A 576,716-nucleotide genomic window follows, 5' to 3' on the forward strand; every position below is an offset into this window, starting at 1 on the left:
CCTGCTGGCTGTAAGCAGGCAGCAGGACAGGTAAACCCAGCTCCCAGTGGGGTTTAAGAGCTCAGTGGTACAAACTGAACATCATCTGTGGCTTTTCTCTTTTCAGCAACATTCTGTTCCAACCCTCCTACCATTCCTGCTTACAGCACAAGGTATGGTCATGACTCTGACCTGCAATGCTGTCACTGGGGAGAATTAAAAGCCCCCTCCACGCTCTGCTCTCATTTATCCTCTGGGTTCAGGGCAGAGCCTCACTCCACTCAATCTCTGAAGATAGATGTGGGCTGAGGAGCCAAGCACAAGCACCTGGCCTCCTTTATTCCAGAGGGGAGCTTCTGCAGGGCTGCAGGAGCATTCTCTGTCCCTGTGTAAGCATATGGGATGAATTTCAGTCTAGCCTTCAGTACTTCATTATGGTGACTTCCACCTGTCACGTACAGGTTCTGTAGTGTTCTACCTTATTTCTCAGCTCCAATTTCACGTGCTTTATGCATGGATTTAAAACTTCTTTTAATTAGATAAAAATATGCTTCGGTCTTTTGGACATCTTGCTGAGTAAATCAGTGACTGCAGCCAACAGTTGCCTGTCAGCTCGCAGTATGTGTGATAATTGTAAAGGTGGCTATGAACCTGCATCATTGGAGAGTACCAGCACTCAGCATGGCCTCAGAGACTGCATGGACACGTGGGGAAAGCAGAGAGAGAAGAGCAATGGGGGCTGAAGTGTTACCTCCTGGGGAGCTGCTGTGCTTGCCAAGCCATATCCAATGAGGCTGTGCCTCTGGGATGTCTTGTAGTCCCTCTTTTGGTAAAGGTGAGGACAGGGGCCACCACCGAAACCATGAGCAAGTGCTGCTAGGAGAGGTCTGATCTAGGCATTTAATTTTAAGTTTCACTTCCAGAGTGATTCAAATACTTCCTCAGGGTAACCAACATTTTTGGAGCCTTTTTGATCTTGGTAATGTTTATTTTATTAAAAAAGAAATAAAGGGTGACCCTGAAAGGGCTGGAGTTGCACATAGGGTAGTCATCCTCTCCTGATGCATTCTTCAGAAACGGAGTTCTGGCGGTTTGGTTTCTGACCCAAGTGTATCCCTAAGCCTTCTGAGGGGGGCTGGTGAACAGAGGAACAAGAAAATGAGTATTTCTTCATATTAAATGCAGGTTTTCTGTGACTTCTGGCTTCCTTCAAATCTCCACATTGAATAATCCAGAGACATTAAAGGGGCATGTTTTGAAACACTTATAACTGGTGCTCAGCTATCTTTTGTAGTGGGAGTCATGATTATGCTTTAGAGCAGAGATTGATTTTCTTCCTTGATCTCACTGTCTTTCACACAAGGAAAAAGATGCTTGCCAAGCCTGTGAAAACTCTTGCCCTCCCCTTCATTAGAGGTGAGAGTTTGTTAAGTGCCACAGGTATTTGAAAGCCTTGTTGGGTCATTAAAATCTATTCAGAGGCCTGAAGAGCTTGGGCTTGGAGTAAAATACCTTTTTTGATAAATCTGCCTCTCCTTTCATCCTTTCCTCCAAAAGGTCAAAGCTAATGATTTCCCATATGGTTGGCGCAATGGAAAATACACTGCAGCGTATCTGAGTTTGTTTACTACTACTTTGTGTATCAGCGTGATGAAAAAACATAAACAGTTTTCCTTGCAGGCCATTGCCTGGGGAATAGAAATCAGGCAGCAATTTGCTGGTGCCAGGGTGTTTGTAAATGTGCATTTCTGTCTGATGGCAAATGTTAAATAGGTGATGGAGTCAGTCACCCCATAAACTTCCCATATCCTAATGTATACAGAAATTTGTTTGTATCCCAATAGGGAGAGGATTTTGAATTAGCTCTAACCAAGCAGCATCTCAGTGTTGCACATGATCTGCAAAAAGAAAGAGAAAACAGATAGAAAGTGCATGTTATAGAATTTGATAGACCATGCGTGATTGAAATGTGGAGCTAGTAATGTATTTGCTTTCCCACTTAACTGTAATAGAAGTACAGGGAAAGCAAAGATTTTCTTGCTCATTTACACGGGGGCATTTCTCATTTATCTTTTCTTACTGTGGAAAAAAGGACTTTTCCATTAAAATATAAATGCATATTTCTCCTTTTTATATGCTTCCCTCTGAAACCAGGTGTCATAAAACGTAGCAGTTTGGGGGCCAGGTATGTTAACAGCTATCATTTTCCTGATTTGTACATACTTTTTTTTCCCCCATTAGAACTGTTTTTGGTGCCAGTAGGGACAGATTCCTAATCAGTCACTGAAAAAATTCTTAAAAATCAGATTCTCCTAATTGTTTTGCGTGAGGTTGCCCATGGGAGTTGAATTTGCAGCGTCTGGGTCTCTCAGAATGTACAGACAGGAAACGTTGGTTCTGTTCAAAGAGTGAAGCTACTTTTTGGCCAAAAAAAAAAAAAAAGGATCAGGATTGCTTTCTGATACAGAAGAAGGTTGTCTTTGTTTCTCAGATCAAAGTGTGGTCCTGTCGTCGAGCCTGTAAAATGCCCAGTGCTTCCCCCTCCTCCCCGAGATGCTGTAATGCATTGATTCATCAAAATCAATCCCACTTTCATGAATTAGTCATTCGGTTCCTTGCTGCATCTGGACAAATTATGTACTCCTTCCTGCGCACTGATATTGCAGCTCTGGCCTCTGAAGCAAGCACTGCTGACTGGTGTGGTTAATGGGCCAGGCTGCTTCTGATACCGGACCGGCTGGCACCAAACAAACAGTTATTTTGTAGGGTTTTGTTTGATCCCCTGCAAGAATCAGCCCAAACATCTGTGATGAAGGGACTCGGTGTCTTCCAGGAGCAATGGCAGAGAGAGGATTTTTCAAAAGGTGTAAAGCTCCTTTGCTGTTTAAAGATGGATTAGAAGCTGCTTTATCACCAGCAGCTTTATCACTGAGGGCAGGATGGGGATGCAGCCTGCAGACCAGGCCTGGAGCCATGTTGCTACACGATTCATCACCCACTGCCATCCTGGAGCAGCTCCCACAGCATGGCTGCTTCTTGTATGTGCCCACCAACCTCTTTGATGCCCATATCCTGTGCTGGAAGAAGGTTCAGAGGTAGCAGGGCATGTGCCCTGGGGGCAGATGGATGCCTACTAGTCCTAAGGCAGCAATTTGAGTCAGGACTTCTACAATATCCCCCTCCAAACCCTGCACAAGGCTGCAAGCCCCCAAATATCTCATGTTCCAGCATGTGGAACCCTCCCTGACCCCTGTTGTTTCAAGCTCTGAAGCATGAAATGTAATCATCATTACCTTATTGCTCCCTTATCTCCCTCGGGTGCTGTGTCCTCTATCCTGCCTGCTCGGCACGAAAGTCATTGCTCAAAAATCCTCTCACCTTTTTATAATCTGGCTGGAGCGTTTGACTTGATGGCCTTCTGTGATGGGAAATCCTTCATGTGAACTCCAAGAACAAATATTTCCTCTCAGATACTTCCTTCCAAACGTACTGGCAATTATTGACTGACCCCTTTGCTCTTGTGTTATGGGATGGTATGAAAAGAGAGGGATTGATCAATTTTCAGTATACTGCCCTGCAGAGTTAACGATATTTTATTTTCCTGCATTATAGGAGGGACAGAGAGAGAGAGATCCTTTTTCATTACAAGACTGATCAATTCCTAAGTTTTTCAGGGCATTCAAGATCCTGAGCTTCGCAGATACTAGAGAATGAGATGAAAAAGCGTAGAGTTGCTCTTCCTATGAATTATTGGAAAAGAGGAAGAAAAATCAACGGTTGTTCATTTGTGTGTATTGCTTTGTGCCTAAATAAATTACAGTCAAAATTCTCCAGCTAAGGAAATGCATGCCTCTGCTGTCTGCACTGCATAAGATCTTCAGGCAACATTTATGGAGTTTGAAAATAATGTTTCTGGTAATAAATGGCAGAAATATTCTGTTTTCTGCATCAGCAGATATGAGGATTAAAGGATTTGACCATATTAAACAATTTTGCACAGCTTTGGCTCCCAGGGCTTGCAGACTGCATTATCAGAGTTCATCTCACGGCATTTCCAGACCTGATTTAAGAAGAGAATATGTTCCTGCTTTGCAAGTTGTTACTCCTTAATTTAGCTCATCTTTGACAGAATTAAAAAAGCAATGATAAAGAGATTATTTTTCTTCTTTTGAAAGTGGGTTGGCTTCCTGAGGTTCCCCCTCACCCCAGTCAGCCATTTGAAATGATGGAGATAATTGAATCGTATTGTTTCTCCATCCTCCCCCGAGCTCTGCTCATGCTGGACTATCACATTGCTATGGAAACTTGAAAACGATAGTGGCTGATCTTTGTTTGGGTGAACAGGACGGTTTCCTCTGCCATTTGTCATCATAATCAAGCTAAACTTAACAGTATGACAACCTGCCCCTTGGTTTCACTGAGGCAGGTAACTCTTATTTATTTCCAAACTTGAAGCTACAGAATCATTTGTAGTTGTGTCAGCTATTGAGCATGAAGACACAGCACAGGTACAAAAGTAATTGTGAGATGCCTTTGAGATGTCTAGATATGAAGTAGGTCACGAGCATCCTCCTGTCCTTAGGGTTTGTATCAGACCAAAGAAGTCAGTCCCTGATGTGCTCCAAAAGTGAATGCTTCTGTTTCCCTCTGCCTAGCATAGGATGGGTGGCATGTATGGCTTTAACTCAGTTAACTGGGTCTGACGTTTTCAATCTATTTTCCAACTGGCTCTTCTTCTTTGGGTCTACCTCTCATGCACACCACAATAATAACATCTGTATAGCCTGTGTATATCATGGACTTGTTTTTATCATCCGAAGAGTGAGTTTTCACATGTTGTCATGATGCATTTGTTGTATGGTTTATCTGATATCATCTAACAGACTCTTGAGAGCTCTAGAGAATGACTGCACTTGAGAACTATTTTTTGCATTGAAGAATTGTTAATTTTTAGGTGAAAAATGCTGTAGATACCCATTGAGTCATACCTGAGTTGGCCCAGCAGCTCCTTTTGGCTCATCATTCTCCATCTTCCAGTCTCTTCTTCCAGATAAAAAGTGTGGATTTCAGTCATGCAAACCTTTGTATTTCTAGCAACTTACAGTGTGTACTGCAGCATTAAAATTCTCTCCTTGTGCTGCGTGTCACAAGCCATATTTCACAAAGCTGCTTTGCCTTTATCAAAGGAAACTCTTAGAACTTTCAAAGTCCCGAATGCAGATACCTGTACGTGTTGACTCTTGCTGTCTGCACAGGATTAATCAAGGCTGTCACACATCTAGCTGTAAAACCTTTAATATTTTTAAAAGGGTTGAAGCTGCTCTATTTATCACATGCATCAGGGAAATAAACTGTTAAACTGCTGTTTCAGTAGGAAACTGTTTTAGCTGTTGCAAAGTAAGGCAGAGATGAGCCCCACATGCTAGTTAGCTAGAAAAATAGCTCTCTAGATAAGAGGCTGATATGCTCTTCTTTGGATCTTTTGCAAATGTTTCCCAACACATCATGTGTGTGCAAATTGCATTGCATTCAGTGGAATTTTCACATGGAATCTGGTGGGGAAAAAAAAATTGGTTCATTTAAACAGGCAATAAAAGGACAGTGTGTCCTCTGCTCTGCTGGTAAATACCTCATTTTGGAAGAAATTCTATTGTTGGCTTTGTCAGGACAAGACAAATCAATTTTGGCATGCAGCTTCTGATATAGTGCCCATAACAACAGAAGTGGTCTGATATATTTGTAGCAGCCTGTGCCTAATGCAAGCATAATACAGAAGTTTGCAGTTCTGCTTCAATACTTCTCTGGAGTAGCTTTCTTTGCAGCCAACATCTGTTGGAAAGTTTCTTTGAGAGTTCAACCTGGGGGTGAAAACAGCATTCTTTTTTTCTTTGCATTTGAGTAATTGCAGCCCAACAAACAACGATGGCTTCTCCAACCTCATTTGACACTGTTGAGTCTGTAGAGCTAAACTGGAAGCACCACGAAGACAGATGTTTCTTTTCCCTTAATTCTACACTTCAGCTTTTAGCATTGCTGGAGATTGGAACAAAAGAGAAATGGTGAAGAAGGAATGAAAATACACCATCATGGTTTTTCATCTTTGGAATATATTTGAGAATGGGGGAAGTTGGGCTGAGTTCACTTTTCTCTCTCTATATTCCCTGTGTGCACTCAGATGTGTATGCTTAGAAGCTTGTAAGGCCCAGTAGGATGCAACACAAAGTGAAATACTGGCTGTGTGCACCCATTGATTATCTGCCCAGGGGATTTCTATGCTGAAATCACAAATGGATCTGAATGATCAGCGTAAATACACAGATCCCTGCCCATCCTGCTCATGCTAGAACAAGAGGAGCTTTGTTCAGTTCACCTATGATATTCAAGAAGGCACAAATGGAACATAAATACAAAAAGCTAGTGTTGGGTTGGCACTTTCCTGTCCCAGATCCAGAATTGTAATCACAGTGGTGTAAAAGCAAAGTGTGTGCACTCATACTGAGCAACGAGCTGCACTTTGATGAAGCTGTAGTGACTGTGAGTTGTAAGGGGGCAGATCCTGAGAGGTGTTCAGCATTTCCTGAGTGGTGCCGAACAGTTTAATTCCTTCTGACAGAGCTGAGGATGCATTGCACTGTATGAGATGAACACCTACGTGGTTATGCACGGCTGGGACGCTTACCTCTCAGTTCCCCCTTCTTATAATTGAAGGATTGCAAAGGCTAAATTGTCAAAAAGTTGTCCAAATAATGATGGCAATTACCTGATTAATTAGGCATGCAAGTGCAGTTGCTTAAAATTTTTCAACAGTTGGTGCTTAATAGGACAGAAACAGTTGTGCAACTAAATAAAAGCCCAGAAATGATCAGGTGGACCTGGGGGCAGGTGAGTCCATTGAAGTAAGGAACCACAGAGTCAGTGTAATTGGTTGCCTAATTGTGTGCCCAAGCTTGTTTGATGCACTTAGTGCGTATGTATAATTAATGATGATTTATTGAAAAGCACTCTTACTGCAGGTGCATTCCTTATCATTTCCTAAAAATCAAGTTGCTGAGGGAAAGATTAGAATCTGTTTTAATATACATGGATAGGATTCGAATTTCTTACTGAGTTTTTTTACTGTCTTAAAACAGATGAGCCTAGAAATTATCTGCAGATAAACTTGTATGTAGAAATGGGCCTAATATACTCAAGTGCATTCAGTTCATAAGAATGGTTCACATATTTTTCTCAATTCACTTAGAAAAGAGGAGGAGAAGCAGAGATTTATTTTTTGTTTTGCAGGGAGCTTCAAAGTGTGAGCGCTGTGTCTCTCGTCATGCTTGTTCTTTACCCTGCGGTTCCCTACCTCATATGGCACTGTTTGAGAGAAAGTTGAGCTGAGGAATGTCTGCTCTCTGGGCACATCCATTGCTGTTAGCTTATGGTGACATTCACTCTACTATTAAGTCTGTGTAAGGATTGGGAGAAAAGCTTTTGGGCAGTAACAGCTTTACTTCTAATGGAGCTTCTATATTGCTAGTATGGAGAGGAAAGCATGACAGCACCATGAAGAGGCAGCTGGCTGGGCTGGTGCATCCCGGGGGTCAGGTCTTCCCCATGTCTGGAAGTTACATTGTGTAGGTAGCTGCTGTAGCAAAGGATGGGGAGTTTCAGGAGCTCTCAGGAGTCAAGCTTGCAAAGCCTTTTCAGCATCCCATGGCATTTATGGATAGAAATTTACATTTAAGCTGTTTCCTGAGGGTTAGGTTTTAGAAGTCAGGGGCAAAGCAGGCATTGCGATGCGTTTTCCCTTTAGGGTAACCTTGGTCAGCTGGGCCCTTGACATGAACACAAGCTGGCCCTTAGACCCACTTTTAATGGGAGACCTCACTCAAATACTGAACTTCATGGATGGCATCTTACGTTTCCTACCCAAAATAAAGCTTCAGATGAGGTGAACAATGGATCACAAGGCAGTGCTGGCAATGAGGGCTGCCCTCCCCCCAGATCCACAGATGAGCTCAGATCTCTCTGTGTTGCTCCCCATTCTGGACCCTGTAACTGAGCACAGCTGTGCTCCACTGCTCACTTTGCTCTATACACTTACCCTCCTTCTCTCAGGTGTTTCCTTTCTGTGATAAGCAAATCTCATTTCTTGAACATCTCAAGGAAAGTTCTTGAGAGCCAAATGAAGGAACAAATTTCAGCATCAGTTTCTCCAGGTTTTCTAACAGTCTTTGCACTGTTGCCTCCTTCTTTCCCATTTTTACTTAACACAGCACAGATCTGCCACTGCCCCTTTTTCATCTCATTATTTTCAGGCTTTGGTTTCCTGCGTTGCTGCTCTTGATGGGCTGAACACAGCTTCCCCTGATCTTCTGTTCGTTTTTGTTTTCACTGACACACAGATTCTGTATTCGTTCTGGCATTCAGATCTTCCCTCATTTCCTTCCTATCTTTTAACAGTCTTCTCTCATCTCTTCAGATATGACTTCCAAGCTGTCTGGCGGCTTCTTCTCTGAGCTACCTCGCTGTACAAGGCAAAGCAGTGTGTGCTGTGCAGCAGGTCCAGGGGGGGAAAGCAGAGAAGTCTTATGTACAACAGAGAGAGCTTGAGGTTTCTTTTAGGGTTTGGTGTTATTTTCTTTGCTTTATTTTCAAATACTGATTTAAATGAAAATTGGTTCCGTTGCTTGAAAATACACATAATCAAAGAAGTACATACTTTGATCATCTGAAATATATCATGAATATAAATTAAAATACATCATAGGTAGGCTGTTCATTGCTTAGCATTCTAATATTATTCTAATTCAATTTGCTCTCTCTTATTCCTACCAGATTTTTCTCGGTGTTACTTTGAAAGCAGATTTCACAGATAGGAGTTGTAGAATCAGAAATAAAGTGCCAATTACTACAACAAGGGATCTGGAAAAGGGCTTAAGTCCTAATTTTCTATATAATATTTAAGTGAACAGGCCAAGCACCTCACTGATTTCAGAGTGGCTTCATGTGGGAAGCAAGATTTGTGCTTTAAGTACCACTAGAATCCAACCCAGTCTGAAAACATACGAATCAATTAATTATATCCCTTCTACTTAATTTTTGTGTAAGTTGGCTTCATCAAGGCAATCTGCAATAACTCTTTCCTTCTAACACGTTAGGGTTCTTTTGCAGCCCTCAGTGATGTGCAGGCTGTAAGTTGGCTGAGTACATAAAAATTAGTGCAAAACATAGCAGTAGCAGTGCTTCACATCTTCAGAGCACTTTTTACAGACATTAGCTAATGAATTGTCACAGAAACCGTATAACATAGACGAGTGTCTGTGTCCTCATTATACAGATGGAGAAGGTAAGGTAATGAGGATAAATCATTCGTCCTGGGTCCCAGAACAACTGACAGCAGGGGAAGCATTTGTAATGTCAGAATCTGCAGCCAAATACGGGAAAGCTGAGATTTTACTTTCCTTGCTGACTCTCCTACAGAAAGTTCCCAAAGGTGGGTAAATGCCATCCCTTTCCTCGACCCTTTTCCTCCCTTTGGCAAATTTTACTGCTCTCAGATATGTTTCTTAAAGGTCTGCTTACAAGGAAGTTGAGGGAAAATGTAAAGGTCAAAAATCGTATCTTGGAAAATGGTATTTTTTTGGAATTTCCCAGTCTTATGAGTCATTCATTGCTATGACATATCGTGTCTGCTTTTGTTAGTCATGTCATATTAGAGTCAGTGAATGAGAATGATCCTGCCTATTCCAGGCTGGCTGATTTCATGAAAAAAACTTAAATTGAGAGTGACACTAAAGCACAAAAGAGTAATCTGAGGGAATGCAGTTAGTTTGCTTCAGATCTTATTTCTTCTGTACATCGGAGTGACATGAATGTTTTTCTTCATAACCTGCAGTTCACAACCAGCTGAGTTCTCTAAGATTATGCACTTTACAAAAGTGACACTATTTTATTGAATTAAGTAAACAATTTGTCACTGCTGAAACTCGGTGTTAGTAATTTATTACAAATTACATCATTATTTTACAATACAGGACAAGTGCGTCAGATGAAATGCATCTAGCTAATTCTGAATTTCAGGATAATCAATTGAAGCTTTTGTTAGATTAAAATATGATATATTATCTAAAGCCATTTAGCTGGGCCTGGGCTAGAATTTAAATATTTCTATAACAAGCTAACTCTTTTAATTCCAAAACCAAGCATACATTTCCATTAGTACTTTGAGAGAGTGTGCCATCAATTTCTGATGATTGAATCAATGGTGAACACTCTTTGTTCTATCCTATTCATCATAGAGTCATGTTTTGCACTGTGATATTTGAGGGCTTCTGGTAGAACAAGACACTGTGCTGGTTGTGCATAGCCTTCTTTCTCATCCTGTCTCTAGGAGAATCATAGAATCACAGAATGGCCTGGCTTGAAAAGGACCACAATGCTCATCTAGTTCCAACCCCCTTCTATGTGCAGGGTCACCAACCAGCAGCCCAGGCTGCCCAGAACCACATCCAGCCTGGCCTTGATTGCCTCCAAGGATGGGGCATCCACAGCCTCCTTGGGCAACCTGTTCCAGTGTGGCACCACCTCTGTGCAAAAAATGCAATGGTTTGGGGTTCACGTATGCAGTTCTATGTAGTATATTTGTGGGGGAGATGCCTCTCCCACCTGGTTCTCAGAATGTTTTGGTGCTTTGATGACATCCATTTGAGACAAGGTTCCCATTGAATGCTGGCCTTATATCTAGGAGGTGTTGAGCTGAGCATTGGCTGCTGAGTGCTGTGAAGCTGAGGGAGGCATCAGGTGGGATTCAGGGGGTGCTGGATGTATGGGCAGGCAGCTTCCTGCTCGCATTGCCACTGCTGGCAAGGGAGCTGAAAGGACGTCTGACTGCAGTCTGGTTGCTGGTTTAAGTCCTTCACCTTTGTTGTAAAGTCTTTTGTAGGTTAAAATTTTGAAATTAGAAAACTATGAGATCATGCTGAGATAGGAAATGAGTTGTACAGCCACGGGAGAAGGCAGAGTTTTGAAAATGTTGCCCGATGGTCAAAAAGCCATAGCCCTTGTTATTTTTCATTAACTGAAAAGGAAAACGAAAATTTAGGAAAAAAGATGTAAGTTCAAACTGTTCTCATAATAATTTGCATCTAAATGATGAGTAATTTGAAACTAGTAATAAAGATTTTTAATAGTTAGTATTAACTGCTTTTTTTTTTTTTTCAAAACTGATTCACAAATAAATTTCAACAGATTTTTTTTCCTTCAAAACCCATTTAAATAAATCCCTCATTTTCCAAATGCATTCAAAATTTCCCCAAATTCCCTTTTTCCCCAACAGTTCTGCATTATTCTGTGGTGTGTTTTTTGGGTCAGTATAGTCCCACTTGCTGTAAGGAGAGAAAGACATGACGGCCAACAGTCGTAGGCAATTTGGGCAATCTAACTCAAGCTTGTAAGTATAGGGAAGAGAAGCACTCTGCTAAATCAGAGTGAAAACGTTCAATTATAAGGTCTGCTTCTGAGTCTGCAGCTCCTGCTGCCTTCCTAAGGGAAGGCCCTCTTTATTACAAGCTTCTTCCTCCTGCCTTCAGCCCGCTGGCAGTAGGAGCTGGATTTCTTTCTGTTTCAAAGTCCACTCTTGGCAATGGGTGAGCTTGGGATACTTAGTGATTAATGACCCTTGTTAAGGCTTTGTTACTGACTGAGCGTTCAATTCATCTCACTGCGCTGGAGCATTACACACCGTGCGCTGCCATCAGTGAAGATAGAGTCTTTTGCAGTGAGGGTAGTAGGTAAATTCTGACTTTCAGACTACAGGTGGTGGATCCTTCCTTAGTTTCTCCCAAAGGCAGAGCTGTGACGTAGTCCTAGCTGTCTTGTCTAAGAAATAACCCACCTAGATGTGGTTCTACTCGAGTTCTACTGTGAGTAGCAAGGCTTGTTGTGGTTCGTCATATTTAGAACTGTGGAGGTACAAGATGAAGGATTAGGCAATTGCTGTGTAAAACTTAGAAAAATAAGAGAATAGCAACCCTTATTTCTTGGTTTTCATTCTGTCTCTGCATCTTTATTGGGGTACAGTGTTACATGCTTGTATCTGCCCCAAGTGAATTGAAATAAAAAGAATCAGCAGCACTTCAGCTACTTTTTTGCAGTAGAAAAATGGACTTCCCCGACTACTAAAAATTATTCCTGGAGCAGTTTTACTTATTATCCCTACAGGCACAACTGCAGGAAGTACGAAGTGGAATAGGAAAAAAAGGAAACTAGCATGAAATGTGAGCCTTGCAGCAGGACAGGGCCACTGCTTTTCCTTTGCTGTCTCTGCAAATGGGACAGCAGCTCCATCCACCTGTTCAGCAGCTCATGTATGTGTCCCAGGTTAGGCACTGGATGCCTTGAGAGCTTTTTGTAGGTAACTCTTCCAGCAGCTGTCTAGTTTCTGCACGGTTCCATGTGCAGAATTAACAACATTAACATTTGCAGCCCTTCTTTCTGCAGAGCTTACAGCAACCCTGTGCTGCCCAAGGGAGCCACCAGCTTTTTGAGGAGTCTTTGCTTCAGGTTAGCAGATTGTCTGGGATGGCTTTAGTAAGATAACTTGTGGGTTGCATGGCTTCCTAATAGCATTGCCTGGAATGGCCTATGCCTGTGCCACCCAGTAGATGTGAGTGACATTCTCCTGCCACAGCACATCCCAGTCCTCATCACATCTAGGTTTCTACCCCTCATAGCTCAACTAGCAGCATGGGTTCCAGCTTGGGAAAAACAATTTATGAACTACTTTATTTGAGATATTGCCTAAAGTTACTTTTGAAAATGGCTGTTAGTCACCTTGTCACTTTGATGCTTTTCAAGATTGTGTTTCCTGTTCAATTTCTCACTTTGTCAGACAGTAGTAATTAAGGTTCAGCGTGCAGAATTTGAGCCAGAAAGGACTCTCTGCAAAAGACGTATGTGGGCATGGGGGATTAAATTTAGCAGCCTCGTAGCTGTAAATATTTTATCACTTTATCTGTGAGATTATGACCATGATACACAATGGGAGTTGGAGATGTGACTGAAGATGGAAATGTGTCTGCTGCTGAAGGTGTGCGCTCACTGATGGGCAGAGGTAGCTGTACTGAGTTTCTCTTTCTATTGGGGAAGTGTCAATTTATATTCACCAAAGCACTAACCCTAGGAAAGGAAAGGAAGTTTTAACAGTTCAGTAGCTAAGGCTATTGAAAAAATTATCCCCAGAGACACTCAGCACTGGTCATAGCTCTTTTCTACCTCTCTTTTCTAAGTCTTAGGTCTTCAAGTACTGCAGATACTTTGGTCTGCGAAGGGAGGGGAGGAAGAATCACTGGGCTTGCAATGGCTTTGGCAAACTGTATCAAAGCTTGAGGATAAGCAGCCAGCCCTTTAACCCTTGCCTAGTCCATGGACTATTCTTTGTGCATCATCAGGAGCAGATCTGAGTGAGTAGTGACGGAGAAATAACACTGAAAGTAATTTTTCCTGCAATTTTACTGCTCCGAGAATGAGACAAGGAGCAGATCCAAAACTTGCCATCCAGACCTGGTCTCATACAAGCCAGTGATGCTGTAGGTTGGTTGGATAAAGGACCCAGTCTGTCATACCGCACAGAAGAGGAATTTATGCTTACCAAAGCCTGCACTGCCTTTAGAGTGCAAATTCTCTTCTAGATAAGTCCAGCATTATATGGAGAGCTGAATAAATGCAAAAGACTATGTATTTGGATTTCAGCATGCTTGTAGTTGAAGCTTTAGTTTGGGTAAATCTCTAATTAAAGCTAAAGGATGGAAGTACTTCTTCAGTAAGGATTTACACTCTTAATTCTGTTACTCATTCAATTGCATGATAGAAATGATAGATTAAGCTACCAGATAGTTTAGACTTCTGGCATATGGGTTGTTTGCTTTTTGCAGCTGAGCAGAGCGACAGCTCTGGGCTTGCCACTGTGCTGAGTGTTATAGATTGCATTTACAATTCCTCCATCATCCCGTATTTGCATGGATATTTCAGTGCCTCTGGACCTTTGCAGTTATCTCCCAGGATTGTCAATGGAATCCCAAAACATTAACACATCCAATCAAGGTAATTGAAAGAGAGAGGCTTTATTAAAAAGAAATCTTGGCAAGGCCTGTAGCTTACATAAAAAGACTGGTCTACAGAATCTCTACATCTGATGCAAACAAAAAGCCTCGTAAATGCAATACAAAGCAACTATACAAAAAAAAATAGCTGCTACAACCAAGATCTTGCTCTGTTTGGTTAATCTGTGGTTTTACAGCAAATAGCAAGAATGTCTTAAATTGTTTAATTTCCTCCTCGTTTTAAAGCATAAGTTCTGTGTACAGTACAAAGTTATGCAGTACCATCCATAGAGCATGTTTCTAGCAGCTTTCAGGGTCTTCACTTTGCATTTATACCATTTGTTTCTATTCAACATGAATCAATGGTTGCAAGAGCTCCATTAATGATACATAGCATCTATCTGAGTGAGTCAGTGAAAGCCATTGAATTTATTCACCATAGATTTGCTAGTTGAAGTGTAGGTAATACAACTACATCTCTGATTCTGATTCAGAGCATTACAGCTGTGAAGCAAGTCCTCTCATTGTCCCCCCGATCCTGTTCTGATTCAATTCACACCAACTGCCCCAGGCAAGCACCAAACATCCCAGCCTCTAATGGGGCGAAAAGGTCTGAAACAGTGATAGGTTTTGAGCCATGTGCGTGGTGGGCATGTTTGGTTGAGGGGAGCAGATTAAATTTAGTCTCAGCAAATGACTGAAAAAACCCCAACACATCTATATATATATAAATACATGTGCAATCTACAGTATCTCCATGCCTACTTACTATAGAGTGTGTACACATAGCATAGACATAGAAGTGTCAGCACCAGATTAAATCCCATTATTTGCTTCTGCTGTATCTAATGACTTGCCAAATGGGGATATAGTCCTAAAATTATGCTGAGGATACCATTTGCAATTGGTGGCTGTGGATAGCTCAACCATGGTTATCTGAGGTTTCCAAGCACATTTACCATTTTGTTGGTGTGTTGGACTGAACTGGTGAGTAATGGCCCCATCAGCTGCTGTATCTGTGTATCTCCTTTCTTCTCTTGAGGGCTTTGTAAAAGATTCGGTAGGACCAAAACTGGACAGAATTGTGCTTTCAGTATTCTGTGCTGCAAAAGTCAAGAGCAGTGCATTGATAACTGTAAAGGATGACTTTTGCCTCTCCTGCTTCTCAACACCAACAGCTGCTGCCTCCGTGTCCTCCAGTGGTTTTCTTGTACACAGAACAACAGTAACAATCATCCTGTGTCTTCCCTAGGATATTAAAGGTTGTGAGATTGTATTTGTACTGAGGACCAAAGTAAGCAGACTTACAAAAAGCAGCAGCTGGGGATCTCCCCCTGCTGAACAGATCTGATGGGGTATCAGTGGGTGGAAAATCCAGGTCTGAAGCTTCCCACGAACTCCAGCTGTTGCCTTAGCAGAAGGAGGTCTGTCTTAACCTCTCAAGTAAGACACGTTCCATTGTATTTACTACATCTTTCCAAAACATGTCACAAATTAATTTTCATTCTTCAGTGGTTTTACTAGCTTGTGTATCTAAGTGGTCACGCTTTCCAGTAATGGCTGGAAGATAAGCTGGTTGTTGCAGCTCTTGTAATGGGTCTTTGAGCTCAGCTGTGTGAACAATATGTGTGTGCATACCCATGTACATCATTAGCCATGCTTTTTGCTGGCTGTGGTCAGTGGATAGGCTCTTTGCCAAAATACAGCTTGGAGATAATTGGGTGGTAGACGGAGAACAAAGCAGGGAAAGTAAGTATTACTGATGTAAACCTGTCCTTATGCTCTACCTAGGAGACACTGATGAGAACCTAACCAAACTCTACCAGGTTACAAATGATACTGAGCAATGGACGAGCAGACATGAAAACATTCTCACCTTGCTGTTCACTGGTTTATATTACTAAAGCCAGAAGGATATTTTAAGACTCTCTTATTTTTTTGCCACTTGTGCCTTTCCCCATTTGTCTTTAAGGCTGATTATATAATTCACAGATTTCACATCCCATTTCTCATGTATTAGTGCCTTGCTGCAGTGACATGTCTATCCAACAATCCAGAAAATTTTGTATAGGGAAGGTTTTTTTTTTTCTATGTATAGCACTTGCTTCTCACTATTCCTTTACCTTTTAGAACTTGTGCTTAAAATCTAAGCTTCAGACCCAAATGAGTTGGAATTATACGTTTAAAAACAGAAAAGAGCCCCAAACCTTTATTAAAGTTACCCCGGTGCTGCTGTGTCAGCATCAGCGTGATTAACCTGCCATACAAATGTGGGTGCTATAAAATGAACTTGCTCCAAGGCAGCTTTGATTTGCATGCTCAACACTTTCCAAGTGTTGCATTCATAAATCAGTACTTTTTGTGTGTGTCTGTTCTGGGGAAGTGTGTTTTTCCTCCATCCTCCCTTCTGTCCTACAGCCCACCGTGCTTCTCGTGACTGTAGGAAAGCAGCACAGCGTGTAGCTTTGCACTGAGTGATACTGGTTTCATTTCTTAGGTGCAAAGGAAGACTGACCTATTCCCAAGGCTTTCTAAAATTAATGAGCACATCAGTAATTGTTTGATGGGAAAAAAACAAGTAAACAAACAAACATAGAAAAGTGATCTGCCAGTACATTAGCAGAAGTGCAGTATAACATAAGGCTTTCTGTCCATTGCTGCGTGCTGCATTCGTTGCACCTGAGTTCATATAAACAGAGCCACTGGCAGAATAGCTCTAAATTCCCTTTTCTTTGAAATGTGGCATTTCTTCCAGAGAAGTTGAGCTGCTGACATTTCAAACAGCTCCCTGATCTGTTTTCCAGCAAGTGCTTTGCATGGGGGCTGTGTTCCATAGCAAACAGCGCTGTTTCTTTGGGGAGGGGAGTTTCGCTCTGCCCAAACACTGTTGATGCCAAGTTCCTTTAGCTTGCATACAGTTGATTGACTCATTGGTGGGGAATGGTGTTTCATTCTTCCCTTATCACAAGTGCTATGGCCTCATTTGGTGAGAAGTAGATTTTCAGTTCCTGCAGGCTTCTTCTTTGTCCCACACAGGCAGACCCCAAACTTTAAGGGGGTTCTAAGTCTAAGAAAGTTGAATCAGGATCTTCTTTCTGCCTCTTTCACTGGGGATGGATATGGAGCTTGGGGAACTGGTGGGCATGTGATCCTAAGCCACAAACCCAATGCGTTTCATGCTCCTGCAAATGGGAGGAGACAGGAGAGATGTCAGGCAATACACAACTGATGAAAGAGTTGATGATATTTTAATATGTGGAATTTATTTTTAGCTTTAAGTATGGATTATGTATAACACATATTTAAACCATTTCTCTTTGATTTCCCTCTGCAGCTGACAAGGTAAATAATTAAAAAGCGAAGCTGGCTATGGCTGACGAGACCTGGCTGATGCCACGTGCTTGTCTTGTGCAGATAAAATTACATTAAGGAAAGACAGGTGTTAGATATAACGTCAGCTTCTTGGAGTAAGGGCAGCTATGGCACCAAGGCAAATTGGGAAAAGGTTAAGGAAGGAGAGCAGGGCCAGAGGTGAAATAGGTGTAGAAGCCCTCACCTACATCACAGAAGATGATTGCAGCACAGCCATCCAGATGAGTGCAGTGCACAGTGCCAAGCTGCAGGTCCTGCATGGGACCAGGCTTGGAAACGGAGAAAAATGCCAGCCAGAGTCACTTCCCATCAGATGTAGATTTGAATAATAGTTTCATGTCAAATTATTTTCAATATTGTTATTTACAGAAGTACAAGAGAAGAGAGATTAGATAAGATGGGGATAAGATGGGGATAAGATGGCCCGATCAGGCTTGAAACAGGGTGTTTGGGGTTTTTTTTCTTTCATTTTTTGATATTTCACTGAAGTTTCCCTTCGATTTTACTGCTTTTGCTGCCTAAATTCTTCACAGCAAATGTTCCACCACAGGATCTGCAGCTCTGCATATCAAGACCAAAAGCACGACGTGGGAAACAGTCAGATAGTGCCAATATTTATTGCACCAAATATATGGATTAGCTTTGTTGGTTTTTTTTTGCGGGTTTTTTTGGTTGTTCTAATATTACTCTCTTGTCTCCGGGCAAGAAAACAGTCTCCCTTTGCCTCAGAAACATGTGGTAACTCCATGTCTTGCTGGTAGGGGATTTAAAACAGCCTCTATAATTTACATGATAATTATGTCATATTTTTTACTTCCCGTGCAAGTTCCTCCTTGTTTGAGATTGTTCTGTCCTTTAGCAAATAGCACGCTTACCTTTTGCTCTGTAGGGAGCTCTCTGCAGTCTTGAATAAGGAATGTAAGAGAAAAATGGCTCATCTGATGATTTCAAGGGATTACAGATCTAGGGGAAAAAAGCCTGGTGGATGGCACAAGGAGGAGAATTCCACCCAGTGCTGCAGGAGTTCAGATGTACCACAGATATGCTGACTGTTCCCACACTTAAGCTGTGGTAGATGCAGATTTTGCCAAGAGCTGCAGTGTTTGTGCTGGCTGTGGACGAGATGGATCGCTCTGGCCTTTGCACTGCTCTGCTCTTCAACATCCAGCTTTTCCTGCTTGAAATACAAATGATAGAAATTAGTATATTAGCAGGAGACTGCAGGATGTAATTGTACGTTGACTGAAATGTTTCTGATGGATGGACCTGGTGAAGTGACATCTCTTATTTATGGAGGGGAGAACACAGGTACTTGATAAATTTGACAAGAGCGTAGTGGCAAACAAAATAACAGTAAGCCAGAATGAGAATGTATTTCCTAATGGCCTCCCTCGCAGCTGTATGCACTGATTTAATCTCTCCAAAGCACTCTGTTGTTTATGAGGCCTGTGGGTACAATTTTATGCCTGACTGAAGAGGTTGCTAATAGCTGCCATATTTGTGTTTAAGGACCTGCAAAGGATTAAACTAAGTATTTTAAAGCAATGAGCCATAATAAAGTAATAATATATTGAAAATAATAAACAGCTTTTTATTCAATAATTGGCTGCAAAACTGGTGAACTTTAAATGACAAAACTACTAATTATAAATGCAATTGCTAATCATATATTCATTAGGGAATGCAAATTAGAACCACGGCATAAAGTCTCTATATGTGCCAGAGGCAACAAGTCACCGAGCACAACTGTAGCCTCCTTTAAAAAAATGTATTACAAAATGGAAAACAAAATATTCATGTAGGAAAAAGTTGTGGTGATGACTCAGGATTGCTTTGTCAGGGGGTAAAGGTCTTCTGAGAGGAGAGAAGGGTCAGTGCCAAGGTGTGATGCTCCATGTTGGGGCGTTTTGTGTCTCGGCCCAAATGAAATGATGGCTCACAGTTAAGAGCCCTGGGGAGGGCCTTTTCCAGTTTCTCATTCCATCCCAGTAAACTCCTGTTCTCTAGGAAGCACAGCTCTTATAGCACATAATGGTGATCAAGGTTCCCTCTCTTCTTGAAGCCTTCTAAAAAGAGCAGGTCTGGTAGAGGTGATTTGAATAGATAATGAGAAGGAGGAGAGTTCTGAAATCCTCACCGATGGGTGAGGTGCTTTTCTTACAAAATGAAGTTGAAGCTTACAAGGGTCTGGACCAAGAAAACTCCTCAATGAATGCTCAGTAGGACCAGCCAAGGTGAAGGTGTTAGGGAGCTGCATGGCTGAAAGATGGGCAGGCACACCTGGGTCTGAGTCTCTACTAGTAATTCTTGTCTCCCCTTTCCACTAGAAGCTGTATACATGGCTGCGCAGGCATATGTTCCTTTCTCAATAAATACATAAAATACATAGGTAGGTTAATTAACTCTTAGGAGCCTTCAGCTTTCCTTTAATGATTTGCGTCCCTCAGGGAGCTCGAAATGCCAAATCTATAAAGAGATGACAAAGACACAAGGGTTTTCTCTTCAGTAAACCACAGGCGCAGGAACAGCCCCAAAGGTGACAGGTTGCTGGATGCTGGCAGGTTTCAGAGCTGAGGGATTCACATCTGCCTGTACATCTATAGGAGGGCTGAGCAGATTTTACTGTCATGAGCTGTGGGTGTTGAGCTCCCAGGGAAAACGGATTAGCTACTTAGGCACTCACATATAAATTTTAGGTCTTCTAACTTAAATATCCACATGAGAAATTCCTTAGGGGGAAAAACATTTTTCAAGCAAGACATGGTTGGAAGTAATCATTTCTATTCTGCATCCTATAGATTCTATCTGGGTTTTATTTTTTTTTATTTCTCTTACATCAGCAGGCTGTGTTACATAGGCCTTTCCAGATAAGAGGACAGTTACCAATTGAACAGCTTCTCCTCAGATTTAGTGGAATCCCAATCCCTTTGCAGCCCCAGAACTGAGGTCGGACAGCCTTCAAAAACACACGGTCAGAAATCAGGCACAGTGCAGATGTTCCCGGATGAACTTTGGGCACAGATTCATGTGGGAGATTATATGAGACAATAGGAAAAATCTGTCTTGAAGATGTTTCCAGGGCAGTCTCTGTGTATCCATATTGCATGAGCGACAGCAGGAGCGGGTGGGTGGGAGGCTGTGAGGTCTCCCATGTCCTCCTTGGGGGGAGGAAGGCAGCCAGATGGAGCTGCTGAGATACGGAGCTGCAGGAAGTTAATTTTTCATTAACCACAGGAGAAACCCAATTCTGCTTTATTTTTCAATGTTTCTCTTTAGCTTTCAGAGAACCGGAAGAGAAACGTGCAATTTGCTTGGGCACAGCATCAATTAATAGAGCTCAACTGCACTGAATTGCTTGGGAAGAATTTTCAGACACGAAAAAAAACCAAAACCATCACAACAACAAGTGAATAAAAAGTAACAATGACTTTATGAATATCGTGACTCATTAAAAGGCAGCTTAAGGAGAGTGAAGGGGCTGAAGTCCTTGAAGAAATTATTACTGCTGAAATGATTCAGACCTATTTATAAACTATAGAAAACATCAGCAGGTTGTTGTCTCAAGCTATGTTGCACCCTTCACTTGATCTTCTGAGACCTCTTATATCAAAGGGAACTCTTGGCTGAGTCTATTAGCATGCCTCACCTCCCCCAAAAGCAGTGAGAAGGGCTGGGCTTTCCTGCACCCAGTGGGGCTGAGAGATGAATTCCTGTAGGATGTAGGAGTTGTTCATCTTCCCCATCACGTAACAACGGGGAACATCATCTCTGAGCCTTCTGCAGTCACAGGGTTTGGTCTAGCAGGGTGGATCTGGATGGGTGCACCTTCTCCAACTTCTGTGCAGGAACAGTGCTTCTCCAAGAAGTAAGATTTGCTCAATCTGTGCAGCTACAGTGCTCCTCTGGGATTCCACCATCATCAAAGTATTTGAGAGGACAGGTATTGCCTTAAAAGGATCACCCTTAGTTACAAAGGAAGAGCAAAACTCTGGTTCCCTGCTCACCAAGGGAATCACGGATCAGGGAGCTGCTTGTTGGTTGAAGGGTTAATAGTGAATAGCTTGGGTAAGGGTACAGGTGCCATCAATCATGTGTCCTTGGCAAGCAAAGCAAGGAGCCATGTGCATGTAACGACCCCCAGCCTTCCCCACCATTTTGGGGATGAAGGGGGGTAGGGAGTAATTTTGGGCTGTGGGAAGTATGTAGGGTTTGCAAAATAGGGGTTTGCATCAGCTGCAAATGCTCAGCCACACCTGTTCAGCTCAAGTGGGGAGGGAGGAACAGCTTCCAGCTTTTAGGGAGGAAGGGTTTTTAGGGAGGAAGGGTTTTCCCAGGTGTTCCTGGTGGTTTTATTTGGGGTGTGCGAGGCCGAAGAAATGTTGAGCTGTTGCTGCCCAATATTTGGGCAGTAGATATTTCTTATTCTCTCTGACTAAATTAAGTACTTTGAAGGTTGAGAAGGGGAGCAACTGCAGTGGAAAAAGGTATGTTTTTCTTTGATTACGTACTCTTGCAGGGTATAATTATACAGAAATACAAATGGAGAAAACAAGGTGAGGTGTGTGATTCTGTTGATCTGGAGGAATTGTGGTAGTGTTTGCATTATGTGCCTGTGTGGATCAGCTCTGCAACAGAAGCATTTATATCAGCAGCAGTTCAGGTGCTTTTTGAATATTGAGAGTTAAGCCCAAGAATAAACAGATAGTTTTCTTGTCCTGTAGTTAGGCTAGGTTTGGTGGTGATTTGGGGGTATCTTCATAGTGAGACACCAAGCTGGGAGGTGAAGATCAAAATTCTATACTGTGGCGGTTAAAACTGCTGAAATTGGACGACCCTGCTCCACAGAGCCTCCAGATTATTTTGTTCTGTATGTGTTATAACTCTCATCATGTGTTTTCTAAGGAGAGCATGTGTTTGCATTGGCCTTGGGTTGTGGCACATGGAGTTTACTTCTGGTTTCTAGTTGTGCTGCTCCTTTCTGCTTTGCCTTACCGCCCCGTGGTGGTTCAGTGTCCCCAGGGAAGTAGATGCAGATGTCACCAAATGGTTTCCATGCTCCTCAGCTGTGTGGTTTAACTTTTACTACAGTTATTTTGGTGATCGCTTGCCAAAATGTACAGACAAAGGTGGTGGGAGTGTCACAGAAAGGATGGGTTCAATAGCTGCTTGTAGAGAAAATGAAAGCAAATCCAGGGGCAGCCCTAGCAATTCCCATGTCTATTTTTGCTGGCAGAGGGAACAAGAATGAAAACAAAGCAGGTTTATATGTGCTGATGTATAAGCAATGGAGGTGTCCTGAAGGAAATGCTACCAATTAGCATGAAAGCTGTTACCAATTTAAGACAAGATTTGGCCGTGCAAATCATGAGGTTTGAAGATGAACCTATGACTTCTTCTCCCAAATGTTTTCCTGTCCAAACACCCCTGGCATTTGTGAGATGGCTCAGACAGACCTGCAGTGGGCAACTGGGGTCAGCCAACGCAACTGATCCTTTGGGCCGGTTTTGCTTCCAGCACGTGGTTGCTGAAATGAGAGAATAAGCAGTGCTGAGGGAAAAACACACTCACATGTGTGAAATAATGGGACAGTGCTGAAAAAAACCCTTCTGGGAGTGGAGCAGTGTAGCTGGGGCAGTTTTCCCTGCGTGCCAAGAGAGCCAGGGATGGGTTTGGGGTCCTTTGCTTTGCATAAGCTGCGCAATGCCCCCCTTCCTAATCTGAAACTGGATGGGAGAAAAGGAAAGAGGGGGAGGATTGCCACACCACTGGTTAAAAGCTGCCACAACGATTCATGCTGCCTTAAAATCCTTTCCCTGAAGCGGTGCTTTAATAAGATTCCTAGTTGGAAGTCAAACTCTGTCCAGTAATTCATTCTAAACTCTCATAATGCATTTATTAGCGTGGAAACTGTAGAAGTGAAGTGGCTGAATTTGAGGTCCATACTTAAAATTAGCAAAAATTCAATGTCATTTTGTGTTAATGAGGGAGGAAAATGAGCGCTGTAACATGCAGAGTGGTATCTTTTTGTATTAGCAGAGAGCTAAATGAGCATTGTTTGAAATAACATGTTATTAAATTTCCTTAAAGTGGACTCTCGGTCTGATTGAGTTTTTCTTATCTCAGTTAAAGTTACTGAAACGAGGGATGTTCCATTATAAAGGAATTTCTTGAAAGACAGGAGTGTGCTTTATCATATTACAGCTCTTGCATCAGATTAAATGCTACTTATGTCTTTTATTGAAATCTGGACTTCTTGTTTAGCATTTTTGCTTCAACAATACAAAAGCTTCTGATTCACAACCTTTTGCATAATAGATATATTAATGGGTTTCTGCATATTTTATTGCTTTGTATTATTATAAAAGCCATTAATCTATTTTCTTGATTATCAGTTATGGTAAAGACATCATAATTTTTCTCTGAATTGCATTGCTGCCGATGGAATTCAGGACTTTCCACACTAATTTCTTCAGCTGGCCTCATTAAACCTGGTCCTTCTTTTCTTCCCTTTTTGTGCTGAGAATTGTATTCAGCTGGAGACCTGTATTTATATGAATACAGGAGGATAAGTTCTGCTTTGGCGTGCTTGCATCTTTTTTCATTCAAGTAGATTAGAACTGTGCGTATGAATCTCAGGCCCTAATTGGGTTTCTAATAATAGAAACTTCTTGCTATAAATACACGGCTCATGCAAATGATTCCTGCTTGTTTACACTGCAGATGTGACTTCTGCATACTTATTAACCTCTGGTGCTCCACGTGAGACATGCTTGATGATCAGTGGAGCGCCTGCTAGGAGGACTAGGGGTGTTCCCAGGGGTGATGCCAAGCTCCCATATTGTCTTTGCTTTTGGGAACTGTTTTGGGGTTCTCTAAAACCTCTAGGAAACTTCATCCAGGAGAGATTTCAGGAATGAGACCATCTCCTGTGATTGCCTTCACTGGTGTGGTTTTAACCATACATAGAGCTTCGTGTTCTGTCTTCTGTTGTCTTTAAAGGTTCCCTTACTGAAGGGGAAAAACAATATATATAAGTATACATTTACTGACTTTCTATTTGCTGTGACTCATATCAAGTCGTATAACCTGGATGTCTGAGCTGTTTGGTTTCTGATTTGTGGACAAGCTTGATGTTTCTTAGAGGGCTAAGAGGTTTCTGTGTGTGTGTGTGTGATGGGGAGTTTGTGTATGTATTGCACCCTGATGTAAGTCACAGAGAACATGGCTTTGAGAAGGATCACTGTGCTGGTTTGAGCAGTGGTTTGCATGAGAATGGGAAAACAGTTGTGGTACATACAGTGTGCTGTGTTTGATGTCTACATCATGACTACATCATTAAGTGTTTCCATTTAGTCCTCAGTAGCTTTAGCTACTTTCACAACAAGGTATTAGAGATTAGATATAAAGACCTACTGTTCTTGCACATAAAAATGGATGGCAGAGACCTAATTTCTATGGTGCAGCAGCAAATGTTGAATCACAGACCACTAGAATCCCCTTTCAGCCTGCTCTGTGGGACCAAGTGATGCTCAGATCTTCCAGGGGCCTACGTCCTGCAGGGAGCAACCACATTTCCAACTGTAAGTGCAGACCTTAACAGCATGGCTTTAATTAACAAATCAGATAAATGTGATCTGGTGGAACGGGCTTTTGTGGTACTCTGGCAGTTATTGATTTATGTTCCTGCAGTGACAGACAGCATTTTGATTTTTATGGCCAGCAACAGGTTGTTGCCATGGTGACTTCATCACTGGGCGACATTCCCATAGCCTTCGTCCCAAAGAAAAACCCAGCAGGTTTGGAAACTCTTTAAAAATGATTACAGCAATAAATTTTTAAAGAGAAGTTTTAGTTCTTGTCTACCTTCCTAGGGGGAATAATTTATGTTCCAGGAAGGTAATGCATGAGTTTATCGAATCTTCTGTGGCAACTATCTGTACTGGGCAAAGTCTGATATTGCAGGATTTGCCTACTAAAGGAACTAGAAAGCTTCATTTTTGCTTTTTCCAACCCTTTGCTTACTCCTTTCATCTTACTTTCTTTCAAGGAGAAAAAAAGTCCAGCATGAAAACCCCACATCCAGCACTGCCCTCAACTGCAGGCTTGCAAAACTTTTTTTGAAGTCTGCAGGCTGCTTCTGCCACACATGAAGCCAGCAGCAGAGCTTACAGAGTCAAGCTTTTGTCTTTATATGGAACACGGACAGGCACGTGTGATCTTTTCTATTTGCTGAGTACAGCTTGGTTACCTTGCTGTGTGGGAGATCTCCCCAAATCCAGACGAGAGGTGAGAAGGCTTATTCCAATAGCCCTACTGATTTTCTTAACCTCTGGTGGCTGCTTCTGTCTTTGCTATTGAATTTCCAGGTCATGCTCTCTTGCAGCAGCCATTTTTTATGCTGTGACCAAAAGTGGGCTGCTCTTTTCCTAAGTGTTTTGAGTTTTACAGCATACCTATGCTGCTGCTCTGTGGGGCTTATTTGGCTGAGCCCCAACTTCCTGCCGTAGACATTGCTACAAGAATGTACACTTAATAATGCTTATTTTCTCCCCAGAGTGCTAAAATATGTTTTCATGAGCAAAGGGGGAAAGCTAAATGGCATACCTTCTTATTGTGAGGTTGGTCAGATTCCGAGCCAGGTTCTGGAGCCTCCATCATTGGAGCTATGTAGGGAGGCATGGAGTTGTCACAGTCCCAACAGTGTCCTGCCATCCTGTGGTGCCCCATAAGGGCTGCTGAGCTCCTGGCTTGTCTTGCTTAGATGGAAAGAACAAGTATCAAAACTGCTTCTTCAGAATTGGTTCTGAAGCAGCAAGGAGAAGCCCATGCTGCTTACACCCAGATGGTATCACTTACCATCAGTAGAGCATCGGCAGGTATCTGAACAATCTTCCTATTTTTCCTTCATCTAGCAAGATTTAAATATAATTGAAAGGGGACTGACTGAAAACCAAGTTTGGTTTATCTGTGGGTGACCCAGGAAACAACATCTTTTTAATTTCATGCATCAGTGAGATGATACGTCATGCTTTGTACAGTGCGACAGCTTGCTACGTTGCATAACTCAACGTGCTGATGCAACCAGCCATGCTAAATTAACCTGATAGTCAAACCAAGGGAATTCAAGACAACAAGCAGCTTCTTCTGCAGCTTGCACTGTTCAACAAACCTCAGTGCCCATCTTTCCTCCCAGCTCTGTTCTCATCAGATTTATGCAAGAGGAGAATTTTGATAGCTATAATGGGGTAACAGTTATAAAACGTGAATAACTCCAGGCTGGGCTGGGATGAACTGACACCGGTTCTCTGTGAGGAATATCTCATACTGATGTGTTTCTCTTTGGCTTATGGGTTAGCTTGGGAAGGATTCCAGCTTGCTGGGCTTCTTGCGAGCACTGCTTTGCTGGACCCCCTATGGTCACCCCAAAAGCTGCTTGCAAGAGGCACTTGGTCTCGCTGTGTTCAGATATAGCACAGTGAGGAACTGCAGAGAGAACAAAAGGCTGATGCTGAGCTTGAATATCTTTGGAGTCAAAGGCCATGGCACGCCACAGGTAGACTTGCACACCCAGCGCTTTGCTCGGGGCAAAATTTTTGTTTAATATCTGACATCTGTCAGCAGCTTCTTGCACGTTCGTGGGGGAAGTGAAATAGGAATTCTGCACAAGTTTCTCATATGGCTGTGAAAATGGGAAGCCCTGAGAAACTGCACGTCATGGCCATGCTTGAAAATGTGTAAAACCTGTGGGTTTTCTGTGCAGTCTTACAATCTGCTTGTGCCCTTGGCCGCAGCAATGAGAGGCATGTATCCAAGTCCAATACAATGGTGTTGAGTGACCTCTGTGAGGACTGGGTGAGGGATGGGATTATTGCAGTGCCTGGTATGGATTTTGGTAAGAGTGGTGTAATTTACCTGTGAACTGCAACTAGAATGTGATGTTGGATGCTGCTGGGTGATGAGCGGTGCACAAAAGCTGCTGTTCTGCTTTGGAAGAAATCTGTGGAGCAGGAGCTGCTGCATGTTTGCGTAGCACCTGGTGCTCAGAGTTCAGTTCCTTCAGCTCTCCCTCTGATTTGATTTCCTTGTTTATTAAAAAAGGAGAAAATGAACTGCCTGCAATCCGTTTCTCACCTTTATCCCTGTAGCAGCAAATGGGCTCCTCTGAAATAATAAGGATTAGTGCCTCTTGGAGAAGTAGAAGAGAGCCGTGACAGTTTGGAGTCCTTAGATATTGTTCTTGCTTGAGTTGCTTTGTGGTTCCTCAAAGTGTACAGTGCCCTCTGGCACAATGTACACATACACTGCATCACCAAGTGCTGAAACTTCTCGTCTTAATTCTATGTGAGTGGCTTTCTCTCCAGGCTGTGATGGCTCTGTGGAGAGGAAGCCCGACAGCAGCACTGAGAAGGTTACTCATTATGCAGGAGAATGTTGATGGCATTTTAACAAATATCTTCACTAATATCTCTTTATTTTTATTTTTGTCGTGTAGGATCACATTTGAAGTAGATGCACTTTGAGGTTCAGTGAGGAAAAGCCTGTTTATTTGAGGCTGATGGAGATACTTGACTAGGGGATAACTGGGATGTAGGGCTCTGGGATAAATTACTCCACTTGTGTTTTCTGTTTCTTTTTTTTCTTTTTAATCTGGAGTGCACACAAACCATACAGCAATATTATCAACACTTTGCACTTTCCTTAGGATGTGTCTTAATATTCTATAATCCTCTTTGCTACAGAATGGGGACTGAGCTAAGATGGAATTATATTTTAATATTTTAATGTAATTCCTTGTGAAACAAAAGGGGACTGTGTTCAGTAGCTGGCTGGATATATGGCAAATGGGAACTAGACAAGCTGTGTAACATCATGACCAGTTTCTATGGCAACAAAAATGTCAGCTATCCTTTTGACTGATTCTATTAATCTGTGGTAGAGGCACTGATACTGACACATTCGGAATTTATTTAAACAAGAAGGTGAAAAGATAACCTCAGTGTAGCTTATAAACAAGGGGGAAGTTAAGCCACTAACATAATGCTATCTGACATGTATATAACAGTGTAACGGGCGAGCAAGACATTTCCAAGCCAGCCATTCTGCATTTTATCAGAGAAGTGATTAAGCTATTTACCAGGAGGAGTTGCCCACTATTGTTTTGTCTTCTGACAAAATTCCACATGTCCCTCCAGGGTGTGCAAAGCAGCATTTGCTGCACCCAAAAATGCTATCTTGCGTTAGTGCCAGTGCTGCTGAACCATTGGCCACGTGGCACTGAACCCACCAACCACATCGGTACCCTTGGGAGTAGCAACTAATTTTTGGCCTGTTTTTTGTGGGTTCCCCATCTCCGTTTTGTGGCTTCCATCCCTGTTTTGTTCTTGTAGTCAGCTGCCTGATGGAGGATAATGTAGGTGCTCACAGCTTCAAAATGCATGGTCTGGGCACTGCAAAATGGAAAAAGCAGTAGTGAGGAAACAAGCTCCCTTCTCTGTTTGCTTTATGTGGGTCAAATATTTTCCTAGGGATACTTGGAAATGATTGTGCAGTGCTATTTCCCCTCAGTACTTTATCCTTTATTCTCTTGCTATTGAAATAGCTAAATGTTTTCCTACTTTTCAATGTACCATGACAATACAAACTGCACGGTGATGTTGGTGCACAAAATAAATATGGAAGCAGATACTTGTCATTATGATAAAACAACATCTTTTCATCTTTATCTTGGAATTACAGGCTCCTCAGGAAGATGACAGTGTCTTGTTATGGAAAATGAATTTTCAGTGGTAGAAAGATATCTCTTAACTTATTCTTGAATTCTTCCTGTTTGCCAGAGGCATATAGAAAAATTAGCTTCTTTCCCAATTCTTTTGCTAGTTGTATTAAAATTCATAGTACAAAAAGCACCATATAAAAATGCTGGTGTGTGACTGAAAAAAGAAAAGCTGGAAAATGCACAGCCGAAGTTATTATAAGATTATTAGCTGTCTGCATTTTTTAAAAAATAATAATAAAAAATAAAGTAAGCCCTCAACATCTTCATTGATTTCTTTTTATGCTTGTAATGTACTGAAAATAATTGAGAACAGCAAGGTTTTATATATATTTTTTCTGGTTTAAAAAAAAAAGGTCAAATTTTCTAATTAAAAAAGTCACATACAATGCACCTCCTGGAAACTGAGTTTATGCAAAGCTTTTCAAATTCAGCAAAGCCTTCTGATGGCAGCAAGAACTCTCAGCCTTACGCCATGCTGAGCAGAATCCTGTCCTTTCTGTTCCTATACCCTGTAGAGCTGCCTCTTGTACCCTGTGACCGCTGGCTTTGTTGAGCAGGTGTTGTATTAGATCGTTATCCTCAGCACTTTGAGAACTGCAGAATTGCATAAATGCATCATGTTTTGAGCTTCTACTACGTGGGAGTGTAATCTTAAGAATATAACGAACTTAAAAAGATAAACGGGTAGTGATGGCATCTAATACACATCAAATAAGGCTTCTTCTAGTTTCCAGTCTAAGAACAACCATTAAGTGAAAGACGAGTTTAGTACCAACCTATGTATTTAGTGTCATCCAATTTGTAGAGTTCTGCTTCTGCAGCTCCCACAGGAATTCTTTCCTTTGCTGGTATTTCAGAGTGCTGCAATGATACCAAGATGGGAAGAAGAGGTGAGATACATAGGTCACGTCACTTGGTAGTACAGGAAATAAAGCAGATTTTGAGAGTAAGAATGAATCTGAGAGCTTGAAGCCTTATTGCTGTGCCCTCATGCAGGGAATGCAAGGGCAGAGCAGCTTATAGAAATGTATCTTGCTCACAAACTGTTTTTGTTTTTGAAAATCAGTTTGATTTTTTTGTTCCCCCTACTCTGATGTTTTATGAGCATTTTGCATGCTTAATTCCTCAAATGGATTGCACTAAAAAAGCCCATTATTGGTGCTTTAATAGAGAAAGGTACTTAACGTGGAGAAGCTCCCACGCTTACTAGCAGTCCTGTGGGGCTTGGCCAAACCAGGCCTTTTCCAACAGCTACCTTGATTATTTTGCTTTTCTTTCCTTTCTACAGGAAATTTTAGCAATCTCTATCACAGAATCACACAGAATCACTCGGGTTGGAAGGGACCTCAAGGATCATGCAGTTCCAACCCCCCTGCCTAGCAGGGCCACCAAACATACACATTCAGATCAGGCTGCCCAGGACCCCGTCCAACCTGGCCTTGAACATGTCCAAGGACGGGGCATCCACAACCTCCCTGGGCAGCCCGTTCCAGGGCCTAACCACTCTCCTAGTAAAGAACTTCCCCCTAACATCCAACCTCAATCTTCCCTCCTTCAACTTGGATCCATTTCCCCTCGTCCTGCTGTTGTCAGCCCTTTTGAAGAGTTTACTCCCCTCCTGGGTGTAGGTTCCCTTCAGGTATTGATCTCTACTTGGGAAGGTTTCTCTATTTCGGATGAAAGCCAAAGAGTGTGCCAAAGAGGTTTCTTTTCTCTCTTGGCACCATCTCCCTTACTGGAGATATTCCTTTGTATGCTTCAGAAAGCAATCGCTGGGACTCCAGCAGCCTGCATAGTATCCAACCTCTGGGAATCCCCCTAGTTTACTTCTGCAGGGAAGAATATTACTTTGGACCTAAAAGTAGCCAAGAACAAAATTCTAAACCTCATAAACAATCAGGTTTACCCGATTTTTCATCCTGTGTTGCTACAGCAAAAAAAAAAAAAAAAAGACTTCAAACAAAGTGAAAGAAGAAGAAACTTCTTCTAATTGCTATGACTCTTGAGCAGGACTGACATCCCATATGCTACAAACATACCACCTCTTAATTCAGATTGAAAGTCATGCCAGGGACAATTGCAAGAGGAATGCAGTCTTTCCTTCTGAAGCCATTGACTTGGAAAACTTGCACGCACAAGAAGGCTGACCTTTTGAGAAGTCGCAGGCATTAACTTTTGATTAAGTACTGTATTTAATTTCACTGAGCATCTAACCTGAGGGCAGGCTCTAGCTTAGTGTGCTTTGAAGTCAAATGCCTGACTGGGCCTACCATGATCAAAACACATTTTTGAGTCCTAGGTATTAGCAAGGGAAATACCTCTGGTGCAAAAGTGGATATATATTGAATTGTTTTAAGTCTTTTCTCTACGGGTTTGAAGGTCTTCTTTAGGATGCATCTTTTAGTGCTATAAAAATAAGGACATTTTGTATTCCTTTGCCATCTTCTGTATAAGGATCCCAATTTTTTTATCTGGCAGAGAAGAGTGGCCATCTCTATATGCTGTGCTTGAACTGGTTCACTATTGGTGCATCTGTATTTCCCTGGCTGCTTTGCCTTCTGCCCTCTGAAGATGAGTGTGGATTTCACGTTTTTATATATATATATATATATATATATAAAATATATATATATGTGTGTGTGTGTGTGCATATTTATAATGACATATTTTAAGTATGTAGCATTGTACATGAAATCCAGGCATTCTTCATCAATAATGTAGTGGTGGCCTGCCAGATATCCATCTGATGAGCCAGATGTTCCTGGAGGAGTTGTTCAATAGAGCATGCCAAAGGACTGGAAATTGTGTTTCTGGCTCTTGGCAGACTTTGATGTGTGCCAAAAGCAGAGCCCTCAGGTATATTACAGCAAAAGGACTGATGTGTTTGGGGTCACGGCAAAGCAGGATAGATCAGAGGTGAAAGGTAGTTCAAGCTGGTTGGATTAGCAGAGGGCTGGCCTGGTGCTATTAGCACGCTTCATACCTAATTAAGTGCTTTATTTGACACTTGAGAAAATTACAGATGCATAGATGGCTTGGTGTGTATGCTCACCTCTATGGTCAGAACCACTTCACTGTGAGATGAGGGTTTGCTGTCTGCTATTACCCACAGTTGGTTCCACATCTACTTATGCAAAAGATGACTGGGTAGCAAAATGGTAACATCTAGAAAGCTGAGACAGGGCTCTCTTGTCTTTTCCCTGTCCTTTCTTGCTCACAGCCTTTTCTTCCCTAATGCTGCTCAGCCTTTAAAAGCAATGTGAAAGAAGTTGTAGCTATGCCAGTCTGAAGACCTGCTTGAGTCCTGAGCTTCGGTTGACAGTGTTAGCATGGCCTCCACGCACAGGAAGGTAAACCATGTTGGTGTTGTAGCAGCCTACTGCTGCCTTGGAGGAAGAAATTCATTTTCTTTGTATAAAGAAATAAATTCCTGGTGCACAAGGGGAATTATTTAATGACCACAAAACCTGCCTCAGTTGCTCTGTGCAACTGAGTTCCCCTCAGCCTTTAGCATGTTCCTCTGGCTGCAGAGACCCCATAGGCTGCATGCCACAAGTGGAGTCCATATTCCTACCAGCAACGCGTCCATCCTAGCTAATGTGTGAGTTGAAGGAAATCTTATTCTTGTGCAATATTTAGGAATGAAGATACCAATGTGAGAGGATGTTGGCTTTAGTTAGGCTGGACGTGCTGAATTCCTATCAGAAGTTTCTATTTCATATTAAAATATGCTGTACTACAGCCTCAACTAATGCAAACCGTTGGGGCTGTGTTGCAGACGTGCTGATTCACCCATCACTACGTGCAGCATTAATGTTCATCCTTAGGACCAGAATAAAACCACCCAGAACGACATAAGACTGCGATGCTGAACATTTTTAGGCAATTGCTGTTTTTGTCAAAACTAACTGTAGCTTTTCTTCCTCAGCACAAGATGGTGAGTAATGAGCTATTGGAATAATGTCTGCCTGAGACATCCGTGGCCATATGGCAGTGTGGGAGGCGAGGATAAAACAGGGAGCAGTCACAAGTGTTTACTTTGAAACATGCTTTAAAAAAAAAAAAAGGCAAGTTTTGTGCTGCAGCTTGTTACATGTTGGATCAGGTACTGGAAACAGTAGTTTGTCATTATTTTTTCCTATTTATTGAACTTTAAAATCCCAGGCACATCAATGTATTTCGTATTAGTCTGCCTCATTGCTCTCTTTAGACCCATACCAGGAAACAGTGGGACAAACTGGTATTTTCTTTTGGTGCAACCGGAATAAGTTTATCCACATCTACATTATTTTTGTGTGTGCATCACTTTCAGCTGTAATGTAAGCTGGGTTTTGTTGCACTGGTGAAAACGTTGCTTGGGGAGATGTGTAAAAATGCAGGCCTGCACTTACAGAACAGCTTCAGAGGTTTTTAGGGGTTGCTTTGAGAGCAGCTCAAGACCCCCTGGTAAGAACTTGCAAAAATGAAAATATTCAGCCCAGAGAGCTGAAAAACTTCCACTGCTTTCAGGGGTGAGACACAGCTGCAGGAAGCAGAGTCCTTTGGAAAAATAGGTGGGTTATTTTGGCAACTAAAGAGGTTTTGGAAATAATGCCTAGAAAAATCTCCCTCCAGAGATGAATCCTCCTTTGGGCTCAGAAGGGGCATGCTGATATTTTTTATTATTATTATTATTTTTTTTTTTTTGCAAGTCCCAGCATTGTCTTGCTGTGCAGCTGCAGAGCTTGCATCACTCTGTCCCAAAGCAGAAGCCCCACATCTCAGCATTGACCCCTTGTGTGGGGATTCCCACATCACAGACATCTCAGAGGTAATCGAAAAGTATCCGTCAGGGAGGTGTTGGGAAACGAGTGCTCCTTAGATTCCTTAGAGTTTAGGTTCAACAAAGAAAACCTTGCGTGGCTCAAGTGCATTTCATGTTTAAAATACATCTGTGGATTAATTAGATTGATGATCCTATTTGGTAGGATGAAGGTGAACCTGTAGGTGAAGAGGAAACTTGCTGTATCGATACGGTCTGGCAGATTCCTCTGGGAATACAATATTGACTGCTGAACAACACAAAGGGTACTCATTTTTAACAGGAAAAAGCACAAACGGTCCCAAGCCCTCCTGAATCTGTAGGTCCTGTGTGTGCTGCTAGCACCAGAAAGCTCAAATGTTTTCCTCCTGCCTAATTTTATGAAAATGAAGTATTTTCTTCATCTTTGCGAAGCAGAAGCGTAGAGGAGGGGGGAAAAAAGAGATCTCAAACTTTGCTCAGAATGTGTGGGCTTCTGATTAGAGAGCTCTCTGTATTCTAATTGAATGCTGTCTTCTATTAGCATAATCTTGGGGTTATGGCTGGTCAGTGTTAATGATAAGTGACAGAGATGCATTTCACAAACCCTGTTTCATCAGATGGGAATTATATCCTGTAAATGCAAGCCCAGATCATAATATTTCATCTTGGTGTTGATTTATCCCAGCCTTAGACTACTTGTATTGATTTGCTACTAGAAAACATATCATCTTGTGTGATCTACTAATTGCATGCATACGATAGAGCCATTGTACACAGTCAAATGCATAAATGTACAGAACTGAATTCTCAAATCAGGTTGAGAATAAAATTGCTTTATGGAGCAACCACATTTTATATGTGCTTATATGTATAACGTGTACATATATATTAAAACAAGTTAAAGTTTATAAACATATGTGCTTTAAACTTCCAGGAACATATTGCTTAGAAAGCTATGCTTGTAATTGTTTGGAGGAGAAGTGATTATTGTGCACTCAGTGTTAAGTAGCTATGAAGCAAAATGAGCATTTAGAGGATAAACTGGCTTTTTCCATCTAACAAGTATTAAATATATATATATAATACATATAGTCCCAAGAGCGTCGCTTTGTTCTCCCACCAACTAGGTAACTTCACTAAAGTCAAACAGAAAAAAAAACAGCACCCAACCTATCAGCTTTAGTGCTACATACAAATGTCTTCACAGCTATTTGCACTTGCAATGCTTCATTTGCCAACTCAAATGTGGCATTTGCAAATGCAGATAAGTTATGGGAATGCTGTTGGCTGCTGCTGCTTCCTCCTTTGAGATGTGGCTCTGACTGGACATTTCCTGCCCAGACTTGTAGTCAGCAAGCATATGGCCTGATAGATAGTTTGTGGAATAACTTGCTGTGAGTACTGCAAGTGTTCCAGAAATCTCACAGGCGGAGATGCATGATTTTCATCATAAAATTCATCTGAAATGCCAAAGTTAAGATATTCATTTGCTCACTCATATTCTTGCATTCTGTAATGGTAGCACAGACGGAGATGGATGGTGGATTGCATTAAGAGATGGAAATCTTTGCCTGTATCAGCTTTTTGTTTGAAATGCACATTCAGAGGGGTCTGCACTACAAGCAAAACTGCTATCACAGAATGGCCAGGGTTGGAAGGGACCTCAAGGATCATGAATCTCCAACCCCCTGCCACATACAGTGCCACCAAACTCCCCATTTAATACCAGCCCAGGTTGCCCAGGGCCTCATCCAACCTGGTCTTGAACACGTCCAGGGACGAGGCATCCACAACCTCCCTGGGCAGCTGTTCAGCACCTCACCACTCTCTCTGTAAAGAACTTCCCCCTGACATCCAACCTAAATCTTCCCTCCATCAACTTAAAACCATTTTCCCTTGTCCTGCAGTTATCAACCCTTTCAGAGAGTTGATTCCCCTCCTGTTTGTAGGCTCTCTTTAGGTACTGAAAGGCTGCTGTGTCATATTAACAAATGGATTCCACAGTGCTAGCAAGAGAGGAATTGTCTGTCCATCTGAGTGTACAGTTTCTCACTTTGCCCTGTATGGCACTTCTGTTTGATCAAATGTGCTCAGTGCCTGCTTTTGCTAAGGGAACTAATTCTTCTTTGTACTTTTGAGCTGTGTCAAGTATTCTGGGAATTGGGCTCTGTTCAGTTTTCCCTTTTTCCTTGCTTATAATAAATGGTTGTAGTGCACTGACTTCATACTTGCATATTTCCTCTCAGATCTTTTCCATAAACACTGCTGTATGTGGGGATAGAATTCATCTGATGTAAGTCGCTCCAGCAAAAAAAGGCTTTGATTTCAATTGAATAGCAGTGTGTATTTATTTATGTATTGGCTAATCTAAATTCAGACTCTGTCCAAACACGATGTGTAATGCTACAAAATGTGATGCAGGTGTGTGCCTGCTGGAGTGACTCACCATGTTCTCCTCCACGTGGCACATCTCTGCTTTGATCCATCACAGGGCTCAGCTCTATGCTGCCTGCACAGCTGCGGGGAGACCACATGGAAAGGAAAAGGTGATTACATAAAAAACATGTATATATTTTTTCCTGTATTTGACTTATTCACTTTATTTTTTTTTTTCATGTAATCTCTTTGTTTTTCTCGCTGTGCCTCTGGACTGCTCCAGTTGGTAGCCTTTTCTGACTGATGGTGTCTGCTTGTTTGATCAGCCCGTGGTTGATTCCTACTGAATATTTTCAGATAATGACATAGCATGAGGTGAAAATTAACTCCAGCTTCAAGTGGTTCAGCAGTTTAAAGTTGAAAATACTTCTTTTTGCTGGGCAACTTCAGATGATGGAGCTCACGTGAGATGACCAATGGCATTTTTGTCTACAGAAGATGTTGCAGAAAGGTAGATCATCTAATTGCTGGCCTTCTTCCTTTCCCAAATGAACTGGGGCACCCATATGCCTGCTTCACAATGCTTTCAGAGCCAGGCTTTTGATACCATGCTGTCTGGGGTCCTGGAGTCCACTGGGGTTACAGGTATTTCTAAATTAGATCCTTCTAGTCCTAAACAAACCATTGTCAAACTTTGCATTTCTTTTTCAACAATCATGTCACAGGGTAGGGAGGGAGGAAAATGAGAACCTATTCAGCATTGTAAATAGAGCAGATTGTTATCCTAAGATGTTATCTACCCATAACAAGCAAAATAATTCAGCACATGTAGTGGTCTCTATTCAGATTGATGAGCTAAAATAAAATCTGTTGATTAAGTTAATTGCACACCTCCATAGATTAATATTACTGTTTTCTTCGGTTGGTTTGTTTGCTTCAAATAGGGAAGATATCTGATAAATATCCAGTTCTTCATATAAGGCTTCTTCTATGTTATATTCCTTTGTTGTCTTACTGGTTTTTGTTTTTTTTTTGTGTGTGTGATCACTTTAAACGTGTGTTGCAAAACTAGTTTTTCTATCAGAAGCTCGTGTGCTTATGATGGGCTTTATTTTTTATCCTACTTTTCTACTGGAGTTCGAGCGTCACATGAAGAAAACCTGTATGTAGGAAGATGATAAAACACCGTCAGCTTCTTGTATCTTCTTGAAGTATTTTGTAATTCAGAACTAAATGGTTTTGTTTGCCTTTTCTTCTGTTGACCTACCTGCTAAGGATGCCAGGGTTTCTAGACAATTCAATGTGATTATCACGCAAACGGCAGGTCAGTAATAAGCAGGCCAGCTCTCCCCACGTGCTTGGGGAAGGGAAGCAGGCATCACAGTACTGGCTTTAGTCACTTCTCTGACAGAATTAAACCGTTCTCAGTCATGGTTTAATTACTGGGTGGTTCTGTTTGGAACCGGGGCTTGTGCTCTGATCTTTGTGGGTCCCTTCCAGCTTGGGGTATGCCGTGATTCTTCTAGACTTGCATGAAAAGCATTGACTATGGCATGCTACCATTCAGACAAACTTCTCTGTGTTACATAGGTGTTTTATGCACCAAGATCCTTATTCCAAAAAGTCCTGAGTGGCTGGAATCCAGGCTTAGTTTCCTTGAAGCACTGTGGAGGACAACAGCATAGATGTTTCCTTGGCAAGTGAGTTGTTCATATGTGGTAAACGGATGGCACAGTGCTGCTCCTGTTGAAATGAGTTGTTATGGTAGTTAACCTGTGTTAATGATATGATGGGAGTTCACCCCAATTAAAAAGCTGCGAAGTTCTGGGAGAGGCTCTACTCCCAGAAAAGACAACAGGAGAATCTTTAATATTGGTATCAGGTAGTTAGGTAAATAAACTTGTATGGTGTTTGCCTATGTTAGATAGCCAGTTGTTTATGTTTTTAAAAATAAAAAAAAAAATGAGAAAATCCATATGTTTATTATATTCCTTTTTAAAATGATATAAATGCTTAAACTATGAAGCAGGCAGACTTGGATCCCAGTTTTCATTGTGGTGACTCTACCTATGGAGGTATTTCTGACTTATACTTTTTCAATCAAGTTCAGTTGGTCTTTCCTTCTCTGTCAGCACAGATACAGAAAAGCTGTTACAAAATGATCCCTTTAATCCTGCTCCGTTTTTATCTGCTGATTAGAATCGGGGGTAATTTCAGCCTGTGTTGAAGGAGTTAATCTTCCTGATGGAGATGTGAAAAGTAGGAGCCATTTTAAATCTCAATACCACATGCTGCCTTAGGGATCACACTGTGCTAAAACCCAAGATAAAAAGGCCTGACAAAGATTATTGACGGTTTACCTTTTAATGAGCAGCATGGATTGATTTTTATTTCCCTCTGGGGCTGCTTGCTTTGCCCTGTTTCCACCCGTGATGTCATGATTAACAAAAACAACAACAACAACAAAATTAAGGCTTCATATCTGAATAAGCGTGGAGAAATAAAGAGTAGCCATTGCATTAAAAGGAAATCTGTGCCAAATCCTGCTGAACCTCCTAGGAACAGCCAGAGCACTCAAGTCAATGGGTTGGTACTTTCTTCTTTAGAGGGGATGCACTTCTCCTAAGCAAAAAACAAAACAACAAACCCTCAATTCTTCATTTCTATTATGCAGAATTATACATTATTTATAATGTAAATCACCAGAAAAAAATTACAAGCAGTCTAAATAAAGGCGGAATGCCTTCAAATACACATCTTTTAATATTACTGTTGAGAAGAACAATGATTTCTCTTATTTTACCAAACCCCCACTCCTCTAAAGCCAGCACTGAACGAACCGCCTCTGGCTACGTTCCCATAATTTAGTTCAAATCCTTAAGCTTCAAAAGAGAGCAGCTCTACAGACACAAAACTATCATCCAGAAAGCTCTTAAGCTCTGACATCATCTATTCTGTTCAAGTCCTTGCATACAGACCTTGCCAGAAAATGGAAATCCCTTTTTCACACGGGAGAAAGGACATGTGCTTAAAAATCCAGCACCAGGATGAAACCTTTTCACTGGTGGTGGAGGAAATGGAGAAAAACAAAAGCAGAAAAATATGTTTTTTCCAGGCGTGGTTTTCCAGAATGAAACCCTGTTTTTTGAAGAACAGGATTGAGCAAAGCCAAAGCTTTCCAGGCAGGCAGATGGGAAGCCGTCATCACAGAACCGTTCTGCAAAGTAGAAACCTTCCCATGGAAACCTCGATTTCCAAAAGCAGGAAGGGTTTGGGGCTAGCTTGCACAACGTGTTTGGGTAGCCCCGAAGCTAGAGGGGTTGGAAAGACAGTTTATGTGATTTGAAGGAGCCTGAGGAGAGAGATATAGAGGTAGAGATAGATACGTTCTTCAGAGCTGTGTTGGTTGAAAGGGTAGTTGTAAGTATGGTGGTTTAGAGCAGCACTTGTGCAGAGCTAGATGCTATCTATCATCATTCCTTAATGCCCTTAGCCTGATGCAGGAGAGATGCTGTTGGATGAAGAGGGAGAGAAAGGAAATGTGAAATGGGGAACTGCAGGTTAAATTGCTTTAAGTGTTTTTAAAATCCTCAAAGTGTTTTATTTTCCCTTTAGAAGAAGAGCATGTTGAATAACTGCAGGCTATTCTCAGCAGTGTAAAATTTCAGTGTAGATTTCAATTCTTTAAACCACGTTCTTACCTATCAAATTGGCAGGCTTGAGGAGTAGCTATTCTGCTGCAACTTCAAATCACCGCTTCAAAAATTGATCTGGGCTTAGGTATGTCTTTGCGTGTCCATGCTTATTAGCTTCATGTTGTGATTAACTTAATGGGCTATGGAATTTTACATGTACTCTATGCAAATGCAACTGAAAAACCAATTATTGAAAAGTGAAAAATGAACTCTAGGAGACAGTCATTAGACTGTAAGAATCCCCAGTTCCTTTAGAAACTGTATTTGGGTAATACGTGGTTTTAATGCTGAATTTCAAACCCGGGAAAAGCAAATGGCAATTATGTTTTTTTATTTTTTTAAGGCTGTATGAAAACATTTTGACAGCGCTGCCTGCATGGGCTACTAAGACCCACTGGGCTTTACGAGTTGGAAAATTAGTCACGGCTTCAATAAAATGTTGTAGTCCACTTAGTACCCTATTTTCAGCCTTCTTAGATGTACAAGCATCAGGGAATTTGGGCTGGGTGACTGGTGTGTAATCTGTTGTAGCTGAGCTGGGTTCAGCTGCAGCATCCATCTGCAGAGCTGCTCCCCTTGGCTGCTGCTTTGTGGGATTGACATCCAGTGAGTTCGTTTGGTGCTGGTAGATGGCAATGAAAATGCTCGGCCGATCGGGTAATTTATGTGCCTGAGCCCACGTGGGCAGCCTGTGGCAGCATCTCTTGAGACGTGGAGTACATTAACACTGCTGTCCTCCTGCTAGGAGGTTATGGCCCAGATGGCAGTGCTCGCTGGAAAATGATGCTGATGATTTTCACCCCTCTGCAATATCTCTGGTTCTGAAGTATTTCCCATTCACATGCCGGCGGTGCTGCAGGTGGCTGATGGTTTGCTTTCTGGCATTTGCAGGCTGGTGGTCCCAGCTTTGGTTTAAAGGCTTTCCATGAGAGCTGCTGGAGGCCTGGTTCACAAACCACCTGCTCAAGTGAGTGAAAACACGATGTCCTGATCCTACAGCACATTGCTGACCCTAGGGAGGGATGTTAATGCAAGCATTTCCTTTGAGATGTTCAAAGCTAAGTTGGATGGGACCTTGGACAGCTAACTCTAGTGCCTACTCTACTAGGTGACAATCCTGCTCACATCAAAAGGGTTGGAACTAGATGATCTTTGAGGTCCCTTCCAACCCAAGCTATTCTGTGGTTCTGTCCATGATTCTGTGGTTCAAGCTGTACTGTTTTGTGATGCTTCCTCAGAGGGTGGAACTCAGATGGTTGTCTGTGGGGGATGGAATCCCCAGAAAAGCCAAAAAATAAAAACAACTGACCAGGGCCTTTGTGGTATGAGTAGTCAGCCCTTAGCTGTGTGCAGGCCAGTGCCCTTGTGCCATCTTCCTTCCTAGCTGGTGAACTCCAGCTGGATACAGGTAAAATACCCTCTGTGTAAGTGAACAGGGAGAGTAAGAATACTCAAAACATAGAGAAAGCATGTACCAAGAGTAAAACATGGTGATAAGGGAGATTATGAAGCAAAGAGGAAGAATAAATATCGTCTGGAAAGCAGATGTGGAGACTGAAGGGAACGTGCATAAAAGATAGAGGTAAATAATAAGGCATTTGTCAAATCCTTGAACGTAAAATGTCATGGCTTCAAGAACTTGTAAAGGTTATTTACTAACTGAGGCTGCAATGAAGCAGTGTTTAAGTACACTGATGGACGGCAGACGTATGCATATATGCTTTGCTGGATAGGACTGGTTTGATTACTTAGTGCCTAAATTTAAAAAAAAAGTAATTCTCTGTTGCCAGGGAAATGGAAGATAAATGCTGTAAGAAATCAATGTAAATTTCTCAGCTTTTAAAGGAAAGTAGAAATGAAGAAAGGTTTTTCATTAAAAAATAAAAATCACACCAGTGATGACAAAGATTTCAATGCATTTCAAAGCTTTACCAGAAAACTTCAGAATGAGAATTAACAAAAGGACCTGGGATTGAGGAAAGCCACAGAGCTGTGCTGTTTTAGGTGAAGGAAGGCTCTGACAAGTTTCCAAAGACCCTTCAGGAATGCATTTACTAGAATGAAGTTCTAGAAGATTCTGCTTTATATCTGACTTTGAAACAGGAGAGCCCAAGAAGTTCTCTAAGAGCCTAAATTAATCTCTTAAATCAGGATTAGTAGTATTCATTCAAAATTACACAGTCGCATGCAGCATCTGATGCATTCTTCTTAGGAACCGATGTCAGTAGCTGAAAAGAGAACTTAAAATATATTAGGAGTGTGATGAAGAGATCTTCTGACCACGCAGCATTCACAGCTTCCTCCTCTGTTAGCTGAGGAGTCTTTGAGCTCTATTTCAGAGGCTAGGACTTCTCTGGGAAGACTTGAAGTAATTTTGAGTTGTCAGCATAGAAGCCACAGAAGGCACTGTGATGCTTCATGTGTTAATAAACTGGAAAAGGGAATTTGCAGCAGGTAGAAAAATATACATATGTTCAGTGATACAGAAGTGGGAAACAAAGGCTTAGAGCAGAGGAGGCGGGCGACCTTTAGTACTTCTGAATACATCACATAAATTAGGAGTACAGGCAGATAAGCAGGCTGCACAATTTATGGTAAAGCAAGATAAGCCTATGGACAGATAAAGCATGAAATATACAAAGATGCAGGAAAAGAACCTCAGTGACTGTAAACTGACAAGACAGAAAAGAGTCAGATGAGAAAAGCAGCTGGATGATGTTGCCTTCATCACAAATGCTATCATCAGCGCATGACGGTATGTTAAAGCAAATGTGTTAAAGCACGTGCAGCAGAATGGCATTTGAATCAGGTGGAATAATCTGACACTGAACAAAGGACCAGGGACCACCTCTGTAGTCACACACATAGCTTTACTTGGCTCCCTTCAGCTCTCTGCCTAGGCAGCATACAGAAGAAGGCAGCCAAGTTTTTCTTCTGAACTCCTGAACCATTTATATGTAGTGTCCTCGTGTTTACGTACACTATATTGTTAGACATTGGTTTGAGCATGTTCATTAAAATTAACCAATTTGTTGTAATGGTGTTTGGTTACTTGCACACAGCTGCCATAGTCCTGCAAAGGGAGATGGTATCAAGAAGAAATGCTGTAATTACGCTCAAGACCTCTAGAATGAGACTCCTGCACTCACTAAATGTAAATTCATCCCCTAGATAGTTTCTCTCAGCTATTTATCCTCTGAGAATCTATTAGCTGTTGCTATTTCTGTGCGAGTAGTAGGATGACTGTTTATAAAGAGCAGTGTGGATAAATCAATAACATTTGCAAATCTGATGAGCTAGGACGTGCTGCAGGTTGCTGCGACTGGGCTGCCATGTAGCATGAGAACAACTTGCTTTCCTCAGAATCTATTTACAAGTGCAAAGGTAATGGGACTTTTCTGCTCTTCTCAGGTGACATTCTCTGTGCCTTTTGGTTATCAGCTGCATATGATGGCACAACTTTGAGCAGGTTGAATTCCCCTCCTGGGTCTTCTCTCCTCTGTCCTTCTCTTCTGACATGATAAGGAAGCAGAGCTCTGGGCACGCAGTGGAGGTTGTTGCTGGATTCCTATTTGCTAGACATCTGCCCCTGGGGCTTACTTGCCATGTGCTTCAGATCCTGAAGGCCCAATTGCTTTGGTTGGTCAGTGATCAGCAGCAGCTGCAAACTTGTCTGCATCTTGTCTTTCTTACTGGCTGGAAGACATAAGTTGCATGGATGCATCCTTCAAACATATTGTCCTTCTGTTTCCTTTGTGCAGGTGGTTTTTTGGGAATCATAGTTACACAATGAGCTGGGTTCACATCTCCCCTAAGTTCTACTCACTACAAGAAAGTAGCATGCCCAGAGAAGGGCAACAGATCTGGTGAGGGATCTGGAGCACAGGCCTTATAAGGAGCAGCTGAGGGAATTGAGATTGTTTAGTCTGGGGAAGAGGAGGCTCAGGGGAGACATTATTGCTCTCTTCAACTCCTTGAGGTTGTGGTGAGATGAAGGTTGGTCTCTTCTTCCAGGTAGCTAGTGATAGAATTAGAGTGAATGTCTTCAAGTTGTGCCAAGGGAGGTTCAGATTGAATATTAGGAAAAAATTCTTCTCCAGAAGTGTAGTCAGGCACTGGAAAGGGCTGCCCACAGAGGTGGCTGTGTCACCATCCCTTGAGGTGTTCAAGAAACATTTAGCTGTTGTACTAAGTGACATGATTTAGTGGGGAAGTATTGGTGGTAGGTAGGTGGATGGTTGGAATAGATGATCTTGGAGAACATTTCTTTCCTTAATGATTCTGTGATTTTAGAAGTGAATCAACCCCATTCAATTTTAAGCATGTGGACTAAATGATCAGATCTGTAAATCTGATTTCTGTAGGCAGCAATCTTTTTTTTTTTTTTGGATGCCTGACAATGTGGGTTAGTGGGAGAAGGCTGCTCACTGAAACAGAGATGGCATGTGGACCTGATGTTGACCCATGCTGTAGTGCTGCTTTCAAATCTAAATCCAATAGTTATAGGATGTTTGAGACTTGGGCTGTATTGCACTGAAGATGAAGAGCACAGCAGCTGATTCCTAAATCCCTTACAGTGTGACGTAGCACATCTAAAACAAGCACAGAACGTCCTCTGTAGCTCCCCTTTGTCACATACTTGGGATTTAATGACAGTTCCCAATCTCAGTGCATTTGTAGGTGTTTGGTGGCTTAGAGCAGCAGCAGCTGTGTGCACTGCACTGGTTGCATTCGCTTCTGTGGCAACAGGAAGGGAGAAAGCTCTTTATTCACCAGAACATTAATGATTAGTTCCGAGCTGTAGGATTTGGAGCTGATCCAGCCTAGAACATCTCTAATATTTATAGTGTTTAGCTGCAGGATTTTCCAATTTATGAGTTTCTCGAGCCCAAGTTAAGGTTATGAAGTGTTGAAAGGAACTCTCAAACACTTACCTTGCCTTAAGAGGAATAATCAGTGCAGTACACAAAAAGATTTTAATCTGTGCACTTTGAGTAGTGGTTCGATAGTCCCTGAAGACGTCCCATTTAATTTGGAGTTAATTCCACCTTCATTGCTCCATGGATGCACTTGAGGTGCTCTGTGGTGTTTAATTTGGATTCTTTTGAATGCCAGATGCAGAGAATTAGAGTAATTATAGTGTGTAACTCAGCTTTTAAAGGCTGTTTCCTTTTTAGAGAGTAGACAGAGTATATAAACTGTTCTAAACATTTCAGTGAGTATTGATGTTCTGGTAGATTATCCAGCTGGAAATAGAATGCAAGGTCTTTGTGTTTCTCTATCCAAAGATAACATCACTGTTTCTGGCTATACTCCTAAGGAAAATTAAATAAATTCAAAGCTTTGCCTGGGAAGGAAGGAAGGAAGGGAAGAAGGAAGGAAGGAAGGGAAGAAGGAAGGAAGGGAAGCATGCAACTACACTTGTATAGTGCACTTTGGGGAAAAGTGCAGTCACCTTGATGTCAGAAATCATCATGTGGCACTACCTGTTGTGCATTACCTTTGCTGTGGGGTCTAGGAACTTAATCGTGGACTTGCAGTCTGCTGTGATGAATACTTTTCAGACAGAGACATAATGCTGGTGTCTGTTTTCAAGGAACCGTTTTATGCTACCTCCTATGAGCTGTTGGTAATGCGTGGGGAGGAGACTGCCGTGTGCACATGCAAAAGAAAAACAACATCAACAGCAAAGAACCCCCCTCCTCCCCCCCCCCAAAAACAGCAACCCCTTTTTCTTCTGAAAAATTACCCTTTATGCTTACTAAAGCTCTATGTTAATTTTCCTCTGTGCTAGTGACTACCGTGGATGTTACCCCACTGTTTCCATTGGCTTGTTTCTGTGTCTACCCTGAAGTTGTGCAGTTTTCTGTGGTACTGTGGTTCCTGGTACCATCTAGCTCATAAAAATCCAAGGCAAGCAACAAATAAAACAAAAAACAAGACAAACCCAAACAAACTACCAGTGACTCAGAGTTGATTCAACTCTTGAGCCTTTCTGTAACTAAAGTGAGATGCTGAGCCTGGAGGTGTTGGCTGGGAGCATCCCAGAGCTTTCTGCACACTTAGTCAGCTCTCCCAGTGAAGAGATAAAACAAAAGGAATATATGTACCACTAAACTTAAATTCCCTGTCAAAATGTGAAGCTGACCTCATGTGTAACTTATTTCAGATTCACTGAGGCCAACTGTGGTAGTAGAGTTGCCTCCCACGAGGCACAAGCTGTGCTGAGCACCATCTCTGATGGGGGCTTCCTGTGCAGTGGCAGCAGTGGGAATTGTGTCTGACAGCTTAATATTTCAGTTTCAACTGGCCATACTTACAGTAATGAGGTTGTAATATGCTTTTTTTTTTTTTTTAACCCTGATTAATGAAATAATGAAACAAACATATGGTCTTGCAATTTGCATCAGAAATTATTTTGGGTAGCAATCCTTAAATATTTTTTGGCAATAAAATGTATTTCCCAAGGGAAAATGTGGAACTTCCCATAAAAGCACCACACTGGCAAGTCCTTGTTTCTGCTCTTCTACCCCCAAACAAGCCATATCTCCTCTCATTCTCCATCTGGCTGCAAGCCTGGCTGATATTGCTACTGCTGGTCATGCTTGCTGTTACCCAAAGTGAAGGGTTGTACAGTAGAGTCTCCCCACTTCCTTGATGTGTGAAGAGCTGAATGTGTTGAGGTAGTCATTCTAATTTTGATATATTTCTATATTTTTTGGTGGTTTTTTTTTTCTTCTTTGGATTTCCTGCAGTCATCAATGATGCAAAAGGAAGAACCTGATTTTTGAGCCTCAGTTTTATACCAATTTAACTAGATTGAATAAACAACCAGCCATTTCCCAAACATGGATGCTTACAGTAAAGCATGCAGCTACTGCACATTGGAGCTTGAGACTGTGGTGCTCATAAGTGTCTGTATGATTCTTTGGTCATCCCTATGGCCAGGGCTCTGTGCAGTGCAATATGCAGCCCTCATTTCTTCTTCCTGCAGAAATGGGATGTTCCAGTTAAGGAATACAGTAATGAGTGTGTGGTCTGAGTCTGTATGTCCTCAAGGCAGGTTCCACATATGCTGCTTCCTCATTAGCATGTGAAGCTCTGCCAAGGGGAGCGAGTGCGTGCCTGGGATCCTGAGTTCTGCACAGTGGCTGATTCCTCCTTCTCTTTCTTGCTCATGAAATCATTTGTGTAGCAACTCTGATGCGGACAGTAGTGTTTGATGCATGAGGTAACGGGTGGGTTTGTGTCCTGCTGTATCTGAAGGGGCTGTTTTCTTCAGAAGCAGGAGATCTGCAGTCATGTGAAGAAATAAAGTCCAAAGATCTCAAATAATATCTTTGGCAACATTTCTGGAGCTGCAGGTATATCGTCTAAACCTTGAATGTGTCTTTGTAAGGGAAAACAAATCTAGCTTGAGTGCACCTCCAGCCAACCTGATTTTCTCTTGATGGAATTCCCTTGCTGGGAATTTTGCAGTATTTTCAGTGTAAAAGGTGTGCTTTGAAAATGGGACCTCTGACCCTGCTCTGTAATGCAGTGATTCCTGGAAGCTGTGTTTTGCTGAAAGCTCTTGCTTTTAGAGGAGAAAAAGAACAAGCAAGGATGCTCTGCGGAGTCAAAGAAAGAAAGAATTCCTTCAGCTTAGTGTTTTCTCACAGAGGTCAGAGAAGAATTTAGGACCCAAAATCAGGGGGTAGAGCTGGAACTTCTGCCTTGTATGCATGGCTGTATGTTAGAAAAGCAGACCCTTGGTTCAGAAATTGATGCTCTATTTTGCACTAAGTGCTCAGCATACCAAAGACAAGAGTGGAGTCAGGAAAGCAGGCACCATCTCCTTCCTTGGAAGAGGTGGTGTCAGAATGTCACCTGCAAAGACACCATAGGGAGCTGCTGTGCTCAGGGCTGGGATGATGGACGAGTCCCTTGGGAAGAGCAGGGAGCGCCTCCAGGCTTCATGCAGTGGGAATGATGCAGGCTCTGGGTTTTCCTGCTAACAGAGCAGTGGTTATGCCCTCAGCTTAAGGTGCTAATGAGGAGAAAAAGCTATAGAGCACAGCCAGGTTAGCTGATGGCTTTGCCGGGAGTTAGAGGGCCACAGAGACAAGTCAGGTATCAAAGTTGCTTTGATTTTTCTAACTCATGCAAATGACAAAAGGCTTTTTTCTTTGCTAATAATTGACTTCAGGTTTGGTTTTCTTTCAAGCAAGGAGCGTGCCTTTTCTTTCTCTTTGAGGATAACAAGGCAGCAGTGAAATTGCGTGGTCTAAGGCAGCAAAATGCAACAGAGCAGCAGAGTGAGAAAACCCTAATGTTGGTGTTTCCATCTTTTAGCCAGTGCTGCTTGACTTTGACTAAGAAGCCTTCTCATAAATCCCCATGTTTTTGCTTTGAATCCATTCTGTGGAAAGACTAAATGATAAATTGGAGTCATCTCTGCCTCTGAAGTGATTTGTTTATCATGGGATGTGCTATTGTTACAGGAAAATTACTCTAAGTGCCTACAGCTGTATGTGAGGACTTATTCTGGAAGAGCCTGGTTTTCTCTTGGTTTCCAAGGATGGCCCCAGTGGTGCAGGATATGTGCAACCCCAGCAGTGTGGAGCTGTGGGAGGAGTGGGTTCTAACTTCAGCAAGTATGGAGCATCTTGAGTATTTGGGGAAAAAAGGGACTTGAGATTGGAGAGGTGGGGAAAAAAAAGCACTCCCATAGTGCTGCCCAGTGCCCAGGCATTAAGTTCATCATGTCCGGTGATTGTGAGAACAGGCTTCATTTAGATTATTAGCATCTCTCAGAATGAAAAAAGCCCCTTCCATCAGTCACAGCTCCCGAAATATCACTAATTAGCGTCTGAGGAATACAGACTGCGTGGGAAGTTCAACATTCACCAGCCTGTTCAGCTGGGAGCCGTCTGAGGAGCTGCTCTTCCATGCCGGACATCTGCAAGATTACCAGAAGAAAGCAAAAAAGAAAGAAGAGAAAGACACAGTTAATTAACCAACAACAACATTACCGTAAAGCAACTGGGAGAGTTAATCACTGCCACTAAATCTTACTCTGTTTACCATCAATTAATATTTAGCCTTCTGGACTTGGAGCTCTTTTGCTCATGTTCTTCGTGTCACGCAGAGCTGCTGTAAATTTGGGAGCTGTGGCTGGTGATGGTTTGCATCAGAACACCCCGTGGGTTGTGGTGCTCATCCTTCAGGGTGCTGCTCTACTAAAGAGATAATAGTACAGATTGGAGAGCTTTGGCTGAGTAATTAAATGCAAACACAAGATAATACTCACAGTCCCTTTCAGAGGACTCGGAGACCTTCTCTTAAGTCGGTTCAACCTTGACCTGAGTGCTTGTATAAAAGATTAGAGATAAAGAGAATGGACTTGCATTGTTTTTAAACTGTATTCTTCACGGGTGTGTAGAGATCTTTTTCACCAGGCATATTTGTCTGGGCATCCCTTAGGAATTTTGTATTTGCAAATGAAGTGGGATGTTAGGGTGGCATGTCCAAGGATAAAAGATAAGGGAAAGGCTTCCTGCCCGTTCTGTGTAGCACACCAGCAAGAGCCAAGTGTGACACTAACTGTATTTCTCATAAAGAGGCCTCTAGCAATGGAATTACTAGCTTTATAACTCTGCTGTTGGCATGCACATCAAAGTCCATCTAGCCCTGGGGTCTCAGAAACATAGATCCTGTGCATCTTGAATTACAATCACTATCCAAGTGTACCTGGGCACCATGTGAGTGGCACATGTGGTGGTGCTGTGCTCTGTAGGTCAGCTTTTTCAGCCAAGGGGGTGAGGCTGTGCTGCAGGATGCTCTCAGCGTCTCCAGGCTGTAAGAATCAGAGAACCCTGAGGGATCCCTTCTTGGATTGATCAAAATGCTGTAACCAGTCTGCAAGGATGCTGAAATGCTCTCATAGTTTTTTTCTATGAGAGTGGTGAGGTGCTGGAACAGCTGCCCAGAGAGGTTGTGGATGCTCCGTCCATCCCTGGAGGTGTTCAAGGCCAGGTTGGATGGGGCCCTGTGCAGCCTGGTCTGGTATCAAATGGGGAAGTTGGTGGCCCTGCATGTAGCAGGGGGCTTGGAGCTTCATGATCCTTGAGGTCCCTTCCAACCCTGGCCATTCTGTGATTCTGTGAAATCAGGGGCTGCGCCTGGGCTGTTGGAAACCAGCAGCTCCATGCCCTGCTATCTGGGAAGCACATTTCTATCCTGTTTTTCAGGGTGGGAATTTAATTTGGGAAAAGACTTTCTTAAAACCATTTGAACCTTTTTTGAGGTCATGAAGAGCAGACTGTTGTGGGAAATACTGAGGGATCTGTGGGTTCTTGAGACAGGATTGCATTCTTGTTTTGCTGTTTAGTTATGGTTGTACTTCTGAAGGGCTGAGCTGTGTGTTTAGCATTTGCTGAGCAACGTGGAAACTTGTGACGTATGTGACTACATGTCTTGAGGAGAAATAGTGCAGTGGACATCATAAATTACCTCCTTTCAGTTATATTTCTGAAGCTCTCGGAACAGCTGAGAACTTGATCTTTTCTGACTGGAATTGAACCTTATGAATTGCAGATTACTATTATTTTTTTATCAGAACAAAAGAGGTTTCCATTTTCAGGACACTTGCATAGCTTTCTCACAGCTATTTCCTAATCTGTGGCTGTTGTCACCCCTCGGACTGTTTAATTGGATGTTGCCAGCAAATACACAGAATTATAGTGTTACCAACCATTGTAGCACATTACAGAGCTGAGTTCATCCAAGTGTCCAATGTTTTTTTCTCAGTAAGTTTGTCCCTGCAGAATTCTCTTTAAAGTTACATTTGTCCTTGACAGCCGTGAGTGTAACAGAAGCGGTAGAAAGGACCAGATGTAGTGTTATGGAGCTTCTTTGTTCTTCCCTTCATGATAAAGCACAAAAATCCTACATAGTTTAACAAAACTCTAGTATCTCCTCCTAATTGCTGTAAGTAAAGCACGTGTGATCTAAATGTTAATCAGATTTCTGCATTTAATGAGGGAAAAAGCAGCTATTATACGAGAGATGTTCAGGAGCAGGAGCTGCTGGTTCGTGTTCCAATCAGGTGATTGTGCATTTGAATAGTATTTCCATTTAAATAGCTTTATCGCCCCGCTGATTCCTAAGCACTGAGTCAAAACAAAAACTAACAGCTAAATTGATATTATTACTAAGGAGGAATGAATAATAGGCAGTAAATCCATACCTGCTGGGAATCGTCAATGTGCTCATGGACTGTGGAGGTGTCAGGGTTTGCACCAACTTTATGAAACTGCAATATTTTACAGAGGTGCGTTGCGGGGTTGTAATTCTGTCCTACTGAGTTCAAGTTGCGTTTCCATTAAATTCTCCCTCTGCTCATTTTACTACTGATTCTCATGAAAATGCTTGGTCATGCAGTGGGCTCCCATCCCAATTCCCAGCGTTGGAAAGAGCCAACCCTTTCAAGCAGATGCAGTGAAATCCACAGAGGTCCTGCAGGACACACACTCATTTCCCCAAATCCCATTTGCAGATAGAGCGTTTCCTGGGACAACAGTGTGACTCCATTGCTTTGGCCACCCTGGAACCACCGTATCTCCTAATGCTCCTGAAAGGATTATACATAATCTTATCCTGTGAATGCAACAGCTGTAAGCCCAGATAAATTGCATTTCTCTAGGGATCGTGAGTTGGGACTCATTTTAACTGCAACCCAGTGAAATTACATCATCTATAACCTTAAATGGTATTTGTCTGACTGTGATTGGAGTTGATTCAATGGAAGAGCGACCTTAGGATGTACTGGCCTCTCTCTGTGTGTATGAAATAGGCATAAAACAGGCTGGTACATGCTGATGCTGAAACCGAGCCACGAATGCTGATGTATTTGCAGTGGGACTGCTCTCCAAATGATGGTCATTGGGTGACTGTCATGAAGTACATGTTTTATTTTAAATTTGGCTGTTCTTCTACCGTGTGCAACTGTCATGCCAGGTTGGGTACAGACACAATTAGACCTTATGAACATTCAGAAATGCTCGTTCTGTCAGGCAATGCTTTGCAGATGGCAAAAGCTAGATGAGGTTATATTATGGTCACCAAGGCGGGCCTCGTGTGCAGCCTGGACCAGGGGATGTCACTCAGCCATCCTTCCACTAGGCTCAGAGCTCAGTGCCCCAGCCTTCAGAAGTGCATTCAGACTTCCCTGGGATGATGGAGAACACCCTGCTTACTGAAAATAACATGTGGGAAACCAAATGGGAGCCCTTGGATAACATCCAGTTGTTAACTGTAGTGTCTTAAAAAATAATGGTCAAAGAATAAGTGTTTCTTAGGCAGTTTCAAGGTTTTTTTTTTCAGCAAAAGAGGTTTTTTGTTTTTTTTTTTCTTTTTGCATTTTTCAGCTATTTTTTTTTTTCTAATCAAAAGTCACAGAAGGGAAAGTAAGGGCTGTGCTTTGTTAACACTGTGACCTCTAAGCACTGAAGGTGGGGACGATGCTCTTCATAAATTGAACAGGAAAGGATGCAGTGATTTCTGTAAGAGAAAGGCTGTGCCCCAGTGCTGCAATATGCCCTATACAATGCAGATAGACAGCTGCTATCTGTTGGGCAGTCTTCTATGAAACACCTTCTTGTCCTGTTTGTATGTATATATATGTATGTATTCATGGAAAGGTCCAAGTGCAGAGCATGTAGGTTTAATAGAATCTCAGTTTATGGATGTGAAGGTGATGCTCAAAGAGGGTATATGCTTTGTATGAGGAAAAAGGTTCCCAAATTGGCTAAGTACTGATATGGTATTTGTAATAAAAACAAACAAAAAAAAACATTCTTCCTTTCTACTGTGCATATAATGATAATCATTAAATGACAAATAGCAGACTGCCCATCGAATGTTGGCTCCTAATGAATAAGGTCCTGTTCATGAGAATGTGGTTGAAGTTGAAGGTTGCCCAAGGAGGCTGTGGATGCCCCATCCTTGGAATCATTCAAGGCCAGGCTGGATGTGGCTCTGGGCAGCCTGGTCTGGTGGTTGGCGACCCTGCACATAGCACAGGGGGTGAAATGAGATGATCATTGTGGTCCTCTTCAACCCAGGCCATTCTGTGATTCAGTGAGAGAGATATAGAGTGATGGGGCAAATGTACTTTGACCATGTGTTGGGCTGTTTTTGCTACTGGGTATTTGGATTTCCATTTGAGTTACCATTGGGCTTGGTAGAGAGATGCACTTAGTTTCAACTTTACAACTTAACACCTGGAAATCAATTCTTATACACAGCTTCTTTCAAAACGTTAAGTGAAAAATATTTGTCTGACATCTACAAAAGCCATACCTTCAGCGATGAAGATTGGAAATGTTTGCTAGAGATTGAATCAATGGTAAATCTAGACGAGATCTGATTGCAGGTTTGAAACCTGGGATAGGTGCCTTGTTATTCTCCCATTACTAATGATTGTATAAGTAAAGAAAGAAATCAATGGTGTTACCATACTGGGAAAGTGGAATAAAATGACTGAATGATTGGCAAAAAGGACTTCAGAATACATCATCTGCGGGGATGCTGTGAGATGAGCATCTCAGAATGAGGAACAAATGAAGTACTTGCAGTGACAGCTCTGCAGAATTTCCAAGCTGGGGATTTTCTACAGGTCCCACTTGGTTTATCTGTGGAAATACTAGAATTTCCCCCTTCTGGTGTCAGGCTTAGGAAGGACCAACCCCACAGATAGAGTCGATAGTGCTGAATTGCTCTTAGTTTTATGTTGAAGTGACAATTTCTGCATGGTTTTAATGAGGGGCAACCCTGGGCCAGAAACTTCATTCTGGGGTGATTACTGAGCCCTGTGCTATTTTGTGTTGTGTTGGTCTTAAACCATTTTCATCGCTGGCATCTGAGTGCTGTCCTGTAGTGCATTAGGCAGCAGGACCTGCATCTATGTTGTAGTGTTTACCCTGTCATCTTTCCCCAGGAAGAGAAGTGTGAGCAATGGAGGGTTTTATTTTAATGGTGTTTTTGTTTGGTTGGTTTTGTTCTTGTGGAAGTTTGTTGTTTTTTTTTCCTGAAGCAGGAGAAAGAGTTCTTAATGCATCGATTGCTGCTTATTGTCACTAAAGCAGGGAGAATTGAAAACAGTATCCTGCATTTGAAATGAATGGGTGTGAGTTCTCACCCAAGCTCTGCAGTTTATTCCACAGCCTTATGCTTGCCTTCAAGAACATCTGCCTTCTGCCTGGGTAAGCTTTAACTCATCATGCAGAAAGAGTTCCCAAAGGATGGCCTGTGGGCACAGTCAGTCTGCAAAGTCATTCTCTGTAACTCACAGGAAGACTTTATACATGAGATAGGGAGTTCATGGCTCAGTTTTGGAAGACGGGCACCAGCACAGCATTCCTGCTTCAGCCCAGGCTTGAGGGTGGTCTTACTAATACCGTGGGTCAAGATCATGGGCTGCTGTGATAGGCAAGGACAAAGTTGTCCGAGGATGATTTGCCATTTGCCATGGATATTCACATTGTTGTCCTAAAAGCATGGAGCTGAAGGAGAGCTCTGCCAACGGGTGATGAAGTAAGAGCCCATCACCATGCAAGACCAAGAAAAATGGTACCTTGCGTCAGGAATGGAACACGTTGACCCCTGTGGGTATGAATATTTGGCTGAAATGTACTTCTCCGTGGTGTTGTGCTCTCTGGAGCGTACTCTGGATCCAGCTATGCAGGCTGTTGCTTCATCTATAAAACTATTTTGTTGTTTTGCCCATTTCTACACCGCTGTTGGAGAGCAGACCTTTGTGTGCTGCAAGAGCTGTGCAAGGTCAAAAAAACAAACAAACCAACCAGCTTCACAAATCATTTCAAACATTGTGGTGCTAAAATTAAACAACTCAAGGGGTATTCAGGCACAAAAATGGGAAAAGGAGAGTTGAAAGGAATAAAGGGAGAGGAAGCACATCCACTTAAGTTCTTTGGTGCTGGTGAGGAAAGAAGTTGGGAATACATTGTTTGAGTTTGCATTGCTTGCCTACAAAATTAATGTGTCTGGGTTTTATATTATTGGGCAGTAAGGTTTGTTGCAGCTGGATGTGAAGTTGAGAGGACTAATTCATAGGATGGGGAAAAACACTAAAAATGAGTTATTGAGCAAAAAACAGCTTGGTATTTGATAGGGAGATGACTGGTCACTCTTACTGTTAACAAACTCAACCCATAAAGTAAAAAACAAAAACGATACAACTTGAGCATATGAGGATAAGAGAGATTATTTATTTATTTGCACTTTGTAGAATGCCTCAAAGATGCACACAGTAATAATGCTATGATTATTGCTGAACACCAAGTGAACTCTTTAGTCCCACACAAAACCCTTAGCCAACCCAAATGGCTGGGTCAGTAGAAATTAAATCAGCCCTGAGCTCCAGATAATATCTGACTGTGGGTTGCTGGCTGGCTGGCTGGTTTATTTCTTGTTTCCTCATTATGACTGATTGCAGCCACTGCAGAAATCAATAGTCTGGACTTGTCTGGGAACTGGAACAGTATTAAGCAGACAGGCAGTGTCCTGCGAGAGCTTTCTTGGAGGCTTCACAAACCCTGGTGCCAGTACCTCCCAGCAGGAACTGAAGGGAGAAGGTGGAAAGCCCTGGTCAATTAGGCAAAATAGTTGTTTGTAGATTTGCAAATGGCGTATATTTCATCATGGCTCTGTAATTCCTCCTTGGATGTCAAACAAAGCACTTGGAAGTACAGCTGGGTGGAGGGAAGTGGTCTTTGGTGAATCTGCATTAGGGACAGCAACCCAAAGCCTGCTGAAAAGTTCTTTTCATTGCTGTAGTTAAGCAGAGAAAAGAATCAATCATGATTTTTACAGAGGTGGAAAAGCAGCTGGAAGATTTGAGTCCTTGTGTCTTTGTTCTGTTCTTCCAGAGCAACAACCGAAATAAAGGACAAAACCTTGCTGTGGTTCTCCGGTAAACTTTAAGAATCCAAATGTAGCTCTTAAAAGGTTGTTTCATCCACCACGTTCAGTTTTAGTGTTTCTTTGTTCTTGTATCATCTTTTTTTTTGTATGTGTGTGTGGGGTATTTGTGAACAGCAGCAAAGATGTTAAATTCTGTTAAGATGAACAAGTAAAATCCAGTGTAGAGAAGGTGGCTTATCCTATGTTAGTTGATCACTAGCATATGCTTTAATGGATTTTGGTTTGTAATTCACAGATCTGCATACCCATAGATTTTTGGGCAGTGCTCACTATATCTCAACATTTAACAACTTTTCAGACTGGGATGAGTGGAGGCTTTGTTTGTTCCAAGTGATTTTCCACCTCCTCTCCTATTGCTTATTGTTTATTCTGCTTTAATTTATGAACAAGATTAAGTGGGTAAACAACATCAAAACTACTTATTGCTGCACAGTCCAGTAAGCACAACGATGCCAGTTTCGTATGCCGAGCAGTGCTGATTAGAGCTGTTATGCTAATATTCATTTGTTTGTTTTACCTTTACCACTTTGCTCACATACTTCACAAATTAGGGCATTATCTTTTTTTTTTTTTCCTTAGTGTTTTTATCATCAAATGAAGGTAATTTACCATTTTTCCATTTGAATTGTAAAGCTAATTGAACTTAATGGCTTTAGAAAAATCAATAATTTCCTACTGTTATTGATATAATGAAGCACATGTAAGAGATTAGCCAATAAAGACACAAACCACTTAAATGAAGAATTCATCTCCACATTGGACTATTTACATTCTCTGTGTGGACGATAGAGGAGGGATCCTTCTATGTGGGGTAACAACAAGAATTTTGGTACATTAAAGTTATGATGCAAGCAGTACAAATCATAGGCTGCTGCTGGAAGCTGCAGTGAAAAGGCTTTTGGGGAGGCTGGAGGAGAAAGAAATGGGAGAGAGTGCCCTTGACCCCCAGTTTAAAAATGTGTATTTTATTGGAAGCCAATGATATAATGATGTAGATCAGAAAGGACCATCAAAATCTCCAAGTTCAACCACCAACCTGCCCTACCAAGTCCCACCAATAACTGTGTCCTTCAGTGCCATAGCTGTGCATTTTATACACACCTCTGGGGGCAGGGATTCCAGCACCTCTGTGCACTGCCCGTTCCCATTTCTGAGCTGCCCATTGCTGTGCTTGGCAACCTCTTCCATGACAAAGTTCTTCCATGACAAAGTTCTTCCTTATGTCTAACCCTAAACCCAACTGCAGACTGCAGTTTGTGTCCTCGTTCTGGCCACAGTTCAATGGTTCCTAGGAGAGCATAATAGAAACTCCAAACAAAATATTTTAAACCTTTAAAACTGGCACAGAACCATTAAATCTCCAAGTGACAGAGGAGACATTAAGGACCCTGATTTAGGGCTCACTGTAGTTAAAAGGGAATGGTAAATATGAAAGTAATGGCATTTAAATTACTGATTCATTAGAAAACAATTTTGTCACGGGATTTTACTGAATTTAGGATACTCAGGGATCAATAGCAATTCCCTTTATTTAAGACACTTCTGATGCTTACTGTGTGATTTAGTTATTCTTTTGGAAAGAGGTTGCTGTGTGTGAAAACGTTCTTTCTGAAATATTAGTGGAATTAAATGCATTTTTAATTACCCTGTAAAGCTCTGTTAGTTTGGCACTTGAAACTTTCGCATTAGTTCATATGACAAATGAATATTTGAGTAAACAGAATAGAAAGCCTCAGTTGGATTTGTGAAACAGGAAAGGTAGATTGGAGTTTTTTCATCTCCCAGTGTTAGGGGATGAAGAAGAGTGTGGGCTACCTAAAGGTACCTAACGGGCTTCTTTAACTCAAAAGAAGTCCTGAAAACTGGAAAATTTCAAATTATCCTGCTCCAGCATTCTGGCAGATAGGTGCCTTGGTGATGCTCTGAGCAACAGCCAGTTGTCCATGCTATGTCCAGTCCATTCTGCATGCCAGAACTGTCCTCCCACAGGGTGTGGGATCAGAGAAGCTGCATCCCAGTATAATTTAGGTTGAACAGGAAAATAATCCCCATGAAATAATCCAATTAAAGCCCCAGAGGCACTCGGGAGGGTGGCTGTAGAAAGACCAATTCAGGAGACAACAGATTTTATTGCAAACACCTGAAAGGTTCCAAGGAGTGTGAATGTGTTTGTGGATATTGTCAGTCCTCAAACCTACATGTAGAGGAAAAAAAAAAAAAAATTAAATGAGTTGTTGACACTCAACAATAATTGCCTGAATGTTGTATGCATTGACCATGTGATGTTGGGTAATTTTACCTCCGGGGTGTATGGTGAAGGATGTGATGTCCTGCCATGCAAAGTGCCTTTGTCTCAGATGGCAGCTGAGGTGCTCCTCCTCCATTGCTGCCCATAACAGTCACAGGTTGATGCTTATGGGTGTGGAAAAAAGATGAAAAAGAGCAGCAGGAGCAAACCCCTCCCCTTGAACGCTGTGAAAATTGTGGCTATTACCTTCCCAGCATCCTCTCAGCTAATGGCCTGCAACAGGACCAATATTTGATTTCTACTTGCTGTATTTACTTTATAAATAGATACTTCATGGGTCTCATTCTTTACTGAGATTGAATTAGTGGGTTAAATAGACAGGAATATTTCTTACCATGGCATACTGATCTCTTAGCATCTTGCACTGACCTGATAACAGGCTAGCAGCAGAGTAAACTTAATTATTTTTTAAGCGAGAGACCGACAATAGAGGACACTGAATATTTCTGAAACCGAGATCTTCTTTTCTGTCATCAAAAAGCCTGGAAAATCTGAAAGGAGCGTGAATCCAAGGCGTATATCACTGCAATTATTGAAGGGTTTTCAGAGTGGCTTATCACCTCCCAGTCCTATTTACCTGATAAACTAAAGCCTTGTGCTTCAGAAGCCCCCGCTTCCCTTCCCAGCACTGGAGCCACCTCTTAGAGAGGATGAATGGAGTACTGGGGCAGTGGCAGGAGGGATGTCCCCTTGTTCCTTTTGTTGCAATTTGCACATTAAAAAAAAAGAAAAAAGAAAAAAATCATCTCGATTTCATTATAAGCAATAACTGCATTAAAAAAAAAAAAAAGCTTGAAAAGATGTCTGGAGGCTCTGCCTCCCCTGTTCTGCTCTCTGATCCCAGCTTCTCTGTGAATAAAGGGGATGGAGCCTCCGAAGCGTGCGTGGGTCAGGAGGATGCACTGTGCTAAAAGGACTGAGGCTGATCTTTGCCAGCCACCAGGGCACTAGATTGAGAACTAATTTCAGATGGCCTTTACCAGCCTTGGTGCAAACAGCAGTCAACTACAAGAGCAATAAATCCCCTTTGTGGCTGTTGTTCACCACACAGCGTGGCAACAAAAAGCCATCTCTCACAGATGAGCAGGATTTCTGCAGTGCTGTGCATCTTTCAGAGCCCACCATCCTGCCCACCAATGGGGCCTCAGTGCCCAAACCTGATCCCAAAATATCCTACAGATGCCACGTGCAAACGGAGCGAGTGATTCCAATCGGTTTGCTCCGTTTTGTAAATGTTGTGTTCTGTGATTGCCCAGGGACACTTCTAACACATGCTCTTTGATATCTGACAGCTGCAAACAAGGAAGGAGAATGCTTGTAGCACATGTGCATTGGTTGTGCTACCCTGTCCGTCCTGCTGTGTGTACCCCAGAAGCCTCCCCTGTTTGTGAGGGGATTCGGGTCTCTAAAAGAAAGGTTCTTTTTCAGAGGGATTTGGGAGACAAGGACGAATGGCAGGATGCAAATTCACAATGCTGTAAGTAGAAAAACCCCACTCCATTCCCAGGAATTCAGTTACAGCAAAGTCTATCATTCAGGAGATTGGTGTGCAGATAGCATTACTTATCTCCCTCCTTAGATCAACTCTGCAGTACTCCACTTCCTACAGCCCTCAACCCACAGTGGGGAGAGCCTTGTGCTGCTCTGTGTGCAGTGGGGTCAGGCAGAGCCTTCTGCTGCCCTTTTCTCACCTAACCTCACTTTTTGATAACCCATGCCTGCTCAGTACTGGTGGTGTCCAGGCTGTGGTGGTGCTGGGATGGAGCTCTAAAGCTCATTGCCAGGCTTTGGGCACAGGTTTTAACACTGATTCCTCCTGCTGAAGGGGAATAAATGCCCTCGTGGTTCACAGCAAGAATTAAAATTCACGTTAGCTTTCTTTAAGCTTGGAAGGCTCTGTTGTCAGCACCTCCAGAGGTCCTGGTTTAGCTACTTCTTACTGTTACTTCGTTAAATGAACCAGAAGTAGAGATATTCCTTTTAATGTTGATGTGCAAGGTTTAGAATTAAATGTCTCTGCTGGTTGCTGGGTACTTTCTGTGACTGCCAACCCCATGAACTCTTTAAACATATGCTAATGAGCCCGGCTTGTTCCCATTCCTTCTGTATAATCCATGAAGGAAGAAAAGTCAATCTTAGTCTTACTGCCTAATGGCCTCTATATGTTGTAGTTAGCACAAAAACACTGTGAAGTGATGGAGATCAAGAGTTAAATGCATGAATTAAGCAGAGTCCCTCCAACGACACTCCATTAGGAGAGAAACTGTCTCTAGGGAGACAAAACAAGATTTCTCTTTATATATACATTATGAGAGTCGCCCACTGATCCTCCAGGCATTTTGAAACATTACTGGCACCCTAGTGATGTGGACAGAATATAATTTATCAATATTGCTACAAGTTCCTACCTGCGATGTCACTGGAATACAGATGTGCTGCAGTGTAATAGGGCTGGAAGGAGCCTGCTTGTGGTATGGGCCTGTGTTTTCTATCCCATTGCCTGACTGCTCAGTGTCAGTAGAAGTCTAAGAGCTTCATTAATAGTAATTGTATTTATTTCAGCAAGTACTGTACTGCTTTTTATCTTTAACATTTCTTCTGAACGCTGCAGAAAGCCGCCTGCACTCCAGCTTTGTGATGCTATTCCTACTGCTGTTGAGACTGATCACGGTGTCTTATGCAGTCATTGGGTAAAAGGAAGAGATTCACGGAGCTTGTCTCTTGCCTCAGGTCCCTTCAGCTCCATTTGGAATATAGCAGCCAAAATCAGCTTCTTACCTGAAAGGCTTGCGCAGGTTGTGGGCTGGTCTTCTCTGCTGCTTTGGACACGATCATCTGATCTCTGGCTAAAGCCTGTCACAGTTTATTTCTCTGCATTTATAGAGCCTGTGATCTTCCTCCTCCTCCTTCTCCTCTCACTTCAGGCATTTCTCCCATTGCTGCCCACTGCTCTCTAGCTGTGCTGCTCCTGCCCCCCTGTGCCATCCCCAGTGCAGGCTGCGAGCTGCTGCTGGTCTGTGATGGGAAGCTGCACTACTTCCAGCCCGTCCCATTTGGACCACTTCTGTGCCTAACACATCCACAGCAAAAGTGCTTCTGGAGTGATCTCTTGATTCCTCTTGCTGTAAAGAAGCACAGCGAGTTTATTTTAGCATGTCTTATATATTGACTGCTATTATGCATCTCATGTCATTGTGCTCTTGTACAAATGACAGCAACATTCCCAGCAACATTGGTACCCACTGTGCTAACTGTTTCATGGTGCCCAAGTGATTGGCTTCAGTGTTTGTGCTCTTCCAGTTTTAGTGTGAGCAAAGAGATATGGATCTGGGACAGAAGGAAGGGTGTTATTTTGTTGTTGTTGGAACTGTGTTTTACCATTTGAGTTGTATTTGGACTGCATTTCTTAGCATCCCTCAGTAGGTACTGTGTCACCTTTCAAGAAGGGCTCTACCATCAGCCGTGCTCTTCAGTGGTGTTTGCTGCCACTACCAAAACTGTGGAGTACCCTTTGGAGTGAAAAACTTCAAAGAATAAAAGTACAGAGGGGGTAACCTTGGCAAATATTTCTTTTTCAAAGAAATCTGGAAGTATGAGTCAGGTCAGCCACAGTGATTTGGGCAGACATTTGTTTCTGTCACTCTTTCATGTTCCCCAGAAGCTTTTTCCGAGTTCTCTCATCTTCCACAGAACATTTTAGGATGTTTTAGCTCCTGTAATACATTATTCAGAGAAGGTCTCTTCATTTATATTCAGAGACACATTTCACGTTCTTTGTCTTCCTTTATACACCTTAATATGGGCAAAGTTCTGCAGAAGTTGAGTGTGGATGTTTATGATGGAGGTGATAAATTGGCTTCATGAATTACATGCTGTGGTTGCCTGTGATGGCTTTCCAAGCAGGAAAAAATTCTTCCTCAGGTGCTATTTTTATCAGTAATTCCTTACCAAAGGATCTAAACATTAGAGGGGATGGACCAGGAAAAGCTAAATTAAGTGTGTATGCCTTTTCTACCTGATATCACTCGTTGGCCTGAGTCCATCCAACTCCAGCATCAGCTTTGTGAAGTTCTGGATTGCAGAAGACACCGTGTTTGATGCATTGTTCCTGAGGTTTTGTATAGGGCACATGGCCTATCTTTAAGCTTTAGGATACCTATGCCAGGAGTTGAGCTTCCAGATCCCACTGCTTTTACCTTGAAAATGGGCACACAGGTGGATTCGCATGGGGTGTCACTTCTGGTGCTCTCACACTGTGACCCCTCAAATGCATTTGTTCTGCAAGACATGGGGCCTGATTTAATTTTGCAGTATTGCCACGTTTCTGGGTTTTGCTGTGATATTAGTTCTTCATGTTCTGCTCTCCCACATCTTACATTGGTTTGATGCGAGCTTCACAATGGAAAAGCAATTGCTTAGGGAAATACGATGCCTATCAACTGTCCAATCATGGCTATCAGTTTATGGAATTAAACTAAGACTCTGTCAGTGTGAAGGCTCCATGAAGAATATATGCTTCATAAAATTCATCTGGCAGAACATGACTCATTTTTTCCGTAGCTCATTCTTCCTTCCTCATGATGTGCTGAATAATAACAGTTAGCACTTGTGTCTGCAGATCAATATGCAGGCTTTAGCTCACTACTGTGGTGAAAGTTGTGTTACTGTATTAAACAGCAGCCATTACCTTTCATGCCTACAAGTGATCATCGTGTTCTGTATTTCTGTCAGATTTGACAGCGATCACCTCCTGAAGCTTTAACAAAAGCCAAAAGTTCCTAGGGTGCCTCTGGCAATTGCGCATTAGTCCGCATGGAAGCAGAAGATTACTTGCTGATTCCTGTTTGCTGATTCCATTATGTATGCTCCAGTACTTAACGTTTTGTTAATCCTTTAAAACAGCATAGCTGGAAATATTCTTTCAAAACCATGCTATTTTGGTTCTATAAATACAAACAAACAAACGAAAAGCCCCAACAAATTCCATGGAGTTTTTTGTAACCACATGGTTTCAAGATGAATGCTATCAGGGAACTTATTCTGAATGCTGGGCCGAGTGCTGTGAGCTGTTCCCTTCTGAGGGCGTTCATTTTTCCTTCCATCAGTTTGAAGGGGTATGCTTGCAGTCTGGCCCTGCAAGAGTAATAGAGGTGATGAAGACAGCTTGGTGTTTTATTGTGCTCTAAAATCGTTCCATTAAGATCTAGTCTCTTTTCCTGAGATTAATTTCTGTTTCTCTTTGCTGGGTTTGCAATCACTCAGCTGCATGCTTCACCCGTCCCCGTCCCAACAGCAGTGTGTGTTGTATCTTAGCCCTGTTAACGTCAGATTTCAGCCTCTTGTTAGTTGCAGCAAGGTTGGACTACATCCTTGCTTGCAGAACTGCTGCACAGTACCGGACTCTGTGCAACAGGTTGGTGAGAGTGGTGGGATGGTGATGCTGTCCCGTGGCAGGTTGTATCTCAGTACAGAGCATTAGCAGGTCCCACTCCAATCCAACCCCAATGTTATCATGGGTATTGTCCCTACCAGCTACAGAACCTCACCCCATCCCTGTGTAGCTCAAGGTCTAATAGGTGAGATGGGGACTGCAAGGCACAGAGCATTATTACTCTTCACTGGCAGATGGGGAAATGAAGAGCTGAGAGATTCAGCCCAAAGTTGCCCAGGAGGTCCATGGCAGGACCAGGGACTGAATTCAGCTCTCTGAGGGCTGCGCCTTCGTTGCAAAACCCACCCTTACCTCTCAGTTTTTCTATTTTTTAATCAGCTGGGAAAGTAAAATGCAAATTGATTTAATTAAAGGAGAGAGTAAATGTCTAATTTCAGCCTGGATTCATCCTATGGTTATGGAAATTTTTGAAGAATGGATAATAAACATCTGTAATTTCTTTTTCTCGACAGATGTGTTTGCATTTACACAGCTGTGCAAAAAGTGATATTTATATATGTTGTGATGTATAATTTCAGCCTAGAAGCAGATCTCATGTTGGACAACCAAGAGGAGCCATTTTCTGGCTTGTGAAGTAATCCTATTTCTGGCATAAAGTCAGTCGTTCTTCTTCCCACAGACACAGTTTCTTCCTTTAAAGTGTCTCTAAAAATTATTTTATACTCAATGAAGCAAATCCTCCAAAGGCTTCATTATTCTGATGGTAGCATCATCTGATTGAATATTTCAATCATAACATCCTTTGGAGAATGTTAGCAGTTTACACTTGGGATTTTGGCAGCTTGTATTCGTGTGTGTTCCCGAGGTGTTGAGGAACGGGTGTGGGAAACTCAGATAATTTCAGATGCACAGAGTTCATTTGGGAGGTAGATGTTAATGTTTACTCTAGCTATTGATTGGAATACATTAGATTGCTTCCTTCCAATGTGAAAGAACAAATGTGGCCGCCTCCAGCTCAGCAAAACAGCTAAGCATGTGCTTATTTCAAGCACATGAGCACTGCTGAGCAATGTTCCTACCATGCACTACCAGTAAACTGCAAAGGCTCGTGCAGCAAAGTGGCACTTGCCACATCTTACTGCTTGAGATGCAATCAAGACAATGCATGCTTACTGCTGCCAGAAGAGGTTTAGATTTATTATTATTTCTGTGCTTGGCAGCAGCCTTGGCAGTCAAGCTCCTAAAAGGATGCTGATTTTAGAGCCTTCAGAAGGACAACGATAGCCTTCTGTAGCCCTCAGCCTCCTCTCTGTGCCTTGCATCCCTTGGAGAGCGTATGGGAGATCTTGATACCCACATGTGCAGGGGAAATCCCCAGGCTTACGTTGCTGTGTCTGAGTTGCTGTGTAACTGAGGATGTCTTGTTAAGGTTGTTCTGCTTATTTCAGGCTCACGTTAGGTTTTATGGACTTTAATGAATAGCAAGTAATAAATTTGCTGAAGAAATTGGGTTAGCCTGTGATTAACATTCAGAGTGATGCAGATGAGTGTACCAATGATGGGAACATGTGCTCACATCATGATGAAATGCAGATGAGAGGCCCTGGAGCAAGCCCAAGGATGTGGGCCAGCACAGTTTCATCTCTGTCAGCTTTAATCTGATCTAAAGTGAGCATGCTACCGGCCTGCGAAAGGAATCTCAAACCCTGGAAAGACCTAAATCCAACTTTTGTTTTCTAATAGAGGCTGTTAAAAAAATTTCTTTACAATCAAAGATCTACAACATAAAAGAGCAAGAGCACCGTATCTAAAAACAATATTTCTAGCAGTGGGGAAGAGAGGGGAAAGTGGTTGGTAGATGCCTCTTGATTGGGTTTAGCTTTTGTAGCATGCTGCTTTAGTGAGCAGGCATTTTTGTCAATTGAAACCCAGCTGAGCCCCATCGTCTGGTGGCACTGCCTTTGTAGAGAACAGAGGAAAACGCCAACCCCCCCTTTTTAAATGAAGTGCAAAGTAACACTAGAAAGAAAAGGAATAAATCAATTGTAAGTTGTAATCTATGAAGTTGGACAGAAAATGATGAGAAATGAAGCAACTGGTCATAGGAAATTGACCTTGAAAACGGTGTTTATCTTTCGGCGACGGTGGCAAAGCTGGGCTGCTTGTGGAGCTTTGTGCCTGGGGGGCAGGGTCGAGGGGGAAATGGAAAGGGGTATTTCTTTGCCTTGGATCTCGGCTGGGTTTGGGGGAGTTTCTTTCAAGATCCCGTGCTCTGACAGGCTCAGCAGCAGTGTGACAGCATCTGGCAGTTTCCAGTTGTCCCTTTGTGCCAGTCTCATATTTTGCTGCCTTGAAAAACTGTGTATGTTTGGGACTGCTATTGCCAAGGAGAATGGCCATGACCATGTGATGGATGCATACGCAAAGAAAAGAGATGTTATTTTTACCTGTCTTTAATTTCCATATAAATAAACACTTTAGAGCAAGCAAAAGGACAAATGAGTAATATAAGTCACCTCAGCTATTTTAAACTGTAACACCTACTTATACTAGAAGAGTGGTTATTGCAGTATTTAATATATATATCTTCTTTTTCGGTCAAGGAACAGTAAAGTAAGGGTGTGGGATACAGAATATACTCCATTTTAACCGATACTCATCCAGCAGATATCAATGCTTTGCATCTCCAAGCTGGGGCAGAGGGTCCACAGCCCTACAGATCAACAGAGTGGGCTGAAATGGGCTCATTTTGCCTCGGTCAGTGTTGGCACAGCCCGTCACACAGCTGTCTGCAGCTGGCCATGCTGTGGCCACTCCTGCTGTCAGGCAGCTGAATGTCTCCATGTCCCCAGCTGAAAAGTAGGGCTACAGGTCAGAGAGTCGGTGAGCAAAATAGTCTGATAATAACAAATACTGTTGTGCCACTCGCACAAAAGTTTTCATTTTTGTGGAACGCTGCAGATTTTGGCCAGCGTCAGTTTAAATCTGCACCGTGTGAGCGGGCTATCTGGTTTGCTCAGCTGGTAATGGGATGGGTGACCCCCATTGCCAATCCAGATTCTGTTTAAGTCAGACAGCAAATACACGTAGAAAGGTCGGTGGGACACATGGGTGTAAGCGAGACCAGGCAGAAGCTCCCTGTATCTTGTGTGTTGTGTGTTTTGACTTACAGATAGCATCTGCCTTGGCTCTATGTATGTAAGGACTTACTTCTCAGGTGGGGCTGTGTGAGGTCTGGAAGTGCTTCAGCACGTAGCCCAATGCATTCCCCTTGGTTGTGAGTGATTCCTGATCTGTTTGGGGCAGGCTGGGGTTGGAAGCAGCGATGAGGGAAGCAGGGAGCCCAGCAGCCCTCAATGGGGAGCCTGTGTTGATCAAGGGCTGGTGACATCGGGCTGGCTGTGTTACCACAGTGCTCAATGGAAAATAACAATAAATCTAGGCTGTATTATCAGACTGTGCAAAAATTAAGTGTTTGCAAGTAAAGCCTCCTCCAGATATTTAAAATTCAGCAAGCTTTTTTTTGTCCCGGGTCTTGAGATGTTAATGACTTTGACTAATTGTCAACACCACCAATTACTATGACTGATACCTTATCATTTCCCACAATGAGCAATGCTAATTAAAATTGATTGTGCTGCTGTTCTGGCACAGCAGCAAGTTTCCTTTTCATTTTTTTGTTTAAACATGAGCTCATTGTGCCGATTTCGTGAATTAAATAAGGAAAGCTCATTATTCTGATGTTTATTTTTGAGCAGAGGTTTTAAGCCACTTTGGAAGCCTTTTACAAGTGTCAAAGAAACAGAAGAGCTTGAATAAATTGTGTTTCTGGGGTACCAAAACATACACCTAATAATAATATTTAGCACTTTTATACCACAGCGCTTTCTACGTGATCCCTTTTCTGTACAAACGGAACTGCTCCTATTATCTCTGTAAGGTGGGTAAACACTATTACTTCTGTTTCACAGATATTGAAGCTGAGACACAGCTTTGATTCTCTAATAGCACTGCACTTCAAGCTATTCAATTAGATTACAGATAGCTGTCTTCCAGGAATCAAGAGACTGGTTATGTTGTAATTTCCAAGGCTGACTTCTTTGGATTTTGTACTGACTTGGCCTTTTATTTCATGCTCGTTTTTTGAGTGTGTGGTATTTGTTCTTTCTCAGAGATAGGATCAGCTCTTCCTTGCTGCTGCCCTGTCCTATGCTGGCTTGTGCCTACCAGTTTTGCTTACCCATACACAGGGTGCAGCCAGGGGCAAGGACTGGATTTGTCCTCTTCCCTCATGACATTTGCTTCATCAGCTGGATCTCCCCACATGAGCAAGAGCTGTCACAGGGAGGAGGGATGTCTGGCTTTACAGCATGGGGCGGCACCTTGCAGGTTGTTGCACATCTCTTGTGGAGTTCTGCAGTTGTGCTTTGAGTTCAGCTCTTGATTTGATGTGAGCTTTTCCATGGGGAATGTTTATGGGATAGGTTACCAGTGGAAGATGTTCTTGCTTTTCAAACTGTTGTACTGCTGTCTTGCTCTTAAGTGGCTGATTGCAGTTACCAGCACAAGTGTATGACTTTATCCTTCTGGAGATTGATTTAATTGGAACAATTGATCCTTGCCATGATCAGTAAGGGATGACTTAATGTGTGATGGATATAAATGCATGGAATGGCCTTAGATATTCCTTACTTCCTTCCATGTAGTTTAAAAAATGCATCAACTACTTTATGGTCTTTTTTTCTTTTTAAGGTTGTATATAAATATGCAGAACTATTTTAAAATAAGATGTCCCTGAGGTTTTGCCAGCACAGGAACTCATGTTTGCTTCCACAGAATCTTGTATGATCAGTTACAGAGCAGTATGCCAATCAAAATTGTCTATATTTATTGAGAAAAAGCTTGTCAATATCCGATGTTTGAAAGCAAGATAAAAAATACTTATATTACAAAAACATCAATAGCAAAAAATTATATTTTAAAAGGTATTTCTGTTCTCAACACCATTCTTCCTTATATTCAGTGACGTGAGTTTCCTTTGAGCATTGATTTCTCTTCTGATCTCTCTCCTGATAAGAGCTAGGAGCAACCTTGTAAGTTTGCAGCACTTGTTATGCCATAACACTGGGATTGACTCCACTGCAAATCCTCCTTGCTGCTAAAAGAGGGGTGGTCCTGCCTTACCCACATGGTTTGATTCTCCTTCCCCATCAGGCGTGGTCAAAAAAAATAGTTTTCAGCAATTTTTTCTGTATGGTTATGAGAAAGATAACATGGCAGCATGCAGCAGGGGCTGAGTCAGGCCTTGTGCTTGGGGTCATGAGGCAGGACCAGCCCCACAGCATCACAACTGGATGCCAAGTTGAGCTGGCCCTTCAGCAACACCTCCTGCTGGGTCTCTAATGGAGCTCTCCTGAGTGTTTCACCTGGGTGGTTGTTTTTTTTTTTAATGCTGGGAAAGCACTTGGAAACAGGGCTGGAGAAGTGCAGAGTGTTTTCATTGGATGTAAGACCTCCATTTTTTTTTTAGCAATGAAAGAGCTGGGAAGAGTACTGGGTGTATTCAGCTGCCATGCTGAAGGCAGCCTTCTCTGAGGATGACACCCTGTTGCCATTAGCAGGAGAAGCTGTGAAATAACACCCCAAATATGTCTTTTTGAAGCACATTTAACCTAATTCTCCTCTCGTTTGTATTGATGTCTCTCTGTGGAGTGCTCTGTGGTGTAGAAAAGCAGAGAGGAATCATGGCTGACTGCCTTCCGCAGTGCAATGAGGCGGACGTGGGGATGGGAGATTTTCCTTTCTCTTCTGTATCCAAGTGTCCCCTGGAGTTTTGTTGTGAAAAGTTGGTTATAAAAATTGAGAGGGTGAGGAGGGGGAGAATATGTCATTTGGGTTGTGATTTGCTGTTAATTAAACTTCAGTGTGACACATCCTTTATGTCAGGGGATTCCTGATTCTCATCTCAGTGGCCTGGTAGAACGGAGGAGCATCTCCATTGAGATCAATGCTCATTATTATTTGCCTCATTATCATCATGATCCTCATCAGTATTTGTTCTACAACACTGGCTGTGGAACAGAAGCATAGGGAGAGATGACCCTTGCCTGTTCCTGTTGAAAATCTTTCATTTTTAACAGACACGAGGCTGGCAGGGAGAAGCAGCAGTGAATTCTTCATAGAGAATTAGATGCAACTACATGGAAGTCAAAAATCAACCTTTCTCTCCACCGTAAATGACATGATGAGATAATCACATTTCATTATCCTCGTCGCAGTACAAGCACTCATACCTAGGTTGAAAGCTACAGCACACAGGAGGGTGTTGGGTGTTATGAGACAGGTTTGGGGTGCGTGAGCAAGGATGGTGCTTAGAAGTAGATGGGGGTGGAGTCTCCCCAAACAGTAGGCAAGACAGCAGGGGAGGGTGGTCAAAACGGAGTTGTTTCCTAGAGAGTACAGATACAGCATGGGAGGTAAGGGCTGCAGCCTTGACCTGTTTTTGTTTGGTACCATAAACAGGGGAACTGTTCTTTCTCCTCAGCTGTAAAGGTGTTACTGTGAGGAAAATGTCAGTCCCAATGGTTATATGGAGGGATGTGATTTTTGAGACACTCAGACAAGCAGCTAATAATCCCACAAATGACTTCTCCATGCCAGGACTTTCTCTAGTCTGGAATTAGGGAGCAAATGAAGCTGTTACTGTTTCTTGCATGGTAAGGGTGGGTTACAAACACCTTGTTATATGCTGTCTATAGGAAAGCTGCAGCTGTCTCTTTGGGGAAGACCACAGCTCAGAATGTAACAACTATTGAAAGCTTTGGGGGTTCCTGTGCATGATCAAAACTAGTCAGGATCAGCTTTGCTTCCAGCTTGATGAAAGAGGTGTTAATCCTGCAGCTCATAAAGAATTTAAGATTATAAATGTATGAACCGCAGCCTGGAAGATTAGAAGAACACTTAAATAAATGATAGAGGCTGGATTGACAGGAAGGGCGTCATGCTGGGAGCAACTTTGCCCTCTTCTGGGCCCACCAGTTTCCAGCTCATGAGCTCCCAGCTACAGCAAAGCACTGTGGTGATGATGGCTGCCAGAATCCAGTGGTTCCCTTGGTGTCTCTGCCTGTGGACCGTGCCCAGAGGCCCTTGTTGCATCATTCAGGCAGTGTATGATGCATGTAGCTCTCTATGGGATGCTGATTTGACAGCAACCTTCAAAATACACCATTGGGCTGACAGGGATGTGTGCCAGGCAGGGGCAGAAATGAAATACCTGATGTTGGGTAGAGTGAGGGGAATCTGGGCTTGCGTGTCCTTATGGAAAAGAGGTGGTTTTGATGTGTTTTCATGGCAATTCCAGAACACCAGCTGTGCCACGTGCTTTTTGTGTGGTAGTGGTTACCTTCCCTTCTAGGATTGTAGGAAGCTGCAAACGTTTCTTAAGTAATGCTTTTTGTGAAGTGCTTGTGTAAGGGATAAGCTGTATTTCTGACTATCAAAGTATAGATGGGATCAGCTTAGAAAACAGAGAACAGTACTCATTTGTTTCAGGAAATAAGCAGAATAGTTGTACGTAGGAAGAGGTTTGGGGCCGTTCTGGACCTGGGAAGGGTGGCAAGCTGCCTTCTCTCATGTGAGCATTCTAGCCTCGTGTGTTTGCCTACCACATGGGTTATGGGCCACAGCTCAGCCTTGCCAGAAAGTGCCCATGACCGTAGCAGTCATGTTTGATGTCTTCAGGCCCCAAGCCAGAGCAGTGTCCCCTTTGGGGGAGATCTCAGCTGCTTTTTGCACAGAGTTACACCTGAAGCTTTTTGCGCGTTCTCCCCAGCAGCCATTTTAAATGCACCAAGTATTTTCCTCTCATGGAAAACCCTTCCACAGTGGTAGGTGTATGTTGCATATTCTGTTGAAAGGCAGCGTGCTTCTGCATGTGCTGAGCAGCTACTGGCACGTGGCACTGGGTGTCAGGCTGGCTGCAAGGTCTGTGTGCTGTAATTTGCCACTCTTAAGCCTTGCTAGTAAGCACAGTCCTTCCTCTCAGAGGTAAGCACTCATCACAACAGATCAGAGGCAGCCATTGCTAGCCAGACTCATGAAAAAAAGCATATTTCTTACAAGGCAAATAACAGGATGTTGCATATTTTTCATGATTGACTCTGAATTCATAATTAGAGATAAATATATATATATATATGTTTATCTCCTAAAAGATACAGATCCATCTCTCAACCTTTCTAATAAAATAGGAATTTGCACTGTTTCACTGGTTTGTCTGTGCCTTCCACATGCTGGCGTTCACAGCACATTCTGCATGGGCATCAGCTCTGCTGTCCTGTTGCCTTCTCTTCCTTCCACCAAAACTGGCATCTCTTTCTTCCCCTTCCCACGGGCAATAAGGAATGTCTGCTCGATGGATAGAAGGAACAAAAATGCCTTCTTGTGACACCAGAAAGAAAATGATCCAGTGAGTTATAGACCACCGAGCCTTTCATTTGTACCTGGTAAACTGGTTGAAATGATAAGAAAAAAGCAAACATTTGGAAGATGCTGATAAGATCAGGCTTATCCAGTAGAAAGGTACTGTAGGATGTGGTTGGAAGTGATAGGAAAAGCCTAGACATGATGACCCAGCAGGTCACTTACAGGCTTTCACTCTTAATCTCTTAGAAGTCTTTGAACTTGTCAATAAGAAACGAAGAGAGAGGAACTGGTTTATCTCACTTATTTATGATATTGAAAGGTCCTTTGCAAAGCCTCTCGTAAAAATCAGTCGAAAATACAAGGCAGGTAGGTGAAAGGGAGAAAGTATAGCCATGAATCAAAAAGTGAAACAAAGATAGATATAACTGGGTAATTTTCGCCATGGCAGAGGGTTAAACCAGGGGTTCCTTGTGTGTTCCCAAGCCCTGTACCAGGTCTTTGGTCTGGGGAAAGGTATCCAGTGGGCAGCTAAAAGCCAATGAGGTTGGTCAAGTCCAGGGAAGACAAAGAGGAAGCTCAGAATGATCTGATCAAGCTGGTGCATGTGACACAGCGTCCAAAAAATGTTCAGTGTTAATGGATGGCAGTACCCCAAATTGTGGTTTCTGCTTCAGTTTTCAAACCAGAAACAAAACACAGTCTTCAGAACTGCAGTTCCCATGGGAGAAGATCTTGTTGGGGCTGCTAATGGGATAAGTTATGACCTGTTTCTTTCACTGATAACCTCCACAGGAGGGTCTGCATTTCAAGAAAAACTGTACCAGTGGCTTCAGGCTTCGATTAATGATCCTGTTGCAGAAGTACAGAAGGGTGAAGCAAACACATATACAACACTATCTAAAAAACAGCAGTGATCTGTGTCAGGGTAGTCCTATCAGTGAGGGAACCCAAATTAAGAGGCTTCACAAACCAGCATGAATAATTTCATGAATTTCCACTGGGACTTAAGTTGGCTTTTCTCACTCCTTTTAGGCACTACATCTTATTTTTAATAGCCATGCCTGTGTCTTTGTCCCACAGAGAAATTTTGCATAGGAACTAAAAGAAAACCAAACACGTGCTCTGTTTGCTTTGCCTGCTGCTCTGACTCTTCCCCGTGCCATGGATTTAACAGACCTCTGAACCTTTGAATTGCTGCATCCTCCTGGCTTCCTCACCCATTCCCCCTCCCCATTTTCCAGCCAGGTAAGAGACACGAGATGTCCCTTTCAAAGTAGAGGACTGAAGCTTGGCTGTTGGTAATTAGCAGGGAGAGCCTTTTAAGAAATTGAACTGTTGTGTTGTTATGATTTGGGAAACAAAAGCTGAATAAGAACTACAACATTTAACTATGGAATTTTGCTTTATTTTTCTCTAATGCAGGCTAAGCTGCCTTACAGCAATCTTTTAAATGTAATGATTGAGACTATTATAGGAAATACTATACGAAGCAGCTTTTTTTTTTTTTTTTTTTTCAGCCTAAATAATAAGTAGGGCAAGGTTTTAAATGAGGCTAGAGTAATGAATGCTGTACAATAATTTTGATGATAAATTTCCCTGGAGGATAAAGTGGAAGAACAGAAACAGGCTGTATTTAATCATGCAAAGTTAAAGGAATACAGACCAACAAATGTTTAGAGACGTGCAGATTTTCTAACCTTTTCTGAGATGCTCTTGACTCTTTTTACATGAGAATGTCGGAGACGTGTGTAATAATTTGGAGGAGGAGCTGATCACACAGGGTCAAGTGTGTTTATGACATGGAACACATGAAATTCCTGCTTTTTTGCATTCTGGAGGGCTCGGACAAGAGGATGCTTGCTTTTCACAGCTGTCTCATCCCTCAGTGAACCTGAAAAGCTTGCTTTGGGCAGAGATACAGCTGGTTGCTCTGCATAGGCCCCCATGCTCCATGCTAGGGCTGGGCAGTCATTCTGTATGGTACAGGTTGGGATGTTTCACAGCATCACAGGGTTGGAAGGGACCTCAAGAATCATGAAGCTCCAACCCCCCTGCCATATGTAACCTCCGCATTAAATACCAGCCCAGGCTGCCCAGGGCTCCATCCAACCTGGCCTTGACCACCTCCAGGGATGGATGGGGCATCCACAGCCTCTCTGGGCAGCTGTTCCACTCTCTCTGTAAAGAACTTCCCCCTGACTCCCAACCTAAATCTTCCCTCCCTCAACTTAAAACCACTTCCCCTTAACCTGCAGTTATCTACTCTTTCGAAGAGTTGATTCCCTTCCTGTTTGTAGGCTCCTTTTAGGTACTGAAGGGCTGCAATCAGGTCACCCCGCAGCCTTCTTTTCTCCAGGCTGAGCAAGCCTGGGGGCCCCAGACCTGGACACAGTTCTCCAGGTGGGGCCTCACAAGGGCAGTTTCATTTTATGCATCTGAAAATCTTTTCTTCATCTCTTTTTGTGTTCTTTAGCTCAAACCTGTAGCACTATTCACTCTGCAGAGGAAGAAAGATTTCTGCCTGTCTGATCAATACGTAAAGCATATATTGATTTCCAGTTTAGGTGTTAACTTTTTAGCTCTTAGAAGAGCCCTTGGTATTAATTTTCACCTTGCCTGACGTTCATTATGTGCTGAACACTGTGACAGTGAGTGAGGTAGGATCTGCTCTGGCAGGGCAGCTCGTTTAGTGACTTCAGGACTGAGATGTGCAAAGATTTACTTGTCTTGTGTAAGCACTACAGGACCTGAAATATCTGCACTTAAGGCAATGGCCTGAGAAGTACGTTCATTCTGGCATGGCACTCGCTTCCTTTAGAGTTTCTTCACCTGCCTAATCTGTCCCTGAAATGATATCATAAACTAATTAATAGCGCTGTTTATTACATTCATGTTGTTGTCTCGTCATAACTCACAGAAAATGAGCCAGAGGTCCGCAGCTCGGGTTGCTGGATGGCTGGGCTTTATTTAAGCAGTAAGACACACATGACAAGCGGTGCATTCCTATGTGATTATGCCTCCAGTAGCGTTAGGAGGCACAAGGTCAAAAGGCTCAGTGACTTTAACTACCTGAGAAGTGCCATGTAATCCTCTGCAAATGGGCTGTCTACAGTGTCTTATTGCTGTAACGGAGAGGGAATTATTTCTTTTTAGAGGCAGGCAGATGAATTACCTCTGTAATTGGCACAGGTGTGACATCACTGCCTGCCAATCAGAAATCCTCGTTCTCTTGGGTTTTAGCACCTTAATTTCAAGCTGGGGTCATGTGAAAAAAATAAAATCGTTAAAATGGTGTTTTATCTTCTGTGTGCTCTGAGTCCCATCTGCTTGCTCCAGCGTGGGGAGCACCAGTAGTGCATGTGTTGTTCTGTGAATGGCTCTGCACAGCACCACCAGGCACTGAGCAGTGACTGCCATGTCTTTGAGCTGATGGCACTGCCAGCACCACCAGACTTCTTGTGCCTGAACAGCTGCAGGGAGGACAGGGCAGGACTGAAGCAGGGTCTGGATTGCGTCCAGCCTGAAGGCTCTTTTAGGGGGCAGAGAGCTCTCTACTTAGCCCTAAACTCGGTATGTGTTGCTTAAGCTTGTTGCAAGTGAATGTGCCTGAGAAAAAGCGCCCTGAACACTTAAAACTCAGGAAGATAAGCAATCAAGGAAGCATGGGGAGGGCAGACAGCAAGGTAAGCACTTCAGCCTGGCTGTGATCCCAAAATCAATGCACAGCCATCAAATTCTTCCAGTCTAGCACCATCTTTTCCTTTCTTTTTATTGACAAACATAACCCCAAAATAATAAAATTCACCCTGATTTACAATTATTGTTGATAATATACGCACACTCGGCTTGCAGCTTTGCTACTGAGCAGATGAGGAGCAGACCAGGAGGAGGAGGATATTTATTGTGGGGTTATGGGAAAGGCTGCTGGCAGGTGCTGCTATTTTGCTGCTGCCTGTGGATGGTGTTGCAGTGCTCAGCCCCTTCAGCTTCAACACAGATGTCAGGAGGGAATCTTTGGATGTGACTCTGGGCAGCCTGGTCTGGTGGTTGGAGACCCTGCACATAGCAGGGGGGTTGAAACTCGATGATCACTGTGGTCCTTTTCAACCCAGGCCATTCTTTGATTCTATGATAAGGGTCAGGGTTTGCTGCAGCATCTTCATTTGGGGCCGTGAAGAGTCGCTGTTCAGCCATGGAGGGTTTTGGGGGCAAGGCAAAAGGAATCATCATCCTGTCAGAGGGCAAAAATTTAACAAATAGTTTTAAGGGCTTAAAATAAATCTGTCTTCATAACCCGACTGCAGTGCTTTTTTCCTTTGGTGTATTATAGAGGTAATGATACCTCTACAGTGAACTCAATTAACCTTCTGTAGCGTTCTGTGTGACAGGGAATCCTAAATCTTCTTTTTTATGAGTGCATGTGCAAGATTTGAGGCCACTTTGAACTTAGCATTAATAAATGCCATTTCCTAATTGGTGCCCATTTGTTTGTGTTTTTTTTCTCTCTCTTTTTTTTTTTTTTTTACAGTGAGAAAGACATGGTGGCTGTGAGCAGAATCTAGCGTTCATGGTTGGAAAGAGCTTTCCACACAGAAGTGAGGTAATTTTACTTCTTTTTTAATTATTAACCATGCAAATCTGTTGCTCATCTGTTGCCGTTTGGGAGTTTCTGTTGCTTAATGATGTTGTGAGATGATCTTAAAAGATTGAGCCCTGTCTTTCTGGGTGTAAATGGACGCTACCCATGAGAACCAGGCGACTCTCCTCTGCCTGAGAAATGATGCACATTGAGAACCCTTTGGAAATACCATGGAAAGAGGACCGAGTAGGAAAAGTGGTGTTCACAGCTCAGTTTTCCTATAGAAAACTGTTCTTCTGTTCCATGATACATCCTAGTAGGCGTGTGTCGCATTGGCACTCAGTCGTGTGCGTTCCTGCCTTGCCTCTGAGATCTTAAAGTGAAGGCATCCTGCACAGAGCAGAATGTTTTGTCTGGGGGGAGAAATGTCAGCAAGAAATGAGAAAACAAGAGAAATGGATGATCCCCTGTAATGCATACCCTATAATATAATCATTGTTGTTTGATAAAAGAGACAATTCCAGCACCTCTCAGTGCCCCGCTAGGTATGTTTGGATTTATTATTCAAAAAGGCACAATCAGATCTCTTCATTCAGTTGACAAATGGGAGCTATTCAACTCAGTATCTGCCTGTTATTTATAGCTTGTGGTGGGGTGATTTATATGCTAGCTGCAGATCTTCCAAACATTTTTAATTAGCAGCGTTGGCTATTAGAGTTGAGAGTCCTGGGGCTTCTCAGTCATATGTATCCCCTTAATACTGAATAGAAATGTTACTTTTTGCCAGGCAGTGCTTTTCTCTTTTCTTGTACTGCCTGTACACGAACATACCTGTGCTGCAGCATCTGGGGGGATGCACTCATGCATGCAGCTCTGAAGTCAAGGGAGGTAATGCCATTTGTTGCTGTGTCCTGGGGAAACAGGGCAGTCCAGGGGCATTGCCACCAACATCACGCAGGAGCTGCAAGGGTCACCAGTGACTTCTGAGAGCAAAGAAGCATGGAAGATGCCTCAGCCAGCTGCTGAGGCTGCCTGTGTGGGTGATGCTGGATCCTGTTCTGCATTTTTGGAGGGTGATGGAGCAGAGGAGGCAGGAACCCTCATCTGAGCACATCTTGTGGTTGGAGCAGCCGCTGTGCCAATTTTCCTCTGTGTGTCGTCTGACGATATAAGTATTTCCCTCTGCTGTTTCCTTATCCTGAGAGCTGCTCTGGCTTGTGGTCTAATTGGTACCCAGAGGTAGGAGCATTGTGAGGTGAGCTAGGGAAGGCACGAGCTGGAGTCTCTATTATTTTCACACATGTGGTAAGAATGTAATCCCTTTGAGACCTCTCCCTATCTGTCAAACCTGAGATGAACCAACAGGTTCAGAAGTTATATGGGGAAGCAATGACTGACAGAACAATTGCACTGCTCTTGTGGGTTTTTTTTTTTCTTCTTTTTTTCCTGGGAAACCAGGCTAGAAAAGCACACAAAACAAAAAGAGCACTTTTGGTGTTTTATGTGCTGCACGTAGCATGCAGAATGGCCTGTTGTTACACTTCCACTGATTCCTCTCTGACATGAGCAATGCAGTCATCCTGTCTTCTGATCAAATAAGCCTTTGTACTGCTTGTCACCATTGCACTGTCTGTGTGTGTGTAAACTTGGTGTTTCCCACATCCCCAGTGCTGCTGCAGGTGTGCAGTTCTGCTCAGGCACATTGGATTTTCTCCAGCAGCTCAATGCCAGGCAATGATACTTAGTCTGGTACACCTTAAAAAAAATCCAACGTTGGAAGGAGATAAGGCTGAGAAAAGTTCTTTGTTGTGTGGCCAGCCCTGTGTGATAGTTAGGAGACTGATGGGAAACAAGGAAATAGGAGGTGAGGACATGAACTTCTGTGAGAAGTGTTTCAGGAGAAGCTGGAAATGAGTTTGATCAGGAGGAAGAGCAACCAGTGCACGGAGCAGCAGGTGAATGGCAATGGATCCTGCAGCTGATGGGCTTTGCAGCCAGAACAGGAAAACAGCCCCAAATTATTCATAGGCCAACTTGCTATGCTGTGAAAAAGTCAGGGCCCTCTGAGTGAACACAACTAGATTCTTATTTTTATTTTTATTTTTAATCTAGGAGTGTCTCATTTAGATATTTTTGCTTCCTTCTCTGGTGAATCACGTTGTTTAAGGAAGCTTTCACGTTATTAATATGTTTGGTCTTGTCTTAGACCCAAATGAGTAGTAGTTGTTAAGCTGTCTTTGGATATTACACTAAGTGCTTTTCTACTGCAATCTTCATAGAGAGTAGAACTGAATTTGATGGTGTTATCTCCTGGTGATCAGAAAGTGAAGAGCTTTCTGTGCATCTGTACTGTGGAATTGGCTTTGATGGATAGATTGGCCATTACACATTTCATCGTGTTTAAATTAAGCCTTAAATTAGTGAGATTTTTCTCTTAAAATTCCTCTTTCCCCAACACTTCGAAAACGATTTTTAGACATGAATTGAGAAGGAAAAGGGGAGAGAGAAGTTCTGTTCATAAACACTTAAATATTAAATAATGCATCAGTCAGTGGTACAGCCTGAACTCTGCCTGGGAAAGGTACTTTGAAATTACCAAAATATTAACATTGCAATTATTGAGCATGGATAATGGTCATGAATTATGGATCAGCCAGGTTAACACAGTCGCAGCCGGCTGACAGAGAGAAGCACGATGGCCACGTGAGGGAAGATGACTGAGGATTTTAGTATTTCCATACGCTTCTCTCTGTGAAGGAGGTTTTTGGGAGCTGCGAGAGCCCACTGAGAGTTCATAAAATCATAGAATGGCCTGGATTGAAAAGGACATCAAATATCATCTAGTTTCAACCCCCCTGCTATGTGCAGGGTCACCAACCAGAGCTGCCCAGAGCCACATCCAGCCTGGCCTTGAATGATTCCAAGGATGGGGCATCCACAACCTCCCTGGGCAACCTGTTCCAGTGTATCATCACACTCTGTTGCTCCCCATGCCACTGGGGCCTCTCCATGTGCCAGCCCAGCTGGAAAATCAGTTTTGCTTTTCCTTCTTTATTTTGTCGGGGAGGGTTGTAGCATGTGTTTGACTTTGTTTTTGTTTTTGAGTAAAATTCTGAGATTTGATGACCTTTGTTAATCAGGGAGGGTGTTGAATGTTTCGTTTTGTTTTGTTTTTTTTCTGAGGTCTGCAGGAAGATTTAATTGTATGTATGCTGTTTACTTTTAAAAGTCTCTTAGTGAATTTGGGATTTCCCAGTTGCCCTGGAAAGGTCAGAGGGGGGAGGCAGAAGCTGGGAGCAGCTGGGGGATGCAGAGCTGTGGGATGAACCATATCAGATTAGTTTCAGAAGGAGGGAGAAACCCATAGGAACGCATAGCACTGGGGGATTGGGGCTTGCATTTGAGAGACTGGCCTCAAGCAATGCTGTAGACAGGTCTGGAGCAGCTAAAGAGAAAGCCTGCTGACTGACAGCATGCTATTGTACTATGCTGCCTTTTTCTTGCAGCGTTTTGCTGTTGCAAAAGCAGGTTTTTTGTACTTTCAACAAAAAATCCCTTGGCCCTAAAATCATCTGATACGTGGCTCTAAAGGGGCTGATACAGACCCCACAGGGAGGGAGAGGGCTCCGCCGTGCAGGTCTGCTTTATGTCAATGATAAATATGCTGGGTGGGGGATTTCACAGAGCAGTAAACCCCAGTGGGGATCTTCTCTCCTTCCAGCCTCTATTGCAATCATTGTGGGGACCTCATCTCTCAGAGTTCAACCCACAGAGGAGAAAGAGTTCATTGAGGAAAGGGCAGATGTCAGAAGGCAGGGACAGTGGATGTCACTGATGTCCTAAATGCTGCAGTGTTTTGCTATAAAGAGCCCTTACCGAGGAAGGAAGGGCTTTCTCGGGATTTTTGCATGTTTTAGCCAGTCCCTTTCATGCTGGTTTAATGCCTTTTGCTGTATTCAGGAGTGGTTTTCACCTATGAGCCCTGGCATGCTGCATCTCAATGAAGATAATGCGGGTAGATGTCTCACAAATTAGTTTCAGTGCAGTGAAGTCTTTCGTTTCCTACTGTGCAGCTCTACTGTTCACCCCACTTAGTGTCTTCAGATGATGCAGCAGAGCCTGTTCTCAAACTTACTTTCAAATTTATATCAAGTCTTGGAGTGTAATTGCATTACTTGTTACAGGGAAGCACGTTTGGAGGCATTGAGTCACAGAGGCACATTGCGTGGCAGGTGTGAGTTTGCACAACTTTTTTAGTGCTTATAAGGGGCAGAATCTTGAGCATTTTTAACCCTTCCTTGCATCATGGGTAGTTCACTTGGGATGTGAATTCAGACTTCAGTTTGGGGTCTGACTTCAGCCCAGGAGCTGCTAGGGCTTGTTCTGAGGCAGCAAAGTGCTGCTGATGCTACTTCTCCTTGTGATTAAAGAAGAGAGCTTTCTCTTTAGCGAGTTCATCCCTCAAAAATTAATGGCGAAGTTATGGGCTAGAAACATTTCTGTTCAATTCAGAACACACAGAAAGTCTGAATATGAATGATTTAAAGACTTACAGGAAAGCATAAAGATGTAGAGGTGAATTTACTGCTTTGTTCAGTGCCACAGATGTGTGAGGGCTCTTCAGCATGAATTAAAGAAAGGTTCCAGTCATGAGATATTCGGTTTAATTCAGACCTTAGAACAGCTGGGGAGAAGACAGTAATGTATTTTTACAACCAGGTAGAATTTTCCATACTGGATCACAGCTGAATGAGTCTGGTCCAGTTCCTATCTGGACAGAGCTGTGTGATATGGGATAACAGGCAGCTTCGGAAGGGTTTTACCTGGAGCAAACTCTGTCTGCTGGCAGTTGGCTCATATCCCAACCCTGACTGTGAGAGCTGATAGTGAAAAAGCCCAGTTGGATGTGAATGAGGATGTTCTTCTGCCCTTCATCAGCCTACAGGCATTAATGAATCACCGATGCCCACACCTTGCTCGTGTCCACCAGCAGTGAGGTGTGTGTTTGCCAGCATCATTCATCCCCCCATCATGTCTTATTCATCCCCTCTACAGCTGAAGATAGTACCAATTCTCCTTTACAGCTAGCATCCAAGCTGTATGGCTTCTTTTTTCTTTCATCTTTTTGAGGTCGAGTGTGCCTGCATTTTGGTCAAGGTTGTGGATATGCTTCCTGCCTCAGTGCTTGAAGTGTCATTTCTTGTTCCAGTCTCTCTAGATCTTCACTTTGACTTTCCGACCACTTCTGTTTACAGACCTGCCACTTGCCTGGAGTTTTTTTTTCTCCTGGAAAATGCAGAGGAAATGAAGGTGACTGAGGAGAAGCTATTTCTGTGTTGGGTTTGTTGTAGGCTTCCGGGGGCTTTCTTCCTTGCTTACCTTTTTATCAGTTTAAGAACTTTCACAAATGGCTCTGAAATAACCCCATTATGCAGCCAGTGATTCACACAGGCATCATTTACCAGAAGTTGGAGAACTGAAAGCTCTGGAAAGCAGGGCAATCCGGGGTGGGACTGCCACAGAGTCAACCACCTCCGTGTCATTGCTCATTGGATGAGCAATAGGGGAAAGGCTGAGAGATCTGACGTATAGCTTTGTGAAAAAGGATGGAAAGTTCAGCTTTTGGGGATCAAAAAAGAGCACAGAAATGTCAGGTAGGGTTGAGCCACTCTTCCAGCTCTGGCTCTGCAGTGTGGTCGTGCTGAGATGAGGATCCCATGTTGTGTCCTGCCACTTATTCCCTGAAAAAGCAAGTAAACAGTAAGAAAAGACGTTAAAAAATGCTTTAAGTTCAAACAAGTGGAAAGGTCCAGAAGTCCCCAGGTGGTGTTACATTGGACAAATGACCAGATTGCATTGCACCTTCCTTCAAGAAGGGGAAGGTGATGTTCTTCCTTGTCTGCTTGTTGTAGCAGCACATTGCACTGTGAGCAAAGTGTGGTTTTTAAAAGCCTGGAGAGAAAAAAACTCAGGTTTTAGCCAAAGAAATTGTTTGGAAGCTTTGGGAAACCCCAACTGGCCACTGTGACAATGGGATGAGGACTGCAGGAGTCCTCAGTAGCTGCTGCCTCGGTTGCTGTTAAAGATATGGAAATGTTTGGCAGTGCTTTACTCAGAGGAATATCAGAAATGTCAGTTGGCAGCAGTCTTGGAACAGGAATGTGCAGGGTGGGAATGATTTTGTTTATTTATAGCAAAATCCATAAGGAATAAAGGGGAAATTGTTATCTCTGACTTACTCTGTGGGTTTGCAAGTGCATGATTGATGGCACGTTAATATATTTAAGCTCCCTGCTTCAACAGTACCACTGGGGAATCTGGCTGAGAAGTATTTGCCTCTAATCCCAAGTTTTATGCCGGCAAAGCACATTGTATCCACCACCACCATGTGGAGCGGGGTCCTATGCCTGCAGGAGAGAGTTTGCTGGGCAGCACATCTCTGTGCTGGGGAGAAGAGGGAAGACACTTCAGCTTTGAATTCAGCACAACATTGAGTTTAAAACGTATAAAGAGGCCAAAAATCTGTCCCCATGGGCTAGGGATTTTTATTTTTATTATAATTTATTATTTTTCCACGCTCATACCTGGCCCAGCTGGCAGCGTAACCTTTCCCGTAGGTGCTCAGGCTGCAGGCAGACAGATGTTGCAGCATCGTTGGCTGCGGATCCCGCGCTCCGTGCCCACACGCTGTGCCCAGATGGTCCTTTGTAGAAGCTACCTCCTAATGCCCATCCCACCTGTTGACACGTACAGTCTGTCTCGGAAGAACAGCCGAGTTGCTGGGGAGAGGGAGACAAAAAGATGCAGCAGCACTTCTGGCTGTGAAACAAGGCAAGCTGTGTTGTAGCGCATGGCAAGGAAGCCAACAATTACGGATCTCTCCAAACCAGAAGGCTTTATATAAATAATACATTCTGGTAATTTACCAGATTGCAACGTGTGTGGAAATACACAGGATTTTCTTTCTTTCTTTCTTTCTTTTAAAGAAGAGAAGCTTCTGTCTTGAGGAAAAAACAAGTCAACGCCGCATTGGAGTGGGTTCTCTTCCCGCATGCTCAGCTTTAGGCAGAGAATAAAAAAGGGCAAAGAGAACAAATTGATTCTGGAAGCCTCCTCTGATTAGTCTGGCTTCAATCCTTCCTTCCAGTGAATGTGGAGGTGGAATGGTGAGCTGCACAGCCCGCCAATTGCCAGCAATGGAAACTCCTGCAACGTAAAGTGCTTGTTACAGCTTTCTAAGAGGCTGTAACGTGCAGTTACAAAGCTAAGTGCTGGCTGAAGTTGATAGTCAGGTTGTGTGGTTCGAGTCATTGTGGAGCTGGAGAGCTGTGTGTGCATCAGGGAGTTTGTTAACTGATACATCACATGCACCTTTGCAGCTCTGTATGGAATAATAGTGTTTCATGCAAAATATTTTGAAGGCGAGTGTTTTCCAAGCTCCAGAAAGTGTTTTACTGGCTCTTCTGCAAAGGAAGTTGTCATTCAGTAGCATGGTTTATGTATTTTAGTTGGTTATTCATTAAACATGCTTTATTTATAGAGCATGCTTTCTAGAGAGCCATTTTCAGGAAACCATGTGGGACGGTGCGTTTGCAGATGCTGGATTGCCATTTGCATGCACCCTGGGTGAGGCCAAGGTGTGCTTTGTTCTCTTCCTTTGGACAGGGTGGGAGCTTGGAGATGGGCAAGATGGCAGAGCTCCCCTGTCCAGTGATGCAGCTGCAGCCAAGGTGCATGCCAGTACCTAAAACACATCTGCAAGAGCTAGAAGTCATGGTGATGTGAGCCGTGACAAGCTTACCAGCTTCTGCTTAGGGATAACTGGGCTGTATGCAGTGACACGGCTCACAGGGCTTGTAGGGATGGATGGAGCGGGGCATGGGAAGGATTCAGCATCACCTGGAGAGATGCGTTTAGTGGCTGGAACAACTAACTCCAGCCATCATCCTTCTGAGCGTAAGCACGGAAGGATCTCGCCAGTAACCTCGTGTTGTAAAAAAAGTGTGAATTCTTGTGTATGTGAATTTTTGCACCATCTGTTCCCTTTCCTCCAGCACTGAGTGAGATTTTTTTGTCTTTTGCTCAGTTCCGAGCAGGTATGTGTGATAGCAGTGTCTGCTACGACACAGTATACAGATTGCACATTTATTTCCATTAGAACATGTCAATATGCAGTCATAGGTGTTATCAGTGCAATGTAGGTAGAAATCTGCTATGATGGTAAACAACCTCCTGCCTTTATCTCTTAATTAAATTGAAATCCCTAAGATGTATGCATAGAATCATAGGCTCATGAAACCATTAAGGTCGGAAAAGCCACCAAGATCATTTAGTCCAGTCATCATTTCACTCAGAAGACGATGTCATGCTGGAACAGATTGCCCGAGGAGGTTGTGGATGCCCCATCCCTGGAGGCATTGAAGGCCAGGCTGGATGTGGCTCTGGGCAACCTGATCTGGTGATTAGCGATGCTGCACGTAGCAGGGGGGTTGAAACTCAGTGGTCATTATGGTCCAGAGGCCATTATGCTACCAAGACATTCTGTAATTCTATGATCAACCTGTGACTGCTGTAGGCCGTGTCCCTCAGTGCCACATCCAACCTTTCCTTGAACACCTTTAGGGACCACGACTCCACCACACCTTGGGCAGCCCATGCCAGTTCCTCACCATGGTTGGAGGTACCAGAGGCCATCAGCAGCGTGCATGGCTTCAGGATGGTCTGGTTTGTTCTGCAACTGGGGCTCCTTGCAGTCTGTAAGCCTTGCTTGACAATTTCTCATCTTCCAGTTGCATTGCTTTCCCAGTCATTGCAGCTATGAACAGAAGCCTAAATGCCTCTTAATGTAATCATTGATCAAATCAGAATGCAAATGAGATCCTAAAAGTATATATATAAAAGGGGGAAAAAAATGCATGTATAGATGAAAACCTTTCAAATTAGAAAATTTTTGTAGCTCAGGCAATCATAGTTTATTAAAATCAGCTGTAAATTTTGTATGGCAGCATAATTCTGAGTTTCATGTCTTGGTGTTTGGAATAATTTTAATTAAGCAATAGATTTACAGTTTATTCCACCAGTAACACAATCTGCTTAGATTATGCACATTTTCTGTAGTTTTTCTGTTTATTACAGTATTAATTTAGCTGAGCAAATTTATAAAACTAATTAAAATGAGTACTTTTTTGATTCAAATTGTAAATGAAGAACAGTGATCAACTGCAAAATGCTTGCAGAGAAAATAAGACCAGTTACAATGCTACAGGTATTTTATAACTTAGTCTTTAAACTAAAAGCAATTATTTTTATAGCAGGTTCTTGGCACAGTCTTACGTGTTTTCATGTTTTGAGATGCCAAGAGATGAGGATCTCATTCAAACATGTCTAACCTGAATGGTACAGTCAGTCCTCAGCAGATTCCTTGTGTTCATGTTTCAGAAATGGCTGGACTCCATGCTGATGCTTTCAGTAGGGATTACAGATCAGGGTGTGATGGGGTCAGGCTTAGCCCTCCTCTTTGGCATCCTCCTGTTCCCAGGTTGTGGCTGGCAGTCAAGCATTGGTACAATATATGCAGAGAGCTGGGGGTGCACGCCATGGCTTGAGCTCATTTGGTGATGCATCAGCACAGGTTTGAGCACCAATTACTGCATTTCAAGTGACAAATCAAGGAGGGGGGGGGGAAAGATGAACATTTAATACATTTCAGTACTTGAAAGGAGCTTACAAGCAGGAGGGGGACTGACTTTTTACACCTTCTGATAGTGATAGGACAAGGTGAAATGGCTTTAAAGTAAAAGAGGGGAGATTTAGATTAGGTGTTAGGAAAGAATGCTTTACTCAGTGGGTGGTAAGGACTGGAATGGGTTACCCTGAGAGGCTGTGGATGCCCCATCTCTGGAGGCATTCAGGGCCAGGCTGGATGGGGCCTTAGGCAGCCCGATCTGGTGGTTAGCAATTCTACCCATGTCAAGGGGTTGGAGCTGGATGATTTTTAAGGTTCCCTCCAACCTAAGCCATTCTGTGATGATTATGAAGGCAAATGACTTATCCATAAATCAAACTGCTTCATTAAGGGAGAAACTCAGTCAGCTAAATACAGAGGTGAGACAGGTTAACTCGGCAGTCGTGCCATCAGCTCCAGTGTCACGTATGATGGGACCTCAGCATGAGTCATTGTTACGGCTGCTGCTGCCCTCACTCTTCTGGCAGGGATGGCATTTTTTGTTTCACCTTTCACAGCACTGACAGCAGTCTAAATGTTAGGAGGAATTCTCAGTCCCTGCTTTTAACAAAGGCACAATTAAAAACTTGTCTCAGTGTGTCTGGCGATGCGTGGCTGCACCCTTTGCAGTAATAACCTCCCTGCACCCCTCTCCGTGTGTGATTCGTAGCAGCTAATACCCAGATAGGGATGTCAGGGTGCTCCTGGGACTGGCGAGCCATCCCTATTCCACTTCTGTCAGCTTGTTCACAGCTGCCAGCTTATTCTTTCCTTCCCCAGTGCTCTGGGAGCCTGTAAGTAACAGTGGTGATGACAGGCTGTGGCACAACTGCAATGATAGCTGGAAAAAAAGTGCAGGAAGGTTTTGGTTGCCACAAAGTGTGATAGTTCTGTTTTTGTTTTTTTTTATGCCTTTGGATCTTATAAAATTGATGAAGGTGTGGCACAGATTTTGAATAACCATGGTAAAGGGTTAGTGTGTTCTTCCAACTCCAAATGGACTTACTCTGTCTTGTGGTCTGTTCCCATGTGCAGACTCAACTTGAGCAGAAACAGAGTGGCCAGAGAAAGGCAGCACGAACACCATTCTGTGTGTTTTTTCTGACCATTTGGGATAGTAGATGTGAGCACTGGTCTCCCAGTGCTTCCCCAAGGCCAGGGGCCTGTGGCATTGCAGCTGCTATGTTTTTATTTCCCTCCTCCCCAACCTTGCTGAAAGCCATAGCCAGGGCATCCAGGTGCTGTTGTTGCCATATACTTTTGCATACAGCTCTTCTGCAAGAATGGAATTGCCCCCAAGTGTATACCCCAGAGATAATACAGCCCAGGACCACAGCCAAGTGACAGGAACACTGCTGCACATTTGGGATTTTGGGTTCCAGCAGCCCCCAGCTCTAAATGCTTCTGTTCTCATTCATGCAGCCAAATCCATCCCAGTCCCCTGCCTTTGGGTAGGTCACAGTGCACTGCTGCTTTTACACACCAGTATGTTGCCACGTAGTGCCTAAAATCAGCCATCAAAACAGACAGCGGAGCCATGTCACTGTTCTATTAGTTCATATTTTTATAAAGCAGCAGGAATTCAGAATATAGCTCCTTTAATGTCTCATTCAAGCAGACAGTAACATTGAAATGTATTCTATTTGATGCCCAAGAGATGCACGCTAGCTTTTATAGTGACAATAGAAATCTACTTGTATTCCTACCTCTTCATGAGAAACATTGATAGCTTAATTCAAAGTAATGGCATTTGGGATTTCTGAATGGTACTCCCATCACGCCTGTCCTGGAGGAAATTCAGTGCCATGTGAAGGTGGTGGTGCTGTCATTGTGGTCATATTGCCAAGAGTTGCATTTGGGGTGGTCATATGGCCAAAATCAGAGCTGGAGTGAAATGTGTGTACCTTCTGGTTGGTACCATGGGGAGGGGACGAGCCGTAGGTCCTGAGCAGGGGTGTGCTTTGGAAATGGCCACCACCCCATCCTCTCCCATTTGCATGGAGAGATGTTGTCACCCACCACGAGTCAGGGGATTGTGTGAGTTAGGCTGGCGAGGATGCTTAATAAGAAGAAATAAGGCTAGTTGTCCATTGAGTACGCTTTATCCATCTGACAGACCGAGTTTATTTGTTACATTTCTTGCTATGGTGGTGAATTACCCCACCGTAGTGAAGCCTTGGGCACAGGTGACCTTGTAGTCAATCTTGGCTGTTTCATTTTGCGAAGGGTTAAAGGGAGGCTCGTTTCATTTTTATAGGAGAACTCTGAGGTCTCTGTATTAGCTCTATAAGAAGTGGCAAGATTCTGCTATTACATTAAATATAAGACCTGCTATGTGTTAAAATAAAGTGGAAGGCTGTGCACAATTGGCACAAGGCAGAAATTACCCTCATATTCTGAAAGTGGCACTGATACCGCACAGAAAATAGTCTATTTAGAGATCGTTCTGCTGATATTTTCCTGCACTGTATCTTTTTCTTGGAGGAAAACAAGCTCTTGGTGGCTGAGGAGTTCATTTTCTCCTGCTGCTGCTTTTTCCATTGAAGTCATCATAATCCTCCATTTGTGACATCAGAGTTCCTCGCTGGTGAGATAATTATGATTTCACAAACTGAAGATTATGACCTTCAAATGAGGAAGGCACAGCGGGGAGGACCAATTCCTAAGCAACAGCCATCAGATATTTGTGAAATATTTGCAAAAATGTCCTTGCAGCTTCAAAAAAAAAAAAAAAACACGAGGGAAAGAGGGCAGGAGGGAAATATCCAAAAAATATTATCAGCAGAATGATTTGCCAGCCAGATCTTTTTTCTTTTTTTTTTTTCCTTTTTTTTTTTCAAGAGTTTTCCATTTGGTGCCTATGATTCTCTAACCTGTCTCATTTAGCCTTAATGAACACGAGACATTTTTTTAGCGTGCCATATGTGCTGTGGTCCTTAAGAAAAACAAAATGCATCCAAATAACTTCTCCTTTGTGTTCCGGCTCTATCCAATCATAATTTACATTTTGCACAATCTGATGCCCATCTGCAATGTCTTTACAATCAGAAAAGGTAATAAGAAAGGGAAGGAAAAAATAGAGGAGCACATTGAACGGCTGATACAAGATAACCTGGCTTGGAGAAAATCATTTTTGTCCCTGTGTGAATAAGCAGCACTGAAATAGATCCTGTGCTGTGGTCCAGCTGTCCAGAAATCTGATGGGCCCATATGCTACGTCTGGGTGTGGGGCATGGCTGCTCTTGTTGGTAAGAGGCAGGTGAGGGGCCTGGGGCAGGGGAACAAGGAGCAGAGGCACATTCCAGATTTGGAATTAACAAATTGGCTGCAGCAGTCAGAGTAGAACTTACAGCACTTTCCAGCTTTTGTGGATGACTGGACATGGATTTGACTAACAGACTCTGTACGTATAGCAAGCGATTTAAGTGCACCTCAAAGAAAACAACTCATCCAGCCAACATTTTTTGTTTATGTGACACACTGAGGAGAACTTCTTGCTATTAATATTAACCTTCAGTGGAGCCCTGAACATAAGCAGAGGTGGGAGGCAGAGGACAGCCACCAACCTGGGGGCACAGACACATGGCTGTTTGGTTAGGGGTGACTCAGAATCACAGAATGGCTTGGATTAGAAGGGACCTCAAGGATCATTAAGCTCCAAACCCCCCTGACACATGCAGGGCCACCAACCTCCACTTTTAATAATAGACCAGGCTGCCCAGGGCCCCATCCAACCTGGCCTTGAACACCTCCAGGGATGGACGGGGTATCCACATCCTCTCTGTTCCAGCACCTCACCACTCTCTCTGTAAAGAACTTCCCCCTGACATCCAACCTAACTCTTCCCTCTTTCAACTTAAAACCATTTCCCCTTGTCCTATCATCTACCCCTTCAAAGAGTTGAATGGGGACAGCCTTAACATCAGGTTTCATGTCAAGATGTCCTCTACATGGCCAAAGCCACCTTTCACTCTGTTCTCCTTCCCCTAAAATAGGGAAGTGCTATTTGTACACAGCTCTGAGATGCAGAGCAGGAGGCACTCCCAGTAGGGTTGGCGTATTGCGGTTATATGAGAGCGATCACAGCTCATGGCTGGAGCCTCAGATCCCCCAAGTGTTTCATGAGGTCTGTTCTGAGAGGCACAGTAAGAAAGCTGTCTCCAGGAGCAAGATGGAGCCAATTTACAGCCAGAAACACAACTCCAGTCCAAATCCAGCAGTCCCACTCGGATCGGCAGCGAACTGCTTGTGAACGAGATACGCACTAATAACTATTCGTATAAAATATTTAGCAACTAATTTCTCGTTGGATGCTTTGGGGAACACTGTAAGTTGCTTGCAGACAATTGAAAAATTAAAAAAAAAAAAAAGAAAAAAAAAGGAAAGTATTGAATACATTATTCAGTGCACATGATTTGACCAGCTTTAGGAAATGCAGCGTTAAAACACAAGGACCCCACCGAGCATCTGCAGTATGAAATAACAGCAGCAGCATGCCAGATACTGCAGGCATGAGTATGTATATTGCAAAACAGAATTCGCTTAGATTTACAGCTTGAAAACTTTGTGGTTTGGGTGAGAACTGAATGCAGAAGGTTTCCCTCCCGGAGCCCTCCCCCTATGATTTGCACTGTTCAGAGCAATGGAGCACGATTGGTTTTTTTTTCCTAGTTAATGAATAAAAACACAGTTTTCTCCTTCCATTTCAGTTTTGCTGAATGTGGATCTGTGGCAATGAACTGAAAAAAAAAAAAAAAAAAAAGCAGAATAAATAAGTACAGACAAATACATGGAGGAGTTCAATTATCATTTTCCCCGATTTGAACTGCCTTTTAACAACTACATCTTCTGACTGACAGCTTATTAATACTAATTACATTAGATATATGCAACATAACTAATGTGCTGGTACTTTCAATTATCTTCCCTTGTCTTCATCCGTTCCCCTGTTCTCCCACCCTCCCTTTCCATGCCCTGTGACTGCCACCTCGGGCTGTGACTGGGGGCACGTGGGCCAGGTTGTGCAGAGCACAAACCTTTCATGTCTTATGCTGGGGAGAACTGCCCCAGCCCATGGCATGTGTTTCAGTGCTCCTGGATGAACACTGAGGTGCAGCAAGAAGGCTGTTGGCAGCCCTTGCTGCAGTGCTGGGTATGGGAGGAATTACCTATGGATGTCTTGCCCCATCCAAGGGTGGCATGGCACCTTGGTCTGAGTTCTGTAGCCATTCTCATAGCTGTTCTTGAGTGCAGTGCAAACCTAGTGCTGGTCCCACTGAATATGCACTAGGCGTTCTGGTGACTGAGACTGGAGCTGCACTGATGAACCCTTTCTTTACGATCAGTGCTGCACAGTGACTCTGTGCCCAGGCCTTTTCCTTGCACAAAGCCACGGCCACTTCCCCAGTTCCTTATTGAGACCAAAGTCCCCAACACTTGTCTCGCCTTTGTCTTAGTCTGGTGTTTTTTCATGTCTAATGAACTGTCAATCACTTATGCAAATGAGGGTAGAAGAGACACTTAAAGGTTATTTATAATGCTTTAAAACACTATGAAATCAATCATTCTGGTTTTCACAGCTCCCCCTCTTTAGTGTTGTTTGGATCTCTAACTTTTTACATTTTATTGCTGCAGCAGTTTATGTAAGAATACAAATAAGTTTTATTCTTTTTATATGCAAGCATACTGATGGCTAAAAAGTCTATGGCAGTGGACATGGAAATCAAGGAGACGTTGATTAGGCTTTGCTGATCTGTAAATGTCTGTCAATGAATGACATGCACATATGTCTTAAAAGATGCATTCAAAAAGCTGGCAGTAGTATCCTATAGCAGTTACTCTTTAAAGAAAGAACCTGAGCTGAACATTCATGTGAATAACGTGTATTTAAAAGAACATCAAGAGTCATCATTGCAGAAGGTGAGTGGAAAGACCCCTCAGTGTTGGTTAAATATTCACACTGAGCTGTGGCTGGATTGCAGTATCCTGTAAAGGCTAAAAGACTGGAGCCATTGTCAGGTGCAAAATACAATGGATGTCCTGTTAAGAAAGAAAACAAACAAAAAAAAGATAAAATAGGACTTGACAGTGGTTTCCAATAGCAGGTCCTTGCCCAGCTATTGATAAGGTTTGCTCCAGTGATGGCAAGTGGTGGGTCAGGGTTTGCCCAGCATGCTTTGTTCTTGCTTTCTTAGAGGTGTCCTGAGTGGGACTGGAAGGCCATGCATGTAGACAGGATCCCAGCATCCCTACAGATTTATTTTAAAGATGTTTTCCAAAGGGCCACATTACCATTGTGCTTTTACTGGTGCACATACGAAAGCAGTGATGGGTGTTTGAAGTACTTCAGACAATGGAAGGTGGCCCTGCTTGCAATCCTTCTGGCCCTACACTCCAGCACCTTGTGCTCACAGGTCTTCTGAGCAAGAAGGGAATCCAGATGGGCTCCAGGTAGTGACAAATCTAACACCTGTCCTGTGCAGAAAAGCTTGTGATAGCTGGTTTAAATGAAGCTTTGGTGATGTGGGCACAGAGGGGGGTGATGGTGTTTTCTGCAGGCTGGGTACATAGCCCTCGAGCTTTTATACAGAGCTTAATTGATAGGTAGAGCTGTGCTTTTCCTGTGAGCTGAGATACTAGTTAAATGCAATAGTAGTTCTGCCTCAAAGAAGAAAGGTTAAAATTGAGCCTCCACTTTTATTTTTTTTTTTAATGTGTGGAGCTGGATGCTAATTAAAGATGAATCTTTTCCAGTCTCAGTGTTTTGAGCTCGTTAAGCTTTTAGAGTAGTTTCCAGAGCGTGAGCACCAGCCTGAACAGAGGAGTACAGTTCAGTGCTGAGGTCCTCGTTAGCTCTCCTTCCACTTTCAGCCTCAAAAAGCAAGCCTGATGTTTTCAATAGCAAGCCTGTTCACGTGGAGCTTCTGCGTTCTTCTGCACGTTTTGGATCAAAACGCTCATGGAAACCCAGTGTGTAGGAGATGATTGGCTCCAAAACTTCACAGCAGTGGGGAGGTGTGTTAGGAGGTTCTCATTGCTGGACCAGCAGCAACACTGGGTCTTGCATTTGTCTTGCCCTGCTCTGTTAATTCACTCGCTTCCTTTCGTCTCTGAAAGTAAACGGGTGGCTATTTTAGCAATCTTGTGGTAAATCAGTAACATTTATTGGAAAAAGAGCTCAGAAGATTACCTCGGTGCCCAGCTGTGATAATACTACCTACCTCACGAAATGCCGTAGGTGACTTTGGAGATATAAAGCAAATTGAGGATTACATTAACTTCCTTCTGATTTGCTAAAATTATTAATCTGCTATCACCAACTCACGTAGTGAAGGGTTATTGCTTTGTTAAGGAGAAATGCATAACTATGTTTGATACGCATGCTAAGTGCTGCCTTCTAGTCAATAAACCCTGCTGTGATTGTATCTGTAGCAGAGGTTGGTACGTCTCTTTTGTTTTTGACTGATGCTTTCTTTATCATAGTAGCCTGCATTCATATTCATCCGAAATAGTCAAAAGAGTTGGTTCTGCACACAATGGAATTTTGTAATATGACGGCTTTACCTTGAAGCTTCCTGATTTTATTTTGCTTTTTTTTGATATATTTTCTCCTCGCTGCATGGCAGATCTCTGTTACAGCATCCAAAGCGAATCAGTGGCTGAGCTGCCAACACTGTCCCTCTTCCCAACGTTTTCTAGTCTAGAAACTTGTTAGTAATCGCGGAGACCTGATGCTCTCTATTTGCAAATTGATGATTTTAGTGGTATATTCATTTTATATAGCATTGATGTCAGCGTTGAAAAGTGGTGTGGTTGGCTCAGCTGCAGACAAGGCCTCTTTGAAAGGGTGCTGCTGGTTCAGTTTGCTCTATTTTAAAGGAAACCATTTCCAGGGAAGTGCTCAAGCAGTTTCATTTGCAATTGTTTCTGCCACTTCAGTGTTGGTTTCTGACTTTTCCCAGCAGCCTGTGGTCCCAGGGCCTGTGTGAAGACATGCAGGGCTTGTCATTAGCAAGAGGGAAGCAGCCATATTTTGTGCTTCTTGAAGTTCAATGTGGCGTGTTGCTCTGCACCCACCTCTAATATCTGCTTTGTCCCAGTGAGGTCTAGTAGAAGACCTGCTAGAGCCTGCTGTGTTGCAGCAGGACATGCCATCTGGAAAATTTAAGAGCTATAAAACTTAATAATAGCAGAGCTCTGATAATGAGTTTAACAAATAATCAGCTGTAGTACTTCTTTGTTTCATAAAAGGTCAATGGCTGATGAACTTGCTATGCCACAATTAGGAGCTCATTAGCAAGCAGTACTCAAGGTTAACAAATACCTGAAGGGGAGGTTTGTAGGAGTACTTCATGAAATACTGAAATCAGAGGAATGAGAGTTGGGAAATGGATCTTTGATTCCCACATGGGCTATATGTGTTCTGCAGACTGTGGGGACAAGGTGGAATCTGGTCAGGACTAAAGCTCGCCTTATTTGCCATGATTTGTGTTCACAACCTCTGTGCTTCACTGCATCAGTAAAAATGGTTCTTTTATTTTGCCAAGCTGCAGATCTGTATTTTTGGGAACACGAACATGTTCTCTTTGATTTTGGAAGAGGACTGCTTCTCAGAAAGAGCTACTTCTTTTGTTTTAGTCCTTTTAATTTCCAGTCTCTTTGGGGAAATAGTAATCCTAGAAAAGCTGGCAAAAAGCATTTCCTTGACTGCTCACAAAACAACAGGTGATGCCTTCCATGAAGTTAATTACTCCATCAGGAAAGGGTTTCTAGGAAATTTTTATTGTTTTATATATGCCTATTTGAAGATGTCATTTTCTGTAGTTAACTCTGCCTTGCCCCTCTAACTCTCTCTAACACATAAAACCATAGGACAAAGAAAGGTGTTTTTACCCTTGTCCTGAGAAGAACCTGTTAGCAAATGCTAATAGGCTTCTAACAAATGAGAAGGCTGGTTATCATGGGGGAGAATTAATCTTTGACATGAGTAAGAGTACCTATGCCAAATTACAAGCTACGATATCCATCTGCTTGCTGTTAGCCAGCAATATGGATTTATGGTGACATTTTGGAGAAGGAGTAAGAAAGCATATGAACAACTGTCTTGGTTCGTTAGCCCTTCATTGGTAAAACATGGCGCTCAGTGATATTATAGGTGTACAAAAAGACAACCGTTCAGCTGAAATTGGAACAGCCATTGCGTTTACAAGGCTGTATAGGGCAACCCCCAAGGACATGATCACAGAGCAAGGGGCTACTGCTTTGTTCCTTAACCATGAGATTGTTATTCTGGTTGTTACTCAAGGGGCTCAGCCAGGAGTAGCTCTAGGAGCTGATCGGGGATGTTGGGGTACATCTTTGAATGTTTGAATGCTGGGAAATTCGTCTGTGTTTTTCTCATAAGTATTCATCTTTAATCCATTCTGTTGGGCTGTTCCATGGGTACGGCCACATGGGCCGCTGACTGATCTGCAGTTAAGCATCTCAGAGTCAAGATCTTAAAGCCTTCTAAGCCAGCACTCTTTTCATATGGGAGAACCTTAGGAAATGCACTTTAGGTTTATGACGCTAGCTTTGCTTAATTTAATTTACTCTTTTGCTTGGCCAATTATTCAGAATACCAGATGTAGGAGACAATAGGTTCAGCTGGAATATCACTTCATAGGCCGTGTTAAACTTATGGAATATGCTCCCCATATGTGAAGGTGTGGAATGTCCCCCATCTGCACCCAAAAAGAAGAGAAGCAGAAGAGAAGCAAACATCAGATGCCTATCGTCACTGCTTCTGAAGTCGATCATCTGTATTTCCTATGTGCTGGGGCAAGAGCTACCTAGAATACTCATTTGGGTCTATATTATTAAAGAAAGATTAAAAATTAAACTTGCAGTAATGTAAGAACTTGAACTTCAAACTCCCAGGTGCTAGTGGAATGCTAATATGATCTTGGCAGTACCTGATAAAGTCAATCTGTCTTCCATTCCCTTGTTAATTTTTAATCATTTCTACAGAGGAGAGGAGCTGTAGTAGGTGAGAGTAGGCAAAGCCTGCCTTACCATAGATGCTAGTTCTCAGAATGGAATGGGGAACATCATGAACTAATCTTCTATTATTATTTATAATTCTAAATTATACCCTGTGTTTATTTATCCAAGGTTTGGTATGTAGGTGTAGTCTCTGAACTTGCGTCCAAGGGTAATAGTACAGAAAAATATCTGCTGGTGTGTACATGTTCTCAGCATATTGCCAAGCTTTGCTGTTAATGGAAACAAGATTTGCAGTGCTAACTGGGAGAAAGGATTGATATGATCAAGGACAGAAACACTTCCAGTTCCACTTTTGGAGTGATTCAGTGGGATATCTTGAGATATTTCCCTGATAAATTACGGCAATAAATTTTAACTTTAAAGGCATTATTTTTAAGATTAAATTATATTTGTGTTTTTCTTTTTTTTTTTTTATATTTCTGTTGTTCTGCACCAGCGCTTATAAAGCATGGGAAGGCGTAAAGATTAATGCCCTGTGTCTGCACAGCACTTAACATTTGCTGAATTTTATCATCATTGTAAAGGGAGGGAACACAGAGGTTTTAAAGCATATGTCCATTATGTGGACAGGCCTGAATGATAGCGCTGACAAGCCCAGCTTCAAACTGTGTTTCAGAAAGGGCTATGTAACAAAGACCAAACAAGATCTTCCTATGCTTGCTCTTGCCACCACCTCTGCTAGTTGCCAACTGTAACTGGATTTTAGTGCAGTGGTTACCTGGAAAAATGATGAATTCCAGGGTTTTTCCCAAGGCAGGGCATGAAGGTAAAGTTTGTCTGGTCTCTTCAACCACACCATGTCTGTCTGCTCTGTGCCCTTTAGGGGAACCAATTCTGTCTGGCAGTTTTGGAGGTGATAGCCCTGTGCAAGCAATTAGCAGAAATGCAAATCAACGTGTATGTTTCTTAATACTTTGCACTTGGAGCTGTGCTAAACTTAGCAGCTATGAATAAACAGCATCCACCTTTCCCTCCATGAAAGGACAACGTGTCTGCTGCCATTTGGGATCTACCTGCTGCATTTACTGTCTCGGTGCAGCCAACCCCAAGCGTTCAGTAATGCGAGCAGGCCCTCAAAAATTGCTGAGATTAATAACTGTGGAATGTTTTTCATTCCTGAGCCTTGAAGGTGTACTTAGCTAATATCTTTAAGCTTTTCTTTGCAACTGAAAGGCTAGGAAATTACTCGTGGTTAATGAAAGTGAGATTCTCATGTAATCACCTTATTTCAGGAGGAAGGCTTTTAAATAAACTCCAAGAGGCTCATGATAAAATAGCAAGAACTGGCAACATTGAAATATGATCTCATATCATTAAACCATTCTCTCTTAATTAGTTTTTATTTGCAGTATTGACAGCTAATCTCCTCTATTACACGTGCGTGACTTGCAGTGAATGGCATAGTGGTGGATGTGTATAGCTGGAGACATAACTGGGTCTTCTCTACATGAGATTTTCAAAGCGCCCAGGATTTTTTGGGTAAAATTAAGGTATCTTTATGTAAGATGTGTGCTCTAAGTCTATAGTTCTAGAAGTGACCTGGTTTTCTCCTGGTTAAGACGTCAAGAGAGAATTATGGATCAGTGACTACATGCAGCCCAGTGGCCTTGGCTGAAAATGGGCAGGAGGTGGGATAATTGTGCCTGTCCTTCAACATACCCAATTTTTAAAACCAACAGAATGTGTATGTGTGTATATATTTGTATCTGTATGTATATTAGTTTCAATAAGGTGACATTTGATGATGTTCACTAATTCAAGAGAGACTGATTTATGCGTGTTTAATCTTCACTAATGATGGCTCCAGGGCAAGAAATGAAAATAAGTTCAGTTAATAACATGTGTATATATTATTAACACCTTTACTGATGAAGGTGGTTCTCCTCCTGGTAGGCAGATGTACAAGTAATTTGAAGATCCAAATGACTCAGGGCCTGTCAGAACCTCTCTCTAACTTTCCAAATGTAGAGAATAGCAATATGTCAACAGTAACAATTCTCAGCTGATCAACTGTCATTCCAAACTGGTGTGAAAACTGTAAATAAATACAATAGGCAGCCCAATCCCATCTGGCTCACAGTGCTCCATAAAAACAAAATGATAAGCATTGCTGTTACTGTTGTACCCTAATTGTAGCTGGCTTTTCTTCCTGCCGTACAGATATTAAGAAGGATGCAATCGTTGAATTCAGTCTACGTGCTAACAGGCAGAACTTATTGTGAATATTAATGTGTTTGGTCTAATCATTCTGCTATTTTTTTGTGTAATTTACTCCGTCAGGGAGTTGGAATTCCCTCCTAGCTCTTGCAGATTCAAGCATTTATGCAAAATCCTCCAGTCCTGAGATTTACTGTGGATTACCTACAAATATTTGAATACATTAGTGCAGTCCTTTAAGTGCATTCCCCTTATTTACATACAGAACAAATAACAAGCAACTTGACTGACAGCAAGATAATTCCATCAAGGAGCTCGTGTCCTGAGAAACCACTGAAAGAAAGAATTACAAGGCCCGTGCTTTTGGTGGAGCTCCACACTGGAATTACAGCTCTATTACCCGTGTTTCATTCGTTTTTAACATTTAAAAATAAAGTTGATCACCAGAAGCTGGGCAAACACTGGGTTCATATAATAGAGACAAGGGAAGCCTTATTACAGTTGGGTTCATATTATGGGGACAAGGGAAAGCTTACTGCAGTTGAGTTTGTATTATGAGGACAAGCTAAGGCTTACTGCCATTGCTGATAGAGGTCTTCAGAGCTCAATTCCACAGGCTGTGAATTGATGAAGACTATCTTGGGCTTGGTTTCTGTTCTGAATTTTCCTCCCAGAAGGAGGGGACACTCAGGAGAGAATGAAATCAAAAACTCAAAGACTTGAAGACTTACCTCTGTAGTGAGAGAGATGGGTTCCTGCCGATCCCAGAGGAAAAGCCCTAACAGTTTCCACGGAATAGTCAATTATCTGTTTCATTGCACAAGCCAATACCTTTTCTCAAAAAGATGTATTAGCCTGTTTAGCCATTCAAGTGATCCATCTGGCTGAGCATTCTTAGCTGCTCTTTAACTTGATTTATCAGGCCCAGAAGCTGTGTCCTTGATAGCTCCTGGGACTGGCTGGGGGCTGCCCATGCTTCCGTGTCGTAGCTGTAGGGTCCGATGACCTTCACTCACAAGCAGAAGCACAGTCTGTGCCGTCATACTGCTTGGTCAGGACAGCATTATTGCATGATAACGTGAGACTGTGCTGTGACAATGGGATTTAAAATTTGCCATTGCAGATGAGGCCAAAGCGCAACACAGGGAAGATGCCGGGCAGCAGATAAGGCACAGGCATCTTCTCCAGTCCTAATGGAGTCTGGCTTAAACCCCACAGCACAGGACTGTACGTGCCCTTTAAATCTCTGTGTGTAAAATGCCCACTACAGCTGCAGTATTCACACTATCCCCATTTCTTTTGGGTATCACCTCCAGCACAGTTAAAAGGTGTTGGTGATGGAGTAACTCACCTTTCTGGGGTTCTCATTGAGCTTCCCCTGCCCTTCTTGTTTCAGCAGGGCACAGTATAGGATGCCCATATTTAGGAGCAGTACCCAGCTACGAAATGTCTGTACCTGTGAGCAGGACCCAGCTATAGGATACTCATATTTAGGAGTATGTTTACATCCTCAAACTGCATTTCAAGGCAGAAAACATTTACTGTAACATAAGCACGTTAAATCAATGGTGTGAGATTTTAATTACTAAAAACTCCAGGCTAAATCCTACATATTTTCTTCTGGGCTGTCATCCAGCTTTACAGCACGAGTTCTTTAGATGTGAATTATTAAATTAAATCAAGCTTTGTTTCCCAGTCGCTGTTTTTTCAAACTGAAAAATGCCACTTGGCAATGCTTAATTGTTCTTTTTCCTTTCTTTGAGATCGCAGCAAAGTTTATGTGTGAGTGCAGTTCGGAGCAAGCGGAGTTATTTTTTTATATATTTAATTTCATCCAAACCAGATTGTCTGCTCCAACACCGTTCATTAAATGAACTGTCTAGGAGTGTGATTTACAGTGCGAGGCGGCCGTGTGCATGTCTGTGTGTATTTAATAACTGCACAGTAATAGCTTATTGGCAGGAGTGGTAATTTGATTGTGGAGTTTTATCTTATTTTTGAATTTCTGGACCATGAAACCCTGCTGTCTGACACCCTTTTCCATTGGTTAATCTCCTGAGGTGTGTGTAAAGTACAACTTTGCTCCTTACTGAAGACCCAGTGTGTATTTTTTTTCTTGGGCTCTGAACCACAGCACCAACTGAGTACTAGACTCAGTTGGTGTTGGCATGCCAAAGTATTGGCATTTAATGAGCTCAGACCTTGGAGAAGATAAAGTCTTCTTGTATTGCATAAGGGCAAGACTTTTCAAGGATCACTTTCAGCGTAATCTGTTGTGTTCTGTATTTAACTTCCTGAGCTTTTCCATCGATTTAAAGTCAAAACTCTCTTAATTAACGCACTTAAGGAACGAAATCAGTAATTCTTATTCCGCTCAGAGATGCCTAAGTGTGCTCCACTGCTGGTGTGCAGTTTCAGCAGGTCAGCTCGCAGACCAGCCCTGCAGATAGGGCAGTCTGGTTTGCAGAAAGTATTGAGAGAGGTTCAGAACAAAGTGCTGCTGCTCAGAGAGGCCGCTCTGTGCCTGGCTGATGTGGTTATGGGTGGGGAACCAGCAGTGTTGTCTGATAGGAAATTAGTATTGAGCTACATTTTTATATCATCGTAGCTGCAGGGAGTGATGTCTGGCAGTAAGTTCAGCTCCTACCCACCCACCCTGTCTTTTCTTCCTGCTGAAAAATGCATGGCTTGATGGAACAAAATATTTTGAGTACCCCTAATCAGCTATAATACTGCCTTCAGAGTCAGTCATCAGTGTAACGGCTTCATAAAGGGTTCTGGGGCCCAAATAATAGCAAACTCCTCCTCTGATGTGACAACAGAGGCATCAGCTGTCATCTCCTCACATTAGTAAGGCAGGTTTTTTAATTCACTTGTCATTATTTTAGTGTCTCTCTGCCTAGTGCAATGCTTTTGTCCCAGTAAATACATGTCTGAGTCAACCCATTATTCATCCTGGCTCGGAGCTGAAATCCCTGCCTTTAAGGCTGGCTCTGCTTCTGAAATCACACCGATTGAAGATTTTAATTGTTTTAAATCATCTGTAAGTTGTTTCCTTTAAGTGTTTGATACCATTCGTTGTCTGATAGGGTTGGGCAGCAGAAATCTGATGCTAAAATAATTTATTGTTTTTCTTCTGTAGAAAATAGATCTTTGGTAATTTCTGAGCCTTTAGGCAACCTGATAGTACAGAGAGATGGTCACAAAGCACTTACAAATGGGCAGTAAGGTGATGTATGAAGCTATCCAAAACTAGGTTCCTATATGGGGAATTGCAGTTGAGAACAGAATTGTACAGTGAAAGGGACTCTTCTGTCCCTACAGCAGTGACAGCCAAAGTAAATGGGTCAATGCAAAGACTGGAAATCAACAGATAACCTTCAGTTAACAGTGGATAAGAGTTACTTCTATTTTCATATTTTTCATAAGGGAAGAAAAAGTGGGAGAGGTTTGTGTCAGCTTTTTCAGCAGTAACAAGAATGGAGGGTCAGGGTTTGAGGAGTCACTGGAAGCATTTCAGTAAAAGAATGTTGAATGCTGAATGTTTGAAAAAATTCTGAATAGGAAATAATGTTGAGTAAGTGTGATTTTGCTTGCATGTCTTGCAACGATTTTCACATTGCTGTTTTGTTCAGATACCTTTTAGTGCTTCAGATCATATTTAAACATTAATCCTCATATGTATTCACAGCACATTCATATGTGATCTCTCTTTGTGATATGATGCGATCAAAATTATCTTTCATTGTCTGAAGCTGAAGCGCTTCTGTGTTATTACTGCAAATCTTTTGATTGCTTGACTTATTTCTCCATTTTAATTTCACTGCAAATGCTGAGATAGGAGTTTGGTACTCAGGATGCAGGAGGCTCCTACCTGGAGCAGCTCTGAAGTTTTGCAAACAAAACAGTGGCAGAAGGTATGTCAGAAGCTCTCAAAGATGCTGTTTGCTTTAGCTTTAAAATCAAAGCCTCTACTTTCCTTTTTTGTTTCCTTGTCCTCACCTTTGAACAGCTTCTCTTTGGGCTCAGAGATGACCAGCAGCCTACAGATATGGTCTGCAGTGGGTTCCACTCGGCCTCTTCAGAATGGATTTTGGCATCCATGATAGAGAGCAAAGCTATCTGCACAAGGCATAGTCATGAGAGTGTTTGCTCAGCTGTGTTGGCCATTATAGTCTGTGTTCACTTCTTCCCAGTGATCATCCAGCCCTTCAGAAACTGCTGAAATAGTTCATTTAGTCCTCATCTTTGAGCTGGCAAACGTGCTTTTGTTGACACAGCTGGGAAGCCTAGACCTGCTTCTGCATGTGCTGCAGGCTGTAGGTACCTGGTCCCAGCTCGTATTTGGTATTTGTCCCCACCCTGGGCAGCATTTCCCTCTTCTGGCATCCAAGCATAGATCTGTAACTGGTCACACAATGAATCCACTGGAAAAAAAATAAAAAATAAAAAGGAGGAACAGGACAAACTAAACACAGAGTGGATGGATGGGTTTTGCTCTTGTGCTATTGATAAACGTGCTCTGTCCTTGCTCCAAAAGGCTGTTGTACATGCTTATTCTGTTGGTGCAAAAGCCAAATCGTTCCTCCCCACTATCTCATCTGTTTAGGCCTCTCAGATGTTCTTATCTTAACAGAATTTTGCCTTACAACCCAGAAATTGTACCGCAGGGCTCTTGCACAGCCTGGGCAATGCTTCAGTATGCATATTATGGTACTGCATTGTCATACCTTACTATAAATAGCTCTTACAAAGAGTCCATATTTCTGCAGAGATTTGCCTGTCAGCCCCTAACAATGGTAGTCGTTCACAATGGGAAAATAGAATACCAGCTCCATCAACCTTTGACAGACTAATAGGGGTTATTTGACTTTCAATTTTTCATTATCGCGTTTGGCAGCCACAGTCGTCATGCTGAGAAATGCGAGCCGATCCTCACTGCAACAGGAGAGTATGGAAGAAGCTTCTGTTCTTCCTCGAGTGCTTGCAGTGCTGTGAGATATGGCTGCAGATAAGACAGGACATAAACCCAGCCTGTAATGTTCAGAGATCCCAGCATCGGCCTTTTGTTCCTCATGTCGTAGGTGGAGTAGAGCTGAATGCTCTTGTACTGCTGCCAGTCCCTCATACCTCCAAATATGATAGAAGGGCATAATGCAGTGGAACATACACCAGTGACCAGGACTGTGGTGTGATCTGATGCACATCACTTTCTTTTTGGCCATTGCAGCTCTTCAGTAGGTGCTTTTCGTTCACTTTCGTGGTGTGCCGTATGCTGGTGTAGAAATGGCTTCTTTGTGGAAGTGACACTGTTACGAGGCGATTGCTCTGGGCAAAAGGTGAATCACTCAATAAACATTTCAAATTCAGCTCAAATTTGCCTCCGGTAGAAAATTCCACATGGGAGTTGGGAGCACAAAAGCTTGCACTTTTTCTGCGCTGTGAAAGACGTCTTTCTACACCAAGATAACTGTCTGGGTGTAAAATCAAGCAGCAATGAAAGACGATGATCTATTCGAGGTCACTGCTTTTACCATGAAGCAATTAGTCAAGACCAGCTTTATAGCCCTTTGCAGAACCCAAACTGGCTGTTCAGAAGCAGAAATAAAACCAACCTTCCTGGGGATGGTGCAGGCTGTGTGTCACACATTTCGGTGTGCAGGTATCTAAGACCTACCAAGCAGTTGGTTATCAAATCTGGAACAGAGTTTGAGCAAGGAAATATATCACAAACAGGATTGTCTAGCAGGCTTTGATCATGCAGATGAAAAGGGGTTAAACTGGAAGCACACCATCTATAGAGTGGCTCCTGCAGATGTTATGTTTGTTGATGATACCCAGAGTACAGATGCTCAGCAGCTTTTGAACAAAAAGGTCTGAAAATGTATTTTCAAGTGGACAGTGCTCCTCTAATCGTTTAATGCTAAGCACCAGGGTTAGGAAGGTCTTCTTGCATGAATATCTGCATAACTCAGCAAAGCTCAGAGTGGCTGCCCCAAGGACCTTCATTCATCATGGCACTCTAAACCCCACTACCTTTATATTGTAGGGCCATCCAACACATCTAAGTATAAATGCCTGCACAAGTCTATTAGTTTGGAGCAGGGCCTAGCACTGGTTACACTGGTTACTTTTCACACACTGGAACAGGTTGCCCAAGGAGGTTGTGAATGCCCCATTCCTGGAGACATTCGAGGCCAGGCTAGATGTGGCTCTGGGCAGCCTGGTCTGCTGGTTGGCGACCCTGCACATAGCAGGGGGATTGACCCTAGATGAACATTATGATCCTTTTCAACCCAGGCCATTCTACGGTTCTATGATAAATTACAGGGGGTTATGCTTAAAAACCACAAATTACAGAAAAACAGATTTAGTGGGGAGCCACAGTGTAAGGTGCTCAAAGGCCGTGCTTGTATCCAGACAACAGTGGGGTAGCTTAGTCCCAAAGATTAGAAGATGAAAATTTCTTTGTTTCCTTCCGACTCTGACACAGAAGCTGTAGGAATTAATTGAACTCATGAAATCTATTGATTTTCCGTAGCTTTTATTAAAAAAAAAATGGAAGGTGTGACTATCACTAAATTGCATGCAATAAACCAATGAAACTCCACTCTATTGAGAAACCCATAGAAGCATTAATCTCCTAATTCTATTTTGGAGCACAAAGACTTTTACTATGTTACTGAAACTTCTGAGATAGTTCTCCTGTGCCATCGTTATCATTTCAAGGAAGAGCTCCTCCACTGGCCCTGCAAAAAGTGGCTCAGCAAGAGATGCTGGCCCATGGGAGGCAGCTGTTGGAGGACCCAGGCTCTCAGGAAGGTTTTCATTTCTGCAGTTAAAATCTGCTCTGCATCAAGGCTGTGCATGCTGCATGATCAAATGCTGGAGGAATGAAAGTGACACCCTTGTTCTTTATCTCCATGTGAACACCCACGAGCACATCAGGGAAATGAATTTTGCTTGAGAAGATTTTAAGGATTCAGGTTGAGAATTTGCAGCATTCTACAGGAAGTTTTTTATCCCTGACCTCCCTGCTGATAGTTCAGGGGAAGGAAAGCTGCTTTCACCAAAGCAACACTTAGTCCTCTCCACTTGGGCCTCAGATTCCAGTGTATTTACAACATCAGTAAATTACTGCTGCTCATAATAGAAATGTAACCAAAGAGTTCATTCTGGGCCTCATTCTTCCATATTACTTCAGATGGTGTGTGGTAGATCTGCAGTGCTTCAAACAGGCTGGTACACAAACCTTAGTTTTCATCTTTAAGCACAATTACATTTATATACAACACAAATTCTATTTTAACACCAGACCAAAATCCAAAGACAGCAATGTATGTTTTTTACCCGAGGTTATCAAATATTAAAGTATTTTTCTTACGTGTACTGCCCTCTGAAATGCAACGTTATGGTGATGGTGTCACTTAAACACTACTTGAAGGCACTCATGGTTCTTCCATTGATGAGGTTCTGGGTTGTGTTATATCTACTGAACGAGTTGGTTGGTGACCCAGCCTACAGCAGGATGGTTGGAACTGGATGATCCTTGAGTTCCCTTCCAACCCAGCCATTCTATGATTCTAGGAAGATGGGTAAATAAATCCCATACGTACGAGCTGAAAATGCTTTTAGTCTTTAAGTAGTTGTGTGCATGATGATATATAATGATCAAATTCCTTCCTGTCTTTTGCTTTAATTAGAAAGGATTTTAAAGCATAACAGCTAGATTTGGTTTTCCAGATCATCATGTGCACACCAGTTTTTGTCTTCTGCTTGTTGGTATTTGTTAGGTACCTTAGCTAATGATTGGAAAATGCTTTGCAAATGAAAAGCACAAGAATACTTGGTTGCTTGGCCATGACATAATGAACCTATTAAAAGCTACCTCCACAATGCATACTTGTCAGGCACAGAGAGGAGTTCCACAGGCAGTTTAGATGTTGTGTAAAAAATAATTCAGCCTTTTATTTAAGGTTTTCCAGCTTGTATCTTCATTGGTCTTGGTCATAGAGTGCTCTTTCTTTCAATTTAATGTAAAATATAGGAAGGGCTTCTGTTGAATTATATTCTGTTCCATTCCCATTCCTGTCTCCATTTTTGCTAAGATTAACAGTATTTCTTCTTGCAGTTCTCTAAAGACTCCTCTGAGTACAGACTTATCACTCTCATTACACGTAGTAAGAAATGTGCATTTCTATGAGGAACAAACAGACTTCACTTATGTTTTACCACTCCTGAAGGGATATGGGGTGTGTGTGTGTATCCCCATCACGGGAAGCATCAGCCTTTCAGGACTGCAATAATTGGAGTCTGTGTTTAAACATTTCCTCTTGGAGTCATTTAAACATATGGAGCCTTTCTCATTTCTCACTCTGCTGTTGGCAGCAGTGCTGTTGCAGTTTTCAGAAGTTGCCCCTTTTCAGGCATGGCAGGTTGTGTCGTAGTTGAAAAACATGACAATGGTGAGCAATTGTCTTGATTAGATGGACACCAGAGAGTCAAAGGCTTAATGAGGCGCTCTGGTGTGTAATCATCATCCCTAATGGATACTTGTTTAGAGTGCGTTATTCAGCTAGGATATATAGCGTTGTGCACTCTCTGCCTGTAAATAATATTTGCAGCAGTGCAGGATTTGTTGACCAGCTGAAAGAGCTTCCAATGGAAACCTTAAAAATCGTGTTTGTTTTACATCAGAGCATGCATCAGTCCGTGCAGAACCAGAGGCATTTTCTGAGAGTGTGAAGGCTCTTTCTGGTTTTTAGCTCCTGCTTTCCAAAACTGAGCTCCCCTGGCTGCAAAAGCACAGTGTTCTTTGCTCCCAGGATCCAGTTTATCCTTAATCCTAATTAGGATTTAGGACACATTCAATATCTCTACTGTGGAGCACATCATGTTTGCTTGTGTTGATCTTATCAGGTTGCTTTGAATCAATACCTTCTTCACTTCATTATTTACCATTCTCCTAATCTTTGTCAGTCATTTGACATTTTTATCAAATAATGTTTTCGTATTTTCTTCTGGCTTGTTGATAAAAATGTTGTATAGCTCGGGGTCAATTACAGAGGGTCCTTGCAGAATCTCATTAGAAACACACACCACTCAGTGATTCCTGTGTAGAGTGATTGAGAGGAAGTGAAATCAAATGAATTGATTAGCAAAGTGATATAGGAAACAGTGGCAATTAGGAAACTGCCACATTATAACGTGCTGTGATGATAGATTTTAATGGCAAACCATTTGGTGGCATTGTCTTTTAAAGAGAATTTTGACTATCTCAATAGAGAAAACAGTGTCATGTTGTAATACGCATCCTCCAGGCTGCAGTTTTAGGGTGTAATTTTTATGTTGAAGGAAATTTCACTATTGACAAGGTGATAGTTTTTAAAAGGTTGTGGTTCCTCTGAGGTACTTTTCCTTCTGTCCTTGCTTTCACCCTGAAGAGCCACTGTGCCCACCTACCTGCAGCAGGAGGGGTACCTGGACAACCGGTGCATCCCCATGTGCCCTGGTCTTCCACTGCAGTTTGCAGTGGGTGATGATGGTGAGTTACCTTCCTAGAAATGGAGATATCTTAGTGCTGCTTGTGGAGGGGGAAGCTCAGTGCACGCTGCTGGACGTGTGCTGAGCCCCTTCGTGCGTGGAGGCTGGTGGGCTGCATCTGGGAGGGTCAACCTCATTGCACTTACATCTAAAACTTTGCCTATTTCAGTCATGTAGATTATGGGATGTGATTTATCACGCTCTGTAACATCAAGCCAAACTCTACCAACAAAGCTTTGTTGCCTCAAGACTAATGAGGTTGTAAAACTCGATCCATAAAATCAGAATAATAGTATTCCCTTGCATCGCAAGATTGCTGCGAGCACATGTGTATATTCAGGACCTATAAGGTCTAGTATTACTTGCTACACGGAGAACAAAACTTTATTTATTAACATGAAGAACAAGTATCTATACTGTACAAGGTTCAGTTAAATCCCAAGGTTTTCCAGCTGCATCTTGCTATGTAAATAGAGAAGAACTGTGATACGGTTCATTATATACAGAGAATGATGTAACATCAGTTATTGGTGAAATCTTTATTTGTCTTCTCATGTAACTATCTGCTGTGGTTTCTTTCATATGTTCCCATTTGTTTAATTAAATTACATTCGTTCTTTTCAGAGCCCTTTCTGTTCCTGCTTGTTGCGGACATTTATTAATAGTGTCACTTGGTTGATAGTCTGCTAATTTTAATCTTGTCTGGATTTGATGATCTATTTACACTTCAGAGCCTTTTCCTTGGATTCAGAAGGACCTGCTCTTTCTTTGCACTGCCACGCAAGGCAAGTCATCATGTGTAGTGTGCGTAGGTGCCGAAGTGGCACTAATTAACTGGAAAGCAGTGCAGCAGAGGATGGCAAACCTTGCAGCCAAGCACAGCCCTTTTGTATGCAGAGTGCCGCAGCCAACCCATACAGGTGGTCTGAAAGGGGGAAATTCCTTTCTCAAGGCATTACCCACTGAGCAAAAGGCAAGCAAGGGCACCCATCCACAATGCTGTAGGTCGCTTTAGGTTGCTTTAGGTTTTAAAGCACTGATCTCCAGTGCTGTAGGTTTTGGAAATCCCATGATAACGCAGTGCAACTACTTGAGCCATGCAGCCACTTCTGGACACGTTCAGTACAGTTCAGTGTAAAAGCATCATCTCAATGTTTGAATGAATTCTGTCAGCTCTCAGGTGCCTTCTGTTTCTCCAGGCATCAGCTTTCAGTCTCTCTGCTTGCTTTGGTGTTAATGTGGTCCTATACAGAAGGTGCTTCCTGGAGTTACTCTTAAACCTCTATTGTTCTTCCTGATCCCTACCTGAAAGGCACATACTTCACTCTCTCACCTAGACTCCTCTGTAGGGTCTTGGGGTTTAAGTACCTTATAGCCCAAAGTATTGTTGTCCAATTAATAAAAATGTGGTTGTCACACTGTGCTGACGAACACAGGGAGAAGAAAACAGATCTCTATAATCCTGTCTATTCAAAGAGATAGTATGTAGTTAATAAGAAACGCCCTTGCAGCGTGGCTCCTTCTGTCTCACAATGGAAGCATGGGGCGAGGATCACACACAATCACCTTTCCTCATTTTCTCTAACGAGGGTGAAATTCTGCTGTCAGGCATATTTTCCAGTTTAAGTCATGATGTGCAGCAGATTGTTATGCATGATTATAATGCCTAATAAATTTCCCACCATCCCATTTAGTTTCCTGGCTGCCAGAAGTCTGGGATTAAGCATAGTCCTGGTGGGTGGCAAGGTGCTGTGCATGACCCTTGAACTCTGTGTTTAGAACGAGGACATTACCCCATGCCAGGTAATGGGGTGGAGGCAGCCTTTGTCCTACAGCTCACCTACCAGAGTGGAAGCCCACACCCCACAGAGACATGGGTTGCTGAGCTCAACTTATGAGGCTGAAGCAGCCAAACTGGACTCACTAAGTGCTCCTGGTGAGCTCCTTGGCTCTGCCTAGATTGACACAAACTGGTTTGGGAGGGAGTTTCCAAATGCACTTTCTTGACCAGCAGGTAATGCCAGCATCCAGAGCTCTGAGTTCTCACCTCGTGGTCATTCAAATGCATTTGGTTTGCTATAAACAAGGCAACTATCTCTGTCTGCTTTGTTCCATGGTTCTCATTTTACTTAGGCATTTCAAAGAGTGTCAGCAGGACAAGGGAATTACAGAATCACAGAATCACAAGGTTGGAAACAACCTGCAAGATCATCTAGTCCAACCACCCTCCCATTCCTATTAGTACCACAGGCTACTAAACCATATCTCGTAGCTCCTCATCCAGGCGCCTCTTGAGGTTCTCCTCCCCTTTGCTTTGCCCTGGTGAGGCCACAACTGTGTCCAGTTCTGGGCTTCCCAGTTCAAGAAAGACAGAGAACTGCTGGAGAGAGTCCAGTGAAAGGCCATAGGGGGACTCTTCTTCTCTGGAGAGATCCAAACCCTCCTGGACACATAGAGGGGTTGGACTGTGGGAGCTCAGGAGATCTGTTCCAACCCCTATGGTTCTGTGATCTGATAAGCTGTTGAACGTCAGCGCATGTTCAAGTAGACATCTTGAATATCTACTAGAGCTTTAGCCAGGGCCATATTACTCTTGTATAATTAATCTGAAATGAATTCTGGTAGCAAAATACATGACTTAAGACTTGTGGGTGCTGTATTATCTGGCTTCTCCTTGAACGATGTAATGTTGCTTTTTGTCATGTGGAATAAAATCTTTTGTGGTTATCAAAAAGGCTTCCTTGTATGAACAACCTATCTTCATTGGGTGTTTTGGCTGCAGTCCTTGTGGGGACATCACTGTCAAGAAGGCAATGACACACTGATGATCTGAGGGAGCACATCTACCTGCTAAATGTGAAGGTTAAGGGAAAATTGTAAGAATAGTGAGCATTTTGATGTTTATACAACATAAACTCTTTCAAAGGCACTGAGGAGTTTTGGGCTCCTTTTAACTCCTTGACTTGTGAAAATGTTAATTGAGTATCTCAGAGGGTGACTAATAAGTTTCTGGACGATAGCGTGCTGTTAAATTGCTTATCTTTGTTAAAGATAGGGATCCATAATGCTAACAAGGCACAGACCACAGCTGATATTTTTTCCTACAGCGTTCTCAGTGTGGACATGCTGCTGTGTGCTACCTCAGTGGCACGGCGCTATCAGATTGTTTATCTCGAGGGACCCGTCGGCAAGACAGGCATTTTCCATTATTGCTTTCCTAGTGTTAAATTTGATTTGTTCTCTTACCCAGTTCTTGCTGTACAGACTAATCATGCCCTGATATATTTCTCTCTCTCTCTCTCTTTTTTTGGTTGCACCACCATTTGGAAATGTGATCTATCCAGAGACAGGCTGGCACAATGCCACTAAGAGGCTGGAGCCATTCAAACCACCGTTTATCTTCTTCTCCCTCTGTCTTTCTTTTTAGATTACTTAAAAGATCAGCAAAATCATAGAATGGCCTGGGTTGAAAAGGACCACAGTGATCATCTAGTTCCAACCCCCTGCTATATGCAGGGTTGCCAACAACCAGACCAGGCTGCTCAGTGCCACATCCAGCCTGGCCTTGAATGCCTCCAAGGATGGAGCATCCACATCCTCCTTGGACAACCTGTTCCAGTGCCTCACCACCTTCCGCATGAAAACCTTCCTCCTAATATCTAACCCAGACTTCCCTAGTAAGGGAGGAATAGGAAAGGTGTTGTGATAAGAATTACTGTTGAGTACAAGAAGGAAAAAAATACAACTAACAAGTCAACGTGGCTGTATTTGTGGCCAGCACTCATGATCCACACGCTGATATTAGAGTAATTTGAATGACCCCAGTGGTACAAGGTCACTTGTCCCATGACTTTCTTGTGATTGCATGCTACGTGTGAATTTCTGAAATACAATTTCTTATCTCTATATATGCATTACTGAAACATATCCTTCCTTATTATTTCATGTCCTTATTAGTTTCAATCATTTTCTGGTCCTTCTGTTCTTTTCTACACTGACATACCGTTTTCTTGTTGAGATGCATTAATCTTTTCTGAAAGATCATCGTTAACACCATGAGTGCTGCTGAAATTGCTAAAATACAAACTCAGAGATGTGAAAGTCCTGAAAGCATTATACAGAGCCTTTCACATGGGTCATTTTTGTTTTTAAGGGCTCAAGATGGACCAAGGTGCAGCTGCAGGCAGATCATGGAATGGCAACATCACTAACAGGGCTTCGATCTAACAAGTCTTCTTTTTGTCAGACTACAAAGGACAGAAACTATTAGCTTTGAGACAGAGTAATCAAATATTGAGGTCTTTTGTTTTCATTAACAAGAACAGACGAATAAAAAATAGATAGTGGAATATTCCTTCTGATTTGCTTCAGGAGTAAGTGAGGCATAGCTATTCATCCTTCTTCATTTTCTTTAAAAGATGAAAATCAGGAGCAGTGCCATCCTCCCAGAGTGCGCTCCAGTTTGTTGTGCTAGGAACATTTCTCTGTCAGCTTGAAGTGCCCATACAAAGCACTTTGTCTCTCTCTGTCTCTCTTTTATTTATATGAATGGTTTTGCAGCAGAAATAAGTGCTTAAGTGCTAACTTTTTCCCCCCCTCCTTGAAGACAAGATGAACTGCGTGTCAGTACATACAAACAGTGGATGAGAAACAAACAGAATTTGTTTCAGAGGTGTTTTCATTTCCACGTTCTCAGAGCTTGATGTGCAAGTGCCTTTAAAAACACCGTAGACAGGCCGCCTTTTGTGCTCCAAATGAAGACTGAAATCCTTTGCTTTCCAGGAGAGCCATTTGAAAGGGAGAGACAACAATTATACATTGATCCCGCTACCGGAGGGTGTTTGATGAAGATATCCTGATCCTGTCCTAGAGATGGAGAAACAGAGACAAGCAGAGAGGTTTTTGCAGGGCAGCGTGCCAGAGGGCAGTGGAGAGAGAGGAGCAGAGCCCAGCCCTCCCATGCCACAAATGAATCAGCCACATTCTGTACAGCAGCCTGCACTACAGTGTAGGAATTTATTCAGGCTCTGCTGGGACATATATTGCAATATGATAACCATTTGCATGGACAATTGTCCCACAGGCTGTCATTGAATGATCCTAAAGTATGGCTTGTCTGCTCAGCAGAGAAACTGCAAATGAACTCTATTTTTTTTTTATATACATCCCTTTTGTTCCAGAGACCTTTTTAAGTGGAGAAATCATCCTTATGATGTCAGTGGGGAAAGATTAACCCAGCACATTCTTTCCGAGGGTGAAAAAAAGCACTGAAAATTGCCTCAAGAAAATTACATACTGTGTCCTGTTAAAGAGCCGTTGATGTCTAAAGGGTTAGAAAAGAAATGCATTGAAATTTCAAACATATTGAACAATTTTTTCCCGACGTTTAAAGGAATGAGTGTACACTAATTCTTTTCTTACTCAGACTGGCTTTTCGAGGTTTGGTCCAAAATTTCTCGCTTGTGTGAATATGTAAGCATTGCAGAAACACAACATTATTTTTCTGCAAGATATCCTGGACAATTTCTCTTCTTGGTCACATGAATATTGCAGTGGCCAGAAGTTTCTAATAGAGCCAAAGTGTATTTCATATATGGCTTCACGATTCATATCAACACTGCCTTGCACTCAGAAGCAAATCGGGTGCATTGCATTAAAAGACTGACCAGAATAAGCCATTATTGGCTTGGGCTATCTGGTAGAGGTTTTAAATCTACTATTCATGGGAAAGGGTGGGAGAAACCTTGGAATAAATGTATTTTAAATGTCTGCCACTGATGTTATTTTCTGATAAGCTGACCTTCATGCTAAGAAATGATGGAAGATTGGCAGCCCTTTGCTTTCTCTTGGACTGAAACAAATATCGTCAAGATAGAGCTTGGTACATTTGAAATGCATTTGACTAGAGAGTTGATGAAGAATGGGGTATTTTCTTTAAATTCCAAACCCTTGCACCATGAAAAATATGCTTCCCTCTGTGAGGAGCAACAGCCTTTCCATAACGAGTAGCATGAGGATTGGATCTGCTCTTCATGGGCCGAATTTACCAGGTTGGATCTTCACTGGCCCCGTTGGCTCTGGAGCAAGGACACCAGATGCCAATGGAGCACTTCAGTTACTTTAAAAGATGCTGTTCTGCAGCTGAGATACACCAACTGAGCATCCTTCTAGCCCCCTGCAAAGCCATGTGAAACAGATTTCTGGGCTGAAGTCTCTTGTACTTCATGTTGACGTAGGCAAGGAGAGCGAGCATGGCTGCCTCTGCTGCTGCTTCCTTTGGATAAGGCTTAAGACTTAAAGACTTAAGCTGCACTAACTGCAGCAGACGTCTTTAAGCCAGTCCCTGTTTACACACAATTGTTAACACAGTTGTTACAGATGTGATTCTAATCTTCTCTTCAGACCCTCCATGGCAAGTTCTCTAGTAAAGCAAGATGCTGAGTGTAACAATCTAGATGTGGAGATAGCCAGTTTCTGCCTTTAATTGTGTTAGTACAACCCATCCATTGAGTTCAGCAAATGCAGGGTGAGCTCTGCCCCAGCACATTTTGATGTGGACTGCTGATTAGCCCACAATACATATTTCACTTTAGCACCAATAGCATCTTAACCTCACTTACAAAGAATAATGACAAAACAGCCCAATTATCTGCTTCCAGAGGAAAAGTCCATTACTGAGGGGGAACCAAAATTACCCTTTCTATTCAAACAGCCCAGTTCTCTATTACATTTGCATTAAAAAAGGGCCTGAGATTAGGTTGCCTTTGTGCTAGGCAGTGTACCAGCACATAACAAGAAATAGGTCCTGGCCCAAAGAGGTTACAGTGTAAATTAGTCAGAAGAGAAGAGAAAGGCAGTGCTTTTTTTTTTCTTTCTTTTTTTCCCTAGAGGGAAATGAAGCATGGAATGAGTTACATAGCAGAAGTACATAGACTTAACTGTGAATGGGTTGGAAAAGTCCAGCTCCATGTGTTATGCTGCTGAAAGGAAAGCACTCAGTCATTTGCTTATTTTGCTTCTAGAAGCAGGACTCTGGCAGGCTCCAATGATAGGGGGACACAAGACTTATTTGAAGTTTGTTGAGGCTTCTACATGGAGGTAGCATTCTAATAACCATCAGACCAGAATATGGCACCCACAGCATTGCTTCTAACCCCCTTGGGGTCCTGTGGGCAAGTCCTAGGAGTGCCCAGGGCAGTGGGTGCTGGAGGCACTGACTGATTCCCAAGCAGGACAGCTAATGAGCTTTTGGGAAACAAGAGCATTGAAGGTTAAAACACCTAAGTGACAATAAACCAATGTTTTCCCGTGTGAATCTGTTTTGTCAGAAATTTTCTGTTGGGAGCTGCTAAAAGCTCCCTGTCTCTGTTTATCAAGGGAAGGTCCTAAGGGGTAGGCAGTAAGGTGAAGGAAGGGAGAAGATGGTGTTGGCCTTCCAGCTGTGCCCTGCTCCCAGGGCTTCTTCTGGGTCCTTTTGTGCTGGGCAAAGGAGAGCTGCCTGCAGCTCCTGGCCCTTCCCTTCCCCTTCTCTTTCTCCTTTTCTTTCGTCTTCCCTTTTCCTCCACACCTCTTTTCTCTCCTTTCTTTTTTCTGGCTGAATTTTTCTGCCTTACATCAGCTTGCTCTTGCTGGGAGGATAATGAAGCCCTGAAGTAATCATTCATTTCAACACCTCCATATCTTTGTCTGTAGGTAGAGGTCATTTTTCTGACCCTCAAGAATGAATTCTACATCCTCATCAAATCTCACTTTTTTACTTAAAGTACAGCCGTTGGTCTCCTCTTTTATTTTCAGCTATTCATCTTTTTTTTTTCTCCTGCAAAATCCATGGGTAGAATCTCGTTTCTATGAATTTATTGGCAAACAAGCCAACATCTCACCTCCCGTGTTAGGGAAGAGACCTTTCACCACTGCTGCAGGATGAACTGCCCTCAGCCAAGAGCTCTGAAGAGCTTGGAGCACAGCCAGACGGGGAAACAAGGTTGTTATTGGCATGATTTTAATCATGATAGACAATTAGCAAAGCTTAATTATATTGAGACACAAAATCAGAGCAAGTGGCAGTAATGAATTTTCCCAGTAAATCTCCTGTGCTTCAAAATAAAACTAGCTGACCTATAAATACAATGAAATTAGAAGAGGTGCTTACCCGTACGGCTTAGCTCTGTGCCTCTCGCTGATGGTTCTGCTCTGAGTCCCTGCTTAAATATCCTTCTCTTGAGTAGTAATAATCCCAGGAACAGTATTGCGTTGTAGCCATTTAGATGACAGCATATGTCATAAGTGGCAAGAGGAAGGTGCTTTTTTTTTTTCCTTACAGCTGAACTTGGTAGTATTAGAAGTTAATAGGATTACAGAGGCATGGATTTTTAACATGCTGCTCTGAGCTAAAATAAATATTATTTAGAATTTAAGAAGTGGGTTATTTTTTTAAGGTTATGGAAATCTTGAGTATTTCCAGAGGAATTTCTGGTTAAAATGAAAATACAGAATTGAGTGCTGTCGGCCTTAGAAGATTTCAGAGAGGGTTTCTCTGTTGGTAGCCTATAGGTCTGGTGCTCAGTAGGGAGGGAAAGCATCTGGCTTAAATCAAGAGTGCAAATTAAATCATTAAAACTTTTCATAGCCCTGTAGTAGTGAAGCTTATAAAACAGAGAAGCTTCTGGTGAAAGCCAAGGAGCCCCTGCAAGCAGTTTTATGTCTCACATCTGTACCTGGAAGCTGAGCTTTGTAGCAGCGTGAGTGGCTTTGCTCTTTACTTGGGGATCAGAACGCATCCCCTGACCACAGCCACAGTGAGTTGCAATGCTGTGAGCAGTGGGCTCCAAACTCTGCCCATGGCCAAGGGCAGGGCTCAGCCCTGCCTGTCACCCCGTGTGATTTTCTGGCAGTCCTGAGGATTTGCCAGTGCTTTTACCTCTGCAGATCAGCTTTTTGTTGAGCTCTGATGCAGATCTACATGGCAAGTCCCCTGCAATAAAGTTAGCACCAATTTACATTGAACTTACTTAGATATTCAGGTGCAAGCACTCTCACACCCAGGGCTTTAGTATGGAACTCTCCTCAATTTGCCTTTCCTCAGCCTCACGTCCAGACCATTAAAACAGATGTGACTGAAGATCTGCTCATGCAGAGATCCTAATTTTGACTGGCAAATCATATTTCCCCAAACAGAGGAGGAAACCTGAGAGAGCGTCGCTTCCCAAACCATCTCCAAAAACCAATTAGCTCACTGCAATCATCTGTAACTATTCCTGTTAGGCACTCAGAGCCTAAGCCAGGATGCAGAGCGGGATTCTTTTTTTGGGGAAGGCTGCACTGTGAGTAGTGACAAACAACTCATTGCCTGTGGGAAAAATCCCTTAAAACTGAAAGAAAAACGCTTTAGCATTTCAAATAGCTAATGCTGTGAGATCAAGTGAAATGCTTTGCTTTAGGAAGTGAAATGAATCTGTTTGACGGGATATTTCATTAATCGGTTTTAAGTTTTAGCAGTTGAGTTTTACATTTCCATTAATATTGTAGTATCATAGGAATTTGAGATAATATTATGGGGATTATTACACGCGAGTCACTAATAGCAGGGAAGATGTAAAAATTCATTACCACCATTGAATTTTAGAGCGAAGTTAAGTCAACCCAGTTATGTGTGATTTGTGTGCAGAGCTGGATAAGGAGCTCGCAGCCTTTCATCTGCATGTTGTTGTGTTACCGAGCCAGCAGGGTTTCTGTTGTGACAGACAGCATTCAACCAACTTCTGCTCCACATTACACCACTGTAAATCCTATGGAGGTACCTTGGATTGAGAATGGTCTGGAAGCAGTCTTGTCTTACGCAGTGCATTGCAAGTGCTTCCCATCCAGAATTAAGAACACAGAGAAAACGAACCAAGTCCCACTTTTATTATTTGCTTAGGGCAAAATCATGCACTTAGCAGAAGGGAAGGTTGATAGGTGAAAAGGAGCAGCTTGCATTGCTATCTTTTCTGTGATCCCTTTACAGGGGTTGAATTTCTGGAACCAGAGTTAAAGCTGAAATTATGACAGAAAGAGGCAAACATGTATTTGGCTCTGAACACCATGCTTAGCTGGGATGTCACAGCCTCACTGATGTCCATGCAGGCACATCGCTATTCCACCAGCTGAACAACTGCCCACCATTTGCTCTGGCTGCTAAATTCAGCCCCTCTGAATTAAATATGCCCCTCTGCATAGGCACCAATTCGTTTTCTTTCTATTAAGCTTCCATATCCATACGAAGCTGTTATGATATAGTATAGAATCACAGAATCATAGAATGGCCTGAGTTGAAAAAGATCACAATGCTCATCCAGTTTCAACTCCCTGCTGTGTGCAGGTCACCAACCAGCAGACCAGGCTGCCCAGAGCCACATCCAGCCTGGCCTTGAATGCCTCCAGGGATGGGGCATCCACAACCTTCTTGGGCAGCCTGTTCTAGTGCCTCACCACTCTTTGTGTGAAAAACTTCCTCCCAAAAAAAACATTTACTCATAAGGAAGCCCATGCCCTGGCCCTGCTGTTGTGCTGCTGGTGGAGTGCTTTTCCCCTCTACAGACTCAATGATACGAGTGCTTGGAAACAACGTCCCTCCCATACGCTGAGTGCTGTGGGTGAGCCTGCCTACAGCTGGTTGTGTGGTGTGGTGGGGAATTCTCAAGCAGCAGAGAGGCTTCTGTGGCAGCAGGAAAGTGGGAATATGGTTTTTTGTTTGTTTTGTAATAAGCATCCTAAAATCTTTATGACCTTTTCTTTGTAGACTCTAGCACCTTTGTGGTTTGGACTGCTCGCTTAGGAGCCAGGCACTGATTCTGAATGCCCGAGCTGACCTTTTTATTGGCTTTGTATCAATAAAATGGGATAACCCATTCTCTCTTCAGGCGGTTAACAAACACCTGTGGGAAGCTTGTTCTCTGTAATGCTGAGTGCCTGTCTTGATTTACACAAGTGCACACAGGGGGAGAGCACCCTACTACTTACACATGCTAAAAGTCATCCAGATGCTGCAATAGAGGAGAATTGACTGAGTGAGTGATCAGACACACAGCTGTGCAGGCAGCTCGGCACTGGGGCTGGAGGAAGGACGGATGGGGCTGAGCAATGTCACTCAGCTTCTCTCAGAATCACATAGCTAAGGAAGAAGCAATGGCCAGAAGTGTTTCTGCAGCAGTAGATTTTGTGCATCACATTCCTCCAAGCTGCATTGGGAGGTCTTAGCTTCAGAAAACCTTTCTGGGCGCTGGAGGGACTTTGTGCATCTGCAGTAGTTAAGGAAACGAATGCAAAAGCTGGGGTTAAAGGAAGATCGATGGGGGGATGCAGTGGACCATTTATTCCTTTTTTTTTCTTTCTGTTTTTGTCAATGGTTAGTAACTTTAATTCACACAGAAGAAACTCACTGTGAAATACGGTGCCTGTAAGTGCCAGACTCCTGTCAAGCTGTGGTTAGCACCTCAGGATTTCCATTTTTAGGAAAGAAAAGAACCCTACCAAACTTAAGAACAGTAGCAAACTTCTCCTGTGCTTTAGTGTTTATTGGGGGCTGTGGGACAGAGAGTTCTGTGGGTTAATTATGCATTGCACAAAAAAAAAAAAGGAATTTCTTTTCAAGTTTTTTCCTTTGTTTTCGGTCTCAATTCCATAGAACTGATTAAGGAAATGGCTAAATGCCTGTGCTGTACCATTCATTTCCTGCCCTCCCACTCCTCCTCTAAACCAAACTGGCTCAACAGTATAAGCTCAACCATTTGGGAGCTGCATTGGGCTGTCCTTAGAGGTGGGCACATCTCACCCCAGCTCGGGTCAATGCCTGCTGCTGCACAGTGCCTTTGTCTCTCCCCTTGGATGCGGTTCCCCTCTGCCATCTGTCTCGCTCCAATTGATAGGAGGGAGGGGAGGTTCTTTTATTATCTATATACCCGGCATGAGATTAAGAAGCAACGGTTCAAATGTTGGTCCGACCAGTTTATTACAAATCTTAATCAGGGGAAATGGGGAAGGGGAGGACAGACACTATTATGGATTAGGGTAATGGGGAAGGGAAGGAGGGCGATAGAAAAGATAGAAAAGAAGAAGCAAGGGGTCTTTATAGGCAGTAAGAGGGAGATAGTCACCACCATGGATCCAGCGTGGTTCGTAGTTCAGTCTTTGATCTTCAGTAGCGGTGGGTCGTCAGGCAGAGTTGTTCTGTTGACAACGACGACGAAGGACAATGATGACCATGGTGATGATGGCCCTTTTTCAATGCTTCAAAGTGGTTGAGTCAGCTCTCCTTTGAGTGACAGCTCAAACCCAAGGTGGTTGAGTCAGTTCTCCTTGCGGTGGCAGCTTCTGGCTCTGGGATCTCAGCAGGAACCTCCTTTGCTCTTATTTTTCTGGCCTTGCCAGCAGATAAGAGGAAGCAGGGAGGTGCCAGCTTGTATCATCCCCCAGCCTTCCATAGCAAACAGGAGTTATTTGGTCACAGGCTAGATCTTCTGCCAGTAAACAGTCCTGAGCACTATCTTCCGAATGCAAACAGCTCCAAAGATGTAGAATTGTCCACACAGCAATGTTGATTGCCACACAACATCCATCACTTGCCTCCTCAACAAAATACCTAAGGAAGCAAGCTTTGAGCCAAAAAAACAAAGAAGGATTCTCACACCATCCCTCCATTCTGCCAAAATAAACCCAGGTTAACACAGGTGGAACCATGCTGACCCACAGCAGACGGTGCAGCCACAGCCTGCACGGGTCGGGGCTGCAAGCTGTGAAACCAGGCAGCTTATTTTTAGCATATTCCCAGGCTGACTTATCAGCGAAGCACTTTGAGGTAACAACTTTGTCGTGTTTGATGATTGTTCATTTTGAAAGATGTCATTTTCAGAATTTCTGGAAGTTTCAGAGCGGCCCCCTGGGAGATCCGTTCCATGCCAAAATGCCATTTCACATTCTGAACTACATACTCCCTCGTACTTTCGCTTTATAAATGTTTCACAGCACCTGCATTTTTTATCGCTGCACTTTTATGTGACCTATGAGTTCCTCTCCGCTAACCTCTGAGGGAAGTAAGTCATATTTTTTTTTAAATTGGCTTTTTCCTCTGTCAGGAGATAAAACCTCCACCCAATTATTTCTCCCTCGTGCATAGATATTTGTATTAATATTTTAGCATGTTTATGGTGTCACTCATAGATCTGAGTTAAGATTAAAACAAGTGCGGCCTTGAAAATGAATGCTTTGTTTTCCTTTTTTCCCCATTAGTTGTTGTAATCGGTCCTTATTTCTTCAGTAGTAGATCAATCTCCAGGTATTTTCTGCAAGTCATCAAACTTCATCCTCAGGCTGTAACTATGTGTGAAATTCTGCCTGATTGCTCTGCTGGCAGCCAACATAAAACAACCCAAGCTAATACTTGTGTTGCCATCCCACGTGCAATGAGCTCCATTAATCCCACCCCATCATTAATGGGGTTTCCTTTCACTGAACTGTCATTAAGAGGAAGGGCAGTGAATTCTTTCAGCATTGGTTTAGTGGGGAAATATTGGTTGTAGATTGATGGTTGGAATAGATGATCTTGGAAATCTTTTCCAACCTTGGAGATTCTGTGATTCTGTGATTCCTACAAAAGCTTATAGCGTGGGTATAAAACATATAAACATCAAGTGCCAACATGTAGCTCTAAAAATAAAAATAATTATTAATAATGACACAAAATGAGATGAGCATGTAGACATAGGTAACAACTTTCATCATCTAGATGAAGCAGCTCTTTCCCCAGCCCTGGTGGGATGGGATGGGGTTGACGATGGGCTGAGGCTAGGGCTGGAGCTCTAAGCTACCCTCCTGCTGCCCTCATGGAGAAGGTCTTAGTCATGGGCACAGATTTGCTCAGTTGCTTTTGATCTCTACTTCTTTAAGCTCTTCCATTTTGTAAGAATAAATATTTATGGAGCTAAAGGGGAGGGGAATGAGAGACCAAACTTAGACTGGAATGAGGGAGGGCATTGGCTCAAACCTGGATTTCTCTCATCTTACTCTCTTTAATGGATTTGATCAGAAATTTCATCCTAGATGTATAAAATCTTTGCAAAAAAGGTATTTTAGGGCAAACTGATGTTTTTAATGGAACAGGTCGTGCTGGTCAGAATGCAGTTGCAAACTGGGAAGGAGGGAGTTTTCCCATTAATGTGCTGGTCACACAGTGATGCTGAGGTCGTAAATTCTTGTTTTCAGGGGCTGTCTGTACTCTGCAGCTGGGAAGCCAAGCCTGCTCCTTTCACCTGTTTGGGTTTTGCATTTTGTTTTCTCTGCAAATAACTTTTTCAGGATTTATTGGTTCCTAGAGTTCTGTCTTGGGTTTTCGCTTCCTGCCGAGTTGTGCATGCGATGGTAATAATAAGATCTGATGGTTATGTCTTTTCTTAGAGCTACAAAGTCATGAATTCCAGGGTAGTATTTCCACCTCACAGCAAGCTTCAGTGCAGGAGTGGTAATGCCTCTGGGCAGCCTTGGGCTGCTGTGTTAGGAGGAACGCTGGGTGCCCCCCACGGTGCTGATTTAAGCTCTAAAGTTGAAATAATTTTTAAGGGTTCAAGACACAGAAAATCTCTAAGATTAACCCTCCCCACAGAGCTGACACGCAAGTGTCCCACCAAACTTTTTCAGGCAGCACTGGCTAAAAGGGTCCAAAAGAGCAAATAACTGATTGCTTCACATCAAAGATGAGTCCTGGAAGATATTTCTCCGTAATTTAACTGTCAGGAGGAAGAGACTGTGGTCTCAGAGGCAAATAGGGACCGTGGAAGAATATGTTATTTTTATGATGCTAATGGAAACTACAGCCCTCAACTGTCATCCTAGCTTCATTTCCCACTCTGGCTGGATGAGGGAGATGCATGCTCCTGCCCACCGCTCCTTGCACAGTTCCCCTGTGCACTAAGGATAACCAACAATGCTGAATGATTTCCAAAATCAGAGCACATGGCCAAGGGAAATCAAGAAAAACGTTTGTCAGTGCCTGGAAAAGTAGACTCCCAAGTGCTAGTGTAGTGGATTGGGTGCATTATTTAAAACAGAATGCAAGGCTTCATGTAAGGCTGTAGCAAGAGCCCTGACTGGAAAATGACAAAGTTGTCGTGATGATGTCTCTCCATCAAGAACAGATCTGAAATAACAAAAGGCAACAGGGTGAGCATTCTTGTTTACTTGAAGTTTAAGCAACATCCTTGTAAACAGTGAAGAAATTTTGCAAGACACGAACACTTAGGGAAGTGAGAAATGGTTGTTTCTGTTGAAAAATTAATTTAATTTGCATTCTGTTTGAAATGAATCATTAAGTTAGTATATATGTTTAAAATGCAGTTACCAGGACCCAAATCAGAGGGTGTACTTTACTATGTTTTTATGAAGTATTTATAATCTAAGAAATAAGTCAGAGTACACAGCTCAAGAAAACTAGTGAAAAATGGGCAACAGGAATAGGCAAAATTCATACAGAGTTTGCAGTGAACGTATGACTACAAGGGGAAGTTTGGGAATTTTGACAAATTATTATATACATTTACCTAAAATTTATGCTTTCCTACAAACCCATTTATGGTCAAAGCAGGTTTAACCCACTTTGGCCTTTTGTTTTCACTTTTCAGAATAAAGTCTGCATAATGCTAACAAGCCGCAGGACTTAGGAGCCAATTAACTGTGTACCTCCTAAGCCAATTAACCCAACGTTGCTTGTTTTTACACTTTGTTGTGCATAGACCTGCAGGTACTAAAGCTGCCCTTGGAAGAGTTCATGCTCTTGCCCACCCATGGGCCGTGGTGGCCCCTGTGTCCTGCCTTGCTCTAACTTCAGCCCTAGGGCCCTGTATTGCCATTTCAGCTCTCTCACCATGCTTTTCTGGACTTTTCTACCCCATCTCCTTTTTTTTTCATCTCATTAGGTTACCCAGTAGCACTCTTTTTTCCACATTCAGAAAACACAAGCTGGAATAATAGAGTTGCTATCACAACATGTATTCCAGGATCCCTTTCAGCCAAAGGCTGTACCGGCTGTGCATGGGATTGATGGGTTCCTCAGGGCGCAGGGCCTCCTGACCTCCCTTTTTGCTATATCTAATAGGACAAACTCTACTTGCTCTTTGGGTCGTGAAGCAACAAAGAAAACTTCTGTGATTTTCCACAGTGTATGGCCTGAAGGTTATGGGTTTAAAAAAGAAGAGTAGCACCAAATCTCTCAATGCCATCATTTGGAAAGCACGTGGACAGGTGAAGAACATCAGCCCAGAACCTGTGCCTTTGATTTTATAGCAAATATTTGAGAATGCTAGTTAGGTAAAGACTTTCTTTCCAAACACTTAAAGGGATATAGAATATCAGAAGTGATGATTAATATGTATGAAAATATGTAATAAATCCAGCGCTACAGATAAGGCTTTTTTTTTTCCTTATTTGATCTTTTGGTGGAGACAGAAGTTAATGATTTCTGTTACTGAAATGTAAACATACTTAGCAAGCTCTTATTCGGCAGGCTTTATAGCTTCAAACCTAATGGTTTTTGAGAATCTTATAAGTACATTCACATTCCATTCTTTATGAACCGCAGCTTCTCGTGTCCTAAGACGAAACCTAAAAAGACCACACAAATCACTTGTTCTGAAAGGATTCAGGTAGAAAAGCTGAGAGAAGAGTAGTGTGGCTCCCTTACGACTGCAGGAAGTAATACCCATTTAATTTTCAAAGGCGGAAAAAAAAATTGGCAGACTTCACTAGAATACATCCTTTAGAAGCTATTACAGAGCTATCTCACCAAAGAGACTATTTTTAATTATGCTTATGGGATAAGAAATATAAACAAGAAAACAGTTTGATCAGATCGGGAGGACTCTTCCACAGCTGATTCTGTTGTGAGATAATCCAATGGGAACTCATTTTCCTGCTGTGTAAGTTATGTTTATTGTGCATTATCCCCACGCTGTATCGTGTACCTCATATATTTTGCTTTATGGGACAAATCAGATAACAGTTTAAGGCTGAGTGGTAGCTGACTATATATATTCCTAGCTAGTTAAACCACTGGTTGTCAATAGGCATCTTTCATGTGAAAGGCAATTTCAAGGGGACGAGATTCCATCTGAGAGAAGTACTTCAAGTACAGTTTTATACTTGTTCACAGGCAGTATTTCATAGCTATCTATGCAGAAGATAGATGTGAAAGATACAATTACTGAAAATCCCTCTGCCTGCTTCTGTCCTGGGATTTTTATTTTTATTTTTTTTTGGCTCAGAGGAGGATTTCAAATGATTGCCCTTACACAAAAGTGATAAAATGAAATATATATATATATATTTATAAAAGCAGTCTTGTCTATTCTTCATTTTCATGTTGCTGGGCAGGATTTTATAGTGCATGTGCAAATGTTTGTTTATATTTGACACCCCACAAGCAGTGCAATAATTACCAATTTTTGCTGGATCAATTCCAGCGAAGAGATAATAATAGATTTTGGTTACTTATGGCTTGTAAATTGAAAATAATTCATTGTGAGTCAAAAATATAAATCCAATATCCTTATGGCTTTTCTGCACGTGTTTAATTGGATGTTGAGAAACCAACAAATGTATTTACAGAAAAAAAAGGTTGTCTCGTAAAGAGAAAATTGGCTGAAAGAACTTAATCTTTTAATCCGTGCCTATAGTGACTTAGAAAATGCGAGGCTGTGATGTTTCAAAACTGATTTTGTTTACTCTACTATACTGACATAAAATTATATTGATAGTATTAATTTCTGTGTTAAATCTTCTCCCTCCTGGCTGTTGGTATATGCAATGTCTTTCATTTCCTGTTCTTCTCATTAAGGGATGAAAACAGTGCAATGTCTGTTCCAGTTCTACTGTCTTGAGACACAGAGTCATAAAATCATATGAATCATAGAATGGCCTGGGTTGGAAGGGACCTCAAGGATCATGAAGCTCCAACCCATCACCCACATGCAGGGCCACCAACCTCCACTTTTAATACCAGACCAGGCTGCCCAGGGCCCCATTCAGCCTGGCCTTGAACACCTCCAGGGATGGATGGGGCATCCACAACCCCACTGGGCAGCTGCTCCAGCACCTCACCACTCTCTTGCCTTCCAGAACAATAGTAGTAACAAACTTGCTACCAGATCCACCAGAGGAAGCCACTTCAGAATTAACTGCACACTCTGTCGGGGTTCCTCTGTGTGCTTCACCAGCACTGACTCATCCAAGCTTATGGCGTGCCTTGAAGTGGTGGAAGCTCTCCCATACCCATCAGAGAAACGCAGATACAGGGCAATACGAGACAGAACTCTGTATTTAGGCTGTGTCAAGCTGCCCAAGTATGAAAAAAGAGGCAATGAATTCCAAGCATGACATTCTCCTGTTTGCTTGGAAAAAGATTTTCTAGTAACATAACCAGTATCTATTTTTGTACTGTTGGAAGGTGTTAGCTACGCTGGTCCATCAGCGATGTTTTGCAGCATGCATATCCAATAGCACAGATATATTCTCCTTGTGAGCTTTTTCTATAAGCCCATGTTGCTCTCTGCTCTGTAATTGTACTGATCCATGGTATACTGGTTATTTTCCCCAGCTGACCTTTGCTTTTCACTGACATTTGCAAAATGTGACCAAAAATAGATTAAAAGGATGTTAACCACTGCTCTTCTATTAAAAATAAAACAAGACCACAACTGCTTTCTGAACCTGCAGAATGGGAAGAAAAATGCAAAAAAGTTCAGATATTTGCTTTTGCTAAGCTACCTCCAAATGCACTTAGAGGCATTGACCACTTGCTTAATTTTACGTGCTGATTTACACAAATCTATTCTAAGTAATGAGGAGCCCAGCTGGTACAAATCGTTACCAAATGCTTTTCATAGCCACCTTTAGCTGGAGAACATTTGTTCTGTTTTAACAGAGAACAAATTGTTTCAAATCATACTGGAGTCTCTCCAAAGTATTGAACACAATTTTATCAACTGTTTGGAAAGGAGAAGTTAATTTACACCCTCCTCTATTGCCAGATGTGTGCTCTGACAGGTTGTGGTACAGCAGATCCCAGTCTCCAACTGCCCCCCAGCTTTTGGGTGGAGAAGACATTTCTTTGCTGGGTAAAGCAACCTTGGCAGCAAAAGCTGCTCAACAACCTATTTGTTAGTATCTGTACTCCTCCCCTGCTGTTATATTAATATAATGAATTGTTCACAGGTGCTTCAAATGAGGTTTAGATGATCACTGGGAGCTTTGTTACTCAAACAAGCCAAATTGAAAGGAGCAGATGCAGTAGGAACAGTCCCCTAGCAAAAGTATATGGTATGACTTAATGAAGGTCATTTTGCACATTTTGGCCTTGATGACCCCAAGAACAATAAGTCTTTCATTATTTTACTGTTTCTAGACAGAAAGGTGATTGCTTTCTGCCCACTTGCCTTGATTTTTTGGACGCCTTTATTACATCATTGGGAGCCCTTAATTGCATTTAATCCCACTCCCTTTTAGCTGAAATTAGATAGTTCCCAAAAGATTGTTGTTAAACTGTGCTCTAAGTCATGTTTGAGCTTTAATGTTCCTCTCTGTGGTGATGTTTAAATCACAGTGAGAATTCAAACATGAGCCTAGGTGAGTAGAGAATAAAATGGACATTCTTGGCTGGAAATGCAGACCACGTATAAGAGAGGAGCTGGAGGTCGTGCCAGATGTCTGGACTGAATGCTTCCTACAGCTAATATTTGTACAGTCCAGAACTCGTGTTTTTCTCCTCATCCTCTGCTTTGTAACAAACACGGAGAAACTAACAAAGTGCCATTTTTCCAGAACAGAATGTGTAGGCAATTAGCTTTATGAATGCTGATTAACTGGTCTGCAACGTCCCTTCAAAGGCTGTGCACAATGCCAAAGAGCTGCAGTGTCTGGAAGAGTGGAAGAGGAGCAATGCACCATAGAGGAGTGGTTCTGAACTGAGAGCATCATACCAGCATAGGCAGAGGCCTGGGTCCTTCCTTCCTGCTTGGCTTTGCATAGATTTCCCAGTGATTCCAGCAGAAAGCTCAATTATTCTCAAAGCCCCAAAGCTCCTTACTGTAGGGACAGGGAGAAAGATGTTTTCTTACCGTGTTTTCTGTCTGTGTTTCATTTTTGCCTTTTTGACACAAGGCTCTTCTCTTGCTTAATGTCGTTCACTGCTCATCTTAAAGGGATTCCAGTCCCAGCTGAAGCTTCTAGAGGCTATAATAATTGCAATAAATGTGAAGGCTACTGTACCCAAATAGCTGCTTAACACCCCCTCCCCCAAACAGAAAAGAAAAGTGGCTTTCATCCCCTTGCTTATGATGTTTAAAGGGAATGCACTAAGGTCATCCTGGGCATCAAAGGCCCATCTTTGCATCACTTGACTGTCTTCTTGCCAAGTCCTCTAACGTGTATGCTCTGATAGTTCAGTGACAGATATCACCAAGGAGAAAGGACAGCGTTTTTAACCTTGAGTACACATTGCAGGAGAAAATTACATAGAAAAACCATGTACAGTGCCTGTGCAATGAGCTGAAAAAAGGATCTTCATTGGGCTTTTCATCTAGAGGGGGCTTTGGAAGGAGCTGCCAAACGTGGTCGTTTTTTAAGATGCAGTACAAGTGGGCAGTGATGGAAGTACCAGCGGGATACCATTCTTGCCTGGAAGTATTACTGATGAGAGTTGAATTTATACTGTACAATATGGGCACAATGCTCTTTGCTCTTCCCAGAAGAGCCAGAATTTTTATTCATTCTGCAGCAGTGTTCCTCCTTCCTTGCTCCTGCAAGATACAGTGCATTCATGGAGTTCAAGATTATATACATCCTAACTCTTGAGTGGGTTTTAATGTGAAGATGCGTATTTGGATGGTTTTCTGGCTTGTGCATTGCTAGTCATTGTGTATAAAGTTTACTCTGGGCTCCTGGGTTAGGTCTGTCTTTCATTTTATTGGGCTTTATGGCAGAGTCCAGAGTGGAGCAAGAAGTAATCGTTGAATTCAACCATGAAAACTATCATTGCTGTGTTTGTCTGTGACATCTGTTATATCCTGTTGTGCGTGTGATGAGGGGTAGATTTTGTTTCATTTTGAAATCTGTTGGTGAGTTTGAATAGTATCTAAAATGGTTGATGGTTCATCAAAGCGCATACAAAGCATTTGCTTCCTGAAATCAGTGCAAAATCATCCTCTAAAGGTGTAGCGAATTAGAATTCCACAGAGAAGGGGGGGGTTGATTTCCAGGCCCTATTCTGGAGGCCAAGCAATGAGTAGCTGTGTCAGCAAAAACCCTCATGGATTAGAAAAAGATGTTAATAGAGTAGGAAAAGTGGGAAGATGGATTTATGGCTACTGGGATGAAAATATTAGCAACTTCTACTGTTGTTTATTGGTACCGTTTAATTTCAGCATATTTTCTCGTGAGCTTAACTTTCTCCAACTCAAGTCATTGTTGTGCCCTCCTGGGAAATTCCATATTGCAAATAGATACAGACAACAACACGCAGGACTGGAGCATACGAGACTACGGATCTAAAGTTAGCAGAAGGGCACGAGGCTGAGGAAGCTGTATGCTTCCTTTCTCTCATCCAATATGCACCCTTGCATATGTGTTCCTGGTCATGCTGTGTGTTTTACAGCTCTTTCTTCCTCATCAACAGACCAGATGGATCTAGTCTAGCTTCCACCCACTCCTGAGCTGTATTATTTATTGACTTTTCTCAGTCCCAAACACTTCTGTTTCAGCAGACAAACTATTCAGTTGAATGCTATGGATTGTTAGTAATCCATTATCCATTTAATCAAATTTGGAAAGATTCTGTTCTGTGCAAAAGGCCCACATCTGCAGTGTATTCGAAGTCCAGAATGAACATGTTACAAGCTCAAAAGCCTTGCTTATTAAACAACATGGATTTTAATCTGCTCTGAAGGCTGACATACATCTTGGTGAGTTTCTTCAAATTCAGGTTGAGGAAATAAACCCCAATATATGGGAAGATATACATGAGAAATGAAGGCATCAGGAAGGAATGGGCTATTTGATTTAACAATAGCTTGCATTTCTTCTCATTCTTTTCATAACTGTGATTTGATGTAACTTCTCCGGATACTGATGCTTCTGTTTCTGTCACTTTTGCTGGAGGTTGGCACACAGATTCAAATCTCAGATGCACAATATATGTAAAAGTAAGCCTTCTGAAAGTTGCAAGAGTGCCTCCTTAGCATCTAAACTTGGAATGTGACCCTCAGATCAAGTATTTTCTGATTGGTTGAATGTTGCTCTGATTTGGAGAGATACCACCTTAAAAACTGCTTTGCTACAGAAATGCCAGAGAAATGATAAACCTGAAAAACTGTTGCCCCTTCTCTGTATATGCAGCATGGTCACAAACTGAGCCTTAAGCATAGGTCTTTTTGAAATCCTGGTTGTTAGTAATCTTTTAAAATGTCGTATTTTTGAAGCAGTGGATTGAAGAAGACACCAAAACTGAGAGGTGTAGGTTCTGTCTTGGCTCTCTCATAATTTCCTACTGAATGTAAATAAGAAAAGTAGGAAATAAAAGTAAGGTAGGCGTTTAGGAACATAAACTGTGCCACCAAGCAGTTTTCTGATACCAATAAATAATGTGCATTTGAGGTGAGTTGTTAAACCTGTGTTTTTTGTCAAGCTAATGTTATAATCTCTTTTAAGTGAAGGATTATATTTTGAGGTAAACAGTAAAAACCTGTTTAGAAATGAAGCCCTGATCTGGCTGACATCTATAAATTTATTATAAAATCTAAATGCTTCAAATATCCTTCACTTCAATTGTAATTTTAAGATTTATATTACTGCACTGAGTTGCTAAGCTGGCACTTGCAATTTATACTTCTACCTGGAAAGCCTGAACAGGAAAAAAAATACGAATACCAAATGTCAGAAAACATGATTTGTCAAGTTTTGAAACACGTATGAAAACATCAGCTTAGGCAAATATGTTGGGATGAGCCCTGGTGTGCTGCCCAGACCTTTTGCAAACCTGTGCTGTGCAGTGCATGGGGATGGGGAGCCCCAGGGTGCAGCTTTTGCTGGACAAAGAGCAAACCAGCATCCCAGGGACTACTTTTTACCTCTGTATTAACTCCTTGGTGTGTTGCAGGGGTACCAGAAGACGAGAGATCTTGTGTTTGAACTGCAAGCATTAGCCCTGCTGGTTGCTAACACCTGTGTCCTCGGGTTGTTGGTGAAGCAGCCTCATGTTCCTTAGTTCCTTAGGTGCAACACAGCCTGGAGGCTGCAGAGCTAGCTGGGTATGGGGATGGCCCTATGGACTCAGTCCCACTGCTGCTCAGCACAAAGGAGCCATATCCAGGCAGTCTATAATTAACAAATGAGGGAATGCATCTGCGTTTTGAAGTGCCAATGTTGGTTCAGAGGTGGCAAAAGGAGAAGTCCCAGGAGCTGAGCTGGATGCTCACAATGTAATGAGAGGCTAAAAAGAAAACGTCAGAAGTGTGGGCAGTAAAAGCAAATAAATGTAGCTGTTCCTATTTAAACAATAGATTTCTAAGTGTTTTTTATTCTTAAAAGGTAAATGATTAAGAATTGATTTCACAGTTTCAAAGGTAGTTGTATGTAGTAGTGGGTTCAGCTGACTCGGAAATGGGTGAAGCAGCTTTCAAAGGAAATTGTTAGGAATCTTTTCTACATTTAATGTTATTTAAAGGTGCCTTGTTCAGCTATCACCCATAATACCATGCTGAGGGCATTTTTCTGGATGAGTCTGAGGTTAAGAAAAATACCTACTGAACAACTAGTGCCTCTTACCTCAGCACTCGAGTTTTCCTCAGAGGTCTTCCATCCAATTACTGACCAGATCCAGTGATATTTGACTTATCAGATCTGACAAGAGCTGAACCCAGGGTAGAACGACTACTTAAACATTTATTTGTGTCAATGACACGTTTAAAACTCTCTGCTCTGTCTAAATATTTAAAGGAAAATATAAAGAGGAAAATGTAATGTGACATAGGAGGAAATGAAAAACAACCGTACTTGTTGAGGACATTCAGTGCACACAATTGCTGTCTTTTGAATAGCTGTTATTTTGGCAGAAATTGAGGGGAACGCAGCCCTAAATATCATGTTTGTCTGTCTCTTTCTAACAAAAAAGAAAAGATTTTTACAATGGCAAGCAAGTCTTTTGCTGTCAAATTCGCAGAACGTGATAACAGCCAAGATCTCTAGGAACCTCAAAGACTGAAGGTTTTGATTGTAAAGCTAACGTCTGAAAATAAAGAAACGATGAAGATAAATGTATGCTTAGATAGAAGAAGTTTCAGTATTGCTCAAATTCAGGGAGTTCAAGTGTGTTGACTGGTTGTTCAAGTAGGCTATGTAGAATCATAGAATGGGTTGGAAGAGACTCCAAGGATCGTCAAGTTCCAACCCCCTGCTGCAGGCAGAGCAACCAACCTCCATATCTACTCCTAGATCAGGCTGCCCAGGGCCCCATCCAACCTGGACACCTGGAAATACGTATCTGTGTTATTGGCTGCACAAAGCATTTGAGCACACTTTCATCACAGGGCCCTTTGGGGCACTGAGATCAAGCTGTGCGTGTGTGCGGTGATGGGGATCTCAGCAGCATGTTGTGGATCCTTTTCACATTCCCTCTTGCTGCCCAGATGGATGTCAGGGATGGGGAAACTGCAACGGGAAATGGTAGGCACCCAACGTTATCTGTCTGCCACTGAGTCATGCAGCAGACTCCTCGCTCCTCTACAGAAAATAGAACTCTTTTCAAGATGTGTATCACGATTACTAGAAATTAACTTGGTGGGGAAGGGAAAGATATCACAAATTACTAAAGTTGCTCACTTCTACCTTTCATTTTGTTTCAATTTCATATAAAGCAAAAAATAAATCTTAAGCAATGCAGCTAAAGGTACAGAGCAACACAAAAGGGAAAAAAGTGTAGGAGAGAATTTCAAGCAGATCTTCAAAGCTGCCACCCCTCTGCCCCTTTTACTCTCTAATTCTGAATAAAGCCAAATTTCAAAGTTCTTTTTAAAGCATTTCTCATGGGTAGGTAGATTTTCCATAGGAGGTACAGATTTTCCATTGTAGATATCCTTTACTGCCCGTTTACACATATACAACTATTGTTAGTGCTTTCTGAAGTAATACAGAACACGTGGGCTTTCAGTAGCTGAAGGATGCTGAAAATTTTGTTCATCCCCGAACTTTTTCTAGAAAGGAGATTAAATTCAGAGGTTTCTCTGTGTGGATCATCAGTGATGTCTGGAGGGGATGACAGAACAATGGAAACTCGGAATGCATGCGTATATCATGTTCTTAGCGACAAGCTCTCTGTTGGAATCTGACACAATGTTTGCAAAAGCAAACCCATTCTAAATTAGTTTGCAGTTAATTGGCTGTGAAGGGAAATGCACCTTGCCAAAGAGGATTTGAAATATGAGGCAGTTTGGATTTGTGAAGAAGTCGATCTCTGTACTTGACGAATCGCCGGCTCTTTCATGGGCGTCTCGGCAATAATACGCTTCTTAATCTGCCATGCCTCCACAACTTCCATGATTTGGCAAGGTGGGCATCCACTTATTACCCTTTGCTTGAAGGCTGATTTTAGAGGGGTAGTGGTAAACTGTATGTTGGAACTGTTCGTTTGCAACTGAGGAAGGAGGTTTCATTATGGAAATTTCAGCGGTGTTTTCATAGAATCATGTGAATCACAGAATGGCCAGGGTTGGAAGGGACCTCCAGGATCATGAAGCTCCAACCCATCACCCACATGCAGGGCCACCAACCTCCACATTTAATACCAGCCCAAGCTGCCCAAGGCCCCATCCAACCTGGCCTTGAACACCTCCAGAGATGGATGGAGCATCCAAGCATCCACAGCCTGTTCCAGCGCCTCACCACTCTCATAGTAAAGAACTTCCCCCTGACATCCAACCTAAATCTTCCCTCCTTCAACTTGAAATATTTTCAAGGGGAATTTTCAAGACATTTTGAATATGTGGTGGAGAATGACAGGAACTGGCAGATATAATGTAAAGATCTCTTTGCTGTTTTTCTGTCTCAAAATCAAAGAGTCACATCTGTAGCAATGGTTAGCATGTATGTGGTGTTGTATGTCCTTTTCAGTCTCTGCAGTCTTTCCAAAACAAAAGTGGAGAAAGTCTCATGGTAGATATGGTATATAGGTGTGGTAGAGACTGACAGATAAAAAGCACTGGTTGACTTACCCAGGGTCACACAACTGGTCAGTGACAGGGCTGGAATTTGAACCAGACCCCTGAAAACTTTTGGCATGTCTAACTATACCATCATGCAAGCTTTGTTGAGAAGTATGACAGGAAGAACTCCTTCAGTGATCAGCCCATGATGCAGAAGGAGCATGCAGAGTTCCATCAGAAGCCAGTGGTGGGTGTCTGGCTCTTTCAAGACTTAAATTTCATTTGCAGTATGTTCGTGTGCTGGCTTTTAACAGATGTCTGTGACTTTTCAGGATCATACATCTGTTTCACCAGATTGCACTGTATGGTCAGGAATTATCATAACCATTCTCTGATATGAAAAAACCTCACTGCCAGAAGATAGAGGGCTTCTTATTTCCTGTGAAGCAGCACTGCCATTTTTCTGCATAGATCTTTTTGAAGGGCAAGAGCAGTATTCAGCAGTGTACTCTGTTCAGTGACCCATTAGCCTAGTAAGTATCTTTAAGAAAATATCCCTTACAGGAGACCTTTAATGGAATGAGAGAGCTGAAATAGAGAATTGTGTTTCCTTCCATTTGATAAAATGCAGGATGAATACCAAATCATGACTGATTCTGCTAAATGGCTAAGGAACTAACTGTGTGACTACAAAGGTATGAGGGGCTACATAACTACTGGTAACTACCACTACTATTGATAATGCAGCAGGTATTATTTTCTGCCACTGCCTAATTGCTTTAGAGGAACTTATTAAAACTGGAAGCACTATTGTGTCAGGAGCTATTTCACATGGAATATCTCGAGAGCCATCAAGATGATCCTGCTGTGGGTTACAATATGTATGAGTAAAAGCAAAGAGTGGTTTTGTGAGGAAGCTGTCATTCTGAAAACTCAGTTGGCAAGGGACGGTCTGCACATTGTTCTGTATCTTAATGAGACATTAACAACAGAAACGATGGCAGATTCTCATCAGATATTTCAAAACTCACTGCAAGATTTGCACTTTGTAAAGTGCAACAAATATCTTTTGTTCCTCGATCCTTTGCAAGCGTGACCTACAGTTCCTCAACTAACATCTCCCTAAACTTATTTGTCATATTGTTCACTAGCCCCTTGTAATCACAACTCAAGATACATGAATTAGTTTAATGAAAATAACCCCCCATTTTCTGTCTCAGAGAATGCCCAATTCTCATTAATACTAATGGCTGTTACACACACGTGCTGACAGTAACCTCACAGGTTTTATGGCTTAGTGATTTACCAATTATGCAGGCTGGTGTTAGTTTTATGGTGTGGATACTGCCTTAATGTTTCACATGATAAACACACAGGCTTGCATCTGGACAAAACGCAGCGGATTAAATGAAAGAAAACTTTCTCCTTACCCAGCAGAACACTTAAAATCTGCATAACTGGAGCAAATTCTAGGAAGGTAAACTATCTTTCACCAAATGTTCCTTATTTGAGACTATGAGACTATTGAGTCTTATTGAGACTATCTGAGACTTATTTGAGGCTCTGAAAGGAAACCAGCTCATCTCAGCCTGTGTGGTGCTGATTAACCAACATGTGAGGTGGAAGCAAGAAGTGATGTGAGTACCCTCTTCTTAGGAAGTCAGAAAACTCCATTAGGAAGTTCTCCTGTGACTTCTCTCACCACCAGGCAGATGTTCGTGCCTAGTGCAGTACTCCTTACTGCAGCTTCCTAGCAATTGCAGACCTCACTGTAAACTGGGTAATAAACCAAATTACTTCAGGTCCAGGTATGTGGGGATCAGCAGTGGGGATTCTGGGGGTATTTTGAGGTATTTCTTTGAATAATTTGCTCAGGACTCTCAGTTGTATCTTTGAACTCATCTCTGTCTCCACTAACAAGTGCTGGAACCCTTGGCGAGCTTGTGATCCTGTTAGCTCAAATCTCATCAAGAGCTAAGAAGGTGATACTGCTTTCCTTTCAGTAAGTGCTGAGGCTCCTGTTGGAAAATAGCCTAAGAGAACCACTTATTGTGGTTCCTATCTGTAGCTATTCAGTGGTTCCTGAAAATGATGTGTTCAGCCTACAGTAGGTGTTTTATCCCTGTTTGTGATGGTGTAGCAGTACCTCATCAGTCAGGAGAACATAGGAACGTTGTGTTTAAGTAAGCTTCACAGACAGAACAAAAGAAGCCTGTGGAAATCTCCACACCACATTTCTTGCTCTTGCTCATGTTTTTTTTCAGTAGAGAGGAGGAACTCTGACCATATAAATGCTCCCATATGAGAATCTGTGTTGTGAAGTTATGGCCTAAAAATATGTTGTATCAAAACATAGCAGGCTGCTTAACTCCTGCATAATGGAGGAACTCAATGAAGAACTGCAGCTCATATTACTTTTCAGGTCTGTTTTACTTTCATAGTTTTTTTTTCATTTTTTTTCCTTTTTTTTTTTTAAGCAGGAAATTGCATAGTATAATTACAAGTTCATTTGCATTCTTATTACAGGCTGTGAGCAAGTATGTTCTTTTATATTTAAAAAATATTGTTAGCAAGTGTGACTTGCATCCACAAATTTCCAACATGGGAATGGAGTTTATGGTTACTGCAAGTCCCTGCTCTTGTTCACTAACAGCCAGCACCCTTATGTTAAAAGCAGGACATGAGGGAGGTCAGCAGCATGAAAAATGCAACTTCATTTTACAGTGCAACAGGCAAGGATGGAGAGCAGCTCAAATGATTGTTTCCCCAACACAAAATGTGCCTTTTGAGAATTGAAGTTCGCAAACATTTTGTCTGACTTAATGCTTACAGACAAGCATGGCCGAATGTCATCCAGAGGATGCTGTTATTTCCTGATGGAAAAGTGTCTTCTGTTTGTTGACTTTTTCTTCAGTCTCTTGTCTCTTTGAGATGACAAAATTCACTCCAGTGGAAAACATTGCTGCAGTCATTTTACTACAGGGACTTAGATTATTTAAACCCACATTAGAATAAGTGGGTTCCATTGATAAGCTTGCCTTTCATTTCTTTAATGAATGGAAGAAAACAGTTCTATAGTAGAAGTCTTGATTCCACTACATGCTTCTATAACTATGGTATGACTTCTGAAATGTGTTTGTTGTTTTTATTTTTTTACACAGTAAAGATTGTTAGATGACTGTACCTGTTATGCTTAACTCCTAATGTGTTAAGGAATGAGTTATTGAGGAAAATAAACAGGAGTGCTCTCAGATCTGCGTGTGTTGAGCCTCATGGATGGGTATTCTGCCCTGCTAAAACATTCGCCATGTCAATGCAGACCTCTCACCTGCCAGCTGGAGGGAAGTCAGCCTGTAAGCATCTTTCTGCCTAGTGAGCATCGTGCTGATCACTGACTGATCATATAGAATGGCTCGGGTTGGAAGGGACCCCAAAAATCATGAAGCTCCACTCCCCCCTGCTGCAAGCAAGGGCCACCAGCCTCCGCATTTAATACTAGCCCAGGCTGCCAGGACCCCATCCAACCTGGCCTTGAACACCTGATGGCCATCTCAAGGAGCATTATTGGTGTACTCCGCACGATGTCTTGCTGGTACCTTCCAATGAGGTTGGAGCCATCTCCTCAACACCCAGACCCTCGAGGTGAATCGCATCGATCTGGCAGCTACAAAAAGCTTTTCTTTCAGTAATTTACTTCAGTTAACTGGAGTTGAGCTGCTTTTATGCCTCGATTGGAGATAACGCTAGTGAAATAGCAGTAACCTCACCAACTACTTCTCTTCTGTATGTAAATCCTTTCAGGAAGTGCATGACAGCCTCCCTTTTCTATGGTCTCCGTTTGTAAAGAGGCTGTTATCACAGAATAAGTTTAATGGGTCGTGAATTTTGTGTTGAAAGGAGCGTCTCCCTCTGACTTCTGATCTGCCTGCAATAGACCTACTGGCTCGGCAGCAAGTGCGTTAGGCTAAATATGCTTCCTCCATTGACTCTGAAGGTAACAGCCCTAAATGCCTCATTAAATTTTCACGGGTGACTGAGAGAAGCCATGAGAAAAACACCACGCTAGCAGCGGGGTGACAGCGGGGCGTTCGGACCCCTCCCCACGGCGAACCCCGCGGCCGCGGAGCCCCGAGGGACGGCCGGGTTCCACGCGTGGACAGGGGCCGCCCCCCGTCCCCAGCCCTGCGAGAGGGGGGGAGGGGGAGGAGGAGGAGACCGACCCCCGGCAGCAGCCTTCCTCCGCCGCACGCCTTCCTATCCCCTCCCTCTGGCCTCAGCGCCGCGCTGGCGGGGCCGGAGAGGGCAGACGGCGCGGGAAGGCGGCTCTCCCAGCATGGATGAGCCATGTGTATCCTAAGGAATAACAGCAGCTGCTGCGCCCACGATGGGGAGCAGAGGAATGCGCGGAGGAGAGGGCTCGCTGGGGCAGGTGAGGAAGCGGCTCGCAGCGCGGATGCCGGGTGGGTCGTCCTCCGGGGCGAGCGCAGCCGGAGGGGCCCTTTCCCTGCCGGGGAAAGGCAGGGGCTCTCCGGTGGAAGTTTTTTTTCGCCACCCGGAGGAGGAAAGGGGCTGAAATCTCTGCATGTCGTGGCAACTTGAGGGTTTCCCCCAAGTCTCAGGGGAAGAAGCGGCTGATTTTCAGCTCCTCCATCCCCGGACGCGCTGCGCTGCGATGCTGTGCGGGGTTCCCCCCTCCCCTGCTACCCCCAGCCGGGCCGGGGCCGCTCCGCGGGTCGTTGCCGCCCCCCAGCTGGGAGCATCGATCTCGCTCCGCTGCCGGCTTCGCCTCGGCCCCGCGGGCTGTTAGCTCCCCGGGCAGCGGGCACGGCTCCGCGCCGCGGTGGTCGGGCTGCGCCGTCGCTGCTCTCCCCGTGAAGGCGCAGTCGGGGTGGGAGACGCCGCGCTGAGGCGCGGAGGGGAAATGGCGCCGGGAGCTGAGGGGCCGCTGCCCCCCAGACCATCCCCAGAACCACCCGCTTTGCTCCCGGCAGCGGACGGGCAGGGGAGGCACGAATGGCTTCAACCTGCGAGCAGACGGCTGCGGGGCTGGGACAGCCGCGCGGGGAGCTGAGCGGCCGCTTCTCCTCTGGGTGCTGCCCGCGGTGGTCTTCTCCATCCTAAATACCCAAGGAATGGCCCAGCAATGCGATGGAGAGCACCCTACAAAGCTTGTCTTCCCCCCCCCCCTCCCCCTAGGTGATGGGGTGCTTTTAATTCCAGTGCCAACTTCTGTTGCGCTGTGCGGCTCCAAGTGAAGTTGAGGTCTTTCCCCAGAAGTAGTTGTGAAAGCGGAGTCCTTGGAACTCTTTGCCGTTTGTCTGCGTTCTGAATGCACGTCTGAATCACTTAATCATGTTTATTGTTTTCAACCACTCAAACGGAATAAAAATTACTTAGCGTTGATGGAGCTTGTCCCGCAAGCTGTCTCACAGTATGTTTCCGTTGCGAGATGCAGCACTGTGCAAACTATGGACCGTGGTATTGTTTATTGTTCTTCCTTTCTCCACCCCCACCCCCCCCACAGCGCTGGTATCAAGCTGTTCTTCTCTGTTCCATTCAAAAATAATGGGAGTTTTCACCAGTAAGTTCAATATTCCGACTTTTGTCTGAGATTTTTATCTTTTCTGTTTACTCCTCAGCTAATTTTCATCAAGCTGACATGTAAAGGAGTGAAGGCATTAAGCTAAAGGGCACTTTGCAACTCTTGAAATGGAGCTGTAGGTAGAATTAATGCTGGCTTCATGGCCATTGTTTATTTCTATCCCAACCACGCCATTCCCTGCCCCTTTGTCATTCTCACTTTGTCCATTACACCTTCTAACACACCATTCACTTTGGTCTGCAAGTTCAGATTTATGGTTTGTGGGGTTTGATGTAGATGCTGCTCTTGGGCTGTGCCTCATAGGAGATTTTGCTGCACTTTAACAGTACCTCAGCACAGTGATGGAGGACACCATCATGTTTTCTTGTAGGATTACCTTTGGGACTTCAGAGCCTGCACACATCAGTGGTTTCATCTTAGGAGGATTGAAATTGATTTTTTTTATTATTATTTTTAGTTCAGCCAGTGAAAGACCCTATGTATGTCCTTTGACCCGTGGCCTCACATGATGAAGTGACATCAGCAGTTGGCTGATGGTTCATGCTGTAGGGCCTCCCAAGTAGTGATACGAGCATGAACACACTGTGCTGGTGGCCAGCCTGCCTGGTACTGAGAGCAGAACACCATTGTTAAGTATGCATTGGAAGATGCATATATTGAAACAATTTTAAGCCATGAACCTCATGATTCCTTATTAATCCTTTTGTAAGGCCCACGCAAGGTTCTTGCTTAAAGCACAATGCAGGAAGGTTGTCTTTCCTTCTCATCCCTTGTTCTGACAGGCCTCTTTGCTTTTAAACAATTTGGATTTCCAGTCCTGCAAGATGTTTGTATTGAATTAGGAGCAGCCAAGCTACTTGGTTAAATAGTGGTTTGATGAGAGAACTTCTGTTTTTACAACTGTGTTTACTTTTCAAAGTGATAGCAAATATAGGAAGGAAGACCAAGATTTTCTAGACTTTATAGTTCAAATAAACTTTCCCAGTCAATATTTAGACAAGGTCTTGATGGTTAAAGTTAACTGTGCAAGTCAATGTTTAGTCAAGGTAATGACTTGGTTTTTACAAACACTACCCAAGCATTCCTGCAAAATTAATCAGAGTTGCAGGATCACAGTGCATTTGATCAGCCAGTTACTTAGGAATAAAATACATTATGAGTTGGTCTCAGATGTCCTGTGCTAGCTGATACTTCAGCTGTGCTTGCCACCAGTCCTTTGTGGCCTCATTCTTACAGCACTAGTTCTACTTGTAAAGCATGTATGTCTGCACAGAGGATTTGTGGGATAAAATGAATCCTGTGCTATCTTCTTTTCATAGGTAGGGAAATGAGGCAGAGTTATGCTGAGTACCATCTCTTAAAAAGAACTGTAAAGCTGTGCAGTACAGCAGCAGCAGCCTTCACGTGTGCAGTTCCAAGCAGGTGGTTTCGGGTGGTTTGCAGGATGAGGTGGGCATTTCTGATAACGAAGTCATCGGATAAAATCTGAAAGCAGTTTTGGTGTCTGGGACAAAAAGGATGTAATTAAATGCTGCCCTTGGTACGCAGAGTGCAATACTGAGGTGTATTGTGGTGTGGGAAAGAGCTGGAGGTCTCTGCTGCAATTCTTCCTTTCTTGAGGTTGAGTGAAGATCTTCATTCTTCTTGCTTTGGTCTCTCCAGCTGACACTAAAACAACAGTCTGGACTTCATTTGTTCCAGTTTTTTTTTTCTTCTTTCTTTCTTCCTTTTTTTCCTTCTTTTTATTAACTGAACCACTTGCAAATGCATTCCATGCAATTACATGGGTATTAGAGTAGATATTCATTAGGATTTTACTAATCTAAACCTCAAGTGCTGTTCTGCAAATTTGCCAGCTTTTGTAAGGGTGTGCTTGACTTCACCAGTAGCAGTGTTTTATTATGAGTATTTTGATACAGTAGAATGAAAAGCATATATTCCAAATCAAGTAATTAATCAGATTTAAATATTTTCATTTGCATGCTTTGGCTTGATACATAGAGAAAATGCAACCCTGTACTTTGCACGTAGCAGTAGGTTTTGCCCCAGTTTAGCCACAGTGGGATTATATTTCATGGCCCTGATTGAGGATTTAATCCACAAGTCAATCTTCTGTTTCTGTCTAAAAGCAGCAAAATTTTTGCAACTTGAGAAAGTTAGTAAACCCATTAGTGTAAACAAGACAAAAGCAAGAGACTTGCCTCAAGCTGTGTACCCTTCTGAAGAATGGAAGCAGAGAGAGACTTGTTGGCTTTTCTTTTAATGTGTGTGTGACTTTTGGAGGTGTAGGGATAAAGCTGGTGCTCAGGATGACCAGCTGTGTGCCTATACAGGTTTGGGGGCTATAGGCATCATGTCCCCAGCTGTGAGGATCTGGTTATCAAGTCCTTTAGACTCAGCTGCATGCTCTCACCTGATCTATCTGCAGCAGGACTGCTGAAGGGCTCTGCCTTGTGCCTTGCTCTTAGTCATGGAATCATAGAATGGTCTGGGTTGAAAAGGACCACAATAACACAATGATCATCTCGTTTCAACCCCCTGCTATGTGCAGGGTTGTCAACCAGCAGACCAGGCTGCCCAGAGCCACATCCAGCCTGGCCTTGAATGCCTCCAGGGATGGGGCATCCACAGCTTCCTTGGGCAACCTGTTCCAGTGCCTCACCACCCTGTGTGAAAAACTTCCTCCTCATATCTAACCTAAATCTCCCCTGTCTCAGTTTAAAACCATTCCCCCTTGTCCTATCAATATCAACACATGTAAGCAGTCATTCCTCCTCCTGTTTATGTTTAGAGTCACTGGCATGGACTGATGCCAGCACCTCGGAGGTGTGAAGGTTTAGTTAGGTTGCTCTTGGAATCAGAAAGCAGTGTAACCACAGCATGTCTTAGAAGTGCTGTGTTCTGGCACAGGAGGAGTGCCACAGGGCAGGCTTGGGCAGAGCTTCCAGCCTGTCATCCCTTATCCTTTCTATGGATGGTGCTTCTCCCATCATTCCATTATTGCTGGTATAACGAGGATCCATAAATTGTTACTTTTCTTCAAGGTAAAAAAAAAATAAAAAAATAAAAAATAGGGCAGAGTAATAGCTAAGTACACAAAAGCACCGTTACACATTTTTTCCCTGTATACACATATGTTTTTCTTTATATACATATACACACACAAATACTTAATAGCTGCTGCTTTATACAGATCTTGCTCAAGTCTTTGGATATTGCCAAGCAGCTGCAATGAGATACTGAGAGCTTTCTTTTTTTTTTTTTTCCCCAGCAAATAGTGATTACTCTTGTGAGTAAAAGAACATCAGTTTCTTGAGAGTCTTTGCAATTCCCCAAGCCCAGAGGCAAATGAATAGAAATTTAGTGGACCACCTAGTTCTTGACATCGAATTCTCCAAAGAGGACTCTGACCTAATTTATATTGTATTGAATCAAATAATCCTATCATGCATGTGTGCTTGCCATTTTGTTTTCCTTTAGCAGGCATATTGCTGTCTTGCAAAATGTTCAGATTTAGCAGTTAGGCAGCGTCCCTGTGGTTTTAGGAGGTGCTTTTAGGAGTAGCTACTGGAAAATTACACGTAGAGGACAGATGTGAATTAGCAGATCATCAAGATATAACACTGGGACTGCTGGAATTATTCATACCTGAATGTGAGCGTATCATTGTGTAGTGCTGAGGGCAATCAGGACCCCTCCATTGCAAAGCCTTCCCATTACTTTTAAGGATGGAGCCACAATCTCACCAGAGTGGTTTTTGTAGCAGAAAAACCACAATGCAAAGATCTTTGTCATCTGTGTGATAGGGCAACTGGCAGCATTTCTTCTTTGCAGAGCTGCTGCTGACAAGTGGTACTGGGTGTGTTTGTTGAAGCTGGCATGCTTTGAAGCTAATTGGGAGCTGATTAGTATCCAGGCACTGGAGTTGTGGCCCGCTGAAGCAATTCCTTGTGTTTCAGTTCCTCTCCTGGTGTTATTCTCCAGGTAATAGGACCCATCCGTCTATCCGTGCTAAGTCCCAAGATACGCTTTTGAAGTTTATCAGGTATATTCATGCTGTTTAAAAAAAAGAAAAGAAAGCTTTTAAACTTTCCAGCTGTAGGAAAGTTGTGGCCCTGCAGAAATTGAAGATCATAGCAATAGTTACCTGAAGACTGTTCTTTGCTTTCAGAGCAGGAATCCCAGCTGCAGGACTCTTTTATGCTTATTCAGTGGATTTCAGGGAGGTTTTCTGCTAAAAAGTGCATCTCCTCTCTTTTTATACACAGTGTTTAAAGCCTTCTGGCTTTCCAGTTAAGGGGGTTTTTGCCCTCTGCTTTCATTTTGGGATAGCTGAGCTTTAACACTCCTCTAGAAGGAGTGAGTGATTAGCGAGCTAATAGCTTTGACAGGCACCAGATGACTCTCGTTGTTCTAGCTCCCTGTAAAATAAGAAAGGCCTTAATTCTTTTATTGCTGTGGAACAAATTGTATGATGTTACACTTCTCTTGAACAGTGTGTGGTCAACGTGGGTGAGAGAGAGAGCAGAATAATGCACTGTATGATGTTCGTAGTCCATATAAATGATACTTGGAACCAAGAGAGGTTCTTCAACTGTTGCTTTTAGAGCAGTTTTTTGCTAGGTTTTTCCTTGCTGGCTATCTGCAAGACTCACAGCATGCTTAAGCAGGAAGAAAACCCACAGTCTGAAGGTTACAAAATGTAAAAATAATTTTAAAATGGGAAAAAAAAAATGCATGTTGAAGAACAATGGGTGTTATGGTTATTAGTTGTTATCACTTTTAAGCAGTACTAAATAATTTGAAATGAATGCTTACTGCTAAGCACGAGGAATTTCAAAGCTGCGGTGAATTCTGAAGTGTCACTACACTGAAGTCATGGAATAATGTCTTTTTGCTCGTATTTGGTCATCTGGTGTCACATCTGCTCTCATGCCAACTGCTGTTGGTTAAAGGTTCACTTCCTAATGCACAGCATGGAGTAGTTTCTTAAACATGTCACTTTGTTGTACCTACAGAAAAGATGTCAGTGAGTCAGGGTGTCAATGTGAGATTATTGAAACTTCTAGCTCCGCATTTAAAATTTGGAGATGGGGAGGCTTAAAATGTGCTCATTTGGGAAATCGGTCACTCTGCTGTGCATCCAGTTGGTGCAGTCAACATTTCCAATTGTTCTTTTACCCATTTGACTTCAAATCTGCTGAGAGATTGGTTACTTGAAGAGTAGCACCAATCATAGTGGGCATTTCTCAACCTAAAGGATTATTATTATTATTATTATCATTAATTTAATATCACTATCTTGTAGTGCTTCACCGAATCACAGAATGGCTGGGGTTGGAAGGGACCTCAAGGATCATGAAGCTCCAACCCCTTTGCCACATGCAGGGCCACCAAACTCCCCATTTAATACCAGACCAGGCTGCCCAGGGCCCCATCCAACCTGGCCTTGAACCCCTCCAGGGATGGGGCAGGGACTTGAAGTAGCTGAGGAAAAAAACCTGTAATTGATGGCTGGATGAAAAAAAGTCTTCTTTGTGTTCACAGCTACCTGAGATGCAGCAGTTAAACTATGCGAAAGCAGCAAAGAAAGAGAGTTGATTAAACTTGATTAAACTTCATTGGGTGTATTCAGGTGCCTTGAGTAGTTCCCTGCTGACAGGACTCTGCTCCTGCAGATGCAGACTGTGTTGGTAATTTGACAGCATTTACCAGCTCAGTTAAACTTGTGTAGTTTGCTTGTGGCTGTGGTGATATGGGAGACTCTTTGCTTCCTCTATCTGTTAGATTTTGAGGTTAACAGTGATGGGCTGCTGTACAGCATTAGCTTGCACTTCAGGATACTGCTGCCATTGAGGGACTCAGGGCAGAAATTTCCAACTGAGCTATGTGATGAAGCCAAGCATAAGGGTAATGATGGAGGAAAAAAAAAAAAAAGTGAAAAAAATATATTAAAAAATTAAACTTCAATGCAGTCCAGCTGATATGCATGGAATTGCATTGTTTAATCAACACTGGCAGTGAATATTAATATTTCAATTAGCCCATTCATTCCTTTATGCAATAATATGCACAGTCAAGCTATTTCTTTGTTGCTGTCTTTTATGTCAGTTTTCTTGAAGCCTTAAAGCATATTAGCTGATTGAAACCTTCCAACAGCAAGAACAGATGATCTGATGGTGTTTCTGTGCCAACTGTACCACCAATAGCAAGGTTCTGACCATTGGGGGCTTTGCTCCTCTTTTTTATAAAAAAAAGTTCTCTCATTTTAGAGTTTTCATCCCTAAATGCACAAACACTTATAAATCTGGTCACTGTGCACCAGTAATTCTGACGACTTCATTCAGAAATGCTCAAGGCTCTGGTTATGGTTTTTAAAGCACCTGGTAGTTGATTGCAACGAAGGCTCCCCTTTTAATTGTGCTGTAATTAATACAAAGCAAATCAACGGGAAGTGGTATTTCACACAGCGTGCTGGCTGTTTAAAAGCAGTGGAATATGGCAGCGAATTTAATAAAGATCATTTTATGAATGGGGTTTTTTTTGGCTGCTGAAGTAATCAGTTGGTGGCTTCAGGACAATTTTTGCCCATCGTTTCTGTGTGACACCTTCCACGTATTCAGTCCTGATTCTCTTCCTTCTGAAAACAAGAGAAATAAAATGTTTGAGAAGTCCTAGAAAGGATAACAAGTTGAATTGACCACTTGCTGTTCCTGGCACTTGGATTTTATGACCCTTACTTCCCCAGCCATAGAGCTATTCACAAGCGCTGTGTGAGAGTTACAGCTGATGAAATTTGGTAAAGTTTTTTTTTTTAATCTGAAGAGCTGTACTGATTGACATCAGATGAGGGCTTGTCCACTGTTGCTATGTTACGTTTGTGGCAAATGCTAATTGATTTTGATGCATAGAGATCCTCAGAAAAGTGAGAATTGTTATTGAATGAATCCTGCTGTGCCAGGCTCTAGTTTCTGGATTTTTAGTGCAGAGTGATCCTGGAGAGGACATGAAATCCTCTTTATGCTGTGAAACAGAAGTGGGGAAAAAAAAAAAAACAAATCCACCCAGCCTCAGCCATGGAGCAGTGCACAGGCTTTGGGGCTGACAATGAACAGCAAGCGGTTTTCATAAGGAGCTCTGTGTGCAGCTCTGTTTCCTGCAGCAGGACTCCTGATCCAGCAAACTACTTCTGTGTGCTTGCCCTGAACGACTGTAACATTACTCGTGCTTTGTTTTCTCTCTTCATTTCATAATGGGCTGGGCTGGGCTTTTGGCTGAGATGGAGGGATGGCAGAGAGGGACTGTCCTCAGGATGGTTAGATTCCTCACCATGCATGTAGAAGAAGCCTCATGTGTTAGCTTAAATGAGCCCACTCTTTGTGACTAACGTTTAGGTGAAAAAGGCCCTCTTCTAGTTGGTGAGGAACCTCCAGCTGCCTTGCTATTTCCAGACAGCAAAAATCCAGATTAGCAATCCTGTGCACTTAATATGAACCAGCAGCATGCTCTTGCAGCTTAGAAAGCAAATGGTATCCTGGGCTCCATCAGAAGAGGGGTGGCCAGCAGGGACAGGGAGATGATTGTCCCTTTCTACTCTTGTGAGGCCCCATCTGGAGTAGTGTCCAGGTCTGGAGCTGCCAATACAAGAAAGGACAGCTATTGGAGAGGGTACAGAGATTACTAAGATGATTAGGGGACTGGAGCACCTTCCCTATGAAGACAGGCTGAGGGAGTTGGGTTTGTACAGCCTGGAGAAAAGAAGGCTGCAGAGTGACTTAACTGCAGCCTTTCAGTACCTAAAGGGAGGCTACAAACAAAAGGGAAATCTACTCTTTGAAAGGGTAGATAACAGCGGGACAAGGGGAAATGGTTTTAAGTTGAGGGAGGGAAGATTTAGGTTGGATGTCAGGGGGAAGTTCTTTACAGAGAGAGTGGTGAGGTGCTGGAACAGCTGCCCAGAGAGGTTGTGGATGCCCCATCCATCCCTGGAGGTGGTCAAGGCCAGGTTGGATGGGGCCCTGGGCAGCCTGGGCTGGTATTTAATGTGGAGGTTACATATGGCAGGGGGGTTGGAGCTTCATGATTCTTGAGGTCCCTTCCAACCCAGGCCATTCTGTGATTCTGTGCACCAGGCCCTAGCGCTACAGTTTTCCTCTGTTCAAAAGCAGCTTGGAAATGGCCTGCAAACACTGCAGGAGACTGATTCTGCTAATCAGTAATTTAGATGGAACTTTTTGGCAGAGGTGGAAGTGGTACAGGTAGGCATCACAACAAATGAGGCACAGACATTTGTTTTGCAGGTCCAGTGACACAGTAAGAATTGTCTTGATTAGTACAGCGCTGATTTTCTTCTGATTGTGGCTGGAAATGTGTGCACAATTTGCGTGTAGACAATGAGCAGAGCAAATAGAATATCAGCGGTAATGTCTGTAATGGACTCCTGCTGTGGTTTTTTCCCCCCTCCTCCTTTTGATGGATTAAATTGCATTACTGTAGTGATTTATTTTTCTTAGAGGAGTACTGTTCTGTTGAATGATGGCAGATGTATTTCATTTTCAAGTGTGGATGGATGTTTTTATGAGAGAGAGCAACATTGGATTTTTCCAAGGTTGTCCACGGCTTGATTTGTTAGGAGAAACAGGCAGCAAGAAAGCTACAGGAATTGTGCTGGTCTCTGTGAAATTAGGGTATGTACTGCTTCTTCTCTCCCATAATCATTCAGAGGATCACTGTAGGATTACTGCTCATTCAGACAAGTCAAGAAAAAACATACAAGCTGGAACCGTGATCTCTGAGGATTTCTTTCAGTGCCAGACATGAATGTTAGAGGTGCTGGGGAAAAAGCACCTTCAATCGAAGTTATAAAGAACAGGAACAGAGGTCATTTGCAATAGTTCTAGTTCATAAAGTGCTGAGAAGTTCAGCCTAGAGCTAGAAGGTGGTGGTACAGGTCTCAAAATGGGCTGAAGGGCTTCTGTTGAACTGCATCTTTAGCATTTGTGTTTCACTGCATGAGACAACAGATTAATGTACAATATGTCACGACATCTGCATCTGGAGCCCTTAGCAGAGTCCTGATTGTTCCTGTAAGAAGTTGGCTACGCTGAATGCATTAGAGCACAGGGATAAAGAGAATGAATGGTGTATTCAGCTTTACTTTAGCTTGCAAATGTGACAAAACTGCAAAAAGTGGAGAAAACATTGTCCACTTAACTTGCAAGTAAGGATGCTGATGTCTAAAGGAACAGTTCCAATACTTGACAATTACTGATAGTGCTTTTAGGAGGAGCTTTTAGCAGAAGACAAGCACGCAGCTTGCAGAGGAATACAGGGAACAGGGAGTAGAGTTCTCATTTAGATGATAAACATGTAACTAGCAGTGCTTCTTAATGCATCTCCATTGCAGTGAGGTAAGGGGAACTTCTTCATGTATTTGTATTACCAATGTCTGGTTTTATGGTTTCTTATCAATTTACCACACTTGGAAACTCTTTCCTTTTGTCACCCAGCAGTAATCTTAACCAACTCTCCCAGCTCCCCATAACATTTGTTGTAGCCTTACAATCAATGCTACACTGTGACAGAATCGCCCTACAGTATCAGTTACAGGGATAACATTATTGCCAATAGCTTCAGTTTCTATTCATGATGAAATGCATTTAGGAACTTGGGAAACAGTCTGACGGCTCCTCAAGGAGCTGCATCCTGTTTGCAGTACAAGAACTTTGGTGTTCCTAGCATTCAACAGCAAGACACAGCTCTGAGTTCCTGCCATTAGGATTCAGCTCTGTGGAGGAATCAGTTATGTTTAACATCAGAAATTACACTTGCCCTTAGTCTTTATGCCACAGAAAACTGACATTCTCCTGCTCTTGTTCAACACTTCACGCTGTTGTGTAGCTGTAAATCTCACAGACGGGGATGTTGAACCCTGGGGATTTGGTTTCTCCTTGTACTCAGGCAAGCACTAAAAGCTCTCGCTCTGCGCAGAAGCCTGCAGGTCTGCCAGCTCTGCATTTACTTCTGGCTTCGGTGCTTTCTTATGTATAGCATGTGAATGGAAAAATTGAACTCCACTTTCCCAAATGGCCACCACAGCTTTCTAATTAGACACTTGATTTTTATTTTTTTTTTCTTTTGTGACAGGTTTGAAGTGTCTCACATTAGCATTAACGCTTAAATTGATGAAGTGTAAAACTGGTGAAATAGTTTCCCAGTGAAATAGTTTCTTTCCTACGAATAAAGGTTGAGGGAACTGGGCTTGTTAAGCTTGGAGTAGAAAAGGCTCTGGGGAGACCTCATTGTGGCCTTCCAGTATTTGAAAAGAGCATATGAACAGGAGGGGGAGTGGCTGCTTTTGAGGGTGGATAGTGATAGGACAAGGGGGAATGGTTTTAAACTGAGACAGGGGAGGTTTAGGTTAGATATGAGGAGGAAGTTTTGCACACACAGGGTGGTGAGGAACTGGAACAGGTTGCCCAAGGAGGCTGTGGATGCCCCATTCCTGGAGGCATTCAAGGCCAGGCTGGACGTGGCTCTGGGCAGCCTGGGCTGCTGTTTGATGGTTGGTGACCTGCACATAGCAGGGGGTTGAAACAAGGTGGTCATTGTGGTCCTTTTTAACCCAAGCCATTCTATGATTCTGTGATTTTGTGAAATAGATTACAAGGAAGGGAAGCGAATGTATTATGAGCTTTATTTCCTAATTTATGCCTTCTTGGAAAATTTGCCTAATGAGATAGAGCATCACTGTGTCATTTAAAGTCAGAGCAGTCTTTACAGGGGCAGCCCATTTACTGGGACAACTTCTGTAGGAAGGAGTGTGCACGTCTCAGCTCCTCCTGCAGGAGAGGTGGCACTGTGAAGAGATTTCAGTATAAAGGGGAGTCGACAGGCAGTGCAAAATCTGCCACAGTTGTGCAATTTCGGTAGTTGTGGGGTTTTCTTAGGATTAATGAATAAAAACATCTGAACAGATCCATGATGTGAAGGCTTGCTCCCACTTCCAAAACCCCCGAATGCTTTTCAAGTGCAATTTTGTAATGGTCATTTAACACGGTAAAAACACAGCGTTTCCTTTTAGTCTAATTCTTGGAAGTGGTTCAGCCCATTCCTCTTCCCTCATATGCTGAAAACCACCCCAAAGCCTAAACTATCACAATCTGGTAAAGTTGCAAGCAACTACAAGGAGTCTTTGAGACTGGGAAGCACCCAGTAGCTTGAGCAGTGGTCACCTTTTCCCAGACCTTGAGGTTGGAGATTTAAGAGGTAACTGGCAAAAAAGTACAGTGAACAAATTGTGTGCACATCATGTAGACTTTGATCATTTTGAAGATACACGAATAAAAACAACGTTACTCTTCTTGAGCCCTCAGTAGAGAATTCAAGACATGCAAAGACAAAGTTGATAAGCGGAGATGTAATTTGTATTTTTAAGGATGATGTGCACAGAGTGCCACAGAAATGCTGTACATTTAGTGATATTCAGGTTATAGTGATATCCAGGTTACAAAGGAAGCTTGTAGTTCATGGAATTATATCTATGAGCCTTTTAATATACTTAGGTTGTTCTTTATCTCCTACAGAGCATTGCAGAATACGTTTCCCTGGAGGTGTCTGAAGTAAGGCTAGAAAAATCCTACCTGATCTTTAATAATCCCTCACACGCATGGTAATGCTTCAGAATTGTACTACCATTGTATAATTTACACTTAAATCCTTTCGTCTCTGTGCTCCCGCCCTCACACACAAAAAAAATCCTTTGGTGTTATAGGGAGCCAATGATTGTGAACTTGGAATACCTTGGCCTTGTTGCTGATGTAGACTCACCTGCTTTAATTGATTTATTATGTTGTGGTGGTTGTTTTTTTTTTTTCCTGGGAGTAGGACTGAAAAATGCGTTTCTCCTACTGTAGTTAATAGATTCAGGAAGTAATTTGCAGATCAGGAAACAATGGATCTCATATAATAAAAGCACTGCCTAGGTAATTCATAAGGAAGATAAACTTATATTGTTAAGCTTGCACATTCTATTCTTGTAGGCCGTATATTGCCCTCCTGTGCTTTCCACCATTAAGCAATAATGCTGTTGCATTAGTGGAAAAGCACTGCTGCTTTGACTGGCTTTCATAACCATGCACAAAATCAAATAATGTGCTTTACTGAGTTACGAAGGGCTGTGTTATTTGTTTATAACCACTCACTTAGTTATTGCTCTCTGTGCTGCATGTTACAATTTAATCACTGCTCTGCATCTCTTGAGCTCATGCAGGCTGGCGTGGAGCAGCAAGGGGACAAAGCACAATGACTGGCAGCCAAATGTTTCCATCAGTCAAGACGCTGATTTATTTCTTTGAGGAGGAGTGTAAAGGAAATGAGAATGGCTGTTTTTGTAACTGAGGCACTGAATAGTCATCAGTTAAGCTGCGGAGGTCATCTACAAGAGTTGAAATAGTTCTTGAGGAAGATAAAGACACTGGAGCGTGTCTTGTCTGCACAGCACGCAGCCTTTGTGAAGCTTGGGATGTCCGACGTGTTCTGTAAGGGCAGCATAAAGGATAAGTCTGGAATCCGTTTAGCTACAGGGTTTTCATTGCGAAAGAAGTTATATGAAGAAGTCAAATGCAGCGTGTTAGGAATTCTTTGTCACCTACCCAGCTAATATATGCAGCTGCAAAGTTTTTAGCTGTGTTCAGGGTGATTTATGTGCTGATATTGCAGAATGTTTAAAGTTGAATGCTCCTTGGCTAACAAATAAATCCTGTTTGGAATAGAGCAGGTAGTGTGAATGTCTGTGAGAAGTGATTGATTTTGGAATACAAATTATACGTTCTAGAGCAAAAATGAGAGTGAAAACATTAGTTGAATATTATATAAAAATATTCATGCACGTGTCTGAAATAGATACATTCAAGTTTTTGTGGCCAATTTTGACATAATAGAAATCACATAATTATACATTTCTTATCTATTTTTGCCCTAGGCTTAACTTTGTCCTTTCATAACAATTTTTTTTCACTTACCTCAAAATTTTAATCTGAAAAATGTCCTTTTTTTGCAGTCAAAGCGATATTCTGTAGCAAACTTGACAGCATTAGATGGTATTTTTAGGGCATCTTTTGCCCAATTCTGTATTCCATCTGAATGCATATAGAATGAGAAAAAGCAAGGGGGAGCATAGAATGTTAGATCTTTGTAAGCCTGTAAATCTCTGGAGACCACTGAAAATCTGTGCTCAACTGGAAGATCTCCTACCTATCAAGAGATGGCTTAGGGAGGTATTCCCTAGAAAGCCTACCTTGTATTTCATGTTCTTTTTCTAACCGAAATCTTGAAGTTTTCAAACAATTTCATTAAATGTAGTCACATTTTCCTCAGACTTAAGTGCATACATTAAAATAAAAACAGTCTACTTGCAGTAAAGCTTTTGGTGCTGACAGTAGAGAAACTTTTCTTGACCTCCAGGGAAACTGTATGGCTGAAATTGCTATGGAGAGGCAAGGCAATGAGCTGGCTGCTCAGAGCAGGAATGTTCCAACTTGCTGCTGAATGCACACTAAGAAAGTTGTCTGTGGTATGAGGTGATGTGTCTGTGGTATGAGGTGATGTGTCTGTGGTATGAGGTGATGAGCATGGCTCCTGTTGCAGTGGTTGGCTGGAAAATCCTTGTGATGCAGATTTCTGGGTGATTTAGGCATGTTGCTGCATCCAGATCAACTGATGTTTATTTTGATGGCATTCATTAAGGCACATCTTCAGCCTGTTTGTGTCTTTTTTTTTCTCAAGAGCTTTGCAAACTGTGTTGGTGGATGTATGCTTGTGATAATCCTGGAAAAAGAAGGAAGAAAGTGTGCCCTGGGCAGGCAGCAGAGCTCCTGCAGCATTTCTTTTCCCTCCTGCCCTTTTTCTGAGCTGACAGTCCATTTAGTCTGAATACGGATTTGTTCTTAATGTCTTGAACTGTGTTATTTAGCCCACTGCTGCAAGCCAAATTGTTATCCCCAGGGATAAAATTGCTAACTTGATTTAACAGGGCTTTGTTAGTCTGGAAATTCATTTCTATCTTCTCCTGGATCTTTCCACTACAGGTTCTTTGTGTTTATTAAGTATGATTTTTGACAAAAAGACACAAATATACACTAATAGCAACTATTTAGCTAGCTCTTCTTTGCCCAGGAGAAAGCTGTCGAGAAGAACCTTGTCTCATAAGAAGCAGTTAGGACCTGCATTAAGCCCTGCAGTGCCTGTGTTTGCACTGCATCGATCCCTTCGAAGTGAGACACTGAAGGAGCAGCTCTCTATTAGCACCTTGGCTGCGAGTAATTGCTGAAATGTGGAACAGAATATCTGAGTGTTTTATTTGTAATCTGCTTTGTGGCTGCATTCCTCTCTGCTGCACGTTTTGAATACTGTTTTCTAGAGCAACCAGTTGAATACACAACCGAGCACCGGCTAAAAGGATCTGCAGTGGTTAAAACCACTGGCCAAGGGAAACATCAGAACAGTCCCTGAAAGATTATGCACAAGGATTATAGGAAAGAGAGGATTTGCAAGTCTGGAATGTGCTTTTCCTACAGTATCTATTTCCATTTTCTTTCAATTCTTGGTTATTTCACATTTTGTTCTAATCTCAGAGATAGAGATCAGATTTGAGATTTGCAGTCTGTAAAGCTTGAAGTGATTCTTGACGGTGTCTGGAGTATTTGCAAGGTTTTAGCAGCTGATGAAATGCAGATGAGTACATAAAACAAGTAGTAGCATTTATAATTTATATTGCAGAGCCATTCCCCAGAATTATAGAAGAGGATTGAGCCCCTCCATTTCCTTCAGTTTTCCCCAGTGGTGCTAAGCAGTGTATGAAATAGGAAAACAGATCCTTGTTACAGAATGCTTAATAAAAGTGACAACAGATGTTTTCAGATGTGGAAATACCAGAACTGTAGGGGCTCTTTGGTTATCAGCTGGTCGGTGGTGTCCATACTCAGATGTTGATATCTTCCATTTCTTTCTCCTTTTTTAGATCTCACCATAAAAGATGTATTTCAGATGGAACTTTAGCAGCAAAGAATCACTTCTGTAGGGATGTCTGGCACTGCTGTCAGAGGGCAGCCCAGCAACCTTCTCATGAAGGCTCTTGTTGGAAGGAAGTGGTGTTGCTGTAGGTAGCAAGAGTCAAAAAGTTTTGTAAGCACAAGTCATACAGGTGCTTTAAGAATATGATGTGATAAAGCGGTTAATCCTGACATTCTCCCACATTAACAAGAGATCTGATGGAAGGCATCTCTAAACTGGCTGTTGAGGTTGAATTTGGGGTGGATTAGGAATGGAGGGAAGCTGAGATCTACGTTAAGGAAAACATGACTGCTGTGATGAAAGGACACGAGGTAGTCTGACCTATGTTGCCGTGTTTGCCCATAGTTCATCTGCTTCTTTTCTGTTAGTTTCAAAGGATGACTTTCTAGCCATGAGCTCAGTGGATCCGTTCAGTGTTTGTGTTTGCAAATGATCATTGTGTCACGACAGTTGCAGCATTAAATAAATAAAGCCGATATATTACGTGCCTTGCCTTTGAGTACTAAATTGGTTGCAATTACCTGCATAAAAAGAGTTGTTTTATTAATTAATTGACTTGGAGAAAAAAAGGCTGGTGACCCTCTGAAGGAATATCAATAACTGAAACATTAATTATGCAAACAAGGACTCTCTTTACACTTCATTATTCATGGCTTAACGTGAAAATTGCCTTTTAAGAGAATGCTTTATTTGTATATTTCCATGTGTTTGATTTGCCTGGATGTAGGCTTTGGGACGCAGCCTTCGTCCCCTCACAAAGCTCACTGAGTTTTGCTGATGCAATTACTGTGCTTCGTTGATGAAGGAGGGGGAGAAAGGAGCAGGAAGGCATTTGGGGAGGTTTGGGAGATTTTGTTGTGTTGCAGGTGATTTCTACAGGCTGGGAGAATGCTTTCCCCACAGAGGGTTCTGCCTGCCTCCTTGTGAAGTTTCTGAGAGCATTGGCAAGTTCCGATTAAGGATTCCTGTTGCATTTTATTCCTTCTCATATCCCTTAGGACAAGCAGTCAAAAGTTGCCAGGGCTCTTTCTCACTCAGGTGTCCAACATTAACATGCCTGCAAGAGGACAGGGAGGAAGAGCTGCCCTTTCTTTTCCAGCAGCTGAAAGGCTGTGCTGCCAGTAATCGTCTTTCAGTTTTCAATATGCATACGAAAAGTAGTAGCTCCGCAGTGCCAGAAAATCCTTCACTCCCCAAAGATTCAATCGTACCTTTTTTGTAAGTATAAGGCTTTAAGATATCCCCTTTTTAGTGCCTTGGAACTCGCTATGCCCACAGCAGGAAGGCCTGATGAAGAAATACATCCCCCCCTTGCCTTGTAGCGTGATGAATTGTGGAAGTCCTGATTGAAAATTCTAATCACAGCCTTGCAGTCCTTCAGATCACAACCCTTGACAGTTGATTCACTCCTTTTCATGCCTGCTGCCTCTCGCTGCTTCTGGTGCCTCTTATGCATGAGTCTATCATTAGCGCACAAAGCATGATGGATTGGTTGGGGTACCTCTATCCTTAGAACCTGGGAAATGCTTCTCTTTCAGAATCAAAGAACCTGTGTGTGACATCGTCATGAATGAGAGAAGAAAGTAATACAGTATTGGATGTGCCTGTTTGCTGCCACTATTTAGAGAGAAAATGATGCATTATGGGGAATGTAAGTATATGGCCTGTTGTGTTTTTTTTCCTCTCTCCTGGCAAACGATGCAGAAAATCGTGGATCTTAATGTGTAAGCTGAGTCTGGCAAATGCACTGAAGTTGTAATGCTTCTCTGAAATGGGAACTGTAAACACGAAATTTTACTTAAAAATCAGCCTTTTCATGAAGCGTTGGAACTCTTGGTGTGAACTGATGACCAGAATGGTTAGGAATAATTGGCTTTGATACTGGCCAAGGCCTCGCGTCGTTTTTGTGGCTTCTTTTCCAGAGATGCTTTCAACAGGAAACTTCTGCAAATATTTGCATCTGCAAAATGCAGAAGTTCAATTTGCAAATGCTTTTATTTGTCTATGTGACTTGGCATTTAATGATTCAGTGAACAAGACAGTTAAGTTTTGGCTCCAGCGAGAGATTGATAGGAACAATTTTCAAATGTGGTATCAAAACAAAGTGAAAATATGTCATGTTCAAATATAGAGCTCTGATGCGTCATGTGGTCCTCTAATAAATGAAGTAGCTCTACAAAACTGACAGATCTGCGAGAGAATGTTTTTAAATTTATGATGATTAATTTTCAAGATGAACTCCAATAAAAAATACATTAGTAGATACTTAAAGAAGGTGAGGGAAGGCAGCTTTCTGAAATGAAAACAAGCAGGTAATGATAAGGCTGCCTTCCCTTTTATATCAGGCTTTTTAATATTTGTACAGTGAGTAAATTGATATTCTGACTGCTGCAGCTGGCAATAACAGCTACTCGTGCAAGTGTAACATCTCATGGAAGTTCCACTTCTGGATTTGTACTGTTGCTTTCTACTGGCAATGCCACAAAGCAAAGCTGAAGATTTTCTGCCAGAACTGATGATTCCCTCAGAGCCATCAAAGTAAAATAGAGCTGAGCCCAGTGAGAAAACAAAAGTAGCTCTGTGTTTCTAGAAAGAAGAACTAACTCAACAAGTTCGTTCATCTCGAGTATTTTCATTAAGACATTTAGAATATTGTTCAGTAATATGTAAACTGGTGTATTTAAACATAGGTAGCGTTGGGCTAAAATATGCCTTGATACCATTTATACTTAGCAAGAAGTCAACCGTACCTGCCAAGTGCTTAAGTTTTATTTGTATTGATTCATGTTTATTTTTGGCTGCAGGGTTCCTTGCTTCACTTCTCCCCATTTCATTGTGTTTGCACAGATGCCTTGGCAATTGACAGGTGCAGAATAGCTTTATGCACCCATTAGTACAAGGTAGTTGGTGGCAAACATGATTTAATGTAACGATGAAGGAATTATACACTGGGACGGATCCTGGATTACTGTCTGAAGTGCTATTCTATTCAGTTTTGTTGCAGTATATAGCAGAACAAGGTCCCTGCTGGTCCCTGTCAGGTCCTTATCCTACCGTGCACAGAGAAAACAAGGTGGATCTGAAGAGCTTAAAGATCTAAATGTAAAATAAGCAATGGGAGGAGGAAAAAAAGTACTAAAACAGATGAAACATATACACATATGTATGGTATATTGTGCCTGCTGCCTCTAGTGCACTTCAAAATGGCTTTCATATGCAAGTTGGTTGTTTTGGTCCTCAGTCCTTAACATCAGGATTCAATTACGTCCTCTGAGGTCCCCAAAGAATAACCAACATCATGATGAAACTGCATGCTCATTTCCTCCAGCTAATGCCAATATCTGTACTGGGGGGAAAAAAAAATTAATCTGTTCTTTGCAGCTGCTTACAGCTGTGTGTTTTATCAGTAGCCGTGGAAGGGGAATGCCTGTGTTTTGTGCTAGTCTAGAGTGCATGCAGCTTTTCAGATGGAATCAATGCTTTTACAGGGAGTATCTTTTATCAGCACGTTTGGTAGAGATTGGCATTAATTAGTTTCTTGAAATTAAAATACATATGGATTTCCAGAAGCAGAAATACACTGGCTGAAATTGTCAAATGACCGTAAGAAATTTGGCTGTGCATCTGTCATTTATGTGCTCTGTTCTCCATGTTGGAATCCCAGTGCCTACAATATGTGTCAGATTACGTACTGTACTTCACTGAACGACTGCATAGCCTATATATGTAATGCTTACTCATGGCAGAGTATTGTGGAGTGTTGTGCAGTGATTCTACATGAACTTGTTTACATTTCGGGCCCACTGAGTGCTCTGTCCCTGCTTTGGAATTGCCAATTACAGCATTAGCTGCGTTAGGGGACACTGGCAAACTGGGGTACAAACTGGATCACAGACTCGTTTCATGCATTGTATGGCTGTTAGCTGGAACAAGGTACAGTCACTACCGAGACAAAGCAGTGAGATTAGTAACCTGTAGGTGAATGGCTCTAGAATCTCCTGACCATTCATTCTCACCAAACCCAAGATTCTTTCATAATCTTATTTGTTTAAGAGAAGATAATTTTCTGAAAGACTATCATGGTCATGACTAATCAGTAATACTGTGGCATTTACAGTTGGGGGAATCCTTAAGTGTAAATATTCACATGCATATGATGTCTTGTGAATGTGTTGTTTAGTGATTCGGATGTCTGTTAGCACCTGGCATGAAATGACCAGAAAAGTGTATTCATTACTTTCAGTAACGACTGGATTGTATCCCTTTTGCAGTTTCTGACGAGTTTAGCTATGAAATAACCTGTATTTAGTTACCATCTGAGCTGATAAAGCTGTTTGGGAAGTTAGTTGTGAGAACACTTGGAAGAAAATGTTTCATAAAATGGAGCGCCTACTGAAACTACACTGGTGTGTGCATCACGCGTCTTGCCTTGTGGTGATCCTATGGTGAGATTCTGCCAAATGCTTAGTCAGGGGGAAGTTCTTTGCAGAGAGAGTGGTGAGGTGCTGAACAGCTGCTCAGAGAGGTTGTGGATGCCCCGTCCCTGGAGGTGTTCAAGGCCAGGTTGGATGGGGCCCTGGGCAGCCTGGTCTGGTATTAAATGGGGAGGTTGGTGGCCCTGCCTGTGGCGGGGGCTTGGAACTTCATGATCCTTGAGGTCCCTTCCAACCCAGGCCATTCTGTGATTCTGTAGGTTCTGTTTTTCAGATTTAAGAAAGATGCCAAATATGTCCTTTTTATAAAATGAGATGCTGTTTGTGGTCATTGTAATGCAAGCGTATAACTTGGAAGCACAGAATAGAAGATGCCTTTAAAATGAGGTTGGTATTTGAAATCAGTTTTCTGAATCCTTTAAAGAAGTGCCCAGTTTATGTCAGCCTCAGAGAATAGTGTTTTGACATTTAGAAATGGGCTCTTGACTTATTCTGTTTTTCTAGCTGTGACCTGCATGTCCTGGGTTATGTCAAATCTGGAACTTGAAGCTGGACTCCATCTGTGCATGCAGAAAATTTGTATTTAGTACTTTAGTAGCAATACCACTCACACTACAGGATAGTTCCCATCTGTGATGTGAGTAACTGCTATCTATACAGCTGTTAGGTTGTTAAATTAGATTGCATTTGTTAGTTAATAGCATATGAGAAAATATTCAGGTTAGAGTGGTTGTGTGTTACAAACCTTATAAAATCTCCTGATGATAACAAAAATTAAGAGTGAAATTACTTGGCTTGTTTTTGGCTGTACGTTTTTTCTTCGTAATGAAGGCTGTGGCTCATACATGCCTCTGTAGTTGCTCAGATGGACATTTGCACACTTGAAAGCCTTCTGGAGGGACTGTGCCTGCTGAGAAAGCTGACTGTGTAAGTTCAGTGCATGCACTTAGCTGTAATCACTGGAAAAACGAGAAGTGCCAAGGAAACCAAATTCCTGTCCTGTTCTGCCGTGTTGTTGGAGTTTGGACTGGATGGTCTTAGAGGTCTTTTCCAACCTTAATGATTCTGTGTGCTAACGAATCATTTTTGCAATCAACAATTCAGTCTTCTGGCTTGCTTTTTAACTTCTATCTCAACAAATACGTGTAGACTGATCAAAACCATGATTTGTACTTTCCCGAGAGCATGGATTTCTATGTTGGCCATTTTACAGTCCAATACCAGATTGTATTAAATATTAAAAAAAATGATAATATTTTAAGCAGTAATCAATTTGACTGATCTGAAATGGTCTGGGCTTCCATTTTAACATCTAGTGGCGAAGTGGAAAGGCTGTGCAAATGTTTGGTACTTTCATTAACGGGGCAGTATTAAGCCTTGACAGCCCTCCGGAGCCTTTGTCTCAGAGCATTCTCTGTGCTGTGCATCTTCCCTAATAGTTGAACCGAATGAACTAAAATAGCCTTTGGGCTATTTTGTTGCACTGTGTTGTTGGGGAAAAAAAATAATAATAAAAAAAAATTAATCCTGTGTCATTTTGCATTTGCTGTCTGTGAATCAAACTGTGAAAACTAATTTAAAAACTTTCACACTTGGCTTGAATGAGGACTGTCAGTGCTTGGAGAATGTTAAATTGAATGCAATTAGTTCGAAGTGGGCAAGCTTAGTATGCCCATCAGCCTCGGAGTGCCCAGCTTTAATGACTGCTCTGAGAAACAAACGCTGAAGTTACAGAAAAGAGTTTAAAGGCATTAAGTTGCTGCTAAAAAAGTGGCCTTTATAGAACAGAGCTTTGATAACAAAGCAGCTTGCACGCTGAGGGGTAAGGAGGTTGGGAGGCCCTTTGGAAAGTTAGATAGAACACTGTGCTGCTTTGGTGAAACAACAGATAAACCTGCTTAAAAATCTTAAAGGCTTTTCTCCTTTTTAATTTCACATCTTCTCCCTCCAACAGCTTTTTATTTTTTTGTTTTCTTCTTTCTTTTTGGAGGAGGTCACCTGCAGAGTTTTATTTTCAGGTGCTGAGCGAGATCTCAGCTCAAGTTATTCCCTAAGGATTGTAGTAAAGTGGCCACCGAATTTCCCAACAGAGCCCCCGATGGTAAATTGAAAAGAACCAAGTCTGCAAATTAGCATTTACGTGCCATCCATTCTTATGTGGGCGACACAAGTTGTGTAGACAAAAGCAATATTTTCAGTTAATGAACCTCACCATAAGCACTGTTCACATTTAACATATTTACAGGGGGTAGCATCCAGTCAAAAATCCCCATTAATTCTTTTTGCATGAGTTTTGCGTGCATGAGTGCATACATTTATGTGTGCATTTGTATATATCTGTACACTATTAGGGCACGCAGTGTTAAAGCATATATAGTAACTCAGAAGGGGAAGCACTGAAGAAGTCTCATTATGCATGTAAATATATTCAGCAGAAAACTTAAAATAACTATTTAATGGGGAGAAAAAGAAAAATTATGCTGTTTGACATGATGAATCTATTTTGAACTGCAGTGTATGCACAGTCTGTTTTCTGCCCTTCCTTTCTCGAAATTGTTGCCTGAAATATTATGCTGGAATGCAAAGGCTGTGCTTTAATCTTCATTTGCCTTTTTGCTGAATACTGCCAGGGTATTTTTAAATAGAGAGTAAAATTGGAAGTTGGCAATATTTGGCACTGAATTCCTATAGAAATGGCAGTCAGGATATGACTTTGGAGTCATAAGTAAAACTAGATGAAATCACACATCTTAATGATGATTTTAAAATAATTTTAAGAACACATAAGTGAAATTTCTGCCTTAATTTGGTTATATGGGCAGCAGGGGGAAGGGTTGTAATAGTTGTATAGATACAAAGCTGTGAATGAACTTCTTCAATCTGTTTATCCAAATGTTCTTTAATGGATAAGAGTAGAAACAAATTAGCTGGGAGTTAATTATTGAGCTCCAAACAGAGTTGCTCTTCAAATAATGCTCTGAAAGCTCTGAACTGCCTTGTGTTTTAGTGCTGAATGGATGGGCAACGGGTCACTTTCTGCCATAAAACTGTGGGTCTCTGCTGTGGCCCTCAAGGTGCACGTGTTCACAGAATCACTCAACTGTAGGAGTCTGTAGAATTATAGTCGTTAGAGTTGGAAGGGACCCTTAAAGGCCATCTGGTCCCACTCCCTGCAGTGAACAGGGACACCCCCAGCTCCATCAGGTGCTCAGGGCTCCATCCAGCCTGACCTTAAGTGTCTGCAGGGACGGGACACCCACCAGCGATCTGGGCAACCTGTGCCAGTGCCTCATCACCCTTATTGTAAAAAAACTTCTTCCCTTACAACCAATCTAAAGGGTTAGAGAGGAACTCTAGATTGTCTAGTCCAACCCTTTCAAATATCCTTTCAAAGTCATTAATCTGGTGAAAATATCAAGGGGGAAAACAACCTACAAGAATCCAAAACAAATGTGGATACCTCTTCCTGTTCCTGGCTGTGTTTGCAAGTGTTCTGAACTTATCCTCTTGAGCCTTTTATCATCATCTTGGACAAAGGTATGAGATTTTGAACTATCCTCCTTACACGCAACTAAACTGGGTTGGAATTTGGGGTTTTGGAGTTTGGGACCAGCACTGTGCTGCTCCGGTGTCTTGGCAGTGCTGCTTGTGGAGACCAGCTCAGCGGTGTGTGGTTTGTGGAGAGGAGCTGAGGAAGCAAGACAGAAACTTTTCTTGGCTGAATGTCAGATCCCCTAATGAAAGTCTTTGGCTCGAAGATGTACCACTGTGTTTTTGTGTTTTCGTTTATTTACTGAAGTATTCAGCTGTTTATAATAATGGGAATCCTTTGAGCGCTCAGGGCCTCAGGGCTGTTTTGTTGGTTTTGTTTTTAATACTTTTTGATACTGCTGAGACACAAAGAGACCAGAAAGTCACAGCTAGAGCTGGATGTCCTCTTTTCTTTCCTATCCTTTCCTTCCAGAATCTTGTTGAGAGATCCTCACCTCTGCAAAATATTTACCATGTATTGCTAAGTAACTTGCAGAAGGAAGTGCTGAAAGAATGCAGCTTGCAAGCCAAATTCAAGAGGCATTGAAATATGGTTGTGGTACACCCACACGTCCTCTTTTTACTCCATATTATTATACACATACATAAAGTATAAATTACTACTGCATGTCACATGCATCACTGAAGAAATGCTAAAATTAATGTTGTTGAGATGCAGAGTTGTGAGTGAATGGTGGTGCAGTCATGTAGTAACTTTTCTTTCCGCTTGATCTTTGTGCAGAGGAACTGATCTATGCTTGGGATAAATCAGAACTGCATGGGAAAGGCAGCCATTGTCTGCAGGAAACTCTTTGTTGTACCCTGAGCGAGGTGGGAGGAGGAAGTGATGATCTTTAGGACAAGGGGGAATGGTTTTAAACTGAAACAGGGGAGGTTTAGGTTAGATATTAGGAGGACATTTTGCACACAGAGGGTGGTAAAGCACAGGAACAGGTTGCCCAAGGAGGCTGTGGATGCCCCATGCCTGGAGGCATTCAAGGCCAGGCTGGATGTCGCTCTGGGCAGCCTGGGCTGCTGGTTGGTGACCCTGCACGTAGCAGAGTAGTTGAAACGAGGTGATCGCTGTGGTCCTTTTCAACCCAGGCCATTCTATGATTCTATGATCTCATGCCTCAGGGCAGCAGAGTGTGGTGTTGGAGATCGAACTGTATGAGTGCATCTGCTATACGGCATGAGAGATTGCAGCTCCAGTAGATACACTTTGATTTTGTCTTTGGCTTTATTACAAGGCACTAGACTGTTATTATTGTGGGTGTAGTGCTTAATCTCTCTTTTTTTTTTAAATTAAAGAATATGATGCATCATGGGCCTTTTAAAATCCAAGTAGGATGAAGAATTCACTGCAGATGATACTGTGGAAAAGCTTTGCAAGAGAAGAGCAATCAAGTAGGGGTAATTAGAGTTACTGTTTAAATATGCAGAATGGAAAAAGCGTATCTGGAAAAGCAGAGCGAAGTTTATAACAGTGGAAGACTAATGTAAGAATGATTTGTAAGCAATAAAATTACATCTCCCTGTCTTTGTGAGTACAAAATAATAAGCATTATGGAATAATGGAGGTTGTAATAGGTTATAAACTTAGTGATATGTGATTTTACCATTAGATTTTACCTGAAGGGGATAGATTGTCTTCACGCTGATTGTAGCTGAGCTAAGTGAGGATTACAGGTATTTGGGATGTATGCAGTAAGGGAGGAGAATAATTGCTCAGATAATCTGCTAGCGGCTAACTCAGAGTAATGATGTGAAGCTGGACTCTGCTCACTGGTTTAACATCTTCCTTCTGTTCAGCCTGAGCGTTTGAAAGACTTTGGAGGGTGGAGATATGAGTCCTATTGCTTTGTGCCATTTATAATGGTTTGGTGAAGAATGGAAGAATGCACCCTTAAGCACAAACCTTCCTTGGCAGGGAGGTAGGTAGGATGGCCTTCAAGTTCTTCATCATCTCTGATTTCTGTAAAGCTGTCACTGTTGTCACTAATTAACCTCAGTGGGTGGTGCAAGCATTGCACATCTTCCCAAACTGCCATTGTTACTGCCTGCTTTTTAGTTGTGGAAGCAGAAAGAAACCAAAGCAAACTTTCACATGAGTAGAGGTGCTTAACCCAAAGGTCCTGGCCAACTTCCAGGTGAAGTAATTAACTTCCACCTTCTTGAATTCCCTCCCGTTTTAATTGAATTAGATATTCTTCACATTTTGGCTTTAAGCTCAGTTGCTAAAACAGCAAAGTTTTTCACTGCAGCAATCTTTATTTCATATTAAATTATATTATCCCTCTAGACTGTTTTAATTGTACCAGGTGTTTGAGGAAAGCAGTACACAAGGTCAGCCAAAATCTCACCTGCTTTTAATTGATTTTCTTTGCTGTGCTGAAAGGCGCTCATTTGCTGGCGCTCCTGATTGCTCTCTCTCCTTAAAGGGCTTGTAGAGGCTGTGTAATCAAAGAGAGTTTAAAATAACGTTGTAGATTTCCACTGCACCTTGGAAGCCCTTTCTTTGCCTGCTTGTAACTTCCATCTCACTTGTGTTGTTGCTGAGCTCTGGGGCATCACTGGGAGGTGAGGCTTCATGTGTGCTCACTGAGGATGCTTCCCACACTGCAGAAACAACTTGTAAACAAGGGGATCTGTGCTGCCTCTCCCCTGATTACAGCTTAGTTTGTAGTGTGCCAGGAACTTCTGTTCAGGCACTGGAGCCTAAATAATTGATTTCTCACTGTGTGCCATTGCACTGCATTTTGAAACCCAGGTTCTGTTGTTCATGTGTGCTGTGATTCTGCGGTGATTTTAATTAATGAGCGCAGATATCCTAAAGATGTATGGAATACGGGAGTGAATACGTGGTTTAATTCCGAGCAGTTAATATGTGGACGATACAAATCTTTGATATGGATAAAATTCAGATTAGTTCACTTGACGGTTCACCTGGCCCTAATGATACCTAAATTTAGAACTTGCAAGCACCACTGCCAGTAATCAGAATATGTTTTACCCTGCATAAAATAGAATTACTTCAGTCAATTCACATTAGCCAAGTCTGAATGTTGTGTCTGTTTGTATTTAGTTGCTCTCTGCTGATGACAGAGCTCTGTTTGGCTTTTTGTTTGACCTGGACACGTGCATTTTTCTTAGTCCTACCAATCTTACATTGTTCAGTGTACTCCTGATATTGAAAATCCAAGGTTCGTGGACCTTTAATAGGTTATAAAGTGCATTTCTTGTACCTCTAACATTTACTTTTGGGCACTAGGGTGTTTCTTTTTCCCGGATGATAGCCTGGTACAGGATTTTGTTGGAGTTTCCTATTCTAACCTCTCTGAAAATTCTTGAAAGAAGAGATGTAAGGTACAAGATGTGCAAGTATATCTTTGTGGGAATGTCTTAAAAAGAAGTCATGTAATGAACAGATCTGAGTCTTTTTTCTTTTCTCCCAGTTGAGGAGTACATATCTTGCAAGCAATTGCACAGAAATCTTTTTAAAAAGGAGAATCCCACACATGCTATGGCCAATAAAAGTGCTTTCTACAGCAGCCTATTGCTTTTCTCTGTATTAATTCCACAGGATCTCAACCAACTGACATAAAGCTTTTTTATCACAGGCTTGATTCTGTTGATATGCAAATAGGGAGGGTAAAAACAGCATCCTGTCTTCCATCCTTCTGGATTAAGCATGATGACAGCTGCATGATGATGCAGACCATAGCAGAGAGACAAGCAGCATGGAGAAGGAAGGATGCAAGAAGTGGATTCTTAGAAATTGTTTTCCTTCTGTTAACTTAGTGCATTTCCTTGTATTTCAGTTCAGGCTTGCTGTCTGCCAGAGGAATTCCTTGAATTCATGTGTGCCATTCCTTACTATGGGAACTTACTACAGCACAGTAGTGCTGCACTGTACGAGACCAGTTCATGTTAGATAAAGGCATAGGTTTGCTGTTGCTCCAGCTTGATTTTTTCTTTTTTTTCTTTTTAATTAATCTATTTTTCATGTGTCTTATGTTTTTTTCCTTGAATTGAGAGGAATGCATTCAATTTACCAGTAAGAGATGCATGGGTTTTGCACTGCATACTTGTTTTCTTGATGATGTATTAAGCAATGGGTCCTGAAAAGCTGCTGCTGTGAAGGTTTGCAGATTTACACCAGTGATTTTTACTGTTTTATAGATGGCCCTTAAATGCCTTGCAGGTCAACTGTTTTTGAAATGGATAAAAGCGTGCTAATTCCTTCAAGGTAAATCAGAAGGATTATGACATCTAGGAAGAAGAAACTGCCAGACGGTTCATGAGCAATAGGACCAGGGCTGACCCAATAGCATCTCTAAAGCTTCCAACAGAATTGCCTGAGGAGGCTGCCAAGAAGCCAGATGCTGCTGCTGGAAAAATACCTTCTGTAGCTTGGCATTTGTCCTGTAATTGCTTCCAAGAGAGAGTAAACTACAGCATGACAGTGGAAGGTGAATGGCTCCTCTCTGCATGCGACTTAGGTAATTTTAAAAAATGTTTAGAAAATAAGCATGATTTTGTGATGCATTACCACTCAAGTAGGTGTAGTTTACTCATCTAGCTACTTAACTCCCCCAGCTGAATAATATCAAGAACATCTCTCATTTTTTTTAGTATTTTCTTTTCCTTTTTTCTTTTTTTTCCCCTGACATTTTAGCCTGGCAGTAGCTTGGTATTTCTTTTCAGTAATTCCTTTGGCAGGATCTCTAAATGATCTCTTAGGCTTTGATTCTTCCAGTACATGATGCGGCCATGCTTGAAATCATTGGGTTAGGGTTTTGTATTTTGTTTTATCTTTGTTCATTTGTATATTTTCTAGCAGTGAAACTTCTCCATTAAAACCTCATAGCCATTCCCAAGTACACTGGTCTGGAATCACTTGTCAAATGGAATTATCATTGTGAGCAACTTTGCTGGTATGAGGGCGTGAGCTTTTACATGGGATTGTCAGAAGTATTTCTGTAACTAAGGCTCATTTACTGGGATATTTAAAATCCTGATGTCCTACAGTTGTTGAACATAACACCAATTTTTTGCCTGGGTGATGCTTGCGGTCGCAGAAAGCTTTTTATTTTTTTCCCTTTTCTCTGCAAGTCAATGAACTTTGGTAGAAGTCTGGTCACTAGGCCTGGTGTAATAAATCAGAAGTCCATTTATAGCGAGGTGAAGTCCTTTGATTAGTTTTCCTCTTACTTAACTGTCATGGACAAGGGCTGAGCTCTGACAAATGGCAGCAAGGAAAGATCCTGGCAGAGGAGTTTTTGTTGCTGACAGAAAGGAAGTTTGCTTTACTGTGGTGTCATGTCAGGAAGCATTGAGGAAATTGAAGAGCACGATGTATAGGTTAACTTATGGGACTGAGCAAATGTAAAAGGAACCTGGAAGAGTTGGTGTGAATTCATGTCCTCTAGGAGGGCCAGTGCAAAGCATTGCTTCAAGATCTGCTTTAGAGTTCAAAATATAGCATGACTTAGACCTTTGTGGGAGTTGTGTTATATTTTATTTAAAATGAATGAGGATTTGACTCCCAGTTTGGTATTCCTTGCAATAGTAAGAAAGTGATCTTGAAATTAAAAGAAAAAGCTGATTTAAGATATTCCTGTAAAGGATGGGAGATGAGTAAGCTGCCTTCAACTTACCATGCAACTTTCAATCCTGCTGAGCTGTCCAGAATGTGAGGCATTTAATTCCGTAACCTTTTCTTCCAATTAGAAACACTGATTCTGATTGCAAGGAATTTGCATTTAAATATAAAATGTGGTGTCTGTGACATTGCCGTTACCTTCTCCCTGGTGATGTTCCTGACTGCATACTTCCCAGCTTCCTTCGGCGTGATGATTGCACCACTGCGCTTTAGTAATCATTTAACAACTCTAATTACAGAATACTGTGATCCCAACTGTGTACTTTGTCCTTTTTCCCTTCTCAGTCTTCACTCTGTTTCTTTGGTGTCGAAAGGATCACAAAAGAGCCGTTCTCCTGCTTTGCAAAAGTAAACTCCAAAGACCCTGCTTTGGTAACGTACAGATTTGCATTTTCGCGTTGCTTTAGAGCTAATGGCAGAGTAGTTGAGACCAATAGGGGTCAGTTGGTTTGATGTCGTTTACATCAGTCACGCCAGCATAACTTCACTGACACTAATGCAGATCCACCAGCATAAAATTGGTGTAACTCCAACTCCATTAAAACCCATGGAGTTACGCCAATAGAAATCAAATGCAATGCTATCGATTTTGTGCTGGTGTGGCTTTATGGGCTGTAATGGAGGCAAGGCAGCTTTCTGCTGGTGGAGGTCAGAATGCAGCTAGGGTATGCTGGGTGGTGTCTGAGCATTTATGAGCTTGGGTTCTTGCTTGCTCTTACCCAGCGTTGTCAGAAATTCTTTTTCTCTGCCTTGGGGTCGACAAAGGAGTATGTGCATAGAGGAAAGTCTGAATGAGGGGACAGCTGTTAGCAAACCCCATGGAAGGGGTGGTAGGTGCTGTGTCCCAGAGCTGAAGCTGGTGCTGGGCTGTTGGAAATCAGGCTGAGAGCAACTTTCAGTTTGAAAGCGCTGAAAGAAAAAGTACCGATATGTTTCTCTTGGTCTTCCAACCAATTGGTGCAAATCTCTTTGGTGCTTTTTCTCTTTGCATCTTTAAAAGTATCTGAATATCCTTCCTTGGAGAAATGGTGAGCTGACATTGTGTAGTTTGTCACAAGCACCAAAGTTTGAAAGCATATCTCACAAACTCTGTTACAGAAGCCTCTTTTGCTTTGCACTTATTTTCTAGAATGCTATCTGTGATATAAAATAGAAACTGTTATATTTGATGGAACTCTTAGTAATTTCCCATTCAAAATGTTTATGAAATCAGTTCATTCGTGTGAACAGTGTCTATTTCATCCAGTCAGCATTTTCTAAGAGAAGGAAATTTGCAGCACTTCTGGTGAATAAGCCGTGAAGTGCGGTATTTGCCACTACAAGGAGTGATTTCCAGGAGGAATTTCAGTAATTATTCCTGCTGTCATTGGAGTACTAATAAACATCTCACTTTGGAAATAAGCTGTAGGTCAATTTTTTGGCAAGATGCTGTTCTTGTTGTAAATCAGCTCCGGTAGTGCTGCGTGCACTATCTGAGGTACGCATAGCATGCCTGGAGATGCCCTAGAGACAGAGTAACGAGGTGTTGTAAACCACAAAGAACTTAATAAACTGGTATGGGCCACAGTTGCCTGAAGGTTATTTTGAAAACAGGGGTTTGAAGAACTGGGGATTTGAGGAACTCATCTTGTTGGGGGGGAAAACCCAAGGATGGAAAACCTCCTGCAGCAGCATGGAGCTGGTGTGACCTGCCGTCCACGGGCAGGTCTCCATGCGAGGCTCTGTGCTCAGGTGCTCAGCCTCTGAGTAACAGTTCTGTCCCTGGATAGCAATCCTTCACACTTGAGCTGTTTTCAGTTTTCAAAGGTCTTTTAAAAATAATTTCGTTACTTATATTTTGCCCTTCCGATATTTCAGGTTTTGCTTTACACTTGCAAAGTATGTGCATTCATATTCTTTTCAGGTGGATTATAGGGATGCTTTGGAGGAATTTCAAAGCTGCAGGCGTCTGAAAGAGCTGAGGATGGCAGTAGGATTTCTGTCAAATTCCTGTGTGAGAGGTGCCAACCTCTCATGAAGGACCTGCTGGATCCCACTCTGGGGCCATGGAGAACCTAAATACCTAGGGAATGCCAGGGCTTAGTTACAAAGCCTTCCTAAGGCTGCTTTTCCTTTACATAAGCAGATGGAAGCTGCTTTTAAGAGAGGGAAATTCTGAAGTTTTGAAGCCCTGAAGCCACAGGGAAGCATTCAGATCACGCTATGTGACCTCTTGTCCCTTGGGACGGGGGAAGCCCACCCTAAAGGCTCTCTGAGAGCTCAGTGGAGTGTGGCCAAGAAGACAAAGAATTGTGCAGAAATCGTGGTTTTACACACACACACACAGCTGAGGAATGGGAGGTTCAACCTGTGCTAATCCTGACAGCGGAGGGAATCTACAGAGGTATTTCTTCACTGAGGCTTTAGGTCTTACGTTGGCGTAGGAGTAATACAGAATGCAGGCTTAAGACTTCTCTTGGAATTAAAAGCCAGTTAATTCCAAAATGCACCGATTGTGTTCTTGCTGTATCCACTTAATAAGGGAATAGAGAATGTCAGTATTTTGTTAAAACGAAGAGCTTGGAATCCTCTTTAGGAAAAGCTGAGGCATGCACATAGCATTGTAGTAGCTGGAACAGGAGTGAGGCGCACAAGAAGATCATTAAGAGCGGCTACATTCAAGATTAGAGCTTTTTAATATTATTGTTATCATTATTAAAAATGCTGCTAACAAAATTTTCCCTTCAGAGCAGGGTAATGTGGCAGAGCTGCTCGAGGCTTGTGGCATCTCATTGCTAGAACACATGCTGCAGTACTCGCCACAGTTGGGAGGCTGTAGTATTTAACAGCAGTGACCTAGATTGGAGGAGACAATAAAAGCTGTTGCGGTGAGGAGCAGATTGACTGCCGTTCTCATCTGGGTAATAAACAACTGAAATATGGACAGGGTATGGAAGTTTACTAACGTAGCTTACATAAAGGCCTATACTTTGGGAGGAATTGTCGCTGTAGCAAATTCAGTTTGAACTGTAGCTTGATCTGACAGATGTTTATGTGTTCCTGTTACAAAGATGTCTATTGCTTTATTCAAGGATCTCTGAGCCCGGGAGAGTATGATCTGATTAGGTTTTAAAGTAAATCAATATGTGAACCTGTCCAAAAATAGACACACATTTATTTTTTAAAATATTACTCAGTGGGAGAGCCTCGAGGGGATATAGCTTTTCTGGAGAGTTTCAAATGAGATGGCACTCATACGTTGTTGTCTTAAAATATTCAGTGCTGTTCAGATATTATTGCTCCAGCTATTCTGTTGATAGCAGCTGACAAGAGGAGATGAAATTCTTGGTGCTTTGTACCCAAACACAGCCTTTAGGACTCTGAAACTTGCTTAACTCTTGACCCTGTGGGTAGTTTGTATTTCGTTTAAATTTTTCTTCTGATTTTATTGTAAAGGGACCTATTGGAAATATTTTCCTTTTGTCAGGCGGTTACTCTTGGTGCTTCATGCCAGCTAACCTTTAGGAAAACATAAACCCAAACTCTAGAAAAATAAACTGTCAATCCAGCTGTGACTTGAGAGATGCTTTAAGTAAGTGCCACTGAGCTGGAAAGGCTGATGCATCCCTACTGTGCTGTAAAGCTGAATATGAAATGGGGTTGTGCAGGGGGAGGGGACGGGGACGTGGGCAGCAGGGGACATCTGTTCTCTTCCTGTTTGCTGGGGGATTGCAAGGATTGGTGCAGAGCTGGCTCCTGCAGAGGAGTCCCACAAGCCCCTGCCTGTGGACTCCTTGCCTTCCTCCATTTCACCTCGGTCAGCCTTCACTTGCATTTCCATTTCTGCTGTTTTCTTAACTAGCAACACCAACAATAAACGTTTTTAGTTTATTAAAGCACTCTGAGAAGGTGTATATAGCAAGCACTCCAGCTTAGATTTGTAAGTTGATTGGTTTTTTTCTTCCTCCTCTTTGCTCTTCTGTACTTCCTCAGACTCCACAGAGGAGAAATGTGAAATTTCCTCTTTTGAAATCAGTTCAGCAGATTTGGAAAAGCTATCTCTGAATATTCTGTAACAGGCATACAGATTTGAAGAACTTATTAAAGAAAACCCCTGACACACTTCAGCTATATTAAATCACTTCACAGACTGCGTGGCAATGTAATGTTACTGAAGCATTTTAAAATGTGAAAAGAGGCTGGATTTGAAAGTACGAGTGGCTTCATGGCCCTTGCTTTGGGAAGTGATTTAAACTGTCCAAGTTATTTCAATTTTTAAGTGCATTACTTCCTTAAATTACTGAGAAGTGCCATTAGCAAATGTATTTAACTGCCGTTAATCTCTGGCCAGCTAACCAGCCGATATGCTGGGTTAATTTCTTTATTAAATGCTTATTTAATAACCGGGCACCTGTTCAGACAGTGCAGATGGACTTCACTGTAATTGCACTAATAATGGAGAACGCTTTCTCCAAAAGAAGGACAAGATGAAGTGTTCAATGAGGGAGCATCGTGAGAAATGGCTTTGGGACAGCGTGGTCTGCCCTGAGCAGGCCGACAGAGCAGGCAGCTCATTGTTCTGAGCAGGAAGAGCTGGAGCAATGCTTTAGTCTTCACTGAGTTGTTTAATCCTTGCTTATTGCTTGCTGATGCAGCCCAAGCTTCCCCAGCACACATCTGCTGGGGCTTCACAGCCGGAGCATTTCTGCATCTCACCAACAATAAACATAGCTTTCCCCAAATGCTACTGTTTTGCCCCTTGGAGGTAGTCCTATTGCATTTAAATCTTCTGTAAACTGTAAGTTGAATTAAGTGTATTTTCAAAGATGTGTATTTACAGATAGGTATTTGAAGGAATAAGTGCTAGGTGGGTGTAAGGAATTTCAACTTTGCTAAACAGAGGCAGATTCTTTTATACCTGAAACATGCACATTATCATAAGCAAGATGTATTGTGTGTTCAGTACAACAGATGTGTACGTTTTTCATTTGACTTTGTTCAAGTAATAGAATGGAAGTATTGAAAGAGCATTTGAGGAGTACAGATGTGAGTTTAATATCTGGCAAGATGTTTTCACCCTATAATTGCACCATTTAAGAATTGAGATGCAGAATTTGTTGCTGTTGGTGACATTGCCATCTACTTCCCAGAATGTAATCCCTGGCCTCCAGCTGCTGGCTTGGAAGGATGGGGCTTTGTGCACTTCTAGTGTTATTTCTCACCCTTGGAGACATCTCCAACAGCCATAAATGCCCGTGTTTAATCATTTACAAATGCAGACTGTGGAATCAGGCATTCTCTGTCTGTAGATAGGGAATTCCATAGGCTTCATGAGGTTGGAAAAGACAACTAAGGTCATTAAGTTCAACTGTCGATCCGTCACCATCATGCTTACTAACCACATCTCTCAGTAATCTTGCAATGCCTTATTATTGTTATTATTCATGTTTTAAACTCAGAAAATGACTGCTACTTTTTGTTTCTTTTAACAGCACTCGAAGGGACTGAATGAGATGAACTGTTTGGGTTATAGTGTCTGAAAGGCTCAATTATTCTCTTGGAGACATATTCTAAATGAGCCTGACCGAGATACTGGATCTGTGTGAAGAGGACTAAGGATATAGGATGTCAACTGAGACAGAACTTCAAGTGGCTGTTAAAACCAGCACAAAGAAAGACTCCAAAAAGAAAGGTAACATCTGGTTTCTCTTTATGTATCTCCTACCACCTTTTATGCATCTATGGTTCTTCTGTTGTCTATGCACTCCATGGAAGTAAAAGTTGTTAAGTCGAGTGGAAGTCTTGCCTGGTCTGAGAACATGTAATGTCAGAGAATCAAATCCTATATTACTAAAATATGTTTAAATTGTAAGGAGGAAATTCTGTGTTACCCTCCACTACTTTTTACTTCACTTGCAATTGTTTCACAAATGGAAACACGGCTAACAAAATGACTTTTACCAAAAGATAGCTGTTTTGCTTTGTTGATAAATACATTTTCTTCTGAAGTCTTTGTTTCTACTTCGTTTTGAACTAACCAGAGCTTAAATGGGCTCTTTGTTGCTGAAGTTTCAGTCCTGCTGACATTCTGTGAAGTTACAGAAAACTCAGTAGCAGTCTATAGGGAGATCAGTCCAGTAAAGGAAATAGAGAAAAGGAGAAGGAAGACCCAGAGAATTAAGGAGAAGATACGAATAAATGCATGGCTGGGGGATTTCAGATTTATAACTACAAATTTACATTAGATTCCAGGGCACTTATTTGGACTGATAAGCATGAGATGTGTGTTTGTATGAGCTCCTGAATAGAAGTTCTGTAAGACTTTGGTGGAGATTTTCATTCTTATATTTCTGTTGGTGTTTTTATTGCTCTTCTTTTTTAATACCATTGAACTTGGAAACCAAGACCTTGAATTCCAGTGGCAATTCATGTTGTTTATTGTAGCTGTTTTGTATTTTTAACCTACAGTGTCGTTGAGATTGAAGCTGAATTTAACGTGCATTACTAAAGCTAAAAGGACAAGTAGTAAAACAGCAAAACCAACTCAATAATCTAACAGTTTTCATACTTGAGATAAAAAGATTGAAACCTGGGTGCATTGCAAATTGAAATCATGCTAGGTATCTGATAAATAACTTGTTTGACTTCTGGGCAGCTACACCATTTACTGTGGTGATTCTGCCAAGCTGGTGAAGACCTTGTGATTGGGATAGCTTTTGTATCAGAGACCTTGACATTAGACTATTGTAAAAGCTGCAGCCATGGAATGGTTTAAAGATGTATTTCAGTGGATGGCTTAGGGTCCTTACTGCTGTAGGCCTCAAATCACATGGAAGAAGTGGTTCATTTGAGATAAAAAGAAGCTGTAGTTTGGGAAGACATAAATAGGGGAACTTTGATGTAGACGGGAGTGTGATCTGAGGGAGCAGCTCATCAAGGCAAGTAGAGAAAGTAAAACTGATAAATTTGAAAATATCAGTTTTTTTTTTATGTCACAGATAACATCTTTTTGATGTGGGTCTCCTATGTTATTCCTTCTGCTGGAGGGTGAAAGTTTTGCAAAGAGCAAACAGCTGTTATAGCAACTCGATGTTTGTTAATAAAATTTCATAGATAATAATAACAGGATGCTCTGCACAAAATCTGATTCTAGCCCCCACATGGAAAATCTGAGAATTACGTTTGCTGCTGAGGAAAAGCACAAAATACATTCTGTTGGCAGCAATCAGAGCTCTCTGCAGCAGGCAGAAGTGTCTAAAGAGCTAGAAGGGACAGCGTGCAGCAGTGCATCTCCAGAAATGATCATGCTCAGTGCTGTGGGCACATCTGCTCACATCCAGCCCTCTGGAAGCCTCGCTGTACATGGAGTGCTTTGGATAGATGAGGTGTACGGTTCTGACAGTGTTTGCTGTTCCAATCACATGCAGTGAAAAGTCAAAAGGAACTTGGTATGCTCGTTTGTTTGTTGCTGGGTTGTGTGTATTTGTGTGTATTTCAACAAATGAGCTCTCTGTTAAGTGTGAATGATGGATGTGTGGCAAGCAGGAGGCTTCTTTCCTGAGTTCATTACTGCAAGCAGCAGCAGGTAGCAAGCACTGGCGTGAGGTTTCTTGTGTCTCTCATCAGTGAGTTTGATTATTCAACAGAGCTGAGTACTCCCAAGAAACTGCTCTCTGCTTTATAAACAGAACTTTCAGCTCTGATGTATTTTCAGTGGCTCAGGTTTTGTACTTCTGCAAGAGCCATACAGCTAGTTCTGTTCAACAGGTGGGAGGGAGGATCTTCCTACCCTTCATTTCTGCCCATCTGGGGGTTCTCCTGCCAGCTGCAGTAACAGCACTGCACTGAGACAGAGCAGTGAGCTTCATAAGAGTTTCCTTGTGGAATGACTCCTACAGGTGTATCCCGTGCTGAAGATCTGTGCTGCAGATGGGGCGTGTGGCATTAATGCTCCTGCATGGATACGGATTTTATGGGATCTTACTTTCAGAACAAAGGTCTCTTTCTGGAGTCATATGCAAAGCAATTCTATTACAAGTGATTATTTAAAACATTTCTCATTTTGACGTAGTGTTTTTTACAGCCTTGGGTCTTAAAGTCCTTCCTGCAAGTCTCTGGTCTTTCTGTTATCATCAGAGCTGGTTTGTAAGGCAGTTTTCTGCTCTACTAGTAAGAGAATTCCTAGAGTTAGGACAAAAACTTACATATGAAATCATCTCAGAAGCTGCCATTTAAGTAAAATCCAGCTGTAAAACTCCAGTGTTCTGTAGAGAAGTTCAATACCAACAGATAACATCAAACTGTAATTTTTTAATCATAGTATTATCACCGTGGGTAATCTTAAAAATAGGTTGTTGAAAGCCAAGTCCTTATTTTGCCTTATATTGACCTGACTGATGAATAAATGCTCCAGAATTTGATGGGCTCTGGCAAAGATAGTTGCTCGTGTTCTCAGCACACAGCAGGAATTTAACTGACTGGAAGGTGTTGCTTTTTGCTCTGAGTATTGTCAAGGTGTTGAGCAGCTGGGAACCCATGTTTTGCTGTGACCTGCACAACCCTCCTTCCTTCACTTCACTCCATCTTATGAGCTTACAGCGCACTCGATGTTATTAGAGGAGATTATATTGCTGCCAACCCCAACCTCCAGCACTAATCTTCGTGCCACTCTTGCCTGATATCTGCTGGTAGCTGTGTTGTAACCACGGTTTTTAAGAACTTGGTCAAATTCTAAAAGGCGTCCTGAAGAGGTTTCATGCTGGTCTGTGAAATGAAATCATGCAAAATCCTCAGGAGATTTAGAAAGCTCTACTCTCGGACTTTCTTGGTGATTCCTTTTGGTGTGTGATCTTTGCCAGAAATCATGGATTCTTTAAGAATAACAACAAATAACATTCTAGTTAGTTTTTTGTTTGTTTGTTTGTTTATGTCATCTGGTTCATTGAGTGAGTGAATAAACATCATGTGTTTGTAGCATTCCTGTTGGGGGAAAAAAGTTGTTCTTATTAGCCAGAGCATTTAGATATATAAAACACGGTTATACTGTAGTACATGAGGGGGTAAAAGGCCATTTTATAAACATGTACAGATTAATGAATCGAATTGAAAACAAATTGCCTTAAGCCTATTGGAATTAAAATTGATTTAGAAGCTTCTTCGGGGGAAACATGATGCTTTGATGGTGAATCCACACTGATGACTACACTGCACGATCTGCTCACAGAAAATTAGACAGGAAAGCTGAAGAGGAAGGCTTGTAAGGGAGCGTGCCAGGATGCCAGATTTGAACTCAATCTATTTCTGCTTGTGGTAAGCCTGGAAACTTTTCTAGGCATTTGGTTTCATGCTGTTGCACTTGGATTCTGTAATTGTTCTATTGGAAGCTTAAGAACGTATTTGTTTCTTTCTTTGCGAAGTCAACTCTTACTGCAGTTGCTGTATGGCCTCTGTAGCAAGACTTGAGGCAGTACTGAAAATGACAGGGTCTTCTGAAAACAGAAGCAAATAAGTCAGGCCTCTTGACAACCACCATAGCAATCTTTGATGCTAAGGATCCCCATGGGCAAAATTCCCTTATTTAATAGGTTTCCACTGCAGTGCACTGGAACCACGTGGCATCTGGCAGCAGATTCCAAAGAGGTATGCCGCCAAGCTGGGGATTGCCTTCACCAGCCAGTAAGACGTGCAAGCTGGAGGGGCTGGGATGCAGTGCAGCTCTGCTGGAGCTCCTTACAGCCAGCACGTTGTATTGAATGAATTTACAAGTTCCACAGCTGTGCTTGAGGAGGGAAGGAGTGAGTGGGCTTTGCTCAATGCACTTCCCAATGCCAGGTAAGGAATGACCCTGCTTGCCCTGCCAGGAACAGGGGATGCTCCCTGCTGTGCTCTCTTGGGGCTGGAAGATGCGAGTTTGATCCTATTGAAATCAGGATAGCAAAGAGCATAAGCATCCTGCTTTAGTGTGTGACTACTAATTAAAAGAGAGTGCAGGGTCTTCAGGACCACTCCCGTGTGTCAGATCAGGCTGCTGGCTAATCACATCCATTTCACAGATCCTCTAAACTCTAATGAGAGACTGAAGTCTATCTAGCCATCTGAAGGAAACCCTTTACATCCCCAGAAGCAAAACTGTAGTCATACTAAGATCAAACAGGACATTCCTACTTAGTTTAGAAGCCTCTGGGGATAAGGAGCCCTTAAACAAGGTTATGTTCTGTCTTTATCAGTTTTGATCATAGGTGTCTATTGCAGCCCAAGTCTTCCTTGGGGTTTCTTAGATCTCATTTGAATCTTGTCTTTAGCCTAATCACTATGAAATTTGAAGTTTCTGGTTGACATGAAAGTTACATTTTTGCCATACCTGGAAATCTTGACGCAGTCTTTGCAGCTTCGTTTCAAGACTGACACTTTGCTTTGCATCAATAAGCTTTATGAGCGAGGACAGTCGATGCATTTTATTTCTTTATTTTCCTGCATTGCAATCAACTAACAACAATTAAAGCATCGTCACTGTAATGAGGCGTTCCCAGCTGTCAGACTGTTCTGAGTTCATTTATTTTTCCGATTACATAGCGAAGATTCATGGAAACCAGCAAAATTCAAACTTGATCTGAAGAGTAATGAAAGAGGAGCACAGTCAGGAGCTCATTTCATCGACGGGGAGTGGATTTGCTTTGTTTCCTCGCAGTAGTTGTATGAGTTCTTCAATAATTTATAGATCAAGTAACTGCAACATTAATTGATACACTAATTGAGTCCACATGCCTGCCTTTAACAAATCTCTTTTGTGAAGTGGTTGCTGACAATATTAATTGCACATCTTTTGAGTCTTGTTGTAAGTTATGAATTCATTCTCAAGTTGAAAGAGGGTGGGAAAATCATTAATTTTGACATTGTGTAGTTGTAATTAACACGAGTTATCCAATAACCTATCATAAATTAGAGAGCTCGTGAATTCTGTTTTAAATACCATGTTCAACCAAAGGAGGATCCGTGGTTGCGTTAATTGAAATGTTCTTAGAGGGAGATGGATGTTGTCTCTTGCTGCAATTACAATGTTTACTGTTATTTTTAATTGAGAGGCAGGCCTGCCTAAGTTAAGGTTGGAGATCTCCAACTCTGCTGTTCTTCCATAGAGGAATCAATAATCTGTTGAGTGTAAGAATAACATTTCCTGAGAGCTCCTGTTACTTTACAGTTTCTTTCATTATTTTAACAGTTATCAAAGCATTTCAATTGAAACCAGCAATTAGAAGCTTAAGGCAACGCAGTCATTTAAACGTAGGTGGGTGTTACAGCTCCAAGGCTGTCTGTAGAGCAGGAGATCTGCTGGTGATGAGACCACCCATGGATCCAGTTCTGCCAATGCTGTGCATTACTGCACTGTGATGCTACACACAGTTCAGCAGTACTGTAATGTATAATGTACTGCATTATGCCTGACATGGAATTAAAATAAGGGAGCAAGGAGCAGCGAATGGCATTTCCAAACAGGCAAAGAAGTTTGTTTTCTGAGAGTTTTTTTTCTCTGTCTGCAGTCATTGAAAAGACTCCAGGAGAAGTTTGTGTTGGGACCTTTGTGAATGAACTGTTCAGGGAAGGAAATTCTATCATGTAACGAGTGCAGCTGAGGAGGAATGACTTAATTCACCCAGATTAGTAGCTACAATGCCTCTAGAGGTTTGGATTAGTAGAGGTTTGCTAATACAGCTCACATGGAAGTACTCTACAGGGATAAGTATGTTGATGACGATAATGCTTTTATATCATTCTGTGTGCAAAAGCATTTGCTTGCTTAATACATACTAATGAATAGTATTTCTGTCAGTGTGTTACGTTATGTGTATTTGAACATTACTACTTCTCTAAAGGACTGTGCCTTTTCCAGTGATGGTATGGGAAGTTCTGCAAGTTACAATGTAAAAGTCACAGTGCTGCTCTGTAAAATCCAGGTTAGATGTATATGCTGGCTTGCTGGCATCTTCCCTTCTACTAATAGCAGCAGTGAGGCCAAAGCCAACATCTTAGCTTTAAACTAACCTGAGATTTGGAGACAGCCACATTTCAGTTCTGTAATTTGTTCCTTGTTGCTGTCTATACAACCTGTGCAGGCCACTTTTGATATCTTTGGAGCCGCATTTCTCCTGCTTGGCCATCCTTGAGCAAGCTGCTTGTTCCTTGGCACTGTTTTCTCTTTCTGGTGGTGCAGATTGGTGGAGTTCTCTCTCACTTGTGATATAGACAAAGTGTTTATTCTGTTCTTACTGCCCAGGCTGGAGCACCAATCAATAGGGCTTATAGCTTATTTGCAAGTAGGTGAGCTTACACACCTGCAGTACTGCTGGCTTTTCTTAATTCCTTTTATTTATGCTGTTGTGCAGTGCAGAAGGGCAGTGTTGCCAACGTGCTGCCCATTGTTAGTCTGAAAAGAGCAGGGTAGCTTTTACTTCCATTTCTTAGAAACAGCATAGCTCATTGCTAAAAAACAGCATTGAAAATAGGACAAGTAGGGCAAATTACCATTTGTTTGCTGTGTTGTGAAGCAGTGCTTCCTTGCTCCATGTATATCAAGCAGAGATGTGAGCAGTGTGTGGTCTCTCTGGGCATTGTGCTTGCTTGTGATACATGTATTACGGAGGAAAACAAGCTGTTGCTCCATCAGCACAGAGATCTGTGTGTGTAGAACAAAAAATGTTAACACAGTCACATTTCTAGGATCTTCTACTGGAGGGAACTGAATCTGCTGGGGCGTGGGGATTCACCCTGTTTGAGCCATGTACGAGGCAGCTGTGGTTTGTTGTATCCATTGGGGCTTCCCAAATAGTACCAATCTACTCTGCAAATAACAGGAGGAGCTTTTATTGGAGTCAGCTTGCTTTTGGTGTCCAACTGCATTTGAACTACTAGCAAATGCTGAACATGATCTGTGATCTACAGCTACGTCTGATTCTTTCAGTTTGGTTTGAACAGTTGAGTAACCAAAAGGATGGCTCAGGAAGGAGAATGAGTTTAAATGTAAGTCTTCTGAGTTTAACTGTTAATTTAATTTTTGAGCATAAAACTGCCATCAAAGTAGAAAGAGGGTAATGCTCAAATGTGACAACAATGTGGCCTAGCACGTTGGTAATCCAGGCTGGATGTGGCTCTGGGCAGCCTGGTCTGTTGGTTGGCAACCCTGGACACAGAAGGGGGTTGAAACTAGATGATCATTGCGGTCCTTTTCAACCCAGACCATTCTATGATCCAATAATCTAATTAGGTTGAAGGCAAAAACGTCAAAGAAGTTTACTCAATTAATCCTTTTCCTTGTACTTTGTGTGGTATGAATTGTACATTATTACAAATGTACGACATCTCATAAAGTGAGCTAAATGCAGTGGGGAAACTGGACGTACTCTACACAGACTTGGCTTGAGATTAATGCTGATTATGTATGTGTGTTTAATGATTGCTGTGGTTGCTGGTGTAAGGATGTTTATGAATTGCCATTATTTTATTTTTTTAAGCGCACAGACTCTGAAATATCTCTTTAAATATGTGTTATCAGCACTTCTCAGTGGAACTGGATGTGAAAGAACATAGCTTCTGCTGTAGTGAGCATGTCAAAGAGATGGCAATTCTAAAGAGATGCTAGAAGATCAAAATGAAAGCTACCTACAGAGTTCTTTATCTGTCTCCCCTATTTTCTTTCTCTTTGCTAGACTGTAACTAAAGCGGTATGCTGTACCTATACCTCTATATTTAATTGCATAAAGAAATGCTGGGGCTATAAGGTTAAGCGCTGAAATTCTAAGGAAGGACAGGCTCAAAGCTCCCTAATTTAACATCCCTTCAGGACATACATTTTCATACAATTTTTAATGAGCTGATCTCACAGTGCTATTTCCTGGAGACCTTCGCCCCGCTCAGCAAATGGAAGGACAGTGGTCAGGCGATGCGCTCCATTTGCTGCCTTCTCTGCCCCTCTGTCAAGATGTAGCTCTGTGCTTTTTCATGATGCTCCAACCCCAATCTGACCACATGGGCCTTGATAGGAACGCCAGAAGATTGAAATTCTTTAAATCTTAGCAATGTTCTTTTCCTATATATTCCTTATTAAGAAAAAAAAAAAAAAAAAAAAAAGCCAAACAATGGGTTGCTAAGAAGGCAACCTGATAGATTTTACTAAAGGTCACATCACAGGGATGTTAAAAGGAACAGCAAAATTTTTCTGGAATAAGAGAAATACGGTCACAATAGAAAATGGTCACAATAATTCAGCTGGCATTGCTTCAGTGAAGTATGCAGCTAGGTATAAAAAGAAAGGCACTTTGGTTCAGGTGAGCAATAAGGCCTTGGAATTCCTAATTCAGGAATTATGCTTGGTTGGTTGTTTTTTTTTTTCCTCCTGTAACAGGAGAGCTTTTCATAGGCAGGTGTTATTTTCTAATAATAGCTAAGAATGCCTCCCATTCTTAGGGATGGGAGAAGAACCTTATCCTCAGGCGTGATTCTGGGGAGAAGTCCCATAGCACACTATTTTCTTCTTCCTTCATTTGCTTTTGCAGCTCCTTTCTGCTTTTTGAGAATAGGAGAAATCTGAATATTTTAAGTGAATCTGCTTTTTTTTAGTCGCTCTTAGATAGAAGAAGGGAACAATAAATTTAAATAGGCTGAATGACTGGAAATCAGCAGTGGGCTTCAGAGGAGCATCGTCAGAGCAGCATTCAGGAGAGATTACTTTGGCAGCACTTTATGAAGAAATCAGAGCTGACCAGGCACAAGTGATGAAGAGAGCAGAGATTGAGGTCACAGCAGCTGTGAAGATGTGGATGCTGAATGTTGTCACAGGGTTAGAGAGGGAAGAACCAGTTTTAGTAATACTGAGTGGTTTTATTTAGGAGTTACCAAGTTCTGCTTAAAGTGTCTAAACGTTCTGTGCTTTGTACCTCACCTGTATGTACCATACCTTAACAAGGCCTGGGAGAATGCAGATGGATTACCTTTCTCTTTTACTTAGAACCACAGAATGGCTTGGGTTGGAAAGGACCTCAAAGATCATAGAATCAGAGAATCGTGGAATGGTCTGGGTTGAAAAGGACCACAATGATCATCTAGTTTCAACCCCCTGCTTTATGCAGGGTCGCCAACCAGCAGACCAGGCTGCCCAGGGCCACATCCAACCTGGCCTTGAATGCCTCCAGGGATGGGGCATCCACAACCTCCTTGGGCAACCTGTCCCAGTGCATAATCCAGATCCAGCAAGTCCTTCCTCACTGGGCAAGTGTTAGGTCATCTCACTGCTGCTGGACTGCTCACTTGGATGAAACAAAAGAAAATTTGGTGTTCCAAAACGTATTGAGAGGAGATCTAAGAATCCAACAGCCCCTTTAATGCTATCTTCATGTATTTTTTTTAATGTAGGGGTATTTAATGGAGCAACGAAATTATGGGGTGGGGTAGGGATATTCTGAAAGCAGCAAACTTTCACTGTGTTCAAAAGCATTCAGGATGTTAGATTTATTTCATCAGTCATTGATATCAAATTATCCCATAACCACTTTCAGGGACATGGTCATTTTAGCAAATAAAGAAAAAGCAAATATATATCTCCTATATTTGAGCAGCTAGTTAGCTCTCCACAGTAATTCCTTAATTCAGTAATTCCTAATATCATATTCAATGCATAAACTGCCAAGATACTGCAAAGATTGTGAGGATCAAAAAGGAGTTTTTTTAATTTCATGGTAGAACCAATTATTTAGGGCTAAGTGTCTGTAGAGCAATTGGATACTGGAATTATATCAAGTGAAATAATGGTGTGCTTATATGAAATATTTCATGTATTTCTATTGAACTCCCCAAATCTTAAGATAAAAGGTAATCCTTTGAAAAAGACTTTGAGAGAAGATCTGAATCCTTTTCATAATGAAGCAATCAATGTAAAGATGCCATAAGAATTTCATGAACTTTCTGTACTGTAAAAAAACTGTGCTTTTCTGTTGCCTGATGATCATCTGTTAAGATAGCCAGATTCAAAGATACTACTGTTAACAAGTAACCTATCTTGGTAGTTCTTTGGTACTATCAGCCAGATTTATAGTAAGATTTTTGCAATGGTGGAATGTAGAAACCTTATTAATTTCCAAAATCAACTGTTTTTCAGTTTTTTGAATGAGAAAGCTCATTTGTGTCATGACAAAACTCTTGCCTTCTGTAGTGAATTATCAGGCCCTTGACATCTTTCTGTATTAGCTGGAAGTCAGTGGTGCAGTCCTTCTCTCCTTTGTAGTGGCCTCTGCAACTTCTTTCAGACTGTGGGGGATGGATGCAAGGGAAAATGCAGCTGTTTATCTCTGGCAGTTTACTATTTAAGGTCAACAAGGAGTGGAGTAAACATCTGAATGAATTTTTGTGTGACTGAAGTTCGGAAGACAGAATGCTTGGAACGAGGGTGGTGGAGTTTCTTCTTTCCAAGCTCTCTTGTGTAGAGCTGTTGGCAAACACAAATGCGTAAGGCAGAGCTAGAGTCAGAATTACCAAAGAGGACTTCTTATGTTTTATTAAAAAAATATTAAAATTACATGCCATGTGTTAGACGTGGTTTTCTCCCAGCGGATCGCAGAGGAATGCACTAGTGAATTTTTGAAGAGAGAGCAGTGAGAGATACCCAAGGTGCAGGTTTGTTGTTGCTTTCGGAAATGTGGAGATAACTTGAGAAATTCCACTTTAAACTTGTGAATTTACTGCCCATTGGATGAACTCCTCTGCTGGGATCAGTCCTGCATGTTCCATCCTTTCTTCGTACTCCTTTCCAGCAGATAGGTGTCAGTCATTGCAACGTCATCTGTAGCTGATGCCTTATAACCTCTGCATGCAAGATTGTGTCGTTTCTGTTACCACACTAATTATATCCAAACATGGTTTTTTCAAAGCAGATGCTGTTTGGAGGAGACTGAATTCTCTGAGGTTAGTAATGAAATTTCCATTTGAAGTAACCCAGTTCAAAGGGAAAAATTTCCCCTTTAGGTTTAGACCAAAGGTTCTAAAAGCCTGAGATGTGAAAACGGAAAGGCAGTAGCTATAAACGCCTTTCAAATTATGTCTCTTTAGACTTGCTGAAATGTGTGGCTAAGCTTCTTTCTTGCTTCTTTAAAATATTCAAGGTTATTGGCCTGCATTAAACTCTAAACCCCTTAAATACCATCTTAGTAACCAAGTTATTCAGAACTGACAAGCTGAAAAGATTTAGAAATGGTGGCCTGTGTGGAAAGTAACAGACCTGAAAGATAGAAGTGGGCATCTAAAAAAAAAAATATATATATATGTATACATTTTATGTATGAAATTAAATGATTTTAATTGCCAGTAGTAGCTGCATAGTGCAGCCAATTCCCTGTGGCCCATGCTGAGTACCCTGCAATAACAGTATTTAGTCAGCTAGAATTTTATGTTTAAAAAAAAAATGCTGATGTGACCAAGGCAACAAATTCAGAGAATGTTACCCTTCAGTGCTCTTTCTGACAGCTTTTAGAGTTGGATTTTAATTTGATCTGTTGTGTGTAGTGTGCTTTGAGGTATGAGACTTCCATGTGCCAGAATTTTGGTTATGAAGAGGTGTTAACTTACTAGTTTACTCACTTCGAGCCTAAATAGTAATATTAATGCTCCATCATAGTTCTGGGGAGGAGGATTCTTTTTTTCCCTGAAAATTTCAGTGTTGAATCTGGAATGGCTGTGGTGACAGCGTTCTTCTGAATGGTGAAGTTTCACTTCCCAGCATAGAAAGGGAAGTCGAGCAGAGGGTGGTGCAAAGGTTGGCACGGACAGATGGGAAGGGTGTGCCAGTGATTTTATCAGGCCATTGAACACTGCGGATCTTTGTTTAGTACATCAGGTGGAGGTGTGGCTAAAGCTTCACATGACTCTTCTTTAGCGTGCTTAACCGTTATACCAAAAGCATTTTTATTCATGTAGCTGGTAAGGATGAAAGGAGATTGGAGCAGGAAGCCATGGCGGAACTCTGTAAAATCTGTAATCACGGTATTAACCTACTTCAGAGACTTAGGATCACCCACTTGGTGAGGGCCATTGAGGATGTTTTCATCACTCCTGCTTCGCTGCCTGATTATGAAACCAAATCTCGTTCGCTTTTATCTGTGTCTTAAGTCAAAGGCCACTGAGGAAATGATCGTTCAGTCTTTGCTGTGTATGGACAGCCCTGCTAACACAAGGGCAAGGAGCCTTCTGAACCAAGAGCTGGCTATGGAGCCTGTCTGAGCTGGCCCCACGTTGCTCAGAGCACATTCACAAGGCTGCATTTCTGCTATGCCTCATCTCCTCAAAAGGAGCACCAAGTGGGAGCTGGTTTGAGACAGCCCAGCTTTCCTTTGCTGATAATTTCCAGTCTGAAGAGACAGCAGCCTGCTGGCAGGTTTTAGCCTCATTCATGATAGTAGGAAGTGGGCAACTGCAGCAGAGAAAAGGAAATTGATACCCTTGCAGCTTAAAAATTTTGTTCTGAGCTGTGTTCTAATTACAAAACGTTGCTTCATGATGAATGAAACGTTCCTCTAGTTGATTTCAATTAAGTTTTGTTTTAAAAAGGAAGTGTAGGCTTTAATAAGGCTCAAAATGCATAAAAGTACTTTGTTTTGACTTTAGTGAAACCCACTTTGTTTCACTAATATTTTTTTTCTGCGATGTACATTCAAAAATGCTGAATAAGGCTGAAATATTTCAGATTGATGAAAACACGGTGTGAAGATGGAAGTGGCATGAATTTTACTTTGCAAACACTGTGGACTTAATATGAGAGTGAAAGCTGAGAAGGATGTAGTTGGCTATAAGCAAAAACAAAGCAAAAGATAGCCTTATTTAAGGCAGATATAGTTGTCAGAAAAAATAAAAGCCACGGAGTAGAAAGCATGTAGGAATTGCAGTGAGTTTAAAAGTATTTGCTTAAAATACTGTGATGTGCTGTGAAATAGAGCAAAAGTTTTATTCTGTAGTAGCTCTATGTTGAACAGGAGGATGGATATGAAGCAGGAGACTGCATGGGTCTGGCAATATAGCATCAGTTCTCTGGTGTCCCATAGAAATCTGTGTGAATTGGTGTCCTGCTGTCCAAACTGCTCCATGGATGTCAGCTTTCCACATACTGCAGTGCCCCATCCCAGATGTTTGCAGGGCCAGCTCTGGGTGCTCACAGCTCTCACAGAAGAGGTCAGTTTGGGTAGGGATATGCTGACGTATTGCTCAGACAGTATTCTTGACAGCTCCCATTTGTTTTGCCAGTTAAGTGGAAAATCTGACCTGCAAATTGGAAACATTTAGTGAGATAGTAAAATAGATGTGTTCTAAATATATAAGAACCTGCCTGCAAGCAGCAGGAATCTTTAGTCTTTACCTCGGGTGAGTTAGAGCTTGAGAGATAAAGATCTCTGCTGTAGGCTAGATTTCTGTGTGGTGAATAAAAATGATGCTCTGCAATCGGTTTTAAATTGACTTTTGAAGTAGTGTATTCAATGGTAGACGTTCTGATGAATCTATGCTGCTCGGGTCCTGCTGAGGTGCTGCAGTGCTCATAGGACTCCAGACTGAAATGAGGTGAGATAACACATAGGCAGGAAACCTACACCAAATATCAGTATAAGACCGTAGGATGCACATTTGAAATGTCATTGTTGTGTTGTTGGGACTGTAAGGTACTATGTGGTGTGATGTCATGAAAACACAAAAATATTCTCTGTATTTCTTAAGCTCCCCCTCCCTCCCCACTTCATTTGGATTTCATGAATCCAGCCTGCAGCACAGCATCCACAGCCCATTGCTCCTCAGTTTTCCTTTATGAGTTAACAAAGAGAGAAGGTGGGAGAAGTGTGTGGATGGCATCACAGCAAACACCAAAAGGCTGCAGGTACAGCTGCTGCACCTGCACAGGTTTGAAGGTGTCAGAGTCTTAAAACACACTTTGGACTCCTCTCACATGAAATTGAGAATTCTGCCCAAGGCAGATCATAGAATGGCTTGGGTTGAAAAGGACCACAATCATCATCCAGTTTCAACCCCCCTACTACGTGCAGGGTCACCAACCAGCAGACCAGGCTGCCCAGAGCCACATCCAGCCTGGCCTTGAATGCCTCCAGGGATGGGGCATCCACAGCCTCCCTGGGCAACCTGTCCCAGTGCTTCACCACCCTCTGTGTGACAGAAAGGAAGTATGGGTTTGAACAATTCTTGTTGAAAAAAAATAATGACTTTGGCAGAAAATCCTCATTTTTTTTTTCAAAAGGCACAGGGAAATGACTGCAAACTTTTCTGAGGTTTCCTTATTATGTTTCTCCTATTTTTCTGCTGCTGTGTAGCAGGTATAGGCTGTGTCATGCTTTAGTTTTAAGAAACTTCTGACGGTCTCGTACTTGCCTTCCCTTGAGGAAAACTGTCATGCTATGCTGAAAATAGATGTAGCTGGCCCATAATTTCAGGTATTTCATTAAATATTTTCCTTATTATCGGAGTGTATCAAGCCCTTCTTATGCTGTGCTTTTCATGTGCTGAGTGATTGCTTTGAAAATATCTAATAATATTTAATAGTCATTTGATGCTTGCATCCTCCTGTATGCCAAGCATTCCTTGTAGTGTGAATGCACCTAAATGAGATGTGCCAGCTCGTAGTGCTTGTTGGCTAGGACATCATCTTTACGAGAGGTCCAAATATGGGAATACTCATGAGTGTTAACAGCATGATGTGTTTGATACCTTTCCTGATCTCATGATGGTCTGGATCCACATGAATTTTTTTTCTTTTTGAATTGGATTTAGTGGGATATTCTTGAAAAGGATCTGTTCTTCCTTGCCCCACAGCTGCCCAACAGTGGCTTGGAGAGTATGGGAACGGCAATGTTTGTGCGTGCACAGGCAGGAGATGTCTCTGGTACAGCTATTATTACCTTCTTAATTAATTAACCATAACTCTCAATCAAAATCTGCAGTTTGTGTTGCTGTTGTTTTCTCTCCCTGAGATTAGATGACCTGAAGTACAGCATTTCAAGTAAATTGTCTTTCAGCGCCTTTGCAATTTGATTTGTTTCACTTTAATTACTGCTCTTTGGCATCATTATAATCTTCTTTCCATTTCTGACTGAATACAATTGTTTCTGAAGTGTTTTCCTAGAGACTGCAGGTAGACAGCAGAGACTGTGATGCCGAATAGAAAATGACAGCACACCAGCAGCCTCATAGAGATGAGAGGCAATGGTTAGCGCAGCTCAGGAAAGGAGCCAAAGTTTCACTTCTGTGGATTGCTGGAAGGGGGCATTTTGTAATCATGAAACAAAACATGGCATGATTATCGAATTTAGAACTTAAACACTGGCCAGACACCAGTCGCATCAATATATTCATTTCAAATGAGGAAATAGATCATTTTCCTGAAATGACAACAGCTGCAGTAAAGTACAACATTTATTTTCATTTGCTGTGTCCTTGGACCTCCTATTGCTGGGATTTTTTCCACCGTCTTGCTAAAACTCCTTTACAAGAGTACCCAGGAAATGTTGCTGGCTAAGTACAGTGGTTGTTATCCCTGAGTCCTTGAGGCCTTCTGCATAGCTGGCTTGCCCTCCATCGCTTTCCTCATCCTTCTCACATACTCTGACACCATGAGACCTCTCCAGTCCTACTTGAGATTTCATCTGGTCTGAGATTTGCTTTGGAAATAATTGACCATCTGCAAATTCTTCCATAATATACCTACTGTGGAGGTTTCCAGAATTAATGTATTATTTACAATAAGCCTCCTCTTGTTACTGTGGAATTGAAAATAACCTGCCAAAAAGATCTTGACAGTAGTTCCTTAGTTGAGCTCATGCTGAGAATGGCTTAACAGCAGCCATGAATCATAACAATTTGAATTGCAGCTTTATGCACCCTTCCTTATGAAGCCTTCCATTTCTTTTGCACATTGTCTTGGAAGCCAGGGAAGGTGTGGAGGCTAAAACAAGTTCATAGAATCATAGAATGGCCTGGGTTGAAAAGGACCACAAAGGTCATCTCGTTTCAACCCCCTGCTATGTGCAGGGTCACCAACCATCAAACAGCAGACCAGGCTGCCCAGAGCCACGTCCAGCCTGGCCTTGAATGCCTCCAGGGATGGGGCATCCACAGCCTCCTTGGGCAACCTGTTCCAGTGCTTCACCACCAAGTTCTCAGTTTCTTTTTGATTTGCTCTGTGTTTGTGTAGTCGTGAAGTTCTGATGCGTGAATGGCTGAAGGGATTTGGATTCAGCATAAAAAGTTCTGATCGGGATTGGGAGCTGGATGCAGAGAAACAAAATTGGGAGCAGTGAGATGTCACCTGCAGAAAAATGAAGATTTGGAAAAAGGTCAAGTCCATCAGACCTAAGTGATTGCATGTATTGGGAATACCACCTGCCTTTTCTTCTGAGATCTGAGGAGTTTGATCTCTGTTAAGGGCGCAATTTGGAGTCTGTGGCTTGTGACATTGGTGTTTTTCCATTCCGTGTGGGTAAGATGATATCTTCAGGATTGTTTTCTTGTTTTGTTCCCACTGTTGGGTAAACTGTGAAGTAATGAAGAATGTTGAAGGGTTTGAGGAGGCATGTTTTTACAGAAAGCTGTGATAGAAGCGGAGAGGTTGGAGAAGTTTCAGTCTAACCCCTGCTTTACATTGTGCCCAATGGAAGAACAGGAGCTGCTAATGCATACTTAGAGTTTTCCATTGCTGGGTGTATTTATGGTATATTTGAACAAAGAACTAGTAGAGATGCTATATACAAATCTATAAATACTGTCTGTGCTGATGGAGTTCTGTCTTTTTATCCTAAATCTCAAAGTACTTTACTAACTTGAAAAATACGTGCAGGAGTCACAGCACGCTGCCTCGAAATCATGAGTATATTCTGCCTATTGTGAGCAGTGCTTTTTTAAAGTTTTAATTTTAGAGCTACTTTGAAAAACCAGAAATGAACCTGCACACATCAGTGATAGGCAATGAATGCAAAAATGATAAAGCAATCAGCCACCACAGAAATGCTGCCACCTCAAGAAATGACAGCAATTTACTGTACACAGCAGTGCAATGCAGCATCATTCTTCATTTGAATATTTGATTTCTAAGATTTGTGTTTCTGATATTTACACAGGTGTAAATCTTTGTAATCCAGAGGGTGTAAAATTAGGGACTGTGCCTAAAGTGAGGCTGTAGTGCTGCTTTGCTACCTCGTTGTGGCCTTCCAGTATTTGAAGGGAGCATATAAACAGGAGGGGGAACGACTGTTTGTGAGTGTAGGACAAGGGGAAATGGTCTTAAACTGAGACAAGGGAGGTTTAGGTTGGATATTAGGAGGAAGTTTAGAACACAGAGGGTGGTGACACACTGGAACAGGTTGCCCAAAGAGGTTGTGGATGCCCCATGCCTGGAGGCATTCAAGGCCAGTTCTGTGTTATCTGAGTCCTGCTTTCTCCTATGTGCCTTATTTAATATCTAATAATGAGATTAAGCAGGTCTCACAACTTTTCCATTGGCAAGAACACGCATTCATTTGAATCATTCCTCTCTGTATGGTTTGCTTCTTCATAAAACTTATGGGAATCTTTCAGACTGTGTTAAATTACATTGCAATTAGTGGTTAATATTATTTAAGAGACAGCAATTGGGAAGTCGTGTATCCGTAGGAAGCCAGCTTACAAAACTAAGAATGGGTAAAGGATGGATGACAGAGAAAGAGAAATGCAGTAAGAAAAAAAAAAAGCAAACAGCACACAATAAAAGTCTTTGCCTCGTAAGCTGCAGTTTCACAGCAGAAATGTGGAATTGATGGTGTCTGATGATGAACAGCCATAGCCATATATTTCTCCTCTTCAGGAGCGTAATGAAGGTCTTAGGTTAGAAGACAAACCACAATGACATTACTTAAAGGTACCCTAGGGAACTTTCCTATACATAGGGCAAAATATATAACTTTGTATTTACTTTTACATACAACTGTGTATTTACTTTTCCATTTGAGCCAGTGCACTGGTTGGGAAAATCATGGTAAATATTTGCTGTTAGGAAAAAATAAAGTGAAAAAAAAACACTATTCTTTAGCTCAAATGAACTCTGTGTTGTTCAGTCAGATAGTGCTCACTTTGGAGACACTTTCCACCTGAAAGAAATGCAACAAACTCATGTCAAAGAATACAAGAGTATCTGTAGGTTTGATAGCTTCAGAGGATGGCTGGAGCCATCAGAATGGCTGAAGATGAATGCTGTAAACTTTTTGATGCAGTCATGGGTGACATTGTTTGCAGATACCACTTACACTCAAATCATTGCCTTAAATGGATCTAAACAACAGCAGAAAATGAATTTCATATAAATTTTTAGTACTGTGTGAATTGAAGGTTCTTGAGAAATCAGTTAGGAGCTGGCCTACTGGGAGGTAGGTAGGTGTTCTAGGTAGGTAGATAGGTCCAACTGCAAGGCAGGAAGTTGTTCTTGATCTCTGCCCTGTAAAATCTGATGGTTTCTTCTTATCTTTTCCCAGTGACCGTACAGTGAAGCTGTGTTTGCCCGTTGACAAAATTGCCATTATGCTAAAGAAAGATAGCAAAAAAGGTGGTAGGCAGGGGAAAGATATGAGACCTTGGGTTAGATTAGGGGGAGGAAAGGTAATCTGTGGACACTTTCTGCCCTGGGCAAATGGGCTGCACAGAAATGGAAATGAATACAGGCAGCAAGACTACAGTCACGGAATGAAAGTTACAGGCTGCTGTAAATTGAAGGACACCAGCATTGGACAGGAGCTGTTGCAGAAGTCACTGCACTTCTCTCTGTGTAACACACCTCCATGCTTCTGCACCTTGAAATCAACACGTGGGATTTTTTTATTATTATTTTTTTGCAGTGTCTCATTACCGTTCTCTTCTCCTCCACCGTCATTTTCATCAGCCAGCATTGTTGGGTGCAGCTCTGAAATGCTGAGCCTTGATTTCAGCGCGGTGAGCAGCTGCGTGCTCGGCGTGGTGCAGGAGAGGAGCCTCAAAAATCACGTGGAATTCAGAGCTCGGAGCAGAGGCACGCTCTGACCTTCACTGGTTAACCTTGTTAGTCAGTAGATCTGCGCCGATTTGCTATTAATAAGCTGACCTGCAGATCCTATTTAGAAACACAGATGTGCCAAAAGTAAAGCAGCGGTGTATGCTGTGGTGTGCAAGCGCATAGGTTGCTCCAAAAGTAATGCTTCCTATTTATATCCCTGGAAACTACTGCAGATATAAAGAGCACAATAATACCATTTGATTGAACAAATTCTCAGCTACAAAACACTATTTTTGTCATAGACACCACCTTTAGCTGTGTTTTTTTGCCAATGCTGAATGAGAACCAAGACTTGGCAGTCAGGGATCAGAGCTACTGGCCGTGCACCAAGCAGGCTGCTGTCTGATGGGAAACATGGGAGGCAATTTGGAGAGGGTTTAAATTAAACCTGAGCATGCACAGCAGCCCCGAGCCTGGATGGGCTCTGTGCAGATGTGTTGACTTCAGTCTGCTGAGAAAATAGTGCTAGCATCAAAACTGTGAGCAGGAGGCCTTTCCACCCCTCATGTGTTTGGTTCTTGTGTCTTCTATTTCCTCTTTTTTTTTATATCATCTGCTTCTTCTCACATTGAAGAATTCTTCACTGGAGCTAAAACCTCAAGACTTGAAATGCATGCAGTTGTAATTTTGCCTCTTCATGTGCACTTAGGAGGACGTAATCCTACTGCTAGCTAACAATACAGCAGTAGTGATGACACATTTTCCTGTGCAGGGTTGTAAGTGATATTTATTTATGAAAGATGAGGAAAAGGGATGGATATTTGACTTGTTTCAAGGAAAGTAGCAAGGTGCCACTTAGTACATTAACCCCATCGTTTGAATTTGTGTCCTTCTGTCTTGAGGTCTTAAGACTAGAAAGAGATTAGGGAGACCAAAGAAAGTCCCTTGATATTCTGTTGTGCTGAAATGACAGGCAGGCAGTCTCGCTTTATACAATGCTGTCTTCCTGTGTAGAGCAATTAGTGTTAATATGGTAATGATAATCATTTCTATAAATTATTCTTAATTAACTATTTATACAATAAGATACTTAAGGATCCGTGTTTAATGGTTCTGTGGGTTTTTCCCCTGCTGATTGTTTTCCCTATATATTTCTTTTCTGCTCAGCATTAACCCTGAGATATCCAGACTTTGCATTTGATTTAGATGATCAGTAATTAACACAGAATGCTGCAGAGATTACCTGGTAACAGGTGGGTTCCTTCCTTTAGTTGTGCTATCATTGCCAACAGCTATTTTTTCAGTGTTAAGATCAAGCTCTCCATATCCTGTATTTTGGGGTCAGCAATCCAGAACGTAGAATCATTAAGATTTGAAAAAGATCATGAAGTCATACCCTCAACCCACCCCTACTGTGCCCACTAACCATGTCCCTCAGTGCCACCTCTCCACGGTTCATGAACACCTCTGGGAATGGTGACCTCACCACTTCCCAACGTGGGGGTCATCCCGCTGTTTCCAGCATGTGGCAATACACCCCTCTGCCCTTCAATTACATAGAACCATTAAGGTTGGAAAAGATCACTCAGAAGATCATCTGGTCTGCTGCCATCGTTGGCTTCTTTTCCTTGTGCACACAAAGCATATACCAATACTTTATGTACATAATCAGCCTAACTTCCTGCATGCTGCCTAATATAAAGTGTTTTCCTTTTTACTATGCTTTATGTTCATTGCACGCACTGCTTTGTTTTATGTGTGCAATGTGCTTATTGAATGTGTGCTTTAGTCAGAGGGATTTTATATTCCATTCTTAGCATCGTTAGTGCTGTTTTCCTAACAATTTTCATCAGGCTGTAGTCTAGTTTAATTCACTTTGCTATTTTGCAGTGCAGTTCCTGTCTGTTGGGCTTTCCTTCTTTTTCTTTTAAGAACACCAGTATCCCAAAACAGTGAGAACCTCAGTATTGTTAGCTTTGTTTCTCTTTTTTTTCTGACGTGCTTGGAGCATCATTATGTTAACATGCAGATGTAATATAACATGCCCCATCCTGGAGGCATCCAAGGCCAGGCTGGATGTGGCTCTGGGCAGCCTGGTCTGGTGGTTGGCGACCCTGCACATAGCAGGGGGGTTGAGACTAAATGATCATTGTGGTCGTTTTCAACCCAGGCCATTCTATGATTCTACGATCATAGGATTTCTGTAAGGCAGCCAATCAGTTAAAGCCAACTACTGATGATAGCTTTACGTGTCAATTAGCACCTCAATTCATCAGTAGTCACAGTCAAATTAATACTGAAGTAGGCATATGAGGACCTCATCCTTCGTTTGCATTTAGCGAAGGTGCTTTTGCAGTATGTTAATTTGCATTGTGTGCAGAGTGAGTGTAATTTGCAGTGTTCTTATTTTTAGACCTTTCTAAAATTCGGGAACAAAGATCTTACAGAAAGTGGTTTGCTTCAGGTCATCTAAAGAATATAGAAAGTTCAGTCAAGTGCTAGGACTTATTCTAATTAGATAGCACTGATTATGTTCTATCTGTGCACTCACAAGGTAGGTATTTCTTTCACTTTTTTGCTTTATTTTCATGTATATTCAGCTTAGGGCTTTTGATGTAAACAAATGTGACTGCATGACTAGAGCAGAAAAAATAACTTTAGCCTAATCAAGCCTAAATTGTCTGCATTAATAAGACCTACAATAATTAAGATACTTTGCAAAAGTGATAAGCTATTCATATTCAATCCATTGCATCCTTAGATTTTTGCTACATAGGCTTTTCTTTCAAAGGCTGAAAAAAAATGTTGGAAAGAAATATTTATGCTAGTGGTGAGCTCTAGTATATATGAGAACAAATAATTGGAGCTTCAAGACATGATATTTTGGGAAAAGAACAGATAATTACTATTTATTTGTGGTCCCCTCAGCTGCAGCATGTCAAGAAAAAAGTAGCTAATATAAATTGTGCTTCCTTTAGTGCTGATTACTGTGGGAATGCTTCGTCAGAAGTAGCTTTCACTGCTGCAAAATCCTTCATCCAAATGCTCTTGGTGACCAAATGAAAGGAGCTGAGAGCCAGAAGGTGTGTGCTGGTCCTGGCCATACAGGCAGAGAAGGCAAGTCCTGAGCTGACCCAATATGTTACCCTGACCCATTGTGGTGGGGCAAGTCCTGTTTACAGTGGGCTTTATCTGTTGGAAAGGGATCAGTACTGCTAAGCTAGCTCAGTATCCCTGATCTAAGCAAGCACTGGTGTGTTAGTTTGGAGTATATTGAAGTGTATTTGGACCATACGGAAAGCTCAGGACCATGTCTCTCTATAATACTGCTCCTGTTTCTGTTCTAGTGTTCAGGAGTATTCTTGATGGTGTTTTAGCACTTGTACTGTATATATATGCTATACCATCACATCTTCCCTTGGCTCTTCAGGTAGGGCACAATTAGGGAAGTCTGAGTTTATCCTGTTTGTTGAAAGCAAGCTGGGTGGGTTAGGTTGGTTGTCTGTTGGAATATAGACTTTTATTAAAATTTATGGAACAATAAACAGGTAAATTCTTCTTGAAATCAAGGTGGATTGAATTACAATCAGAAAGAAGTCCCTGCTCTCAAAAGCCCATCACAACCTTGCTATCATCTCACATTCCTCCAGCCTTTCCAGGACAGTTTATTGGCTCAACCTGTTCCCCACATTATTACTCTAGACAAAGATCTTCGTGGAGGGAAGGAAAAGAGTTCCTTCCTTCTTTTAAATTTGGTTGCCACCAAAAAGATGATTATGATGATTGTGCTACTGCCCTTTCATAAAGTGATTACAGGAGTAGGAGGTAAGAAAACCATTAGGATCATTAGTTCTTTAAAGTTTTTGTTATATTCTTTATAGCTACTTATAAGAAAAAGTACAGAATATCTTAGCTATCATGTTTCAGAAATCAGTAGTTTTTGTGGGGAATTTTATGTCACTGATAGTATAATTTAAAAAGAAAGCAGCAAAAACAACCCTTGACCATTTCACACAATTAGAAGTTTTTTATTTACTCGTTTGCAGAATGCCCACTAACACCCCAACTGTCTGCCCACACCGATCCCTTTCTCAAGGCAAAATGTCTTTGCTGCTGTAAGCAGATAAATTAATTGTAACTGGGTTGTTCTACAGAAGACATTCCTAGGGATAAGGAAGGTCTGATTTTTTATTTTTTTTTTTAATTTTTTTTTTTTTTTTTTCAAATGAGGGAACTTAAATTACTTAGGGGACTACTTAGCTTCCACTGCAATTAGATTAATGTAGGAGGAATCTTGATTTATTTCCAGAGATGAGTATATGTTTCTAGGTCAGTGACTCTATTTAGAACAAAAGATCGTAGGGCTTTCTAAAATAAATCAAGCATAGTGTTAGGTGTGTTACTTCCCACTTGAATTGTGCTTTAGTTTTCATATGATTATCTTTTGCCCTTTTCTTGAGAAGTGGCTTGAGACTATAGGTGTTAAAGTTCAGAAGTAATAAATGGATTAGGAAAGAGAAGGAGTGGTAATAAAATGATCTTTGTTTGCTTTCTCTGTGGGCCGATGCCAATCACTCAGAGCCAGTACTGTAAGCCAGGAAGTGGAAGACACTTGAAAGTTTACTTCTGCAAAAATAAGTGGGCAGGTAACTTATGTAAGAGTAAATGAGGGCTGGGTTTGGAGAGAGCAGAATGAGGCTGTTTTTCATAGGGTGTGTGGCTAAACCAGGGGACTCCTTGTCACAGTGTGATTTGAGCTGTAGCTTTGGGTCAGGTGCTCAAAGTTCAGAAAGCAGTTGGGCAAAGTCAGTGAATTATATATATATATATGTTTGTGTGTGTGTGCATGTATATCAGAGGCTGCCCTCTCTGGATTAGGGTGTTTCAGGGATTGTGTCACTGCTGTCCTGGTCAGGATGGACCACATGGAATTAACTTCTTGGAAAGAAAATGATACTCCAGAGTCCAGGTTCATCCCACCGAGTTTAAGGGACTTTAAGCTGACATGTTTTACAGAGGATCTTGATTGCCTTAGCATCTTGATTGCCTTAGCATCCCTCTCAGGAAGTGCATCTCCAAAGCTTAACTTAGGTTTTGGCTGATGCTTGGGGATCTTGACGTAGGGATGGAGGTTCTGCTTGAGATGAGTGCTCTGCCACTTCCACAGTTCAACAAACTGTGATTATTAATTGGGATGTGCAACGTGCTCTGAAGAGAAATGGATGCTTTAAACTGATAGGAAGGTGAATTCAGGGAAGCTCAAGATCACAATTTTCAGACCATGAAACCTTCTGTATGAATAAAGCAGAAATTTCTGGATTTGTCCCCTTTTACACAACTTGGAGAATGTGCCATAGAGGATGCCATTTCCATCGAAAGAAACAAGATTGGAAGTGCAGTATATTGCACTGTGTGTGCTGCTGGTTTGTTAATACATCTCTTGACATGCTTCATGATAGAATCATTACAATTTTACCTTTTGGAGAAGTGAAAAATGGAAGAATTACTGGAACTTCTTTCTGAATATACAGGATGCCCCTGAAAATCCTTTGCTTAGTCCTTCAACACCAAACTGTGAGTCTGTCTGTTCCCTACCTGCTGCCACTTACAACCACTTCTGAGTGCAGTTTCAAGGATTGTGGTGAAGAGAGATTGTGGTGAAGAGGATTGTGGTTCAAGAGAGTGGTGGTGAATGGAGTCAAATCCAGCTGGCGACCGGTCGTGAGTGGTGTTCCGCAGGGGTCAGTGCTGGGGCCTGTCCTCTTCAATATCTTTATTGATGACCTGGATGAGGGCATCGAGTGAACCCTCAGTAAATTCGCAGATGACACCAAATTGGCTGGAAGTGTGGATCTGCCTGGGGGTAGCGAGGCCCTACAGAGGGATCTGGACAGGCTGGAGAGCTGGGCTGGAGCCAATGGGATGAGTTTCAACAAGGCCAAATGCCGGGTCCTGCACTTTGGCCACAACAACCCCAGGCGACGCTACAGGCTTGGGGCGGTGTGGCTGGAGGACTGGGTAGAGGAGATGGACCTGGGGGTATTGATTGATGCTCGGCTGAACATGAGCCCACAGTGTGCCCAGGTGGCCAAGAAGGCCAATGGCATCCTGGCTTGCATCAGAAACAGTGTTGCAAGCAGGAGCAGAGAGGTGATTGTTCCCCTATATTCAGCACTCGTCAGGCCGCACCTCGAGTACTGTGTCCAGTTTTGGGCCCTCACTGCAAGAAAGATATTGAGGCCCTGGAACGTGTTCAAAGAAGGGCAACAAAGCTGGTGAGGGGTCTGGAACACAGGCCATATGAGGAGAGGCTGAAGGAGCTGGGAATGTTCAGCCTGGAGAAGAGGAGGCTCAGGGGGGACCTCATTGCTCTCTATAATTTCCTGAAGGGAGGTTGTAGTGAGCTGGGGGTCAGCCTCTTCTCTCGTGTCATTAGTGATAGGACCAGGGGGAATGGTTTCAAGCTACGCCAGGGGAGATTCAGGCTGGACATGAGGAAGTATTACTTTTCAGAAAGGGTGGTCAGGCACTGGAATGGATGCCCAGGGAGGTGGTGGAATCACCGACCCTGGGGGTGTTCAAGGAAAGACTGGATGTTGCGTTGAGGGACATGGTTTAGTAGGAGCTATTGGGAATACGTGAATGGTTGGACTGGATGATCTTTTAGGTCTTTTCCAACCTTAGTGATTCTATGATTCTATGATTCCATGATTGATGACCAAGCTAATTACCAAACAGTATGTGAACTTACAGCCCAGTGGGTAATTATTTTGTATGGGCCATGTATTGTAGTCTACATGTAAGCAGTCACTGGCAATAGTCATCCACAATAAAATGGAGAGTATTCTGAGGAGTGTTCTGTGTTGCAGCTCAGAAGCAGAGAGCTCTCTGTTGTGATTCAGCCTCCCAAGTTTTTTTTTTATAAGGTGACCTGTTATGTATAAACATGGTTTGTCCTCATTGATAATAATGCATATGCAATTGTCGTCTGAATGCTAATCTTGAAATATAGTTTGGGCTGCTTTTGTATTCATGATAGATTTTATGAACCTTTTTCATTGCTGGTGATGTCAGCAGAATCTTTCTATTGAATTATGGATTAGACATTTAATCAAGGTCTGCACACCATTACACAAGTCTCTTCTCTGTTTTCTTCTGAAAAAAATGACATTTGAAAAAAAAAAAGTAGATTCACAATGGAATTGAGTGAACTCCTGATGAATAAAATTCAACTTTGCATCTCGTATTTCTGTCTAACAACAAGCAGATAGAAACCAAGGGATGCATGTCCTGTGATCTTTTCTACTGAAAGCCAACGGTACTTTCAATGTCACGAAGGAAGGAAGGCAAAACTCAGAATCATTTCTGTCAACTCTGATGCACTGTTTTGGAGTTGTTCATGCAGGTGTTAGTTTTAAAGCATATGTTTGTCCTGGTGTTTCTTTTCTCACCATCTTGAATCACGCTTGAGAAGCGACTGCACGACCAGCGCAGGACCACCAGGCTCTGTGGTTCAGTAATTACATCTGTTTTTCTTCCAAATTGTTTTTGTCCAACTGCCTTTTAAAACCATTTCTGTGAGTTGCTAGGATACATTTCTATAAATGGAAACTGTTTACACAGCCTCAACACGATGAATCTTTGTATTTCACTTATTTCTTGCCAAGGCTTCATTGTAAGGCACTGCTGAAGTTTACTAAGCTCTAGAAATTGTCATATAATCCTGTTTCTTTGTTTGTTATAATCAGAGAAATACACAGCTGATTAAATGAGTCTTGTTTTGTCTACTGTTATTAACTCTTTTGAGCTCTATGATGCCATTATTCTCCAGTATTCTTCAGTCAGCTCAATCCTGGCTAAGTCACCACTTTGCCAGCCAATAAACAAATCTTACTGCACAAAGTAAAACTGACAAGTCGACCTTTTCTCCACTTGTGCATTTACGCATTGTGTTTTAAACGTGAAACTCGTGGTATTTTAGTCTGCTTATGAGCTTGGGAAGATATTGGTAGCCATCAGTTCTTGGATTTTATGAAAAGAAATGTGTTTTACTGGCTCACATATAGAATCTTTGGAATGTGCTACAGTGCTGATCTTCCAGTACTGTAGAGCACGTGTCCAACCCGCTTGTTTTATGGTTTTGTTGCCCTCTTTTTTTTATGTTTCAATGAAAAATATCAATGAAAAGCAAGTTTTGTTACTTATGCACTTTAACTCTGTCATATATTTTATACGTGGCCCAAGACGATTCCTATTCACTCAGTGCAGCCAAAAGGTTGGACACCCGTGCTCTAGAATTTGCCTTTGAATTCCAAGTGGGTTCACATTTCCCATGTCAGGACAGTTGGACCTTGGTTGAAGGGTGGAGCAGTTGGATTCTCCTGGGGTATTCCATTCCATTCCGTTCCATTCCATTCCATTCCATTCACAGAATCACAGAATCACAGAATTGTAGGGGTTGGAAGGGACCTCCAGAGATCATCGAGTCCAACCCCCCTGCCAAAGCAGGTTCCCTACAGCAGGTAGCACAGGTAGGCATCCAGGCAGGTCTTGAACGTCTCCAGAGAAGGAGACTCCACCACCTCCCTGGGCAGCCTGTTCCAGTGCTCCGTCACCCTCACTGTAAAGAAGTTCTTGCGCATGTTTGTGCGGAACTTCCTATGCTGCAGTTTCCAGCCATTTCCCCTTGTCCTGTCTCCATTCAGCACTGAAAAGAGTCCGGCCTCGCCATTCTGCCCCCCACACCTTAGATATTTATAGACCTGGATCAGGTCCCCTCTCAGTCTCCTTTTCTCAAGGCTGAACAGACCCAGTTCACTCAGCCTTTCCTCATAGCAGAGATGCTCCAGGCCCTTCACCATCTTCGTGGCCCTCCGCTGGACTCTTTCCAAGAGATCCCTGTCTTTTTTGTACTGGGGAGCCCAGAACTGGACACAGTACTCCAGATGAGGTCTTACCAGGGCAGAGTAGAGGGGGAGGATCACCTCCTTTGACCTGCTGGACACGCTCTTTTTAATGCACCCCAGTAAGCCATTGGCCTTTTTGGCCACAAGGGCACACTGCTGGCTCATGGCCAACCTGTCGTCCATCAGGACACCCAGGTCCCTTTCCGCAGAGCTCCCCTCCAGCAGGTCATCCCCCAACCTGTACTGGTGCATGCAATTATTCCTCCCCAGATGCAAGACTCTACACTTGCTTTTGTTAAACCTCATCCGGTTTCTTTCTGCCCAGCTCTCCAGCCTATCCAGGTCTTGCTGAATGGCAGCACAGCCTTCAGGCGTGTCAGCCAATCCTCCCAACTTCGTATCATCGGCAAACTTGCTGAGGGTGAATGGAATTCCATTCCATTCCATTCCATTCAGGTGGCCATTGCCTAATTTTTGAGACCTGTGAAAAGATGAAATCCGATCACTTGAAACCAAGTCAAACTCAAAAAAATATGGTTCTAAGGATCAAGCTTTTCTTATCTTACCCCATCTGCTGTAACTCCTTGTGCTCTGCTAATGTTAGATTTCCTAAAACATGAAGGATTTCTTTTATAAATCAGTAATTTTTAACCATAAAATCTGCATGGTAGAAATATTTTTTTCGACGTGTGAATTCCTATTTTGATCTGCCATTTCTGGCTCAGTTGTGATGTTTTTAACGTCAAATAGATTTTATTTTTGTTGTATCGTGTAGGAGAGTGAGTGAAGAAAAGTACTGGCATTTAAATTTTAATAGAATTTTTCTTAAATGGTAGTTCTGGGATTAGTCTTATTAGTGACTGTTGTGATTCTTTCAAGCCAGTCCAATGGGCAGTTAGGTAATTGCTGTGGGTAGAATCAACGATCAGATTATATTGAATGCCTGCAGACTACCAAAAAGGTCTAAGGGAAAGCTATTAAGATGAAACAAAATATAGCATTTAAATCGTTGCATGAAAAGCAGGCTCACAAAGGGAACACAGATCGTGGTTTGATTACCCCTGCAGAAGGACATTTAGAAAATTAATATTAGGACATTGGTAATTGAAAGTGTTTAATAAGAATGAATGCCCTCCTTTTATCTATGATTAGAAAGGTCTTTGACAAAACATAGCTGTGTGTGTATGTCAAGCAAATATGGGAAGTAATGTGCTCAGGTCTTTGTATAGCTCCTGGAGGTGTCAGAGAAGTAAACTTTCAAGGGCAGTGTACAGCTTCTTAATGATTCACAGTGGCCAAAATGCATTTAATAGCTGCATGGTTGATGAATTACAGAGTTCTATCATCTAATAATTGTTTCACGTGCAACATTTCTATCTTTCTATCGTGGTTGTTTAAAGGCAACCTGAAGGTTTGTTAATATTCAGAGGTGAAAGAGGATCAGAAGGGCATGTGTATCCTTCTTAATTGGCTGGGGACAAGTTCTTAACTGCAGAGAGTTAAAGCCATTCCTTCCTGGAGACCTTGTTTCCTGCAATAGAGCTGAAAGCCTAGATCTGCTGTTTGTTCCTGTCTTTATATGACCAAATGGTCACAGGTGACCATGGGTGGGTAATGGACTTTTCCATCTCTGTGCGACTGCAGAAGTCTTATCTGCAGCTTTTCATCCCAGCTTGGTGTCATTCCAAATCTCTCATTGGAACAAGAGTTTCCTTGAGAAACCAGACTAAAAAGAGAAAATAGAAGCAGTTCTGTTAATGCCTAGTATGTTACAAAGAAAAAAACACGATCTGCGAATCTGGATTACTGGAGTGTTTGAAGCTGTGGTAACCCAGTTGTTAGCAACCATAATTTAGATTTATTTATTTTTTTTTAAACGTAAGTATGATTTATTTGATGTATGTTGAATTAGAAAACTCATGAATAAATATTCTGACATAATCAGAATTATATGGCTAGAAATTGACCTACTTTGCATGACAGATGCTTGAGAATCCCCTAGCTAATAGCACACTAACCTGGCATAGCAATGCTTTATCTTATAATTCACTAAGCTTCCTACAGACATTAAATTATTTGACACTTTTTTATTTTTCATGGAGATTAGACACGGTCAATTCTGTTTGTAAATGAATAACTGATAGGCAAGTTGTTGAGAAGGCGTTGGGTTGCAGTCCAAAAGAGGACTCGTGCATCACTCAATCTGTGCTTTTAGCATGGCCTCACAAAATGCTGCCGTGTTAGAAATAGCCTGAACAGTTTTATGGTGCCAGTGATCAAACAACTGGAGTCTCACACCAAGCAGACAGAAGAAGCTCCTCTGAAGATAATCAGAACTGCACAAGAAATAGTATTAATGTTTTGGAAGTCTGGCAATATTTTAATGATATAAATAGATTCTATTTTTCTCCCCGAGGCTGTTCTTAATGCCTGTGTTGATTTCAGCAGACTGATTTTATCTGTGTGTCCTTAAAGTTAATAGGACAAGAATTTTGCACAGGTTAAGTTAATATAACACTCCTTCCTCAGAGTTTATATGGACTTTTATTTTTTCAATCATCTTCCTTTATTTTAAAATACCAGTGCAGGTGCTGAAGCCGTTTAGGTTCACTTTGCATAGAATATAGTTTTCAGGCTCCATAAATTTTTGTTGTTCAGTTCTAGCACAATAAATGGTAGTGCATTTATTGCTTTTTCTTTTTAATGGGAGGAACGTAACTGTCTGGGCCTCATTTCCGTGAAGAAAACCTTCTCCTTTTTTTGTATAATTCTTGCAATGAAGAAATCAATCAAATCAATCAAAATCAACATCATCAGCTCCTCTTCTCTCTTCTCAGTTGTTTTCTCCACTTTGAAGGAGCTTCTGTAGACAAAATCAACTTTGTTCATGCTTCTTTTCCCACAGCCTTCAGAGGAATGTGACTGCTTTCCTGTAATGAACTCTTATTACTACAAAGGTAGTAGAAATACGTGTATAATTTTGGCAAATATATTCTCTTTCAGGCCTTCAATGGGGGACAAACAGAGGTACAAGTCCTGCTCTCTAGCTTGGTTTATTCCAACAACATAAAACTTCCTATAAAAAGGTCAAACTGCGCCTTTGACACACAGACATCTCTCAACAAGGATAAGATGTGGCCATCCTTTAGGTCACCTGTCAGCAGATAGAGTCTTGGGAGCACTAAAGAGGCAGCATCAAAGCAGAAAACTGCTCAGCTTTGGAATGATGGTGGTCTCCTGCCCTTGTGTAGAAACTGTAGGTACTGATCTTCAAGAGCAGCACATTTGTTAAACTGTGTAACTTTGTAGAAATACTGGTAGCACAAAGTAGTTGAACTTGGCCTTTTTGCCTGTTTCCACTTGCACACTACCAAGACATTTTGGATTCAACCATCATGGCTGAGGTTGGCAGGAACCTTGTGCCTCTACAACCCAACCTGCTCTTGAAAAATGACCACAGGTTTTCCAAGTTGAATAATTTCCTTTCCTGTTACTTGAAGTGGGTTTTGTTGTTACTGGGGGTTGTTGTTGTATTTTTATCACTTTCCTGCTAATTCTTTAATTCTTAATTTCCTGAGCAACAACCTCAAATCTTGATGGTTGATTCCTGAGCAGTGTGGCTCCAGAAACAAGAACTCTTGTGGTGTGCTGATCCTCCATGGCACCGTACACGTGAGAGGCATAAACCCCAGTACCTTACCTCTGGAATCTGTTCTGGCACAGGGGTGTTTCACTTCTTATTAACTTTTTGCCATGGGGTGATTGCCTGCAGTAGTCTTTTCATTTCTGCCTCCTGCTGCCACTTTGACAATAGGAACAGCAGCAGGAGGCAAAAATGAAAGGACCAGATTGAAAGAAGCACTTTGCCACTGTTGTAATTTTGAAATTGATGGTGTTTTTTAGCCCAAAGTCTCAGAAATAAAGCTGCTTTTCTCTTTGCCTCCTATTGTTTTTCCAACAGGGAGAGACATTCTCTGATGTTGCAGAGGCAGTGGGAAGCCAAAATGAAAATAATTTTCTCCCTGAAACGTTGGATTGCATAAAGTGAACAATTTCAAGAGGGAAATAGCATTATGTTTTCTTGTTGACTGCCATGTGGTGAATACTGGTATTTCCGTTTGCCCATGGAAAATAAATAGCAGCTGCTTTTCTTACTGAATTAATGTCATCATAGAATATTTCCTATAAATCTACTGACTGTGCATTTTTAACATGTCATTTTTATGCTTTCCCTTTTTCTGCACTAGAGAAGGCTTTGTAACATGGGTATCTAATTTCCCCCAGAGGCCATGTGCTGTCTCTAATATCATGGCCTTGGACTCAGCTTTTTCAGCCAGAGTTATTGGTCTGCACCGTGCAGAACTGTGCTTTATACCCATATTGTTGGGATGACCAATAAATCCCGACATAATGGCCAGTATCACTTATGCCAGAGCAAGTGCAGAGTAGTCCTGTAGGTTGACATTGATGTCACAGCATGGAACAGGTTGCCCAGAGAGGTGGTGAAAGCCCCATCCTTGGAGACTTTCAGGGACAGGCTGGACCAGGCTCTGAGCATCCTGATTGATCTGTATACTGAGGGGAGTTGGACTATATGGCACTTAAAGATCCCTTTCTACTCAAAAGATTCTATTATTATGTGGCACACAATGTGGTTTTTCTGCTGGAGTCTTTGCTCAGTGGGATGGGAACCTAAGTGTTGTTTGGGTGACACAAAGTAGATGATGAACCATTGAATATCAGTCAACAGTGTGTTCAGGAGGCCTAGAAGGTCAACAACATTCTTGCTTGTGTCTGAAACAGAGTGGCTAGCAGGAGTAGGGAAGGACTTCTCTTGGCACTGAGGAGGCTGTGCCTTGAACACTGTGTTCAGTTTTGGGCTCCTCATTCCAAGGAAGTCATTGAGAAGCTGGAGCCTGCCCAAAGAAGGGCAGCGATGCTGGTGAAGGATCTAGAGATCAAGTCTTGGGTAGAGCAGCTGAATGAACAGGGATGTTTTAGAGTAGAGTAGAGGAAATCCAGGGGAGATTTTGCAGTTCTCTACAACTACCTGTTGTTGGCTATAGTGAGGTGGGGATTGGTTTCTTCTGTGAAGCAACAGGTGATAGGACGAGAGGGCAAGTAATGCCAGGGGAGGTTTAGATTGGATATTAGTTATTTTATGAAAGGACTGTGAAGCATTGGAACAGGCTGCCCAGTAAAGTAGCTGACTTACCATCCTTGGAGGTGTTTAAAAGACACGTAGGTGTGGTGCTTATAGACATGGTTTCATGTTTTAGTGGTGGACTTGGCAATGCTAAGTTTAAGGTTGGACTTGATGACCTTATGCCTCTTCCAACCTAAAAGAGTCTATGATTCTGTGGGGTGGGTTGAGCTTCATAGCAGACCATGGAGGAGAGCCTTGTGCTGCCTGAGACTGATGTTCCCAAGGAAGCAAGTGCTGTGCTTCTGGTGACACATCATTTGCAAAGGTGAGCCAAGTCAGTCAGGGGACAGAAGCATGGACTCTGCAGAGCAAACTGCAGATATTCAGCCCTCTACGTTGACATATTTCTGTAGGTGCACAAAGTGCTCATGCATCACAAGACCACGCTGTGGACAAGAGAGGCTGAAGTGTAGATCAGTGACTTTAGTTGTTTGGGGCTCCTGCTCTTTTCTTTGGTGACTTTAATGTATGTAATTGAATAAATTGGTCTCTTATTGAACATGTGAGGAATTTGGGAGGGCTAATCAGAGCGTAACCTTTTCTTCGCTTGCTCTTTTTACAGTCTTGGAGAATTAACGTTTATCTTAGGGCAGCACAAGTATTTGGCCTTTGTAGGAAGCGAACTGATTCTCCATCCTTTTTCTCTCATCATACACAACAAAAAAGAAATTCTTGGATAGGCTCGTCAACAGAATGCATTTGTATGCTTTGAAGTGTAAATTGTGAATTTATGTGTCTCGATGTGACTTTGGGGCACTGGGTGTAAGTGTGTGCATGTCTGTGTCCTGGATTAGTTACAGTCTAATTAAAATTGTTCTTGCAAATCACACTCTTAAAGTCAGATGCAGGTAGATCCTTAACAGGGACTTGGGTTTTATTGATTACTGTAGGATTAAAGAGAGTCAGGTGAATTCAGTAGCTCTACAAATCTTGCTGCCTCTTCACACACAAAAATGTTCATCTTTAAAAGATTTTATTTTATTTTTGTTACTGGTTTGGCTACGTTTCAGCTGCTGCAGGGAATTTTGGAATTGCAATTCACATTATACTTCCGCCACCAGTTCAGATTTGGTTGGGAAATGACACTTGGTTTCTCAGCACCTTTTGAAATGGTCACTCCTTGCTACTCTGAAGTTCCTTTATGGGAACGTTTGGCAGCAGCTACTGCCTGCTGGCTGCTCTGGTTGGCCATATTGGTGCAGCCCTGATGTGCCCCTTTCTTTTCTGGGCTTTTACTGCACACCTGTAAAACTGTTTGCTTGTTAACCCTAATTAAAAATTACTGTAAAATCAATCACAGCAACACAGAGATGGAACAAATATTTTGAGTCACCTTTAATCAAAGTTGTTTGTCCCAGAAAGATGCAATTCCATACCAAGATGGGTAAGGGATGAACTGGTTGATGACCCTGTGTTCCCAAGGGCTACATTTACTTGACGTTTTGATGTCTACTTGATTTAAACATTTGCCTGAGCATGAAACACTCTGTGAACAAAGCTCACAGAGTTCTGTATTTTAAGAAAGAAAAGCCACAGAAAACTCTCTTCTCCCATCCCCTCCAGTTGTGCTGCAATCCTAATTTTTATCTCGATTACTTACACAGAAAATGGACCACCAACTTCTCCTTGCTTCACTTTTGTCCATTCCCTAGAGCTCGCTGAGCAAGGCTACTGCCTCAAAATGAAGTTTTATTGCAGTGTCGTATTTCAGTTTATAGCAGGGGTTTTAGCTGCTTCTGCAGCCTGTGGAAAGGCACCTTACAAAATGGCTTTTGGAGATTTATGAAGACTTGCACAGCATGGAGGCTGAAAGGAAGTTTAATTACATTCAGCTTTTGGTCATTTCTGTGTCTGACGATGTGCCCATACACTGTCATCTCAAAGACCATCTAAGAAAATAAAATTGATCAGTGAGCCTTCTGGCTAAATCTAAAACGAGTGCTTTGTCATCTGCCCATGGAGCGTGTGTGCTCAGTCACTGTCAGCCCCAGTGTGCTTGCCCCAACCTTCCTAGCACTGAGATTTGTCCAAAAGTTTAATCAAACGTTATTTTATTCCGAGGCCTTCTCTGTAAATAATTGAATTCTTCTCTTGACATATTCACATGTAATTCCTTGCACTATAAGGAAATAATTTAATCTATTCCACTCAACCATTTTGCTTTGGAGACAGTAAAATGTCCGTCTTGTTTTGTACTAGCTCGTGTAGATACAGCATGTTAAGATAAAAACTTGGCAGGCACAGTTGCTGTCACCTTGTGAATGACATCTCTGCTCATAAAGCTCTGATCAGAGACAGCAAATACTATGGAAACATCTTATTTATTTATATAGTAAACTTGGTTCTGCGAGTGGGGCTGTGTAGGTGTCTTTGAGTACTGTAATTCATAGGCTAATGGTGCCAGGAGCCATAAAGTCTCTCAGTTGGAGGTTACAGTGAATAGCAGCGCTGAACAATTGGGAAATACTGCTGAGATGATAGTCTGAGTGATGATTGAGTTTTCCTGGAGAGCCCTTATCTGTGTTTAAAATTGTAGGCAATGTTTTTAGATTTAACCGTAATAGGAGTTCATTGAGCCTATAGAGTGGTTTCCATTTCACCTCTTTAAATGGTTTGTCGTTTTCCCAAAAAATATTCTGTGTTTGCACTTGAGACAAATGTTAGTGTTGCTGTTGAAATTGGGCATTTTACCTTTTTCTGAGTGGAAGCAACAGCAGAGCAGCAGGGAGGTTTCCCTCTCCTTGCCCAATGAGGAGGCTCGTGGGTCCCACCAGCACTGCCAGACAGGGCAGCTCACAGGAGGAGGTGGGATTCTGGACAGAAGGAAGCTTAAAAGGTAGCTTGATGAAGCTTTATGTTCTTATACCTTGCAACATCACTTTCTTAATGAAATACTTCCCAAGAGGGTTCCGAAGTTGTCCCTTCAATGTTAACTAGGCAACATAAAACTAGAATCACAGAATCTTCAAGGTTGGAAAAGGCCTTCAAAATCCACAAGCCCAATTGATCCCACTGTGCCCACTGACCACATCCCTCAGTGCCACATCCCCATGGTTCTGAAACACTTCCAGAGATGATGACCCCACACTCCCTGGGAAGCAGTGCCAGTGCATCATTGCTCTTTTGGAAAACAGGGTACTGCAGACCTTTACCAATATCACTCTGGAGTGGTGAAAGGACAAGTTTCCCTCCATCACATTCAACTTGCGTTGTAACCAAGACTTTTCTAAAGGCTTCTACATAGAAAAGAGGTACTTACCTTAGATGAGAGAAGGGTTTGGACGTGTATTTGTTTAGTTTAAACATCCTATGTAGAATTGCTATCTGTTACATTGTGAAGAAACCATTGTGTTCCCAAGGTGCTGCGATCTCACCGTCAAGTCCCAGTTTCTTTTTGGGTGCTGTGCATTGGAACTGTGGTTCTGTGCAACCATTGAGAATAATGTGCCATCAAGGAGAGGGGCCTGTCTGAGCTGCTCATGGCTCTTTTGTGAACTGCTTCTCAGTGGCTGCTGTACTGAAAGGTACATATAATTATGTGTGAATATTTTCTCTTTAACACCTACTTATGCGCTTTTTTTTTTTCCTCTTCCTGGGGAAATCTGTAGTTGATTAAAATTACCATGAATTTTCTTAGGTAATTGCTACCAAATGAAGCTGCGTGCAGTGTGCGTATGCATATGTGCAAATACAAAGAAGTGTGGATAAATACATACGTGGAAATAGGGGCACAGCTAATGGGAAACATCTCTCACTAAGCAATTAATTCACGGCTCTCCAGCCTGTGCCATGTCTTGGAGGTCACTCTGTGCTGCAGTGTTTTGTGTTCTCCTCTGCACCGGTGCTATAAAAATGCTAATTGTCCCCGTGAAGATGTAGGCTGTTTATAAGCTCGGGCGTGATTGTTTTGCAGCCCTGTGAGATCTAAGGCGGTGTTATTTCAGGTTTGTAATTTGAATGTGTGATGAATACAACTTTGACAGTTTATTAGTTAGAAAAGGAGAAAAAATAACGGACACCGGTGTGTTGTTCTTCAGTGAATTGATTGCCAGGAGCATGTTATTGACTTTGGTGATAATATCATTATATATTTTACGGTCATAAAATCAAGAAATTCAGATTATACCCTGAGGGCTTCACACATTTAAATAAAGGATATAGCCATTTCCAGGGCTGTTGGTTTAGATTGCTGGATGCTGTGAGGAATACGTAGTATGTTAGAAGTAGTGCACTTATTGCTGCGATGCCCTGGTTTATTTTCTTTTTCTGCTTGTGAAATACCCTTACTTACAAGTCCCCTGGGTTGCTCAACATGTTGGCATATTACTGCACTGCTGGCTCAATGCTCCGTGGGGCTGAGAGCTGTTACAGTCTGGTCCTGGACTTGTATTGAGGTGAAGGTGAGTCATCTTCAGGCACTCTGCCCAGGCTGTTCAGAGCTGGACTTTCTGCCTCATTTTCCTCTTGGACTACATAAGAGGGCTTTGAGAACTAGTTTACAGTCACATCTTGGGGTTGAGTGTACTTGAGGCACTTAGGTTGAGTACTTTGGATTTGGGGTTCAAGTCTGTCTGTAGTTTGGTGAAGGCATCTTAAGGCATATTGCCTTGGATGAAAATGATTGAATATATTTAAAACCTCGTTTATTACTTTTAGATTTATTGAGATCGATAAAGTACCCTAAACCTGCTGCAATGGGAAACCTCCCTGCTTCAGCTGCCAACACAGGACCACGTTGCATCACAGCACTCTGGGGATTTGTGGTGCTCTTAGGATTGCACAAATTCCAAGTGCAAAGCTGCAACCCTGCAGCAAAGGCCATGTTTGCTGCTTAGCAGGGAGTGGCTGCGGCTGGAATGCGTGTGGCTTCAAGGGAAGCAGTGGCATATAGAGGAGTAGATACAATAATCTCCCAGAGGTTTACATTTAAAGTGCCTCTGAGGATCACAAATCCATATGCCGCAAACAAAACGTTTATTTGCCTATGTCAACAGTGGCATGCTTACTAATTAAAAGTCATTACCTTTCTAAATTGAGTTTGTGTGACACTGTTGTTAGTGTTCTTTTTGCTTTTGCATTCATTTCTCAGTGCGGGACCTGAGCATCAGTTCTGGTTTCCTTCTGGATGGTGAGATGTTTGTGTTTGATTGCAAACAAGTGCCTGGGATGTTTGATTCATGAAAGTAATTTATGAAGGAGTTCAAGAGCAAATCATTGGGCAATAACCATTGGTCTTGAAGGTAATGAAGTGTAATCCATTTTAGAATGGGCTAATGGTGTTGGTGATCTGATGAAAATCCCTTCCTGTACAGGGGATGGTGGGCAACTGAGATGCACATGAACTTCTCACCCACTGAGGCTTCAATGAGTATGGGGGTCTGCGTAGTCAAAAAAAGCACCCTACAATGGAAACCTAAGGAAATACATGTTTATAAAAATAAGTACCTGTCATTAAACACGTGTTCTAATTTTGCTCTAAACTGTTGTCTAGTAATGAATGGTGGAAAGATTTCCAGCGCAATCTGCAGCACAAGGATTTGGAAAGGCAGTGTGAATGTGGATGGAGGAGATGTGGCCATACAGCGAGGAGAGAGACAAGTTGCAGATGGCTGGTTTGTAGCAGAGGGCAGTGCGTATGTGCATCTCCAGGCTTTACATGGGACATATGCTCAAGGGATTTTATGGCTGAATTTGTAGTCTCTAGTAATTTGCAGTTTCCACCACAGTTTAAAATATCGACATCGTTTTCAGGTTGATGATTTTTCCAGTCGTTTATCCCCCAAACCACTCCATCCTACTTAATCTGGGTCATAATTAACATGAGGCTTGTGCGTAGGCAAACACAGCCATACGTTGTGTTTGAATGGGCTATTAATGTCATAGATTTACTTTCATTCTGAAAAATAGATCATAGGTTGGAATAAGTATAAATGTTCAAATAAGTGGGTGAATGCACGCTCGTTATCATGACTCAGGAAGCACTCTGCAGTGCTTACGTGCACGGAGTCACAGCGATATTACTATTAGCTAACAGCTGCCTTCTGCTATAATGAAGACGTAAGGCTGAAAATTGTTGGCAAGAAAGCTGCTGGAATTGAATTTTATTTACTGCGAATCAACAGGATATCTTTGCACGTGTAGGAGACATACGGGAAAAGTCCACTGTGATCCTTGTAGTTTGTCGTGTCTCCAGATGTTCTCCCTCCTGCCCAACATTGGGGGCTGAAAGAGGAAAGGGTTTTTTCATCAATTCTGGCTGGCAGTGCCAACATCTGCCTTGGCGTTCCCCCGAGGCGAGCTGTTAACATTACTTCAAGTTTCAGATTTATCATTTGTGCCTCATTTGTGGCGTTTTATTTCTTTCTTTTATTTAGTTAGCTATTCTTTAAATACCATGTGAGAGCATGAAGTTTCAACCTGCTGTTTATTTCCTTCTGAGGGAGCAGGAGCGAGAATAAATCAAAGGAGACAGTCGGGTGGCCCCTGAACTAGCACAGCATCCCTTCTCAGCTACCTTATTTTTAGGAATTATAAATAAGGCATCAAGACATTGCTCTGGGCAGATCCTTGTCATTGAATGAAATGATATTTGTGTGCTCAAACACACTCCAAGACCTCAACATGCTTGAAATAGCATGTTTAACAAACATTTAGCCCTTTCTTAGTTCACAGCATGGACTGTGCTGTGTGCTGGGTGAAGGAGAAACAAATGAAGCTCTTCATTTGGAAGTATTCTTTCTTAGTCATGTATGCTACCTATATTTTCCCATGGTGAGATGGTAGAAATTTCAGTTCCATAGTTTTGAGCCAGGTTTTTTCATCCCCTTTTGTGTGTGTGTAAAGCTAGCAAAGATTTTTGACCTGCTGGCAAAGATTTTTTTAATAGAAATGCAAAAGAAAAGAGCTTTTTCTTCCTAATTTTGTCCTACTTATCAAAAACTACTTGTGCCAAAGCAGATTTTATTAATTTTTTCTGTTGTTCCTTTGAGTAGTATTTTTTCTGTGCTTCAATCTGTCCAATTAAGAATAAGTTTGAAGAATGTTCAGGGCCCTAATTCTCAAATGCAGTTGTCTAAAACTAGCTTCTTGTTCCTCTTTTACGGTACCTAGAAGTGCAAGGTGAGCTCTATGGCTGGATGGAAGTATAAATTCATGCGACATTGGTCTGTGTTTGGACCAAGTATTTGGCCTCCTTGAATCCCTGGAGGCAGTCAAGGCCAGGCTGGATGTGGCTCTGGGCAGCCTGGTCTGCTGGTTGGCGACCCTGCACATAGCACAGGGGTTGAAACTGGATGATCATTGTGGTCCTTTTCAACCCAGGCCATTCTATGGTTCATGTATTTTGCTGGAATCCATTGGGAGCCAAAAATGTCCAATTCTTCAGGATGTTCCAGTTCTGCTTGCTTGTTTGTGCTGCAGGTATTTGGCTTTAGCTGCTTGCTTGCTTGCAGTTATTTACAGCTCGCTGCTGCTTTTTGTTTCAGTTCTAGCACAAAAGTCCAAAGGCAGCAGACAAAAGCATCTTTAAGCATGTTTAGGAAGACTGATTACACAAAATAAACCCCTCTGCAGACACTTGCTGGGGATGAGGAACCAAAGCATGACAAGTGCTTATATTCCTACAGTCAAAATGCCTTTCATGCGTCGCTGTAGTGCTGTGGTTGTGTACTCATCTGGTCTGCACACAGTAGTTTATGTACGCTGACCCTATCAGTGCTGTGCTTTATTAACCTGTGATTGCTTTTTTATTAAGAAACATCTCATGCCATTTTTCAGCTTCTCAGCTTGAGCGTATGAGAGCCATTGTATGGCCCTTTGTATGCGTCTACCAACAGAAAGAGCAGAACAAGGAGCTGGTGTTTATTGTGTGGGTTTTAGAGCGGCAGTATTCTTGAAGGAAATAACATTGTTTGTTTTTTTATTATTGAAATGATAATAGCCTGAGTATTGCTGATACGGTTAGATAAGTTGTAATGCGAGGGAACAGCAGCATGTTTCTGTGAGAGTTTTGTCTGCAAAATGAAGAATTCTCAAGTGTATTGGGATTAAAACAACCCGGGAAGATCAGAAGTGTTCAGATTTGTCAGGTCTGATTCGGGCTTATCTCTTATTTCCGTAAACCTAATTTGTGTGCAAATTTTGTGCAGGAGATTTTGTATGGCAACAATTCCACTGTGAATTCGTGTGAGGCAGTAAGGTCAAAAGGTTTTATTGAACTTGTACATTCCTTCTAATTTTATTCAAATGTTCACACGTTGAGGTAGGTGCTGGATCTGATTTACTACTTAACTGGGAGTTTTTATTCGTTTATTTGCCTGCAAATGTCACTGTTTCCCTTCTGTCTTTTCAGGTCAGGATCGCAGCGAAGCCACTTTAATAAAGAGGTTTAAAGGTGACGGTGTCCGATACAAAGCAAAGCTGATTGGGATCGATGAGGTTTCAGCCGCACGGGGAGACAAGTTATGCCAGGACTCCATGATGAAGCTCAAGGTGCAGTGCAACCTTCAGTGTTTAATGCTTGGGAGGGATGGGGAGAGCATTTCAGCTTGAACTTTTGCTCATTCTCCATTCGTGACACCGAGTCACGCTCTGGTTAATTATGTATTGAAATCAGTCAATTTTACATGAACTCCTGGCTGGTACTGCTTATCCCAGTTTAATTTTAATACATTGTCTCAAAGTTCAGTAGTTATTCATGATTGACACCGCTGCAATTTGTCCATAAATTGCAAACAACACAGCTGCAAATTGAGTGGTTTTATTATGCAAAAGGAGAGGTGAAAGAATATAAGGAATAATAATACATGAGATTGTTGCGTATGACATTGTTAATGAACTCCAGCCTTCCCTTTAACCATTACCTTCTGCTGGGGTGGGCAGGAAGAGTGGAATAATGGTGTGGGCTGTAAGGTTCAGATATGGAACAGCGGGATTAAGGAGTTACAAAATATGAGGTTGGACCCTGAGAGGACAGGGAATGGGTTCCAGTCCTGTGGAGCAGGCAAGTGTAGGTGGTTGTTCATGAATAAGCAGCAAAGGGCGGCACGCATCTTCTACTGCAACAATCTAAAAGAGAGATGTGGTCAATAATTTACAAATCAAGAATTAAGTGGTTCAAAAAGATGCACTACAGACTTAACTTTGGCTGCTACAGTATTTCTATCTTTCTGATGGCTTACTGGATATTTCACAACATCCCATAGTTGCTAGTAGCAATCAGGGAGACTTAGCACTGTTCTGCTGGGCGAGCCTTTGTATTTCTTTCCTCCGTGGAATATTATTTCCACGTCTCCAAGATGCCAGAGACCCATTTGTGTAATGGTGAGGTGGTTCTGAGCAGTATTTTGAGATAATGGAAACAGGGAAGGGAGCATTAGAAGTTTAGAAAATTAGAAGTAAGGCAGTATAGCAAGTTGGGAGTACCAGAAACTTAGTGTGTAACAGCAGGAGTTCTAAGGTCAGGAATCATTTTTGGGATGTCTGTTGACAAGTCAGTTGTTCTCTTTTATATTCATGTCTGTGCAAGGGAAACGATGACCTCTAGTAGGCTTGAAGACATTTTGGAACATTCTTATTTGCTGTTTAATTTGCTTAATGTTTCATCTTATACACTGTTACTGATTAAGGCAGCAGGGCTCCCGAATAGGTGGAAATGGGTTTTCTTTTATGGTTAGGCTGTGGAAGTGTCATGTATGAATTGTGTATCAGCAAGTTCACTTTCAAAGGAAAAGCCAGAGATCATGAGCAAAACTAACCGTGTATGCCAGGTTGTTGGGTTGTTTGCAGTGATCTCTGGGTAGCATAAAAAGGATGGGTGCCTTTAGAAAAGGGAGAAGACCAAAAGTAAAGGGGTAGTGTTCCTGGAGAGCCCTCAAGTATTCTTGGAAAGGTGATGAATTGTCAACATATGCTTTGCTGTGGGCACCTGTCAGAAAACAAAACCAGGAGAATAATGAAACCAGCCCAAGTATTTTTTGTTTCAACAGGGAATTGTTGCTGCGGCCCGTTCGAAAGGAGAGCATAAACAGAAAATCTTCTTAACAGTCTCCTTTGGTGGAATCAAAATCTTCGACGAAAAGACAGGGGTAAGTAACACAGCCATACAGTGGCACAAAATTGAATCTATTCATGGATGTTCCTTTAAAAGTATTTCCTCGCTGGGCAGTAATATCTCAGCAGTATAGGCACACATAAAACTTCTGACAAGCTTGATAAAGGGTTATCATATATCAGAACAAGCCATTAGATGACTGAGTTGTAAAGTGTAGCATGGGGATGTGGTTTATTGTAAAGCTTTGTCCTGGCTACTTCTGCAGAACAATTTACTTGAGTACATGAATGCTCCTTATGGGCATCAACACTCACAGCTCGGAGGCCAGAAAGTGGCAGGGAGTGATTTGTTTTCCTTTTGCCAGCTTCCAAAATTGCTTCTTGGAAATACCAGCGGTCTGTTTGCAGGCTGGTAATGTCACCCATAGGGGTTTCCTCATCCATCGTGGGCCCAGCCCACTGCTCCTCAAGGTGCTGCTTTAGGCTGCTCAGCAGCAGAGGGCAAATGACTTCTGAGAGTCTTTTCATAAAGGTTTAGGATTGAGGTTGGCTTGGGCTACATGTGACATGGGAAGCTGAGGTGAGCTGTGGGCAAACCCAGATGAGTGAAGCTTGTTTTCCCAATAGAGAAGACAAAGAGGAAGGGCAGCAGGAGCTGCACACACTTTGTTGGGGTTTGCAGGATAATTTGAGTAGGAGGGGACCTTTCCCCTCATCTATTTTATGTCCAACAGGCCATGTGAGTTACCATTGTGCCTTGACTAACAGTACACAAAAATCCAAGAGCCACTGCTGCTGCAGTCTACAGCTGTCCCATAGTTCAGATTACGGTTGTGTCAGTAACCCAGGCAAGAGATCTATTAAATCTATGATTCTATGACATTTCTGTCAGCAGCAACATTGCTCTTTTGTAAGATATGCAGTAAACGTGAGAATTGGTGTATTTTAAACATAATTGTTAGGAAAAATATGTATATTGTATGGGATCCAAGGTCTACGGTGTATTTTACTTTGGGGATGCACTTTGAGGCTACCAAGCAGCTACTTTCCTGCAGCATTGGGTCAAGCAAGATGCAGACTACACTGTCTGGTGCAGTTTTTGCCACAGAATTAACATGTTTGGTTATTTTTAACTGCTTTGAAAGAAGAAAGCTAAGCAAAACATTATACTACTTAGACACAAAGGCACAACACACAAACTGTTTTAATCCTAATTAAGAAGATTTTTATAGCAGTTTAAGCTCTGCCTTGAATTTTAAAAGGCTCTTGATTTAATCTTTTGAAAGATTAACTATTTAACACGATGCCAGAAATAAAACCCTACTGATGATAGATGAAATTATCTTTGCCAGTTAATTTATATTATTAGAAAATCAATGTCATTGAGCTCACTGATACATAATACAAGCAGTTAGTAATGAAGAGCTAGTTTGGAATGTGCTGTGTACTGCATGTGTAAAGTAATCATATAAAAGCAGTGTTGAAGAGAACATTGCTGAGATTACAGCCTGTGCGTAGAAGATAGGAAGTGTCAGAATTGGGGCTTGGCAGAGCAGTCATGGTTGAGTCCTCCAGCATGTAGACATTATGATGGTATTTAACTGCATGATAGCATGCCTTCTTTTTTCCTTTTGTCAGAGAACACCAGCTTCATTCAGTGCATGGAGCAAAGTTTTCACTCCACCAACAACATATCCACTATTTTGTTTTCTTTTTCTTTTGTGTGCAGACTGGTGCCTCACCGCACCCTATGCGAAGGGCAATAAGGCAGCCTGTTACTTTCCTTTTAGTCTTCTCTTGGGAACATAAAAAAGAAGAAAGAGGCAGACCTGTCCTGGGGCACTTATCTCTGAGTGTTTCACAAACGTTGGATTTATTTTCATAAAAGTGGCACTGAGAAAAGGGATGCGTTTAGAAATAAAGCTGTCGTTCAGCCAGATTGCCTCTCCTGCAGCATTCCTGCTCGCTCGCATCTGCAGCTAGTGAGGTGGGGACATGACAAGTCTCCTTCGAAGATTTCATAACTCTGACACCCTGTACTCTAAATCTGACATAACTATATCATCCTCAGAGCAGCGCTGTCACTCACTCACTGAGCCATAGACGGAAAGCTTTAAATCCACCTTCCAGATGTCTGCCCCTGAGCTGCTGGAGTGATGTACGGGACTATTGGGTTGTCACTTTTGAAATAGGACTGTGACAAAGGGATGTGGGGTGCTTTCTCCAGCAGGTTTAACGTGACTCTTTCATTTTACGTGCTTTTCATTTCCATGCTTTTAAAGCTGGCTTGCGTGGGCTTCTTTGCCAGCTCCTCACAGTCACCATACCATCAGCTTCATCCCCAGACGAAATAAGTTCAGTGCAATTAGGTAGTGATAATCCCATTCTCAGTGTGGAGGTGAAAGGGAGAATCTCCAGCAGGTGAAACTGGGCATGTATGTTTGCTCTTCTGGGAAGGAAGGGAAAGAGAACTGCAAAAAGGTCACAGTTTGTGCTCGTAGATCTGATTGGCCACATAATAGTTTCTAAAGTTTGGAGTCCGATGTTGAGATCTGTGCAACAGGGAATGAAACATGCCCTTAATATGTAACAGCCTGTGTAATCTTGCATTTGCTTTCTCCTTTCCCTGCCCTCCAACCCCCTGCCAAGGCTTCCCCCCTTAGCTGTGTTTTTCTGCAATTTTGGGATTCCCAGAATGCTGCTTTGGGTCACAGTGCTCTTTTAAGGCTGCCTACCTCTCTAGGATGCCCTTTCCTAGCTTTTATCATTAGCTATTGGTGTCATGTCTTCCACAATGGCAGCCTGACGAGATATGAAAGGGAGAAAAATATTCTGAAAAAATATAGGCTTCTCTATGTTTGCTATCTTGTGTGCTACTATTGGATTTTAATTTATCACAATAAAAAATCAATTTGTAGCTCAAAACTAGCAAATTTTTAAAAATTGGCAATGTCATAGCTGACTTCATACAAATGACTTAGGAGAATTGCTCCATAATTCATTGCAGATGAAGGGCTGTAGTCGGGCTATTCCTGAAAATCATAAGCATGATTTTCTTCTCCTGCACTTTATAGGTCTAATAGGTTCCAGACCTAATATTCATCAAAAAGTATTGATTTTAATCATACCATTTTTCCAGCCGTCAGGAATTCTGCCCTTTGAGTAAATTTATCCGTGAAGGAGGTTAGGTTGAAAATGGAAAAATATTTGGGAAGATTTTATTTAAGGAGGCTACAAGGAGGATTTGCTGTGAGTTTGCACCATAGACACGAGGCGCTGTAATGCATCTTCAGCACTGCGAAAGCAACAAAATCCTTAACTCCACATAGCAGGATATGCAAATTTTTTAAAGGCCCATCATTGTTCATTAGCTATTTATGAGTATTATTTTGTTAATCACACACATCAGGCTATCTTGCTGTGATAGCTTAGTAATGCTTCATTAGACACGCATGACTAATATGGTCTCCGTAAAGAGGCTGTAATTGTCTCATTGTTTATTAATGTTACAATAAATCTTTGTTTACTGTAGGTTACTTTCCAAAATGCGTTCAAAAACAATACTTTAATTGTATAAAATAGTAAGGAAACCGTTTTCTCCTACATTCATGTAACGAGGTATACTTTTACATTCATGCTCTACCTGCAAAATTCTGTTGATGTTAATGAAAGCCCAGACACTGTGAAAGAGAAATATGACAAAGGAAAAAATATACTGTTAAGCTTTAAGTCAGGAATTATTTCTGTTAAAGTAAAATTTGGTTTCAGGGATAGACAGATTACTTGAATACACTGCAATATGTATCTCTCTACAAACTATTATTACTGGTGAAATACCCAGATTCTTCTGTCATCCAAAAAGTGTGGTAGACCTGTATCAGTACCTTGTTTGTCTGAAACAGCATAAACTATGGATTGTGACCCAATCTATTAAGATGCCAATCATTTCACCCACTCCTCTTATTTTGTCACCCAAAGAGTGAGTCTCATTTTCATGATTTCTTAGGCACTTTGGAGAGGTTAGTTGTTCAGTGACACCAACCCAGATCTTGATGAAAATACAGGGCTTGGCCACAGCCTGTGTTGTAAAATTCCTTTGTTACGTGCTGCGAAGAAGTATTGCAGTGTGGTGCTCATGTTTTATGAATTTAATCCACAGCCATTTTCTTCAGGCTTTCAATATGAAGCTGAGAAAGGAAAATGGTGTATGTATATCATGTTGGCCATCTACTCTCACTCTTCCTGCTGGCCTCAGATAGTTCTCTTCTGGTGAGTTTATGTTACAGCTGTGACATGACCCAATCATGGGTTTAGATTTCAACATCTTGCCCATCTTGCTGACCTTTTAAGCTCTCTTGACCTTCTACTGCAGAGGCTTTTTCAGGTTGTTGCTGAGGCTTCTGTAAAGCATTTTCCAGGTTGATCAGAGGCTGTGACAGTTTTGTGTCTGATATCCCCAGTATTGGGTACTCTTTTTTTGGGGTACTCCATGTGATGAGAATGACAGTGTTAATTACGCTGATAGATTGCTAACAGGACAGCTGAAGTTGGCTGAAAGAAAATTTTAGCAAGATGAAAATTCTCACTGTTGGCTGAAGATACCTCATTTTAAACGTACCAAAGGTAGTTCTTGATTTTACTGGAAATCTGTTGGTTCTGGCATCTTTGACCAGAAATCGAGGTATGACTATGGATCTCTAATTACTCCTTGAAGCACATGTGCTGGAGCAGATGAAATGTCAAACTGCCAAGTCTCTCTCACTGAGCATCTCTGAATATTTAAAAATAGAAATAAAGGAAGGAATTCTTTTTATCTGCTTCGTACTCGCTCTGCAGTGAGCTGCAGAGATGGTAATGAGTAGTTCATCAGATTCTCGTGTTTGCTGGAGCATGGTGATGTGCAGGAAGTTGTGAAGGTCCCCTCCTGGAGCCCTCTCTGGATCCAGTACAGAACACACCAGGATTAGCTTTCATTCCTTTCATTTCTTTAAAATTGGTCTTCCCAAAGTCCCTGTGGCCTCTTTGTGGCTGATGGCATTGGCGTCGTTTTTAAGTCCTTCCTCCCGGCCTCCATGTCTCTCATCTTTGGATTCTAATCCTGTGTTTCTAATTTCATTCTGTGTCCTGCAGTTTTCAACTGGTATTCCCTGCACTCTGTCCTGATCCTCTTTTTTTTTCCCTCCTGCTATGTTTTTTATCAATATTATTTCCTTTGCAAATAGAAATGTGGTTATTGTGTCATGCCAAGTGATTCCAGTGCTGAATGTTGACCTGCCTCCAGCCCTCTCCTCCTACATTTACCCATCAGTTCAAGCTTAGCAGGGCTGAAACAGGCATTTTAATCCTGATTCCCAAAGGTCTCCCGCTGACCTCCTTTCTGAGTTCTGAGGAAAGCATCAGCACCATCTATTATTCAGCCTGTAAGCTTCGCAGCCTTTTTGACTCAACCTTGCTTTCGACTGCCACATCCAGGGTAACTCCAGATCTTTCAGTTTCCTCATAACTGCTTGGAAATACAGCACTTATTGTCATGCTTTCAGTTAAAACACAGTTCTGTCTCTCTTCATCTTATGTCTCAATTGTTACCCTTTTCTCTGTCCTTGACAATTGACTTTTATTTTTGAAATCCATCATGGCTGCCAAGATTGCTGCCCAGCTTATTCTTTTGATCATGTCACGGTTCTCTTTGCATTCCTAGGCTGATCTGCCTGCTCTGTTTTATCACCTCATAGCCTGTCTGTGTTTGTTTCCAGGCTCTCAATGGCTCCCCTTTTTCCTCATCCCCTTCCAAGGAGCCACACTATAGAGCTAGCTTTCATTGGTCATTTATTCAGTTCTCAAATAAACAACCCTCAGCCTCTTCCCATCCTATTCATCATACTTGGGGGAATTCTTTGTAGATATCCATGCTGTACTCCCTGATTTTATTTCAAATCTCTCCTTAAACCACTTCTGTGCTAGAAACTCACTCAACTCCATGCTCCTGAGCCTGCTGTTATCCTGTTGACCAAAGTCAAATTTTTGGTGTATGCTTGGAAGTCTGGCTAGTGGATGTCCTATCCAATTGCCTCACAGTTTCCTTTCTACGTGTAAATATGAATGTTAGATGTGGCATTTATTGTTTTTCATGTGATAAATAAAACTAATTAGGAAATAGCAAAGTAGGGAACTTAAAAACCTGGCATATTATTCTTGCAATGTATTTATAGTTATAGTCTTGTGATACTTTAAAAGGGAAACTATAATATATTTTATAAATAATGTTGGACAGTTAGCAAAACGTAAATGTCAGAAGAGCCTACTTCTACAATTACATCTCTTATTGACTATTGTAATTCATTTCTTATTGGCCTTCCCAGCCGTGCCCTAGACAGTTTAGAAAGTTTAGAGTGCTCCAAAGGGATTTTTAATGGCTGTGAACTCATGGAGATGTGTTCTCTACAAACACAATTTGCCATGAAATCCTTATATATAAGACAGTTTCATCACAGTGAGATTAAGCACCCCAAAGACAAAACTCTGGTGTGACTTCGCACATGGATAAATCTCAGTGTTTTGAGGTTTGAACATTGCAATGCTCTAATCAACAGCTGAGATCAGCCTTCCTGTAGCGGGTGTCCATAGGAATTGCCTTGTAAGGTTTTAACACTAACTGGTGTGAAGATAAAATGAAGCTATTCTAGGCATTTAATCCAAACTGAAATAATTTGTGGGAATTTGTTGTAGGTGTGTTTTTCACCATGAAAAAAATAAACGCTTGATTGCTTTCAAAAAGGCAGAAATTTAGATTTTATGACTTAGTGGCTGTCTCATTTGGCTATATGTTGGCCTCCTGTTGTTTAAGCCAAGTGGCCAGTAGATTAAAGGAAGGGAGAGACTTCTGTGTGCTCTGTTATGGGGTAATGGGGAACCTCACTGTATGTATATTCCCAATAGTCAATTGGCCTGCATTGCTTATGAGGGTGGATATCTGTCAATTGTGGTAGCAGTTACTATCTAAACACTTCCAATATCATCTGTTTTTAATGTTTTATCATGCTTAAACAGAACTTGAGGTGAATTTTACTAAAACTTTCGAGTCAACAAAAAACCTTTTGTTCTCAGGGATCCTGTTTCATAGTAGGGCTCTATTGCATCCTTCCACTGAAGTATTATTCCATAGCAAAAAAACTCAAAAGTATGGAGTTACATATATTATTGTTTTTTTGCATGTGATATCAATGACCTCCTTTAATTCAGATATAAAAGCCACAAGGTATCCTCACTGATAGAACCACATTCTTTTTTTCAAGCTGCAATTTTGGTAGAAAAGCAGCCAAAATGCATTTACTTGGGGAGGATTGCTTGCAAGTACTGGTATTTTTAAGCCAGGTTAATGCATTACACACCAGAAAAAAACTGCAGGCCCATTTTCAGTACACACAGAATGATAATGGCTGAATTCAAACTGCTCGGTGGAGGATTTAGCAAGAGAAATGCTGACATGATAATAGGGCAGGCTGCTGGGATGCGCTGAAACTTCCCTGGAGAGCAGTGGGGGATCTCCAGCAGGTGCCATAACAGAAAGTTCCATCTCCCTTTGAAACCCTGTGTTCCTTCCCCTCCGAGGTGGCTGGCAAGCATTACACCCCAGGTGTGCTGATGATTTTTCTTCCTATTCAGTGCATTTCATCTGGTAGGCTGCTCTGCAATTTTCTGTTTGTCCCGGTAATAGCAGTGCTACCAGTGATGCTCCTGAATTTCTGCACTAACTTGCAGTTTGTTTAACCTCTCCTATGGGCTGCTGTCAAATGCACGGGAGACTGATGGCCTTAGCTGTCAGCGTAATGGGAATAGGAAGCTGCAGGAAGGTTTACTTTTAAAGTTAGCTCGAGTTTTCAAGATGATAGTAATAGATTGCTATTGGCAATAAAATCAGTAGATAATGTTCTGCCCTCAGGATCACATTGTGTTTACAGGGAAGGCAGCAAGAGCTTTGTTCAGTCTGACAGTCAATGGGACAGGTAAATGCTTTCCTTCCTCTGAGTTATGTAGGATGCTGCTATTTGTCAGCAGTGACCAAACACACATACCTGGCTTTTGTTCCTTTTTACCCTTTATGGTTCCCATCCTAATTCTACATCATTGTGCTCCCAGCAAAGCAAGCAGCTACATTCTTGTAGATTTTGAAGGCAATGTTGTTGAGCACCTTGAAATTTCAAGAAAATGAGAAGTGTTTGGAAGTATTTTGATGTGTGCAGCATGTGAGAGTGTGACCTGTGCATGCACAAGGCTTAGTGCTGGGCAGGACAGAGAATGAAGGCATGAGGAGGTTTGGTTTGGGTTAGGAAACGGGAAGCGGGAGACATGTACACAGAAGTTGTAAAGAAGAAGGCAGTAGAGAGGAAAGCAGGGGGAGTGGAGCCATGCTCTGGGCCAAAGCTGAGTGCAGGCTGTTAAATCCAAGTTTGCTTTTGAAGATTTCAGTTGGGAGAAGGCTTCTTTGCAGGACAGCAAGCAGGGAAGAAACAGCTCTGGGCATGGAAATGTGCAAGTGGGAGCTTGAGGCTCGCTTTTGGATGGTGCCAGGGCAGAACTAATGCTCTACTGCTTGAACTGAAACTTGGAATTCTGGTAACACAATGGGCTCGGCACTGCTCAGTGTGGCTCCAGAAATTCCTGCTTCTGCATATTGCAGGAAAAATAACCCCAAATCAAGCCAAAAGTTACTTGAAAGTTCTTTGTTCTTTTTTACAGTCTCTTTGAGGTTTGCCTTTTAGATTTTATTTCATTTTTATCTTCATGGCTCCAGTAATACACACATTCGTGTTGTGGATGTTTTATATCCTTGGTTAAGTGCCTGTTGTGGGACCTGAACAAAATGAAGGATTGGCACATTTATGGGATTGTATGAAGTTGGTTTATTCCTGCAGTTGTAACTCTTGGAAAAAGGTGTCCTCTGTTTTGCTGTAAGAAGACTGAATATAAAACAGCATGAAGTGTCTGAATGATTCTTATGAGCAGGGTAGGTGAGTAATGGTACTGTTTCTGAGTTCCAAAGATTATAGCACTAGAACCAAACATGTTGGCCACCAGAAGTTTAAGTCACAGGAAATGAAGAGTGGAGCCAAGTTAACTTTGTCTAGTTCTGTACTGAGCCATTTGAAACCAATCCGTGCTAAATGCAGGTGGGATTTCTTGTTTGCATGCTTTGGTTTATTTCTGATTATGAAATCGCTTTAATATTTGAAAGACACAAAACATTGTGCCTTGTGATCTTCTCAGCTTTTATTGCTTTCATTTCTCTTGGTTCAGGAACATGACATTGTACGTAATTCATGAGTTCATAGAGTTGTTTCCTATTCTCATTCTTCTGCATACACATGCTTTCTGTCATCCTTCTTTAAATCTTACTAAATTGGTATGAGTATCTGATGGGCAGATAGATAAGTATAAAGTAAATTCCTCTTGTCTTTTTACCCTGTTCCAGAGAAGTTTGTGGCGTTTCTTAGGGTTGAAGAAAGTTGCTGTTTGATGGCTTTCCAAAACAACTTGAATTTTAGTGCTGCCAGTATTGGTGGGATTTTTGTGATCGTTGTAAGTTCTCCATTATAGAGTTTGTGTGACAAATCTTGAACACCTGAGGTTGGTTTTCAGCAATGAGCTTTTCAAATCGTGGCCTCATGACACACTCTCAAGAAGAGAGGGACTCATAATGCTCAATAAATCTGAATCACTTTAGACCTGAGGCAGCTAAAGCCAAAAAGTATCTCCAAAGCTACTGGAAGTTGTATGAAAAAATGTCTTGCGCTGTTCGTATAAATCAAAAGCATTTCAGGAGGTGAAGGATGTTGGTGTGAAGGAACAAAAGAACTTTGTAAAGGTAGAGGTCTCTCAGAAGGGATTCACGGGCTGTAAAGATGAATGCAACAAAAATACTGGGAGGTTCAGTAGTATTGGAGCAAACTGACTGTCTTATTACTGAATATTGTTCTCCCTCAAATTCAAGATTTTATCAGTAACAACCTTGTGAACTTCAGAGCGTAGCAGGAAAGGACGCAAGGCATGGTCAGAGGTGCTGTGCTTAGGCTGTGTGCCAGCTTTGGCTTGGAAATCAGAGGCAAAGTTGGTGTATTTATGGCTATTTTGATTGACTGTTTTCCATAAGGCAATGAGGAGGGTGCTAACAGAGAATGCAATTAGACAGATGTGTTACAGCCTTGGAAACACAGCAGCAGCTATGGGACCAGCTGCCATCCAAAGAATTAAATAATATTGCTATAAACAAGCATTGTTATTTGGATACCACACTGAAATAGTGAAATGGGAAGGTAAAGCAGTGTGCTACAGTCTGTAGATTGTGTCAAGCAGTTAAGGTGTAGGTGCATACTGCATTACTGAGCTGACTAGCTCAAAGGAGATGTTGACTTTGGTATCAGGGATTGCGTTTGCTGTTTCTTGGTATCCCTGTGCAAATCCTTCTTTGTTGTGGAAAATGATACAAGACTCATGGGATGTCCAACAGCACAGGTTTAGTGTAGCACAGTTGTTTTTCAAAAGCTCTACAGAAATGTTTCCTTGCCCTTTAGGATTTTCTTCGTCCTAAAACAATATTTGCAAGTGCATGCTTTAAATGTAGCTGGGGATTAATAGCAATTGGACAAAGGCTTTAGATTTAGCTACCTAGTTGTATTCCTGGTACACTAAGAAATTGAAAAGCTTTTGATGTGAAGATACACATTTGGCCACGTATGCATTCCAGTTTTTTGTTCCTTTCCTAAGTTCATACATCTAATAAATGAATCTTCTGCATGAGCAACTTAGCATTTGCTTTTGAAGACAATGAACAATAACTAAATTCATATCTGGTCTTTGTCAGACATTACTACAAATTATGAGAGCCAGACAGGAGTTTATTACCTTCGTGGTGTTCTCTTTCACAAATTAGGCTCTTGGAATATCCAGCTCGCTCAATATTGTAGATCCATTCATCACAATTAGATTGCTGCGCTGGCAAAGTTAAGTCCTGCTAACTTAATTGACTAACTAGTGTATGCTGTGGATGTGGAGTGAGGACAACTCCAAGCAGTTTCTGAGCATTCTGGCACGTGCGTGTTGCAAAAGGCACAAACAAGGGCACCCACATTTGCTCTCTCTAAGAATTTTCTGCTCCTATTCCCCAGCTTCCCTACAGGCAATTGCAGGGTACTCTTTGTTATGCAAAGGAAATGTTAAGGATTAGTTCAGATTTCACAGAAGACCAAAACACCCGTTTATGTCATCCTCCTGTGGCTGACCAACCAGGCTGTTGCCTCGGGTACCTTCACCAAGTTCTTGCTCTTGTATGGGCTGAACTGCAGTGCCCAGACTGAGCTCTGCCCAGCACTTCACTTGAAGACTTGCTCATCTTTAGACATACAGTTGTGCTCACTGACTTTTGTCCTTCCTGATTCAGATGCACAGCGCTGTGTGAGTTTGAGAAAGGCACATAATCTGTTTTTGCTGCAGTCTCCTTGACTGCCGGAAGATAATGGCTCTTAAGAATTTTTATTATTATTATTAAGAGGAAATTAAACTTACACACCTTTACACAGGCCAGGCTTTGAACTGCATGTAATCTGAAAGTGTGCTTTTCATGCCATGTGTTTTTATTGCAAAGCTTGTGCTCTGAAATGCCTGTTAAGGGTTGGCCCTTGGAAGAGCCTTTCTTTAGGTTATTGTCTGCAAAATCAATCTGTGCAGAAGAAGCACAGGGATTAGACAGACTTATTTCTATTTATTGCCACATGACGAATCCATTCAGGCTCAGAGAACACACCAGAGCTTATATTTTCCATTCTAGCTCCTGTTCTCATATTTTGAGGCACAAAGTCCCTAACTTATTGTTCAGCCCAAGCTCCATGAGTGGCTTTGTGTAAAGGATTTAGGGCTGGACCATTCCTGTTTGTCTGTGTAGCACTTTGCATGTGTTCAGTATTTCAGCAGAAGAGTTGAGTCACGTTCACGCTCAAATCCCAGCCTCCAAAAGTTTCTGCAGCATGTGCTGCGATACCCCTTTAGATTGTTGTTCTTGTCCAAATATTATTCTGGGATTCATCTTTGGAAAACGGGCCAAAATAATACAGAAGAATAACAGCCTTGAAAAACATCTGCCTAGTGGAGGTAGAAGAGACCACAGCAGCAGCACTGTGATTTACAGCAGCCTACTGCCTACTGGGAAATGAGCATTAATGACAAATTCACAAGGGAGAAGCTAGACCCTAACTGCTTGGGTTTGGCTACCAAGGGCAACAACCTGCAAGTTCTGCCTCTGTGTTGTTGCTTTGGCAACTCTCACAAGACTGGTGAAATGTTTTTATACTGCATGTCGATACAAATCCAGCTTTTCTGGGAGCAGCGAGATGAAATTCATCTCAGAAGTGCTTGCATGTTTTACAATTCATTGTTTTCACTTAATGTGTTGCAGTATATCGTGGTAAATGTGCTATTACACTTTTAGCTTGCTAAGCTTCTTGTTAAGGCATCACTGTAATTTTCCTTGTTAGATTCAGGTTTTATTGTTTGTTCAGTCGTCTTCCTAAAGGTATAGGATGTGTTTTCTTAAAACACATCTGAGCAAACATTTTGTGAATTGGAGTTTGGGCAAGGTAGACAGCAGCATAACCAAAACTAAGGTCTGTGAAGTTATTTTATTATGAATTTTGCAGTTTGGTGGGTAACTGGTGTTTGGGGAGCTTGATGTGACACTCAAAATATACTACTGTTTATTCAGATGGCTTAGAAGTGGGTAGATGGGAATGGAATCATAGAATCACAGGATGCCTTGGGTTGGAATAGACCTTAAAGACCATCCAGCTCCTGGGCTGGTTGCCTCCCACCAGATCAGGGTGCCCAGGGCTCCATCCAACCTGGCCTTAAGCCCCTCTAGGTGTAGAGTATCCACAGCATCTTTGAGCAAACACAGAGGATGCTTCACCATGGCTGTCCACATCCTTGCATTGGTTGCCTGGAAATCCTAAGGCTCCTCATTTAGCATTTCAAGGTTGAGGCTTTACAGCTCAGATCCCTGTGCAACTTGTCCTTCTGGGCACACCATTACGTGCTGCATGCTTCCTGCATTCGGTGGGGCAGTGTGTGCAGGAGGCTTTGCAGCTCACAGGGCATTTTTTGTTGTGGCTCTTAACAGTGTGCCCCAGGCTTCACTAAATAGACAACCTCATTAAAAGAGGAATAGCGATAGTAAAGCAGTGACTTTCTCATGCCATCTAACTCACATATTTGACATGATTGCTGGGCCCTCCAAGTACTTAATTGATTGACTTAATTGATTTAGTGGCACTGGAGGCTATGGCATGGAAATAAAGGGACAAGATGAGGATAAGGGGTGAAAAAATTTATGATAGGTGCCAAGCAGCCTGAGGGAAATTAGAAATGCTACAGATCTCAGAAGTAGCTAAATCAATTCCATGTGATGTGCAGGGAGGGGTGGGGGGCAGAGGAGAAGAAGCAGGAAATGGAGTGGCAAAGGGGAGAGAAAATACTCTTGGGCTGCAGGGACCGGGCCAAGCACGAGGGGCTGATGCATGAAGGATGGTGCCTGTGGTGGCTGCCCATATTGCTGCCTAGGAAGTATTTCAGACTTCCTTCTTTAACAGCAAGAAATGGCATCTGAACCTATGAATAAAATGTAATACAGACATCAGGTTTAGCCTGAAAAGAACAACTGTTGCAGCACATGACTTAGTTAGCTAATGCAAGGCTTTGTCAGTGCTTGCATTTTAAGATCATAAATGTTTTCAATAGTGACTAAAGTCACACGAGACCTAAAATAATTTGGAAGCTGTGTACAGTGAATTTATTTAACAACTGAAGCTTAATTGTTAAATTACCTTCTAATCTGCGCAATATTTAATTGACTGTATTGAACCGCGGTACAAATTAAGTCTTCTCTGTAATGTGTTCTGCCATACTGCAGCCCTCCACCAATCCCACACCTCACTGAAGGCGTGCTAAATGGCTCATAGCAGCACTCAGCAAAGGTGCCATAAAAACATCAAATAGTTTGTGATGGACTCCACCAGCGTGTGCATATGGGGGTGTCATAAACATCCCTGAGCTATGAAATGCTCCTCTATAGGCTCTTGACCCACTACAGATGGGATTAAGTGGTAAAACCCTAAAGACAAAAGAGCCAGAGGAGCTGGGGTGGGAGGGGCTTTACAAAAATGATGCAGTCCCGACCTGGTGTTTTGCAGTGGTGAGTTTGTACCAACTGCAACAGGTGTCATTCCTGCTTAATGACGAGTAAAGAGTCAGACACTCATAAAATAATATTTGGAAGAAAGTGCTGGAAAATGTAAAAAGGACACAGTCCATGAATCAAGCTCTGAAAGCACAGATTCAAAGGAGTGCTTGTACCTTCACTGTGGTACAGGTGTGTATGCAACGTTACGTTTTATGTGTATGTTCCAAGCCAGTATCCCTCAAACAAATAGAAAACTCTGCCTGCTCCGTACAGTGAAGCAGGATGATGTTGCAGTCACCTTTACTTAATTTGTGCAGTATATGAGGTATCGTAACCATTACAACCATAACCATTTTCCAATAGTTAATGAGGGTTCCCGAATAAATCGGAGCGTCTCCATCTGCTGCCTTACATTGTGGGCGATCTTTTGCCATGGTAGAATGGTCTTCAAATTTAATTCCATGAGGAAGGAATCTGATCACAGTTTAATTTCAGTGCAGAACACTGTCTCGCAATCAATAAAGCAATGTCAAAGAACATAGATTTAATAGGAGCCGGAGATAACGTTCCCTTGTCATATGCAGAGTAGAGAGATGGGAACATTTCATTTCATTGTAAGAGATAGAATGCAAGCGTGCTTTCAGAGGAACCTAGTAAATCAATACCAGTGTGTTATCTAAGGAAGATCATTAATTTTGAACACTTAACACATTGTGAAAGTCTGGAGCACACCTTTAGCTTAGCCATGTTCAGCCCAAAGTCAGCATCAAGCTTCCATTTCCCTAAGAACAAGCAGTCTCAATCTCAGGAAGTTAGGAGCCATTTAATGAGGAATGAAAGTGACATACGTCCAGTCTGCTGTTTTATATATAGTCAGCTTTCTCTTAGGTGCTGCCTTCCCATTGAAACTCCTGTGCCTGTTCTGCGGGAGCCACATTACCTGTCACTGCCTCACAGGCACACAGCCCTTTCTCCTCCATGCGCACACATCCTCTCTGGTTTTGAATTTTAAAGTGTTCTTTAAACTCTAAAAATAACCGGTTGTTTAGAGATTGCCTGGATACCACGCTGCTTCTCAAAATGTGCTTTTCTCCAAACCAGCAGGAATCTGGACCTCAAAAGAATTCTCTGCGGCTTTGCCTGCTCTCAGAAATATCCCTGGATTAATGGGGAGCAGGGTGATACATCAGAGGGTAGGAATTCAAACTAATAGGTTGGGTTAGAGAAACTTTTCAAGGACGTTATTCTGAGTAGAACTGCTTCAACGTTACTTTGGTAATGAAATGGTAATTATATCAGAGTGAGAAGGATGCTAGTACCTGGTGTTGCTGTCTGGCCAAAACATGCTTCATAGGATTATAGAATCGTGAAGGCTGGAAAAGTGCACTAGGATCATCTGGTCCAGCCATCGATCCATCACCACCAAGCTTACTGTGCTTTTTGTGGAGTTCTTTTACTGCTTTAAGTGAAACCTCACCTGCTGCTTAGTGCTGTAGAGATAAAGCGACCCTGCTGTCGATTTGCAGAGATTGGATCTCTCACCCCTCATCCTGCAGTCTGTCCTCAGAGTTGCTCTGTGGGAAGCTACAAGTAGCTGCTGTGCTCTCTTCCTATTCCTACCAACAGGGATTCTGTACCTACAATGCTGTTTACCTTCTAATTAGGTAGTGATATGTGTTAATTGAATTATATCTCACCTGAAGATACAAAGAAAAATATTCAGTTGACGCTTTTTTTATCAACTTATTAAAAATAAGTCACGTTTGGCCAGATTTTGAAAAGGGAATAGGCAGAAATAGTTCAGATGTTAATTGATTTTGACACCAGGGAATGCTTGTTTTTAATTCCATAGGTGCATTGAGATCCAGGTGAAGCACCGATGGAAGGAAACGATACAGATTTAATGGAACATTTTGATGGGTATTTCTTGCTGTGTTTTCTTCTTTTTTAATAGCTACTGCAGCACCACCACGCAGTTCATGAGATATCGTACATCGCAAAGGATATCACAGACCACCGAGCGTTTGGATATGTGTGTGGAAAGGAGGGAAATCATCGATTTGTGGCAATAAAAACAGCCCAGGCAGTAAGTATCAGATAATTGCCATTTCCTTCATCATACTTCATAGAATCATATCACAGAATCATAGAATGGCTTGGGTTGAAAAGGACCACAATGGTCATCTAGTGTCAACCCCCTGCTATGTGCAGAGTCGCCAACCAGCAGACCAGGCTGCCCAGAGCCACATCCAGCCTGGCTTTGAATGCCTCCTGGGACGGGGTACCCACAACCTCCTTGGGCAACCTGTTCCAGTGCTTCACCACCCTCTGGGTGAAAAACTTCCTCCTAACATCTAACCTAAACCTCCCCTGTCTCAGTTTAAAACCAATCCCTCTTGTCCTATCACTATCCACTCTCAAAAACAGCCATTCCCCCTCCTGTTTATACGCTCCCTTCAAGTATTGGAAGACCACAGTGAGGTCTTCCCAGAGCCTTCTCTTCTCCAAGCTAAACAAGCCCAGTTCCCTCAACTTTTCTTCATAGGAGCAGTGCTCCAGCCCTCTGGTCCTCCTCTGGACTTGTTCCAATAGCTCAGTTGAAAGGCCGTGTTCATAACCATCTCTTTAAGAGACCCATCTTGTATTCTCTCTGTGTTTGGAGTTTGTTTTGATGTTCTTAAATGGCCAATTAATGAAACCATTTTGGGAAAAAAGAAGAAAAGCAATATATTTCACTATTGACAATTATTCTTGATGGGTTTTTTTGTACTTTTTTTTTCCCAGTGATTAATTACAATTTTCCTTTCCTCTATATAAACCTTTCACACTGCTTCTATTTCCGTAGGCTGAACCTGTGATTCTGGACTTGCGAGATCTGTTTCAGCTCATCTATGAACTGAAACAAAGGGAAGAAATGGAAAAAAAGGCGCAAAAAGACAAGCAGTGTGAACAGGCGGTATACCAGGTACATGCATAAGCTTAGACTACCACCAAACAAAAAATGCAGTTTGAAGTATCCCCAAGAATTGCTCCAGAGAGGCATGGGGTACCCTTAGCATCTGTTGACAGTGGTAGGTTTGAATGAAAAATGTGAATCTAAGGGATATGGTGAGTTCAGAGGTAGGATTAAACAGCGATGAAAGAGGTCACCTGGGGTAAGATGAACATGCTTGGCAACTTGAAGTGTCCTGCTCATTTCCAAGATAGAGTTTCTTCTAGTTGAAAACTTTAATGAGGGCCACTGTGTTGCAAGTAGTGCTTTTAATATATTGTGCTTTAGAGATGATTCATTGAACTTCTGAATGTGTGCATTTGAGTCAAATCAAATAAGGTGCAGGTTGCTAAACTCTCATGAAACAAGAATGGTGTTACTTTGTAGAATGACTTGACTTTATCTGCATACTGAAGAAAGAGAGCTATATACTTACCTGCACATTTTGCTTAGTTCTTTGCTGTCCTTTGGTTTCTGAATACAGTTCTTTTATCTCTGCCGTTTATGTTCTTTGCTTTTACTGCCTGTCCTCTTACTTTGCTGTAGACAATTTTGGAAGAAGATGTAGAAGACCCTGTATACCAGGTAATTTCTGAAGCTGCACGACCTGGGAGTTTCAGAAATGACTAGATATATGTTATCTTCAAACACAGCCAAAGCCTTTCACAAAATGTTTTGAAATGTATTGAGATAGATCTCATGAGAGACTACGTTTTACAGAAAGTAGCACGTTTAGGGATTAAGATGTAATAGCACAGCATTTCTGCATAGAAATACTAGATTGAATCTTTCCTAAAATGTACTTTTTGAGTCCAGATTTGAAGTTTCCAACTGAGATTTGTCATTATTTCCTTATTTTTTTTAACACGCAATCTAACAGAAAAGAGAGTTCCTTCGAAAATAAGGAAGATGACACTTTGTTTTATAGCAATAAATTGGCATCTTGTTGTTGGCTTCTATGCAGCCAGAATTTCATTCAGAGAGTGAATATTTGTTAAAAAGAAACACAGAGGAATTAATGTTAGAATGCTCTCCCTTGTTGGCATTTTGGGTTATGATTTAGTAATAAATCTGTAGTTCAAGTCTTGTTTCATCCAAGCAAAATGCCTGGGAGTGAAGATAATTATCAGAAATATGTCAATATATTCATGTCCAATATCCTACTGAGTGTGAAGAAGAAAAAAGATGTAATTTCATTCTCGTGTTTTTGTGCTGAGATTTGTGTTTTGTGGAGATTTTGTGTTCTTCCACTTAAAAATACCAGTTGGAGGCACACTGAAAGAAACCAATTCAAGCATTAGTGACTACTGAGCACTGTCTAAGGTGTTTCAAGGAAGATGAGAGAGATTAGGATGCCCTAAATTACCGCTCAGCTTTTATAATGTCAGGAGTTTTACTTTATGTGTTCCTCACAATAAAACAAGAACCTGAAGATGAAAAGTGTTGTGACAGCCTTTCACCATGTGGTATGTTGCACGAGCTCCAGCCTATTCTCCCAGTTTGGATTTAGCTTTTTTATTCATAGATAATAAATACGTATGGAAATAATTGCCATTATGTAAAAGAGGCAAAATTCACGTTGACTTCAGAAAATTAATATTGGACCACAGGCGGTATCCCTAGTGAGAAAGAATTAGGAAGCTGCTCTAATGATCATTAGAGGAGATTTAGGTCTATTCTCTGCTGGTTTATGAAATATGAAACAACCTTACTCTGTGCTTCCCAACAAACCAGTTGTCTGGTTCCATTCAGCCTTTACTTTGAACTTGTTTCTTTAATGCCTGCCTGTGTTTTTATGTGGAATTCCAAATTGCCTTTTTCCCTCTGTTTCATCTTTGACTTTTCCTCTCTGGCTGCTGGTGTAATAGTACATTGTGTTTGAGGCTGGACATGAGCCAATCCGTGAGCCTGAAACAGAAGAAAACATTTATCAGGTATAAAATCACTGCTTCTGTGTTTTCATTGCAACAATTGCGAGCATGTAGTACAGCACATTTCATATATAATTCACTTTTATTAGTTTTCATTCGTCGCAAAAAATGTCTGACATTTCATTCTTATGACCTTACATGAATAATCTGCCAGTCTCCGTGTATTTATTTGTTTGTCTGCTCAGCTTCTGCAGGTTTTATTAACTTGATCTGTAAGTTTTGCCAAATTATGAAGGGTCTTAAACCTTGAGCACACCATTTAAAGTGATTATTGGTAGGTTCTCTTTTCTCCTTTTAATTCTTAGAAACTTTTTACAGCTGGTCTAAGAAACTGATAGTGAAAGTGGGGACCATCTAAGCAATTCTCAGGCATTTTATTGGTACTTTTCTTCATTTTTGGCTAAGCAAGAATAACAACTGAGCAAAAGATAAGAGTTATCAATGGATATCCCCCATACTAGGGAAAATATTTTCATTGGATATATATTATGTTAGAGCAGAAGCTCGTGTTCTTCACAAAAGAATTGCATTGAAAGCAATATAAAATAATCTTTAGTCGTCCAATTTCTCTGCAAGGGATCAGTGCAGGGTTTATTAAAATATAAGGTAATTCATTCTGTATCACATACTAGGAACAAATCTGGAGATAGACAGAAATCTCTCTATGCTGTAAGAAAACCGTGATTTGAGGAAATCTTTTGGTGTGGAGGGGAAGGAGATCCAAGAAGTGATTAAACATTTCATCTGGCTGTTTCTCCTATTAGCAGTGGTTGATAGCTGCTGATCTGCTAATAGGAGAAGTTTTTTTGAGGTAGACAGGAGCAGGGAAAGAACAAAATGAGGAAAAGTGTTTTTTAAGTAATGAGAAGAGGTAGGAAGGTAACAGAATAAAATGAGCAGGTAGAGTAGCTGTAAAACAGAATAGAAAGAAGCTAAATTGGGAAAGGGAAATGCAAATGAAAAATTAGAAAACAACAATCTTGTAGACACCATTACAGGGTCATTAAGGTGAAGTTTGCATAACCTGTTTCCGTAGAGTTCTTGGCATCCTTGCCATGCAAAATAATGTATGTATTACATCCATAGAGCAAAGCATTCAGAGCTCTCAAGGTGAGAGCATGCCTAAGGTTGAATATTTTCTACCACATAATAGAAAAGCTGGCTATTTTCAGAAAAACAGTCTTTTATATAATGACTATTTCAGTTTTGTGCTAGAAAGGTAGGTCCAATGATAACAACATTCAGACATAACAACATTTTGATAGTTCTTCATCGGAGCACAAAGCTTGTAGGGAGGTTGTGAAGAAGTATCAGTGAAAGCAAGCACAAATGAGGTTGTCAGTCCAAGGGTTTGCAGATCTGAAGCTGATGGTGGATATGGAAGAAGTAGGATGTGTATCTTGAGGTGTGGCTAGAGAACAGGAAGTCACCTAGAGAACAGAAGCACTCATTGGATGTTTACGTAAAATGGAAATATGAGATGGTGAGTTACTCATCTCAAGGTTACTGGCCTGTAAGTCACCAGAGGGTTCTCAAGGTTTCATTTGACAGTCTTGGGATGTGAAGTGTTTTCTCCCACAGAAAATGCGCAGAAGTGCACTGAAAATACCTGTGATAAATAATACACCATAATCTAGGTGCATGCAGTCTAGCATTGTCCTGCTCTTTATTTACTGCAGTCAATACCTTGAAAAGAGCAAATGCTGAGATTAGATACCAGCAGGTCTTATTCTGTGATCTGTCACAACGGGCAGATGCTGAAGTATAGCTGCCAGAGACTTGCCCAGAGCCACTGGCTCCCAAGTTCCCACATGCTTCATGGCTTGCTATAAATCTGGGATTCTACATCTTACACTGAGATCACCAGAAAAATTGTTTCTCTTAGAAGATCTTGATGAATGTAGAACCATCCAGGTTTTTATTAAAAGTGAAATTGGAAAAGGTCCTCTTTGCTGTTTTGTGTTTTGATTGGTACCAATCCTCAGTTGCCTCATGTCTCCTTACCTCAGCCTGGCAAAATCTGTCATCTGGTCCTGCTCTGTTTTTCCACCAAGAGCTGGTACTCAAAAAGTTCTATTCTCCTATGGTAGAAGAGACTCCTACCCAGTGAGTAGCTGAAGATGGAAGATAAATACTGAATGTGATAATCTCTAATTTTGTAAGAGGTCACAACTTCCTTTCTTCTCTGTCTATAGCCTTTCTTTTATCCCAAAAGCTACATTTGTTTGCTCTTTTAATCCTGTCTGTCTACATAATGTAGTAGTTAGAATCATTTAAGTTGGAAAATATCTTCAAGGTCATCAAGGCAACCATCAAGAATTAATCACTGAGCTTGAATTGATCACTGAGCATCCATCTATCCTTTCTCTAGCGTCAGATTTCTTAATGGCATCTCTCTGCCTGTTTTATAATAGTGAGATGGGGATGGGATTTTGCTATGTATTTTTGTGATGTTTATGTTGAGCAGTGCTCTGTATGGAGGGGCAAGGTCTGTGCTGCAAAGAGTTGACAATCTAAGGCCAGGGTTTTGAGTTGTGGTGTTTGTGTTCCTGTAAGATGCAAGTACATCAAACTGGTTTGCAAACTGTCCTAGAGGCAGAGCTGTCAGCAGCACTGGTGCTTCTAGCACTATGCTGATATGGCCAAGCAAAGAAAAAAGCAGGAACTGCTGAGAGGAGGAAGAAGAGAATGACTGCAGGGGAAGCTTTCCAGGGAGAAAATAAAAATTGCATACTGGTTATAGTTTATGAATAGTTAATCTCACAGCACTTGTCCTCTCTTCAAGGAAGACTAAGCATTCCAGTAACTTATGAGATAGAGTATTCATGGTTTTGCACAGTTGCCTATCAGTCTGTGAAGAGAGACCCTTTTTCTGTTAGACTGAATTGTTCCATTCTCACCAGTCTCGCATACCTCACATGATACATGGCTTTAGTGGAAAAGCCCAGTACTTTCAGAAAACTGAGGGAAACGAGTCATTCCTGGGGCAGGAACAGAAAAGAAATCTTAAAAATATGCCTGTAGTAATAAATTGCATTCTGTTTCTGTGAGGGTTCTGTATTTATGCCACTTGATTGCTCTTGAAAAGCTTCTTCCGTGTGCATTGTGTTCAAGTTTCAAGACTTAAATGTGAGCATGCAGGTGCTAGAACAGTAGAGAGACCTTTGGATATAGAAACTAAGAAATAATTATGCAGCTCTGTGAATAAACAGTTCCTTCATCTTTCCCTAAAATAGCCCCATGCTCATATCAAAACTCCAAGGTATTTATCGTCTTAAAAAACAAAAGGAAAGTCAGTCTGTCAAATCTGTAGGATTATTTCCGCTGTTAACCTATGAGGTTTCATAAATGTTTGAAACGTAACCTTAGGTTGAGTGCCTTTGTTCAGTGGAAAAGCAGCGCCGATTTACTTAGAGCATGTGTGTCTATTTAGAGCCTCTGTGTTTTTTTTACTGTTCTTTTAGCTCGTGTCATTTACAATAGGCATTTAGTGCTTTTAGGAAGGAGAAGAAATACAGTTGCAAATTATAAATATGTAAAACAGCAGTCCTTAGGCATGCTAAACCCTGTATTACAGAGCAAATGAATTCACACGAGTAGGATGTAAATGCCCACGGTGTAAATTATGACTGTTGACTCACTTAGCTTATTTAATTGTATCATCATCGTCCCTATCCACAAGAGAGGCTGTTGACTCCAGCTCCCTGACTGCGAGTGGCTGTGCAGCCTCAAAGCCTGACAGGCCATAATTCTTTACAGAATTGCAGATTTGTGACCAACTATCACTTAGAGCAGCCCATGGGATCCAATCACTGCAGGGATGCATGTTGTGGCTTCACTTCACTTAGGTTATTAATAGAATTGGAAGGAAGATATCAAATGCCACAGGCCAAACCTCTCTCTCTCTGATTGCACTGCTGCTCTGGATCTCTTTTACAGAGGAAGATGACATTCTGACCTGATCATAACTCCCATGTCCATCTTCTAACCCCCAAGTAAAATGATGAAGCAACCACTTTTGTAGGAAAGAGATCCAAATGCACCTGAATTTCATGCAGCTGGACTAAACTGAGAATGAAAATCTCATCTCTGAGCACTACTGAGTTTTAGGTTTTTAAAAATTCAGATAGATGTTCGATTTCTTCAGTGCCATCTTCATCAACATCGCTGCTTGAATGTCAAGGATACCATCCTTAAACAACTGCCTTGTATTTAAATATCAGTTGCAGACTTCGACTTTTCATCAAACCTGCTGGAAGAGTGACCACAGTGTCTGTTTGCTGTTGCAGGTTCCTACCAGCCAAAAGAAGGAAGGTGTTTATGATGTGCCAAAAAGTCAACCTGTAAGTGTAAGTATCTTCATTATTTATATGCAGGGAAGAAGGTACGTTTCTTAGTTTCTGTGACCTTTATTATTGCTTGTAGTGTTTGCCACATCCCTTAGGATGTGAATTTCATCAGTGATCTACTGTTGTTGGGTTGTTTCAAAGTAACCAGGGTGGTAATGTCGCATATCCATCTCATTCATTACTTGAATCTCCTCCTTTTTGTCTTTTCTGGTTGATTCCTATGCAAGTCACCGTTTATAAAAGTGATGTCTAGTTAAGAGTTGACAGTGAGCCTTCTGCATGTTAATGTGTGGATTTTTGCTGCTTGGATCAGAAGAGTTATTTCATTACCCAAAGCTATATAAGCCTTGTCACCCTTTCTCACTGCTACAGTCACATAGCACATGCCAACTGGATGTGGCTGTGTTTTCTCCCCGTGCACTCCCTGGGGTTTCCTCCCAAACAGTTGTGTTATTTCTGTAGTGCTTGAAGTACCTAACAGGCTGAGTATCATTAGAGATGGTAGACTGAATTCTTTCTGCTTTGTGCCTTGCATGGACAGTTGATTTTGCTCGAAAAGGAGGGTAATGCACTGTTCTGTCCAAATGGCACCATTCCCTTTCTGCATCTGAGCATCTAGAAGTGGTGAAACATTTATCCTCTGAACATATAAGGAATGGTAACAAGCTGGTGAGAGGAGTGGAATGACAGATGCCTTAGCAAGAAAACATACATTTGCTGAAGGGTGGGTTGTGTTGTTTCATGTACATTTGTGTAAATGAAACAATATCTTGATAAAATGTAGATTGTGTTGGTTACACAGAAAATGCGTATTTCTGAGGATCTGTGTGTGAAAAATGGAGGAAAAGATCAGGATTTCAGTCTGCTGTAAGCATGGCAGAAATGCCTGTGTTCAGGAGAGGGAAAGAGAGGGGCTCATTTCACGCAAGGATGTGGTAAATTGCACAGCTTGGGCTGAGCACAGAGACTGAGATGCCAAATAAAAAAGATGAATGCTGAGGAGGGGCTGGATGGGGGTCTGAATTGTGACACTTCTGAGGTTTGCACAAACAAACAAAACTTGCCATAAATATTTCATGATAATCCACTAGGAGGAGGGAGCCATCATCTTGTTGGCTGGGAAAATGTAGGAAGATAACTCACATTGCATAGCTAATTAAAGGTATTTGTGGACCAGGAATAGCTGTAGATTTTTCACTCATTTTTCACATAGCTCAGTGTTAAGAGTTTTTCCTCTGCATGTTTCCTGTGACTTTTTTATTATTCCTTCAGTGATGTTTCAGATTTACTCTGGGTATAGTCTGTAATTTAGGTCATTGCAGTGTAACTGTGTGCACTGTACACTTGCAATCATGCCTGCAGACACTTTGGTATTAGACTGTCCTGCTAAAGAGCATAGCTGTGAGATGTAAGGCATATGGAACTGACTCTGTAATCATCAAATATATTCAATGTGTCATCTCTATGGAGTGTGTTGCAGACTTAATTTTTTGTTATTTCATGGTTATATTGAGGCTGGTTAGACTTCTTCCTCCAAACAAGTTTCTGCTTTAATTTATAAGGGGGAAAAAGAAAAAAGGGAAGAGGGAGAAATGCATAGCAGAGATTTTATTTCCCCTTTTTATAGTAATATGTATTAAAAAAAAAAAAAAGAGAGAGAAAAGAAAAGCAGAGATCGCTCTTAAAATTAGCAATTTAATATTCCACTGCCCATCTGATTTATTGCTCACCCTTCTGCGTGTGAGATTCTCTGTCATTGAGACACTTGCCATATTTTTTTTTTTCAATTTATAGCTGTCCTTATTATATAAACCTCTAAAATTCAATCTAAGGGTGAATAATCTAGCTCATCTACCTGGTTTAAACTTATAAGGACACTTCCTTTATTAGGAGGTCTTGCTTTCATTAATTTCATAATGGATGAGGGAAGAGAGAAACTTTTTGTAGCTCCTAATAGGTTTCAGGCACCATGAATTCTCTCTCCTGACAATAAATGCAACACTTAATAAAAATGCAGCAAGTTTTGCTCAGGTTCAGGCTGAATTACCCACGTTCCCTAGATAGAGATTGATTTTCCATCTTGGGGTTGTTTTTCTCCGATGTGTTTTCAGGTAAATTATCCATAGCTTCAGCACATCAAGGTGGGGGCATGGAGCTGGTCATCTTGGTGCCATCCACCTTTGGCTCTCTGTGAAGAGGAGAGAAATGGACACCTCCAGGAATATTTTCCTGTCTTGTGAGGTGTCCCTCTCAAGTGGAGGTGAGAGTACGTCCAGATATGTCCAGCTGTTATTCCCTCGTGGCTCTGGAGGAGCTAGCTTTAAAGGATGTGAAGGAATGATAAGGAACTGACTTTCAGATAGTTACGCTTAGTTGGGATGAGTTCTACTGTAATGTTGAGCATAAGAGGCAGAATGCAGCTCAGTTTCAAACACACTCTTCTCCCAGAACCCAGTTTTCTTCTTATATCTGTATCTCCTTTCCTCTTGACTCTATTGACTCTTCTTGTACTCATTTTCATTTCCTCTTTGTTTCTTCCTTAGACAAATTCTTATATTCTCAATTCAGTGGGGGTAGGCATCAAGCAGACAAAGAAAGCAAGCTTGCCCCAAAGAGCTTGTATTAAGTGGTACATGCTCCACTTAGAAATTGTAGTTCTGTAAGGGAAATTAACTGTTCTAAAAAAGCAAAGTGTTTAATGAGCTCTTTTTGTTGTAATTTCCCATCGTCCCCCCCCCTTTATACATGCACATCAAGTTTTACCTGTCATGGTGTTTTTAGTAATAAGAGTCAGACTGTAAATACCCTTCACTGAGACTGTCAGTCACATCACAATAAAACCTTCTCATCAAAATGTCTAAACTCTCTGCTTACCATTTTATGAAGGCTTTCAAACAACTCGTCTTAACTGCTGTATAAAGATTCAAAGCGTTATAGCTGAAGCCTCAGAGTGCAGGCAGCCATTTAGCTGTACCATCTACATGGGAAATACTCCCAAATGAGCACAGAGCAGGCAGGGAGTAGTTGGCTGTCTTAGGGCAAAGGGGTGGGAAGACCATCAGCCTACCCAGAGGGATGCTCAGCATGACCTCTAGTTGCAGATGAAGCTGGGCTGGACCAGAGCCCACCCAGGTCTTGGGGCCACAAGGATCCTGGGCCTCCTGTCAAAAAGGGAAGCTGTGTTTGGGAGATCTGTGTTTCATTTCTGGCTAGGAACACATTGACATTTACAGATTTTTCAGATCCTATGTCAAAAGAAGCGTGCCTGAAAGGCATCATCTGGAAGCCGTGGGCACGCCATTTCCAGCAGCTCACACAGAAGGTCTGGCCCTGGAGTAATGGCATCTCAAAATTGTCTGGCAATAGAGCAGCTCAGAGCAGCTTTCCAGATGATTCTGATCCTCTAAGAAGTGACTTTTTTCAGTGGCAGTTGGTGCAGAAGAAAACTTTGTAACCATGCCTTTCCCATAAGTTTGCATCAGTATCCTTAGTTTGCACACTGGTGATGTTGACTTCAGCCTCTGCCATCAGCTTTTGGGATCCGATTTTCATACAGGAGAAGAAAGAGAGTGCACATACCCAACCTCTGACCATCCATGCCTGCAAAGCCTTCCCTTACTGCTTACCTTTGCTGAAAGACTCCTGCAGTCAAATGCCTGACTTAACTGCATTCAGTCCAAACCCACGTCCAAGGCTTAACACTGGGCATGGATTCTTATCAGGCACAGCTAACTGTGGCAACATTTGGAAATACATTAGTTTGTTAGGGTAATGTTTTGAGTCTTGCGTTTCTGTGATGTTTGGGGAGGCATTTAGGGCAGTGGATATGCATGCATATCTTTGGAGTAGTCGTGACATTGTCTGTTCTGATTTTGTACAGCACCGCGTACATTGAGATGTGTGGAGCTGGCATTAGGTGCCAGTCAAGGTCCGTCCCCTTTCTGTTCTTATAAGATCATAGTATCATAGAATGGTTTGAGTTGGTTGGTTGAAGATCATGTAGTTCCAGTACCTCTGTGATAGGCAGGGACACCTCCCTCTAGACCAGCTTGCTCACAGCCCCATCCAGCCTGGCCTTGAGTGCTTCCAGGGAGGGAAAGGTTGAAAAGATTTCACTATCGTTTCCTATAAAAGGAAATACCTGAGGTACACGGGGAATTCAGAATTAAGAGAAAATAAACAAATGATTAAGTGCGTGTTTTGATCACATCAAGAGATCCTTAGCTTGAAGGAGGCTATTGAGCAGCAGTGAGACAGTTTGTCAGTGCGTTGTCTGTAATCGGGAGCACTTCTTTGTTGAATTATCACACTGCTCCATGAATCCCACAGCAGTTCTGTGGGATGACAGTGTGCCTGTTGGATATTAGCGGGTCCCAGCCTACTGGCTGCGGTTTCACTGATTATTGGTTTAGTCACAGTTCTGCTGTGCTCCTTCGTTAGAGTTCTGATTGTGTTTTTTAGAATGAATTGTAGTTAATTAGCAAGCAGCTTGCAGCTCGTGGAGCTCGTATAATATCAGCATTCCTTGTGTATAAAGATGTGCAAATAACCGAAGCCTTGATGACCTAGAACAGTGGTTTGAACCATCAGAAAAAAATACTTGATGTAGCCAAAATGTTTACATTTACAACTAAAATGAAAAATATATATATATATCTTCAGGATCCATGTTAACCATTGACTTGTCATTAAACTTTCCATGTGAAATGCACGTAGGGCTTGAAAGCACAGAGCAGCAGCATGGCCAGGCGATCCCTCTGTTATCTGCTGGGCCAAGTGGAGGGCAGGAAATGTGTGCAAATCCCTCTGCTGTGAGAGGATCTGAATAGCTAATACCCAGCTCAAAGGTTAATTGCTAATTGCTGGTTAATCACTATATTTAGTATCCTACATACTCTTTTTAACTTGCTGAGATCTGTATCAGAGTGCAAGATAATTACTGTGGGTATTTTTTTTTTAATTTTTTTTTTTTTTACACCGTGTTTGCTTCATTCTCTGGGATTTCAGAGCCATGCTTTAAGAGATTGCTTTTATCATCTCATCTGCAAACGTCTAGCAATATTAATCGGGTTTTTTCCTGCTGTAAGTCAGCGCTGGACTGTTCCTTTGGTAAAACCAGGCCAAGTAAAGGAGCTGTCTATTCTGACTCTTTCAGATGTAGAACTGAAGCTAAAAAAATGTATGCTTCCCACTCTTAGATTTCCCTTTTAAACTCCAAACATTGCTTAGAAAAAGCTGTTTTTCAGAGTACTTGGCAGTCAGACAGGATACTGCAGTAGAGATGGATCATTTTTGGTTCAGGTTTATGAAAGCTGCAGTTCACTTATCTCTTAGTGCTTCTTTACTCCTATGCTGTTGTTTTGGTTTTTTTTCCCCAGCTCTTGGATTATGTGTTTTTCTTTACTGAGTAGTGAAAAGTGTTGCGAGGAATTTCATTACTGGCTGGAGCGCTTTAAAAATGCTTGCTGCTGCTTTAAGGAGCCAGATTTACATAGTTCATGTTTAGAAGATTTACAGTATGTCTCACATGCCTGTATGGGAAGATGGAGCTTTCATTACAGGTTTCGTGTCGCCCAGATACAAGGATTAATGCTCGCTCCTCTGCCTCGCTGTGCGCGGATGGCAGCACGCTGCTCTGCTGCCTGAGCTTGTGTTAAGGAGGCACATTTTGGGGTGACGAAGGAGAGAAAGTCCAGAGGAACCCACAGAAGGCAAGATTACGGGTTGGAGTGCCTTATCAGGCTCCTGGTTGTTTAATATCATCACAGGTTTGGGTTGGAAGGGACCCTTAAGGCTCCCTAGACAGCTGCAGATGCGAGATGCAGCCCTACCTGCTAATGGTGTGCCTGCATTGGGCAGGATCTCACTGCAGCACAAGTGGGAATTTCCAGCAGTCCAAGCCTGCCTGCGTGCTGCCTCCTTGCTTCATTCCCAGAGCCAACAAAGACTGGGATGAAGTGCTGGGGGGGACATTCTGAGCTATTTCTAAGGCTTTTGGAGCATATTTTGAAATGGGTTTACAGGGTGGTGATTCCTACAAAGCTTCTCAGTTGCCTAATGTTTGATTTTTCGAGGATTGATTATGAAGACTCTTTCTTAGGGAAGTTCTCTGTTGCTTCAATAAGTGTTGTCTGAGATTTGGCATTCTGAAGCCACTTAGGTCGTGATTTGCCTTAAATATGTCAGTGGGTAGAGACCTGTGCGAGTGCATGGGCACACAGACAGTTGGCTCACACATTCACACAGACATACAAAAAGAATTTAAATGCAACTTGATTTGTGTAAGTAATAAGAAACAACTGTGGCAAGAAAACCTGCATCATAAATGCTGTTACACTGATGTTAGTTCTCCTAGGCAAGAGGAAAGCATGCTTTTCCACAAATTTGCTGTTAGAGTTTTGATTCACAACTGTTTTTTTTTTCCTCTGAGCATCATGAGCTCTTCCTTTCCCCAAACCATTGAGAAGTTCCATTAATGTCATCAGAACCAGACTTCATTGCGAATGCTAATTGCTGAATTAAGAAACATCTGAAGAAGTAAATAGTTGGGGAGCAAGCATTGACATTGTTGTATCCATCAGAAGATTTAACATGGATAAATTGTGTTTTTCCCCCATCTTGCAGCATCTGAGCTTGTTTTGACTGTGTGATTTCGTGTCTGTATTCACTGCAAGATGGAAAGGGTTTTTGTTTCAATAGTGGAGTCAGTAATTACAGAGGTTATCATTTTCATGCTCAGAAATTCATGTCATTTTCATAAATCATTCATTTCATTTCATAAATCATGCTTTACAGCTGGAGAATGGAAACTTATTGCTGGACATTGATGAAAATCTTGGTTCAGTCACTCAGGTAAGGTTGTGACACTAAAAATGTTTTAAGGAGATATAGATGAAATCAGCTGTAGGAATAGTGCCATCTGAAAATGTTTTGCTTGGGATTAACTTTGCTGGAACTTAGCTAATATATCAGGTGTGAATAATTTAAGAAAGTCTAACGGGTGCATTTGGTTGTGTAGTGAGACTGAAATCACAAAAGTAAAAGGTGGTGGCCAGAATCCCACTGCCTGCAGATGGATAACACTGTGTTTGTGGGGACAGCTCTACAAAAAGCTCAGCAGTGATACAGGGAGAATAAAAAGCAGATTTAGGGGTGATGCTGAACAAGTCATTTGGAGAGATGGGGAGAAGGTGGCCTCTTTTGAGATATGGTGTCTTCTGGCCTCTTGAATCAGCAGCGCCTACGCAAGGCTTGGGGCAACTTCAGAGGAGTGCTGCCCTTGTCATCATTCCAATCTGTGGGCATTGTAACTAGTGTGTGTGCCCACACTCTGGGTTGTTTTTTATGCAGGATTTCTGCCATACACTCTTGAATTGGTTTGCCCTGAAGAAAACATGGTTTTCTTCATTACTCCTTCTTCCATTTCCACGCAGATACTTAGTGTGATATATAGGCTCATATGAAGAAAATGCACTGTTACATCACTAAAGCAATGTGATCTATTTAATATATGGCATGATGTGAGGAAATATTAAATAATTCATCTCTAGGCATGTTTTTAGACATAAAGCTGAGAGTTATCCATGCTGCTATATAGATTCCAGCTGAAACTGATTGTAACATTGCTTTTGTGAGGGGGAACAGAGATTGGATTGCAAAAATGTATGAACCTTTGGAACTATTATATATTGAACGATAGTCTTATTTCTTAAAAGAGCATTTATAATAAAAGTGTGGGGTAAAAAGATCTTTGGGTGTTTTTTCCCCTTTGTTATGCTATAAAGCTGTGAAAACTGATCAGCTAGCATGGTGGTTAATATAAGGGCTCAGTGTTGGCTAGATTTGCAGGTCAAGACTCAAGTTAATATCAAGTGTATGTGAAAGGATGTTGCAGAGAGCTGAGATTTGATGAACCAAGTTAATATTGCCACTAAATCTCATTCAGACCAAAAATTCTGGATTCCCATATGTGTAGGTATGATTGAGTACAGTGCAGAGGAGAAGGAAAGCCCACAAGCAGAAGAAAGGTGGTGGAGAATTAGTCCTTGAGCTGCCACCATGGCATTCCTGTATATCCATCCTGCTAAGGACTGCAGATATGTTTAGGTTTCCCATGGAGCTCTGAGGTTTGGTGGCCCTGGACTCCAGCTGAGCTGATCTAGGGGGAAAGCACCCAGCCAGGGGGGACATCCCTAGATGTGCGACTGCTTCTGCTGCCTTCCACCGAGGTCTCAACATGAGCACACACAGACCCTGTGGTTATTTCTGTCCTTATAGTTCAGCTGTGAGCAGCTTCTTTCCAATTGTAAAGACTGGCCACGTTTTGTAACTCTGCCTGTATTGAAAACACCCATTACCTTAATCATCAATGTTCGTTGGAATAAGGGCCAGAGGTTGAGTGCTGGAATCAGGCTGTCCTGAAATTGACCCTTTGAAAGTGGAGCCTCTCTGACTGTTATATCCCTATAGGGGTCCTTCAGATTGCTGTTTTAACCTTAATTAATATCTTACTCTAATTTCCAGTTAAAATATGAGGACTTTCATGCCAGTCATTTGGCAGAGTGAAGTGTTGGGTAGAAGTGAGCAATTTTATTCCAGTGCATGTGACAGAGGTTTGATTATGCAGCCAGTCAAGGTGCTCCTTATTATGAAAGTGCTTTTTCCCCTCTGGTCCAGTTACATGAGACTTGTGCGGGTGACCTATTTTGAGATCAAACTGAAGGATGCCCTTAGAAAACACTTCCAATGTGAGTTATATGTAGAGTTACAAACTTATAATGACCCAGTTGTGCATCCTCCTTCAAGTCCACTTATCCAGGTCACACCTGTCCCATGGGCAAGGGGAAATCAGGCAGCACTCTCAAAGTCCTTCCCTTCTGTATCCTTCTGTCACTTCCACAGTCTGCTGTCATGTTTTAAGACCTTGATTTGGGGATTTAGAAAAGGAGCCAGGGAACAGAGCTGGCGGGTAAATTGTGCTTGGTTTTCAGTGATGTTAAGGGCAGAGCAATAATGCATCCAGTCCCATTCAGAGTAGTTTTTTCATGCTTCATTCGTTTTTTAGGGAGGAGAATTCCCCATAGTATCATTTCTCAGCATCAGCTGCCATCTAGTTAGGTCCATGGCTGATATGAAAATCCAACAGCTCGAGTCCATGTGTTTCTTCTATATGGAACTGGACATTTGAAGCCTACATGGCTCTTTTGGTTTTGTATTGATGGCTGTTACTAGTTAACTTTACAAGTTGTTGTGAATTAACTTGCTCTTTCTTCTCCTCGAAAGGTAAATGGAGATGTTATGTTTTTATCTTTGCAGGCTGTTACCCAACTAGAGCTTTTTGGGGACATGTCCACTCCTCCTGATGTAACCTCTCCCCCAGTAAGTATCCAGGGAAACTGGATGGGGTCTTTTTCTACATTCTATTTTCAGCATGTTTATGGAGCATGTTTACAGTTCAGGTGATTGGCCATTGCAGTAGGGAGGATTTCAAAGTAGTTTTTATGTTCCAAGAAAATAAAAGTGAAGCAAATTGAATGTGGAATCAATGGTTCTTGAAGAAGTGCAAAAATATCTTCAATTTTTATTTATCTGATATAGGGTTTGGTGTCACATAAGATATAATCTGAACTGCAGATCTTCTTCCCTGGTGTTTATCAGAGCTGCATGCTTCACTGCTCTCTGTCTTGAGCTCCCTGTCTCTCTCCTGTGCTGCAGCAAGACCCAGTTACAGCTGATATATCACAACTCCTTGATTCCACCAAGCACATAGCTCAGAACTGCTATTAAAGGAGGGCTAAAGAGTACAGAGAGGGAGGGCTGAATGTGTTTTGAGAGGAATGAAAGCATTCTCAACAGGCTTTTTTGCATCATAAGGTGAAAACATAGTCATTTTCCTATTGCATTTCTGAACCTTATGTTAAGCTGTAGGGAAGTATGAATATACTGAGAAAATGAAAGTCCTCTGGAGTCTCAGGCTCAGATCTCCAAGGTATTCTGGAGGATGTCTGGGACTAGGTACTCAAAGTCCTGTCTCCTTGCCCTTAGCTTGCTCAATTAGACTGTGTTTCTCCTTTAATGTGGACTTATGGTTCTGGTCCTGTTGGTTGACTGGAAGCATTGTTATATCTTGCAGATATTTCATTTACCTTTACTGTTTTTCTACACTAATGCCTAAGTCTGTAGCTTATACAGGCTGTCACCTAATGGCTAGAATCACAAGTCTGTATATTGATATGTGTGTGTGACATAGTCCAGACAAAGCTTGTTTTTATTTTCCTCTGGTACAAATTCTCTCTCGTTTCTTTTTCACCTGTCTCCAGCACATTCTAATACTGTTTATTTCTATCGCTTTTCTCCTTCTACATCTTTCCAGTCTTTTTTCTTTCGCTTTCTTCCCCCTAAAACTGTGAGCTTCAGAGATGCAACAGCAAGTATATGCTGCAGCTGATATGTATCGTTTCATTTTGTTCCTGTCCCATTGCAGACTCCTGCTACTCCAGGTGATGCCTTTATCCCATCTTCATCCCAGTCACTTCCTGCTAGTACAGACATGTTTGGTTCTGTACCTTTCAGCACTGCTGCCGTACCCTCAGGTAAGAAATCTCCCAAAAATATGGGTTTGGTTCAAATTTGGTCACCAGTTCTCAGCTCTGACTCACATTTCAATCTTCAGGGCATTGATTTTGTCCACTGGAAGTGGGGAGGATTTTGAAGACAGTGCTGCAGGGCAAGGCAAAATGATTCTTTAACAAGCCAAAAATACGTGATTGTGAATTTAGCAACATTATTAAAAGGAAAACCCAAAAATGACACTGGAAGTTCAACAGCAGTTTAGCCATCTGTATAACATATCTTCTAAGTACAGCTGGAAGAGAGAGAAAAGCAGTTGATTTAGCCCTGGTTCTTTGCAGTTGCAATGAATATCTTGTGCTGTCTTTGGTAAACAGAGAATGAGACATGAAGGATTTGATTTCATTTCAAAAGTGCTCCACTTATGTAAACCCTGGTGTTTCCCATAGACTTTTCTGTGTTCCTCAAAGTGCTCAAAATTCAAAAGCCACGTAACATTCTGCACAGACATGCAAGGAATTGGGTTTTGACTGCTGATCTCTCCCTGGGATACTCAGAGCACTGCAAGACAGCACTCAACTCCATTTAGGAAGAAGGAGGAGTGCCTTGAATCATTCAGCAGTGACTTCTAATTGGTTAACTCCTTACTGAATGGGCTGTGTTGCAGTATCAGATTAGCCACCACATCTCAGAAAGGTTATGGAGATGGTGAAGTGTCTGGGGGTAATGTCAGGTCACTGCTTAGATGAGGTGACAGTGGGAGCAGGATAGAAGGACGCCTAGGGAATCCGTCATAGCCATCCACACACATCTGAGTTACTGTTCCTTCTTTCATCACTCATTAACTTGAAATCACAAAGTTGGGGTTTTTTTGCCTTGCAAGGTCCACTTAAAATTAGCCACTGATTGAAACTTTACTTAGTTTTCGTTTGTGGCACATGACTGAGGTCCATGCAGATGTTCTTCACAGACACATGTGAGTAGTCACTAAGGAAGAGAAGAGCATTTTGTTGAGAAGAGGAGAAGGATTATGGCCAATATACTTCAACCTGTGTTTTTGTATAGAAGTGCTTGTAATGTGAATTCAAACATGCATTTCCATTTTCTTTTCAAGGAAAAGCTGAAGCTCTGGGGTCTCTAATGTAGCTCGCATATTTCTGATTCATTGTGTGGCCTTTTCTGCATGTTCCTGACATTATTGGAATTCTTATTTTTCTGCTTTCTTTATTCTTTGAAGGTTATGTTGCCATGGGAGCTGTTTTGCCCTCATTCTGGGGACAGCAACCACTTGTTCAACAGCAGTTGGCCATGGGTGCTCAGCCTCCAGTTGCTCAGGTGATGCAGGGAGGACAGCCGATAGCGTGGGGCCAACCTGGTATTTTTCCTCCTGCCCAGCAGCCCTGGCCATCTGTAGCTGGTCAATTCCAACCAACTGCCTTCATGCCAACACAAACTGTTTTGCCTTTACAAGCAGCCATGTTTCAAGGTACCATTGCTCCTATAGCTACTGTTCCACCCACAAGCGATTCCAACAGATCAAGTCCGCAGACAGACAGGCCCAGACAGAAAATGGGAAAAGAAATGTTTAAAGATTTCCAGATGGCTCAGCCTCCACCAGTGCCATCAAGAAAACCAGATCAGCCTTCCCTCAGTTGTACCTCAGAGGCCTTCTCAAGTTACTTTAACAAAGTTGGGATGGCACAGGAAGCAGATGATTGTGATGACTTTGACATCTCTCAGTTAAATTTGACTCCTGTGACTTCCACGACACCATCAACAAACTCACGTGAGTGTTCGTATCATTTATGCCATAACTTTCCTCAAATGTGACTGCTCCTCGAAGCATTTAACTTTTCATATAGTAAATTGCAACACAGATGTGGACTGAGAACCTTCATGCATGGTCTGGCTTATTAAATACGTTCCAGCCATAAAGAAAAGTGTTACAGAGACCATTGAAATCAACAGCCCCAGTAGCTGCAGCCTGAAATTTAATTGCTAATAAGACAGTAATATATGCTCTGTGCTAGGGACGTGCCAGCTGGTTGGAAAATGCGGGTAACATTCAACCTTATAAATGATTTTTCTTCATCCCATTCAAGGCATACTTTGCACAAAGTAGGAGATGGGTATTTATTCTAATTGCTTGATGTGTTGGACATGTGGGGAAATTCATTGAGCAGCTGTAAAATGAGCTTAGCATGGCCATAGCATGGAGATGGGGGATTTTGCAGATTGCTGAAAAGGAATTCAGGAGGCATTTACCAGCGGCCAGTCAGAGACCCTGTGTTTTGCTTATCTGCCGTAGGGCAGGCGACTCACGCATTCCTAATGTGATGTAGCAGTGTCTCCTTGGTTCCTAAAGACATGAGCCAGATGCAGCCAAACTTAATTTGGAAGCCACTGAATGAAATCAGACCTACAGAATCGATAATGACTTCTCTGTTTAAATTTACATCTTCCAGCTCTTTGCTGAAAATGGTTTTCGGGGGTAATGTAAAGTAATGTAAGTTGAGGGCTCTAGAGCATGAGCAAATTTTGTGCTGCTATGTCTCTGTGAACAAATGAAGAGATAAATATTCTATTCCTGTCACCTTAATCTTTGTTTAGCTCCAACCCCTGCACCCAGACAGAGTTCTCCATCGAAATCATCAGCATCTCATACCAGCGATCCTGCTGCAGATGACCTCTTTGAAGAGGGGTTTGAAAGCCCAAGCAAAAGTGAGGAGCAGGAGGCTGTGAGTAGCAATAAGGTTTCTAAATACTGATGAGCCCTTTTTAGCTAAAAAAGTGCTGTTTGGTAGTGTCAGAGATCACTGTTCAAGTAGGACTGGGTGGTATTTAAGGGGGAGCTGCATTTGCAGATTTGATTTTATAGCTGGGAACATCAGCATGGCATTTCTGTTGATGTGTCCTAATACTGCATGCAAGGAACCAAACTCAGAGTTCATATCTGAAGTTTATACACATTAACTATATCCAGTGTACCAACATTCACATACTGATGGTAAGGGAGTCCAAGGTAAAATGACATGAGTGCTGAGGATGCAGAAAGAAATGCGAGAGGTTGTGTGTTAAAAAATGATGGTTGATGTTGTCTTCCACATTCTAGCATCCCAGTTGCTTCCCTCGTTGCATTCCTCAATGTTCTGGCCCTTGGTATTTCTTTGCCTTAGACTCAGTGGACCAAAGCAAGAAATATTATCAAAATGAAGCGACGTTGAATCACAAGGTATCTTAGGCAGATAAGAGCCTAAGTGAGCCAAAGGCAAGTAGGAGTCTATACAAAAAAAGGACCCAAATGTACAAAATGATAGATATGGTCCTTTCCTGCCTCCATCAGCTGTAGAAAAGCATTATGGCTTTTGAGAACATATCAGTGGTGAGGTCTCACTTTCTGGTTTTCATGAGATAGGATGTACTTGTTATGCCCACAGCATGAAAATAACCTCATGTTGACTTTTCACTTTCTATTGTTGAGAAAAAAAGGTGTTATGTTCTTGTATTCTAGCCTGATGAGTCTCAGGCCTCATCCAACAGTGATCCATTTGGTGAGCCAACTGGCGATACTATAAGTCCACAGGTCGGTAGCTAGATAGCGCAGGTTGGGGTAGGTATCTGTCCTTTTTTTCTCTACACCCTGAGGTGCTCACTTATGCTTCCACCAGTGCCTACCATTGCTTTCATGGATGCATGGTTTGCTTTTTCCTTTTCATCTCTTCCTTCTTTTCCTCTCCATTATCCACAGCGTATTCCTCATGCTCGGTGGTTTGCATGGCTTTTGCCATTCACTATGTGTTGCAACTTATGCGAATGTGTGTGTTTCAGCTGCCTGCATGCTTTAAAGAAATGTAGACTTATTTTACTTTTAGTCAGTCGTAACGTATCAAATGGGATAAGACATCTCTCCCATAGACATAACAAACATTAAATAAAATTATGTAATGATACAGGAATACCTCCACTCAAAATCAGTGTGATAATCAGTAGAAGCAGCACATGTATTATCTGCATGTAAAAATTATTGAAATGGGTTTGTGTACTTTTACCTCCAGTTGCAAATTAAAAGCATCTGAAAGTTATGATTGCTGATATTAGCATTGGCCAACCGATGTTTTCAAAATTATTCTTCAAAAATTATTCACTGAAACCTAGACAGAGGGGAAAGATGATCTTTTTCATCTTCTGTGTTACAGAACACATTGGAAAATGTGGCTGCTGGTGGATGTTCTGTGATTTGTTTCAATACAATATATATGTTCTACCAAAGAGACAGTAAAACTGCAAAGTGTTATGAGTGCTGAGCATTGTTATTCCATCCAAATACTCTCCAGTGTTACTATTTGAAGGATATGTTTCATTATCTTCTCCCTGTCTGCCATTCGTGTTTTGTATTACCCAAATACGTGACCTGATACTGCTTCTGTGCTTCAGCACAGAGCTCCTGGAACAAATCCATAACAGTGGTAGAACCCTTTTTATTTTCCTACAGAAATCACTCTGTGTTTACCAGTGACTTATCTGCCCTGAGCCTGCATAATCGGTTTCAACTCAAACTTAATGGTTTCATTAGGAGTCACTTTGTACACTTAAATGTGGTTAAGAAAAAATGTCTTACAGTAACTTAGCTTTGATCCACTTGGGAGTAATAAGATTATCTCTTAATAATATGTAGTGCTGAGAGGAGGCATCTCCCCCTTCTTCTGCTTCACCAACACAAAGCTCAGCAACTGGGGGCTGAAGCAAAAGCAGTGTTAAGCCTCGTGCTTCCATGAGTCTAAAAATGACAGCGTAAAGATAGAGTCAAGCTGGGCTGGCTGCTTAGCAAGAACATCCGTTGGTTATTGTACACCAACATGAGCTGCTTGTGCAGATTGATGGTGCCACGTAGCACCATTTGCCTTTGTCTGACTCCACCAGCCCTGGTGCAGCCAGCTGTCCCAGCCTCAGCCCATTTCAGGGTTTCTTTCTTAGATCAAGAAAGAGGATTTGACTTTTAGCTGAATCCCACACTCCGCAGACCTACGTGCTTTTGTTTATTATGGTTCATCATCGTCAGAATCACTCAGGAATTCATCACAAGGAGAATAGTGATAAAATCTCTTTCTAATTTTCTGCTGCTAAGATAATTAGCATCATTTGTGAGCTAACCACACTCATTTACCTATCAGCAATTCTGGAAGTAGCTGGAAGCAGTAGCTGAAGGCTGTCACTGCATAGTGCTGTGTAAGGCAGTCAAATGAGGGACCCCTTTTGTTCTCTATGTATATAACACTGAAATACTTTATCTTACCTGGAAAGTAAAAGTTTGTATGTTGTCAGTCATTCCGTATTTTTTCTATAGTTGCTGTTAGTCCTTGTACAATCTGGCATAAAATTAGATATAATTATCCAAAATATATTCCAGGAATTGTTAGATAATGCTAGTAATCATCGTATTACAGTAACTCCTAAAAGCTGTAGGCAGGAACAGGAAGCTGAAGAAGACTGGATCTCTCCAGTGAAGTTACACTGGCATCACTGTACCTCAGTACTGTGCCATCCAGCAGCAGGCTGTAGGAAATCCACTTGCTGAAACCAACCCATCTAGTTCTGAAGCCTGCTATCATCACAGTGATGGAAAATCTAATCTCCATGGAGAATTATCAGCTCAGGACTTACTACTGCATTGTGCACTGAGCCCCTCATTTGGGGAGAAACATAATGGAGAGAAACATGTAGTACAAAAGAATCACAGTCTGCCTAAAAGCCACTTCTGCGTGCTAGATGGAGTTTACTTCCCTCTGTCAGAACATGGTTCTTCACACCAAGAACAGCACAGCGTACAACTCAGACATAGCACTGTGTTCAGAAATTTCAAATAGACTTCCTGGGGTTTCTGTGAAATCAGCTGTGCCCGTGCAGTATCTTCACTTACTCTGTCTTGATGTATTCAGAGTACTTGCATGCCTAGTACTTTGTGCCCTGTGCTTTCAGTATACCTTAGCAATTTGGTTTCTTGGTTCCTTCTGATGCCCCATGTTCTCATTTAGATGCAGTTCAGCATCTTCCAATAACTATCTTCGTTTCTCTGTATTTCGCCTCTTCCTTTTGTGATCTTAACACTCTCAAAATCCTCATCCTACCAGTAGGCATTCTTACAGACATCTCTGCTACAAATGGCCAAGGGTTCTTTGTAGGTAAATGTGACATTTTATGGATCAGTTACGTATTTGTCCCTTTATGTTTGGAGATAAGGAGCAGCCAGGCCTGATTTTCAGTACATCAACTGTTTGCAGAACTGTTCATAGTAAGATTTGTATCTAGTTGTCTTCCCTTTGTACAGGAGTAGTGTGGAGGATGAACAGAGTGAACAGTAAATAGTGAGACTGCCATCTTCAGCTGATGTACACTTAATCCCTGCTGCTGTCTTTAGACTGGGTAGTGGATAACTGTGGTTAAAAGAGAGTGGAAAGTGTCAGTATGCCCTGAATACTGGGATCTGTTGTCAGAAATGCTGCCTCACTCCTTATGGACAAACTGATTCCTGAAGGCAAATTAGCAGCAGAGTGAAAGTTCTGAAAGGGAACAAAGGGATATTTGGTAATGAAATTAACCCAATAAAAGTACCTCCAAATGCTGGAATAAATGTAGTTTATGCTATATGCTTCCCAGTCCAACACTTGCTCTGGCAGTCATTCATGAGAGATTCTCAGGAAACCTTCAAAACATTTGTGGCTAGAACATATCTTCCTCAAAAGCTTGTTTGGCTGTTCTTTGAATTGTGTGCAGACAGTTGTAAGCCCTCAAAGTATGTCACACCCTTCATGATGCTATCAGCACTGTCAGGAGAGCAACAGTGCATTTGAATATTTGTCTATCAGCTTTTGGTGGGACTTGGGTGGCCCGCTGCCATCTCCCATCTCGGACCATGTGTCGTTCTTTGTGATGAATGTTCCTAATAATTTCAGTCAGCTCCAGAATAGACTGCTGAAAGTCTTTATCTAGGCTGTGACCATGCAGTTGGCAGAGATGTAACAACTCAAGGACAAAATACTGGCTTCATCTGAGAATTCAGACAACCTCAGGAGGTCGTACAAAGCTGCTTCTGCAACCTGCTACTACTTTCTGCCCCCTTTCTGTTGCACTAGGAATCTGGGTGTGCTCAGACATCACAGGCTGTATTTGTAGGATCTGTTGCCATCATTCATCTGTCTCAGTAGGAACTGAATGGAATTCAGAGAGAAATTAATGATGACTTTAAGTGACCTATTCTCGCCGTAGGATCTAGAGCTGTTATTCTGCAAGAAGACACAGCAGCAAGCAGAATTAGGAACCTTAGAGAGAAGTTAATAGGTTGTGCATTTGGAATGGATCACAGTTTCTGAAACTATCATTTCAGGCCCTGTTTTTGTGCTTATTTATTCATCATCACATTCCCAGGGAACATGGATATGATCAGAAACAGAGAAATCCAGACTAAGGAGCAGAGGCATCCTACAAATGTGCCTTCCTCTCACTCCTATGATTCTCTCCTCCTGTCTTTTTTAGTATAGACCAGTTCTTGCACTGGTTTCTCAGCTCTTCCAGTGTCTCCAAGCCCACCTGAAGTAGCCTAGTACCTTCCATTTCTCCACTTTCTTCCTCTAAACAAGAGACAACATACTAGGTGGCCTGTGTGCTTGTTTATTGACAGTACAGCAATTCAGTTAGGGAACAAGTTCTATGAGCTTTCTGTGTAATGAAGTCATTAAAAGATCCCCATATTCTGCACAGCAACTGGTGTTCAGGACACTTGTGGTAATTTAGTGTCTTTGAGACTTCACTACAGTTTGCTTCAGATTGGCTATTGGATTCAGAAATCGTTAAGGAGAATTGACAGAAAAATAGATGGAATGTATAATTCAATGGCTCTTGTTTTCTTAGGAAGGGAACCCCAAAATGATAGGAGTGTTTCTATACTACAGTTCATTATTTTTCCATAACCAGAATTTAGCAGAGTTCATCTCTTGTTAGTAGTTCTCAACTGTTATTTTGTCATTTGTTTTTTTTTTCTTTCCAGTTTGTGAATTCATGGCATCCTTCTTGATGCTAGAATTACAGACTTTTAAACTACTCTATACTTGAGACTAAGAGATATTCCTGGGTAGGTTTGTAGTAAGAACACAGACACCTTTCAGCCACAATCCCTAACTGGCAGGTTGCTATATTTCTGTGGCAAATAGAGGCTAATTATATTAAAAATAGGCAGAATTGAGCCATGGGCTGTTAATGGGTGAGTAGGAGTTACTGGTCTTACCACCAAAAGATATTTAAATATTGCTTGCCGAATGTATTATGTCCTACTTCATTAAATCAGCATGCAATTGAGAAGATGTATTGCACTCCTGCTTCCCTTCACTTGCATCCCCAGCACAAGATTCTCGTTTTGGCTGGCGTTCCAGCACTCTTATTTCATGAAACTGAATCATTTGAGCCTGCCCTTTCTGATTAGTCAGCCAGGAGTAAAACCAGTGCTGAGAATCTATTGCAAAGGGCAAAGAAATCTCTGCAGGCCTCACCTCTACAATTCAGTACAACTTGCCTGGAGCTTTGCACATAGCAGGGTGCCTTGCAATGATGAAAGGACTACCCGTGTAAAAAGAACAGCTTCCTAACCAAGTCCTGTGTTATATTTTGTGAGCCAGCTCACCGACACAAGGCCAGATAGATATTGAATCTGTTGGAGATTTCTCCCATGTCTGCTGAGGGCCAGATGTTAATACCTTTAGATTGGATGCAACTTCACTTGTAGTGGGTACATAATGTTATTCAAAACCACTAGGAACCTCGTTGTCTCATGCAGTAGTGTAGGCACAAATCCCTACTGCTTACCACAGTGTTGTTTGTTGTGCAAAATGTTCCTTAAAATTGGAACAACTAACAGATTTTAAACATGATGTATCTCTGGAGTATGTAAATGTATTGTACGAAAGGAAAAGTCTCTCCTCAACAGTTTCTGCAGTGAGATTCAAGAGAGTTCTTAACTCAGCATTGCACAACATACTTCTAGATACCTCGATATTTGGGTGTTTTAACTTGAGGCAATGTACACTTGGACTTCCCCTGTCCAACACGCCACTTCAGTCAGGTATCTGATCTGCGATTTCATATCCTGATTCTTCAGTATCTCCTAATTTGAATGCTACTCTTCAGAACAGGAGCCATGTCAGTATGTGAGGGTGTAGGTGAATGCTACTCTGAAAGGAGCCTCCAAACACAAAGGAAAACATTTGCTTTTTAAGCATCTACCAGAAACTGCATAACCCAAAGTTGATGGAACCCTTCAAGTGTAATTTAACAGCAAAACCAGATGCTGCCATTTGTCTTCTTATTTCATCCCTGCAGGCTGATGAATGCACATCAGTAGTGCTTTGGGGCCAATCATACAGAATTGAAAACACTCAATTGGAAGCCTTGTATGCCATCTTATCTAATCTTTCTTTTTTCTTTTTTTTTTTCTCTGTAAAAAACCCATTTTTTTGGTTTGCTGGTTTGCTTCCCTTTGGATCTGTTCCTAATGCAGTAATAGAAGTAAAAAGCAGAAGATATCAGTGAAACATCTCTGCTAACACTTTAGTTCTCCTGCCTTTTAGTTACATTTCCTGTGGCTTTTCTGTGGAGGGCATAAAAAGAAGGCGAGTTGGTATTTCTGCTTCCAAAACCTTCCCAAACAATCGTTGTGAAAGCCCTCCTACCTGTCACTGGAGGAAGCTGTCTGGGGAGTCAGCAGGTCTCAACTCTCCTGTTTCTCCTCTAGCTTTTACTGCTCTTTTTGCTCTATGGAGGATCACTATCAGTTCTTCACAGATGCCATTTGCAGTGTTGAGCTGCAGTGAAGATGCACTGATGAATTATCTCAGAATAATATTAGAAAACAAGTTTCATACACTAAGAAGAAAAATCAGGCATCTAAATGGGAAAATGACCTAAAAAAATAGAAAAGAGCATGATTTTCACTCAAAATACACAAAAAATAATAATAAAAAAGTTACATCATTGTGAGAATCATTGAGAAATGAAAGCTGTTGCCACCTGAAGTGTATGTTCAGATAAACATTGGGCATGAAAAAAAGGTGGGGGCATGTAATTCGAGTCTCCATCATGGACTGTTGAAAGTGACAATAGCCAACAATGAACTCCTCTTGCAATGATGCCAGGTGGCCCTTGGGTGACCTGTTCTTTCCATGTATCTGTGTACCTTACAGACATTAGAGGACACTTCTAGCAAACACATCTGATGTTTTGAAAGGCCTTTATTTTCCCTAACAACTCAAAAAAACAACATCCTTTGTTCCCCTTTTCTTCTCTTTCCTTGTTGCTTTCCTTTGCAGTCTTCTCAGGTTGAGCACATGCCTGAAGAGTGGCCTGGTGTATGTCAGCTTTCCACATTAATTAGTACAGATTTTCTCAGAACTGGCAGTGATAGATCATTCTGCCAGCTTTGTGTCTGCAGTACATGAAAATTGGCATAGGTGGGTTCAGCGCACAGGATGTGAGATGCAGTTATTTACTCTCACTCATCTCTTCTGATTACCTTTGGATTTTCAAGGTCATCGGATGTATTTGCCTCTTGCTGTGGATAATTTCAGCAGCCTTTATTTAATCATTCAGAGAGATTTTGCTCATTCTCTCTTAATGTTCGTAGTGTGCTCAGGGCTTCTTGTAGGTAAGAAATAGGGAAGAAGTGTCTCTGCAGGCTGCAGAAATGGAGCATCTTCAACAGCAGCGATTGCCAATCAGTGCCACCTCCTGCCAGATGTTTCTGTGATCTGTAGTGCCCAGTGCTTTGGCAGCCTTCAAAGGGTTTTGCCTAAAGTCAGCTTTTCTGGTACTGCTGTACATGAGTTGATTTGAACTTGGTTAAATTCAACTCTGTGGTATGGTATTTGAATATGCTATGGAGAGTTAATGCAGTATGGCATTAATTAGCCTTTTTGCCTGTCTTGTTCTTTTCTTAGATGTCATTCTTAGTTTAATAAATTAGCTTCTGGAAATGAAGGAGAGTGAATTGCAGGCTCCGTTTGGCTGGTTTGCCTCACTCTGCAGCCAGGATGAACCTAGCATTGCGAAAGCACCAGGTGTCAGCTATGAAGTAGCACTGAAAATACAGCTGCTTTCCTCAACATCTAGGAAATTCCTAAGAAAAACCACCATTCTTTCCTCCCTGCTTTAACAGCTGTACTAACAGCTACGCAGATCCCTAATCAAGCTGTTCAGAGCCAGCTTTTCTCGTTCTTCATAGGAGGCACACACCACATACACCACATCGCTCTGAAAATCCTATTTTCAATCCCGTCGCAGCTTCGTTAGCTCAGCTTTCAGCAGCAGTTTCTGCTTGCAGTTGTCTTCCTATCTGAGCTGTGTGAAATCCATGGCTGAGTACCGTTGCTGTGCTGTTGGGTGGGATGCTCAGCCCGACGTAACAGCCTTTTGTGCCAGCTGCATTTCTGGCCCATAAACTTCAAAACACCCAGTTGTACAAAAAATCATTTCATTTCTCCATGTGTCTATGCCCAGCAATACCTCCTGAGGATCGGTGCACAGCCAATATGGAAGAGGAAATTGATTGTAAGCATGCCTTTCCCGAAACAATGTCATATTTCCTTCACAACCCAACCGGGGTGCCGCGATCGCTCAAAGCAGCACAGAAAACAAACACTTCCTTTGGGTTTTGACTCACGAGGTATTGCTGTCCTCAAGCAGATGTTGTGAAAATGTTCTCAAAATGTCTGGAGACATTTCCGCTTATTTTATTTTTATCATCCCCAGGAAGCAGAACCTCTCTACGCCCAGATCAACAGACCTAAGAAATAGCATTGGTACGGGCTTGCGGTGCTCCGAGACTCGAATGAAACCCAACCACCTGGCAGGCCTTTGGCTCTCTTGCTTTTTTCCGATTGATTTTGTCTGGCAAGGATAGATGATTGCCCTCCTGGACCGGCTCTATGAGCGTTCCTGACAATTTTTGGCAACCGATGGCAGATCCCTATGGCAGCACAAAGTGACAGCTCCCTGCTTAGCGCACCAGGAGTCCGGCCCTGTCTCCACAACTCATGGGTATCCAGACTAGGAAATCTCACTCCTCGCTCTTCTTTTCAACATTTCTTGTCTTGTGTATGCCACATATAAATAATGAGCATTCCTTTTCTTTTGAGCAAAAAAAAGCAGAATCTGTATGTAGCAGTGGCATTATCATTCAACAGCCTTTTGGGCACAAGTCGGCACTTTTTATGTCACGGTGACATGTTTTTCATCATCATTTACATCAGGCTGATCCTGAGTTGTTTTGTTTTTCCTTGTGTAGGCATATTTAAACAGCAACAACAGAAAAACACTGGCAGTGTCATTTTTTTTCTATTTCTTATTCTGTAGTTTTGTATGAGTGACAGATCCAAGAGCAAAACGCCTCCCACGGAAATGATTCTTAACTTGAAACCACAGAATAAAACTCTGTTGTTTATCCATCCGGACTGAAAATGTTGCCAAATGTACCTTTACGTTCTAGCGCATCATGAGGAAGAAATGCTGCTTTTCTGTTTGAATACTCATGTTGTGGGTAGAGAAAGGACATGGAATCCCACTGATGGAAGAGACGGAAGATTCAGTATTTCCTAGGAAACTCTAAACAAAGTACAGAAAAGGAATATTTTTATTTCTTCGATATCTTGCTGCTGTAATGCTATGCAGACAAGTGTTTTCTTCTCTGTGTGCCATTTTTGATGAAAAAAAAAAAAATCATTTGCCAAATACTGGTATGATTCTGGTTTAGGAAGTTGGATGAAACGGACTTTAAAAATGGGACAAAGGTGGCATGGATTTTGGAATAATGAACTGATTCTGTGATCAAATTGTTCATCTTTATCACTTTTTGTACATCAGAAAAAAATCAAATGGGATTTTTATTTTATAACTTGAAAAAAAAAATCTTACTGTTAAACTCTTTAATTGTTTAAGGGGAAATGGCTTTAAGGAGTTTGAATGAAAATTGCCAGTTTTCTTTTTGGTTTTTTTTTTTGTCTTTTTTTTTTTTAATGTAAATATAAATGTTATGAGAATTCTTTTACTAATGCCATTACACAGTAGAGAAGGTAGCAAGTTGCAGTGCTTGGGAGGTGTGGCAAACCCAGTTTGTGGTTCTCACATCACATACGTTTTCTCACGTGCTTACGATAATGGGCTGAAGCTCAAGTGCGTTTGCAGAAGGCAGTCAGCTTGTCAGCAACTAGTGAAATTAATGGGAACACATGATTTTATGGTGTAGCTTCTTCACACAGGCATACTCCACTTACGAGAAATCACATTTTCATTGGCATCCCCTTACGATTCCAGAACCTCTGCATAGAAGTCATCGAGCTGTTTACACACAGAATGAAAGAACTTAAAACTTCGTTTTTTTTACATTTATGAAGCAGAAGTGCAGTGTTTGGGTTCATATGTTTAGCACATGATTTTCATAAAGAATCTATATATTTTTGCCCTACAGAGAATTGTTATACAGGTCAAATGTGTTTTCCTGATGTTCCTATGCAGTTACAGTATATTGAATTTAGTGGTTTAACACTAAGAAGGAAAAAAAAAGAAAAAAAGAAAAAAAAAAGAAGAAAAAAAAAGAAAAAAAAAGAAAAAAAAAAGTAAAAAAGGTTAAAGAAATTAAATGATTAATCTGTTTTTAGGGTTATTGTGCAGATTTTGTTTTTAAATTGACACATTAGGATTTGCATTTTTGTCATGTTTAAAATAGGCCTGGAGTTATAAATATTTTACTTTCCTTCATCTCTATGATAAGCTAAAAATGGTTTAGAAGGCTAAATAATACCTGGGGTGGCAATTGTTGATATGTACAACGAAATCTCACACCATGATTCCAATCTTTTATTTTGAATTAGAGAAATTAGAGCAAAGTGCGTTGCAGAATGTATGTGAATGAAAAAATTAGCTGTGAATAGACCCACTGAACCTGCAGAGAAGAGGACTTTTATTCCCATTCACAGTCGTTTGATGCTTATCCCTTAGACATGTGCAAACAGTTCTGTAGCGAATCTTATTTTCCCATTAGAAGGAAGGTTGGTTTTCTAATTGGAGATGAACCAAAACCTGGTGGGTTGAGTGTTTCAGGATTAAAAGCAGAGGTAAAAACGTTTCTGAAGGACATTTGAAGCCTATTTTCCTAATTTGCACTGTGGTGCTACTTACTTCCTCAGCAGCTCTTTTTGGTTTTGTCCTCCATACGGAGCCGAGAAGAAAATTTTGATGCATCGTAGACATTTGAGGCTCTGTCTAGTTAATGCATTTCCAGTTATGGGGTAAAACATTGAAAGAAGAAGAAGAGATTTACACCTCAGAGGATCCATTGACATCGTATTGGTAGGAAGCGGATCATTTCTGTAGTTCTTGCAACAAATAGGTGCAGAGGGAACGAGGCTGGGATTGTAGCGTTTCATGGGAGACAGCTGGGCCATCCCCATGGGCTAGTGTCATACCATTACCAACACTGAGAAATAAATTCTGACTTGTTGTGTCATGCAGTTAGATCGTCTTTGTCACGATTGAGATGTTGAGTTGAGAGGAATGTGCGGCCTCTGCACTGTACCAGTCTTGTAGATAACTTGAATATCCAGCTTGTGCAATTGTTGAATCCCTCGTCCTTCACTAGCACTAAATTTGTCACTTTAAATTAAAAAACCAGGGAATTCCACCAGCCATCCTGTTGTCATCCCCCGTAGATTCTTGATCTTTACCTGTCATGAAGAGATAGATCGTAGTCATTCAAGTGTCTGACAAAACCTTTCATCTAATAACGTACTGGGCACCTTCTTTGCAAAAAATGTTTACTCTGTGGTTTTCATTCATTTTTATTTCTGCATTCTGACACATATTTTTTTAATAAAGATGAGAAAGATAAAATGACTGTTGCAGTACATTTCTAAACCTACTTTAACTTTACCTCAGATAATGACCATTTGTTAACATATACGGACACATTATTTTTAACTTTATGTATAATGCATTCAGCAACAACAACAAAAAAAACAACAAATTTTTAGAAATTTTCCATTAATTTCTGTAACACACCATGTAATACTGTTATGAATAAAAACATTTTAAAAAGGTGTCATTTCAGTAAGTTTGTTTCATAGCTTTTGCTGTTCTTTGAAAATCCTGCCATTTGTACAGCACAGCGTGGATATCTGTCCTAGCCAATGGTTTTGATGGCTATGAATATCTTGGACAGGAGGAAAAGAAGCGCCTCACTTTGGGTAGTATCTAATCTCAAACAGCCCAGGTGTTGCTTTTCTTGCAGAGGTGAGGAATAATAACATTTTTGCTAAGTAAGGTAAATATGGAAGATTTGCCCTGAAATTTCAATGTGCAACATGACCGTATGCACAAAGAGGGAGAACTGTAAGTATGCACATGTATTTTATTGTATTTCTTCTCCTTTCTGCCCCATCCCTTTCCCATCTGCCCCAGTTGTCCAACAGGTCATGCTGCTGCATTCATTAAGGGCTAATGCAACCTAAGCAGAGTTGGAGTTTGTTGATTGTATGTAAAAATACCCAACTCAAATGTAACTAGATGAAGAAATAATCCCAATTTACCTAAAGATAATGAAGGCCATGATCTCCTGCTGTGATGAGAACATGTTTAGCAGTCAATTTTCAGGATCAGCCTGCAGTTTTGCAGAAGCAAGGACTCAAACAGATCTCTTTTTCCCATGTCAGCATCTTCTGGGAAAGCAGTTGTGTAGGCTGGGAGCACACAACCACAACTGGTGTACACTGGATTGAAGGTGATGTTTCTTCCTTCTTTTTCCTATTTCCTTCTTTGTTTATTTTATTTCTAAAGAACTCCTGTCCTGTCAGGTTCATATTTATTAGTTTATGGGCAAATATTGTCCTCAGTCAGAAGAATATCATTTCAAAGCAATGATAGGAGGTGAAGGGAATGACTGTTGTCATTTGTGCTGCAGAGTTTCGGATTCGTTGTCTACAGTTGTCTCTCTAAGCCGACATGGGGAAACATACAGTGGTAAATGAATGAAGTGGAATTCCATATAACTACTAAAAAGTGCATTTTTGGATTGAATGTGTGAGTCTGAGCCATCTATTCTGCTTGAGCATCTGTACTGTGTTACTAATACTATCTGTATGTTGCATGCCATGCTTGTGGCTTCGTATTCTCCGACTTTTACCCTGTTCCTGGCTGTGCTCTCATGGTACTATGACAAATATCATCATCTGTAAGTTATTTTGTGAACTATCTTGGGATGAGGTCTTCCACAAGCTGGTCTTCTCGGCCATACTTACAATTTAGGATCAGGCCCAGCAAGAGCCTTTTTTGAATGCCAAAGATAAAGCAGAGAGCTGGCTTGGGGAACCAAAAAAGAGTGATTATTTTTTTTCCTTTCTTCACTTACTGTATCAAAGTGTGTGGAAACCAAATTATACATTCCAGCATGACGTTGAGGAATATGGGGAGATATCCTGATACGATTTCCTGATTACTGTAATGTTGGCTGTCTCTTTCTAAAATGATCCTACAAGAGGCAGGAAATAGTGGGTCTATTAGTGAAACAATTGTCCAGCTATTACTTTTTAGAGCTTTAAATAGTCTTATCTCAATGCACGTATTTGCCATGTGGCTAATCTATCACCCCTAAAATGTTTTATCAGCACCTGAAAAATCTCTGCAAGAAGAATAGCTTCAAATGTTACCCAATCAAGTGGCTTTCAGATATAGAGTGTGGGTTTTTTTAAAGGTCTTTTAAGACCTGATGCAATTTGCCAGCTTTTCAGTCCCATTTCATAGCTCCCGCAGCACCACTTATATGAATAGTTCTAAGCAGAATAGAATGGATATCACAGTAGATTAAAAGAAAAACATGTTAACAGGCAGCAAATCAATGTCCATTCAGCCCCAGACATTTGTGAAAATAAAGGGTTATGAAGAATTATCGCCAGGTACCAGCAGAGTAAAGCTTCTGTGGAATCACTGTGTTTCTTAACAGCAGTTGGTTGATGGGGGCTTGAGAAGGGCTCTATGTCAAAGCATGCCGTATTAGAAATAAGCAGGTATTGTAAGCTGCTGCAATTTATTGTGAATTTTCTATTATTTGGTATATTTAGATTATGAGTTGAATTTTTTCTTCAAAAAAACTGCTGAGTTTCTAGTTTGAAATTGAGTTTGGGTGTGCATTGTCTTGAAATCTGATGGAGATGGACTGGAGACAAGGGATGTGGGCACGATGGTTTTTCTTCCATGGCCTACTTGATGCTGTATCCACTGCCTTGAAGTCTTCACAAGGCCCTAGAATTGGAGCTTTTGGTTTAGATGTACCTGTAACTGGTTCAGACTGAGTCACTGTTTTTAGTCAATCAAAAGGCAGTAAAGGACAATAAACTCAACAAGGTGATTTGTTTGTATCCAGGGTTTCTTGGATTCCAGTTTCACTGCCAGAAAATGGCTGTGCTAGTAACAAAAATGGCAATGCAACAAAGCCAGTTGTAAGTGAACGCCGTAAGTGTCCCTTTGGCTCTGTTATTTGTGAACTTTGTCATGTGCTTGCCACCTTATGCTCCTCCCCATTAAAATGAATGGGAGAGCCCCTCTGGAATGAGCCAGCTGTGTTCTTCTGCAGGAGGAAATATATTGTGAGTTATGAAGCAGGGAGCAAAAAGATTTTCTTGGAGAAGGAGAAATAGAAGCTCTTTTTGACCACTAACTGCAGCATAAACAGCTTCTTGCTCCCATCTGACCTTTCCCACGGAGGGCCTTTCATCACCGATATGTTTCAGAGCTTTTCTTTGGGCAGAAAGCTGTCATTTAAAAAGAATTGCCTTTGGTGAAACTGTATGGGTTTTATTTACAGGAGAGAGGGGTTACAAACTTAACGCTGGTGTTATGAACCCTGCAAAGGATACATTGCACTTGAGAGCTCAGTGTTCATGATGGACGCTTTGCGAGTCTTCGTTTTCAAATGTGATAAAACCCATGTTCAGTGACTTAGAGCTCCATGAGGGCTAAGTGCTTTGAGATTTAAAATACAGCTCAGCAGGCAGCCTGGCTATTACAGCCAGCAGCGAGGAAGGAACTGAACTGTGGAGAGAGGATGTGGGCATTGTTAGAAGGTGACATTGCCCCACAGATCAATGGAGGTGGGAAACCAGCGCTGGTTGTCCTCTTGGAAATTGGGAAGTGTGCTTGTGCCACTCGATTTTCATTGAAAAAAAAATATGTTAACATGCAGGAAATTCCTCCTTGGTCCCTGCTGTGATTTTAACCTAATGTTTTTCCGCTAATTGAGGAACAGAGATGAGCAGCATGGCAGCAAGCAGGAGTAATCTCCATGCACTGCGAGACATGGTTCACAGTAAAATCAAGGGTGTGCTCTGTGCGTATGATCACAGCTTCTCTTTTGCTGCTGTAGATATTGGATATCTACAAATATCTACAAATACAAATATCTGCAAATATTGGATGTGCACTGAGCTAGCAAAGTCCTATTGATGGGGAGGTCTTTCCTGTAAGCGATGGTGAGGGTTTTTTTTTTGTTGTTTGTAAATAATTAACAGTTAAGTCAATTGTGTCAAAGGTTAAACTAGCTGTATCAGCTAGGCACATCTTGCTTTAATCTGGGGGCAAAGTCATTTAACAAAAAAAATAAGGCCAAAAAGGTGAACAAAAAGGTTTGCTTGCTCTCAGCCATCTTTCCTACCGGTTCACTCTCCATGTGTGGAGATGAAAGGGCTGCTGGTTGCTGCCTGCCTGTTCAGTGGTGGGAAACCTCAGCCTGCAATGGAATCTCTCTTCTGATGAACGTCCTACAAGGGATCAGTTTGCATCCTTCCCTCTGTTAGATCATCATCACCAAGTTGCCAAACTAAAAGCCAGTTGTTTGTTTGTCAGACTTGGTGCCATCTGTGAGAGCGGTGTGATACATTAAGAGGTGTCACAGTTGCCTGGGTCATTACATAGAGATTGGTTTTGAATTGTGTCAGTGAAAATGATTGATTTTATATACGGCATCCGTCATTCCCATAATGAGCAAATTCAAATGGATTTATTCCTTGTGTCATTGAAGCACTGAGCCTTGGCCCAGAGTGCTCAGTGCAAGACTGTCTCCTCAAGAACATGTGGTTTCCCAGAAAACACAGCGGAATGTAATATTTTGTGCAAGTAAATGCCAGTTTGGAGAGTTTTTCTGCCTCTGTAATGCTTGTGGCAGGTTAAAACAAATGAGGGCAATAAGAGAAAGGCTGTTCTGCCTCAAGAATCAAAGAAAGCTGTACTCAAAGTGAGAAGCAGCAGGACTGAAGGCTGCCTTAACTGATGAATGAAGAAAAAATTGGTGAACTTTTGAGGTTCCCCATCCAGAAGCATGGCTTGGTGAGTTCTCAAAGGCATGGCTTGATGAGTTCTCTGTCCTGGCTATGCTATTGAAGTCAATACCCCATCAAGGCTCTTGCCAGTGGCCTCAGGACTTCTGGCATTCTGAGGAAGGGCCCAAATTTTAGTCTGAAAGAAAACTAAGCTGCCATGCAGGCAGAGGAATTCCCAGCCTTTCTCCAAGAGACAAACCAGTGTTCAAAAGCAGAAATAAATACTTAATTTTGCAGTTTGTTCCTAGAGAGCTGACTTCGTTTCCCTTATTGCTTCCTTCTTGCCAAGTCTTGAGTATTCCATTTCATTCGTTGAAATATTCATTTGTTTCTGCCTCCTGAAAGAAGTGTTAAAAATGAAAGTTGAAATTGCTTCTGGCCAGCTCCTTGCTTTCTTCCCCTTTGCCTGCAGAAAGCTGTGCACTAACAATTACATAGTTTACCTTGCACCTCTGCCAAGTGCTGGCTCATTTGCTCTTTACTGCCTGGGGGAACGACCCAGTTTGTTTCCAAATCCTCCAGTACAGAACTGAAGCCGTGCTGGTCTCAACCTGCTGATGGGATGGTGGCATGATGACTGTGGCATGGATGGTGTTTACTCCGTGCCCCATCAAACTGCTGCTGCTTTGTGCTGCACTCTGCTTCCTAAATGTTCATTGCTTCGGGTAAGTGAACATTTTCAAAGAGATGTCCTTGGGGTGATAGGATAAGTAGTGAAAATCAGTACCGACGGTTTGCTTTGGCTTTGTATGGAAAATAATTGCTGTCCTGAGCTATTTCTTTGTAATGAATAGCAAAAACAGTGTTCTGAAGTGAATGTAATGCGGCATGTCTGACTGTGGATAAGTCATCTGATGAATTTAATAGAACAGATTGCCCTGGTCATGTTGTAAGGTGGAGTTGTGCTTGCAGTGTGCAACCTCCTAACAGTCAGGCTGCCCAACAGTGTGCTGGAAAGGAGGTTTCATTGTCTTTGAGTATGTAAATGGTAAAAATCTGGTCATACTTGCATCTTGCCCTTTCAGCTTAACAGTTTTTTTGCTTTTTCACAGGGCTGAAGTTGACCAGTGTCTAATATTTCCGATCTAATGAAATTATTTCCACTGTTCTTTGAACTTTGAGCTTTGATTTCATGCCTTTGTGAGGTGATGAGTTTTTTGTAATTCCTTTATTCCATGTGGTTTTTAACATGCAGTAACGAAGCCGCTTGTCAGGCACTAGATCATGCTCAAAGCTTCAGCTGGTGGTATCCCTTGTGTTGGAGGAACAGGAACACGATGGGGGCAACTTGTTTGTCAAACTGGGCATAAAAGGAAATTCACTGTCTATATTTTCCCTCTTAGATAGGCAGTACAATGAGGCATTTACCTGGGATGAGCATTTAATCAGAAATAGTCAATCTGGCTGAAAGATGAGGCAACATTTTGGCTACAGCATCATGGAAACCATGGAGACAGTTCTTGTAGTGGGGTGAGAATGGCTGAGGGAAGAGTGGATGCTCAGAACCGGAGTTCAGGTTAATTATGGGGATGAATGTGATGAGTGATTTAATGTCTCTCTATGGTGTACTGACAATAGTGTCTAAAGCTAATGGTTTTGCCCAGCTTGAGAAGAGATTGTTTGCTTGGCAAGGGGAGGCCCTTAAGCCTAGCTTTCAAAAGTGCAGAGTGCATGCAAGACCTTTGCATTGTGATTGTTGTTTGTGGCATGCCTGGCCATGGAGCTGAATACGGCAGCCACTGTGCCAGGTTGTTCTCTAGGGCTCACGCAGCTTGAGATGTGGCCCAGGTTGTTGGGATGTTGGTTGTGTTTCACCTGATGGTTATAGAGTTTTGGGTGGCCAAGCCATTCTGGCCTCACAGCTCGATGGCTCTACACTCTGAAGCTCTCATGTTGTTGAACACAGCAGTGGAACAGAATCCCTTGGGCTGATCAGCACCAGCAGCAGACATGCCCGGTCTGCACGCGACCCACCCCAGCCCCGTGACTGTGTGCTCTCCCCTTGGTCCTCGTGGAGCAAGTGTGATCCCTGCCAGAAGAAAAGGGTGAGTGCCTGAGGAGCCCCATCCTCACAAATGGTCCCCTGCGGGATCCAGAGGCACGTGGTGCCTCTCAGGATTAAGATGTATTTCCTTGTCTGCCCATGAGCGTTCCCTACCCAAGAAGCCACATCGAACAAAGGTAATGACCACAGGAGTGTGAACATCAAAATCCCCATTGCTGGAGGGACCTCTGCTAATGAGCTGGAGAAGCCATTCCCAGGCTTAACCAGGGATAAGTGGTGATGTAGGCTGGGAAGAGCGAAGCTTCATTTCAAAGAGTTAATCTCAAAAGCTGGGGAAAAAGAAGGAGGGCTAACATATTGGATGGAGTAATTGACTGCTTCACAGCAGTGTTGTGGGCGGAAAAAATCCCTAATGATACAGAGGGCCAAGTAAATACACTGACAGAAAATAACAAGGGATGTTGTTACCAGCGCTAATTGAAAGAGAGGAGATGTAACCGAATCCTTCCTCACTCTTGCAGATGCCCACACTACGCTGTCAGGCACATTTAAACAAACTGTCAGATAAAAGCAAACTTTCTGTCATCCCTTCCAATTCCCAATCCTTGCTTAGTAAAATTAAAACTATCCCAGATTAGAAATGTTTGAAACGAGGTACGTTACCAGCATAACTCTTCTTTGCCTCCACTTTTTAATCACATTGCTCTTAGATCTCCACCAGCACAGCATTGCTTTTTTTTTTCTTTTTTTAACTAGGGAATCTAAAGAATTCACCATTTCTGTGCACTTGAGTCAATATTTTTTTTTATTTCATCACAGTACAGATTTGCCCGCCTGGAACAACCTTCTCAGTTCAATGGAGAGCCGTGTGATTACTCTGACAACGAAAGCGAAGACTGTGTTACCAATAATCCTTGCAGAAATAAAGTCAGATGTGAAGGTTTTATGTGTGCAGTTACAGGTAAAGGCTTATTGAGGGAGGAATGATGGTGTGTATGTGATGTCTCTGACTCCCCCATGCTAACCTTTCTCCTTCTACAAGAGTTGGCAAGGCTGTGGGATGTCAGAAGCTAGTCCCTGTCCATCCATTGCTGTTTTACATTTGCATCTATGAGTTGAGTGACTATTAGCATACATCAGTCTACAGCAGGCTTTGAGCAAACTTGGCCAAATGGAATATGGTGATTAGAAATGAATCTGCATGAGCCTTGTGTTGCATTATTTTATTTTATTGTATTGTACTCTGCATTAGGGACTGTGATTTTGCAGTATTGCCTGTAAGCATGATAATAAATAGTTTTCTGAGCAATGTTCTCATTGGTTGCTAGGGAGATGCATTGCACGGAGGCTGCTTTGTAATGGAGATGTTGACTGTGGAGACCAATCAGATGAAAAAAACTGCAAAAAAGTGTTTAGAAAATGTGACCAAAAGATGGAGCAATACTGGGGAATAGAGAATCTGGCAAAAGGGTAAGTTGGTGATCTTTATATTTTCTTACCAAAGGGTAATGGCTTCAGACATATACATGGAACAGAGAAAAGCATTAGCAATTGCTGTATCCAGGAGTTCCTGACTGCCTTTGAGGTCTTGATCCAAAGCCTGGGAAATCCTTATTGAGGATTGAAATAAGGGAAATCCTTGTTGAGTCCATGAGTCCTTCCAGGAGAGCTTTGTATTGCCAAAACCTGGGAGTGAAGAGTGAGGTACAAATCCAACCATTTCCTTCATGACTCCATAGAGAGCCCATGAGTGGGAATGATTCAATCTTCCAGTTATTTTGCACGAGCGATTTAAGCCAGCACGTTGTATTGCCTAAAATTTGTGCTTTTCTGTGGATTTGTGTATTTGCACAACACATTGGTTTTGGTGGGTCAAAAAGTTGTGGATTTCTTCCATGAAACTGGAAGGTGGTGGAACTTCTGTCCTTTGCTTGGGTGGGGTAGGGTTACAACCCCCAACCTGGTGGGGATTCTAATCTGTGTCTGGATTGATCCAGGTTTTACTGGCTAAGACTGTGGCAACTTCTTGTAATGTTATAGTGTGTGAAAAGAGTCTTTTCTTACTCTGCAGGAAAAAAAAAGCTTTTTACTTTGAAAAAAAATAAGAAAAGAAATCATATTGTAGGAAAAAATGATAATTTCCTACTTAGTCTCAGGAGATATGGCTGCTGTGCATGTCATTGCTGATGCTTTGTACTTCTGAGTTTAATCAAAATTAAAAATAATGTTGGACAATTATGGGAACATGCTTCTCATCTCTTTGAAGCTGCAATTGCTCAGTAATTTGCTTTTAGTGGACTTCCCTCCTTTTCAGTTTGTTCTAAAATCAGAGTTAATATTTTACAGCTTCAGTGTCATTACCGTGCAAGTCTCTCTCCCCAAAAGAAGGAGAGGCAGATCTAGCAGAGGCCTTGCTTGTTAGGCATTCAGTTTTTCTCTGTAGGAATGAGGTTGATCGACCAATGGAGGAGGCAGAGCTTTCTGTTGGGGTTTCAGAATAAGGAAGTTTGCAACAAAGAACCATCAGCCAAAAAAAACCATACTCTTTTGCATTTCTTATCCAAGCTATTTGCTGTGTAGCACCGAATCAGTCCTAAACAATATTCTGCTATTATGCTTCATATGCAGGTTAAATATCATCACAAAAAACTTGGAAGGATTAGTTCTTGATCACAAGTACTATGCTGGGGGATGTTCTCCCCATTACATTGCGGACATGAGATTCAGAAAACCATACAATGTGGAAAGCTATACACCAGAGGTATGTGTCATATCCTTCTGTAGATAAACATACGTATATTCCACTAAATCTGCTGCATAATACTGATAAAATTTCATTACTAAATGGTTTTATAAAGAATTACAAAACTCCTGCAATGAAATGGACCAAGAATGAGTTTAGCCCAACTTCCAGAATATAAGCATGCTGTGTGCACTAAATGGACTTGGAGCAGCGCCCATGCATTAAGATCCATGTGCACTGGAATAGATGGCAAATTTCCCATGGACCTTCCTATTACAGAATCTGAGCATGATATTTTTTGAGTGTTGTCTATTAGGAAACCATTTCCTCTAAGGGTTTCTACTCTCATCGATGCCTATGTTTTACTTCTTTGCATAAGATTGACGTATTAAGTAATAGGCTCTGATCCTCACAGTATGGAGGAGATGGTAGCTTTTCTACTGCTGTAAATCAGCTCTTTCTGAAGTAGTGGTGTTAATAATAACAGTGCTTTGCAATTATACAAGGCTTTTCATCTTCAAAGTGCAAGCATTAATTCACAAGTATATCTGTAGCTGCTTTCCCTTCCTGTGCTTCAGGTGTACGTTCACTGTGCAGAAAATAAAATGTATTGTTTTTGCTTTCTGTTCAGACCAAAGGCAAATATGAATTTACAATGACTGAATATGACTCCTACTCAAATTATGAAAGCAGTGTCCTGAAGGCAGAGGCTTCGCAGTCAAGCTTGAGCGTTGGTATAAGCATACCCAGTCTGTTTGAAATTGGTTACAACAATAATGACAACAGGTTCAAGAAGTTCATTCAAAGGATGAAAAGATTTTCTTCAACAGTAAGCCCTGCTCTACTTAAATCTCTTCCAACACATTTTCTGTATCTGTGTGTGTATTGATTTCATCCCCATCATCAGGTCGGCAGCCACGACTGCGATAAATGAAGTCTTTCCCCCTGATTGGATTTTGCAGTTTTTATTGGTCGAACATTTATTGAGGCTGCAGCACCTTGGTTTGTGTTTGCAACACCCAAGAGCTTTTCCATTCACAGATCTGCCTGGAATCAGGCTGCCTAACCCTTACAGTCAGCCACAGTTGCACACAATCTGTCCAGTCAGCACTGGCCATCCACATTTGGGTGTTTGCATTGAAATCACAATGAAAATGAGGAGCAGTGCAAAGTGCAGACATCCTCTCCTCCCTACAGCAATCTCACTAGTAGATGCACAAGCAGGACTGCAAGCAGAGTTTCCACACTGCACACCAGCAGTGGCATGTTACACATGTTGACTCTCCAGCCATTAAAAAGTTCATACAGCATCGGACCCAGAAATCACAAACAGACACTCACAGTTTTGTTTTGTCTATTTGGATATTTTTCTTTCATCAAAAGAGTGTAAACCAGGATGCTGATGGCAGCATGCACGGATGTGTGCAGCACTGGTACTGATGTCTGGGCAATAGGAGACGGATGGCTGCAACCAACATGAGATCCTGCACGGATCAAGATGTGGTTTAGCTAACGAAGCCCAGAGTTCCCCTGCCCTGTGGAGAGGTACACTGAGTAATGGGGTAACACTGAGGACAAAAAGGATTTTCTGCATTTCTGGGGTTTCTGTACCTGTAAGCAGTCCAGACACCAGTCAGTGTGTGGACAGCTGTCCAATGCCATCACACGTGAAGGGCTGTTCTTCTTTCAGGTGGGTTCAGCAAGGCAGGAGCTGCAACTTAATTCAAGCAGCAAAGCCACGCTATTCTACTACAGGGCAGCCTTGACAATAATGTGGAATGAAAACTGCTGGCAGGCCTTCTGTGAGCTGAACTATAGACTAACAGATGCCATTTGACTTGGGTTGATGCGATCTATCCGCTGAATACATCATTCATCAGATGAGGACACACACAATACAAAATAAGGATGGCACCATCGCTTCCAGTCTCATCTTCAGAGATGTGGTCACAGCTGTGATCTGTGCACACTTCAAGCTGGCTGGAAATGCTTTAATCTGTAACTCGTAGGGCTGTTTTATGAGATTCATTCGGAGCTAGTGTGCAACATCATTTGATTTCTTCTTTTCATCTGTTATTGCTGTAAACAAACCTAGCTCTTGTCAGTGGTTTAATAGTACTGCTGATCTATGTCTCTCCCCTCAGCATACAGTGCACTCAGCAATGGCAGAGCATTCCTTGTTGCTATTAAACTTGCACTTGCTTCCTGCAAAGTGACATTTCTCGTGACAAGATCAGAGGTGTATGAGAAGCATTTGTAATGGATATTCAGGAAGAATGTCTTGGTTTTATTATTTAAGCTATAGTGTTCTATATTGAAATGCCCTTGATGTGTTTGTCGTGCTGGTCCAAACAACTTGGCACAAAATGCTTGGGACACGACAGATGACTTTTTTAACAGAAAAGGGAGATGTAATATATGCCCATGCAGACATATTTTTATAAATACCTATAAATATGTGTTTCTTGTGTTTCTGCATGCCATGTAGTCCAGCAAATTCCTCCACGCCCGTTCTGAGCTGACTGTGGCTGTTTATAAGCTGAAGACCAGAGCCTTGATGCTGCATTATGAGTTTCTGCAGAGACTCCATCAGCTCCCATTGGAGTACAGCTATGGGGAGTACAGAGAGCTGTACCGAGACTATGGGACACATTACATCACTGAGGCTACCGTTGGTGGCATCTATGAATATACTTTAGTCCTGAACAGCAATGAGCTCCAGAAGGCAGGTACGTGCATCTGAAGCTTGTGAAAGGCTTTTGGGCCAGACCTAGCTTTTCAGTGGGAAACCCCTCTGCGTGAACCAAGATCTGAGGAAAGAAGAGATTGTGCTAGAAGGAGCCAGCAGCATCTCCAAGAAAAATAGGGGATTAAAAGTGTTTCACAGCATTGAGTAAATGGGACTCCTGTTCAAAGCATGCTCAGTATCACGGGCTCCATCTAGCTCTCGAGTTGTGGATGCTGCCTGTTCACAGAAAGGGCCCTGTGGCAAGTGTTTCAGACTACATATTCTGGGGGCTGACACGATGTTGAGATGAATGAGAGCCGTGTAGCTTAACACTTCTGCTAGCTTTGAAACCTTTGCCTGAGTTCTTTTTCCGTTGCCTTTCAAATGATGGTTCTGAAGCACCTTTAGCCTCGAGAGCTTTTCCAGCATGTAAGAAACAGTAAATAATTTGCTGGGTGACTCCTGTGCCTGACATTGCTCTTGCTCTTTGACTCCGGCTTCCTTTTTTTTTGCAAGAAATGATGATTGTTGCATGGGATAGAAAGAGCTGTGTGACATTAATCAATAGCTGCACTCTCTTATTTATTCATTGGCATGGAAGTGAGGAACTGCCTTCGTTGTCTGTTTGTGAAAGCATTTAATGGACTGTTGCGTGCAACACTCGGTCTGTTTGCTCTTCTGCTGGCTTGGAGGTTGCTGGCTTTTGCAGTAGGCAGATATGTCCCAAAGGGACAGACTTTAGATTCAGAATTTACATGAAGAAACTTCCATGAAACAATTGAGGCTCTTCTGGCAGGAAAGAACTAGAGACATGAGCTAGCAAATGAGAGAAAAACTACTTGAAGCATTACCCCTAACAAACCTGGCTCGTGTTGGAGGAGATGGGTGGTACGTAGTCCTTTGACACAGGTGTTTTAAGTCACAGATCAGGCTCCCACCTGCTGCTGCTCCACATAGCCCAGTGCAGCTGAGCTGGTTGTTACAACCCTCTCCTTTCAGTATCCGCCTGTCGTTTGCACCCTGTTTTAGAGTTCTGTGAACCATGGACTTCATTTCATACCGATCTGCTAATTATCCCAAAGAAGGCTTCATCTTGTCATTTTTTCCCTCATCTATTTTTTTCAACTTTTATTTTCTGCGTATAAGGACATGGGAAAAAAAAATGTTTTATTGAAACACTGCAATGTTTTGTTGTGCATTTAAAGGTTTTTCTATGAGCGACGTCCAGAAATGCGCACAGCACGGCTTTAAAGTCGATGGAACAATTAAAGCTGTCTCTCTGAATCTTGGAATAAATGTAGAAGGCTGTAAATCCCTTTTAAAAGAGATTGGAGGTAAGCTTGAAACACTTGTGTGATTTCATTTCTAACCAACGTCGTTGCGAAAAGAACATCTCATAACATTGCCTGGTGGATGGATTTCCTCCATGGTGGTGGAGAGGAGCTTTGGGCAGTGGAAGGACCTGAAGGCATTATTGCTGCATGCTGGAGGAATGGGGATGGAAAAAGAGGTCGGGAGTGTTGCTACAAGGGAACAGGAAGGGCACAGGACATGCAGTAGAGGAGACCATGCATCAGGTGTGAAGCACCTGTGGCCTTTCTCATCCCAGCCCCCACTCTCTGAATGTGTTTTTTTGCAGACAGCACCTCCAAAAAGCAGTATGTGGAAGACTTCATTGCCATTGTTCGTGGCGGAGCAAGTGAACACATTACAGCATTGGCTAACAAAGGCCTGCCGACAGCCTCACTGATGCAGGAGTGGGGGGATGCTGTGCAGTACAACCCTGAGATCATAAAGCTGAAGGTGCTGTGTCCATTGCTGTGTTCAGCCTCACTTAGCTCAGTGTCTTTGAAAGCAGTGTGTTCAGATAAATGAGAATTACTTTTTTCTAAAGGGCCATTTTTAGGGCTGTGAATAGAACTGTACTGGCATCGTTGCTCTGAAGATGGGTGCTCAGAAAATCAAAGCTGTGATGCATTAAAAAGGGCAATGTTGTTGAAAGTGAGTGAAGTCGACAGCTTTTCCTCCTTCAAACTTGGCTATGCCAATGTGATCTTTTATTACCTCCAGCAGGCCATCCATTTTCTGCTTTGCCAGTGTATCCCTTATCTAAAGCATGTCTGGCAACATATACTTTATAAGGACTTCTTTTTCTTGAAATGTGAACAGTGGTTGGGAGATGCCCTGGTGCCTGTCTGGTGCTTGCTGCAGTGGGTTTGCCTTCCCCAAGCCCCTGCTGCCCTATGGGTGAACCTTCCAGAAAGATGCTAGGGAGTTTCCCAGAAGGAGACAATGTAAACGCAATGCTCTGCACTTCCAGAAAGTTCTCCCACAACAAATTGTGATGTCCTTTGCCTTGCCTGGCATCAGTGGCCAGGCTGCCCAGTGATTTGATTTGGTATCTCTAAGCCTTCATTTACCTACTGGTATCCCTTTGGGGCTCAGAGATCAAAAGTATCAGCAGACTGTGACTAAATGTCAGCCTGGGAATGCTTAGTTAGGGAAAACTAGAGCAAAACAGTTCATAAATCATCTGCAGAAAGGCCTTGGCAGGTCACTCTCAGTATATTTCCGTGTTTGTATGAGCTGAAGTCCAAAAGTGAAGTATGGATCACAGATAATTGATGAGGAGAGAATGTACAGCAGCAGGAGATGAGCATTCTTTATTGATGCTTTCTCTTCTCTCTAGTAACTTGAGACTGTAATAGCAGCTCGGGGATCGTTCATGCTATTGCTGCATGGCTGTGGCAGGAATCCCTATAGCAGGGTTGGAAATTTGGGATGGGTCCACTGGTGTGAGTGGATGACTGCCAGTGTATAGGGCACATTGAACTTCCCCTTGCTCTCTGAAAAAGAAATGAGCAGGCCAAATTCTCCTTGATTACTGCAGCACGTTCTCTGTGCTGTGCATCCCATATCCTTTACCACTCTGGAGATCCCATCTGCAGTGGCTGTATTTGGAGATCACAGTCTTCTCTTTTTTGAAGGCTGTGAGACCCCTGTTTTGGCTTCGTAAAGAGAAAAATCAGCCTTGAAATGCAGAGGTGATTATACTTACAGTGCAAACGTGAATGCCTGAGGATGAGGAATGAGGGAGATTTCTCTGGGTGGCGTTGGGGGATCCTTTTTAAACTGGAGCGAGGGGAAGTAGTTTTGAGCAAATTAATAAAATATCAACATCAGGAAAACGGTAAGAAGGCCTTTAATGGAACTTTCCAACCAGCTGTCGGGCTTTTGAATCTCCTTCTGCATTTACAATTTTGTTGGTGTTGCAAACCAAGACCCCTGCAAGTATTCCTGACTGTGCTGCCATGCTGTTTACTAGGTTTAAAGAAATACTGATAGGAAGCCTGGGGTATGTACCACAAGGCCCTCATTTCCCTCACCAGCTGTGCTCCCATTGAGCTACAACACGCTCACGCCATCTTGAGTGTTGAGTGCTGCTTCTTCCATCCCTCTAGGTACAGCCGTTGTATCAGCTGGTGACTCCAGCTGACTTTGCTAATGCAATGACAATAAAAGAAAATCTGCGCCGGGCTCTTGATGAGTTTCAGCTGGAGACCAGTTCCTGTCGTTGTGCTCCATGCCAGGGCAATGGGATCCCAGTTTTGAAAGGTAGGAGGGTGTCCTACACCACTTCTCTAGCCTCTTGCAGCAGTGAGCAGGGAATCTTTGGGAGGAAGGAGGCTGAGCAAGTCATCAGTTCTTCAGTTGCTCCTGTCATATTCTTTTAAAATGGGTTTTTGGAAGATCATAGAAATATATAATGGTTTGGGTTGGAAGGGACCTTTAAATCATCTTGTTCCAACCCTACTGTTATAGGGAGGGACACCTCCCTCTGCTTGGTCCCTATTTGTAGAATGCATCTCTCTAGTCAACACAGTAGAGTCACAGGATGCACCTTTTTAATGGAAGGGTTTATCTGCAACAGTTTCATGCAAAATTTTGCTCCTGTCTCAATTAAGTATTTTTTAAAAAAAAACACCTCGATATCTCCTCCTTTGCTTTTAAGTTTGCTTCCATCATCCCAGAGAAGTGTCTACTGTCTCAGCATCAATGAGTGCTTCTTAAAGTGTTTTGAAGATGACCACATCAGTGCCAAGCACAATCAGCACCATCACCTCCCCATATTTGTAATAGAAGCTGTCCTCCTTTGTAAGCAGGCTGTGATTTAAAAATGAGGGGGAAAAATAATCAAACTGAATGAAAACCACTGCCTAAACAGAGGTATACCATGTGATGAGGGCTTCTAGAAGAGGGACCGTTTTTTTCAAGTGCCTAATTCCAATCTGCATGTGCAAAAGTCCTGGTGAGAATCGTTATCATCTAAATGTCTGTCTAAGGCAGAACGATTGCTTGAGGTACCATTGAGCTGATTGTAGCACTTAAAGATTCATCTCATAATTTTCCTTGGTTCAATAACTTCTCAGGATCAAGATCAGTTGGGTTTCATGTAGGGTCTTCTCAACAAGAGGCTTTTAATGACCATTATTTTCTCAAGTGGGAGCTCTCCTCTGGTCCTGGGAGGTCTGAGTGGGGTTAGGTAAGCGTTTCCTCTACATAAGATGCACACTTTGTTCCTATCCAACCCTGCCATGAATTCTCTCTGCAGAGGGACAGGAGACTTGCTGTGACAGAAGCACAGTGCCATTTCTCTGCTTTATTGCTGCTTTATGCTTTCCTCACTAGAGAAGCAAGCTGACGTGATTTCACCACCTATCCCTTCCCTCGCAGCACCCAAAAGGTATCTGCAGGGAAACATGACATGATTGAAGTCTGTAACCCCACCATCTCTGCTCTCTTTCAGGAACACAGTGTGAGTGCATCTGTCCCCTCAGCCACCGTGGCACTGCATGTGAGACTCCCAGCAGGACAGGTGAGTGGGACCCACAGGGCTGCCTGTGCTGCTGTCTCCACTCTGTCCAGCCCAGGGCATGGGATTAGGGACCTACAAAGGGGGCAAATGCTCATTGCCTGCATGCTCTTAAATTTCATTTTCTTTTCTTTGCGCGCACACTGAGTTGCCTTCACGGTGGTGAGGCACTGGAACAGGTTGCCCAAGGAGGTTGTGGATGCCCCATCCCTGCAGGCATTCAAGGCCAGGCTGGATGTGGCTCTGGGCAGCCTGGTCTGCTGGTTGGTGACCCTGCACACAGCAGGGGGATTGACACTAGATGATCATTGTGGTCCTTTTCAATCCAGGCCATTCTCTGATTCTATAAACTCCTGCCCAATTTACAATCCACATGAGGCCTTGGATCTCCTCCAGCAGTTCAGTTTCCCAAGTTCTTCCCTTTGATACAGTCCATACATTGCAAACTGTTTTTCTTTAGGCATGTTGCCATGCATTTTAATCTTAAAATCTTATTATGTTGTTTTGAAGCATTCTTGCTCGCTTTGTATTGGTGCTGTCTCCTGACTGATGTTCTAACTCCTTCTAGTTTAGGATGGCCTGTGAATTTAATCATTTTTGTTTACTTCTTCCAGCTCATTAATCTAGATGCTAAATAATACTGGATCTCAGGCAGCCAGAGCTCTGGCACCATCCCACACTTTGCTGCACTGCATTTATCACCGCTCTTTGTTTACAGTCTTTTATCCAGTTCTCATTCTGCTTGACTGTGTCCTACCAAAGCCAGGCTGAAATGCATTGTAAGCCAAGATTACACCAAGCAAAGGGTCAATTTTGGAGGTGTTTCTAAGCCAGTCTGTTCAACCTTAAACTGTGGAGTCACTTACACCTTGTTCCGGTCTGCTTAGCACACATGTAATCACATCTGACTCTCCCATAGACTCACATCCATCCACTTGTCAGCATAAAACTTCTCACTCCCCTTTCCTCCTTTTCTGTGTTGCTCCTGTGTTCAGCTCCGTGATTCTCAGGATTTTGAATTTCTGTCACTCACGTGCTCAGGGTCCAGAAGAAGACATTGTAATAGGAAAAGCAGTGGGCAGAAAGCTGAATATTCAAGCTGCTGTTCACTGAAGAAGAACGTGCTGGCATTATCCCTAACACCTCAAAATGTGACATGAGTTTAGCTGCTCTTTTCCTTAGTTGGGTTGGATTAGGTCAGGGAGAGAAACACCCTATAGCCAAAAATAATTGATACATTTTTTTTGTCCTCGATGTGCAAAATGTAGTTTGAACGAACACCAGAAATGCTGAACAGAGATGTAAAAGTACATAAAAGTATTGCTGCTAATGACTCAAGTGTGTTGGTGTTGGTGTGGATGGGGCAGAGCTGTTTGTATGTAAATACGATTCATGGAATCTGACAGCTCTCCCCATGGAAAGAGCTGCTTTGTTCTGACAGTCCTCTCTGGCTTGGTTTTTATTTTCCAGATGCTGCTATTAATGGAAACTGGGGTTGCTGGGCCAGCTGGTCTCCATGCTCAGGAGGTCAACGAACAAGGAGGCGGCAGTGCAACAACCCGGCACCGCAGAATGGCGGCTCATCGTGTTCAGGGCCAGATGCTGAAACAGTGACTTGCTAGAGGGAAAATTGTTAAGAACTCAGTGTACACACAGTGACCAGCTTCCAAACTGAGTGGGAAGGTGTTACCTGATTAGCTTGCTAAGTTGGCTCTGCTCTGCTTGTCTCATCCCAGTACATTCAGAAGGCATTGGTAGCATCGCAGCTTTGGACGTGCTTTGCAGTTGTCCCATGCTCTGGTTGTGCTTACTGTTCTCTGTAGTTTTTCTGTGTCTTTATGGCAAAATAGGGACGAGCTGCATCTCATGCCTTATTTGGTAGAGATTGTTGCGTGATTTTAAGTTCTGCCATTTTATTTTTGAAGGTTCCTTTGAGATAAGAAAAGACTGATCTTACACCAGAATATGCACTAACATGCAGCTTCTGTGAAGACAGCTGTGTCACGTGGAGTGAAATACAGCATATTAAAGTCTAAATCTCAATGAGCACTATAGTATCTAGTGTATCTAGTATCTAGCCACTTCCCCAGTTTCCCTATTTATGGTATTTAACTTAAATTCTCTGTCGTATTAGAAGTTATGTTGAAGGAGTGAAAACCAAACTGCAAAGTGCAATCTGGTAACAGTGAGGTATTGTTATGTAACTGCACAGCAGTGGTGCTCACTGCAGAGACAAGCTTCCTCCTGTGCATTCAGAGGTAGAACAGGCACAGAGTGCACCCTGATACACTCAGATACTTTTTACTTGGAGAGGTCAGGGAAGGACAAAGGGATGTTACTGGGATGGGGAATGGGAAAGCAGCTGCTCCTTCTGCTGCTGCCTGGGACTTTGGGAAGGCAGCAGAGATGACTGCTCGCAGGTTAGGTCATCAGAGATGGAGAGGGTTTGCTATGAAATGAGACAAAGCAAAATGTGTGGTTTGCCCTTTGTTACCATCCCTAAAGCCATGCATCACAACCCAGGTCCTACAAAAGAGGAACTTATGTCTCTATGCACTGCTTTGTGATTCAACTGAGAACAAATGGTCTGGGGACTTTCCTCCTGCAGCTTGTTTGGTAGTTAATGATTTTTACACAGACATTTGTTGGGGCCTGCTATAAAATGACAAGAGAAGCTTTGCTTTGGGAAAACAGTGCAACCAGTGCAAAGTCATTTGTGAGTGTTGTGAGTCTCCTAACATCAGCAAGGTCAAACACTCTTAGGAAGGCTTTTAAGGATGCTGGTGATGATGGGTTGATATCACCAGTTTCTCTTCTTTCAGACTGATGCTGTCTAAATGCAATTCTTGTAAGAACATCTCAGGCTCTCTGACACCTAAACAATGGAACATGCATTTAGTTTTAGCCCTCATGCCGCCTCCACACTTATCGACAAGGTTTGTGTGACAGCTTTAAGAAAGGAAGAGCACATTGCATATGTGCATATGTAAAAGCAGCTCCCTCTGTACTCATAATGGGCTACATATGTAATTGGGCTGCCAACCCACAACATTTCCTCATCCACTGTGTAAGTAACTGTGATGTCTTTTGTGTGGTAGGAATTTGCCAAGTGGCTCATTCAGGGTCATGGTCACTGCTAATGCAATCTGCATTTTTCTTTGTGGTTTTTAAAGGGGCACAGTGGAAGCAGTGCAACAGAGGAGTCCAGTCACCAGCTTGCGTTGGTTCATGGGCACCTGCCTGTGACAGCACGCGCTGCAGTGCTGCTGCTTCCCCTTCTGATTGAGGAGCTTTCTCAGATAAGTAGAGTGGCTTTTGTAAATGTGACCCCCACTCCATCACAGTGGAGTAAGCAGTCTGACCTGTGGTCATGGTGCATCTATCTGCTGCTGCTGCAAGCAGAGCAAAATACAGCAACCCAAAGCTTTCCCCCTATCAGGAAAGCCCAGATTTTTTGAAATGGAAATGCTTGAGTTTGTATTATTTGGATTTGGGTTGGGTGTTTTGTTTTGTTTTGTTTTGTTTTTTGGAGGAAGAAAGACTTGGCAGTCTTCAAATGAGCAGGACAGCCTACCTGGTGTATCATTTCAGTAGCAGTTGCATGTTGAGCCTATAGGCTCTAGGAGCCTCCCCTAAAGGACATAACTTTATCTTGTCCTTGTGATTTTGTGCTTTGATTTAACTAGCTAACAATTTACGATGACCTGGAGGGTAATAAAAAATTCTGTGCTGAAGGTTTTATTGTTTCATTTTGATATGCATTAAATTTTGGTACTATCTTTTACTGGGGTTTCTCACTTCCACTTTCCGTGCAAGTTGACATTAATAACCCAGGTATGAAAACAAGAAGGCTGCAGACACAACACATGCATGTTCTCTGCTGGTTAAGCCCATTTTCCTGGCTAAGACTCTTGTCTCAATGGGCTTTATTGCATCTCATATTGCATTCCTGCCCTGGACCAGATGTGCTGTATTAATATGGGTTTCTTTACGTTGGAACTAGACGATTTAAAGATCCGTTCCAACCCAAACTATTCTAAGACTGTATGGTTCCTTAAACCTGTGGTAGTTCTGTATCATTGCTTTCGTCACCTGTGTCTCAGCACAAGAGCCATACTGACTGGTTGCCACAGCTATTGCTATGTGCATGCTAAAAATAAACTCAATAAACAGGGAAAATGTATTTTTTCCACCTCCTTCCTGAAGATGTTGCTGCTGCGATGTGTGATGGATCCAGTCAACATGGTTTGGGGAAGTTCCAGAAACAGTATTTTTGGTAAGTTCTAATTGTCATGTCATGATGTTAGGAAGAATTTCCTTACAGAGAGGGAGTGTTCAATCATTGGAATGGGCTGTCTGGGGCAGTGGTGGGGTCCCCATCCCAGGAGGTATTCAAGACATGTGTGGACATGGCACTAAGGATCATGGTTTTGTGATGAGTCTCAGTATCAGACTGGTGGTTGGATTTGGTGATCATGAAGGTCTTTTTTATCCTAAATGGTTTGGTGACCCTATGATTCTGTGTCCAACTTTCCCAGCACAAAACCAGCCTGATTCTTACTACATCGGAAATGTGTCAGACTGATTTCCAGCTGGGATTTGTTCCCTTGTGAAGCTGGGATTTGGTCTGTCATCAGGTTGGTTCACAGTCCAGCAGCTGATCCATGATCCCTTGCATTGATATGGTAGGAGAGCTGGGTGACTTGCAGCACCCTTGCCATTGTCCCCACCCAGGCCTCTGAGGGCATATAAACCAGAAATCTGCTTTACAGAGAAAGTAATGGACACAGACAGAGAGACTGCATAGAAAGTGACCCAGCAAGTCCATGTAGAGGTGATAACAGTCCCCAGATTGCCAACAGTGGGTTCTTTTGCAGTACTCATAATACAGCCCAATAAGCACCAAAGCAAACCGCCAGCTTTCAAATTATGGCTGCAGATTTCTCTTCCTTTTATATCCTGTTTTAACACCTTCTGGTTGTGTAAATCAACAACACTGGAGAGGAGGACAGTAATTATTACCATTATGTACTACCATTATTAGCACTTAGACTCTCACTGTGCTGGGCACGATGCAGCAGCACAACAAATGCCAGCCTCCCCCTGAACTCCCCAGGATCTGGCATTTCTTTTGTTTTTATCTACTGTCTTTTGTCATTTCTGTTGTCTTTTGCAGTTTGGGGTAGATTTGATGTTTTGCTTCTTCCTGCAGCAATGCCTTAACACTGTATGGAGGGGAAGGCGACAATCTCAGAGCTGCTCCCACTGGGCAGTCCTCAGCTGCTGTGAAGTAGAGGGCTGGGAGGGACCCATCCATTGGGGCAGCCAGCATGACATTGACCCCGAGGTGGGAAACAGCTCTGTCTCAGGCACTGCCCTTATCTCCTCTCCTGTTAGCTGGTTATCTGGAGCCTGCACCTTGCAACCTCAGGTGTATTGTCATCAATCATTTGCTGTTTTCTGTTGCATACTGGTTCTTCTCTGCCCTTCCTTTGTTAATAACCCAGTTTGCCTATATCCATAAAAATATCTGATTGTGATACCATTTATCCAAAGCACCATACATCCATCATGTACTTACGAGAAAGATAAACAAGGTCTCCTGGGAAATATGCCGCAAGAAATATATAGGATAAATAACTATATCAAATGTATGTCAGTGTGCAAGAGGGGAAAATCCATTCATTAAAGCCAGGGTGGAACTGTAGTGTTTTATTGTACCCTCTAAGCTTTTAGTTTAAGTAAGAAATGTACATTTTTGCTCCTTATCTCATCTAGCACAGCTCTCATGCTGGCCACTTCAGCAGGAGAAATATTAGCTTCTTTGAGTGGCACTGTAAATGTGTAATTGCTCGTAATCTTTTTTATTTCTTTTCTCTCTCTCTTTTTTTTTTTTTTTTTTTTTTAATTTAAACAGACCTTATGGGCATTTTCTCCCTGGACTGCAATTCTCTGCTCTGAGCTCTGAGGAGGAAGATGCCTGAGTCCTGGGTGAGCAGAGGAAAGGGGCTGCTGCCCAGCCCTTCTTGGTGTTGGTTCACATTCAGTTCTTTCATCATTTGGATTTCTCTGGTTGTGATGCCTTTCCAGCCTTATAGAAATGCCTCCAAAGGTGAGGCTGCAGGTCATATTCCCCCAGCCTCCACTCTCCAGCCTCTTAGACAGCAAATCTTTCCCTTCATTAATTTCTTCCCCCTGGCCACAGAGGCTCACTGCAGTAGCTTGACTCATTTGCTCTTGGGTTTTGTCCCAAGCAGTCTGTGCACAGGTGAGAATCACCCATGAACCAAAATAGTTTTGGATGTAAGAACCCTGTCATATGTTTCTACATAATCACTGAGTCATAGTATCATTAAGCTTGAAAGGGACCTCTAAGATGATACAATCACAGAATGGTTTGGGTTGGAAGGGACCTTTAAGATCATGTAGTTCCTGCTATAGGCAGGGACACCTCCCTCTAGACCAGGTTGCTCACAGCCCCATCCAGCCTGGCCTTGGTGCTTCCAGTGAGGTGGTATCAACAATTTCATTGGGCAACCTGTGCCAGCATCTCCCCACCTTCACAGTAAAGAATTTCTTTATCAAGTCCAAGTCATCAAAAGCAACCATCAGCCCATCACCCCTTTGCCCATCGATCATGTCCTGCATAATGTTCCAGCCCCATGCCAACAACTATTGATAGAACCATAGTGGGAAAATGCTGCTTTGCTCACTTTCCTCCGTGCTGCCTTAATCACACCAGTATCAGTGGATGCTTCATGCTGCTGCATTGTCTCGGCATAGAAGACATCAGATCCAAACCCTGGGGAGCAAATTTATCTCTGGATGAATGCAGACTTTACCTGGGAAAGCAAGCTTGGCAAAAAGGCCACCGTTTTATCACACATTTATCCACATCTTAGAAACGTGTCATAGTAATTTTTCACTGAAAAATCAAACCTTGGTGTTTGAGACAACACGGTTTGTTATTTTCTTATACAAAAAAAAAAAAAAAAAAAAAAGAAGAGAAAAAAAAGGCTGCAGTTTCACTTTCAAGCAAAACAGAAGCGATTAAAAAAAGAAAAAATCATCTTTTGGCAAATGTGCACACAAAAGAAAATATGGGGCCAGATCTTCGGGTAGCATAAATCAGCTGCAGTGAAGGAGCTACACTGATTTACATCAGCTACATGTCAGCCTCTAAATCACCACCGACACACTGTTGAGAAACAAGCATTTCCAAGCATCAGAGCTAGAGCTGAGCAATTTCTTTCACTAAACCACGATTCCTTTCCCATTCAAATGTATGTAGAAGTGCTCCTTTGTGCTTTGAGGTTTTGTTGCTGTTCATAATGCTTGATTCCTTCTCAGGGCTTTTTTCCCCCTCCCTTCTTTCCCTGCAATGCAAAGCACAGTGAAATAAAGTGCCACTTGCCTTCTGTCCTCCCTGGGTTTTGTGGCAGTTCATTAAGAGGGCTGAGCTGTGGGCTCTGGATGCAGTTCAATACCACATGTATTCCTGTGCTGAGATTTATGCCTTACGTTCAGAAGAGATCTTTAAATCAAGCAGCTCAGTAGCAACTTCTCTGTCTCTGGATGCCCGGGGCATGAAATGCCCATGTGCCAATCAGCCCATCACTGGTGCAAGAGGAGCAGCCTGCCCCTACGTGAGCATCCCCTAAAGAATGGTTTCCTTCCAGCCTCTTTGTTACTTTATTTATTGATGTAAGAATCTTCAACACTTTGAGTTGACATTTCACAATGGCTCTTTGAACGTCTTTGGGCTTAAGCTTCCTCCATGCAGCTCAGCATATGGCTTTGCTGAAGACACAGCCCTGTCCAATATGCTAGACGTAAGAATCTGACGGTGCCAACTTATAAAAGTTTCATGGTACATATGTCAATACCAACTGCATAAAAATGCAAGGATCGCGAGCTTTTAATTTGTTTTCCAAAGGCAAACATAGACATTTCTGCAAGTAAACAGTTCTAACCCGTGTATTTCATACCTGAGGCACTTAGAGCCTTGAGCTCGTGCCTATGGAGCCATGCTGGGTTCAGCAGGAAGAGCTCTGCTCATCTCTCCCCATGCAGGGTGCCCCTCCATGCTGTGGGGCTGGGTTGCTGCATTGCCGGCTGCGGTGCCGTGAGCCCGACTGGCACGAGGTCCAGGATGACCAGCAGCTCCAGTGCCCATCTGTCTCTGTGCCTGGAAAAGCATAGGATGTAAATTATAGTGTTTGTCTCACCTGAAGAGCTGCGGTTTGACTTCCCAAAGGGCTGCCAGCAGCTCTCTGTGCTAATTCCCCCACCTCCAAGCAAGGCAGAGGGACAAATATCCCCTAGACTCACTATGGTGGAGCTGTCCCAAAAAGCCCACCTGTCCCTGTGCAGATGGGTCACTTTGAGGCTTTTTCTTTACAGTACAGACTGAGATGTCATGTGTGTTCGATACTATAGATTACAGCAGTGCTTCTGAATGATGGGAGTGCTTGATGGCTGTCATTTACTGTCGTGTTTTATTTACTCAGCTGGCCTTCATCTCTGGCTTGGGCACTTTATTAATCTGAACAGTAAAAATGGATCTGTGTGCTCTTACTTAGAGCTGGATGAAAAGCTGGGCTTCCCATCTTCTGAAGTACTCTTCTTTTAAAAAAAAAAAACAACAAAAAAACCCACATTTGCTCTTAAATGAGTTTTGAAACTAAAAATCTGCTTCATTTCCATGAGCTGAAAATCCTGTTCTGTCCCCTCTTCATTGCTAAAAGCCAGGAGCCACCATTTCTGGATGTGTCCAAGAACCACGGAGATGTGGCACTGAGGGACATGGTCAGTGAGTACATTCGGGGTGTGTTGGGGTTGGGCTTGGGGATCTGAGAGGGCTTTTCCAGCCTTATTGATGCCGTGATGCTCAGAGCAATTTGTGTGAGTGCAATGGGTTTCTTAGGTTTGGAGACAACCTAACCTGAGGTTGCTGGTTTTCTTAAAAAAAAAAAAAAAAGGGCCACTTTTGAGTCATTGAGCCACTGCTTTTTAGTTCAGTTTCATAAATCATCTACTAAACTTTGCTTGTATTCCTTATCACAGATCTGATTTTCCAGTGGAGAGGCCCTAATTACCAGCAGGTAGTTGAAGGCCTGAAGCTCTGTTGGGTGGAACTGCTCTGTTTAACATCGTGTGTCAGCAGAGGGGAGGACTCATGGTAGTCCTACAGCTCCTCACTGGAAATGAGGGGACAGCATGAGCTCTGCAACCTGGGACAGTGAGAGGACCCAAGGGAATGGCATAGAATTGCATCAAGGGAGGGTTGGGTGGGGGCAAGGGAAAGGCATTGCCCCAAGCTGCCAGAGCTCAGGGAGTGCTGGGACATCTCTCTCAACCATAGAGTTCAGGTGGTCCCATGTGGAACCAGGAGTTGGGTTCAGTGATCTTTATTTCCCCCCTCCAACTCAGGATATTCTGTGTTGGTTTACCACGTGCATGGACAGCTCTGTCCCCTCTATGGGAGCACACTGGGACCTCACCTTGGTGCTCAGTCTGCTCACAGACAGGGCCACTGTATCCAGACCGGCACTGGCACGAGCACTCATCTCCCACCAGGACAGGTTCTCCATTGTTCTGGCATGGCCCACAGCGACAGGCATTGAATTCCAGCAGGTACTCATCCAAAGCCCGCTTCAGGTGCTGCCGTTTGGTTTCCATGTTGCCAGCATCACTTCTGCGCAGGATTTCGTGGATAGGTTGCAGCTGCACAGGGTGGAGATAAAGAATGGAGGTTGGGGATTTCAGCTGGGCACAAACTCAGGTGCTGCAGAGAGCAGGGAGATTGCTGGGTAAAGGCAAGGCTGAGAAAAAGCTCATTTGTCTTCCTCGACAGCTGCATGGATGTGATGCAGACGTTACCACCACTGATAGTGCCTAGTGAGAAACCACTGGTCCAAAACTCTTCCCATCTTAGAGGTCTGTGTGGGAATGGCTTCTTTTGACATGCTTTGGTTTTTCATTGTGGATCCAAATGATAAATCAGAACACCCCAGTAAGCCTGTTGTTTGATTGATTTCTTACTGCTGCCACAGTGTCAGGTTCTTGCACGCCTTTTGCTTTTTTGAACCAAAAACATTTGGGTGAGAGCTTCAGACAGCAAGTATCATCGAAACTAAACACTGAGAATTTTATCTGCCTACATCTTGCTCTTTGATACTGTGAAATAATGTTAAGGTGTCTACAGCTTTAAAAGCATAGCAAGCTTTTGTATTTCCAGTAGCAAAATGCAGTGCTTGTGTATGATTAATCAAAATATCCAGATGTAGACAGCTGTAATTGTAACCCACCTTCTGCTTTGAGCCTACTCCATAGGATTGATGGGATTAGCCAAAGGGCATCAGGCTCATACACTGGTGGCAGGGCTCTGCATTTTGAAATGCCATGAGTGGCTGTTTAGGGTGTGTTAGGTATTCAGCTGTGTTTAGAAACTGGATCCATGAAAAATCTCAGCCTTTCCAGTTTCACCAGTCACAAAAGGGAACTTTAAAGCAACAAGCTCAAGGCCGATGCGAGGACACATATTTATATGCCTAGCATGCATCTGGCTGAGAACTGGTGAGTGTCAGTCCAGGAATGTCCTGAGCATCATCTCATTGCACAAGGCACACAGGGCGAGGAGGATCAGAAAGGCTTTGGGAAGAGCTCTTAGTCCAGTTTGTATAAACTTGTTTAACAAATGAGCGTGAGCTACAGATAAGCGCTGTTATAGTGGACGTAGGAACTTACTGGCAGCATGAAACACTGCTGGTTGCACGATGGCTGAGCTCTCAAAGCAGCCAGCAGAGAGGTCAGCAGGTGTTTTACTGGAAAACTGCAATAAGTTTTGCCCAGAGTTGATGGGAATTGGTGAAGAAAGGTGAATAACCTGAAGCATGCATTCGGTTGTGACTGAAAGCACTTGCTCTTTAGCTGGCCTTTCTGCTACCAGGGTGCTGCCCAGAAAGCTTTGCAGATTCCCACTTTCCTGACAGTAATGCAAATAATTACCAGTTCCACTACTTACTTCTCTTTTACTGTTTGGCCCTCTTGCTGTACTTCCTTCTATTGACAGCAAGGATGGCTATGACACTGTGTCCATGCTGTGACCCTGGTCCTTCCTTCACACTAGGAATCCCTATAGGATGCCCCAGTTGAACTTCCCATTTTACAGACCATCCAATAAAATGGGAGGATGAGAACTTTGCTGATTTTTATGGCCACAAACCCTCTCTGCAGAGCATGGGAAGAGATAGGACCCCACTGAGAAAGTGGTTTTTCCTGCTCTAACTCCTGGAAGCACCCATAACAATGCATTTTTCACACAGAGGGTGATGACACACTGGAACAGGTTGCCCAAGGAGGTTGTGGATGCCCCTTTCCTGGAGTCGTTCAAGGCCAGGCTGGATGTGGCTCTGGGCAGCCTGGCCTGGCAGTTGGCGACCCTGCACATAGCAGGGGGTTGGAACTGATGAGCATTGTGGTCCTTTTCAACCCAGGCCATTGTATGATTCTATGATTCAATACCCGCCGTGGTGTGCAGAGGTTTGCTAGAACCACTGTGGCTCTGAAGCAGGCAGAATGTGAACTGTTCCCCATGAATATCCTGCCTATACAGGAGGCCAGGAGCATTAGTGAGAATAATAGGGGTGGATGCAACCATGGAGAGCCTCTCACTGGGAAGCTGTTTGGGGACACATCACAAACTTAACTCGGCACTAATCCAGCATTAAGCTCCTTGTCTGCCTCCCTGCTGATGCTGCCAGCAGGAGATGTACTCCCCATTGTGAAATGAATAAGAGGTTACTAGATCAGTGGCCCATTACATTTAATCTTGTTCTGTGATGGGATCACAATAAAAATACGAAATGATCTGCTCGGCTACACTTTCATTCGTTATAGTGGCAGAGTTTCTTCAACTGCAGAAAGCCTTACCTCAAAATCAATAATAGCTGGATTATATTTTAATGACCTTCCCCAGCGCCGATACGTGTTGCTATCCCAACTGCTTAAAGGCCGTGCACTGTAAGAAGTATCTCCACCTTTAATCCGGACAATGATATCTTCCACGACTGGATTGTTGCTCCCAGCATCTGAGAAGTCAGCTAACACACATATATTTAGTTACCACATCTACACAAGAAACTGCACAGTTCAATCATCATAGGGACTCTCAGTGAGTGGTACCAGTGATGGACTCCCAAAATTAAAGGATGCTCCATTTCTTTCTGCACTGGCAGGGTGAACCCTCTGCATTGTTATAACGTGGTTGGTGACAAGTTAAGCACTGACAAATGCCCAAAGCTGGTAAGACCTAAAGAGACTGCACTTTTCTGGCCTTTATGTCTGCTTAGCATGGATGCAGACCTCCTTGTCTATCAGTGGGGTTTTCTGCTTGTTATGATCAGCTTTAACTTATTCAATAGACACCATTGTTGCCCTCTCTGGTCCGGCATTGGCCCCATGGGTCACAACAAAGTCTCCTGCATGTTTGATGACACATGGGACATCTACAGAGGGACTGGAGCCACGGGGCAATTCCAAGGGAGCATGGGGGCTTGGATCTGGTTTTTATGTCTCCCTGGTTCATCCCTGCCCACCCTGGGGTGGCTGAAGGGACTGTAGCTCACCAGTCATCCTTTCACTCTACTTACATTTACTACTTCAATATCTCTCAAGAGGCACCCGCTCCTGGAGAGGGGGGACCCGAATATGCTTTTTTCCCACCTTGGGTCTGAGCTGTGTCTTGGGCTAGCACCAGAACACCTTCTATACCTTGTAACCCTATCTTAACCCACAGGCTCAGGGACAAAGGAATGGAGCCATGGACTGTATCTTAGCAGACAACTATCCCATCACCATACCAGCATTCAGAAGCTGTTTCTCTGCGCAGACAGAGAGAGACACAGATGCTTCCCAATGCAGCATAAGCTTTGTGGCTGACATGCCCACTGAGAGGCCAAAACAGGTGGTTACTTCTTCATAGCTGATGTCTGTGAAGCAACAATGCAAACAGTAAATGCAGTGATTAGTACTGAGTGGAAGGTTTTCATTTTCCCACTTGTGTGCTTCATATCAATGAGGAAAATAGTCAGCTAATTACATTGCCTGTTACTCACAGGCTTATTCCAGGCAGAGAATAGCCTTCAGCCTCACAATGGCAAAGCCAAGCATTCATTGGGGTGTATTGGACCATATTAGATGAATAGGGAAACTTCCTTACCATTAAGTAGTTTCCTTCTTATTAAAAGAAACAGAATATCTTAACACAAGGCTTCAAGCATGTATTTCCTTCTTTGGCCATTTATTTAAAATGGAAAAGATTTTGTAGTTTTTGTTTGTGGGGTTTTTTTTTGTTGTTTTTTGGGGTTTTTTTGTGTGTGTGTGTTGGTTCTTTTTGGTTCCTTCCCCCCCCCCTCAAAGACTAACTTATAAATAAAGTAAAGCAAAGCTGGGAACAGCAGCTGAAATCAACAGGTTGTTGCTAATTTTCCCAAACTAAGGATCTGACCAATGTATAAGCAGCACCTTCAGCAGTCACTTGCTAAAGCTTTGTCTGCTGAAAGCTACAAAAGCCTTATTGCATGCTGCTGTTATAGTGCTGCCACATACATCACCTGAATATGTAACTGGAGACCCATGAAGTGACTGCAGAGGGGAGAAGCAGACTAATGAGGTGGTTTCACTAAGGTAAGCAATGTGCATATTTCATATGGTGTAGTTTTATGTGTATGCTTCAGTCTGCTGCAAATGTAAAAATGTCTTCTGGATTAGTTAAGAAATCTTTCTGTTTCGATTAATATGGGTATTGTAAGAAATAGGTAACTTTCACGATGCTCCTTTTGTCAGACACCTTGCTCTTCTTGGCAGGATTTTTGCACTGTGACTTAGTGGTTTAATGGTTGATGCTCCAGTTAGTTGAGCCTGACCCAGAGCACTGAGTTTGCCTTACTAGGGAGCAGCACACTCTCTTGCTTGCCTTTAAAACATGAGTAAAAACTGCTGTTTTTCTGTCCCATATGTCCTAATGGGGAGGTGGGGAGTTGTGCAGGGTGTGGAGATGCTCACTGTCTTCACGTATGCGCTCAGTGCCCTAGGAAAGGGACTTCAAGTCCTGTTCCTGAAGTGACATTCCTGTGAAACCCTCTGAAGGCTTCATAGGGAATTACATCTCCATGCAAAATGGAGCCCTTGAGGAAGATCAAATGGATAACGCACTGTTACTTGCAGTAAAGTGCTCAACAGTTGTAAGTGCAGTGGGTAAAGTTCACTCACCCAAAGCACCGTGAGTGATTGCTCATCTTAGTGTTGGAGGGCCATAAAATTAAACTCGAGGAATGCCCTGGTTAATTGATTTGCTATGGTTCCTATTGAGTAATTATGTTCAGCAAGGGTCTGTCAATACAATTTGCTATTGGTTGCAGCAAGATTGGGTCTTGATAAATGCAAAGTGGTTATCATTGCAAAAAGATGGTCATAGAAAATATTGGCACTTGAGGGAGGAGCCCTGATAGTTTTTTATGTTATGTAATTTGCAATAGCTGAGTGTGCTCAAGATTTACTGCTTTGTTTTGAATTAATCAGAATATATGAAGACTCTTTCTAATTTACTCTGCACATAATGTTTCTCCCATAAATGTTCTTGTAATGTGGGAACACATTACATTATTTTCAGCTAAATAATAGAGTCATAACAATCTATTTTTAAAAAAGTAATGAAAAATATTGATGGCAGAGTAACAAGGGACCTTATTCTGACATAAGCATTTGTTTAATTCACTTGTGGCCATGTTCATAGAAGGAAGTCATTGCAGTCTGAAAGCTAGTGATGGGTCCCACTGCAAAACTGCAGTCCTGAGCCCTGCACAAGTTGGTTGTGGTCTGTTTGTGTGTGTCTTAATGCAGAAGGTGATCTCATTATCAAAATTCAGGTTTCTCAGGTGCTTGAAATGTAGCTCATGTGTATGTTTAGATGTCTCAGTGACCACCAGATATTTCTCATTTAAGCAGAGCTCAGCCTAGGGATTTTATTTCCTGGGCATGACTGGCTCAGTCACCTGTCCACAAAAACAAAAGGATTGTTTTCTCCTCCAAAGCATTTAATGTGTAGCTTCCTGGGCTAGTTGGATTCTCAGGATGTATGGGTGGATCTAAAGCAGGAGTTGTGCTGCTCAGCCCTGCTTCAAACTCATTTTTGGAAGCCCTGGTTTTCAAGATTTGAGAGCTTTATACCCTGATCCTGACCATCCCTCAGGGGAGTTGAATAAATCCTCTTGCAAATACAGCCTTCAAGCAAGCATGGCGGTAATCGCCAATGGAGAGGCCGCTTTTTCCTCATGGTTTTGCACAGTAGCTTATCAGCCACTGCAGGTGGTCCTTCTGGGTCTACATCATATGATGCAGAGTGCTGCTGATTTGATAAATGTGGCCTTTCTAGCAGAATCTGAGTTAGATGGAAATTACACAAACGTGCTCCATTAGAATGAAAATTACATCTCTACTGGGGCACATTTTTGTCTTTTGCTGAACTTCAGCATCCTTCTTCCCTAAAAAAGGGCATCTTGTAGCAATAAATATACTCCTCAGATACATAATAAACACGAGAAAGTAAAATAATAGCCTGCATCCACATGTGCTTGATTAATTCTTCCTCTGAATTTGGCAGTCTGTTTCCTGATGAATCACTTGCCAAGACTGTGTTCACTTCTATGTCCCTCACTCTGCAAAGTGAATGAATGATTTGAAGAGGCATCATGTTTCCAAACATTGCCATTTGAGGGATTCAGAAAAAAATCTCTAAATGAGTAATTTCTTGCAGAAAGATGGCATGGCTAATGCTAGCTATGCAGTATGTAGTTATCCTAGTGCTGGTGGTACCAAAACATTTCAGATTGGAGAGCAGAGCCATGGAAACTGATGTAATTTCAGCAATTTGCACCTGCTGTCTCAATTCAAATTTATTTTGACCTGAATTTCCATAGGGGCATAGGTACCCTCAGCAGAGGAGAGTGGTGATATTTAGGTAAATATGGATCTGTTGCACTATTGTCACCTTTGCAAAAGTTGGCCATCTGTTTAGTGTACTCCATGGTACCATGTTACTTTTGTTCTGCATCTTATGTTTTTGATTAGGTAGAGAGCTGGAGAGCTTTGGCTCTCTGGTAATGGCTATTTCTACAGTCTAGGTATCTGCAGTGGATGTTTCATTAAATGAGATTTAGAGGTACAGCTCTCCAGCCTTGTATGCTCTAATTTGTTGAGAACTGGAGCTGACAGAGCTCTGGTAGTCTTTGGATATGACACTAGCCAGAGTAAGATGCTGAGCTATTGCCAAAAGCAATGGGTTATTTCCATTTGCAGAAAATTGAAGCCCTCATTTTTAGGATGCGAAAGTGTCAGTGGGCTCTCATTCTTTACTTTGGATGAGTTTGCAATCCTTGAGCATCCATAAGGTGGCCAGAACTAAGACCCTAAGCAAGAGAAGAGGTTTAGAGAAGACTAGTAAGTGACCCTGGAGAAAGAGAGAAAAAGATACTCGGATTCCTTATTAAACTACCAAAAAACCTCACCCAGATTATTCTAAAATGAGATCAGGAAGAACATTTTGTGACAATAAAGTTTCTCCTCTGCTATGCATCAAGTAGTATCTTGTGAAGAACATGTGAGTACTCATACCCCAGCCCCACTGCATTTTGGGGATTTTTGGTGGATGTATGTCTATCCTGTGATGAGAAATAGGCTCTCTTTTCCAAGCTGGCTGCTAATGAGCATCCACCCACCAAGGAGCCACCAGATATGCTGGACTGGACCTATTCCGTGATCTACAGGTTGTTAAATGCCTGGTTTGGAACAGAAAGTTGTGAGCAGATAAGTACTTGTGTCATTCTAACCTTTTCGTCTCATTTCTTCTTTGTTAACAACGAGGATGTACTCAAGGTCGCCTCCCATAGTGCCAGATGCCATGAAATGGGTGCCATAGTCATTGATGAATTTGGCATACATGCCATAGCTGTAGATATCTGGAAGGTCCCGCAGGGAGATGAGCGTGTCTTCATCCAAAACTATATTGTTCCTTCTCATCTTGAAACGGGCCGTCTGCACGTTGGTCGCAATTCTAATGAATCCAACATTCTGCAAGTAGAAAGGAGCTGACAATCAATATTCATGGAGGGGCTGGGGGAGGGAAGGTCATTCCTAGTTCTCCAGCTTGCGGGGAAAAACCTGAGTATGACTGTCAGTACGTATTGCAGGCTTGAAGGCAGTCTAAATTTAAACAAAATCAGTGGTAATTCTACTTATTTTTTTCCAATGTCTCATTCTTGTGCGGCTGTGTGAGGTGGAGGGCAGTGTAATGGTTTGGATGGTTTGCGGGTTTTCTTTTATGTGCTGAGCTCTGCAAGATTCTTCCTCTATCCTCTATTTCTGCTATTTCCATTTTTGTTATTCCCTTTTGTATTTTGACAACCTTGATGAGGCTACAGGAGGATACCCTGTCTGGGAGGGGAGTATTTACTAACCTAACAACATATTGGATCTAACAACATATCCATGGCTCCTCTTCCAGACCAATCATTGCCTCAGACACAATGCCAGTGCAACAGAAACAGCCCCTTAAATGATTCCTCCCCTAACAGATCACTGTTCAGCTGCAAGTGAATCTAGACAAGTGCTCAGTAAGTGCTCTAGTGGTGCCAAATTCAAGCAGGTTAAGGGCTTCTCAACTTGGAAAGCTATCAAAGTAATTATCCTTTATAGTTTGCTATCAGCAACCAAGAAAGGAGACAAGTCTTAGTATATGTGGGAGATACTAGCATTCATGTTATTAGATGGGGGAAGAAAGTGTCGCAGCTAGACAAAAATGAGAAAAGCTTGTGGGAAATAAGCCTTATTATTGGAAGCTCTTATTTTCATCATGTTTCTTGAACCTCTCTTCAAGAATAGTGCATTTGCCTATCAGGCAGCTTGTATTAATTAGAACAAGATATATTTTCTAGTGGAGATCATTCCCTGGGGACTACTGTTTTGATCAACATCTTGGTATTTTTTCCTCCCTCATTGCTATCTCTTGTGTTGTTGTTTTTTGTTTTTTTTTTTATATGTGCTTAATGTAGCCATGAAACAGGATGGGGTGGGATGACATGTTGTGGTACTTGGTAATTCAATTTCATTTTTCCTCTCTGTTTTCTAAAATGTAATAAGAACAACAAACAGGATTGCTAAGGATCATATATTTGCAATTATGTGAACAAATTAATGTACAGTTGCTATGTGTTTAAAAAAAAAAAAAGTAATTAATAAGCAGGCAGAAGTTACAACTGGACCATGCAATGCACAGATGAGATGGCTGGTGTGTATGCATTGCTGATTTTTATTTTTATTTTTTTTTACCTTTGCAGTATATTCTGTGAAATTCTTCAGGGATCCTTTGCCACGTGATAAGGTGAAGCCGAGGTTCAGTTTGAAATCTATTTTTGTAGGCCCAATCCCGATGGTGAAACCCCCTCCTTTGGATTTACTACTTCTGAGGGCATCAATCAGATCTTTTGAATCATCGTAAAACTCAGAAGAGAATCCAGAATCAGCATGAGCCTAAAAGTGGAAGGAGCACACATTAATTTCTCATGCGTTTTCCTTTTGAATCTTTCCCTATTTCTTCAAGGAGTTGGTCATACCTCTGTTGAATCCAGTGATGCTCCTGATGGTGTCAGTGCTGCCTTATCAATGAGAGCAGAATAAAGAATGCAGCCACATGATATTTCATTTGGACGTGTGTGGGAAATGCAGATAAAGCCACACATCTTGCTTCATCAGTCCACATGCAGGGGAATGGCTTGTTTTTAACTACCAGAAGAAATGCCGTAACAGGCAAAGCTGCTAATGGTGCCTATCAAGCCAGCTTGACAATTCTCATTATAAAAACTCTCCTTCGGTATCCTTACAGCTCTACCAAATTCTGACTGTTTCGAGTGATGTTTTTTTTTCTTTCACCCCACTCCAGCCTGCTTCAGGAGGAATTTACTTAGGAAAAAGATTCTACAGCAGTAATCCAGCCACTTATGAGCGCAAAGTTAGAAAATAAACATTGTTCTGCCCATGTTTTTAGAGAAGTGACCTTTTCCATGACAGCTCTGCTTTGCTGGCGTGTGGAACTCAGCAGCCCTGCTGAGCTCAGGCTGTGCCACTTGCTGTCTCTATAAAAAGCCAGATAAATTACAAACACTGAAAAAAGACATCTCCATGGGTTATGAGTGTCTTCCTAGACTCTGGTGTCTGAAGACAGCGTGCATACGGGGCTTGTAGATAAGGAGAGGAGTATTGCCCCTCTTTGAGCTGGTGGCTAGACTATCACCCTCAGAATTCAGACTAATGTTTCTTTTAGCCATTCCAAGGGCTTAAATGCTTCCAAGGGTTGAATTGCTAGCATTGTTCTCATTTTACTTATGGTCAGCTTCATCCCTGGAGAGGCAAATTTCTTCTGCAAGCTCTACAGGTCATTAATCTGAGCAAAACTCAGAATTTAGAGAGGAAAAAAGAATTATCTTGGCTTTGTCTAGAGTAGAATAAGAAGTGGGGATGCCTGGATGATAAAGCACATCAGTACCTTGATGTGCCATAAAACTGCTTTTATATCACTAGTTGTCAATTGCCTTGGGGACAGCTGGAGCAAGGTAATTTGAAAGACAGCATGCAGTGAGTTGTCTCCTCTGATATAATCTGCATAGTATCTTTGCAATAAGTTTGGCTTTTTAGCAAAGGAAATATTGCCAAATTTGACCATCCGAGTACTTACCAGGAATTGGTATATGTGGAAGTTGTAAGGCTTGAGGAAATACTTCTCATCATCTCCATAGTACAGGCGTTCACACGTGGCATCATACCTCAGTGCCCTCCACTCCCCATTGTAGACAGATTCACAGTGACCTCCCAGAAATTTAGGATCATATATGTACCTTCCCTCCTCTTGTGTTAGGATGTTGTATCTTTTGGAAGAAATACCATTCAGAAAGTTATCTTTAACTCCTGTGTTCTTTTTCCAGCAGAGTCTGTTGCTATTTCTGTCCTCTGCTACAGTGCCACACGTATCCATTCTTACATCCAACTTGAACCTTAAGCAGCAACCATCTTCTGAGAGCTGAGTCTGCTCTCTCCTTCCCAAAGCTAACAGAAGGCAAACAGCCATTTTATTTCCAGACACTGGTTTGGATTCAGATACTAGAGATAGAAGTCCATCCCTGTGAGTACAGTTGTGGAAGTCCCAAGTACTGGGCTTCCTCCAGTCCCAGTGAACCTTTCGAGACCTGGTGCATCTCAAAATATTTCCTGGCTTCACTGTAAGTGTTGCCTATCTTATTTTCATCTCCTGCCTTTAGTAGTGGTCTCATTATTATTATTATTATTATTATTATTATTATTATTATTATTATTATTATTATTTTCAATGGAGTTAGTGCCCTCCCTGGACTTGAAGTCTCCTATTGGTTTGCTAAGTTAATCATTTCCTTACACCTCCCTGTTCCTGCTCCCAAGCCATCACAGTGCTGCCCTCTGGATTACTGGGAATATTAAGTAACAGGTGGGGTTTCAGTGGCTCAAAATGAAAGCATTATTCAAACTAGACAGCAGCATTGCTCCTCGCAACAGGGAATCATCTGTAAGAAGAAGACAGTGCTATTGCTTTTGTGCGTGTGTGTTCTGCAGAGGAAACAAATCAAAGCAGTATTGAATGCAGTGCTCAGTGCAAATTAACATAGGTCACGAAGAACTTTGGATGCCCCCATGCTCTGAGCATTTTTTTCTTTGACTCCAGAGCATCGGGTCAGACAGGTTGGAGAATTGCCCAATGAATAGCCATACAATATGACAGCCACGCTGTCATATTGTAGCTTGTGTTCTCCAAATGGTACTAAGTAGCATCATGCCTAAAACACAAGATCTAGGGCAAAAGTGCCACAGTAGACAACTTGACTTAAAATTCATTCTAGATTGTTTTTTTTCTTCATATTCTGTGACAAGAAAAAAAAGAGGAAAAACATAATAGAATAAAACCTTTTCATGCATACAAGTACTTTCTCCAGCTTATCATCATCTGGTGCTCAGGCTCTCTGCTCTGACTCTGTGCTTCGAAGTCCTAAATCCTGGAGTCAGATATTCTCTCTACAGATGGAAGTCTCTGCAGGATGCTGCATTTCCAATATCTACTGTTTCCTTTAGTATTTGCTCTTATGAACTGGTGAAAGCTGTAAGTTAACTGGACCCAGAGAGTAGTAAAGAAGTGTGGCTTCAGGGTGGCTGAGGCAAGCTCTGGTAGTAAACCTGAGAAGAACTGGAAAGAAAACTTGTGCTGAACCCTCCAGCCTCCACACTGCTACCCATGGTAACAGAGGGCTGGTACTCCCCCTTGGGTTTTTCATGGCATGGTATCAGTCCATGGAGCACTGCTCTTATTAAGGACGGGCGATATAAACAGCCCTGTTTTGATTGCTGAAGTTGCAGCTATTGATTAATTACTCACCCTCGTGCTGCTTTTTCAGACCCTGGGATGGGGAACAGATTGCCACAGGGGCGTTCAGTATCTTCATCTTCACAGTCATTCTCATCAGACCCATCTCTGCAGTCTGTATTGCCATTGCACACAAGATGCCGTTTAATACAGCGACCTGGAGTGCACAGAGAATTGTTTTTCCACCTTCAGGAACCCTTTTTGCATTTGCTTTGGTGTTTGGTAGCTATATTTCAGTGCCACAAGAAGCCATGCTGTGTGGTAAACACTGCACTCTTCCATCAGGAGCTTATAGCAACGATTATAGCTCAAGAATGAATGTTTGCAGGAGCTGCAGCTTGAAAGAGCTTTTGTTTTGGGGGTGAGGAGAAAGCCTTGATGTGGCAGTCATGTAGAGAAACGGTGCTGTGGATGAAGCAATGTTGACCTGCTTTAGCTGAGAGCTGGATGGGAGGGAAGGGCTTTAAGCTGTGCCCTGGGAGGTTCAGGTTGGGTAAAAGGAAAAACTTCTCTGAAAGAGTGATCAGGCACTGGCACAGGCTGCCCAAGGAGGTGGTGGAGTCACTATCCCTGGAGGTGTTCAAGAGCTGTGGGGATGTGACACTGAGAGATACGGTTAATGGGCAGTGCTGTTAATAGTTGAAACGTAACATGGATGGACTTCTGCTCTGCCCACCCAAAAGCTTTGGCTGGAGTTTGAGTCCAATTCACTCACCACTCTCCTTGCACTGGAAGTCATTCCCACAGCTTGGAGCTCTGGCACAGCTCTTCCCAGCACTGCAGCTTTGCTCATCCCAGAGGGGCCCCTCGCAGCGCTGCCCTCCAAACATTGCTGGCTGCAGCAGTGTCCGGTGCCGGTGCTGCACAAGAGAGAAACATCTAATTTGTTTCCCTCAGATGGACGTAGATAAAATTACAGCACTGATCGTGAGATGTTTCTAATGGGTTATTAATGAGGATTTCTGCTTTTAAACCTGGGGGGGTGAGAAGAGCCAAATCATTTCCAGATTAAAAGCACGGGAACAAAAATACAGGGATATGAACTCGTCAGAAAGCAAAATTATGTCAGGTATTTGAAAATGAAGACTTGAATTATGAAGGCGTCTGGAATAATATCAGAATTTGAGAACAGGAACTGATGAATGAAGGCTGCTTTGAATTTCTTCTCATTAGAATATTTGCATTAAGAACCAGGGGATCCATAATTAATTCTGAAATTGAAAAGGGAGAAAGTTTTGGCCAAATATTCTGGCCTGGTTCTTCCACCTTTTGCTTTGGTTTGGTGTTCTGCAGCTCTGCTGCCTTAAATTTATTGCCAGTTTACACCAAAGCAAGAGCCTCTCTACGAGAAGAGCACCTCCATCATGTTTGGGTGAGTTTACAGATGCCTCAGGATGATGAATATGTATCATATGTATAATTAATGTGTGTACATCCTCAATACGTGCACATCAGAAGATAAATGCATACATTACAGTGGAGTCTTACTTTTCTCCCTTGGCAAGGGAAGCAATCAGTCCATTCCGACCACTGGCTCAGCTGACAGTTGACAGGAGCTGGAGAACTTGCATCTCTGATGCTTCTTCTAAAGAGAGGGAGAGGCAGTGTTCTGAGGGCTTTGAAGATGAGCTTTATGAGTAAGATCTGTGTGTTCTTCCAATAGGAACTTATTTTGTATGAAATGAGAAGGCAATCAGTGCCAGCTTCCTTCCTGAGAGAAGGCAACCAACCCTTTCCAATAGGCTTTTTCCTGAGGAGCACACCACAAAATCTGGGAATAGTTATTCTTGCCATCTTGATCTGAAATCTATTTATTTCACTTCTCTTTAACACAGTTCTGAACCTATGGTCAGTACTTTGGCAAACAGGTTTGACCTCAGGCTCGGATGCTGTGTGTGGTCGTGGGAATGGCTGCACCAGTGGCACTGGGTGGCAAGGCACAAAGCTGTTTTAACCACGAGGATTTGTTGGCTGATGATTTCTAAAAGGAAATGCACGCCTTCTGTAAGTGGGGGAGGGGGAAATTAAAGGAAGATACAAAAATGGGAAATGGCAGAAGTAATGCATCACAATAGTCTTTGGATCAGTCTCTGAGCGTACACTGAATAGTGCTATATAACAGCAAGAAAATATTTGCCTTGCCACCCAGCCCAGTCTTTATGATCTCTGTGTTTCCGCCTCAAATCCTACAACCTTTGTTTTTATAATGTGTTTCTTTGTCTTGAGAAGAAATCCCTGGTGTAATGATGTGACTCTGAGTTTGCTGCAGCCTTCAAAGCATTTTGAGGGGTTATTCTGAGTCAAAACATTATTATCGTGATGTTAGTGATTAACTAATGAGCAGTCTGTTTCACTTACGAGGCTGCAGCCCAAAGAGAAACACTGATAATTAGTGGAGCTGGGAGCACTTTGGAGATTAATCAGTGAGCCCACTAAATTGGCACCATGGTTAGGGTTAGGGATGATGGGTGATGGGAGGGATCAAACCTGCTGTGTCCTAAGGAGAACAGGGAGTCAGCAAGAAAGACCCTGTGCTGGAGATGGTGCTGCTGTGGATGCCTTCTGGCTCTGTCAGGAGGATTTGTGGGCTGTGTCCTTCAGCACTTCACCAAGTGCTTAATTGGTTCACCTTCGATCGGATTTTACATTTACCTCTTCATTATTCTGCCTTGTTTGATAAGTTCATCAAACATCAAAAATCTCGTCTTTGTTCATTTTCAGGAAGGATTATCAGAATAAGCCTTCATAATTAAGTGTATCACTACCATGATTTTCTTTCCTTTCTGCCTTCTCCTTGTCTCCACGTTCCAATTATCACTGATACCCTTTTTGATCCTTCTAAATCATATTTGCCTTTAGAACAAGCCTGAAATTAATAGCTGTAGGAAAAAAAAAATAGTTCTGCCATCATAACACTGTAGCTTTAGGAAAAGTAACTTGTTTACTCTCTTCCTTCAAAGCCTAAGTGACGTTCCTATAGGTTAATTATTGTTCAGAGGAAAAAATAGAGAAACAGGAATATGGCTTGGATTGGAATTGGGTCAAATGCAAAATAATTACTGTGAGGACAGTTATGAAAAATATTCCCTTGTAAACTTTCCTGTAAAAAAAAAAAAAAAAAAAGGGAATTCAATCCAAGTGACCAAAAATGATACGGCGGCTTCAGTAAGAAAGTTTAAAGAAGGCTTAATTGTCATGTGTGAAAGAAAAAACAAAAGAAAAACCATTGTGCAAACAGTACATATAAGAAGGAATTACGATGCTGAGCTCTTGCTTGGAAAGCAACCAATATGTATATATTTTTTTTTCTTTTCCTGGTAGCTGTTTACAGAGAGAGCAGTGTGCACATGCCTCAAGTCGGGGCGGAATTGATGGGCTGACTGACTGGCCCCTAATTCCTGTATGCAAAGCTGGATGGAAGCAAGCTTACCTCTGGGCAGGCACCGCCGCCGGCTCCCCGCATGCTGCAGCCGTGGCCCAACGTGCTGTTATAGACAGCGAGCATATAGTGAGAATCAAGGGAGAAACCTGGCACAGGCTCCACCACATTGTTTTTCCATATGTAAATGTTTGCTTTAAATTAGCTGCAAGCAAATTCTTGAGGCTTCAGGAGTCTGTGGGGCTGGTGCTGCCGGAAAAAGCCTGGAGCCCATCGAGCTCTGAAACATGTTGGTAAATCATTGACAATGACACTGACCAAATTGCAGAGAATTGGAACATATCCCAGGGGCCTTTCCCCTTTTGGAAATACCCAATTTTACGATAAGGTAACATAGAGAACTGTCTGACTGTTTCCACATGACAGCCAGCGAAGCCCTACTGGGGCAGCAGTGTTTGCTGTTAAGCCCATGCCCTTCAGTTCACTTGAAGGAGGAAACTCATTTCCAGGTTTGGTTCATCTACTCTGCCCAGGGAGAGGTTTTCCAGCATGGGGAATTGAAGGTTAATTCAGAATTATGTTATCAGTAGCATATATATTTGAATACACCATTGTCTATAGAGCTTTTGCCTATTGTCATCCCCATAATGTATCATCTCATGTCCAAAGCTGATGGGGAGTTATCATAGAATCATAGAATGGCCTGGGTTAAGAAGGAGCATAAAGATTCTTCTCAGTTTAAATCCCCCCTCCTATGTGCAGGGTCACCAACCAGCAGACCAGGCTGCCCAGAGCCACATCCAGCCTGGCCTTGAATGCCTCCAGGAATGGGGCATCCACAGCCTCCTTGGGCAACCTGTTCCAGTGCCTTGCCACCCTCTAGGTGAAAAACATCCTCCTAATATCCAACCTAAACCTCCCCTGTCTCAGTTTAAAACCATTCCCCCTTGTCCTGTCACTATCCACCTGGATCAGAACAGCTTTTGGATGTTCTTATACAGGCACTGCAGCAGAAGAGACTAAACTTTTTTTAAAGTGATTTGGGACAAGAGAGATGTTCCCTAAATCTGAAATATATCCTCTCCCATAAGATAAGATCCTCTCCCACTGTCATAAGATAAGAATATTTGGCTTTTATGTGTCAGAAGAAATTAAAAAGAGCCATTGGAAGGCCTCTTGGTCATGCTGCAGCCCAAGTTGCCCCATACCTGTTGCCTCAAGGTTGCACATAGCTTTTAAAATTATCCTCTGAGGACTACTAGGCAGGCACAAAAAATGCACGAGAAATCTGTAACATTATTAGATATTAATAAAAATTAAAGTTTTCCGTGGAGGCTTTAGTATTTGAACAAGCACCCATATCTCCCTGCTTTTCTTTTGCTAAAGTAGGCTGAGGTACTTCATGCATAAATGAAGTGTTCCCAGCAGATGATTGCAAGCTTTAACTTCAATAAATTTGAGAGAAAGTGTAATTATTGTAGGAGAATCTGGTCTTGAGCTATTATAGCTATTAAGCAGACAGCGAATTGTCTTCTGCCCACAGAAGACTGGGAGAGAAGTGTCACTCTGTGTATTTCCCAAATTAATTGCAAAGCACATTTCAATAGCTGGCATTGTAAATCATCAAAATAAAAGGACCTCTTACCGTGTTATTTTAATATAATTAGAGCTCAGAATGGTCCTGGGGCTTGTCTTCACTAAACAAGAAGAAATGTAGCACATGGGTAAACTGTGTAGTCAACTGAAATGAGAACTGCCTTTTTGTGACCTTCAAGAGTATGTTAATGTAATCCTTACCTGCTAATGTGCTTCTGATGAGTTCAGAAATTCTTTGTCCTTTCTCTGCCTACACAAGAAGAACTCGAGTAAAGTTTTAGTCTTTATATCAAACCTAAATTGCTTTTGCTGGGAGAAAGGCAAAGGATTACAACTGGCTGAGGTGTGCCCCACTATTGTCTCCTTGTTCTACATTGCATGCTTTTGTGTCACTTGGACAGCAGGACAGGGCAAGGTTTTAGCAGTGCTTACAAAGGTCAGGTGGGGTTGGACCCCACTGTCCACTCTGTGCATCATTATCCATCCTGGCATTGGTCCGATCTGTCTTCCTTCCAAATTTCTGCCATCCTTCAATACAGTGGGCTGACTTGTACTATCAAACTCCTCCCCAGCACCCAGCAGGGCTGTTGGAGCATTATATCTTTTCTGATACTGGCACCAGAAATAGGCCATATATATATATATATATATATATACACAAAGTTATTTGTGGACTGTCTCCCAGATAAAATGCCAGGCTGCTTTGTGCAAGCAGGCACAGCAACAATTCCTCACTGGTGAGTGAGGTCGTTGGAGGGGAGGCACTGGAGAGATTTGAGCTGCAAACGATGCAGTCCACATTAGAGGTGGAATTAAAGAACCATTCTCAAAGGTGTTGTGTTCTAAAAACTGTATATATATATATATATAAATTATAGTTCCATTTATAACATTATGAATTCAGCTTGTCTATAATGCATGTTGGATTCCTGTCTCTGTGCCTGGATTAACACTCGAAATCTCTGGCTTGCAGTGCTGGAGGTGCTGCTGATAGCTGCTCCATCATATTCTGAAGGATGGGAAATGGGGGCTGGCAGCAGGCTGGGACCTGCAGCACTGCAAGGGGAATCAAAGGCAGGGTGAGCATGGCATCAGGCACTTCATGGCCATTCCTGTTGCTGCAGAAGGACTCCGCTACCAACATCTCATCAGAAGACAAGCAACTCCTCACTTAAAATCCTCATGCAAGGAAAATCAGGGTCACATGAGCTCAGTATGTAGCTGGACATGCTGCCACACATCCCACAGCCAGGATGCAGGAACGCATCATTTTCTTGCCAAATGCAACACAGGACTTTGATCCACTTCAGTGTATTAACTGCAGCAAGGGGAGTTAATTTCTGCCTGCAAAATGCATTGATCTGCTAAACAGCATCTGAACAGCGCTTCTGGTGGTGTGTCTGTTTGCATGAGTCTGGCTCTGAGGCAGTTATGTTACAAGAATTTTGTTGTTCAGTGATTTAGCCTTCTAATACGCAACATTTTAGTTTTAGTATATCCATACAATCACAGAATATTCTCATTGGGAAGGTGCCCACTCAGATCTGCTGAGTGGGAGACAGATACTCAGAAGCATTAACCTTTTCTATGCCAATATTCTATTTTTTGTAGGACATTATTCATGCAATACTGTAAGTTCAAATAGGGTTGGTGACCATCTAATGATAGAGTCCTGCTCTATATTGTGGTGGGTGCCCCATCCCTGGAGACACCCAGTTGTTCAGGCTGGATGGGCTCTGAGCAACTGATGGAGCTGTGGGTGTCCCTGTTCAGTGCAGGGCAGTTGAACTATATGGCCTTTAAGGGTCCTTGCAACTCAGTTCTATGATTCTGTCCTTTTCTGCACACTGTGCCCACGATACTGTACTCAGTTCCCTACTGTCATGCTTTAGGAGATGTGGCTTTCATCTGCCACGTGCTGTTTGCTTTCATGGTTCCCTAGGCATGAGTGTGAAGCAGCTTTTGAAGTCAAGGTCATTTTGTTTGTTTTTGTTTGTTTTTAATACAGAGATTGTTGCAAGGTGCAGAGGTTACAGAGATGTTCAGTAAGGTGAGATCAAGAGATTGGGCCCTGGGATTGGAGCTCTGCCCTTGCAAGCCCTGCCATTTCACGCTGACTTTGGACTGGTGGTGAGGCAGTGCTTTGAGAGAGGCCACCAGTGCTCTGTGTCACTGTGTGCTGGTGGAACAGGCATCCCAGTTACTGACCCAATGGCTGTGAGATGTGTAGGAATGGTCCTTTTAAGGACCAGATGGCCATCGTAGCCCCATTGCCAGCACTCGTGGCTTTCAGTGGGTCTGGAGCAGCCAGCACGAGAGGCCTTAAACACAGGGACAAGTCTTTGACTTACAGCACTTAAAAAGAAGCATGCACTGAAGTGTTTGTGGGATTGGAGACAACTGTGTAACTTGGGTGGATAAAAACCCTGGAACACGAGAATACATTTAAATTCACTTTCTTGACTGTTATAGGTGAGCTTGACACAGAACTTGAGAATTAACCCCACAGGCACATATGTTGGCCTCACCGGAGCTGCATTTCATCCTGTCCCAGAAAAGAAAGTGAACACAGGGATTGATAATACTGTATTTTCTTCGGTTTCTCATTGATGGCTGTGATGGAGGCACCAGCGGTCCTCTCTCCCCCTCTGCTGGAGCCCTGCGATAGCTGCTCCTGGCAGCAGGGCTGAGATGTGTGGGGAAGGCTTCCCGGGCACAGAATAAGACTAAATCAGAACCGAAATATCCTTGTGAAATCAAAAAGTAAAAAAAAAAAAAGGGATTAGCGCAGACCTGTATAATGCACATATAACATATAGTGAGTTCTATTGGTCACAAAGGAAAAGAAAGAAGGAGAAATGCATTTATTTGTTGACTGCTGAGCTCTCGTTCTATGGACTGTTGTCAAAGATGCTAATTGATTTACTGCAAAACAGAAATCCAAACCATAAAATTCTAATTTTAAAAAATATGACTTTATGTTTCTTGTCCTGGGAAGATGCTCCAATTAGGCAGTGTTTGGCTGCAGGAAGAGATGTGGCAGGAGAGGAAGGGCTATCCAACGGATTCATTGCATTTCTTCTGGTATCCCAGCAGGAATTAGTCCTGTTTTGCTGTCTCCAGATGTCTCTGCCTGGTTTCTCTATGCAAGCCCTGTCCTTTTCCCCAAGACACTGGCTCTGAAGTCACAACCTCCTCATTCCCTAGCACTGCTTTAATTTAGGGCCCCCATTGGGCAGCTCATAAATCCTCCCCAGCTTGCTGTGCACAAAGTCACCATTCATTCTAAGCACTCTGTGACATCAAGTTGGGCCAGGGGGACTTCCCTGCCAGCACACTGCTCTGTGGGATCCCTCTTTCTTCCTGAGACTACCATGCAGCAGCAGAGTTTTTCATGTGGGGTAAGCAAGACTCTTTGAGTCATGTCTCCAATGACCAAGTATTTATTATATTTATATTTATATTTATTTATTTTTCCCCACTTCTCAGCAAAAAAAGGGCAGTGAGGCACTGGCACAGGTTGTGCAGAGAGGTGATGGGAGAAACCCAAGGTCAGGCTGGATGGGGCTCTGACACTTGATGGAGCTGTGGGTGTCCCTGTTCAGTGCAGGGGCATGGGACCAGGTGGCCTTTAAGAGTCCCTTCCACCTCAAACCATTCTATGATTCTGTATTTGGTCAGTTCTCAAGAGATGAAGTCGAGAGCTGCATGCGATCCTGCTGGCTGTTCCTTTCCAGCGCTGGAGACAAAGGTGAAACTGAAAGCTGGACTTCAAACTGCCCAACCCACTGTTTGCAGAATGCAAAGTCTCGCTCAGCTGGAGGGCTGATAAGATGAGTGGGAAGGGCTGAGCAATAGCCCAGCCCAGGTGAGGCTCTTCCCACACTGGGGGCAGAGTCGAGGTCCAGGTGTGTGTGTTCAGGCTCACTGGGCAGCAGAAGGGTGGCGAATGGGTGATGCCGATGCTGGGCGGTGGGGCCATGGATGTGGTGAGTATAGAGTTGCTCCCTTTGCCACTTCCACAGCAGTGGGTGAGCCACAAGGAGAGCTTGCTGCTCTGTTTCCCACCATTAATATGTAGAGTTCCGGCTTGTGCCTCCGTCATCAGATTAGGTGGGTGTTCCCAATGCTGTGTCTGCTCTCTGTGAGACCGCGCAGGGATGTTTTCCTTCCCCAAAGCAGGGTGCCGAGGGGCTCCTGGTGCTGCTTTTAGTTTTCCAGTTGTGCTCTGAGATGAGCTACAGTTGCTTCATCTTAGTGTATTGGAATGTAGAGGTAGGTTATAATTTTTGCAATTGTTTGGAAGCCAGGGAGTTAATGAACAGTCAGTGCCTGCAGCGTGGGCATGGCTCCAGGTGTGTGGGCAGAAGGCAGTGCTGGTTATACACTGATTCATGGGAGCACCCCTAGTGATGGAGACAGGGGGGATGAAGGTAGCATGGGGGGCAAGTAGCCTTCCTCTTTGCTGCCCCACATCTCACAGGGTCCCTTTCCCTGGGTCCGTTGTTTTTATGAAAGGAGAAAGCCCAGAGCTCTTTTGGTCAGTCCTTGTGTCAGCGCAGAGCTTCAACTTCTGCTCCTTCAGAAAAATGTCCTTATTGAAACCCTAAGCTGGGCTTTATTCTGCTTCCTAGAATGATATTAATGCTAGAAGATTGTTTTATTTATAGGGAGAAAATATGGAAAGTTTAGCTGTTCCCTGACTCTGTAATGCTCAGTGCTTTCCGGCCAGGAAAAGTTTGTTTCCTTTTTGTTCTCTCCCTCTCTCAACTTGCATGCTCCTTTGCCAAGTGTGTTATTATTCCTGGTGAATTATTTGGCCAGATGTAGCAGTAATGCATACTGTGAGCCCTCTAATTTATTATCAGATTCTCCTCGCTTTGCCCACTTCTCTCATCCAAACTGTACAACTCCTCCCAGGGCTGGAAAGCACTCTGCAGAGACCTAGAAAACTCACTGCACCTCAGCTATGTGCAGAAATTGGGGATTGTAGGATCATGGAATGGCTTGGGTTGGAAGGGATCTCAGAGGTCATCCAGCCCCAACCACCCTGCTGTGGCTTGGTTGTCACATCAGATTAGGCTGCCCGTGGTGTCATCCAGCCTGGCTCTGGGCACCTTCAGGGATGGGGCACCCATAGGAATGCTGTAGGATGCATCAAGAAGTGATAGCTCTCCCTTAAACTAGCTGCTACGTGGAGGAAAGAGGAATAACAAATTGATAGAGGAAGGGGAACCTTGTTGCAATGAGTGCCTGGCCAAAAATCCCATTTTACAAGTTCTGTTGCTCACAGTGCTGGGCACAGGCACGTGGGTACTTTTTCCTTTCTGTTTTCTCTGTCTCCAAGGGCACGAGTGTGGAACTACATGTTACAGGAACAAAAGAAAACTGGTGAGGGGAGGTAAACAACGCTGAACTCTTCAACTGTGGCTCGAGCACGTGCAGAAGCTCGGTGCTATTGCATTAGGGCAACACGCCGCTTTATTTCCTGTCTGGAGTTGCACGTGTGGTTTGTTTTAAACCCTCTTCATCCTCCCTGAGCCTCTGAAAGCTCCCATTCCCCTTGGGCTCGCTGCTGTGTTATGTCTGAGCAGCTCACGCGGCATCGCGTTGCTGACCGCTAATATGAAATATAATTGGAGCAATTCAGCCCGCTCCCTTCCTCCCCCCCCCCCCAAGGGCTGGCTCTTTACATCATGCACTGCCCTGTGAAAGTAATAAAGTTAGTGAAAGGGGTCATTCAAGAGAAATTGTCAGTGTTTAATAAATCGCGCAATTAAATGCAATAAAATCTCAGTATTCTATTCATCTGTTCTGCCTTAACACTTAAGGCTGGGGCTTTTTTCAGAATAACGAAGTTCTGTCCTAGATAATTTTTTCCAATTTCCTCATTGGACAGGCCCTCACGAAGCCCTGCAGTCCTCCGTGCTGAACTGAGCTGCTGGAGTAGTGCACCTAATGTAATCATGGCATATAAAGTTATAGAGCAGTTCAAGGGCTTAAGTAGCTCATAAATTGTTCTTCATATTTTCTCCTTAGTTCAGTTTGTGGCTGAGTTTAAGCCACAGAATTGCAGGCAAAACCCACGGACTCCTTCCTGTAGAATGGGACAGCTGAAAGGAGGTTGTAGAGAGGTGGGGGTCTGCCTTTGCTCCTAGGTAACAGTGATAGGAAGAGTGGTGATGGCCTCAAGTTGCATGAGAAGTGGTTCAGGTTGAATCATGGGAAAAATGTATTCTCTAAAAGAGCACAGGCTGCCCAGAGTGGTGGTGGGGTCACCATCACTGGGGGTATTCAAGAAACATGGGGATGTGGCACTGAGAGACAGTCAATGGGCATGGTGGTGTGGGTTGGGTTTGGGGATTTTGGGGGTCTTTTCCAGCATCAATGGTTCTATGTTTGGGAAGAAGGGTGGGAGAAAATGCCCGTTACAGGCCATTTCAAAAGGTAGTGTCGTTGGTTAGTTACCTTATTTCAAAATCATATATGGCTGTGGAATTGGTGACTGTTTGAGAGAAGAATTGAGTGCCTTACCCCATGCTCATCACTGTGAGCAGAATACGTAGCCTCTTCTTCTCTGAAACAATCGCACAAGTTGCCTGTTGCTACTCTATAAGTGTCTGCTTTGTGCTTTCCTGTCTTTCCTTGCCCAGGAAGGTGTGACTGATTTCAGAGCCCTCCGAGCCAAATTTCAGCACGACTCCAGCCTTGCCACCAAGCCAGTGCAGCCCTGCCAGAAGCCCTGCCCCAGGTTGGAGTCCAGAGGTGATGGCATGCCCAACAGTAAGGCAGATGTGCTGGTACCCAGACCCCACAGTGAACCTCCCTGTCCTGCATCCCAGCCCTCTGCCATTGCCCAGAGGGCCAAGATGGGCCACGCAGATCCAAAGGAGCACAATGAAGAGCACAAAGGAAACATCTCGGTGAAAGGGCTGAGCTCTCCCAAAAGCAGTTCTCCAAAGTATCCAGTGTCCTATTGCACCGAGCAGCAAGCATCAGTCCAAGCTGGCCCTGAGGATGCTCCGCTCCTGAACTCTTTCCACCATGCACTACGGATGTGGCAGAACACTTTATCTGGTGGTGAGAAAGCAAGTACTGAACTGCCAGCCTTGCGGCCAATGAACCTCTACGTGCAGCCCAGACCAGGGCAGAGGGTGCTGCGTGCTCCTGCCACATCAAACGGCAGCAAGGTGCCTCCAGTTAGCAGCTATCCTACACCAGCCCCACCTGCCCAGGGGCTGGCTGCTGCCCAGGCAGCCCAGGGAGATGGGAAAGCTGCTGGGAGCTCTGTGGAAACTACATTGCAACCTCAATGCCAGAAAGGTAAATTTAGCTATAATTTTTATATATTATATGTGTGTGTATATATATACAGACAGATATAAGCATGTACAGGTGGTCAGAAACTCAACAGGTGGAACTGAAGGCTAGTAGAAGTTGGAACCCTCAAAGCACATGCTGAACTAGCCCATGGAAATGCTCCTGTTCTTCTCTGAGGTCCCAGAGATAAGGGAGGGTTCCTGGACTCTCCTGTTTTTGTTTTTTTTCAAAACCTTGCACTAAGAAATTGTTCAAATTCTGAGAGTAGAATAAAGGCTGAGAAAAGGGAGCATCTGTACAATCATAGAGTTGTTAAGGTTGGAGAAGAACTCTAAGCACAAGGCCCAACCTGTCCCCACCGTGCCCATTGACCTCGTCCCTCACTGCTGCATCTCCACGGCTCTTGAACACCTCCACAGATGGTGACTTCACCAATTCTCCAGGTTGAATCTGTAAAAATCTGCAGAAGTGGCCATTTATCTTTGCTCTTACACTGCAGTAGAATGGTAGGAGCCCTGTTGTGTAATGTGAGTGTGACCTTGGGATGAAGCAGTGATGGTGAGAGGCGTTTATGCAACAGCTAGCAGCACTGCAAGGAGGGGTAATTACTGCCTGTGTTTTTTCTCTGGAGCAGAGTCAAAGCCTCCCCACAGTCAGCTGGGAACAGGGACGCAGCTGGACAGCCCAGGCAGCAAACTACCCAAGATAAGACCTCTTCCTTCAGCTGCATCCCTGGGTCCTGCTCCTCGGAAGCCCTTGAGACCCCCGAAGGTTGATCTCAGCTCTTTCCGAAGCATGCTACCTTCAGTTCACAGACAAAATGAAACAAGTAAGAGATAACATAGAATCACAGAGGTTGGAGAAGACCTCTCAGATCACCAAGACTAAACCTAACCCACCTCACCATGTCCACTCTGTCCCCCAGTGCCACATCCCCACAGTTCTTGAACACTTCCAGGGATGGTGACCTTGCCACTCCTTAGGCAACCAACGCCCATGCATCACTGCTCTTTAGAGAAGAAATTTTTTCCTATTATGCAACCTGAACCTCCTCTGATGCAGCTTGAGGCTATTTCCAGTCATCCTATTGCTGTTACCTGAAAGCAGAAGCTGATCTCCACCTTGCTACAACTTCCTTTCAGGGACTTGTAGGGAGCCATAAGGTCTTTTTTTATTATTTTCAGCTCAGCGGTGGAAAATAAATTAAAATATGTGGTTTATTGATGTCTATTAGGCAAGTGGAAATATGAGGCTGTTATTCATTTCTCATATCTTCCTCAGACATGAAAGGGAGCCCATCAGTTGCAATGAAACGGGTTTTTGCCCCTGATTTGGGGAAAGGATCTAGTGTTCTGTGCTGGCTGGCTCACTCCATGCAGCTCTCCCCCAGCTGCAACTCCAACGTGCTGTGAACACCTTGTAGCTAGCTGTCACACTGCAGCACACTGATCTTATCACCCCATCTCAGTGCAAAATACCTGCACACAGCTGTGGGAAGGCACAATAAAATCAGTAGAAACCGGTCTGCTAATCCCCTGCTTGTGTTTTTAAATACAACTGAGGGCAACATCATTAAGTGTTCTAACAACAAGTGATGCGAAGTTTCAGTTTCCCATAATAAAACCCTATTGATGTAGGGTAATGGAATATTTTGGCCTGCTTATTAAGCAACTGAGTGCTGTTTCTTTATAGATAGAGGCTTAATCATAGCCAGATCTTCAGGCACAAATCTGGTGAATTCAAAGGGAGCTGTGTTTCTATGATGGGCTCAGCTAAAACGTCACTGGCTTTCCTGTGGCTGTGCTCACTGATCTGTGCTGAGCTTAGTAAAAATTAAAGGAAAAGAAAGAGGTTCTCACTGCAACTCTTTTCTAATGTACCTACCTTTTCTAAATGTGTAAACAGCACGGAGGAAAGTAGTTATTTCAGTGCCATCATTTGCATGCCCTATTGATATTGCTCAGTTATTGATCTCTGGAAGACCTGAAGTTGTTGCCTGGAAACGTGAAATAATGCCATTAGCACAGCCACATCCCCTGGCAATCCCATTTCATGCCTGTCCCTGTGTGCTGCCTCGAGGAAAGGCCTCTCTGTTTCTGCACGAGAGCAGTGTTGCCTCCGAGCACTAATCCTCCTTGTGTTTGTGTGCAGCTGCTGAGGAAGAGGATTACCTGATTCCCGAAAGGTGAGTGTATGGTGAGCATCCCCACCCCCTGGTGCTGCTGCAGTTTGCATTATGGCTCTGACTTATCATAGGGTGCTCCTGGTTCTGTCCCAAAAGAATCTCTGGTTCATAGGGAGGTATTCATGTTCCCATCGAATGCATGAATATACCGTGAAAATGAGAAACGGAGTGGCTGAACCGGAGCAATAAGTGCCAGATTCTTCAAACACCTTTGGTGTTTTCAGAACAAGGGGAAATGGCTTTAAGTTGAAGGAGTGAAGATTTAGGTTGGATGTCAAAGGGAACTTCTTTATTATGGGAGTAGTGAAGTTCTGGAACAGGCTACCCAGAAAGGTTGTGGATGCCCCATCCCTGGAGGTGTTCAAGGCCAGGTTGGATGGAGCCATGGGCAGCCTGGTCTCAAATGTGGAGGTTGGTGGCCCTGCCTATAGGGAGGGAGGGGGGGTTGGAGCTTCATGGTCCTTGATGTCCTTTCCAACCCAGGCCGTTCTGTGTTTCCCAAGCAATGAGCTATTGTGGCTAACAGCACATGAAGTTGTGCTCTTCAATCAGGGGATGTCCCCACCAGCCCTGACCTACGTTGTGACTAACTTTCAGTCTTTGCTTCTCAAGGGAGATCTGGTCAAAAAATAACCAGCCCTCTAGCTGTCATGCACCACAAGGAAGCTGTCCCAGTAATACATTACATCAAGATTAGCTATCTTGCTTGGGTACTTGTGATACGGTCTTTACAATAGGTCACTTGTTAAATATTAACCAGGTACGTGGTTTAATCGCATAGCAGCAAAATAATGGGAACAATTCTCATCCCTGAAGCCCAGAAGTGGGAGCCTCACCTGTAATAAAATCCCACTGAGACTCTGGTGCTGCCTCCTGGGCCAGCTGGTCCCAGGCTCCTTTCCCACGTTTGGGGATAAACACTGCTGTCAGCAATGCCAGGCAGGGACCCACCAGCCCACTCAATGCAGCCCAGCTGTATTATGGGTCTGGTGGAGGGCCAGGGTACCTATAAACATTGGTCTGGTCTTCAGCCAAGCTGCTGGGGAACTATTCTGCCCCAGGGCTGGGGTATTTATCTTTGCACCCATTCTAGAATGGTGCTAATTTGAATTGCCACAAGAGGGAAGAGGAAAAAAGGAAACTGAAGGGACGTGGGCTGGGGAGACAATGTTGAGCCTGTGTGGTGTATGCCATACTGGCATGCAGTCTGTCATTGGCTTTGGACAAGGATCTTTTATTTACTCTCTGATATTTGTTTTGTTTCCTGCCTAAGCAAGAAACATCCTGCTGAACAACACAACTGGGTTGCTATTTATTTTGAAGTAGCTGCAAGAGGTTTGAAAGATGCGGCACTCAGATTTCCTTGGGCTTTTTCTTCCCCTTCAACCTGAGGGATCGCTGTCGGCAGAAGACCATAATCCCAATGCAAAGTCCCCTGATGTGTTTTGAGCCCTATAACTACACCCCGTATTCATCAAGGAGAAGCAGTGCAGGGTCACAGGGAGGCTCAGCTGAGCCTTGCATTGATGCAGGTCTCCCTTCCCTCTGAGGAATTCCTGATTTCACTTTGCTGTTTTGTGGGCTCAGTATCAAAGCACTTGAAGTTCTCGTCCTTAAGATGAATAAATTTTTTTAGACTACTGAAAGGGCCAGGAAAAAAAAAAAAGAAACACCAACCCTGTTCTCTCTTTTATCTTGTCCTCTCAGCACTCAACGTGAAGAGCAGCATAATTACGAGAAAACCTTGATGTACCTGAATCAGTCTGAGGACACCACAACCTTGTGTGTCATTGAAGGTACTCTGCAATACAAGACTTTTAAAAGAATTACATGCTGTCTGGGCCACAGCCTTAAAAAGGGGAATAACATAGCTGCTTCGGCTTGGAAAAGCAGTTGAATGTTGGTTGGGGTGAGAAAAAATGACTCCCTTGGCTTGTGGACAGAGGGACTGGGGTACTGATCAAAAATAAATTTGGATTTTGGTTATGAGATGATTCTAGTATGGTAAAATTGCCATGAGGAGAATTAGTAAGATATTGCCTATGGGGAAGAGAAAGTAGAGAAGATAGTGAAGCAGACCTCCATTTTTTCTTGGGAATGGGTATTTTTACCATAAGGATCACTTCCATCTCCACCACTACTTTCTCCCAGTATAACAATCTCTATCAGGATTGCCACTGTTCTGTCTTTCATTTTTTAAAAAATCTTCTGCTTTTGGAGGTTGTTAGCTTTTGCCCTGTTCATTGTTTTAATCTACCATTAGAATGGCAGAAAAACAGCCTCCCTGGGGAAACTCACCATAGCCCTTTTGGGTTTGCCTCGAGGGCTATGAAAACTGTGGCCAGCCAAAATTGTTGCTTGCAATCCTCTGAACATAAGCCAAAGCTAAATAGCAAACTCAGGGACCACGGCTGGAGGGACCTTGTGAATCTGTGCCTGGATGCTGAGCATGGAATAAATCTGGGGTTTGCAACGTGATGTGCAGTCAATTAAAAACTAATACCTGTTCACAATTATCTTTTTTAGTACCTAAGGTAGAACCTCAAGAACACAAGGTGAGTCTCTTCACAGCCTGTTTTGGCATTCTAGGCTTGAGTATATTGTATGTACCTTCCTCAAAACTTTTGCTATTGGTATTTCCTCTATGCTGAGTGTTTCTGTATGTGTGCTGTCTGTGAAGACTCTCAAAGAATAAATAAGAAATTGCAGAGGGGACATGAAGATTAATGAGGTTTCCAAACACAGCTGGGAAGAGCGTCAGTCCCCTTGACTTCCTCTGCAAACGTGTCAGGAAGTGGTAAAGTCATCTGGACCTTGGTGGCAGACCAAGTAATTGTCAAGCACTGATATCAAGATCATAAATTTTGAGGGCAAAATCCACTGAATTTGCTCTGGAAGCTCCTGCCAAAGGCGAGCTGGTGCTGGTAATCCCTCTGTGAAGGCATAAAAGCAATGTTGAGCTTCCTGATCATGGAAGTGCACTTTGAGCTTTGGCTCATAAGTGAGGGCAACGTCTGTGGGGACAACCATATGGACTCTGGTCCTCTGCTGCATGGATGGCTTACTGCAAACTGCAGCTTGACTCTTCTCATGTTACCCTAGTTACAAAACCAGTGGTAGTGGAGGTGTCCTGCAGGATGATGCATTGCACAGGGCAGGAATTGTCTCCAGGGAAGCCCTTTGTGGCTGCACAGCTCACAGTGAGGAACTGGGCTGAGAGAGCATCACCTCATGCAGGAAGATGATTGGGTGTTGGTTCTGGTTCTGCTGAAAGGGGAAAAAACTGCTCTTTGGAAAATCTCAAACTCCACTTTCAAATGCTGACATGCAAAGCAATCAATTTGTCTAGGAAGCAGCACTGACTTCCAAATTCACTTATCTATGCATGATTTGCAGAGAGGTTCTGTGGCTCATCTGTAGCCTTGTTTTACAGAAGGTTGGAAAATCTTTATTTTCAAGTAATAAAAACCTCTCCCTCCTCTTCTGTAAGCTCTCCAACCTGTAATTGCTTTCGGCCTCATCCCTTGCACCACTACACTATTTCCATGCAGTTTGTCAATATGTATATCCTCTGTCTTGTAGAGTAGAGGAAACATCCTTGCCTGATGGCTGTTCCAAATGTAAAAGCTTTATGAGCTTTCTGAAGAAATATTTCTTTAAATAGTAAATGACAGTTTAGGTACCATGTAGAAGCTTGACTTGCCACAAAAAGCACAGGGGCTGAAGACTTTCTTCTTCTTTATTCTAGAAACAGAAGAATTTTCTCTTTGGTGAATCCAGGTAATTTCCTTTTCTTTCTCCTAAACTGCTTCTAACCCACAGCTAATCCAGGTTGAAGTTGGGATATTGTAACACCTGGGAAACAGATTGAAGTTTCAATACAATTTAGTGACCAGGAAAAGGATAAATTATCATGTCCTTTGGTGTCAGCACTCAAGACTTCTTAGCTTGTTTTCATTCTAAAACGTATCTGGAGGAAGCTGAGTCTCTTTCCTCTGGCAAAAAAAAAAAAATAAAATAAAATAAAAAAATCATATTGTCTTTTCACACTGAAACCTGAACTTTAGGAAGGGAGAGGTATGGAGCTCTCAAAATGGGAAACACAGTTCTAGCTCTGAAGCTGTAAGGCAAGGTCCACACCAAATGTCACCCTGCCAGTGACCTGTTTCAGACTCCTTGTGTTAATTATTGACACTGGTTGGAGGCTGCATCGCTGGTGGGACTTGAAGAAGCATGGGATAAAAGGGGGTTTTCCCATTTCAGTGGGAATCATTAAGATGCTGTGGGGAGAAAGATGTCACGTTCTGGTTCTCTTAATGTGTTCTCTAAATCACATGTAGCACGGCAGGAAGCAAGTCTTGAGAGCCAGGTATCACTGTGGGCACATGGATCTAGCTTGTCCATTGGTGCTATGAGAGAACAGTCATCTCAGCTTGTCTCTTCTTAAAAGAGTGATTGCTATTACCCTGAATAACCAGTGGCCAAATCCAAACCTAAGATTGGGATCTGCCCTGATGGTACCAAAGGTGTTTATGGGCACTTACATCACTAAAGGGAGAATGAGCTGCCTACTGTGACATGGTCATTAAGCAATCTGTGTGGCAGTGACTTCACTTAATGTCTCTGTTCTGACATCTCTCCCATTTCTGAAATTTGCAGTCCCAGAAGAGCTATAATAGAGGATGAGAAAGAAGGAAAAACAAGTCTTGAAAGAGAGAAACAGGAAGTGAAGAAGGTATTCAATTTATCATATTCTTGAGAACATATTATGTCCTCTCATTTTCTCCTTTTACCCTCTTTTGTTGATGAAGCAATTGAAATATTTGATTCTTTAACTACTTATTGTTTTGTTTTTTTTTAATCTCTTACTTTGTTTGCCCATTACTCAACCAGAACTGCCTAAATAGCATGTAATGCTGCCAGGAGTCACATATGGCTATTGGAAATCCCTCGTGGAAAGGGGGTGTGAAACCCTTCTAAGTCCACAGAAGGATATCTTATTTGCTTATATGTATGTTGTATTAACATATATCAGAAAACCGTATCTGAATACTCAATCAACTGAATCAGATGTCTGATCTCAGCCAGGTGGAAATGAATACATAATTCTCAGTGACCAAGCCAGGGAAGATGGCAGAGGTGGGATGAAGGCGTTGCATATGAGGCAGGATGTGACCAGTACCCCCCAAAGGTTGGCAAAAGACAGAGCAAAACCCTGTGAGTATCTCGTTTGGCTGTCGTGTGTTTCTTCAATGTTCAGTCCCATCTGTTGCCCAAATGTCTCTTCCATATGGGAAAAGATGTTAAAATTGAATGCAACTCTTGAACCAATTTAGTTAAACCAGGGCAAAAGGTTGCATGTGCATTTGTATTCTGGTCTGAATCATTTATTTTGGTTTTGCAAATAGCTTCCTAAGTTGGTTAACCATCTGCATAACTCAAATTGAGGTGTTTGTTTTCCTAACAGATTACCCTTATCCAAGGGAGCTGAAATCCACCTCCTCTGCTTCTCATAATTTATTGAGTCTCAGAAGAGCATTTGGCTGAGGCTTGTGGTGGAAGCACATGTGAGCACGTGGAGAGCCTGGCGTCTCCTCCTGTCCCTCATTAGGATGGAGTATGGTTGTTGTTCCAGCGAGTCTTCTTTTACAGTTATGGCATCTGACCTCAGTGTTCCCCTGTCGAGATGCTCTGAGGTTGGTGCACAGCTCTAGATGCTGAGCTGCACAGTCCAAGCCAGCCATGATTGTAAATGCTATTCCATAGCTTCAGGTAGAAGTGCACGGGCTGTATTCAGCAGTGGTCAGGCAGTGGAATGGGCAGCCCAGGGAGGTGGTGGAGTCACTGACCTTGGAGGTGTTCAAGGAACGTTTGGATGTTGTGTTCAGGAATATGGTTTAGTGAGAACTATTGGTGATGGGTGGATGGTTGGACTGGATGATCTTGCAGGTCTTTTCCAACCTTGGTGTTTCTGTGATTCTGCTAAGACTTGACTGCCCCTGCAAGATGTTAATGTGAAAGAGAGGTTTGCTATGCTGGGCAATGTGGACAGAGCAGAGGTGTGATGAAGAAGGTGCAAATTGGCTGTGGTTGTTATTGGTGTGGTTCTGGGGATTTATTTCATTTTTATTTTAAACTGCTTCACAGTAATTTGGTTGGGGTCTGTTTCTGTAAGCAATGTTGCTGGTTGGTTGACCTTGGATGGCTGGAAGCAGTTTCTGATGGGCAGTTTTTAAGAAGTGTTAATGGTAGGCCTCCTGCTATTGCTCCACCAGAAGCTGGCTCTGGGAACTTGTTTCCCCTCCCTTCATCCTTCTCACCTTCAAGGAGAATTGCTCTCTTAGTGGCTTGTTTGGCAGAAATTTCTGTGATTCACTAGAGCATTCTGTGGTGTTGCACGTTTCTGGTGAGACCTACTGTGTGCCCTTGTGTTCATCTAGAAACAGTATCTGCTATTATGTTTGTGGCTGCATTTCTACATTATTCTAACTCATTTAAATACGTCAAAGATTTATTATTGCCACTGAAAAAGTCCTTGAGGAATAAATCTTACCTAACCTCATGAGTTGCAGCTCTCATGCTTTGTTTCCATGGAATATCTCCTGGTGGAAGACTTTTCTGGGAGACTCTCCCTCCTCTTGTCCTTCCCAGCATATCTACAGGTATATTCTCAATGGATTGGCCCATTATTTGTCTCAGCATTGCTACCAACCATGCTAAGCTCTCCTACAATAATTTCTGCAAACATCCATTAATTCTCTCCTGGGATATTTTCAGCTGAGGAGCAACCTTCTCAAAGCTGCCATAACTGAGAATACCAATGGATATTTTATATTTCTTTAATATACTGCAAAACTTTTATCTTCAAGTTTTAAAATGTTAAATTTCTCTGAAGTCTTTTAAAGTTCTTCTGAAAGTAGTCCTGAGTAGTGGCTTTTGTGGGCTCCTAGAATGGAAAGTATACCTGAAAGCTCTCATTTACTGTGGCATCGCCTGTCAACCTTAACAGCTGCCCATGACCTGAGAGAAGTTGCACAGAAAAGCTCCTAAAGCAGAGGTCCTTTCTCATCTGCAGTGTACTATGGTGCTCCTGAACCAACCGAAGACAGACCAACCTCAAGACCAAACCATCATCAGCTCCTGCTGACCCCAGAGGATGTGTATGATGATGTTGAGGGACTTCAAGACAGACTGTGAGTATGGATCAACTCTTCACTAAAGCTGAAATGAAATGTCTTTTATAAATTGTGCTGCCATAAATACCCATGTAATACTTCTTTCTTGCCTTCAAGCAGCCATGCTTCAGATGCCTCAAGTCCATCTGCTTCAGACAGCAGTAAGTGTAGCACACGGGGCTGCTTTTAATTTGGATGGTGCCTGGGAGATGACGTGAATACCTCCATCTAACTTTCAACATCCATGATGTCTCCTCCTGGCCTGATAGCTTTGAATTCCCATTTAAACCAGTGGGGAGCAATGTTTGTATCTAGTGTGGAATTCATGTGAGCAACTTTGAAGCCTCTGTATGGGTAATATGTAAAGGCCTGGATGCATTTTACCCAGCAAAACTCACCTCATTGCTACCAAGTGTGACTTGTGATAATGGTCTGCCTTGGTTTTAAATTTCAGGAAGCAACTATGAGGAAACATATGAAGATGTTGAAACTGGGAGTGATAATCCAGCAAAAGAGAAGTAAGTTGCAGTTTACTAGCCTGAATTTCAAACTTGATCTTGAATGCCAAGTACTGGCTGGAAGCCTTATTTTCCTAATGCAACTGCAAGCAGTTGCTGTATGGGTGGATTTATTTCTCTTCTCTCCCTCTTTTCCCTTTGGCTGACATTTAGGAAACAACAGTTACCAAATTTATGTCCCTAAGCAGCAAGGCCTTCCTATGAGAGCCTGTAACGCTCTCCATCCAGTGAACCAATTCCTCTTCTAGAGCCCTACTTGCATGAAATACGCAGGGCAATCTGACCCTCCTCTTGCACAAAAAGGTTGTTCAGCTGTAACTGAAAAATGGCATCTCCTCACATGCCAAAATGCTCAAGAGACAAACAGAGGCATTGTCCTTGTAGAAGGGACAACAAATATTTTGGATCACAGACGATTGGAAAGCTGAAAGGAGCCCAGGTTGTGAGCTAATGCCCGCAGCTGGTATGTTCTATGTTACATGCAACCTGCTCCTTTTTACAGGGCTTCTTGTGATATTTGCTTCCAGAAGGTGTGTTATAAAAGCAATGAGTTTAGCAGCCTCAGGTTTATATGTTGCCAGGGTTTCCTTAGTGGATTAAGAGGTGAAACTTGAAGTTAGTTGTGTTTTCACTTATTTGCTCTGTGAGGTTCCCTACCCTTGCAGATTTCCTGCGTCCCTTTGAACGAAATAGAGACAGCCTCTGGGAATGGCACATGGGCTGCTGATGCTGCACACAATTACTGTGAGTGCATCTGGTGGCTGTGTTCTAAGGAGTAGCGTGGGAGGAATAATAAGGTGTTTCTGTACATCTGCTTCTCCCCTATGAATGTGGGACTCGTACTGGTGTGCATCTGGATTTGAATCTAGTGTGCACCAGAGAAGGGGGGGGGAAACTATAGGAAACTTGAAACCCTGAAGGTGATGGGGCAGTTATTAAAAGGTGACAGCATCACTTCTCCACAGATGATAATTCTTGGGGAAATGGAGGAGCAATGCATCTTGCTGGAGCTTGCAAAGGAATTTTACAAGAGAGCTGGGGCTGGGACCAAGTTCACAGAGTTCAGAACTCAGTATCTGAACCCCCCAAACCACTCTTAATGAAATTTTTACATACATATAAAATGTTTTTAATAGTACTTGTGCGTGGATAATGACCCCATGTGAGGATCTTGGTTCTGTGTTTCTCTTTCCATTGAAAATCACTACAGATTTGCAACCTCTCGTAAGCTTGAGAGAGAAATGCATGCGGTGGAATGTCTGCATGAAGGGTGTAGGAAAGAAATATGTGATGAGGAGGGACATAGAACAACATTCTAGATGTCCTCCTTTAATGTGAGCTGTGGTTGGCCAGGAATTTTTTCTCCTTTTCATTGTGAATTTTTTAACTCCAAATACATCTGGGTCAGAAAAGGACAGGAACAGACTTCACCTCTTCTGTATTTCAGCTCCTGTTATCATTGAAAAATTTGAAGCCAAACAAAAGATTTGATCTTGGACATTATAATTGATCGCCTTTTCCTTCATCTTTATCCATCCCGTTGGAGCCATTGTTCATCCTCATTATGCTGTTAGGCTTAAAATGTATTGCTGGAGGAGGTTCTGAGCTTCAAGTTCTCAAGGGATATGAGTGTTGCAGTTCACATACTTCAGAGCCTCTTTAATTAAAAATCTTTTCTATTTTGGACAGAGCAGAAAAACAAAAGAGATTTGGAAAGCTGTTTAAGATAGAAAAATTGAAACTGAAAAATACCAGGTTCAAGGAAAACTTAAGGTAAGCAGGCTTTGGTTGCTCAGCCTTTTCCCCCCTCTAAATCTGAGCCATTGTATCTGCAGTAATTTGAGAGCAGGAATAAGGAGCATAGCTTTACCTGTGAAACGACACTCAAACTGCTTCTGTCAACTCATGGAGATTTGTTTCGGCAGATGTGGCCAATGGTCCATCTATGTGGCTTCCTTTATGTCAGAAACCTGCAGAAGCTGGTCTGACAGCAGCATCCCCTGGCACAGCTTCACAACTTAAGATCCTCATGTCTCTCTTTTGACAAATACTGTTGGTGTCAGGGACCCTGTGCATCCAGAAGCGTTCTGCATTGCTTTAGCAGCAAGCATGGTGTGCCACCAGTGTGTCAGTACTCATGGCATTCTGGGCAATGCTGATGTGAAAGCTGGTTTCTAACAGCCTCTTCCTCTATCTTCAGGTTGTTTTCCATGTCGGCGCCAAATTTAGGTAAGCAGCATACATGTCTGGCACTTGGGAATGTGTGTGTGGGGGGGGGGGGAAATGGTGAATTGCACAGTGGAAAAGATTTTATGCATTGTGCCTCTCTGAAAATAATGTGTCAGTGTTCATTTGAAGGCTTAATAGGGGATTGCACTGCCATTAAGAGTGGTTTTTGTTGGTGGTTTTGTTGTGTTTTGTTTTTTTTTTTTCTTCTTTTCTGAAAGGTCCTTCAGATTTTAATATATCCTGTGAGGCAACATGGGAAGCAGTCCTTGCTGAGCAAGAGCAGCTTTCTGCAAAGTTTCAGTGCTTTCCAGGCAGTAACTGCCCATTGAAGGGACTATCATGCCTTCTGTAAATGGGGTGGGGATACCAACTGTCCCATGCACAAGCCTGGGGATGGCGATAGAGTGAACATCCCACATCCCTGGGGTGGGAACTCTGGGATAGTGCAGCTGGGGCTTTGAAAACCCAAGCACCCTGCCTTGTGCTGGAGTCGTGGCCTGTCTTTGGAGCTGTGGGGTCTTCCTTTTGCATTGCCTTTACCCCCTTGAGTTGAGTGACTTGCAGCACCCTCAGTTCTCTTCTGCAATAAATAGCTTTGAGTGCTGGATCCAGAATTACCTTCCCAATAACATTTTCTGCTGCCTTTGGGTGCCAGCAGATGTCTCCCAGGAGGACATGGTGTACGACGATGCTGAGACCGAGCAAAAAGACCCCAGGTGAGGAGGGCTTCTACCAGCACTGGTCAAGGAGATGAGTTTTCTGGGGACCCTACAGTGCTATGAGGGTCAGGAGCAGGTCAGGACCCTCTCCTCTGGAGACAGTCCAGATGCACTCTGCTTGTGTGTTTAATTTGGCAAGAAACATCCCCCCCAAATGCTTCTTTGACATTACATAGTGCCAGAGATGTGAAAAGGAGTGAGATGCTCACTGCCACACGGCAAAGTTGGGATCGTTTTTCTAAGGAAGGAAAAGCCCAGCTCCCAGTGCTGATAATCAGCGAAGTCCTGGCGAGCTCCTTGTCAGAAAAATTGCTGTTAATGGAAACAGCATGTCTCGTGCCTGGCTGCCAGATGATGGTGGAGGCAGTGTGTGCCTCTACAAAGCGAGCTCATGTTTGCATCTGGGTGGGAGCTGGGAGGAGGCAGGGAAAAATCATGGCTTTGTACAGCCTGAGTTTGGGGAGGGGATGCGTCCTGCTTGCAAAACCTGAATTAGTGCAGTGCTTTTCCCTCCCTCCTCTCAGAGAGAAGGATGACAAGTGCAAAACGTGGATGCCAAAATTCCTGATGGCAAAAGAAGTGAAGGACCGACGGAGGAGCAGTGACGACGTGGAAAGGTCTTTATGGGTGTTATATGTTTCTCCCATGTTTAATGCTGTACTGAATCGTGCTGCGTTTCTCTGAAGCCATTTGCAGGAGCAGGATGCCTTTGCTTAAGCAAACATTTAGTATTTGGCTGCTGCTCCAAGGCCCTTTTAGGAAACTTCAGGAAGTATCCTGAATTCAGAATAAGCTCTTGGAGCTGTATGCAAGTGAGGGGTGCCTTGTGGGTCTTATGCTGGAGCTGTACCTGTTCTTCCCACTTAGCTGAGACAATAGGGTGTAATTGCTGTGCATTGGGCTGCTTTGTTGGTGTGCTCAGTTCCATTCCCCTTCCACTTTTCCCTTGATCAAATATTCAGTCTTCAATCACGATCAACTGTTGCCATTTTGGCAAGACCCTTCGTTTTAGAAGACCCCCCTACAGTCTGCATGTCCCCTTGCCCTTAATTTAAAGTATTGAATTCTTTTCAATTTTATTGTTCCCAGCCAGAATTACCACATTGCCTCTTGTTGTACTATTTGGGCCTGAAAACAAGCAAAACCAAGACTTTTTGTTACTGGTGCTGCAAAGACTCTCATAGGAAGCAGGCAATTTCATTTCCCTTTTAGATCAGATAAATATGCACTGCAGCTGAGGTTTTTTTTGTGACCCGGTCCCTGGGACTTCAAACACATAGAAGTCAGTGATATATTTTCTGGGTTCTTACCACAGAGTTCCTGTGTGGGGCTGCTGAAACACTGCTTGTTGTGTAGCATAGGACTGTGTGTATGGTTGTACAGAGCACCAGGAAGCTGATGCGATTTCATCAGCTCCTTACAGAGCACAGGTTCTCTAGCCTGAGTCTGCCAATGGCAAATCTCTTAACAGCTTAGAAATCCTTGATTTCATCTCTTGCTTCCTCTTCCTCTTAAAATTTAGAGCATGAAAGTTAGCCAACTCTGTCTTATTTACTGCAAGTTGCTTTTTCTCCCTCCCATCTTAGTTTTAAAATGAATGCCACAGCTGTAAATCTGTGTATAGATCAGAAAGAGTGGCATCTCCATCTCCATGGCATTTGCTCCCCTTCACATAGTTTTAAGAGCCAATTTTAATTTTACAGTGCCACATAAAATTCTGCTTTGGTTATATCCTGCTCCACGAGCTAAAAAAGCAACAGAAATAGGCAGGACTTTTGAACCCCTCTTCATAAATGGCTCACGATAAAGGTTACCTGGGGACCCTTTGTGTCTGAGTATAAATAAAAACAGAACAAGATGAATTGTTGGGGGCAAACTCAATTGTCTATGAAAACTCAACTGATTTGGAAACCTTGATGAAGTGTTTATTTGTTCTCATGCCATTTACAGGGAGCATGCTTGGTCCAAAAGCTGATACCAAATGGCTCAAGTTATGCTCACCACCACGTTTGAGTCACTTACTGACCCCTTTATGAAAAACAGTGATATGAGTGGTGTGCTTTGCTCTCATAAGCGTTCATTGCAGAAAAGCCTGGAGCAAGGCTTCGGGTTGCATTTCTCACTGTTTCCCAGTACCAGGGATTATTTAAACAATGCTCAGAAGTGTGTGTTTCTCTCTCTTGGTGCAGAAGTATCTTTAAATTCAAGAAGAGCAATGCAGAAAAAAATAAGATGGAAAATGAAGAGAAGATATTTAGAGAAACATTTCTGGTACGTGTCTGTTTTTGCGCACTTGCTGTGCCAGAGGAGGATGAAGGATTAAGAGAAGCATGGTGAAAATTTGTCTTTATTTACACTGGCAGAGATATCCAACTAGCCTGCTGCATCATCTCCTCATCAAGGATCTCCATCAGCGATGTTGCCAGGCTTTTCATAGAACCATAGAATGGTTTGAGATGGAAAGGACCCTTAGAGGCCACCTAGCCCAACTCCCCTACAGTAAACAGGGGGCACCCTTGGCTCCATCAGGTGCTCAGAGCCCATACAGCCTGGGCTTGAGTGTCTCCAGTGATGGGGCAGGCACCACCTCTCTGTGCAGTGTGTTTCAGTGCCTCACTAGCCTTATTCTAAAAAACCTCTTCCTTATATCCTATCCTAAACCTGCCCTCTTTCCATTTGAAGCCATTTTCCCCTTGTTCGATCACAACAGACCCCTCTTTTGCCCCAAGCAAAGCCTCACTACTTCACCCTTTCACTGCCCTTAGAGACATCGCATGTCAGTATGGAGTTACATCTGACCTTGTTCTCTGCCTACAGTATGACAAGGAGATCCGAGTCATCAACACAGCAACCGCTGCATGCTCCATCCCCAGCATGAGGAGAGCTGACCTCCCGCTCACAGCTGGAGAACAGCTGGATGTGATCGATGTCACCGAGGGCAGCGCAGTGATATGCCGCAATTCAGAGGGCAGATGTAAGTCTGTAGGAGCTCTCTGGCACAGGTAGTCAGTGTTCAACCTGGTTTTAAGGAGCAAATTGACTTGGTAAATAATATGACGTGCTTTGTGTTGAGCCACTGCTGCTATATTTGCTCAGGAATTTACTAATTTGCTGTTTTTCCCCCTTTTCTCAGATGGGTATGTCCTAGTGGAGTACTTGAACTTCAGGTAAACTTGGATTTTATTTATTGCAATGCGTTTTTTAAGGGCTCTTCCAACCTAAACCATTCGATGACTCTGATATTTTCTTCTTCTTCTATATGTGGATATTTGAGATATAGAGGAATGTGATTTAAACTTCCGAAGCCAGGGGAACGCTGATGTGGACAGTATTAAATGTTAAATACGTATTTCTTGGTTTAGTCTGTTATTACAGTCACATGGATTTGCAGTCATGACCTATATAGTTTGGAGATCTTTCACGGCCTTCAGATATGCCATATTAATTCATATCTGCTGCAAACACGATCCACTCCCTGTGCATCGCCTTGCCAAAACACATCCCTAAGCTCGCTGCTACAACAGCATTTCTTTGCATGCCCATGGCTGATTGCTACAAACGAACCTCTTATTGCCAAGGTGCCTGTTGGTATGAAATTTCTTTTTCTGACAGGCAGTACTGACGGCCCCGGAGCATCCCCAAAGTGCTGTTTCGAGCCTGGGAGAGCCCATGTTTGTCAATGTGGGGAGCTGATGCCTATGTAAATAAAGCTTTATTTTTTACACTTTCTGTGGTAAGCATGCAAGAGACACTTTCTTTTTTTCTTTTTTTCTTTTTTTTTGTTTTTTTTTTGTTTTGTTTTGTTTTGTTTTTGGCCTATTTTGAACGTTTTCTCTGATTTTTCTCAACATCAGTTACTTCTAGGGTTACTCTCTTTCTACCTCCCTGTTTACCTCTGGAATGGCTACGAAATTTGCATGAGGGGTCTTATGCAGTTTAGTTGCTCCATGTCCATCTTTTAGTGTCCTTTTTTAAGTGCTGGAATTACATGGTTTCCAATCACACAACATTGAGTTTCCTTTCATCTTGAAAGCATTGGGGCAACAGGTATTTATTACATTCTTGATGTATGAAGTACATAAAATAGTGGAAAAGTTGGCTAGTTCCTTTCCAAAATAAAAAAAAAAAAAGGGGGAGGGGGGAAAGAAATTAAAAAGTAAATAAAGCCTTCAGTAGAAATGTGCTTTATTTTTGCAAGCTAACATAGGCATCCAGGCCGTGTGAAGGCTGCCTTCTGGCTTCCCCACTGCACAGCAGCAGGTATGCACCCAACAGTTGTCCCTGTGTTCGGAATGCTGAGTGCTTGTTTTCAGAAAAAGGCTCCTAAAAGTAGGAGGAGAAATATAAACTGCCAATGGCTTCTCCTCGGCGTACCCAGTGAATGCCTTTTCAAAAGAAGAAAGGAAAAAAAAAAAAAATATAAAGTGAACTCTGAGTTTGTTTTCCAGTAAGGTTTTTACGTGGCTTTTGGCAGAAAGGGACATGAACATAGTTGTGCTATGCAGCCCCTCCCCAGCCCCCTATCGGTGCGCTCATAAATAACCCTGAAAATGTAGGTGGCTTAATTAGAAATTATTAAATGTTCCAGGCTTAAGAAAACATGGCAAAATAAAAACGCTGTTTGCCGCATGGCCATTTCAAAGCTGGCATCGAAGGCATCAGGAAAACAGAGCAAATATTTAACATTTACTTTCAAGTCTATACAGGCATTCTTATTTATTTTACCATGTGGTTACTATTAAGTGTATTGGCCTCCATCCATCCTTGAGAGAGAAAAAAAAAAAAGAAATAAAACAACCCCCTTCAAACATGCACAGCTTTGCACACTTGCCAGCCTAAATATTTAGATTTCTCCAGGGGAGATGGAGAGCTGGGGGGCTGAGGGGTGTGCTTGGCCACGGAGCTGCTGGGGATGTGTGTCCTTCTTCCCCAACCTCCCAGGGCCCTGTCCTGATAGTAACCAAGTAGATGTTAGCTCCCTGGGGGGCTCTCCTCCATGATCATGTTTAGAGCTGATCCCCTTGGGAAAACTCCTGATTGCTTTTTCGCCCTCATCTCCCCATCCAATGCTACCTCTGTAAATGATGCTGCATGTGCTGCAAGTCTCTTCCCTCGTGGTGAAGCACAAACATTTGCATTGGTGTTGGCTGCAGCCAGCAGTTTGCTTGTCACAAGGAAGCCTTGCAATGCACTCATGCTGTTTTTCTTCATGGATGGATTCCAGCACACGTACGGAGAGAAATCACTTGATATGGGTTGACTTAAGACAATACCAAACGCTTTGCAGTCAGCAATTTGGATTAGATTTCCTTGATTAAACCACAGATTGGATATACTTAGGTCAAGATGCTGTTTAGGAAATTGAAGTCTTCCTTTTTTTTTTTTTTTTTTAATAGCCTTGCTAATCTATCCTCAACAAATCGAAACTTAAAGTAATTTGCGTGTGCAATGTAAACCCTGCTCCTCAACATCCCTTCTCAAAATGAAAATCACCATGCTAACATTTCCAATTTGCTCAATCCAAGGGAGAACTGGAATTTCATCAAGCTGGTTGTAGCAAAAAATTGTGATTAGAGAAGTGTGCAGATAGGGATGATGCTGGAATGCTTGCTGCAGCTTTGTGCTTTAATGGGATTTGCATCCCTTTGCATCACAGGCATACATGAACAAGCCCTAAATCATCTTCCAAGTTCTTTTTTTTCTATAATGAAGGATTATTTTTGCAAAACATCTTTAAAATATTTCAGTGCTATGTAGTCAGGTCCATCAGCTCCACTGGATGCATGCTAAAACTGAAGAAACCTTTGGGCCTGGCTCAGGATGTGTATTCTGGCTCAGAGAAGCTGCTTTTGTTACGCTTGTATGTATTTTAACTCTCTTTCCTGTCCTTTTGTCCAGCTCCATTAGTTGAAAGAATTGAGTACTTTTGTCTTTTTTTTATCTCTGAGTTTATTAAAGTGCAAATGTCAACCACAGAGACAGCTATCACATGCAGTGTAGTACACTGAGAACCACTTTCCACACCATCAAGAGAAGGTAAAAGGCTTCTTTGTGATTATCTAACGCACAGTTACTTGTACAAAGGACAAAACTGAACCCAGGCTCTGTGCCCTTCCACCATGGCTATAGCTAGACATAAGTGTCAATTTCAATGACTTGATCAACAACACTTTCCCTATCAGCTGAGAAAGTGCTGAGAAAGATGGAGGAGTCATAGACTTTAGTATTTTTCTGAGCTTCATATCAGTGATATGTCTGAAGAGACGTCGCTGCTCGGAGCTTTTACAGTTCAGTATCTTAACAGAAGAAAAATCATAAATGCTCTTTGTAGTACAAACAACCTAAACATTGCAACGGGCCAATCTGGTTCCTATCCTGTGGAGGTGAGGACTGTCTGCCCTTGACTGCTGGGATGTGGCACTACAGTCATCCTAGGATTCAGTTTTGCTTTGAGCTCAAAAAAAACCAAACCACAAATGCACTGAGGTACAAAATGCATGAATAGAACGTGATACAAAATACATAAACATGCTTTCAGCAACAAGAATATATATTACCATGTCTACAGTGCCTACTTCACAGCTTAGTGAGATGAGGATAAATATCTCAAATTAAAAAGGTGCAGAGATGAATCTTACAAATTAACTCTGATTTTGTCTTTAAATTAAGGCAGCTTCAGCAGCAATTTCAAGGCTTTTGTTGGAAACAGACTGCTTTTGTAACTTTATTTGTGCTTTGCAGCCAGAGCTCTGGTGGACTGCCCAGTTCTCCTGATTCTCAAATCTAGCAAAGACACGAGCATTGTGTGCACGCAGCATCAGTTCTGCTGCAAAAGTCAGCATTTGGTCGAATTCTGAAAACAGTTCATCTTTCAGGCATGGAAGAGAGGAGAAGCTCTGAATATAGCTCTCTACAGCTCCCTGAAAGGAAGCTGTGGCAGGGTGGAGGTCAACCTCTTCACCTGCATAATGATAGGATGAGAGGGAATGGCCTCAAGTTACACCAAGGGAGGTTCAGATTGGATATTAGGAGATATTTCTTCTCTACTCAGGTACTGGAATGGGCTGCACAGAGAGGTGGTTGAGTCACCACCCCTGGAGGTGTTCAGGAAATTTCTAGATGTTGTATTAAGAGACATGGTTTAGTGGGAATATTGGTGGTAGTTGAAGGACTGGATGACCTTGGAGGTCCAACCTTGGTGATTCCATGAACCACTAAACACAAGTCTGAGAGATGGACTGAAAATTCAGAATTACAGGAGGTTGTTTCCATTTTGTAAATAAAAGATGAAGAGAAATTCATGCAAGAAGGGCTCAGAAAGCCAAAGGAAAGCATGAAGTGGAGAGCCCATGCCAAAGTAGGCCCCGAAGAAAGGTGACCATAACAGCTACACAAAAAATGGATCCTAAGACATTCCAGCAAAAACACTACAGAAGCTGGAGCAGGGATTTGTATGGCTCATTGGAAGAGGACTGATGGGAGATTCTTTTTCTCCCCTTCCTGTGAACCACTAAAAGGGTGAAGCTAAAAACTGCACAGCAAATGGTACTTCAAGTATTTAGGCACACAGCCTTCAGGTCTCACCAGTATGACTCTGTGAGCTGTGGGGTTCGTGCACCATGGGAACCTGCATCTTCCAGGAGCCCTAAAGGGAAGGCACGAGTTCATGTCCTGTGCTGGAGTCTCTTCCTTCTACATGGATGCACAAAAGATGACTGATGATAAGGAGCAGCAAAATGAAAGGGAGTAGACAGAACAGTTATTTTGTTCGAACTTCATCTAGTCTGATATGAATTGGCATTATAATCACACCAAAAAAAAGTACATACCACAGTTACAAACCAGTTGCTTCATTTTTTGTACAACTCACATCCCACATCCCTGTGCTTGGATGCACGATCAGGACACACATACTGACTCTGCATTTCAGACCTATGAAAGAAGAAAACTCCCTCTGCCTCTGCCTGCACAGCCCCTGGAAGCCAAACAGCCCCGCATTTCTAGCACATAAATATGTTTGCCAACAGTACAATACAAGCCATTTCTGAATTAACCCATCCAGAAGCTGGAGGTTAATGCTGAACTCTATCCTTTGCATTTTGTCACTCGCTTAGTTTTGCTGAAGCATTGTTGGGATGAATCTGTGGCTTGCAAAGCACAGCTGTCAGTGGTTCGTGAGGAATTGCACTTGGAAGAATTCAAGTTTGTTTAGTTCCAATATATCTCGTACACCCTGGCTTTTCCTGGTGGTTGTGCATGTACCAGTAACTCAAAAAAAAAAGAAAAAAAAAAGACCACAGTGTAACAGTGTACAAATGAGACTTTTACTCCAAAAAGCATAATTGGAGGTCGATAGCTTCGTAGCAGCTGAGAACCAGAAAACAGCCTATGCCAAGATTAAAAATAAAAATAAAAATAAAAACAGTGAAACTTCTCCAAATATCTCCAAAGTTGGAGTGTACATGGGTAAGGCTGTTTAATGGACAGCTTTATCTGAGTTGTTCACCAAGGAGGTCCTGGGCAGGAGCACCTAGTGACCACCTGGCATGGCTTGACTCAAGGCTGCAGTGCCTTTGGTGGTATTTGTCTGGAATCCCAAGACATTCTTGTTGCCTTGGCAGGATGGGTTGTGCAAATCCATATATTAGTTAGTGTTTGTAAGGGTCTGAGAAGACCCATTTCTTGTGTTCAAGAAACGTTTAGATGTTGTACTGAGGGACATGGTTTAGTGAGGAAATACAGGGGGTAGATAGATGGTTGGACTAGATGATCTCACAGATCTTTTTCAACCATGGTGATTCTATGATTCTAAAACTCCAAGTGCCCCAAGGTTTTACCCCCCACTCAGAAATCCCACCTGCCTCCAGGGGGCAAATATTCCTTCCTGGGGGATGTGCTGCTGTTGAACATCACTTAGTCCTGCTGGGGAGGACAAAGGTAATTTTAAGGCAAGACATCCTTACATGCTCCACACAAATACATTATCAGCAGAGCCACACTTGTTACCAGGACAAGCACCTTGGCAAGATGCTAAATTATGAGTGATGACTTAAACAACCTTTTATATTCAAATATGTTTCACAGCAGGGGTACTTCCAAATTTCTGACTGCTTTCCTGGCCACTTGGCTACACCTCTCCTGCTCCTTTCCAAAGGGGCTGATCTCCAGCACCCAAAGCATCCCATCCTGCTTGCCTGGCTGGGATGACATCACAGTGCTGATCTGAAAGCTGCTAAGGAGCTGGACACTGCTCAGATTTGGTTCTTTTGTATGCAAGAGTCTGGATTCTCCATTCTTGCTCCTACTAGAGCACAGGAGATGCACACTGCCTGATGCCTACCAGGTACACTACCAAAGCTGTCCTCCACCCAATCGTATTTATTTCATAACGATAATATAATAAAAACCCATTACAAAACCTAGGATAAATACAAAGTTTTCCAGTGTTTCCTTTAAAAACGAGACTGTTCTGCTGTTTGTAATCCAAACACTGCTGTGTTGGATTCTGCATACAAGAACTCAACAGCAAAACTGATGCTTTTTTGGCAGATTTCTACTTTGTGCGGCTTCTGAAAAAACTGAAGCTGGAAATATACACCAGTGAGAATCAAAATGTCATCTGTAACAAAAGTAAGGCAATTTTGTGTTCTTAAAAAAAGGGGACTTCACACTGAAAATGTCCACTTATCTGCCAGTAGATGGCAAAAATATCCCGTAGTTGTCTTCAGTACCTAAGACAATTAGTACAAAAGGTTTAATGTGTCATTCTCCTCCTTGCTGCTCATAGAAACTTTCAGAAAGTATAAATTAAAGTGCAACTGTACAAAAAAAACAATCCTTAGCAAAAATCTTCTAGGGACATAAAAATTATCAAAACGATGGGTTCAGGGTTGTTTTTAAAGTTGAACGACTGCATACCTGGGACCAGCAACGTTGCTAACGTTCTCCTTTGTTTTGTTTCTTAAAGCAAAACCAAAAAAGGAAGAAAATAACCCTCCCAGGACTTTTTGGCAAAGTGTTCATAAAGCGTTTGTTCCTTGACTGATTAGACTAAGTTCCTTTGCAATCAAATGGAATTAAATACCGTAGCAAAGCCAAGCAGATGCCAATGCTGTCCATTAGATTAAGCCTATGCAATGAGAAGTAATCATTCTTTTAAACAAAGGAATTGTCACACATGCACTAGAGTTTACCCTCGAATAACAAGAATTTTAACCTGAAAAATCCTCACAGTTTGTTTTAAAATATAAAACCCTATCCTTCGGACAGCCAGTAGCAAAGAAACAGTGAAATGCTTGCGATATCTCTGCCTTCTTCATGTCACAGCAAGGTCCCAATCTGTTCTGCATCAGGACAGCAGGATCCTTGGCAGGTGAAGGCAGGCAGTTTTGGCAGAGATTTTGGGGTGGTGACATGGGCAAAATCTTCCTATGGGAAATGTGAGAGCTAAGTGCACCGAAGCCATGATGCAAAGCTGGATCTGGGGGACTCAGCAGCATCCTGCCCCATGTCTGCAATGGGAGCTTTGCACATGCCACCCCTCACCCTTCTTTAGTAGGGGAAAAAGAACAGAGGGTGGGATGGTACTTGCAGCAGCTGCTTGTTTTAGGGTGAAAGCATTGCCAGAGGCTCCAGGAAGCCCTGTCCTCCCCCTGCTTGGGGCTGTATGGGAGGTACAACCTGAATCAATGTGTGCTGGGGAAAGAAATGCTTGCCCAAGGCTCTGTGAATTCAGGATCAACCAGGAGGGAGTTCTCTACCAAAAGTCAATGATATGTTTGCTACTTTACAGCCCTGCCCATGTATCCCATTGGGTTCAGGATAAAAAAGCTCATATATATTTCACTCTGGTCTAACGAGTGAAACGAAGTCATTCCTGATTTCCTCAATGCCTCGTTTGAGGGGCTGTGTCCTTTGAGTGCACTTGGGATCTTCTAACAGAGGAACTGGTTCTGCGCTGCAGGCTGTGGAGTGGTGAGGAGAAGGAAGGAAGCAGAAGAACAACACAACGGCCACATTGGAGCTGGTCCTCACAGTGCAATGCCATGTGCTGGGAGTCCGGCGCCTGGCTCAGCGAGCCAGAGCCATAATCAAGCTGGCACACATCTCGAAGAAGTCCATGGTGTGGCTGCCCAGGCGTGGGGGCACTGAGGAGATGCTGCCCACGAAGGAGCCGCTCAGGGACCCCATCAGTGACTGGCACTCAGTGGCTGCTGCAGCATCAATGCTCAGTCTTGGCCGGTGCAAGCCAGCTGCTGAGCACGAGCGCTGCGGGGTGGATGAGCCGGACCTCTGCTCCATCACCTCATCTTTAAGGCAATAGGAAAAGCAAGAAATAATTGTAACAGCATTAGTTTGGTATCCCTTTACTAAAGAACTAGTAACAGTAGTGGAGACGAATGGATCAGAAGGGATTTAGGAGTTGGACTCAGCGATCCTTGTGGGCTCCTTCCAACTTGGAATATTTTATGATCATAACTGACCTGAAACAGCATCACATCCTACAAAAGCATTCTGGAACTGAAAGAACTATTATTTTTCCTCAAAACTTCCGAGCTTGCTGTTTAATGTGTTCTACATCTCACAGTGCATCAATTCCTGCTTACCATCAATGCTTTTGAAGTCCAGGAGGTAGCTGCGGTTGTCCACCTGGTACAGCTGCAGACTCATTTTCACATAATTGCCCGTCACCGGGTTCTTCCGACGCACTCTGAGATGGTAGGAGTTCACCACCTGCAATGGGCAACCAGCTTTAGGGAATACCATTCAAGGCAAGAAGAGGAACATTCATTTCCTTCTATTGTTTTTTTAAAGACTAGCAAGACACAGATTTTAGAAAGAGCAGTTCTTCGAAAATTAAGCAAATGGCTTCTTCTCCTATTTCCTCTTACAGTTGTGTTTGGAAAACAATTCTTGGGGCTCTGATTCACCATCCCTGATGGCAGATGAAGCTGTTGCAGACTCTCCTCCAGGCACCAAACCAATATTATTGTTCCCTCAACAGCAACAAAGGCCAAATGAGCCAGAATCCACTCCCAGACCCATATACCAGGACCATGCTTGGGAAAGCCAGGCGGGATGGATGGTAGGGAATCATAGCCTCTCCCAACAGCAGAATTAAACAGTGTTCATCAATCAGTCTTGAGCTGTGCTACGCATTTTCTCTCACCACTTCCCACCCCACAATCTGCTGCATCTCATTCGCAATGAGATCCTTTCTCTGTGCTATATTTATCAAGTGGTGGCACAGATGGAAGAGCTAAGAGTCACGCCTGAAGTTATTCTTAGGATGGGGAAGATTGCTGTGAAACCTCCTCATATAAAATAAGCTCCACTGCCTACATAAAGGCACTTGGTTGAATCAGTCTGTGGAGATGTACCAGAAATACGTTAGTTTTGTTAGCTCTCCATAAAACCATTCAGCCAACAAATGTCTGGCTCTTGTAGGCACATGCATCTGGAGGCAGTCCATCTCCTCGATGGTGCCGTGAAATCAGGTTCTGGGTGCTACTAATCTTTAAATACATAACAATGTTATCAAAATAAGGAGGATATGTGAGACTTTAAAGATGCACAGGCACAAAATTTGAGCATTTCTCAAGGCCTGAGGTCATTCACACAGCAAAAACCCTCTGGACATGGAGTAAGGAGGATATTGACTCCGGTGATGAATATCTGAGCAGAAATTCTCCTTTTCTTGGTGCTGATGTTTGCACAAGGCTGTTGTGAAAGGCCAGGAGAGCTCATATAACTGCACTGAGTTTTAGAGAAGAGCTGAGAATGTTTTACCTGTGACGGTAATTGGTGAGTGATCTTCCTGTCCTCACCTCAGTCCATGAGCTTTTCTCATTGAATTTTTTCCCTAGTTCTTTTGAAGAGGGAGATCGAGAGAGCAGCACGAGCAGCACGGCAGAGCTTAGCTACCCATCAGTGTGAAACCACCACGTAAGTAGGAACAAGGAGACATGTATTGTGCCATTTCAGGACATGCAACTACTATGACCCAAGCAGAAATAACAGGAGATGCTTTTCTTGGGAGCACTCGAGATGACCTCGCAGGGAATTAGCCACTAAAATTAGAAATGTGACCAGCTCCTCTTATCCCTGCAGCTAAACAAGACAGAATTATCTTTCCAGACAGAGGCTTAGGGCATTCAGGAAAAAAAAAAAACCAACAAAAAACGCTTATTCACACCACAAATAAATGGCACAGATACAGAACATCTTGTGGGCATTTGTTTGGAAACAGCTGAGGCTGTAACCATATACAGACTGACCTCCCCGATCAACTCAAGTCATAATCAAAAAAAAAAAAACAACTGAAAACCTCCCCAAAGCACATTTCCTACCTTCCACTCAAAATCCAACTGCTTCATAGCTCGGTACACCTCGGCCATAATGTCATAGGGCTTGCTCTGGCTGCGGATCCCCAGGTGCCACTTGGCCTTTTTGACAGTCAGAGGTTTAGGCTTGGTGGTGTTGAGTGCATCCAAAGGGCAGCGTGCCTTGGGGCTGTCTGCTATCAAGGGTGGCATCCTCTCGGGGTGAGGCTTCACACCGGGAGGGATGTGCATGCTGTCGTCCATGAAGGAGCCCGTTGGGGGGCTGGAGGCTAGGTAGAACTCACTGGCTTGGTTCATGATCCTCCGGTTGTCGATGACAAGGTGGTAGGCGACCGCGAGTTGGTCCTGGGGGTCACCGCTGTACAGACTGTTCATCACTTCTGACTCGGTGCACTCAAACTTCTCACAGACCTCCCGAACTGCGTCGTCATCGATGACGGTGGCATCGTAGGAAGGGTCCTCTGGGAACAGGTAGCTGGGCAGCTCCTCCTTAAACCACTCGTGTTCCCTGGGGGAAGGCAGAGAGGGGCCACCATCAGACACAGCACTTCATAGAGGAATCATAGAATATCCTTTGAGGAGCTGTAGCCAGCACAAGGCTTCCCCTCAGCCTTCTCTGCTCCAGGCTTAACAAACTATGAGCCCTCAGCCACTCCTCATACACCTTGCCCTCCAGACCTTTCACTATCTCTGCAGCCCTCTTTTGGATACTCTCTAATATCTTCAAGTCGTTCTTATATTTTAAAGCTACCCAGGCCCACAACTCCCGCTGGTTTACAGTGAAGTCAATGGTAATTAAGTGGGTAAATGCCAGAGCAAGCTTCGGCTATAGGTGCCACCTATCAATTGGTAATCTTGCCATGCATGCTGTTGCTCTAATATATAATTAAATCTCCTACTCTTCAGGACTCGTGAAGTTTAGAAGGCATTTATAATTCAGATTCTATTTGAATGGTTAAACTCAGGCCATCAATTGCAAAAGTATTAACAGCCCATGATGTCCTGTAAGTACTTGTGATGTTTATGCATATGCTTAGCACAGCAGTTACATGTAATCACAGAACCATAGGGGTTGGAAGTGACCTCTGGAGATCATCCAGTCCAACCCCCTGCTAAATCACGTTATAGTAACGACTACTATAAATTCCACATAATGCATATGGGGTTCCACTTTCACAAAATCAATATTTTTAGAACTACTCAGTTTGTGAAACTTTCAAAGCCGTGTTACCAGTCATGAACACTTCATGATATCTGAAGGAACAAATGTCTGCTTAAGCGCCCAATTGTTCCCCTTCATGGGCAGTACAGTCATTGACTGCACAAGAAATGCATCATTTAAAGACATTTGCTGAACTGTGTCTGACATTTTAGCTACTAACTCGTGTTCCTCTTCCTTTCTTGTTGGATAGATAGTAAGTGCAACGACTATACTTTTATTCTGAACTGGTATCCCAAGGGAGATGTAAAATAAAGTACAGAAAAATGGCTGGTGAATATCGAGTTCCTAGGATTATTGTGTGAGAGAGCTGGATTTGTTAAGCACAATTAACAGATTTTTGAGGCTATTTTATAATGCATTAAGATATTTTGCAGGAAGCAACTATTGCCTATTTTCACTTGTATTGGTGAAGCCACTGAGAAGTGAAGTCACCAAGTCCAGGTTCATCATCACCCACCACCAGCTGGCAGCACTCGCCTCACCATCAGCACAGAAAGGTGCAGGAGGGCTCCTTAAATCCCTTAGGACCAAACCCAGCTGGATTAAATGACAGCTCCTACCGACCACTCTGTGGGCTGACCTGATGTCCTTGATGGTTGCGCGCTTGAGAGGGTCGACCTGCAGCATGTGCATGAGCAGAGTGGCAACGGAGCGGTTGAGGTACTCAGGGATGTAAAACACACCTCCACGGATCTTCTTGAAGAGGGTAGGCACATGCTCATCATCGAAGGGCAAAGTGCCACAGAGGAGGGCATAGAGGATGACACCGCAGCTCCAGATGTCCACCTCTGGGCCGGCATACAGCCTGTGTGATGTGAGGGAGGAGAAATGGGTCACAACCCTTCCCGTTCCCCTCTGCATCTTTAGGCTTCCTAAGCCAAAAACCCACCTGAGGGTGATGGAGAATGACGCAGAGCTGCTTTTTGTTCATGCTCCTTCGTGATGCATGGAACAGGAAAATGAGCACCTCCACCAGACCCACCAAAAAGCCCAAACCTACATTTCCAGGAGCTCTGCCAGGCTGCTTGCTTCCTTGCCCCCGAGGCTGGGGGGACTCAGCCAGCAGTTTCTATTCATTCGGTGGCAGATTAAACAGCAGCAGATACTATATCTCTTGAGTGTTTATTTTCAGTTGAAGCTTGTGTGCTGGTATGCAAGAGCTCCAGCTTCCGACAAGCTGTTAATGTGCTTCCTGGCATCACCAAGTCGGGATACCCCAAATATATGGGTTTTGCTGCTGCTTGCCTGCTTGATTTGTTGGTTCACTGCTTTTTGCTGAAACTGCTGATTTCTCAGAGTGTCTGGGAGACACTCTTGGACTGTAAAAACCAATAGAGGTCTGTTTGTGAAATCTAATCATCCTGCACTTGCTCCTCTTGAAAAGTTCTGCTACATGCACACCTGGTATACAAAAACCATGCACACTGTCATTCTTTGAATGCTACCCAAGTAACAAAATACCATTTCTGCTCTCATGTTTGAGACTTTCCCCACTGAGAACAGTGACAGCAGCAAAGTCAGGGCATTCTGCTAATGCAATCAGCTCCAAGTCCCACCGGTCTATGCCTGATTTCAACAGATAGGATGATGCCTATTTTTTGGCTGATAGCCACATTGTTTGAACTGTGCTTGGACTTTTAAGCCCAAATGTTGTGCACTTTAATGATGCCGAAACACAAGGTCTCACATACTGGATCTGCTCTGGGAGAAGCTCAGCTATATCCACCTCCAGCAGCACATTTACCCCTGGTGGAGATGGCAGGTTGTTCCTTTCTGTCTCCTATATGTACTGAGGGAAAAAAAAAAAATGATTTTGGCCTTTATTAGAAAAAAACATGGGAATAATATTTTTTTGAATCGCTGTAGAGTTTCTGGCTTTGTGCCCTTCTAGACAATGAGGATTTACTTGCTTTCATATGTAGAACTGTAGTCACAACAGGCTTTTGGATGCTGGTCTAGTTCCTAAGATACTCTGCCAACACATGCGCCTGTGTAAACAGGCATAAAACAGTCATCATCACAACATTAAACAAAACGTTGGATTTTTATAGGCAAAAACATACTGGATTATGAAAACTAGCACTCATGCAAAGAATGGTTCAAAAGGATGGAGTGGATGCTAAGGAGATGGGCGGTTCAAAGGACCATGCAGAAGACTGTAAATTCAAAAACCTGTATTTGTAAACTCCATTATGCTTTTACAGAGAGAGTAAGGAAAATCAATGTAATTTAGGGTCTCAACAGTCAAACACAGGAGGTGGCATGACTGTATCAATGGGGCAAGACTGAATTCAGCCCTAGAGCCTGCGTTCAGAATGCCCCATACCAAGCAGCTGCTGCAGCCTGGCAGGATGCACCTGAGAGATGCCACTGCTCTGCAGTTCTGTCAGTTCAATTCATCAGTTCAAGACAAAGCAACTGCCACTGAACCCGCTGTCATGAAAATAAGCCTGAAAGTTAAGGAACCTGAAGACAAGGATTTTCAATACAAGAGTCTAGCAGTGTGGGGAAGTGATTAAACAGAATACTGATTGCTCGCTTGATGAGTGGTTTTCCTCATTCACACTGTGTTTTATATAGGTGGGCAGGAGAGAAAGGGGTGGTCTGGAAAAGCCTATCTTTCTGAAACCTCGTTATCTGCACCCAAAGAGTAATTTTCATTCCCTTTAATTAGCAATGTACACAGTAAACATCTGCTGTTAATAATTCCTCCAAAGTAAACATCTTTAGCAAAACATGTTTTGCTGCTACAGCCATTGAGAAATACAACAAGCAAGAAGACCTTCAGATATTCCCAGTAGACTCACCCAAACACAAAACACTGGCTGGAACCATTCAGCTGCTTTACTACGAGCAGGTTCCAATCTCAAGAGGAAATTTAAAGACCACATACTCACATGATTGGAAGCAGCATGTCCTACCTTCCAGAGATGACTTCAGGGGCTGCATAATTTGGGGAACCACAGCTGGTGCGTAGAAATTCACCATCAGACATCATGTTGGACAGTCCTAAAAACAAGGTGTTGCCTATGTATTGACATCCAGCCAGAGAGAAGAGATAGTGCAAGAGGAGGGAGAAATCTGATGTAATCTAAGTAGACACCTTTGAGCTGCTTTGCTATTTGAGCTCTTATTTTCTTTCCAAACAAGTAGCACTGACTCCAAACTAACTTTGCTTCTCTGAGTTGCAAACCTCAGAACTTTCTTTCTTTACCATAGAAGAAAAGAGACATAATTCTCTTCAGAGAACAGAACGGTTGTGAAATGTGTAAATCTTCAAAAGGATTTATCACTGCTAGACAGCACTGAACAGAACAGGGTTGGCAACTCAGCTTTTACGCCGGGTTTCAATCTGTAATGCCACTTACAGACTCTTGTTACTGTTCATTTCTAAAATGAAGTGAGGCCAAAGGCACACGGCCATACTACTAAGGAGAACACACATGAAAATAAACACGTGCAGCCAACTCACTGTGAAATTAACTGCGCCGAGTCTGTCTTAAACATAAATTAGCTAAAGCCTTATATTAGGTGATTGTACTGAAACACAGCGAAGATTTGCAAATGACCTTCCTTCTCCATTATTAATGCGAGCACAGAAGCAGCCTACAATAAGTAATCCCTGCTTTTGCTAAGAGGCCAGTGTTTATAACTGTGGGCTTTTCAGGTAGAGAAACTGCAAGTGGTTATGAAAACAGACTCTGGGTTTTGTAAGGCGTGCTACGCAGACACGCTCCAGCAAGCGGCTCGGAGCTGGCTGCATTTCTGGAATGCTGTTGGGGTCACATACCAAAATCGGCTATCTTCGCATTCATGTGTGCGTCCAGCAGCACGTTCTCTGGTTTCAGGTCCCTGTGGACAACCATGTGTCGGTGACAGTAATCCACTGCGGAGAGAATCTGCTGGAAAAGGCGTCGAGCCTCCGCCTCTTCAACCTACAGATGCAAGGGGAAACAGTTCTGAAGGCATGTGGGGCCGGGCAGGGGAGGTTTGCCTTAGCAAGGAGCCAAAAGTGTTCCACGGTGTGGAGATAAAATTAGAGCATGCTTGTGACCGTGCTGGAATCAGGAGCAGCAAAGAAAGTAGATTTCCCCCTGTCAAATAGATTTCCCCTTTGTAAGTGAGTGTTTTCAAATGATATAGCCCAGAGCTGATGGTAATGAGGTGAAATTAGAAAATAAATTTGGCTGAGCCGTCAAGGAGAGCCTACCGGTGCCACCTGTCAGGCACTGGTTTCCCAGTGGGCCCACTTCTATTACACACTGTAAGCAGAATCACAGAATTATTGTGGTTGGGAAAGACCTCAAAGATGATCTAGTCCAACCATCAACCCATCACCACCATGCCCATTAACCATGTCAAAACACCACAGAGGTTAGCATGGGGAACAGTTCTTCGTGGATGAATGGAGAAGGTTGCTTTGGGGAACAAAAAAAAAAAAAAAAGCCAAAAGTGGAATACAGCAATGATACATACAGACAGAAAAACTACATACAAAATGATCAGGAGACTGATTGTTTTGTTTTTCCCTGTGTGAAAAAATAGTTTCTGAACGTGGGAGTTCAGATGGGATGCAGATTGGTCACTGAAAAGATCCAAATGAGCAAGATGAACTGGAAATAAAAACTGTATGTAGGAAAGTAATGGAGTTAGCTCCATCAACCAGTGAGCTACTCTAAGATAATTACTGACTTTTTGTAGTATAGAGAAGATACACAGGGCTGATCCTTCACCTGAAGCACAATTCTGGATGTGCCCCCTGATTGCTTCCTACCCACCAGAATGTCCACTAGTCATTTTATAACCATAACATCATGTTTCAAGTGCTCAGCCTACTCCTCAGATGATTTATACCCAGTAGGAATACTGGCATTTGAAAATGCTGCTCAGATAAGCCACATCCTTAAAAAGTCTTCAAAAAGCCTCATGAGGAGCCAAAGGGGAGTCTGGAGGAGGAGAATGACTGGGATGGAGACCACACTGAGTGCTCCCCCGCTCCAATGCCCTGCATGCACATAAATCTGCTGCTGTACCAGGGGGTTGGATAAGCAACCTATAGCTAAAAACTAAAAAGATACGGTGGTTTTCCAAATGTCTTCACTAAGCAACACATTACCTTTGGATATTTTGGTTTGCGTATCGAAATACAACATGGAACATTGCAAAAAAAAAGTGGCACACAAGTTATGTGTGAGTATGAGACTCTCCAGATGGGATTGCTGTGAAGCAACTTCTATTTTGGGCCTAAATCTTAGCTATCTTCCCTTTAGCAGCCGTTTTATTTCTGACCACCATCCTCTTCCCACATAAGAGTTTGGGGCTGACGTGGTACTGGCACTTACACGTCCATGCTTACAGATGTAATCAAATAATTCACCACCAGATACATATTCCATGACCATGAAGAAGTCCGTTGGTGTGCTGATGACCTGGTACCTTCAAAAACACAAAGAAAAAATGTCTTAATAAAAAAGGGAAAGGCTTTGAAACAGATTATTAGCTTCGAGTCAATTCTTAACATAAGCACATGCTTGGATCTTGTGTTTATAATCATTTTCCATTTCTGAAAAGCCATCTCTTATTTCAAGGGGCATGTCAGGATAATCTTTCACTGTTCTATGAAAGGATCTCTTTCACAGATTCACCCTTTTGCTTCAGGCTTTTAAATAATCCTCTGGAATCTCTGCCAGATAACCCCATTGCGTTTAAGACTGTCCTGACATTCGAGTTTCCATTTTGGCTAAGATGTGCAACAACATCTCCAAAAATAAAAAATTTATTAAAATGGGAGTGGGAACGGAGTATATTTGGTTTTCTTCATACTGAAGATATAAAAAAGGAAATCTAGACACTAGGCGGAGCTAACCTTGGAAAGACATAGAAACAAAGACGAGCACCCCACAAGATTAACATCATCCTTCAAACATTAAGCTCCTCTACATTCTAGAATGATAAATGTGAGGGAAAGTAAAAGAATATCCTCCTTGATGTGCAAATTTACCCTCCACCTTCACTAAATGATCTCCGAGTGCTACAAACACACTTCAGTTTCCCATCCGGCGTAACCTGACGGCAATGAGCTGAGGTCAAAGCAGCAGTAGCAATGCATAGCAGCACCAGCTGAGGCTCCCTGTGATTTATTTCAGACACACTGTTTGCTTTTGTTATTTTATTTATTTATTTTTCACAGCTGATAAATAGACCTCATTTTCAGAAGTGATCAAGTGAACAGGTGATAGTCCCAGTAAAGATCAATAGGATCAACGTAGCTTTTCTAAAGTGTTTTGCACTCAGACATCTGAGTTAACAGCACGACCATTTCTTGTATATATATGTAAAGTGATGGGACACCACAAGCATTTGAAAGAGGAGCCTCATGTGCCATAGACTCCTCTTCACCTCTTTATCGGTGTATTTCAGGGCTGAAGTATTTATTGTAGGAGACTGATCAACTGAATTTAATTTCCAGGCTTTAATGGTCTGCTTGATGAATGTGTGTGCAGCCTGGAAGGATGCTGGATGATCAGCCAACGACTCTTGCTGCCTTTTTCATGAAATAATACCAATCTGTTCTCCAATAAATCCACGGAACTCTGAAGTTACTCTAAAGTCAACAGTTGCTGCATGGTTAGTTATTTAACTTAGGGAGAATTTGTTTTCCCTTGCCTCTAAGTCCCAGGTATTTGCTATATCTCATGCCAGTTTTAAGGCTGACCTAAATGTCAACTTATCCTTGCAGTTACCGTTCAACAGCTTTCTTTTATAGAAATGCCAAAGATATTATCGAGTGCCTCATTAATGTGGACTGGCTGCACAAACCAGGGATTGAGACGGAACCCCAGAGGCAGGAGTGCAGGTGCTGATTTACAACTTAAATTCAGGTTCATCAGAATGGCAATGTTGAAAACTTACGTCTGAATAATAAATAAAAAAATATATGTTCCTTTAAGCTCTGGATAATCAGGCCATGAAAACATAAATCCTACTGACTTCAGGCCAAGGCTTCACTCTAAGAGCCTGCCCAAGCTGCTACTCCTCAGGCACAATTCTCCATCATTTCAAGTCGTGAGATACTGACCCAAAAAAGGAGAATCATAGAGACTCCTCATAACATCCCAATGCAGGAAAGCACAGATCCTCTCTATGCACCTTTATAACAACTCCTGAATGGAAAAGTGGATGTTTGGGCAGGCTTAGCAGAGCAAAACTTGGCACAAGGACAAGTCTCATAGTTGCTATAATGGCCCAAACTCCAATAGGAAAAACACCTTCTACAGTTCCTCAATGTGTGGATTGTGCCCCCATGCAAGCTAGCAGGAGGACATTCAAAAAGCAGCATTTTTGGCTTCAACACGCACAAACCTGACCACACATCTACCGTTCTGTACTATACTGTACTATAAAACATCTCTTGAAAACAAGTCAACGTGTGAAGTCTTTGCAGATAGAGGAGTCAGCTGAACGTGAGCAGAACATGTACTTACAGCTTGATAATATGAGGGTGCCGGAAGAGTTTCAGGTTTTGAATTTCTCGTTTGATCTTGCCAACCACATCCAGGCTGCGTATTTTCTGTCTGTTTAGGATTTTTACTGCTACCTTGTGCCCTGTCAACTGGTGTTCGCCAACTAATGGAAAGAAGGCATTGCAAAGTCATTATGCAGAGAAGCAAGATACATACAGGAGATTTAAGATACTGAGATGGATGATTTATAATCAAAAGAAGGCGATAAACATTAGAAATTGGGGTGTTTTAAGTATAGTCTGGATATCAGGAGTTTATTTTCCTCACCTTTCTTATAGGTACTGTTTCTACATTTCTTGAATCCTATTCTATGCAGTAAAGGTAGATTCAAACACCCAGGAATGCAGCAGGTTTACAGGAAGCAAAATGATGCACCATTTCATACAGTGTCCCAACTATAAGTGCAGAAATGAGTGCACAATGTATAAATGACTTCAAAACCAGATTGGGGTCATTTGTACAAGGGAAATCCCAATGGACATACTCAATGTTGGAATTTGGGAAAAAGAATAATTAAATCGTAGAATCATAGAATGGTTTGGGTTGGAAGGGACCTGTAAGATCACCCAGTTCCAAAACTTTGTTTCTCTTTGCTTTATTATTTTCCTGTTGCAGTGTAGGAAAAAAAAAAAGAAAAGAGGGGATTTATTGGAAAAAAAATGCTTAAGTAAATATGACAGAGTAAGTGGAGGTGGCCATACCCCAAAGTAATTTGCAAGGATTTATAGCTCAAAAAGGTTATGTTGATCAGAGACAAATACATTTAAATGGTGGGGAAGAACCTCCACGGTAATGCACAGGTTGAGTGAATCCCCAATAAACCCTGCCTTAAAACGAGACCATCGCACCTCTTTAAAAAAATGATACAGGGATTTTCCCTGCCCAGAATAGGACTGCAGGATTTGCATTACTAAAATGAATTTCTATTTATACTTTCTCAAGCATGCTTCTCGTTTTGATGACAAGCTGCAGGAACACCATGCTGGAGTGTAACAGCTCCTGCAAATTCTGCCTTAAGAAAAGACACCACACAACGTGTGTTTTTATGACATGCACTTGGTGCACTCAGGTGCTGATGTGTGTAGGGACAAACGGTGACCACAAGCCAGGAGAAGCATCACCGTCACCGGTGGAATCACACTAGTTTAATGCTAATGCAAAATGAATTCATAATCTGACTTATTTGCTATTAACAGCCCGTGGAAGAAAATGCTCTGTGTGTAGGAAGTAAAATTTATAATGAAGTTAACAGCAGAAACTGCTTGTAAACAGATAGTTTACATCTGAACAGGTGCTTACATCTAAAAGGGTGCTCTGGCCACAAGCTGCCCCCTCTCAGGATCTCCAAATGGATATTAAAGAAGGTAACATAGGGATGGCTTTCCAAGGCAGCAGAGAAAACCTGCACGCAGCATGCATTTAGGCTGTCTAATTATGAGTGCTACCCCATCACTAATAACACAGAGCAGAAGCTGTTAACAATTATGAGCAAATTCTGTTATTAGATTATTAGACTGAGTAATTTCAGAGCCTCTAAGGAGCTGATGAGAAGCAATGCATGTAAAGCAGGCGGCCGGGGAAGGCAGGAGGCAACGCCAGCACTGCTCAGGGCACGCGAGGTCACTATTATTAGCCACGAGATAAGACCTGCCAGAGATTCTTTCCTCAATAAGAGCATCCTAAAAATAAAACACTTTTTACTGCTCTTGAAAATAAAAGCGCCACTTTGCATGCCCATTTCATCCCTTCGTAATACTCAAACTACCAGATGAAATGAGAATAAACTAAGCTTCGCCGTTCGGATGCAATTTAGGGATTAGCGGAGGGCTGAAGTAGGCAGATAATTCCTCCTGGGTGGTACAAGGAGAGCATTGAAAATAGTCCCAGGAGGCATTTTCCCTGGTGATCCTTGGGGAGGGGAAAGCGGGGCAAGTTGGGGAGGCATGGGTGCCAGGGGTACAGCAACCCGCTCAAGCTTTATAGGGGTCCAAAGCACACAGCCTTGCAAGGAATTCTCCCCATCTTGTCGTGCTTTGGCCAGCAGTAGCCTTGTGAAGAGCTTTCATCTCTCTTTGCTGAGGTGGTCATGGCGTTGCACAGGAGAGGCTGGCGAAGGCAGCGCAGGGAGTGTTGGGCAACTTCAGCCAACATCTCCTAGACTTTGGATTTGGCTGACCTCCGTGGCTGGGAGTGCAATAAGCTGCATTTTGCCAGCTGCACGTGATTCATTCAGTCCTGTTCAAGAACTGGAGCACTAAGGCAACAGGGAAACTGAGGAACAGCAAAGTGGCTTATGGCAGAACTAGGAAGAAGACCTTGATCCCTTCCATCTTTCCAACTCTTCCTGCCCTTACCACAGCACGAGCTCTGAAAAATTCATACTATACCCTTGGAAGAAAAAACAAAGGTCATGCCTGGAGTGAATAATTACTGTTTTTAATCCCACTGCTCAATAGTTCATCCTCTTTCCATCCATGACAAACAACATGCAACTCTGTGAAGGTTTTTCTAGCTCAAACACACCAATAATTAAAACCAAACAGACTATTTTGTAATCCACCTTTTGCTTACAGTAAGCATTAGATACGGAGATATTCTTGTTCCAGTCCCCACTGGCTTGTTAAGTCTACTTGAGTGTCTTGAGAGAGGGATGAAAAGACAACATAATTTGCTATGTGGTGGGAGTCCTTTAAACCTTTGGCTCTTTGGGGATAATGTTTCCCTTTGCTCACATTCTCCAGCCCAGCACACACACGTGGGAGAAGAAGCACTGGGAGGTTGCATGGCCAAGGCAAACCCATCTCTGCCACATGGAGAAGGGAGAGGATGCATGTGCTCCTCTGTGCCAACGGGACTGTCCTCTCCTGGTACCCAGGTTTAGCAGTGGTGATGTCAGGTATGGATGAGGAAGCCTGCTCCTTCCTTCTCACTCAGTGCCTGGATTAAAGCCTGAGGAGAGGAGGGAGGGCTGAGTGGCAGTATTAGGAAAAGGGATTTGAGCATGTGTCTTGTCTTCTTGTGACAAGTACTCCAGTCAGCTTCCCTGCAGCTTAGAATCAGCAAACTCAGCTCCATTGGGGCAGGCAGAGCAGATGGATTTGACACTGAGGTGAAAGTACTGCACACTGGACAGAGACTGTAAACTCCAAAACCTGGCACCAAAGCAGACATGGTGTGAGCATCCTTAGCTCCTACTGCATCTGCTTATGCATGGGACTGCCTGCATTATTCCAGTACTGGAGGCTGCTGGAGAAACAAGGGAAGAGATACAATAGGTTGAGTTTCTAACAGAAGACCCTCTGTGTTTTGTTATTTTTATAAGAGGAAAAAAAAGATGAGAGATTTATCCTAGAGTAAGCTGAGATAATTAAAGTCCTCTGGCAGATAGCTTTTTTGCAGCAGATACCTATGAATTCTCCTGAATGCATGGAATCAGAATAATTAAGGTTGGAAAAGACATCTAAAATCCCCAAATCCAACCATCAACCCATCCCCACAATGCCCACCACCCATGTCCCTCAGTGCCACATCTACCTTGTGTGTTTGGTGAAACTCAGGTAGCATGATCAGCTTAGCTTTTTCCAAATGCTTTGCAAGGATTATTAGAAGTTTAGGAAAGGGAAAGCAAAATCCTTCCCTATCAGCTGTGCTGGCCCTTATCTTAGCCTGAAGTTATAAATGAAATCAATCCAAAGCATATATTTAGCAATGACGTGTTTGTTCTGTCCCAGTGCCACTTGCTTAGATGCTGTATCACCCTTCCTTTCCCCTTTCTTTCATCCGTTCAGCCTCTTTCAGTTCATCATCCCCCACTGCAATGTTTGTCTTTCAGCAGCAACTTCCAGAAAAATGGGAACTGACCTCAACTTGAGCCCAAGTAATGGAGACAAACATCACCCAAGAACTGCTTGTCGTGCAATGGCAGTGGTTGGGATAGAGCTCTATGTGGGATGGGATGTGCCTGGTACACGCACAGCACTGATGTGTCCCACGGGCTCCTTCCCACTGCCAGGAGGGGAGATGACATCCTTTCCCTCATTGCTTCATAGAATCATAGAGAGGCTTAGATTGGAAGGGACCTTAAAGATGATCCAGTCCCACCTCCCCCTGCCACAGTCTGGTTGCCATTTATTAGCTCAGATTGCCCAGGGCCCCATCCAACCTGGCCTTGGCCACCTCCAGGGATGGGGCATCTGCAATAAGAAATACACTGCTGATGGCACCGGCCTGCTTAATGCAAATTTATTATATATAATAGACACAAAGCTTGGAGCAATCAGGAAAAGAAGTCTCTTCTCCTCTCCCATGTTTCCTGCCAAACGTGATGAGCACACATTAAGGCTCATTAGGTTAAAACAGTGCTATTCTGCATTTCTCCTGTCAAACTCTAACTGGCGTTACAGGGGAAAATATACACATAGAAAGGCTGCTAAGCCACAATGGATGGAGTTTGGAAATCTTTTTATGTAATTTTATACGTCCTTTGGAAGTCTGTTCTTAACCAATTGGGTGATATATGGGGTTGAGGGTAGGGGGAGATGTTCATGCTACTCCTGAAGGGTCCTTAAGGAAATCAGGCTGTTGTTAATAGGCATCATTTGGTCTGCAAGAAAAAAAAAAAATCACCTTTGGAGCACTTTTTGAGGTCTGTTGGTACACAGGAGTGATTTGAATGGTCCTTTCTTTTAGTAGTGTTTGTTCTGATAATTCTTTAGTTGGTAAATTTGCGGTTTGGGATTAAACCTGGCCATATATTTTTAGGAGCCTGATTAATGGCCACAGGTGGATTTAGCTGCAGTGATTAAGGTGTTTTCTCTGCCCTGCTGTCAGTTTGGGGTTATTTAGATACAGCTGAGCAGGATGGGGTTCCACTCTGCCCCCAGCACCCAGACCTGCTCTCTGCTGGGAACCACAGCTCCTCACTCTGCTCAGATCACACGTTTGTGTAGAGGTGTTTTATTGTTTTGTTTTGTTTTGTTTTTTAATATCATGACTCGGGGGGAAAATGTGCACATAACGGTAGAATTAAAAGGAATAGAAATCTTTGCATCACGAAAAGCAAAGCCAGTGCCTGGCTTGGGTGCCAGAGCCGTGAACCAGAGACATCCATCCCCGTTCGGCCCCATCGCTGAGCCCCCCCAGTGGGTGGGGGCAGCAGCGGAACCTCCTCACCCCCCACCCCCTAGGTCCTAAGCGTTCTTCAAACGGCAACGAAAAGCCACGGCCCGGGCACCCACCCCCCGCATCATCTTCCTGCCGCCGCGGGAGGAAAGTTTCGGTGGGTGCTGCCATGGGGGGCACCTCCAGGAACTGCCCAGGACCCCCTCACCCCTTCCCAGGGAAGGGGTCACCTCCTCCCTCCCGCCCCACCGCCGCGCCCCGCGGATGATGCTCGGCACGGAAGGGTTCCCCCCCGCCCTCCCCTCAGCCCTCGGTACTCAGCCCTTGACTTTGCCGAAGGTGCCGACCCCCAGCGTATCCCCCAGCACGTAGTGGCCGATCTTCACCCTCCCGTCGTGCTTCTGCTGCTTCTCGGCCATCTTCGCCCCCCCGGCGGAGGACCACAATGCGCAGGGCCGGCACGGTACAGCACGACACAGCTCGGGTCGGAACGGCACGGCTCGGATCGGGCGTGCGCAGCGGGGAGCGGCGGGCCGGGCCGTGCAGGGTGCACGGGGGCGGGGAAGGGCACGCTCCGGGGCTGGGGGCAGTTTGTGGGGATGGGGATGGAGAGGGGGGCACCTCGACGAGAAGCACCCGCTGTAGGGTGACGGTGGCCCCTGGGTTTGGCACCTGCTTGGGAGCGACACTGCGCGCTTTCGGGGTGGAGCCTCCGAGGAAGGACGCTGCCCCTAGGGTGCACCCTGCATTGGGGTGGGGACGCTGTCCTTGGGGTGCCTCCGCCTTCTGGGGGGTGGGGTCTGTATGGGGGTGAAGAAGGGAGTGCCATCTGGCCAAGGGGTGCAGCCTCCTGATGGTACCCCCAGCTTGGGGGGGGGCACCTGTTCAAAGGATGTCACACCTGCCTGGAGATGCACCCATTTGGGGATGGCACACCTGCTTGGGGATGAATCCATCTGTCCTGAGGACGAGGGGTGTTCTCCTGTTGGCATATTTTCCATGGGCTGATTCTTCCTTATGGTATAGCTTGGGGTTACACTCAGCTTATGGTGACATTTTGCATGGGGTGACCCCTGAGAGGCCAATTGCATCCAGTTGATAGGGCACAGCCCCACAGCAGGGATGCTGCTTGGGCTGGGAGATGGGCAGGTGGCAGGGAGGTGGCAATGTGGGTGCCTCCTCGCTGCCCTTAGCCCTGAGCTGCAGAGATGGAGATGCTGTGTGTGGGGGTAAGCAGATGTGCATGGCTGTTTTGGGGTGATGGTGGTGCCCACTGTTTGCAGCTGTAAGGATGTGGTGGTGGCTGAGTGTTTGCACTTGGCAAAGCAGCAACAGAAGCCCCCATGGGTTCGTAGCTGTGGTAGTACAAAGGAGCAAAACAGATTCACAGGGAAGAAAACATGAATCCATCAGTAGTGCAGCCAGCTGAAACCATCTCCACACCCTGGCACTGCTGTCAGCGGCTGCTTCTCATGGGCTAACAGCTCATCCTAATGATGGAATTATCCATTCCTTTGCATTCCAGCCATGGGACAGCCCACAGTCTGCTGCTGTAATGTTGTAAATTAGATAATAACACAGCTTTGTTAAGTGGGCTGATTCTTCTTGCTGTAGTTTCTGTCTCATTAGAAATGAGAAGAAAAAAAAAAAAAAGAAAACCTGTCCAGAAGGAAACACCCATTCAACAGTCCCAGCTCTCTCCTGTAATGAAAATTTCCCCTTTTACTTGTTAAGACAGCTGTAACCCCAAAAGAAAGGCAATCCACACTCTAAAATAATAGAGCTATTTGAGAAACTGGAATGGGAATATGTGTTTAAACAATAGCTGTGTGATAAAATAATGACCAGCCTCTGCAACTGTACTGCCATAAATAATAAAAAAGACAATTTAATTCAACAAACCCATTAATATAAATAAAAATAGCAATCTCAGGGTAGAAACAAGAAAGTTGCTGTGATATAAAACCATGCGTGGTGCAGTGAAACCGTATCAGCTCCATCAGAGCAAGAGATGTGCACCAAGGCATAAGAGAAGTTACAAATAACAATATGACTGCCTTATCTAAAGTGCACTATCTCCTGGAAAGCTGATGAAAACCCAGCAGGGTCTGCAGGCAGCTGCAGGCATGTCCATCCGTGCAAGCCTCTGCTGAGCAAAATCTCAGCAGCTCTCTCTGCTCTTTGCACACAGGAGCTTGTGGGGTTTGTTTGATCTCTGCTTCCAGTCTTGGCAAGCCCTGACTGCCTGAACGAAGCACCACAACAAATAAGTGAGAGCAAGGATGGTGTTGTTTTGGTGGTTGAGCTCACATGTTGAACGGGAGCTGCTGGATGGTGATGAGCCGCTTTGCCGTCTTGTTTGTTTCCTAAATGTTGGTGACTAAATCTCAAGAGCAGACTGATGCACTGTGAGCATTCAGCCTATTGGACACACAGACATTGGTAAATAGAAATATTGAGTTAATACTAATCAAGCTTGTGCTCTACAGGATATGCTTTCTATGCTTAACATTTCCAGGATCCCATTGCTCAGTGCAGACGTTGCACCAGGTGGGTGAGCCAAGAGCCCAGCATGCAGCAGGAACGGAGTCCTGTGCCCCAGGTGGGGGCTTCTCCTTCATTTTCCTCTGATGTTAAGTACATTTCTGTGAGCACATATATTTTGTGCACGTACATCTGTGTTCCTACCCATCTCATCTGTGCACCTGGAGCTGTGCTCGCCAGCAGGAGTGATGCTGGGGAGGGGCAATGTTGCTAGGAGATGGAGGCTCCAGTGCCTGGTGAAGTGGTATCTTTATTTTTGGTGTCGATCACATGAAATTGCATTTGGCTGTGGAGCAGGACAGGGATCTCTTCCCTTTGCTCAGTGAATGATGCAGAAAAGAAATGTAGACTGGGCAGCTCAGTTAGGAATGGGTCAGGATGGTGCCCTTTCTGGTTCAGGATGCATTTTCCAGCTCAATGTGACTGAAAAAAGATGAGGAATGCCATGCATCTATTTATACAGGAGCTCAGGTTTGGGGCCATGCCATCTAACCCCTGTAAGTGCCCTAAATCTGTGGATTTTCAGCAGGATTTGATTTCCTGGGCTGTTTGGAGGAGATAGTTAATGAGATAATGCAGCAGTGGGTGAACTGTGACACGCGAAATGCTTTATTTTGAATGTTTCAGGAACGACGTGCATCAGAGGCTTTAGATTTGTAACCAAGCAATTTCCATTTGTGTTATGTAACTGACGTTATTTATCAAGCTCCATACCCTGGCCAAGAGCAGATGTTGGACTGCAGCATTGAAAATGAACTTTTCTGGAGGTTAGTTATTCATAAACAAGCCTGTGATTGGTTTGTTGTGATGTAAGCATGTTCCAAAAATGTAGTGCACATGGGCCCAAAGCCTGTGATGGCTTTTTTTTTTTTGGTATTAAGAGAAATCTGGATGGTACGGCAATATACGATGCTCCGCTGGGGATGTGTGATGGAAACTCCATCTGAGCAATGAGTGTGATATTTCTGCCATTCCCAACAAAACACTTTCATAGAATGGCTTGGGTTGGAAGGGACCTCAAGGATTATGAAGCTCCAACCACCCTGCTGCATGAAGGGCCACCAACCTCCACGTTTAATACCAGACAAGGCTGCTGAGGGCCCCATCCAACCTGGCCTCGAACATTTCCAGGGACGAGGCATCCTCAATCTCTTTGGGCAGCCTGTTCCAGCACCTCACCACTCTCATAGTAATGAACTTTCCCCTGATATCCAATTGAAATCTTCCCTCCCTCAGCTTAAAACCACTTCCCCTTGTCCCACTATTATCTACTCTTTCAAAGAGTTGACTTCCCTCCTGTTTGTAGACTCCCTTTAGATACTGAACTCTTCTAGAGAGGAAAGTGCTGAAAAGAAGTTGCTTATGCCCTTAAAAGTCTAATTCAGAGGTCTGATGAGTGATGAGATACCCCATCCCACTAGAAGTCAATAGCAATCAGTAGCTGGTTTTTTTTTGTATGTGCTGTGGTGGACTATATGGGGGCTTAGGGTCATTTTTAAGGCAGATCCATGCATGAGTCCTTCTCCTGAAGTCATGGAGTTGAGCTTTTATGCTGCATCTATGACTACGAAGTACAATATGGATTTGGGTTGGCCTCTATGGAGAGGAAATCACAATCTCTCCCTCCCTTCCTTTACAAGTAGAAGGCAGAACTGTTCCAAATCCTGGAAGCATGGAGGGAAAGCAGTTGCTTATAGCATTTCTCAGTGCCTTGCCAACTATGTTTTCTTTTAGGGCATAATCTGCAAGAGCTGGCAGACTTTCTCTTGGCTTTGCCTAATTAAATCAGCTGGGAAAGAGCGTGCTGATGAGGTGGAGCTCTCAATGTGTCCTAACCATTACTTTGCACCATTCAGTTTGCACTAGTGAGGATATTCTCTCTGGGCTGATTCAGGAAGATCTCAGGATTTGGCTGCATGGTCCATCTACCCTTTTTTGACCTCACTATAAAATGCTGCCGTGGGTCCATTCCAACTTGGGATATTCCATGGTTCTGTGATTCACAGCTTCACAGAATCAGTCTGCTACCTCCTCGCCTTTTTGTATTTTTGCTTTGTATCAGTCAGGATGAAACAATATGTTCCCCACGTCCACAATGGCCAGGACAAGAATAGGGCTAAAATTAAACCACACACAGATGGTATTAAATGAAGAAATGCTTGAAACGAGGCTTGGTGAAGCATCAGAATGTTATTTGGATGGGGCTGCGGAGTGCAGATGTTCCTGCCTGGGGCAGAGGGATGCTTCGAGCTCATCGAGTGGCTGCTTCACATCCCAACCAGGGCCTGATTTGGGCTCAGCCCCTCTGGGATGCCAGGCAAGCTGTTAAGGGCTACGGGCAATTAGAGGCAGAGATGGAGGTGAGCTGAAAAAATCCTGATTCAAGCTTCTCACTCAGCTGCTGCCAAGTCCAAATGTTTAGGTGGCTTTTGCTTTATTTTTGTTACTTTTAAGCTCCCCAGCTGGGAATCTGCCAGAAGTCAGAAAACTGGTTTTTAACCCAAACAGCCCCATTTGGGGCTGACACAGCTCAGAGCAGCTCAAGCTTTAGGGACGTGGTTTCGTGGGCAATATTGGTGGTAGATGGATGATTGGACTAGATGATTTTGGTGGTCTTTTCCAACTTTAATGGTTCTAAGTGTTGGTCTTCCCCTGTGCCTCAGTGCTGGCAGCATCTTTGGCTCCTGCAGCTTGGGATGGAGCCTTGTTAGAGGAACTGAATTCTAGTTCCCTTTTATTTCCAGTCATGGATAGACATCCTCTTCAATTTCAAAATAAATCTAGATCATTTCTTTTTGGATGGAGCCATAAATCTTTGCACTTCAGTTCCTCATCCTCACAACTCTAGCCTATGTCTGTGTGGGTATTTCAGCCTGGAAACTCTTTGACCTGCTCTGAAACTTAGGTATTCCTTGAAGGCCATGACACACAGTGGCAGGCTGCTGGCATGGTGGGTTGGCTGCTCCTTGGAGACGTTTGTCCTTGCAGTTGTCTGCACACCACAGCACATAGCACTGTTTGTGTGTGTGTTTAATGCAAGTGTTGTTTCCCATAAATGCCTCTTTCTGGGCCCGGAGAATTGCTCTCACCCTCTCTCACCTCAGTGGCCAACTGAGAAAGGTCTCCTTCACTCAGCTGGGGGAAAGGGGGAGGATTTATGAATTGGAGAGATGCATTCCTGATGTGGAATGGGCACATTCTGTGTTTCCACACCCCCCCTTACATTCCCCCCCCCCCCCCGCTCCTTAAAAGCACCATTTGTGTGGCAAATAGCCAAGGGTTTTATGAATGCAGCTCTTGCTTTCTCCAGCTGCTAGAAACCTTTCTCAAATATGAATTAAAATAAAAGCCTCACTAGACACTTTTAGCACTCATAATTCTGCTATTTCTGGTCTGCGGCGTGGAGTTCTTGCATCAGAAATCATGGTTGGAGAGGCTTGAGTGGCTTCTTTCAAATATTATTAAAAGGAAAGATGGATGACTTCAATCTACAAGGGCCTGGATGTGATTGTGTACCCAGATTTGACATTTCCCTAGTTATTATGGCAGTGAAATCCCATCCCTGCAATCTTTATATAGACTTACCCTTCAGGTACCATTCGGGGGTGTTCTTGAGGAATTGCTATGCCCCAGGTTTGGTGCTCTAATAAATCAACTAGCAGGGAGAAGACAAGATCAGGACCACAATCCATGTATGGGAATATCTTAAGAGGTTTTAGGCAAGCATTTTTCACTGCATCACAGGAGTAAGAGAAAAAGGAAACCATGGTAACAGCTGTGGGTTGGTGGAGCTGGGAGTTTGCAGTTTGCAGAGGGGAGAGGGATGAGCGGTGGCAATTTGTCACCAGGCAAGCATGGGACAGGAGGATGCTCCTGGTGGGTGTGCTCACAACACTGTGGAGGAAAGCGGTGTTTTTTTGAGGGAGAAGGATTTGGAGTGCTTGTAGTTGGTGATTCTGTGTAAGGACCAGCCCTGTGTACAGGGATTTTGGGTACTTCCCTGCCAAGCAGATTTTTGCCTTGCAGGCAGCCAGCAGTGAGAGGAAAAACTCTGGGGAAATGCAAAATCTCACCCACTGGGACTGTGAAGGTGAATCATGAAAATGAGGGTGGGAATTTAGTTACATGTAGGTTGTGGGGTCATTAAGGCAGAGTGGATGCAGCACTCCCATATCTTCCTAGACTTATGCTCGACAAGGACAGGTGAAACAGCAACTCTGCCTTATAAATGAGTATGACGTGGCAACAGGATGGCTCGATTTCTTTGCAGAAGCAGTAGAGATTATTCTGAATCCCAACCAGATCAGAAATAAGTAACGCCACCTCCAAGAGACCACAGTGTATCCAAACGGCATTTGACACCTTTGCATGCCAGCAATGCTTTTCTGGTGGGGTCATGTTCTGTGATGAAAAGTTCAGTGTCTGCAGTGGTTGTGCAGAGGCTCCCACAGACGGATGCTTGGAGGTAATTACGAGGCACTCAGGCACTTTTTTTTGTCTGTGAGATGGAGGCATGTCGGAGGCTTGGGCAGCATTGTTCATGTAGGTCACCAAGCTTAACAAGGCAGCAATGAACTGCTGCACTCATTTGGGGAAAGGACGTAATTATCTAGAGGTTTTGATGGGCAATAATTGCTAAAGGCTTTGGTACGTGAACAAGTTGCCATTGTGAAAGAAGTTCTCAGCCATCGACTGCTCCACAGGAGCTCCACAGTGCCCAGGCTTACACTGGTGCAGATGGACAGTAAGCTGCCTTGGGTTGTCTTGCTTTCATAAACATGTAAGACCTTTTACAGGGGCAGTAACTGTAGATCTGCCAAAGTGGGATAACATTTTGCAGTGCTGCAACACAACTGCGTGCCAAAGCCCTACAAGCAGGTTGAGGGCATGTAAGTTCTCCAAATTACAGCACCCATAAGTTACTCCTCTTCAACCTGCATGTCTTGCTGTTGTGTATAGTCTTAATGAATTTAGAGCCTCACCAAAGGGGCATTACTCATATTTTACTGATCAGAAGATAAACCCCAAATAACACATAATAAAGGGTGCTTTCCCTGATTCCCAGGCTTCTGAGCTAAACTCCAGCCAATGCTTTCTTTAATAACTCAGCAGCATATTGGGAAAATAAACCTGAATCTGGCCATCCATGTTAAAAACAAACAAACCCAAAATCTCTTTTATGAGAAATAACAACCTTTCGGCTACATTTTGTGTGTCTAAGTAACCACCTCATAACACACTAATGATTGCTAGACATAAGCAGCAGCACTACTGTATAGCAAAGATATTACTGTATTACTTAGGGTTTATTGCATGCTAGTGCATCAATATAATTGTACAGTCTGCTTGGCAAGTCTGCTTTTATAAGCAGGAATATAATTTTACTAATGTCTTATTTCAAGTTTGAGAATTAATGTAGTTTTCCAGCTTGTTGCAGTATATACTGAAAGCAGTACGTTCTTTTTTTCCATGAACTTCAGTGTATGCTGTATCAAGTATGTCTGGATCAGTTTGAGAAACAGGATATTATAATGATCCTGAAAATATTTTCTGACCAGCTCACATGATGCAGGAAGTGATGGAGTCACCATCCCTGGAGGTTTTCAAGAAAACTGTGATGTTACATTGAGTGACATGGTTTGATGGACAGTTGGACTGGATGATCTTAGTCGGCTTTCTAGCCTTAATGATTCTTTGATTTTCCCTACAGCAGCATTTTTGTCCCATTCTAGCACATTGTCTAATGAACATCACTTTCACAGCTGGCCTCCCCATCAGTTTTTCCCTCTGGTGCCTAGAGATTAGAACTCCTAATCTGTTTTTATCATTTCTGAGGATCAGCCCCCCTGTGCTTTGTTGGGAAGCACTTCCAGTCTGAGTGTACCCTCTCAAATGTGAGCCTTGGGGCTGGCTGGCTGTTGGAGCCATACTTGCATCCTTCCAGAAATCTTTGAAGACCCGTTCCAACATGATAACATTAGTTTTTCTCAAGCAATTTGAGTAGAAATCAAAATATCTTGGCTAAGTTTGCTAGGTCAAGAGGAAAGATCTGGGATAAGCAGATGGAGGTGGAATCTCATGATTTTCCCAATTACACAATCATGTATCACTGCGACCCAGCGACTGAGCTGGCAAAGCTGCACCAGCAACAAAATGGGGTCTTACATATCTCTGATGGTCATAGCTGGACTGCGAAGGAGTGTCTGAGAAGGGGAAAACAGCAGCTGAATTTGGGTCTTGTGGAAACGGAGCCCCACTACATTGTGAGACCATCTGAGCTGCACATGTTCAGCGAAGGCACTTCTATTTGGCTGTTATCTCAGAATGGGGGAAATGTGGAAGATAAATCTGAAGGTTTTTCCAGACAAAGGGAACTTATCGAGTAATATTGAAACAGCCGGCTCGGAGCCAAGCTAGGATTTGGCCCTTATTTTGAGCTGAGTAGATAGAAACTGTGGCCAAGGATCAGCTGGAAAACCACTTAGCCTTTTTTGAGATTGAACAGCAGCTTTTGCTGAGAAAGTCTGGTTTGAAATACAAGCATGAGAGAAATGGAGAGCAATGATTTGTATGATGATTGACAGCATGTCATGTAGGACAACCTACAAACACACCTCCTGAAGGTTGTGCCATGTATGAGCATGTACTCTGATGAGGTGCAGCTAGAAAATATAAGAGGTTATAGAGGAAAAAATGCAGTTTCTGATCTTTTTCACCTCTTTTACTGTACCTTTCCTTTATCCTGCATGTCTCAAATCCTGCTTTAGGCCTAAGATTTGCTAGGGCCGGTGAAGGCAGAGGGATTATTTCAGTAGAATTCATGCATCCTAATGCTAAGGAGCTTTCTTTATGGAGTTTCTCAGTGGTGCATTGCAGTTCTCTGTCCTCCAGTTCATGCTCTCTTATCCTTTATTTGACCATATATTTTATCAGCCTTTATTCTTCAGGAATGCTTATAGGCAGTTGGGCTGTCAAGCTTTCCCTTGTTCTTGTGTTTAAAGGCATGAGAAGCAGACAGTTCCATTGCTGAGCTAGGATGTTTTTGCTGGATATTTCACTATATGTCTACAATGATTTCTGAATTAATTAAGAAGCAGTATTCATTTCAATTGTGTTCTCCCTGTATGTGATGGATGCTGCTTTTCCTCCTTTCTAAGTTGACCTGAGCTAAGATAGGATCGGGATGTCATTGTCTAATGGCTACTTTAGCAATTTAAGGCATCTTGTAGCTATTGTAAAAATGATTCCCCTCAGGTGGTTTAAATGAGCTGGTTTGCTGTACTGTGCCTAAGGGGAAGAAATGAAAAATAGATCCGTATCATGTTTAGCTGTGCAGCATGACTAGGGATGGCCAGATTTTTATACTGAATTGCATATGTATTTTTCTTGTCTCATGGAATAGCTATGGTATTCATGTAGGCTTTGGATTTCTCTCTTTGGTCAGTAGTAGCCAGCATGTTAAATAGGGTCATGATGAAGGATGCTCTTCAATCTCCATGTAAAGTACATCTTCAGTCAAGCCCCTCAAATCCCATTCTACTCCAGCTGTGATGCCTTTAACAGAGCACTATCTGTTAGATCAGCTTTCCAAAACAAAACCCTACCAAAACAGAACACACTGCAAAGACCATTTTCAATGGCCAAAGTGAGACTCATCTCTTACACGTGATTGGAAGACATTGCAGGATTAAAAATCTGCAAACTTTATACTTAGGATTCCTTCATACTTCCCAGTTATTTCTAACTGATGTATCATCTGATCTACGTCTCTCTCCACGAAGTGCAGAGTAGCTGAAAGAGTGGAACTCCTACAGTCTTCATTCATGCAGTGTTTTACCAACTTTTGGAGTTGAGAACTCCAAATTTTGAGTCAATAGTTTGAGATAAGGACTAAGGAAAACTTAAGGATCTTTCACAAAGAAATTGGAGCTGCAAACCTCTGACAGGTTGCCTTTTCTATCCTGTATGGAATGTGCACACTTTTTAAAACAGCACTTGTCTTTGCCTGGCACCAAACAGTGGGATTTTGAGCCATGGCTTGGGATCCCTCAGCACTATGCACAGCATTTGGTTAATAAGGGCACCAACATTGTTTTCTGACATGTAATGCTACTATTACTTCAAATATTTTGCTAATATTCTTTAATCTCTCCTTGTGATTGTCCCCTTCTGCATTTTCAGTTATCAACGTTTCTAAATGAAGGAATGTTGAAGCATGGAAGATTAGATAAGGAAATATTTAACATCAAGAAACTCTTTGCTCAGGGGGAGGGCTTTGAACGGGACTGTTGTATTGATTTGTTACACCAGAGCCTGTGTTTTATCAGCAACACATAAATCAAATGGTACCGTGCACAACAATGTACGTACAGTTTTTAATAGAGAAAGGGAAGCCGTTCTCTGTAGTGCTTCTGCTTGCTGGCTGACATGAGAGAATGAAGAGTGTGTCTTTTTCTTTTCTTTTCTTTTTTTTTTTTTTGTAAATGGAGAATGATGGAGTAGGTCTATGAGAAAAAAGACTGAGCTCATTTCAAATCCAAGGGAAGCTGCTCTGCTCCTGTCTCCCAGTGATTCATGAGCTGTCATGCATTACAGATGGATCCAGCTCGCTCTGACAAAACCCATGACCTGAGCACTTCTAAAATCCATGGCACCCCGGGCAGGGTCGTGCATGCAGGACCGGGAGGGAAAGCAGGAATGTGGCTCTGGGAAGGGGCAGCCCATTAAGCTGCTGTGTAGCAGCGGCAGCAAAGTGTCTCAGAAGGAAACAAAAGGACTGTGAGCTGCGATGCTCCTTCCTGTTTTTGAGATTTCACTTTATCCTAAAACAACACCTCATCGATTTGAGCCAAGCTTTACTATGACAGGTCAAAACCAGCATAAAATCGTAGTACCTTATTGTATAGGTTTATCTTATGTTAAACTCTGTTACTTGTCCCAGGTGGAGGATGCCTAGTTGCTTGTGTGTTGGATGACACTGGGCAATATCTGCCATCATCTCCAGCTGTGCAGAAGCTCAGTTTTCTCCCCACGTTATATCCAGACACACATTTTGGGCTCCTTGTATCTCTTTTCTCTCCTGCAGAATAGTGGTGTTGAAGCAGGGGAGGCAAGGGTGTAAATGGGACTACTTACAGTATGTAAGAAACCAAGCAGAGTGTAAATGAGATACCTATTGAAGCTTCAAGCTTGGCATTGCTCAGGGAGCCCAACACAAACCTTCCTCCTCCATGTGGAGAATGTGCAGCTTCCTGCCCTGCTTCATTATGGCTTGGTTTGCCCTCCAGCCTCCTCTCCAACCCCCAGTTTGGGGTCATTGCGGTTATTTCACAGGCAGCACCATCCAGCGAGGCTTAAATACACAGCAGGGATGAGCCTGGCCTGCTAAGATCATCTCTTTCCCCATTAAAGTAAATTAAATTTGAATGGGTAGGAAGGAGAGCAAAATTTAGCCTGGTTTGTCTTTTCTGTGAAAAAGTTAATGTGGCACAGTGCCCAGGCAAATTCAGATTGCTCCGTGCCGTAATGCTGTTCTGCAGCTACCAAACTAGACCTGACTTGCACCCTGCCTGAGCCTGGTGAGCAGACATGCCCTAAGGGTATGTCTACACTGTAGGATAGAGTTGAGACCTGGACCTGGCGAGGCAAACCTGAGCTCTTGGTCAGCAGGGGTGTGATGTGAGATGTGTGTCCTTGGCTCTGGGATGGGGTGAGGAGGAGGAACAGGGAGGTGTCCAACCTCAGAAAGTCTTGTGATGCATTTGAGGATTGAGGTTGTGTGGTGGAAGGGCATTTTGGGCTGGCACATGCTGTGCTCACTGCTGGAATGCTCGTCCCATGGAGACTGCGTAGGAAGTCATGGCCAGGTTCATTTGTGTGAGGGCATGTAACTAGAAAACTATAAAAATAGCAGGAACAAGTAGAACTTGCTTCTAGTGAAAAAAAAAAGAAAGACATTGCAATACATACGAAATTCCTTTCTTTTTCTTTCTTTCTTCATTCCTTGTCTTCTGGTTGCAAGTCATTTTTCTGCTTCTCAAGTACCAGGCACTTCTGTGCTTGCTTTGTCTCTAATCTACCACCTCTCATAATACATGAAGAAAGTATTTCTACAACCTGAATGATTCTGTGATTCTATTTAGTGATGGGACAAGGATAAGTCAAATTGATGGCTGGACTTGATGACCTCGAAGGTCTTTTCCAACCTAAATGATCCCATGATTTCCACTCTGCCATCTCACAGGGGTTTTTCCTCTGAGCTGAGCAGCGGGCCGCGGGATAGGGAATGATGGCAAGGAAATGGAGAGTGAAGGCACTGTGCCCAAGTCAAGGTATGAGGATGCCCCAGTGGTTGAATTTACTTGCAGCCTGTTTTTCCACTGAATGCTGCCAGCCTCCAAGCTGCTTGAACACCACATGCTGCTTGCACTGCTGTCTTTTCATCTGCCACCCCTTGGTGTCCCCTGAGGTGTGCAGGCTGGGGATGGCTGCAGGTGACTGGAAATGCTGCTGGAAAACAACCCCTTGTGAGGGAATTAACTCCTGCTTTTATTTATTTTTCTGGTGTGAATACAGCTCTGAGGATGCGGGGGAGCTTTGCTGATGTTCCTTCAGAGTTTGAAATAGTTTTCTTCCTCAAAGGTATGTACCTAGAAGAAATAGCTGCTCCCAAGCACCAGGTAATGCTGAGTTACTACAGACTCCTGTTTGTGTGCCTGTTCCTTTTACCTACAATTATGGCAAAATTGCCATCGTGTAAGCAGTGGGCTGTATGAATAGCTTTACTATTTATTATTGTTAGACCTAGATGTGTGTTTTTCTTTAGATCATATCTACACAAGAAGGCACAGTAATAATAGCCTTTTGGCTGCCAGAGCTCCAGCCAGCTTTAATTTCTAAAGACCATGAAGCTTCTGAAGCACGGTGCTGTTTATTGCTTTCTTTGTCCAATCAGTCACGGTGGAGGTGGCTCTGCTTTTTCCAGCTGAGATCTGGTGAGGGTGGGCAGTCGTGTTGTGTTTTTTTAAAGAAATTAACTGGGTATTTATGAGGCTTAGACTTACAGTATCGTAGAATCGTGCTCCCTGGCTGGCATCAGCAAAAAGTCTCTTGTTACAGCCCAGTGCCAGGCTATTTTAAGCTGCAGGATTCCCCTTTTATGGAATTATTTTTCATGTGAGTTTAACTCCGGTGCTCATCGGCACTCTTTTCTGTTTCCTTCATATGAGACATGAAAGCCAATTTGGGATAGCCATACGATAGCTGTCTGAGTGTTGGAAACATGACCAGATATGGATCAAGAAGGGGGAAGAAGAGATCATGCCTTCTTTCCAAGGTCCTCTATCAGGAGCTGAGGGGATCAGCTTCTTTCACTGCTGGATCTCAGTATTTCGAAACAATCCCAGGGTTTTGAAAGAGAAGGGTTTTGACATTTACTGTTTGGTGTTGGCAGGGCTGGATAAGGGAGATAAAGTGGCCTGTGACAGAGCACACAAGCTATCTGTGATCTGTTGTGCAACGACCGTCAGCGACTCTGCGTCTTTGTGTGTTTAAAGTGTATTTCCTGACATTTACTAGCAATTTTAAAGGGATTTATTCTTTGCTGTTTCATAATCTCTGGTTCAGAGTAAATTTGCAGATTTCGGAGATCAGAAGAGACCATTAATGCCATAGTCTGGGTCTCTGGATAGCTCATCCACCTAACTTCATCCCCTTCTGTACTGAGCCCAATACTTTGTGTTTAGCTATCTTTCAGAAAGGCATTCAGGCATGATATGAAAGCAGAAAGATCAACCACTAACCCAACAGTTTGTTCCAACATGCGATCATTATCACTATTTAAAATAAAATGGGTAATTTACTCCTCATTTTTCTTTGTGTGCCTTTGGCTAGAAGACTTACACCCGAACATCCATATAAAAGCAAATATTTCCTTAGCTCTTCCAAAAAAAAAAAAAAAGAGCAAAAGATAGAGTAGATATATATTGCAGTGAATCTGCATGGCTTTATAGAGAAAACAGAGCAACATCCTTTAGTGGTTTGATGATGTGGTGTGCAGGCAGCCTGCATGCCTTTGTACAGTCATTTGGGCTGCATTTAGGTCCATACCATACCTTAACATAACTTCTTCCAGTGCTGTTTCCTCTTTGTATGCATTTCCTCTTACCAGGCTGCCCAGGGAGGTGGTGGACTCACCATTCCTGGAGGTGTCCAAGAACTGTGGGGATGTGGCACTGAGGGACGTAGTCAGTGGGCTTGGGGTTTGGGTTGGGCTTGGGGATCTCAGAGGCCTTTTCCAACCTGAATGGTTCTACAATTCTGTGATTCAGCCTTTTGAAATCCAGTGTCCAAAGTAAAGTTAAAGTTACACAGAAAAGTGAAGCGAGAGGGAAGGGTTGTAAAAAGGGCATTTAACCACATTCATGTGTGAAAAATGGACGTTGACCATTGGCAGCTTGGAGGCTGTACTGCTGGATAATTTGGGAAGATGTTGTCAACAGAGAGTGTGGACCAAATGGTTCACCTTGAATGAGTAATGTGAGTGCTGTCATTTTGTAATGTGATGCAAACCCAAAGTGTGGATGCCACCACTCCCAGTTTTTGGGCTGAGCTCTTATCGTAGTATCAAACAACCCCAGTGAAAGTATGCAGAAAACAAATAGGGGAGAAAATCCTTTTCAGAGGTATAAAACAATCTTCTATTGTAAGGAGTTTGGTCATTACTGGCGAGGCTTTCAAAGAAAACAGGACTGAGATCCTCTTGATGAATAGGAACATTAATATATTAGGTATGTATTATGTAAATCCATACTTCAGTGGAGTGTTAGATAAGATAAATGGGAGCAAAGAGCAGGCTTTGAAGGTTGCTGGCTTTGTGTGCACTGTGCCCATCCAAGGCTCGGCACGAGGCTTGCAGCCCAGAGGGAGGGGGTTACCTAACAATGAACAATTATTGAATGAATTATCGTGATAGAGACTGGCAAGCAGATAAGCCAAGGGATTTGTGCATTGTATCCAAATATCTGGCCTGGCCTTCGCAACTCGTGGGGCAGCAGAGAGAGGGACTGCAGTGGAAGCTCTGCCCAACATGTCTCCATCCTCACGATACACAGCCCTACAACATAGGACTGCTGTAGGAACTGATGAACCCCAGCACTGCTCTGTGCATGTGTTCTGCTTTGGATGAACAGGAGCTCAACAGTTCAGGCTGCTCAGAGAGGATGTGGATGCTCCATCCCTGGAGGTGTTGAAGGCCAGGTTGGATGGGATCCTCTGCAACCTGGTCTGGGACCAACCTGGAGGTTGATGGCTCTGCCTGTGGAAGGAGGGTTGGAACTTGACAAAATTTGGGGCTCATTTCAACCCAAGCCATTCTATGATTCTATGCTTCAACACCTTCTGCTGAAAGCTATCGTGGGGACCAAAAATTGGTTAGATCTAGACATGGAAAAAAATACATGCCTTTTTTTTTTCTTCTCCTTTCAGATGGATGCTGAGCACTTTCAAGTGGGTTATTTAGAAGGTTTGTGACCAGAAATCAAACCAGGCTGAAAAAAAATGTAGATCTACCTGTTTACATCATAAACCACGAACACATTTGCATCCTGCAACAAACACCTGGGCAACATCCAGTGGAGACATTCCCAACGTGTTAACTACTGCCAGGTAACTGGTAAACAGTTCAGGGCTGCAGTCTGGAGTGGAGACCTTTCCTCTGAGGCTGCTGCTTATAACGGGGCTTTCATTGAGATCCTGACCCCGAAGCGTCAGTAAAACATGGCACATTCTTGACTTTCAAACAAACTGCTGGGAGGTGGCCAGCGTGGAGCACAGAGCTGGGTTTTAGAGGGGCTGGAGCTGCACAGTGATGTGCCACCCCTTTCATTAGCTGTTGCTGACTGTGAAAATGCCTTCCTGGATAGGAATTGCACATAAAGGTGAATTATACAGGCAGCTCTTTAAGGCTCTGCTAATAAACACATGAAAGGAACGGAGGGAAATATGTGAAAATGCTGTTACACTGAACTCCCTTTACATGCCACCAGCTGGGGGGGGAGTGAGTATTATTCAGGACTGAGCTCTCGTCGTAATTAACGCGTGTATTCCGTAATTAAGCGCTGCTTTAATTTCGCCGCGCAGGATGGCTCGGGTTGATCCCTGAACACGGCTCTGGGTGCTATGGGATGGCTGTGCTGATGTCTATAGGGCAGATGCCGTCGGAGGTCAGCAGATGGTGCTGTTCGTCTCCTTTTTGAGGACGAGAAACCCGCAGCCTCAGAGAGATGCTGGTCCAGGGGCTCCTCATCCCAAATCGGGTTCCTGTGGTCTTTGCCACACCTTCGAGTGAAATAACCCGGCGTCCTTTCCTCCACTTTGTGCATTTTTGAATGAGTTTTTGAGGCTTTTTTTTTTTTCCTTTTCCTTCTAACCGTGTCTTTTGTATTTATTTCTTTGAACAGCGCTGGAATCCTGTAATCACAGCACATCAAGATGATGGGAACTCAATTAAATTAAGGAGAAACACCAAGATTGTGAAACTTGGCGGCAGGACAAGAGCTGGTTGCAACACAGGCTGGACTTTAGGTTGGTTGGCAAATCAAATGCATCTGACGCTGGTGATTGGGATGCCAGGAACTGTTCCCTGACCGCTGATCTACCCTGTGGGTCAGCAGGACACGTTTTTGAGGGCTGACCCTCCTGGCCTGCACAAATCTGCATGCCCAATTTCCCGAATGGCAGAAAATCCTACATTAAGATGACATTTATCAGCTAATTTTTTAGAAGAAATTCACTGGGTACTTATGAGGCTTAGGCTTACAGTATCATAGAATCGTTAAGGTTGGAAAAGACCACCAAGACCAGCAAGAGCCATCCCCACTATGCCCACCAAGAATGCCCACCAGACTCTGCCCATGCAGAATTAGGCTCCTTATGGATCCCTCTTCTATCTATGTAGCTCCCTTACTGCAGGGACAGACCCAAGCCCAACCTTGGCAAACATTTCCTACCAGGGCAGCCACCATTGTGCAGGTTGGATGATGAGGCACCAGTGGGTGCAAGGAAACCCTAAAAGCCACAAAGGCCAGGGTTGGCAATGCCCCACATCCCTCCGTGCTGCTCAACCCCTCTGCTGATGTTCTGCAGGAGAGCAGCAGCTGATGGTGCTAAAAATACCCCTGGGCAGGGTAGCATTGGTTCAGCTCTGGGCTTCCCAGAAGAGTGCTGGTATTTCAGCCTTGTGACTCCAGCTCTGGCCACCTGATGGGCAGCACGCAACTTTGCTCTGATTTCCCCATTTGGTAGGGAACAATCTCAGTAATGGATGGATATGTCAGCAAACAGCATAGTTTGTTTTCTTATTTTAGGTCTCCCATAGACATAGATATGAATGACTCTGAAATATAGGCAGCACCTGGTCCTTCCCTGCTGTCACATTGTCCCCTTGATGGAAAAGCAAAGGAGTTTCCTATATAAAACCCCTCTGTAGATGTGAGGAGGCAGCAGTAAACATGCAACCATCCAGGTGCCAAACATCCAGCCACTCTGCAACTTCACTTTGCCCATTGCACCTGGGGCAAGATGAGAGGAATTCCCCAAATCTGCCAGCACAGTCCCCAAAATACCCCAGGCACCAGCTGAGAGCACCAGCTGTCACTGGAGTTTCTGTTCCCAAACCAGGTCCTGCTGGCACATCCCTCCGACACATTCTACAGAAGAAAAAAATAAAACCAGGAACTTTTTGACTTCTTCATTTTTATTTTTTTTTCTTTCAGAAGCGTGACCTTTTGACCTGAATCATGACAAGTGATTATGAGGAAGAGCTGCTCTCACTTCTAAATTATTGCCACGCAATGAGCAGATTTCTACGGGGTGGCTGAAGTCATGTCCTGAGATACGAGGGATACAAGCATCCCATTCCTGCTCTACTTTGTACTACAAGACTGGTCTTAGCGAAGCTTATTCTCTTAAAATGTCCTGACTGGCTGAATAAAACACAATTTCTGTTCTAATATTGTTGGGTTGTGAAACATTGCAATAGAGGCACAAATGTGAGCAAGAACAAGTTTTACTGCAGACGCTTTATCTTCTAATAGATTGTCCCAGTGCTGCATTCCTCATTCCCTGGCAGTTTGGTCCAGCTCAGATTGGAAGATGGTGAAGATCTTGGGAGATCTCCAATAACGTAGGGCAAAATGCACTGATAACAGAAATGCAATGGCTTTGGTTGATCTGTAGAAGGAAAAAAAAAAGAAACGGTCCACAGTGAGAATGCAGAATAAGATTGAGAGGAAAAGCTGAGCCCTAAAAGGGAGGCTGGTGCGTGGTGTATTCAATAATTGCATTTATGAATAAACAATTAAGTATTACCAATGAATCTCTTGCATTTTATTGACCCAGGCACAGAAGCTGCTTTTTGGCACAGATGACTTGCTCAGTTCACGCTTGACAATGGGGAATTGTAGTGGCTGTTCCCTTAAGAAATCATCCAAGATTGGGACTTATTTGTGCACCATTGCTTGCATCAATTAACAGCACAATCTTTTTGTTATGAAAACACAAACATTAGTAGCCTAAGGAGCCTTGTAAATGCAAATATAAAACTTTAATTTCAGTAACTCCCACTTTCCCTTCAAGTACAATAAAGGCTCCTTTTTTTTTCATTTACTGTTACAACGACAGGTCTTTATAATAATAATAATAACAATTATTATTATTATTATTATTATTCCTCTTTCTCTTCACTTTAAAATTGAGTTTAACCCAAGGGATTTCAATAGGGATCGTTTTCCATCAGCAGATCTGGGGTGGCTGCAGCCAGTGCTAGGAGCTCTGAGCTCCTTGGGGCAGGTTGGTGCTGACCATGGGGAGGGGAGCAGGGCTGGGCATTGGGGCCAACCCTGAGCAGGGCATAATTCCCACGTGAGGATTCTTTCCATTCGCTCCAGGCAGCTGGAGAGCCTAAATTTGGCACCCATGTTTCTGCTGCAGGAATGAGAAGGAGAGAGAGACCTTGAGACATGCCCTTGGCCAGGGCCACATTTTGGTGATCATTGCCACAGGGAATGATTTGGGGTGAAAACTGATGGTTTTACTGTGAGGTGGCACGAAAGAGAGAGCTGCCTTCTCGAGAGCAATGTGGGAGATGGCACCTGATGGCACCGTGATGAAAGAATTGGACAAAAACCCAAGGTCTGCTTTGCCCTTTCTATTTTACACCGCACATATACAAGTAAAATATTAAAACAGCCTCTTTGCTTTCTTCCTCCCATGTTGGCCCAAATGTGCCCGGGAATGTGTCTAAACAGATTCCTGGAAAACCTGCCCTCAGCAAGGTTCAGCTTGCAGCTCCTCAGGTTCCCCAGCATGCAAAGGGGAACTATGTGGCAAAAGGAGAAGAAAAGAGGTCAGATGCTGACCTGAACCTTGGGTACCCACAGGCTTTACCAACTGTCTCTGCATCCCTGCTTGGAGCTGGCAAAATGGCCAACCCACCTCCAGCTGAGGTTCATGGAAAACACATTGTTAGCATCTTTGGCAATTTCTAATTAGACTAAAAGGGCAATTAGCCAAGGTATCATCCCTCACCTTGCTTCTAGCATTCTCATTACCCTTGTTTCACAAAGGTAGTGCTGCTGCTGCAGGGGGACGAGGCTGCTATAACTCAGTGGTGGTACTCAGCCTTCACCAAACCATCCAGTGATGGTTGGATTAATCTTTAGCAGCCTTTTTCCAACCTTAATGATTCCATGATCCTTCAGCCCCAACAGGCCTTGTGATGGGCATTGGGGTCCCTGGTGCTTCATCCCCTGCAAAAGGATCTCAGCACACGGAGCAGAGCTGAAGGACAGGGGGAAAGCAAGAAAAAGAAGGAAAAAAAAGTTATTTGCCACCACTTTGCGCCATAATCACCTTTTGAGTCCTCCCTTGCAGAGCTGGTTGTTTTTCCTTCCCCCTCTCCCTCCTATTGCGCTTTTCCGCTCCACAGACGCTAGAGGCTCCCTCCTTCCTTCGGCTCCGCGAAAAACTTTTAGTTCCCGACTCTCTCTCTCTCCTTCTTTTATTTTTTTAAAAACTTCCCTCAGGAAAAAAATGTGGACTTAATTATCTATGTAAAATGTCAGATGTAGGGAAGCAGGAAAGGGGCCGTGCTTACTTGGATATCCCATCCGAGGCGAAGTGACTGGGTTTTGTTGGGTTGGGTTTTTTTTTTTTCCCCATTTTTTTCCTTTTTTTTTTTTTTTTTTTTTTTTTTTTTTGCTAAGGGGTGGAAAGGACTTCGCGAAATAAAAGTGCAGCACCAAAGCCAGTGGTTCCCAGAGCGGCCGGGGCGGGCGCGGCGGGAGCCCCCAACGCAGCGCAGCGCAGCGCAGTGCGGAGCCCACCTGCCCCCGGCAGCGCGCAGCGCTCCGCACCTTTTACCTCCGCGTAACCCATCCGCGCTCCTCTCTATTTTTATCCCTCCCCTCGACTTTTCCTCCAGGACTTTTTCCACCGCCTTGGGACACCCGCAAAATCTCCCCCTTCCCCTCCCCGCTCCTGGTTGTTGTTTTCTTTTTTATTTGCTGTTGTTGGTTTGGTTTTGGTTGTGTTTTTTTTTTGTGTGTTTTTTTTTTTTTTTTTTTTGGTGATTTTCTACTCATTTTGGTTTTGTTTTGCTACTTTTTTTTTTTTTTCAAGCTTTTTTTTTTTTTCCAAATTTTTTTTTTTTTTTTTTTTTTTTTTTTTTCTTCTTCCCTCCCGCGGTGTCGGTGTTGGGAAGACCCCGCCCGCGTTTCTCCTCCCGTGCCCCAGCGGAGAGGCCGGGAGAGCGGGCAGCACCTCCCCGGCTCACCGCGTGCGGGCTCGGCTCGGCGCGGCCCGGCACAGCACGGCACGGCTCGGGCGTTCGCCCCCGATAATGCAGAGCTACAAGTACGACAAGGCGATCGCGCCGGAGAGCAAGAATGGGGGCAGCCCGGCGCTGAACAACAACCCGGCCAAGGGCAGCAGCAAGAAAGTCCTGCTCATCTGCCTCGACTTCCTCTGCCTCGTCATGGGTGAGCTGCCGCGGAGCTGCTCCGTGCCCCTTCTCCCTTCTTTCCTTTCCTCTCCCCGGGTTTCTCGCTTCGGGTCCCGCTGGGGAGAGCCAGACCGCTCCGCTCAGCGAACAAAAGGGGCGCGGAGGGGATCCGAGGACCCTCCCTGCTGGGAGCAGCCCCCCGCCTCACTGCTTAACGCAAACAACCCACGGCACAACGCTACTTTTTTTCACCTCTTTCTTTCTTTCTTTTTTTTTTTTTTTTTTTTCCTTTCTGTTTCTCTTTGTATCGTTCTCTTCGTTACTTTTAGTTACTTATCTCTTCCCCCCTCCCCGCCGCTGTTCTCCTCTCGTGCAAAGTAAAGGACGGCTTTGTGGGGGGGTGGGAGGCACAGCCATACGGGCTCGGGGCGCCCCAGGAGCGGCCCCCAGCCCGCGGCTCAGCGCTGCAGCTCCAGGTGGAGGCAGTGCGCTGCGCTCCGCGTTGGGGAAACAGGGGAACTTTTCCCCTCTCAGCTCCGTCTCCGTGCTGTAGCAGCGGGTCCGGCTTTCCTCGCGCGGTGTCGGTTTAAAGGCTTTGCTTTGAAGCGCTTGCGGGCATCCCCTGATCACAACGGTGGAGTTTCGCTTGCCAGCCCCCTTGGCTTTTAGAAGTGGCACGGCGTGCACGGGAACTGCCAGCAGGCCGTCTCCAAGAGGTATTTTGCACGCCAAAACATCCACCGTTGGACGCTGGCTGCAATGCTGAATGTTTAATTGACAGATGCAGGCAGGGGAAATCAACCGGCTTCCAACAAAGAGATTAATAGCATGGCAGCACGTGAGTTTAATGCTCCAGACGCCACAGTCTTTAAAACAATTGTTTCTGCTTAGAGGCCGTTTTTTAAGGACTGTCAGTCTGATTTAATCTTTATGTAGTTTATTGATCATCTGGTGTGTATTACGAGGCACTAATATATGAAGAAGAGACGCATGGTTTTCTCTTCATATTCCCACAAGGATAGAGGCCAGCACAGAGAGCTTCATCATTGTCTATCTGGAAAAAAAAAATTGAAAATATTTGATATCCCACATATTTCTAGGAGGAAGTTCTTCACCCAGAGGGTGGTGAGGCACTGGAACAGGTTGCCCAAGGAGGTTGTGGATGCCCCATGCCTGGAGGCATCCAAGGTCAGGCTGGATGTGGCTCTGGGCAGCCTTGTCCGGTGATTGGCAACTCTGCATAAAACGGGGGGGGGTTGAAATGAGGTGATCATTGTGGTCCTTTTCAACCCAGGCCATTCTATGATACACACGTGAAGCTACTGTAAGGAGAAGCACAGCAAGCTTGACTTACCTCACTTATTGAAACAGAAGGTTGCATTCCTAGTAAAACAACTGCTAGGAGTCAGAACCTTAAAACTTTTGTTTACCCAAGTTTTCTTGACTTTAGGCATTCCTGGCACACACAAATGCTATTTAAATGGGTAAAGGTTTTTTTGTGTTGTGTTTTTTTTCTTTTCCTTCTCCAGACTAAGAGTCTGAAATGAAAAAAGTAATTGCCATGTGTTATTCTACTTGAGATAGTTCTGGTAAACAGAACTTATCAAGCATTACTGGAAGGTATTGTTAGGGAGTAATGTGATACAGCAAAAGCTGTGATTGTTGCTTTGTTTCACATTACTGCAGGTGGAAATGAGAGAGTAAACACAAGGGTTGTGTTTTGGGGTGAGGAACATTTGAAAGTAAGAGCAGGAATTCAACAGCTGAAGCCAAGAGTTCAAATCTGGCTAATGACACACAGGTGAGGAGCCCTGGTGGGCTGTGATAAGGGTGGTGGTTGTGTGATGGAGAGCCCATGGGCTGTGTTTGAGGATGGGCTGTTCAAATATACCCAGCAGCAGACCTGTTGATGGGTATCTTTGCTTGGGTTGCTGTGATATCCAGCTGCCCTGTTTGCAGTGGGCTTGGCTTGCTCTTTGCTCTGCATTTTTCTCAGGAAAATGAAGAGTTTGCAGTTTTCCAAGTGCTTGGTTCCCATTTTTCTTCCTTCCTGAGCTTGTCACAAAGAAAACGCCTTGGAGGTGAGGGAGGAAAAAAAAATGCTCTAGCTGAAGCGTGTAAGAGAAAGGTGGATGGATACTTGTTGGTGGGTATTTACATCTTCAGTAAAGCAATAGAGTTCTAGGTGAGATGATGAGGAGAAGAATTGGGTGAAATGACCTTAAAGAGGTGGATGTACTTGGCAGAGATCTGCTGGTGCATGTACGCATGGCCAGTGGCCTCCTGTGCAGTTCAGTTACACCTCTTGAGTGGTTGCCCAAAGACTTTCAGAGTAACAGGGGAAACAGAAGGCTTTTCTCAGTCGAGGGCTGCTTTAGGAAATATTAAAACCAGTCATTTGATTTGCAGAGGGCTATGACTCCACTTTGGCTTCTGCTGTAGTTATTCCGCTGTAATTCTGCCCCCCAGATGAGTATTCTGTAGGGAAAAATGGAAAGAATGAGCTATGGCAGAAATGCCTTTGAGAAATGACACATGCTTTTTGTGAGGCAGCAGATGCGTACAAACTCTTCTTTGTTTACATACAAATTTAAACAAATTACCCAGGAGACAATCATCATAAACATCTAAGAAAGTCAGAATAAGTAAAGCAGTGCTATCAGGAGCTTCCTTCAGCTGTAATTTGGTGAGAGTGTTAGAAAGATCCACTTTGTCTCTGCTCATTAAGTACAGTGGTTATCTTGATAGCAAATTCATGAGGGGAAGATCTGTATCTTTGCTGCTTGGGGATCACTGGAGTAGCTGGGGAGCCATGGGCAGGAGCTTGTTGCTTTGGTAGCTGACAGTGGAGTGGGTTGGCTGAAGATCTGCTGATGGAGACCCCACATTTCCTCTGCATTTCCAGCTCGGGTTGGGCTGGCAGAGAGTTAAGTGTTTCCAAATGCCCCACTCTTAACGAGTGCACTTGGCATGCAAATGTGCCAAGCATCCATATTGGCAAATCTCTGCTTCCTGGTGCCATGAACCAGAGATTTCATCACAGATCCGGTGAACCTCCCCGAAAATTTGTGTCAGAGTTCACCTGGGCAAAAGAGGCATAAAAGGACTGAATGAGCAGGGAGGGAAAATAACTTTCTCCATCTGCTTCCTCCTCTTGGGAGGGCTCTGTTTAGAGAATTAGAGGATGCTTCCTGAGATTGTTAGGGCTGCAGTAGGGCCTGGTTGTGTGGTAGAGTCATCTTGTCCTGTTCATGGCTCACTGTTCACTTCAGCGCATCTGAAAATGGGGCTGAATCGGCCCTCTGTAAGCCAGAGGAGTTGAGGAGCAATGGGGGAGGTCTGGGGAGCAGCAGAAGCAAGAGGTGTGATGGGGGACCCCACATTCAGTTGGCCATTCTCTGCATGGAGAGCTCAACCAGCCATCCTCTTTCTGCACAGGACAAGGGCCAGGTAAGGATATCCTCCTCCCCTGACCCTTTAGGTGTGGGATGTTTGGAGGCTGTTCCCACGGAAGTAGCATCTGGGGTTAAATGTGCTCTCCTCTTGGACCTGCTGTTTTCACATGAGGCCAACAGTGAGCAGCCACCTGTGCACTGCTGGTGGCCTGCAAGAGAAGGGTTTCATGCCAGCAGAGGGGAGGGCTGTGTCAGCAAGGCCATAGGGCACGCTGGGGTCCCCAGTAGCTCGTGTTTTTGCAGCTTGCACAGGTATGACAACTCCCAAAACGTCCTGCCTGTGCAATAAAATAGTGGGATTTCATCTGGCTTGCCCCTCTCCTGTGGAAATCAGGTCATATGCATGTCTTTAAGGCTGCTGAGATGTAAACTGCAGGTAACTTGCTGTGGGTCTCATTTTCTGTCTTAAATAGTTTTCTCTTTGTTGCCAATCCCAGTTACTCTGCATAACAAAAGTTCTGCTGCCTTCAGGAGGTTTAGAAGCAGCATATTGATGGGCCTCTTACACCCTCGGTATCTCTTCAGCTTTCACACTCATTTGGCATCTCTTCTGTAGTGAGCTTGATGCTACAATGAACTTTGCGTGTAAATATTTACGCTAGCAGGACCTTGAAATGTTTATGTAAGCGGGGATATAATCTTGTAATTTGGGATAACAGTTTAGGCTACTCTTAACTCTCCCCTCCTGTGTAGAAAATTGTGTTGTCCAGCTTGCAAGAGCAAATAAAAAGATTTGGAGCTCTACCTGAGCCCCTGCTATGCCATCACAAAAATCAGTGCAAACAGGCCGGGCTTTGTCATTTAATTGTAAGGAGTGGGAGGAATTAAAGATGAGGAATGAGGTTAGAGTTCTTTGGGTGCTGTAAAGCTGAATTTGATGAGCTAAGCAACTTTCCTTTGTTTGGGTTATTTTGTTTTTTTGTTGTTGTTGTTTTGTTTTTAAGACTGCCCCGCCGTGCAGGGCTCACTGATGTGTAGGTAACATCTCTCCAGACGTGCCTTGGAGAAACTGCTGAATCAACAGTTTCTTATTTTTCATCCGAGGACACAAAGCTATGAGAGCACTAAACCAGCCAGGCAGTCCCAACGCCTCGGTGTTGCCTTCCATGGGCTGGGGAGGACTGGCCCCACACACCGCACGCAAGGAGCTGTGTGGGTGGAGAGCCGTCAGTGTGCTTGGAGCATCCTTAGATCAGGTTTGGTTGTTCATGTTTACATATCACTGATGTTAATCCTGCTAGGATCTCTCTGTGGCAGCGTGCTCCCTGTGAAGCAGCAGGGTTGGCAGCAGCCTTGGAAGCCTTGCTCTGGCAAAGGAAGCCTTGCAGAGGTGGCATCTTGGTGAGGGGTTGTGTGGGGGCATCCCACCGTGCCTTGGTTGAGATGCTGAGTGTATGAAAAGATCTTATTCAACCAGCAATCAAAATGGAAGCGTGATAGCCATCATCAGTTTTTGCCCCTTTCTTGAGAAACCAAACTAAAAGCCAATGATGGCTGGAAGGAAAGATGCGAAAAATGTTTTCAAAAGTCCCCAAAAACATGTTGTGTAGGCTTATTAAAGCTGGAGGGGGGGGGGGGGGGGGGGAAGCACAGCTATCAAGAGGAGGTTATTAGTGACAATTATAGCTGAGGTGTTAATTGCAGAACAAGGAAGTGCTATACCTATGGCAGACTGAGTCCTCGGGGGTATGAATCTGCTTACTTTTCTGAGTTGGTGGAATTTGGCCAGGCTGAAGATGTGTCTCCAGGAAAGCAGAACTATGTGCAACTGCTTCATGGCCAGGAGTGCTTTGGATCTTGTGTACTTGCTGCTGAGACAGGAGGAGATGGGATGACAATTACAGCAGATGACACTTGTAATCATATCTGTTTGTAGTGAGCACAGAAAATAATATAAACATCACTCCTAGATCAAACAGATTATTTTTATACCCTTTAAATCTGCATTTAATATGCATGCCTTTCTGAGGCTGTTCTGGTCTGACTTTGTTTGTCTGGATACAGGTTGATGGTGCATCCTCCAGTTTGTGTGTGCCTCCATGTGCGGCCCAGAGAGGGTTTGCATACCACAGCTGGGGAACCTGTGCTGCATGGGCACTGCCTTGCAAACCAGGGCTCCTCTTCAGCGTGCGCATCTGAGATGGGGAAGCTGTTTGCATGCCTCTGCCTCTGTCTGAAATGAGTTAAAAGGCGGGGGGATGGGGGGAGAAGCTTAGCCCTGCTGTAGCTTGCTGTGGAGGAGCAGACTCCGTCCTCTCCATTTCATTCATACAATGCTCCTGCTTCATCCATGGTAATCCAGGAGGGACCGTTGTGGTCGCCCGGTCTGCCTCTACCATGAACAAGGCCATGCCTGTTGCAGGCAGCGTAGGGAGAGGCAGCAGCCTCCGAGTCCTCCCACCCAGCCTCAACACAGCCAGCACTGAAAGCTGCAGCTTCCCCAGCCCCATGCACCCTTGGGGTGGGGGGGAGGGGGTTCATGGCAACCGCTCCCTGTGTGCTTTCCCTCTGGATGCTAGCTAGATTTTGAGGATCAGCACTGTTTGTTTAGTTTGAATTTCTTCTTTTATTTTGTCCTGTCTTAGGGCCCTGACTGCTGCAATGGCATTGGTTTTTCAATAGCTCATGTTACGCTTCTCAAAAAAGTGAGTGTGACTTGAGCGAATAATGCCTCAAGAAAGCAGTAAATAAAATAATCCAGTGTTTATGCTGTAATAGTGATGTCTGAAGTCAGTTTTCTGAATCCAGCATTATACTTTTTGGATGGCAGAACTGTGGGATCCCTCATACAGCAGAACCAACAGAGCCCTCAGTTTTGCTCTCCTGTGATACTTGCCTTGCATAAGTGCCATCACCACGATTTTAGCAGGTGAAAAGCTCTGGTGACTGTAGGCAGGCCTTATTGGAGCAGCTGAGGGAAGGTTGTGCTAACAAATCCCTTCTTGCTTTTCAGCTGCACGCAATGCTTTAGCTGCAGCTGTGGTGTCATGACCAGCAAGAGCTGCTTCTCAAGTTAGACCTGAGTAGAAAGAATGCTGCCAAAAAGGAGGAATTTGAAGTGTCTTCATAGCACTTGATGACACAAACCACTGGAGAACCTGTCTTAAGCATAAGTTTGCTGCCAAGGCGATGCATGAAAAAGTTTGAAAATTAGGTAGGTCTGGTGGCTCTCTAATTGTCAAAATCATTTAATGATAGAATTGCCAGGGTTGGAAAGGGTCATAATGATCATCTAGTTTCAACCCCCCCAGAAATACCTTTTAACTCTGTACTTTCTAGTTGGTCACGTAAGTGAGCTTGTTTTTCACGTGTTGAATGTTTAGAAGACAGAAGGTTGAAAACTGACTCTCTGCATCGAGTAACTTAATTCCAAGGCTTGTGATGTTCTGAAAATGCCCATACTCTTTATGCCATGTGTTCTTGTACCAGTACTGCCTATAGCTTATGCCTATGTTTGAGGTTGACTTGTCAGAGCATATGGTGTCCTGTGTCAGGAGCTTCTGGGCTGGGCTGCCAGCCAGAGCCCAAAGGAAGCTGCAGCTGGTCTGACAGTGTTGATGATACTACATCAGTGGAGAGTATACTTAATCCTGTAGTACCTTCCCATCACTTTTTATCCCTTGCCCAAAAAAGTCCTGAAAGCTGCACTGACTGCATCATAGAGAAGCTTGGGAGATGCATCCAGTCTTTCTGCTAACACACACAGGTAGGTTTAGCTTGCAGTGCCTGAGAGGTTGAAATAAGACTGCTCTAGCTCAGGTAAAGCTGAGCAAACTCTACCCTTGCCCCGAATGCTGCAGGTAGCTGTGGCATGGAGGTATCCTTTGGGACTGTTTGGGGACAAGCTGCTCTTCCAGAGACTGTTTTCAGCTTTTCTGGTTGGAGGAGCTGAGCACAGCACGATGCTTCCTTCCACGAGGTTAAACAGAAAAAGTGAAAGTCCCTGGTTTGTGGTTTTGGGCAGATGTCCCTCTTGACACAAATGATGATCCCTCTGAGGGCTTGCTTCTCCCCACAGTGACAGGGTTGTAGCTGGCTGCCGTGCAGAGGAAGCAACAAGCTGCACTCCCTGTAATTAGCTTTCAACTGGTTTTACTGTAAATTAGTCAGAACGACAGTCATTTTTGAAAGCTTTCACAGCGTTGCCTTCATATGATGGTGCATGTGTTGGAGGCAGGCGCCGCAAGCAGGCATTAATTCCACTGCCATTAATTCAGCGCGTGCTTATTCAAAGCTGAGACATCTTTGCATGCCTCAAAACGAACCACTGAATTTGAAAGCTGGTGGTGACAAATGGGGTCTGAGCTTCCTATCTTCCTGACAGTTATTTACCACCTCTGTTCTTGGGCTGGTTTGATGCTCTGCTCTGTGGGCCCAGCCCTGCTCTGCTTTCCCACTGCAGTGGCCGTGGCAACCAATCCTGCACCCCAAGCATTTTGGCACGGGGGATTCTTAAGGGTTTCCAAGGCTTTTTGTTGAGCCCGCTGCTCTTTCAAGTGATCGTTTCCAAAGGGTTAGCCAAAAATCTCTCTCAAAACTCTGGTTTGCAGGTCTGTTTAGTGAACACCAGGTGGGTTTATTTTCTGAGTGGTGCTTCTGGGCTATTTTGGATGCTGGCAAGCTGCTGGTAGGCAGCGCATCTCTGAAGTCGATAGCTGTGAATCAATATGCTGCTATCAGGTTCCTCAAGTGGCTCTTTGATCACTGATCGGATGACCCTGGGTTTTAGCAGAGCTTTCTGCTCCTTTCCTTTCCTGAGTTTCTCCCCAGGGCTTCAAAGGCCCAAAGGAGTCATCCTGTACAGAGGTGGGAGCCTGCTGTCTTGGCCAGGGAGATCTGTGCTTCCTGATGCATGGAAGAATGGGAGAGAGCCAGAATGAAGGCACCCCCAGCTGCTCATAAGGTTTGCTGAGCTACCAGCATGCATTTCAATGACTTCAGGCATTTCCTGATAATTTCAGCTTCAGGGTCTATGCACTGAGGCTTTGACCCTCAGTGATGCACTGCTGGAGAGAAAGGAGGGCTGTGAGCCCCGAGGCTGGACCAAACCCTGGCCTAATTTACAGGTGTGTGAACCCATCCCCAAAACTTCTACCTCCTTTCCTGTGGGAGCATAGTTGGGTGGCCCGGTTGCATGCTTCCCCCCTCCTGCAGAAAGGGAGGGCTGCAGCCCCTCCTGAAACCAAAGCATTCTATGTTAGGCCTGGCTTTTTTCTTTTTCCCTAGGAAAGCTTGCAGCATTGGTGACAACCCCTTAAAATAATCCTCCCCCCCCAACACCCTCATAATCCAGAATGGCTATTTTTCTGCCTTACACTCCCTGTTTCTTGGCCCTCCCTGCAGCTTTAGCATGCAGCAGTCATTCCGCTGCAGTTCCCACAAAGCAGCAGAAAACCAAGGTAACAGCAACATTTTGAGTGAAGGGGATGAAATGTGGAATAGGTTCAGCGTATTTCTTTGTCATTGTTGGAGTCCTATTCAGTCTGGAGCTGAATAGGAGGCTGATTAGCATGTGGAAGCATTTCTAAAGCACTGGTCTGGGAGGCTTGTTGTATTTTGTTGGGTTTTTTTTTCCTTAAAGGAGAAGTTTTGTGGCATTTGTTTTTCTTACCGAGCTGGCGTGAATCTTTGTGAAACGCCAAACCATGGAAATAGCATTTTAGTGCCTGTTTTGATAAATCACTACATGCATGGGTACAAAAAAGTTTTCCAGTGCCTAAAGCTCCTGCAGGGTGCCGCATTTTTTCAAGTGGTTGGATGAGTGGGATAGAATTTGACCATGGGACGCATCTGAATTGTGGATATAGCATAAGAGACTTTGCTTTTGCTCTCACTGAAGTCATCTGCAGAACTGGACTGGCTTTATGAACGTAGGAATGGGTCTGCAGTCTGAAAATCCACCTGCTTGAATGCTCAGCATTTTGCTTTCATGGGGGAAGATGTAATGCTGAGATGGGTGTATTTTTTTTTTTTTTAAAAGCTTGCTGTAAGTGAGAAACAACTTTTTGCTAGCAATATTCTTCAGGTATTCTGCATGTGATGTTTCAGAGAGAGAGGCTTGTTTTCCTTTTGGTGTTGGTGGAGGTTCTTGTATGGAGGGGAATTCTGCTGCACCGTGCCTTGCTTTTTGGCTGAGTGCTGGCACAGTCACCATAACATGGTGCTGGCACACTGGGAGAGCTCTTGGGCGAGTTATGGCCTCTTGCTGCAAGGCCTGGTATGCTTGGCTCCAAGTAACTGGAATTACTGCCTCATAACATGCTGCAGGGCTCCTGTGGGTGCACTGTGTCTCCTCATCCTTGGGGCACTGCAGGATTTTTCAGGCACTTGCAAACCTCAAGGGAGATGGGGCTGAGATGCACGCTGGGCCTGTATGAGTTCAACACAACTCTCCCCCGATGCTTGCAGACAGAGTGGGCTAATGAAGGAAAATGCTATTAACTTCCCATTGAGAATCTGCTGCAGCTCACTGCTGTGCCTTACCGTAGCCTAATGAAGGCAGATTAAAGCTGTTGTTTAATTAAGGAGAACTTAGCTCCTCTGGTCACAATTCACGATTAAAGGACCTTTTGAAGTAATTTTGCTATATATTTTTATTTTTTTTCTCCCCTCCTCTCTCCAGTAACGTGAAGGAAGTTTCTACTGCTATACATGCCCCGACACCGAGGTTTTAAATGATATTACAGGGCCACAAACCTGCTGGCAAATCTGGCCGCTGCCAAGGCATCTGAACATTAAAAAGCCCTGCAGAGGGGTGGGAGGGAGTTCAATCTCAGGATATGCTGATTTGGAAAGGGAATCCAAACAAAGAGGCTTTTCAGCAGAGGCTGAGGCTTGGCTTCTCTCAAGGGCAGTTTGGGCTTGGGGAAGCATCCGGGAGGCAGTGAGCAGTGCGGGAGTGCATGAGCTGGATGCAGCATGGTGTAAGGTTTCCCAGCACAGCACGGTTTTGTGTTACAGGCTGGGGAGCTGCCTGTAAGTGCTCCTCTCTCTTTTTTTCTTTATTTTTTTTTTCTTTTTCCCCTTTTATTTCTGTTGGAAACAAAAGGGAGATTTAGGCTTTTGAATACTTTCCTTTTATTAAAAATAGTAAGGGTTCATTGCTCTTGCTCTACCTCCCCTGCAGGTTTGGTGACGCCTCTTGCTGGAGAGGGACCTATTTGACCTATTGGTTTTCCTGACCTGGAGAAACCATTTGGGGGGCCAGGCTCCTCATAAGGAACCATCTGGCTGAGATAAGGAGAAAAGAAGTGAGATGGATGCCAAGGTAGCTTGTTGATAACCAAGTAGGGTTTGCATTCACTGGGCTGTCCGCTGGCACTGTGCTGAGAGCAGGGTAGACCATGGCCTGAGGAAGCCCTGTCCCACATGATGGCATTTCTGAGTGCCACCATGCTCTCGAGAAATGGGAGGAAAAACAAGGAGGAGGTGCTACCAACCATCTCAACCAACCAGTTGGGTTTTTTTTATAGGAACCAGATGGTTTCAATAGAGGAGAGCTGAACTTCTTGTGACCCTTCCCCACAGACGCTGTTTGTTGTTTTGGAACTGTGGCCAGGAGAAAACCATGTCCCAGACCCTGCAGTGAGGGTGAGAGCTTGGTGCCTTCTTCTCCCACCCCGTCATGCATGCTCCTTGTTGTCCATTGCTTCCCTGCCTTCAAATTATCCAGGGGAAGCTGATGGCCAAGAAAGGCTTGGGGCTTTCCACTGGTTCCCTGCTTAAAGAAATTAGCAAGAATACAAACTGGAGAAAACCAAAACATCTAAAAGCAGAGTGTAAGGAAGCAATAAAATGCCAGGCCACGTTTTCCCTTCTAGTTGATTAAAAATCTTACTGATAAGCAAGGAAGCTTTCATGGCTGAATGAGAGCTGTATCATGTCAAATGCAGCGAGAGCTTTATTAGGAGGATAAGTAGTGCAAGCACTGGGTTAAAAGTGCTGGCAGCTCATCCTGCCCTGAGTTGTCCTGCAGGACTGGAGTGGAGGCACTTTGCAATGATATGGAGGAATAAGTGTGATGGAGAAATGGCTTATCCAATGAAAAGAAGGAAAATGTAAGGGGAGTGTGGCAATAGGGGTCTCTGGAGGGGTGGTGGCAGACATGAGCATATGTATATTTGAAAACTGTGAGGAAAAATTAATATAGAAGCTGGCTGTTATGTAAATGTTGAAAAGCCAAATGTATTGAATTGCTCCCACTGAGGGCCTCTGGATATTGTATGTATATCCATAATGCATCAAACCAGTATTTCTGAATGCATAGTTGTCCTCTGGCTGGTTAGCATTGCTCCCAGAGGTATCAGGGCTGACCAGTTCTGCAAATTCTCTCAACGTGTCCTGCTTCATTTTTGGTCAGCAGCATCAAACCTCCAGTAATGTGAAGTAAAGATCCACAGGGCTCCTGGGCAGTGAGGCAGCTCAGGAACAAGCCAGTATCCTCGTTGTCTTTCCTTTCATCCCTTTCTTTGGAAGCAAATTGTAAAACACAACTTCAGATACATGTTGAAGAAGTCCTGTGCTTGACTATCTTGCTTGCTTAGGAAATGTCATAGTGGTCCCCAGTTGTTGTTGTTCCACAGTCTGTGGATTGAGTGCAGCAGCCACTGAAACCAGTAACAATTTCTTACTGAGTGGGAGTCTAGAGGAGGCATGTGGTTCTCCATGACAGGCATCCAAGGGGCAAAGGAAAAGTCTGAGTCTGGATGGGAGGTGGATTTTCAAGTCTCTGAGTGCTTCATGGGCAGTAAGTGACAGATAAATCTGCTGACATGCCTTCTTGCTGTAGGAGCTTTGCTGCCCATCAGGATCGCTCATTTCATGGTGCTTCTGGGGGTAAGAACCACTGAGATGCTGTATACCAGGTACAGGGGAGATTCAGTGGACTTGCCTTAGCTTTTGGAAAGTGGAACATCAAATAGGAGAAGGAAATGAGGACTAGATTTTTTGCTCTCAATCAGAAAACCGGTGGTGGTGGCAAATTGGCGTGCATGGGGATACACTGTCTGAAGTGAAAGGCTCTGCTGGCAGGGATCTGCTCCAACTTAGTGCTGAGATGCTCTACTGGTTACCCCTTTGATTGAGAATTTGGTGCCCACAGTTGGTGCTTGGAGATCAAATACAGGACAAGAATTAAAAAGCAGGAAAATAAAAGGTTAGCTTCCGTGCTGTTGTGTTTGACTTCCCAAGGTTTTAATTGCCAAGAGCTGCTCTGGGAGCCAGCTGGCTGCGAAGTGATACAGATCTCAAGTAAGAGAAGGGCTTTTTTGGTCCCACAATCCACTAACTGCTTTATTTTCCTCTGTAGGAGGAATGTATGTTGCATATATTTTTCCTGAAAGTGAGTGATCATCTTCAGGTTGCTGATTGCTCAGCTTCTCTGGTAGCTGTTGAGGTCCCTGCTGTCACTAATCTGCTACCTACAGTAAGAGAGTGAAGGCGAGTATAGAGAGCAACCTGCACCTTAAATGTAGTGTTTTTTACCCTGAAGCAAAAGGGGGGAAAAAAAAATTGTCTTCTACAAAGGCGAACTATGATAGGTGGTTGAGCTTGCAAACCCTTGGGGGTATCAGCAGAAGCAGATGGACCATAGTGAGCAATTTACTACTTTCCTATTTTTAAGAAAGATGAGCCTGGTGAACTTGCAGTGAGTTTTGATGGCTCGCAGCGTGGGAGCAAAACCCCAGTGATTTCTGTGTAGCCCATGCACCAAGAGGATGTGACATCCCTGCAATGACAGCAGGGTCAGGTCTACTGCTGTGTGGCCTCTGACTGATCTGGACTATCCCAGCTTTGCTGCCAGAACCACATTTGTACCCTGACCCAAAAAGAGGGGGAGTGGAGGGGGGGGGAAGAGCAGCTTAAAGAAAAACTAAAGAAATGCATGCATTATCTGACATGCCAGTTGTATAAATCTCAACATCAGCTACCTGTGAATCATCCAGCAGCACGTTAATGGGTACCCCTCAGTAGATTAGGATTTGGCATCAGGTCTGCATGTAATTACAAGCCACACACAGAAGGACACAGGCAGCTAATGAACTCCTGCCAAACTCCTGCTCCGCTTCTGCGGCTTTTGAAGTTCCGTGGTCTTTCAGCTAGCGTTTTGTATAGCAAGCACTGAAAGGCATCAAATCACTCCTTTGACAGCATTTAGAAAAGGCTGGCTTGTTGAATAAGTGAGTCCCTCCAAATGCTGATCTGAGAACTGGAGCATCTATAGGCGCCGTTCTCACCAGAGCAGTAAATAGGCTGGAGATTGAGGACACCCCCTACAAGTTGCTGAGCTCCAGCCTCAGTGGAAGGAGCCAGCAGGCTCTGGTTGCCATGATGGGCTGCAAGAAAAGAAACTATTTCCATTTAAAAACCTCCTTCAAAACAAGCCCGCCAGTGGTGTGGGGAGAAATAGGCTTTTTCCCAAGCATCAAAGTGCTTAGAAAAGAAGCTGTGCAAAGGGGATTGTGGTATTTTGCGTGGATCTTGAGGTTGTGGTGGAGGTGGGAAAATGATTTTTGGAGGGTGCCTGTGGGGTTTTTGTGATGCTGGGCAGTTGGTGCATGGTTTGGGTGGCTGTGGGTGCATTTCTGTAGTGTTTTGTGGTCAGACCTGTGCCCTCCTGCTCCTCTTTTCATCGTGCCTGATGTGACAAAGGGAGTTGTTGCTGAAGGAAGAAGCAATTTCCATGAAAACCTGTGATTTTGAAACATACCAGGCGGGTTTCATGGCAGTACCATGGTGAAGAGGAATAATGCAGCTTGGCACAAAGCTCTTCAAGGAGGGAAAAATAAATAAATAAATAAGATAGGGGAAACAGTGGAGTCTTTGTCAAAATTAATTGCAATAAAGAAAAAGGGACTGCTGTTCCCTTGGGCTCCTTCAACCTTTTTTCCTCAATTTATTCACGCGTTCATTGACAGTGGGGCAGGGCGTTGTTTATTGGGGGGGGGAGGGGGGGGGGGGGGGGGTTGGAAAGTGAAATGGGGAGTTACCCATTTTTGGGTTTTAAAGAACACTGTTTGCATTGTGTCCTCAGGATCCATGTCAATAGCAGCTTGGTTGTAGCCTGCACCATTCGGATCCAGCCTGATTTGTGCCATAAGGGAACAGGTCTGTTGGTGTCACTTGGCCACAAAGCAGCTGTCATAGGGAGGTAATTGATTCCCACCCTTGCTAGCAGTGTGGTGTGGGCATCTCTGCTGCAGGTGACTGCTGCCATGAAGGTTGAAGGTAACCCATTCCCAGCTGGTTTTCATTGAAATTATTCAACCCATGCAACTTCTGCAGCCTACAAGGTCTTTCTTCCCTATAATGTGGAAGTACAGGAGAGAGAGAGAGAAAAAAGAGAACCCTGCACCTCTTTAACTCATTGATGCACAAGAACAGCCTTATGGGGATCTGTTATAGGGACCACCAATGTCAAACTCCTGTTGCTTGAAGGACCCTTGAACCATTTCCAGCTGCACTCGTGCTTTTTTTTTTTCCTTTTACTTTCTTTCATCACTGTATACTGTATGTTATATTCTGGAAACTGTACCAACAGGATCATGACTACCGAGGGGGAAAAGTTTCATTTCCAGTTAATCAAGGGAGTTGTGTAATACCATTTTCTCCTGGGTAACTTGAAGAAAAAAGGAGGAAGGAGGAGGAAAAAGAAAAAGGAGGGAGCATTATATAAAGCAAGTATATTAAGAGGAAATAAATTTTGAATTAAAAGTGATTAGTGAACTTTTAAGGAAGAGGTCAGAAGTGTGTTTCGGACTACAAACTTCTTAAGCTTTCAGTGCTTGTCTTTGGTTACAGAGTTATAACCCTGCGTTATTTGTGCAGGTGGCTGCTGCTGCAAATCCAAAGCAGGATTTTGCATTTACAATAGGTACATTGACAGAATGGGGTCACAAAGCTACTTGAGGCCTCCTCGGGCAAAGGAGAAGTTGCTCCCGAAAACGTGCTCAATTACGGGTGCAGTGCTTGGCCAGGATGCTCCAGGCAAGCAAGGAGGAAGCTCAGGAAGTTCAGCAGGAGAGATCTGTTTTTCCTTTAAGAGGCCTTTACATTGATCAGGTGGGCTGGTTTAATTTCTGCATTTTCTCCTTTTGTTGTTGTTTTAAAAAATAATAGGATTCAGCATTGCTTGGGCTGCTTTTTTTATATTTCCATCCTCTGGGTTGTCAAGGAAGAGTGCCTTATACCTGGTAGTGTCTGGTAGCACTAAGCTGAGGTAAGGAGTCTGTGCTGAGTATTTCATATATTAATGCAAGATGCACAGCCCACAAAATTTTCCTGAAGAGTAGAGGCTGCTGGAGTTGGCTGGGCTTGTTATAAAGGAAAAACTGAGGGGCTCCTGTGGGTAGAGCACATGAACTGGGCCAGTGTGAGCCCTTCCTCAAAGGGAGATCCAGGGAAGCCATGCTGAGACAGAGCTCCTTCCAAACCCCAGTGACCAGCAAAGGAAGCAAGGCTTGCTTCATTTGTAATTGAAAACATAATAGTCACCACAGTGTGTTTTTCACGTGGTCCATTTGCCCTGGGTGTTGCAGAGTCCATAGATGTGTTTTTAGTTTTTTCCCCTCTCTATTCAAGCTGGGTCATCCTAGGTCAGGCTTATATCTGCCAGACCTTCCACAGCACTTGGATGGACTGAGGTGCCTCAAAAGATCCTGATGCTTTGGGGTTTTTGTGGCATTTTATTCCTTGTTCTATTCTACGTGATGGTTGCTTTGTTTTCATTGCGTTTGATTGGCACTGGGTCTGGGTTCCCACTTGTAATATCTTTTATATTCACCTCTCCAACTTCTGCTGGTCGGCCAGTTTGACTTCGGTGTGTTCTACCCCACAAATGCAGAATTTTATATGTATCTAGATATTGTGGCTTGGATAAACCCTTTGTTCTTATTAGCACATTTTTTTAGGTATTAAAAATATACATACACTTTATATTAAAGCTCTTTTAATACATCAGCTCATGCCAGACTGCCAGAAGGAACAATTTAACATACTACTTAGAATTCCCTTCTCTGCTGTTTTCTTTGTACGTTTTGTTTACTTCTGGAAATGGCAGCAGGTACTATCTAAAAGAGCAATATTCCTCCCAGCAAAAGCAGTGGCAGTTCTCCCAGTCATCTGGAGCCTTTGGAGAGTGAGTATGCAGGTCTGGCACAGTGAGCTTCGGCTGTGCAAGAAAGCATTTCCTGCAGAGGTTTAGAATCCAGAGGAATTTGTGGTGCGTGAGAATAATTTGACATTTGGTTTAAAGTTTCTGTGACCAAGAGAACTTTCCTCTTAATGCTCTCCAGAATGGTTGGGTCAATGAGCGCGTTCTGGGTTGTACTTACTGTGAAAGATGGGACGGGTTATGTTGCTGAATGATGGCTTCTTTGGTCTCAAGATAGAGATACCTGTAAGATATCTAGTCACGATCCTTCCATCACTGATGCTGCCTTTTAGAGGCATTTTTCAAATATTCCATGCCACTGTTGGGGTCCTAAATATTACAGTTATCCATATGGAAGGTGAATGTTCTCTGCTTTCTTCATTTGCTGCTGTTCTTGTAGGTGTAAGAAGGCATTGCCCCAACATTCCTGAAGAACCAGTTCTTACTAAAGAGCTGTTGGGGGGAGGTCAACAAAAATTATAGAAGATATCATCATCTAGGTTAAAATGGATGGTAAACCCAAGTAGCAGCTAGTAAACCTAAAAATTGTTTCCCTTAGAGTCCAATGAATTGGCTGAAATATAAATAACATAGTAGTGAATGGAAACGTTACCCTTTTGAGGAAGGGCACCAGGCAGGTTGATACAGGCAACATCAGAAGTTAATATGAGTTGCTTGGGAGAACCTACAGCAAGTAGAGAAAACTAGAATCCTGATTCTGGCAGAAATCAACCCCTTGTGTCCTGGGATCTCTCCAAACAGGTCAAATCAGTGAAATGCTATATATGCTGATCCTTGTTTATAGATGTTTTTTAAGCAGGTACTTGCTCTATGGTAAAGTCTAGGGTTTGTTTGTATGTTTAGAGAATCTTCAATCCTCATGTGTTTCTATGTAGCCGAGAGTAGTGGAACTGTAATAGAGTTGAATGGGAATCTATTTTGAAAACAAAGACATTAGATATGTTTCCAAAATAGAGGCAGATGCCCAGAGCGGTCTTCTGGACAGCTGGAACCAAGGCGTGATAAACCATGAAGACTGAGAAGGTAATGAAACATGAAGCAGGAGGTACTCTATGTACTGGCTTCCAGTGGATATATGAGCATCAAGTATCCAGGTTTAGTCAAAAAACATTGTGAAGGAGGCACTTCAGTGATGCTGTTTGAGACTTTAGGAAATACCTGTGTAATGCATCAGGATTCTTCTAGCTGCTGTTGGACCATGCATCAGACCCCTTGAGATTCAGTTTTTGTTGACTGAACTCTTACCCTTCCTTCCCCCCTCTTTCTGTTGGTGCTGGTACACTCAGGCCATATAGTGATTGTCAGGATGTTTCTCAAATGATAGAAATGTGGAAATATTTCTATTCTTTGTGTTATCAAATGTTATCAATGTGTACATGTCAACTGGCTTCAAGAGTGGTTTACTCTTGCAGCAGCTACCAAAGCTGAGCTGCATTTTCTTTTTTTTTTCCTGATCTGCAGTGATGCAATTCTCCTCTAACAGCTGAGGAAGCCAACTTTAAAACACCTAATCTAATTTTTATGCACTGTGACACTTGTACAGATACAGTCAATCAAATAAGGTATAAACCTTACCCAAGATCAACCACTGCTTCAAAAGGAAAGCCCGTTGCTTGCTGGAATGCAAATATTTATAGGGTACATCTTGAATGAGGAATTAGATGCTCCACTCAGCCCTGCCAAATTCTTTAATGACCTTTTTTACTCATTAAGCTAGACCTTTAATCTGCCAAAACCTTAAAAACATGCCCTGAGCCTGGACGTTGGCAGCTAAACCCATGACAGAATGCTTGCTAGAAATTACGTTGCTTTGTTGAGCTGGCCAGCAACATTCTGCTGACCTGCCGTGTTTAAAGAATGAAGATTTTTATTTTCTGAGATATTAAGGGGCAGGGGAAAAAAAAAAAAAAGTTTCCATCAAAATGTACTGAGAGGGTGTTTAATTTAGTGCAAAGGTAAAGCCTGGCCTGGGAAGATGAGAGCTGCATGGGTGGGTCACTGCAGAAACAGCACTTCCCCTCCTGTTCCCTCCATGATTTTTTTTCAAATGTGTGGCCAAGGAAAGCTTATTCCTCTATTTTTATTTTTCCCTGTTAAATCTGCACTAATGTTAACTTTCCAAAGGCTTCAAGATTTAAAGTGCTGTACCCAACACTGAGCCCTTTCTTCTGCCTTTGATTTTTCTGCATTTCTCAAGCTGGTCAGAGTACTTTGGGGTTTTGCAAGGCATTTTCTTTGGGCTTGGGGGTGGGATTTTAGCTTTCTGCCAGCGTTCCCAGGATTATTGCCTATTAACTGCCTGTTGATAAAGGTGCTGATCAAGGAAAGAAATATTTTCCCCTTGGTGCTAGGTTTTCCAAACTCAATTGCCTTTATTAAATGGGAAGATAAATAAATTTAAACCCTCCAATATTAGCGTAGGACACCAGCGGTTTGAGGTCACAAAGTCATTTGGACTTCCTCCCAACAAAAGCAACATCATTTTTCAATGTCCAGCCTCACGGTGTCCTGTGGTGCCTTGTACAATTCGTTAGTGTCCACACCTGCACTGGGCTGCCCTCCATGCAGACCCATGGCAAAACTACTGTGGGTTTGGATGTGGCAGGAGCAGCCCCTGAGAGATTTCTGTTATGCTCATGGTTTGGAGTCTCGTTTGATCTCCTGCAGTGTAGTTAGATAAAAGCATGTAGCTGGGATTTCCTGGTTCTGTTATTAAAGTAGAAATTCCCCTTTAAATGAAGGAGGAAAAAACCTTCCTTTACTTTGTTGAGGGCTGTTACTACTCAGAAAGGTGATCTCAGCTCCATTTACCTTTTCTACATTGAAATAAGCAAATCCCTTTGTTATTCTATGCTTTGGTTTTCTTTGTGTTTAAAAGGGGAATAATAGTGCACCTCTGGTTACCCAGTTCTGTATGAATATGCCAGTGGCCTCAACGAATTAGGGGATGGTCCAATGGCTGCTGTGTAATTTCTCAGCATGGTGATACCAGTACTAAGGAGGACTTGAGGCCCTTCTGCAGTTTTATTAAAAAGATCTTGCAGCCGATCTGAGAACGCTGTTGCCTTGTAGCCACAGAGTGGCCAAATAAGGACCATTTTTTAGAGAAAGTGGACCATCCAAAAATGAGCATAGCACCTTCTCCTGCCTTGTAGGACTGTTAATCTGTTCAGTGCATATCACTGTTCATTGCCACCTTGTGAGACGTACCTTGTTTATTCTCAGGAGTTCTGTTCCGTGACTGGGAGTGGAAAATGGTAGAGGCTGGAAAACCAGCACCGTTACAGGGAGTGCAGATGCTGAACTGTAGATGTAGGTCACCACAGCCAGGGCTGCATAACCTTTATTTTTCTATTAAAACATCAAACTGGGTTATACTGGGGCATCAGAAGTCATGAGGACAAACCTGATCTCCGTGGTGTAGCCCTATGTCACTTCTTACTTTTCTAAGGGTGTGTGGGGCCATACCCCACTTCTAGCTACCTTTGTCTCCTGGTGTGAATAACATCTCTGTGGTGTTTTGCTGAGGGATCTTTCAGATATCTTGCTCCACAGTTAATTTTGTGTTCTCCCAGACTTCACTCCCTTCATGTTTCCTGCAAAACCCATTCTCTACTTGCCTTTTGGCACTCCTTCAGTCTTCTCTGTACTGAAAGCCCCTTGCCAGAAAAAAAAGAAACAACGTGGATGGTGACCTAGTCCAGTAGGCAAGCCATGCTCCAACAATAATCTCTTGGAAGGAGAACCATCTTGAGTGTAATTTGCTGTCCAGCATGGGCTGGGGTCTTCTGTTGTTTGGGTAATTACTGCTGCAAGAACAGCCTCTCACCCCGCCCTCAAAATCAAAGGCACGTTGTGCCTTCTAAGTAATATCCGTTCAGTTCTGGTGTGTGTTTATGTTTCTCATGTTGAAAAAGGGGAGGGGAAAAGGGAAAAAAAAGGGGGAATCTGAGGTTACCGTTTTGCTGGAAAAATGTCAAGAGTCGATTGGCAATATCCCACTAAACCACAAGTTTGTAGGAGAGAAAACAAAACCATTGGATTTTCTAAACTATGCCTATGTGCACTTAAAGAAAATGTATACCATATAGGTCAGTTATACTCTTATTATAGCTGTGGCAAACCTACATATAATTGAAATGCGGAAATACTACCCCATGCTGTTCAATGAATGAAGGGAAAACAAATCTTTATTATTCCTGGGTTCACATCGTGTATAGGAACACTATTGTCTTTTTTTTTTTTTTTAATTTTTTTTATTTTATTTTAAGCCAGTTTTAGCTTTCAGATGTATTTTATTGTCTGTGGGAACATGTGTTTTACAGACCTGTCATGTGAAAGCTATTAACAAGAGGAACTGGAGAAATAACAATAAGCCACGTAACCGTGGCACGTCTACTCCTCGAGTTCAACCGTTAGGCTGCTGCTTCAAGTGCATGTGAAATTGGATCTCGCCGAGTGCCGTTAGTTCTTCTGCTGCAATTTTTCACTGGGAAAATAAGGATTCTTTAAGTGGCCTATTAATATCGTATTGCTGGCATCAGAGGTGCTTTTCAGGGCCAAAGCTGGCTGTGCCTCAGAACAGTTAAATAGCGGAATGAAGATCAACTGGATTCACGTGAGGTGTCCGATTTTATTTACCAAATCTGAGCTGGGCAGGCAGGTCTGACACCTTTGTTTGCCGTTTCACATCTGTTGGAAACTGTGCTGCCCTGCTTACGATTAACCCATTCCCAGAAGTTTTGGAGATGGTCAGAAGGGAGTCCTGAGCCATGGCTCTGGCTGCTCCAAAAGGGCTTCAGGTCAGTGTGCGTTGGTCCCCTTTCACTCGGACTGGGAAAATCTGTGATTGGGGCTGTCCTTCATTTTTAAAGGCTGACAAAAGCTGCTAGTAATTCTAGTAAATCTTTTAATGTAGAGCAACAGGAGCCCGATGAAAGAAAATTTGCTCATCTTGAGATAGAGAACATTATTTTGATGACATGCTAACTCCTCATACAGTGCCTTTGCAAATCACATTGAGCAGACAAGATCACTGCAAATGTACTGGAGACAAATATTGATCAGAACCAAATAGTGCTTCATTTTCTTTTTTTTTTTTTTTTTAATAAGGAAAGCCTGTCTGACCTCTCAGACTTATGACAATGTGAACAAACAAAGGGAAGCTTAAGCAAGTTGGTGGTCAATAAATACACCTATGTGCTTTTAGCAGGATGTGGGCACGAGTTCTGCTGTTTTGGCTAAAACTTTGAACCACTGTGCATCGTCACCTAAATGACATCCACTGCTTTCCTTCAGCTGTGCCTCATTGTTTTTTCTGCTTTGCCTTGGCCCAATCCTTGACATGCTTGTGCTGTGACGTGTTAGGTGCTTTGCCCGGGTTTCGGTCTGTGAGTGGGAGGAGGATTGTGTTTTGTGATCTATTCTGAATGAGATTTGGGAATTTGGGGCTTGTTTGGATGGGGATGTATCTCTTCTCTTGGCGATGGGCTTAACAGCAAAGATGGGAAAGCTGAGGCATGAGGAATGAATGTGTGTGCCCTGCACAAGGCAACTGGGAAATACCTCAGTGCTGTCTTTTGAGGCTTGAGGTAATGCTGTGCTTCTCCAAAATAATAAGAATGTGGAGTTTCACTCACACAGCAGTCTTGAGGTCTCCCTTCGTGTGTCTTAATCATTGGCTGCAGGTTTTTGAGCCCATCTGCTTTGTGCCTTCTGCAGAGCTCCAGCTGAGCTGACTGGTTGCAGGTACAAATATACATCTGCCTTGTAAATAGAGAGGAAGGAGTAGAGGGGGGCTTCAGAGCCCTAGAAGTAGTATGGATTGAGTTTAGTGGGGCTGGTCAGGTAGGAAGCACTGGGCTGCTACCTGATCTCTCAGTGTTTGTTTGCACAGCTCGTCCTGCCTGGGGGCCGCAGGCATCAGCCCTCCACAGAGAAAAGTGCCAGATTTGTTTTCATGGCTTTATGCAGAGGGATTGCTGTTGGGGTCCATTCCTGTAAGTTAATATTTGCAGTGCATGAGGTTTAACTGAAACCAGGCACTGCAGACATCTGATAACCATAACAGGGGAGATGCTTTTTCCCTACACAAGACTCGAAAAAACAAAACCCAAATTCTCTTCAGAAAGATAGCAATACAAAAAGAAAAGCATCAGGTACAGTACCTGGTCGTTTTATTTTATTTTGCCTTACCAGAAGGTTGTTCCTATTTGCCTTATATCACTGATGGTTTTGGTTTTTGTCTCCTTGTCTTTCTAGCTGGGCTGCCCTTCCTCATCATCGAAACAAGCACAATCCAGCCCTATCAGCGGGGCTTCTACTGCGACGATGACAGCATCAGGTACCCACTGAAGTCAATGGAGACAATCAACGACGCGGTGCTGTGTGCTGCAGGCATCCTCATTGCCATCCTTGCCGTAAGTACCATCTCTGAAATCTGTTCTTCTGCCCCTTGGGCATCTCCAACACCTTTTTGTTACACCTTAGCTGATGGCACCAACACGGGTTTGCCTGGAATGCTGAATCAGAGGCACACTGTCAAGTTGGGGTGGTTATGAGAGCTTTCCAAGGTCAGAAACTCAGTAGAGCTGTGAGCTTGTCAAAGGAAAGATGCTAAAAAGCCTGTATGTTGTGGACATCTTCTTAAAAGTCAAAGTTTCTGAATTTCATGGAAAGCAGAGCAAAATGATGCAGCCTGTTCCCCACCGGCACATTTGGGGTTTAACATGGTTTTGCAGATGTGTCCATGCTATGCATTGTAGTGTGAATCTCCTTGGTGATTATCTGACTTCCATGTAAGCAGTAAACATTTGCAAATGAAAGCTTGTAATGAGAGGAATGAGATTACTCTTGAAACTGGTAAACAGGCTCAAAGCTGTTTGGGCAAGTCTGGGAGCTCTGCAAGAGCTTTTTCACCCTGCGGTAGGAGTTCAGAGTAGATGCAAGAAGAATCGGTGAGGACTTGGCATGGTTTGTTCCTATTCAAATAACTCTTGATATTTGCCTATTTTATGAGGATAAAAAATAATAATAGAAAGATGTGTCTTTTCAGCTAACCAGTACCTGGAAAAGTTTCACAGGTATTAGACTTAAAGAGATTGTATAATACTGGCATATTAAAAAGACAATTAAAACCTAGTGCAGGCAGCACATTCCCAGAACCCTCGCTGTAAAAAGTACTGAATATGCCACCTTTCCAACATCTCCTGCTTTCTTTTTCTGTTGCCAGCTTTCCTAGAGCTGTGCTAGGAGATGATTGCCCAGTGAGAGCTTTATTATTTCAGCCAAAAAACTGAATTCAGCCTATGGAGCTGAGCCTCCTTCCACCACCACGTCTCGTGCTCAGGCAGGACCTGTCTCCTGGCTTGCAGTCAAACACTTCCATCTGCAGATGAAATTCCCCAGTGTTACTTCATGAAAAGTACCTACGTTTTCTTGGCTTGCCAGCACAGCTCAGGTGCTTTCCCAGAGATGCTGCTGCCTCCTCACTCCTTCATCTGGGAGTGCTGGAGAGGGAGAAGTCAGATGCACTTGTTCTCCCCTCACCCCCCTGACTTTCATCCTTTCTTGCAGGAGCAATGTCATTGCTGAAGGATGTTTTAGCATGCTGTGGTACCTGCTTTGGTAATAACCCATCTCAGCCTCACTGCTCTGAGCGGTGAATAGGATAGAATAGAATAGTTCAGTTAGAAGGGACCATCCAAAATAATCAAGTCCCATTAATATTTCCCAGAATAGCCTGACTGTGTTGACCTTGGTTTCTCGTGGAGCACTGATGTTCCCATCCGTGATGGCCAGCAGAAGTGCCAGCCACCCCATTCCTCTTGTTTTGATATCAGTGGGCTGTAGGCTTGCTTGCAGGCAGTGGAGGGATGTGCTGCACATCTGCCACTTTGTGCCCACATCTCCATCATTTCCTGACCAAATAGATTTACTTAGCAACGCAGGTCCCCAGAACTGCCTCCTCCTCATCCCCATCCTCCTCAAAACAACCCCTAAAAGGTGACAACTCCCCGATTCCATAAATACAGCAGAGTTTTACCCTGCAGGTGAATTACCCCCAAGTGTGGAAAAGCCATAAAAATGAAATGAGAAAGCCTTTCATTTTCGCATTATTGCCCAAGCTATCGTCATGCTGGCTGCATGCAGAGTGTGCTTCAGATCAGTAATGAGGCGGTGGCAAATACAGGAGTTGGAACAGAAACTGGAAACATAATCAGCTGCCTATGTGATCCATCAGCTTTCTGCCACGAAATAGCAGGTCAATTAAAAGAAAAAGAAAATCCCCAAAGAATTAGACGTTTCTGCACTGGTTTCACTGTGCCCACAACAAATGTAACTTAATAAGGTAAATTTAAAAGCTCCGTTATTTGCTGGTGAGTGAAACAAAAGCCTAACGAGGAATCGAAGAAACAGACTTCAGTGCTGTGGCAGCACGCATGGAAAATTCGAGTCAGTCTGACCTCTTTTTCAGATGTAACCCAGATACCAGAATTATTGTAGCATAATAGGAATTCCTTCCAAATCCACAAAGCACTGACTCTGCTGCTTTTCTTTTTTCTTTTTCCTCAAACCTTTTTGCTTTAAAGTGAGGACAGTGGCTGAGAGGATGGCATTTTGGGTGGCAATGCCAGAATTTCACATCTTTTCTTTTATGTGGTGTGGTGGGCAGCCTAACCCTGAATAAGGTCCAGGTCATGTTCTAAATGTCTTGAGGACACTTGGGCAACTTACGAAGTAAATGCAGAGGTGAAGACCTTTGCTGCCATCAGGGCATGAGAGGATATGGATCTAGTTTTAGTACCTGTATGCTTACTGATTTAATAGTTCTCTGGATGACCTGAAGGTGCAGACTGTGTGCTCCCATCTCCTACTCTTCCTGCTGGAGAATTGTTAATTTGATCATCTTAGGTGGGGAAAAAAAAAATGGGTTGACCATCATTGGGATGGGAAACACCGTTCCTCCTTGTTACTGCTGTGCAGCCCCAGCCCCTCACCTGACAGGTTGTGAGTACCTATGGGAAAATACCAAAGAAAATGTGTAACTCAGATCTCCTAGGAAATTCAGCCGGATCAGCTGATTGTTTCACACTTGAAGGCTTTGATGCCATTAAGACACGGAGAACGATACTGCAAAGATCTAAGGGATTAGAAAGGCTCTGTAAGTAATTACAGGCTAATTGGGCTGCTGCTGATAAATTATGATAATGGCAAAATGGACAGAAAAACTGAAAACGGGAAAAGGCCACACAGTTTACAATCTGCTATGAGTATTGCATACTCGTACCAAGACCACCAAAGGTGAGAGAAAAGTATTAATCCCCAGACTTTTGTTGGTCCCTGCTCAAAATGGTCACATGCCCTTCCGAGGCCACGAGCCTGGGCTTTATGGGCTTTTACTGGGATCTGTTTTGTGAGCTGGGAGCAATGACACATCTGCCAGGATCAGATGTCACCCCTCAGTCAGCTCGTCTCCCCTCTGCAAAATCTTGGAGTTTTAAGCCTTGTCACAATTTTCATAATTAGGTTTTTGGGAGGCTGTGGACAGCAGCTGTGGTGCAGTAGAGACAGAGACCATGTGCCCGTGAGGTTTTGGCACTAGCATGGGGGTGAGCCCAGGGAGATGCACCAGGCAAGAGCATTAGTCTCCAAATGGCCTTGGGCCCAACAGTGTCAATGACGTTCATCCATCCAGGATGCCCCAATGTTGCCTCCTTTGGAAGAGAATTAGACATGCTAGCATGTTTCTGTGGTTCTCATGCAAGGAGATTTCCTGGCTCCCAGCTTGGACTTGAAGGTAGAATGGAGATGAAGACTGTGAAAATAATGGTTTGGGGTCCTTGAGGATTAAAATGACACTGGAGCTGGTTAGCTGCAGTTCTCCAGGCAATACTTGGTCATGATCAGGCTTCCAAGAGTACATGCTGGCTTTTACATGTAAGCCCAGGATGATGGTGCAGCTGCCTGATATATTTCTGCGCCTGGCTGCTGAAAGCTCTGGCTTGGTCTTTATTTTTTATTATTATCCTTGTATCTCTTCTTGATAAAGCCTGCTTAGCTGTGATTTCAGATGTCTTAGGTCAACCTTTGTTTTTTTTTTTCAAGCCACGGTTTGGGTGAGTTTAAACAATGATACAGCTTCATCTCCTCTCAGTCTAATTGCCATACTTTTCCAGTTTATTAGTTTCCAAACATTGTGCCAAGCTTTTTAAAAGGTAAGCAGGAGAGCCTTGTCTCCTGCACACTGCTGGCAGGCTGCCACACCAGCAGGAATATTGCTGCCTGCTCCAGAAAGGGATTAACATGAAGGCATTTTTCCTGATGGTTGGATCTACGTATCGCAGTCCTTGTGACTAGAGCAGAGAGGGGCAGAGATGAGGGGGCAGCCAAAGAAATAAAAATACACACCAAAAAAAAAAACCAACATCCCCAAAGCCTGCCTTGCTTTATCGGTCAGGTATAAAAACATTTAAAGTAATGAATGAAATCCTAAAGCTGTAAATCTGGAGCTCAAAAGCTAGATGTGTAACGTGGCGGAGAACAATTTAAGCCTCTTTGGGAGAGGTAAGAAGTTTTGGCTTGGTTTCACCACCTGGTTTTCATTAAGCTGTCTTTAAGTGTTTGGGATTGTGAGAAGCTGACGCTCTGCTCTATGACAGTGATTTATGGCTGTACTGTCAAAGCCTTTGGTGGCACCACAAGTGCATCATTTGCTGCTGTGCAACTGCAGAACCTCTTGAGATCCCCAGTGATACCTGGTGTTTATGAAGGCTTTGTATGGTTGAAATGGAGTCTGCTGGCAGCAAATCTGGGTCCAGATTCTAGAAAGCGCAGTGTTTTCTGAGTCTTACCCTGTTACATTCGTGGATTTCAGAAAGACAGGTTTGGAAGTCATTCCCCACCCCATCATCACCTACATAAAGGAGCAGTGAATGTGGCTTCTCCTTCACACACAGTCACTGATTATTTATCTGTGTTATGTTAACAGAGTCGTGGAAATAAAAATTTATAGATCTGGGGCACAATTTCACTTACGTAAAGATACACCAATGCACTAAGCCTAGATCTGTCTATTTTTTTCCTTGGAGTTTCTCCATAAACAAGACTTTGTGGAGTGCAATTTACAATCTTTTCCTGGGAGACAGTAAAAAGGGGAAGATGAAGAGCACCAGGAGCTGGTTGGAAATGCTTGGAGGTGTCTGTAGTGGGCTGGGTGAGGTGTGAGCTTGAGGAAGAGGAGGCACTGATCTATCTCAGAGCATTGCATAGCGAAAGCTTTCTCTAGGTTGCCTGAGCTACACTTCATCTGGTGTAAAAAGCAAGGATGCAGACAGGGTGTGCATGGACAGTGCAGTCCCACCAGCTGAGACCATCACTGGCTGTCAAGAAGGGATTTACAGATAAATATGCACTGTTCAGATTTGCTGCCTTTGTGAGACGCAGCTCTGGCTTTAAGCTGACAAATCATTCACCAGCCTGTTGTAAGAATTAATTTGTCTCTCCTGGTTTGGTTTGCAATCTCTGGCAAGTCTTCATCTTGCTGTCTCAGCCAGTTTTGGAAAGCATCTTTCCTGCTCTCTAACCACAGCCTCTCTCTGTTCCTTGTCCCCTACAGATCATCACAGGAGAGCTCTACCGCATCCACTACCTAAAGGAGAAGTCACACTCCTTTATCCAGAACCCTTACGTGGCAGCTCTCTACAAGCAAGTGGGCTGCTTTGTTTTTGGCTGTGCCATCAGCCAGTCCTTCACAGACATTGCCAAAGTGTCCGTTGGGCGCTTGCGGCCACATTTCCTTGAGGTTTGCGACCTGGATTTCTCCACCATCAACTGCTCAAAGGGGGTTTACATCCAGAACTACACCTGCAGGGGAAGTGACAGCAAGGTCCAGGAAGCCAGGTGAGAGCACTTGTCTTGTTGCCGATGCCAATATTATGCCTCATGCTAAGTATTCATCTGGCAGGGTTTTTCTGCCAGCAATAGGTGGTTTTGCTGCTGCTGACTCTGGGAAGGCTGTAATTCCATCTGCCAGCAACGGGCAGTTTCCCTTGGGAGTCACAGGGTTCAGCTGAATAATATTCCTTTTCCTTTTTCTTTACTCCTACACCATTGTTTCATGAGAGGTTACTCAATGTGGGAATTCACCATCAGAGCTGACTGGATGTAAGCAGTCCAGCCCGTGGTGCAGCAGGGACAGCTTTTCTTCCCAGCAGGAGAGGCTACCAGCACCTCCCTTTCACACTCTTCATCAAACCCATCACACGCCCAATTCTGACGTTTTTAGGAGAGTGCTGTAATTAAGCAACTGGGGAAGTGCTCGCTTTTCATTTATTTACAGTTTCCTGGCTATTTGAGGCGAGACGATGAGTTATCGTGCTGTCCTGGAAATAACTGTGCTGTCCCACGAATAGACCAGGAAGGGACAAACAATGCATGCATCCTGTCCGTCCATTCATTTTCAGCCTGAGGGACGAGAGGCGTGGATAACAGGGTTTTAATAACTCAGAAAATGGGGGTTGTGATTCCCTCTGTTTTGGCACCCTGGTGGTAGCAGTGGGCAGGTTACCACATCTTACATAATGTTACAGTGTCATATAGGAATGCTATGGTGATTGGTTCTTAGCACCTGCTTTGTTTTGCAGGAAATCCTTTTTCTCTGGGCATGCATCCTTCTCCCTCTACACCATGCTGTATTTGGTGGTAAGTGACCTCAGTTGATTCAACCCCGGTTCCCCACTCAAGGTGTTCACCCACATTCAGTAGCAGTAGTGACATGACGAGGATTGGGGAATCTAAAGATTCTAAGAGTCTAAATGTGTCAGTGGTGGAAAAAAATCCCACTCTTGGACCCCATGGTGTTATTTGGGATGGAGACTCCCACTTATGGTTGAGCTGTGCAGCTTTTGAATGCAGCCGAATCTGCAATTAAATCTGAATCCTATAAACCCTGTGGATGACTTGAGCTATTTTGCTCCCCCCTAACTGTGATTTCCAGTGGGGACCGTTTGGAGGGTACTGAAATATTGCACTGGTTATGGAGGTGGATGCACTGTTGCAACTCTGTTAGGCATGAAGGGGAGGCAGAGCAGGTGAAGCAGCCTGCCTGGCTGGATCCAGAACAGAGGGCTGAGCCCTGTTTCCCCTTGTTGGTGACAAATGACTTCTGTCCTTCCTGTGTGGGGCTGGGGCTGCTGCGGCGTGCCAAGGTGCTTCCTGGCAGGGCTGCTCCCTGTACCAGTCCCCACTAAAGACCCTGCATGAAAGTTTTGGGGCTAGGAGGGGGAATGATTTGGGTAGTGATTTGTGCTTAAAAATAATAGTAAGTAGAAAGTCTTCAGATTCCATTCAAGGTCTGTACCCTCCATCTCCCATAAGCTCAGATTGGCAAGCAAAGAAACAGCGCTGTGCTTGTAAAAACATTAAACATGAACTTTTATTTATCTCTGAGCACTGCTTCCCCCCCATCTCTTTACTTTCCCTTCTGAAAAGATAAATTACCATTGCTCCCTCTTGGCTTTTAATCCTTGGATTTGCCCTCCCTGGGCTGGCAGCTGTTTCTTTAATTTAATTACTAAGCTTTTCAGGCAGTGTAAGGGGTGGGGGGAGGGTTTAAATTCTTCCTTTGTTCCCCCTACGTTTTTTCCCCCACTCTTGAAACACTTTGGATTTTTTGGGAAACATTTCGTCCCTTTCCTCCTCCCAGCCGACTTACAATAATGAGGTTGAAGCACAGCCAGGTGATGGGCTGTGGGAGAAGCTGGCTGCTCCCACTGCATTCCCCTTACTAGAAGCCAGCATGGGGAGGATGAGGCAGAAAATAAAACAGAAACCAGCTCCCTGCCACAGCTTCTTTATTTTTTTTCCCCTCCCCACTGACAAAAAATCACTGCTTGCACAAAAATAGCCCTTCCTTCAGCACTGAGCACCCCTGCAAAGGCTCAGCTCCACTTGCACACCCCGAAGGGCAGTGGATGGCGATGTGGGTGAGCATCCCCCAGTGCTGGAGTTGACGTGGTGATGCTTTGCAGAAGGCTCAGCCCTCCTGTCCTGCCTCTGCAAAATTTTCCGAGCTGAGTTTGGAAATCATCACTTGCTCTGTTTCAGGAGGGGCAGTATTTATTTACAGTTGTTCTGCAGGCAGGCAGATAAGTTGGCTTTGAAGCCTAACATATGAAAACAGCAAGTATTGCCAGTCCACGTTTAGTTGGTGGCGTTTATTTCCCCAAATACATAGCAAATATTACATATTTTTTTAAGATTTAGGCCTTCTTGGAAGCCGAGCCTGATTCCTCACCTGTTGCCCAGCATCATGCCATGAAACATCTGAAACCAGATATGGTTTAGCAGCTTGTGGTAGCAATGGTAATGGGAGGATGGTTGGACTAGATGATCTTGTAGGTCCTTTCCAACCTTGTGATCTTTCAGAGTAGGGGACAAACATGGGCTTCATCAGCAAATGCTCAGCCCCATCCCATGGTCCTGCCTGTTTGCTTTGGCCAAAGCTGCTGGAACTTGACCTGTTTACTGACTGACTTGAACTCCTTACAGACTCTACAGGCTGCTCTGCTTCACCAGTTTGGTTTTTTTTGGTGCTTTTTTTTTTTTTTTTTTTTCTTTCTGAAAAGCTAGCATTTGGTTTTAGTCAATAGAGTTACACCAGGGTGATGGCCAGTTCCCAGTGTGTTCTGCAGGGCTCAGTTTTAGGGTCTGTTCTCTTTAATGTTTTCATAAATGCCTTGGATGTTAGGACTAGAAGGTGTTTTGAGCAAGTTTGCTGGTGATCCTAAATTGAAAGGGTTTTTGTTTACTCTGTCAAGTGTAGTGAGGCTTTGCACAGGAATCCAGAGAAATTAGAGAGCTGGGTAATCACCAACCTCATGAAATTGAAGAGCAAGTGCCAGATTCTGCACCTGGGAAGAGGCAACCTTGGTTATACGTACAGACTGGGAAATGAGATGCTGGGGAGCAGCCCTACTGAAAGAGATTTGGGGGTCTTGGTTGACAGCAAGTTGAACATGAGTCAATAGTGTGTTCTGGAGCAAGGAAGGCCAACTGTATCAGCTGATGAAGGAAGTGATTGTCCTGCTCTATACTGCATTGGGGTGGCCTCACCTGGAGTATACTGTGTTGAGTTTTGGTCTCCTTGGGGAAGTGGTCATGGCACTTAGCTTGCCAGAGTTCAAGAAGCATCTGGATGACACATTCAGACATAGGGCTTGATTTTGGAGTGGCTCTGCGTGGAGCCATCAATTGGACTTGATGATTCTTATGGGTTCCCTTCCAACTTGGCATATTCTAAGATTTGGAACAAGCAAGATGCAAAATGGGAATGCAGGAATAGGGCATTGGTGACATTGGGCTGGAGACCCCATAACCGCAGCATGCCTTCAACACGTGGAAAAATCCATGGTTCATTTTCTAATGCAGCTTTGCTGCCTGATTTTCTTTCAACTTTGCAACAGGCTTAGAAAGTGCCCCTGTGTGACTCTGGGGGCTGTGCCTTGGAGCAAAAAGCTGTCTCTGATCTCCTTTGCTTGTCCCCACATGGGAGCACTGGAACTGTCGGCAACCAGCAGCTTCTGCTCTTTTCCTCATCTGCTCCAATTATCCATTTCTGTGGAGGGATTTTTTTTTTCCCCTAAGGCTGATTTTCTTTTATATTTTACTGGTTTAGGGTTGGTAGCAGGCTCCATCTGACCAGCTGTTCAGTTGTGCTGTGCCTTAAAAACTCAGGGGAAAAATTACACCCAACATTTGGACACAAATTTAAGGGAGAAAAGGGCAACTTGGGACACAGGCAGCATTATGCAGTACGTATCAGGGTGAGGAAACGGCTTGCCTGTTAGCACCAGCAGTTGTGCTGTCACTCTGGCTCTTTGACCACCACTAGAAAAAGGGTTGTGTTTTTTTGGTTTTTGGGTCGTTTTTTTTTTTTTAGTGCAAACTAAACCTTGCTGTCTTGCCCAACTGAGTGAATTTTTAGAGGTTACAGATGGCAGAGCTTTGGTGTAGCGGCAGGTTGGTGATGGTGCTATGGGAACTGGTTGGAAGCTTTGCAAACTGTGGCATTGGTGTTGGCAAAGGTACTTAGAAGGCATTTGCAGGGCTGAGTGCGTGCTGCAGAGGTTCAGCTGTGTCCTAAGTGCAACATCCAAGTTCTGTATTAAACAATACTTCATTTTTTCAAGGATAAGTCACTTCCTGGCATTGCTTTTGCAGCTCATTCTGCCTGATGGTGTTTTTAAGTCCTTCATCCAACCTAACAGACTTTGTGGGTTCGGAAAACTTTAGTTGGTTCATTAAAAGGTATTGCATCACTCCACACTTGAAATCAAGCTGTGTTCAAAATGCAGTGTCCATACATGAGCAGAAAGATATTTTCATTGGAAGTGTGCTGAGTGTGTGTGTGTGTGTGTGTGTGTGTGTATGTATGTATGTGTATATATATATATATATATGTATGTATATGTATATATGTATATGCTCATCAGTGATGCGTGGGTATGCATAATCCCCTGCTCCAAAACAGGTTTATGGTGGATAGCATATTGGATGCTTACAAGTAGGATCTAACTGGAGACCTCAAGAATGCTAGGAAATGCTGTTGTGGGGAGGAATAACCCCAGAAATGTGGGGAGAAATGCAGAGTCCACCATTGCTGGTGTGTGTTAGGTCTGCAAAGGATGCTCATGGCTGGGCAGGAGCAGCAGGGCAGTGGGTGACCACGGCGTTCCCATTTCTTGGCACAGTGGCAAGCGCCCTATTTTAGCATCAAGCCCTGTGGCCAGCCTACGCATTTGGTTTGGTCATGGGATCCCAATAGGGAAATATGAGTCCACCAACTTCCGGAAGAATTTTTGGGGAGAAATCCCATGGAAAGGCACTTGTTGCATAGCCAAAGCTTCTGAGAGTTGGTTATAAACAATGAGAATTCAGGGCTGTTTCTTGCAGCCTTCTTGTCACCAAGAGTCCCAAATTAACATCAGTCCTTTGTATAGAAACTTAGAAGGGGAAATTATGCTTGGGTAATCCTCTTTGTCTTAATTTTCCTTGCTTTGTTGCTCCTTGGCCGAGTGAGTCCATAATTCACATTTATAATAAGCTGAGGAAGGAGATCTGTAATAGCTTACTACATGCACAGCTCCAGACCTGACCCACACCTTGGGTTTGTGTATCTGTGTTTGGGGGACTACTGGGGCTTTACACGCCTGTCCAACACCTGAGATCATAATGCTGAATTGTTTTACAGCAAGAACTTTCCTGAAATCACAGCCAGCCACTTGGAGAATGAACAAAAATTAAATTATATTCCTCTGTATTGACTGACTCTGGAGAAAATGAGAGTAGCTTACGTATTTATTGAGTGTCAGTGGGGGAGGTTGAAGCCTTCAGGTCAAAGTGGATTTCACTGTGGTCTATTGGTTTATAAAGAAAATTACAGGTGTTGCTGATTTTTGTCTGGACAACCATGGCTTTGCTGAGGGACAGAGAAAGCCCCAGTGCCCTTGTGCTGCTGAGTGATGATGTGAACGTGTGAAGATGGTTGTAGACTTGGACTCAAGCTTAGCCATAACTTAAGTGAGGGAATAAAGTGGATTTCTGTCAGAGGCCGGGGCTGAGGTGTGACCTGCATTGCTGGACTGACGGCGATTCTCAACGGGGTGTGAGAGGCAACCAGCTCTTCCATTTGGTGCTGGGAGGTCTTGGCCCTCCTGTCCTTGCACCTGGTGCTAAAAGCTGGATTCTGCAGTTCTTCCTGCTGGCTTTGCCCAGACGAGGCTGGGTGTTACACAGGGCTGAGTTTAGATTCGAGGGCTTTTGCCCCATATTGCTCTGGGTACAGATGGGGCTGGAGAAGGAGGTAACTGCAGGTCAGGAACAAGCCTGGCCGCTTCCCAGAAGGAAGCCTTAGAGTGACTAAGGGATGTGGTTGATGGAATTCAGACTTGTGGTGGGGAGAGTGTGAACAGGATGGGATGTTTGGGTGGCAGAAAGCCCCAGAAGACTGGAGGTGATGTTCTCAGCCTACATCCCATACCAACTCCTCCCCAGTGGGCTGTGTGTGACTGTGGGTTGTCCCCACCAAGACTTGGAAGTCCCCTGGCAGGAGAAAAGCAAAATGATGTCCTTTAAGCCATCTGCTCTGTGGTAACTCAGCCCCTGCCAGAAGCCAGGCAGTAGATGGGAGCTCCAAACAAACTCAGGTTCTACATGACCTCACTTCACTTCATCCACCCCAGGCTGCTCCTGTGGCTGCTGCTGCTCCTGCCTCCTGCTGCCTTGTAATGAGCTGTGGAGGAGATGAGCCAGGCTGTGTTCTTGCTCTCCACCTCTCCAAGGAAGGGCTCCATCCAGCCCCTTGTTCCCATCCAAACCTAGCAGACTTCATCTTCCAGATGGTCAAAAAAGCAGATTTTCAGAGAAATGTGTCAATTAGCACTGGGTGCTTTGGTGTCTCCCAGCATATACAGTGCGGTTCTTCTCTACCTTCATAAACGCTTAAAGCACAAGCTGCACAACCCAGGGTCGTGTTGTGGAAGGAGTGAATCAGTACACAAACAAACCCTCGCACCATTTCAGTGCCATTTCCTATGCAAACAGGACTGGGGCGACCCCACCATCTGCATCTGTCTGTCTGCCTGGCAGCCTGCAGATCCTGATAAGTTTTGAATTCCTGGGCTGGTTTCAATGAGGTTCAGTGAGGATGGTGTGCAAGTGGCATGCAAGTGGGGGAATGGACATTGCAGTAGAAACGTGTTTTGCTCTGATGGTTTCTGACCTCTTTGGCCAGTGCCTGGAGCAGGAGGTAACGGAGCCAGGGGACTCAGGCAGAGGCTGGGCAGTTCTGTGATTGATGCCATTTTGACCAAAGCACAGATCTCGCTCAGGTTTGGTGTTTTCCCTTGTTTTATAGAACTATTTGCCCTCCAAATAATGCCTACTTTGTGTGTTCAAATTCAGTGCTTTTCATTGCTGATTTTTAATTGATACTTTGCTTTTTCAACCATAACTTACCTGCTTAGTCCAAGCTTGGGGGTTTAGTTTGAGAGCTGTGCATAAAGGACAAACGTCAGATGATCCAACAGCAGATCCCTTTCTTAAAGGGTTTGATGGGACAAAGCCTGAAGTAAGGCCATAGAATCATACAATGGTATTAGAAGCTATTAGGTTTCAAACTTCCCTGGTAGAACTAATAGTAACAGTTGAAATGATAAAATACTCAGAGCTATTTTTGCTCTACAACAACATATTGGAAACTGAGTTTTGCACTGTACCTTGGATCTGGAAGTATTCCTGAGCCTAACCCATGGCAATAGTAGAATATTGTATATCATTAGAAATGATACTCAACAAATGCTGTTTTTTGTTTTTGGAGACTTTTAAAGAGATTGGAGAGTCATCTTAGTCCCAGGCACAGAAATCACTTTCAAAAAGCAGAGAAGTGGCCTAATGCAGGGATATTCAGCCCAGGGGGCTGCAGATATGTGGGGTGCTGTGGAGACCCAAGTGCTGCAGCTCATCCCACTGCATTGCATGGACCAGTTTGCATGGTGTAGGGAGTGTGCAATGGGGATGTGGCCCTGTTCCCAGGCTCTGAGTGGTTTGCAGAAATACTCCCCGGAATTATAATGCCTGTTAGCCAGCACCAAGCTGTTTTGGTACTGCTCTCTTCCATGCTAATTGGCTAACAACAGTTTGGGTAATTTGGAGCATCTGCTCTGTTCCAAGGACATGATGTTTCATTTCCCCTGAAGAGCCTGGTGCATATTCTTTCCAAACAAGGGGTAAATATAATGTTTATGCAACAGCCAAACAAGCTAAATCCACTAATGCAGTGCTTCCCCTGTATCATCTTTCTGTTAATTCTGCTTCAGTAGGTAAATGGTGGTGTTAGGTTATTTGTGGTTTCAGGGAACCCAGCAAAAGCATCGCTCCCTTTTGTATTAAAGCAGTGCAAGCTGCCCTACCTCCTCCCTGCTGCAGAAGAAGCCTCAAATTAACACAACCTTTTTTGTTTCTCCTCTCTTCCCCACAGTTCTATCTGCAGGCCAGGTTCACGTGGAAGGGCGCCCGCCTGCTCCGTCCCCTGCTGCAATTCACACTGATCATGATGGCATTTTACACCGGCCTGTCCCGTGTGTCAGACCACAAGCATCACCCCACCGACGTGCTGGCAGGCTTTGCACAGGGAGCCCTGGTGGCTTACTGCGTGGTAAGTCCTGCTCCAACAGGGGCAATTGTATGGGAGGGGACACGCTGCTAGGGGACACCAGCACTGCTGCACCTACCCCCTCCCCCAGTAACTCCCTCCTCTTGTGTTGGGGTGTTTGATGTTGTTGAAGACTGTTAACCAAAGCTGTTCCCGCTTGTCTCGTGCAATTCACTTTCAGAGGAGTGCCCTGATTGCAAGCCCCATAACTGGAGTTGACAGATGGGAATGCTTGGGGGCCGGGGGGGCAACTGCTTTCAGGGCTGCTGCCTTGTGCAGAAACAAAGGGGCTGGGGTTATTCGCATCTCTGTACCAACTCCCCAAACCAAAGTTTTAACAGCCTACTGCTTTCTGCTTTTTATCGTTACTTGAACTGATGTAAAAGTAAAGCATACCTGGGGGCAAGTTTTGTTAAAGTTTTATTTTGCAAGGAGAAAAACAAGGTTATTCATGTCCTTTCCACTCATTGGTGACAATCCAAAGCCAAGTCAAGAAATGGTATTGCTGGGAAGTTTTTTTTTGAAGCGTTATTAACCTGCTGAGCAGTGGTTGTTGGGTTTGACCATTGCCTAGTGCCAGTGTCCCATTCAGAAAGCCAGCAGAGAGATGTGCTGCTGCTTACTGCCTGCTAGAAGCACCATTACAGTTCCTTTATCTTTCACAGAAATATCACCAGGGTTTTTGTACACATCCTGGGAATCTTTTCCTCTCCAGGACACTCAGTAGGTGCACACATCAAGTGCACATCACTGGGTCTTGTTAGCAGGGGGTGGTCACCTCTCTGTGTGTCTCTGTTGGGAAGTGGTGTTTAAGGGCTATGGCTGGCCGGATCATGGTGTCAGGAAGGCAGCAGTTCTCCGGATGCTAAGTGCAGACATCCTTGTGCTTCCTGGCTGGGACAGGCAGCAGATCTGGCCTTTTCCCCCAACAGATGGAGGCTGTGCTGGGAAGGGGAGGCAACAGCAGGCTGGGGTGGCTTTCCTGTGCCGAGGCATCGGAAGCAGCTGCTGGGAGCTTCATGGATGGACGTGGATCTGCTGGCACTGCCCTTCCCAGCTTGTTTCCATGCTTTTTGGAGGCAGCATTTGGGAAATCCTCACTGCAGGCTCCCTGGGTGAATGGAGATCACAGCAATGTCCTGGGGGTGCTTGGCCCCAGCTCTGTGTTTGTGTGATTGTGTGGAGGATGCTCTGAAGTGGAGGCAGGGACCTGCTGCTCTTTCCATTCCCACAGCAAAACCTTCAGGAGCACGTCTGATGATGGCTGTTAAAACACCACAGTTATCAGGCTATAATTTCTGCTAGAAGCCAATTGTGGGTTTCATCTCTGAGGACTGCCAGAACTTAAATCCAGGTTGTGCTGCTGCAGACGCGTTGGTCCTCCAGTGCCTGAAATAACAAGCAGAAGACATTAGTGTCAAGCACTTCCAGCTGATGAAACATTCGGACTCAGTTCCAGGGTGAAATATGATGAGGACTGCTTAAATGGGAATAGTTCTTACGCTTGCATTATAGGCAGCCTGCTATGTGCCGCGTAGTTTGTCTCTTCTGATGGAGGGAGAAAAGGGCAGGCGTTGGAAGGACGTGCTCCTGATACTGCTCTGATTTGCTTGGATGGTTGTTTTAACCGCTCTGTCTGTGATTAACAACTTCAGTATGCCGAGAAGGAATATGAAATGTTAAGTGGTAATACAACATCTCGAATTGCTCGGTGTAACAGACGCTTGGTCTTCTGCTGTCAAGTTTTCTTTATGGGTGGAGAGCACCTTCTACAGGAAATGGAACTAATCCAAGTGAAAAATCTTGCACGTTTATTAGTCCTTTTTTGTGTAAAACATTTCAAACATCAGGAGGATTTAACACTGCTTCAACCCCAAAAGATCACGTTTCATAATTCCTATAAGTATTTGTATAACCTCCAGCCACGTTGAAGTGAAATGCAGTTTGAGAAGAAGTGAAAACTTACCCAGTCTCTGAATTACACTCTGAAAAGCAGCGAGCAGCACAGCAAAAGCTGAAATATGCAGGATGACACTCTCCCGTACCTCATTCCTGTCCAAAACGAGGACCAGACTCAGCTATCCCCATATGCTTCTTGCACAGAGCCATCTCCTCCTGTAAATCAATTTGTCATGGCCATGTCAGTGCAGAAATTGGACATCGTTTTGATTGAATCCAGCTCTCTGAGGTGGGCACACAAACAAACTGGCACCAAAAACACGCCGAGCCGGCCTAGCAGGGGTTTTACGCTTATTAAAGCTGAGCAGATAACCATTGCCAGAGCAATTCAAGATGCCTTTACACTGAGATGCTGCAGCAAGAGGCCAGATCCAGGCTTGTGATCTGCTGTAGGTCCCGCTGGATTCTGCAATGGAGCTGGAGGTGCAGACACTGCGACTTGGATGCCCCCTAAGTGACTTTGTCAGCTCTGTTATATGGCCAGATACCAACAAGTCCCTGAGAAAAGAGCTGTTTTGCCTGTCAGCTCCTTCCGTGTGTTTCCATGAAGCAATAAAAGCTGAACAACAACAGTTGAGCTTCCTGACCCCGCGGTTACGACTGTAGGAGTGAATTGCCATTTATAGCAGAGTCGGTGTCTATTCAGCTCAGTTTCTTATCTGCCTGTGCTGATACAGACTTGCAGAAGTTGTTTCCAAGGACAACTGGAATTGTGGGTAGCTAGAAAACACAGAGAGGCAGAGGAACATCTTACTTTCTTCCCCATATTACCAACTCAGAGGCATCAATCTGATATCATCCATTTGAGCAACATGGTTTTTTTTCCCCTAATTTGGCTTGTTGTTTAGAAATTGCATGTGAGACCTGTGGGAGAAAAGTCAAATATGCTTTTAATTCCTATGACTTCCCAGAACTATGTGTTGCTCTTCCCAGCTTTGCTTGCTCACACCTTGCCCTGAATTATCAGTGTTTGACAATGCCCAAGGGATGAAGCCAGCAAATTTGGCAGAAGCATGACCTAAGATTGGAGATTTGGTACCAGCTAACAGAAAGAAAAGCCCTCATTGCCTTTCATCACCTCTGGAGCATCTGCATTGTCTGACTCCTTTTCCTCCTGGTGTGGGGCTGGGGTTTGGCACGGGAGAAAGTGCCCTGGTGCGCCGGTGCTGATAAGCTTTGTGCAGCGGCTGCCAAAGGAGGATGTGGAAGTTTCCTCCCAGCACTTTGTTCCTTATTGTGTTGCTGCCTCCCAAAATTGCCAAGTGCTGGCTTTTTCACATCCGGGAGAAGGCTGACATCACGGGATATTTAGGAAATAGTTGTTGGGAACGGCTCCTCCTCTCTTCCCTGTGGGGTGGGGAAAGGGACAAGAGGAGAGCGTTGCTCACCATGGGTTTGTTGCATGTAGCTTTTAGTGTGGCTTGGATTTGAAGTCTTTTCAGGCCTACCTGATGTCTGCCTGAATGTGCTGTTTCACACTGATCCCAACCCTAAAACAGCAGCATGAGTCAGGCTGGCTGGAGACCTTTGTTTTTTTGTGAGTGTGAGCTGTGTATCTGTTTCCTGGCTTTTCACCCCGTTCACAGAGGTTGGGGTATCGCTCTCGCCGATGCGATAAACGAAATGGATCCGTCATCCATTTTGAACCATCCATTTCTGGAGGTCGGTGGCCTCGTCTGTGGCAGGGGGGGGTTGGACCTTGATGATCGTTGGGCTCCCTTCCAACCCAAGCCATTCTATGGTTCATCATGTTTTTATGCTGTTTTCTGCCGTCTGAACCTTTTTCCATCTTGTAAGGAAAGGTGGTAGCAGGCACTTGAGATCGGGGGCTCTCTGTAGGAATTCAATTGCACAGCAGGTGTTTGAACCTAAATAACTGTGTGTTCTGTTGAATGAAGCATCACCCAGTGGGGCTAAGCTTACCCTCCCTCTTGTTCCCACAGGTGTTTTATGTCTCTGACCTCTTCAAGCCCAAGCCCAAGACCTGCCTGCCTCCACCCCCCATCCGGAAGGAGATCCTCTCACCTGTGGACATCATCGAACGCAATAACCATCACAACATGGTGTAGGCCTTTGAGCAATCGGATTGGTGTTGTATTTTATTTTTTATTTTTTTGCAAAAATGACTGCTGACAGCAACTACCTGCTGCTCTCAAATCTCATCAGACAGTAGAATGTAGGGAGAGACTTTCTTGCCCGACCGGTAAAGTCTTACTCTGTGGTCTTTTTCAACTCGCGACATTTGGAGGAAAGGAGTGGTGGTGATCAACTAAAAGCAACAGTGAGAAACAAACACCCAGCAAAAAGCCGAGCAAGCAAAGAGGTGCCGGAGTTCTGGATGTGCAATTGGTTTGAGTGTTCATGTTGTAGTGAACGCCAAATTGTTCATAGCGTAAAGAACACTAAGGGATTTTGGAAAGCTGGCCATCTCGGTTGTTGGTTTTTTTTTTTTTTTTTTTAATTATTATTTTTGACGATGAAGATTTCTAATGCAGGCAAGGAAAAAAAAAAACAACTCACAAATTATATAGCACTACAGACGAGCAACAGCACTGAGTCAAGATCTGGGATTGGTTTGTAAGAGTTGCTATTTTTTTTCTTAGTTTGTTTCTGCCTCCTCTTTTCCATACTGTGACTTAGTATAGAAGGAGCTTGCCCAGCTGAGGATCTCCGGAGGGTCTCTGTTCAAACCACACACCTTTCACAAGCAGTCCTGAGATGAACGGCGAGGCTGAACAAATGTACCCTCGGATCACAAACCCACATTTCTTCCTTCCCGCTCGCTTCCTGGCGAGGCTTCATCCTGAGCCGACCGGGCGTGCGCAGCAGCTGCAAATGGCCCTAAAATGGAAAAGAGCATCCTCTGCTTCCCGGTCCTCCCCCCTCTGAATGGCAGCAGGCGTTCTGCACGCTCGCAGTTTGGGTAGCGGCGGCTTGGCTGGAGACCTGTTCGCACTTCGACCTCAGGGCTGAGTCCTGGGGAACCTTGAATTCTGCCCTTTTGGGACGGGCTGCTGGGCGGCACGTCCCAGCCTGGGTGTCCAGTCCGTTTGTACATCCCCCCCTCCCCCATTTCTCCCATTGGCATCCTAGTGCTCTGCTTGATGACACCAGTGGGAAGCCAGCTGTGCCTCTACCCAGTGTGATTTGTAGGATTATTATTTTTTTTTTGCCCAGAAACCACAAGTTTTTGGCTTGCAGATCTTTCACAGAGCGCATTTGCAAAGGGATCACACAAAGCATGCAGAATGGCCATTTGCACATCCTTCTTACAGAATCCGTCCTATCATTTCAACTACAGCAAGCTATGATTTTTTTTATATATAAATATTATATAAATAATGTATAAAACCTTAAAAATTAACTATGTAAAATATTATTTCTGAAACAATTTTAGATATATCCACTATGACTATAAACTGTGTCCTGACCTGTGTTATTTACATTTTGCTGCTTAAAGAAGCATTGAATTAATTTTTTTTATAGTCGACTAAAATATTGTAGTTCTGTGGTAGTAATATTTTAATGAAAATAACTACAATTAGAGACATTTGTATAAAAAAAAAAAATCATATTAAATTGTCTGTATTTTTGTAATGTTCCATTTTGTAAAGAGAAGAATATTCAAAGACTTTTGTAGAATACAAAATGAAAGTTTGTATCTGCGAAATTATTGCTGTATAAATGTGCTTTTTAAATAAAAGCTCATAACACAACTAAAATAGCTCAGTGTGCCTTGCTTCCTGCTTTTGGGTTTGAGCCCCTCGGGGATCTGCTGGGGAAATGGGGGTCACCCTTTGGGACTTTGTACACGGGGGCAGTTAAATGCAAGGGACCCAATGCCACTGTAAATGGATGTGAGAAGGACCCACCAGCTCCTGATAGGGGAAGGATGCGATGGATGCAGTCCTTGGTTTGCACTGAGCTGCTTGTGGTGATGCTGAGGCTTTGAGCGCATCTCTTTTTATTGATTGCATTTCTTACTCTTTACCAATATTCCAAGCTTTAAAGAAATACTATCTAAGAACAAAAAGCCCAAAGCCCCTTAACCTGATCCTTGTAGGGCTTACAGCTGTGCCAACACCTCTCCATGAAGAACAGATGCTTTGCAGCTGGATGAAAATCCTTGCAGCTTGATGGGTTGCAAAGATGTAGGTGGAAGGGGAAAAGAGAAATTTCAATTTTTTCCCCTCCTACAGGAGATAGAAGAACAGGAACTCCTTCTTGGTGTCACCCTTGGTCAGAGCCACGTTTCGGCCACTCCTTGGGTGAACCACATAGGCAAGATAAGGCGGCGCTGAAATGATTTGCAAGAATGCATGACAGGAAGCAAATACCACATCAAACTGAAAATAAACAGCAGGTGGAAATTAAGCAGGCAGAGCGCAGCTAGCACTTGCTGTTATTATCGTAATTAGTAGTACTATTTTATTGCATGTGGAAAAAGTCAGTAAATCTCCACCTGTCCTACGTGTAAAATAGGAGCTTCGGTGGTGATGGGTGCATGAAAATGTGTGTATAGGTGGATGGGGGACAGGAGGAGCAGCGTGGGAGGTGATCAGATGCTGGGGGTTTACCCGTTGTTTCCCCCATGTCCCATCCACCTCAGCTCTTTCCTCTCCATGGACTGTTCAGGGTTTGTCCTGTGGCTCCAGGAGCTGCCACCTCTGATCAGGAGGAGCAGGTGATGGGACATATTTATTGCCATCGCTTCCTGCAGGGCAGGAAGGAAGTGAAAGAGAAATGGGTGAAATGGAAAACAAAACCAAATCATATCAGCATTAGGATCTGAAAGCAACCACTTCTTCAGGCGAGCCCTGAGCATCCGTGCATGCACCTTGCAGGGTTAGATCCTTAACACGGGCAGTGAGCAGCCACAGGGCTGCAGCTGGCTGGCACAGGCAGCACTGGGGTTTTGGTGCTGCAGCTCTCCTAGGGAGTTGGATGGATGGATGGACTCAGACGCGTTTATGCAAACCAGGTGCGTTGCTGGAGCCTGAGGCTGGCTGCCAGTTGTGGCCTTCAGTGCTGTAAAACTGGGCTCTGCTCCGGCAGATACAAATCGTGCTGTGCAGCACCCAGCACATCTGCCTTTGATGCTGGCAGGCCCTTACTGCACAAGCAGCCCTTCCAGTCAAACCTGTCTTTTTTTGCACAGGGACCGGTTGAGCGTGTTTTCACCCCATTCATGCGTGCACCTGACTGCCATGGAAGCAGATCTTTTGTTCCAGGTAAGAAAGGTTTACGCAAGCCCCAGGTTCAGCCATCTTTCGGTGTGCCCAAACAGCCTCACTCAGCAAGAATGTTTGGCAGCCTGCAGCTGTTGAAGCTGTTGAACTTCTGCTCCATGATTTTCGGTTAGGAGGCTTTTCAATAAGGAGGGGGAGGGACTAGATCCATGCTGCAAGCAGAGACCTGCAGCCTCTGCTCCAAGCCTGCCTTGGTCTGGGTGTCTGAAGGCTTCATCCAGCTGTTTGTAGCTGGAAGACAAGCAGGACTGAGCTCCTGCAGCCTCACTGGGGTTCAGACTCACCTCTAGAGCCTAGATCAAGTTTCATGCATGAAGTGAACCACTCCTGTAAACAGGAGCTGGGCGCCTTCTCATGGACCTGGACACCTCCACATGGATCTGATCACCTCCTCATGGATCTGGGCACCTTCTCATGGACCCAAGCTGCTGCTTGGCTCCTCCAAGCCTCCATGTGCTCATTCCCAGGCTGCCAGGTGATGCTCCTGGCACAGCCCTATGCCCAACCTTTCTTCTCACCAAGCCTGAAGACAAGCTTCCACCTTCACTGAAGGAAACAGAAGGTTGAAAACAACTCCCTGTTGATTCAGCGAGGGAAAAGAAAACACACACACACACACACAAACCAACCACAAAACCCAATGACTTTCAACTATCACCTTCACACCACCCCCACTGGCACCAGCTGGCGTGGGAGTGCCTGCATGAGCTTGTCTGAAGTTCTGATTTCCTCGGGGCACAGACTACACCTATGCTGTGTTTGGGTAGCACTGATCAGACTGGTTGTGACAGAGACCTGCCCAGTCCTATCTGTAGCTAGAAGGGAGCGAAGTCAGGAGGAAAATCTCCCGGAGTCCTTTGGGTTCCTTCGAAAGTCCCGTTCTGCCGGTTCCTGCCCTGCTCAAGAGCCGCCGACTGCAACCGCAGCAGTAGCTCAAAGGCAGCACTGCTTTTAATATATAGTGGTGGGGACGTACTGAACCTTTCATTTTTGTGCTTTCCCCAGAATAGAACAATCTCGTGTTGATGTTTTGGTGACTCTCGGCGCTGTTTTGGTGCACGTGAAGTGGGAGGCTGCCAGGTGGTAGCAAAGGCATGAATTCTGCAGGGTTTGATCTCGTTGTATGCTGAGGGTTCATAACTAGCAGAACAATGGGTAGTTGTGGAAGAAAAACACCTTTTGGTGTTCCCAAGTGTCAGCAGAAATTTGAGGAGAAGCACGAAAACGCCAATATATAAAGAAATCATTAAGGTTGGAAAAGACCTCTAACAACACTCAGTCTGAACATCAACCCATCACCACCATGCCCACTAACCATGCCTCTAAATGCACATACACACACACAGATGGATGGAACAACCGGTAGGAATTCAGCCTGCTCTTTAAAGCAATTAAAGCCACAGTATACCTTGAAACAATGTGACTTCCCTTACAAAGCCATTGCTTTGTGCAGGAACCAGTGTGACCATCTTGGCTTTCCACCCAAACTCTGACATCTCCATCTCCAGGTGTGTGGCATGAGCGCGTGCCAGCTGAGGCCATTCAGAGATATAAATTAATTGAAGGAGCATTTAATTCGTGCTAGGCTGAGCTGTTCCCTAAAGAAACCTCACAAATGGAACAGGAAGAGCTGTGCTGTTTTAATAAGGCACTCAGAAATAAAATAAAATCTAAGAAAAGAAACTCTTTTCATCCGACAGAGGAAGGGAGCCAGATCTCTTGTGAGCACACCATTATATCAAAGGGCCCTGCCCGCTACACAAGTGCCTAATTTGCTTCTTTTCAAGGAAATTTCAATGAAGGCAAATGAATTATGTTGCTCCAGCCTCCCAGGGCTTGTCTGAACAAGACAGATTATTAATGTTTAATATGAGGTAAACTTTAATCCATTTCATTAAACTGTGTAGATATTCTTAGTTCAGTTTTAAGCAGGATTAGTCCTGTCTACCTCAAGTCAAGTAAACACAAGTATAACTTTGACTGCTATAAGCCTTGCTCAAATTAAAGCAAGAATGGCTACCAAGGCTTAGGGGGAAAATAACCTATTGAAGCTTTTCCTTAAAACAAAAAAAATGGGCATTGCTTTGATATTTTTTCTTTTCAAAGTAGTTCTTGCCATGGGAAAATCATATGAGCTAGAAAAAGTCTATGAAAGTTTTCCTCGTAAAAGATGAGACAATAGCAGCTGGAAAAACACTGCTTAATTGAAGAGAGGCAGATCCTTTCAGCAGAGCCAGCCAGGGGTCCTTTGAATGGATGCAGAGTCAAGCCTGGGCTAATTGGGCATGGCACTTCCATGGCACATCCAGCTCACTGGCTCCTGAGATTGTCAGCATCAATGGTACACCACTCAATCAATGCTCAGGCCAGTGGGACATTGATGTTCTATCCCACATCTGTGGTGCTTGGCCTTACAACCCTTGGCTAAGGTACTGTACGGCCTTTAGGAAGACATTCAGACTTGATGCAAAGGTGTCAAATTGTGTAGGATTTATACATCCCTTGACCAGTTGTCTCACTGGCTCCTTGGCCTCACTGTTACAAATGTGTTGCTAATTCCCTTATTTTTCATTATTAACTGACAGTATTCTCTTGTCTCTTATTGTTTTTCTTTATCAAAAAAGCTTATTCTCGCTAAATCACAGCTTTTCCCCCAGTTTGCTTTTCGTGGGATTTGCTCATAAATAATGCTTTCTAAGTCCAAAGCTTGTTCAGTTTTTGCTCAGGCTTTTCCAAAAATGTCAGAAAGGCTGCAAATTAACACAAAATTGGTGGGGAAATGAATAGCTGAGGACCAATTCTTGTTTTTTTAAGAAGCAATTAGATAGGAACACCTTCTGCCTGTAGGTCAGATTTAATCTGATGCTCTCAAAGAGGAGAGATCCCTTATCAGGTCCTGACCCCTTGGAGGCCCTGGGAGAATCACATCTTGATAGTATTCACCCTGCTCATGCCTTCTTCTGTCAGAGGGCTGATCTGCTTGCCCTCTGAAGGAAGGGTAGCCATCTCTCATGGGGCTGAGCATAGCTGCAGAAGAGGTCTCTTTTCAAGATGAGTATTAGCCATATAAGATTAGATGTAAGGTTATATTGCCCTAGGGGAGGTTCAGGTTGGATATTAAGAAAAATTTCTTCTCCAAACGAGTGGTAATGCATTAGCACAGCTGCCCAGACAGGTGGTGGAGTCACCGTCCCTGGAGGTGTCCCAGAACCATGGGGATGTGGCACTCGTGAACATGGTCAGTGGACATGGTGGGGTGGGTTGGGTTTGGATTTGGGAATCTGAGCGGGCTTCTCCAACCTTAATGATTCTGAGTTTCCATGACTTCCATGACAAAGTGTAAGATGCATTTCTTTAAGCAGTGTAGGTGAGTTGATGGCACTTTTAAGCATGGAGTCACTAAGTCACTTCTTACTCACTTTATATTCAGCATAAGCCAGATGTGATGCTGTTCGGTGTGTGAACTGTGCCACCACGAGCTAAGATACGTGTGGTGAAAGACTTGCAGAGGTTTGGAGATGGTTCCTCAATGCGACGTGAAACTGTTTTGTTAGGGTGTCTTGGAAAGATGGTTTTGTCATGGGCCAACATGCACCTTAAAACTCACATGGCAGAAACACCGATAATCATTTCCAAAGGAAATCCAAATCCAAAGGAGCCACACAGGAAGCAGAAGTCACCTCTACACCACGTTCTCTCAATGCAGCTGACTTATGCAGATGTGACCTTGCTGAAAGCAAAGAGCAGCACACGAGGCTGATAATGGGTATCTGCACAGACACCAACGAACGTGAGCTGAACAAAGGGCTGCATAACTCTTTCCACCCACTGTGTGCTAAACAGGCCAGCGGGGCAAGGCGAGGGATGCTGGGTGGAGGGTTACACTTTCAGCCTTGTTTAAGAAGGACAAAACATTCAAATGACTGTGTGCCTCCTCCTTGTCTGAGCTGGCACTGACAACAGGAAGGCAATTGTATGTTTAAGATTTGAATAAGGCAGGCACTCTCACTGGAAGCATTAAGCCATGCATGTCTTATCCTGCAAAGAGAGCAGCTCCCCGCAGAAGTGGGCCAGGCAAGAAACTAGCAGGTGGATTAACTGTTCAGGAAAGAGCATGGAAAGCAGCTTTCTTGCAGAGCAGGTCTCCATACAAATACAAACAATGTAGATTAGTGCTTAAGCTACTGAAACAGGGCTGTCCAGGAGAAGATATTAGCACATAGCGGTGCAGCCATCGATGGGCTGACACCTCTGCAATCAGCCAGAGGGTTTGGTGGGGATGGGCTGCTTGGAGCCAACCTGCCCAAATACCTGTTGTGCTTTATTGGAAATGTGAGACAACCATTTCTAGCACAGGGCCTGTAATGAGCTTCCAGTTTGCCTCAAGATGTTTTCTCCCAGCTTTGTTATCTTTATGAGCAGCTATTTTAGCAGAAGTGCTAAAGAAGGGGGAAAGACGTCATGGACTTGGATCTGCTTGTCCCTGCACACAGTTCTGCAAGGCTTGCAGAATGGGCAAGGAGAGACCCTTTGGGTGGATCATGTCCATACACTGGCTAATAATCTCTATATGTTTAAGGAGTGTTTTTGTGTTTTCTTTAGTACCTAAGACAAATAGCAAAAAAAAAAAAAAGGATTCATTATTTTTATCTGAACAAAGCAGCAAGGCTTGCTCTTGGGTAGAGGGAGCAGCAGGATGAGCTCCATTTTGTTGATGAAGGGATGGCCATGCAAAGCATGTGTACTCCTTAACCTAGGAGCTGCTGCCTGGAGCTCAGGAGAATGAAGTGCTCCTGGCAGCTGTCGGGCTCAGCAGCAGAGCATGCCTCTCTCCTTCCCCTGGGCAAATTTCTCCCCAGTTCTCAGCAGATGCTAGAAATGATGCGGCCATCCCTGTGCCTAACCCTGTAGGGAAAGGGATACGTTCTGTAATGAGCCATTTTCTTTCCCTAGAGCAACACGGGGAGGTGCAGGTTTTAACAGGAGGGGTCTAAAAACCCTTTAGGTGAGTGTCCTGGAGACATTCTTATGGCAGCAGGATTTCCAGGAATACTGCTTTCCTTAGCCCAAAACTTCTGTCGCCTGACAGTGCTCAACATTAGAACAAACACGGGCTAAGCTGAAGTGAGAACTGACGGCTGGGGCTCAACAGCCACATGGTTCACATTAAGGAGCTGTTTGACGAGACTATGTGGCTTAGTGCAGAAATCATCGGGTTTGTCTCCTTGCAGCTCACAGGTCCAGAACTGCCTGTGGCCTTAAGAGGTGAAAGCAGCCTAAGCTCAGCTCTCCCAAGGGTTCCCATCCCAGAGTCTGTGATGTGAAATGGCTGCTGCATGGGTTGCACTGGAACATACTGCCCGTAGAAGACATGAGTGCCCTTTCCCTGAAGGTGTTCAAAGCCAGGTTGGATGGGGCCCCGGGCAGTCTGATCTGGTGGCAGGCAACCAGCCCATGGCAGGGGTCTGAATTGGATGAGATTTGAGGCCCCTTCCAACCCAAGCCATTCTATGACTCAATGATTCTGTGATTATATGACTCTATGAAAAGCCCATGGGAACAGCTCACAGGCTGCAACCATCCCAGCCCTGCTCTCAGTCTGTCCATGGCTCTCCCCCTCCACCCATAACCTCCAGAGAAAGCACTGCCTCTTCCTGAAACAGGGGAAAAGTGATGGAAATAGCGATGAACTGTGAGCCTGAGGATCTAGCACACAAATAGCGAAGGAAAGAGATAAATACTGCAACAGTCTTTAAATATCCAAGGAGGAAACCAGCCAGGAGCCAGTTTGGCTACAGGGGGATGAGCTGGAAGCTAATGACAGATGATCCCGATATTCCCAAGAGGTTTACTGACCATCGTTTCTACAAAAGACGCTGAATGGGACATCCTAGAGATTTTCTTGGGAGGACTGCTGAAAGCCTTTCATACTGCCTATTCAGGTAATCATGATTACAAGGGGCTGGGGAGGAAGCCAGGCCTGATGTATGACATGCCAAAGCCTTTGAGAGCAGTAAACAAGGGTATTTTGCCAGCACACAGCACGCTCAGTACACAGGAAACACCAAGAACTACGAGGACGACTCCACACAGGAGTTCCCAGTCCTATATTTAAGAGCAAATAAAATGATGGGAGGACCCCACAAATTACAGACAGCTCCAAATAACCACGGAGCTCTTGTCTCGGCTGTGGGAAGACGCCGAGGACACTGATAGCAGAGCTGTGTTGCACAAGGGCTGGGTGCTGTGTCCCCCATGCTGAGCATCCCTGCCCCAGGCTGCAGGGGAAGGTGGAGGATAATTATGGAATAACCTGTCGATGGAGGAAGTGGCTTCCCAACCTCTCTCTATGCAGGGCTGGAGTTATGCTCAAAAGCAGGCAGATTTACAGCCTTCCCATGGTTGTGTTGTTTCCTCCTTCTGCCCAGATTAATTTAATAAATGAGAGGTAGGAAAAGAGGCTGAAAAACAAAGGCCCTGCAGTGATGTTGTGTCACGTCGTTAAATCAGGGGGCTTTTTGCTTAAGAGAAGTTGTCTGACCCATAATTACAGCTAAACTCCCGTTTGGAAAACAGCTTTCAGCCTATCGAGAATTCTGTAATTTTAACAGGATGCAGCACTCAAATCCTCACCCTCTGTTTTAGGGGGCAGCATAAAATGATTATAATACACTAAATAGCAGCTGCTTTTCAGGCTGGAAGGGGCTTTTCATTGCTGTGTTACTCTGCTCTACACAAAGGCTCTTTCTGAAATTAAATACTCACTGTAAATGTCAAGCAGTATTGGGTTCTCATTCCTGAGGTCTGCACATAATTTGTTGTAGCAAAACATGGGCTGAAAACTAACCTGGCTTGTATGGCAGAGTATCGACTGCGAATTTCCAAACCCCAGCACTGACTGGTAGGGCTCAGAAGATTATCAAAGGCAAAGGTAATTGCAGTGTTCCAAAACACAGGTTAACCAAGCTTGCAATATTTACAGTTCACCAAGACACCAAGGCCCAGTTGGGTGTATAGAGAATGTGACGGCATGTTTAAACACATTGACTCATCGCCCTTTCGATCTTAACCAATCATGAATCTATACCCCAGTGGCGAGGTCACCAGGCAGCTTCTTTAGTGATAATAATAATTACGCTTCTTGCATTTACCCCGCGTTTTTCGTTTGCAGATCACAGGATGCTTCATCAAAGCAGGCTGCAATCATCACTGCCCATCATTACCAGCAGAGAAAATGAGGTGAAGGGGAGGTAAACACCTTGCTTGTCACAGAGTTGGCATCAGGGGAGGGGATGGTGGGAACCAGAAGCCCTGTGGTCCCTATTGGAAGGTCTATAGTTAGGGACCATGGGTGATTGGCCAAAACCTGATGGCGAGGAGATGGTTGGGAAGTTTTGGTTGCAAACTTTTGCTTTGATCTTTGTTTTTGTATGGAGTCATAAAATTGTTAGAGTTGGAAGGGACCCTTAAAGGCCATCTGGTCCCACTCCCTGCAATGAACAGGGACACCCTCAGTGTTCAGAGCCCCATTCAGCCTGATGGTCGGTGTCTGCAGGGACGGGGCACCACCACCTCTATGGCCATCCTGTGCCAGTGCCTCACTCCCCTTCTTTAAAACTTCTTTATATCCAATCTGAATCTCCCCTCTTCCAGTTTGAAACCACTTCCCTTCGTCCTGTCACAACAAATCTTCTGAAAGAGTCTGTCCTCTTCTTTCTTATAGCCTCCCCCCATAGACTCTGAAAGGCTGCGTTCTGTTCATCCAAACAGAACACAGAGCAGTTGCCACCTCCCTCACCATCATACTCCTGTTTTAACCATTTCTCCAAAGAGTATTTCAGTTGCTCATAACCCCTCTCATCTGGACTGTGAACAGCTGTGGGGCAAGAAATGAGCTCTCTTCCTATCTACTAGCTTTGGAAGGTGCTGTTGCTCACATCCACTTCCAGGCAAGCAGGGCTACATTTTGATGTCTCAGCAAATTTTTCTGCCTGTCCTCACATGGGAAATTTCCATCTGCCTATATTTAAGCCTTGAGTGGCCCCTTTCTGTTGTTCCCTCTAACACGAGGGCTGCAAAGGAAAGAGAGGGAACACAAAAAAGGCAAGCTTGCAAAACCATCCTCCACTGTGTCCTCTGAAGAAAGGCATTAATGCTGCATTACCCAATTTTCTTTTCACATCACTTCTAATCAGACTCCAGTTTCATTCCAAAATTTAGCTGTGGGAAAAAATAGCATGTTTTTTTTTTTTTTAATTAAGAAATATTGTCTTCTTGAATACAAAAAACAACAATAAGAAAAATTAGTTCTACTAATACTTAATCTGGAGTGGTTTACAATGCATAAAGTCCTTTGTGCTTTGCATTTTGCAATGCTCTGGGCTCCTGCCTGTAGTTGTGCAGAGTGTCTGCAAAAATAACCCAGCAAGAGTTATTCCAGTTTTTTGATTCACTATTTGGTGTCAGAAAGGAGTTGAGATCTCAAAGCTGGAATGAAGTTATTTCTCGTAACTTTTCAAGTCTGCATTTTAATTTAATACTTTCTGAATCAACTCCATGAAAGCTTTTGTTGCTCTTATTGTCCTGACTTACCCACTAACTATACATATAGACTGAAAAGTGAGTAGTTTGCAAATAAGGGCACTCGACAATTTTTTTGGGCTGGCCTCTATTCATTCAATTCTGTTGTTGAGGAGAGGAAGGAGAACCACGTGCTGTTCTTTGCTGCCCAAGACTCCCAAGGATGAAAAGAGAAATTAAACTGTGATGCAGAGGTACGAAAGTTCCCAATAAAAACATGCCAGTGGGAAATTGTCAGGAGTCTTTTTCTTTTTTTTTTTTTCTAATGGAACCCATCAGAATACCAGTTCACTATGGAGGGAACGGGATGCCCAAAGAAGCAGTGGATGCCTCATCCCTGGAGGTGCCCAAGACCAAGTTGGATGAGGCCCTGGGCAGCCTGCTCTGGTGGGGAACAATCAGCCCATGGCAGGGAGTCAATACTGGATGGCCTTTGAGGTCCCTTCCAACCCAACCATGCTATGATGGGTCTACGATTTTATCACAGTCATGCAAAGCAACCACAGGGCTTTAGGATCGGATATGGAGGCAAGACATGGAATTGGAGACAGATTTCCTTGGGGAGCAGAGGGGCTGAGGGCACTGTGGCTGGCTGCATTCAAGAAAACCTTCCTTCCACTTCCAGGCAGATAAACCCGTCTGCGCACATCGCACATCACAGCTGATTCAGGCACAGCTGGCGTGCTGGGAGCTGAAGGAAATTTATTTCTCTTGGCCGATGACCTATTCTCTTCAAGAGCTGCATTTTCCAAGCACTCCCTGCCTGGCTGCAACATTTGTAGCTCTGACAATTATTATTATTTTATTATTAGGCTAAGAGCTAATGTATGGGGCTAATATACAGCCAGTAGCCTGTAGACTCTTTAGCAAGTCTGTTTTGGTGACACTTGAAGGAGACTTTATAGATGGGCTGTTCCAACCCAGCTCAACCCTAATCTGGCATTTAGCTGTGGCTTGCAGAATATAATGGCTGAATGCATTTAGCCCATGCCCACAATAACTCTCTTTGACTGCAAAAGAAGTTCCAATAAACATGTCATTCAGATGTGAATGCATTCCAGTAAAAATTAGTGAGCTGATGCTATGAATAACCTGCAGAGCTATCGTGCATTTCCAATAGCCCTCCCATCGACAGGACCGAGATGATTAACACCAGATCAGCCATGATATTTATACTGCTTGGATCATGGTGTGTCATAAGCAAACGCAAAATTGCATACTGCATTGTAACAGCAGGGATGGGAAGAGCCACGTCATGAGCTGGGTTTATAGGGAAAAACAAATGGGATTGTAACACAATCCTGGAAACCAGGGAGTGCTTCCAAGCGGGGTGAGGAGTGGGACAGCAGCTCGTGAGAGCGGTGCTGGGAGTGACTTTGGTGAAATGAAGTGATTTATAGAAACAGAGGGCGGGTTGGTGTACTGTATTTTTCTTGCGGCGGTTTCGAGTGATACAGCATGGATTTGGACAGCACATCCCCAAACCTGGCCAGTCTGCTTTGTAAAATGAATTCTTTCTGTTTGCTTGCTCGGGCTAAAGAGACCCATTGCAAATCTGAGTTCATTTGCAGCTCTCACCTTCTCCACTATTTTATTAATCATGAGGCCCCTGCAACAGGAGAGCCTTCCCCCACCTACGGCCCCTCTCTTCTGTCAGATCTCTTGTCACTACAGCTCTATACAGTAATGGGAAACATGTGTCCTTCCCCAGCACTCACAGCCTCACCCCAAGGAGCCCAGCAATGAGGGCCAGGAGCAGCGGTTGGGTGTTTCTGCAGATGCCAAGGGTCTTGTGTGGAGGGGGCACATGGGGCAATAGTGCTCAGTTCCCCCGGAGAGAAGCCAAGGGTCATGCTGTGTGCAAGGAAGAGGCTCTGCAACCAGAGGGCAGTGGGCATGGAACGGCTCCCTAGGGCAGTGGGCATGGCCCCAAGCTGTCGGAGCTCAAGACAATGCCAAAGCCCAAAGGATTTCAGTTTTGGGTGGTCCTGTGTGGAGACAGGAATTGGACTCACTAGTCATTATGGGTCCCTTCCAACTCAGGATTTTCTCTGATTCTATGATCAACTTCAAAATAAAAAGCGGGCACCTTAATGCTGTATGCGTAGTGCATAATACAAATCTTATATGTTATACTGCACATCTTGTATAAATTACACATCTTGTATACTACAAATGGGCCACATTCCTCATTGTTTTTCCTTCTGGATGTTCTGAGCTGTACAAAGAAGATCCTATATAGAAATCAGCACAGTTCCTCAGAACACCGGGCCCAGAGCATGATTAATGCCAACCCCAGTCATACAACCTGCTCAACACCTCAGCCACTTCTGTCACCTTCTTGGGGGTGGGGGATGCCTGGAATCGTAGAATCATAAAGGTAGGAAAAGACCTCCGAGATCTCCAAGCCCAAACCCAAACCACACGTCCATGATCACTGACCACGTCCCTCAGAGCCACATCCCCATGGTTCTGGAGCACCTGCAGGGACAGTGACTCCACCGTCTCCCTGAGCTGGTGGCCAACTTTGTTTCAAGAAAAAAAATCAGGACTGGGCTAGGGTGTATTGTTTCCCTGTGAGTTCAATTGCAAAGGTCACTGCTTCTCTTCCCCACATCGGGGTCTCCCTCTCTGCAGCTCTGTTGTTTGTTCAAGACTTCAGGAATTAAAATCTCATTGCAAGGGTTATGAGTAGACCACAGCAGCGATGCATTGTAGTGGATTATCAGCAGCAGGAGAGCTTTTCCCTGTCAGTTCTTCAGCTGCAGTGATGCATAAGTTCTGTATGCCTTGCACTGAATTTTCTTGCCTATAGAAGTTTTTTTTTTCCTAGTAATTAGGGACTCCATTATGCTTGTGGAATAGATTTATCATGATAAGTTGCACAAGATTATATTGTTACAGGGAATTGCCACCATTTCAGCAGTAATATAAAGAAAAGGAAAAAGAAAGTTGAAAAATACAAAAATAACTACAAGACAGCTTGGAGTACAGTGAGAGGAAAAACAGCCTTGGCAGGGCAGCAGAGAGATGTTCTCCTCAGGTGCAAAGATTCATTTATGGAGACAGCAATGCAGAAAACCACCATATGAAAGAGTCAAGCTACAGGAAAACCACTGTCTTTATGGCAAAGGCAGGGGCCGATGGCTGCCAGGGGGTTTAAGGTTTCTAGATTTGGAGTTCACTTGAAAGGAACATCATTTTTAGAAATGAACATCAAGTTTCAGTCCTGTTTTTTGCAAAGACAATGGCAGATGCTGCACTTCCCCATAGGTACCCATAGGTACAGAAGTACCTTCTGGCAGCAGGACCCTGGAACTGAGAGAGCCCCATACCACTCAGTGCTTTGCAAACATGAACATCATTGATTAAAGGCAGGGCAGGAATGTTATCTTTCCTGGCCTCTTGCATAACAGAAGCTAGATAATTAAATTTTATAATCTCTGCATCAAGCCTGTAATTCCCTGATTGCATTAGAGTATGACTTTGAGAAAAAGCCCTGACCTGATGGCCCCAAGAAGCGCTCACCTCCCCAGCAAGAGCTGCAGTCACCCATTAAGAGTCACAAATAGACCAGGTTTAATGTTTCCATCTCCCATTCAGCCTGATCTTATCTGGGCCCAGCTTCCAGCCATAGCAATGCTTCCGCTGTCTCGGCAAAGAGATTTGCCACCAGTGACCCCTTCCCTGCTATGAGCCCAGCTGCTAGTGATGAAGCCACCTCACTCCCTCATTCTTGGGGCACTCAATGAATGAAGCTACTGAGATGCTCACCCCACAACAAAGTGTTCCAACATCAGCTTTCAGGAGGGTTTTCCCGAACTCCCACTAATTCACCATTCTCAAAGCTCAGCCTCCACGTCAGGCCCCAGCCAGGCATGTTCCCAGCAGTGCTATATACGGTAGCAGCCACTCTTGCTCACTCACAATGCCAGCCTCTGCCTCTCTTCTATTATTCTATATCATTATGTTGATGTAATAAATGTGCAGAGGAGCTCCAGGCATCGGCCGTCTCCTTTGTTTAAAACACTCTACCACGTTCTCCCAACTGGATATTACCATATGATTATATACATGCCAGAGAAATAACTCCTGATGTCAGTGCTGCTTTTATACTGCAGCTCTGCCCTCCCGTCCTCCTGTTTGCATTTCCCATCCCACATTCACACGCTCCCATTACACGGCTAGCCTATATTTTACTCCCTCTGTTCTTGCTGCAGCTCCTCTTGGTAAGGGAAGTCTTGATTATATGTTATGGCCAAATAACTTACAGCAAAGACAAAAAAAAAAAGAATGTGGAAGAACCAAATGAGGTCTAAATGAAGTCAGAGCACACTGGTCAGGAGGGAGGTTCCTGTGGCACCTCCCCTTGGTCTGCTCTGGCTCTGTGTGCCCATAAGGACTCAGCAGATGCTTAACCTCTAGGGGGAAGCCCCAGCCCTCCAAGCCAACCCAAAGTGCTGGTGTGGGCCAGAATGTTATAAACGGGCTTCAGACTCTGGGAAGGTTCCTGCCTATTTCCAGCATTGGCAAAATTCACAAGCAGGAACGTCGTATATACATAAGTCAAGGAAAATACTGTTTCCTTCTTCAGCAGGAAACAGAAGTTATTCTCAGAACTTCAGCAAAAGAACAAGAAATTAAATAAAGCGCTGGCAGCCTACACTTGCTTTATTCCTGTGGTTTTATAATCTCCGAGTCAAAATAAACACATTTTTAATCTTGGGAGAATTATTAGGGTAATAATGGTGGGTAGTTATTTACAGGCTCCAATGGAATTGTTCAGCGAATCATGTGAAGTGAAACAGTGGATTCAGGGCAAGAAAATTCACATTTATGCAACAGTCTGGTTAGATTCTTTTGTTAGTGGGCACCCAGATGCCGCAATACAAGATTGAGCAAAAATCTTTGGGTGATCCCAGCTGGAGTTTTCCTGAGAGAAAAGCCATGACCAATATTGCAACACCCGATTTCTTTCAGTTAAGAGTTTTAATGAATTTTAGTGGTGTTTTTCCTTCTTAAGTCTAGGGTGGGCTCTCATGGGTGGTGATGGCTCAGGGCTGAAGACTCATGTCCTGGTCACAGTAGGGTACTAATTTACATTGCCATGTGATATCCAACGAGGCTGATTAAATGCAAATGAGAATTTTGTGTCTTCATACTTTGAAGTGCCTACCATCTCCCCTATTAACAAATAACTCAAATTAGAGTTAAGCAGGAGGCAAGATTTTCTTAAAGGGAAACGGGAAAGCAGAACACAAGGTGCGATTGGTGGCTGGATTAAAGTGGTATCACTGCCAACTCCAGCCCTCCTTGCTTGGGCTGTTGTCCATACAAAATCTTGCAACAGCTGTAAGAAATGACTCTGAATGAAATTTTCACTTCTCAGCTCGAGGTCCAGGCAGAACTACTTGATTGATTCCTTCCAAGATGGCAAAGGAGGCTAAAGGCATCACAGGCCAACAGTTGGCACCTAATTATGCTTCTTCATCTTCTCTTTTGGCCAGAACACTTGTGTCTGACCACAGCAGTGCCCTATAGGCAGCATGTTAGCTCCCTGCTTCTCCCAGCTTACACCTTTCCTGTGAAATTCAACGCTATTGCAAAGTCAGCTCTTCTTCAGCTGAACTCCTGCCTATCAGTTTGTTTGCCTACATGCCTAAAACATGAGGTAGTTCAGGCATGTAGACATACATATGTTTATCACATTGTTCTTAGGGTTATGTCTACAAGAGTAAGAGTTATAGTTACAAGAAGTAACTACAAGGAGAAGTACTATGGCTATATACAAGAGGCAGTTACAAGAAATAGCTACTACAGCTAGTCACAAGGGAAATTACTAGAGCTAGTTACAAGGGTATGTAGTGAAGGTAGCTAGAGGGCTCTTGGCACTTTATGTGTGAAAAGCACAGGAAGAGGAGCTGGTATGTGGATGCCAAGATGGGAATGATGCAATAACTGCAAGTCCCAAAGCTTTTTGCAAAGCTCCTACCTTTCACAAAAGCAGAGACAAAAGCAGATAGGAAAAGGGTGAGAAAATCTCTAATTGCTTATTCCCTTCAAAAGCCACGTGGGCCACAGAGGAACACTTCGCCCTGCATGAAGCAATTCCTAAGGCTGCTGCTTAAAGGGTAGAGGTTAAACTCTGAAGAAAGCTCATAGTTTTTATAAGCAAGGCTCACATTTCCCTTCTGGAAATATATATATGGGAACCCACTCAGGCATGAAGTTTAAGACATGCACGAGAAGACCACTGAAGCCTTGTTATCTTTGCTTTTGTTCTGCTTTCCCGGTGCTTTTTTAATGCCCTTACCGGTACAGCCTTGGAACACACTCCCTTTTCCAGGCCAACATTTCACAGGGCCGCAGGGCTTTTTGTTCTCACCCCTCACCCTGTTTGTTGTGCTGTCCCTGGGGTGTGCTTCTGCTCTTCGAGGGGGCCAGCAGCCGAAAGGAAGAGGCAGAGGATGTGAACTCCCATGTTTGAGCACAAAGAGAGAGAGGGACGCATTCATTTCTATCCTCAATGTTCCTCAGCAAGCAGAGAGAGCTGCTTGAGATAAAGAGCAAAATATTCACAAAGGGGTAGGGCAGGCGTAAGTTGGGTTTCTCCCTATTGAACCCCACAGTGACAGTGTGTGCAGACTTTGCAGTTGTTGTTTCCTTCTCAGCACATCGGTGCGTTCTTCAGATCTGTGTGGGAGTTGCTTGTGTGACTTCCAGGTATAAAAGTTGTTGGCTCCAGTAAAGCTGCTTCACATACCGTGGCAAGGAACACAAACACTTCAGTGGCAACGGCACGTAGAAGAGAGCCACAACCATCACCAGGCACGCAGGACTGGAAGGGACCATCTACGTCATAGGGCTCAGTCACGGACTCCTCACAGACACCTTCCCCAGGCCGATCAGGCAAAGCTACTTGGTTGTTTCCTTGTTATTCTCACAGCTGCTACCCCTTGCAAGCTAGATCTTAGAGATGATCTGTACTATAAACTCTATTGTTAGGGAAAGAGAGAGAAAATTACTTTCAGTGATGATAGTTTCTTCATGTCCACATGTAGCTGTGGAGAGCAGGCAAGCCATAGGTACTGAGAAAGAGCAGGAAAAAGTCTCTTTGTTCTTTTTATTTGCCAGCAGACCCATCATATCATGAACCTATTGTTAGAGATGGCTTGAAAAGAGATATTTCAGAGCTAACATGGTACAGGGGTGAGTCTGCCAGTGTGGCAGCCTTGTCTCAGTGCTGGTCTTGGGATAACAGTGGTGGGACCTCAGGGTCCTTAAAACTCAACTTGAGTTTCTTGCAGGTCAGCATGAGCGCACAGACAATTACTGCAGAGCAGCCACCATACAAACAGTAAGCACAGCAACTGCCTGGTGGGAACCTGCCTGAGATGCCGTACCCACAGCCAGGGTGAGCAGTGGTTATCTCCAGGTCACGCATTCAGGAAGCCACAAGGACGCCATAAATATTGTGTGAGTGGGAGCTGCTGGTGGGGCTATCAGAGCTTCAGGTCAGCAGGACGTTCAGAGAGTCACTGGCACCAGGACAAAGCAGGAAGAAATGACGATAAAGCCAAAAATCCTGGTGAGAAGGTTCAAAGTCTGGCCAGCGCCATGAGCCCTTGTCAGCAAGGGGAGACCTTAGTTAAGTCATGCCTGTCCTAAGCTTGCCCTTAAATCTTAAATCCTCACTGCTTCTTCTTGTCAGTACACACAGGTGAGCCCCATCTCCCCCTATATCTCTCCTATATCTTTAGCTACAGAGGTTAGAATTACATCTGCAGTGCTTTGTTTATGGGTGAAAGAGCCCAAGGATGGTGCATTGCAACTGCTGAGTCACAGCCTGAATCAGTGATTGAGCACCTGGGGAAAGGACCCAGTCAGCTCTGGGAGCACAGGTGAAGGCAGTTCAGCTGTGTGACTGGGAGGGGTAGAGCCTGGCTGCACCTCTCTTAGACCTCATTTAAGGGCTGACTGCCACTGAGGTAAGATCACTTCCTGGAGGTTTCTCCTTGTTGATGCTTTTGCCTGCAAAACTAGACTGTTCTAATACAGGTGAGCAATCTTTTTCCTATCCATTTTAGCACCTTTCTGTTGTGCCTGTCCTTCTGTTGTGTCTTTCTTGTAATGCCTTTCCCATTGTGTTGATATGTCCAATTGCTACAGATGAGCATGTAACTGTAATGGCTTACAGATGCTTTTTTGCCAACTTCTTTGTACAGACATTCCTGCCCTGTAGAATATGCCTTGCTGAGGCTGAATTTATCCCCAAACAGCCTTTGGGGTCTTTTGCTTTGTATTTAGGTATTTCTTCATCTAAGAACATATCAACATCCATGGAGGAACTCACCAGCAAATAATGACAGCAACAGTAATAACATCACCACCCGCATCTGGATTGTCTTGAGGGTGAAAACTAATGATGATGTGGCTGCACAACCATAAAATCAACAGCAGCCTTCTGGAAAAAAAGAAAAGAAAATCCAGAAGGTGATGACTTTGCTGGAGCGCCAATCATCTTCAAGGGTTAAAGTAGTGAGCTGACAAAAGCTTTAATGTTTTTACAGCACACAGACATCTGACGTACAGTACAGGACACTTTGTTCTATTGATGTCTAAGAAAGCTTAATGGAGAAACAGGCTGTTAAAATATAGGATACTTTATAGGTTAGCTCTTCTCTATACTTCATCATCTGGCATTTGCCAAGTTAGCAGAGCATTAGACTTCAAGTCACATTTATGCTTCTTTTAGAGCAGTTTTTTTCCACTAAAAAGGCTCAGCTAAGAGACATACGTACTAATGAAAAGGAGTCATTCATTCTTGTCACACAACTTGTCCTCAGAACAGTTGCAAATCCAGCATATCATTTTTTTATAATTGAGGGGAAATAGAGCAGCTTTTATGCAGTTAGACAATTGTCCACAGTCTATCCCAAGAAAGAAAAAATTCCCTAAAAATGGAAAGCAGGTGGGTTTTCGTTACATCAAGTTGCTTCTTCTGCACAAGAACAAGAAGGCTACATCCTTGATTTCTTTTTAAGATACAAAGAAGTCATATAATTGGTACATCTTCTAAAAATGTACTGTGAGCTGAACATACACTGGAAGTAGGTCTAGTGCCCGTATTGGCTGTGTATGTCTTCTAAGTGTACTGCTAAAAGCTTCATACTTTCCTACCCTACCAGTGCAGCCTTGGCATCCTACCTTTCCTTTCCATAGCTGCTAACGTGGGAAGCTATAGAAATTGCTTTGGTGTTGCTGTTGGCTTGGGAGCTCCAAAGCTAAAGAACACAGGGGGGGGTGTCTTCAGAGATGCTTATGGGGAAAGGTGGACAGAAGAGAGGATTGTCCTTGGCTAAAAAGAGATGCCTGAGGATATGAGGGGTCTTCAACAACCCAGAAGCCTCCTTGGTGAGAATGTAGTTGGCAAAAATGAACAACTCTGGAATGTCCTCCTTATAGGCTGGTGGATCCCAGCCAAGCCCACAGTCACACTATTATTTTAGACATTGGTTATCAACAAGGCACACAAAAATGCTGGGTTAGGAGTGCAACTTTCAGAAGAAACAATACTGATAAACCTGGAAATACCCTCAGACCTCCTGTGACACAGGAACAGTGAGTTACTTGCTGTGCTGGGCAGTAGAGGAATAAAAGCAGACAGGATCATTCCATTTTGCTATTTTCCCTCCCACCTTTATTCTTTACAGCCTGTCACTGATTCCCTTTTCTCCTCTCTTCTCCCCTGTTAAAACAAAACATCTGCTGCTGTTTTAAGGCACGACTGGCTTTTGCAGGCTGTTACAGACAAAGATAGCACTTGGCAGGGAGGGGAGCTGAGCAAGAGCTATAGCAGGTAAAGGATTTTAATTCCCCTATTACTGTAATCAGCTGCCATTGCTGAGGGAGGCAGTGGTAATGATTTCCAAACCCAAAAGCCTGGCTAAGGGCAAGCGTTCACATGGTCAGGGAGTACTGGAGGGCTGCACATGGGCTTGGCCCCATCTATAGGGCTCTGCAGAGCTCAGCTGGTGACTAGTCACTGCATCACTCCTTTCTGATTAAATTCCCATTAAGTTTGAAATAATAATACGTCCTTAATGGAATAAGAAACTCTGGAAGAAGAAGAAAAAAAAATCTTTGCAGGTTTTTTTTGGCCAGTGGTGAACTAAGGGCCAGCCCTGAGAAAGCATGTGAGAATGGCTCTGTGATCATGCTTTTCTTCTGGTACAGTGTGGGATTAGTCTTTGCATTTGCTATGCCCACAAAATCCCAATTCAGTGGCAAACCAAGACCCTTTATATGATCATGACAATAAGAAGAATTCTGGACAATGTCTGTGCATAGTAGTTTGCATACTAGAAGGTACAGAAGCACCCAAATCTTTCAGCAGACAATTTCTCAAAGGGGGTTGTATTGTGACTGTTGAGTCACAGCCTGAGTCAAAGCCTGAACCACAGATTGAGCACCTGGGGAAAGGACCTGGGAGCATAGGTGAAGGCAATGTGACTGGGAAAGGTGGTACCTGGCTGCACCTCTCTTATACCTAATTTAAGGGCTGACTGCTCCTGGGGAAGTGTCTTTGATTAGATATTCCTCCCATGGGTGGTTTCCCTTGAAAGCCCAGATCTTCAGAGACAGGTGAGTACTTTCTTTTTTCCTTTGTAACACCTTTCTATTGCACTGGTTTCCTTGTCATTACATCTCATTTAACAGCACTCCATTGCATTGATCTTTCTGATAGTTACAGGCGCTGATCAGAACAACTTGCACATTTGTGTCCAGGATCTTTGGTCTAATGTCTTTTTCTTCCTGCTATCTGTTTTATTTATTATCTGTCTATTCACCACCCTGTGCAAGAGCTGAGCGGGGTATTTTGGCATCCCCAACCAGACCAGACTTGGAGGAACAGAGGTAAGTCCATGCCACTGAATACTGAACTAAGGAGCACCGCACCCATCCTCATTAGCACTAAGATCTGCCTGTATACTCAAGGGTCAGTAATTATCAAATTAGTAATATTAATTCTTGGCTTATGCTTCTCCTCCTTTAGGTCCTGCAGTCCACTGATCAGTGGGGAGGGAATATCAGTTTGTATCCTGCTCAGGTATCGTATCTGCACTGAAATAGATGAGAAAAGCCTAGAAACCTTGTTGATGCTACTGGTATTTCTTGCTAAATGTGAGATATGTAAGGTGTTCAAGGCCAGGTTAGATGGGGGCCTTGGGCATCCTGATCTGGTGCCTGATTTAGTGTGTGGCAACCATGCTCACATTGGTAGAGTTGGAAGTGGATGATCTTTACGACCCCTTTCAATGCAATCATTCTATGATTTTACTTTGTGAGCTGCCAGGTGAAGTGCATCATGGTCCTGCAGGAGATGGAGGAACCTCTGAAACTACTGATATCTTTGCATAATAACAGGATGTCCAAGATGATAACAGCAGGCTGTCTGACTCTTGGGTGCAACATGTGAATATAGACAGTAGAAGTGTGAAAGCTCTGGCAGGTGTGCCCACTTCTGTTTGAAGTTGTTCAGCAATGGGATATGGCTTTCCTACTCAAAGCTAATTCACATCAAATTCAGGTTACCAGGGAAAAGATCAGTAGAAAAGAAAAAGAGGAGGCCATAAATCATCGTAAGGAGATCAGATAGAATTCCTCAGGACCATGAATTTGGGGCCAAATGTTGGAATGCAGCGTGTAATGAACTTGCTTATCACCCTGGTGCTGTATCCAAGAGTTATTAATGGGCTGTGTAGTGCTGTGATAGTAACATGAGCTTGAGGAGCAGCCTAATAAAATGAGGCTCCCTGCTTCAGGCAGCCTAAGGCTGCCTCCCAAAGAGACAATGTTGGATGTCTGCAGTTCCCAGTGTATTTCTTCCATCTCCATGCCTAGAAGGATGCTAACGTCTCCCAAGATCATTGGGCTCAGATTATTAAGGTATTAGAGAGAAAAAGAAAGCTTCTTGTGTGCCAGCTGGAGTTTTGCAGGGCTTCACTGCTAACACCTCCCTCTGCAACACGCAGGTAGCGAATAGGAGGAGCCAAACTAATTAATCTTTTGTAACCTAGTTGGAATTAAGTGACAGTGATAAAGTGCTTTGTAATGGACTTCCTGAATCCTCATACAAATGGAGGAAGTGACCACCCTTGATCAGATTTCTGTTCATTTTGTCTGCTTCCCTACTTGCATTATGCATTTTTCCCCTTTGCTATCTTCTCCAACCTTGGTTTATCAGGACTAAGGAACAAATACTCCATCAGAATATGAGAGTAGTGGTTTGGAGGGGATGGGAGCTTCCTGGGGGACCCCAGAATGGCTTGGGTTAGAAGGGACCTCAAAGATCATCAGTTCCAATCCCCCTGCAGCAGGAAATGATTTACGGAGTATCCTTCATCAGAAAGTGTCAGTGCAGAAGGGCTTCTGATGAGCTAGAAGGCAGTGAGGTGGCCAGCCCCTGGTCCCCATTGTCCAGGATAATCTGGCTGGGATCTCCTAGGAACAGCAAAAAAAAGTTGGGCTTTCTCTATGCCATAGAGTGGGTCTAGCCCTACTGGTGACATCGGTCCTTCCTTGGTAGCAGAGATGTGGTGTTTGACAGCGCTGGACAAACTGGAGCCTTTTGAGTCCCACATCCCTCAGGCCATGCCTGGTAGGACATGGTTTTATTTCTGGAAGGCATCAGTAGAGTACTATTGCCTCAGCATAATGGTGTTACAAAACCATGCTGGGGATCCATCCCTACCGCATGATGGGCTTGCAAAACCTTCCAAGAGTAGTTGCACTGAAAAGGGTCTGTGACCTTCTCTTTGTGGAGCAGCGTTGCATTGCCACAGTCAGGAGCTCTGGCAGACAAACCCTTGTAAGCTTATGAACTCCCTGTTTCCCACCCAGTAAGTCAGCCATGAACATCCCCTGAAGGCTCATGTTGTAAAGTCAGTGTAAAACAAAAAAGAGACCACAGATTACAGCCCATGGGAGCTTCAAACCACGCCAAAGGCAAGATCCAACAGACCCTATAGCCATAGAAGGGCATACTGAGAGCTGGTTTACAGCCTCCTGGCCTTGGTTTCAAGTGCTGGCTTTGGAACCACTGTCTGGCAGTCAGTCTGTTTGGACTCTGCCTCTGGCATCAGGGGAAGCAATGCTCAGAGATCTCTAAGCTCCTGAGGGAGCTTTGTAAGTGTGGGGATGAGATCTTCTGCTCCAGCTCCTGTGTCCTGGAGCCTGCCAGCCCACAAAGAGCCACCACTGCTCTTCACTAATGTGGGTTCACCCATGGTCAGGCACTCAGTTCTGTGTTACTCATAGTCCTCTGCTAACTTTAACTTCATCTCTTCCTTTGGTGTTCCCTCAGTGTGTAAGCCCTTTCTTTCTTTCTGCCTGAACCAGGAAGACCTAAAGATTCAGCAAAGCATTCAGGCTACAAGTCAGTGTTTTTTTGTCACTTACTTGTCTAAATAACACATAAAAGGCTCCCTCTCCTCAGGCCAGGCTCTCCATGAAATGTGTAGAACAGGAGAGGTGCAAATGAAAACCTTGGAGGCGTTAGGTGCTGTTTTTCCAAACATTCCCCATCAGTAAGCAGGCAGCCCCCCAGCACAGCACAATCCCACTGAGATCTTTAAGCTGTATTTCTAGGATTTCTCTAAACCAGGGGCCTCAAGCTTTTAAACACAAAGGGAGCTGGGGAATGGTTTTCTTAGCAAGAGATTTGAGCAAATCAGTGCTTTTTGACTCACTTTTTTTTCCCCCCTCCTATGGACATCTGCTGGGGTCTGTATTTTTTGAGTCATGGGGGTGAAGGGGACTGAGGGGGGAGGAGAGGTCTGCAGACAAGGCAAGCACAACTTACTCTGGAAAGATTCCCGGATGCTATAAATGGGAGCCCCCTCACAGTGCAGCTCATCTGAAGGAAAATGAAAATATCAGGCATCCAAGAAGCATATGTGCAGATGGCTTAAAGCCCAGCCTCCTTACCAGAGCTCTGCATTAAATAAAATGCACCGGGTCATGTTGCTGCAGATATAAGAGATTACTAGGTGCAATGTGCACTTCTCTGTGAAACTGCAGGTTTTCAAACAATTGCAAATTCAGACCTTGTTTATGGATCAAGCAAATGGCTCCAGTCAAGCAGAACAGCCCCCTTTTTTTGGCTGGGGTCAGGAGGCTCATACTCTGCAAGACTTCACTGCAGACACAGCTCAGGAGGAGAGCAGTCTCAACACCAGTGTGAGAAGCAGCATCCAAGAGGGCTATTGACTACGACCTGTATTTTTGAAGGATGATATGAATCAATCCAGAGCCTTGGCAAGACCCCGCAGTTGGGGCTTGTGCTTTCAGCCAATGTCAATTATGTCATTACTGAGCCTGCAGAAGCTATTACTAATGTTACTTTTACAGTTCACTGCCGACCAGAGAAAAGAGTTTTTCACACTGTTGTCGTTTTGTTGGAGCAAGACTATACGAATCACAGATGGCTTCCTTGCCAGATGTAGCCTCGCAGGACAGCAATTTGGGGTTTACAAGAGGTTTAATGAAAACTTGGCATTTTCCCAACTTTTGGCAAATACTCTTGGGCTGTCATCTCACACAAGCAAGTTGAGATCCTAAAAAAAAGAAAAAAAAAAAAAAAAACCAAGTCGAATGACTTGTTCTCTCAGCAGAGAGGCAAAAAGTTTTTACCTGAGAAACAAAAAACCAAGTGAGCAAACCAATACTCTATCACATTGGGCCTGAGCTCATGATCACTGCAGTTATTGAAAGGCTCTCCTGAACGCTGGATCTGTTCCCAGATATTTGCTGTTGCTTTGGAGGGGCCCAATGCATTTCAGCTGACACAATATGTTGAACATGGAGGGGGGAGGAGTGACATCCAGGTATATCAAAAACCACATCAGCCTTTCTTTGATGTTTACTGCTCGTATTTCAGTGATGGTTTTGCTGCTTTGTCCTGAAAAGAGATTTGGCTTGTTAGCTTCTCTGCTTTCTGTTTCCTTGATGGTATGAGCAGCTCATTTCAATTGTTCTGAAAGAAATTCTCAGCTGAGTGCTGTCAGATGGATGATATCACCTGTATTCAACAACACATCCAAATGGTGCACAACCAACCAACACCTTCAGCACCAAACTGGAAACCTCTTCACATTGTTTCATTTTTCAAGATGATGATATCCCTTTTCCTGCTTGCAGATGTTTATACCCAGCAAAACTTGGCATAGCACAATGCCATTTTAAGCTTAACACTGCTTGTATCACCACTCTTGATTCCCACCACTCCAGACTGATATTCATCCTTGTCCAAACTGCCAAATGGAGTCAGCTGCACTGATCTGGCCGTGAAGTTTCTTCAGTTATGGTCTGGATGAGGAATGATTTTCTCAGTCCCAGTAGTCTCAAAATGCTGTCTTGAGTGCAATGTGTGGGAAGAAAAATGCCAGGAGCTGCCCCAGTGGGACAGAGCACCATTGACAAGACTGCATTGGGGCCATTCAAAATATCAGTGCCAACAAACAAATCTCAAAACATTAGTCACAGAGTCTCAAGGTAATGAGCCACTCTATGTGGGCCTTTACCAGTCTCCCATAACCAGCTATATCTGCTTTAGCCAGCCTGCTGGTCTTAAAATGCCTTCAACCTGAGCAATCCATTTTTTAATCGCCACTGGTGCACAAACAAGATTACTGAACTCTCTGGAGAAAGGAGGAAGTAGCACTTCACATCCATGTGGCAAAGGAATTAAGAAACCAGCTGGAGAAATGTAATCATGGAGATGTCATCCTTTTTCTACTGGCTGAGGTTTGGACGTAGAGCTGACATTCAACCCTCCCCAGCACTCCTGTGGATCCAGACTTCTCAAGGATCACTCTTCAACAGTTTTCCTCCTGACTTCTGCCTGTGTGAGGTGTTCAGGGACTTTACAGAAATGAAGTTTATTTCCCAAGATGCAAATTGAATTAACATCCCTAAGATAAAGGGCAAGAATCATGGATTGCCCTCTTTCTGCATTGGTAACTGTGTGATGGAGTCATAATTTCCTTAAGGGAAAGCCATAAATCTCCCTCCCTTTCCTCTCAAAAAAAAAAAAAAAAAAAGTGCCAGTCTTTCTCAAACAAGGTTTCTAACAATCTCCCATTTTCTAGATGAACTTTGTATGGGATCAGAAAAAAAATCAGTTGGCTTTTGATTACTAGTCTATACAAAGTGCCACCTATCACTCCATAATGCACTCATCTGAGAGGGTGATCGTTAATTAATATTACAACCACCTAAATAGTATGCTTTTTTATGCGCCAGAAGACAGATCCTTGTACAGTAGTAATCCTAATAGTAGCCATCCCTGAAATATATTTAACTTAAAGTTACCCTATCCTGCATAGATAGGGTTTTTTTTTTCCCCACTCCTGCAAAGCCATGAGAATCTTTATACCCATGGAACATGACTTTAACTCCTGTTCTGCAAATGCTTCTCTGTAGGTGTCCCAGAGATCCAGTCCTCACTGAGTTTTGGGTAGCACCGAGTTCAAAGGAAAGTGCTGTAACTCTGAAGAGAAAACTGAAATTTAGTAGTGTGGGAGAAAAATTTAATTCCTTCTTACACTATAAAAAAAAAAAAAAAAAATCGTTGTCTCTTAGCTCAGGCAGATTTCATCTCACTGCCCCCAACTCCATCTGTACTCAGTGAAAAGACTGAGATATCTACAGTGTGTTTTGGGCATCTACACTCCTGAGGAGCCTGTGTCTCCTCATTGACTGCAATGGGCACTAGCTAACATAGGTTGATAGGTAGGTGAGGTGGCTCCTACCCCTCTGTCAAGTTGTGTTTTCCTCCTTCCTTTCACAAAATAGAAGTGAACACAGCTCCACCTGAAAAATCTGCTGTAAGGACCCAGAGCTTGAGGAGAGGAAAGTGGTTAAATGAGCCAGCAAGGCGGTCATGGCAAATACCTACATTCAAGTGTTCATGGTTGGTAATGTATAACATTCCCTAGTAAAATCACAGTGTTATTAATTTTTCTGGCTCCGGAATAGTAAAAGCAAGAGGAGAAATCTGGCCCAATGATCCATCATCTTAGGCTTTGAAATAGAGCCAACTTTGGTGAAATTTGAGTGAGCTCTTAGAAACACAAGGAGAGCTAAAGCAACAAGTGCATTTCACTGAGCTGTGATATCATCCTGCATTCATTTCTAGAGGGGAAGCTGTTTATCGGATGCATAGGAAAGAAAAAAAACAGCAGAAAAGCACCCACATATTCAAAGCAACCCCAGCAAAGAACTTAAAACCTGAAGTCATTTCCTTGATGAGCTTCAGACATTATTTGTAATCCACACTGAACCAGAAGAAAAAGAGAAATAAAAGGAAAGGAAAAGTCTGTTGCAACCTTAGTGGCTGGAAAGGAAGGTGCAGAGCTGTGATGGGCAGCAGCAAGCTGGAAACTGCCAAACCAGCCAATGGGGATGTCTTGACCTGCCCTAGGCTGGCTCTGAGCACCCAGAGGGACAAGTTTCATTGCAAGAAGTCAAGGAGGCTTGGCAAAGCCCTGGTACAACCTGGGAGCAACTCGTTGTCTTGCCAGAGTCCTGAGATGTTTGTCAGAGCCTCTAACCAAGTCCCAAACCCCTTCATGGCTGGTGGGGGGAGGGATGGAGTCAGCAGTTTTCACTGACCTAGTCAAGAGCATCTAGGGCATCCATGCACATGTAAAAAGACACAAAAGGTCATCAGCACATGCATCTCTTCTGCCTCCAAAGAGGAATTGTTCCTCTAGGAAGGCATACAAGGTATAAGAGTGTCCACAGGGTTGGAGAAAGTATGTGGCATAGGATGATAGAGGCTGCAAAAAGACCATGAAGATCATCTGGTCCAACCGCCAACCCATCACCCCATAAAACATATCATTGGTGCCATGTTATCAGGGCTCCAAGCACACTTATTCAGAGCTCAAGAAGACATTGACATGCCAGGTTGTGGGAACATTTTCCTCCCTCCCAGTAAATGTGACTCAAGCCATGTCTGTTTCATAAGACAGCAGAATGTCTAAGAAAGGACTGCCATTTTTTGCATTTTTGCCAATGAAAAGCAGCACTTACGGAATCATAGATTCATTTGAGTTGGGAGGGACCCTTAAATGTCATCTAGCTCATCTCTCCTGCAATGAGCACAACTCCATCAGAAGCTCAGAGCCCCATCAGGCCTGACCTTGGGTGTTCTAGGGATGGGGCATTTCATACTCCAGCTGGGGCATGCTTCTCTAGTGCTTGTAGAAAGACAGGTAATAGTGACAATGAACATTATATGAGGTATTTCTCCTTGCTGAAATTCAGACCAAGGAGCAAGAGATGCAGTTCATAAGCAATGCAGCACTGTTAGTGCACTGCTCTGATGCCAGGTGACATGGAATATTAGGGTGTCAGCCTGATCATACTCCATGCAGGGAAGAACTCAACACCTTCCTGAGCTCCCAGAAGCATTCTGCACCAGGCAGCCTGCAGACACCAACATAAAGCAACAGATGCTGCCAGCCGGTGATATGAAGTGGACACACAAAGCTGCAGAGGTGTGAATACTCCCTGGATGCTCCTCAGGCTTACATCAGCTCATTGTAGCTTCCTGTAGGCTGCACAATAAAGGCAAGTTTTCTTTTTTAAAGGACTATTAATCTGTTAGTGTCAGAAGTAGCTGGCATGACTCTACAGTCACCTGCCTCACACTGACCATCCCTGTGATGCTTAGTGGAGCAGCATCTCACTTTCACCAAGCATGGCGTGGCAAAGACTGGCTTCTTCCCCACTATGAAATATCTTTTTTTGTATTGTGATTTTTAAAATAACAAAGTGCAATTGCTCAGCACAATGAGCTTCAGCACTAACCACAAGCACAGGGCTGGCTGAAGGAAGCAGCAAGCTGGGAGGCATTACCAGGTTGTTAGTGCTAAAAGCAAAGAATTGCAAGGAAAATACAGCCTCCCCCCTTGTGCCAACCTCTGGTCAGCCTTCCCAGGCCCATTTTCCAGCAGCAGCATGAAATCAGCAAGGCCCATCTAGCCATTTTTGTATAAAGGGGAGGATTTTCCACAAGTCATCACGAGCCCTAATCACATTGCCATAATGAAAACCTGCTGAGCTCTCTATCGCTGTTCAGAGCCAAATGAAGACAGATTGAGGCAGATGTGATGGGGTCACAAAGTAGACTTGTTGTGACAGAGGAGCATGGGGGAAGCAGCGTCTTTGTCTTCTCCCATTCTGTTTTCACCACCATCCCCCTTTCTCACCACATATTGTGCCTTAACCCCATGTAGACACTTCCCTGCCTTGACCTCAGCACAGCAATGCTTTCTAGTGGATGGTTGTTTCCCCCCCCCCCCCAAACTTATTCTTTCTGAATTTAGTTTCCATTTTCAAAGCTTATTTTCATTTCTTAGTGAAAAGGACAGGTTCCCTGCTTATCCTCTATTAGAGATCCTTCAGTTTGCAGCTAGACCACGGCCACTGAAGCACTCCAGGCACCCCAAGGCCATGCCTCTCCTCCTCTCACTGAGCCCCATGGTGTTTTCCCACAGATGAGAACTCCCCATGCTCTGCTTCGACTTCTCTGTCAATAACCTTCCCTGACTGGCTCTGAGATTCATCAGGTCAAGGAGGTTTTCTTCATACACAGCTTAATACCCTGCTTGGGCCATTGGCAATTCATCTCAGCCTGACACCTGATGAACTTCCAGAGACCCACGTGGACCAGAGGGGAATTAGGTGGCCTTTTAATGGGCAGAAACATAATGAGATCAGGGTGAGAAACGTCAAAAGTCAACCTCAGCAACAAAAACAACTCCTCTGAACCCAAATAGAACTTGTCCACACCATAACCCAAAGTTCATCCAAGTGAGGTGCATGAAGGACTGAGCACCACATTTTTCTCCAGCTTATCAACCTGTTTTCAGACAGGTTTATTTCAGACAACCTTCACAGATGTAGACAAAGCTTGGACCCATTTGTTGCTCCCAGCAAGACAGACACTCAGGGCTACATCAGATTGCAGAAAAAACACAACAACAAAGACCATGCTTCCCAGACACTGATGCTTCAGAAAGGACAGTGTTGTTTTCAAGGCAGAAGGCAGTAGCCTGGAGTTCAGTTATGTTGTACAAGTGATTAATGAGTTGTTTAGGGAGCAGAAAGAAACATGGAGCCTGAGAAAGGTCTCCTCTCCATGCCTGCCTTGTAACACTAAAAAAAAAAAAAAAAAAAAAGCCAATTCAGTAAACACGGACACTGTGTATTTTTTGAGTATCTAAGAAGCATTTGAGGTATACTGCACATGCAATAGGAATGACCCAATGACTCGTGAATGCTGAGGGCAAGCAGGCATGCTTCCTGGACACAGCTTACCAGCTAGCAGTATAACAACAATCAGCAATGCTAACACAAATCCTAAAGAAGCCAAACACAGCAAGACGCGTTTCTTGTTTAACATATGTAAGCAGCAGCAGATACAGTTGCTTTAAACCCAAGAAAACAGCAGTCATGTTCCAGTAATAAAAAAAAGAAAGAATCACTTACCCCTTTCCAAGGATCAAGGCTCACCAAACACTCCAAAAGAAGGAATATCCAAGCAGAGATCTTTCTCTTACAGCTGCCAGCCCTTAAATGAGGTTAGGGAGGGGTGGACCCCTCTGGTTGCACAGGTGAATTGCTTCCACCTGTGCTCTCAGGGCTGGCTGCTCCCCTTCACCAGGTGTTCAATCACTGGTTCAGGCCATGACCTAATAGTTCATGACAACAGTATTATATGCATGTAAAAAGCAGGATTCAAAGTTGTGCAGGTTTTGTGCCGTAGACACCAAGACTTTTTCCCTGTCTCCCAATTGTACTACAGAGGTGAGTAAAGGAAGGAGGTAGCTGGTCCCAAATGAGCACAGCTTCTCAGTTTTGAGGGTTGCAACACCAGGGATGGGAAGGCCATCTAACAGCCCAGCTCATCTTTTGGAAATCAGATACAACATGTGCCCAGTACCATTAGCCTCTGATTGCTGAGTGGGGGGCAGGGACCTCTTGGGAACTGGTTCCTTTCTTTCTGTGAGCTCCCATGGGACGTTTTCTCACTGGAAATTGGTGCACAGATCTCAAACGTGCAACCCTACTATCCATTTATTTGCAAAGCGTGCTTTTCATCACACTGCTCTCCCTCACTCCTTCCACTCAGCACACACATTCAGCACATGCTGAAATGTATAAATAAACCAGCTTTTTGCTGGGTCAGCCCTCTGCTGGCAACCTCCTTGCACTTTGTCACCAGAGGCCACAACTCTACTCGAAGGGACCATCTGGTCTTGGCAGGACTCGGTCACTTACTCACTCACTCCTTGGTGCCAAAACACCACAAGAACAGCTCCTCAATTGCTCTTGGCTTCCCCTCTGAATGAGTGCTGAGCTGTGGGGACAGCTCATGCTGCAGAAAATGAAAAGGGGAAAAAAAAACTGCTTGCCAGCATCCAGAAAAAGAGAAGAGATGCGTGTTGTCAGGTCCTAGTGGACCATGGGCCACAGATAGAATTGCAGGGGTTGTTTCATAGTATCACAGAATCATTAAGGCTGGAAAGACCCTAAAATCATCTATTCCAACCATCAACCCATGTCTGTGACTGCTCTAAACCATGTCACTCAGTGCAACGTCTCCCACCACTGGCTTCCACATGGGTTTTATGATTCTCTTGCACAAGAGCAGAGATAAATACAGTTTGCTTGCTATGATGGAGAAAGGCACTTTATGTGAGCCACGTCTCAAAGCATTTCCCTAAAAATGAGGCCTCTGCATTTAAAGATGGAGGTTGAAATCCGGGAAACGGATGGGTGGTTTCAGATGCACGGCCTCAGCGATGGTTTTTATTCTGAGGACAGCACTCCCCAAAGAATCATTCAAATCCCAAAGCCGGACACTGCTCTGGAAAGCATCAGAAGTCTTGCGTGGCATTTCAGAGGCAAGTCCAAACCATTTCTGTTTTGTAAACAGGAAGTCACATTGTCTGGAGAGGATATTTTCCCCCTTCAATAGCTGCATGCAGCCTTCTTACATAACCCCTTTTTACAGCATTTCAAGACTGAAAAGTTCATTTCCCTCTCATAAGCACATAGGAGAATGCAGCTGCCACCCAGACATCCTCTAAATGGGACCACATGTAAGCCACTTAGTCTCCAAAAATGAAAGGAAAACACAGTGCTGTCATCGCTGCACGGCACCGTCAATCAGAGCTGTTCATAATGCACTCTGCCATGTACGTCCCATACCACGCTCATTATAAGCTTAGGCTTAATGCACGATATTAAAGCAGAATATTACAAATTAGGAACTCTAGATGAGCAAATGAGAATAAGTAGAAACGAAGTAGTTCAGAACCAGTCTCTTTCCTGGCCGTGAGGGTTGGTGAGGACAAATTGCTCTACTGCTCAATGGAAACATCTTTTGCAGCTTCACCCTAACCATGCTGGTCACATTGTATGGTCTGGGAAGATTCCAATGGGATGGGCTGCAAGGGCAGACCATTCATGGACATGCATTCTACCTAGATCTATTTGATGAATCATTAAAAAATAATAATAATAATCAAAGAAATGTTGTGAATATATCCGTTCATTTGTGAGGAACAATTTCTTTGCTACAACATCTCAAAGAGAAAGAAGGCTCGTTAAGAAACTGGTGTGGGAAGTCACCTCCACTCCTACTAGCATGCCTTGGCTGGAAAAGCAGTTGGGGTCTTATACAAAGCAGCTGTCACATGCTAAATTATTTGTTGTGCTTCATATGCATCCAAATATAAAACAAGGGCTGTATAAGCTGAGCAAATAAACAGACTTGCTAATCTCTGGTGAAGAGGTCTGTGTTGTTTTATTCACAGTTTTTACCATATACTCCAGGGTCATTTGCCAGACTGGGAATAAATGGCATCTGTTACTATAATCCAGGGTTGATTTCCTCTTTCTTACAAAGATGTTTCACTCCTGGCTTCTGGGGTGAAAAACAAACAAACAAAAAAAACACAAGAACAAAATATGGTGGAAATTTATCCACAAAATGTCCTAAGTGTATCTGAAAATGTTGGGCCTGATTCTGATATTCCATTTTTCTGCCATCACGACAAGGCAGACAGTTTTACTCCCTGGATCATATTTATGTTCAGCTAGAAAGCACTGAGATATTTGTCACAAATTTGCTAAATCTCAGCAGAGCTAATTTAAGTAAATCAGTTGCTTTAAACATGCAATCCATCTATTATTAAACACTGAGCACAGTTCAGTGGGAGGATTTAACGAGAAGTGAACTTGGACAAGGCAAAATGCCATTTGTGGGAAGAGGAAAACCACCCAATTCAGAAGTCAATTTGTTCACCAGTCACACGGAATTTACACCAATCTACACAACTTGACGTTGCTCGAGTTCCTGTGTCAGTGCTGCTGGGAAAGGCAAGTGGATCCTAATGAGCTGCCTTTGTGGAGAAGTTGGGCTTTCAACAAACACACTGTGTCATTTCTAGAGCCATGAGACCTCCCCATTGCTTCCAATGGAAGATCAGAATTGAGAAATGGTTTTGTTTGTTAAACTCAGTCCTGTAAATAGTTGTTAAAAACATAAATAACATATAAAAAACCATACAAACATATATTTGAACAAAAAAAAAACCCTTAAAAACAGCTAGGAGAATGCTAAAGTTAATATACCAGGGTGTCTGCTCTCCACAGGAATGCTTACTGCCACCTGAAGTCAGTGGGACTCCCCATAATACATGATGGGGAGAAGCAAAGGGGAGATGGATGACTGCTGGACTCGATGGTAAATGCACAGCAGTGCTCAGGCAGGAGGCAGGAGCTGTGGGAACAGCAATCACCCACACCAAAGCAGGCTCGGGTTGGATTTCCATAGTGGATGGGAGGCACATCTCTGGAAAATGTGGCACGCTTCTGGGTCCATGCAAAACCCTTCCTTGTTATTAATTTTGTAAACCCTTTATTATACTTCCATTAAGTGATACCTCTCTTAAAATGCTCTTTCATGCTGAAGGCTATGCATGGTGTCCACAGCTCTCAGTGCCACTTCAGGTACAAATTTTAGTCCTCCTGCAACTTCTGGTAGGGAAAAGAGAAGAGTAAAACCAGAGACAGAGAAACCGTGACTCGCCTGCATGCTGAAGGTCAGGTGATGGTGGGTATTTGTGGTTCAGTCCTGCTGTTATTGAATTAAATGGCAGGTTTGCCACTGATGTCTGTGGGACTGATGCAGGGATGGTATTAGAGTCCTGCCTAACAGCATTAATTAGGGGTGGTTGGCAGAGAAGTGAATCCCCAGCGGTAGGATTATTTAGTGGTAGAGCAATGTGGGATCATACCTTCTGTTCCTGGACTGCTCTCATCTAGTATTCAATCCTGGGTCGTGACCTCCCCAAAATGCTGTTCTCCTGCATAATAAGACCTAAGGGATGCAAGTGGCTGGTTTCCTGCAGCACTGTAAACGGGGATTTTTCATGAAGGGAGATAGAAAAAAAGCCTTGTGCATTTTGCAAATAGATCTTTGAAGATAGGTCATGTCTAGGAATTTATTGGGCTTTTAGCGTTCTTTTGCAATGGTGCTTCATAGCAAGATAGATCCTCATCTGCTCCCAGTCACACATAACTAATTGCACAGTAATATACCACAGGAGGTAGGTTTCTACTTGCTGTTGGCTCCTTGTCTTGTATTTTTCTTTTACCTGATATAATTTCAGATATGATCCCAACTATTATGTATAATTCCGTGCATAGATCAGGTTTTTCACATTACCATAAAAGCATCTCACCTTGATGAAACCCAAGAGCTTTACTCTTAGCACTTGTACCCACATGAGTGCTCTGCCAGGCAGAAAAACTTAAGCAAGGCTGGCCAGGAGCTGGACTCTATGATCCACGTGGGTCCCTACCAACTCAGAATATTCCATGATTCCATGAGCCACAGCTCCAGTGGCTCAGCAGCAATTTCCTTCCCATGAATGGCAAACCCAGGTAACAGCTGAACATCAAAGCCATGGCATGGGCTCATTAAGCCTTGGCCATTTCTCATACCCAGCCAGGAACTTGGGCCAGCATGGCTGGGATCTGCTTCAGTTTTGGTTAATAACTCACTGACAGATGCTGAGACTCAACGCTACGGAGACAAAAGACACAAATCTGTGAAGCTCATCTGTAACTCAACAGCTCCTATGACGAACTTTGGTTTTGAAGGGTTTATTTATTTTGAATGCAGTATTGCACAATGTGTGTATTTACTCCTGGGTATTTATCCCTTCAATATAGCAGTCATTTGCAAACGTAGAATTATAACCTTTTTTTCCCCCTCTTTTTGGTGGTTTGACTTTTTTAACAGACACTTAAACATTCTCTAATGGAGATGCAAATCCCCTTGCAATTCATCTAAACTGGATTTCCCACACTACATTTCACAGACCTCTTGGATATAATCCATGGACGCCCATGGATTCTGCAAAGTACAGGTCAAAAAGCACTGATTTATTTATTTGTGAACCATCACACAGTACTGTGTGCATTGCTCTCCATGTTGCTTGTGCCTGGTACATGCATCACAAGGCTGTCACGTGCTAAGGCTTCATGTAAATGCTCCATGAACAGACCCAGCTTTATTTTGAAAGCAAGTTCATAATTTGTTGCCCTCTGCAAGGCTCTTCTTGACCTCAGTGCCCTCATGCAGGGAAATAAATAATACAGTTTCAGAAACCCAGGTGGTTTTATATCTTCCTGGTATTGCACATGAGGGGTTTCATCAGGATTTGGAAACTCTCAGAGTTTGGGCTGGTTTTCATTGCATTAGCCAAGGACTATTGTCTTTGTGCACATGTGGGGCCCGTTTCTCCCAGCACTGGAGAAGCCCTCCTTTATCCTAATGTTTGCCAAGGGAGACTGGGACCTGTTGCAACAGCCCCAGATGCTCAGAGTCAGTCCTGAAACAAGACACACTCTCCTATCTTCAGGACTAATCATTCAGAGAGCAATTATGTTAAAGACCTCATTCTACAAACACTTATTCCCTCGTTGTATTTCTAATGTCATACTTGGCTCCATTTTCTTTCACTTGCGAAATCTCCTGCTCCTGCTCCCTCTCTATGCTCCAATTCATTACAACCCTGCAAGGACAGGCTGTGGGTAGGTACCTATGCTGTGATGTTTGGCAATAGCTGATCTCACAACGTTTGGCAATTTATCTGAGCTAGAATATCCTGTTTATCATACCTATGCTGTACTGCAAGTGGGATAGCTATGAAGGCAGCAGAGAAATGCTTCTAGGTCTGATCAGCCCCATGTGAGGGACATGGTTAGTGGGCATGGTGGAGATGGGTTGATGGTTGGACCAGATAACCTTAATGAACTTTTCCAACCTTAATGATTCTGTGATTCTGCTGAGTTGCTTGAACTGAAACTAAAAAATGACTGTATAGACATTGCAATTCATTTTCAGATTTATCCTGGTTTTACACTACACCCGCTTAATTCAATACAGCAAGTAAACAGATTTGAATAAAATAAAAACTGAGCTAGAGTTCTCTCCCAGATGAAGTGTCCAATTCTTTTCAAAGATGTGTAGATGTTGGGAAAGAAAGTGGAAATAATGAGCTACTATAAATAACACCAGTTCTTCCAATATTTCCATCACAGCTAGCCAAAGCCTGGAGGTGCAGGATAAATCTTGAGAAAATCTACCATGGTCACAAACACGTTGACAATCAGCTCTTGAGTTGATTGGAAAAAGCCATAAAGTGTTTGCTTGGAGTTTCTTATTGTTTGTTTGTTTAAGAAAACAACTACAACCAAACAGAAAAGTATATATTTTTTGTCCTGAAGTATTTTCAAACAAGAGTATTAAGGTGAGGCCAAGACAAGAGGTGCTGTAAGCCTTTGCATGGTCAAGATAAGATCCCAAAAGTCTCCATCTAAAATAAAGAGGATGCTACGTAATGCAGAAAAAAAGCCAGTGCTGGTACATAATAGGACAGATGTAGAGAGCAAGGAAGGAACTGGGAGCTGAGAAAGTTTACAGATTGGGATAGCCATCCCAGAAATGGTCCAAAGACAGTTTGATGTGCCAAATGGCATCTATGAAAAGCAGACACCACTCTGGTGCACACAAAGCAGAGTGCAATTTGTCACATATGTCACCTATCTGTCACACCACTGCATGCATCATTTCTGCTGTGCCGGGGGTTGGCAAACCTCAGCCACAGTGAATGGTCCAACTTTGTAATCTGGACCTCAGGGAAGATCTGGAGAGAGTTCAGCAGGGAATGAGGAGAGCTCTAGAAAACGTGATTTCTGCTGCAAGCCAGCCAGCACCAAGCTCATGTCATCCTGAGCAGAGAGGACTAAGGGGGAAGACATGATATTATAACTCAAATATTTAAGCAGAGAGGAAAGGAATAAACTGGTTCTGAGTCCGCTGGGGAATGAGGCAAGAAATCACAGCTTCATCTGCAGAGAGATTTAGGGTAAAGGTAGAGATGTTCTGTGTGGATTTTCAGGGTTTTGCCAACACTGCTTGAGGTGAATGCAGCTGCTTGGAGCACCTCAGCCCCACTGGAATGGACCAGAGAGCTTGGCACCACCATACAGCATGACCTGGTGAGCTCCCTTCCAGTCCTATTTTCAGTGATCTCGTAATAACACCAAAATTACATGCTGACAGCATAAGAGCTGGGATTATTTGCTTTAGGATTAATGTAATTAGGCTAAGTATGAATCAGATGGTTTAGCTATTTGTAGTTGGAGCACACAGGACAGATGCAATGGCCTTGCTCTGTCGGTGACGTTTGTGCAGACACTGACAGACGCCTCCTTTCCCCTAAATCAGACAGGGCAGGTGGGACAAAGCCCACTGGATAGTGCCAAGCTGAGTTTTGCTTATATAACCACAGCATTTCTGCTATCATACATTTGCCATCTTAATTAGCATCCATAACTGCTGACAATTGCTGGATTTACTAGGAAGCCTTGAATGCCACCTTAACGTAATGCTGATGTATCAACATACGACTTCTGAGATGTGATCTCTCCTAGAGCTCTCTGTTTCAATATCACACAAGATAATAAAGCTCTTGGAATCATAGAGTCACAGAGCTATAGAATGGCTTAGGTTGGGAAGGACCTTAAAGGTCATCCAGTTCCAATCCCTGTCATGGACATCTTCACCTCTCACATCTCCTGCATCACACAGGAGACCTGCAATATCAAGCCCATGTGCAGGAACACAACAGTGCCACGGAACCCAGTGTTGGATGGAAGCCTTCAAGTGATGAAGAATCAGCCACATTGCTTGGGAGAGTCCTGATGGATTGCTGCACTCACAGCTCAAACAAACCAAGCTTCTGGCTGGCAATATTGCCACTCCAGCTGCTGCTCATACCTGGGCTTCCCTTTATTCTGAGAGATTACCAAATATCAGCTACGAGAAGCTGCTTACTCCATGTGGTGCACACAGCAAGCAGCTACCAAGGCAGGATATTTCAGGGGGGAAGACATAGAGGAGAACACACATGCATTCCCCTTTTTTCAAAGAGGAAAATTCCTACAGAAATTTTCAAATCAGTCAAGATTCTGGAATTCACCAAAATGAGAGGAAAAGTAATTTAAAAAAAAAAAAAAAAAGAAAGAAAGAAAGTTCTAGGCAGGCTTTTCTCCTGATTTCAAACTCATCTGAAATTGCAGCTGGAGATGAGGCCATGTGATCCCAGAGCCTGTGGAGCAATTTAGCAGAACGCCTGTGTGACCCCTGGCTGCAGCAGTGCCATCTGTGGCCTATTACTGGGATTTTGTACCAGCTGGGCAGCAGGAGCTCATCTGAAATCCACCCCAGCTCAGGAGATGATGAGCTACATAGCTACTGCTTGTATTTGTCTTATAAAAGTAATAATGCTGTGTTCTGTTGCCATTAAGGTCTGATATTAAACATGTTAATTTCCTAACAGACCCAAAGCAAGAGGTAGGAAGGCCATTTATTTTTAATGAACTGAAAACTGTTGTGATCTCATTCATCCACCCATGAAATCCACTGACTGACAAGGTCCCATTTCTGGGCAGCGGGGTTAAACGTGCTTCAGACAAAAGCCAGATTTTCCTTTCCTCTGCATGCCATGGGCAGGATCAAAGGAGCAGGGAAATGGACATTAAAGCCCTTATAATCAGGGACACAGACTCCAACCCAGCATGGGCCAGCCCCCTTGCAGGCTCATAGAAATGCCACTGTGCATTTTTGCATGGGAACACCGGGAGCTCTGGGAAAGCAAACTGGGCAAGTAAATAAGGTTGGGAAGTAAGTGCTGTATGGCCTGGGCTCATCTGTCATCACCTGGAGCTTTTCCTTGGAAGCCACCTGAGAGCAGATATCCCTCACACCTTTGATGCTCCCTCAGTTTCACAAAAGTGGCTTTCTTAATAAGCCTGTAATATCTCCAGGATGCAGCAGATGGTGCTAGCATAGATAACCCTAGAAACAGAACGATGGGCAAACAGTTCTTGGGGGAAAAGGGAAAGCAAGATTTACAATTTGATTACAGTTCTTTTTAGAAACGTTCGTACCATGCCAGAAAAAAAAAGTGTTGTCATTAATCACATTCCTTCTCAGCTGGGAGAATGCTGTAGTGATGGCAGCACAGCCAGCAACCCGTGCCATTTTGGCAACAGACAACTGGATGGGCGGTGAGGCCGTTCCTATGTGAACCCCTGGATCTGGCTTGGAGGTGAGGATGAAGGTGGCCTTCAGAGAATCTGGGCAGTCATTTCTCCTCTTGCTCTGCCCTTTGTTCTTGTGTTTCAGCATACCTTTCTCATGTGACCCCCTCAAGTGGCCTTGAAGGGGTGGGAAATAAAGACGGCTGATGCCTCCCAAAAAACAGCAAAGTGGGAATAGCTTGTTTTCCAAGCACATATGAGTTCATTTGCATTTATTTTTAACCGGATTAACATCCAGCTAATGTGGATGTCAACTAATTGGAATGCAATTTTGGGAATTATGGAGGAATTCAGTACTGCTGATATAAACCAAATGTGATGGTGTTGGCAAGCATATGAAATTTATCTACGCGGTCTTGGTGTCATCAGCATGCTCTGCCATTCGCCTAGGTTAACTCTTAGGCAATCTGAGTGGAAAGAAATACTTCCATGATTCCCATATGACTAATAAGATACAATGCATTAGCTGGCTTGGGGTTTAAAAAAAAATAATAGGGAGTTTATTACTCAGATCTTCCTTCTTCTAATAGAAATTATCAATGACACTATATATGTAAAGCATTTTTCTACTTGGAATGATTGTTTCACTTGTCACTGTTTCAATTACAAAGGTTATTGTAGTGCATAATCTTTCGTGAAAGCATAAACACAAATATAAGGATGCTGTTTGTATTCTGCATCTACACTATACGTGTTTGATGTAATTAAAGAAGGTGATTAGTCAGGAAAGGACTTAAACATCCTCCAGAGTGTCCCAAGAAAGGAAAGCAATTAAATACCTGCTTCACGCCCTGCTTACAGGGTGTTTTCCTTATCAAATGTCACAAAGAAAAAGCATTGCCCCTTTAAATGGCTGAGTTCCAGTGTCCTGCTTAGTGTTGAAATTCTGCCTCCAGGAAACACAGACAGGGAAGCATCAAAGCAGAGAGGACGAGTTGTTCTTTAATCAAAATATTGTGAAACTGTGGTTCTGTCAATGGTTTGCTGTTCGGATTTTGTAGATACGTAAGATGATTGGGGAGCTTCAAAGAAAGATGTCAACCAAATGTTCTTCAGAATCACATGCGAGGCAGAAGGAAATGTGCTTCCTAAAGGTCGCACTGGCAGATGAACTTCTTTCTGCAATCATTAAAGTTGTAAAGTCCCCCCTCCCTGCACACACATGAAAGATGATAGGATCAGCATGCCAGCCAGAACTAGATTTGGGAATCAGACATTTCCCTTCGAAGCAGCAGTGTGTTGATCCTGCTGGGGGAAAGCATAGGATGGGCGAAAATTCACTCAGGAATGGTGAGGCAGCTAGAGGATTTCACATCTCTTTCCAACAGGGATGCATTCACTTGACAGCATTTTCCCATCCACAAAACTGTCCAACTTTAAATGCGGGGAGTCCTTTACACCAGATGAAGGCAACTTGAGTGATGAGTTTGGGCAAGTGATAAGTTAGAGGCATGATAAAATAATAATAATAGAATCACAGAATCATTAAAGTTGGAAAAGATCACTAAGATCATGTAGTCCAACCAGCAACCCATCTTTGCCATGTGCATTAAACCACGCCACTAAAATGATGGTAGATTTTGGACTCAGCCATCTCATGTGTAGGGTTTCTACAAGTTAAGCAGTAATTGTAGCAGGCTGCTACTCAGTCAAAATAAGAGAAAGAATAAGGATTTGACTATTACTCCTATTTTCTCAGTTCAGACCAACCTTAAGTTCTATTTCACAGCCCTCAGAAATGGAGAAAGATGATCTTTGGATGGCGGCATTGGGAAAATAACTTATATTCATCCTCCTCTTTCTGATAATTCTTACCCTCCTTGAATTCTTGGAAAACTTGACTTACTATGGTATTGCAATATATTTAGCATAAGCTTACAATCGAGGTTACTATTATTGGTAATTTATGTTTAACAGCCTCCTTGGAATTGCAGACCCTTGGAGAGAGATTTCTGCATCGCAGATCTGCTGAGCTGTAGCACTCCATGCATGAGATCTGACATGGGATGTTTACTCTTGTCTTGCAATTAGCAACTGAGCCGTTCCCTATTAAATCCCATGAACAACTACTGGGCATTAAAAAGTCTTTTATCACTGCTTAATTCCATAACTTTTGGACACAGAAACCCCACGTGTTTTTTCAATAAGCACTTCTCCTCCTGACAGCGCTACATCTTTCACAAACACAGTGAGAATAACCTCTGGACTTTGCCTGCAGCAGTGAAGTATGAAATTTTGAATTCCATGGGTCACTGTTTCTGCTGCAGCCAGATGTGGATAAAAGGCAAAGGGTGGTTTATTGTTGTTTTTTCAAGAAACAGAGAAAGGTTTGTACTAAGGTACACCCTCTGTCCTAAAAACAAGTGGCTAACATGTGGCTTGAATATTGCCAATTGCCATTTCAAAAGATGAAACTTAAAAAACAAAATATTTTGAGTTTAAATATTCTGTCTTCAGCTAATAAAGTACATTATGAGCTTAAATTGGATTTGGGAAAACACACAGGAGAGCTGCAACCTTGATGCTGAGCTGTGAGTTAGTGACACAATTATTGCTGCCATTGGTCCCGTCCTGGCGGTTTTATTGGCATTGGTGAGTTATGCTGAATATGAAAGGAAAACACAAAATGGATGCAAAAAGTAATTTTTGTTCTGAATCGATTGGGTTATTAATTGGAAACAAATTAATAGATGAATTCAATCCCCATCCACACTGATGGATTAGTCCATAAGAGCGTTTTATGCAAACTCTTTTGGGGACTGAAGCATGTTTAAAAAACAGCAAAGCTTAACTACTCTGCTTTATATACAGCCACTGAGTTTACCACCAAGTTACAGCACAGATCTCTACACTAAAATGTTGATGGATTTTAAATGTCAGTAGCTGTGACTCCTGCATACTCAGTTTTTTCCCCATAATGATGGAAAATTCTGGAAAAGGATTGATTCTTCCTTGTTGTCTTGTTGCTGCCTAACTTGTCATGGTTAATAAGACCACCAGCACTGTGGAAACACACATCAGGAAAACTCAAGCTGGTTCTCAAAAGCCAACAGGCAGATTTGAGCAGGATCCCCTCAAGACTTTATCCCAAATTCCTTAAGGTGTCTTTGCACTTACAGATCAGTGCTGCATTAATTTTGTAATACAGCCAGCTGCTGCATGGGAAAAATATTTTGGAAAAGGAAAAGAAAAATGTCCAAGTTTCCATTTGTAAGTGCTGAGAAAATCCATCTTTTCTCCAAACTGTAGGATCTCTTTGCTTGTGCCTTCCTAAAGATTTCCACCTCGTATTGCACACAGAATATCAGAAGGCAATTGGGCCCACAGATTTAGCAGGAAACTGGATGGCTGGGTTAGGATGGGTCATTTTTTTTCCTCCACTATGCTGAAAGTAAGGTCAGATGAATGTTAAAGCAGAGTACAGCCAACCATGGGCTGGGATCATCTCTTTGGACTCACCGCTACGTGCTGCACAGGCTGGTTCTGCTCCAAATAAAGCCTCTGGAGCAGGAACTGTACCAAGAAGGATCATGGAAACTCAGCCCCAGTTCTGATAGTCTGATGATCTCAATCACTGAAACGCTTTGAGGAGCAGATATTTTCATCCCTTTCTAATTTGCAGTTGAGACCTAAGGCAATTTTTGTTCCGAAAACTTTGGAGTTCCTTCAATATTTTGAGCCATGGCACAACCACTCATGTTCTCGCTTTAGTCATTTGAAGTCTCCCTGTGAAACAGCTGGCCTCTGATGTGCAAGATACCTGCTTCCCACTATTTGGCTTCCGACAGCAAGAAGATGACTTACGGCCATGAACTATCCCTTAATTTAACACATCAAAACCGTGCAAAAATAAACAAAACAGAGTGAAGAACACATGTAGATCATGAACTCACATTCTGCACCTTGCACTTTTGCCCAGAGCACATGTTTTTGCAGCTTATCTCCCTGGGTATCTGCGATGGTGCCTTCTCCTGTGTTTGTTTTCTTTGTGTGGGGATACTTGGCAAGGAACTGCTTCTCTGGGAGAAAAAGCAGTTTCTGCTTCTCTGTGGCCATGGACCAAACAAAGACTGTAACTGGACATTTAACCACAGGCTTGCTGCAAAACCTGTCTGGATAAGAAATATGGCTCGCGTTGATCTCAGTGTGCTTTGAGGAAAGTTCTATCCAGAGCACTTCGTCCTTTTTTGCTCTGTTTCCTCCCTTCATTTAAATCACTGCCGGCTTTCATTTCCCTCTCTAATCTCAGAAAGCCCTTCTGTGGACCTAAAACATAATTTAATGTCACAGCAGCAACTTAGCTGGAGTTTTGCCTCTGCTTCTGAGATGTGAGGTGTGTCTTGTACTGGTCAGAAAGGGGAAAAAACATGTCCATGAGTGAAGCCTTTGGCCATTGGGATTTATCCTACAGTTTGATGTTTGGCTGTTGTTTTCAAGTCTATCTGCTGAGAAGGACTCAGCATTGCACAAATATTAGTGAGATGCTTCCTACTGAAAACACCCTATTAATTCCTCTCCTTATTTCCATGGAATGCTTTTTGTTCTGCTGATTTTATGCGAAGAGATACTGAGGTAAGTCACTGAAGGTCCGTATATGAGAGATGGTAATAATAGTATTTCAGAAACTTCCCCTATGAGCTCTGAGTCTTGTTGCATCCAATGACTCAAGATTTTGCAGTTGGAAAAGAGCTATGGTGATGCTCAGCTTCAGAGCAAATCCATGAGCCTATAACATTCTCCTGGAAACACTTCTGACTCATTTCTAAATCTACTTATGGTGCTCTTCAGACCTGAATAAATGGCATTTAATAAAAAGGAAAGGAAATCAGACCCAAATTCTGCTGGCCAGAGAGTAGACATAATGCTTCACCATAGGTTGAGGGGATTGGAACATGCTTCCCAGGGAGCTGATGGAGTCACCATCCCTGGAGATGTTCAAGAAAAGGGTGGGTGTCACATTGAGCGACAAGTTCTAGAGCAGTCACAGACATGGGCTGATGATTGCACTAGATGATCTTATTGGTCTTTTCAACCTTAATGATTCTATGGGTTTGCATCATAGTTGGTAGAGGTCTGAGCAACACTACCCCTCATCAGTTTCAAGCAGCCAAGTCTTCAGCTGGTTTTGCAGAGCTCCAGCACTGCTTGGAAAAACATCCTTTGTCAGCAGAGATCTGCCCACACAGATCTCATGAACATAGAAACATGTACATACAGCCAAGAAGAAGATGTTTCAGGCAGTGAATTCCTACTGCTGATAATTAATGAAAACACAGCTTTTTGTGCATCGCTTCCCTTCCTCACGATGAATAGAAAGAAAGGGTCAAATCCAAAGCTAATGGTTGGTCAGACATCCTGTTTGGCGAGGGTTAAGATCAGGTCTCATGGAGTCAGGAAAGAGAAAGGCCCCAAGTGTCCTCGAAATTTCCATATGACATTTAGGTATCAATGACGGCATTGTTCCGGAGCAAGAGCTCATTTTCTAAGAAAGTCAGCTTGCTCCTTGAGGACTGCTCCCTGCAGCTGAGGATGCCAGGCTGCTCCTTGGCAAGAAGCACGTTAGTTACTTTAAGAAACGCTCAGATTAAATGTGCTATAAATCAGCATTTCTTTACTCACGTTAAGGTACATCAGCATAATCCCGCCAAAGATACTGACCCAAAAATACTTAATGATGCCAATGTTTCAAAAGGAAAATTTTCCACGTGTAGAATTTTTTAAGGCTTTTTGTGTTTTTGTAGTTTATTTTTCTTTTGAAAAAGATTCAAAAAGTTCACAATCTTTCTCTCTCTCTCTCTCTTTTTTTTTTTTTCCTAAGGGATTATCTGCTAATCTTACCCTGTTACAAAATATATTCATAATCCTCACAGCAGTTACTTAGCAAGTCTTAAACCTGTCATTAAAATACCTTCTCTTGTTACTACAATCAGCAGTCTTAATCCTCTGTGAGCCTCTCATTTTTTTTTTTTCTTCTCCCACTTTGTTCCCAAATGGCTTAAACCAAGGTATGACAGGTAACAAACAATCCCCGATCTAATTACTTGGAAGAAACAAATCAAGGGGAGGAGCATGTTTGTGTGGCAAATTCCTGACAGTTTGGAAACCAGAGGCCCTAGGAATGTGCCCGGGGAAAGTTTTAAACCCACTCCAAAGCTGTGGGTTTGAGAAGTGTGAATATGTCCCCGGAAGGCATTGATGGGCAGAGGTGATGCCAAAAGAGGGGGCAGCCATGAGCAGATCCCAACATGCAGTGCCATCCCTGGGGTAAGGACAAGAAAGTGTGGTCCTGAATGGGAGGATGTGCATGGGCTCGACCCAGCAAAGCATGCACTGGGCTTTTACCTGGGTGTGTTCAGCAGGTTGGCATCATCCAAATGGCTCCTGGCACCAGATTGCCTGTGAAATCCCAGACTGGACGATGGATGCTTGCAAGGAAAAAGAACAGAAAAAAAGAGCCTGAATTAGAGATGAGCAGAGGAAATGCAGCAGCTTGGCACTGTGCAGTGCTGGGAGGGGAAGAAATAAGGAGACATTTAGTCAGTGCTTCAATCAGCCCTGGCACGAAGCACAAGTTACATGTGTCAGACAGCTCCCACTCATTTGAAGCTCAGAGCTTGCTCAATACCTGACTCCAGTCCGAAAGTCCATCTCCAGAGAGGGTATCCATAACTGCTCACTGGGAAGGTTGGAGACCCCAAGGTGTCTTGGGAGCTGCCGGGTAACAGCAGCACCGGTGTGAGATCAACTATTGCCTGTACAAAACCTCTTTGCACAAAGCTGGGATTTTTTAGGGGCATTAAGTACATGAACTTTTCAATCTTAAACAACGCCACAATGGCCACCTTGGGAATAAGGCACTATGATCCTTCTTGGAGATCATGTGTTGAAGTTGTTAATAGGGAGATACTAATGCAATGAAGGAAAGCATTGTGGCTTGGAACAGCTGGGCTTTTCTAACTGCTAGCCTAAATGTGGGTGATTAATGACCAAAATGCATCCTTGCTGAATGGCACTGAGAGCCTTGTCTGGAGGTATTCTGTGATATTTTCTTTTTTCTCATTTTTGTAAGAGATTTGTTGTGAACAAAGATCCGTTGATAAAAGGCTGTAACAGGCAATAATACAGCTCTCATTTTACGTATCTGATGGGTGACAAAGCAGTACTTTGGTACTGCTTGGTGTTTGTTTTTTTTTTACAGTAGGATCTGAAAATGCTAGAAAAAATAGTTTGTGCTTTTGAGACTGAAGCCACTCAAATATCTTAATGAGATTGTTGGAAAATGCTGCTTCATCCAAACCAAAACATCTCACAGTGAAATAGTCCCATTAATAATATTTCCATGGGAAAGTTTTCAGAGATTCTGGGGTCAATTTATATGCAGAGAAAGATCTAAATGAGAACCCTGATCTCAATCTGAAAACAGATGTTTCAATGGCAAAAATAACAAGAAAACTATTTCCATTTCGGTGGAGCGTTTGACTATTTTGGTTCTTGTTCCACACCAGAATGAAAACACATTTCCAATTCTCAGAAACCTTTGTGGTACTTTGGTTCTTGTTCCACACCAGAATGAAAACACATTCCAGATTTCAGAAACCTTTGTGGAGGTCCTGCTCTTTGGCTGCCTTTGACAGAAGCTTCATGGCCTGCTGAAGAAGGTGCTACTGTGGTGGCCCTTGGTTGCCCTTGCCACACCATGGTCACCTGCTCCATGCTTGGACTTTAATGAAATATATATATATTTCCTTTAGACCTGGGAGCATCCATCTGGGAGAGATGCAGTGATCTGGTTAGCATGGGAAGCAGAACACCATTCCCCTCTAAAACGCACACTGTGGTGATCAAAAGTACAAGTGAAAGCTGAAGCCAAAGGTTAGAAGACTCAGTAAGAGATGTCCTCATTGCCCAGTAACTATTTTCCGTGTCCTTATTGTTCCAAATCATGTTATTGTTCAACACAGAGCAGACAGCATGCAGGTCTGTGGCTCATTCATCAGCAGTGCCTCGGGGACTTGGCTGGTAGGCTGTACCCAGACAGGATGGATGGACAGGTCTTTAACTGGGGCTCCAAATCTCTTCTGAGCAAAACAACTGCTTTTTAGTGTCTTGCCAACACAGCGTGCACAACTCCGTGTCAGCAGTCCATGTGGTGGAAAAGAAAGAACAACGTTTTGGCGCCTGTTCTACTCGCTAGGACTTCCCTGCCCACCAACAACACGTGTGCATAATGATTTCCTTCACCAAACAGGTACTGCTCCAACCAGAGCAAGGCTCCCTTGCACTGATCCAACTGTCTTACTTCCAGGCAATTTTTTTTTTTCCTCCTCAGCCAACACGTTGGCTTTTATCATTCAGCAGGCCACGGGACTGTTTTCCCTAACATCCCCTTAAGAAGGATGTATTTTTCAAAACACTGCCATTCCATTCACTAAAAAGGGGTTTTGATGTGGCTACTTCAAATCAAAACCATGAGCTTTCCTCTCCCCACGCCCACCGACTTAAAATCTGCCCCCAACGCCAGTGGTTCAGAACTATCCAAATAAAGTAGTTGCTTTAAGGACTGTTTGCTTTTCCTCTCAGGCTCCTTCTCCCGACGTTATATTGTTTGTGGAAAAAGAGTTCTTTGGGTGGGTCACTTAGTGTCGTGCCTAAGAAGCTGTACTTGATGTCTGGTTCTGTGTAGAAGAAAAACATGTCAGAACAGTCTTGCAAATAGAGTTTTCTTTTTTCCTCCATGTCAGGATGTTACCTTTTTCCCTCCATGAAACAGCTCATTCCCATGAAAAACAGCATCGCGAGGACACGTGCTGGGTGGCTCCAAAACACAGCAAACATAACCCTCCTTTCATAGCAGGAAAACAAATTACTTTCTGAATAAAGCCTCCCATGCAGCTCTGCATGTTAACATTGCTTGAGCACTTACTCCTGAATATCTTTATATTAGGCAAACATGCTTCGTTATTCTTGAGTAATTCTGCCTGCCAGATTGCAGCCCCTTAAATTACTGTTACACGGGGTTTTGTCAACGATGTCATCTTCCTCCTCCATCTTCCCCTCCCCAGCTTTTTACTTTAAAGCAGATTCTCTGACCAACCACTCCTCCAACACATTTACACAGAGTGGCATGCACACCGTGAGCCAAAAATGGCATTAATGCATTTTTCTTCTGCAGCTTCGGGATGATGTGGATGTGCGTTGCCTCGGAGAATGCTCTGTTTTCTATTCCTGTGTTTGATACTGTGCAGCTGGGAAGCCACATTTCACAGGTGGTTGGTGAGCTTATTAGATTATTCATAACTGTTTTTATTTCGTTTCTTTTTTTTTTATTATTATTTTAAAGCAATTACAAACATGTGTCTAAGGAGGCCTGCGATGATTAGAAGCACTGTTGACATCTATTTCCCAGTTACCTTTTGCTGTTTTCACTTGGGCTGTACAGAGCCCAGTGCTGGTACCCATACAAGCACAGCTTGCATATCATAGCTTGGAGCCCACAGCAGCCAAAGGAGCTGCAACTGCCTGCTATTCCTGCTGGAAATTATTTGTTTTTAAAATAAGACATCATTTGTTGAAGGTTTATCAGGGATCATTTGGTGAGAAATTTCTGCTGGGAATAAGCAGCAATCACAGAAATAATTACAATAATGGTGATGAATGTTTTGAGTCGTTTTGTCTGCTGATGATCTGGGAGCAGTGACAAATTCTAGACACAAAGCAATTCATTTGAGGCTGAGTTCCCAATCCATGGTGATCTTGAAACAAAAAGAAGGGTAATAAGCGCCAAAGGATTCACTAATGGAGAGAAGCTGAGCCAATAGATGAGGCCAGACCAGACCCCACTACTGCAAATCAGACTAAACTGCAACGGTGCAACACAGAGCTCTGCAAGCCTCTGCTGGGACTGTCCCAGCCATGTGTGATCCAGACCTCAGCTCTGCATCTTCTCCAGAGGAAGACTCCAGTAGCACCCACGTGGGCTGCTCAGCTTCTGCTTCTCAGAGGACTGAGTTTGCTGAGGTCTTGAGCTCTGACTGGCTTGCATTCAAGCTGTATGTCACCCTATCAGATAGGCAGACCCTCAAAAGCTGAGCTGATTTTCTAAGAGGAACTCCTAGCAACAGAAAGCATGACACTGTTGTAAGCTGTGAATAGGATTTTTGTAATCCTATTGTTTCAAAATCCTTTTGTTTCAAAAAATAGGATTCATATTTCCTTAAAACTGGACCTTTAAAGGATTTGTGCATGGAATGGAAAGGTTGATGTGGCACTTAGGGACACGGTTAGTGGGCATGGTGGGGTGGGTTGATGGTTGAACTGAATGATTCTGAAGGTCCTTTCCAACCTTAATGATGCTATGAGAAGGAGTACTAATATCAGAAAAAGTAGCAGTGACAGGTGGCACCCACAGTGCTGTGGATATAATCCCTTCTTGAACATACAGCCTTGTCGAAAGCAAAGACACAACACACAGTAGCCTTCAAAACCCCTTGATCTCCTGTCTTCAGCACAGATTGCAGGAGTAAATCCACAAGCCTTGTACGGAGGAGTGCCAAGTTAGCCCTATAGACAGTGCAGACCCTGCCAGCTCAGGCCAGAAATCCCTTCCTTTTCTCTAACTCTTCTGCTGTTAAATAACTCAGTTGCTGAAAAGCTTTGTTTTTAAATGCTCCTGGCTTATTAGTATCCCTCGTGCATCACAGTTTTCTGCATTGTCTCCTTCTCTGCTTTCAGGTCATTTCTTATACACAGGAAACGAGAACAGGATGGCGAAGTTTGCATGAAATATCTCTTCTTGCCTGGGAGAAAACACAGACTGCTGACTCAGGCCATGCTCACAAACCTCCAAACTCTGCAAAATATATAGCCCCAGCACTCCTCCAGCTGCACGCATTCCCACCCTGTCTGCCATGACACATCTGCACAATCAGCCACTTTGAAAGTCACCCATCTTGAAGAGCTGCTCTTCAGAATATCAGAGGGAAACTTACCAACATTTAGGAAGACAGGTTGGTTGAGGTTGAATATGTACAGCCAGTGCAAGCCAGAGCTGCAACAAGCGCTGCCTGTGTGGCAAACGTCCCTCTCATCATGTCTGCTGGGTACACATGGAGATTGCCATGAGTGCTGCTCCTCGGTGACCTTTCACTTGCAGGAGGAAATGAACTTCTCTGCTCCATCCTGACATCTGCAAGCAAGCTGAGGCTTATTTGAAACATTTCAGTAAGGATGATCGCATGGGACAGGCAGGGCTGTACTTCCCAGTTTGCCCACAGGTCTCACCTCTAATCACTTTGTGGAGACCAGTGTCACATCTGTCTTGTCAGGGAGGGTGGATGAGTAGAGGAGAGGCCAAATCAACTCAGCTATTTTTTCACCCCTTTAAAAGCTCTTCAAATTTGTCCCAATTCCTATTTTCCAAGTGAGAAGCTAGAGCGAAAGCTTCGTTAAGTAGCCATGGAAACACCTATGGAAAAGAAGCAACCTCACCGCTAACCTAAAATGGACACAAGGCAACAAATCTGGCTTTAATCAAGGCAATCTGAAATCATTCTGGAATTTCATTTTGCAAACACTGGTCTTCTTGCTCCAAATTTACCCACCTTCCCAGCTGAAGGCCTGTTCCTGCTGGTTCAGGCACTTTTCTACTTGTGATTTTGGTGTTCTGAGCTATTTCCCAGAGCGGAGAGGTGGGCTGTGCTCACAGGGCTGTCTGTGATGCTCCACACAGTCAACGGAGGTCACTGACAACATCGCTCTGAAGAATGAACTGAATTTCCTGACAAGGCTGGGATCCAGCAGACTGCATCCAGCCCACCTGCACCCCATCTCACCCATACCGTGCCTGGATCTACAACCACTACTGATGCCCTTATAGAAACTGGGAATAAAATTCCAGTTAGCCTCTCTAAGATCAGACTTTGTTCAACTTGGAGTTACTTTGATCCCACTGGCTGTTGTACCTTCTTTGTCTAGAGGTTCCATCCCACTGCTCTCTCTTCCTTTACTTTTACTGGAGGTGGAGATGCCTTGCTGCTTGGATAGCTAATCAGCCCTGGAAGGCGCAATTAAATAACAGCATGCTATGCCACCTGAAGTCTCTCAGGATTAAGATGGGTTTTAATTGTCTAATGTAAGAAATGCATTTGGTTTTTGTGGGTTGGATTCCTGCTGGTGAGGTGAGAAAAGCATCCTTCTGCCAACAGCCTTGCCAGGTTTTATCTCTTTTCCTCCACTTCTGGCTTATTAATGCTAGATCCTTTTTGATTAGCTGAGCTGCTGGTGTGGCTTGTGCTTCCCTTCTCACCTGCACAGATCGCTTTTGCAAATGGTGTGATCTCTTCCCCTGGTGCCACTGCAGAGATCGTTCTGCATGAGCATAATCCCCTCCCAGCTGCACCATGTTGATTTTCCTGGAGCAGAATGCTGCTGCTCCAAGGCTTTACTGCGGCCCTGATGGGTTGGTTTGAACTGCAGGGAGCTGTCAGCAAACTGCATGCTCCTCTCGAGTTTCACTCCTCCATCGCTCTTCTCTTGCAACTTGAGCTCTTTATTTTTCTTGTGCAGGATCTGATGATATCTGGGCACAGTACGGTTCAAGCCGGGGCCTCAGCAAAGTTGCCTCACTTTAGAGAGTTGGGAAAAGATGTGACTCTCCTATTTCACCCAAACTGAGCAGTTGGTGGTAGAAAATACAGGAAAAAAAGCTTTCTCTTCCCTGTTCTCCCCTCCTCCCTGTGAGCACTGCTGCTTACCCATACTTTCCCAAGTGCTTTCTCTGCTCTTTTTCATAGAATCAATGAAGCAACTCACTCCTTGGGGTTTATATCCCTTGAGGAAAAGGCAGAGCAGCTTGCAGAACCAAATCCAGCTCTTTGTTCCTTTGTGACCAGCATGGCAAACGTTGGGAAGGAGATTTTGCAGCCCAAACTTTGCAGCCTTTTACATCGCTGCCTGAACTGACACCTTTCCTTTGAAATGGAGAACGTGGCAGCGGTTTGCATCCAGTATCTTGAGGCTTAATCCAACTTCTGCAAGGGATTCAAGATTTTTGTGGGCAGTTTCTTTTTATTATTATTATTATTATTATTCCTCCCCTGACCCACTTTGCTGCTGCGCTTGGATAAATAATTTCTGCAGAGTAGGAAGTGCAGCCAAAGTAAGTAGCTTAATGTCTTTTCTCGGTAAAAAATCATAAAATTATCAGTCTCAGATTCACTTCAGCAGTAAATTAAAACTATCACAAACAAAAGCTGCACAAAACGGAGTGGTGAGTGCCTTCCTGCGTTACTTATGGTCATGCAATAAAGCTGTGTTTTCAGCCGGGGCACAAAAGTGAAGCTGGTGTGAAATCTGGAAGCGGTTTTCACCCAAGCATCACCCAGTGGCCTCATCCATCTTGTATGATTGATTCGTCCCGTGTTGTCCTTGTGGGCCTGAAAGGAAAACAGTGAGAGGAGATGCCATAGCATGTTATTTTATGACATATCACAGGTTGGGATATCTCAGAGCTTATTCCTTGTTATTGATAGAATGAGAGGGAATGGCTTCAAGTTGTGCCAGGAGAGGTTCAGGTTGGATATTAGGAAATATTTCTTATCCAAAAGCGTGGGCAGGTGCTGGAATGGGCTGCCCAGGGAAATGGTTGAGTAATTGCTCCTGGCAGTGTTCAAGAAACATTTGGATGTTGCGCTAAGGAATATGGTTTAGTGGGGGAATGCTGGTGGTGGGTTTATTGTTGGACTGGATGATTTTGGAGTACTTTCCAACCTTGGTGATTCAGTGAAGTGAGCTGGTCCCAGGAACACCTCTATGAATACAGCCCTCAGTGGGCTTTGCCCACTCTGCAGGAGGAGTGATAGACTCCTCATCGAGTACACAGCATATCTTCCTCCGCAGCTAAATGATTGAGCATATTCTTACTTAAGGACTTTGTGAAGAGAAAACCAATTGGATCCAGCCATGTCTACGGCTCCTCTGAGCACCCTCATCAAGCTTTGAGCATCCCTGTCCATTGCAGGGCAATTGGATCAGATGGCCTTTGAAGGTCCCTTCCAACTCAAACAATTATGCAAAGGATGAAGTACAGAGGCACTCAGTACCCTCCTTCCCCTTATGGCCCTTTCCTTGCCTTTTTCCATTTAGTCCTCAGGTGGTGGTGTTACAAGGTTAGGTTTTTTTCCCTTTTGAATGCCAGAAATGGTCATCAGATACTCTCATCCCCTGACGGTTACCTGATCGTTTCTGCACACGCTGCCAGGAGGTTCCTATCTGTAGATCTTAAGAAGCCCAAAGTTATGCTTTTCTGTGCTGGCTCCAGACAATCAGGTAAAGTTTTGTCCGTGCCCTAAGGACACATAATAAAATAAAATAAAAACAGAGAAATTCAGATAAACTGGAAAAGAAACATAACCTCAAACTCATGCTTGGTTAATGTGAACAGAGCTGACATTATCACTTATCATTAAATTTCATCTGATTCTCCGTGCTGTCCCACCTTGTCTGTATGGCACTAACAACAATTACAGCACTTTTTAGCACCTTAAGCCAATCTGGAAAGGAAATTTCATTTCTTCTCAACCACACTTGTGGTTTAAAAGTTCTCCATAACGGAAAAGGCTGTGAAGCACTTACTCGTCTGCCCCAGTAAAAGTCTTTCTGGGGATGAAAGGCTTCATGTTTTCCAATATTCACCAGAGCAACCAGCTAGAATTTCACACAAAATTTTAATTCATCATATATATTTAAATCCTGGAGACCTGATCTGGATAGGATGGTATATCTATCATATGTTACGTGTACTGATCAACAATCACACAGATCTTGATGGAGATTATTTTGCACTCAGCAATTTCCTGCAGCCACATATTGATGTGTCGACACGTGGATATACTGATACACTGTACATCACCTCAAGACTCAGCTTCCCACTATCCTGGTGCTGCCAGTGTGCCAGCAGAGATCAACAACCTGAGAGACCTTCCACATCCTCCTGAATGTGTGGAAGATACAGGGGCTAAGAGAACCTCCTTTATCCATAGGGTTTTGCACTATCTCCATGGAGTCCATTGCATTCATTTTGGCTCTCTGGGGATGGAGTTTGCAGTCCCTGGATGCAGGTAGTGCCTGGCAGCAGCAGGCAGGTGCACCACATAGCAGGCTGCAGCCCTCCTCCTTCCCACGGTTGCATGCTCACTGCTCCATTGGCACAGATTTATTTCCATGATCGATTTGTAGGAAGAAAAGAGCCAGATAAGAAATATGTTTTTAATAGTAATGTCACCAGTGAATGCTGAGGATCTTGATATCAGCCATTAAGTAAAAACAGGGGTGGAATGAGCATCATTTGTCTGTTGCCAGCTTCTCCCAACTGGCTTTCATTTAGACAAGGAAAAAAAATATCTCATCACTGCTATCCAGGTAACAGTGAAATATATTTGTTGTCAGCAACAGGTCAGAATGCAGAGATACATTATCCTCAGCAAGCTGACTTTCTGAGCTAAACGCTGGATCCTTTTCCTCAATTATTCACATATGTTTTCTGGTTTAATAATAACCCACGTGCTGTCCTCTAAAGAAAGCTTGCAATGTGCTGTCTGCATGATGTCCAACCAGAACCCATGCATCTGCTCGGCCATTTCTTGTTCCACAAGTGCCGAGCCACAGAATTGACATCAAGAAAGGTATCAGGATAGAGTGCATCAAGTTAAAGTATAAAAATAAAATTACCCACCACAAGATTGCAAGGAAAGCTTTAATGTCACAGCTTTGGCAGAGAGACTTGAATAAGAACCTAAGCAGCATGCTGGTCACAGTATAATAGCTAACTGATGTTCTCCCCCTGCACAAAGGCACTCCATTCAGCATGTTTAGAGGTGTCTGCCACTATGTTCTAGCACAACACACTGCATTCCACTGCAGAATAACATGTATGTAGCCCTACATGATGAATGGTCACACTTGCTGCTTAGCAAGTGCTCGGTGGCTTTGATGTACGGTTTTGTTTGGTGCGTGACATGTGACAGCAGCGTTGCCCCAGTAAACAAGTGTGTGCTCTGGTCCGAACATACACATTGCTTCTGTTACACGGCAGAGCTGCATGGCAGATGTCTGTCCTTCCCTCTTGTTCTCTTTCTTCCTTCCAGCATTTGCCTCGGCCTTTCTGCAAAGCAGATTACTTTCCTGCCCACGTAGGCCTGGACTGTTTTTCTATCAGTGTGGCTGATACATTTTCTTACCCCTTGAATTCTGTGTGGGTGCAAGAGGTTGTTCACCTTCAGAACAGCAAAGGTAAAAGCAAAACAGCAAGCACATGAGCTGAGCTGGGGTGATGATTATTTGTATGCTGCTGTGGGGTTACCATGCAAACAGCAATCAGAGCCATGGGCAGCTCCTACAGCTGATCTATAGTATCATAGAATCACAGAATCATTATGGTAAAAAAGACCTGTGAGGCCACCCAGTCCAACCCCAACCCACCCACCCATGCACACTGTCCACATCCCTCAGTGCCACATCCCCATGGTTCTGGAACACCTCCAGGGATGGTGAAGGGGTAAATCTCCTGCTCACATCATCATTCATGTCTTGTTTCCTGGCAGTAGAGAGGTGCCAGCTCAGGAGACATCACTGTGATGGGTGACACTGTGCTCAGGGCATTGCAAAGCCTCACATCAGGCTATGGTTCCAGGACCTGGGCTGCTCTCCAGTGGGGGTTTCAGTTTCTGATAGAAAAAACAAACGCTTCGAAAACACAGATGGTGTTCGTGTAACCAAATCCTGCGTCCTCTGTGGAAAAAGTTCAGTGGGAGATTTCTGACCAGCATCAAACACTCTGCCAGCCATGATAGCTCAGTGATCCCCCAGAAATGAAAGACTAAGGAGTTCCGGGTTCCCCTCCTCCCGTGCACCCCCTCTTGGTGGTGCTGGGCAGCCCTGCATTGAGTCCTGGCTCTCCAGGGATCACATTCAAGTGTAGCGCAGTAAAGCCTCATATGATTTCCATATGTCCCTCTGCCTGAATATTTCGTAACTGATTCACATTGGAAAAAAAAAAAAAAAAAGAAAAAAAAAAAACAACTTATAAACACATTATCCTGACAGGAACAATTCTTGAAGTAGCGGGACATACGATGGCAGAGACTTTGAAAGGAGGTTGTTATTATCCAGTAGCATTTTTCACTGGTTGTCTACGAAATTTACGTCAATGAGTCACATCCTTTGAAGAGAAAGAGTGAGAAGTGCCCTGCAGGACAGGTGAGCTCCTCCCTGAGCCTCCCCATGGCTATTTAGCTGTGTGCAGCCCTGCCAGCAAGGCGATTAGCTGAACAAGCCACAAATCCAGATGCCTGGGATGGGAAAGAAAATGATCCAAACTTCAACATATGGGTTTTGCTACAGCTGCGGCCGCAAGTGCTGACTCCTTTGCTGGAGGATGCAGAGCGGCCAGATGGAAAGAAAACCAGCCCCACTGCCTCTGCCATGACAGCACAGCTCTGGGGTGATGTGGCTCTTGTGAGATTCTAGGATTGTGCATGGGATGCAAAAGCCCCGGTCACAACCTCCACTCTGACTATTTTATGGCCCCATCTCAAACATAACATGGATTTCTTCTGGATGTTGCACTCCTGGCTGGATGTATTAATGTGGGTTCATTCAACCCCTCTCGAGGTGTTCTTCCTGAGAAAAACAGTTACCCTTTGCACCTGACTTCAAATTGCCTTTCCAAAGCATAATGTTTCAAAGGCAACTACCTGTAATGCCCAGTCTGGAATCATTCCCAGATGGCAGCCCTGGCATTATATTTAATATCAGAACAGGGCCACAGCTGAACGACAGAGCCGGCCCCAAACCCCCTATGACCACCCGAGAAGGACAGACAGGTCCCAGGAGCTCACAGAATCACAGGGGTTGGAAGGGACTTCAAGAGAACATTGAGTCCAACCCCCCTGCTAAAGCAGGTACCCTACAACAGGTTGCACAGGTAGGCATCCAGCCAGGTCTTGAATATTTCCATAGAAGGAGACTTCACCATCTCACTGGGCAACCTGTTCCAGTGCTCTATCATTCTTATTGTATAGAAGTACATCTGTATGTCCTGCAGATGTCTTGGCTTCCCACAAAGAGTGTTGAAGTGAATCCATGAGAAAAGCCGCTCTGTACATCTCTCTATTTGCTTCCCACCTCATGGAAGTGCATCCCTTCCTTTAAACTAGGAATGAGAAGGATGACTAAAGCTAATGGAACAATAATACTGCATTAACTGCATCTGAGAGTGGCTGGGGAGACGGTGTGTTTTCAGTGTGAAGGCTTGTTCAGCTTCTTGTGAATTTGTAGTAAATCAGCACTTCATAATAAGAACAAATGTTCCCTTCTCGCTTTAAAATTACTATGGTTAGAAGCTTGTAATGTGTAGTTTTCATGCAGGGGTTACATGATGGGAACTTAAATCTGTTGCATTTTCATCTGTAATTTAAAACGTGTCATTTTGATCGATGAATTAGTAAAGGAACCCAGGATAATTTTGAAACTACGAGCTTAGTCAAGTTGCCTGACCTTGCAAATAACCTTTTCAGTTTCAAGGCCTTTAATAGCTTAACTATTAGCTAATCTCCTGGGAAACATTTTTCCCTGGGCAAAACTAGAATGGAAATATAACACCAGTAATAAGGTTTCCATCTTTCTTCTATCTTGATCTTTTTAATTAATTGCCACTCAGTAAAAACACAGGCTGGGAGGCAGGGGATACAAACGCTTGCAAGGGGAGGGCAGGAATTAACTACAGACCGTTTCTATCCTTTACCTGCCCTTCTTGCATAGATTCCTTAGGTGCTGAAATATATTAGCAATCGTTAAGGTCCAATTACTGCTTGAGTGCTTGACACTTTGGGCTGAAAGCTGTGAAATAGATCACTTTGTCATGGAGAAAGAAAGCCACTCAGTGCTTAAAAGGAACAAACATTCAAAAGCCCTGAATGCTTTGCAGAGCACCACAACCAGCCCCTGAGAGCTTTTGTGTTGCAGACCTTTTGGAGCTTGTTCTTACATTTTCTGGATTGCTCCTGGGGAAGGGCAATGGCTTTTCCAAGGGCGAGCAGGAATTGCAAATATTTGGTTTGTCGTAAGCAAAGCAAAAGGTGAAGAGGACCAGATGGAAGTTCACTACCCAGTTGACGCGTGGACTGACATTTAGTCCAAAAAAGGCCTTGAGTTCCTGCGCATCTTATTTAGTTTACTTTTCCAAAGTTTCTGGTACCATTGTATCTGGCCTTCTAAAACAAGTTCTGTGTTGAATAGGTGGTTTTCCCTATCTCCTTACCTAGTAGATGAAGGGCTTCTCGTTTATTGTAGGTGCACCCTTTCTCATGCTATTTGGGGGAAAAAGAAAATTCATTTTCCAGGCTCCATGGTGACCACTTGCCATTACTATCTGCCAGGCCAGGTTGATCCCCCTCCCAATTGGGCTAGGGCCAGCAGCGTGCCAGGCACCCAGCAGGACCTGGGTTGTGCTTCTACTGCCACTCATTTCACTCTGTTTCACACTATTAACCTTATTAACTTCTGCTATTCCAGTGATAAGAAACCAGATTCATGGAACTGAAAGGAAAGGTCCCTTCAAACCACAAACATGAATGTTTCTGTTTTTTGGGGGGGAAAAAGTGCTTTTAGTTATTTATTTATTTGTGAGGGAAGATACAGTGAAACCCTCACTTACCCACAAGCATCTTTTGTTGGGATGAAGATCATCCACCACTCAGCTGAAGGCACAGTTGGCGTAGCAATAATGTGGTTCCTGGATGGAGTCATGGAGTTTTGGTGTGCAGATCCACGGAGGTCCCCCACAAGCTTATCTGTAGCTCCTATAATTTATTCAGCAGTTCTGTGCTTCAAGCTTTTTGGCTACGTGAGGGAAGGTAAGCCCTATCTCTGCACTAGCATCTGCTCTGGCACCATCCGTCTGCACTATTGATCTCCAAACATCTCCTTCTCCGTTGAGAATGTGCAGATCCAAGCTGTGTGTGATTGACTGCATGCAGAGTCCTGCTCTGCAGGCTCTGTTTTGAGTGAAAATGAGCTTCGTCCTTGCTCGGTGACTGGTGCTGCTTGGTGACCTTTGAACCAGCACTTAAGCCCCCGGAGAACAGAAATTAGACCTCAGTCTGGAAGGACCTCTGCTCCAACAGATGACCTGTTATTTTATCTTGAACAACGGCAGCCGGAGGAGCGTTGGCACATGGCTTTTAGAGCTAATCACTCACTGCTTTGAGGAGAGCAGGAATTTCATTCCCTCCCCCATCAGCAACCTGGGGCTTTATTGCATGTCTGGATCCTTTCAGGCTGATCCTTCCTTAACGTGTTCTATTTATTTCCCTTGGGCCCACACTTGTGACACAATGACTGGACCTCTCTAGCACAGGAGGTGGAAGCTGTTCACCAGAGCTCATTGAACCTAATCCCTTCCCTATCGCAAATCCTTGTTGCTCCTCTCCCAGAGCCCACCTGCAGTGTGTTTCATCCTTCTGGGATCTCCACACCGAGCCTGAAGTCTCCCACGTCCAAATATAGTCTTCTTGACTCTTCCACAACCATCGTCCATCCTTTCAGATGTACAGAAGGCAATCCAAGGAAGAGGTGAAAAGGGAAAGGTCCCCAGCCCCCTTTCTTTCCCGTCAAGCATACCAGCAAAGCTGGGATCTATGACCAAAGTAAACAAGGAATCTCAATTTGGGCTGGTGAGTCAGATCCTGAATTGGCTCCTCCGAGCGGGTGCTGATGGCTGGCTTGCTCCAGACCTTCTGACACTACCATGGGATCAAAGCTTGGAAGCTCCCTGAAGTCAGGATAAGACTCCAGATCTCCAAGCAGATCTTGGCATGGCCTTCTGGTCTGTTGGCTGCAATAACAGATGCAGTTACTGCAGGAGATGTGCAATATCTCAGGAAACAGAAGAAATGAACCTGTCTTATTTGTCCAGAGAATCTCTAAGTGTAAGTCTAAGTATATTCTCAGTATGTCAGCTGTTACCTCCTCCTCACACCAACAACCTTTATGGCAAACCTACGTTTCAGGTCTCCATGGGTTTATCCCAGACCATTTGCACCACATATGAGTACCTGGTCCAAACACTGGATGCACACATGGCTTTCTTGGAGGTCTGTGAGCTAATGGCACTGTACCTGTCCTCCCAGCAAGCCACTCTGCAACCCACAGAAAAGCCATTTAGCAAAAAGACCGGACTGAAAAGCTCCTGTCTGGTTTGGGACATTGCAATTGCAGAAGAGAATTCATGGCATCTTGCAGAGGACTGCACTCAAAGTAAATAATATTATTTTAGAAAACAAAATTCATTTTGCAGCCCGAGACCAACTGCAACAGGATACGAAGCAGGGGAAAAAAAAGTAAAAATGCCTTGCCCCTAGGGCTATTTATTATTTATGCACCACTGTGCCTAGATAAACTGCCCCTTGAAAGAGTAGGACGAAAATAATTCTGCAATGTGGAAACAAACTACCTATTTAAAGTGATTTTATGCCTGAATGGCCTCATTATAAAAACAGTCTGTGTGCAATAACTTTTTACCTTTTTCTACATTATCCAATGAACTGCTTTTTGTCACTCTCACCAGTTCAGCGCTTTCATGCAACCACCTTGGTGGAAAGCCTCCGTGGTTTCCTTAGAAACGTCTTCCTTCCTGGATGTTGACCGATGGTGGTGGAGGCAGCAAAAGCCCTGGAGAGGCCCTGTTCAAACAGGAAAGAGCAGACAGTTTAATGACCAGCTTTGCAGCTCTATTCGTCCATGGTTTACAGTAGTTGGGAGCTATAAAAAGTCATAACGAATGTTTCTTTATTTTATGGCCAGCTTGGTGTTGGTGTTTTCGACAAACTATGGTGGGATGCAAGCCAAACCTGGAGCTCATGGGCTATTGTTGGACAGCAATGGGGAAGATGGTTGGCTTGCAAAATGTTGGTGCTTGGGAGATGGCTTCTGTGCCCAAACAGACTTTGACATTTGAAAAAGAGACATTCTCATGAACTTACAGGTATATTCATAAGTCAGGCACAAGGAAGGTACTATGAGAGGCTATAAATAATGTCACCTTTCAAGTGTTGCTGTACTTATACATGAATGCTCTGCAATGTCCATGCTGGAAAAAAGGCTAGAGTCCAACAGAGCAGGAGACAGTTGGGGCAAATGCTTCTTAGGGCAGCATGTTACAGCATCAGGCTTATCTGCATCTTCGCTTGTGGCCAAACACTTGTTTCCAGCTCAGGCATAGAACCATAGAATCATTAAGGTTGGAAAAAGCCACAGAGATCATCAAGTCCAACCACAGCCCATCCCCTCCATGCCCACACAGCCAGATCCTTCAGTGCCACATCTACCATTTCTTGAAAACCTCCAAGGGACACTGACTCCACCACCTGCACTGATTGCTGCCATTGGCATTAATGGAGATGATACTAGCAAAGTTGGAGGAGGCTTTTGGGTGAACCTTATGTGCAAGGACACGGTGAGAACTTTCTTCTTTGTACCTCCTACAAAATCTGCCCATCTAAGACATCAATGAGAGCAGCCTGGTCTGGGATCCACCTGTGAGCCCATTTTGTGTGCCCTCACAGATGCACTGAGGTTGGAAAGTTACTTATGTTTTCCCAACCTTAAGATTCTATGATTCTACATCTTAGTGCACTTGCTCTGCTGCTCAATCCATAGAGAAATTTTTGTTGCAAGGGCTGGGCATAAGCAGGGAGGAGCAACATAAAGAGGTACAAAAGGAAGAACTGTAATCAACAACAAAAATAAATTATTCAGATGCATTTCTCTTGATATTTTTATGGAAAGCAGGTTTCTCAAGCCAAACAGGAAGGAAAACAAACAATCAGCCATAGACAGCTAATTCACAGGCTTTTAGAAGTCAGTTTATCAACCAGGGATCCAGGGACAGGAACTGATGAAGCACAAATCTCCAGGGAAAGAGCTGAGGTTTCCAAAAAACACAAATACATAAAAGCCTAAGATGTGCATTTATAAATAAACCCAGGAAAGAGCAGACACCTGATTCCCAGGCTGAGAGTTAGGAGCTGGTGCCCACAATCTTAAGGGCAAAAACACCACGTGTAGGTTAAATCAGAAAATGTAAGGCTCTGGAGGGATGCTGAGTTCTGCTTGGCGATGACCTGCTGTGGGCTGAGCTGTTCCATTCACTTCCAAACATTTCCCAGCCTTCAGATAGTTTATGTTTTCAGTGACATGGTAATGGATAGGGTTTTATACCTACAGGCAAGAGTTAAACGGCCTCTTGGTGATGTGTAAATTAGAGAGTAGACAGTTGCTCCAGAGAGAAATGGCAAACAAATATTTATTAGTTGTTCCAAAGAACCGCAGCCATAAAACTCTGCCTTTCGACTGCAGAAGTGTTTGTGTTTTTACTGAAACCAATGCTAAAGGTGATGGTTTTATTCCTGACTGAGGTAACATCTGTAACTCCGTGATTTACTGCCTTCAGGTAATAAGAAAAAAAAGCAAAATACACAGAATGTGTTTTATTTTACAGTGCTCTTGGAGCACGCTAGGAAGATGCCAGGAAGGAATTTAAATACCACTTTATTTGAGCAAAATTACTGTTGATTTCACTAGAATGTCTGATTTGGGGATTGCTGTGATCCTATCAGAGCAATCACTGGCATCCTGGGCAAAGAGCTTGGGCTGAGTGACGATGTAGTGGGGTAGAAGTTGTAACCATGATGATATCAGGGACAGCATGAGCATTGGAGTGCGTTACAGGGGTTAATACCAGATCCAATCCTGTTTAACAACTCCATTAACAGCCTGAGGTAATGGGCACAAACTGAATAAATGGGAAATGCCATTTATAGGAAAAAAACATAGCTTTTCAAAAGGGAGGGAAGTTGAACACTTGTCCAGGTCTCCATCCTGCATCTACCTATAAGCTATCTAAGTCGTCATCTAAACTAAAACAAAACCTGGTTAGGCACTTAATTGCCAAGCATGGTATTCAGAAGTACAGAGAGGTAATTCAGAAATAAGACTTCAGCCTCAGCAGGGACTGCAAGTAAGGTAAAGCATTGTCCAACAGGAGGGAAGTCATCAGAATTTAAGGATGCAGCTAAATTAGTGCAGTCTCATAATGGATGACTTAAACATCTACATGCATAGCACGCATACACTTCAAAAATTACAGAGATCTCTAAAAAGGCCCATGCTGGATAATTGAGCCAGTTGGTATTAGGTGGATAATTCAATATGAAATTTTTTCTTGAATTTTAAAATGACATTGGAACATTCTGTGACTGGGTTGAGGCTAGCTTACACAAGTTGTGTCTAAACCCACACAGAGATGGGAGCTTAGACAGAAAGGCACCAGACACCGATGAAGGATAAGGAAATGATGGAAGCTGTCATTCAGCAAGGAACCTGGGCATGTGCCAGAGCTGAAACTACAGCATTTACTTCAGCTTACCTGCAATGTGTGCTTGAATGAACGAATGGCCTGAGCATATACAAGGAGGGATATAGAATAGGTACAGAGTGTGCTGTTTTCTTGTTCCCACTCAGGAATAACAGCAACTGCTCTTGATCTACAGTTTAGTATGAATTTACAGAAGATCATGCCATGTACACTTCAGCCCAGCCTTTGAAATAACGTATGTTTCAGTGACCCCAGCATCCTGAGTCAGCTTAGTTAAGGAAATTTGCACTGAGAGGTCATAAAAGAGGCCAGGCACTCTACAGCTCTGCAGAGACACATCAGTGCCTGGAGACAGGCATCCTTCAGGCTCCAGTTTCAAACCATTTCTCTCATCTCCAAAGACAGAACCCTCCAAAACGGGTGCTCCATAAAACAGCCTCCAAATGTTTGGCTTGAGGATTGAAACAAAACCGGGGACGATATTCTGGTGATATCAAAACACAAAAGAAAGTTCAGTGACGATTACGCTCTGCAAGAACTGCCCTGGTTTCCTGGGAAGATGGGTTCAAGCTTTAGGTGAGAAAAACATGTGGCCATAGTTCATTTAGAGTGAGCAACACTCATGTTTTTCTGTATGCACATGTGGATAGCAGCTAAGGTATTTCACCACTCTGTTCTTGCTAATTTACCTTCCAGCTGAGACTGTGACCAAAAAATGCCACCCCCAAGGGAAAACCATTTTTTTTTTTCTGGGAAGACATGAATTAGCACAAATTAAAACGCTATTTGCATAATTCACCCGAAATTCCAGCTGAAATGCTTTTGCAATCTTAATGGCACCATTTGTTCCTCGTTTGGTTGCGCAAGGCTCCTGAATCAAGTTAAGGAGGAAAAGTATGACTTCTCCATGAGCCACCAAAGGTTGGGAGGTTGCTCACAAGAGCTCTGGGTTGTGTCACCATGCAGCTGGTCCCAGCTGCATCTCTGGGCAACACATTCCCTGTTCTCCTTTAGGACACGTGAGCATGAACTTGAAAAAGACCTGTGCGTCACTCAAGTGCCTTGGAGAAAGAATTTACAAAATGAAGAGAAAAGGAGGGGGAGGAAGAAAAAGAACTGCAGGATGAATGTAGATGAGCTGTTATTAATAATGAAAACTGTGTTATTGACTCCTCCAAATTAGTCTTGATTTGGCTGGGTAGGAGGGGAAAGCTGTGAAGATAACTGTAGTAGATTAAAGGGACTCACTGTAGTCTGCACAGCGAGCTGTGACATGGAAGATAAATCCCTATGGATTCTCTGCACGTTTACACTACTTCCAGATAAAATAACCGGACTGCCATCACGGAGTGACTCCCCTTTTTGGGAGTGCCAAATCTGGAGCTGAGCAACTCAATTTGTTCCCTGACAGTCCGACCAGCTTCACATGGCCCCTAATCCCCCAGACTACTTTCCTCTGCGAAGACTACCACTTCATTAGTACAGAAGGTGAATTTTATAGCAGCACCAAGGTTCACTCTCATATGTTATCTTTGCCTGGAGAATAGGACTTTTGACATAAACCTGGAAGGTAGTTCAAAGCCTTACAGCATAAACACACATCCATTTTTTGTACTTTAGGAATAGGTAATGTAAGAGTTGAAAGGTGAAGGTTATGGCAGTTCGTGTTTATTTCACCAAGAGCCAAGAGATGGGAAACATCTGGCACTTACACACCATGCAAGTCTTAAAAACAAAGAGACCTAGACTTTAGTCCGGCTGAGCAAGCACTGGGATAAAAGCTAATGACAGGCTGCTTATTTAAAGGGATCATAATACAGAACAGCCATGTAGGGAACCAAGGAGGATTGGGGAGAGGGAAAATGAGGGTAGAATTTAGCTTTGTATTTTCAACTTAAGGGTCAAAGCCTGATTTCAGTTACATCCCAGTGTCAATCCTCTCCTCCAGGCCTTACACAGCATCTAGGGCCCTCCAGATTCCACCCTTCCCCGGTATCCAACACAGCCAAATATCCAAAGCAGAAATGTTACTGATGTATTTCACGTCTGATGAGGCAGAAAGCCTTGGGTCCAGAGGCTTTCCTGCAGGTGAAAGGAGAGATTTGAGCACAGAAGAAGCAACTCAGAGGGATGAGCTATCATGTTAATGTGAAAATCTCATTGGTGTTGTTTGGGAATGATGGAAGAGCTCAAGAACATTGTGTTGGCCTCCCTGGAGCAGATATTTACCTGCTTTGTGTCTTCTTGAAAAGACTTGGCAAAAAAACAAAGCTTTCTTTTGTAGAGTGGGGCTCCCTGCTTTACAAAAGTCCCAGGTGGAACATTATTTATTGTGGCTGCTCCTTTCCAGTAGATATCCCTAATGATCTCTTGTATTTTTTTTTTACCGAATACCAAAGCTAAAATGATCTTTTCTGCAGAGGTTTACCCACAAACTGAAGAGATGTGACTTCCAACACTGGCCCCTCTGGCCCTGGATGGGCTGTGGATCACCTCTGCACACATCCCAGTAGTTAGACCAAGGAGTCAAGTCCCACCACAGCAAAATCCATGCAGGAGGGGAAAAGAGTATGATTTGTTCATGAGGTGTTACCTCGTGTTCTTTCTTGGCCAAGAATACAGATATGACAGCCATCCTACTTCATTCACACTCTCCTTCCCAATGCTCTCATAGCCATATAAGAGCCTTGGAGCCAAGGAGAGCTCCATTTATTGGCAAGGTAAGATTCCAGTCCCAGCCCCACAGCAACACTGGGAATTGATATTTAACATGTCTCCAGAGTAACGAGGAAATGTGACCTCCTCCTTTCTAGGCTTTTACAGCTAAGCAGTGAAAACTGAGCCTTCTCAACTTCATAGCACACAAGCATAGAGTCCTCTGTAACATTCTCCTTTTTCAAGATAAAAGACCTGTCACAAGGCATGCAATGAAGCAGCAAAAAAACCTCTTGATCCCATAACAAGTGATAAGGAAATGATAGTTACTTCCCTAGAAAGACTCAAATTTTCCAAGGGCATCTACATGACTGGAGCTCAAATGCTAATTCTAATTAAGGCTGTGGTTTGCACCCAACTGTAAGATAGGTGGCATGTGGCAGATGGGCATCATGCTGCTGGAACATAGACAAGCTCTAATTAATGGTTTGCATTCGTCACAAGAAAAGTAAAATAAAATAAATAACAATAATAAAACACCCATGTAACAGGAGCCTTTTTTCAACAGCTCAGTATTATCCTAGCATGGTGTTGGAACAGCTATCTTCTGCCTTTGCACAGCAGGGGAGCAGCAAGCACAGAAGTATAAAGCTGGTATAAATTCCATATCATGTCCCTTGGCTAATTTGACAAAACACAATCATGTGTCCATGCCTGATCCACATTAGATTTATAGTCCTGGGCAAGCTGGTAGTGCACAGATCTGGAATTAATAACCCCGGAACCACAGGCTAAATCTATTAGCTGGAAACAGTTATGTGATTCTTAATCCTATTTAGTGTCAGAGCAGATGACTGCAAACAAGAATGAGCAGAAATTGCATGTTTTTGCCCGGCTATGCTTGCCCTGGATCTGAGATTCTGGAGCATTAAAGGTTCTCCAGACACTAATGTTAAAACTGATGTTTTGGGGTCAGTTCACCAGAATTGAACCTAGGTGTGCAACAGCCCAAACCATGATGTGTCCTGTGGAAAATAGACTCTTTTTACTTGAAAGGTGCATATATTGCATGCAAAAAATATAATCTACATCTGTGAATCCACCATTAGAGCTGGGTAAAAGCACATATGTTCAATGTTGTTTGAAAGTGTGGTACAGATTGTGAACAGTATTCCCAGAAAACTTAATGAAAGACTTGTACCGAAAGAGTCTACCATAAAAACTCAGATCCTTTCCTTAAAGTGATTTACCTATGCTAAATATCTGAAAATCATAATCATGCTGTTTTCCTGGCAATTAGATATTTTTATATACTACATTTCCTTATTAATAATAAAACCTTTTTAAAAAAAATATTTTAAAGAGCCATCCCCTTACAAACACATTATTAAATTACAGTTTATAGCTCTCACAGTGGGGTAAATTATGGCTCTTTTATTAAAAACAAAAAAAACAAAAAACCCCAAAAAACCCCAACTTTGAAGACTGAAGTTTTACCAACATGTTGCTCACTGCCATTTGTTGGCCAGGCCCATGAATGATGCAAAGATGCAGGTTGCATCTCACACTGAGTTCCTCTGCGCGCCAAGAGGGGATTTGTGTTTGGTTTTCCAAGCACAGGGTTACCACAGACACATATCCAAGCTCAACTCCACACTTTTGGCTTCTAACACCACCCCCAGGCAGGTGGGGGTGTCACCATCCCTGGAGGAGCTCATGAGAAAGGTGGATGTACACAGAGGGACATGGTCTAGAGTGGGCATGGGTTGATAGTTGGACTGGATGATCTCACTGATCTTTCCAACCTTAATGATTCTATGATTCTGTGATCACTGCTGCAGTTGTATCTTCTCCATTAGCTTCTCAGAAGTCTACAGATAGGGAAGATGCATGCCTCAGAGTTCTAAATTTTAAAGAAAACTATATTAGATCACACTAGCTATTAACAAAAAATAGATTATTAATATCTACATTAGTGTTCATTCAATAATTTTTCAAACATCTAGTAAGTTAGAAACTTATAGCCAGTTATTGCTGGCCCACTAGCAGCTCCCCAGCTCGAAGCACTTGCACGTGCTTACCAAACTGTAAACCTTAATGACTATACCAGGCTGCAAAAAGATGCAGTAAAAATGTGATCTCGTGTCACTAGCCTTTCCATACCAAAGGCAAATGTGCCTTTATTAGTGGTGAGGCCCTGGCACTACTGCCCAGACAAGTGTGGCTGCTTTGCTCCATCCAAGGAGGTATCCAAGGCCATGGATGGGGCCCAGGGCCGCTTGAGCTGGTGTGGGGCAGCCAGCCAATGGCATGGGGTTGGAACTGGATGGGTTTTAAGGTCCCATCCAACCCAAGCTCTTCTGCAATTCTATGTGCCTACAATTCAGGACCCACTTTTCTGTGTTGCTCTCCTAGGGGCTACAAGTTAAACATCAGGAAGAGGAAAATCAAATCCCAGGTCTGAAACAGAAAACGCTTTTGAGTCTATAGCACATTTCCCCAGCCCTGTAGCTTGTGCCTGCAGTTGCTAGCTATCTGCTTTTGCCATTGTGTTTGCTGATGCTCAGTTGCACCGTGAGAACAGCCATGAAGCTCTGAGCGTCGCGCTGGGGCTGATCCTGCAGGGAGCTCTGCGTCTCCTGCTCCAAGCAACCCCTGCACACAGCATTTGGAACTGGAACAGGAAATTAAGGACTGTAGGAAAGCAACCTTTGGCCCTTCATTCGCTTTTTAATAAAATCATTAATTGAAACATACTCCCTGCCAGACATTATGGGAAATTGCTTTAATGATACTTTTAAGCAAAATACATTCACTCAGCTGCATGCAAGGCTCACCCAATAGCTTCAGCTTCCTTATTTATGTATTTGCAGTATGAAAATGGTTTGAATTATAAAGCCGGGCTAGAAAATCTTGCATGAACCCAGCCATGGTAACAACTAGGGACCACATTCTGTCAGTTATATAGTTCTGTAACATGTAAAGCACAGTTTAAAAGTTTTGCTAGAAGAGCTCAGTAGGTTGAGCCAAAGACCAACAGCAACAACAGAAAAGAATAAAGAAAGAAGGAAGTTGTGCCCAATGTCTCTACTTTGAACAAAACAGATGCCATTAAATGCCCACGATGAGGGTTCTCAGCAAAACAAACCCATCTGCCCACAGCAAGAACTGCCAGGCTTAGCATCTTAAGAATTACAAGAGAGTCGTGTTAAACCTCATTACTCAGTTACAGAGGTAAGATTTTGTAAGACTGAATAACGTTTATGAAGTGCAAAATTTGCTCTTGCATACTTTGATTCTTTTTTTTCCCGTGGTGCAGCAGAATGTTAATCGACAAACCTGGTAGTCGGTTTTCTACAATCAATAAATCCTAAGTCCAAGTCACGGTAGCTTTTATGTCTGTATGCTGTAAAAGTAAATTTACATCATATGTCAAACATTACACATAAAGACAAAAACAATGCTGATTTCTAGTCCTAAAAGATATATGTGCAGCCATAAAAGCAGCAAGCTGTGTCCTGAGTGCAGCTGGATGATCATGCTCTGACCAAATGGCGTTTTGTGGAAGACTTGAGATTCGTTGCACTCAGCTGTTTCCCAGAGCTGCATCTGCTCCAGGGAGCTTTTAGGAGACGTGGGAAGAGTTCTGAGTTTCTGCTGGTCCTGGGAAAACCCCACTCTCCTGCTCCCTGGGCTGTGGAGCAGCCAACAGTCGTGCCACATTTCCAAAGGTGTTGGATTGCCAAGAGTGGAGCCCAATAGAGTTGGGCAGTCTGGTCCGGTCCATCTCCTGAGGGAGATGACAAAGGAAAGATCCAGCTGTGCTAATCAATCACAGGATGAACCGACACCAACATGAGATCATAAGAAAGGCAGACTGGATCCTGGCAGGACTTAGGGAGGAGGGGAAGCCTTTTCAATAGGTGTTAGAGGATCACTGGGGACCCTGTGTGCTTTTCAGTGCAGCCTCCAGGCCAGGAAAATCCCAGAAGAAATGCAAGAAAAGGGCAATTGGAACCACCAGGCAATAGGTGGCTTCTCATAGAGGAAACTGAAAGCCTTCGGTACCTCCAACCTAGTGAAATGAAATCTGAGGACACAATACCTAGAAACACATTGAAGAGATGAACCATTGAGGTTGGAAAAGACCACTACAGTCACCCAGTCCAAACATCAACCCACGCCTGTGACTGCTTGAACCCATGTCACTCAGTGCGACATCTACCCTGTAGTGCAAAGGAAAAAAAGAGAACCAACCAACCAAATGACAACAGAGTGTTTTAATTTGAAGAGCAAATGTGGCACAAGGAGTTGGAGTATAACCTCTGCCCATAATTGCATAAACATGCAAGGAGCTCTGCTGGCTAGGGGAAAGCCTGATCAGCTTTAGGGCTGATGCTATCTCCTCAGAAATCCCCCCAGCATGCTGGAGGCAGCAGAACTCCTCTTGCAGTGGCCATAAGGATTTAATTTTTTTTCCAGAAGTGAAGATATACTGTTACTCATCTTTCTAACTCCTGGAGCCTGCGCTCTGGGGACTGGGGAACATGACAGAAATGGAAAAGGTGGGACCAGAAGAGAAGATGGGTTAATGGGATCTTTGTTAATGGGAACATCCTCTGAAAAATGCACTGCTTCTGGAGAACACGCAGCCAACTAGAGCATTAACAGAACATTTTCCACTGTTTCCAGTGACATGACATTAGTTCAGTTGGGTGGACTCCTCTCTTTGGCTAATTGTGTCCCCGTTCTTGGCTGGAAACCTCCACAGATGAGTAAGGAAAGGAACGCCACCTATTCCCACAAGACAAGAGCTGCAGTCTTTAACAAAAAGAGCCCCTGTGTGTCTTTCTAATGGAAGGAACTTGTTAGAAAATCCCTAATGAGAATTAATTTATTTCTGAAATAAATTTATCTAATATCTCACCAGCTTGCTGTGGAGCAAGTGGGTGGAGACAACTAGATTTCAGGCTGGGTCTGGTTAATTTAATCTGCTACCTGATGAGTGCCAAAGAGTATTTTTATGCCTTTGCTAGGTGTGGTCTGGTTTACACCTTGAGAAGAAGTGATCCTCAGATATTCATGATGTACAATTAGGGCTTACAGCACAAGTGCAGATATCATGAACTCACTGCCTCACTTTCTCCCAGCCACACTGAGCAGAGATGGTTCTAACAGACAGGTTCCTTCTGGACCCCCCAGGCATTTGAAACTGCTGCTAATCCAACTGTCTTTGCATCAGAGATGGAGGTGACTTAAGAAGCTGTCCTGCTACACCTGTGCTACCTGTTAGCAGGAATGGCAGTGCTGCCTTATGGGGATGGTGAGGGATGCTAAGGGCAAGGAGTGAAGTATCCAAGCCTTACGGCATTGACATCACAGCAGCATCCAAGGGAGATGGGGGATGCCCAGCTGCAGCAGCTCCTTTTGGACAACTCTCAGCATGGCAGACCTGCTCAGAACCTATTGAAATTGAATACTCCCACTCATTTTATCAGCTTTGGCTCACATCCTTGGCATCTGGCTCATGCCTCTTTATTTATAATGTCATGCGTGTCAGAGGCAGCCTCCCAGGGCAAATATGCCAACTCATCTCCTTGCTCAAAGAAGCCATTTAGCTGTGATCATAATCTGTGACTTCACTGCTAGATCCTATTTGCCTTCATTGTTAGACTCTGGGGATGGAATTTTTGCTTCTTTGGCACAGCTTACACATTGTGCTGAGCAAATCTATCTCTGTCTTTATCTCATGCATATCTATATAATAAGCATGTATGTAATGAATACTAAGCACAGAGGTGTTATGGGCTTCCTTTGTATTGCTCTAGTGTTATATAATAGTCCTCAAAAGTGGGAATAACTGATCTGTGCCAACTCTAAGCCCCCTTGATATAGCCCAAGTACTGCAAGGGAGTTTTATTACAAACAGAACATTTCAGAACAATTAATCTTTCTGATACAAGACACACAAACCAGTATCAAAGGACCCTGGATGCATTCCTGTTTGAAAGGGGCAAATGAAAGACGGGCGAAAAAATGGAGTCAAAAGAAGGAGCTAAGATGTAGAATCCTGCCAGGAACATACAGATGATTCTTCTCCTCACTCATAGAATTCAGAACACAATTTCCCTGTAAAGTAAGTGCACAGAATATCCAAGCTGACAGCTACATATGCAACAGTGGTGCACAGGGATGGACTGCTGGACAATGTCTTCTGCTGTTAACCACTAAGTATGGTCCCAAAGTGTAAGTGCCAAGCTCCTGGCTCTGCAGCAGCAGGTGTGCAACCTATCAGGCTGCTAACAGGCACCCGTGTCTGTGTGCTGGTGCATCCTTTAAGAAACCCAAACAATTACAAACACAAGCACATTTCAGCTGTAGAAGGACGCACTGTGGTGAGATGGGCAGGAAATATGTGCAAGGCAGTATGTTTGGTGCTGTGATCCTAATTTCAGTGGATGCATCTCTGCACTCCACAACTTTTGCAGAAGCGTCATGAATGGGCACCCAGCACACCTAGTTGGAGGAGCTATGGGCCATGAGATGACACTTTTGGTATTACTCACTGCTCTCCATTCCTATCCCACTCATGGTTCCTGAACATCAGTCTTGCCCTGCCTCAACCAAGAAGTTCATTTCTGCTCCAAAATGCAGCTTTGGAATGGTCCCAGTGCAGCAACATCAGATGCAAAATGGCCCTGAGTCTTCAAACAGGGCTCTAGGTCACCTTAAGAATGAAAACTAATCTCTGCCTTTTCCAGTTGTCTCAACTATTTTTCTCCTCTGCCATCTGAAGGTTCACAAATCCAGCCAAGCACATCTTCTGTAAACAAAGGTTGAAAGAGCTTTGTTTGGCAATGGTGCAGTGTGAAATTACATGTTACATACAAAATGAAAAACAAACAAACAAACAGAAATTGGAGTGGCTGGTGAGAATAATGCTTTTCTTCTCTGACTAATACAAGAGGCTTTGTTGGAGCCAGCATCTATAAACGGCCTTAACCTCTGAAATCCTGCAGTCGTGCATTACTAAAACTCCACTGAGCTGGCAGAAGTGAGTGATCCTCACGTGTGCCATGAGATATGGGCTCATGGGAGGTTGGGAGGAAATTTGATTTCTTCATTCATTCATTTCTTCATCATCACTACCTGATGATGGCTGCATATAATATCACCTGTGCCATGGCTATGTCAGTGTAGAGAGAAGACATCACTGTCTTTTATTGTAGTAAACCTGCTGGTGGACCAGGCAACCTAGTTCCAATGATGGATGGCCCTGCCTGCAATCCAGATCCAGGCTGGGCTCACAACCAGCCATTCAATTTGGCAGTGTGGTTTGAATTATCCATGCTAATTTCTGCTTTCTTCTTTGCAGGAACTTCTGCTGCTGATGGCCACAGGCCTACATTTTATCACTGAGCTGTGAGGAGACATAAATAGTCTGAGTATAGCTGAATCTGTTGGAGGAACCACATGAAAATCCCAAGAAACTGGGGCTTGGACAGCTCTGCCTTAGACTTTAGTAGCAATTGTTGTATATAGGGTGGTTGTTTTGCTTTGTTTAAATTTATGATGATTTTAATAGGAAAGAAAAATCGAGTGTCTGACTTCTCAGCTTTCTTTAAGGATTTCGAAGGACTTTTTCAATACTAGAGATCAGGACTAACTACATATTTCTCCCCAGGCCCACTGGACTCCTTCTATCATATGATGCCACACCTGAAATGTGCTTTGAGCACAGCAAGGATATCTCACACCTCATCAAGTTGGCTCCCTGGTGCTAAACACCATTACAACAGGGCAGACTGTCATCACACAGAACAGCATACAAAGCTCCAAGTCTTTCCTGCAAGGCTAAAAAACAGCCTCATTTACAAAAGTGGACAAGTTCAAGTTGAAGTTATCAGGGATGATGGCACAAGTGATATCCTGTACGTCAGACCCAGGGCTGAATGACCCCTCTCTTCCTCTCACCAAAGAAACAACTGGTGAGGATGTGTCAGATTTTATCTCTGATTTGAATTTCTAGCTGGGGACATAGGAAATTTTATAATAAAAATAACGTCCTTTCAGGGGTGTGTTACATTTTCCTGACAAAGTCTTCATTTTTAAAAATGGGGCAGTAAGGAGAATAACACCAAAATAATGACAAAATTCAACTATCCGGCAGTTCTAAGCACTTGTTATCAAAGAGATACTGAGGCTTTTTGCCTCCAAAGGCCAATTCATGAATGAGTTTCCTTGCAACAGGGGAGCATAGTACACATTGGCTTATACCCATTGCCTGGACGAGATAAGCTTTGTCTTTCATCTCTATCCCTGGACAGAAGGTCAGAAGGTCCCCAGTGGTCCCCTGCTCAGTATCAAAGCACTAACAACATGCCACACCATGAGGTTCCCCAGGACCTCAATCTGGCCATGACATCTTATAGAAACCAGTAGTTGCTCTTGCATGAACATCTGGGGGTGGCTAGAGCACTTTGTGTCAAAAGTGGGATTCAGCCTGGTGGAAGATATTGTCTTCAAGCCTGCCTTTAAACAAGAAGAGCTCCCCAGAATAGAATAAAATGAAAAACAAAAACCCGAGCAAAACATCATGAGAATATCTTTGTCCCTCTGCAGAACTGTCTATTTTATTAGTGCAAACATTTTAAGCAGAGAGGCAATGCCCTTTCCCATTGTAATAGATGAACAGCAGCTTCTTTCCTTTTTTCTTTCTTTCTTAAGGAAATTATCACAGAGTAGCAAGCTATGCAACTCCAAGGCCACGTTACTAAGAGCTTTTACAATCCTCTCCATTAGGAAGTAACCAAATAAACATAACAGGTTTATGAACGTGTTTGATCACTCTTGCCCAATTGTCTTCATGCTATTTTTTAAGTGGATTTAGCATTCACAAGACTACAGCACTGTCTGAAAAGCAGGCAATAGAAGCTCTTGCTGTTCACAGGATAGAGACAGAAGAGGCCCTTCACACATCCTTGAAATCTCTCTGCTGCTCTTCTGGCTTTCAAGCTAAGAGTGCAGTGAGGTCTGACATGTGGCCTTGTGAGTCCTGCAGGAGCAGCCCATTACATGCCCAGAATGTTGATGTTTTTCCCTCTCAGAGAAAGCAAGTGGAAAGGTCAATCCCATCAACTCAACAAATGAAGTCTGATAGCCTTGTTCTCGTGACTGCCATCACCACCCAACTGGGCTCCATGCAGAACAGCCCTTCTGGCAGTAGGAATTCAACCAGGGGTTTTAGGGAGGAAAGAAGGCAATCAGCATCCCCACAGCCACACACAGTAAGGCCTTCATCTACAACCAACCAGAGGGGGTTGTGTCTACCTTCCTTTCTGCACCTGCACCATTGCCACCATGGCTCATGATAGCCACGGGCTTTGTTCCATCTCGTTGCTATCCTCCACAAAGTGGGTGCAGTTGTATCCAGAAAGATGCTGTGAAGCATGATGAGCAGTAGCATTGCATAAAGCATTTCACCTTGTACAATTAGCTTTCCAGTATTCATTATCATATTTCTGAAAGAATTCCATATGTCTACTCCCATTTTTTTTTTTTTTAAGAAAAGCTTTGTGACCATTCAGCTCCATAGTGAAGCAATGCTTATTGTTCCTCAGTTAGAAGAGGCTTCATGACATATGTAGCCTAAAGAGCTGTTATTAACCCTAATTTCTCGTGCAAACATCACACCAGTCCCACAAATGGCTCCCTCTCTCTCTGATTAGGAAGAAAAATATCAATGCAAAATTCATTGGTCATTGGACAGCATATCATGGCTGGAATTTTCCAACAAGCTCAGCACCTCCAGTGGAGCCAAACCTTCAAAAGAAGATCCTCACAGTGCAGAATAAATGCTTATGTTTTCAGAAGACAGGCAAAGATTAGGCACTGTCTGGGAAGAGATGCCACTTCATATTGCTTCTGAGTTCAATTTTTGCACTTGAATTTTGCCCTTGTGCTTGGCTGAGCCTGGATGTTCTGTGGCTCTGAAGGTCCTGATGGAGGGTCCTGGAGATGTTCAAGAAAAGGGCAGATTTTGCACTGAGGGACATGATTTAATGGGCATGGTAGGGATGGGTTGTTTGTTGGACAAGATGACCTTAGTGGTCTTTTCCAGACTTAAAGATTCTATGATTCTATGAGAACAGACACAGCTGATGCATGGGGTGGCACTGGTAGTTACTGTCTTCGGAGGCACTGCAAATAAGGTGTGGTCTGGCCACATCCTGCTTGGATGGAGCGGGCAAGGAGTGACATAGGGTGAGTCCCATCTCTCCAGAGGGCTCCTTGGATCAGAATTACCCATCAGGTTTCCCTTATGGAGCCTTGAAAATGCTCCCACCCCAGAAAGATGCACACACACATTGTCCCATACTGCCGGCTGTAACATAAGCAAAACAAGAAATCAAAGACACTGCAGATTTTACTGCTCTTTTTAAGTTCTCCCCCAGCAAATACGGTGCCCATATTTTACAAGGCTACAACACAATAACCTACAACCACCACTTTAACGACCAAGAAGTTGCAGAGTTGATCTATAAACTGATGTTGCCATTTAATGTGGTTTCCAATTAACTGTAAAATTTATGGCTGTAACTAACACCCTCCCCCCGCCCTTCTCTCTTTTATGTTCTCCTCAAAAACAAGCTGCTCCACAGCTCCAAAAGGCAAGAGGCAGAAAATCAATGCGTAACCTGAAGTGAGCTAATTAAGATCATATTCACATACCATGGATCTGAGGCCTTCTGGTCAATTAGGCAGAGATTAATTAATGTCTAACTCTGGATGGATGAATACCACCAAAAGGAAGGCACAGAAATATTCAGAGCCACCCTTCTTGCACAGCCTCTTTGATGCAGCCCAGCAAAGCTGCTGACAGAGTGTGGACCCTCTGGGGTCTCTGCTCTGTGGGCTCTCCCTGCTCCATCCCTTGCAAATCTCTCACCTCTATTTGGGCAACCTTGTCTCCTCTGTCTCCTCATCTCAGCTAGAGAAGCAAAAGCATTGGTATGGGCATCCCTCCCCTTAATTGTGCTGATAATCCCATGCCCTTCCAAGTGGTCAACGGGATTTATAGAGGCTTCCCTTCAGGCCCACTGCATGGGGGAGGAATTTTGTCCCAGATGAAGGTAATGTAGGAAAATCTTCTCAGCCCAGCTTAAGCTCACTGTTGTGAAAGCTTGGAATAAAACCCAGCAGCCTGATCCCAAAGCCCATTAGCCCTTGGAAAGCATCCCTATGATGTCAGTGGAGTTTGGAACCAGTGTTTGATGCTTTCTGGTAAAGGCTAATGGAAAAAAAATCTCCAGGTTTAATTGGGATGAGGTCTGGTGGTAAAAAAAATGTTTTTTGATGAACGCCACCTTTGCAGGGGGTACACATGCTTGAGGTCTGTTGATATTTCCTATAGAAAGCTCCCACATCGTGTCTGTCTATTTCTCTGCGGGATGTGATTTTTATTTTTGAAGGAGGGAGGAATCAATTTTCTGACCTCATGTGAGATCACATTTAAGGTTTTAATCTTTGTAGCAGCTTCCTAATGGGAAGGAGGTTCCAGTTGGAGATATTATCTGGATATTCAATCAAAACTTTGGCCTCAGCTCCCCCACCACCTCTATACTGCAAGCACGCCTGTCTGTGAGCAATAGACGCTCACTGCCTCCAGGAGAAGGAGGGAGCTTCCTTGTGGGGATGGAGAGAGCAGCAATGAGGGATGCAAAACACCTGCAAGCCTTCCCCAAGTGATACAAAGAGATTGGTGATAAGAGATTGGTGATAAGAGGTGCCTTCAGCAACCTTCAGTGCTCTCAGCATAACATTTGTAGCACTCATTGAAGTACAAACTTGCCTAATGGTGCCATACTTTTTGTTATACAGCAAAGGAAAAGCAAAGGGGCAGATTTGAATGCAATTTGTGCTTTTGAAAGCAGGCGTAAGCCAACGGGTAATGAACTTGCCATCAGAGAACCATGGTGTTGCACCACAGCTCCATAGACATCAGTGGAGGTGGGCATGGACAGCTGCCATCTGAGGGGAAAAAGAAATTAGGAAGTATAATAAGGGAAAATTGAATAGATAATGAATAACAGGATAGAAGTACCTGGCTTGGGACATTTAAAAGCTTAAGATTTATCATTTTTTTCCCTGTAACTTAGTACATCATGCACTATGTTTGTTGGTGAAGACTACCCACCACAAGTGGCTCCATGCCATGTAGTTGTTGTAAGACACTGCTGTGCAAGCGAGCAGGCAGAGAACTGCTGCTTCCTCCTGGGGCTGGAAGGGGAAACACCAGGAATCTATAAGAACTGTAGCACTCTGGCTACAATGATGGAGTACCACACTGGTGGCCATTGCATAACCAGAGAGCCCATAGCACAAGAACAACTGAAGAGCAATTGCTTCTTATCTCTGCGAATCCACTCCGCACATTTTACAGCAGGGAGAGCTCAGCTCTAGTTGAACAGACCAGCCCATCAGCTGTGCTATTTATATGTTCACCACCAAGCTTTCATTAATGTTAACACGTCTTAATGTCTTAATGTTAAAACGTCTTAATACTCCAAGTATTATTTTGGGAGACTAAGCGTGAGATCTATTTAATTTCCTTAAATATCAAATATGGGTCAAGCAAAATAAACCACGGACCATATCCTTTAAAAAAAAAAAAAGTGTCAGTTTAACAGAATTCATAAAGAGCAATGTCTGATCATATTTACAGCATTTATAGGTTTGGAAATCTCTGAAGAAATGTAAGGAAACCTAAGGCTTGCCTTTATACATGGAATGAAATTCCTCTTGGTAGTGCATATATATTCCACAGGTCTCTATTAAAAAGAAAAAAAAAAAGTCCCTTTTAACTCTATATAAATATTCTACAATCTTTTAGAAAATCTCCAATCTGAAGGTGATGCTTAAAACAGGCTTTTAAAATTTTTTTAAATTTTTCTTTAATGCCATTTGCAGATCCTACAGTTTTCCTCCCCTCTCCTAAAAACATCAGTATTTCCAAACAGCCACACAAAAGCTTTGGAAACAGAGTCCATGTGTTGTTTAAAAAAAAAAAGAAAGAAAGAAAAGTGCTCAACTATGAACTACACACAGCTAAATCAAACTGCAGCTACAAACAAACCTACTTCTCACCTCATCTTGTTCCTTAAGATTTAATGGAAAACTGGCATGAAGTGTAGTGAGAGAAAAAATACCTGCCACAAAAAAAAAAATAAATCTGTCATACTCGGGAAAATCTATTCATCAAAGGAGGAAAAAATACAATGACACTGTGAGAAGTTTATGGAATAAGTCTGTAACTGATTTGGCTCCAATATTGAATCTCTTTCTGCTACCTTGCAGTGCGATAGTGTTCACCCTGCATAACATGAATATGACAATTGGTTTCTAGCAGAAAATGTATTGTTTAATCAAGATATTACCCATGTGGTAGGACAAGGCCAATGTAATTGCATTGCTTTTGATTCTGGCCAGAGGGCCAGATGCTCAGGGAGGTAAATAGGATTCGTAACACTCAGCTGCATTGACCAACAACTGACCAGCCCCTGATCAGTACTACCAGAAAGCCAGGCCATGATATACCTCCATACACACCAATTCTGGTTAAAAGCAATCTTACTTCATCCTGGGAACAGCTCCCGGCATCACAAGTTCATAGAGAATTGTGGAATCATAGATCTTAAAGATCATTGAGCTCCAACTCCTGCTGTGGGTTGGTTGGCACCCACCAGATCTGGCTGCCCAGGACCCTGTCTAACCCAACATTGAAGGTCTCCAAGGATGTGGCACCCACAGCTTCTCCGGGCAGCCTGTTCCATAAGAGAATGTGCCAAGAGCAGTGCTCTCAGCTCTGCTCCATCACCAGAATACAAACTTCATCCTTCTCGCACTCAAATGCGATGCCAACAAGCCTTCCAAGAAGGGCAAGGGGCAGCTGAGAGAGAGCTGGCATAGCAAGGAGGCTTCTTCTTGGGTGTGAGGCTGTGCCCTGCTCCAACACAGCACCTGGAGGACAACAGCATCCATCCAGCCCTGGGAACCATGGGGAGCACCTATCCTGAAACCCTCCCCTCTTGAGTGGCAGCTTGATGAGCTTGGCATGAGGAGTTTGTCCTTTGAAGAAGCAATTACACTGCTGTTCAGGAGAAAAAAAAAATAGCTCCAGATTGTGCTGTGTGTGTTTACACAGCTCTGGAGAGACAAGCAGGCGCTCTCAGGGCTGGGCTCAGCCTCAGGGAAGCTGTATGTCAAACAGTTCCTTATTCACCGGAGATCCTGAAAGGATGTTTGTTGGAGCAGGCAGAAGGGTGGGAGCTTCTGAAGCGACACATTTTGCTCTGGCACTGGGATGCAGGATGCCGCTGCTGCAAGGAGGAGCAGCCTGCAGAAGATTTATCTCTTTGGGCTACTGGGAGCTTGCTGCTGCTGCAAGTGCCACAATTGCCATTTGCTCTCCACCCCTCCCACGGCTTCCCAGCTGCTGTCTCCTTTGCAGCAGCCCCGATGGTGATGACTTACGTCATATAAATAACATATGTTGGCACAGTCATCTTTCCCCACTCCTTAATTCACCATTCCTCAATGAGCTTTGTGAATGCAATGGGAATGTGAAGGATAACGAGCAAGCTGAGGGTGCAAGCTGCTTTCCTCAGTGAGCATCTTTGCATGCCTCCATGGTGCTGGGCACCTGGGACTCCTCAGGGCATGGTGTAACCTAATGGCTATTTAAGCAATGCATCCATCTTTTGCTTTCCTGTGCTGTGTGCTTCTCTGAGATGGATGCTTTGCCTGCATCTTGTCCCTCTGTCCTTGTTGTGTCTGCATTTGTACACTGCATTGTTATAATTCCAGCCACCAGCAAGATGAGGCCATCAGAGCTTTTACTACATGCTCCTGGCCTTGCACAGCCAGAGCTGCACCAGGGGGATGCTCAAAGGCCCTGGCTCTGTATTATCCCCATGTCCTCACTGTGCAACCTGGAGCAAACTGTTTCAGCTGTTTTCCCATTGACACTGCTTATTTTTCAGAGTGAAGCTGACTTTAAATACAGATGGAGCACCAAATGTGGGGCCAGGCCACAGTTACAAGCTAATGTAATACAAATTGCATTGCAATATGCGATACATTGTTTTGAATCCAAGTTGCAGGCAAATATTTGTATATAGATAAGCTGACATTTTGTTTAGTACATGTACTCTCATTTCCAGTAAAACCTCTCATAAAGACGTATGAAGTGAATTTATTGCTTCACTTCAAAGCAAGGACATGGTGCCGCTTTGAAGGGGCACTTGAAGTGTTAAATCCACATCTATGATGCTTTAATACATTTTTTGTACTTTTTTTTTAAGAAGTTGTTTTAATATTATTGTGCCACTCTGTTAAAAGGCCATAAAGTATTTTAAAGAGCAATAAAAGTAAACACAAAAAGCTAAAAAGCCCATTCTTCTCTCCCCAGCCCACTGAGTGAGGAAGAGACAGAAGATTTAGGCATAACAAAATTCATGGCAGCTGTGTAAATAAAATAAATGAGCACAGTGTTTTTCTGTTGATGGTGATCCTGAACATCTTGCTATCTGGGTCTTGTTTAGTGGGAGTCCAAGGCAAGACATGGGAAGGAAGCAGAAGTACTGATGGAGAGGATGCAACAGAGAGCAAGGTTTGCATTCCCTGCAAAAAACAGGAATCACAATGGAAAAATCAAGGAGAAAGACTTCCAAGGCCTTCATCCAGCAAGCATGAGTGAGATGAAGGGTGCTACTGCAAGTAGTGTTAACAAGGATGTATTCTTGGTCAAGCCAAAGTTGGCTTTGACAGAACTGATCCCATTGGGAGAGCCCCATTTTTTACTCCCTTTTCATTTGCTTCCTACAAACCACAGAGCTTAGCTCTGTGCTGGGTACCTGCTGTACACTCATGGTTCACTGAAGTTTTAGAAAAGAGGGCTCAAGGAAAGCACAGCTGCCCACCCATTGACTTCATGTGGGGTAGGAGGAGGAAGGTCTGATCCAGCTGCAAGAATGAGGCTCAAGTGAGGATGAACATGCTAAGACAGTGCTTTGTGAATCCGAATAGCCACTGTTGGTGTTACTAAAAATAAGGACAAAAAGCCTTGCCAAGATGGGTTTATCTCAGTGAAATTAGATTCTAAATGTCAATGTTCTCTGCAGAAATTTATAGCCGTTCCCATAAATGAAAATCATGGCTTTTTGAGCCAATATCCCTCTGTTTTGTAGAATATCCCCTGTGAAAGCACTCCTCTCCAAGCTCAGGAAGCACAACACCTTCCCACGCTGGTTCCCTTCACTGAGGCACCAAGAAGCTGGCAAAGACACTGACAGTGCACAGCCCTCCTGCCTTAGGGGGATATTCAAAAATCAAAAAGAAGCAGGGTTTATAGTAAAATCTGAATTTGCAGCTCAGTCTACAGGCACAAGCCCAAGCCTTGTTTTATTGCTTGGGATGAACCCTATCATACAGTTAGTGTTCAGGGTTCAGCAATAGTTACACATCAAAACCATCCGAATTTCCATGTCTGTGAAAGTTTTTGAAGAGGTCAGGCACATCGTAGAGAGATTGCACCAAACTTTCCTTGTCCTGAGGACCGTTCCACTGATATGCAAACGCAGAGTTTCACACACGACAGCCACTGCAGCCATGGCAAAGGCGGCAACGACTTTGTCTCAAAAGCAAAAAGGTGTGAAAGAGAGGTGAAAGAAATCTGGGAGAACTTAGGGAAAGCTTAGGTAGAGAAAAACATGAGTAATAATCAGGTTGTGCCAACAGCTGATCACTGATCACAGAATCACTGTGATCATCATCATCAGCTGATGAGCATCATGGAGGTTCCTTCCAGACCTGGAGGCCTGCAGGCTTATGTTACATGGCTTTTCTGAGAGAGCAATGAAGGATTCTGCCCTCAGCATATTCATCTAAAATGACTGCCCTACAGAGCCTCCATTACCCCATTATGTCCCAACCAGCCCCACTGCAGTCAAGATGTGCTGGGAACTGTTGGTAAGGCCACTGCAGCCTGCAATTACAGCACACAGACCGGTGTGCTTTGTGAGCACAGCACTTGACAATGTTTTTCTGGAAGTGACTTCACATGGTCTGAGTCCTTCATGTAGAATTTGGTGGTATGTATTTATTTTTCCCAGCGTTTTCTTATCCTAAACAACACATTTGCAGCTGTGAAGGCAGATGACTCCCCTTGCTCAGCAGACTTCTTCCTGAGAGGCTTCTTTCAATGCTCTCCGTTGTAACGATCTGGATTTTGCATTTCCGCCGTCGCACTGATGAGCAGAGTCCCAGGGCCTGGAGCCACTACAATGAGAAGGGGGCAGGAATTACAGCCATTTTGCCAGCCCAGCTCACTAGTCGTTGATTTATTTCCCTCCATGACCTCCATATGGCTGCAGTCCAGGTGCGAGCCCACGTCCTCCTGGAATTCTACACATCATTTCGAGGTCTTTACTCATCATTTACTAGCCGGTTGTCTCTGAGTTCTCAGCACCATTTCCAGGAGTGAGATGCTCTCATTGTGCTCCATGGGGACTTGGACGTTGTTTTCTGGTAGAACAGGAATACTGAAAATGTGAACGTCCTCCAAGTTACTCACTTCAGAGTGTCTGTAAGGTCTGCATATGGAAAATTATTTGTCATTTCCTTGCAGACGCTATTTTCAAAGGAGAGATATAACAGTCTGGCAACAGCGCAGCACCATGATTTAATAGTTTGTTTATCTCCCAGCTCAGCTCTGCTGTGTAAGTACAGGAATGCAGCCATGTCCCATCTTCCGATCCTTTTTTGTTAACGAGTACACAGTTCTGGTCTAATAAGGCTTGTTCATCAAACAACATCCATGGACATGGATGAACTCTGGATGCCCAGGAACATGGGAGCTGTATGGAAGCAATTGACCCCTGCTGAGATCATCTGTATTCAGGGCTTCATCCAGTGGGATGAAAAGAATCACAAAAACGGTCCCCTTCACTCCTGTTAGTGATGTAAGTGAAGGAAGGGGTCTGAAGAGAGTTTCTTTGTGACTCACACGTTTTCTCCACTTCTTCTGTCCTCAGCAGCCCTTGGGTACTATATCCATCCATACCACACTTGCACTCAGGCTTGGCGCTCGGCTAACACAGATAGAAAGGCGCATTGCAAACCAGCCCTGGACCCCAGCAAATCAGCACAAGATACCGGTTTTATTTCCTTCTCCAGCTCAGGTGCATGGTTTTAGGATCCTCTGGAGTGGTTAGAGCTTTCTCTGATTTTAGTCATATTTTATAAGAGACAAAATATTTTATTTTCTGTGTTTTAGGAGGAGAAAAGTTACAAGGCACTTGGTCTTCTAAGGGCTAGAATGCACTTTGATTCAATGGAATTCAGCCTCAACAGCTACACTGAGCATCAGATTTGCCTTGAATAGGAGCTGAAGTACCTCTAAATTCTGGCTGCAGAAAAAACATGGACATAGTTAAGCTGCTTACAGGAGAAGTCAAATTAAATCCTTGGAATGGGAAGCAGACATTTCAGAGCTGAGACAGAAAATCATTAGGAGTAAAGATAGAAGACCATGAAGTCCAGAACTGTGAATGGAAGAAGTTAAAGGACCTCCTGAAGCCCTGGCAGGCCAACAACCTCCTCCACCAAAACATTAAAAATGTCTCTTCACAAAATGTTGAAAAAAAGAAAATAGTGCTTTTTAGGGCTTGAGAGAGGTCTGCCTTCAAGAATTTCTTTGTCCACTTGCCCAAAAGTCTCAGTATCAGTTACAGCCTTTGAAACACTCAAAGCTTTCTGGGGTCTCTTAGCCAGCAGATTCCCTCTCTCTGCTTCCAAGGATTATTTTTTCCCCATTAGAATACAAGTTTTGGACAATTTTCTTCTCATCATGCACAAGTGTAACAGATGATCTCTCACTGAATTATTTTAGAAATGCATTTATGGAGTCTGTTGTCTGGAATAAAGAAGCTTCGTCTTTTCTAGGCTATTTATTATCAAACATAATTCAAAGGATCCAACACATGAAAGAGTGACTTTGCAAATGAGAAAAACCTTCACCAGTCAACCTGGACACTATTATGCACATGGCCCACGCTAATAATTTGCTCTGTATCTCTCTCAAGTGCCTCTTGCACACAGAGGATAGGAAACTCTCACTAACACCAGATGCTGCTGCAGCTCAGGTGACAAATCTTGCACCTTTTGGTCACCCAGATCCCATGCCTGCTTCTCACTGAGGGCAGGCCCATTCTCAGTGCAGCTGATGCCATAAGCTGTTCTGCTGCTGCTTGCTGAGCTGTTGGCACTTTTGGAAAAGTGATGGCTTTCTGCTAAATGATCATGGCAGAAGAGAAGGGTGCTGTTCATATACAAGTTCTATAGATGCACCATTCGTGTCCTGTCTCATCATTAGGAACTGATCTGAATAAGGTCTGTCTGCTCTGTTAGCCATTTCCTTGGCACATGGACATGCAATGAGATTCCTTTTCTAAGTGAGTTGCAGACAAGGACTAGGAGCCTCATCATGCTGAAGCATTGCTGCTGAATAAGCTTCACCCATTGTGTTGGAGTGAGGCAAGGGAGAGTTGCTGTTAGGGTTTATTTACAAAGAAAGGCAAGAGAAATCACAAACCCAGCAATGTTTAGCATGGAAAATATACTGCCCTGATGCAACCAAATACTTAAGCAGATAGTGAGTCTGCATTTAGAATTTTTGCTCAGGAGACTGGCTCTTGACAACGAACATATTGGGCAATTCAGCCTCACAGTGCTGCTCAGGACATTCTTCTTAGCTTATATGGAATCTTTACTGAAGCAGTACACAATGATAAGCACTAATGGAAGAATCATTCCTCTCTGATAACTTTAAAGCAAAAAAAACACATTAATTCCCTTTGCAGTGTGAATTTCTGGAAGAGTACAAACTGAGAGATGAGAACCTGGGGAAGGGTGTTGAAAATAATCTGTGTAGTGCATCTTTAACTTTAGAGAACCAGCATGTCCTGGTGGATAAGCATTGGTCTGCCGCTCCTCATAGCTTGTCTGGCTCAACCATCCCAACCTCAGCTAACATCCCAGAGAAGCGATGGATGCCTCATTCCTGGAGGTGTTCAACACCAAGTTGGATGGAGCCCTGAGCTGTTTGATCTATTGCCTGACTGAATGGTTGGCAACCCTGCCTGAGGCAAAGGATTGCAACTAGTTGATCTTTGAAGTCCCTTCCAACCCAAGCCTTTCTATTATTCCATGATGCTAACAACCCATGGGCTGATACCCCTCCTTGTTGTCACAGAATCACAGAATCACAGAATGGCCAGGGTTGGAAGGGACTTCAAGGATCATGAATCTCCAACCCCTCTGCCACATGCAGAGCCATCAACTTCCCCATTCAATTGTTGTCCTCCGTCTCAAGTCTGCACTCAGTGGTTTCAATCTCCTTGCCATGCTGCTTCCCTCTTCCGCTGGACCCACCAAGACTGTCCTTAGGAGGCCAAAGAGAGCATGGGGGGCAAGGGCAGGAAGAAAAGAGAGAAGGGGCTGTTTGCCATGAGAAAGGCAATTAACCATAGCCCCAGATAAGAGTGAAATGTTCCGTCTGTCTTTGTTTTAATGTCATTGATCTAAACCAGAGACACAACGATTTCCAGTGCAAAAGTTTACGGACAAAATTCCTGTTTGCTGGTGGAAGTGGCTGCCCGTAGTTCAGAGCATGCCCTATTGGTGCAGTTTATCTTCTGGGAAGCGAAAGACTTCAAGGAGATTCCTTTAACAAGGGGTTAGTAAACTTCACAGTTGTCTGCAATACTTTATTGGAGCGTGGAGGGACTGTTCCAACATCTGTTCAGAGGAGCAAACAAACAGCTTTGCCACGTTGGATGGAGCTGACTCACAGTCCCTGTGAAGGAGGTGATCAATGGGCTTAAATTACATTTTGAAAGCACAGAGTTGTGGCTGAGAGCTGACTTTTAAGGCAAATAAGAGCACGAGGTGAGCCACCATGCCATCAGCCCTCGCCCTCTCCATCACACACTTCAGTAACGCGTCACAGAAAGAAGGGTCAGTGATGGTTGCTTTTCTGAATAAACTTTCTGGGTCAGAGCAATGATTAATACAGCAGAGATCTGGGAAAATATACCTCTGTAAACAGCAGTGCTTTATAGCTGTGAAAGGAACTGTGTGTACTGAGAACTCTCTGCCTGTATCTGAGCTCCACGTGCAGAAACAACACAAGAACTGGGAATTTTCTCACTTGCAGGAAAGTAATTAAAAGCTTTCATTTATACAATACCTTTCATTTAATCCATATTTCCCTAGAATGAAGAGACAGAATACAGATTGAGATAGGAAATTAAACATAAGAGGAAACAAAGGAGGAGTCAGTGAGATTTCTTATGCAAGTAGCACAATGAAATACACTGGAAAAGCTGAATTTTGCTATCGGTCACCAAAGAGAAACTTTAAAATACGAATCCTGCCTGCCACTGATTTCCAGTATAATGTTACTATAAGGATGCTGCACAAATATACAACCACAGGAGTACAGATATTTAATACTGACAAATTGGCATCACCCAAGTGATGTGAAAGCAGTGAAATACACTGGGTGCCCAGGAGCTGGTAACACTATCTGCCATCCAAGTGCCAGACCTGCCAGCAGCTGGGAACTTGAGCACCACGAGGACTTGAGGTCAGCAGAAGAAGCTCATAAGTGAAACCTAATAGTGCAGCATAGGAGGGAAAGATATTCACTATACAAAGGGCAATTTCATGGTTATCTCCCTTGGAGAGCTGATGGGATTTGGAAGCTGAACAGCTACTTGTGTCTTTGGAAACATCTCTTGCGGTGCTTAGACTGAATGGCGACAGGGTTTTAAAAAACAATCTCTACAAAACAGGCATAGGTGGAAGCTGTTTTATCCAAGAGTAGCTAAGTCCACCGTGCAAACAGCAAAAATTTCTGAAGTATTCACCAATGGAACTGCGTGGCATTGGCTAGCTACTCTTACCAGAGTTCATGATATCAGAGAATGCTGTGTGTAGACCAATGGAAACACCTTATAAAGTCTCATGAGCCCCTGAGTGGAATGCAACATGCTCTGCATTTGAGGATGCTCCAGAAGTCACTGACATTGTCATCAGGGATATGTGAAGCTACATCATTCATATAGAGCAACCAATACAGCTCTGAGCTTAGCATCACTCTTGTGCCACAGAATAAATAGTATGACAAGAAAACCTGCATTTCTCTTTGCAGTGGTACTTTTGCTCCCTGCCCTAATAGGAACCAGGCATGCAAAGTCCTTTTTTCCTGTAAATACTCTCTCCTTCAATAGATTTCATAACATGCAGTAATCTTATTATTCTAGGTAGGTTATTCTTGCAGAGAAAACAGAGCCTTTCCTTCTAGAAGTTTGCTCCTTTCAGAGGTCTTTCATCCCTCTAAGGAAAAAACAAGGCCTGGGCCGTGGTGGCAAGTGTTCTCGGAAATTCGGAGCCGATTCATTCTTTGTGTTGCCTTTGGTGCCAGGGGCTTCATTCTTCCATGACTTCCCTGGATGGGGGAACACCTCTTAGACCCTTACAGATGGTGCTCTCCAGTGCTCAGGGCCATATGGCTCTCAGCCCTGCACCCTGCCCTAGGAGAAGATGAGGAGAGGGAAAGAACAAGGAGAAGAAAGAGAAGGAGGAAGAGGAGATAATTGCAGGGGAGTTGCAGTAGATGACCTTAAAAGATCCCTTCCAACTCAAACAATTCTATGATTCTATGATTCTATCTGTGCTGGGAAAATATTAACCCCGAAGTTTTAGACTGTGATCCCAAATCCTTCTGAAAATTGAACAATTGGCTTAATAACAGGAAGTTGGGAGCTGGCAAATTACTGTTCTTATAATCAGAACAGGACGTCAAGAGAAGGAGCTGTGCTTTGGCAGTGATAACTAATTTCCATGTCTCATTAAAACAACATGGTTTATTCATATGGTTTAAGGCTATTTTTCTGTTCAAAGGATAACAGAGCAGGTGCCCCTGTTATGAGGCACTAATCCATATTGGCAGAGTGATTTGCAGTGGTGGAGGAAGTGGATTACTCAAGCTGCCTGGGTAAACATGGTACCAGTTCTGTATCCTTCTGATACTGAGCCCTTCTGGGAAAACATATGAAAGCATCATCTTTCTGGTGTCCCCTGGCCAAGCCTGGGCTGACTGTCCTGGCAGCTTTCTCACTATTCAGATGTCCACAATTGTTCTTCTCAGAAGAGAACCAACATTTTGGAGTGGCTATCAAGGAGAAATCACCAGAAGGATAGAGGTGGATCTGTGCTATCAAGATCCAGGCTGGATCTGGCCCAGCCCCAGCTCATTTTCCGTCTATGCAGGAGAGATGTTGTGTGACCAATACCAGAAATATCTGAAGTATTTCTTAGAGCTGGGGCCATATAAGGACAAGTTAGGTCTACAGAGATCTTTCTCCTCTGTCTGCTAGTTAAGTCCCAACAGAAGAACTGTTCTTGCAGAAGGAAAACGTATAAAAATGAGTGGCATGGTCAGTGGGCATGGCAGGGTGAACTGATGACTTTAGAGATCTTTTCTGACCTATATGATCCTATGAAAAGCAGATTCCTTGAGCAACTGTGGCTTCTCCCAGCAGCAGCTCCCCTCAGTGGAAGCCCTTCTCCTTCTTACCTGGCTGCAGCCCCTGCCAGGCATTGTGCTGGGATGCAACAGGCAGCAAGATCACACAGCACAGCTCCCAGGCTGTTTTGCAAGCCCAGCTCAAAGGTTTGAGCAGACACAACAGAGATAAGCCAGGAGTGAGACCAAAAGCCTGCATTTCAAAAGGTGTGTATCATAGTCATCTCACAACAGCACTAACACTGGTTTTCAGAAGCAGAATCTTGGAGGGGATAAGGATGTATTTTGACTGAGTGGGGTTTGAAGGTTGCTGTGAGGCTGTCTTTGATATGGACCAGAATCAATTATTTGGCTGCAAAACAAGAGCCAAGGCAGCACTGGCTGCTGCTGGCTACCCTGCAGAAGGGTCAGGAAGAAAGAGAAAATTAAGGAAAGGTAGAAACTATTTGGAAGACAAATGTCTACTCTATGAATGGAGAATGTATATAAGTAGTTTGTACTGGCATCCGATCAATAGAAAGCATTAAAAAAAATCTGGCACTATATTCCACTGAATAGAGATTTATTCCTTTGCATGATGCTTGAGGGTAGGTATAGACCAAGAGTTCATCTTCATCAGGAAGTTCTACATCAAGATCCAAACCTGAATTTTGGACTGTGCAATGTAGGGGCAAGGAGGGAATCACAGAATGCCAAGCTTTCCCAGGTTTTGATATAAAAAAAGTGCAAAAGGGACCTTGCTCCCTGAGGTCCAGCACCTTTTGCTAGACGATGTACAGACTGTAGGCTGTGAAATATCCTGCCTGCTTTATCTTGGGTGGAGCAATAAAGGAAGGAAAGTCACAATAGCTCTCCTCCCTTTATCAAAATAGCCCATGCCTATCTAAGAATCAAGGATAATTTAATAACAGGGACTCTTCAAGATTTGCACTGCTGCCAGAAGCCAACAAGGGACACGGTGAATACACACACTTGAATGTCATCCAAACATTTAATACCCTTTGATTTGGACAAAGTGTCTGTGTAGCATCCCTTCAATCAGCTCCCCTGCATTCTCACAAAATGCGTAAAAACAGCACTCTGTTTTTAAAGCCTTGCTTCCCTTTTCTATCCAGTTTCTATATCCTAGGCATCCTCCAACACTGTCCTCTCAAGGAGAACCCAGTGCTTTCCAGCCCTGCAGCCTCTGAGTGCCATCACAGTTGGGAACGGCACCTTCTGCATGTCCCAGTGTGGATGTGTCACAGCCTGATGTCAGGTTATTCCATGGACAAGTGTCCCTTTGGGGTTTGCATTTCCTATTTTTGCAGCAGCTCAAAAGACGTTCATGCTGACTGCCTCACTTGCTCTCGGTCACATATTACTCACACGTATTTTCTGGTGCTGAGTATTTATGCATTTCCTGCATTTAAAAATAACAGCACAGAATTTTTCTTCTCTAAGGAGAGAGGAAGAAGGAAAATTTGACTTGCTTCAGATTCCTAAGGAAAACAGAAAAATCTGGAGGTGATCAGAAAAAGAACCTTAGGATTGACTGACCACAGCCAAAACAGAAAGGAATACATTGCTCTTTCTTTCTGAAAGTCTTGGCTGCTTAGATAACAGTCTGATGGGTTGGACTCTGAGTGACACCTACCAGCAGGCAGAGCTAAACTTGATGGCAAAGTAATCCAGCATCCAGACAGCAACAGGCACACAGGCTGGTAGTGCTTTAAGGGAGACAGCTCCCAAGAAGGGGAGAGAAAGGAGTAATACTCCTTTTACCGTGATTTATGCAACTGATATGAAATATTTGTTATACATTTCCTTTGGGATGTATTTCAGTTCAAAACCTGTGATACCAGCTGATAATGAGTTACACATTTATTCTGAAACAGAGCAGACCGACGCTAATTGGAAGCACGTTCTGTTTGACTAAGCAGGTACCGTAACTCCAAAATATTCACCATGATTGAGCAGGCCTTTACAACAGTATTAATCAAAGCTGTTTTTCTATGCTGGGAAAAAGACACTGGAATAGTGACACAGAACAAAACAGCAATCAGCCAGGACCAGCCAACAAGAGCTTTCTTTCCTAGCACTGCTACATTTTCATATACATATAAATATACATATGAAGGCTTCAACCGGGGCTAGTAAATATTTCATTGTCAGATGACAACTTCAAATGATTCCAGGAAATGTCAATATTTCCCTCCCATGGAAAGGCGATCCTTTTTGTAAGAAAAGGTGATTTAACTTATAAGCCCCGCTTCCCATTGAGGAACAGCCATTTTGGGAATTCACGAGCGCTTTTTGCACATGTTTCTTCTGCACTCTCTGGCATTCATGTTGTGTCTACTAACATTGACTTGTTGTGCTGCGGCCCACCCACAACCATGTAAGGTTGCTGGAGAGCACCACATTCCATACACAGATGAAGAAATGGAGATACGAGGCTGTGGCAGCTGCTGCTACAAAGGCAACTGACAGCCTGACAACACTTTTCATCACCATCATTGGCATGATGTTATCCTGCATTGTCATGCAAGCAAGGCTGAGGCTGCAGGCTGCAATGTGGAATACAAAGACACATGAGGAGACCATTATACCTCTTGGGATGGGATTTAATGTTATCCATAGCAGGTCTGCTGTCATAGTCGTTATGCAGGAAATTAATTCACGTTCACAGCCAAGAAAGGGAGGGAAGGGGACAGCCCTTTAGATGGCACATTAAGTGTAGAGAACTGGGACTGCACTGTAAGAGTTTGGACAACTTAGATTCTTCATGACACAGAAGGATCTGCATTTTATCCCCCCAACTATTTATATAGCTGAATTTATAGAAATGATATTAATCACAGAATGGCTGAGGTTGAACAGAACCTTAAAGATCATCCAGTTCCAAACCCTAAAACTGAGTGCGGATGATGTAGGAATCCTTTCTGTGGACAGAAATATATTCAGAGAACTACTCAATGAGCATTACTGCATATAGACACTTGGGAAATCAGGAAATGACCTAAGTGAGACTTCAGGTGGCAGATCTTACAGTTTCATCCAGTGCCCTGAACTGTGCATTGAAGTGACCCAACACAGATGCTGAAATGGTGTTCAATGTGGTGTTCAGTGTGAGGAACCACTGTCTGATTTCAAGCTGCAGCTGGCTTTTTCCAGTTGTCACATTATGCCAAACACTTGGGGAAAAGAATAGAAGGGCATTCTCAAATGATTTTGTTTCACATTTTCAGGTGTTGCCCACTGTTCCCTTCTCCAGATATGAGAAAAAAATGCACAGGGTGGTTTTGGTTTCTTTCTCTGCTTCTAATCCCAGCTATGGGATGATTTTATGTACCTGGCAGTCGCTGTATCTAATAAGCTGCTGTTGAGAGTTCACAATTGGCTGGAATTATTTCAATCACAGCTCTGCAGAAGAGTTCAGCAAAGTTTCATGAGGGTACTTCAACGTTAAACTTTCCTACCTGGACAAGTTACAAAATGGGCCTTTCTCTTGTATCAGGAGGAGATTTAATAAACCAGAGAAACCTCTCTGTGCTCAGGTTGGAAGAAGCCAACACAGAGGGGATCGAGGAGAAGCCAGGGCAAAGATCAGCAGTGCAAACATGCCGTAATGTTAAGTAAATGGAGAAAATACTCTGTACAGGCATATACAAGTTGAAAAAGACCTCCAAGATCATCTAGTCAACCAATCCCCAGCACTCCCAGCAACCATGCCCCTCAGTGCCACATCTCCACACTTCTTGAATATCTCCAGGGATGGTGACCCCACCACATCCCCGAGCAGCCTGTGTCAATACCTCACCACTCCTTCAGAGAAGAAATTTGTCCTTATAACCAACCTGTCACAACTGGGTGCAACGTGGATCTACAGCAATGAATCCACTGGCCATAATTATCTGGCTGCTTGGTACTGCTGGGCTGGTTCCATGTTTTTAAGAAACACAGAGTGATCTCCAGCAGGGGAATGTTCCACGAAGAAGCACAGCAAGGACATCCTGCGCTCCACCATGGCTTTTTCCAAGAAAAACAGCCGGCAGCCCCAACCAAACCCCAAACAACGTAAACCTCAGGAACGTAAACAAAAATGAAGAGGAGAAAGAAGCCTTTGGAACTTTGGCAGAGCAGGGGAGGAGCAGCCCAGCTGAAGACACTGTAGGCCCTGCAGAAATCCAGCCTGCTATTTGCTCATTGCACCACAGCAAACATGTGGCCTAGCTGTGATGAAACTGTCCGTGGGAGCAAGAGATCTGGTTGGCGAGAGCAAAACAACATTCCTGTTCCCAAAAATGGGAGTTTTTTTGTGAACTTAAGCACCAGGAGGTTGTAACTTTCCATTCAAAAGCCAATAAAGACATTTAGCACGATGGTTTAAGCACTCCCCAAAGAAGAAAGATAGTGCATGGCTGTTCCCTTGGACAGTGGATGCAAGTCCATGGCTTAGAGTATCTATTTCTAGATATGGCAGAAGGAAGGGATGCCATCCAGGGGGACCTCAATAAACTTGAAAGGTGGGACCATGTGAACATAATGAGGTTCAAGAAAGCAAAGCTCAAGGTTTTGCACTAGGGCCAAAGTAATCTCAGATATGTGTACAGGCTGGGAGAAGAACTCCTTGAGAGTAGGCCTGCTGAGAAAGACTTAGGGGTCCTGCTGGATGAAAAACTTTCTATGAGACAGCAGTGTTCACTTGCAGCCCAGAAGGCCAATGATATCTTGGGCTCCATCAGAAGAGAAGTGGCCGGCAGGGACAGGGCAGTGATTGCTCCTCTCTACTCTGCTTTCCTCAGACCCCGTTTGGAGTACTGCATCCAGGTCTGGGACCTGCAGCACAGCAAAGATGTGGAGCTTTTGGAGAGGGTCCAGAGGAGGGCCATGAGGATGATCAGAGGGCTGGTGCACTTCTCCTATGAAGACAGGCTGAAGGAGTTGGGCTCATTCAATCTGGTGAAGAGAAAGCTACGGAGAGATTTCATTACAGCTTTTCAATATGTTAAGGAAGATTATAAACAGGAGGAATTTTTTTTTTTTAATGTGGGTAGGTGGTGATAGAACAAGGGGGAACGGTTTTAAACTAAAGGAGGAAAGATTTAGATTAGATATGAGGGGAAGATTCTCACTGAGAGAGTGGTGAGGTCCTGGAACAGGCTACCCAGACGGGTTGTGGATGCCCCATCCCTGGAGGTGTTCCAAGGACAGGTTGGATGGGGCCCTGGGCAATCTGATCTAGTACTTAATCTAGTAGTTGGCAACCCTGCCAGCAGCAGGGGGTTGGAACTCGATGATGCTTGAGTTCCCTTCCAACACAAGCCATTATATGATCCCATTATTCTATGATTCAGATGCTATGAAAAGCCACTCCAAGAAAGAAACTCTCTCGTTGAGACACCAGTGGTGGTGAGTTTATGGCTGTAAGTGCAGCTGGCATCAGAAAAGAAGTCTCCAGGAAAAACAGAGTTGTCTCAAGTACTGTGCCTTTAAACGAGCTCCTCTCTTCCAGATGATTTTAATAAGCCCAGGCACATGTGTTGTAACCCCTTGATGCAGTACAATATGAATAACCAAATAAAAGATCTCTCCAGATTTTAAGATTTAGTGTTTGCGATGGGAAAAGGCCAACCAGATGACATCATTATACTTCAAATGTGAATTACTGCCAAGTTTGGTAATACTAAACTGGAGAAATTGATCCTCTCTGTTTTTGCAGAAAAACGGTTTTTGGCTTCAGTGGTGATTTCTTCTTTTGTTATTTATGTAACTGTAACGCTTGTGTTTAGCAAACTTTAATTTTACTTAAAACTGGAGCCAGAGTACCTTATCTTACAGGTTATTTGTTTTCAGCCATCTGCTTTGCTGGAAATAATTGAGTTTGACAATTTATGGGTTAAAGAGTCAATGGATTGTGTTGGATAATTCACCAAGAGCCAAACTCTAGCTCAGGCAAAGCTCTAGCTGGCTTCAGTGGGAGTCTGCCTGATGAGGCTGTCAGGATCCTGGTCCCTGTCTGGAAGATGTTCCGTTGTTTGCCTCTGAGGAAGAAAAATCCATTTGTATGTAACAGTAACACCCTTTTCATGTAGCACATCTGGATTTCTGGAAGTATAAAAAGCTGTGATACTCCAGCCAGTATAATCAGAGTCACAGAATCACAGAACTGCAGGGGTTGGAAGGGACCTCTGGGGATCGTGGAGTCCAACTGCCTGCTAAGGAAGGTTCCTGACAGTAGGGAAGAGAAGAGGAGGAGGATCAGCTCCTTTGCCTTGCTGGCCACGCTCTTTGTAATGCACTCTGGAATACCATTGGTCTTCTTGGCCATGAGGGCACACTGCTGGCTTATGGTCAGCCTGTTGGCCACCAGGACACACGGCTCCTTCTTTGCAGAGCTCCTTTCCAGCAGGTCAATCCTTAGTCTGTACTGATGCATGCAGTTATTCTTCTCCAGGTAAAGGACTCTACGCTTGTCCTGCTTGAACCTCGTCAGATTCCTCTCCATCCAGCTCTCCAGGTCTCACTGAATGGCAGCACAGCTCCTGGTGAGCCAGCCATTCCTCCCACTTTCACATCAGTGAACTTGTTGAAGGTGCACTCTATCTCTTCCTTCAGGTCACTGATGATGTTGGACAAGACCAGGCCCAACATACTGATCCCTGAGGAACACCACTACAGCTACAGGTCTACAGTATTCTTAAAATACGTATTCTATCTATGTGACATGCTCCTTCAGGGAGTTCTCAACTCCCATGGTATTTTCAAGCACCCCTTTGAACGAGGTCCATGGAACATTGCTCATTTTACTGCACAGCTGAACAGATAGAGGCCCAAAGAGGTTAAGCCACTTGCCCAAGACTGCAAAGTGATTCACAGGCAGAGATGAAACCAAAAACCACAAAGCTCTTTTTTCCCACACCCCTGCACACCACTTCTTTCAAACTGTTGGTGATGTGAATAACAACAGTTGCAAAGCTTTGTGTTGCAGACAAATCTGGTGATTCATTTTTTTATCAAGAGCTTATTAAAAAATCCTTGTTTTCCACTGCAGACAAGGATTCTGAACTTTCATGTTGCAGTAACGTTTCCAGATAAATCCACATCCTTAAGGCCAGGAAAATATTCTATTTTTACAGCATACATAAGCCTATTTTTTAAAGCAGCCACATATACACAAAATTATTGGATCTATTTCCTTCAGAGAGGAAGCTCCAAGCCATACAATTACTATTATTCTTAAAAACGTGCAGCATGACACCCACGGAACAGTTGGTTCACCAATTGCAACAGAATAAGTCTTAGTGAAGGCACGGTGCTGTGAAGGTGACAGCATGACTTGCCTAACTGAGCCCTAGGTGTCAATTCCCCATCCCTGGTGCCAATGCTCAGTGCCAGGGGCAGAGCATCCAATGGGTCCTGCTGCTTTCTGAGCCTGTGCACCATGAGTGCACCACAGCTTTGTTTTTTCTTGTTGGCATCTGTTGCCAAGAGGTAGATCTCCCACTGATAGACATGGGATGTTTTCACGTTAGCTGTAATGGAAACACATGCACGTCTGAATCAATCCAGAAGTCAGACATTGTAGAAAGTGGCCTTCAACAATGACCTTGCCCTACTTTATCCTACAATGAGTTTGCTGAGGTTTTAGCCAAAAGCTGCTCTTTTGCCAATCCCTCCCACACAGGCTTGTAGTCACAGCTATAACAAGGATTGGCACATTTTGAAAACAACCTTCGTGTTGCAGAATAATGTTGTGCATTATTTGGTGCACATCAGTACAAGCACCAGGGATTCACCATGCTTCCACCCATCAGTTTTGCACTATAGTTCTGCATTGGGATTTTGTCCCCGTGAGGGTGGGGGTTGGAGCTTGATGACCTTTAAGGTTTCTTCTAACCTAAGCTATTCTATGCTTCTATGGCCTTCCCACATCAGGACCACAAGCCCCGGCCCATCAGGGAAGCGATGACAAGAGCCTGGTGGCCATGATGGTGGGTAGAGATCCTGGAGCGTGCTCACAGCATGTGAGCATCAGCAAGGAGCAGAGGACGGGGCCAAAAAAAGCACAGGAACTGAGCAACTCCAAAGGGAAGGCTGCGTGCGGGTTGGCTCTGGCAGCACGAAGAGCCTTTCCGGCTCTTTGATTCCCAGTGCATGGGGGAAGTGGGGCTTCACACACAGCCCACGAAGAAACTGCCCCGCATCGCTGCCAGCACTAACTGCAGCCAGGCAGCTCTCCTCCCACCAGCCAGATGGAGGAAGAAAAGAGGGATGAAACACTTTTTTAAGCGCTAAGCCTTGTATTTTGGCGAGCTGCTTCAGCTCTGGTTACAGTGCAAACCATCATTTGAGTTCAAACCTAAGGAGGATTTTGTAGGACTGGCTGTGAGAAGGTGTGGGGTGGGATGGTTCACACACTTCATTTGGACCAGTGCTGGCCTCGCACCAGTTACAGTCACAGTGGTTGGCATCTGGGCAGCTACAGGTGAAGCAGCACTGCTCTGCCAGATCCTCTTGGCCTCAGCAGATGGTTTCCCTGTCCCAGGGAGGTTTGTATGGCACAAAACATGCTCTGTTGTCCAAACCAGACCTGGATAGAAAGTTTCAGGTATAGCCAACTCCTGGGCATGGAATGAAGTACAAATATTTGCTGTTGCCTTTTTAAAAATGGTGGGTTTTTTTCCACCCAGTTACACAGGCAAGCTTGACTGATGTGGTGGCAGATGAGGATGTGAGGTGGGGAAAGCAAGAAATCACAGAACCACAGAATCATGCAATGGCTTGGGTTGGAAGTGACATTAAAAATCATCTAGTTCCAACCCCTTCCAAGGACTGATTGCCACCCAGCTGCCCAGGGCCCCATCCAGCCTGGCCCTGAATGCCACCAGGGTGTTCAGATCCCTGCTCTGGCACCCCTAGGTGCTCTGCTAGTTGAATAGATCTAGCTTGATAGATATGGGAAAACTGCAGGCTGACAGCAGTTTGCTTCAACCAGAGAGCGTGAATGCAATTAAGTATTTCACAGCACACAAAATCTGCCGTGGACTTGGCAGAAATGTCCACACAAGCCAAAAGAAGAAGAAATATATAAAATATCAGGTTCCCACATCCAAATGAAGTGGAACAAAACACCGGAAAGGAAAAATTAAAGAATTGATGCACAACCTGTAGTTAATAGTCCCTACATTAAGAGACATCAGGGCCATGATTTTCCCCCAAAGGCTCAATCTCAATAGGACACAATGTGGTGCATGCAGGGAAGCTGAAGAAAAGGCAGGACACCCAGCATCCCACGCCAAAGTCCTCATGCATTCCAGCTTTGGACAGTGGGAAGGCAAATCTTAGGGTAAATGAGGCAGGAGGGTCTTTCCAACCAGGCAGATGCTCCAAGCTACCATTGCATTTGCTTTTATGACAGCTTTCGGATTCATTTTCTTTTACTAATAATCATGGCTGGTTGCCCAACTTTGAACGTTGGTCGGGTGGTGTCCTGCATTTCAGCAGAAGCCTTGCATTTAGTGGTGTCCAACTAAAACATGTAATGCGGTCAGAAATGTGCTTCCCCTTGTTCAAAGAGAAGCAGCAGAGGAAAATTGGAGGAGGTTCTGGTCTCTTTTTCCCCTCACTACTGGATGGCTCAAAAAATGAAAGAGAATCTGTTTCTGTGTGAGTGTATCCCCTTGGACTATTTTTGAAACACATTATCTAGAGCTGTGCAAAGAATGAGTCTATTTTTATTATTATTTTTTTAATTTAGCTGCCAAACCAGAAAAAAAAAATCTGAAAAAAACATTTCAGATCGGCTGATCTCTTTCATATGACTATAAATTAACAATTCTGCTAAAATTTTCATATTTGGGTTGCCATTTCCATAGTGTTTAAGAAAAAAAAATTAAAAAATGACTTCTTTTAGGAAAAAAAAAAAAAAAGCCATCTCCAAATGAAAGGGAGAACAAAATTTGTTTAAAAAAATAAAAAGAAATAAATACAAAACGAAATAAGTTACAGTTATTCCATTTTCACCCTGGCCTGCAGATGAAACTATCTGGAAGCACCCAGCATTCAGGGCTAGTAGAGGAGCTCCAGTAAAATCTCACTAGCTTAGAATTAAAAAAAAAGCAAACTTGACCTGAATGCAAAACCCTTCAGAAATACAATTTCCTTCTTGGGGCACACACAAATCAGGCACAGATGCAGCAATGTCTCCTTGCCTTCCAGGTGGGGAGCAGCAACTGATTGCAATGTGTTTTCCTGGCTCGGCTAAATTGCAAAAAAAGACTGATGCTTAAGTCTTTGTGTATCTGCACGACAACCAAATGCCATCTGCCTCTCTTGGAGCTATTCTTCTTGTTGCCCAAGTGGTGCATCTTAGAGAAAAACAGGAAAAATAGAATGGATCCTTCTAACGTTCTCAAAATCAGATTATTCTGAATCACTGCCAGCTCACCCAATGAGGATTTCTTGGAAGTTAACAACATCAGCAGTGACTCAGCTACCTCCTAATTTTCTCTGAAGACGTCACAGCCCGTAGTGAACTGCTTTGTATAATTTTCACTGAGGTGCTCAGGAGGAAGGGTGCGTCCTTTTGGCATTTTAAAGGTGCCAGAATAGGATCTGGGGAAATGAAGCTGGTTTGTGATGCAGCCCAACCACTGCAGCTCCAGTGATCAGGAATTGGGTTTGAGGGATAGCAACACCAGAGCCTTTTCTCCAAATTGTCCCTATTTACTCATCAGTGTCCAGGCCTCCGTCAATGCACCAATGATCTGAAACATCTTTCACTTGGGTGAGGTTAGAGTTAAATCATTCTAACACATTTTTCCTGTCGGCAGTTGCATGCAGCCAGAAATGGATATCTAAAGAGAGTGCATATGAAGAGACTAACCACAATTGGTGTTAATTTGGAAGTGTTAGGTTTGAGGGTCCACGAAATTAAAGTTCCCTGAATAGATCTCAGTTGTGGCACCAAGTCAAAGCAGAGTTTGTGCCGAGTGTGTGAACTGGAGGGATTTGAGCTAAGGATCATGATGACACTAAGACACCAAAGAACACATAAATGGATATGGAAAAAAAAATCCTCCTCTTTTTCCACATTATTTCAGTATGTATCTTAATGGAATTTTGGACGAAATTCAGCTAACGCTTGGAAAGGTTTGGACTGTTTTACTCTCTTAACCATATGTCTGTACTGCAGTCATTCCCTGCTAGATTTAAGGTATCTACAAACCAGCAATGGAGTCTAATCACGTGTGTCAAGAAAGGGACAAACCCAGCAGTGTGTGACCAACACAATAATGTTTTTTTTCGTTTTTCTCTAATTTCCTGGTATGCTAATATGATTATTGCCCACAGACACAGTCTTTATTTTAAGAAAAGCTTGGAATAGGTCACACATTCCTCTTCCTCTCGTTGAGAAAACATTTATGCTTATTATATGGTTGGGTAGCTGCTCAAATGTCCATGCAACATGTCTGAGGGGTGCTGGCAAGATGGAAAAGGAAACTCAAACAAAGTCTCCTGAGGGCAAGCATGACACCCTGTCCAAGAACACACTGGGAAACTGCCAAGCTGGGTGGACAGAGGTTGGTGCAGCAAGGTAACCACCTCCAACCTCCAATGTCCTACAGAGGTGACTGCTACAACCCCAGCACTGGCCATGGCCGTGCAAATGGGCATGAAAGGGTCAAGGTGGGCAGGAGGAGGGAGCAGCCCCCACTTAACTCAAGGTGCCTTTTCTGTTTGGAGAAGAGAGGATCCTCTTAATGTCTTGTGCCTTTCTGGAGGATCCTGGTATGTCCCTCCATTGCTTTAACTCTCCTTTTCAATTTACAATAAGCTAAGATTATTATTATTATTGAAATAACATTTGATCAGCCCAGGCAGGCGTGTTACAACGAGCTGGAAACATCCCGAAACTCACACAACCTTTTACCCTCTCATCTGTGCATTTTCACCAGCTGAATAAGAAGTGAGGGGAAATACTCACACAATTGCAAGTTTCTATGTACGGAATGATGGTGGATACCCACGCTACTGGGTCCTGTGCCAGTTAGCTGAGGCATAGCATGGTGAGTTCAGCTCATCCACGCAGTGCACAGCACTTCGTCATCTCAGCCCTTTCCCTCTAATAAGGGGTTGTGATTTACTAGTGTAGTTTGGCCTCCATTTATAAGCAGAACACACTGCAATGTGAAAATCTGGTTGTAATCTTCCCGCGTGATTTCTAGGGGCACAGCACTTCAGCATTAAGCAAAGGGAATGGGATAAATATTTCTGTTGGGTCATGTCCTTCTGTTAAACACCACTGAGAGAGGCAGCTGAGTGTTGTCTTCGTGCTCCTGGTGGCACTGTGCTGGGGAAGACCTGAGCTCTGCTGCCTTGGGGTCAGTGGCAGCATCACTGCATCCGAGTTTCAACAAAAGGACCTACACACTGTTTTGCCACTCCACACAGAACAGCTGCTATCTGCATTGCAAAAGATCCTGCTCCACACAGTTACTTCTATTAATTTTGGTTTTTTAACAAAAAAACAAACCTCAACAAAGAAAACAAACTTGACAGTTCTTCTCAACATCCGTAGCATCTACATGCCTGATTCCTCTCTCACTGCCACTGCTCATCTAACTCTGTACTCAGAGTCACGAGTTCTCAGATATCTTTACCACGTCACTGCTGGCCTTCACATGCACTGCCTCCAAGGATGGTGCCACGAGGATGCTCAGGCTTAATGCTGGACATCTTACAAGGGGACCAAAATGCTTCCCAAGTGAATGACCACTGCATCAGCAGAATATGTGCTAGAAGACACATTTCAGAGCAACAGCTTTAGTTCAGGAGATAACAGGGGAGCAGCTTCCATCTGCAAAACCCAACGTAATCCATCTGCTCTGTTTGACATCTCTTTGCTGCCTGTTGCAGAAAGTATTTCCCAGTGTCTCTGTGCTTTCCAAATACACTGTGACTCATATTCTTCCCAGGTACAGCAAAGCTGTGAATTCCATTCAGACATTATAGCAGTTCTCCTGTTTTGATGCTCTCCCACTTCAGTAGCTTTAGCAAAGTTTAATGAATGGAGTTCTTGGTGGGAAGAGTAAAACAGATGTTTTGTTTTGTTTTCCTTTTCCAGCAAACAGTGAAGTTATTTCTGCAGAATAACACAAGAAGAGTGCAAGATCCTGCCAAATCTCAGAGCGCTAACCTGCGGCCTTAGCAGGGTGTGCGTTTCCATTTAACCCACCAGCAGCCAGAAAAATTAATATTTAGGAGGAAACAAGACTAAAACTGGTAGATGTGATGAACGAGACAGATCTTTTAAAATGGATTCACCTTTCCCCAACTTCAGCCATATACGAAGATGTCTGCGTGGTGGACAGCCAACTTGGGGTCCCTCATGAGTAAGTGAAGAGGAAAAGGAGTATTTAAGTGTGAAGGCCTCACTGCAGGGTGAGGTGGTTGAAGTTCTGTAGGAGTCTACTTCTCTTTACTCACTCTAAAGGTGCGTAGATCCTATTTTGACATCAGAGCAAACACTGGGTCAGGTGAAACATGCTGTTTTTTAGGTTAATGAGTAGGTTGTGTGCTGGAAAAAAATTTTCTGCCTGATCAACCCAGATTTGGCTGGAGCAAAGCATGCCAACTCCTCCAAACCATGGGGAGTGAGACAAGAACATAGTGGTATCTCTCCATGATGAGTGGGGTGATAACATAAAACATGACAAAAAGAACAAAAAGAACAACGTCTGAGCTTTGGTAGGAATGAAATATAATAAAGCTCAGTAAGTCATTGCCTTTCTTGGTAAAGTACCGTGTGCAACTATAAATTGTCTGTGTGATTATACAGGTGACAGAAGATGTATTGGTCTCTGATCGCCAAACTGATTTAATGCATGAATCTGTAACAACATTGTTTGTTTAAATTTATGACACCGGGCTGGAATGAAGCCTCTCAGATGTTTAAGATGTGATTTTACTTGCTGTAAGTATGCTCCTTTGTTCTATGCCTGCACTCCTTCACTACCAAACCCTCCAAATAGGTCTAAACCAAAGAAATTTGAGTTAGAATCAGGGTTTCCTAATCTAATTTTAAGCATCTATTTAATATCTCCTTGGAGGACCAAATACTGATGATTTCTCCATTTTAATATCTTTGGTTTAACATGTAACAAAGCTGAAATTACATTTCCTATCAGAGCAGTTGTAGCTGCTACAAGGATCTCAGGTGATGGTGTGAGAAAGAGAAGGGGCTTTGTTCTTTAGGAACACAAAGGGATACCACAGTGCTGCAGAGAGGAAGTGGCCACCCCATAATATGTCTGGGCTCTCTTTGCCTTGCTGGCTTCCCTCTGCAAATGTAAGAAAGAGCCCTTCTTTGCAAGTGGGCTCACCTTTCTTTTTCATCAGAAGAATGTACATGAAAATGCAGGGCTTACCACCAAGAATAGGTGCTCATTTAAGCTATTCAAGTAAGCAGTCATTTCAGGTTTCCAAAGGCCCAGAGGCAGCTCAGCTTTACTCTTTAGAAAAGGGCCACCTTTTCAAGCAAAATTGCTTCAAATCCTCTTCTTAACCACCATTTATTTCAAAGCTTAAAAAGGTAGGCAAGGCTTCTCGGATAAACCAAGCAACCAAATTATACTCCTTAGCAACCAAATTATACTCCTTAGCAGGGAAGACCCTGATATTGAATTATCTCTTGCCGAACAGCATTCAGTCTTGCAGGTCATGGGCTAAATGAGCAAGGATTTCCATGGAAAATGACCTAGGAACCTTCTCTCCCTGAGCTTTCTGTAGAGCTGTCCATTGGAAGATGTACTGCTGGGAAAACACTACAAAAGCAGTTCCCAGGAATACTCACTTCAATGCCTTGCTGAATCTGCTTACGTTCGTTTTAAGTTTCTCTTTCCAGTAACGAACACATTTACTGACAAGAACAATTATAGAAGCAAAAAAAAAAAAAAAGGAAGAAATTATATAATGCAAATATTCACATTGGAAACTTGGCACCAAAGGATATGTTCCTTTGATCAAGGAATAAAGTTGGACTACTTTCTCCTGTAAATCTAATAGCTAATAAAGAGGGGATGGCATCCATTTCTTTGATGCTATTGGAATCTTATGAAGAGATCTTTAGGGGCAAGGGTATGGTTGGACTAGATGGTCTTAGTGGCCTTTTCAAACTGTAATGATTCTATGATTCTACATATCAGCTATGGTCTGTGAGACCACCACAGCTGGAAATAAGCACACACAGGCAGCAGTGCACAGCTATGCTGAATGCAAAGTGGTGGGGGCTTTGATCCAACTGAAAGCTGGTTAATCAACACTGTACTATCTAATGCACCAGGAGAGTTCTGCTGCTACATAAGAACTCTGCTGATTCAAATGGAAATACAGCTATTTGTGGTCATCTTGATTATCCACCTGAATAGGAAAGAAAATATCCCACTAAACCAACCAAAAAAAGCCAGAAGTGCAATCCAATTACAACAATCATCACAAAGAATAAACCTTAAGACTTCAACACCTCAGAAATACTCTTAAGGGTGATACAGATTTATATCTTTTTAATATGAACACAGTGGTGACCCCTCAAAAAAGTGAAAAATTATTACATTTGATCAGAGCTAGGATACCAGAACATTTGTGCTGTCTGTGCGCTGTATTTGTGTTCTGATGTGTTTGTGTTCAATGGGTTGATGGTTGGACCTGATCTTAGTGGTCTTCCCAACCTTAGTGATTCTATGATTCTATGAATTCATTGATAGGAAGCACAACAGGCTGTTCAGCACCATAAGTGGCCCAGATCTCAGTTCCAAGCCCCAAGCTGTGGGCTTCAGCAGCAGGCTTCTTGGCTTTACGCAAACAGATGGTGATGGAGGAGAGCAGTGGTTGAGAGGCAAGATTAGTAACTATCCCATAGAGCAGTTTAAGTTCTCTTCCTCTTCCTATTTCAAAAGTGATTATCTTAGATGCAACAAAGTGAAAAGAGGTTAAATCCACTCATTTCAAAGGGCACTTTTGCAAAGATACTGAAGAATACATAGCAGCAATTTACGAGCTCCACTTCTTACTTATAGCCAACTATTTTTGTGTAGGATTCATATATTGGGATTTTTTCAAGTGCTTTATTCTAAGCTACAGAGAGGAAAATAATCTTTTAGATTAATAGACTTCCTCTTCAAATATTTATGCCTGACCTGAAAATCTGCCAGCATTTTCTCCCATAACAGATGACCAGCTATGTTTCTTCAGTTCCTACCTTATCTTTCTGCTGAGCCAGGGGCAGAAGAAGTGGTGCTGTGCAGTGGTTTGTCATGCTGCAGCAGCAAAAGGCCAACCTACAGGGAAAGGAAAATACTTCTGTGCCAAACTGAAGGTATTCACTGCCCACCTTCCATTTTCCAAGCCCAACAGCCCAGGATGAAACTCTTCTCCTGCTATTCCCTGTCCAGAACCTCCCTGGTTCTGAGCTAGCAGCAATGGGAAAATCATAGAACTGGTTTCCCAGTTTTTTTCTGCTTTGTACTGTAGAGCTGGTAATTCTGAGGAATCTTAGGCTTTAACCTTTTCACCTCCATCAGATGGTTTTTAACCACTTTACAATGCTCTCAGAATACAAAAGACACAATCCTGAATAGGAAATTGTGCATGATCCCAATGTTTGCTCCAAAGGGAACTCCATACGCAGTGCAGAAAGCCCGTGCGTCCTTTTAGCAGTACTGAATTTCCTCAGATTTCCTCAAGATTACCTGAGACTCCAGCAGTCTTTTACCTCTCCCATCTCCTCCACAACGTTGTGTTTTCCTCCAGAGTTTGGGGTTTTGCGGCACTGCAGTCTTCAGAAGCAGAGTTGATTTCCCTCAAAGAAACCAACAGCTCAGAAGCTGATGGGGATGGCTACATTTCTTTTCAACATTTGGGTAAACTCGGATTCAACTTCTTATTATTTTTTTTAGCATTTTTACAATGCAATTATTTGGAAAACAGAACAACATATAGTACCAAGAACATTTGAAAACAGAGATTGAGCAATAAGAACATTATAGGACTTGATTTCAAAGGAATGCATGCAGCAATTATTCCAGGCTGCATTAAATTACAAAAATTGAGAAAAGCTGTGACCTAGATATTTCTTCTCCTGAAATATTTTTCATTTCAAGAGTCTCTTTTTTTTTCTTTTTTTTTTTTTCTTCATGGCCCATTTTGTAATGAAAGGAGCATTATTTTGTTGGTAAGGTTTTTATCTTCCCAAACCCATTATGCTATATTAACAGGTTGCAGGGGATAGCTAAACACAACAGAGACATACGTAGTCCCAACAGAGCAGACCAACCGATTCTGAAACAAAAATACTGTGCAAACCACTGGAAGTTATACAAAACAGACAGGAGAACTATTTAAGAGAGGAAACCTGATACGAATCCAGCGCTGGAATTGAAAGGCTGAAAAGCTCAAAGAGCAAAACTCAAGTATAAAATGTTATCTGTGCAGGAGGGGATTAGTTATGAGCTGAATTATATTAAAACACAACCTATGTTAAGGAAAAGTTACGATACACATCTTTTATTCGTAGGGAAAATACAGCCACTTTTCATGGATTCAGTACTAGAAAAGTAGCACTGTACACAACAAATAGAAGAATAGCTTCACACTGAGTGCAATGAATGGACTTCCTCAGGTAATTGAACACTTCAGGACAGGAGAAAGGACAGGCAGAATTTAGGATCCTGCCAGGAGTGCTCAGAACGGTGTGTAAACCTAATGAAAAATACCAAACACGAGGATTTGGTAGTAATTGGAATAATTGCTCTGATTCAGAGTCATGATGGGATGGGAAAATGATATGGTAATATATTATTCTGATCTGCTCCCAAATAGTGTTTACCAACATGGGCCACAAGTTCATCTGTGGAAGCATTGCAGGAAGCATAATGGCTGCTGCCTTGAAGATTTCAACAAATCAATGTTTACCAAAATGTTACCACAATAACCTCAAATGCTACTCCGCACACAAACTGCTTTATCTGAACTGATTTATCGCTTATCATTAATAGTTCTCTTCCCAGTTCTCCTGCATCCTGTTAGAAAATGTTTGCAAACGTTTAATTGCATCGTCATGGGTCAAAAGCAATTTTCCTTGGGACTTTATTATCCCTTTGAAGTATCAGCCTGAAGAAACATTGCTCTTCACATCACACCTAACCAGACCAGGGTCTAGCAGAAATACTGCTGTGCATTTTAGATGAAGACATTCAGATGGGCCCCGATAGAGGCTTCAAGGCAGGCCACCAGGGCTCCCTTTCAGACTTAGATGTGATCTCTACCTTGAGGTAAAGGTAAAGATCTTTACCACTGAGGCCATTACCTCGGTGAATTCAGGGCATGAGCTCACTGCAGATTCCACCCTGCCCATCTCTGAGGTACACATGGAAGAGTGAGCTACTCAAGAGCCAATTCCCAAAATCCTGGGAAGGACAAGAAGGATGCTGCTGATGGCACCCTAATATTTCTAAGACTTCTGGACTTAAGGCATCTGTGTGCCATTGAGATGCATGTGGGTATGACATGCTGGGCTCAGACAGAATGTGGCAACGTCACTGCGTGGCAAATGGGAATCTGTTGCAACTTTCACTGAAGGGAAAACCAACCTGACTATGGAGTCTGTTTCCTGAGATCAGAAGATCTGAGTCCTGAGCCCTCAGCTTCCCCAGAGATTAACAGGAATAGGTAGGAAATGTTTTCCTACATGCCGAATAATCACTTTGCCCACTCAAAATAGATTTTCAATACAAATATGTCCTACACGGACTGAAAGTACTTACATTTGAAAGAGCTATTCATGTCTATTAAGTCAGACAAATGATTGAAATTTAACATTAGAAGCGCAGCTCCACACCTTGTACCATTTATTGACAGGAAATTAGGAACAATTAGATCTCTGTAAAGCACAGCAAAACCATGATTGCCAAAGGTCAGACTTCAGGAAAACCCTGCAAAGCTCAACAGCAGAATGTCTGTCCAGGTACATTTTTTTCCACTTATTTTGTACACATGGTTTCAGCAACAATCAGGTAAAACGGACAAAACCAGATTTCCCCCACCAGCTGTAATAAATTCGATCCATTTTTCTCCCCTGCTGCTATAAACAAGCAGAAACGTTGCACAGAGCAGACACTCTCTGGTCTTTTACGGGCATTATTGTGCTCTGGAACGGAAAGAGGACTGGCAAAGATTGCTTGCAAGTACAGGAATGAAAGCAGAATTAATTTTCCGCAACTTGCTATGTGTATTTCTTGAGTTTTAATATGTGTGCATACAGAAAGCTCACAATGAAACACCTTTTGTAAATATTGTAAGCCTTTGCCTGGAATTCTGGCAATGAGCTGCCAGCAGATAAACTTTTGCTGTTACTTTATGTAAATGGATAGCCTTGAAAACACACACGCGCACACAAAACAGTAAAAATTCACAATTCCTCTTTCAAAACAGACTGAATTTCTGATTTCTAATAAGTTTATGCATGCTAGGTTAAAAATAAAGATTTATTTATTTTTTTTCCTAAACGTTATATCCAACTCAATCCAATTTTGAACAATTTTTAGTTTGGGTTCTGAGGATTTTCAGCTCTCAAACATATACTGACATTGAGAAGATTAGATAAGCAGATAGATAGGTAGATTAAATAAATAGACAGGTAGACAGATAGATAGATAGATAGATAGATAGATAGATAGATAGATAGATAGGTAGATAGATGATAGATAGACAGACAGATAGATAGATAGACAGATAGATAGATAGATTCAGTTTTTCCCTCTAACCTCCAGTTCTGGCTATCATTTGAGCCAATAAACATAGACCAAAGCATAGAGGAACATTCTCCTGATACTCCCAGCTGTGGGCTGAAGAAATTGTGCCTGAAATAGTGTGAGAAAATGTTGAGACAAATGAGCTTTGGCTAGCTCAACTGTGAACGTCTGGATGCTTACTTAAAGTGAAGCGACCCCAAACTGCAAAGCACTGGATGTTCACTCGTCACTAATTTTTAATAGTCACTCTGAGACAGGGTGAAATAGCCAAGAAAGGGTTATGGGTTCCTTGTTTGCACAGAGAATTTAAGATGGGAAAGGGGAAAGGAACAGTCTCTGGTGTTTGTAGGCCATGATGGCTGGAGAAATTGCTTTTCTTTGGTATCATGCTGGAGTTTTGATATCTGGACAATAGACTATGCCCAAAGGGAGAGAGCAGTGGCAGCTGTCATGGTGGGTTGGTGTCTTCATAGGCAACTCAACATCCACTGCTGTGGTCTGGCCCAGCTCCTTCTCCATCCATGGAGAAGTGCTGCCCTACGGAGGAGGAGGTTGAATAAGAGATCTCTCATCTCCAATGGCACAGGCAGGACAATCCCACTCCATCTCCTCTGCCACCCCTTCGTCCGCAAGGTGTTTCCTCCTCTCCATGCTGGACCACCTTCATGCAACCATGAGCAAAGCTGAAGGGGCAGATACAGCCTTTGAACAGTTCTCTAGGAAAAGCTGATTTGGGGGGTGATGGAGAGTAAGTGTGATGGAGGAGGACAAGGAAAATTTGTGGTCTGGGAAGTCAGGGAACCTTTTCTGATTCTGGTCCCTCAGCCAAGTGCAGCTGAGATAAGTATGTCCTTTTACAAGCAATTATTTCAAAGTGTGCCCAGAGGACACAATAGTCAGCCTTTATTGGATATGTAATACACACTGTGACAGTATATGGTGCTATTGCAGGCCAAAATTACAATTCTGGGACCTTTCAGCCTGCAGCTGCTCAGTAAAACAAAGGAAATACCCCCAAAAGAAAGAAAAAGGGAGGAGGGTTAATAAGCTTTTAAGCAAAATTCAAAACATAGATTATATAACTTCCTTCATTTCAGAGCTTTTCTGTGCCTTTAGGGGCAGCTGGGGGAAATATGAAAGAACATCTTCCCTAGAGTTTTCCGTGGTGAGAGCTGGGGAAAGCAAACTCCCACCTGTGAATGATCCAAGGTGGGGAAAGTGGGAGGGAGATCCCAGAGTGACCAGAGCTGGTGGTTGCCCTGGCATAGTAATATCAGGACTGCAGCATCTCTCTCTATTTCTCTGGGTAGATCTCTAGACACACTGAGCCACAAATTAATCTTGCATATTCATTACCATGTAGTTGGCCATGGAGCCAGAGGAGAAGCATCTGGCAGCCTAAGCCTCTTACTCACTGGGGCAGATGAAGGTTGTCTTTTGGGAAAGGTTTGTAACCAGTCCTGGAAGTCAAGTGGAACAAGACAGTGCTCTGGGAACAGAGAGAGGCAGCTAAGGACACAAGCTGTGGGAGATCTGTCCCACCACAGGAACCACAGAGCAGATTTGCTCTTTCATGGTGCTTATTTCCTTCATGCCACTGACCTTAACCTGTTTAGGAACTGACATATTGTTCTGCACTCTAAATCATTTCCCATGAATAACTTTTTTGTTAGTTCACTTTCTGCTCAAAAAGTTATTTTGGTTTTGTTGTTATATTCCAGAAATGAGGCTAAGTGTTTCCCATCTAGAACAGAGAGCGTGTAGATGTTGGCAGGGCAACCTCAAGACAAATTAGGATCTGACCAAGCACTCCTGCAACCAGAACAATTGATACAATGGGCCACCAGAGTGTGTGACAGAGATCTCAGATAAGGCATACAAAATCTAATAAGAAAAACAGTGAAGCACAGAGAGGAGATTGTTAGGCACCCTTGGATGCTCTGGGCATGCTCCATTGCTCTGGGCAACTTGCACATTACGTAGTATTAATACAGCCTCAAGAAGTAATATCGCTGTCAACTACTATCCGAGTTTAACACAAACTCTCTTTGGCACCCTGGTTCTAGCAATTTTATCATCATTTGATCTCCTTTGACATCAGAATTGGCTTCTGTCTCTACAAGATTTTGTCTAGACTCGATGTTTACATCAGACTTACCCAGATTGGCACCGTTTGCTTGGCAACCTTTTTGTGTGTACACGTGCATGCTCATGGCAGCTTTGTTTACGCAGTTTCCCACTGAGTTTGTAACCAAAAATAAGCACAGAATTAAATGTGAGCAATACCCAGGGGGACACTAAATGCATTTTACAGGGTTTGCCTCTGAAGTAAAGGATATGAACTTACTGTCAGTCATTTACAAAGTCCCCAAATCAAATCCAGATCATCAGACAACAGTGATTGTTTGGGTGAGCTAAATTTCTTCTGCTTTTCACCATTGGAACAATTACCAAAACCTCAGTCATGTTCAATATGTAAAATGGTAGCAAAACCCAAGCCTCAAAGAAAATGTCAAGACAAGGTTTTCTATACACACATATTCTAGCCAGAGTCATGAAGAGCTGCAGAGTTCAGTGGCCTTTGGATAAAAGCTATAATGATGGAGGATTTCCATAGTTCATGATAACTGGAAGCTGATCTTCCATCTAGGAACCGGCACCTAAAGTTTAGTTTCTTCTTCAAATGCTGAGGAAATGTCATTTTTAATGAGAGGATATATAGAGTCATGGGTTTGAATGCCAGAAAGCATTGTTACAAGTGCCCAGCTGCCCTCCTACAAAAGTCCTGACTGTAATATTAATTCCAAGGGCATCCATGACTTCAGGTATGCGTCTTCCTCTATCATCACTCTTTCTTTGTCCTGAGCAAAAAGAACAAAAAATTAATCATAACCATAAAAACAATATTTGGTCAACATCACTACTCAGATCTTTAAAAGAGGAACAACGTGAACATTTAAGGTATGACTAAAGCTCAGCCAGAGAGCAAAAGAGTTCATGGGAAACTGCAATGTTTGCTTTCGCCCAAAAGCTCCCAAACTTCACATTTTGTTCTCATTTGTGTTAGTACTAATCGCTCAAATCAAGTTAACTATCAAGATGTTGTGTAGTCCTGGATTCTTCTTTCTTCTAAGTGTCTCTTACTGGTCATGTTCCCATGACACATGTTGGTTGATGCTTGTCTTTTCACTGTTCATAATGGGACTTCACAAAAGGACTGAAATGAAAGTTTTTTCCAGACGGAAAGCAACAGCACAGAGAGAGGCAAGAAGGTTTTCTGCTGAATTTTGTATTGATTTTGCTCTCAAGAGACAGGAAAGATACAGAATACTTTGATTTATTTAGCAGAACAGTTGTTTTTGATGGGCTGAGCCTTCTGAAATCACACCAAATGCTTACAAAGGCAGGGCTTGCAGCAGCTCCCCATCATTTGGAAGAAGCCTCTTGCTGCTCTGTAGAGGTTCTATTGATTTTCTCAGATTCATTTGTCCTTCTAGCCATCAGATCCACATGACCTGCTTGGCTGATGGCAGATCTCCAGCAAGACAGCTTGAATGGCACACACAAGTAACGTGTGTATTCCTGGCTGCAGAAAAGCAACTCCTGAGCCAATATAATAAGTACAAAACACAGCTGAGCTGATACGGAACAACGTGTGGATGTCAACTTTCAGCCAATAGTGAGGTGTTGGGACACAATTGTTTGGCAAGGCCTTTGCCCTTTATGTGTCCAAAACGGCGTGTCAGTGCCTTTGTACGGGGAACGGCGCTGGATGTTACAGGAAGAATTCCTTGTTGCTTTACGTTAGCTCCAAAAAACTGCTAAACCTTCAGAAATTAGAAGTGAATCACAGGCCATTTCTATTGCAAAATCTCAAGTGATAACCCTTGATCATTCAAATCTCCTATTTCACATGTAATCTCATCTTACGAGCTGTGGTGTGATATTCCACTTACGTCTATGGAGTAAGAAGCGATGACTCACATCTTCTCCCAGTTGTTGCATGGACAGCCCTTCCTATGGAGCCCTGTGATATATATCTGATTATGGTGATAAGAGGTTCATGGCTACGTTTTTTAGCTCATTGTGTAATTTCCAGACCATATTCTGGAAATGAAATAAGTAGAAATCCCAGCTTGTCCAGTTGGTCCTAAAATGAAGCACGTTATGAGCATCAGTGAAAAACATACATACTTGTTAGAAGTATAAACTTACAAACCTACAAAGGAAATTCAATGTCAAAATTAATGCTCAGGCCCTGGAGAAAACCTTGCTGGTGTCAAGATATGCAAAATAACTGAATACATTTACCCGGGTCCTCGCACAATCTCACATCTAATTAGAGAGGCCTGAGGCAGAGCGTGTCAGTGCAGAGATGGAAATGTGGGGCTGAGGATGGGCTGCTGACCCTCACACTGCTGCTGAGTGCATGGACGTGTTTCCGTGGCACTCCAGCATTTTCTTTACCAGCATTAATAAAGACCTAAAAGGAGGTCGGAAATTTTTTTTCCCCTGTAGAATCAGATGGGAAGCAGGTATGGTTGACAAGTGATTCTGCAATGGAAACCTGACAGCTGTTGCACACAGAAACCCCTTTCTATTCAATTGGCAGCTAATTTGAGGGAACAGAGGGGGTAAGGGGAAATGAGGAAACATGGTAGATTAAGCATTATGATTCCAGGAATGGCTATTCCCAGGTTGTCTATTTTAAGCTAGCCAGACTTCTCAGGAAGCCTTGACAGTTTCCAAAACCTTGTGAGCAGCCATCTCACAAAGCAAAGCATGGTGTCATTCTCATCCCACCACGCTGCCAGACAAGCTCTTCCAGAAACCTCCTTCTGAAATTCCTTAGACAGAAAAGTGACAGGTTTTCTTGAATCATGCCATAGCGTTTGGACAACAACAGTCATCAGAATGATCTCCTGAGCAATTTGTTCTGTGAGCTAATTATAAGATGCCTGAGGAGTTATTTCCTGGTATTCTTTCACTTTCCAACAGCTGTTGATGTTATTGTTTAACTCATTATTAGTTCCAAGCTTGCAGCATCAATGGGCTGTCTGGCCTCTGCTTGGATGGAAGCACTTTTCCCTCTTGGGTGTTTTCAGTGTTAGTCCGTCTCAAGCAAGAAAAGTGGGGATTTTAGCACCCTGTAAGACATCGGATTACAGCAAAAGTGTAAATCAAGGAAAAGTGAAATGGAGAGTATTTCCCAGAAGGAGTTCCTCGCGTGGACAGTCAGCAGGATGGTCACTTGTGCGTAAAAGAAGTTCCGGTGAAACAATCACACTCCCCAAACTTGCTGGGCTCTAATTCATCCTGCTAAATGTGATTAGCATTGGAGTCATTCAAAAAGCAAGACGTTCTCTGTGTTGTAAGGGCTTATTCACAAAGTCAGCTAAAAGTGATAGATACTGTACTAATTCAATCCAGAGAGGGAGGGAAAAAGGAGTTATGAAAACTTGGCTTAGGCCAGAGAGCAGAGAAGAAGTTAAAGGAAGAGTGGCATTTTTGAGGGAAAGGCAAATCGAAGGAATGAAGTTTTGGAATTCCTGTCTTTCCTGCCTCCCCTGCAAGCAGGAGAATCTAACGTCTGCTGGCTGTGTAGGGAACAAAGCAGAGCTTGAAATTAAAGCTTCACTGCTCCATGTCTCAGCCTGAGCTTCACCTCTCACGTGCACACAAAAAAGTTTTCAGTTTGCTCAAAGACTGAGTTTGGTTTGGTTAAAAAAAAGGGCTCTGAAGAAGCACAGGATGCCACTGGGATGTCAGAGGACTCAGCTGAGCGCTGAGCATCTCCTCACTGTGCTCATGGGAAAGGCAGAGCTCTGCACGCCGGCTCTCACAGCACTGAGCTAAACCACCTGCTGGCCTCGCTCCCCGATGCAATCTCTCTTCCCAAATATGTGCATCCTATGCCTACTGAGTTACAGACGGGGATGGGCTTCCCCAGCTGATGAGATGACACAGCCTGTGAGCAGCCATCGCTACAGAGAAGGGGCAGGAGGAGACGCCATCCATCCTGCTCGAGTTCTGCTGAGCCACGCAGCCCCGCACCGAATCCCACATCAAACTTCTAGAAAGCCTCAAACAATTAGCAGCATGAAGCTAACCGTACGTCAAACATTTCACGGCGTATATCCAAACTGTAAATGAATATCTGTCGGAACTTTATTTAGAGAAGCAAAATGCTGGAGGAAGATTTGTTTTTGATAAATGGCCTGACATATTTGTTTAGCCATCTCCCTCCCTGAGAACTTTCAGTGTTCAGTATCCCAGCCTGAGCTCAGCACCACTACAGTTACATCCCATTTGCTGCTCGTTTCTTCCAAATTTTCCATCCAGTACAAGAAAATGGACAACCTGGTTAAACTGCCATCAGAAACGTCTTTATTAAGACACTCTGAGAGCATCTGGCTGTGCACAAGACCAACTGTGGCACTCACAAATGCACTTTGTGCCTTTGGTTGTAAAGGTCTGACTCCTTTTCCCGAAGCTGTTAAATATCACCCTTTGAGCTTAATTAAATGAGACAGAAGCAAAAATCAAGAGGCCTCCACTTCGGAGACAGCCGTGACACTCGCTGATTTTTAACCACAAAACACGGGCCTCTTTTCTTTCCTCTCTTTTCTTTTTTTTTTTAAGTTCTTAACATTACCTTCACAATTTCTTTTCTCCCACAGTAGCTGAAGTTCCCAGAGCCTGAGAAGCCACAGCATCCCCATCAGAACGTTGAGGCCCCCTCCTTCCTTTTTCAAAACAAAACTCCGTATCTCTAGGGAGTTAAATTTCTCCCATTTGTCACCTACCTCTCATTTGACCCATCTTGCCCTGAGATAAGAAATGAATGCCATCAATAACAGTCTACTACATGAACACCTATTACTAGCTTTAAGGATGAGGGAGGCTGTAATAAATGCTGTCACCTTATGCCTAACCCAGGCACAAATAAACCTTGTCCTCTTCTCACCTTCTGGCATGAATCTGATCCTGAATGAGATCCTCCATCAGGTCCCTGCAAGGATCTATGAGGAAAGAACCCAATCATGGCTTCTACTGATGAAGAATCCCATGTCCCACCTCCAAATCAAATATTCTTAGGGTATCTTATTGTGTTTCTAACACAGATTTTTCAAGACACTGTATCTTGTTGTAGCACTTCAAAGTGCAATGAAGATCCCATTACTAAACTCTTTTTCTCCAATTTCAAGTGGATTAGACCAGACCATTTTATGTCAAACTTAAGCTTACTGATCAATCTATAATAGACACCAAACAAAAAAGCAACACGCCATGTTTGCCTACTCATTTATCCCCAGCAATATTCAATCCAAAATCAAACAATGATGCTGCAGCAACATGGAGAACAGAAATTTTCCTGGTTCAAAAAATCACCATTTCATTAACTCTGAAACTAACACAAAATAAAAAGTTCCTTGGATGTTCTCTGACACTCAGCTGCATTTTCTTACACTCAGTGGGAGCCTTTCCACCCCCATTAGTGGGCATTTTATCAAGTTCCAACTTCTTCTGCAAGTGAAGCTGGACTCAAATCTCCAAATCCACAATGGTTTGAACTTCACAGCTTATGTAAGAGAAAATCAGCCAAACAAACAAACCAAACTAAACCAAACCAAACCAAACAAATAAGCATATGGAAAAGTAACAGGAAAGTAAGATTTCCCCAAACAGCATTCACAGATAATAATGTAACATTGTGATTGCTTTCATTTTTTAATGTATTTCCATGACAAAACAAAGGAAAATGTATTATAATTTATCCAACGAGGCAGTTTTCATCACAGGAAGATATATATATTTTTTTCCCATCCTTTCTAAAATGACTGCCCTCTGCTAAAAGGACATTAGCAGGAAGAAATCCCAGGCAGAAGAGGTGGGTGTAAAGACATGTAAGGTTGTAAGGAAGTGAAACGATTCCTTCTGGTTGAGATGGTCTGAAAGTGCTCTGGTGAGCAGTCTGTCATCTGTCAGAGATTGCCAAATCCGAAGTTGCACTGGGGCTGATTGGAAGAGGCAGTTGGCTCATTAGGCTGAAATAACAATGCCAAATATCCATCCCTAGTGGAATTTGCCATATCTGATGAGATCAGATTGTTTTGGTATTTTTTTCCCAGGCTAGGAGTGGAGAGGTTTGGTTTTTTTTTTTGAGGAATTTCCACCCTAGAAGTAGGGTCAGTTAGCCAAGCCCTTGGCCATCAAGCCAAGCTCACCCTGCCCACATCCCACTCACTGGAAAGTGACAGCAAGCCTCAGTCAATGGGAGATTAAAAAGTGATTTGAAGAGAAGGAAGGACCACCCTTGATGCGGTGCTTCAAGTTAAACTAAAGAAGAAATATCTGCTATAAACAACATAATATATGTGAACTTCACTTGGACTTAAAACCAGGCTTCGGAAAATACTAGTGGGAGAAGAAACACCAACAAATCAAATGTGGCAGAGGATAAAGGCAGATTTCAGAGAGCTGTGACCAAGAAGGCAGGCTCTTATGGAAAGCCAGACAGAGCACGGCCGTCCACGAGCTCACATGTAACATGAAAAGCCAAATAAGACCATGAAATTCACACAGGGCCATCAGAAATGGAAGATGTATTACACTCAGAGAAGCACATTCCCCCAGCAAGACCAAAAAAGCCTGTAAGATTATCGTGCAGGTTGGTCCAGACTCCCTGGCAGGATTTCCACAGAGCAGCAGGAGTGATGGAGTGGTGCTCCGATAAATCACAAACAACTGCTGCACTGCTGGACGCTGAGGAATGAAGTTCATCAGGGACCAGTCAGCATCTGTCTGGGACAGAAAGATGTTGAGATGTGAGGCTGTGACATCTAGAGCATGACCAAGACCTTTCAATGCAAAGTTTGACATTGGCAGTGAGCTCTGCGTGGAGTTAGATAGAGGAAAGCTGCTGGGAATTGTGCTCTTGAAGGAGATTTCCTCTGGGGAAACTGGGGAAATCATTCTACTATCTTGGTGGAGCTCAGTTATTTCTTGTCAGGCTTCCTCACTAGCTGCTATTTCTGACCCACTTTCAGTTAAGCAACAGAAGACAGAGAAAATAGTCTTAGATTGAATGATCACAACATTAAGTGTGACCATGGCTTCAATATCAAAAAGGAAATGGAACTACAGGAGCCAGAGGGACTCAAAGACTCAATGACTGCCACAACGGAGGAGGCTGGAATTTCTGTTGAGGAGCAACACCAAAAACACCTTCAAATATATATATTTCTGAGGAAGGACTCCTCACTGATTTACATCGATGTCTTACAATGGCAAAACAGTAGGAGATTCGCCATACATTCAATGGGACACAAGAGCAATGAAGGAAGCATCTCTGAGGCCGGGGAGAGGAGAGGTATAAGGAGAACTGTCAAATTACCCTATCTAGACTTTTATTTTTAATGTGGAAAAATGCCTCAGATGTTTTCCAGCCACAAACATTTAGACCATGGAGAAGGAAAAAGGGTTGTGGTGCAGTAAAAACAGAGCAAAAATAGGAGAACCAAGGATTGCTCCAAGCATTTCAGCAAAGATCTGCTGCAGGGCATGGGGTCAGGGCAGGACCAAAGGTGGGAATGGTGGAGCTGGGAGAAAATTGCAGCCATAGCTTCATGGGGGGAAATCAGAGGGACTGGGAATCCTCCATCCCGGGGTCTGAAAAGAATAGGCATAAGGAATTTCAAGTCAGAGGCACGGATTTGTAATATGTAGTAACTGCGTTTAGGGAAAGAAATAAGAGAAAAGAGCAATTTAGGCACCAGCAGACTGCTGAATCTGAAGTGACAGCACGGGGAGCTTTCTAAAGCAGTTTTTCAAGAAAAATTAGACTTTGTGAATCAGGCTCTGCCTCTGCTCCTGTTTCTTCCAAGAAACGGGTCCCAGTTCTCTCCTGGCAGGACGTGAGTCACTCCGACCACCCTCAGTGAAAGTCTGCTGTGTCCGTGTGGGAAGCAGAAAGCCCCCAGCACACAGCATGGGTGTTGCTTTCCTGGGCATCGTTTGGATAGCATACTTTGAGCTGCCACTCGTTTTTGGCAAATGACTAATAACGACTTGCAAAAGTTGCTACTGTGTTTTCCATCACAGCTGCTCTGGGGATATGTTTCTGGCACACACAGCACTGCTACCATCACGACAAAAACAATTATGCTAGTCAAACAAAACAAAAAAAAGCAGGGCAAAAAGAGATAGAAGGTTATTGTCAGAGCGAGGGCATGGAGAACTACTGGGATGGGTTGACTACAAAACAGCTTGTGAGAGGTGTTGCCTTATCACAACATCAGGAGGTATGCTGACTCAGTTATGATGGGTGATAATCATGACAAAATCTGCTCTAGAGATGGCCTTGGGAGATGGAAACTGGGGGGAGAAATCAACAGGACGCAGGGAAGAAAGAAAAAAACAAAAATTAAGTTTCAAGCAATAGAACAAAAAGCTTCTGTATTAAACCACCAGACATTGGTGTAAATTACTACTGAGTGGGGAAAATAACCCCATGAAAACAAGGCAGAGACAGTCTTGTAGTGTGAACATATATAATACCAGCAGCATGGGGAGGATTAGAGCAGTGAAACAATCCAGAAATGGTGCCTGGACCTCATCCCAAGGCAGAGCAGGCAGCTAGAACTGCAGCTCTGCACTCATACAGCACCTTTCATAAACCCACCGAGCATCTCTATAAATCTCAGAGGTGTTTTATGCCTGTGTGTGCTCTGACTGCCAGAAACCTGCCCTCTTCTGCGTGGAAAACAGTTCCTTTCAGATCCGCAGCACCATTTTGTGTCGTGTATCAAAGTGCATTTATGGGACAACTTTGGCTGAGCCCCCTATAGACCTCCCACCCCTCCATGTCCCATAGCTCTCCGGAGTATCTGCAGCACGGTAAGGGACTGAACAAGACAGACAACAAATAGCTGCAGGTTTAGGAAAGAGAAGATAGAGATTTTGTGATAGAGCAGTTAGAGAGTGAGACATAACTGAAATGTCAGAATGAATAACCTGCCTGGCTCGGGAGCATGGAAAATGTACTTAGGGCAGGACTTATGCAACATGGGAGATGTTTATCGGTCCTGTTTGTGAAGTTTTTTCCTCTGAAATTGGAACTGAGAGCTGAAGAAGGGAGCGCTGGGGTGAGAGGGGAGAGCAAACAGGGGCTCCTCCTTTCTTGGGTTCTTATTTCAAAAGCATGGCATGGACACAACGGTCCTGGAAACGATTTAGAAGGAGCCTGTGGTTTGCTCCCCTCGGATTATTTTCAAGGGAGATTCAGATATGACAATAGTGAGGGAAAAGGGGTAGACCCTCTCCCACCCCACAGCTCTGTGGTATTAACATCGATAGTCAGGGCTCAGCATGGGAGCGGGGCACCCAGCATGCCTCTGCCTCACTCTGTGACATGGGATATTGCCTCAGCCTCCGCTCTGCTCTCAGCAACACCTTAAAAAATGCCTTTTGCAGAGGACTGAAACCAATCCCAAATGCTGCTGCCTGTCCATGCGCAGAGGAGATGACAGCTGAGAAGATGGAGTGAAATCAGGAACAGTTCCTAAGAAATACTCGTGGGTGGCAGGGTGATGTAACCCTTTAGGTAGCTCCCAGCATTTCTTTGCTTAGCCCTCCATTAACTTACCATTTAAAAACCATTGCAACACACGATTGCTGTGTACTGGAATGGGCACTGCCCCATAGGCTGCCCCAGTGCACTGGAGCTGCATGGAGTGCCCAGAGCCAGAACCACTCTGCTTGGAGAAATGACTCAGCGTCGGACCAGAGATGCATTCCAGAGCACGGGACAACAGCTGAAACCTTGAGTGGTCTTGCAACATCCGACCTTTTGGCAGGGTGAAGCAATCACCCACACAAAATGGTTTTCAACTCAGCTCAGCACAAGTTTGGCTTCAGAGCCCTCCAGGAACCAGGAGCACAGTTGGCTGCTCCAGGGTTTATGGAGGACCGAGACCCAGAGTAGGGTGGCCATGGGTGGATGGTCTCCTTCCACACCAACAGGACAGGAGTCATGGATACAGGAGGTGTGCATTTTTGGCAGTTTGGTTGAACTTTTTCCTTTGCAAGGCTGGAAAATATATTTTTTAAAAATATATATTTAGTGCTTGTGGTGGCAATGATGATGAGGAGAAGGTTGGACTAGATGATCTTATATTTTCAACCTTGTGATTCTACGATTCTATGATATTAATGCTCTATGGAGTAAAGAAACAAAACGAAAAAGAGAAAGTGAGTATAAGTACTTAGTGGGAAGGAAGGTGGTTTTCCAAAATTTTTCAAGCAGAAACTTTTGGAGATACCATGGTACATTTCTACTACTTGAAAAAGACATTAAAAATGAGCATTTCAGAGCTCAAAGCAGCTCACTCCTAGCAGGTGTTTTATGATGTCAGCAGAGCCAAGTGAAGAAAACATCTCGCCTGCACAGATGCAATTATCTCTTTGAACTGAAAACACAAACTTCAGAGAAAACAGTAAATCGCTTAACTTCCAAAATATTTAAGTTATTTTGAGCATTTGACCAGTAGGAGGGAGCAAAGCAGGGACAAAACTACTTGCACAGTGCTTCCAAATGTACATATACTGCTCCCGCTTTTCATAGCTGAATGGTTAACAACAAAGACAATTACATTCTTGCTACAGCTGATTAAACAGTTGATCCCACAGACCCCAGGCCTTCTCAGACACGGTTGTTTGCTGCAAAGCATAACCAGCAAAACAAAAACAAGGCTGGAGCTGAGATGCTCATCCATCACGGCTCTGGTTCAGGATGGCAACTCTAGCCAGAGTCATGCATAAATACAAAATGCATCCTGTTTTTGGTAAAACTAATGTGATTTAACCAGCACTTAGGGAGGCTAGGAAAGTGGAGGTGCGTTTACTTTTGTTTCTGAGCTAAGATTGAATCGTCCATTTGCCAGTTGTCACCACTGAGCTGAAGCCACCAAGCGCCACACACAGGGGATCCCTCTTTGGTTCATGGGTTAATGTCCCACTATTTGATCCGTGTTTTATCAGCTGTATCTATAAGACCCGCTGGCCCAGCTGTAGTTGATGGTTCAAAGGTGCAGATGGCTCTGCGCTGGGAAAAGCTCAGATTCCTGTTGAGCCTGCACCATAAACACATCACCCAAGAGTCTAGATCCCAGCAGCAGCTCCTTCCCTGGAGAATCAGGAGATACTACAGCGAATTGTCTGCCTTCTATAGAAATAAGTCACATAGTATTTTAATGATCTACCATCTCAGCAGGAATGGACTCATTCCTTGCTGACTTCTTGCTATTTCCTCTCAAACTATTTGACATTCGGCTTTGTTTATCCTTTTTGGAAGCACTGAGTGTTGTCTTCTTAACAGGCCTTTGCAAGAAATGATTGCATTTGTATTGGCAAACCCTTTTTTCAAGATATTACTAAATCTCCAGTCCTTTCCCTGTGGGATGACAAATGCTGGATAAATAAGAAGAAAGCTGGCTTCTGACCACTTTTTGCAAAAGAGGAAAAAAATGTGCTTTACTATGTGGCATAATAGATAGTATTTCCACATAGTTAGACAGCAGCTCTTTCTGCGGAAAAGAAATACTGCAGCCTTTCACATTTTAGCCCAAGTAAAGCATTCATTCCAAAACAGAAACTCTCAAAATGTTCTAGAAGTGAGTCCATATTTGATATTCCACATTCATCAGTCGTTTTCTTTTCTTTTAAAAACAGCCATTCCATTAGACTTTCTGGTTGTTTTGTGTTTTGTTTTGTTTCTTTTTTTTTTGTCTTACAGCAAATCTTGGACCAGAACACAGTTGACCTTTTCTGTTGCATTCAGTGGTGGGCACGCTACAAGAAACGTTCCTCCATATTTCCATATCGATACAAAAAGGCTCCAGACACAAAAAGTCTACAAACTAAAAGTACTGCAAATATGTCTGCATTAAGGGTGCACTGCAAGCTTTCATTCCAAGCTATCTTCACACCCCTGCTGCAGTGGAGCTCTTTTGGTCCATAAAACACTGCAGAAGACAAGCAACGTTGGCATGGAGCTTACAGATCACATAGCCCTACTGTGTGACATGACTAGGATTTACATCCAGGTGCTAATGGTCATCCACCACCTAAGAACACGTTCTGGTTTACCTGAAACCAAAGAGAAAGTCTCAGGTTCTACTGTCCTGGTGCTTCTCCATAGCTAAGTGCCTCTGAAGCTGTAGCTCCATTTTGTATTTAGTTAATGAAAAAAAAAACCAACTGGAAAGATTCCCATAGACTCCAAAGGGCCGCGTCCCTGTGTGTGATATAAAAATGAAACAAACCTCCCTGTTAAACCATCAGAGTTCATGGGCAGAGTCATTCCACAGCCCTAACCCCCATTTAGATGGTACTGCTCCCCTCTCAGAAAGGAATGGGAGGAGTTAAACCCAGGACTGAAGACTGAGCTGCCTCTAAACCAATACCTCCAAGCACACAGAAAAGTGACAGTCTGAGCTCGGGCCCCAAGGGTGGTCAGAACAAGGCACCTTCATCCTGCAGCAGCTAAATCCTCCCCTTCCAACTCCAGGAGGATGTGGCTACATAGGTAGTAAGGAATTTGCAGGCAAGAAAAGGCTGCCTTGCTCTTTAGAGAGCAAGGATGAGAGTGAACAAATAAGTGTACTCAGGAAGGCTGGATTTTGCTGCCTGGGCTACATCTCTGTACACTCATCCTGGTTCACAGCTAGAGAGCCCTGCAGCACTTGGAACCTTCTGCTACAGCTTTCCATCCAAATACTCCACGTGGACTCACTTGTAAATGGCAAGAGATTAGAGAACTTCCAGTCGTCATCACTTATTCACGAAAAGTTTGGAAAAAAAGTTTTGCTTTCCTCAGAGAAAAAAAGAAAAAAAAGATCAAATCTTGAGAGAAAGGGGGGAAAAAAAGAAATATGTTTATAGTGTGCATTACCTAGAAAAATAATTCATATGATGAATCTTTATCTTAAAAGCCCTGGACTAAAAACAAATAAATGAATCATTCAAATTATTGTGGAAACAGCCATGTTTCATGTTATTTATGTTTAATGTTCCTTTTAGGGTTAGGGTTTTTTTTTTGCTTTTTTCTTATAAAGAAAGGCAGTTTTCTTACTATTGCCATGAATACCGATGTCAACCTCTATTTTAACAGTGCTCAGTGATGCATGAACATCCCAGAGGCAGAATTTTAAAAACACTATAACCATTTGTTAAAGGGTAACCCAGACAAGTCGTACAGTTTCTTCTTCCCCTGCAAGCTTTATAACAACGGGACAAAATATGGTTTCATACGGATAGGTTGTGAGCCAAACCCTGCTAAAACTAACAGGAATCTTTTCATTGACTGAACTGTTCATTATCTGAACTTTGGAGCAGAACTGTACCAGTCTTTCTTCAGTCTTTGTGGCCGAAATTATTGGTAAGATTGCAGGAAGTCAAAGTATTTATTAAAGAGCTCGTGGTTTTCCAACTGGAATGGTACGTTGCAGTCGCCCTTTAGAGACCTTTCAGCTGTCACCTTTTAAGTCCAGGAGGAAAAACGCATCTCAGACCTGAGCAATCCTCTGCCAGGCTGCAGATGGAGAACATGGCTGCTTGCAGGTAACTGGCTTTGTCAGGGAGGCAGTGGGAAATGAGAATAAAATTTCTCCTGTGATCATTTATGTATCTTGAGATTGGGAATCAGATGGTTGCATGGGCATGCAACAGTGCAAAGAAATGCAAAGAGATGTAAGAACAGAAGGAAAGCAGGAGATTCTTCATCTTTGAATTAGGATGTAGCTGACCAAGCCTTCAGATAGCTCCAAAACACTCTGATACTCTCTCATGTCTTTAGCTCCATATTTTTTTACATGAGTAAACTACAACTTTAAAACAAGAGCATCACCATGAAGCCTGCTGTAAGCTTCTCACTTGAGCTTTTCTATACTCTGAAAACAGCAGCATTCATTTTTGTACCTGGTTTGGGTTTTGATGGAGCTATAGATTCCGTTAATAAAATAATGAAATTTCTGTGCAGCTCTATTTATGAAATCAGACTAATAAATACATACTCATTTTCTCAGCACTGCATGGAGCTCAATCACAACTTTCAGGAACAGCACATTTCCCTTCATCAAGGCTGCAACCTCATTCTGGCTCGATCCTCTCTCAAACAGGTTACCTGGGGAAATTTGGCTCCAGGCATGGGTTCCCCTTCAATCCTATACCGTGGTGTTTCCATCCTCATCACTGTACAATTAATTGTCAAGGCAGAAATACTTCCCTTCTTTAATACCACTTCTCACCTTGCTTTTTTTTTGCTTGTTTGCTACAAGAAACCAACAACTCATCCTGCTTGCCTCCTGCCCACTGCCCCTTGCACCAACTGCCCATCGTGAACCCATGAGAACGGATGGAGGTTACCTGCCAGAAAGGGACAGAGTTTCACTCTTAAGTGTTAAAGCATCTTTTCTTCAAGTGATTTCCCTCAAACCCTCATCTAATGGAATACCTGTGCAAAAATAATAATAAAAAAAGCACGGTGCAGGTGGTTAATCCTGGGAAAAGAGAGGCTCTCTGTGTGGATCCAATGTGAAGCTCAGTGGCACTGGTGGACTAACACCAGCCACAGTCCCAACCCCTCATTTCCTTGCACAGATTAGGCTGCTTCATTTAAGCAAACCCTTTGAGTGAACAGGTGCAGGCACAATTAGCCTCATTAGCCAGCTGTAAAATGAGTGGCGTGCTACATTTCTCTTTGTGAGTGCATACCAGAGAGATGACATGCATGTGCCCAAGCATATGCTGAGGATCTCTGGGAGATCTATGTTACCGATCCCTGGTCTTCAGGGAGGTGTGAGTATTAGGGCCAGCCTTGGGATTTGTCTGTTCTCTTGTATCAAGGATGTAGTGTAATGTAGGATATGAGTAATGAAAACCCAAGAGTATCTGCTAGTGCTCTTCAGTTTCTAGCTTTCTTGCCTAAAGACTCAAGATGTGAGTGGAAATTACATTATTGTTATGAACAATAACGACAGAGAATGGAAAGCCCAACAGCGATGACAAGAGTAACCCAAACTATGTCGGGCTTGTTACAGGCAAGCTAGAAGCAACTTGGAGCACAGTTTGTTGAGAATAAAATGTCAGCAGCATTTAGGCATGTGTCTCACCTGGCCTCAAGCTTGGCAAGGGAGTTATGCATGCATAACTTCAAGCATGCAACTCCTGTATGTAATTGAATGAGCGAATTTTGTGAGTTTAAAATTACATGCATTTAGGAACACGGCTGACTATGAGGTTATACTCTTGTATTTATGTTGTAGCTTCAGATTTTTCATAATTACATTACCTCTCCTGCTCTCTTCAGTATTTCCATCTTTCCTCAGAGTCAGGGAAAGTCACTCTTTCACAGTTTGTTAATCAGTTTATGTTAACACAATCTTCGTGGTGTTTGCCTTGGCAGCATGCCTTAGACTAAAATTATTTAATGATCTGAGCATTAATTGAAGATTAAGGGCTGGTATTGTCTGCACTTGGGCCTCCCATTGAACAGGAACCCAACAGAGCTGAAAACTTCCAATCCCTTGCAAGGATCAGGAGTCAAATTTCTAAGAAATGGTGAGATCCAGCAGGCAGGTGGTGCCATTGTGGTGCTGCTTTGTGCAGATTTCACGTGACATTTAGGTTTGCATAAATGTTTTTTGCCAAGGAAAACGGAAAAGTTTTGCTCTAGTGCCCTCTGCACGTATGTACAAAGGCTGCAAGGCTGGTGCAGAGAGATGACAAAATGGCCCAAAGTCACTTATTCCTTGTGGTTGCCCCTATGGCTGAAGACGCCGGTTTGTCCAGCATCCCCACGTGGGGCACTGGGAGTGGGTGCATGGATTGTCAGCAAAAAATGCTCCTGAAAAAGGACGTACCAATTCCACCCTGCATCTCTGAGTCACCTGTGCAGCTCCTCCAAGGGAGGATCTGCCCTCATTTTCCCTTGTGCCCCAATCAGGCACTGTGGGCTCCACCTTTTCCACAATACTATTAGAATTCTTATTCTTCAACTACTTGTTTCATTTCACTATTTTATAATTTTTTTTTAAAGGCAAAAGTAAGCTTTAAAAAATCCATTAAAAAAGACTCAGCAATAAAAGTGTTTTAGGAAGTGGAAGTGATGGCTTACTGATTCTTTTCCATATAGCAGGAAGACGTGTGGTTCCAAAGAAAATCAAAATAGAGACGAAAAAAGAAAGCTTCAAGAAAATGGTAAAAAGAAAATAAATTAAATAAAATAAAAATCCCAGTCTCCCCAATTAGTTAAATAGGGGAAATGAATGCCACCTGGGCTGCAGCAGATATTGGACTGTTTGGATTTTCCAGAAGAGGAAAAGAAATTCACTTTTCTCTCCCTGTGTTCCTACTTTTCATCTGTCTTAATTTGCTCACATTATTTTGTCAGACGTCTGCCCGGCTCCAAGTTAAATAACCTGCCTCCTCCCACCTTCTGCAGGATAAAACAGAGCCAAGCAGGGGAATACAGAGCTTATATCTGAACTGTCTTGGCACTGGGGATGTATAAACCCAAGCTTAAGCCCCATTCTCAATCCTAGTTTGAAGGTCATCCCTGCAAAAACCCGTTGAAATCATTTGGATAGCTGAAAATATCCTTGTAAATACCCCACTGGCTATGTCCAGCTAAATAAAAAAGGAAAGAACATCACCATAAAGAAATGAATAGTACTTCCACAGAGCCCAGATTTTGACCAAACTACTGGATGCATTGCACTGCTTTTGCTATGCGAAGATCAAGTAGCTCTAGCACTGATATGTTCCATAAACGTACACGAAGGAAGAGTTAGTCTGGCAGGGTGGTGGTGGAGTAAGAGCTAATACATCTTCTTGCCAAGGCCCAAAGCTCTGTGCCTGCATGTGTAGACACACATACAGTGTGCAGGGGAATTTGTCACGGGTTTGTGTTCTACCTTGAGACAAGGATTTACCAGCTCGAGTGGAAAGCAAAAACAAAACCCCAGGCAGGAGTGAAGCCTGACTTAAAGACCAGAACAAAATTCTGCCTTTCCCTCTGGAAAGACTCTCGAGGATGCAAGAAAAAGGAGAAAAAAAGGTAGTAAGAATCAAGAACAAGGAATAAAGCCATTGTGAGGCAGAAGGAGATGCTTCATTGGAGCTTGAATGCCTGAAAGCTACTTTTGCAGATAATAAAAGGAAAAAGTGGCTACTTTTAGAGGGAGAATTACTTCTCTGAAGCAATAGAAGCCTTTGCCTATAGCACATAGCACGGTTAGCCAGGTGCTCAGTGCTAAGGCTTTAAGCTTCCTTGAAAGAAGTGAATGAATTCATGCAGGGCTTTGGGAGGTAGGTGGGAAGGGGAAGGAGGTGGGGTAAAGGAGGAGGAAAAAAAAAAAAAGTAGGAAAAACATCATGAGAAATATCACAGTAGCAAAGAGAGCTGAAAAAGTCAAGGATAACTAAAGAAGCACATGAAGCATGACCTTGAAATGAGACTGATGAAGTGAGCTTTTTGGGTTGAGTGCTGGCTGGAAAAGAGGGCTTGGACCACTGCCCAAGGAAACTGCCTCCTGCTATTTAATTCCTAATGAGTTCAGGGAACAAGGATTTTGCACAGTCTTTGAAATAAACAGGATTGTGTTAAAGAAATACTTGAGACCATCATTAATTTCTACTTCTAGTGGAAACAAGCCATGAGACCCCACATCCTGGCTAATCACTTGGGTCAAAAAAAGTAACATAATGTGAATTTCAGCACTATATATTATTTTGTAGGATGAAATAATTCTACATGTCCGTTTCATGCCTGCATTGTGGGTCTTCTGAAGAGAAGGCTCATTGCAAATTAATTATTACACAGGTTACAATTCCTATCTTCCTGTAGGAATTCAGCATTTCTTTTCTTATTCTCCCCTCCTCCTGCACCAATTTCTCCATCCCTATAATTGTTCTTCCTGTTTATGCAATTCCATATGCACAGTGGCTACTAAAAGTCAGCTGTTCAAACTGTTTACTACAAATATTTACACTGCGGCCATTAGTGAAATCTGTATCTCTGAAGGGATGATGGATGGCAGCGGGTTTGATCCGAGAGACCCCGCAGGATAAACAGGGAGGGAGCAGGGGAATGTCACACTGGGGGCTGGGAATGCTGCCTCCCATCCCTTAAATGGGAGAAGAAAGTTCTGTGCTTGGGACATCTGCTCAGTAACAGGGCATGCAGAAATTAGGCCAAGCCCTGCCTGATGCTGAGGGATCTTGACGTGTGCTGGCTCAGGTGCTCCCGGTGCGCTCCAGCACAGGGCTTTCAGCCATGGCAGCAGGGAAAGCTGCAGCCACCACAGCCTGTGGGTCCACCCCTCCCCCAGGAGGTGCCTCCAAGGGCCGTGGATGTAGGGCACAGAGATGTTATCGCATCACTGCACCCAGGGCACAGCTCGTGCATCCCAACCCGTCACTCCGTGCTGCTCACCACCACCACTCCTCTCCATTGCTACCAGGTGTCATTTCCAGTACTTCACCTGTGCTCCCTCTGCACGCTCTGGCTGTGCTTTTAGGGATGTGGCACGTTTTGGATGCTCTTTTCTCCTGGGAGCTGGGCTGGATTATTAGCCATCCACTGCCCTTTGGGAACAATGGCTCTCAAGCGCCCCAGTTTTGCACATTTTTGTCCTAGATGATCTTCCAAAAGAAACTATAGAGGCAAGGCATGAAACAGATGCACTGAAAAATAAGAAAATGAAATCCCTTCCAATTACTGCACTATTTGCAAAGAGCAAAAAATGAGCAGGTAAATATTTGCTGTTCTATCGCTTCAGGCTTTGTTCAGCAATAACAGGAGTTTTTCCACCTGTGCTTTCAGAGAAGAGGCACCTAATGCAAACAGTCACACACTTCTTTCAGCCAGATCTGAAATCCCAACTGCACAAGTGAGAATCAGGAAGGTGACATCCCCTGGAAACCTCCAAATAGACAAATGAGGGTATCTTGGGATGGCCTTGCTCTATGGTCTGTCAGAGCTAGAAGCCTAATTTGAAAATCAGGATAGCACTCAATCTTAAAGTACGTGCTTAAGTTCCCTGTTTAAACCTCAGCATGTATTTAAATGCTGTTTGCAGGGACAGACAATCCTGATGATCCAGTTGATATACGTCATGGAGTATGTCCTATGGGGAACAACTTGGCAATTTATTCTGTGTTTAAGAGAGGATTTGTGTGCTCATGAAAAACACTGTGTGACTTATGCCTGGGCAATGTGATGCACTGGGAAACATTTCATGCGTTATTAAATCCTTCTGAGATTCGGAACTCTGCCTTCTCTACTGCTGATTTAATTCCTAGACAAACGGAAAATGCTCGAGGAAACCACCAGGCCAATATGGATGGGCAAGCATTCCCAAAGGCAGCATTTTCCCCAAACAACAGACCAGGAGACAAATCAAAAGCAGGCATGGGGACCAGCACAGGATCATCTGAGTCAAGAAGATGCCCACCATGCCCACTAATCATGTCCCTCAGTGCCACATTCCCATGGTTCTTGAACACCTCCAGGGACAGTGATCCCATCACTGCACCAATGCCTGACCGTCCTTTCTGAGAAGAAACATTTCCTAACATCTAATCTGAGGAATTAGGATTATGGAGGACTCTGAGAGAAGGAACAGCTAATGGCTGTTATAGGCAGGTTACAGCACCATGGACATTTGTGGCTGTAGGAGGAGGCAATCCACGGGCTGTCCCCAAAGGTGGGAGAGAAGTGACCCAGGGCGACTCAGAAGCTCCATGCTGTGGAACTGGGGACCAGCTCATGAAGCTCAGCATCTCCCCACCCAGAGGAACCATGTCCTGGTGTTGTTCCCACCGTACTCCTTTCCTTTTGCCTTTCATTTTGCAGAAGCGCCTTCATTCACACATCAGAACTAATCCCAATGCAGGTAGTTTTCCACTTGTAGCTCAATCTTCTTTGTGGGAAACTTGATTTTCGGACAAGCGTATAAATGCTCAGCCCAATTAGCCATCGCTACAAATGGTCTCTTAAAGGCAGCCAGGGTAGGATCAGTCATTCCCGTTTGTTCCACACAGCACCTCCCAGACTCTACACAGCCCTTTGCTGCATTCCATGAGAAATGGATGGGATCCCATGCTATCATCTTTGATTTTTCTCTGTAAGGTATTCTATTTCTCCTGAAGCCCCAGAGCTCAAGCTTGGACGTGTTTATGACATGGCTTGATGTTAATGTGAATTTTCCGTGCCCCACAGTTGCATTCTTGCTTCTCATTCCCCCACGTTACTCCACTCTGTTCTACTACTCATATTTTTCTTTTCCCTACCTTTCAGTTTTATGGCAAAAGTCACCATTTGGAGCAACGGGTGGAAAGCTCAGAGCAGAAAGCCATTTCTCTTTTGCTCAGGATGCCACAGCATCTCCATCTCACCCATCCTCCCCAGCTGGAGCACCACCAAGGAGAGATGCTCCCTCATCAAGCAATTACACTGAAATTAATTCACTTCAATAGAGCTGACCTGAAGGTCACATCAGAAAGCACTGATGACATCTTCAAACAGGTTTGGAGGCTCCACCATGGCCACCCTCCTCATCACAGAGGCTGTTGGGGAAACCAAGGACAGCCTCACATCACATCCAGTAGCCCTGGCCTACCAGCCTCTATTTCCCTCCCTCAAACAAAAGCAGGAGGAGCTCACAATGAGTGCCATTGAAGAGATAAACATGCTCCCCTCCACTGTTTGCTTTTGAGTGGCATTTCCTCCACCAGGAATGTGCCCCACAACAAGGTATTTATACCTGCCTGCAACACAAGCTCGTTTTTCAGCAGAGCCTGCTGTGCATACCACACAGAGGTGTTGGGAGGATTAATTACTCAGTGTTTGCAGAGGGCTTTGAAGATAAAATGTGCCAAGTAATTATTATGTGTTTTACTGATTTGGGCATGTATGGACACTTTTTTTTTTTTTAATGCTTGGTTGATTTTGTTGACTGGCAATTTAGGACAAAGCTATGCTTCTTGTGGAGTTTCTTTTTTAAAAATATTTTTAACGGGCTTTTTTAATTGCAGTATTTACTTTAGTCACCTATTAAACAGCTAATTACTTGTGATCCTGTTTAGATTTGTGTTTAGCACAGACAACAATTACATCTTTTCTCCCACAACTGCTGCATTACAAGCTGGGCTCACTCAATTTTTTGCCGTGTAAACTGTGAGGACTTTCTGACTGCAACAACTTATTTTCCCCATTACGCTCCACGAGGGGGAACTGATCTCAATAAAGGCTTCTCTGGGCTGCCCCCAACAAAGGGAATATGAAAAAAAGCTGCATTCAATGATGTATAAACACAGTGGATCTTCTGCCTAAGTTAAAGGAATAAGCAGGACAGCAGTGTGGGTAGAGAGGCCAAGACAACGGGGAGGCACAGCACATGGTAATTCATGGAGAGCAACACAAGAGAGCCAACCAGCACATTCCTGTCGGTTTGATGTCCTTTGTGGTATGTAAACCACCACTTCCACATCCACAAACACCCAATTAAAGAGAAAGACCTCATTAAACAGAATTTGACAGATCGCTTCTATTTTACTTCCTCACCGTTTAACACCGGGGTTAAGTTCCTCTGCAGCGCACAGGTGTTTGTGCAAGGCTGAACTGAGCTCAGAAACTGCCAACCCTGACAACCAGACAGAAAGTCCCCTCTGCTGTGCCCTTAACGCAGTTTTGTGCTGCATAAACTGGGACAGGGGAGGTTTAGGTTAGATATTAGGAGGAAGTTTTTCACTCAGAGGGTGGTGATGAACTGGAACAGGTTGCCCAAGGAGGCTGTGGATGCTCCGTTCCTGGAGGCATGGATGTGGCTCTGGGCAGCCTGGTCTGGTGGTTGGTGACCCTGCACATAGCAGGGCGTTGGAACTGATGAGCATTGTGGTCCTTTTCAACCCAGGCCATTCTGTGATTCTATGGTTTGTAGTGAGGGACCCAAAACTGAACACAGTACTTGGGATGCAGCCTCACCATTTCTAAGCCCATCCTACACCAAAAGGACAACTTGTCCTGCAGGTTGAACTGAAGAGTTTCCCAAGAATGGAACATGAACGTGCAATCTCTTTTTGCTACCTTTTCATTTCTCTTCCATAGGCCTTGTTTTCCCCTATGCAGGCTGCCGAGGAAGCAGCTGCGCTCAGAGGTGCAAAGGAAGAGGTCAGGGTGAGGAGGTGAAAAGGAATTCCTGCCGTCTGCTGTTATCTTCCCCTACCTGCACCTGAGCCAGCCACTTCAGCTCTTGTTTTCTATTGTGGAACTCATACAGACTCAGCCTCATCCAAATGTGATGCCATCCAGAGGCCAGATGGCTCCAGGAGGAGAAACTGCCACGCACAGGGACAAAGCTTGCACCTCAGGGTACTTTGCAGGGAGCCCAGGGCTCTGCGTTTGTTTCTCACTGGTGCTACAGCAGTGCTGTGCATTGCCATAATTCTGGGTTTTGCCCCAGAAACACACAGCAGGTGCAGCACTGTGGAGGATGCACACAAGGAGAAAAAACCCTCCAGCCCTGCTTGTCTGGAGGCCCAGCTGAGGACAAGACAATCCCATCAATTACTGCATACACTAAAATCTTTACGAGCACTGCAGCCCCACCAGGAGCCCTGCCATCAGGTTAATGGTGCTCCACATCCCAAACCCCAAAGGACAGCCCAGATAAGGGCTATCAAGTTTTTCCAGGCACAGTACTCAAAGTAACAGAAAAACAAGCGTCTCATTGTTTGGAGCATCCCTAAATACTGCCGGTAAAGATCTGCTCAACTTTCCACAGTCTGCGGCTTTGGAGATTTTTCCATCGGGGTGATTTATTTCATCAAAACAGCTCTCAGGCCACCAGCTGTTAAAGCACTTGTGGAAAGGGCCGACTCAGTGCTCATTATTCACTGTAGGTTTCCTCTAATAGAATCAAACTGGTTAATAAGTGCTAATGCCAGTAACGCCGTCCTCTGTACTTTGACCTAAATTCTCCTCTGGCTCCCGAGGGGGTGGGTGCAGGAAGAGTGCAGCAGTACTTCCTCCGGTGCATGGGATGGGCAACCTATGCAAGCATTTTGAGGGCATTTTAAGGTTCTGCTAGACTGTGCATCATTCTACCCAAACACACTGATCCCAAAAAGTTAATGCTGTTATTTTAACAAAAAGAGAAGTGGCACAAACAGCTTTCTTTGCTCGGTAATTGCACAGCCAGCTTATGTGCACAGTGAGAAAGATAACACCACTGTGAAATTAAGACTTTTTTTGCCCTTTTTTTTTCTTCTTTTCCCCAGGAATAATCAGACCTGCATAAACACTTCAAAGGTCATCATATTTTTGCCAGGTTCATTTGTCATGTTAGATTCAAGTCAAACGGTTCGTTTAGTTCCTTTCATTGCTACATAATCCCACTTGCAGTTTTAGGCATGTGAATCATGTGTGTGTAAATAGCACTGCAACAAAAGCAGCACACACAAACAAGTGTAGGGCAGAGGAAAGTGGGTCAGGAAGGAGAACTGGGGTGAAACAGGGTGACTTTGCTCCTACTGTTCTCAAAGTACACATCGCTGCCCAAGAAGTCAGCCCTGGAGTACTGCTGATGGAGGTGGCCATCCTTAGGTTTCAGTGTTAACGCAAGCGTAGGGAAGAGCTAAGTGCTTCAGCAGGGAGAACTGGGATGAAACTGTGACTATTCCAGCTGCTCTCAGTCCCAGTCAAAGCCAAGGAGCTGGCCCTGGAGTACTGCTGGTGGAGATGGCCATCCTTAGGTTTCAGGGTTAACACTCTGGGGTTCTGGAAGCATTACCATCACTTCCCAGCCGACTCCTGCACCGCACCACCTCTGTCTGCGTTCTCCAGAAGAGTTTAGGCAGCCAAGGAGAGGAAGGAAGGAAGGAATATAGGCTGCTTCAGCCACTGAACTAATGGGTTTCAATGCGCAATTAGTATCATTCTTGAAAATCCTTGTCATGTCAACACTAAATGTGTTTAACTTCTGTTTCCTCGTTATTCTGAGCCTCGTTTTTTTTTTCTGCTACATTGAGGAGGTTTTATTTTTTCCCCCATAGAAAGCCTTCCTCATGTGAATGTTCACAGGTCATTAAGAGATGACTAAAAATCTCCCAGCTTTTCTTTGCATGCTAAACCTTTGCCTGAGGAAAGATGAGCATCCACTGCGCAGCTGACAGTTCTGACAAAATCTGATGTGCTGAGCAGAGCTTAACAAATCCCCCCTCTTGTCTTGGGTAGCACAGATCTTTAGAACTACTTATGCATGCTAGCAATTAAATTAATTAAAGACTAATTTTCCTGTATTGGTAATAGTAATTTGATGGGACTTCAGACTGCCCTGAAAATCCCAAACAGCCCAAGGGAGCTAATTTCAGAGATTAGTCAGCACATGTCCTCATTGCTAGTGCAGGGAAAAATCAGCTACCTTGAGAGGCAGAGTCCACTTTGAGTTGCTTGGCAGAGATTCCCTCTCTACCCATTCCCACCTGCACCCCAGGCTCAAGGCCACAGTGATGTGCTCAGGGCACGGCAGACCCCAACTGGGAGAGCCAGGGAAATGCATTTAGCTGCCAGATGCAGACTGTTGCGGCCCAAATTCCACATTATATGATGCTTTTGCTCTCTCAAGCTATTTTATTTTGATTTGCAAGCCAGCACAACTGCAAACTTTTAAGCAGTGATGCACGTTCTTTCACTTGCCTTGAGACAGACAGACAAACTTAGGAAACGCCACAGAAATCAACTCTGCAAAGAAAATGCAAGAACTGAACAGTTCAGCTTTCAAGAGTCAGATAATGGCAAACAGAAGGTTGAACTTTTCCCCTCGTGTGCATATGCATCATGATTCATTGCATGCTCCTCTTGTGCTATTCCTCAGCTATTGCAGCATGCCATAATTTGTCTCAAGAGGCAAACAGTAGTTTGCAGAGCTGCATACTTGTCTCTGAGCAGCAGGGCAAGGCTGAGCTCACAGCACATCCCCTGCACTGTGCCCAGAGTGCTATAGCTAACAGCAAGCTTGCTGGCGTCAGGGAGAAGCACGAGCAGGGCTGCTCTCTAAAGGAAAAACCAAGCAGCAGCTTAGGAACAAGGCAAGGAGCAGGCAGTCCTGCAGCATAGCTCAGGCAGGATGGACAGAAAATGGCTGAGCTCAAGTAGAGCCAATCAAAGGGTCTGGGTGAGGATGGTGAGGACTGTTGGTGCTGCAGGACACTAAGCTGTGGCAGTGAAGCATGACCACCTGGTTTCTACCTTCACGCATCTCAAGTCCAGCAGCCAGTGGCTGAGCTGTGCAAGGTTTTGACCCTTGAGAAGCATTGGTAGGTTTGAGTCACTGCTGCCAGCATCCTATGAGGAGCTCATTGTCCCCAAAGTACAGCTCAGAAAGAGCCCAGCTGGAGGAGGGAAGCTAGAAGTCACAGCTTTGGATCCATGAATTCATATCACACTGAATCCAGTCACATTGGGCTGCTATGTCCCAGCATGATGAACACCTCTGCAACGGTCCCTGAGCAAATCCCCTTCATCCAACCACTGTGATGACACTGCCACAGTCAGCACAACCTCAACCCAGCCAGGCCTGCAGCCCACAGGGTGCATGCATCAGCAAATCCCATGCTGATGAGCCCCAGGAGATGGGCAGAGGTCAGCCCTGGGACCGATGGCACTGGGAAGCATGGACCTCTACATTCAGAAAGATCTCACCACAGGAGGAACGCAGCTTAAATCTTGCAAGCAATAAAAAGTAATGGGAAACAGATGCTGCTGTACCTTAGATTAGAATCTATGTTTAGATTTCCAAGATAATTTTTATCTCCTATATTTCAGCTAATGTAATGCTGATATGATAAATGGATTTTTTACGGAGTCTGAAAACAGCGCGACTGCTTCAAAATGCAACCTGATCTGGGGCTGTCTGCAGCAGGAGATGGGAAGGGAATGGGGCTGGCCCCTTCTTAACTTACGTGAACCCTATTTTTTTAAAGGTACATTTGCTCCATAAGTGGTCTGACATGCTTTACTATCCCACACTGAGTGATATGGTCTACAGCGGTCACAAGCACGCATTCATGGTTGGACCAGATGATCCTAGTGGTCTTTCCAATCCTAATGACCTCTGTCTATCCCCTCTCCCCATAACATCTATTGAGGCTGAGTTTCCTTTCACTTTATGTCTGTCTTTTCACACCTGTTTTTCACTGTTCCATTGAAGCCATGGCCACCAAGGGTGGATACAGGCTTTTCTTGGGCTGCTGTCAACAGGGCCAGTGGCAAAAAGAAAAAAGAAGGGGAAGAATAAAGGAGAGAGATTTTTTTCCAAACTATTTTTATTATTATTTTCCAGCCTGAAAATTCTTGGCCACATAAACCTCATCAGTTCCTTCTCGCATTGTAAGAGAAGATTATGTAATATTTACAGTGATATTAATGCAATCAATCAGCGTCAGCAAGTGGCAATGTAGGAGCCAGCTATGCACATGACAGAAAAGTGGGGAAAAGGAAAGCACAAAGGGGTCCCTGTAATGGCTGGGGAGGGATGCCAAATACTTTCACTGCTTTCCAAGCTAATGGTATACAAATAACAATCGGCTTTGGCCCAGTTCGTTAAAAATAATTAACTTGACTGCTCGGTGACTTCCCTGCAGATTCAAGATGCCCACCAGTGCTCAGGCACGCGCATAAACACCTTTCCTTCTCCCATTCAACTGGGAAGACTTCGCCCAGCCCTGTTCCACTTCAGTCCCAAATGATGTAAAAGGAACCCTTGTTGGATCTTGGGTTACTGGGAATGGCAAAAGAGTAATGGATCAAGAACCCACACCCAACAGAAGGGCTTTGCCACTGCCCTGTGGCTGAAAAGAGGCCCATTCTTCCTGAGGCATGTGCCTTGCAACCAACAGGCAAGGGACTTTGCAGTCCTGAAAGTCACACAAATAGCTACTTCGTTCACTTTTCCTGGTTTTTTTTTTGTTTTTTTTTTTTTTTGCTTTGGTGGAAATGTTAGAATCCAGAGGGGATTGTTTCCAGAGCTTGACTTCTGCATGGCTGCTGGAGAAATCCTTGGCTGCAGGGAAGAGGCACCACTGTGCTGTAGGGTGGTGGTGGAAAGTGGGATGTGCAGCTTGCACAGAGCTGGGGGCATGCTGAGGAGCTACAGCTGGGAGGTGTGCTCTGCTTCCTGCCTACCAGGCTGGAAACACACTCAGGAATTGCTAAGCCCTATCTCAGAATGAGCCTTTCCTAAATAACAGCTACTGGGCTTTGGACTTCAGGTTGCAGTTTGGCAGAGGTCAAGTCTTGTGATTCAGATCTTGACGTGGTGTTTCTCAAGCTCTGAGGATGCTGGGACCAGGAGGCATCATTGCTTTAATGGAGTGGCTCTTCTCCTCAGTAGAAATGGGCAAATTAGTTTAGAAGAATAGATCACATACAAAAACAAGATGAATACATAAGAGACCAGAACAGATGTATTAACTTAGTTTTCTTCATTCTAAGACATTTGAGGAGCTGTCAGAATACCATGTAGGATGAGTCCCCCACACCAGTAGAAGAGCTACTCATTAGAAATGGAAACATTACTTGAGAAACCCTAGCAAGGATCCCAATATGATTAAGAACTCAAATGATGGCGTGAGTAGATGTCTACAACCATGCAGCAGCATTAACTATAGATGACTTGGTTGCCTAAGAATTCAGCTTTACAGCTGCAGAAAAGAAAACCTATTTATGCGTCATCCAAGGAGAAGAAACCTGCTGCTTTTAAAATCAATCACTGCAGTAAAAGAACAGGAGGAAAGCACCAGATTCTTTCCCATGTCTGTTATCCCAAACACACACCAGAAGTGTGTTTGGGTCAGAGGTACCCAGGAAAGGTCTTTTTCCACAGCCTCCTGCCAGGAGGAAGTTCCCACACCTCCTGTGACGCCAACCTTGGTTGAAAGGGAGGGGACAGCACAGCGGCAGAGCATCTGCTGCTCAGTTCCCAACCATGTGCAGATGGAAATTCGGTGAAAGCAGATGCCCTCTTTAACCCCAAGTTTGGAAAGAGCGGGTGGCTTGGCCACGATTGAGAAATGCCTGTTCTCCAGAGAAAAATCAGCACGCGGGAGGCAGTCCATTTTCCAAGAGCAAACCTCCCCAAACAGTCTGGCAGTAACAGCCAGTCATCTTTGAGCAGGCAGTCAACATGCAATCATTTTGGGCTCCTTTCCATTTAGGAGTATGACTCCTGGGGAAAGTTTGACATCAGCTCCTGCCCTGGTCAGAGAGTGCAAAATCTATCCGAAGCCAAGTTTGTTGCCTTTTTGACTCCTGAGCCATGCTCCCCATTCCCCTCTGACCCAGAGAGCTGAATTTCTAGTGACATGAGCAGGAATTCCTACAATAAAACCCTTGTGCACAGACAGAAGAGCAAACTGCTTTGACCACTGAGCAACCACAACCACGAACCACTTCCATTAACTCCAGCCTTCTCCTCCAACTTTAAGTTTCCTCGTATACATTTGGAAGCTTCTTTCTGGGTGAAGTTCAGTGCTTTCTGAGAAAGATGGCTAATTTTGGCTTTTACAGGGACCTATTCCTCACAGTATGGAGGCATCTACCAGGTACCCTGGAGATCTCCATCAATGGGACAACTAAACAAGTTAATTAATAGCTGGCTGATATTTTATCTATGTATATACTACACTTTAGAGAGATTTCTCTTCCAGTGGAGAGATCAGAGCAAGAATTAACCTTGAGTGAAGGGAAGAGATTGATCTTCACAATATCTTATATATCACCATATCTTTCTCAATGCCAAACTGACCTAGGACTGATATATGATAGGAAAGCAACCTGAAAACACACACGCTCACTTTAGAGTCTCAGAGAGGGAAGCAGCAGTCATTTTCTTGGGCTGTGGTGATACTCACAGCTTTCTCTGCAAGTCTCAATGAGGCAAAAGTTATGCAATGCTCAGACTGGACGTTTATCCACACTCGTGATGCTGCAGCAATCTGGTTGCTCAGCTAGAGTCTGCAGCCAAAGTACATTAAGAAATGAGCCTGCAAGTTGAACATATGCTATCAGTGAAATCTCATTTCATAGTTTTCACTTGCTATTTCAGAACAAGAGAGGAACACACATGGGGCTATTCTTCGGATGGGAGCAACAAAGCCCTGAAATCAATGACATCTTCAGTAATGCCACAGTACAAAAGCATTCCATTTTGATCTACCCAGCTAGGGCTTATGAAAGGAATCATTAACAAAAATAGTTACAACAAGATGATGGCCACCCCCCCAGCCACCGTGCTGCAGGCTAACATGGATTAAGAGTGACTGAGCCATGGGTGAGCTCAGCATGAAAGACTGCCCATCAAGAGCTGCTCATCCCAGCCCAGGAGAACCCTGGGCTTGGCCAGCAGTCCTGGCTAATGCTGGGTCCATCCTGTTTGATTATAAACACAGAGCAGCACTTGGCTGCTGCTCTCATCTGGCTTTCCATTTGTGCTGATAACACACATATTTGTATAGGCGATGCTAATTGCTGTACTAGATTTATTAGCATGAATATTATCCATCCCTTCCTTTCACCCCCCCATCTCCAGCTCCATTCATCATTTTTACGAGAGGCTGAGCGATCCGACACGGGGACCACATCTCCCTGCTTTCTGGAGATGGCAATACGAACATGGGCTTAATGATCACCCATGGATCAAACAGCTCTGTACAAATGGTGGGTGAGCAGCCGAGCTGGGCTCTGGGGGGCTGTATGCTTTCTCCTGAGCAATGAAAGGTGCCAACAATGTGGCATCTATTTGTGAGTGGGGCAACGAGAGCAGAGAGCTTTTGGGGAGGGATCCAAACCACATCCTCCCATCAAACCCCACTAAAATGGTTGGGTGTGTAGGATGGAGCTATATAAAGCCGTGAGGATAACAGCCGCTGTTTGGTGCCAGGCTTGGAGCTGAATCAGTTGTACAGGAGGAAAGTTACGGGCCTCCGGTGGAACGTAAATGGTGTTCCTGCATGCAGCAGAAAGCACAAGCCTGGTGTCTGTGTGGATCCTCACAAACTGCATCTTTAAATGTAAGCAGCGGCGGTGCCAAACAATTACGATGTTTATAGAAACTGATGGCCTACATCTGTTTAAAATACTACTCAGTGTTTAGACTGATGGAATAGAAAACATTCTGCAAAGAGTAAGCATAAATTGTATGGTTTTATGGACTTTTTTTTTTCCAACTGCTCACACTACATTGATTAACTACACAGATTCATTAGCACTGTGAGCGCTGCAGAGTGAATGCACGTCATAAACCTGCCTTCCTGTGATAGAGTCAACCAAATGTAAGGAGGTTCTTCCAGAGGATAAACCTTGTTGGGGACAAGGCTGAGGTAAGGGTGTAGGCTCATATCCCAGCATCTTCAGAGCCTTCCTTCTGCATCTTAAGCAACCAAGCACTGCTTCAGTAACAACCAAACCCCAGGACTTACTGGGATTTGGCAAACTGTCTTTGGCAAGAGCTGCCCAAGCAATATGTACAAAATGACAATACCCAATTTCTCACACACACGTAGCCAAAGGCTTCCCTACACGGTCAACCTCAGCATGCTGTTCTCTGGGTATGGACTGCTGCTTTTCCACCTCAATAGCCATAGCAGACTTTCTTCATTAGCAACTTGAAATCTTGCTGCAAGTCTCCCCACTTTGGGTGACGCTGTTTTGAAACAAAGGACCCCATTCATCACAGAAGCCTTTGGAGTTCACTTTCTAATTTTCTTTTTTTTGTTTGTCTTAGGGGGGTGGTGGTGTAAGTTTTATGGGCAAAACACAGAGATACCCCAGAAGGGACACCCTGCTCTGGAGCTCATTATAACCATGTCCCCTTGGGCATGGCTCCTGTGCGGCAAGTGGGAAGGTCTCTGTTATACTGAGAACAAATGTATGACATAAAAAACCCAGCTCCAGAGCTTTCCCATAGTTAATTTCCAGAGTTATTATGTTGTATAGCACAGTAAAAGACTTGCAGTTTCCATTCTTCTTTTCCTTCCACCCAATCCCTTGTATTTTTAAGACCACTTATGTCACACACACGCACACAAGGCTCTGGCACGAAAAGGCAGCCACATCAAACACAGCATCGCAAACAAGCAGCCTCCATCTCTTCCAAGCTCTCATTTTTATCTCAGTCTGTGCACTACAAATTAAGATGCAAATTATGTAAATAAGAAGCACATTTAAATTAGAAGTCATTCTCCCCGGCACTGGCTACTCCTGAAGCTGCAGACTTCAGAGTGGAACTGTGACTACAGGTATCTCTAGATGAAGCACTACATCCTTCAGAGTAAACCCCTGGACCAACAGAGAGGCAACTCCAGAGCAGCTCCGCAGATGAGCAAGAGGAACCATTGCTCTTCCTGCTCAGTCCCAAGACATCAAGTACACGCAGCTTAAGATGGTCAGATTCAAGCAAGAAGCTGGATGGGACTGCACACTCCCTCTAGGGAAGCTCTCTGCAGCATCAAGGTGCTGTTAGCAATACACACGCAGCTAAGCTACTCCAAAAGCTCTATGCGTTCCCAGCTCCAAGGCTTAGATGCTTCACCCTGCTTGCTCCCATAGAGGAGCATCCCACCTCCTGGGCAGTGACTCTGGTTGCACAGGGCCCTGCACAGTATTCCAGCATTGCTGCCTCTCCCTTAGTCCTGCAGCAGAGCTGTATAAAACATGCAGACATTTTCATCACTTAACTTATGGCTGCCCTGCAGGAATCTGCATAAGATTACCCAGTGCTCTTTAAATCAGTCCCAGAACAATTGTTTCCAGCAGAGTTGTTCTTTCCTCTGTAAGCAAACCCCCTTTTTCAGACCAGCTTGGCTGTTACACCAGAGCAACGTCTGTTTATACCAACTACAGAGGTTGTTCTTTCCACCAGGATGGATGGGTTGGCTTCTCCTCAAATCCACCCAACAGTTTCAGCCCAGCTGCATGGCCACTTTCAGACATCTGACGTGATCCCCACCTAACAGAGCTTTCCAAGTTGCCCTGGTAACAGCAGGGATGGGTCTGAGGCTTGCAAGGATATTCACTGTGACTGTGCACCAGAGCAAGGCCAAGCCACCACTGCCCTCTACATGGGAACTGTCTTAGGCACATCTCTGGTCAATGCTGAAGGACCTCAGTAGCTTCCAAGACCAGCTCTATTTGAAGGTACATGGCACTGCTGCCTGTGCAAGGGTTCACATCAAGCCCACAGCTCTGAGATAACAAGTTGGCCCTATACAGCTGATGGCTGGACCTGCTACAGACCAATATTTCTATAGGGGCAGACTCCGAGGCTGCTCACACCAGCATTTAGCTGGAGGAAATCCCAGCTGCAAGCCCTCCAGGATCAGGGGAATCACAGTGTTACCAATAAAGAGCCATTTCTCACCCTTCCAAATCCACACTCCAAACAGCAGGATGCAAAAGGGAGGATTTCTCATAAGCTAAAGTACTCCTTCAGGAAATGGCACATTTAGCACTTGTTTCACGACTTTATTTCACCCCATTTCCTCCGTACCCCTATCCCAAGCTCTGCAGGTGGCAACAGCAGCATGCTATCTCTGTAGGCAAATCCCTTGATCTTTAGGAGGAGTCCTGTGCACTTCTGCCAGGGTGACCTGGAGGCAGAGGTCCTGCACACACCTCCTGCCTGGTCCCCAGCACAGCCACCACCTCCTCTCCCCAGCATTACCCCACAAATCACAGTGGCACCAGATTAAGCCTTTGGCTGTATTATTTCTTGAGGTTGACTCATCACAAATGTTGACAGTAAGGATCAGCTGTTAAGTAACAAGGCAGAAAACCAATTCCTTTCCATACATTCAATAAAATCCTGTTGCTTCCTTCAATGGAAAGCATACTGCACCACATTATTAACGGGCCCAAGAGGAAATCACTCTTTGGATTTGGAAAGTCAACATTAATGGGTTCAGACTGCAATAGAGGACATGCTCATTTTGCAATTGAGTTACTTGCTCTGATACACTCTTGATGCTATTTTCCTGGCAAATTGTGATTGCTAATAAATTGCAATAACTTTGGGTTTACGTTATGAGTCACAGAAGATTACACTGGGCAGTAATGATGCTCCCAAAGCGGAGGGTCTCTCCAATGAAATATCTTGCATATGGAAGCAATTCAGAATTCACAGATTCAGAGAACGAAACCTACACGTTGCTGACGAAGAAACCATATTTTGATAAGATAATAGGCGGGAACACAACCTATCAGGCATATTCCTTAAAGAGAAAAGAACACAAAGCTCCTAACATCTTCTAGTAGCTCAGGCTTCTCCCAAAGTCTTCTGAAGCAAATAGATTAAATCCTACAGGCTTCCAAAGGGCTGAAGACTAAGCCTTCACCCTTCCTCACAACAGGAACATGCTCTGGGTCAGCTCACACCATCCCAGAACACTTTATCCTACAATATCCCAGCCTCCTGCTTATTATGAGCTGAAATCTGTTTATTTCCTTTCATATTTCTCTCCTTCAGTGTCTCACTTCGAATCCCTCCTCCAGGGCAGCTAAAGCAGGAGTTTTAATTTTATTGCTGTTAGTTCAACTTCTTTTATATCTATATTATTATTATTTTTAAAAGCGCTGTTTACTCAGAGCAGCTCTGCTCCCCCCTGGTTTGTCTTTTTCTTCCCAGGCATTTCCTAGCTGCTGTGCTCAGGCTCCACCTCATCATGTAAATCCAATTTAATTTGCACAGTTCTGCTTGACTGGGGCTGTTTTCTAATAAGTTCAAGCTCCGTGAAAAATTCCAACCAGGTGATACACTCAGAGCCAGCAGCTTCTTCTACTGCTGTGTGCCATGAGGATCTTCACAATGTGCCCCAAGAGGAGGCAGGTGGCTTTCAAAGCTATTTGGCCTTTTATTTCTCATATTGACTCTGAGTCCCAACAGTTAAACCTTTATGTCCCATTTCTGCCTCAAAACCCATTTCGCCCCCAGGTTATTGATACAGTTGGGAAACTCACTGTGTTTACTTTTTTTTGAGTAAACAGTTTGTTTCTTTAAGGCACTAATTTTAAACCAAGACTGCATCTGTGCTCATACCAAGTGTTCTAACACTGGATTTCTCCATCCTACATTTTGACAGGGAGTTGCCTCCAAAAACCTCTAGAGGAGAGATGGTAGCACACAGGAAACCAAGTGTTTATGATGAAGGATAAGTTGTATTTCATGGCTTCATTTCCTTTGCATCTCAGCAGGTGAAATTCTGTGAACACTCAATAGACTAAAGAGCAAACACCGTCCGCACAAGAGGGAGATGGTTGAGTCTAGGAGGGCCAGATCAAAACCCGGAGCTAGATCCAAATATAAGCAGAGCCTGAATGGTTTTGGAGCAGCTCCTACAAGCAGAAGCCTTCGCTTCATGCCTCAGGCTTTAATGCATGCTTGTGCCATCCCACAAAATTCATTTTTGGCCACAGACTCAGCCCTGAGCACAGCTTAAGCAACATTCACAACCACTGAGCAGCCACTGCTCAGCACTGGATCTCCTGTGAAACCCCTCCAAAAATAGCAGTGCTGCAGCCCTCAGCCTACCTGGGGTACAGGAGGCCAGCTGGGGGGTCGGGCAACATTTCATCTGCTTTCCTCTGTGAGAAAGAGAGCCTCCAGCTTTTGTTCCCCTTAGTCAAGAAAACTGAAAAAAATACTCCTCCAAGGGCATTGTAAATAAATACAGGATGCCATGACAGCTCAGGTGATTTATTGGCACTTAACATTATGAGGGTGATAGAGAGCACTGCAATAGTTAAGTACCACGGTCATGGCCATTATAAACATTTTTTTAGAGGGGTTTATTGCAGAGCTGTAAAAGTAAGCTCTAGGCTAGGAGCTGGCATGCGAGTTCTCTCTACCTTTGAAGTATTTATTGACATTAGAAATTTGGGATGGGGGGAGGAAAAAAAAAAAAAAAAGAAAAAGAAATCAATTTGGAAACTTCGAACAGCAAGGTTTAAAAGCAAGCAGATAAGAGAAGGGGGAAGGAGGAAAGGGAGCGGTGCTGCCAGGACAAGGAATGGTCAGCAAATGGCTTGCCAGGGAGAACTTGTTGGTTCACCTTTTTCCATGCACGTGTGACTCACACAGCAGTGGTTTCTAAAGTGTTTCTGTCTTTCGAAGTATTTGCCCAGCCACTTCCATGCAGTTATGGATGTGTGACTTACAGCTTCTTGCAGCAGGCAGGCAAGTCACCCCCAGGCACAGCTTGCCATCAAGCACTGCTGGGCAGGCTGCAGATCACACCTGGCCCCCACTTTCCATTCAGGAGTAGAAATCTGTGCCCAAGCAGCTCAGCTATGCCAAGTTACACGTTGGCAAGAGTGAGACCAGCGCACTTCAAAGGCCTGTTCCAGGCAAGATGATTGCTTTACCATTCCGAGGACAACTTGCCAGATGCAAGCACTTCTCATTTCAAGTCCAGAAGACACCATCATGAGCCTCCTCTAAAACAGAGGCCGTTCTGTCTCTTGGTTAAATGCCCATATTGCAGCAGCATTGTCCCTGCTCATCAATTTCCTCAAGCTACCTACTCAGCATTGCTGTACCAACACCAGAGCTCACAGGAGCATCTCCAGGAAGACCCATGCTACCTTTACTTTTGAAGCTGGCTGTGGAAGAGAACTGCATGGAAAACACCTGGGAATGGATTTACTGCTCAGGACAGTAAAGGAACTGTGGCACTGAGCAATGTGGTTTAGTGGCCATAGTGGTGATGAGTTGCTGGTTGGATGCGATGACCTTAGTGGCCTTTTCCAACCTCCACAGCACAACTCCAGTTTACAACATCTCCTTCAGATTACTGCTAGGATGGGAAGAGAAGCAATCAGGAAACTTAGCTTGGGAGATCTCAAGCCAAACCCACTATTTATAGTGAAGATGAACCCTGTCTAGAACCAACAGCTGAGGAGGACCCCGCTCTATTTTTATATCTGCCCCTTTCACAGCTAATTTCACCCCCAAATCCTCCCACACACTGAATGAGGGGTGGGGATGGATGAGGCCAGCATGGAACAGATGTTCAACTAATTTGCTTCCACATGTCATTAAATATTTCACATGTAGGAAAAGGATAAAAGCAAGAAGATTAAATATGGATGTCCTAAGTCTAATTAACATCCCTGCTGGTAAGCTGGGTGTGTTTTATCTTTAAAACAGAGTGACACCAGCTTCCTTTGTAACATGGTTGAATCCCAGGGGAAAGCCATCAGAAATAACACATTGATGTCATTAAGAATTGTTTATTATTACTGTTACAAAGCTTGGGTAAATCCACTCATTATAAGACCAACACAACTTTTGTGAATGAGTTAAAGTCTTTTTTAAGGTCTTGAATAAGACTTTGAATATAAAAAGTTGGATATGGGCGAGATGCTCTTAAGGAATTTTGACAAGGGCATTTGATCAACCCCCCCCAGAAATAAAGCAAAATAAAAATCAATGCATCAAACTGTCATCACTGTGAAATGCTCATGCCTCAAACTTTCCAGTTCAGTAAGGTTATAAAATATTAAGGCTTTTTATACATTTAGAAGTGCGAGCTAAAACATAATTATAACATGAAAATGGTACAAAGTAAAGAAAACTTATGTTTTATAAGCTCACCATGCTGGAAAATTTGAGGCACAATAATCTTCTCTACAGCAGTCTCCATACTACGGTTCCAAGTTCCTCACACCTTGTAATATAATTAAGCATCCTCCTGAATGCTTTGTCACACTTGAATTTCACAGACTATCATCAGAAACAGCCAACCAGGCTTCAATCCCCACAGCCATCTCAATGCTCGGTGGCTTGGAAATCAATTTGTTCTGAGAGCAAATATGAGAAGCGAGCCCTAGGGGTAGCTTTGGCTCTGCAAACCAACTGCATACTGAGGAAGAGAGAGAAAGGCACAAAAATATTTTCTTCCCAGATGCAAATGTGCAGGCAGGTGCCAAAGACTTCTAACTACATGACTTTGTATTTGGCCCAGTGACAAAATAAACCCCTGGGTAGGAAGATACAGTAGTTCTAAGCAATAGGTTAGGTTTCAATTTAAGCAAGGCCTAAATAAGTTCTTTATCAGAGGGAGCAGCATTAATATATATTTTTAATAAAACGCTGGCCCTGAGGTCATGCGTCTGAGCTGTTTTCTTTTTCTTATGTTCTAACAGTGCTTTCAGATGTTCATATCCTGCAGCTGCAGTTCCTGTGTAAGCATGGCTCACGTTGCCAAACCTGTGGCAAACGGATATTAGCACCTAATGGCTGCTTGTTGCAAATGGGCTATTCTTTGGCACAAAAACCTGTGCATCTCTGAACATCTGGGCTGAAGAGAGCAACGAAGTAAATCAAACTGAGTCAGCCTCATGGTTCACTCTGTGACTGGTCCCCTGGTAATTACTGGGGATTAGTAACGTGGTAGACACTCCTCGGCTCAGTGGTCGGCTGATTGATTGCATGTCAAAACTGCCCTAGTTATGAGCGTAAAGATCATAAAGGAAAAGGAAGCTCAGAAGATGGAGCATAGAACAGATAATTCTGCACCGTAAGGGCACCCCTATCCCCCCTCCTTGTTTTTCTTTCTTCCTTATTCTGCAGGAAGAATTACCTAAGCTGAACACAGTTGCATCTCATGATGCACGGTCATAATCAAGCCTTCAATTCTCAGGGACCGCCTTGGTGCTGATGCTGACCCGGGAACAAACAGATGAAAGGCAGAAAAAGACAGGAAGGGCACGCTGTCCTGCTCAGATGAGGTAAAGGCTGATGGTTTCAGCAAGGAACATGCTAGCTGGAGCATGTCCCAACCCTGATTCCCAGCTGAAACTGTGTACAGACTTTTTCCATGTCACTTCTCTACAAGATTTGCTTTCCCCCGTAAGGAGATTGTCAAAGAAGAACCACAATGGGCTTCCCTAGGACCCAACTTCTACACTGGCCACTTCCCTTCTTAATTCAGCTGAGCCAGGAGGGTTCTTATACTTTTAGACCCTCTCCATTGCATCTCTTGGACACCTCCCAGAGGGCGTGGATGCAGGGCTGCTGACCCAACTGCAAGTGCCTGGGCCAGATTGGGTGGATCATGAAAATTTAGGATGGATAAAAATAACCTGTAGCATATCCAGGGCTGACTCTTAAGTGTTAGGGAGGGCAATGAGGAATGATACTCAGATTTTGGAAAACTGAGTGGAACATTCCAGCTCTTTTCAAAATATACAGTGGAAATAGCTGGGCTCAGGGAAAAGGACTATAGCCAGGGCAACAGGAGAAACAGCAGCAAGTCCTAGTGCTGGTAGTGCTACAGAAGTTGAGAGCTGACTCAGAAAGCAAACTTCTTTCAAGCTGCCAATCGTCACGTCCTCGCCTGGCCTCTATTAATGCATTTCACCAGTGCACTGAAAGCCAAGTCCCCAGCTATGGGTCAAGCCAAAGAGAATAAGCTCAAACAAGGGGCAACCAGCAAAAGAAAAGTTCTCCAGACACTTACTGTGGGCCAGAGGTGAGGTGATGTGTGATTGTTATTGCAGGCTGGGAGGTGTGGTGTGCTTGGCAGCTGCTGTTTCCATCTGCTCGCATAGGCTGGATGGAGGAAGGCAGAGGCAATTTCAGTCAGGTCATGCCTCCAGCAAGCCAATGGATAGGAGGACAGTCTCTCCTGGGTAGCAACCATGCATAAAAGGAGAAATAAAGTCAGCACTTGTCCGGTGAGAACGCCTTGTTCCGCAGTGTGGGCATCACCATGGGCTGACTCCAGAAAGAACTGGTGATGATGCTATTAATGAAGTGAGCACCGACTCTTCCCCATATTCACAGTTCACTTTTAGTACTTTTACTACTTGTGATCATCAGGCAGAAAATCATAAATAAAACCTGCTTAACACGATGGTCATTTTTCAAGCAGGAAGTGACACTGGTTGACACCCAGCTATTAATTTGACATGGGGTAGTAAAATCATTTGATCCTCCTGGCAGAATTTTATAGGAATTAAGCAGCCTTAAGATTTATGGCCGACATAGTGCTTTCATGGTAAAGCCTGGTATAGAAAAAAGAGGAACATCATTTCTTTTTGCATGGAAACAGTCACTCAGGAAACACTTGCCTTCCTATAAACTTCTTTCCCCCATCCCCCAAGTTACAAAATTTCTCCCAAATTACTGGCAGCACAAAAAAATCTTGAAAGAGGCATAGAGAAAGGGATGATTTTTAGGTTTGTGAACCTAACTCCCAGAAACAAAGCATATGCTACAGCCAGAGTGATGGTAGCCACAGTTCAAGTCTCAAGGGTTGGTTTTTAAACCAGCTGTCAGATGAAAGCCTAGCTGGTCATGGAAGCACCATGATAAACACCTTTAACTAGAGTGAAGGTAGGACTAGAGAGGTTGTAAGCTGCTCATCATAGCCATATTATGCCCAACTCCAAGCTTAATCACAGCTCCCACCACAGGCAATAGAGGTCAGAGGCGATGAGCACCAGCAGACTACAAGCACTTGGACATCAACTGAAGACCAGCAGGAGACTCTCACTGTGCTCCAACCCTTGATCATATCATCCCTGCACTGTACTGCACAGTTTGGTTCACACACACACAATATCACTTCAGTTAAGTGAATATTTAACACGCACTGGGACTCTCTCCCCACTACAAGTCTGCAGCTTACACTTTGGTTGTGGGCATATTAGAATAACAAACAGTGTTGTGAGCATGAGGGGTCGCACAGAGAGGAACTCTGCCAAGTAGAAATTGTGCACATTTTTCCTTGCATCAGGCTCCTGACCCAGATGGCAGCAGAGCAGGGTTGCACTATCCCTCACCTTCCCACTGCTGTGCAATTTTCCCTCCAACCAGGGGGAAAAAAAAAAAACGGAGGGTGGGCGGAAGCACGTGGAGATCCTTATCACACTGCAGTCAGTAACACCACATCAACCAACATGCCTGATGTATTATACCACCTCGTGAGATGAGCCAAGTGACCCAAGCTTGTGCTTGCAGCCTCCGCCAACTCCCAGCCAGCATCAGCTCTCACGTGGAAGCCAGCTCCCTGCACACTGCATTGCTCAAGCACTCAGCCTCCATGCCCATTTTCCCAGAACTGTTTGAAATACAAGAGGAAAGTCTTCTGAGCACCCAGGCTGATATGAGCGAAACCTGGATGCTCGTATAGCTTGTCTCAACCAAAGCACCGAGAGCCAGCAGATGAGGGATGGTGCTAGATTAGGAGCACCTGGAAAAGGACAAGCTGTTGGAAGGAGCAACAGATTCCATTTTGATTCTTTCAGCTCCCCGCAGAATCATTAAGGTTGGGAAAAATAACCAATATCATCAAGTCAAACCCCAACCCACCCCACCATGCCCACTAGTCATGCCTCCCAGTGTCACATCTCCATGGTCTTTGAACACCGAGACAGAATGCGACTCCACCACTCCCTGGACAGTTTGTTCCAATACATTATAGAACTTATTACTACTCCTGTGATTTTTATTTGTTATTTATTTATTTATTTTTTAAAAGACCCAACCTCAACATCCCTCACAGTGACTTAGAATCCTTACCATCAGGCCCCACCGCCAGAGAGGCACAACTGTGAGCTGCCTTTACCACAACCAGTATCCAAGCTGGCATACAACAGTGACACCACTAACAAGGTGAGAGCAGACAATGTTATGGGCATGGCTCTGCATTACTGAGCTCAGGTGGCTTCTGGCTTATATCCCAGCACTCTGAGCAGTGTGGAGCCAGTCCTGACCCACAGACAGAGCCAAAAGGCCATTGCTGCTCTCCTGCCTGCATTGCCTCCAGTACACTTCACAGCCTCAGCTGGAATTCCTGCATGCACCAACCTACAGTGAGAGGGCCCTGCACCAATGAGATTTACGTGCTCAACAGCAGGAGATTTTGGGGAGCAGATGTAGCAAGAGAGGTGATGCAGGGTCATGTTGGAAATACACAGCAGAGGCAAGAAGTTAGCCTAGTCAAACTAAGTTCTCACTCAATAGCAAAACCACCACACCATCTTTCCTCTCGAAGATATTTTCCATGCCCTAACAAGCCTGGTGAAGGACTTAAAGACATCTGTGTTCTCTTGAGTGAGCAAGGACCTCATGATTTGGGAGAATGCCATGGAAAAAGAAAAAAGATGTCCAAGAGTTATGAAAATAAAAGTATTTATCTTCATTGTTAGAAAAAGAGACTGAGCCTTTTATTTCTCTCTCTTGGAGGATTAAGCTCACAGATTTACAAAGAACTGGTTGATTACCAAAATAAATACATCACCATGCCAATTTATAGGACACAAATGTAGGAAACCCATCCAACCAAATCAGGCAAAGTGTAATTCATGTGAGAGCCCTCAGCATGTGCAAAGGGCACAGTGCATGTAGAATAAAGTACATAGGAAAAACATGCTAGAAACCTCTATCTGCAGGAACAATTCCCAGTGCAGCGTACAATGGAGCTATAAAATAAATGGCTTGGCTCTCCACTGGAAGCAAAGCCCAACTGTTCTCAATGAGAAGGAGGATCATGTATCTTTATAATGAGAATTCAGTCATTTTTAAATGTTGGCTTTGCTCATATCACCACCAAATCTGTCTGCAGAGCTGACAGGCTGCAGACTTCATTTGGATTTCTAACTGTGATTATGTATGGCAGTGATGGATACCCTAGGGTTTTCAGGAGTTTAGGGGGCTGGCTTTTGTTTTTCAGTTGTTCAGTGCTTGGAATTGAGGGGGATGCTGGGGTCATTGTCCAATGAGGCCTGGAGAGCTCTAGCCTCACCTTAATAGTTCTGATAACACACAGAGATGAAAGCAGGCTCTGAACAAGTTCTTCATACTGGCAAAGCTGCCCCTTCTGCAATGAAACCCTGCAGAGCTTCTACTTCCAGTGCTTGGTGAGGTGGAGCAGAGCACATGCACCGAGGCTGAACACATCCCTGCCCAATGAGGCATAAGCACCATCCCGTGCAGCAAAGGTGATCTGCAGAGCACAAGAACATCTGCTTGCTTAGTTCAAAACCCACAGCCACGTTAATGGCCAGGAACTCATTCAGGAGGCAAAGGGAACCTCCCTGCATTTGCAACATGAAGCATTTGGTGAACAAACCTACATGGTAGCCTGATCTAGGGCACTGTTATGCTGGTTCAAGTTTGGGCATGCACTGAACAGAAGTTAAATACATCCAAGTCAGTGAACTGATGGCATCCATCTGGTCAGAAGCACATTCTTCACAAGTGGATGAAGAGCAGATCAAGGAGATGGTTCAGATCAGCAGCCAAGAACAAACATGCCCAGCTGAGCCAGCCGGGAAGGCTGGGTCACAGCAGACAGGATCTGCTCTGTGTTTCATAGCACCAAATGGTCCCAGCACAACAGCTCTGTACAGGGGCTGCAATCCATAGGGTTCACCAGTCCTGGAGGCTTAGGGAAGTGATCTCGACAGCTAACACCGCTCATCCAATCCTTTGCCCTAGATCCAACTTAGCTGGAGTCTTGCTTATCCCTGACCGTTCAGTCCTGCCCTGTTCCTTTCTTCGGATGGTCAGGTGCCTAAGTGTCCTGCTCCTGCATTTTGAAGTATTTCTATGTATTTACGCTTACACAGAAGCAATGAGACCAGCCCCTCC

General features: G+C 43.3%; 6 protein-coding genes and 4 long non-coding RNA genes across 29 annotated transcripts; 5 read left to right on the forward strand and 5 right to left on the reverse strand.

The window, feature by feature from the left end:
- Window positions 1-21,817: 21,817 nt before the first annotated feature.
- On the forward strand, window positions 21,818-267,097 carry DAB1 (DAB adaptor protein 1). 7 transcript variants are annotated; one of them, XM_048947036.1, is made up of 19 exons: window positions 21,818-21,919; window positions 76,705-76,776; window positions 156,646-156,758; window positions 174,208-174,407; window positions 216,202-216,341; window positions 217,838-217,936; window positions 234,080-234,211; window positions 234,971-235,090; window positions 235,664-235,702; window positions 236,986-237,051; window positions 241,338-241,397; window positions 248,193-248,249; window positions 250,713-250,775; window positions 251,881-251,989; window positions 253,204-253,752; window positions 254,577-254,704; window positions 255,478-255,549; window positions 263,505-263,670; window positions 263,757-267,097. In XM_048947036.1, exons 4-19 carry the CDS (start codon window positions 174,341-174,343, stop codon window positions 263,792-263,794), a joined length of 1,905 nt encoding a protein of 634 aa, XP_048802993.1. In that variant the 5' UTR covers window positions 21,818-21,919; window positions 76,705-76,776; window positions 156,646-156,758; window positions 174,208-174,340; the 3' UTR covers window positions 263,795-267,097. The 7 variants fall into 7 exon arrangements, with proteins under 7 accessions (XP_048802993.1, XP_048802995.1, XP_048802998.1 ...); XM_048947039.1 differs by lacking the exons at window positions 21,818-21,919; window positions 76,705-76,776; window positions 263,505-263,670 and adding an exon at window positions 138,530-138,862 and having other exon boundaries at window positions 255,478-255,576; XM_048947041.1 differs by lacking the exons at window positions 21,818-21,919; window positions 76,705-76,776; window positions 248,193-248,249; window positions 263,505-263,670 and adding an exon at window positions 138,529-138,862 and having other exon boundaries at window positions 255,478-255,576.
- Window positions 267,098-271,519: 4,422 nt separating this feature from the next.
- On the forward strand, window positions 271,520-288,274 carry C8B (complement C8 beta chain). Its single transcript, XM_048945979.1, has 12 exons — window positions 271,520-272,031; window positions 273,273-273,411; window positions 274,191-274,332; window positions 274,700-274,841; window positions 276,000-276,132; window positions 276,746-276,943; window positions 278,603-278,843; window positions 280,048-280,176; window positions 280,482-280,645; window positions 282,304-282,457; window positions 283,650-283,718; window positions 285,186-288,274. The coding sequence occupies exons 1-12, from the start codon at window positions 271,937-271,939 to the stop codon at window positions 285,335-285,337; spliced, it is 1,758 nt and encodes a 585-aa protein (XP_048801936.1). The 5' UTR covers window positions 271,520-271,936; the 3' UTR covers window positions 285,338-288,274.
- Window positions 288,275-289,599: 1,325 nt separating this feature from the next.
- On the reverse strand, window positions 289,600-308,878 carry C8A (complement C8 alpha chain). Its single transcript, XM_048945978.1, has 12 exons — window positions 308,645-308,878; window positions 306,703-306,799; window positions 305,930-306,074; window positions 305,227-305,371; window positions 303,505-303,694; window positions 302,103-302,303; window positions 300,605-300,845; window positions 296,579-296,707; window positions 295,650-295,819; window positions 293,219-293,441; window positions 291,704-291,903; window positions 289,600-291,091 (listed from the first exon to the last, which is right to left on the reverse strand). Exons 1-11 carry the CDS (start codon window positions 308,761-308,763, stop codon window positions 291,752-291,754), a joined length of 1,812 nt encoding a protein of 603 aa, XP_048801935.1. The 5' UTR covers window positions 308,764-308,878; the 3' UTR covers window positions 289,600-291,091; window positions 291,704-291,751.
- A 5,185-nt stretch (window positions 308,879-314,063) lies between these two features.
- On the forward strand, window positions 314,064-335,720 carry FYB2 (FYN binding protein 2). 3 transcript variants are annotated; one of them, XM_048944960.1, is made up of 20 exons: window positions 314,064-314,178; window positions 316,843-317,512; window positions 318,141-318,338; window positions 319,661-319,694; window positions 321,402-321,490; window positions 322,221-322,249; window positions 323,443-323,474; window positions 324,354-324,429; window positions 324,779-324,911; window positions 326,770-326,887; window positions 326,987-327,030; window positions 327,324-327,387; window positions 329,077-329,160; window positions 329,588-329,616; window positions 330,272-330,332; window positions 330,860-330,952; window positions 332,525-332,606; window positions 333,153-333,309; window positions 333,469-333,502; window positions 333,948-335,720. In XM_048944960.1, exons 1-20 carry the CDS (start codon window positions 314,146-314,148, stop codon window positions 333,955-333,957), a joined length of 2,070 nt encoding a protein of 689 aa, XP_048800917.1. In that variant the 5' UTR covers window positions 314,064-314,145; the 3' UTR covers window positions 333,958-335,720. The 3 variants fall into 3 exon arrangements, with proteins under 3 accessions (XP_048800917.1, XP_048800918.1, XP_048800919.1); XM_048944961.1 differs by lacking the exon at window positions 314,064-314,178 and adding an exon at window positions 314,203-314,302; XM_048944962.1 differs by lacking the exon at window positions 314,064-314,178 and adding an exon at window positions 315,559-315,590.
- A 2,886-nt stretch (window positions 335,721-338,606) lies between these two features.
- Window positions 338,607-357,976, reverse strand: PRKAA2 (protein kinase AMP-activated catalytic subunit alpha 2). The gene is made up of 9 exons (XM_048944963.1): window positions 357,867-357,976; window positions 352,385-352,526; window positions 350,243-350,336; window positions 348,691-348,835; window positions 347,822-347,909; window positions 345,481-345,705; window positions 343,685-344,186; window positions 341,942-342,068; window positions 338,607-341,644 (listed from the first exon to the last, which is right to left on the reverse strand). The coding sequence occupies exons 1-9, from the start codon at window positions 357,961-357,963 to the stop codon at window positions 341,406-341,408; spliced, it is 1,659 nt and encodes a 552-aa protein (XP_048800920.1). The 5' UTR covers window positions 357,964-357,976; the 3' UTR covers window positions 338,607-341,405.
- LOC125693269 (uncharacterized) lies at window positions 352,521-376,433 on the forward strand. Of its 6 annotated transcripts, none has more exons than XR_007377029.1 (6): window positions 352,521-357,701; window positions 360,063-360,146; window positions 360,716-360,855; window positions 373,574-373,753; window positions 374,548-374,671; window positions 375,862-376,433. It is a non-coding gene; the product is annotated as an uncharacterized LOC125693269 (long non-coding RNA). The 6 variants fall into 6 exon arrangements; XR_007377025.1 differs by lacking the exon at window positions 352,521-357,701 and adding an exon at window positions 357,913-358,007 and having other exon boundaries at window positions 359,736-360,146; XR_007377028.1 differs by lacking the exon at window positions 352,521-357,701 and adding an exon at window positions 357,926-358,007.
- A 2,345-nt stretch (window positions 376,434-378,778) lies between these two features.
- On the forward strand, window positions 378,779-446,366 carry PLPP3 (phospholipid phosphatase 3). 4 transcript variants are annotated; one of them, XM_048944047.1, is made up of 9 exons: window positions 378,779-379,125; window positions 401,976-402,133; window positions 407,332-407,615; window positions 408,359-408,416; window positions 415,753-415,929; window positions 419,829-422,866; window positions 423,044-429,076; window positions 430,306-430,384; window positions 439,022-446,366. In XM_048944047.1, the coding sequence occupies exons 1-6, from the start codon at window positions 378,987-378,989 to the stop codon at window positions 419,952-419,954; spliced, it is 942 nt and encodes a 313-aa protein (XP_048800004.1). In that variant the 5' UTR covers window positions 378,779-378,986; the 3' UTR covers window positions 419,955-422,866; window positions 423,044-429,076; window positions 430,306-430,384; window positions 439,022-446,366. The 4 variants fall into 4 exon arrangements, with proteins under 4 accessions (XP_048800004.1, XP_048800006.1, XP_048800002.1 ...); XM_048944049.1 differs by having other exon boundaries at window positions 423,044-423,116; XM_048944045.1 differs by having other exon boundaries at window positions 419,829-429,076.
- Window positions 379,347-382,538, reverse strand: LOC125692896 (uncharacterized). Its single transcript, XR_007376922.1, has 2 exons — window positions 380,443-382,538; window positions 379,347-380,142 (listed from the first exon to the last, which is right to left on the reverse strand). It is a non-coding gene; the product is annotated as an uncharacterized LOC125692896 (long non-coding RNA).
- Window positions 446,367-446,496: 130 nt separating the features above from the next.
- LOC125692894 (uncharacterized) lies at window positions 446,497-452,808 on the reverse strand. Of its 2 annotated transcripts, none has more exons than XR_007376917.1 (3): window positions 452,277-452,808; window positions 448,153-448,266; window positions 446,497-447,688 (listed from the first exon to the last, which is right to left on the reverse strand). It is a non-coding gene; the product is annotated as an uncharacterized LOC125692894 (long non-coding RNA). The 2 variants fall into 2 exon arrangements; XR_007376918.1 differs by having other exon boundaries at window positions 446,497-447,618; window positions 452,277-452,804.
- A 13,665-nt stretch (window positions 452,809-466,473) lies between these two features.
- On the reverse strand, window positions 466,474-516,321 carry LOC125692895 (uncharacterized). Of its 3 annotated transcripts, XR_007376920.1 has the most exons (6): window positions 516,049-516,321; window positions 483,051-483,211; window positions 481,186-482,364; window positions 475,706-475,818; window positions 472,463-474,907; window positions 466,474-467,899 (listed from the first exon to the last, which is right to left on the reverse strand). It is a non-coding gene; the product is annotated as an uncharacterized LOC125692895 (long non-coding RNA). The 3 variants fall into 3 exon arrangements; XR_007376921.1 differs by lacking the exon at window positions 481,186-482,364; XR_007376919.1 differs by having other exon boundaries at window positions 481,186-483,211.
- Window positions 516,322-576,716: the final 60,395 nt, after the last annotated feature.

Source organism: Lagopus muta, chromosome 5 (assembly GCF_023343835.1).
Source record: "Lagopus muta isolate bLagMut1 chromosome 5, bLagMut1 primary, whole genome shotgun sequence".
Taxonomy (NCBI): domain Eukaryota; kingdom Metazoa; phylum Chordata; class Aves; order Galliformes; family Phasianidae; genus Lagopus; species Lagopus muta.

What these genes read in the sequence shown, in the direction of transcription:
- DAB1 (XM_048947036.1), top strand. Translation starts at nt 174,341, where the DNA reads ATGTCAACTGAGACAGAACTTCAAGTGGCTGTTAAAACCAGCACAAAG. An exon ending in ACTCCATGATGAAGCTCAAG is followed by an intron (nt 216,342 to 217,837) that starts GTGCAGTGCAAC and finishes TTGTTTCAACAG; the next exon opens with GGAATTGTTGCTGCGGCCCG. An exon ending in GCGATACTATAAGTCCACAG is followed by an intron (nt 255,550 to 263,504) that starts GTCGGTAGCTAG and finishes GTCTATGCCCAG; the next exon opens with CAATACCTCCTGAGGATCGG.
- C8B (XM_048945979.1), top strand. Translation starts at nt 271,937, where the DNA reads ATGATGACTGTGGCATGGATGGTGTTTACTCCGTGCCCCATCAAACTG. An exon ending in CCTTTTAAAAGAGATTGGAG is followed by an intron (nt 280,177 to 280,481) that starts GTAAGCTTGAAA and finishes GTTTTTTTGCAG; the next exon opens with ACAGCACCTCCAAAAAGCAG. An exon ending in TGAGACTCCCAGCAGGACAG is followed by an intron (nt 283,719 to 285,185) that starts GTGAGTGGGACC and finishes TTTATTTTCCAG; the next exon opens with ATGCTGCTATTAATGGAAAC.
- C8A (XM_048945978.1), bottom strand. Translation starts at nt 308,763, where the DNA reads ATGTGGTGGAGCCTGTGCCAGGTTTCTCCCTTGATTCTCACTATATGC. An exon ending in TCCACATATACCAATTCCTG is followed by an intron (nt 302,304 to 303,504) that starts GTAAGTACTCGG and finishes TTCCACTTTTAG; the next exon opens with GCTCATGCTGATTCTGGATT. An exon ending in GAAACAGCTTCTGAATGCTG is followed by an intron (nt 295,820 to 296,578) that starts GTATGGTGATGG and finishes TATGTGTGTTAG; the next exon opens with CTGACTTCTCAGATGCTGGG.
- FYB2 (XM_048944960.1), top strand. Translation starts at nt 314,146, where the DNA reads ATGCCGATGCTGGGCGGTGGGGCCATGGATGTG. An exon ending in AGAAACAGGAAGTGAAGAAG is followed by an intron (nt 324,430 to 324,778) that starts GTATTCAATTTA and finishes GTCTGATCTCAG; the next exon opens with CCAGGTGGAAATGAATACAT. An exon ending in TATTTAGAGAAACATTTCTG is followed by an intron (nt 332,607 to 333,152) that starts GTACGTGTCTGT and finishes CTCTGCCTACAG; the next exon opens with TATGACAAGGAGATCCGAGT.
- PRKAA2 (XM_048944963.1), bottom strand. Translation starts at nt 357,963, where the DNA reads ATGGCCGAGAAGCAGCAGAAGCACGACGGGAGGGTGAAGATCGGCCAC. An exon ending in CACCCTCATATTATCAAGCT is followed by an intron (nt 350,337 to 352,384) that starts GTAAGTACATGT and finishes GTGTTTTTGAAG; the next exon opens with GTACCAGGTCATCAGCACAC. An exon ending in ACATCTGTAAGCATGGACGT is followed by an intron (nt 348,836 to 350,242) that starts GTAAGTGCCAGT and finishes TTGCATCTGTAG; the next exon opens with GTTGAAGAGGCGGAGGCTCG.
- PLPP3 (XM_048944045.1), top strand. Translation starts at nt 378,987, where the DNA reads ATGCAGAGCTACAAGTACGACAAGGCGATCGCGCCGGAGAGCAAGAAT. An exon ending in AGCAAGGTCCAGGAAGCCAG is followed by an intron (nt 407,616 to 408,358) that starts GTGAGAGCACTT and finishes TTTGTTTTGCAG; the next exon opens with GAAATCCTTTTTCTCTGGGC. An exon ending in ACACCATGCTGTATTTGGTG is followed by an intron (nt 408,417 to 415,752) that starts GTAAGTGACCTC and finishes TCTTCCCCACAG; the next exon opens with TTCTATCTGCAGGCCAGGTT.